This window comes from Heloderma suspectum, chromosome 7 (assembly GCF_057233095.1).
Source record: "Heloderma suspectum isolate Gila_16-S chromosome 7, 16-S_ref, whole genome shotgun sequence".
In the NCBI taxonomy this organism is placed as follows: domain Eukaryota; kingdom Metazoa; phylum Chordata; class Lepidosauria; order Squamata; family Helodermatidae; genus Heloderma; species Heloderma suspectum.
In genome coordinates, this window is record NC_139464.1 from 35,394,346 (window position 1) to 35,873,150 (window position 478,805).

The window sequence follows — 478,805 nt, forward strand, 5'->3', positions numbered from 1 at the left end:
TCCTCCCCGGCCTGAATTTCGGCCGGGCGAGGCGGGAAGCCTCCCCCCCGGCCTGAATTTCAGCCGGGCCGAGGCGGGAAGCCTCCCTCCCCGGCCTGAACTTCGCGGGGGGACCAGCGAAGCGCCTCCCCCCCACCGCGAACGTCCTTCGAGGACAGGTAAGTGACTTTCGTCCACCCCTAGTTAAACGATGGAATTTGCTACCAGAAGACATAGTGATGGCCACCAATTTGGATGGTTTTAACAGGGTATTGGACAAATTCCTGGAGGAGAAGGCTATGAATGGCTACTAGTCCTGATGGCTATGTGCTACCTCCAGTATCAGAGGCAGTATGCCCATGTACACCAGCTGCTGGGGAACATGGGCAAGAGTCCTGCTTGTGGGTTTCCCGTGGGCAGCTGGTTGGCCACTGTGTGAACAGAATACTGGACTAGGTGGACCTTTGGTCTGACCCAGCAGGGCTCTTCTGATGTTCCTATGTTCTATGTGAATCTCCTCCAAACTCCCCCCTCTTTCTAGGCTGCATCTCTATGCAAGTTGACTTGGGAATGAAGCCTATTAATTCACAGTGGGGGAATTACTTTGGAATAAATATGTGCAAGATCAGCCTGCTTATTAGATAAGAGTCCTGGTAGGAAGACAACCATGTTCTCGCTTTTCATCCTCTGTTGGTCCAGAGGGCAGGACTAGAATCAACAAGTGGAAACTGCAGGGAAGCAGACTTTGGCTAAATATTAGAAGACACTTCTTAACAGCGGGAGCTGTTCAGCAGTAGTGGGTTCTCCTTCGCTGGCGGTATTTAAGCAGAAGCTGGATGGCCATCAGTGAGGGATGGTATAACTACACCCTGTAGTGCAGAGCCTGCATCGAGCAGAGGGTTGGACTAGATGCTCTCTGAGGACCCTTCTAACGCTACAATTTTACGATTCTGTCCTCAAGTGGCAGCCGTTCCACCGGGTTACCCAGTGGAGGCTGGTGGCCCCAATGTCAGTGGGAGAGCTCCTTCAGAGTTTGCATCTTGCACAGCTTTAGGGTTCTCTGCTTGAGAGTTCTGATTGACACCCAGAGCGCATTCACCGCCCCACCGACCCCGGAGCCTCCAGGCTGCCTGAACAGCTTCCATCCCAGCCGGTTGTTAGAAGAGCCGCGACTGTAAGAACTGGTGCCCGAGCTTGCGTTTGTCCTTCTCCCTCCCCCTCCGTTGTGCCTTGTGTATCATGTCTTTGCGATGGTAAACCTCGGGGCAGAGAGTAGAATACCAGCCTGTACCAGCAGAGTAAAAAAAGGTAAAGGTGTCCCCAACCAGTCGTGTCCGACTCTAGGGTGCGGTGCTCATCCCCGTTTCTAAGCCGAAGAGCCAGCGCTGTCCGAAGACGCTTCCGTGGTCATGTGGCCGGCATGACTGAACACTGAGGTGCACGGAACGCTGTTACCTTTCCCGCCAAGGCGGTACCTATTTATCTACTTGCAATTTCTTGCTTTCGAACTGCTAGGTTGGCAGGAGCTGGGACTGAAGACGGGAGCTCACTCCGTCACGCGGCACTCGGGTCTCGAACTGCTGACCTGCCGACCTTCCGGTCTGCAGTTCAGCGTCTTAACCACTAAGCCACCGTGGCCCCTGTACCAGCAGAGTACCAACCAACTAATCCCTGTAAGCCCGCCTGGGAACCTTTTCATTTTGGCTCGAGAGACGGATCGGCACGCTGCAAACAAATAATCGGATACACAACTTCGCCCCGCGAATTAATCAGGGGAGGGGGCTGCTTCCCCTCCGAAGGCGACTCGCTTGGCTCCTTCACCTCCGCCCGCGCTGCGTGCGGCGGCCGGCGCCGCCGCAGCATCCTTAGGCGCCCGACGCGGCGCCTTTAGGACCGCGAGGAACGCAGCGGGCCGCCGAGGGAAAGCGCTGGGCGCGACCACGTTCTCCAGCAGGGTGAGGCGGGCAGCGCGAGGAGCCGCCCGCCGCCCGCCGCCGAGGCCGTCCTCGCCTTCCGCCTCGCGCGCAGGGACTTCCTCTCCCGTCTCCCTCCCTCCGGTCGCGAGGCGAATGGTCGCTTCCAGGCGAGGACTCTCTGGCGGCCAAGCGAAGTAGCGCTCGCCAGCTGCTACCCGAGGCATCCTCCGGAGCGGCCGCGCAGGGAGGGGACCGCCGCCGCCAGCGAAGCGAGCCGGGCGCCGCGACTGCCGAGCGCGCGGCTCCGGCTGCTCCCGGCCGCCGAACTCCGGGGAAGCGCCCGCGCGGGGCTCGGGGCGCCGCCGGCCAGCCCCTCTCCCCGCCGCCCCGCCGGGGCGAAGCCATGAAGCAGGCGCTCCTGGAAGTGATGAGGATGAACAGGATCTGCAGGATGGCCCTGGTCACTTGCCTGGGATCCTTCGCGCTCGTCATCTTCTATTTCCAAAGTATGTTGCACCCAGGTAGGGCGGCGTTCCCCGGCTTCTCCTGCGGCGGCGGGCTGCCGTGGCGCGGAGGCGACGGCGTGGGGAGGCGGGCTGCCGCCGGCTCCAGGCGCGTGGAGCCCGGGCGGGCGGGCGAGCGCGCGCGCGCGCGCAGGGCTCTGGGCTGGGGCGCCCTTGCCGCCCCCGGCGGAGCGGGCTTCGAGCGGGCCACGGGGAGGGACGGGGCGGCGGGCGGCGGCGGAGAAGGCGCCGCAGCGTGGGAGGGCGGAGGGAGCGCCGGGAGGCTGGGGAGACGCGGCCGGGGGACTGGGCGAGGGCGAGGAGCGCCTGTCCGGGGAGCCGCCGGGCTGGAGACGGAGAGGTCCTCTGCGCGGCGAGGCTGGCGGCGAGGTCGAGCCCTGCCGGGGCGGCGGCCCGGCGGGACGATGGGAGGCTGGCCGCGGAGGAGAAGGGCTTTCCCCTCCCGCCGGCTTCGCCCTGCTGGCCATGTGCGGACAGGCGTTGGAGATCCCGGCGGCGCTGCTGCTGCTCTCGCTGCGGCGGCAGCACAGCAGCGGACAGCGTCGGGAGAGGCCCGGAGGCTCCGGATACGAATCGCCGTCCCTTGCCCCAGCCTTGCTCAATCCGGCGCCCTCCAGATGTTCGGTAAGACAACTCCTGCCAGCCTCGGCCAACCGGACGAATCCCAGTCGGGGATGCTAGGAGTTGCTTCCAACATCTGGAGGGCACCGGCTTGAAGGAACGCCGCTTTCCTCTCGCTCGCCTGCTGTGGGCAACGGGAACCCGCTCGCACCTTCTCCGAATCGACAGACGCTCCAGAGCGGGGGCGGGGGGGGGGGAATGCCTACACAGACAAGGGTTCTCCCCCCCCCCCTTTCTCATCCTCTGGCACGTTTCCCTTTCAAACTCTAATTGAATCATACACTGGAAATTAGACTAAGATAAAATCCAATATAAGCCCTACTTAGAGTAGACTCGCTGAAATGAATGGGGGCTCAAGTTAGTCACTAACTTAAACCCATTCATTTCAGTGGGTCTACTCTAAGTAGGATTTACATTGGATTTTACCCTAAAGCTCCAACCCTAAACGGTCTTGAAAGTTAACTCCATTCAAATCAAAAGTGCTTTTACTTCAGATATATTTAGGATGGGAACGTTAATGTGAAACAGTCATTTTTCTTTTAAAAAAGTAACGTGTGGGACAAAGGTGTCTTTCCTTCCCAGTCCAAAATGCACTTTGCTCCCATTGTATTTGGTTTCTGGTGCTCCCACTGCTTTTACTCTGCCTTGAAATTTACCCTGGGATAACTTACCATCCATAGCCTAGTTCTTGGAGTGCGTGAGGCAAGAATAGAAAAAAGCGCTGTAGAAGTAAGAAATAGTAATAGCATCCTTGAACACATGCCCTCCCAAGCGCCCTCTAACCACCTGGTCCGTCCCAGACAACGGGTTGAATCCAGTGGATTGGATCCAGTGTTAGTCTAACTTAAGCCCCCTTCAGTTCAAGGGGTATACTCTAAGTAGGACTAACCTTGGGTACAACCCAAGGTGGTAAAATAGGCAGAATGAACCACCACCTTGGGACGGGCTTGTGGGTGAAGATTCCAATTCCGGTTTAATTATTTGTGATTGAGGAAGTGGGCTGGGGAGGGGAATGGTGTGTAGTCATTCTGGATTTATATGGTGGGGTACAAAGGAGAAAAGTCATGTACCTTTAATGCAAAGTGCATCACTGCTCTCAAACAGGGCAGGAAAATCTTTAACCTCTCGTACTGAGGGAGAAGCGTGTTAAGGGGGCTGGGTGAGTGTTACAATCTTTTTGTTTCATGTAAAATATTTGCCTTGACTTGCCACCAATGGGGTTGTTTCGGTGTTAGTTTAACTTAAGTGCCATTCATTTCAAGGGGTCTACTCTGTGTAGGACTAAGGTTGGATACAAGCCCAGTGGGTTTGTTAGGGCCATTGCTTACGGAGGTTGGATCATTGAGTGTGTGTGTGTGAGAGAGGGAGAGGGAGAGAGATGGGGGTCTGAGAGGCTTCCTGCTACATCCATAGTATGAGATTAGGACTCAGAGCTTTCAGGTTGGGGTTATGTATAAATCCTGTCCTCTTCTCTAGCCTGGGCTACCTTAAGGGGCTCTCTTTTCCCCACTGGTGGATTCACAGAGAACAGGTGGAAATGAGCAGATGCTTCTGACTTCAGGGAGATCTCATGGTTTTTTTTGGGAGGGGGAGGATTCGTCTGGGACAAGCATAGCTAACAGATGGCCTGGTGCTTGGCTAGCATAGGCTTCTTCTCAGGAGGACCCTGTCCAGTGGAGGCTGGTGGCTCTGATGTCAGTGGGGCTGTGAATCCACTCTGGGTTTCAGCCAGAACCACTCAGAACTCTAAAGGAGCTATCCAAAGAGCAGCCCTCCTCTAGAGTTCTGACTGCTTCTGACCGAAACCCGGAGTGGATTCACTGCCTCACTGATATCAGAGCCACCATCTTCCACTGCCCTGCATGGGCCTTGGTTGCCTAATGGCTGGACTGGGGTGGGAGTTCTTGGATGTGAGCCCTACGGTCTGGCTGGGTGATCATAGTATGGCAGGGGCGTGGTTCCTCCCTCCCTCTGTCATCATCCCCGTGGTGGCTCTCAAAGTGTCCTCTGCTCTGTAGAAGGAAACTCCCCTTGCAACAACCAGCTAGTCTCTTCAGCTCAAGGCGGTGAGGACTGGAGCTCATGACTGCATGTAGATGCACATCTAAAATTACCACCTTTTGGCCTGATGTCAGGGAGCCCTGTTCATGCCATGAGGTGGAATTGTACTGAGGAGTAGCAGAATATGTGCAAGTGATGAGATCCAAACGTGGCAACTGGAGGACTTAAAAAAAAAAAGAAAAAAAGTTGAAGCCATGCATCTGGAGATCTAAGTCAGCCTTCCCCAACCTGGTGCTCTCCAGATGTGTTGGACTACAGCTCCCAGCCAGCATGGCTGGGGATGCTGGGAGTTATAGTCCAACACATCTGGAGGGCGCCAGGTTGAGGAAGGCTGATCTAGACTATTGCTTATAAAACTGAACACTGGGGCACTTTCCAGACAAGATTTAAGCTTGTCAAAATCTTGTTGCTTTCAAAAGGGGAGGGAGAGCTAAGCAGATGCTTAATTTTCTTCTGCTGAAAGCAATAGACTTTTAAAATGCTTACCTGTGTCTCAGCCCTAGCAGAGCACAATCCTGTTCATGTTTACATAGAAGTAAGTCCCACTGCCTGCTGAACTGAATCCAATGGGTTGTTTCCATGTTAGGTCTACTTAGAGTAGACCCATTAAAACAAATGGGACAACTTCGTCATGGCTAACTTAAGTTCCATTAATTTCAATGGGCCTATTCTAAGTAGGACTAACACTGGATACAACAACTCTATGTGTGCTCGCTCAGAAGCATTTCAGCATCTCCACTGTTTATGCATGTGTGCAATTTCTTTTGAACCTGCATTTCTGAAACATTTGTGATGGTTCAACTGTATGTTTTTGTACTTGCTATCTGCAAATGTAAGATTCAGGAAAAACGGTTTTCCAGCATCTCACAGGCAACCTCTCTTCCCTCCACCCCAAATCATCCTAGACACATTTCAGGTGTGTGTTTCTAGGCCCCTTCCATTAGTTGTGGGGGTGTGATTGGTTTTCCTGCTAACAATAAGGATAAAAAGGATGTTTGGGAGAAAGACCTCACTTTTTCATTTGCTGTCTGCAGACTTCTGCTCCAGTCTTTCTCCCCCAATGTGCTACATAGAGGAATTTAGTAGAGAGATCTTTGCCTCTTGCCAAGTGTCAATTTCACCCAGCTGATAAGTTTCACCAATTGTTCCTACAGGGACAGTGAAACAAACAAATCACATTTTAAAATATAAGAAAATTGTTCTTGCTCTGTCTGGATGTGATAGCTAATTGAAAACCTTTGCAGAATTACATTGGTCAGCTAGCTCTGTAGATGGATTTTGGCCCTAGAGGGGTAACTTGAAAATGCAGATCCAGAATGCAGTATAATGGAACGTTCTTCCAAATATATGTTCTTAGGAAAACACAATTTAACAATCTGGGCAATAATGTGTGTGAGATGATTTGGGTGGCAATTGCATACCATTATGGAAGTTGAAGTTCATTTTCACCATCCTTAAATCTGATATTGCAGCTTGGTAAATAAAATAAATAAATCCTTGAGTGGTCTTGCTTGCATTATAGCTCTGGGTGCTTCTCAAACAGAGCAGCTGAACAGAATTGGGATAACCTCTCTCTTATAAAGTCTAGCGACTACTGGACAGGTTGCTAGCCACAGACAAAATGAAAGCTGCAATTCAAAACATTACAAAGGAGTAAAGCCCCGTTGGACACAATGGAACTTACTTCATACTAAACATGCATATGATTGCACTGTGGACTATTTAGGGCCATAACAGACATTGCTGTAAATCTCTATCTAGCAGCAATCTCTTTCCCACTCATTCCTACTCTAGAGTAGGTGCAGGGATCTAATCCAGATTGAGACCGGGAGGGGGGGGGGCGTTTTTAAGATCCAGAGCAGGCCCTTGTGCCTAGAGTAAAAATGGAAAAAAAAAATAGCATTTTTTAGTTGCTAGATAGATATTTAATGTCTGTTTTGGCCCTTAGGATCAAGGTGTAAACAAATGTCCTTAAGTCCAAACCCAGCTAGTAGAGCAGGGACAGGGAGCCTCTGGCCAATAGCCTCCCCTTTGCTTCCTTCATCCCCTGTGCAGTGATTAGTCTTTAAAAAAGCATCCGTTGTGGCCAGTGGAGGCTTTTAGGAGCCTAACTGCTGCCTGTGTGTGCGTGTATGAGCAGTGATGTAGTGATAAATATTGAAGTGCAGGTGCTCATCATTGCCATCCCCATAGCCATGCCCCCAAGGAGAGTCCCATACTTCAGGCAGCTGTGCTGATCTATATCAACAAGCCACTTCTAGCAGTTTTCATCTGTGCTAGGAGCAGGTCTTTTGTAAAGCTGATGAGCTTAATGGTCCATTTAGGACCAAGCCATCCCCAAAATACTTTCCATTACAACAAGGAACAATATACTGTTGCAGGGAAAATGTATTTCCCATTTACTGGGAGGATTGCAGCTAAGCCCAACTGGAAGAGGGAATTCTAAGGGAGGTGACAGATGGCATCAGCGTCCCTGGTAAAAAAAGTGCTGGTGCTGTGTCACTGGGAGCCCTGGCTTTGCTACACCACTGTATGTGAGAATGCGTGTGTGTTTGTGTATGAAACAGTGTGTGGCGGGGCTCTGCCTACTAGTTTCAACCCACACAGTTTTTGCGGGGGGGGGGGGGGCAGCAATGTCTGTCATGCATCCCCTGGAAGGTTCCTAAAAGGGCCCTTGGGCCGCAGAAAGTTCCCAACCCTGTAGTAGTAGATGAGTAGATTGGTGTATGGGGTTAAAAAAGGCCTCATCCCCAGCAAAATTAAACCTGGAACCACATCTGCTGACATTATTACTTGTTATCATTTCCTGTGTGGTCTTCTCCACTTTCAGTTCTGTGCTTCTTGGCTCAGGGGCTTCTCTCTTTTGCTTACACTACTATGTAAAGGTTCGTGTCTATTGATTGCACAATAGAAAGGCAGCCTGGTCCAGAAGTGGGCATACTTAAGCCTTTGGGAACACTTTGGGTTCCCCCCCTCCCTTGAACCTCAGGATCCTCTGGCTGTTTGTGGCTGTTTCTCCTCTTTAGATGACCTGTTGGCCATGAGTGTGTCTGAATCTTGGCAGGGAAAAGCAGTAGACTCTAAGCAGAGTTGTGGGGTGAATGTGCACATGTCACGGCTGAAGGTTAGCTCTTTTAATTCATGAGAATATATTAATTTGTGAGCATGTTGAGCATTTGTGCTTTGAGCGGGTTGTGCCATGTTGAGGCAGCTGATCTAGTTTGCAGTCTGATGGTGCCAAATGTTGCTGGCATGCTTTCTTTTTGCATCTCTTAGCACCACAAAATGCTACCTAATTTGCCTGGTTAATTGTATCGCCTTTCTGATCCCATCTGTGTTTAGAGTTGTCAGTTCTTCCGGGCCAATGCAAATTAGTATTGCATCTTTCAGTGTTTGCGTGTTAAGATTCAGTACCTTCAGTTCTATCTCTCATTTGTGACTTAAGCCGGTGTTTTATGCCAAAACGTTTCACATTTTTAAAACCCACATAAATTCTCATTTATTTATTTATTTATTTATTTATTTATTTATTTTCAACTGGATTTGTGATTGCTGGTTGTTTGTTTGGAGTGGTGTGTCATGCACATCATATCACCTACGTAGCAGTTTATGAGAATGGTAGTTCATGACTAAATTGGCCTTCGGGGGTAATGGGATGCATGTACCCCTGGAATCAACCCCCCTTGCATTATATGTGGGACTTCTTTTGTGTCTCTCAGGAGGTGTGTCTAGCATGATTTCTCCCCTCTGCCACTTCATTCTGGCCTGTGGTTCTCTCATTTGAGCATGTGCATGCACTCCTTTTGGGGAGGGGTATATATGTGCTCTCCTTTTTGGGGAGTGTGTATGTCCATTTGTCAGATTCTGCTTCAAGTTTTTTATTCTTGACCCCATGTGAATATAACATCTCTCTGGGGAGGGGGAAATGGGGAAGCCACGTGGGAGTAGGCTAGCAATCTCTTATGTGGTTTCCCCAATCCTTCTCCCCAGAGAAGCCCACCCATCCAGTGAAGCCATCCATATAAACCAAGATATACGAACTTAGGTCTTCTCTTCTAAGTGCAGTGCAGGGCTACACTAGTTCTCTTAAAAGTAGACAGTCTAGTGCCCCTCATAAGTTTTGGACTATGTCTTCCATCAGACCCAGCCAGCATGACTAATGGTCAGATATTACGGGAGTTGTCATCCAGAATATCTGGAGGGCACCTGGTTGGCTACCCCTCTCTTAAATCATGTGTATTCAGAAAGCAATGAGAGGCAAAAGTTTTTATCTAATCTGAAGAGAAACTAGCGGATAATGCTTCAACAGTTGTACAGTGCAGGGGTGGGCAACTTGTGGCCAAAACACCTGGAGGGCCACAACTCCCATCATGCCTCACCATTGGCTAAGCTGGTTAGGGCTGATGGGAGGTGTAGGCCAAAACGTCTGCAGGGCCACATGTTATCCACACCTGGAATAGTGCTTTTAAGAATCCAGAGCCCTTCACACCCATAATCTAGATCAGGGGTAGGCAACCCATTGCCCTCCAGATGTTTTGGACTACAACTCCCATAATCCCTGACGGTTGGCCATGCTGGCTGGGGCTGATAGGGGACGAACTCCAAAACATTTGGAGGGCACCAGGTTGCCTATCCCTGATCTAGATTTAATCTCAAGGCAAGTCAATTTAATCTCAAGGCAATTTAATCTCAAGGCAATTCTGTTCCATATGGGAGGATGGGAGGACTGAGGCAGAGAGAGAGAGAGAGAGAGAGAGTGGCTTGCCTAAGGCCACTGAATGAGTTCATTGCAGGTATGAGATTTGAACCAGGGATAGTGGGAGCTTTCTGACTTGCAACTCCATCTCTTTTTAGCCACTACATTGCTCCAGCTATAGATGGTTTTGGAACAAACCCTATACACTTTCTGCATGTTGGCTATATCCAGAATAGAGTTGGATTATGAGGCTGAGGTGCCAAAGTACTCTAGGGGGTCTGACAGACCATAACAGGGAGAAGAAATTGGATTAATTCTCATTAGTTTACCTCTTGCTTTAATTTGGGATCTTCATTAGGACGAATGGAGCCGCTTTTTTTTTTAGGTCAGCACTGATGCAATCAGCGTTGTTCTCTTCTTCCCTACGTTATGGCATTGACTTCATCTGGGAAGAAGGGCAGGGTGCTGTGATTGGTTTGGTTCCATGAAATCTAATCTCACGGTTATCTGGTTGCAATCTGCATGGAAGTGTAATAAGGGACATGGCTGCCATTAAAAAGCTAAATGGCATGAAGTGATAGTTATCAGGTGATTAAGCTTAAGCTGTCCCAGCCACATCCTGTTGATAATGGTGGGTTTCTTTTGCGATAAGAAGCCTCTTGTCTTTGAGAGCTGAATTATGCTGGCCATTTTGCTCAAACAAGCCACCAAAATGATTAATTGCAGCTATCTCAGCAAGAAACATGGTTGTGTCATGCTGCTCAGCGCAGAGTTGTAACTCTAATCAAGCGGAAGTCCGCTAGCAGGGGATTAAATAAATGCTTGGTGTGGAACTACATTTGAAATACCTTTGTTGCTCCACTGAATGGTGTCCCACTCTCTTAATCCTTCCGGCCTTTCTGGAGACCAAGGACCTACGTTTGTACATTCCTTCTCTATTTGTTTCTCTCTCTGTATGTTTCCATTAAGAAGTTTGGGTTGGAAGCCTCAGATCCTAGAACAGCCTACCCCAACCTGGTGCTCTCCAGATGTTTTGGACAGCAACTCCCATCAGCCACTATCCGCATGGCCAATAGACACAGGTGGTGGGATTTACAGTCCAAAATATCTGGAGGGCATCAGGCTGGGGAAGGCTGCTTTAGAAGATGGAAGGCCAGCCACCAATATCCTATGGGCAGTATCCAGTGGGGCTGCTGCACCTACACCACTGACACAGTGCTAGCGTAAGCGACCTCTAACACAATGCTAATAGCTGGTTTTCCATTGGATACTGCCGTTAGGTTCCAACACCAAATCAATCCCAAATTCACTGTTAATGTCAGCATGAGGCATGGATGCTGCCCCCCGCAGATATTAGTCGCTCCTTCATGCCAGGGTCCCAATCCAGATTAGGCTTCCTGCGCTCTGTGTTTGTGGGGGGAAACCCTTGTCTTGCACTTGAGGTAGGCTGACCATATTTCCTTGAGACAAAAACGGGATATTGGGATGACAAAAACGGGACAGGGTTTTTATTACAGCGGAGAGTTCTGCTGTAATAAAAGAATAGTAACAGACTGTTGAACAGAAATATGAGTCTGAAAAGTCCAAATCAAACTGAATGTAGGGCAGAAAGAATCTCTATGGGCGGAATGATGGTAGAAATAACAGTAAGACTCACCCTCCTGGCTCCCACACGCTGAGTGGGGCTTAGCGACCGCCTCTTGAATTCCCCGCCACTGCAGACAAGCAAGGGGGCGGCGTCTGACTGTCGCTAGCTCAAGAAGCCTGGCCCTGACTGGATAAAGTAAATGGAACTTCCTCTTTCATCACACTAGTGGTTTTACTGCACGCATTGATTAGCAGAGAGCCTTATGATAAACGCATTCAGATTTTTTTTTTTTTTACAAAAGATTAAAAATGGGACAAAATTGACATTTATATTAAAACGACGGGACGGTCAGGAAATATGAAAAAAATGGTACTGTCCCATTTAAAACAGTACGTATGGTCAGCCTAACTTGAGGGCAAACCTCATGATTAACATAACATGTAGTTTAAACCAGTGGAGGCTGGAGACTCCGATGTCAGTGAGGTGGTGAATCTCCTCCAGGTTTCAGTCAGAACCAGTCAAAACTCTAATGAGCTATCCAAGGTTCTGACTGGTTCTGACTGAAACCCAAGTTCTGACCGGAACCCAGAGCAGACTCACTGCCCCACTGACATTGGAGCCATCAGCCTCTGCTGGTTTAAAGGCAGTGAAGGCTGTAGAAGATAGGAAATGATGCAGATCTGGAAAGCAGCCCCTTGGCCTGGTCTCTGGAGAGGCTGTGGAATGAGCGTGTCATGGAAGGGGATTCCCAGCCCAGCGTCTCTTTGAGAAAACTCCATGGGTTCCTGATGGAAACTGAGGAGAACCCTGTGGAATTTCCTACAGATTACGTGGATTGTTCTGTGTAGCAGAGCAGGGCCTGGGTCTCTCCTGCTCTACCACACTCTTTAAGTGTACAGTGCCTGACCAGCTTCCAGTTTTCTCCCCCCCTCCAAACTGCTGTGCCAAACTTGCCAGCAGTCTTGATGCCCATCAGCCCCATTCCATTTCATTGGCATTCCGTTTTATGGATTATTTTTCCAGCCAGGGCCTGGAAAAACTGAATCACACATTTATGCCTAATGCCGGTATGTACGGTAATACTTCAAGTGACTCCAGCTGGATTGACCGGCGCGAGCCAGGCTAACTCTTCAGACGGTCTTGCTCTTCAGACGTTTGAAATGCCTTGAGATCCCTTCTAGGAGGAAGGTTTCTATATAAATGTAAAAGACGTTACTGTGATTATTTTAGCATACTTGAAACTTCCCTGGGAACAAATGACCCCCAAATCCATTTCTGAAAAGTCACCATGGGAGAGAGCTTCGCAAAACGCCTTTCAGTGTAAAATGGGGTACTGAATATCAGGCAGTAAAACTGTGAGAAAGCTGGAGAGGTGTATAGTGATTGCACCAGTCCGGCCTTCCTCAGCTGCACGCCCTCTGGATGGGTGGGACTACAGCTCCCATTTTCCCCAGGCTGCATGGCTGGTGGTGAACAGGGGCATTGAGCAGGGGGTTGGACTCGATGGCCTTGTAGGCCCCTTCCAACCCTACTATTCTATGATTCTATGAACCACATCTGGAGGGTGCTGGGTTGGGACTAGATAATGCTTTATGTGTCTTCGTGGCAATACTTTGCGTGCCTGCCTGTCTATTGATAGTTGTATGTACATGCTGTCTGTCTTGGTTTAAATCAGGGGTGCAGAGCCTCCATGCCATTCCAGCCCTCCTGAGTTCCCCAGCTGCTCCCTGCCTCTTTCCCGCAGTCATATCCCTTTCCCTTGTTTGGTGGCTTCCTGGCTTTTGTGCAGTTTTTCCCCATTCTGAAAGGTTGAAATGCCCTTCCTAAGGCTTGGTTACTGGCAGAAAGAGCTGTAAGATAAAATAGACTGGTATTTTTGGCCCCATCCCTTTTGCCTTTCGTCCCACCAGCCACTGGAGTGCAGCCCCTGAGAGTTTCTCTGAAATGGAATTTGGTACTCAGGCGAAAAAAACTTTTAAAACTCTAGCTTATTTTAATGGGAATATAAAGAATGCGCCTAGCTAAACAAGTGAAGCTTGCTTTTCAAGTCTGGCTGTTTTAACGCCTGCCCTTGCCTTTTTTCTTTCAAGTCTTGTCTAGTGTTTCCTTCTAATCCCCTTTAAATTGGCATGGCTAAAACTGTGCTGGACATTCATGCTGATCCATTGGTAGACTTCTCTGCTGGTAGGGTTAATTCTTCTGCTGCAAGACAGAAGCCCTGTTCAGTTGACTGAATTAATGGCCAGTGGATTGGGTGGGGTTGGGATTGTACCTACTGGCTCTTCCCTCTCCTCTCCTCTCCTCTCCTCTCCTCTCCTCTCCTCTCCTCTCCTCTCCTCTCATTTCATTTATTACATTTCTAAAACACCCAATAGCCAAAGCTTTCTGGATGGTTCACAGCATGATAAAACACTTCAGCATTCAGAAATTTAAAATAGTTTGAAAACAAGTTCAAAACAATTGACAAAACTGCCAGGCATTCTCCCTACCTTCTGTGTAGGGCCTAAGCATGTCAGTGCTGTTCATGAGGTTGGATGAAGTCGAGGTTGAGGACGGTGCTGATGGTCATGATACCCCCTGACAGCATGATACCCTGCCATGTACACTTATTAACTATGGATTTGATCAACTGAGTAGGGTTATAATGGGAACTAGAGCCCACCAATTACATACAATGAATTGACTACAGAGGAAGACACTTATCAAAAAAGACCATGCAATAAAGCAGACCGATTCTGTGGTCTGAATACTTCTAGCTGTTACCTTTCATCCTGTGTTTTGAGCTCAAAAACTGAAATGTTGCTGCTTATATTTTGATAGTGAGCAAACTCTAAAAGAATTGTTTATTAACCTGCATATTATATTATATAGGTTAATATATTATTATATTTATTAGTGTGCGTTTCCAGCAGCAACAGAAGTAAGTCCAATTTTTTTTTTTTAAACCCCAAACTTCTATTTCAGCCCTCCCCAACCTGGTGCCCTCCACATGTTTTGGACAACAATGCCCATCAGCCCCAGCCACCATGGCCAATGGTATGGAATGCTGGTAGTTGTCTAAAACATCTGGAGTGCACCAGGCTGGGGAAGGCGGCTCTCTTTTGTGTACATTGTTTGAATAGCTAAGGCTGAGATCCTGTAGCCACTTATGTAGGAGTAAGTTCCATTGAACTCAGTGAGACTTACTTCTGAGTAGACATGTATAGGATTGCTCTTTTCATGTATAATTAGTCTAAATAGCCCAAAGACCAAGTTGCCAGGACAGTGGTACCCAGAAATTAAGACAAGTTCATAAAGCATTTCACTAGCTCTCTCTCTCTTTTAAATTGGATAGCATAACACTGGAGACTATAGGGTTGGTTTCCTGGATTTGCTTTGATATATCAGATTGTTCACTTTGAAATTATATATCACAGATACAATGTAATTCATTCTGTTAAATATATTTTCTTTCCCTCCAGAAAAAGTTATATCTCATTGAAGTCTTGGGGACAAGCTGGTACAGAACGCAGCGACTTGCCTGATTAAAGGCAGCCGCCAGCGAGATCACATCACTCCAGTGCTGAAGGAGTTGCACTGGTTACCAGTTGTTTTCCGGGCCAAATTCAAGGTGTTGTTTTTGACCTTTAAAACCCTATATGGTTCCGGCCCAGCCTATATCAAGGAGCGTCTCCAGCAACACTAGACAGGCCGCTTAACAAGATCAGCCTCGAATGGCCTTCTGTCTGTCCCATCGGCCAGGACAGCTAGACTGGTGGGGACGAGGGAGACGGCCTTCTCTGTGGTGGCCCCCACTTTGTGGAACTCCCTCCCTAGGGAACTCCGCCATGCCCCTCTTTAATGAGCTTCCGCCACGCATTAAAAACGTGGTTGTTCAGGCAGGCATTTGGGGTAGGTTAGGGTATTTTTAGAAAATGATGTTTTTATTGTACAATTTTATTGTTTTAAACTGTTTTATTATGTACTTGTACATCGCCCAAGTATGGCTGGGTGATCAGCCTGATGGGAGAATAATAAATCTAATAAATAAATAAATTGCAATTAAAAAGGGAGGGGGAGAGATTATTTTATATGGTAAAAATGAAATGGGACCCATTTTGTAAGCTGGTGTTAAAGGAGGGGGCTAGCTTTTTAGAAGCTGAAGATTACTGTGTCAGGGCATGGTGGCATGCTGCAAGAGAACCGCCAGTATTCTACAAGAAATAAATCAAGGCTGCAGTCGTATGCACACTTGCACAGGAGAAAATCCCATTGAAAAGAGGGAGACTTCTAGGTAAACATGCATAGGATTGCACTGTAAGTTATAGCAGAGGTTCCTGTGAGCCCCAAATATTATTCTTATCCTGCTTTTCCTCCAAGGAGCTCAGGACAGAATGGCCTGGTTGTCAGTGTCATTGAATCGTGGATTTTCATTACGTGTGAAGCCTGTACAATGGTTTAACTATGGGTTCTTAACCACAACAACCCAGGAGGAGAACACATGGTTTGTTGTAGGGTTGTGAACTCTGGGTTGTTTGTGGTTAACAAACCATACTCAACCCATAGAGCCTGTTCACACAACACAACAATCCAGAGTATGGGGTTGTTAGCGCAGCTGGGTTCACACGACACAACAATCCACGATTCAACAACAACCCATGATTTAACGGCAACCCATACTCAACCCATACTCTGGGTTGTCGTATTGTGTGAACCCAGTCATACTCTGGGTTATTATTACATTTGAACCAGGTCTATATACACCTCCCACATATCATACAACAGCCCTGTGAGGTAGGTGTCATGGAAGAAGGCCAATAAGTGAGCTTCGTGGCTGAGCAGGGATGTGATCCTGGATCTCCCCAGTCCTAGGCCGACATCTCAACCACTATGCTGCACCAGCTGTCCACCAAGGAAGCTGCCTGCTGTAACTCTGCATGGTTTATCACTCTGGCTTTGCCTCCTTCCAGTCAGTTTCTGATAGTGACAGGCAACTTCTGATGTAGCTCCATGTCGGATGAGATTGGAACGTTCAGTTCCTCCCCAAATAAGGGATGAAGCAGAATTACTCACACTTTGATGAAGCTGCCTGTTGCATCTGGGCTGATTGGAAGGAGGCACCCCCAGTTCAGTGACTCTAGCAGAAACAAAGAAGGTGGCTGGAATCCTGATCAGTGGTGCAGCTAAGTAATTTTAGACACTAGATTTAATGGTCTTATCGGGGGCCCTTTAGAATTCCTATATCTTTAGTTGTGAAGCACGCAACTAACATTTCTCTTACAACTACTTCTTTCCTGATGTTAGAGCAAAATAAACTGTTTGCCAACCATGACTGAAAAAAAATAATGCTCTCAGCATGTCTAGTTTTGCATTTTAAATTTACTTAAATTACAGCACTGTCATGAGTATATGAATAAAACTGAACTTCTGCTGGCCTGATCTTAATTATATTTAGTTGGGAATAAACATGATTTTGGTGTAGAAAATAAGATGAGCATAAGAAGAGCCATGGTGGACCAGGGGTCCATCTAGTCCAGCATTCTGTTCACACAGTGGCCAACCAGCTGCCCACGGGAAACCCACAAGCAGGACATGAGTGCAACAGCGCCCTCCCGTCCATGTTCCCCAGCAACTGGTGTACATAGGCCTACTGCCTCTGAGGAAGAAGATGACAACTCATCCCTCTGGTATTTCTGGAAATGTTGGTACCACCCAGGGTAATTTTCCACTAACTTTCAGATGGTAGGAACACCCATTACTCTATAATTACAGTTTCCACAAGGCAAAATGTATATGTTTTATTTTTTATGGGTCAAAAACTGCTAACTCTCATTAGTATAGGTATTTGTTAAACACCTTATAAATAGCAAGGAAGCTTTATGCTGACTTTTATAATATTAAAACACTGTACATTAAACTTGTCATGATTTGGCTCAAACCTCATTTTTTCCAAGACACAAACTTTCCTATAGCTTTAAACATTTCCCCTTTTTTATTCCTAGGAATAAGTTAGACCAGCCTCCCCCAACCTGTTGCCCTCCAGATGTGTTAGACTACAATTCCTAGCATCCCCCAGCTGCATGATTTGCATCATGTATCCCATTTCAACAACAACAACAACAATAATAATTGACCTTGTTGTTGTTGTTCAGTCGTTAATTTCTTGTCTTCTTGGGGTGAGCATGTTTTTTCTGAATGTTTAAATTGTTTCTTTGACTTGTTTAGCAGGGCAACAGAATGGTTTATCTACTAGTTGCTGTTGTTGTTAGAAGCAGTTCAGAGAAGTGGAAGAAATCATATCCGTGTTATGTCTCCCAAACTGTGCACTGCAGAATTTTGAGTTGTTTTCTGAGTTGCTCTGTCTCTTTCTCTGTCTGTGAGACTGGTTTGTTTTGTCCTTGTGCAAATGTCATTATAATACGATCACCGTTTCTTCTGCAAGCCATTGGGATTGAAGCCATATGTATTATTTATCAACTTGAAGGGAACTCATATCTAAGTTGAGGGATGGTGCTTGGGGAAGGAATGCAAAATAATAGAAAGAGGGGACTGGTTTATTTTTAGTTTTTGGATACACTTGCTTAAGGCCTGTATTTTCCTTTTGTGTAATGACAAACATTGTTCTCAATTAAGATGAGTTACTAATTGGATTTCCTCTGTTGTAGGAAATGCCAAACATTGGACAATACATTTTCCCATCATGGCTGTAGGTGAGAAGCCAGCATGTAGAGTGTGCTTTCAAAATAGAGAACTAAATACATGTTAACTCTGAACTAAATTTAGTTGTGGCTGAATCCCGTTGAAAGTGATGGAGCTTAAATAATTGTGACTAGTTCATGTCATTAGTTTTAATAGGAATTAGTAATGACTAACTTGAGCTGGATTAGGGTATTTTGTGGGTTTGGTGAAGCAAAGAGCACTCATTTGGAGTCGAGAATCGGCCTTTTATTCTTCCTCCTGTACGAACCTGCCCATGATGTATGATCTTCATAATCAGTGATGATACTGAGCTAGAGGAACAAAGGGTCTGAGTCTGTATAAGGGAGCTTCCTCTATGTGCACTTGTCCTGGATACGGACCATGAGAGTCAGCAAATATTTGCTTATGATGTTAATAATTGAGGCATATAGCCAAATACACCTTTTAAAACATGGGTGGGCAACACGCGCCTGTAGGCCACATATGCCACCCCCCTGGCTGTTTTTGTGGCCCCCGCTGCCTTGTCGCTGCCAAATCTGCTGCAGCAGCAGCAAAAAAGCCGCAATTTTCCTTTAAAACAACTTTTTACCATGCAGCATCGCATCTCCTGGAAGCCTCCCAGGAGGGTGATTTTGCTTCCCAACAATGTGAGTGTTCCCAACATGTCTTCTTTTAAAGGGAACTCATCACTTTTTTGCCACTGCACTGCCACATTTTGGTAGGAAAGTTGGCAGTGTGGCAGCAGTTTCAGTGGCAATGGGGAGGGGGCAGCCCCTGGTGGGTTCCGGGCTGAAGAAATTGGCCCACCCCTGTTTTAAACTCTTATCAGTTATATAGGGGCTGACAAAGCAAAGCCTGTTAAATTTGTTACACGAAGCCACTTCATGGTAGTTATATAAGCTGCTTCACTTCCTGTGCTGTGAAGTGTCCACGTCAGATCTTGAAGTGCTTAAGGGTGCAATCCTATCTAGATAGGCGGCTGCCTCCGAACTTGGAGGCAACCGCCTATCCAATGCAGGGCAGGAGAAGCATGGAGGAGATCGTTCCCTCCACGCTTCTTCTGCCCCGCATTTTTGGCTAGACAGATTGCAGCTGTCTAGCCGCAGGAGCACGGAGTGGGGAGGGAGGCTGCTGTACAACACATTGGATGTATCGTACAGGTATTTCCGCCCTCCCCACCCTGGAACGCCCCCAGGCACACCCCTTTTTCGGCTGCTTTGTGCTCCTCTTGCGAGTTTGGAGCTGTTCTGCATTGCCTCCGAGGCAGCACAGAAGTGGGGGGAGGTCGGTTCTCCAGGAACCGACCTTGGAGCATGGGCTTCGAGGTTGGTTCCCGGAAAACCAGATATCCTGTGGCTGTCTAGCTGCTGTCTAGCAGCCATAGGATTGTTCCCTCCGTGATTCTATGAAGGCTGGATGTGCCCAATCTCGTCTGCTCTTGGCTGCTAAGCAGGGTCAGCCCTGGTTAGTACTTGGATGGGAGACTGCCTGGGAATCAGGCCTCCTGCACTGAGCAGGGGGTTGGACTCGATGGTCTTGTAGGCCCCTTCCAACCCTATGATCGTATGATTCTGTAAGCCAGTGGTGTTACTCATGAGCTTAAAACCAACGATCCGATCCTGCTGGCATCCTGGTGCCCTGATGTACTGGTCTGCAATTACCATAACTCCCAGCCAACATGACCAATGCTAAGGGATGGTGGGAGTTGTAGTCCAAAACATATGTAGGGTGCCAGATTGCCTATCCCCAGGCTATAGCCTTTTATCCCCTTTGAAGGCCATTAAATTAAGCCGATGCTACAACAGCGACTCTCTCTCTCTCTCTCTCTCCCTCCCTCTCTCTCTGTGTGCGTTGTTATAATTGGGGTGGTTTACAGAGGTCAGTCCTAGTTTACAGAGGTCAGTCCTCTATTTGAAGTGCTTCCACCCTCATCAGTAGCTGTGCTTGTCTGGTTTTATGTAAATCTATGTCCTCTTGTCTCTCAAAAGTGGCCATCCTAATTGTTAGCAAAGAGCAATGAACTCAGCACTGAGTGAATCTAAACAAAGCTGTGGAAGGCTCTCCGGAGTCCAGGGAGCGTGCAGTGACAGCTCCAGGTTTCTGAGGGCCCCTGGGCAAGGCACCGTCAATGGGCCGCCTCCCTCAGTGAGTCTTCCTTCTCACTGCCATTGTCACTCAACTGCTGTTGCTCCTCATCCTCTTTCTCTTCACTGCTACCACTTGCTTGCTTGGCAAAGAGCCAGGGAGCAAGTAGGCTGCTCCTCCTTCTCACCACCACCGTCGTCTGAGCCAGAGCGAGAGGCAGGTGCAGTGGTGAAGAGGACGAGGAAGTCCAGTGTGCGCTTGTCAGTGGGCCTTGGTGGGGTGTTGGCCTTTGGCAGGTTCCTAGCCACGCCTACCTTTGAGGCCGGCCCTGGAGCGTGTGTGTGTATGTGAGGATAGATGAGCTTCAGAGGATGTCTTGCCCCAAAGCCCTCAACTGAATTTTAGAGGGTGTCTTGCCAAGAGCCCCCCTAAACCTGGAGCCAGTACTGGGAATACAGATTGCCATATAAAAGAGGTGGGGTGAGTAAGACCACTAAGTCCAGAGTCTAAAATTTCACAACTGGGCTCCTTGCTCTTTTTAATTTGGTCAGTTTATAGATGCGATTATGCTGTTTGCCTCCCTGTTTGTCTTGGCACTTGAGTGTTGAGGCTTAATGAACAAATGAATCCAAGATTCAATTCTTTTGTCAGATTAATGTTTGTAGTCCTTCTGGCTTGCTGTGCAAACAGTGTCTCTCTTGCTCGCAGCCAAAACAAGCCTTCCTGCATCATTATGATGGTTTGTAAACAGTTCTCGTTGTTACTAAAATGAGTAATCTCTTCACAGAATACAAAGGCAGCAACCATATATATAACAGCACAGCTACTGATGAGGGTGGAAGCTGAAACGTTTAGCTTACAATATATTTTTAATACCCTGTTGTTAGTCTCCCTCTCTCTCTATGCGCAAGCCAGAAGGAATATATATATAAAAGAAATAAGACTGCAAAAATGTGTGGAGAGATCTGTATATGTACATAAAATAAAAGGACCCAAGTAGTACTTTAAAAAAAATGTGTGAGAGAAAAGAAATCAAATTTCCCTTGGTTCAATTCTCAGAACATTACTACTCAATGAGAAGCTCCATCCTACCTGAAATGCTAAGATGCAGCTGATCTTCACCATTTTGTTTACCTTAGTGTAAGGGCATGGGCCCCCCAATCCAGATTGGGACTGCTGCACATGGGTTTAAAACTTTCCACCAATTCACTTTTGCCCCCAAATTTGCCCTCCCTGCCCATGGGGGCTTAAAAGGGGAGGGGAAAAACTCCATTGGCACCAATGGATTTTTTCTCTCTTTTTTAAAGTTCTTGCAGTGGCTGGGTGGGGAGGTTTAAACTTCCCCTACTCCCACATCGTGGTCCTGATCTGGATCAGGTGCTCCACACTTATTCTAAGGTAAACAAAACTGTGAGGATCAGCTGCATGCTATGTATTTAACAGTATGTAGTTTAGCCTGCAGTCTGTGCAAGCAGTATGTTTATTGAGCAGTCCATGGATGCAAATGAGTACTCATCCCACAACTGTTCTCTTACAACGATGGGTTGGAATTTCAGTCCCTTCTTCCATTATTTAGGATATTAGACCATGGGCTCCTTGGATCTTTGGTTTTGCCAACTTTGGGGGGCATTGAGCAACACATGGTGTACTTAAGCATGGGTTCCATTCTTCCTTGAATTCTGTTGTTATAAAGAAAGGGATGATTTACTACAAATTACGATCCTATGCATATTTCCCTGCAAATAGGGTGGCCATGTGTCCTACCTCACAGGGACAGTCCTCCATTTGAGGGGATCCTTTGCTTTTTCAAGGGCTCTCCAGTTTAAAGATAAAGGGCCATGAGGAGGCAGCACCATGCCTGAGGGCCCCCTGTCACTGGCCCTGCTTACTGCCTTCATGTCCTGCTTGTGGGCTTCCCATTGGGCATGTGGTTGGCCACTGTGGAAAACAGGATGCTGGATCACATGGACCTTTGGTCTGGTAGTCCAGCAGAGCTGCTCTTATGTTCTTTGTGTTCATTTGTGAATGCCTGCTATTTCTGCTGTAATATGTATTCATAATGGATGAGTTGGAACTAGGCTTAGACCTATTGAAATAAATGGGATTTAAATTTGTCATGTCTACCTATTAACTACCAAACCATGTTCCAGGTTTTGTTGTTGACATACAAAGCCCTAAACGACTCAGGATTAGGATACCTGGCTGAGTGCCTTCCCCTATATATCCCCAGCCGACCTCTGAGGATCTTACAGGAGGCCTTATTGGTTGTTCTGTGGCCAATGGGATGTCACCAGGTCTGCACATAAGCGGCCCTTCTCGGTGGTGGCACCCACTCTTTGGGAATCCTCTCCCGCATGTAGTTGGAGAGGCAGAAAGGGTGGCTAGTTTTAAACACCTCTTGAAAACACACTTGTTCACACAGGCTTTCCCTGACCTTTGAGGGACTCAGCTACTACCCTGCTCTATTGTTTATGGTGCTATAATATTTTTAATGTTTTTAAATTGTAGTATTTTATCTTATTTTTATATTGTGAACTGCTTGGAGATTTTAATATAGTAAGTGGCATATAATAATAGCCATTATTATTACTACTACTACTACTACTACTACTGTTATTAACTTAAATCCCACTGATTGCAGTGGGTCTACTCTGTAAGACTAAGTCAGGATCCAAGCCAGTGTATTTTATATTCACTAGCCATCTCGCTTCTCTCCCTGTTTTTAGGGTTGTCATTTGCTATTTGGAGGTCATGCGTGTCTCTTAACAACTCTGCAGCAACAAAAGTTGCTGCTGTGGCTTCTCCCATCCCTGGTCCGTCTACCTGTCCTCACTGCCTACCTGATGTAGAGCAAAATTCAAGTCCTCTTTCCTCCAGTGGGTGAGAGGGACGAGGTTGGTGGAAAACATAGTTGCATCTTCTTTCAGTGCTGCAGAGCTGTGCAGAGATTTGGGCGTGATCTTTAGGCTACAACTTTGCAACCCAGTCTCCAGTGGTGGTTGTGTGAAGTGCCTTTAAGAAAAGGTGTCCAGTTCAAATGGAACATCTGTGCACCAAATGAATATTTTAAAACCATTCTTGGAGGGAGGGAAATAAAAAGGAAGACTAAGGAAGCCAGCCATGCTGACTGAGGGATGCTGGGAGTTGTAGGACTTTTTCTGTCTAAACATGCGTAGGATTGTGCCTTAATTCCCATAAGGAGGAATGAGAAGCAAGTCTCCAAAAATCCATTAGCGTAAGCAACAACTTAAGGTGTTTTCCCTGTTACTCTCATTTGCAGCCAAGCTACAAACGATGCAGGATGTATTTATGTCCTTTGGTTTTCTGCCATCATTCAGTAATGATGTTTCTTCACAGTTGAATGGCAAAGCTTAGCTATACGTACTAGACTAATTGGAAAAAGTGAACAGTATCCTGAGACAGAATGTCTCAAGGCTCTGTGAGCATATTTTGTGAGGTGGTTGCATGAAAAGAACAGGAATGGCACCATGATCATGCAAAGAATTATTCTTAGTGCAGTGTGTGTGTACACAGATACATACATGGGGTTTGAACACTTTGTATAAGATGGCATTCACATGAGCACTTAATTGCACAGCGCTTTGCTCCAATTACTTCAATTATTGGCTTCCTTGCTAGTGCTACTTCAGTATAAAAGAAAAAAAAAGTAAGAAACCAACTAATTATCCTGACTCCTCCCATCCATGTGGAACAGGAGCTGACTAATTAAAGGGCAATTCATTGTGAATCTCCAGCCACACTGAACAGGATGCAATAAAACTGGCTGAACCTGCAAGGAGGAAGCTTTTAATTAAAGTTGTAGGGAGCCTTTACCGATTGGGACTTACCTGTAGGTAGGGATAGGGGAGAAATTCATTCAGTTTGCATTTTAATATGAACTTACCTATTTTGCAGTTTTGAACCACTATGCAAACCAGAAGTCTACTTTTCTTTGAAATTTGCACTTCCCCAAATTGTGCAATGGAGCTCTCCAGTCAAAAAATCAATGTAACAACATTCAAATGCATTATATTAAAACTGTTTGCACAAAATGTGTATATTAGGCAAAAATATACAAAAATGTATGCATTAGGAAAAATGCACAAATATTTATGAATATTTATGTAAACATAAAAAAAATCCAAGTTCAGGATAAACTTAACATGACACTGGAGAAAGTCTCAAAGTTAGAGATGAGTTGATCTTAAGTTTGGAAAAATGAGAAACTGAGAGGAATTGAAATTGATAAATTTGTCCATCCCAATCTATGAGTGACCATTACAGAAATCTTGGCCATGGGGAGGTAAATTACTGGATAAAATAGTACTATGTTAAGTTCTGTAAGATACCACTGTTTTAATTCCACTTCCAGCTAACTTCAGAAAGACAGTGTCTCAGGATCGCTAAACAGCTTTTGTGTGGGAACAGCTATACAGAAATAAATTTATGGATAATAAATCTAATTAAAGAGACCTCTTGTTATCTTGACAGGTTCCTACTTCCTGTCTGTATCTGGACCCATAGAGATGTGGCTTTTCTGATGCTGAGAAGGACTCAGTTATTCTACACTAAACACAATTACTTTATAAACAGATGCTTTTAGATTATCTTTTAAACATTTATTAACACCAAGCAAGTATATTTAAGACAATTATAAAAAGAAAGTGATACCATAGCATTTGTTGACAAAGTTTACAATAGGCAAAGAAAACAAGACAATGCACAGCATATACATTGCAAACGCAGATTTCTGCCAGCAGAGATGACTCTGCCAGGAGCAACCCCACCCAGTACTCTCCCTTCACTTTTATAGTTTTACACTGGCACATATGTGATGTGATTGATTACTGTACTCTGATTGGCTACTGCACTCTTTTAACCTTGCCTCTTCATATTTATTCATATTGGATAACATTTTGTTTTTACTTGTACAGTTCTAAACAACTTCCCCGACTTGTCCTTTGTGGTATTGACCTGTCTAGGACACGAACCTTATCAAGCAAGAATGTTTCTCGTACTCTTCTGTTGTCCCCAGGTTAAGCTTCCTGCCAGTAACAGGTCAAAAATAAACTTTGGTTCAGGCAGCCATTTTAGCTATGCCTCTTTGATATGCCTGAAATGACCATTGCCTTAAAATTGCCTACATAGCCATTGTCTCAGTACCCTTCATTATATCAAACTTACCTGACGCAAAGGCCTTTGGTTAACTTAGGGAAAGCTATTTTATGAAACTGCTTGGCCAATGCAAAGAATAGAGAAACATTATCTGTATTTTAATTAGTTTCTCAAGCTCATCCTTTTTGGCAATGAGATAAAAAGGCATAAGCTAGGTTACTGAACAGGGAGGATATAACTGGAATATTCATAATTGAATCCCCCCCATTTTGTTGAAAGGATTTTGGCAGTCTGAGGGTGCAATCCTATGAACGTAGGACTTTTTCCTGTCTAAACAACTCCCAGCCAGCATGTAGGCTTTTTTTCTGTCTAAATGCACATAGGATTGCACCCTACAACTCTTTAACTGTAATGGTACAAAGACGCTCACGCTGCAGTCCTTATACCCACTTAACCTGAAGTTCCATTAAATTCATTGGGGCTTAGTTCTGAGTAGATGTGTTTAGGATTGCACTGGTAAAGCATAGTTATGGACAGAAAAACTGGCTGGTAGCATGTCATGTCCCTAAACAGAGTTGTGTGTTCTGTACATATGTTGTAGAATGTGAATTAAATATATGTCCCTCTAATAATCTGTGTAATAAACACCCATGTTTTTAGCAGTGAAGAAGAAACCAGTTTAAATATTAAACATGACAGCAAATAATTGCTCTTGCTTTGGTGCTGTAAGCATAAAATGGTTGTTCTTGATGGTGCGCTTATTACTGCTTATGCTTGATTAGGATTTAAAAGACAAATAGCATATAGGCATGCTATAAATGTCCATCCACATTCTAAATCGGCATTCTGCCTACTAATCAGACAGGGAAAATCATAGCACTCCTAATGTATGCAACAGCAGTATCAACTTAAGAATGCCAGTGCTTTTAGTGCCTTCCAGGAGCCATTGCCAGTAGAGATCCAATGATAAAAAAACCTCCCTGCTGATTTAAGACCAGACTCAAGGCTATCTCATGTTGGCTGAAGCCCCACAAAGCCAGGAAATTGGAAGCTGAGGCTTATGCCTTAACTGACGTGCCCCGTGATCACTCATGATGTTGTCCAATGGCACAAATTGGGCCTGATTACAACTTTCCCTCTATGCACCCACACTTTTTTTGAGGGGGGGTCTTTCAGACCCAAATCCAGATGGGGAGGATGGAGTGCCTGGGGTCAGCAAAGATGCCCCACGTTGTGTTGGCCCTGTATTCCCTTCCCTTTTGAACGTCGCAATATTTTATTTATTTATTTCCATTTATATCCCACCTTTCATCAAAATAAATTCCCAGGCTGGTAACAATGGCAATAAAATATCCTGCGCTAGAATTATATTTATATTACATTCACACACAGGAACACTTTCTGATAAATACATTAATCAATCAATTCACAGCAGAGCTAACCAGTCATAAATGTCCAGGTGAACAAAAAGCTCATAGCCTGGCATTGTAAGGAGAATAGGTTGGCGCCAACCATACCTCTTGGCCAGGGGAGGCTGGTGGTTCTGATGTCATTGGGGCAGTGAATCTGCTCTGGGTTCCAGTCAGAACTCTAAAGGAGCTATCCAAGGTGCGGAAGCATCTCTGGGCAGTTGCTGGGCCCCAGGACCCTGGAAGTGCCCATGACTGATGCCTACACTGAACCCCCCTTTTAATACCCCCTGCCCAGGCTGGCAGTCTAAACAGCATGAGAGCTAGACTCAGCTGCCCCATTTTAATTTCCCACAGTGCCCTGCAGCAATGCTACTTCTGTGGCACTTTGGGAAATTAAAGTGGAGGCTAGGCCCAACTGCCCTGCAGTGTTTGGAGTGCTGTTTGGAGCACTTCTGCCACCAGGTAAGCCCACCAGGGATACTAATGGAGAAGGGGGTCTACAGAGAACACATTGTCTAAGTGTCTTTTACCCAGAGCCCCTATCCCCGTATGAACCTACCCATACACTACGATCAATATTTGCATCTCTTCTCCAAGTGCCTCCTCCAGGGGAAGCATGGAGGATGACAACAAGGTAGAGGGCCTTTTCAGTGGTGGTCTCCCGATTGTGGAATGCTGTCCCAAGTGGGGTCTTCCTGGCACCAACACTGTCGTCTTTTCGGCACCAGGTTAAGATTCCCCGCTACTCCCAGGTATTTGCTGGCATATTGCTGGGCTTCTTAATTCAGTTTTATCAGGTCTTGGTCTTTTATTAAGAGTTTTTAGATGTGTTAAATTGTTTCATTTTGTTGTATGTTTTTAATCCTTCTTGTAAGATGCCTTGAGTCTTTCTCTGAGAAAGGCGTCTAATAAATTGATTGATGATGATGATGATGATGATGATTTAAAGAGAACCTGGAGCCGGCTCTGGAGCAGCTATTGAGATTCTGTTGCACGTACATATATGTATATGTGTAACATGCAGTGCCAGCCTAACAGTGCAGTGCTGTGCTCAGGAGTATGTCCTACTGAATTCAGTGAGACTTTACTCCCAGGCAAGTGTGTATGGGACTGTAGCCCTAGTATCATTAAAAATCAATGAGATTTACTTCAGAGAAAACCTACTTAAACCTGGGGTGTAAAACTTATAGTCAGAAAATGGACTCAAACTTGACAACTAGAAACCTGCACTCGCACAGTGTGTATGACCCACACCTGTAATTCCCAAATCTTTGGAATTTAAATATGTCTGTCTGTTTTTCCTTTTTTATGTACTTGGCTGTGAATTGGTATATAATATATTGCTAATAAAGGGGTGCTTTCTTCTGTGTGTTTGTGGCACAGCTCTGTTGGCTTTCCTTTATTTAAGTTTTTTTGGCAAGACTTGGACGTGCAACATTAGCCAGAAGTTGGATGGACCTGGTATTTCATTACTCTTTATGAAAGGAAGACATTGAAGAGGCCATGCTTGCTGGTACATTGCCTTGCAAGCAATCCAATCCCTAGTCAGTGAAAGGCTTCTATGGTACCAGTCATTGCTGGTGTTAGTACTTAACAGACATCATTTTATAAATTATAATGCTGAAGAGGTACAAATGTATTCCACAGCGAGGATTGATTTCAATCGATATTTTAAATCAAGATTTACATCGGTGAGAGGAAAGAAGGGCCAATTTAAATCACTGATTGATCAGTTAAGTCAACTTTCCCATTAATACTACTTCATATATTTCCTAAACAGTGGTGCAAAGCTGACCCTTGTCTTCTCTTCTTTCCTTTCTTCTTCACTCTGCCTTGGCCCAGCCCATCACCTTAGCGCTGCAGTTAGATAATTTTAGACTGGACTTAATGGACTGATGTCTCTCCACTTTTAGATGGTAATGTGTATTCATGTATTTATTACATACATATCCTGCCTTTTTTCCTCTTGTAAGGAACACAAGGTGGATTACATGATTCTCCTCCCCATTTTATCCTCAAAACAACCCTGTGAGGTAGGTTAGGCTGAGAGTCAGTGACTGGCCCAAAGTCACCCAGTCAGCTTCATGGCCGAGTGGGGATTAGAACCCAGATCTCCTGAGTCCCAGTCAACACTCTAACCACTACACCACACCGGTTTAAGTTTACATCTAATTGCTTCTCAGTGACTGAAAAGAAGGAAAAAGTCAACAAGCTCTTCAGCTGTTGCTCAGTTTTGAACATATGAAAGATCCAGGGGCAATTTTGTCCTTGTTTTTGTTTTACTAACAGACAGGCAGAGCAATCCTACCTAGATGTGGGGAGGTGTATGGCCTCACCTACTTCAAAATATGGTGAACGTGCTCAGCTGCTCATTCTGCTAAGTGGGGCTCTGGACCACTGCTCCAAAGTTCTGTCCTGAGGACACCACTGCTCCACCTACACACACACAAACACACACACACACACACACACACACCAAGGCCGACCCAAGATATTTTGCTACCTGAAGCGAAGGACAAGATGACTCCTCCCATTCCATGGGGAGAAGCCAGCTGGCCTGGACTTGCAAATGAATATTATGAGGGAAGGAGAAAAAAGTCTCCCTATCCATATTCGCCACACAGTGCATCATTTTGTACACCTCTGTCATGTCTCCTCTTACCCTTTTTGCAAGCTAAACAATTCCAGCAGTTATAACCTTCCCTCATAAGGGAGATACTCCAGCCTCTTGATCATTTTAGTTGCCCCTTTTTCCAGCTCTACAACATCCTTTTTTAGGTGTGGTGACCATCTGATGACATGCCTTTTTCATGGCATCTATTTGTGTGTATCCTTGACGTTTCCTCTGACAATACAATTGATCAGATACTACTTTGAATCCCTCCTTTTTACAAGAGACGATGTTGGGTGGTCGTGTTGTCAAAAATATGGATTACACGTCTTGAGAGTTGACAAGTGGTGACAACTGCAACTTGTGGGACTTCAGGCTGGCATCTACACATGGAGCAGCAGAAGGTGGTCAAATGGACTGAACCACTTCAGACTACAGAGGGCCAGTCCTGGCATTAGGCAGAGTGAGGTGACTGCCTCAGGTAACCCATGCTGGGGGGAAGCAGTAGCAGCCCCTGGCTGTTCCTCTTGAGCCACAGGCAGTTCTCTGTTTGAGGACAGAGCTGTGTATACCACACAGCCTGTCCTTTGTCCCCTAAACTAGCCTGTTGTCTCAGGTGCAGTAGAAAATGCTGTCCTGTCACTGGTGATAAAGTAAGATTCACCTTTGAGTATTAAAAAATGTGACTTCCCCCTCCAACTGTCTGAAGTCCATTCTACCTCCTGATTCTGTTGTATGTTGATCTTATTCAGAGCTGAGGAACAGCAAAATCCCCGTCAAACTGACAGTTTACAAAAATGACCCTAGTTGTGCTTGTTAAGCAAGTAAATATAATCCAGGGATTACGTGAGCCTTCTAAGAGAGTAGGTTATCAATCTAAATAATTAGATAAACTCTTCCTGTTATTTTCCGTTAAAGAAGTAGGAAAATGTCCCATGGACATAATCGGCTAAGTACTTGTTATCGCGCTGCTGTTCTTCGAATTAATGACGAGGTTCCTGCTCTCTTATTCTCTCTGGCTGTTATGTAGAACATTTAGAAAATGCCCATTGCTTTCTATGGCACAATGCAGCTACCATGTGCTATTTGCTTGCTGGATTGGGAACAGGGTTGTGTAGATAAGCATCTGAACCATGATGCACATTTGGGTAGGGTCCACATCCACATTGCAACACAGATGGGAATGAGCACCCACAAGCACTTGGTTCTTTGTTGCATGTGATTGGCTCTGGACTGGGGCCATTGGAGTCAGAATAGTAATTGGTCATAAAATAATTGTCAGTGGTGATATAGTTTGTAAAGAGAACATTGGATGCAAAACGCCATGTTGTTAGTAGCAGGCTGTCAGGGCTCCACCGTTGACCTGGACCCCCTGAGCAACTCCTTAAGGATCTCTTGCCTCCCTAAGAGTACCACCTTCCTCCTTTTAAACCTCCCCTTCCCAATAATGTGGGGTTTAGGCTGTAGGCATGCTGTGACTGATACTCTAGAAGCAGGGTTTAACCACAACAATTTACTGGTAAATTAAAGCAAGCAAATCACAACTAGAGTTATTTACACAGTAGAGCTGAGTGATACAAAAGGCATTAAGAGAAAATAAAAGTTGCAAAATACAAGTTGCTTTACCCTAGCTATACTTAGTTTTCTCCAAGCTGCTTCTTCCTGCTCCTTCTTCAGGCTTTGGTCTCCCTGACTCTGCTGTTACTGGCACTCTCACTCTCTTTATATACCCTCCTCCCTCAAAACCGAAAGTACTGTTTCAAATCTGAGGAAATGAAACTTAACTGGGGAAATGAAACTGAAACTTCACTGGGGAAATGAAACTACCCCTCTCAGGGATACCCCCCTTCCAATAAAAAACTCCAAGTCTCTAAGCCTGACCTTTTCCCCTTTTGTCTCTTTAGGCCTCAAACCTTGACACAGTGTTTCTTGTGCGTGGTGTTTGTGCAACTGCAAATGTCTGTTACATTACAGCCACTTTGCAGAGGTCCACATGTCTTCCTCGAGTGCGAAGAAATGGCAAAACCTGGCCCAGAATCTGAAGGGTTTTTTTTAAACCATAGACAAAATTGGCTTTTATTTGGTCAATTTAAACCCAAATCAGCCCACTAGAAGTTGATACAAAGGCCAAATGTTGTGTCATGTATGCTGAGTAAGGCTCCCAATAGCTACTTGTCATGATGGCTATACGTTACCTCTAGTATTGTAGGCAGCATGCCAATTGCTGGTGGAACATGAGTGTGAGGGCGCTACTGTACTCATGTCCTCCTTGCGGGCAGGCCACAGGCAGCTGGTTGGCCACTGTACGAACAGAATGCTGGATAAGCCTTAAGTCTGATTCAGCAGGGCTCTTCTTATGTTCTTATGAGTAACTGCAAGGTAAACATGGGCCAAGTTAGCTATTTACTGTCAGAGGGCATTTACAACCCAGGGCACACTCTGATGGCACAATGTAGCTTGATCAGCAACCTTGCTGAAGCTAAGTTGGTCTGGATCTGATGAGTGCCTGGATGGGAGACCACCTGGGAAACCTGTGTCTGCTGGTTTGACGTCTGTTTGAAGAATGGTGTGAAATAAATAAACCATACACAAGCCCTGTGTATGTCTGCTTAAGCCATTTTTGGCCAATGCTGTGGCAGTGTATTCTAGTAGACATACTGCCTTAATGCAGGCACACAGCACCTGGACATGATTTTGCTATGAGGTGAGTGCTTGAGACTTACTTGAGACTGAACTGCCCCCCCCGCAACCATACAAATGCAGGGCCAACGTGAGGCAGGGGTGCAAAAGGCCTTGTGGAAATTCCCAAAGCTACCAATCTCTCTGAAACTCTGTAGGGAAAAATAATAAGTTACCAAGGGGATACAACCACACATGTTAAATGTTGACTGATTAGTGAGTGACTAAGATTTGTTTACTAATTTCAAGAAAAAGGAGCAGCTGTGTGTGAATCATGTTTTCTTGGCACACACGATCACCGAGGAAATGGTTTAAGACTTACCCAGATTTGTCTACTTGTAATACTCTCAAAGCAGTCTTCCCTCACCTGCTGCCCTCCAGATGTTTTGGACTATAGTGCCAGTTGGCCCCTGCCAGCATGGCTAACAGTCAGGGTTGATGGGAGTTGTAGTCCAGAGTGTCTGAAGGGCACCAGGTTTGGGAAGGCTGCATTCTTGAGCATAATCCCAGTGAAACTGAAGACATAGCTGGGCGTCCTGGAAGTACTGATAGGTGGTACTGATTCCATGAGCCGCTCTACTTCTGGGGGGAATGGAGGGCCATGCTTATGTCATGCTCCTTTGTTGTTTATAAACTTGATCTCTGTTGTGGTGGTTGACTATTGAGAACAGTGAGACCATGCTATGAGTCCACTGGCTCTCCTTGAGGCCAGGACTTCAGGAACAGCAAGAGATTCTTCCTCCAAGTGTGAATAGTCTTTCTCTACATGGGTGTTCCTGGACAAGAGGACTCTGTGTGCTTATGTGGAGATAGTTGTGTTTGTGGAGGATCACATATTGGCCGCGTTTGCATGACACAACAACCCACTCTGCGAGTAAGCCTGTGAATTATTTTCAGAAAAACCCTCAGTGTGCCTGACAGACAGTCAGGATCACTGTGGGTTGTTCTCCCCCTCCGTCCCCCTTGGTTCTCTACCCAGTATCCCAGGGATTTGTGCAGCAGAACCCATCTTTTCTGCCCATACCATCCCCCTTCCCTCTTCAATCACAACCCCTTGTCATTCCCCAGCTTTTTTTTTTTGGCCCCAGAGGTTTGCACAAATGGGGCTGTAATATGATTATTATTGGTTCCAGGAATTTGTGCAACTGCCTTTGTAATTTTTTTATTATTATTTTTTGTTGGTCTTTTGCAGTTGCACAATTGCACACTTGTGGCTGTCAAATATATATAGCCTTGTCTTGCCAGTCCCCAGGGATCACCTTGCTAAGTGGCTGATCTTGTCCCCTTTTCCCAGCCTGTCACTGTCAGCAGCTGTCAAATCAGCCTATATGCAGTCTCATCTTGTCAATTTCCTTGTATGTTTCCTACTGCATTTGGTTCCCTTTGACAGATAAAACATACCAGGACGTTGACAAGGTAAGGCTTTATATATCTGAGAGCCGCAAGTGCGAACTTGCGCAACTACAAAACTACAACTTGTTGCCCCCAAACAAGCCACCCTGCAAGAACCAGCCCAGGTTCGGATGACATGACAATGCACTGTGGCTTGTTTCAGATGACAACCCATGATGGATTGTCGTGTCGTGCGAACCCAGTCACTGTCATGGAAGGCTATCCCATGGCTAACACCTTGTTACAAAAGGCTGAGAGGACACACCAGCCAGGGAAGCTAGACAATAACTGTATTGTGTCTCAAACAAGAACAGAACAGTGAGTTCCTGACTCCATCTGGATACAGCAAAGTCCAGTGCCACTTAGTGACTACACTGTGTAATGATGCAATCCACACAGAGAGTGGCAGTTGGCCAAGGGCTAAATTGCGTGTTGCATTGAATATGTAGCATGCAGCTGATTCTCAGCATTCTGTTTACCTTAGTGAAAGTGCGTGGAGTCCTAATCTGGATTGGGACCACCAAGTGCAGGTAGGGGAAGTTTAAACCTTCCTACTCGGCCACTCTCCCCCTGCTTTAAATTCACTCCCTCACCCTGCAGGGACTAAAACAGCAACAACAAAACCTCCATTGGTACCAATGGAGGTTCCCCCCCTTTTTTAGTTCCTGGGTTGGGTGCATGGGGGCAAATTTTGGAAAAAAGTGGCTGGGTGGGAAGGTTTAAAGCTCCTCTACCTGTACATGATGGCCATGATCCAGATTGGACCCCCATGCACTTACACCAAGGTAAACAAAATAGTGAGGATCATTTGCACGCTATGTGTTTAAGGTAGCATGTAGTTTAGCCCTAAGTCGCTAAGTGCCTTGGGTAGCTTGCTATGATGAAATGAATGATGCTTTATTGAGGCTGGACAGCCGTCTGTCAGGGATGCTCTGACTTGGATTCCTGCATTGAGCAGGGGGTTGGACTCCATGGTCTTATAGGCTCCTTCCAACCCTACTCTTCTATGATTCTATGAAAAGTAGAATCCTACTACAGTCTTTCCTGGTGCTGGCTGCAGTTTGCAGGTACAGAAAATTCCGCGTATGCAATCTTAGCAGTTGCATTTTATGTCTCTGGCATCTGAGGTGCCATAATAATGGTACAGATGAGAGCTCATTAGAAGCAGCAACAGTGTGGTCATGGAAGGCGAATGGACTTGTTTTTGTCGTTGCCTTGAAATCAACTGCTTTATGAGGTAATTGTTCTGAAACGTTGGATCATTTTGGATTTTTCACTGTGCCAGCAGTACTGTTATTGTAGTAAAAAATGTGTTGGATTCTCTCTCTCTCTCTCTCTCTCTCTCTCTCAAAAAAGCTGTAAGGGGTGGGCTGCCCAGCCATTCAGGCAGATCAGCAGGCTGATCTCTGGCCTACTGCAAAGGTTTTCATTGCTGTAGTCTGGGAGGGCGGAGAGAATTTTGATTTCTCCTGGGCTATTTATGAAAACAACCCTCTCATCTTACCCCATAGCTGCCTTTTCATTATGACCAACTTGGACCAAGACTAGGGGTGCGGCAGTAATCTGTCAGGTTCAGTTTTCAAAGAGGATATTAACCTGGTTCACATGTAACACTAACCCCTGTTTTATTTAAAACATGGTTTGTTGACCTAGTCAGGGTTTGTCTGGCAGACAATCAAACAAACAAACCATGGTTTGTTTTCTCAGTCCCTGGATTGTTTGCTTCCCTCCTCCTTTACCTGCTCACTTCTTGTATTCCAGATGCCTTTGCGGCATGTATAGAGGTTGGGGTTGTTGTTGTTTATCTCTCTTGCCCACTGCCTCCATAGCCTGGTGAAAAAACCCACGAATACCCACAATTCTGAGTTTGCATGTAATGACAACCCATGGTTTAAACAACCCACAATTCACAACCTAACAAGAAAACCATGGGTTCTCTTCATGGGTTGTTCATGGTTAACAACCCATAGTTAACCCATAGTTCCGGATTCGCATGTAACAGCAACCCATGATTCAACAAACCATGGTTAATTAAACCATGGCTTGTCATTATGTGCAAACTAGGTCATTGGGAAGTTCCATTGGTGCTGACAACGATCTCAAACCCAGCTTCTCTTATTGTACCCAACTTATTTTCTGTCAGCAAAAAAAATTATTGCTGGCTGGGTGTGTAAGATAGCTGGGATTTAAGAATGGGGATGCCCATCCTACTTAAAATAAAGGACAGCATCCACATTTGGTTGCACAGCTGATTTTTATGTCGGTACTGTGGAATTTTCAAAGATGCCCAAGCTCAGGGGTCAGAAATAAAGGAACTGGTTTCATGGTTTCTGGGCTGCTAGGAGTTATTTTTCCTGGGCCTTTAGCCAGGAACTGGCAGTGTCTCCTGGCTGTATTTTGCATTCCATTCTGAAACGTAAAAATAAAATAAAATAAAATACTATGCTGTCAGTGGGTTGGAGGAACTGGTGTGTAGAGAGACCTTGCTATTCTTGCAGTGTTGAATGTCTGGACCAGGCCTTTGTTGTGGTGGTAATTAGGAGCTCCGCTGGCACCACCACTGTTCCCAGAGTAAATAGTTCCACAGTAATGTTTAACAGTTATTTCACTTCCAGTCCTGAAGTGGTGCCTTCCCGGGCAAGGGCCTTCCAAGGTGGCTCTCACAGTGGAGGCCGGTGGCTCCAGTGCCAGTGAGGCTGTGGATCCATTGCAGGTTTCAGTCAGAACCAGTCAGAACTCAGCCTCCACTGGGCTCGCATAAACACTTGTAAAAACATTTTTTTAAATGCGTAAGAAAGACTAAAACAATTTCATTACAATCACAAGACTAAAAAGAGCAGTCTAAAAACATAGTATATCCCAGCACAGCAATTTATATAAAATGGATTAAAAGAGGAAAACACAGCAGCCATTTAAACAAATAACTCAACCCAGCACAACAGTAAAAAAAAAAAAAAAATAGTATGGGCCGTAAAGATGGGGCCATAAAGATGGGGCCAAACATATATCATCTCTTGGGAGGGAGTTCCATAAATATAGAGCCATGACCAAAAAGGCCCCATCTCTAATTCCCATTGATTTAAGAGATCTTGATGATGGCCGTGTAAACAGGGGCCCAGTCTACACAGGGCCGATTTAGTGTGGGGTGAGAGGACTTCAGGGCTGTTCATGACAGATGATGCTGTCGCCAATCTGCAGCCGCCCCACAGCTTCTCTCTGGAAACTGCACAATTTCGCAAAATGGTGCCTTGTTTTCCTTAAACGTGTCTCCCGCGCAATTGCACTGCAGTGTGCCCTATCCCTCCACATTAAATTCTGTGCATGCCTAGAAATGTTTCTGTGACCTGGCTGTGACCTGGCAGTGACGGTCAAGGGGTGGGGTCTCTGAGGGCGATCTTAAGGCCCAGGCTGGTTTGTGTGGGTAATATGGTGGACATGAATTCCAAAGGATACATATAAGGCAGGGATGGGGAATGGATGTGTCCCTCCAGATGTTGTTGGACTGCAGATCCCATCATCCATCACCAATGGCTGTGCTGACTAGGGCTGATGAGATCTGTAGTCCACCCACAACTTGGAGGGCCACACATCCTCCACCCCTGATGTGGAATTACCAGACATCTTCAGGCTAGACCCTGAAACTTAAGGGGCAGAGCCTGGGAGCTCATCAGTGGTGCCTAGTGGAAAGACATGTTGGCTGGCAGCATCTAATGATGGATGAAAGCGAGGGATCTTGTGTTCTTTTTCAAACCTATTTCCAGTGCAGGTTTACTGAGTGATAGCAGGTGAGCCTGACATGGGAGAAAAGCCATTGCCGCCATCATGATGCCCCACCAGCAGCAGCTGCAGCAGTCGCAACCCTGAGATGCTGCAGCTGCTGCATCCCCCACCTGTCTGTCCGTCCGCCCCCAGCAGAGTGAGGGTGGGCTCGGGGAGCTATGTTGGCCAGCAAAAGCAGATGGCACGACTCTTCAGAGAGCCACCCTCCTGAAATGCCTGGCTCTGAGGGGGGTCCTTCCTTGGAGAAGTGTCCAAGGACATTGCTTGTGCTGCGGGTGATCCCTTGGGACACCTTGCCTTTGGAGCAGCCACCTATTAGCTCTGGCTATACAGAGGGCCAGGGGGCTCCTGTGGAGGATGGCCAGCTGCTCCAGAGAAGGGGAGTCTCAGGGGATTGCCTGCAGCACAGGCAATTTCCTGGGACACCACTCCAACCAGGCAATGCCTGGCCCTAAGGAATGACCCCCTCAGAGCCAGGCATTTGAGTCTGGGCACCTCTGAAATGCTGCACCAGCCACTTTTGGGGCCAACATGGCTCTCCAGAGAGCCCACCCACTCTCTGGCTTGCTATGGGGAGGTGTCTCCTTTGGAGCAGGTGCCACCCATCCTCTGTCTTGTTCTGAGAACCCTCTCACAGTGAAACAGAAGGCTGGTGGCTGCTTTGGAGAGCCCTGCCAGCTGCTCTCCTGCTGCGGCATTTGTGGCAGCAGGTGAGCAGGGCTGGCGGGACTGTCTAAAGCACCTGCCATGGCAGTGGGGAGCCCTCTTGGTGGGGGGCGGGGGAGTGGGCAGTTCCCAGTCCACCTCCTGATTCACTCTGTGTCACAGGAGGACCAGCCCTGGGTTTACTGCCTTCTTTTTAACCTCTCTCTCTCTCTCTGTCTCTCTCTCTTTGTGGCAGAGACCAAACACATTGAGAACCAGAAGAATATGGCAGAAAAAAATGGGGATGGTTTAAACTTTTGGGGAGAAGGCTAAGAATGGCCTTTACGGAAACTAGGGTTTGCTGCCTTGTTTCTGGCTCCTCAGTCTGATTTTCACTCCTCCTTGAAGGCTGTGAGAAGAAGGCTAAAACCCTGAGACCTGGCAATAGGGATGGACGAAAGTCCCTTACCTGGTCCCGCAGCTTTTTTCGGGGGGGGGAGGCGCTCCGTTTCTCCCCCCGAAATTCTTGGAGGGTGGGGAGGCGCCCCGTGCCTCCCCGCCGAAATTCTGGCTGGGGGGGAGCGCCCCGCCTCTCCGGCCGTGAAAGAAAAAAGTAAAGTAAAAAACAAAAACAAAAAACGTGATAGGCTACGTAAAGATTTACGTAGCCTATCACGGCTAGATTTTCAAAGTCAGCCGTGATAGGCTACATAAATCTTTACGTAGCCTATCACGGCTGACTTTGGAAAAAAAAAACGCGCATACGCAAATGGCGGCACCCATGGGCGCCGCCATTTGCGTTCCTTATTTGGGCACAGGTAGTCTACATAAACATTTACGTAGACTATGGCAAAAATAAGGGCAACGCAAATAGGGTTGCCCTTATTTTCGCCGTAGTCTACGTAAATCTTTACGTAGACTACCCGTGCCCAAATAAGGAATGGAAATGGCGGCACCCATGGGCACCGCCATTTGCGTACACGCTTTTTTTTTTTTCAAAGTCAGCCATGATAGGCTACGTAAATCTTTACGTAGCCTATCACGTTTTTTGTTTTTTTACTTTACTTGGAAATGGCGGCGGCGGCAGCCAGTCGGAAGACCGGCCGCCGCCGCCGCACCACCGCTGAACCGCCGCCAGGACCCGCTGCCACGAGGGACATTCGCACGAGGTAAATCCCATCCCGGGGGGGTGCGGGGGGGGGTGTTGGAGAATTTCCCCACCAATTTCGGGGGGCCGAATGTGTTGGCATTCGGCCTCCCGGAGATTCGTGGAGAAATTCTCCGACATCCCTACGTGGCAATACTAAATAATACACAGATGGCCATTATAACAACAGAAGCAGCCCTCTTGTTGATCCCATTACTAGAAGCTGCTGTCTGGTCTGCGTGCTTTGTAGTTTGTTTGAGATGGTCAACTTGTTTGTGTATTATTAAGATTTACTACGCTTCAAGCACATCGCCAAGGCAGCTTACAAGAAAATGTTAAGAATGCCCTACATTAATGTGTAAAAATATGCTAAACGTGGGAAATGTATAAAAGCAGCATCAAAATGATATCAAAATAATTGGAGTAAAACAGATCAACAAATGTTAGAAAGCTGCATTGGCCAGGTTTTGGAGGGCCCTTGGGCAAGATGCCTTCAGGGGAGGCCTTCCCGCAGTGGGTCTACAGTATTGTTGTCAGCTGCCCACACTGCCGTTGCTCCTCTCCTCAGGGTTGCTTTTACTTGCTTGCTTGCCAGGCAGAGAGCCAATGGACAAATAGACAGTGGCATCTACTGCTATTCTTCTCATCACCCCTGTTGGTGAGAAGGAAGAGCAAGAGGCAGGTGAATGAGGAGGTTGCAGTGAAGAGGAGGAGCCAATCCAGGGAGCGGGCCCCTGTTGGGGTGTGGTCCCTCTGCAGATGCCCAGCTATGCTGACTCTTGACGCTGGCCTTGGGAGTGGGCAGCAGATGAGCCTCTCTACAGGGAATGTTCCAAAGCCAGGGCACCACCACTGAAAAGGCCCTCCCTGATAACTATGGCAGGGAAAACCCAGAGAAGGACCTCTGATGACCTCATACTATGGTCAGGCATTATGCATAATGCCACTTATGCATTGCAAAAAAAGGGGAAATGTGTTACCAAAAATGCAGACAAAAAAGAGACAGAGAGTTGCATTAAATATGCATATATTCATTTTTAGATGGGCCTTTAGAAATAATTACAATGCTCCTTTATCTTTGAACTGGAGTTGGACTGGACAGCCCTTCAAACAAAGGATGATTTCAAACAGAGGATTGTCCTCTCTAAAATAGGACATGTGGCACATTTTGGGAACAGGTGATCTTTCAGATACCCTGGCCCCAAGCCATGATGAGCTTTAAAAGTCAAAACCAGCACAGTTATTCTACGGTGCTATCTGCTGCATGCATGTATACCCGCAGAGAGAGTTCTTACTGTGAACCTAGTCAAGATAGTCAAGATATATAGCAAGATATGCTATAATTGGCAGCCAGATGGCAAAACCAAAGGCATATACTGCTTGATATTCCAGTGTACTGCCAGCATAGTCAATATGTTTTTTTGGACTGAGTTATCTAGGATGGCCTGAGTCCATGTGGACTGAGGAATGAAAAGTTTCACCAGCCTGGACTTGGCTGAGGTTCTGCAACCAATATAGTAGGGTTGAAACTTAATTTTTTCTTATACTATTAAGCTAAAAATAAATATTGAGGTGTATCTAATGGTAGTCTAGCTTAGGTCCCATTCATTTCAGTGGGTCTACTCTAAGTAAGACTAACATTGGATGCAACCCATTATTAGACATGAATATGCCACTTAATATGTCTAATATTTTGAATCTCTAGCTGTAGAACTTTAAAGTTATCTTAAAGCTAAACATCTTTTAAAAAACTTCACAGTTAAGAAAACCAATCGATTAATGTTTCTTTTGTTTCATGGCCGTGAATTCAAATCCACTTTTCTGTGTTACCCAGGCCCTTTCTGCTCTGTGACTATGTCTGACTCTCCTTTCGAAGACAACTTTTAAGTCAAGATTAAAATATCAAAGAGGAGCAGGCTCTGAACTGCAGCTGCTTCTTGTTGCAGTAAAGATGACGTTTTAGCTATGGTAAATTCGTTTCCATCACCTACTCCCAGTGGCGTAATGGTACTTTCTGAAGTGCAGGTGTTCATCATGACAGTCGCCATAACTACACCTTTGAAGGAGAGTCGAAAAATGCAGGCAGTTGTGTTGATCCATATCAACAAACCAGAGCTAGCAGTTTTCATCTCCACCAGGAGCAGGTCTTTTGTTAAATGGTCAGTTCGCCATTCAAGACTAAACCACCACAAAATACTTGGCATTCCAACAGAGAACAAAGGGCAGTATCCAGTGTTGTCATTCTGCAAATCCAATAAGTGCTAGCAGAGTTCCATCAAACCTTTCCGTTGTGCAAGCAGCTGTCCATTATGTTTGCACAACCGGCTGTGCAAGCAGTTGTGGAATCTGTTGCACAAGGGGTGCACAAACAGAATGTGCAACTGGTTGTACAATGGGTGGTGCAAGAGTTATGCGCAGCTGCTAGCACAACTGCGTTTGTGCAAACCTAACTTTAGTTAGATTCTTCCCTTGTGCATAGTTCAGAACATAGTTTCTGGTACCACAACATCATTTGAACTAACAGAATGACACAGATGGATACTACTCGAAATATTGTTGCTGGGAAAATTCATCCCCCCCCCCCCAGCTATTGTGAGCATTACAGCTAAGCTCAGAGGGAACAAGTAGTTTGAGGGGAGGGGCAGATGATGTCAGGAGTAGCAAATGATGTCTGGCTTCACTACACCGCTGGCTGCCCCATGATGCTCCAAACCTCCTGAATTCGAATGCCTCAGCCTATTTTGTAGAACAACCTTCCTGGACCTGATGCCCTCCAGATGTGTTGGATCACATCATCCCCAGCTAGCATGGCCAGTGGTCAGGGATTGTGGGAGCTGTCATCCAAAATAACTAGAGGGCACCAGGTTGACTACTCCTGTTCTAGATGTTTAATGTCTTATTTTCTAATAGAGAAGCTTTATGTAAAATAAAAACAGATAGTTTTTACTTGCAGTAATTTTCTTGTTCACTTCATCCAGACAGGATTCTGTTTATAATCAATATCTGATTTATTTAAGGCTTGCCATGTAGTAGTGATTTTTTGGTAGCTGTATAACTCCCTGCTTATTTCATGTCTAGTGAGGTCTCACATATTTCTTCTTCCTCTTCCTCTTCCTCTTCTTCTTCCTCCTCCTCCTCTTCCTCTTCTATGGTTTGAATTCTACCTGCTCACTAATCATGCCCTGAGCATTTAAAAGAAGCAGCTTTACCACTGAAAAGATCAGGCTGTACATTTATATTCTTCTGACTTTGACAATAAAAAGACACAGAAATTATTTCATTTGTGGCAATTTAATTTGACATTTGAACGATGAGATGTATTTGTTGTTGTTGTTCAGTCGTGTCCAACTCTTCGTGACCCCATGGACCATAGCACGCCAGGCCTTCCTGTCCTGCGCTCTCTCCCGGAGCGTGCTCAAGTTCATATTCATTGCATCCGTGATGCTATCTAGCCATCTCATCCTCTGCCGTCCCCTTCTCCTTTTGCCTTCAGTCTTTCCCAGCATCAGGGTCTTTTCCAGGGAGTTTTCTCTTCGCATTAGGTGGCCAAAATATTGGAGCTTCAGCTTCATTATCTGTCCTTCCAATGAGCACTCAGGGTTGATTTCCTTTAGGATGGACTGATTTGACCTCCTTGCAGTCCAGGGGACTCGTAAGAGTCTTCTCCAGCACCACAGTTCGAAAGCATCAATTCTTCGGCGCTCAGCCTTCCTTATAGTCCAGCTCTCACAGCCATACATTACTACTGGGAAAACCATAGCTTTGATTAGACGGACCTTTGTCGGCAAGGTGATGTCTCTGCTTCTTACTATGCTGTCTAGGTTGGCCATAGCTTTCCTCCCAAGGAGCAAGCGTCTTTTAATTTCATGGCTACAGTCACCGTCTGCGGTGATCTTGGAGCCCAAGGAAGTAAAATCTGTCACTGCTTCCATTTCTTCCCCTTCTATATGCCAGGAAGTGATGGGGCCAGATGCCATGATCTTAGTTTTTTTAATGTTGAGTTTCAACCCAGCTTTTGCACTCTCCTCTTTCACCCTCAACAAGAGGCTCTTGAGATCCTCTTCGCTTTCTGCCATTAGGGTGGTATCGTCTGCATATCGGAGGTTGTTGATAATTCTCCCAGCAATCTTAATTCCGACCTCTGATTCATCCAACCCGGCGTTTCTCATGATGTACTCTGCATATAAGTTAAATAAGCAGGGTGACAATATGCAGCCTTGTCGTACTCCTTTCCCAATTTTGAACCAATCGGTTGTTCCATGTCTGGTTCTGACTGTTGCTTCTTGACCCTCGTACAGGTTTCTCAGGAGACAGGTAAGGTGGTCTGGTACTCCCATCACTTTCAGAATTTGCCACAGTTTGTTGTGATCCACACAATCAAAGGCTTTAGCGTAGTCAATGAAGCAGAAATAGACGTTTTTCTGGAATTCTCTTGCTTTCTCCATGATGCAGGAAATGTTGGCGATTTGATCTCTAGTTCCTCTGCCTCTTCGAAACCCAGCTTGTACTTCCGGTAGTTCTCGGTTCGCATACTGCTGAAGCCTAGCTTGTAGGATTTTGAGCATCACCTTGCTGGCATGTGAAATGAGCGCAATGGTGCGGTAGTTTGAACACTCTTTGGCGTTGCCCTTCTTTGGAATTGGAATGTAAACTGACCTTTTCCAGTCTTGTGGCCACTGTTGAGTGTTCCAGATTTGTTGGCATATTGAATGCAGCACTTTAACAGCATCATCTTTTAGGATTTTAAATAGCTCAGCTGGAATACTGTCATCTCCGCTAGCTTTGTTGTTACTAATGCTTCCTAAGGCCCACTTGACTTCACTCTCTAGGATGTCCGGCTCAAGTTCAGTGACCGCACTATCATGGCTATCAGGGACATTCAGATCTTTCCTGTATAGTTCTTCTGTGTATTCTTTCCACCTCTTCTTAATCTCATCTGCTTCTGTTAGGTCCCTGCCTTCTTTGTCCTTTATCATGCCCGTCTTTGCACAAAACGTTCCCTTGAGATCTCCAATTTCCTTGAAGAGATCTCTAGTCTTTCCCATTCTGTTGTTTTCCTCGATTTCTTTGCATTGTTCATTTAAGAAGGCCTTCTTGTCTCTCCTTGCTATTCTCTGGAACTCTGCATTCAGTTGGGTATATCTTCCCCTTTCTCCCTTGCTTTTCGCTTCCCTTCTTTCCTCAGCTACTTGTAAAGCCTCATCAGACAGCCACTTTGCTTTCTTGCATTTCTTTTTCTTTGGGATGGATTTGGTTGCTGCCTCCTGAACAATGTTACGGACCTGCGTCCATAGTTCCTCAGGCACTCTGTCTATCAGGTCTAATCCCTGAAATCTATTCCTCACCTCCACTGTATATTCATAAGGGATATGATTGAGGTCAGACCTGAACGGTTTAGTGGTTTTCCCGACGTTCTTCAATTTAAGCCGAAATTTTGCAAGAAGCAGCTCATGATCTGAGCCACAGTCAGCTCCAGGTCTTGTTTTTACTGACTGTATGGAGCTTCTCCATCTTTGGCTGCAAAGGACATAATCAATCTGATTTCGATATTGACCATCTGGTGACGTCCATGTGTAGAGTCGCCTCTTGTGCTGTTGGAAAAGAGTGTTTGCTATGATCAGCATGTTCTCTTGGCAAAACTCTATTAGCTTTTGTCCTGCTTCATTTTGTACACCAAGGCCATGCCTGCCTGTTATCCCGGTGATTTCTTGACTTCCTACTTTAGCATTCCAATCCCCTATGATGAAGAGGACATCTTTTTTTGGTGTTAGTTCTAGAAGGTGTTGTAGGTCTTCATAGAACTGATCAACCTCAGCTTCTTTGGCCTCAGTGGTTGGGGCATAGACTTGAATTACTGTGTTGTTGAATGGTTTGCCTTGGATTCGTACTGAGATCATTCTATCATTTTTAAGATTGTAGCCCAGTACTGCTTTTCCCACCCTTTTGTTGACTATGAGTGCTACTCCATTTCTTCTAAGGGATTCTTGCCCACAATAGTATGATATGATGGTCACCTGAATTAAATTCGCCCATGCCTGTCCATTTTAGTTCGCTGATTCCCAAGATGTCGATGTTCAATCTTGCCATCTCATGTTTGACCACCTCCAGCTTACCTTGATTCATTGATCTGACATTCCAGGTTCCTAAACAATATTGTTCTTTACAGCATTGGATTTTCTTTTCACCACCAGACACATCCACAGCTGAGTGTCCTTTCGGGTTTGGCCCAGCCGCTTCACTCTTTCTGGCGCTACTTGGAAATACCCTCTGCTCTTCCCCAGTAGCATATTGGACACCTTCCGACCTGAGGGGCTCATCTTCCGGCATCATATCTTTTAGCCTTGTGATACGTTCCATGGGGTTTTCTTGGCAAGAATACTGGAGTGGGTTGCCATTTCCTTCTCCAGTGGACCACATTTTGTCAGAACTCTCTGCCATGACCTGTCCGTCTTGGGTGGCCCTTCACGGCATAGCTTATGGCTTCACTGAGTTACGCAAGCCCCTTCGCCACAACAAGGCAGTATTGCCACCATGCTAAACATCTCCTTCTGAATGTTTTCATACATTGATTTTGATGTATTACAGTGTAATGAGCAGTCTTGCAGTAATGTTTAAAGTTTTCTCACTGACCCTTTCAAAGAAGTCCATAAAAGCTATGTCCCTACAAAAATTTTGATTAACCTTCCTGGTGCAACATATTTGTGCAGAAAAGTGCAACTAAAACTCTCAAAGGGCTGGAGCAATTCCCCTGTGAGGAAAGGTTACAACATCAGGGACTATTTAGCTTAGAAAAAAGACAAAGAAGAGGAGAGATGATAGAGGTGCACAAAATTATGCATGGTGTGGAGAAAGTGGATAGGTCATAGTACTAAAACCATGGTCATCCCATGAAGCTGATTAGTGGGAGGTTCAGGACACATGAAAACAATGTACTTCTTCAGTTAAACTATGGAACTTGCTATCACAAGATGTAGTGATGACCACCAACTTGGATGGCTTTAAAAGGCGATTAGACAAATTCCTGGAGGAGAAGGCTATCAATGGCTACTAGTCCTGATGGCAATGTGCTTCTTCCAGGACTGGAGGTGATATGTACACCAGTTGCTGTGGAACACGATTGGGAGGGTGCTATTTCACTCATGTCCTGCTTGTGGGCTTCCCATTGGGACATCTTGTTGGGCACTGAGTGAATGCTGGGATAAATAGGCTTTTGGTCTAATTCAGCACGTCTCTTCTTATGTTATTAGCTGTTAGACATCTTTGGCACACTGGTTAAAAACATGGGGGGATGGAATTGCAATAAAATCTCTTCCAATTTACAAAAGCTTCCCTGTCTGGTTGCCTGGAGATGATTCTGTGTAAGAAGCTAGTGGAGGTGTGCGTCTTTAAACAGGCCTCTGGGCAGCCAGGAAGTACCAAGCTGACACCTATCTTTCTGTTCCGCCAATACTCCATTTCCATGGCCAGCCTGGCTGACTCACTGTGTGCTTCAAGAGCGCCATCTAGGCTGCAGTACCAGCCTGAGTGAGCACTCAGTCAGCTGACCCGCAGGGTTTGACTCTTTGTATGAGGCAGCTTCCTATTTGCTCTACCAATTGGACAAAATTGACTTAAGTCTTTGTATTCCAGCTTAACTGCTTTGTGGATTGGACTGCTGGTTTCTGAACTGACTGCCGTGCACAGTATGACAGGTTTTCAGCATGATGGAACATTTGGAGATGTGATATGCATTCTGAATGGAGCCGGGAGTGGGTGGGAGTGGCAAGTTGTACCATACAGCAGTTATTTCTGAGTTGTGTTTCAAAAATTAAAGCCAGGGATGGAAATTGTACAGACTGGTTAATCTGCCCTTTGCATATTTATCCCTTTTAAATTGCTTCTTTGCCCAGCGGGAAGCTGAAGTGCAGGGCTGCTGCATGGCGTCTTGGCTTGCAGCGCTATAGGCATGGAAGATCCTTTTGTAATGGAAGAGAGGAAGGAGGCTGAAGACATGGATTCACGGTAATGTTTGTCATTAGGCACGGTCTACTCTGGGGACAGACAGTTTCTTTTTTTAAAGATTGCATTGTATGTGTTAGGAATGAGTTTCATTCTTTCTAACAAAACAGGACTGTTCAAGTTTCTGTGGGGATGCACGTGTCCATCCAGGTTGAGAGATGGTGATGAACCTTCTGGTTAGAAATAGGCAAACTTGTCAGGTCCATTTGAGAAATAATTTGGGCTGAACAGATAATATATGGAGAGCAGTATCCAACTGGGTTGCTGTGTTTACATAACTGATATAGTGCTGGTATAAGTGACCTCTAGCACAATGCCAATAACATAAACCAGCATGATGGTGTTGGGCCCCAGGCCTGAACCAAGCTATTAGTCATTTTAGAGAGGCTTAGATGATCCATAATCCTTTCTGACTTTGGGTCAGTTGGCAGGCTGTTTTCCCTAACAGGCCTCTTGATTTACCAGGATGAGGCAAAGGCCGATAGCGCTGCCTCGGCACATTCCACACTAATGAGCTAGAGGGTCTTATCAGGATGTGCCTGGGAAGTGAAGCTTGTTTGCCTTAAAGCAAGCAGGTGTCTGTAGTGGGAAAGTTCAGATTGTTTTCCTTCAACAACACACTTAGTTTATGATGGGAAAGTTGTAGGCGAATGCTAATTAACGCTTGCTTCTGTCATGCTGCCTTGCTGCTAACATGTATGGTATAAAACCCATTTTACCCCATGGCTCTGGGTTCAGAGAAGCTGTCTAATCCAACCACTGGGTACACCTGTGTGCTGTAAGTTACTTAATAAAGTACTCCTTGTAAGTAAACCTGGATCTGATTTATCACTATCTTGGCACCTCTAAATTAAGAGTTCAAAGCCTACTGCAGGGGCAATGCAGATGGGTTCCCCCAGAAAACACGTTGTGCCAGCTTATGCTATTAGCATTGCACTACAGGTCACTTACACTAGTTCTATGTCACTGTGTAAGCACAGTGGCCCCAACTGGATACTGCTCTGAATGTTGTGTCTTGTGAATCCAGAGTCTGGCTTAGAAATCATACACGTTATATTGAGTTCCAGTAAAGATGCATGTCGAGCATTCTCACATGTGCTTGCTAGATCTTTTGCTTCTGGCTCTGGTTATACCTTCCTAGGCCAGGCATGGAGATAACATCCTTGCCACCTTTCAACCAAGCAAACAGTCTTTTAGCTCAAAATCCTAAGGAGAGTTACTAACAAATGAAGGTTAGGGTTTGAAGGAGAACACTGGGCAGCACTGAAAAATGTGATTCTCCAGCCACTGCCTGTAGCTACTACTTGAGCAGCCTGCCACCTCATTTGCTCTAGGCCAGGGGTGGGCCAGTTGTGGCCCTCCAGATAGTCTGGCCTACACCTCCCATCAGCCCTATCCAGCATAGCCAAGACTGAGGTATGGTGGGAGTTGTAGACCAAAACATCTGGAGGACCACAGTTTGCCCATTCTTGCCTATCCCTGGCCTAGGACATGCCCTGGAATTGTCTGCATTGAGCAGGGTTTTGGAGAAGATGTGCAGGAGGCAGAACGACGTTTCTAGGGTCTGTCAGTAGAAAATTAGAAAACTACGATGCGAAACCGCACTGGCTCTTGTGTTACACTCTAGACGTATTTGTGCCTTGCTCCTTTAGCAGCCTTTTGTAGGATGCCCAGTCACTGTACCTGTGTATTAGAGATTAGGGAAAAGGCAGAGGGAGAGGATATGCAGGAAAGAGGCAGGGCTCAGCAAGGAAAAGGAATTCTAAAGAGAAGGGCACTCAGAGGCATAACTTTCAGGACCCCGGACAGAGCCCAGGAATCGCAGAGTTGTTTGGATGAGAACTCTGTCTCAAAATGAGCCTTTTTATTGTCTCTACCCTGAGTGCCCTTCTCCAGCTCCACCCCCTTCCTGATGGGTCCAGAGCCTTAAAGTGGGAGCTCTCTGGCTTTGAGCCCGGCAATATGTCGCTTCTCCAGGATCTCATGCGAGAAGCACTGTCTGCATTGGCAAGCTTAGGGATGAGGATACCATCCTCTCGAGAGAGATACAGGGAGTTCCTGGTTGTTGGGCTCAGGTGTAGTGCCATCATCATCGGCACCTCATCCTCTCTGTGCATGTCTGGGTCACTGCTAGATGTCAGGGTCATGACAACCTGCATGCCTGAACAGTGGTTTGTATAAGCACTTGGTACTGCAGAACCTGGGATGCACTTTCTCCCTCCGATGCTCCTGTAAAAAACATTGCATGTGCTACACCTAAGGGTCCAATTCCATGTTACACGTTATCCTCATGGAATGTAATGCAAGTGCCAGATTTCCTCTGCAAAACAATTTGTATAGACACAGGTCTGCAACACTAGCAGTACTAAAAGAGGCTCAGGAGTGTGTGTGTGTGTGTGTGTGTGTGTGTAAATATATAGAAATATTTTTTTCTCCTAAGGAACTTTCACGCCAGGCATCCCAAACTGCCAGTCATGATACCCAGTTAACAGAACAACTACTGATGATGGAGGAAGCCAAAATGTTTAGCTTAAAATATATTTTTAATACTCTGTTATTAGTCTTTCTGTCTGTCATATATATATATATATATATATATATATATATATATACACACACACACACACATACACACACACACACACACACGCATACATATATATATGCACCTCTCCCCCCACTGGCACACACAGAGTTGCACCTCCGTAAGGAATGGTTACATTCTTTTTTTTATTTTAGCATGCATTGTATTATTGTGGCATTTAACGTTTGTTTGTTTCTTTGTTGCATTTATATCTCACCTTGCCTCCAAGGTCCCCAAGGTGGCATACATGATCTTCCTCCTCTCCATTCTATCCTCACAACAACCCTGTGAGGTAGGTTAGGCTGAGAGTCAGCGACTGGCCTGAAGTCACTCAGTGACCTTCCAGCGCCATGGGGACTAGAACCTGGGTCTTCCCAGTCCTAGTCAAACACGCTAATGACTGCACCACAGTGGCTTTCACACATGTAAGCAGACCTGGCAATGTGCTGGGAGCTAGAGGCCTGAGCTCAAGACATTTCTTTGTGTTCTTATCTGCTGGTGTGATGCTTTATTGCTGCTACTTTGGAGAGTGCATATTAATCCAGAGAAGCCTCATGTCATAGAGTAACTGATCCATAGGATAGTGTTTCTCTGTTAAAACCACCCTGAAAACCTGACAGTGACCTGGTGGGTGAGGCTAAGCACCCCACCGCATGCCCCTTCTTTGCTTCAGATCTTCTCACCCTGCTGCTTTTGCAAAGGAAAAGCAGGTCTTGGTCGTAGGTTTACATGAAAATGTGTTGTAACGTGTCATGAAGAACTCTGTGTAACAGTTCTTCTAGTGACCATTGTGTAAATCCCATATCTTTAATTCAGCGCCCTTCAGCAGGAAATATATGGAGCACATCCAATCTAAACTGGTATGATCTTTCTCTCCCCCACACCCTTTGGATGGAGATCTCAAAGTGTCTGGGCCACATTAGTCCATGACTGATAGATAACTGCAGCCCATTAAACAAGCACACAAGAACAGACTTGGAGTGAAATCCTCAACAGTTCTATTTATTATTAATTAAAATATTTCAACCCTGCCCTTCATCCTTACAGATACCGGGGAGGTGTATAAAAAGCACAACCAATTTGCCGTATAAAATAAGATGCACAATAAAAACTAAAGCTGACTTAACGGGCATATTTCAAAAATGCCTGGCCAAATAAAAAGTTACCCTGGCAGGGAAGATTGCAGAGTCAGTTGTACTCTATGCCTGGGGGGAGGGGGAGGGGGCGGTATCCTACAGGCATATTGTGCCACCTCGTACAAGAGTTTCACTGATTCTTCCATCATTTCCATGCCTTAACAGCATCCAGCATGACAGCCAAATTGGATTCTGCTGGTTCAGGCCAGAGTACAAACCTTGAATGAAGGTATGGTAGTAGCCAGCCACTTCTGGATTCATTTATTTTATTTATTTCTGAGATTTGTATTTAATTCTATAGCTGATAGCTCTCAGGGCAACAGACAATAAAAACACAAATAAAATCCCAAATCGGAAAACAGCAGAATAAAACAACTACTAAAATCATTAAAGTTAAAACTACCTACAGGCCCAGCATAGCAGCAGAAGTCAAAGATTGTAAGGCCTGAGAAAATAAAAAGGTCTTTGCCTGGTGCCAAAAGGATAACAATTAGGTGCTAGGTCAGTGCCGGATCCAGGTTTTCGAGAGCCCTTGGGCAAGACACCCTCAGTGGGTCCCTCCTGCAGTGAGTCTGCCTTTTCACTGCCATTACCACCAGCTGCTATTGCTCCTCATCCTCTTTCTCGTCGTTTCCATCACGAGAGCAGGTGAGCAAGCAGGCAGTGGCATCTACTGCTCCTCCTTCTCACCACCACTATTATCTGGGCCAAAGTAAGAGGCGGTTGAACAAGCAGGTTGCAATGATTAAGAGGAGGAGCAAGTCCAGGGGGCTCTTCTCAGTGGGCCCTGACTGGGTTGTGGGCCTTTAGCAGCTGCCCAACCATGCCTACGCTTGATACCAGCCCCGCGCCAGGAGGACCGTTCTGGGGAGGGTTTTATGTAATGTGTGCGGGGCGGGGAGGGTACTGCTGGAAAGGCCTGTTCTTGCATAGCCACCCGCTGTACCTCAGCATGCAAGAGTATTCTGAGCAGGGTCTTACATGATGATCGCAGGGCTTGGGTAGGAATATACAGGAAAAGGTGCACCGTCAGATACTGTGACCCCAAGCTGTGACGGGCTTTGTAGGTTAATACCAGCACTTTGAATTGAGCCTGGAAATGAACTGGGAGCCAGTGAAGCTGATACAATATTGGTGGAATATGACTCTAATGCCCAGTTCCAGGCAGTCAGTCCAGACTAACTTCAAGGGCAGCCCCACATACAATGCATTGCAGTAATCACAATGGGAGGTCACCAGGGCATGGATTGCTGAAACCAGCCTCTCTATCCAGGTAGGTGGTAAAGGTGCCTCTAATGAAAAAAATGGATTTGTAAGGATGCTCAACTATGAACATTATCCTTTATGGGGAGGGCAGCCCCTTCCAGAACAGGTTGAGCATCACTCAGCTGGACAAACCCCTTGGCTACAGTACCTCTGCCTGGTTTAGATTGAGCTTCAGTGTATGGGCCTCTCATCCAGTGTTTTCATGTAGATCAGGGGTGGTCAACCTGTGGCCCTCCAGATGTTTTGGCCTACAACTCCTATCAGCCGTAGCCAACATCGGCAGTGGGGGGGATGTAGGCCGAAGCATCTGGAGTTGTATTGTATCTGTATTGTAGGCCGAAGCATCTGGAGTTGCCCCTCTCTGATGCAGATACGGGCTATACTTTTTAAGACCTGGATAGCTGCTCCATAAATGCAAGGGAACTCTTCCTATTTTGCTTTCATGCTCGTTGCTTCCCCACTCTGTCATTCATGGCCCCTAGCATTTCTGAGGCAGAGAGAGGCATTGCAGCTTCACCGCTCCCTGCCTAATCAGAGGGAGGAAGAAAAAGAAGAAGATGACAGTACTGATATGAAGGGGTTCTGTCATCTGTAAGGGCATTCGTGGCTTCAGGATGCTGTTAAAATCAATGGCACCTCTTAAAGCAAAATGTCATCTGTTATCAGAGTAGTTTTGCAAGCAATGAACAATTGCACTGCTCTTTGGCAGCTTTCCACCAGTGTATCAGAATAACATATGGGGGCTTCCTGGCTTCACATTTCCTTTAGGCATATGAGAAAAGGTGGACATCTCAGTCTGTTCTCCCCATCTCCCCTCCCTTTTGCACAGTGTGTGTAGATCCTAAAGAGCAACTTAATTAACGTACATGTTAACAGAATCTCTCTGAGCTTTCCCTTCAGCCATGCCTATTTGTATGAGGTTCTTGCATGGTGATCTGTCCCCTCACCCCCTCAGAGAGCTTCTTATTCCCTCATTGTAGTTAGCAGGAATAAGCCTGGCAGTGAATCAACAGAACTCTCTTAACCCTTTCCCAGCAGGATCAGCAGTTGTTGGCCTTGTGAAGATGGGCTTCTTGGGAACGCTTCTCGTTCTTCTTTAGCGGCCATGGCATATTAGGCATTTACACAGGGCATCGAAGTAGTGCCATTCCTTCCTTCCTTTACAGATGGGCCTACATTAGATGACAAAGCAGGGGTCAGGAGTTTGAGACTCAGGCTGTAGCATTGTTAAGGATTTGGCACTCTTTTAACTGGCTTTCTTCCTGTGCTTTTTAACTGGAGCCTGCCACACAGAAATGTAGCAAATGAAAATTTCTCCATCACTTACTGCCATGTGAGGGAAAAAAATGCTTTCCCCTGCTAAATGTCTGTGTGCCAAGCTGCATTTAGAGCAGAACCAGTAAACAAAGTGGCTGTAGCAGCATTGCAAGAAGAGCGAGGCCTAGTTTGTTTTGAAGCCTGTACCCTGAATGTAGACTTCCTCAACCTGGTGCCCTCCAGATGTTTTAGATTACAACTCCCAGCATCCCTGACCATTGGCCTTGCTTGCTGGGGTTGATGGGAGGTGCAGTCCAAAACATCTGGAGGGACACAGATTGGGGAAGGGTGACCTAGGGGCAGATGTTTTCTGGATCAGTTTAGCGTGGTATCCTGATCATGAAGAATCCATCTGGAGACAAGGAGCATCTTGAATGGGCAGCACTGGACAGCTCAGGTGAGTGGAGTTTGGACATGACCACTTTTGGTAGGCACCTACCACTGTGGATGTATGTTTAACCAGAAACTGTCCTATTTTATAAACAAGCTCTCAATCTTTGAATAGAATAGAAGTTGTCAAGCTACATATTTTTGAAGCCTTTAAAAGCTGGGGCAAATCGATGGGATGCTACATGCACTGGCTCAATCCTGACTACATACCTGTATGATTCAGGAAAGTCTGTAATGTAGATGTTGGTCTTGAGAAGGAAGGAGCTTGAAGAATAGAGAAGGAAGTGGAAACAGCAGTCACAGATGTGAGGTCAAATGTGAGAAAGAAAGGTGAAGGGTGCTATTTGTGTCATTTCTTCCTATCTAGAACATTAATATCAGCATGAAAATCTCAGATTTGCTACATGGTTGGAGATTTTGGCTGTACTGGGCCAGAGATGACTTCTTGCGGAGATCTATGTTTTTGCTTAGACCTACTGTTATTCTAGTATTCATGCTTTAGCAGCTGAAATTCAGAGAGAGAGAGAGAGAGAGTTGTTTTTACCCCCAGCAGGTAGCAGCAGTGATAAAAACATGACTTCTTCTTTCATTATCTCTTAAGAGAGAACTGCTTTTTCATTCATGTCCTCATTCATTTCAAGAATGCTTTCAAGATTGCATGAATAGACGCTTGGACTGTAGTCTTATGGATCAAGTAGTTGAGTATATTATGCATTTTTGGTTGTGCTAATGCCTTTATGCAACTAGCAATGGAGATGTATTATGCTTTGTGCATATCTCACAGTATGCTTCGAAAGACAAGGAGAGCAGTGATGTGCATGGTCCCCCACCCCACAGTCCTCCTGTGTTTTGGGGTGAAAGGAGCAGAGTTCCTTGTCTGTAGCCCCAGATGAATTAATATTTTCAGAGTTACTATGGAGAGAGAGAGAGAGAAGAACCATTTGATTGGCTGAAAATTACATGGCTTGGCAAGAGAATGGAGAAATGGGAAGAGAAGATAATATGTTCAGCACATGTGTGAGTCTAGCAACTGAGCGAGGAGGCCAGGGCAGTTCACCCTTCTCCACTAGTGATATAAATAACTTAGCTTTCTAGGTAAATAAATCCAATAAAGAAAAACTATGAAGGATGCCTATGGGGCTATCCAGTGAATTGCAGACATTGCCAGAGCAAAACTACACTTTACACTAACTGCAAGAAAAGTGAAAAAAGGCAAGTAAGGGGGGAAACCTGATACAGATATTCAAAATTATGCATGGTGTGGAGAAAGTGGATAAGGAGAAACAATGGAACCTGGGATCATCCAATGTATCTAAATGATGGAAGATTCAAAACAAACAAAAAGAAGTACTTCTTTCTCACAGTGCATAATCAAACTATGGAATTCACTTCCACAAGATGTAGTGATGGCCACCAACTTGGGCCATTTTAAAAGCAAATTAGCCTTATCCTCCATGATTTTTTCTATCAATGGCTACTAGTTGTGATTGCTATATATTGCCTCCGGTATCAGGGGCGGTAAGTATTTCAACACGAGTTGCTGGGGAACATGAATGCGAGGGTGCTCTTGCACTCATGTCCTCCTTGTGGGCTTCCTATAGGTATATTTGCCCACTGTGGGAACAAAATGCTGGTTTAGAGAGGCCTTTAGTCTGATGCAGCAGAGCTCTTCTTACATTCAAAGTGTGAATAACTTGATACCCAGCACTTCTAAAGAAGAATTCTTTATACTTTGAATCTCTGTCTTCCATAATGGCTTTGCTTAGTATGGGTGTGTCACACACTTGGTTCTAATTGCTTTATGAAATCAAGCATTCCTTTATTACCTGCTTTGGATCAATCCGCCCAGTTTTGTCTCCATTGAACTTGTACTGAGTTAAACAGGATCAGAAGGGCTGCATCTCTCCTCAAGCCTCTGAAAACAAAGAAATGTTTTAGTCCTGAAATATTCTTGGAATGGGTTTTGAAACAGTAACTGAATGCTGAATAACATTGTTTGACAGGCTTGTCAGGTGTCTACACATTCCATGCTTGTCAATCAGGAAGTGGAGTAGATCTGTAGGAGGCTGTGCTATTTCATACTGTGATTTTATTTTCATATTCTGATTTTATTTCCCCAAATAATATATCTTCATGTGCTCCTGATTCTGGAAGAAAAGGCTGTAACTTGCAAAATATGAAAGGGCAACGGTAGAAAAAGACCACCCCATTTATGTACTGCTGTTTTGTTCTGCTTTATTTACAAAGTCCCACGCATAAAGTCTTTTAAAATTCTGTGGTATCTCTGAAGATCTTTCCAGATAAAGTGGATTTTGTCAGGCAATAAATGTTATTTGGGACCTGGATCTCAGCTTCCTATTTCCTTGAGCAATGTATCTGCTGGGTGATAGCTGGTATGTAGTCCCTTTTATGTAAGGGATCCATTTTCAAGCAGGAATGGCTCTTGTAATCTCCCAAGAACACCCAAATTGCTGTGTCACTAAACATACCATTAATATATTACTAAATAGAATATAATTACTCTTTGGACTATTTTGTAGTTGTTGTTTTGCCACAGGGGTTCTTAGGAAGCCATTGGGATGCCATTTCAGATTTTGGTGGCTGCAAAAAGATTGAGATACTTTAGAAATATAATGAATCAAAGGACCAATATATCAAGATTGAATTGCAAAAAATAAAAATTGGATGTATCCAGACTAAGTTAGTTATGCTTTAGGCCGATTGTAATTAATAGGACAAGTTAGTTATGACTCAGTGAACTCATTGGGGCGTAATTTTGAGTAGACATGTATAGGATTGCACAATTAGACTCGATATAATCCAATGTAAAGAACATTTGCTGTAGTTATGTTTTATATTTTGTAGTAATTAGGATGATATCAACACAGATCAAACATTTTTAATCAGAGATTTGTAACTTTGTGCTTGCATATGTAATTCTTTGGAACAACCTTCCCAGACAGATCTATGCCTTCACTGATGATTTTTAGTTACTAGGTTAAAAATTATGTTTTTAGGAAAGTTTTGGATTGTTGCTGGCTTCTGATTTTATTGTTTTGTTATTATCTTTTAGGGATTTTAGGGCTTACACTGTTCAGTGATTTTGCTGCTGCCATTGTATGTTGTTGGTTTTTATTATAATTGTTTGATTTTATTTATTACCTATGACTCCTTGAATACTTTGGAAAGGTGACTAAATAAAGTTGGTGTGTAGAGCCAGTGAGCTGGCCAGAAATATAAGTGATCTTCTTCAGAATTAATCTAGATGTGACTGGAAATGTGGTGGTAGCAGCAGCTCCTGTGACTCTTCCTAGATCAGCCTTCCCCAACCTTGTGCCATCCAAATGTGCTGGACTACAATTCCCATATGTTGGGGAAGGCTGCCCTGGATCATGCTTCCAGGAGGCTTGCACATGGCAGTCTTTCTTGCACATTGTTGAGCCAGTTTCCCCAGCTTCCTCTAATTTTGATGGAAACTTCTATCCCCCCCGCCCTGCCCTTTCTGTTCAGTTGTTTGGTTTTCTCACCTTCATGGTCAGCATGACAGATGGAGATGTTGTAATTTAGTCAGCTCCCCACAGAAACCGGTGTAATAAGCACACACATCAAAAGCCTGACACCAAAGGCAACGAGACACTAAAACAGGTAATAAAAGAAATCATGTGCGCTCAGTAAGAGAATCAGAAGGGGGGGGAAACAAACACACCACAACACACAGTGGAACAGGTCTCCTTCTGTGTAAGCTTTCCAATGGATGAGAAGACAAACCAACCAAACTATTAAACCAACCAGAGACACGTCATGTACAAAAAAGAAGACGACCTACTACGCAATCCTGTACCTGTCTATGTAAGTCCAAGTACTATGGCGTTCATTGGGGCTTTGTAGCCCTAATCATTTAATTTTGGCCACGAGCCTATGTCACTTACTGGGGAGTAAGCTTCATTGGATATAGTGGGACTTACTTTTGAGTAGGCATGCACTGGTGAGTGCACTGTTACCATAACGAAGGGTGTGGGAAGTTTTGGACTCCTTTAGAATAGATTATAGTTCAGTCTACATGTATTGCTGAGTAACACAATACATTATATATAATACAAAGTAATGCATAATAATTATTTCTGAGGTAGAAAATTCTGATTTCAACCATGCAGGAGCTGTACATGTCTATTTGGGCATGTACAAACATGCATAAACCCATGGAGTCAAGCACTAACATGCAAATGTGCAGAGATTAATATTCTAGATATTTAGTGGCTCTTGTCCATGTACGCAAACAAATATAGTTGTTCAGAGTAGCTAGAAAAGTGCTATGAGCTATCTCTTCATACATATGTTTTCTTTGTCCACAAGGACAAAAATATTATTGGGAGAGCGAGGTGGATTTTTGGTAAATGCTTATTAATATGAGAATAAGAATTACAATCTCTGCAAAAAAAGGTCAACACTCACCCCTGTTCATAACCCCTTTCTGTTTATTGCTTTCTGTGTTTGTTGTTAGTTGCAAATGAGTAAAAGAAGAAATTCTAAGATATTCTGTAGTTAAAATATGGTTGAATCTGGTCCTTAACTGATGTTAAGTAAAACACAGTGTCACTAAAAGTATACAACAGAACTCAAGTTTAGCGCATTGAGAAGTTCACAATTTAAAACCCTGGGGCAATGGAAAAGTTTTCACCTGACCCCAAAAAAACCACATGTCTGGGGTAACAGGAAGCACGTCTCTCATGCTTCTTATGTAGTCCAGTCTTCACATTTGTAGCTTACCGTTGGTGGTGGTGATGGTGGTGGGGAAATAGCTAAATTTAACTTCTGCTATTGCAAAGAACAGTGGGTCACTGGAAGTGCAAGTAACTTTGCTTCATGAATCCCCTGCTTGCATTATCCATTAGTGTGTACAATCAGTCTGTAAGGGTGCAAGTAGACCTACTGCAAAATCAGGAGTGACTGCTCTCTTTCCCTCTTGGAGTTCTAGTCCATCTTCCCCTTACCTTGGCAGCCTATTTGGCCAACATACTGGGTAGCACATTGAATACTGATTAAATAGTCTGTCTTACCCCTCCCCTGTCTTCAGATGGGTTGTCCACACCCCCTTTTAACTTATTAACAATATGAGCATTCATTTACTTTAATGTTCTCTTGGTGCCTTTATTTGTACACACACATTCAACTTTTAAAAAGTGAACACATTTCTCTGGAAAGGGGCAGGTAGTGAACTTGTGATGCTGTCATAGGGACAGCCAACCGGCATGCTCCCTTGCTGGAACCCGGTGCAAACAAAAAGGATCTGGACAAAACTTGACGTTCATTCGATATGCAGCATGCAATGATGTGTCTCATTTTTCCTTACTAAATTTCAGGTACGCAACTGGGAGGAGGCAGTCCTTTCAGGGAATGCTGCATGGAGGGAAGGGGAGGCTTAGCTATTCCCTCCCCAGCACGTTCGGAATTCAAATCACCCTTCCCCATGTGGCTAGAATGCTTAGAAAAATAGCACCTATTGATGCCAATGGGGATTGCTTTTCTAAGCATTCTAGCCACAGGGTCTGGGGGTGTGATTCTGGTTCTGAACATGCCAGGGAATTAAGAAACCCTCTCCACATGTTGTGTTCCTGGTAAAGATTGTGTGTCTCTCCCTGCCACACACCCCACTGGGATATGTAGCTGCAGATATGAAGCTTTGTATCATGTATGAAGTGAATTAGTTTGGCCCTCTGTTTCCCTTGGTGTTGATCTGGAGGAGAAGGTTCGACATGTGCATAAAGCACAGTGTGTGTGCTTTCCTGGCAGGCTCACAGCTCAAATTACATACTAAAATTTGTCAGAGAATGGGGCAACTGTCCTACGAGGAAAGGTTACAATGTTTGGGGATCTTTAGAGGTAAGTAAAGTGGGGGACATGATAGAGGCATACAAAATTATGCATGGTGAGAAGAAAGTGGATCTCTCATAATATTAGAACCGAGGGTCATCCAGTGAAGGTGAATGGTGGGAGAGTCAGGACAGATAAAAGGAAATACCTCACACAGAACATTGTTCAACTATGTAATCCACTGACACAAAATGTGATGATGACTGCCAGCTTGGCTACTATTCAGTATCACAGGCAGTGTGTCTCTGAATGCCAGTTTCTGGGGAACATGGGTGGGAGAGTGCTGTTGCATTTATGGCTTGCTTGTGGGCTACCCATAGGTATTTGTTTGGGCACTGTGGGAACAGAATGCTGGACTAGGAAGGCCTTTGGGTTGAACCAGAGGGACCCTTCTCATGTTCTTATAGATACCTCATAATTGTCTTACTAAACTTCTATGCTTCCCCATGAAGCTGCTGGCATTGTCCATAGGTAAGATGGTAGACTAGAAGGGCCATTGTTTATCACCATCTGTCACAGTGAGCCTAATCTACCTCCCCTTTAGACTAAGGAAAATGTTGTATTGATAAAGTTAATATTTTATTAATATTTATTGTATTGATAAAATTAATTGATTGAAATTGTCTCAGGCTGACACTCTGTGGAATTCCCTCCCTAGGGAACTCCACCATGCCCCCTGTTTAATGAGCTTCTGCCCCACATTGAAAACTTGGTTGTTCAGGCAGGCATTTGAAGTGGGTTAGGGTATTTTTAGAAATACGTTTTAATGTTTAATTTTACTGTTTTAGACTATTTGTACTGTTGTACATCACCCAGAGTGGCCGGGTGACCGGCCAGATGGGTGAGTAAGAAAACAAACAAACAAACAAACAAACAAATTGGGCATTTCATATATTTTATTACAGGTTCCTTCTCTTTCTGCCTTTTTGGATGCTTTGTAAAGCTAGCGACAGATCAGCTATGTTCTAATTTCCTTTCATACACCATGAAAAGGTGATAGTCATGGAAATTCCAGGAGTGTAGAAAACCATTCTATGAAAATACTGCGATTATGATTTCCCATGGCAGATTAAGTAGTTCTTAGTTTGGAACACTAATGAATATTTATGGAGCGTTGTGTTGGCTGAATAGGCTCCAATAGCTGGCTCTCTGTGATCAATTATAACTTCGTCAGCTGTGCAAATGTCATATATACGTTGCCACTGTAAATGGTAGCAATGTTGTGCGAGGGATGAAATTTGCCAGCAGCCTTTCTGCTTGGATGGTTTCAGTCGGTGCTGGCATCAGCTTTAGCAGTAAACACTCCTAATTAGGACTCTGCAGAGGTTTACGTGCCTGTATACAACAGACCTGGCATCGATTCTGGATAATACATTGACGCATCCACATGTATGGGCATGATGTGGCTAGCTGACAGACATGAACTACTTCACAACGTAGACTGGAAAGAAAGCCAAGCAGTTGGTCTCCTCACAGCCAATATGTGGCCCACACCCATTGCCTTATGGTCATTTGCCTTTGCTTGAGTCTTTTTTCTTTCTTTTTTTTAAATCTTGGGTCGGGGAGGAAGGAAGTGAAGAGGAAAAAGGAAGTATTAGAGAACCACTCCAAACAAATCCCCAGCACTCCCAGATATGGGAATCTGTCAATCAGTTTTGGAAGAGGGAGAGAGAGACCTCCTGACTGCTGAAGACAGATTGCCTGACAGTTAGCCAGTTAGCCAGTGTTTAAATTTCGTGGTGATGGTGAGCAATTCTGGATGGAAAAACACTGGCTTCAGGTTTTGGAAGACCCTTGGGCAAGACACCCTCAGTGGGCCCCTCCATCAGCGAGTCTCCCTTCTCACCACCATTGTCTCCAACATCTATTGCTCCTCATCTGCTTTCTCATCTTTGCAGCCACTCGCTTGCTTGGCAGGCAAAGAGCCAGGGAGCAAGCAGGCCGTGGTATCTGCTGCTCCCCCTCCTCATTACTACCATTGTCTGGGCCAGAGTGAGAGGCAGGAAATAAGCAAGTTGCAATGGTGGAGAGGAGAAGCAACTCCAGGGGGCTCTCATCAGTGGGCCTCTGCTGGGATGTGGGCCCTCAGCAGGTGCCAAACCATGCCTATCCTTGACGCTGTCCCGGGGCAAAAATTAGGAAGGAAGGGCTGGCAAAAGGGAGAATCAGCAGGATGGTGGGCAGGCAATCAAATGACTTAAAGTCAGCAATGGTGAGGGGCAGGCCACAGGACAGTTCTTTAATGCTGGGATATTTAACAAACTTTCACTTGAAAAGGTTCCTTCCCTCTTTTCTCCTGAAATGACAAGCCTGCCGAGAAGCTGCATGCACAGAGAGAACGTTGGACCTTTTGTGCCAGTCGAAAGTCTTGGCAGGCTGGATATAGCCTGTAGGCAGTCATTACCTTGTCTGTGTTCTTTGTTACAAAGGGTTGGCCATAAATTCCATACCACAGATTTTAAAAGCTGGGGCATACATTTAATTGAATAGAGACCTCTCTTCCTCCCAATAGTTTTGTACACCCCAAAGAAAAGAGACCATCATACAGAAAGGTCTATGAAATTCTTGGGCCAGGAGTTGATGAGCCATGACATCATCCCAAAGAAGCATTTACAAGATTGATCGTAATGCCACTCAAGTCCTTCTGGCTTCATCATATATTAAAAAAAGATAGTGTAAAAATACTTTAAGGAACACTAACGGGGTTCGGTACCCTTCATTCATTTCCAGTACTCAAGGAGCAGGTCTTTGCTTTTGTGGGTCTACTTCTTGACCCCCAGATTCCTGGCCCTATATATGGTCTCCCATGTGTGCCATCTTGTTTTTTCTCAGTTGTTGCCAAAGAGAACCATATTACTGTTCAAAAAATTTTATTTCTCTCTCTCTTTCTGCTTTTGGAAATTAGCCCTATGTTTCTGTTTCTGCCCTTTGGTTCTTTAGTTTATAGAGGTTTTGTGGTTGTTTCAATTTTGATACTAATTTCAATCTGTGATTTTAAGATGGTTTAACCATGTCTTGTACACCACTTTGGAAGCAGTAGCTGAAGATCAGTTTCTACAGATAATGAATTTGCATATGTTATGATTGTAGGCTTGGGAGGTTGCAGAATTTTGTATTTTTGTCACTTACAATCTTTCAGTGTAGCTCCTGTCATTTCTGACCTTGTAGTGAAACCCAGCATTACCATCACCACCCGTGCTGATACACATGTGACGATCTTCCCACATGATTATGGTCTATTAAGCAGTTTCTTTTTGGCTTCTTCGGACCGTCTAAATCCACCTATAGATTCTTTGGTTTCTGCACACTTTCAAAAGCTGAAATGCTTCATATGGATAGTCAGGATTTTTATCGGCACCAATGGAACATTTGAATGAATCTATCCTGTACTTATGTTTCCCAGTGGCAATAAACACCAACATTATATTGTTTCTGGTGAATGAGACTTCTATTTCAAATGACAAACATGATACCAAAGGAACAAAACCACCATTTTTAAAAATTCTTTCCTTATCCAAGAAACATAATTCCCTTTACTTGATATACTTAACTTTAAAGTCATTCCTTTATGATTAAGGCTTAATCCATAACCCTGATGTACAGAATGTACTAGAATCTGGTTTTTATCTCAAAATCTGTCATTTTGATATTGATTGGTGTGTGTGTGTGTGTGTGTGTGTGTGTGTGAATTCAGACATCATGTCAAATTATAGTTTTGTCTTAACTAGAATTCAGAACCCAAACCATGGTTTGGAATTTTTAAGTGTACAGGCAAGCCATGTTTTAGAGCTGCTAATCTGCTTTCATTTTCTGTCTGCTCAGTAGCCCTTTCCCTAGGTGCAATGCCTCCAAGAGTAGAGCAACAGAATAACTATGGTTTGTTAATTCAGGCATCATGCCAAACCATAGTTAACATAAATCATGGTTTGTAAAATACTTCAAACCATGGTTTCAGATTCTGGTTTGCTAGCTGACCATAAAAAAAGGGTTTGCCAGTTCAGACATCGCATCAAGCTGCAGTTAAGCCCTCTTAACCATGCTTAACGAGGCTTAACTACAGTTTGATGTAATCTCTGAATTGGGGGGGGCAGGGAGGGCTAAGCAGCTACTCTATCATCATTGCTTCTATGACCCTTGACCACTATCTATACAATCTACAAGCATTTAAAAATAGGGCTCGTAACATTACATTACCGACTCTGCATTTAGATATCTAAATATGTGGTCTTGGTTTCAAAATTGCTACCCATCATCCCTCAACTATTACTCAAACATAACAGAAGATCATGTTCTTAACTTGAAACCTATGAAAATCCCCCGCCCCCTTTTCAGAGGGGAAGTACAGCTGACTTCCAGCATTTTCTTTTTAAAAAATATATTGGCCATGAACAGCAATTTTAGACTTCCCATCGTACTGAAAAATCTTTTTGTAGCGAACTTGTCACCATACATCAGCAAATATACTTCTCAAAATACACTTACCAGATGATCTTTACTTCAAAGGATTGTTCCTTCCTCACAGCTGTCTAGAAAATAATGGTCCTTGTCTCAGCTAACTCCAAAGTATCCTGCAGTTTGGTTTGAGGTTTTTTTTTGGTGGGGGGGCATATTTGATCTAACAACCTTGCTTGTGTAAGTACATCTTTCATAGAATGGATTTCAATCAGATGCTAGGAACAAGAGCGGGAGGTGGCTGTTTTTTCCATGCCCTGCTTGCCAGCTTCCCTGGGATATCTGTCTGGCCATGGACAGATTCAGCCAAGCAAGTCTTATAAAATGGTAACAAAAATGCGTAACTGCATTTGCAGTGCAGTCATATACCTATCTGCTCAGCTGTAAGTCCCTTTGAGTTCAATAAGTCACACTCCAAAATAAGTGAGTATAGGATTGCAGTGTTCCTTTTACTTTAACTCGCCTCCCCCAAAAAGGCGAATGGAAGAATACACATTGTATTGCCTCAAGTATCCTTTAAAGACGTGTACAGACTTTTCATCTACAAAGCACTGCTAGAGAAGAAGCCTAATCTCCTGGAATTTCAAATCCACAGAACTGAGGGAAATTGGGGAAAGGGAGAAATTAATAGATTAACATAGTACCACCCCACAGAATGTGAGGAAAGAGAGGGGAAAATTTGCACAATATTATATTTTCTTCTCTCTGTATATACTAGTTACAGTTGATATTACTCATGCTGCCTGATTTATACAGAGGTGGGGAGATGAAGAATGGTGGTTATGTTTTTTAAAAGAAGCTCACTTTGATCTAGTTCTTTCATGTGTTGTCTGTTGGCAGAACAGAGGATGTCAATCAAATACTCCTAGAACACTCCAGGAATTAACCACTAAATCTGCTTCCCCCATTCAAAATGAGAACGATAGTTTGGTGCCACTTTCTTTTCCCTCTGTGTTTAATTCTTCTTGCTTTGAGACTTCATAAATGGGGGAAAAATACATAGTGTTAGCCCTGGCTTTTTCTTCCACAGTCAAAGTTTCCTCCAATTTCTTTGATTTCCTTCTGGGACACTCAGGAGTGGTTTTCTCCAGATTCATTCTATTTGTAATAGCTCCTGAGACATAAACACACAATGCTTGGAGCACAATTCTTCATCTGTGAATGAAGAATATTAAACCTATTGTTACATTCACCCCGCTTCTCTGAGTGGCGAGAGATTCCAGGGTTGCAGTGCTTACCAAGGTTGGGTTCCCTTTGAGAAGGAGGTCACTGGAGGCTTTTTGGCATTTTGTAATATTTGCGTTTATTCACAAATATTCAGGCTGAGCATAGGTGGTGGCACAGCTGAAGCACTCCAACAGATAGCCAAATCCCACTGCTAAGAACATAAGAAGAGCCCTGCTGGATCAGACCAAGGGTCCATCTAGTCCAGCATTCTGTTCACACAGTGGTCAACTAGCTGAATCAGGAATCCCCAGGCAGGACACAAGTGCAACAGCACCCTCCCGCCCATGTTCCCCAGCAACTGGTGTCTGTAGGCTCACTGCCTCTGGTACTGGACGTAGCACATAGCCGTCAGGACTGGTAGCTGTTGATACCTTTTCCTCCAGGAATTTGTCTAACTCCCTTTTAAAGCCATCCAAATTGGTGGTGAATTCCATCGTTTAAGTATGCACTGTGTGAAGAATTCCTTCCTTTTATCTGTCCTGAATTTCCTTCCAATCAGCTTCATGGGATGACCCTGGGTTCTAGTATTTTGAGAGAGGGAGAAAAATGTCTCCCTATCCACATTCTCCACACCATGCCTAATTTTGTACACCTCTGTCATGTCTCTCCTTACCCTGACCCTCCTTTTTTCCAGTCTAAACAATCCCAGCTGTTGCAGCCTTCCCTCATAGGGGAGATGCTCCAGCCCCTTGATCACTTTAGTTGCCCTTTTCTGGGGGGCTCCCACATAAGATCTGCAGAGAGAGGCAGCTAATGCCCTAAGATTCCCATAGAGCCCAAACTCGGGTCTCTGTTTCTTGGTTGTTAAATGGCATTAAATCAGAGTCCCCCAGTTTAGATGTAATGGGAAATTCTGACTTACTGCAAACCATAATCTTGATACTGAAGTTGGAGTGTGATGAGGAGCAGGCCAGGGAAGGGTGTGGGGCCATGGTGCTCTGTCATGGAGCTGCCTGGAGCTCCTTTTTCCATGCTGGGAGATATGGAACTCTGTGCCCCTTCCAGCATGGAGGGGAAAAATACCCAGGGGTGAGGTGATGAGGTCAGTGGGTGTGGACAAATCCATGATGTCATTTAGACCATGGAGGGCCTGGTGGGGGGGCAATTTGGCCCCTCACCTTTAAAGGTTCTGCACTCCTGCTTGGATGATCGAGCACAGCCAGTGAGCCTGAACATGACAGATGTAGGGACCTGAACCCCAATTTGTTCAGGTTCAGTGTCAAATCTCTGTCACTTGGAACTATACTGGTTCTCATATTGAATCGCAACCAGCCCTTCTCAGTCTGTGGCCAAAACGATTTCAAGAAAATCCCAAACTCTGAAAACTCCAGTTTCCTCTTTCACAAGCTCGTTGTGCAACTAAAATGAAGTACACAAAGTAGTGGATAGTGTATAGGCATGACCACTTTACAGAATTTCTGCTAAAGAAATAGGGCTTTTTGACTTCAGAAACTAGAATATACTTCAGGGGCAGAATTGCTGGAACCCTCCCTGTTGGATGATAGCTTAAGGTTGGATTATGTCATCTACCACCCTTCCCAACCTGGTGTCGTCCAGATGTCCACACATGGGAGATGCAGTCTAGCAGGGCACCAGGTTGGGGATGGCTGTTATACTTTTTGATATATAACAGCTATGAAGTGACACTTTCCCCTGTCATTCTCACATCGCGTTGACCTTAGACAGTAGCTCTATTGACTTCAGAGGACATACTGATGTGGGAAATGCTATTTAAGTCTTTAATACGAGGGAAGGCTGTAAAATTAAGCCCTGTTTTCAAAACATGGCCATTGTCTTCATTTCTGTAATGTAATGTGTTGTTTTATGGTGCCATATAAATAAGGACAGTGAGACTTCCATCCTGAGATCATGAGTTTGTGTCTTGCGGTAATGAATTCGGCAACTGTCACTGTGAGAAAAGAGAAATGTTTTGTGTCTCCTCATAATGCTTCACAAATTCTCTCCTGAGTGAAAAATTAATTGACCCTGTCTGATTGAATATAGGCACTATAGCTGAAGTATGCCATTATCTCCTTATAGGTGTGTGTATTTGGAAGCAAACAAAACTCAATGTTTTCCCATTCTTCTGCCCAAGAAATTTAGCTGTGGAGAATAAACAACACATTTAGGGGACAGAAGGTTACAGAAAGCACCTCAAAACCTGCTTTGTATATTCCTTAGAATCGCTATGTCATCCCAAAAAAGAAAGAAAGAAAATGTCCGTAAGAGTGTATATGAGAGAGTTTGTGGGAAAGAGAGAGGAAGGCAAGATTATCTTTTCATAGGGTAGCCATATGTTGCCCTTTTCAGAAGACAGTCCTCTATCTGAAAGAATGTTAGAGGACAGTCCTTTCTTTGAAGTGCTGTATTTCAAGGGCTATTCCATTCTAGTCAGGTTTAAAGAAAACAAACCATAAGAAGAAAGAACACTTGGGGCCTTGAACTTGGTCATCAATAGTTAGCACATGGACAGCAGACTGAGAAGGCACTCAGAGGTCACCTGGTCAGTCTTCCCCACTGTGGTGATTATATTTCTATTAAAATTATATTAATGCGTTCTAAACTTGCATCTATACATATCAATTAGCATATGCAACTTTTATGCAGATATGTGCCCTCTTTTGTCCTTTGTGGGGGTTTTTTGCTGATGCATTTCCTCTTTTTTTGGTGATGCATAAGAGGCTGCCCTAATTCTGTGTAATGACCATAATAGAGGCCTAGTTCTTACAAACAACAGATGTGCGATTGCAGGTGGGGCTTTTATATTTGCTGCTTGCTTGGGAACCACAAGATCAGAGGGGGAGAGTTTGTAAAGCACCTCAGAGGCCACAATACATCGCTGGTGGTCTTTGGTCAGCTTGGGTGGGCCACAATTTGTTGTGCAGGTCTAACACTTCTATTTAAAATGGCTGCCACCCATGCTTGGATTAAAAAAAAACCCTATGGTTAAGAATAAATGTCTCATACGTGAACATTTAACTGCTTAATAGGAGCTTCCATGGTTGGAGTGGTCTGCAGTCTGGAGGCACAGTTTTTGTCAATGCCTTCCATTTTAGGGGCTAGTGGTTGGACCCAGCACCCTTCCCCAGAATTTAGCTCAGAGTTTCCTCGCTGTGTTCAGGCATCATATTTTGGGTATTTCGTTCTCTTGATGTCATGTTACATAAGTAAGAGTAATTATAATTGGATTAAACAGACTGTTACCCAGAATATATGAAGCTGCCATATATGCAAGGTCAGACTAGCACAATGGTGACATCTTCAGTCAGCTCTGAGAGTAATTTTTCTGCCTGAGAAGGAGAAGCAAATGGGGTCCTCCCCCCAAGGTACATAGTACCAAAGGCCAATCAAGTTATTTGATTGGCATGAATCCTTCGGGGAAGGGAGATGTAAAGTTGGGGGTAACAATGGACGAAGGCTCATGCACCACAACGGAGAGAACAGCTCTAATAGCGCCCAATAATAGTCTTCACAAACATGTAGTAAGAAAGTCAGACTATGAAGCACATGGTCTTCGATGTCTATATACTAATGCCCAGAGTATGGGGAACAAACAGAACAAACTTGAACTCTTAATTTGTTGTTGTTCAGTCATTAAGTCATGTCCAACTCTTCGTGACCCCATGGACCATAGCACGCCAGGCCTTCCTGTCCTCTGTTCGTTCCCAGAATGTGCTCAAATTCATATTCATTGCATTGGTGATGCTATCTAGCCATCTCATCCTCTGCCGTCCCCTTCTCCTTTTGCCTTCAATCTTTCCCAGCATCAGGGTCTTTTCCAGGGAGTTTTCTCTTCGCATTAGGTGGCCAAAATATTTGAGCTTCAGCTTCAGTATCTGTCCTTCCAATGAGCAGTCAGGGTTGATTTCCTTTAGGATGGAGTGATTTGACCTCCTTGCAGTCCAGGGGACTCATAAGAGTCTTCTCCAGCACCACAGTTCGAAGGCATCAATTCCTCGGCGCTCAGCCTTCCTTATAGTCCAGCTCTCACAGCCATACGTTGCTACTGGGAAAACCATAGCTTTGATTATACAGACCTTTGTCAGCAAGGTGATGTCTCTGCTTCTTACTATGCTGTCTAGGTGTGCCATAGCTTTCCTCCCAAGGAGCAAGCGTCTTTTAATTTCATGGCTACAGTCACCGTCTGTGGTGATCTTGGAGCCCAAGAAAATAACATCTGTCACTGCTTCCATGTCTTCCCCTTCTATATGCCAGGAAGTGATGGGGCCAGATGCCATGATCTTCATTTTTTTAACGCTGAGTTTCAAATCAGCTTTTGCACTCTCCACTTTCACCCTCAACAAGAGGCTCTTTAGATCCTCTTCGCTTTCTGCCATTAGGGTGGTATCATCTGCGTATCTGAGGTTGTTGATAATTCTCCCAGCAATCTTAATTCCGACCTGTGATTCATCCAACCCGGCATTTCTCATGATGTAGTAGTAATGGGGACTTCAATTTCCCCAATATTTGTTGGGAGACAAATTCTGCAAAGCATGGCCCCTCCAGGAAATTCCTGACTTGTGTGGTGGATAACTTCCTCCTACAGAAAGTAGAGGAAGGAACTAGAGGATTGGCTATCCTTGACTTGATCCTAACCAACAGAGATGACTTAGCGGATCAAGTAGCAGTTACAGGAACTCTGGGGAAAGCGACCATGTTATACTTGAGTTCTTGGTTCTAAGGGAAGCAAAAGCCGAGTGTAGTCAAACGCTTACCCTGGATTTTAGGAAAGCCAATTTTAATAAACTCAGAACAATAATCAGTAAGGTCCCATGGCAAGCAACTCTAATGAGAAAAAGAGTCCAAGATGGGTGGGAACTTTTAAAAAAGGAAATTCTCAAGGCACAATTACAAACAATTCCAACAAGAAGAAAAGGTGGAAGACAACAGAAGAAGCCAATGTGGCTTCACAAAAAGCTTGGAGATGACATGTAAACAAAAAAGCACACATATAGGAAGTGGAACGAAGGACAAGCTATAAAGGAAGAGTACAGGCAGGTAACATAGACTTGCAGAGATGGCATCAGGAAGGCTAAACCTGAGAATGAGCTGAGGTTAGTGAGGGATCCTAAAAGCAACAAAAGAGCTTTCTTCAGATACATGCATAGTAAAGGACAGAGGAAAGAAATGGTGGTTCAGCTTTGAAATAAGGATGGCAAAATGACAACAGATGACAAAGAAAAGGCAGAAGTGCTCAATTCCTACTTTGGCTCAGTCTTCTCCCAAAAGAGGGTCTATGACCCCCCTGGCAAAGGCGAAGCACAGGCTGAAGGGGCAGGATTGCAGCTTGAGATCGATAGTCATATGGTCGAGGAACACCTAATTACTTTGAATGAGTTCAAATCTCCAGGACCAGATGAACTGCATCCTAGAGTAATAAAGGAACTGGCAGAAGAACTCTCAGAACCGCTGTCTATTCTCTTTGAGAAATCATGGAGGATGGGGGAAGTGCCAGATGACTGGAGGAGGGCTAATGTTGTCCCTATCTTCAAAAAGGGCCAAAAGGGGGAACCTGGGAACTACAGACCAGTTAGTCTGACATCAATCCCTGGGAAAATTCTGGAGCAGATGATAAAGCAATCCACCTATAAGCCGCTTGAAAACAATGCAGTGATGACTCAAAGCCAACATGGATTTGTCAAGAACAAGTCCTGCCAGATGAATCTGATCTCATTTTTTGATCAAGTAACCTCCCTTGTGGACTGTGGGAATACTGTAGACATAATATACCTCGACTTCAGCAGAGCTTTCGACAAAGTGCCCCCTGATTTCCTGATGAGCAAACTAGCTCAAAGTGGGCTAGATGAAACAACGATCTGGTGGATCCACAGTTGGCTACAGAATCGAACTCAAGGAGTGCTTATCAATGGGACCTTCTCAAACTGGGGAGAGGTATCGAGTGGGGTACCACAGGGCTCAGTCCAGGGCCCAGTGCTCTTCAACATTGTTATTAATGACTTGGAGGAGGAGGTGCAGGGAATGCTGATCAAATTTGCAGATGACACAAAATTGGGCAGGATAGCTCATACTTTGAAAGACAGAAACAAAATTCAAAGTGATCTTGATAGACTGGAGCGCTGGGCAGAAAACAACAGAATGACATTTAACAGGGATAAATGCCAAGTTCTGCACCTTAGAAAAAGAAACCAAATGCAGTTACAAGATGGGGGATACGTGGCTCAACAACACTACAAGCGAGAAGGATCTTGGAATTTTTGTAGATCTCAAGCTGAATATGAGCCAACAATGTGATGTGGCTGCAAAAAAGGCCAATGCTCTTTTGGGCTGCATTAATAGAAGCATAGCTTCCAAATCCCGGGAAGTGCCCGGGATGTTTAGCCTTGAGAAGAGAAGACTGAGGGGAGATATGATAGCGCTCTTCAAGTACTTGAAAGGTAGTCACAGAGAGGAAGGCCAGGATCTCTTCTTGATCATCCCAGAGTGCAGGACACGGAATAATGGGCTCAAGTTACAGGAAGCCAGATTCCAGCTGAACATCAGGAAAAACCTCCTGACTGTTAGAGCAGTACAACAATGGAACTGATTACCTAGGGAGGTAGTGGGCTCTCCCACACTGGAGGCATTCAAGACGAGGCTGGACAGCCATCTGTCAGGCATGCCCTGACCTGGATTCCTGCATTGAGCAAGGGGTTGGACTCGATGGCGTTGTAGGCCCCTTCCAGCCCTACTATTCTGTGCTTCTATGTGTCTATGCTTCTATTTTAACACCCAAGGCAGAAAATCCCACATGTGCCTCTCCCCTTCCTTGAAAGCAAAAATATAACAACAACAAGAAAAACAGCAGTAACACAACAACAACAACAACAACAAAGAATTTGTTGCCCTTTCATGATACCCAGAATCAGCTGCCTCACTCTGCCCAATGTCAGGGCCAGTCCACTGGCAACAGGGTTCTCCAAGGTCTCAGAGGCCTTTTCTAGCCTTGCTACTTAAGATAATTCAACTGGAGATGCCAGGAAGTTAACATGGGAACTTTTGAATGCAAAGAAATGTGTTCTTCCTGTTCAGTTGAGGGTCCTGCAGGCAGGCCAGATGTTGGCTAGCTTAAAGTAGTTAAGAAAATGCTGAAATTCCCTTAGTTTTCATCAGAATTGTAGGACTAGGAGAGTACTGAAGAATCATCCTATTGTACTGAGATTAGGTCCTCCCCTCAAAACCCCATGTTGTCCAGCTTAGGGCCAAAACAGATATGTGTCTAGCAGCTATGTCACATCTTTTCATTTTTACTCTAAATCAGAGCCCCCAATCCAGACCTTAAAAGCCCCCCTTCCCTACCCAACTAGGGTCCCAATCCAGATTGAGGATCCTGTACCTACTCTGGAGTAAAACTGAAAAAAGGAGAACTAGCTGCTAGACATACATCTAAAGTAATGTCTGTTTTGAAGCCTTGTGTACCATGCAAGGAGCAGGACAGGTCAACCTGCACAGTCCCTCTTTGAGGCTGAGAAACAGGTTTAATAAGAGAAACATAATTCGTTTCAGCAAAGAACTTTATGGACTGTCTATTCTGGGCCCAATTCAAGATGTGAGAGTGACCAAAGCTCTTGATAAGTCGCCAGGGTTTATCCCAAGCTTTTTGCGATTACCATCTAGTTCCAACCTAGTGAATTTTACGCTTGACATATGTCAGTATTGCTACAGTATTAATGAAATCACTAGTGCTGAAAACATTAATCAGTAGATTAATTCATTAATTGATTGTGGCTTAAAATCCAGCTGAAAATGTTTCTTTCTATTAGTTGAAAGAGTGTTCAGATTCTGTTCATTTAAGCAAGGGATTTGAGGAACCCACCAACTGAAAATACGTTTTTGTTACAATCAAGTACAACTGGTATCTGTCAAATACTATCAAGATCTCACCTCTTTTGAACCACTGTAAACTGTATAGTGTAAAATAATGTTATAATTCATTTGCTCTGATTACTTAGAACACAAATTAAACATTTCACATGCCTACTCAGGAATAATAAGGAAGGTACTGAGACCTCCACATATCTGTCTGTCTGTCTTGCTGCCAGCTCTGGTAGCACATGTCTGAAGAGTTCTATTTGGTATGATATTGTATTTGTCTATCATTTTATGTACACCACCTTTATGGATGAAAGATGGCTAACAAATGTTAAAGATTTAAATAAAAATAAATAAATTCTATTGATCTCAGGTGGAGTCTCTCATTATTTCTACTTACTGCATCTGAAGGCATGGTTCTGAGGGCTGAACTAACACCAGCTGTACACTCATGAACTATGAACACTTACACATTGGCAAAAAAAGAGGAAATGTATAACCAAGAAAGACGACAAAAGAGGATGCCCATTTGCATAGTATTCACATATGTAAATTTGTATGTAGAGATGCTAATTTAGAAATAATAACTATAATTTGAATGGAATTACAATATCTCTCATCATAGTGGAGAAGAGTAACTAGGTGACCTGGGGCCTGCTCAGTCCGCTGTCCAGATGCTAACTGTGGGTGGGTAAGTTCAAGGTGCCTGGGCTTTCCCTCCTCATGCTTGTTTGACTTTTGGACTGGACACCTTCGCATGGAGGCTGTCCTCTGCCAGCTCTCCAAAATAGAGGCTATCTTCTGTAAAGCAAGACACCCTAACATAAACTGCAAAAACCTCTTTCACCTTTGATGGATCCTTCTTCTTGGTTTTGAATGACCTCTTGGGACTAAGAAGTGCAGGTCTTGTCCATTTGTCTGTTGAAGTACATTTTGTGGCAATCTCCACTGCTCATATGTGGGTTGAGGCCCCCTGTGGCTTCTTCCACAAAGCAGTTTCTGAAGAGGTTGTGTTGCAAATGTCCCTGTTCAAGCCTACTACCATAATGAGAGTTTTATCATTAGTCCGTATGCACTTAATGATGAAATAATTTGATCCATTTGCTACCTGTTCTTTGGACATCCTTTCCTTTCTCTCTCTCTCTCTCTCAAATTGCATTTTTAGTAGTTGTAATGCCAGTGAACTCCCTGCATTGAAGTGTGGCTTGCCTTTTCAAAAGGTCCACAGGATCAAAGTTGTGCTGAGTTTGGAGTTCTTACTGAAAGTTGTTTCGGGATTTCACTTTACTTTTTCCTGAAGGATATTTTCAGCATTTCCCTTTAATCAGGAACTGTTCGATGACAAAGACTGTGCATGATGTTCACAGGGCAATTGACCACTGCCTGTCTTGGACAGCCAAATTCAGAATGGCTACAGCCCTTTTAGTCTGTCATGCTGGAGGCAGTAATAGGCACAGAGGATCTTCTCAGCCCCTGGCCTGGTGGATTACATCTGTGATTAGCATCTGCTATGGGGATGTCAATGCACCATTATGGTTCATGCCCATTTTACTAGGTTCCAAGTGTCATCTTCAGTCCTGAAGAGAGAAATCTTAAGAGACCGAAGAGAAGTGGAAGAGTGTCTTCACTTTTGATTTTTGTGAAACATGCAATGGATTTGGAAGCCATGAAAGAAGCTGATGTGAGCAGGCTAGCATTGCTGAGTATTTTCACTGGATTCAGGCTAGGGATGGGCAAATATGCAGTGTTCAAGTTTGTTGAGGTTCTCCCGAATTCTTCCTCAAAGCTCATTTTGCTTCATTTGTGTTCCCAAACATAAGCGTCACTTTTTCTTTCTATCGGGAAAAATACACATCTGTATTTTGTTCTTGTTGTTCAGTCGTTCAGTCATGTCCGACTCTTCATGACCCCATGGACCATAGCATGCCAGGCCTTCCTGTCCTACGCTCTCTCCCGGAGCGTGCTCAAGTTCATATTTATTGCATCGGTGATGCTATCTAGCCATCTCATCCTCTGCCGTCCCCTTCTCCTTTTGCCTTCAGTCTTTCCCAGCATCAGGGTCTTTTCCAGAGAGTTTTCTCTTTGCATTAGGTGGCCAAAATATTTGAGCTTCAGCTTCAGTATCTGTCCTTCCAATGAGCACTCAGGGTTGATTTCCTTTAGGATGGACTGATTTGACCTCCTTGCAGTCCAGGGGACTTGTAAGAGTCTTCTCCAACACCACAGTTCGAAAGCATCAGTTCTTCCTTATAGTCCAGCTCTCACAGCCATACATTACTACTGGGAAAACCGTAGCTTTGATTAGACGGACCTTTGTCAGCAAGGTGATGTCTCTGCTTCTGACTATGCTGTCTAGGTTTGCCATAGCTTTCCTCCCAAGGAGCAAGTGTCTTTTAATTTCATGGCTACAGTCACCATCTGCGGTGATCTTGGAGCCCAAGAAAATAAAATCTGTCACAGCTTCCATTTCTTCCCCTTCTATATTCCAGGAAGTGATAGGGCCAGATGCCATGATCTTAGTTTTTTAATGTTGAGTTTCAAACCAGCTTTTGCACTCTCCTCTTTCACCCTCAACAAGAGGCTCTTGAGATCCTCTTTGCTTTCTGCCATTAGGGTGGTATCGTCTGCATATCTGAGGTTGTTGATAATTCTCCCGGCAATCTTAATTCCGACCTGTGATTCATCCAACCCGGCGTTTCTCATGATGTACTCTGCATATAAGTTAAATAAGCAGGGTGACAATATGCAGCCTTGTCGTACTCCTTTCCCAATTTTGAACCAAGTGGTTGATCCATGTCTGGTTCTTACTGTTGCTTCTTGACCCTCGTACAGGTTTCTCAGGAGACAAGTAAGGTGGTCTGGTACTTCCATCACTTTAAGAATTTGCCAGAGTTTGTTGTGATCCACACAATCAAAGGCTTTAGCATAGTCAATGAAGCAGAAATAGACGTTTTTCTGGAATTCTCTTGCTTTCTCCATGATCCAGCAAAAGTTGACAATTTGATCTCTAGTTCCTCTGCCTCTTCGGAACCCAGCTTGTACTTCTGGTAGTTCTCAGTTTACATACTGCTGAAGCCTAGCTTGTAGGATTTTGAGCATCACCTTGCTGGCATGTGAAATGACCGCAATTGTGCGGTAGTTTGAACACTCTTTGGCGTTGCCCTTCTTTGGAATTGGAATGTAAACTGACCTTTCCCAGTCTTGTGGCCACTGTTGAGTGTTCCAAATTTGTTGGCATATTGAGTGCAGCACTTTAACAACATCATCTTTTAGGATCTCAAAAAGCTCAGCTGGAATACTGTCATCTCCGTTAGCTTTGTTGTTAGTAATGCTTCCTAAGGCCCACTTGACTTCACTCTCAAGGATGTCCGGCTCAAGTTCAGTGACTGCACTGTCATGGCAATCAGGGACATTCAGATCTTTCCTGTATAGTTCTTCTCTGTATTCTTTCCACCTCTTCTTAATCTCATCTGCTTCTGTTAGGTCCCTGCCTTCTTTGTCCTTTATCATGCCTGTCTTTGCACAAAATGTTCCCTTGAGATCTCCAATTTTCTTGAAGAGATCTCTAGTCTTTCCCATTCTGTTGTTTTCCTCGATTTCTTTGCATTGTTCATTTAAGAAGGCCTTATTTCTCTGGAACTCTGCATTCAGTTGGATAGATCTTCCCCTTTCTCCCTTGCTTTTCACTTCTCTTCTTTCCTCATCTACTTGTAAAGCCTCATCAGACAGCCACTTTGCTTTCTTGCATTTCTTTTTCTTTGGGATGGATTTGGTTGCTGCCTCCTGAACAATGTTACGGACCTGCGTCCATAGTTCCTCAGGCACTCTGTCTATCAGGTCTAATCCCTGAAATCTATTCCTCACCTCCACTGTATATTCATAAGGGATATGATTGAGGTCAGACCTGAATGGTTCAGTGGTTTTCCCTACGTTCTTCAATTTAAGCCGAAATTTTGCAAGAAGCAGCTCATGATCTGAGCCACAGTCAGCTCCAGGTCTTGTTTTTACTGACTGTATGGAGCTTCTCCATCTTTGGCTGCAAAGGACATAATCAATCTGATTTCGATATTGACCATCTGGTGATGTCCATGTGTAGAGTCATCTCTTGTGCTGTTGGAAAAGAGTGTTTGCTATGATCAGCGTGTTCTCTTGGCAAAACTCTATTAGCTTTTGTCCTGCTTCATTTTGTACACCAAGGCCATGCCTGCCTGTTATCCCAGTGATTTCTTGACTTCCTACTTTAGCATTCCAATCCCCTAAGATGAAGAGGACATCTTTTTTTGATGTTAGTTCTAGAAGGTGTTGTAGGTCTTCATAGAACCGATCAACCTCAGCTTCTTTGGCCTCAGTGGTTGGGGCATAGACTTGAATTACTGTGATGTTGAATGGTTTGCCTTGGATTCGTACTGAGATCATTCTATCGTTTTTGAGATTGTACCCCAGTACTGCTTTTCCCACCCTTTTGTTGACTATGAGTGCTACTCCATTTCTTCTAAGGGATTCTTGCCCACAGTAGTAGATATGATGGTCACCTGAATTAAATTCGCCCATGCCTGTCCATTTTAGTTTGCTGATTCCCAAGATGTCGATGTTCAGTCTTGCCATCTCATGTTTGACCACCTCCAGCTTACCTTGATTCATTGATCTTACATTCCAGGTTCCTAAACAATATTGTTCTTTACAGCATCAGACTTTCTTTTCACCACCAGACACATCCACAGCTGAGTGTCCTTTCGGCTTTGGCCCAGCTGCTTCACTCTTTCTGGCGCTACTTGGAAATACCCTCTGCTCTTCCCCAGTAGCATATTGGACACCTTCCAACCTGAGGGGCTCATCTTCCGGCGTCATATCTTTTAGCCTTGTGATACGTTCCATGGGGTTTTCTTGGCAAGAATACTGGAATGGGTTGCCATTTCATTCTCCAGTGGACCACATTTTGTCAGAACTCTCTGCCATGACCTGTCCGTCTTGGGTGGCCCTGCACGGCATAGCTTATGGCTTCACTGAGTTGCGCAAGCCCCTTCGCCACAACAAGGCAGTGATCCATGAATTTTTGTATTCATGGATCACTGCCTGTATTTTTAAAAGAGTGCAATTTTTCCCGAATAAAATATGCATTTTTAAAAATGCTCATTTTCCAGTGAAAATGCACATTGCCCCATAGGCTAAAGCATGAAAATGAGGATTTTGAAGGGATTTGCGCACATCCGCATTTGTGGAAGTGCACACATACACAAGTGTGCACTTTCACAGATATGCATATGTTTATACATATGTGCATTTTTGGAAGTGCGCAATTGTGCAAGTGCGCACTTTCGAACGCAATTTTGGAAAACTGCAAATTGTTCAGGTTCATGTTTGGGGTTGCAGACAGGGGATGTTCTTATGATTTGTGAACAGGAATGAAATTCTTGTACACCCCAAATACAGACCTCTGTTCCCCCCACTGGCTAAGAATTCTTTATTCTCTCATATGGGATTGCAGTTGTACTGCCTGCCCGCCTGCCCTGCTATAGAGTCTTCCTCTAGCCTGTATGGTGGTGACGCCTTTGTGGTGTCAGGGAGGAACTGAGTGGGTGAAATGCTGGCCCAATCTCTTGACTGAGCCAATTGGAAGCAAAGGAATTAGTGAAGGGGAGGCTAAGGAGAGTGCCCGTGTTCCAAGCTGTAGACATTTCTGTGATTGGGCTTGCACTCACATAAACGTGATATGTGGGACTGCACAGAGCGCCACTCAGAATACATAATAATAAAAAATAAATAGCATTTATGGGTAAATGCCACTGCCTTGCTTCTCATTTGCAAAGATTTTGTTGTTGTTGTTATTGTTTACAACATTTATATCCCACCTTTCTTCCATTATGGAACTCAGGGTGGCTACATGTGATTCCCAGGTGGTCTCCCCTCCAAACCCTACCAGACCCAAAGCTGCTTAGCTTCAATAAGGTGGCTGCCTCAAGTGCCTTCAGACTATACCCTGGGACCAAATATCCAGCATGTTCTGCTTTGTTAAAGGGAACAAGGAGTGTACACTCAAGGCAGTATCAGAAACACGCCAGCACACCAGAGCCATCACTTTGGCAGGGGCATAGCCTGCTTAGTATGATGGTGGTTAATGCAGTCTTGCCAGGGCCGGCATCAAGTGTAGACATGGTTAGGCACCTACCAAGGGCCCACACCCCAGCAGGGGCCCACTGACGAGAGCCCCAGAGTTGCCCCTCCTCTTTGCAAGCTGCTTGCTCACCAGTTTCTCGCTCTGCCCTAGGATGAAGAAGAGGGAATTTGTCATTGTATGTTGAGTTTGGGGTTGGTGGGTAGAGGAGAGGCATTTTAGAACCAGTCAGGAATTAAGCTTTTGCTTTAAGGAAAGCGGCTATGAGCAGTGGTCTTAAATTCCAAACCTCTCTTCTGCATTTTCTTCTTTCAAGGGAACCGGATGCCTTCTAGAAGGAGGTTATAACTTTAAAAGATGCCACATAATATTTACAAGCCTCATGGACTTTAGCAGTTAGAGCTACTGTAACTCAGTAGGTTGTTTGTGCGCAGTAAAACAAAGAATGAAAGCAAAGCTCAGGGGGCCCATAAAGGTCTCGTGAGAAGGTTATTTCCCACTGTTTGGTGAATGAGGTGACTTAAGGTAAATTGACCTGAGCAATCCATTTGTAAGGTGAAACGATGGTGCTCATATCTTCTTTATGGTGAGCTTAATATCTCAGGTACAGAAAGCCCTTGTTTTCTTCAGTCAGAATGCTAAGTGGCTTCAAATAAGGAAAGAAATGGATACATTATTAGAATACTCCCAAATGATTTTTTAAAAATTAACTATTCGTTTGATGTTTTGAATATATCACCCACAAAATAGCCACTTCACACACTCAGTCATTCAAAATCTTGTCCTAGTGTTATGTCTTCCTCTATGTGATCCATGCCCCGTCCTTTAACCCCTCTACCTTTCCCCTAGCAGCAGTAGTATCGTGTTCTGCCTTAAGAGCAACCCTTGCCACATTTGCTACTGTGGAGGCAGCAGTGGCAAAACAATTGGAGATTTGCCACCAAATGTGGGCAGCTGACCTCAATGGTAACCTAAAAAGGCCAAAATTTAGCATTAAAGTTTAAAGCTAAATTTGGCCTTTTAAGGCCACTGTCATGGTTGGCTTTCAACATTCGGTGGCAAGCCATGGATTGTTTTGCTGCTCCAGCCACCAGAATTCAGCAGCATGTGGTTGAGGGCCTCAGTGGGTTGAAATTGGCGGCCTCCAAAGTTGCCCATCCCTGCTATATACTCCTAGTGACATCAGTTATCAGCGTATAGGTCCTTACAGTGGAAAATGGCACTTCAGGGGGAGGTATCTTTGGGCTTAGGGGAACCCCAGGTCTTGCAGAAGTACAAAGATTCTTTAAGGGAAAAAAATCAAAGGGCGGGGGCAGTAAACCCAAGAACAGCCCAATGAGGACCAAGCATGCTCAGTGTCCATGGAATGGTGATTAACCTTTGGGGTGGGGGATGGAATTGAGTATTTTGGAAGAGGAGCATGGAGGCTGCCAGCCAGCCATGAACAGGAGCCCTTCACACTGCCACATTTTGTTACAGGTCCTCCTTGTAATAATGTATTTTGTATAGTATCTTTAGGTTTCAGTTCTGTACCCACTCACCTGGGAGTGAGCCCCATTGAACTTACTTCTGAGTTGACATATGGAGGAGTGTGCTGCTAGAACATGGTGAATGGCTGACTACATGGGCACTGACAAGGAAAGACACTTCCAACTGTTTGTGCTATTTATTTCTAAGGCTTAGTTTCTGAAAAAGCTGATGCAATCTTAGGTTGCAATAACAAAAGCATAGTGTCAAGATCGTGGGAAGTGGTAGTTTCACTCTGTTCTGTGTTAGTCAGGCTGCATTTAGAGTACTGGGTAGAATCCAACTGAAGTCCTATTAGAGAAGACCCACTGAAATTAAAGTGACTTGGGAATCATGATTTGCTTAAGTTCCATTCATTTCATTGAGTCTCCTCTAAGTAGGACTTTAATTGGATTCTACACACTGTGCCCAATTCTGGACACCTCATTTTAAGAAGGAAGTTGACAGTCTGATGCTCCGAGGCTGTCTTCTGCTCATGGAGTTTTGGATCCAATCCTCTGTTTATACCAGGGACGTTGAACCTATTTCAGGCCAAATGCTGAATTCCATTTCAGAGAAGTTCTTGGTGAACACATTCCAGGGGTGGGTGGGGCGGAAGGCAAAAAGGGGCTTGGCCAGGGGCAAAAGAAAAGGGGCAGAACCAAACATGCCAGCATATTTTAGGTCAAAACTCTTATTGCCAAAAACTAAGGTGCCACTTCACTCTTTCAGAATGGGGAAAACGTCAGAAAAGCTGGGAGGCCATCAAGCGATTGGTGGCTGAGGGAAGGGTGTGTGGCTGTCACGGGAGCTCCGGAGGGCTGGATTTGGCCCCTGGGGTCTGAGGTCCTGCTTTATGCCATCTAAGGAGTTAGACTCAGTCCCACAGCAAAGTGCTGGTACTCTACCAGCCACTGTGCCATGCTCTGGTCTGAGTAGAAACTACACTCATACCAGCATTATGCTTTAGGCCACTTTATATATTCCAATCAGACAACCACTCTCCACAAATGGGTACATGCAATGGAGAGCCTTCGGCCCATTGGGAGTGGGTTGCAACATGTAGCTGTATCAAACTGCGATGAAGCCTGTGTTTTTAAGTGGATGGGAAAATATAACTTGAAAGCATCCGTCAGTGAGAAAATGAGTGAAGTTAGAGGGCATGATGAATTAAACTTGCAGCCTTGCAGCTGGAGAAAGCTATTCTAAGGAATAATACATTATTCTGTCCCCAAGCCATAGCCAGTCTGATTTCAGGACATTTGTGAATGAATTACGAGGCATCGGAGTGATGAACCTAAAATAGATGGGCTTGTTTAAAAAGCCATCCATCCCTGGAGCTGTCATCGTTGCTACTTTTCCCAGAGTGAACAAAGCTATATTAAAAAAGCATTCCTCAGAGTTGCATGGTAGAGATAGAGGTTGGTTTGAGCAGAAGTGAGCAGAAGGTAGATTGGGATTTACTGGTTGATCTCTGGATGATTTGCAGTAGATCAACAAAGGTTTCTGACTCCCAGTAGTCTAACAATAGCAATAACAACAAACATTCCCTACCCTCAAATGATGCTGCTGAAATCAAGAAAGCCTGGGGGAAAGTAGGAGTAGATTTGTGTTCAAAAAGATTTGGATGTGACCTCCAGTTCTGGTTCTGAAAACAAATTCCTGGGCTGAGCATGGGCTCAGAGGCACTCCTTGTTCCACAGTTTGATGCCCACCTTCCTGATCTGGTATTTTGCACTTGACTCCCGGTCGTGGGCCTCAGGGCTCTAGTGAAAAGCAAGCCTAAAGCTCTGCCCATCCCTGAGTTTGAGGACAGTGCCAACTGCTTGTTTTTGAAGGCCCTTGGGCAAGACACCCTCAATGGGCCCCCTCCCTCAGAGAGCCTGCCTTCTCACCACCATTGTCACAAGCTGCTGTTGCTTCCCACCCTCTTTCTCATCACTGCTACCACTTACTTGCTTGGCAGACAGTGAGCAAGTAGGCAGTGGCATATATTGCTGCGTTGTCTGGGTCAGAGAGAGAGAGGCAGGTGAGCAAGCGGGATTTAGTGAAGAGAAAAAACTCCAGGGGGTTCTTGTCAGTGGGCCCCTGCTGTGAGCCCACTGACCAACCATACCTACCTTTGTTGCTGGCCCTGTTTGAGGATACTATACACAGCACACAGACCTTTATACCTTTGAAGTCAGGAAATGGCAAGGATCGCTGCTAGGCATGTGTTGATCAAATGACCAATATAGGCACTGGCCTCACTCAGACATGCTTAGCTTCAGTTATGTTGCAGTACAATGGGCCTTCGGACCAATGCCTTAAACCAGCCTCCCCCAGCCAGATGTTTTGGGCTTCCAACTCCCATTAGACCCAGCCAGCATGGCCAATGGTGCCGGGAGTTGTCATCCAAAACATCTGGAGGGCACCACCTTGGGGAAGGCTGCCTTAGCCTCATGATGAACTGAATAAAACCGGAGTTGACAGACAGTAACTCACACTAGTTGGTAAGGAAGCCCTACACTACGTTGTGTGAATGCACTCTTGTTCAGAATCTGCTCTTATTACAGGCAAAAGGTGGCAAAGAGTGATCGGCGTGTGTGCGTGTATGTACAAGGTGTACTGTTCCACTTAATATAATATTCAGGAAACCAGGTTTTTGCTTGTTCAAATATTTGCTCCTACAAATATTAGGCAGAGTTCTCAGAAACTGTTAAGGGATCCTTATTTAGTGGATGCCCAGCATTTCAAGTGATTTGGGTTTTTAACATCAGAAATGTTAAAATGAAGTCCTTAATTGAGAGTAACTTAAATAATGGACCTTTAGCATTTTGATGGCAATTTTATTTCCCAACAAATGAAAGGAGAAATGTGTACTGTCAGCCTATTGGTATAATATGCTGAGAGTATTAAAAAAAAGCCCTATGAAACAAGGTTTTTCTGAACTCTTGATTTTTCTGAACTCTTAGCAAATGATCATTACCTTTTCACATCTGGTTTATTATAACAAATTATTTATCACTGAAACCTTAATAGTGTGCTAAGGTTATCCTAACCCGTCATAAAAGTAGCAGTGAAACCATCTCTTGAAATGTCACCAAGTTTTAATGCCTGCTAGGGCTGCAGAGAGATTGTTCAGGAGAAGGGCAGAAGCCTTGCTTAGTTTAGCATATTTGTGTAATATATTATGCTGGAATCTCAGCCTTAGCGCCTTGTGGCTATGAAGAGCGGCAGCCAGGGGAGGCTGGTGGCTCCTATGTCAGTGGGGCAGAGAATCCGTTCTGGGTTTCAGTCAGAACTCTAAAGAAGCTGTCCAATGTGCTGAACCCATTTTGGGGAGCACTTTGGATAACTCTTTTAGAGTTCTGACTGAAACCCACAGCAGATTCTGTGCCCCACCGACATAGGAGCCACCAGCCTCCCCTGGCTGCACCTTTAAAAGTGTGTATAGGACAACTGTAGACTGGGACAAACAATTTTCTTAATTCTCAAATGCAAATGTGTACTGGGTAAGACAGAGCTGGAATGCTTCCAGACAGATGGCTCCTAGCACTACCAATCAAAAGACATGGTGCAACTAACCCATCTTTCCTTCCTTAATGGGTTTTCTGTGATAAGGAAAAAAACGTGGGAAAATGTGAGAGGGTTACAAAAGGAGAATGTTGCTATCTGGACCCCCCATATAATTCAGTGAATTGAGGCAGGGGTGATTGCACAATAAAAGCCCTGTCTAGAAGCACCCTTGGATTCTCCAGGCATTCATTCAATCTGCTTCCTGGCTAGCTCAAGATGATCATGCCATTAGGTTTGTTAAGATGCTCAACAAGAGCAACAATAAATTCCTAACATGCATAGTTTCCAGACGGTGAATAAACAGAGAGACCGAAGTCTTCGGCTTGATGTAACAGACCTCAAAGCCTGGCCTGCCCCAAAACAGTAGGGCTAAATGAATCATGTGGGAAGATGAAGTTGCTTTGTGGATGAAACGTGGTCTGGAGGCAAGAAGGCAGTCAAGGGGGAGGGGCAGTCATAGGAACCGAGGAAGCTGCCTTCTCCTGAGTCAGACTGTCGGTCCGTCTAACCCAGTATTGTCAACACTGACTGGCAGCGGCTCCCCAGGGTTGCTGGCATGAATTTTTTCCAGCCCTATCTGGAGATGCCAGGGATCGAACCTGGGGCCTTCTTCATGCAAAGCGTGTCCTTTGCCACTGAGCCACAGCCCCTTCCCAGGCTAGCACAAGATGGCTGTGGCATTATGTCTGTTGAGACGTTCCTTTGGGCAATTTTATTCCGCCATTGAATGAATCTGAGCCAACGACTGTGGTCAAGAATCACAATTCAACATGATTTGGGCTGCAGTCCTCTACCCATTTACCTGGGAGTAAGCCATGCTGAACTCAGAATTTCCTTCTGAGTAGACACATTTGGGATTGTATCATTTGTTGTTCTCTGCCTTAAGTGTTTGGATTGGAGGTGAAAGCCATCAAAAATGAGTAAGCGTTGTGTGTGTGTATGTGAGTGAGAGAGAGAGGGAGAGAGAGAGAGAGAGAGGAAAGAGAAAGAGAGAGAGAGGAATGCACAAAATGCCTAATCAGTGGATCATTGCTTTGGTGTATACCTGTTGCATCTATGGAGGGGTTCTGTATGCTGGGGATCTCTTTGGGATTGATGAACATCCTAAGCATGGGTATGAGGAGAGAACATGGACTCTGGGATCTGCAGAAGCTATAATGCCTATTTTGACTGACATTCATGATTAAGAATGGAAAAGTCCCGGGTTCAAATATAACTTCCACCATGAACTCTCTAGGTGGTCTTAGGCAAGTCATTCTGTCTTGGCTGCAGCCTGTCTGTCTCACCTTACAGGGTTGCTGTAAGGATCACAAGACAATGGACATGAACCTATGATGACGATGATGGTTAGTGTGTGTGTGTGTGTGAAATATCATACGATGTGTGTCTATATATATTTTAAAACTTGCTCACTGTATAAAGTACTTCTAATGTTGTGTGCCCAAGTAGAGCTCCTCATTTTTAAAAGTTGTTTCCATCCCGACAAAAGTGTTGGACATTTAAATATCTGTAGATATTGGTGATATATTTGTGGCACTAATTATCCAATGATCTCCAGCCCCCCCTCCCCCGGTACTATTCTCCCAGCTTTAAGTGGAAAGGCAGTGAAATCTGCTTGATCCAGATGGTTGGAACTGATTTGCAGAAACACACATAAATCTGGAAGAAAATCTCTTTGAGAACTTAAATCCCACTCTGCTCTGTCTTTACCCTTCCCAAGCAGGCAATCTTGAGTACTCTCTGAAAATGTGTTATGAGATGTACTCACACTTTCTGTTTCTCAGATGATCAGTGGTTTTTGCTTTTCATGAGCCCCTTCATCAGTGGTGTAGTGGAGCCGGGGCTGGCACTTTTTAAAAATTAGCAGGGACGCTGACGACATCTGCCACCCCCCTTAGAATTCCCTGTTCCTTTGGAGCTTAGCTGCAATCCTCCCAGTCGATGGGAGCAAGAATGTAGTGTTCCTTGATGTAATGTATTGTGGGGGGGGGGGGCCCTTGGGCTAGTTCTACACTACTGCTTTATAGTGGTATTGAAGTGCACTGATAACTGTTGGGGCACATTACACATTTGATATGCTGCTTTTGTAGTGTTATTTCCTGCTTTTTATTCCACATTATCCAATATACCGCAACAAATGTCATTGTGTGTCCTACGAAGTATAAATACGCAAGAGAGATATAGTGCTACCGTGATGGGATTATAACGATATGACACAAGGTGTAGATCTGGCCTTGGTCTTGAATGGGCAATTAAGGTCCATTCACTTTCAAAGGACCTGCTCCTGTTGGAGATGAAAACTGCCAGAACTGGTTTGTTGATATGGATCCACACATCTGTCTGCAATTTTGGACTCTCCTTGGGGGCGTGGCTATGGGGACTTTCATGATGAGCATTGTCACTTCCACCATTTACCTCTACACCACTGCCCTTCATAGTGCACTAGAGAGCAAGAGGTGAGATCAAGCTTCTTGACTGTGCTGCCAGATTCCTTTTGCAAGGCCTTGATGGGCATCACAAAACGTTTTGTCCCTTGTTTACATCAAAGATCATGCAAAGGACATTGCTATGAATATATTGAAAATACGTTAACTGCAAAGATGTTGGTGTCTTCAAAACAGAATCCTCATAGTGACCCCTTTAAATGTCACCTTTGCTGGCCGGCTAGAACTGTGGAATACTGAGAAACAGGTCAAATACTTCTGTTCATATTTGGCAAAATCTGTCTCAAAAGGATTTTTTAAAACCAACTCAAAGAATCATAGAATCATAGAACAGTAGGGTTGAAAGGGGCCTACCACTGATCCGACTCATTGGATCAATGAGGCTGGTGGCTCCAATTTCAGCAGGGCTATGATTTCATTCTGGGTTTCAGTCCGAACCAGCCAGAACTCTAGAGCACCTATCCAAGGTGCTGAACCCTAGCCCCCAAATAGGTTCAGCACCTTGAATACCACCTTTAAGGCGCAATCGTATGGCTGCTAGACAGCAGCTAGATGGCCATAGGCTTTTTCATTTTCTGGGAACCGACCTCAGAGCCAGTGCTTCAAGGTCGGTTTCCAGAAAACTGACTCCCCGCCACCTCCCCCAGCAACTCGTAGGCAGTGTGGTTTGTCCCTGGCTCTGCACTCATAAGAGCCGTGTGGAGCGGCTGAAAAGGGGGCATTCCTGGGGGCAGGGAGGGGACTGCAAAAGTGCCATTATGACACTTCCTATGCACCATCCAGGCTCCCCCTCACTCCAAGGTGCCTTGGCTAGACAGATGAAATTGGCCATCTAGCCACAAATGCAGGGCGGCTGGAGCGTGGAGGAGAAGATCCCTCCAGTGTGCCACTCGCCCTGCATTGGATAGTCGGTCACCTCTGAGCTCAGAGGAGGCCAGCTATCCCCATAGGATTGCACCTTTAGAATTCTAGCTGGTTCTGACTGAAACCCAGAATGGATTCACAGCCCCACCTAAGTCAGAGCCACCAGCCTCCACTGTATTGGATATGTAGCTGGGTTGCACATTACAAATCAGGGGTATAGAACCTCTTTCAGCCGAAAGGGCCAAATTCCATTTTTGAGAAGCTGAGGGGGGGGGGCATTCTATTGGTGTGCAGAACCAAAGGCAAAAGGGCTGGAGCCAAATACCCCAGACACCAAAAACATCTGTATATTTTACCTTAAAGCTCTTTCTGCCAGTAGCTAAGTCTTAGGAGAGGCATTTCAGCTCTCTAGAATGGGGAACAAACTTGTGGCTTTGAAACACATTTGCTTTGGATCTTTTATATCTGTGTGCATGTAAGAATCCTGCTTTGATCCATTATTGCTTTTTCTTATGAGAAGCAGTTGTTGACCTGTTAATACTGATCTCGTTGTGTTTGTCTATTTTCATAATTCAAAAGCAAGCTATAGCATTTCTTTCTCTTGTCTTTGGTACTGCACAGCTGGCCTGGTAAGTAACTGAGTAACATTTGTTCTCTTTGGTAATATCTCTGGGCTTTAGCCACTGTAGGATGCGGTGATAGCTGATAACTTCTAAGATGTGATTTAGTTAGCTTTGTGTTGGTCTCCAATTCCTATGAAATCTGTCAAGAGTCTGGCTTTCTCCCCCAAAAGCTGCCTTGAGGAAAAACAATCTTTTTGGATTCCCAAAGTTCTGCTTCTCATCAGTTGTGCACAGTTTTTCTTTATGCAGAATATCAGCTTCTCTGGATCCTTTTGAGGCTTGAGCTTTTTTTACCTGGTGCTTTAAAAAAAAATTCTCCCTGCCCCTTTTTTCATAAGTATGCTGAGTTTTTGCTGCCTTCAGAAAGCTTTGCCATCATATTGTGAAATTCCAAAATAATGAAAGCAGCCCTTTCCCCTTGGTGTCCAGATCTCTGTGAATTGTTAGCTTTGTTCCTTTACGATTCAGGCAGACAACACATTTGGCCCCTGTTTTTAATCTCTGTTTGCTGGCCAGAGTGCTCACTTTTTAAACACACACACGCACGCACGCACACGATCTCTGGTAATATTTATTCTTTCCACTATTTAGTTTTTTTCACCTACCTGAAGAAATTCTTGTTCATGTTTTATAGGCTAGCTTGTGTTTTTCTATGTTTCATCTCTTTACCTCTTCACTTTCTGTACCCGTGATCTCATGTTGCTTTGCTTTAGGACACAACTTTTCTTGTGCCTTAGGACACAACCAAAGGGTTCTGTTGTAACTTCTGCAACTGCCAGCATGTTTGGGCTGGCCTGTGCTTTCCCTCTTGAACTCCTGGTGTCGTAGTTACTATAGGCAGAGGATCCCCGTGAGAGAAGAAGTTGGGAAGTTCGTCCACTTCTGTGAAAGCATTAACCCACGTTTAGACTGGTGCTGTCAAGAATATGGTTGAATCTGAGTTGCAAAGGATCTCTTGACATTTGCTGGGACATTGTGGGAAATTAACAAGGAAGCTCCCTCCCCCTCCAACCTGAAGCTCGTCCTGCATGGTTTTTGTTACAAACGTGAGTGGAAAATACTCCCTCACAGTGCCGGCTCCAGGTTTTGAGGGCCTTTGGGCAAGACACCCTCAATGGGCCCCCTCCCTCGCTGAGTCTATCCTCTCTCTGCCAATGTCACCAGCTACTAGCGTTCCTCATCCTCTTTCTCACCATTGCTACCGCTTGCTTGTTTAAGAAGCAGAGAGCCAGTGCGCAAGTTGGCCGTGGTGTCTCCTGCTCCTCCTCCTCACCACCACCTCCACTGTCTGGCCAGTGCAAGGGGCTGGTGAACAAGCAGGTTGTAATGGAGAAGAGGAGGAACAGCTCTTGTCAGGCAGGTGCCCAACCATGCCTACGCTTGATGCCAGCCCTGCTCCCTCAGCTGAACACATAGGCGGCGGTGACACGTGTAGATCCTCCCGAATGTTCACACCTTTGCCAAGCCATCAATATCAACTAATTACTATGTACATGGTGCTTTACAGATTTGCCCCAAGGAGCTTAGAGTTTAAATAGACTATGGACTTGGCACTACTCAAGGTTACTCCAGTATCTTGCTATCTCAGTCCCTCTCTGTGTGCCGGGTTTTTCAGAGACCTTTCTCACAGGATTGTTGTGACGGCGAATGAGCTTAGGAAGGTAAAAGCATTTTGTATAGAAATGGTTAAGTACAATGATAACACAGATGTTGGGCAGTATTTATTATATTTTCACCCTTCCCTCCTTCTAAGGAAGTCAGGATTCACATGTGGCTCCCTGCCATTTTATCCACAGAACAACCCTGCAAGGTAGGTTCGGCTGAGAGATCATAACTAGCCCAAATTCACCCAGTGACTTTTATGGAGATTTGAAACCAGACCTCCCCTGTCAAAGTCCAACACTCTGACCCAGTCACCCCAACCTGGTGACCCTCTGGATGTGTTGAAGTGTTGTTCAGTTGTTCAGTCGTGTCCGACTCTTCGTGACCCCATGGACCATAGCACGCCAGGCCTTCCTGTCCTGCGCTGTCTCCCGGAGCGTGCTCAAGTTCATATTCATTGCATCAGTGATGCTATCTAGCCATCTCATCCTCTGCCGTCCCCTTCTCCTTTTGCCTTCAGTCTTTCCCAGCATCAGGGTCTTTTCCAGGGAGTTTTCTCTTTGCATTAGGTGGCCAAAATATTGGAGCTTCAGCTTCAGTATCTGTCCTTCCAATGAGCACTCAGGGTTGATTTCCTTTAGGACTGACTGATTTGACCTCCTTGCAGTCCAGGGGACTCGTAAGAGTCTTCTCCAGCACTGCAGTTCGAAAGCATCAATTCTTCGGCGCTCAGCCTTCCTTATAGTCCAGCTCTCACAGCCATACATTACTACTGGGAAAACCATAGCTTTGATTAGATGGACCTTTGTCGGCAAGGTGATGTCTCTGCTTCTTACTATGCTGACTAGGTTTGCCATAGCTTTCCTCCCAAGGAACAAGCGTCTTTTAATTTCATGGCTACAGTCACCGTCTGCGGTGATCTTGGAGCCCAAGAAAGTAAAATCTGTCACTGCTTCCATTTCTTCCCCTTCTATATGCCAGGAAGTGATAGGGCCAGATGCCATGATCTTAGTTTTGTTAATGTTGAGTTTCAAACCAGCTTTTGCACTCTCCTCTTTCACCCTCAACAAGAGGCTCTTGAGATCCTCTTCGCTTTCTGCCATTAGGGTGGTATCGTCTGCATATCAGAGGTTGTTGATAATTCTCCCAGCAATCTTAATTCCGACCTCTGATTCATCCAACCCGGCATTTCTCATGATGTACTCTGCATATAAGTTAAATAAGCAGGATGACAATATGCAGCCTTGTCGTACTGCTTTCCCAATTTTGAACCAATTGGTTGTTCCATGTCTGGTTCTTACTGTTGCTTCTTGATCCTCGTACAGGTTTCTCAGGAGACAGGTAAGGTGGTCTGGTACTCCCATCACTTTCAGAATTTGCCACAGTTTGTTGTGATCCACACAATCAAAGGCTTTAGCGTAGTCAATGAAGCAGAAATAGACGTTTTTCTGGAATTCTCTTGCTTTCTCCATGATGCAGCGAATGTTGGCGATTTGATCTCTAGTTCCTCTGCCTCTTCTAAACCCAGCTTGTACTTCCGGTAGTTCTCGGTTCGCATACTGCTGAAGCCTAGCTTGTAGGATTTTGAGCATCACCTTGCTGGCATGTGAAATGAGCGCAATGGTGCGGTAGTTTGAACACTCTTTGGCGTTGCCCTTCTTTGGAATTGGAATGTAAACTGACCTTTTCCAGTCTTGTGGCCACTGTTGAGTGTTCCAGATTTGTTGGCATATTGAATGCAGCACTTTAACAGCATCATCTTTTAGGATTTTAAATAGCTCGGCTGGAATACTGTCATCTCCGCTAGCTTTGTTGTTAGCAATGCTTCCTAAGGCCCACTTGACTTCACTCTCGAGGATGTCCGGCTCAAGTTCAGTGACCGCACTATCATGGCTATCAGGGACATTCAGATCTTTCCTGTAGAGTTCTTCTGTGTATTCTTGCCACCTCTTCTTAATCTCATCTGCTTCTGTTAGGTCCCTGCCTTCTTTGTCCTTTATCATGCCCGTCTTTGCACAAAACGTTCCCTTGAGAGCTCCAATTTTCTTGAAGAGATCTCTAGTCTTTCCCATTCTATTGTTTTCCTCGATTTCTTTGCATTGTTCATTTAAAAAGGCTTTCTTGTCTCTCCTTGCTATTCTCTGGAACTCTGCATTCAGTTGGGTATATCTTCCCCTTTCTCCCTTGCTTTTCGCTGCCCTTCTTTCGTGAGCTACTTGTAAAGTCTCATCAGACAGCCACTTTGCTTTCTTGCATTTCTTTTTCTTTGGGATGGATTGAGTTGCTGCCCCTGAACAATGTTATGGACCTCTGTCCATAGTTCCTCAGGCACTCTGTCTATCAGGTCTAATCCCTGAAATCTATTCCTCACCTCCACTGTATATTCATAAGGGATATGATTTAGGTCATACCTGAACGGTTTAGTGGTTTTCCCGACATTCTTCAATTTAAGCCGAAATTTTGCAAGAAGCAGCTCATGATCTGAGCCACAGTCAGCTCCAGGTCTTGTTTTTACTGACTGTATGGAGCTTCTCCATCTTTGGCTGCAAAGGACATAATCAATCTGATTTCGATATTGACCATCTGGTGATGTCCATGTGTAGAGTCATCTCTTGTGCTGTTGGAAAAGAGTGTTTGCTATGATCAGCATGTTCCCTTGGCAAAACTCTATTAGCTTTTGTCCTGCTTCATTTTGTACACCAAGGCCATGCCTGCCTGTTATCCCGGTGATTTCTTGACTTCCTACTTTAGCATTCCAATCCCCTATGATGAAGAGGACATCTTTTTTTGATGTTAGTTCTAGAAGGTGTTGTAGGTCTTCATAGAACCGATCAACCTCAGCTTCTTCGGCATCAGTGGTTGGGGCATAGACTTGAATTACTGTGATGTTGAATGGTTTGCCTTGGATTCGTACTGAGATCATTCTATCATTTTTAAGATTGTACCCCAGTACTGCTTTTCCCACCCTTTTGTTGACTATGAGTGCTACTCCATTTCTTCTAAGGGATTCTTGCCCACAGTAGTAGATATGATGGTCACCTGAATTAAATTCGCCCATGCCTGTCCATTTTAGTTCGCTGATTCCCAAGATGTCGATGTTCAATCTTGCCATCTCATGTTTGACCACCTCCAACTTACCTTGATTCATTGATCTGACATTCCAGGTTCCTAAACAATATTGTTCTTTACAGCATCAGATTTTCTTTTCACCACCAGACACATCCACAGCTGAGTGTCCTTTCAGCTTTGGCCCAGCCGCTTCACTCTTTCTGGCGCTACTTGGAAATACCCTCTGCTCTTCCCCAGTAGCATATTGGACACCTTCCAACCTGAGGGGCTCATCTTCCAGCGTCATATCTTTTAGCCTTGTGATACGTTCCATGGGGTTTTCTTGGCAAGAATACTGGAGTGGGTTGCCATTTCCTTCTCCAGTGGACCACATTTTGCCAGAACTCTCTGCCATGACCTGTCCGTCTTGGGTGGCCCTGCACGGCATAGCTTATGGCTTCACTGAGTTGCGCAAGCCCCTTCACCACAACAAGGCAGTGATCCATGAAGGGGAGTGTTGAACTACAACTCCTATTAGCCCAGCCAGCAGCACCAATGGCTAGGGATGGTGGAAATTGTAGTCTAACACACCTGCATGGGCACCAGTTTGGGGAAGGCTGCTATAATCACGATATCGCATTAGCTCTGGGTCATTGTACTGTTTGTTTGTTTATTTATATTTATGTCTATACTGCTGAATTGTAAGTATCCCATTCATTTTTAGGCAATACTGTAGCAAGTGAACTATGAGAGAAGCCCCCATGCTTCACCAGAGGAGAGGCCAGTGGAGGCTGGTGGCTCCAATTTAGGTGGGGTTGTGAGTCCATTCTGGGTTTCAGTCAGAACCAGGCAGAACTCTAAAGGAGTTGTCCAAGGTGCTGAACCCATTTTGGGGATGAGGTTCAGCACCTTAGATAGATCCTTTAGAGCTCAGGCTGGTTCTGACTGAAACCCAGAATGGATTCACAGCCCTACCGAAATCGGAGCCACTAGCCTCCAGTGGGAGAGGCAGCATTTGAATCTACTGTAGATAGTTCATGGTGGTGTTTTATTTCGTCCTCTATTATGCATGTGCAACCTTGGTGATGGTCATGGCAAACTTCGCATAGAGCCCAAGTGTAAAATTTGTTTTCAATATTTTAGATTCCTGCTTTGTACAAGCTTTGACTAGTTCTAGTTAAAAAAGGTATGATTCATACAGGCTTTGTGCCCTTGTACCATGTATGTGTGTTTGAAGCACAACAATGGTTATGGCTCTCTGAATAGCCTTTGCTTTTGTCTGTATTTTATAAGCCCAGTGTCAAGTTGGAGACATATTCCATACCATTTCATAGAATCATAGAGTTGGAAGGGACCTCAAGCATCACCTAGTCCAACCTTCCCCAAACTTGTGTCCTCCATATGCTTTGGACTATAACTCCTAGTATTCCTGACTGTTGGCCATGGTGGCAGGGGCTGAAGTCCAAAACAACTGGAAGGTACCAGGTTGGGGAAACCTGATCTACTCCAACCCACTGCTGATGAAGGAAATCCACTGCTAGGTGGCCATCCAGCCTCTCCAAGACCTCCAACACCTTCCGAGGAAGTCTGTTGAACAGCTTGTGCCATCAGGACCTTCCTCCTAATGTTTTGTTGAAATCCCCTTGTCATTTGAACTGGTTGATTTGGATCCTACCCTGGAGCAGCAGAGAACAAATTAGCCCTGTCGTGTATGTGGGGAAGGGCCGTAGCTCAGTGGCACAGCATATGCTTTCCATGCAGAAAGTCCAGTTTCAATCCCCAGTACCTCAAGTTCAGGCTGGAAAAACTCTTGCCTGAAACCCTGGAGAGCCACTACCAGTCACTGTCAACAATACTGGTCTTAGATGGACCATTAGTCTGACTCGGTGTAAGGTACCTTCCTAGATTCCTGTGTGAGAGCCCTTCAGATATTTGAAGATGGCAAACATATTGCCTCTTAAATCATCTTAATTCTAATTCTCGTGTGACCATCCAGTCTATAGAAACTTGTCTGGAAAGGGTAGATAGTTGAAAAAACAATGCAACACTTTTTATTTGACAAAGAAAGTGTTGCTCATGCTTCCAGCTATAACTTAAGCAGTTAGGCAGATTAGAAGTCTCCTGTTCTGTGTTCACTGTTTATAGGTAATATATGTCTAATTCTTTCTTTGTAACCTGCTAATGTTGTGGTGTGGATTAATAAATACTGAATTTTCGCAGCTGCCTGTGGGAAATTCACAAGTAGGACATGAGTGCAATAGCATTCTCTCTACAGATACTTTGGACTGCAGCTCCCATAATCCATGACCACTGGCTATGTTGCCTGGGGCTAATGGGAATTGTAGTCCAAAACATCTGGAGAGCACCAGGTTGCCTATACCTCTCCTAGGTCCTGGGAAAATAGAAAGGGGAGAGTATAGAGGCCTGGTTGTGCTTAAGTCAGGGCTGGACAACTTGAGGCCATCCAGAAGTCATTGGACTGCAACTCCCATCATCCCTCACCATTGGCTATGCTGGCTAGGGCTGATGGGAGTTGTAGTCTAACAACTGGAGGGCCATAAGCAGCCCACTCCTGATTTAAAGTTACAGTGCAGAGTTAATTCTCTGGGCATGAAAACATGTCAGGTATGTCAGGGTTCCCCTTATGACCTGGAACTCCTGCCTCCTTGAACTCCTGGATCTCGTGCCTCCTTAAGAATCCCACCTTCCTTCTTTTATTTTCCCCTTTCCAATAATGTGGGGTTTAGGCTGTAGGCATGGGGTGATTGATACTCTAGACACAGGGTTTAACCATAACAGTTTACTGGCAAATTAAAGCAAGCAAATCAAAACTAAAGGTATTTACACAATAGAGCTAAAAGGCTTTAAGACTAAATAAAAGTTGCAAAATGCAAGTTTCTTTACTCTAGCTGTACTTCTCCAGGCTGCTTTTTCCCGCTCCCTCTTCAGGCTCCCGTCTGCCCTACTCTGCCTGGACTGGCTCTCTCACGCTTTTTATGTACCCTCCCCCTTCAAAACTGAAAGTACTGTTTCAAACCTGAAGAAATGAAACTTAACTGGGGAAATGAAACTGAAGCTTAACGGGGAAAATGAAACTACTCCTCTCAGGGATACCCCTCCCAACAAAAACCTCCAGGCTTCTAAGCCTGACCTTGTTCTTTTCTTTGCTTCTATAAGCATCAGACCTTCACAGGGTGCCATTCTTGTTTGCTCTAAAACGATGTCTGGAATATGGAACCTTTAGGGACCTGCATTGTGGTGCAGGAATACAAGGCATAGCCAAAAGAGGAGAAGAGATCTGGATTATACCAAGCAAGGATTTGCTGTCTTTTGTTTACCTGCTGTTCTCATTACTGTCATTCCAACAGACTCTCTTTTTTTTCCTCTTGAGTTTGCACAGCGCATTGCTTTTATGCTGACGTTTGTGAAACTAACATTTACTGTAGGGTCAGTTTCTGGAATTGGCATTACAGTTGGGGTGCGGAGAGAAGCAGAGGGAAACATTAATGTCCAGCTTTAGAAAATCAGAGTTTGGAGGCTAAATCTTTAGAGACCTTGGCTAGAGTTGGACAACTTCAGGAAATAATGTATGCACCACACAATATACACTGTACTATGTGCTCACTCATTTTGTTTCATATTAGAAATGTATGGCAGAAGTAGCCTTTATTGCTGTCTATGGCAATAGCTAGTTAGCAGTGTTGTCTGGTATAATTTAGGGCTGTAGGAAGTGCATATGCTTTAAATGGGGTGAGGGAGCACCAGCACACAAAAAAGGAAACTTCAGAGCACAGAGTTTCACTGTGGATGAAAAGGGAGGGGAAGCTGTTTCGTTTAGGATAACAAACAGAGCCCATTGCAAGGGAAGGGTTTCCCTTCTTTGCCAAGTGGTTGGAAGGGGAAGAAGGGAGAGCAGTTCTTTCCCCTGAGGAGGAAATTGCTGCAAAATTTCCTCCTACTAAGAAGTTGGGAGCCACTGTAAGCTTTGACTTCCTGATCAAGGAGTTTGGTAGGGTCAAATAGAAAAGCCTCAGTAGTGGCCTGGTTTGCACATAACACTATGCCATGGTGTGGTTTGTTGAAATCTGGATTGTCATGTCAGAACCTATCCCTGAAAAGAAACTATGGTTTGTTAATCAGCTGTAAACCACAAATAGAACCCATGGTTTGTTGTTGGCTTATAAAGTCTGGCTTGTTTAAGATATGGCTTGTTGTGATGTCTGAACCCAGAATTGTGGCTTATCCCTGGCTTGTTTGTGCTGTTGTCCACCCTGAAACAGGTGCCCAGCAAGGGCAGCCTAAAAATGAAACTGCTCTGAAGGCTGATAGGATGGGTGGGAGAGAGACAAGCCAGAAATAGGGAGAATAAGCCATGGGTTGTTTGATCGTGTGCAAGACAATTTACAGCTAAATCAACAAACCATGATTAACGTAAACCATGGCTTAGAGTGCAAATGCAGCCATTGACCTGGTTCACACATAATCACAAACCATAGTTTAAGCAACCCATGGGTTGTCGTGCATGAGTGCATGAGTTCTCTGTGCCCAGGGACAGAGACCACAGGAGGCTCTGTATTTACGTAGTGCTGTGATCTCCAAGGACTAATGGTTTGGGAGGCTGATAGGAACTTGGAGGCTGGTGAGCATCCTGTGCAGAGTGGGAGGAGCACGAAGGTGATCTTTGCCCCTGCACTCCTCCCACTTTGCATTTTTGCTAGATGGGCTTTTTTGCCCATCTAGCTGGGGCTCTGCGGAGCGGGAGGGAAGGAGGCTGGGGAGGCTGGAGGATTCTTCATAAGGCAGCCTCCCCAGTCCCCTCCTTGCCCACAGAACCGCCCCCTTTCCTCCTCTCTGAGATCGACTCTGTGATCTTGGAGAGGCAGCTGGCATGGTTCTCTATGCGCCAGCTGTGAGGAGAAGGGAGCAGGATGCCCAGACTCCTGGGTTTGAGGTTGGAGCGCTGTCTCTGACCTCAGGTCTAGGAATCTGAACTATCCTATGGCCCCACAGACTCCGTCTAGGGGCCATAGGATTGCTCTCATGGAAGGAACGTTGTCCGCCCCTCCTCCCCCCTGCAGCCACTTGAACCCTCCATCCATGAAAAGTGTCGCTGGAGGGTTGGGGTCCCCTACTAAATTTATTTATTTATTTATTAAATTTATTAAATGTATTAATCGCCCATCTGACTGGTCACCCAGCCACTCTGGGCGATGTACAACCCCCATAAAACAATTTAAAACAAAAAAAATTTACCATAATTTTTTTTTAAAAAATACCCTAACCCACCCCAAATGCCTGCCTGAACAGCCACGTTTTTAATGCACGACGGAAGCTCATTAAAGAGGGGGCATGACGGAGTTCCCTAGGGAGGGAGTTCTACAGAGTGGGGGCCGCCACAGAGAAGGCCCTCTCCCTCGTCCCCACCAGTCTAGCTGTCCTGGCTGATGGGACAGAGAGAAGGCCATCTGAGGCTGATCTTGTTAAGCGGCCTGTCTGGTGTTGCTGGAGGCGCTCCTTAAGATAGGCTGGGCCGGAACCATATAGGGTTTTAAAGGTCAAAACCAACACCTTGAATTTGGCCCGGAAAACAACTGGTAACCAGTGCAACTCCTTCAGCACTGGAGTGATGTGATCTCGCGGGCGGCTGCCTTTAATCAGGCGAGCCGCCGCGTTCTGTACCAGCTGCAGCTTCCGAACCGTCTTCAAGGGTAACCCCACGTAGAGCGCATTACAGTAGTCTAAACGAGAGGAGACCAGGGCATGTACTACCGATGGGAGCAGATGGTCGGGAAGGTAGGGGCGCAGCCGCCGTATCAGATGGAGTTGATACAGCGCTGTCCGGCTCACAGCTGACACCTGAGCCTCCATGGACAGCTGGGAGTCCAAAATGACCCCCAGGCTGCGGACCTGGTCTTTCAAGGGTAGCCGTACCCCATTCAACACCAGGTCAACATTCCCCAGCCTCCTCTTGTCTCCCACCAAAAGTACCTCGGTCTTGTCAGGGTTGAGCTTCAGCTTATTCCTCCCCATCCAGCCACTCACCGTCTCCAGACATTTGGACAAGGATTCTACGGCCAACCTTGGTGAAGATTTGAATGAGAGGTAGAGCTGCGTGTCATCCGCATATTGATGACACTGCACCCCAAACCTCCTGATGATAGCCCCCAGTGGCTTCACATAGATGTTAAATAGTTAAATAATGTGGAGATGGCACAGGGAGCTGCCAGAAGGAGGAGGAATTGCCCCAAATTGGACAGAGCCTCACCCAACTTCAAGTGATTCTTCCTTTCCCCAGTAAGCCCCCCAACTGCATCCCACATTGTTCAGGAGGGGCCCTTGCTTCCCCAGAGCAGATTTTGTGGTGTGTGTGTGTGTAGGTGACTATAAGGGAGAGGATAGGATGGGAATGTCACGTTAATTTATCTTAGGATCCAAGCTGATATTTTTCTGAGGAGGTCTGACATATCCATTTGTTGTGTGGAAACTGAATGGTTTGCCAACCATTCTTCCCTTGCTTGCTCAGTGACCAAAGTGGCACCAATAGCACCAACCAGCTGTCTTGTTTGAAAAGCCCACTGGCACAGCCGCTTCAGCCCGTGGTCTTTAGCTGGCCATGCTGAACATAGCCACGCTGCTATAAGTCGACACAGACATGGGACTGCCGACCACCGTGCACAAAAGTGTGGGCAGATTGTGTGTTAGCACTATCAGAACCTCTAAAAACATAGGGTGGCCACTTAGCAAAATACAGCAAATGTATCGCCAAAAGAGCGGACACAGATTTGCATAATATTTGCCCATGCTAATGTACATATTTCTGGCCCTGACTGCATATGTATAGATTCCAATTTAGAGAGAGCCAGTCTAGTATAGTGGTGAGAGTGCTGGACTGGGAGTCGGGAGATCCGGGTTCTAGTCCCCGCTTGGCCATGGAAGCTCACTGGGTGACTTTGGGCCAGTCACAGACGCTCAGCCCAACCTACCTCACAGGGTTGTTGTTGTGAGGATACAATGGAGAGGAGGAGGAGGAGGATTATGTACGCTGCCTTGAGTTCCTTGGAGGAAAAAAGGCAGGATATAAATGCGATAAATAAGTAGAGATGATTCCTATAATTTCAATCGAAATGCAACATCTCCTAATAGTGGGGAAGACTCTGCTCAGGTGACCTGTGTGCCTGCTGAAGTCTGCTGTCCCAGTGCTAACTGCGGATGTAAAAATTTCCAGAGGGGTAGTTGTGTTAGTCTGTTGTAATAAAAAGAACAAAGAGCCTTGTGGCACCTTAAAGACTAATTTGTTTTGGCATAAGCTTTTGTGGACATTGTCCACGCATGTGACCAAAAGGACATGGAAGTTTATGCCAGAATAAATGTGTTAGTCTTCAAGGTGCCACAAGGCTCTTAGTTGTTTTAACTGTTGATGGGCATCTTCAAGACCCCTGCTTTCTTATTACAGGTACCCTGTAAATTGGCCTTGAACTGGACAACCCTTCAGAAAAGAGGACCCTTTCAAATAGAGAACTGTCCTCTGTAAAGCAGGACACATGGCCACTCTTCTAGTAAAAATCCGCACTTGCAACAGATTTTAAAAATTTGTGTATGAAGACTCGTGCATGGAGTACAGCTAAAGGGCAATCTTGGTTGGAAGCTCAGATACCCTGGGCTCAGATGGCCATGTGAATGGGCTTTAGTGAGATGGTGGCTGATCGTTTTGCTCTGCCCTTCTGTGAATAATTCTTATTGCTGTCGGTCCTCTTCCTTTCTTTGCTTGGTGCCTATCTTTCTCAGGAACTCTGCCAAAAGCACCAACTCACTGATATAGAAAACAGTTTCTAGCTCTACGATTAAGTGATGTGTTTCTGTTATTCTGTTAAGTCTGTTCCAAGAAATGTAGATGTGAGATAAGCAAGGTATTTGCTGGCACTGGAGAAAGGCTTTAGCAAGGAGTGTTTAGTCTACTGTGCCACATGGCAAGTGGTTAGAGCAGGGGAAGTGGTGATGTTCTGGACCCAAAGATAGCCAATACAGAGTAGCTCAAATGCAGCTGTCTCGTTACATTGTACACCTTGGCAGATTTCAGAAATGTGGTGCAACAGCAACAGTTAGAACGTTGATTTTAAATGGTGGCTTTTGTAACGTGCAGTAGAGTTAGCATGGCCTATACATCCTTCTTATTCTTTGGAATTCAGTCCCAAGGAAGTGTTATTATTTACCCCAAAAGGTTGTCCTTACAATATATGCTAATAATCATATTAGCACCAAGCAGTGGAGGCTGGTAGTTCTGATGTTAGTGGGGTGGTGATTCTCCTCTGGGTTTCAGTCAGAACCAGTCAGAACCCTAAAGGAGCTATCCACGGTGTGGAGTAAATTTGCCTGTTAGTTGTTGACTTACTGTGACTTGAGGATATTTGTAAGTTTCATGTCATCTTCTATTTGCCCAAATTTTATAAGATGGTCATAAACCTTGTTGTTGTTCAGTCGTTAAGTCATGTCCGACTCTTCGTGACCCCATGGACCATAGCACGCCAGGCCTTCCTGTCCTCCGCTCTCTCCTGGAGTGTGCTCAAGTCGGTCATAAACCTTAGGAGTATTCTATAAGCCGCCATATTTAACCTTGCTCTGTATAAATTTTTTTGACAAATTCTGAATCACAATCCTCTTCTCCCCCCTTAAACCAAATCACATAAAATAATAGTCAAATATCCCTAAAACTCTGCAGCATTCCTACTATATCTCCAACCATTTGCACAACCCTGTTCATAAATGATTTGCCATTTATCTCTATACTCCAAAGTTAAACCAGTGTCAAAGAAATTTAAATGTCAGAGGTCCCTAGCCAATAAAACAATTCTGGGAATTAATTGTTCTTCCAAGCTACAGATTGCAATACCCTTTGGACTGAATTAGGCATTTGGCGGCAGGTCTGGGGACCTTGGTTGCCCCTGAATAGCTACAAAGTCAGAGCCAGCCCTACCATGAGGCAGAGTAAGGCGATTGCCTCAGGTGGCAGATACTGTGGGGCAGCAGTAGCAGCCTCCCAGCTGTTCCTCCTGAACTTTCTGGCTGTTCCCTTCTGTTGGAGCACAGAGCCACACAACCTGTCCTGGGGACCCCCTAAGCTAGCCTTTTGCCTCAGGTGTGTGGAGGATGCTATCCCATCACAAGCGTTGAAGTAAGAATCAACTGCCAGTCCAGCCAGCTTCTATACATGGGGTGGGGAGGGGGCACCAACTTGCCGTTTGCTTCCATTAGCAAAATGGGCTGGTGCTAAACAAGGTGGTGGAGGGAGGGCATAATTGCAGTGGAGGAGTGGCAGATGGGTGTGGAGGTGTATAAGCTCCCTGCATCTGCTGCCTTTCTCTTGCAGCTCCCTACCTGTAGTAGCAAGTCCCTGCAATGTTAAACTCCCATCTAGACTCCTGGCTGGGGGAGGGGGAAGTGGCTAGGGCAGAGAAGGGCAACACTTCCCCCTTCCCACTTTTTCACCACAGTTAGCACCCACTTCATGCCACTTCGTAGCCTTTGGCAAGTCGCATCTCCACGCTCGGCATTCCCACCGAACTCTTAGTTTGGCCGTCACGGAATCACAACTACTTCGGGCAGCTAAATCCACATCAAGACACTTTCAGCATGTACACTAGGGATGTATGAGAAATCCCTTTCAATATCTTTTTGATCAGGATTTTACCCAGCTTGCACCTTCCGGACTGAACATGGGCTCTATCTGCGAAGACCGTGCATTTCCCAGCTTGCAATGTGATTTGCGGACCAAAACAAATAGTCTGTTCGACAGCATGCATACACTTCAAAATGCATACATTTTAAAAAATGTGCGCAATTGATGCATACATTTGGAAAAACACACACGGCAATTCACACAGATTTTCATGTGAAAAGCAAAAAAACACAGCTCGCAATCTGATATGGACTCGAGTCAGAACGAGCTTTGAGAGGGAATTCGGAGAACTTCGGCAAGCTCCAGTTTTGCTGATTCTCACAGCCCTAGTGTACACAACAATGCCCTATAGGGTTCCCCCCCACTGGATTAATGAACTCGGAATGGAAGGGTGTGATCATGTATATGTGGTGAAAAGATAATTTCACGCCTCTAACTGTGTATGTTGAACTTCTTTTCATCCTAAGGGCTGAATTCAATTTTGAAGGTGCTCTCGGTGGGGAGGGCCAAAGGCAAATGGGTGGGGCCTAAGTACAAAAAATATCAGCACTTCCTGCCAGGAATGAAGCCTTAGGTGAGGCATTTAAGCCACCACTTCTGTTTCAGTCAGAACCAGTCAGAACTCTAAAGGAGCTATCTAAGGTGCTTCTGCCTTCCTTGAATGGGGCATAAATGCTTGACTTCCTGAGTAAGGTCCAGACTAGAAACTGGAGCAGAAGAGGTGTCATGTTCCTTTGTCCTCCCCCTTCGCAATGAACTCACTCCAGGAAACAAAGCTTCAGGCGAACACTACTTTATTAGTTAATAACTAGCTTCTTTACAAATGCAGATTCTAGGAAACTCTCAGACTGCAAAGAACCAGCTAATCCACACATCTTCAAATATCAATAGAGGAGACGAAATGGAAGCTAGAGAAGTTGCCAGCAGTCTGGGCAAGAACTTTTCAGGCAGATCTGCTTCTCAGGGAAGCCTTTCCCTTAGGGTGGCTCCCTCCTACGTTGGCTCCCACAAGTGGCCCACCTGGTGGACCATCTGAGCCCTGCTGCTAACTTTTCCCATTTCACTCTGCGACGGACCCTAGCATCCCTCAAGTCACGCCCTTCGCCCTCCTCCTCCTCCTCCGAAACTTGAGTTCTCATGGTGGAGGAATGGGGGAGCAGTTCAAGCTGGGCCATCTGTGTGTGAAGGTCTTGGGAAGAAAGTCTCGCTGTATCTGGGCTCACAGGGAGGGTGTCTCCCCCTGTTCTTGCTGTTCACATTCTGATTCCGAATCTGAGCATCCAGACTTCTCCACACGCTCAGATTCATTCATTCCTGACAAAAAAAATGGACAGAGAAATCACCAAAATGGGTTCAGCACCATGGATAAGTCCTTTCAAGTTCTGACTGGTTCAGACTGAAACCCGGAGCAGATTCACCATTTGGCGGTTTAAATGCCTCACCTACGGCTTCATTCCTGGCAGGAAGTGCTGGTATTTTTGGTACTTAGGCCCCACTCATTTGCCTTTGGATTCACCGCCCCACTGACATCAGAGCCACCAGCCTCCACTGTCACTGGGGGAAAGAGGGCTGAGCCATCTGGAGGACCCCAGCTAGGCTGGATTTGGCCTGTGGATCTATAGTTCAACTCCCCTGATAGATGTGGGGAATTGATGTGATGCAGGATGAATTCTTGGCACTGTTCCTTTACTTTATGAGCAAGACTTATGGCCTTATAGGTCTGTTGGGCTGGGCTGCTTGGCAATAACAGTGAATGCCATCAATGCAGAATAGGAGTGAAGAAATGGGAATGGAGACAGCCTGCATCTTTGGGGGAAATTCCTGCTTTGAAGACTGGCAGTCTTCCAACAAAACTGGGAATTGTTTCACCGCGAAAGACGACTACATCGGCCAACGCAGCTACAAGAAAGGAAGAAAGCCCCTGAAATACAGAAATTGGTGATGTAATGGAGATTTGATTCACAGCTCACTGACTGCTGTTCTGAAGAGTCACCTTCAAGTAACCGAGTGTTTCCCCTCCCTCCACAGGCAGGTGATTTACGGTTTGACAGGCAGCTCACCAAAGGCCTGTAGCTGGGATCAGATGGCTTGTCTGATCCTAGCTGGTGCACATCCATTTTCTCATACCCTCACTCATGAGAGAGCAAAATAAGGTTGACTGAGCACAGTGCATTTAACAAGTGCTCCGTCGGGTTACAGGAGTTCAGGTATTAAAAATTTATTTCCACCAAGGCTGAAACAGCATTTTTAGAAAAATTGAAATGGGTGATTTATGGAAAGGGAATTTTTCCCTGCTTCATAAAACAGACATATACTACAGCTGAACCTTTTTTTCCCTTGAGTGCATCAACACTGCTTATAACAGGAATGGAGAACATGTGGCCCTCCAGATGTTGTTGGTTGCAATTCCCATCAGCCCTCACCATTGACTAGGGCTGATGGGAGTTGTAGTCCAACAACTTCTGGAGGGCCGCACGTTCCCCATCCCTGACTTATAAAAAATGACAACAGCATTACCACTACCAGTGTGGTTCTTTCAGACTTCCAACCCTTTTCTTCTCATTATGTTTTGCCTTGAAGCCAAGGCGCGGGGTTTGCGTACAAGGAAACCAAATCATCTAGCTTATATACGGTATAGGTCGTCACTTGTTTCCAAGGAGAACTGTTTACATGGCTGCTGTAGGATGGAGAAGAAAGGGTGGGAATGCTGTTAGCAGCTCTTTCAGCTCAAGGGATGAATTCAGTTTCAGAGAAGCTCTTGGGAGCTGCATTTCAGGGGTGAGTGGGAATGAAGGCAAAATGGAACGGGGCAAAAGAGGCAGGGCCCAGAATGCCAGCATATTTTAGCTTAAAGCTCTTCCTGCCAGTAACTAAGCGAGAGGAGAGGCACTTCACCCTTTTAGGACAGGGAAGAAAATGTGCAAATGTCAGTAAACCACTAAATGACTGACAGTTGGGGAAAATGGGGTGTGGCCAAGGAAAGGGGTGGGGTCATTCGGGGAACCTGGGAGGCTGGATTGGAACCCAGGTGGGCTGGATTTGGTGAGTCTGAGGTTCAACACTCCTGATTTAGAGCTCTAAGCGTGATAGCAATTGAGGAGATGATTTGTAAAAATATGTGAAAAAAAGCAGCTACCTGCCCTGTGAGGTAGGCCAGTCTATGACACTTTTTTCAAGCTTAAGGTTTTTTGCAACGACTCCTCTGTTTTTCATAGACATGAGTTAAGAAGAACCCAAAGGCCCAGGGTTTAATTATTTGGGAAATGCAACTCTTAGCAAACTGTCCTGATCACCCCTTGGCAGAGTCCAATCTGCCACCACCTTACCTCCTTTTACACCAAGTGTGTCTCACGGAACAAGGTATCTTGGCACACCAGGGAGACAGATCCTTGGACCATGGAAAGACGATGCTCAGACTCCAGGCTCCAGTTAAGGAGCTTTACTGTGCAGTCTTGGAGAGAATCTTTTAGGATTCCTGTTCTGAAAGATATTCAGCCCTTTAATGGCTTATTGAACTGACTTGGGCATACAGTCAGCAAGTAGCCTGGGGGAAGTGTCCGAAGCAAGAATGCATTCCGGAACAGGCCAGAGGCAGGGTCCAGAGCAGCAAACAGAGCTTGGAGGGGCCAGAGGCAGCTACATAGTCAAGAGAAGGCAGATGGTCAGGTTCCAAAGGGTGTGATACAGCAGAGGTGTTTGCATGGCTGCTCTTCGCAACATGTTCATACTGAGGAGTCAGGCACGGAGGAACAATGACATAAGGCCAGCGAAAGTGGTGGCAGCTGCTGTGTGTGCCCCGGCTGCTGGGCGCCCCAACTTCGCCCAGAATGACCCCCTCCCCTGGGAAGGAAGGGGTCCACTATGATTGGCTAGCTCACGCCTGGCTTGCATGCAAACCCCACTATTCTGTACTTGTCAGCTCGCCACCCCTTTCACACTGGAAACATCGAAGTGGAGGATGAAATGGACAAGTTCTTTGACAAGGGCAAAATATGGCTCTGCTGGGCTGAATGAAGAAGGGTGTGGAGAGGATGAAACTGACAAGGATGTTTACAAGAGGGGACTATGCCTCTGCGGGCGGGCAGACTTGTGATCCAGTGCAGCTGCACAGGATTGACAATAAAAAATATATTTAAAAAATCATGACCTCATTTGCACAAATTTAAAGAGCCCCCCATCCAATTTGCACAAATCACAATTTGTGCAAATTGTCAGAGCTGGAAAAAATGTGCAAAAAAAAATTCCAGGTTTTTTTTTTTTTGGGGGGGGGAATCCACTAAATTCCATTGCCGCTTACCGATAAGGAAACACTGTGGAATCCCATTGGGCTTAAATGGAAGGGAATTCCCAGTGTCGCACATCCCTAGGTGTAGTGCCCCTCTCTGCACATTATCTGGATGCAGTTGCAGTGCAGCAACTATTGGACAAGGAGCTTCCTGTATCTCAGAGCTGCCCCAGAAGCAGAGGGAGGAAGTCACTTGGGCCCTCCTGCCAGAGATCCTGGTTCAAGTTCCCTGGTGCTTTCTGTCTAGTTTGTAAACCCATCTGGGCGGGGGCTGCGTCACTTTTGTACAGCACCAAGTGTTCTTCCCCCAACATGGAAAAAATGCATGATGGGAGTTATGAGACTCTTCTAGCTAGCCTCACCCTAGTCGCTGATGTTCACAGCAGCTAAGCCCCCCCGCCGGCATTTGGCTGGTATGTGAAGGGATTACACATGTGGTGGGATCCTGATTATGCCAGGGTCCCCCTTCGTGCGGGACACAGTCTGTGTGAACAGATGGCCCCGGGGATCACTAGGTGTGTCAGTGGGGGCATCCTTCACATGTTCTTTCAATGTGTGTGGGGTCAACTGAACTCCCCTACCATGCAAAAATTGATTTGAAGACTCAGAACTAGAACTCAACCTCTTTTTTTATATTGGCTGGCAATCATTCCAATAGTATTGCAAGTCTCCATTTTCTTCTTGTCAGCTTGGGAACTGCTTAGGTGAAAAGTGAGTTATTTTTAAATGGGCTAATAAAGCTCAGGGCGTTTGCTATAGAGTTAGATTCCACGGCAGTGTAGCTGTTTCCATGTTATAACTATATTTGCTTTCACACTTGGTTGGAAAATTGTTGTGTAGGCTTGGGATCACTGCTTTGGTCATTTACTTGTTGCTAAAAAGCATATCTTCCTCTCTTCTTAAAAAAGTCAAAGGGAAGTATATGAATTCATCTGACCATGACAAGCAAACACTCAAAGCCTTTCATTTTCTTATTCCCACAAATGGTGAACGTTTTGCGAGTCTTGTTCCGTCACTGAAACACAAAAACGTGTTAGTTTACTCTGCATGTACAGAAGGGGTGCTTACTAAACATTGGCCTTGCAAACCCTTCTGCTAATTTGGAAATTCACATGCCTGAATAGTCCCATGGACATAACACATCAGGCCTCATTGATTTAGTTATGCAATAATGTATTTCTGTTTTGACATTCAGTGCCTGCTACTGTACGATCTGCCTGAATGTTTTACATTAAAACTGCCTCTTGGGCATTAGGCCTTTTGTTGTAACTGTACACTGTCCTCTTAAACATAACTCACTCATCAGACTCTCTCCTCCCTCTTTTCCTTTGGACCAGGAGAAACCCTGTTTAGGCCTGTGTTTAGAGCCCTGCCAAGAAACTAGGCTATAGGTCTGTTTCCAACACTCTCTGCAGCATGAATCAGTCAAGGTTCACAGGAGTTAAATATGTTAAGTTCAGAAAGCTACAAAGCCAGACTTTTATTTGTTGAATGCCTTCAATAATAATAATAATAATAATAATAATAATAATATCATTTATGTAGCACTTTTACAACCTGTTCCTATGCATTTATGTTAATAAGTAAAAATGAGACATAAAATAAGTGCATCTAACGAAGTGTGCATAGGGTTGTCGTCATATGCAAAAATGCACATCTTTGTAACGCTCCTGTAAGGCAAGTCACTTCTCATTTTATAGATTGGGTGCAAATAGCTGTGTATCACTAGCCCTGTACAGGCATCTGAGCTCTTATGCCTCTTTTGCATCACCTTCACCTGGCCTAGAGATGTCAGAGAAATCTGCAATGGAATCAAATGATTTTGGATTTCTATTAATTCAGCTCATGGATTCCACAGCGGACGGGCTTTTCCTGAGTCGCACGGATTCTGCAGACTTGCAGAATCTTGTCTTTTACTTTCCTGAATTTTATGCAAATTTAGTTGTGAAAAATCCATAAAATAAAAAGAAAACAATGGCTGAAAATGTGCATTTCCCCCCAAGGCTAAGGCATGAAAATATGTATGGAAAGGTGCGCATTTTGGGAGGGATTTGCACATTGTGCAAATTTGCCCTTGCAAAAAATTTGGGAAATTATACATCTGATTCTGTCAATGAACAGACGATGGAAGAAAAGGCACCTGATAATCAGTGAAATGGAAACGGAATGGATTTTACAACATCTGTACATCCCTAAGCTGGATCCTAATTGCATTGGAGGATGATGGTCTGCAGCGGGAAGCCGGCTCTGCATGTGCTGACTGGGGGTGATGGTAATTGTATTCCAACACATCTGGAGTTTACTGGGTTGGGGAAAGCTGGTATAACTCAACCCACTCAATGGAAGTGTCTACTGGATTCCTTAAAACGTCATTAGGATCAGGGCTACTATCTTTTTCCTGATCAAGGTTCTTTGTTTGTAAACGTTGCCTAACAAACAAAGTGGTACTTTGGGCTTCCTTAGAGAATTCCTGGGAGATAGAAATTAGATTCAGAAACTAAACCAGAAGACAGATTCCCATGTTATTTTTTCTCACAGAGACGGCACTTTTCATGTCAGGAACCCCCTCCCCCCAACTTGTATTTTGATTGTTCATTTATTTGATTTATATCCTACCTTTCCACCAAACAAATGGTGCTCAAGGTGGTTATTTTGCAATTTGTTCAGCTGCATGAGATGCTTGTTGTTGTCTTTTTGACTGTCCATACAATAAATCCATACCCAGATTGTGGAGATGGTCATTTGAAAGATGGAGAAACTAACCTCAGGGAAACGTCATTATCAGACAACAATTAAAAAAGTCCCAGAAATATTTCTGTGTCTGTGCCAAGTGGGGATGTTCCTGCCTTTCCTGCTACTTTTTGAGGCAGAAGTGGCCAGAGTTGAGGTGAAAGGTGCCATTGTCATGCCCTGGAGTTGATATAAAGGAAATTGCACAGCATGCTGATTTCCCTCTGGTATAGGCACAGTACAGCAAGTGCGTCTGAGGTCTGTGGGAGAATATAAATAAAGCCATTGTTTTATGTTCATTGTGTTTGTCTTATAATTAACTTGTTACATATCAAGGCCAAGGACATTGCAGCTTCTCTTTTACCTTCACCTACAAATACTGTGCATTTCCCTCTAACTTGGAAACCACGTAAAACATGAGTCAGCCATGAAATTATGCACCGTCATTGGTTTTCCTTCACAGATCAGCTATATTTGTGATGTAGAGTTATCCAGTGAAAAATATATTTTTAGGACTTTCTTTCCTGACAAGATCCCATTACATGCTTTCTTCAAAGGTTATGGAGAAAAGGAAAATCACTGCTTACCATAGATCAGAACAGTATATTGAAGTTTCTTTTTTAACATTTCCACCCCCACCAACAATACCAAATGACCTAAATGGCTCTATCTCCCTCTTACTAGGGCCAGACACTCAAATGTTACATGTTTCTTCATATATACATGGACCTTTCTTGAATAAAAATGTGTTTTGTAACATCACAATGGCTGTGTGTGTTTGTATTTGTGCACACACACATGCCCCTTTCTATACATCAAGCATACAATCCATGTGCTGGATTCCTTATATGTATAGGGCAGGATTGGGGAATGTCTAGTCCCCAGATATTGTCAGACTGCAACTCCCATCGGCCGTAGCCAGCATAGCCAGTGGTGAGGGATTATGGGAGTTGGAGTCCAACAACATCTGGAAGGCCCCATTTTCCTCATTCCTGGTGTAGTGGGATGAAATACACAAACGTATGGTGCACACATGAATGTTTAGAGGTGAGCATGAACTTTCTTGAACAAGCATGTAACATTGATCGTGATCTCCCACCCTTATTTCCATTTCCTGATTCAGTGCAATCTTATTTGCTAAGAGCCCCTTTTAATTCCTGCTGTTTTGCTCCTACAATGCATAATGAGTATTAGATACTGTAACGTGTGCTAGGGATGCTTGAGGAATTCAATCTTGGCAGCTTCCAACACATTACTATGGCCTTTCCCACCTGGTGCCCTCCAGATGTGTTGGGCTGCAACTCCCATAATTCCTGAACAGCATGACCAATGGCTGGGAATTATGGAAGTTGCAGTCCAACACATCTGGAAGGCACAAAGTTGGGGAAGGCGTGCTTCTGGTGGTTTCGCATGGCCCTATGGCCCTATTGGAGTCCACCCAGAGAAGAACTTTCAGTGTGGTGGCCCCCTTACTATGGAACTCCCTGCCTCTGGAGGTCAGTGCCTCCTGAAAACAGCTTCATTCCAGGAAACCTTCCTTGATTGACCAGCCACGTTTTTTTTTATTGGCACTCTGTTTTAAAATAAGAATTTTTAATATGGTGTTTTATTTCCTTTGCCTTTTTATCATTATATCTTTTATTGTTCACTTCTCCGGAATCTGTTTAGATGTGGAGCAGAATATAAATGGTGTAAATAAATAAATAATAAATGAATAACTTGATCCACAGCTCCTAGATTAATGTGCCAAATGGAACTTTTGTTATCAACTAGCTTTTGCCTTTCCTGAATGTTCTGATGCAGTTCTTGGCTCAAAAAACATCAAAATGTGTTTTAAAATATGTATTAAATGTACATTTTCCCCACAGATTTTTTAAAAAGCAGATTAAGGTGCAAATGGGATAGAACTGACTCATGGGCGAACACATGCAAAAGTGACTCAGATTGTAAATAGAATGATGGTCCCATCTCTGCTTTTAACCAACCAGTGTGTGCACGTCTTCTGACGCGGAGTGATTGCTTAAAATCTTTCTTTTAAGAATTAAGCTAATGCATGTGTATATTATTGCAAAGTCATAATGCAGTGTTCATGCATAGCTCATTTCAGATGCAGCACCATGCCAGCGTTTGGTGTTGTGTGAACGAGCCCTGTGTTTGTGTGCTCCCCCCTCCTGCACCCTCCATGAGGCAAGGAGGAGTGCATGAGCAGAAGACCGATTCCTGTAGTGCCAAACACAGGCACATTAACCAGCCCAATGTGATGTCCAATTAAAAAGCAAATCTTTTGTGTTTGTATCTGATAGAGTAGGGAAGTTGAACCTCTTTCAGCCCAAGGGGCCAAATTCCATTTTGGAGAAGCTCTCAATGGCTACGATCCAGTGGGGGAGCAAAGGAAAAGGGGGGCTAGGGATGGGCAAGCCACCCAATGTCTGTTCTGGCGGGTGTCCACTGTGGGGAAATCTGAGCTGCTTGGGGCCCCATGGATTTTTCTGGAGCCCTCCCGTGTCTGCTGGAGTTTGCAGAGCAGCTCTCCAGCTTTCTGAAAGTCACGATAGGCTATTGGAGGCTGCCATTCTTATGACTAAATGTCGACTGAACCTTATTCCCTTGAGGGAAGTTGAGGATAGATTTCATAATGTGCCCAGGCTGTGTTGGCCATGACTGTTTGGTTGCAAGACAGTAGAAGATCGAATTCACTTTCTTCTAGAGTGTGCGAAATACAGTGTCTTGAGACTCAAAGTCTATATTTTTCCACTCCTGAAGAGGAAGAGCTTGGAAACATCAAGGGATAAGGTGCTTATGTTATTAAATGCATTGGATTATTATGCGGCTTTTAGAAAGGCGAAATATATTAATTCTGCTCTGAAAATGGGACAAGGGGCATTGAATTCAACCCCCCAAATTTTGTTTAGTTCAATGTAAGACAAGCAAAGATGATTTGGCCTTAGGTTTTAAATATTAAATGTTAAGGATTGTTGTTTTTCTGGATGTAACCAGTGGCTGTATTTTAGTCAGAGATGTTTTAGCTTTATAGACTGGTTCACTGTTTTGCAAATGACTGGTTGTCAATGCAATAAAATTGAAACTGAAATTGAACACTTGCTTTTATGTAAATTGCAGCTGTCTTTTCAAAAGCTGGAGAGCCGCCCCGCGGGAACTCTTGCGGATGCAGAGGTGAGTGTGGCCAGTCCGCTGTGGACTACAGAGGTTGGATTCTTTGGAATCCATCCTCATTTGAATCTGCGGCTGATTTCTCCAGCATCCCTAAAGGGGGCAGGGCCAAAATGCCAGCATGTTTTATCTTAAAGCTCTTACTCCCAGTAAGTAAGCTTTAGTTAGGCATTTCAACCTTTCAGAATGGGGGAAAAACTAGCCAGAGCCAGGAAACCACCAAAGGGCCTGGGGGAGAGGGTTGGGCTCAGGAGAAGTGTCAGAATGCCAGAAGGCCAAATGGGGATCTCATATGGGCCAGATTTGGCCGATGGGCCGAGGTTGTGCACCCATGTGCAAGAGCTGCAGTTTGTTGGCGACGGGTGTGAAACGTTTGAGTCCTGGTAGTTTGAAACAGATGTTCTTTCTGGAACGACAGCATCTGACTGGCTCAGCAGCAGCGGCACAGCCCCCAGAGCTGTCTGCACAGCTCTTATCTTCATATCTGTTCTGATTCTAAAAACCAGACAATTTACAGCAGGCTTCACTGGCTCAGCTGCAGGGAGGGAGGAAAAGACCGAGCTCGATTTGGTCTTCTTCTTAGACAAGGTCAGGCACATGAAAAATTGGGGCTCCGAGATGGCTGCCCCTCCCACTTGCGTGGGCAGCCGTCCAGGGTGCAATCGTGCCGCGTCAGGCCAGCATGGAGCCAAAAACCTTTGCACAATCACTTTCACTGTTCCCTTTAGAGCGTTAGGAAGATGGTGGGATAGGCATCCTTTGCCAGGACTGTGCTGCGATAAGCACTAGAGGAGATTGAATGAGGCAGACTTGCTGCTAGAAAAGGATCTGCTGCAGAAGATCAATGAGCTCTCTTGACAGCCTGAGAGATGGAGGGACAGAAAGGGACAGAACAGAAGGGCGAAGCTTCTGTGGTCACATGGTTTGGCCATTTCTGCAAGTGTTGAAACCTCCTGCTTGGGTGTGGTGCAGCGAGTGTGCGATGTCCTGTTGGGCGGTCGCTATTATGTGACGTGCCTTTTAAGAAGGTGCAGGAGGAAGTACCCCAACAGGGCAGGTGAAGCTACAGCCTGAAACCGCTGGATGCGAGCTACTGCAGACCGCCACATACCGCTCTGAAAAGAACATAGGAAAGCTCCTTATATGCAGTGGAGGCTGGTGGCACCTTGGATAGCTCCTTTAGACTTCTCACTGGTTCTGGCTGAAACCCGGAGCGGATGCACAGCCCCACTGACATTGGAGCCACCAGCCTTCACTGCTTATATGTACTCACCCCTTCTATATACTATGTGACTTGCATTTTCATTCTTCCGTTAGATAGGGAGCCTCCCTTTAGGCTGTTTAGCTCATAAGTCCCCAACACGGCACCCATGGGTGCCTTGGCACTTGCAGGCTCCTCCAATGGCACCCACAAAGCTCTCCCCTCCCTGTCCCCTTTATATATATATATATATATATATATATATATATATATATATAAAGAAAAACCTTGGAAGATGTTAGGGCAGTCTTCTTTCTCTCCCTTTCTAGCCTCTAGCTTTGCTTTTTCTCTCCCCGCCCCACCTCTTTAGCTCACTTTTGACTAGCCGGGCCCCCATGGCAGCCATTATGTGACTAGCCACATCCACTGTGGGAGTCATGTTGTGGTGCTGCCTGCAACAGTTTCTCAAATTCCCAAATTTGCCCACGGGTCCCAAAAGGCTGGGAACTCCTGCTCTAGCTGCTGCACAAACATACTGGTGATAGACTAAGCATCATCATTAATGAATTCCTTTATTTCTTTAGTGATCTTGTTATATTCTTATGTATGTCCCTTGTTGCCTTCATTTTTAAAAACATTTTTTTCAAACTAAAAAAAAATTATGGCGGAAAAAAGTGCCTTATACTGGACCAATTTGTACGCATTGACAACCCAGGGTTTGTTTGATCCCTGGGTTGTCATGAATGAGCCCACATGCTTGCCACCATGGCTCGAGCTCTTCCGCTTGGCTCCTCCTATCAGCGGAAACAGCTAAACAGCCTAGGGACAAAGCATCCCTGGGTTGTTTATTGTGACATCCAAACCTGGAATTCTGGCTTCTCTTTCCCCTGACAAGCCAGAGATGGAACCCACTGACTCAGACTATTTGTCCATCCATCCCAGTATTGTCTGCTCTGAGTGGCAGCAGTGTTTCCTGTCACTTGGTACCTGATCCTTTTAATCCAAAATGCAGGAACTGAACCAGGTACTTCCCGCATGCAAAGCAAGCAGATTCTCTGTAGCTCAGTGGTAGAGCAATCTGTCAATATGCGCTCTCTCTCTCACACGCATGCATGCACACACACTTACTTTCATCCAGGCACATTTCTTAAATATTTCTCCATTGAACATAACAGCATAGGAGATGGTTTTCTCTCAAATCATTTTAAAGTTTGTTTTCTTATAATATTTACTTCCACGGATGCCTTTCCAGTACAACTCATTAGCATTCTGAACAGCATGATCAGCATCCTCTTACCCACCTTATAATATAATGAAAGAGAATCTCATTAGCAAAACATCAGTGGGTTTACAAACAGCATTAACAGACCTGTCTACTCATCTAACACCTTCCTTTAAGGATTTCAAGGATCTTTGATGACAAGTAATTAAGTTACACCATAGCCCCAGTGAAAGGAAGAGCTCTGATTTCCCCCCATTTATATGACCAGTGTGATTAAGAAAAAAACAGAGCGCCGTATGTCTGCATGATGCTTTCTGTTTACCTGCCTTGCGGCAGCAGCTTTGACAACCTGACTGGCACCAGCATACATATTAATCCCATGCTGGTACTCTGCGAGCACGTTGCCTATATTTCTGCTGCCTGTTGCTCAGAAGGATGCATGTGTTTTAAAATTATCTCCTACAAACGTCCTATTTTTAAAGTACCTAAATGAGTATAGATCCTGGCCCAATAAAAGACTTGCTCCTAGAACCTGATCATGAGGGGCTTCGGCACTCAAATACCACCATCTATTTGGATGTCCTGCCACTGTGTCTAATGCTTTGCACCTTTACTTGGTAATAACTCCCATTGAATGCAGTGGGACATTTCCTGTACATGCTCAATCAGGATCAGGATGCAAACAATCAATCAGTTGCTAGCAGGGAGACATCCCTGGATTCTCCTTTCCAGACATGGTTCAAACTAAGTGTGATGATGATGGTGATGATGCAGGAGCTTTTGTGAATTTGATTTCCTGGTTCATACATAAAATCATCCCCTTCTTCTTCCCCTTTTAGCAACTGTTTTAAATTAGACTTTAATGTTATGTTTATTAGGCTATATAAAGAGGCCTTATTCAGCAACTGGTGCCAGGGTGGAAGAAAGGCACTATGGATTGTGAGTGCCTATTACAGAGGTGTAGAAACTCAGGGTTGAGCGCCAAATCTGATCTGCCTTGGGGGTCAAAGTCGGCCAGTTTCCTTGAACGGAGCCATCTTGTTATCTCGAAGCTCATTTTACAAACCGAATAGGCATTAAGTGCTAAATTGTGGATGCTAGTGAAACGCTGCTATCGCTGTCTTTGACTGCATAAGCTTTGTGTGAAGGGTTTTTTTTTCTTCCTTTGGCATGATATATTCACACTTCATAGGGACACTAGCAAAAATTGCTAAAAAGGGAAGATAAAATGTACTTTAACACATTAAAACTCACTAGCATTGCAAAAATGGTATGAGGTGGAGACTTGATAATAGAGGAAAACTTCCAAAATTCAAAAGCAATAGCAAATAAGGCTTAGAATTAAATAAATGGGACTGAATAGTAAGTTAGAATTCATCCGTGTGTGTGCATGCTCATGGAATTTGCTTCTGTTTACCATGACTGGAGAGGCAGTATGGTGTAGTGGTTAGTGTTGGACTAGGATGGGGGAGATCTGGGTTCAAACTTGATCTTGGGCCAGTCTTTTTCTCTGCCTAACCTACTTCACAGGGTTGTTCTAATGATAAGATGTGAGGAAGTGGGAACTATTTGTGCTGCCCTGAGCTCCGTGGAAGAAGAGCAGGAGAAAATAACATTTATTTATGTGATAAATAAATAACTTTAGGATAGCATTACATAAGAACTTGTCTTTTAACTGTTGGTTCATCTATCCCAGCACTGTCTATGCAAGTCTTCCCCAACCAGATGGTTTGGACTACAACTCCCATAATCTCTGAACCTTGGCCATGCTGGCTGGGGCTGATGGAAGTTGAAGTCCAAAAGATCTGGAGGGGCACTAGATTGGGCAAGGTTGATCTATGCTGACTGGCATCTCAGCATCTCTGGCCCAAATCTTTCCCTGTCCACAGATCTTTGTCTTTTTCAGATACTGTACATTGTGTTTGGGACCGTCTGTGTGCAAAGCATGTGTACTTCCAGGTCTGGCGTCAAGGACAGGCATAGCTGGGCACCTGCCAAGGTCCCACACCCAACTGACAATTGCCACAGGGATTTGCCCCTCCCCTTAATCATTGCAACCTGCTTGTTTTCCTGCCTCCTGCTCCGGCCTAGACTACAATGGTGGTGAGAAGGAAGAGGAGCAGTAGATGCCACGGCCTGTTTGGTCACTGGCTCTCTGCCTATCAAGCAAGCAAGTGGTAGCAATGAGGAGAAAGAGGATGAGGAGCAATAGCGGCTGGTGACAATGGCGTAGAGAAGGTAGACTCACTGAGGGAGGGGTCCACTGAGGGAGTCTTGCCCAAGGGCCCTCGGAAATCTGGAGCCAGTATTGTACCCTTCCACTCTGCTATGGCCCATTTCAGCATACATGTTTTCACTGATGTAGATGACTTTGTGAATGTACTTCAGAACCATTTTTATGCTATGTAGACTGAAGATATATGTTATGGTTAACACAAATATATAGCGAAGACTACAAAAGCTATACGATATGTAGCAAAGCCTTCAAAGATATATGTACTTAGTAAAGCCTACAAAAGCCTTTAAAGATATACGTACTTAGTAAAGCCTACAAAAGCTGTACAGGAAAACTGCAAGTGTTGTTCCATCTATAATTACTGTGAGGTTAATGGGAGTTAATGGAGATGCAACTCTGTCTGTGCCAGTGGTGTGTGTGTGTGTGTGTGTGTGTGAGAGAGAGAGAGAGAGACAGAGAGAGCGAGAGAGAGAGAGCGAGAGCGAGAGAGAGAGGTACTACTTTGTGGTCTCCCATACACACCACTCTGACTTTTTAGTTGGAGAGTTTTTCAATATGAGTTTTTCAGCAAAACCAAATAGATCAAGTAGGGATAATAACCGGCCTTTGTTAGCTGAGCTTCATTTTTAATATCCATTTAGATTGAATTAAACTCTTCATCAGTCTTCTCATGGCCTCTTTCTGCTAGACTCCTATTAAAATCTTACTCCAATAAATTTGCTAATCTAAGAATTATATTAGCTCCTTTATTACATTTCAGTAATCACTGCCTTCACTGTAATTGTATAGACAGTAACTATTCTTTTTAAAATCTTAGGAGATAGTTGAATTAACTGCATTATTTCCTTTTTCTTTTTTATTCAAGTAATTTCATATCTAAAACAGCCTGCTTTTATTATTGGACCATTTAAACATTACACCCCCCTGTCCTCAAGTTTGTAGACTGCTAACTTTATGAGATTTAGGGTGCAATCCTATGCATGTTTAGACAGAAAAATGTCCTAAAACTCCCAGCATTCCCCAGCCAGCATAGCTGGGAGTTGTAGGACTTTTTTTCTGTCTAAACACACATAGGATTGCACCCTTAATCAGTAGAGTAGTAAAGTAGACTTTTATAAGGCACTCCTATACTTGTCTACTCAGAAGTAAGTCCCATTGAGTTCAGTGGGATCTACTCTCATGTTGGCAGCTAAGGGCACAATCCTATGCATGTTTAGACAGAAAAAAAAAAGTCCTACAACTCCCAACATTCCCCAGCCATTTTTCTGTCTGAACATGCATTGGATTGCAACTTAAGTTGATTAATTGGCAAGGACCGCTATTACATGGTGCTTGGAACTTTTAATTGGTCTAAGTGTAAAGGTTGTTTATTTTGTGTTTTCATTTTGTCTCTGTAGTAATAAGGGAATGATCATAGCTCAGTGGTAGAGCATATGAGTTGCCTGCAAAAGCCCCCAAAAGTTTCAGTCATTGGTACCTTCATGTAGGACTGGGAAAAACTCCTGTCTAAAGCCCTGGGGAGCCACAGCCAGTCAATTTGCTGCCCTTCCAATGTTTTGGACAGCAAGCTCCGGCATTCCTGACTATTGATCATGTTGGCTAGGGCTGATGGGAGTTGAAGTCCAAAACATCTCTGGAGGGCATCAGATTGGAGGAGGGGGGTGCAAACAGCATGGAACTAGATGGACAATGGTCTGACTGATAGCACAACTTCCTAGGTTCCTAATGCAGCCTTCTGCCAACCTAGCACCCTCCAGATGTGTTGGACTACAACTCCCATAATCCCCACAGGATGATGGCTAGGGATGATGGGTATTGTAGTCCAGCATATCTGGAGGGTGCCAGATTGGCAGAAGACTGACCTAAGGTATTTAATAATGGGATGGAAAACAGAAGATCTGTGACCCCCTCCTTGCAAAACAGAATGAGGTGAACCTCAAAAAGAATCTGAAAAAAGTCCTATTCTGGGCAGTATTAAATTTGATCCACAAACCCAATATGTGTCAGTGAGAATCTTCTCTGGTGGTAATTCATAGTCAGATATTTACTTCTCTCAGGATAATCTCCTATTAAAGATCATTTCTGTGGAAACAGCGTTATCTGTTCCTCTCTTATTCATTAATCCCCCCCCTCTTTAAACTCAGCAATGCACTTGTCTATATAGACCTCTCAGGTTGGTTTCTTGCGTTCATTATTGACATAGCAAAGCCGATTGCCTGTTTCACAAGGAAGGACTGCCATTTGAAAGCATCCCCCACCTGGTAAGATCTGCACTTGCTACATCAAAGAGTCCCATTCAAAAAATGAAAGCATCCTGGCTGGATGTGTGACAAATCTCTGATCATTATCTGGCAGCCTTGTGTTTTCATAAGATCATGTTACAGTACAGAAATGTGGAAGGGGAAGCATCAGTGTCTGGCATTTCCACTGCAAAATGTGGCAATGGGAGTCTTGCTACAATCAGCCACTGGAACAGAAAAGGTCTGTAGCCAAGTAGGGATTTGAACACTGCCTCGAGTGCCTTGGAACAGCCGCATGATACAGATATGATGAGAATAGCTCACTAGGGCAGATCTTTCACCAATATACCCAGCGTCAGGCAATTTCGCCTGGCCCCACAAGGTTAGAGTTTTCTTTTTTGTCAGGACCGTTGGAAGCACCACAAAACACCCAGCTCTTCATCTTAGGCAAGGCACTAGCTCTGCCTCTTACCTTGTCCTCTCAAGCTTGATGATGCCATTTCAGCTCCTCTGTTAGAAGTGGAAGCTTGTACTGCTTTAATTCAGTCTTCTTCTAGGCTATCTTTCTGTCTACCAAAATTATATTCCAATTTATATTTCAAGGGGGCTTACGTCCATGTAGATAACAGAAATCATTACAACTGTATCTAAAAAGACAACCTAAACCCCCTCCAACAAACTAAAAGCAATACTCAAGCAGTAAAAATGACAAATAACTAGGGATGCTGGAGAAATTTCAGACGGATGGAAATCAGCTTGGATTTCTAAGAATCTGGCCAGTGGAATTTGCTGCGGACTGACCTCTTCAGTCCACACAGGCTCCATGGACTTTTGGATCATTTTTATACTTTCCTGAAATGTATGCATATTTATCCGTAGGAATATACGTACAGTCAGGGCCAGAAATATTGGAACAAGGATAACTGTTTGGCAGTTGGCCTCTGTACACCACCACATTGAAGTTGAAAGGAAACACACCCAGATGGGAGCGAAGTCAGGACTTTCAGCTGTAATTCAAGGGGTTTGACTAACCATTCAGGAAGTACAGCCAGTGGCATACACACACACCCATCGCTGGTGGCTCATAAGTAATGGAACGAATGGCTAACAAGCAGCTGCATGGCCTAGTGTGGCCTGTTTCCTGGGTACCCCATGACCAATCAAGCAGATAAAAGGCCTGGAGGTGGTTCTGAGTGTTACATTTGCATTTGGTAGCTGTTCACTGGAACTCCCAACATGAGGTCCAAAGAGGTGTCCATGCAAGTGAAGGAGGCCATCATTAGGCTGAGGAAACAAAATAAACCCATCACAGAGATAGCAAAAATATTGGGAGTGGCCAACACAACAGTTTGGAACATCCTGAAAAAGAAGGAATTAACTGGCAAGCTCAGCAACAGCAAAAGGCCTGGAAGACCACGGAAGACAACTAAAGTGGATGACCGCAGAATGCTGCTCATGGTGAAGAGGAACCCTTTCACAACATCTAGCCAGGTCAAGAATGCTCTTGAGGAGGTAGGCATGTCATTGTCAACATCTACAGTCAAGAGACTGCTTTATGAATATAAATACAGAGGCTTCACAACAAGGTGCAAACCACTGGTAACGCTCAAGAACAGACAGGCCAGATTAGCCTTTGCCAGCAAACACCTAAAAGAGCCTGCCCAGTTCTGGAATAAGATTCTTTGGACTGATGAAACCAAGATTAACTTGTACCAGAATGATGGGAAGATAAAAGTATGGAGAAGGAAAGAAACGGCTTATGATCCAAAGCATACCACATCATCTGTCAAATATGGTGGAGGCAGTGTTATGGCATGGGCATGTATGGCCGCCAATGGAAGTGAGTCACTGGTGTTTATTGATGAGCTGACTGCTGATAAAAGCAGCAGGATGAATTCTGAAGTGTATAGGTCTATGCTTTCTGCTGAGATTCAACCGAATGCTGCCAAACTGATAGGGCGCCGCTTTATATTGCAGATGGCTAATGACCCAAAACATACAGCAAAAGCTACCCAAGAGTAGGGATGTACGAATCCCATACCTGGTTCTGGTTGGGGCATCCACTGGGGGGGGGGGGAAGGCGATCCGGTGCCTCCAGGGGCCTCCAGCCGCTGCCGGGCTGGTGCGGACACCATTTACATCCCTACGGTTGCCCATTATAGGCTATGTAAATATTTACATAGCCTATCACGGCTAAAGCAGGGATGCAAATGGCGTCCCCTATGCCATTTGCGTCCCCGCTTTAGCCATGATAGGCTACATAATTATATACGTAACCTATCACGGGCTAGCGTAGGGACGCAAATGGCAGCCGCTACGACAGCCGCCATTTGCGGCCACAGCAGCCCAGCAGCGGCCGGAGCTGCCGCCGCTGCCACTGCTTAATCCGCTGGTGGAGCCACCACCAGGTAAGTCTGTCCTGGGGGGATTCCACGGGGTGGCGGGAGGCCGTTCCGCCATGGACTTTGGGGGGCCAGATTCTTTAGAATCCGGCCTCACTGGAGTCCATGCTGGAATTCTCCGCCATCCCTACCCAAGAGTTTCTCAAGGCAAAGAAGTGGGATGTTCTTCAATGGCCAAGTCAGTCACCTGATCGCAGCCCAGTAGAGCATGCTTTCCACTTACTGAAGACAAGACTGAAGGCAGAAAGACCCACAAACAAGCAGCAGCTGAAGGCAGCTGCAGTAAAGGCCTGGCAAAGCATCTCGAGGGAGGAAACTCAGCATTTGGTCATGTCCTTGGTTCCAGACTTCAGGCAGTCATTGATTGCAAAGGATTTTCATCCAGGTATTAAAGGCGATCCTTAAGTTTGAATTGATGTTGGTTTGTTCCATTACTTATGAGCCCCCGACGATGGGTGTGTGTGTATGCTACTGGCTGTCCTTCCTGAATGGTTAGTGCCCCACTTTTGTCAAACCCCTTGAATTACAGCTGAAAGTCCTGACTTCGCTCCCATCTGGGTGTGTTCCCTTTCAACTTCAATGTGGTGGTGTACAGAGGCCAACTGCCAAAACAGTTATCCTTGTTCCAATATTTCTGGCCCTGACTGCATGTTTCTGCTGAGGAAAAGTTGAATAGAATGAGGGACAATATGCTAAATCGTTGTAAGCCACCTTGGGAGGGCTCTGCCCTGAAAGGCGGCCAAGAAATATTTTAAATAAATAAATAAATGTGTTGAGATAAATTATGTAAATTGTTGCGAACCCTCTTATGGAATTATTCACATATTTTTCTGCATAACAACAACAAAAAATCAAAATCCAGGAAACACAGATGGAGTGTTTGTTAGTTTACTCAATTCATACATCCCTGAGAAACCTTTACGAGGGTCAAGAAGCAACAGTAAGAACCAGACATGGAACAACCGAGTGGTTCAAAATTGGGAAAGGAGTACGACAAGGCTGCATATTGTCACCCTGCTTATTTAACTTATATGCAGAGTACATCATGAGTAGGGATGTATGAAAGTCACTTACCTTTTCGCAGGGGTGCTTCATGGTGGGGGGGAGGCACTTCTCTTCTCCCCCCGAAGTTCAGGCGAGGGGGGGGAGCCATCCCGTCCCGCCTCGCCCGGCCGAAATTCAGGCCGGGGAGAAGCGCCCCGTCTCCCCGGCCACGAAACAAAGTGTAAAGACAAACAAACAGAAACCCCGTGATAGGCTACGTAACGATTAACATAGCCTATCACGGCTAGATTTCCAAAGTCAGCCGTGATAGGCTACGTTAATCGTTACGTAGCCTATCACGGGTGACTTGGGGAAAAAAAAAGCGCGTATGCAAATGGCGGCGGCCTATGGGCGCCGCCATTTGCATTCCTTATTTGGTCCCAGTAGTCTACGTAAAGATTTACATAGACTACGGTGTAATCTTTACGTAGAGTACCGGGACCAAATAAGGAATGCAAATGGCGGCGCCCTATGGGCACCGCCATTTGCGTACGCGCTTTTTTTTTTCAAAGTCACCCGTGATAGGCTACGTAACGATTTACGTAGCCTATCACGGCCGACTTTGGAAATGTAGCCGTGATAGGCTACGTTAATCGTTACGTAGCCTATCACGGGGTTGTTGTTTTTTTTTTACACTTTGTAATGGCGGCGGCAGCAGTCGGTCGGAAGACTGGCTGCCGCCCCCGCCCCTGACGAAAGGCCGACAAACCGCCGCCAGGACCCGATGCCAGGAGGGACATTCACCAAAGGTAAGTCCCATCCCAGGGGGGGGCGGGGGGCAGAGAATTTAACCGCTGATTTCGGGGGGCCAAATGTGTTGGCGCTCGGCCCCCCGAAGATTCGGGGAGAAATTCTCCGCCATCCCTAAACGCCGGGTTGGATGAATCACAGGTCGGAATTAAGATTGCCGGGAGAATTATCAACAACCTCCGATATGCAGACAATACCACCCTAATGGCAGAAAGCGAAGAGGATCTCAAGAGCCTCTTGTTCAGGGTGAAAGAGGAGAGTGCAAAAGCTGGTTTGAAACTCAACATAAAAAAACGAAGATCATGGCATCTGGCCCCATTACTTCCTGGCATATAGAAGGGGAAGAAATGGAAGCAGTGACAGATTTTACTTTCTTGGGCTCCAAGATCACCGCAGACGGTGACTGTAGCCATGAAATTAAAAGACGCTTGCTCCTTGGGAGGAAAGCTATGGCAAACCTAGACAGCATAGTAAGAAGCAGAGACATCACCTTGCCGACAAAGGTCCGTCTAATCAAAGCTATGGTTTTCCCAGTAGTAATGTATGGCTGTGAGAGCTGGACTATAAGGAAGGCTGAGCGCCGAAGAATTGATGCTTTCGAACTGTGGTGCTGGAGAAGACTCTTACGAGTCCCCTGGACTGCAAGGAGGTCAAATCAGTCAGTCCTAAAGGAAATCAACCCTGAGTGCTCATTGGAAGGACAGATACTGAAGCTGAAGCTCCAATATTTTGGCCACCTAATGCGAAGAGAAAACTCTCTGGAAAAGACCCTGATGCTGGGAAAGACTGAAGGCAAAAGGAGAAGGGGACGACAGAGGATGAGATGGCTAGATAGCATCACGGATGCAATGAATATGAACTTGAGCACACTCTGGGAGAGAGCGCAGGACAGGAAGGCCTGGCGTGCTATGGTCCATGGGGTCACGAAGAGTCGGACACGACTGAACGACTGAACAACAACAACAAAGAGTCAACAATAGTACTGTTGATTACACAGTACGCAGCTTAAAAAAGGTCTTAGTTTAGTACCTGAAACTCAGGTTGGGTGCTAGGCTAGCATCCCTTGGGAGAGCATCCTATAGTTAGGGAGCCACAATAGAAAAGACCTTATACCTGGGCACCAATAACCTAAACTGTGATAGTGAGGATACCCAGAGAAGGGCTTCTGAGATTATAGACAGACAGACAGACAGATAGATACTATATAGTAAATATAGTATATAGTTACAGTATACAAGTTTACTGTATATAGCCTTCCCCAACCCAGTGCCCTCCAGTTGTGTTGCACTACACATCTGGAGAGCGCCAGGTTGGGGAAGGCTGCTATATAGTATATAGTACATAAGTATAGTATATCATACATTGGAGGCTGGTGGCTCCGATGTCAGTGAGGTGGTGAATCTGCTCTGGGTTTCAGTCAGAACTCTAAAGGACTGATCCAAGCCCCTTGGATAGCTCTTTAGAGTTCTAAGTGCTTCTGGCTGAAACTTGGAGCAGATTCACCACCCCACTGACATCATAAGAACATAAGAAGAGCCATACTGGATCTGACCAAGGATCCATCTAGTCCAGCATTCTGTTCACATAGTGGCCAACCAGCTCTCAATTCAGAACCTTTCAACCAGCTTTCAACCTCTCCCACCCATGTTCCCAGCAAGTGGTGTATATAGGCATGCTGCCTCTGATACTGGAGGTAGCACAAGCCATCAGGACTAGAGGCCACTGATGGCCTTCTCCAAGAATTTGTCTAATTCCCTTTTAAAGCCATCAAAATTGGTGGCCAACACTACATGATGTGGTAGCGAATTCCATAGTTTAGCTATGCGCTGTGTGAAGAAGTCCTTCCAGTCTCCCACCAATCAGCTTTATGGGATGACCTCTTTGGGTTCTAGTATTTTGAAAGAGGGAGAAAAAAGTCTCCACATCCTCCACACCATGCATAATGTTGTACACCTCTATCATGTCTCTCCTTACCCTCCTTTTTTCCAAGCAAAGCAATCCCAGGTGTTGTAACCTTCCCTCATAGGGAGATGCTCCAGTCCCTTGATTATTATAGTTGCCCTTTCTTCGCATAGGAGCCACCAGCCTCCACTGATATAATATAGTATATTAAGCAATGGGCAGGTTCATGTGGAAGATTGGGTGAAGCTATACAGCTCTTCTCCCAAATTCCCTTGCATGCTCAGTGCTATAGATTGGATACACTCACATGGTCTGCTGAGCCATACTTTAGTGTGCAAGAATTGCAGCAAGCTGCAGGCATGCCTGGTCCCCCCCTCCCCTATCCTTCCCCCATGGCTGAGAGGAGGCACTTGGGAGCATCCATCTCTGCTTTTACTTAACGACAGCTTCTCATGTCGTCTGACCCAGGAATGGTGGCTAACACTGACTCTGGTTCATTTTAACGAGCCAGCTGGAGAAAACACACTTTGCAGCTGGCTTGATTGAATTAACCACCTTAAGCTAGCATTAACCACCACTTGTTCTGCCAGATGACACAAGTAGTAAACCCTTCCAAACTCTTTTCCCCAGCTGTGTGGCAGGAGCAGAGGGCTGGGGGGAGTGTGCAAGCCTGAGGCTTGCTATGGTTCATTCTGGCTTGAGCATGCAATGGTGAATGCGTCCGTTGTGAAATGATTAGGCACAGTATGAACACAGCACACTCTCATTTGTTGCCCTCCATACTTAAGAACATAAGAACATCAGACAGGCCATGCTGGATTAGACCAAGGATCCATCTAGTCCCACATTCTGTTCACATAGTGGCTGACTAGCTGCCCACAGGAAACCCACAAGGAGGACATGAGTGCAAAGCACCCTCCCACCCATGTTTCCCAGCAACTGGTATACATAGGCCCACTGCCTCTGATATTGGTGATAGCATATAGCCATCAGGACTGGTAGCCATTGATAGCTTTATCCTCCATGAGTTTGTCTAACCCCCTTTTAAAGCCATCCAAATTGGTGGCCATCACTGTGCCTTGTGGTTGTTGTTGTTGTTGTTGTTCAGTCGTTCAGTCGTGTCCGACTCTTCGTGACCCCATGGACCATAGCACGCCAGGCCTTCCTGTCCTGCGCTCTCTCCCGGAGCGTGCTCAAGTTCATATTCATTGCATCCGTGATGCTATCTAGCCATCTCATCCTCTGCCGTCCCCTTCTCCTTTTGCCTTCAGTCTTTCCCAGCATCAAGGTCTTTTCCAGGGAGTTTTCTCTTCGCATTAGGTGGCCAAAATATTTGAGCTTCAGCTTCATTATCTGTCCTTCCAATGAGCACTCAGGGTTGATTTCCTTTAGGATGGACTGATTTGACCTCCTTGCAGTCCAGGGGACTCGTAAGAGTCTTCTCCAGCACCACAGTTCGAAAGCATCAATTCTTCGGTGCTCAGCCTTCCTTATAGTCCAGCTCTCACAGCCATACATTACTACTGGGAAAACCATAGCTTTGATTAGACGGACCTTTGTCGGCAAGGTGATGTCTCTGCTTCTTACTATGCTGTCTAGGTTGCCCATAGCTTTCCTCCCAAGGAGAAAGCGTCTTTTAATTTCATGGCTACAGTCACCGTCTGCGGTGATCTTGGAGCCCAAGAAAGTAAAATCTGTCACTGCTTCCATTTCTTCCCCTTCTATATGCCAGGAGGTGATAGGGCCAGATGACATGATCTTCGTTTTTTTAATGTTGAGTTTCAAACCAGCTTTTGCACTCTCCTCTTTCACCCTCAACAAGAGGCTCTTGAGATCCTCTTCGCTTTCTGCCATTAGGGTGGTATCGTCTGCATATCGGAGGTTGTTGATAATTCTCCCGGCAATCTTAATTCCGACCTGTGATTCATCCAACCCGGCATTTCTCATGATGTACTCTGCATATAAGTTAAATAAGCAGGGTGACAATATGCAGCCTTGTCGTACTCCTTTCCCAATTTTGAACCAATCGGTTGTTCCATCTCTGGTTCTTACTGTTGCTTCTTGATCCTCGTACAGGTTTCTCAGGAGACAGGTAAGGTGGTCTGGTACTCCCATCTCTTTCAGAATTTGCCACAGTTTGTTGTGATCCACACAATCAAAGGCTTTAGCGTAGTCAATGAAGCAGAAATAGAGGTTTTTCTGGAATTCTCTTGCTTTCTCCATGATGCAGCGAATGTTGGCGATTTGATCTCTAGTTCCTCTGCCTCTTCTAAACCCAGCTTGTACTTCTGGTAGTTCTCGATTCGCATACTGCTGAAGCCTAGCTTGTAGGATTTTGAGCATCACCTTGCTGGCATGTGAAATGAGCGCAATTGTGCGGTAGTTTGAACACTCTTTGGCGTTGCCCTTCTTTGGAATTGGAATGTAAACTGACCTTTCCCAGTCTTGTGGCCACTGTTGAGTGTTCCAGATTTGTTGGCATATTGAATGCAGCACTTTAACAGCATCATCTTTTAGGATTTTAAATAGCTCAGCTGGAATATTGTCATCTCCGCTAGCTTTGTTGTTACTAATGCTTCCTAAGGCCCACTTGACTTCACTCTCAAGGATGTCCGGCTCAAGTTCAGTGACTGCACTGTCATGGCAATCAGGGACATTCAGATCTTTCCTGTATAGTTCTTCTGTGTATTCTTGCCACCTCTTCTTAATCTCATCTGCTTCTGTTAGGTCCCTGCCTTCTTTGTCCTTTATCATGCCCATCTTTGCACAAAACGTTCCCTTGAGATCTCCAATTTTCTTGAAGAGATCTCTAGTCTTTCCCATTCTGTTGTTTTCCTCAATTTCTTTGCATTGTTCATTTAAGAAGGCCTTCTTGTCTCTCCTTGCTATTCTCTGGAACTCTGCATTCAGTTGGGTATATCTTCCCCTTTCTCCCTTGCTTTTCGCTTCCCTTCTTTCGTGAGCTACTTGTAAAGCCTCATCAGACAGCCACTTGGCTTTCTTGCATTTCTTTTTCTTTGGGACGGATTTCGTTGCTGCCTCCTGAACAATGTTACGGACCTCCGTCCATAGTTCCTCAGGCACTCTGTCTATCAGGTCTAATCCCTGAAATCTATTCCTCACCTCCACTGTATATTCATCAGGGATATGATTTAGGTCATACCTGAACGGTTTAGTGGTTTTCCCGACGTTCTTCAATTTAAGCCGAATTTTTGCAAGAAGCAGCTCATGATCTGAGCCACAGTCAGCTCCAGGTCTTGTTTTTACTGACTGTATGGAGCTTCTCCATCTTTGGCTGCAAAGGACATAATCAATCTGATTTCGATATTGACCATCTGGTGACGTCCATGTGTAGAGTCGCCTCTTGTGCTGTTGGAAAAGAGTGTTTGCTATGATCAGCATGTTCTCTTGGCAAAACTCTATTAGCTTTTGTCCTGCTTCATTTTGTACACCAAGGCCATGCCTGCCTGTTATCCCGGTGATTTCTTGACTTCCTACTTTAGCATTCCAATCCCCTATGATGAAGAGGACATCTTTTTTTGGTGTTAGTTCTAGAAGGTGTTGTAGGTCTTCATAGAACCGATCAACCTCAGCTTTTTCGGCCTCAGTGGTTGGGGCATAGACTTGAATTACTGTGATGTTGAATGGTTTGCCTTGGATTCGTACTGAGATCATTCTATCATTTTTAAGATTGTACCCCAGTACTGCTTTTCCCACCCTTTTGTTGACTATGAGTGCTACTCCATTTCTTCTAAGGGATTCTTGCCCACAATAGTAGATATGATGGTCACCTGAATTAAATTCGCCGATGCCTGTCCATTTGAGTTCGCTGATTCCCAAGATGTCGATGTTCAATCTTGCCATCTCATGTTTGACCACCTCCAGCTTACCTTGGTTCATTGATCTTACATTCCAGGTTCCTAAACAATATTGTTCTTTACAGCATCGGATTTTCTTTTCACCGCCAGACACATCCACAGCTGAGTGTCCTTTCGGGTTTGGCCCAGCCGCTTCACTCTTTCTGGCGCTACTTGGAAATACCCTCTGCTCTTCCCCAGTAGCATATTGGACACCTTCCGACCTGAGGGGCTCATCTTCCGGCGTCATATCTTTTAGCCTTGTGATACGTTCCATGGGGTTTTCTTGGCAAGAATACTGGAGTGGGTTGCCATTTCCTTCTCCAGTGGACCACATTTTGTCAGAACTCTCTGCCATGACCTGTCCGTCTTGGGTGGCCCTGCACGGCATAGCTTATGGCTTCACTGAGTTACGTAAGCCCCTTCGCCACAACAAGGCAGTGATCCATGAAGGGGCCTTGTGGTAGCGAATTCCATAGTTTATACTCTGTGAACTATGCACTATACTTGCTTATCCAAATTCATATTTGCTCCATAAATGCTGGAGAGAGCAAGACAAAGTGCCATGCCCCCCTCTCCTATAGGATGGCCACTTACACACTGCTAGAGAGCAAGATACAAATTGCATAAATTTTGTATATATGTATAAATGCAAATTTAAAAATAATTATTATAATTTAAATAGAAATACAATTTCATAGTGAGGAAGAATGAGACCAGGTGACCTGTGTACCTGCTTGTTCAGTCTGCTGTCCAGGTGCTTTTGGTTGGTGGGCAACTTCAGGGCCCCTGCTGGCTCTCCCTTCATATGGTTCTTTTTAAAATTATTTATTTGTTTATTTGTTTATTTCATTTTTATAACACCCAATAGCTGAAGCTCTCTGGGCAGTTCACAAAATTAAAACCACAAAAATACAACAGAAAACACAATATAAAATATAAAAGATTAAACTACAGAATAAAAATACAGCAGAGTAAAACCTAGCAGCCGTGCAGATATTTAAAATGCAATAGCAGATAAAGACAGCAGAGCTTTTTCTTTAAAATGGACTTGGACAGGACAGCCCTTTGAATGCCTTCAAACAGGTCAGTCCTCTGGCAGCCTTTCAATGGAGGACTGTGCTGTAAAACAGGACACACGGCCATCCTATGCCCCTTTTCAAGAACCTTCTCGACTGTATACACAAGGTTTTCAAGAATTTGCTTCATGAATTGCTGTGCAGTCTCTTGCTTGTTGTAGCACAGCCCGTTTCCTTTTGCCTACTAGCAAGACTTGAGTCTTAGACTTAGCGAAGAAAATCAGATATTTTGTTTCATCTGTCCCTGCTGCTTATACCTCCAAGATGGCTGTAATCCTCTTTGACATAATAAATAGTTGCTTTAGAAATGATTAGTGTGCAGCTTAATATTGTATTCCTTCATTGTTGTTGTTGTTTTTGTGGAATGACTTGAGGCTTCCTTAAGAATGAAGTTTAATGTATTTGTACATTTTAATTGTACCATGGCATTGGAAACAGTATGATCAGGGTTGGAGTTAGGAGTTGCTGTCATTGAGCAGCTGTTGTGGGCCCCGCCAATGCAAAACACAGTTGTCAGTATTTTGCATTTGGGGTGGCAGCTGTCACGCTACTGGCCAATAAGTATCTTTGAAAGATAGACACATCCCTCCCCTGCCTGTTTCTATTGTTTTGAATTATCTCCCAGGGTTAAACTACTTCCCATTCTACACCAGCTGGTCTTTTTTTTCCTCCAGGAGTTGTGCACTCGCTATCTAATTTTACTAAAACTTCTCTACCACTTTTCTGAAAAGAATTAGCTCAAGGCATTTGACACCATTCAAAAAGGATGTGGGAGGGAATAAAATGCAAAATATAAAGCATCTATATAAGAATGTGGTAGTGTAATGCTTATTACTAGAGATCCAGCAGACTGAATTTGCTCATTTTTCTTTAAACTGAAGCTTGAGTAGTGTAGACATGCAGAAAATTTTGAAATCGCAAAGACATTCAAAGCTTGAGCTTTTGTAGCAAAACAGTATGTGTATTTGCTCCACACCAAACAGTCTCCTTTTGCGCTATGGTTCAGTGCTAGTTTATTTGCTCCACGCCAAATAGTGCCTGATCTGACATCATGTGTTTTTGGCCTCCATTACCTGCATCTTCCCGTTTTCAAAGAATAGTAGGGTTGGAAGGGGCCTATAAGACCATCGTGTCCAACCCACTGCTCAATGCAGGAATCTTTCCTTTTTCCTGTTTGGGTTTGTTTTCATTCATTTTGCTTCACAGACAGGCTTCACGGGGCATTGCTAGGCCTCAGGGTGGTTGCTAGGGGCAATGGCCATGTTCCCCCCCTCGGATTGTACTGTTTTGAATGGGATGAGCGTGGAGGGAGGGGCTGCTGCTGCTCCTTCCATGATGCACTGTGTGTGTGTGGGATTTATGTATGTGTGTGTGTGGGGGTGTGTGAACAGGGCAATGCAGCATGAGTGGGTAGGGTGCAAGACCGGTGCCATATTGGATGGCTCTGGCTCAGGGCAGTTGAGAGAAAGGCGGTGTTTTTTTTATTTTTTTGGAAGGAGGAAGGCTAATTGTGTGGATGAATGAATGGGAGGAAGATGGGTTGGAGGACCCCATTTGCTATTGTGTGTGGAGGCTTGCTTTAATGTAGAGGGAAGAGATTGTATTATTGGGGTGCTCATTGAAGGGAAGCTGATGTGGGACATAATTGGAAAGTTGAGAGACGACGGGAGGGAAAGAAGGAAATGCCCCCTGAAAGTTGTTCCAGTTGCAAAAGAAATGGCAAAACATAATTTCATCCAATCATTCTCACATTACTAGCACCCATGGCAACACAAACTTTAGACTAGTATTAAACTATAACACCAATTCTATATAAAAATACTTATTTCTGCACAGAAATACAGGGGGATAAGCTTGGTAGCCCCATGGAGAGCATTTGGGTTAAAATAAATGGAGCAAAGAATAAAAGGAACATGGTGGTCGCAGTCTACCACGGGCCACCCAATCAAGGAGAAGACGAGGATGAAACTTTTGAAAAGCAAATTGCCAATGTTTCAAGGAAGCGTGATGTAGTAGTAATGGGGGACATCAATTTCCCCGATATTTGTTGGGAGACAAATTCTGCAAAACATGGCCCCTCCAGGAAATTTCTGAGTTGAGTGGCAGATAACTTCCTCCTACAAAAAGCAGAGGAAGGAACTAGAGGATCAGCTATCCTTGACTTGATCCTAACCAACAGAGATGACTTAGTGGATCAAGTAGCAGTTACAGGAACTCTGGGGAAAGCGACCATGTTATACTTGAGTTCTTGGTTCTAAGGGAAGCAAAAGCCGAGTGTAGTCAAACAGGCACCCTGGATTTTAGGAAAGCCGATTTTAATAAACTCAGAACAATGATCAGTAAAGTCCCATGGCAAGCGACGCTAATGAGAAAAGGAGTCCAAGATGGGTGGGAGCTTTTAAAAAAGGAAATTCTCAAGGCACAATTACAGACAATTCCAACAAGAAAAAAAGGTGGAAGACAAAAGAAGAAGCCAATGTGGCTTCACAAAAAGCTTAGAGATGACATGAAAACAAAAAAGCACACATGTAGGAAGTGGAAGGAAGGACAAGCAACAAAGGAACAATACAGGCAGGTAGCACAGAATTGCAGGGCTGGCGTCAGGAAGACTAAAGCTGATAATGAGCTGAGGTTAGTGAGGGATACTAAAAGCAACAAAAAAAGCCTTCTTCAGATACATGCATAGTAAAAGACAGAGGAAGGAAATGGTGGTTCAGCTATTAAATAAGGATGGCAAAATGATAGATGAAAAGAAAAGGCAGAAGTGCTCAATTCCTACTTTGGCTCAATCTTCTCCCAAATGAGGGTCTATGAACCCTCTCGCAAAGGCGAAGTACAGGCTGAAGGAGCAGGATTGCAGCTTGAGATCGATAGTCATATGGTCAAGGAACACCTAATTACTTTGAATGAGTTCAAATCTCCAGGACCAGATGAACTGTATCCTAGAGTAATAAAGGAACTGGCAGAATAATTCTCAGAACCACTGCCTGTTATCTTTGAGAAATCATGGAGGATGGGTGAAGTGCCAGATGACTGGAGGAGGGCTAATGTTGTCCCTATCTTCAAAAAGGGCCAAAAGGAGGAACCTGGGAACTACAGACCAGTCAGTCTGACATCAATCCCTGGGAAAATTCTGGAGCAGATGATAAAGCAGTCCATCTGTAAGCACCTTGAAAACAATGCAGTGATGACTCAAAGCCAACATGGATTTGTCAAGAACAAATTCTTCCAGACAAATCTGATCTCATTTTTTGATCAGTAACCTCCCTTGTGGACTGTGGGAATGCTGTGGATATAATATACCTCGACTTCAGAGCAAAAGTTTCGACAAAGTGCTCCATGATATCCTGATGAGCAAACTAGCTCAAAGTGGGCTAGATGAAACAACGATCAGGTGGATCCACAGTTGGCTACGGAATCGGACCCAAAGAGTGCTTATCAATGGGATCTTCTCAAACTGGGGAGAGGTAACGAGCGGGGTACCGCAGGGTTCAGTCCTGGGCCCAGTGCTCTTCAACATTTTTATTAATGACTTGGAGGAGGAGGTGCAGGGAATGCTGATCAAATTTGCAGATGACACAAAATTGGGCACGATAGCTAATACTTTGGAAGACAGAAACAAAATTCAAAGTGATCTGGATAGACTGGAGCGCTGGGCAGAAAACAACAGAATGACATTTAACAGGGATAAATGCCAAGTTCTGCACCTTAGAAAAAGAAACCAAATGCAGTTACAAGATGGGGGATACGTGGCTCAACAACACTACAAGCGAGAAGGATCTTGGAATTGTTGTAGATCACAAGCTGAATATGAGCCAACAATGTGATGTGGCTGCAAAAAAGGCAAATGCTCTTTTGGGCTGCATTAATAGAAGTATAGCTTCCAAATCCTGGGAAGTAGTAGTTACCTCTGCTCAGCACTGGTTAGGCCTCATCTGGAGTACTGTGTCCACTTCTGGGCACCGCACATTAAGAAGGATGCAGACGAGCTGGAGAGGGTTCAGAGGAGGGCAACAAAGATGATCAGGGGACTGGAAACAAAGCCCTATGAAGAGAGACTGAAAGAACTGGGCATGTTTAGCCTTGAGAAGAGAAGACTGAGGGGAGATATGACAGTGCTCTTCAAGTAGTTGAAAGGTTGTCACAGAGAGGAAGGCCAGCATCTCTTCTTGATCATCCCAGAGTGCAGGACACGGAATAATGGGCTCAAGTTACAGGAAGCCAGATTCCAGCTGAACATCAGGAAAAACTTCCTGACTATTAGCGCAATACGACAATGGAACCCATTATCTAGGGAGGTGGTGGGCTCTCCCACACTGGAGGCCTTCAAGATGAGGCTGGACAGCCATCTGTCAGGGATGCTCTGACTGGGATTCCTGCATTGAGCAGGGAGTTGGACTTGATGGTCTTATAGGCCCCTTCCAACCCTACTATTCTATGATTCTGTGATTCTAATCAGTGGTGGAAGGATCCAAACCTAAACTCCAGAATAACAAAGGGCCATCCATGTGGCGTGTTCTTGCATCGCTGTAAGTGGGCAAGGAAGTCCTAGCAGTAAAGGCTGGTGGCTCCGATGTCAGTGGAGTGGTGAATCCGCTCCGGGTTTCAGTCAGAACCAGTCAGAACTCTGAAAGCTTGGGAGTTTCAGCATGCAAAGCACTGAGCCACAGTCCCCAAAATAGGTTCAGCAGTTTCATTGCTGTTAAATTGGATCTCCCAACCCATGAATACTTTAAAAAAATAATATTTTTTTTAGTGTTTCAAAACCTCTGGCTCAGCAGCAAAGTTGAGATTAGCTTTCAAGTTAGACAGATGAGATAGCTGCAGTGAGCAGGTCATCTCCAGGGCTAGATACTAATGCACAGCTCCTGATGATGTCTTGTGGTGCTTGTTACTGGGGGTGGGCCGCTTTGGTGCATTCACGCTGCATGCCAGGTGTCAGAGTCTGTTCACATGTCATTGAATATATTCATCCGTTAAAAAATATGGAATGCAGCTTTTCTCTCATGGTGTGAGAGATCATGACTGCTCACTCCTTTTCTCAGGCTGAATATCTGTAGGCTAAGGGTGGATTGATGCAGTCACATTACAGAATGTATAGTGGCTGTCCAAACCTGTGTCTATGGGAGGGGCCGTGGCTCACTGGTAGAGCCCCTGCTTCGCATGCTGAAGGCCCCAGGTTCAATCCCCGGCATCTCCAAGCAGTGCTGGAAAAACTCCTGCCTGAACCCCTGCAGAGCTGCTGCTAGGGATGTCAGAGAAATCCATTTGGTGTGTGTGTGTGTGTGTGTGTATGTGTGTGTGTGTGTAGTTCAACGGGTTTTCTCAGGCTCAGCCTCCCAGACTTTGCTTTGCTTCCCATTGTGGTGTCCAACTTGATCTGCAGCGCCCAACTCAATCTACAGGAAGTCAGGCCAGTTTGCCAATTTTTTGGGAATGTTGTGCATTGTGGGGGGGAAGGTTCTGCAATTTGCTCAAATTTCTGGGCAATTTGAACAACTCTCTGGGCAATTTGCACAAGGTATGGCTGAATTTGTGCAAATTCGACTGTGATTTGCACAAATTCGGCCGTACTCCGTGCAAATTGCAGAACTTTCTCTCCCTCCCCCCAAAAATGTGCAAAAAAGTTCCGAGAGTTTGGGGAACAGCTCGCAGGTCAGCTTGCAGACCCAAAGCAAGTCACACACACTGCAGAACTCTGACAAGCTGCCAAGCCCCCCAACAGTGACAGGTATCCCTACCTGCTGCCCATCAGTGTCAACAATACTGGAATAGATGGACCAATGGCATAAGGCAGTCTCTTCTGTGTGTGAATGGGGCATGTGAATATGTGTGAAAAGTGTGTCTATATGTGTAAAAGGGGTGTGTGTGTGTGCCCAGAGGGACACATGCCAGTAGTGGGATGGCCTCGCCCACTTTGAGCTGTGGCCCCACCCCTTACTGGCATGCAGCCCTTGGCATGCTTGCCCAGAACCAGTTCACCTGTATTTCCCCATCCCTGCCACAGATTTTGCTAGACGTGGGGAGACCTTTGTCATGTCTTCCTATATGAAACCTCCAATCCTGAGCACATCCGGAAGAAGGATGGCTTACAACAGCAGGATTTGTACTAGAGATTCATCATAGACCAGTCTCCCTATGGCTGTGTCTTAATTAGGGAAGGGGGAGAAAGTTGCTTGATTCGCATTTTCATACAAACTGATCTAATTTGCACTTCTTTAACTAATATGTGAATCGGAACGCAGTTATCCTTCAGTTTTCACACTTCTCTGAATTTTGCAACACAGTTCTATGATTAGAAAAATCTATAAAAATCCATACACTGGGAGAAATGCACTGGAAAAATGGGCATGAATTTTCATGCTTCCATATTTACCTCACTTCCATCATGTCTAAGGTTTCCACCTTCAGGGAAACTTTCTGGCTTAATTTGACTGCGTAGAAACCCATGAACCTTTGGCAAGGAGCCCCCTATGTATTACAGAGGACCCAAGGGCATGTTCCGCCAACACTTCTCTGGGTCTGGAGATCGTAGGGGAAGATTTCAGGGAACCTTTTCTGCCATCGCTAATATTTTTTCTGAGGAGCACCGTGGTCACCTTCCCAATGCGCCTGGTGTCAGGGTCAGCATTATTGGGCACTTGCCAAAGTCCACCCCTCGCCAGAGGCCTGCTGCTGGCCCCCCTGGCTCCCTTATAGGTGCTCCTGGTTTGCCCGCCTCCTCTGAGCAGGCCACACTGAGAGTAAGGAGCAGCAAGCACTTCTCTTGCCTTCCTGTCTCTCAGCCAGCAATGACGTCGATCAGTGGAGGCTGGTGGCTCCAAGGACAGTGGAGGCAGTGAATCCGCTCTGGGTTTCAGTCAGAACCTGTCAAGACTCTAGAAGCACCTTGGAAAGCTCCTTTAGAGTTTGGACTGAAACCCAGAGCAGATTCAATGCCCCACTGACATCGTAGCCACCAGCCTCTGCTGATGTGGACTGGATTTGGAGGGTATGGGCAAGAAAACGGACAGCAGTGAAGGTGTTGCAGAGGAGAAGGTGGCCCCACTCAGACAAGGAGACTGAGAGCCTCTTGCCTAAGAACCTGGTGCTTTTATAACAAGAACAACCAAGAACATGTTTTAAAGGCGACTGTATCACATCTTTGTTGACTCCCGTAGTTCCCTCAGCGTTGTGTTTTGCCATTACGTATATACAGCCTATACTGGCCTTCCCCAACCTGGTGTCCTCCAGATGTGTTGGATTTCAACCCCTATCATCCCCATCCAGCATGGCCAAGTTACAGTTCTTCTATATAGCCACTCCCAGGCTCTCAAACTCCCTGACAGGACTACTTCCCTTCCCCTCTCTCTGTTGTCCTTCTGCTGGCAGGCAAAGATGCTTTCATTCAGGCGGGCCTTTGGCATGTAAGCTGATCTGTTGCCAAAGGATTTTTTGAATTGGTCAGGTGCTGTTTATTTCACAAATTGTTGTTTTTAATTGTATTTTTTTAATTTTTTATGTTATGTTTTAATTAAGAATTGGTTTTAATCTCTATGTTATTATTAACTGCCTTGAGCACCATTTTTTGGGTGGAAAGGGAGGATATGAAATACATACATGCATACATACATACATACATACATAATAGCCCAAAATACCTGGAGGGCACCAGGTTGTGGTTGAGGGCTAGCATCAACATGCAAACCAATCCGGGCCTAGGGATGTATGGATTGTGTGAAATCCATTCCATCTGTATTTCACAGACTGTCAAGCACCTTTCATTCCATCATCTACTCATTGATGGAATTGGATTTTTTTAAGCTTACAAATTTGTGCACATTTGCATTTGTGCAAATTCACACTTGTGAAAATGCACAAATCCCACCGAAATGCACAAATCCTCCCCACATGTGCTTCTTCACTCTTTAGACTATGGGGGAAATGCACATTTTCAGCGTTTTTTTTAATTGCATATTTTTCTATTACTAAATTTGCACAAAATTTGGGAAAGTTAGAAAAATGGTCTGCAACTCCACGGAATCCGCCTGACTGCAGAAAAGCTGGTCCGCCGTGGGTCAGATTCATTAAAAATCCAAACTCATTTCATTCCATTGCAAATTTCTCTGACATCCCTATCCAGAACCCATATAAAACATTTAACCAAACCTTTGTTGATGGAGTGCAGGGATAAAAGTTACAATCCCTTTTCTTCTCTCCATTTGATTTCTGAGAAGCCCTGACACTGTGCTGCTTTATTTTATTTTTAGTAAAGCCACATCAAACGTGACTTGCTGTTTTATTTTGGATGCACATCTGTTGAAATGCCATGGTGAAGTGCAGTGACTTGGGACACAGCTGCAACAAGCCGCCTTCCGCATTCTAACCACGCTTCAGGATTGATGCGTTTTGAAATTATAGGTCAACAAAGCTTCTCTTTAAAATCCTCCTGCCCTTCTCTCTCTGAATAAGTGCCATGCATCGTGTTTAAGTGGCTGTTTAAGGGAAGGCCATGGAACAATTTCAGTAGACAAATCAAAGAAAGGCTTCCTACAGCAACGGCGCAATGGCCCACCTAGTTTTGGGCATTGAGATGGGTTCCTGAAAAGCAGGTGGTATCTAAGTGCTGATTCTGATATTGAAGCTCTATTTGTGGGTTGTATCTGATTTTAGTCCTACTTAGAGTAGACCCATTGAAATGAAGGAGATTTATGTTAGAATGGGGGAAATGGGGTATTATTTCTGAAAGGGAAAGAAATACTTTCATCCTTATGTAATTATGTTAGTCTGCTATAGCACTGTGACACCTAGAGGTTACATAGCAGAAAAGCAGGAAAGAAAAAGCTCTTTGTATAGCACTGGGATCTCAATTCTGCGATGAAACTGAAAGTAGATAGAGCAGATTAACAGCCTCATGTAGAAAAGCTCTAAGTCAGGTCTTCTCAGCTATCTTTGACATCAGGGGTGCGGAACTTCAAGCCTGGGGCCCCAGTTCAACCCTCTGGGGTTCCTCAAATGGCCAGTGCCCCTCCCTCTGCCCCCTCTTCCCTGCAACCACCATTCATGTGATGGTTTCCCAGCTTTTGTTTTTATTCAGGTAGGCCTTTGGCATGTACGCTGGTCTCTTGCTGAAGTGTTTTTTTTTTTTTTTAATTGGTTGGGTGCTGTTTATTTTGCGTATTGTGATTTTAATCCTATTTTAATTTGTTTGTATGTTATGTTTTAATTAAGAGTTTGTTTTAATCTGTATGTCATTGTTAACCGTCTTGAGCACTATTTTTCAAAAGTAGGCATCACTGGGCACCTGTTGAGGGCCCACACCCCAGCAGGGGCCCCCTGAACAAGAGCCCCTGGACCTGTTCCTCCACCTCACCATTTCACCCTGCTTATTCACCTGCTTCTTACTCTTGCCCCTACAGTGGTGGTGGGGGGGGGGAGGAGGAGGAGGAGGAGGAGGAGGAGACACCCCGGCCGACTTGCTGCCTGGCTCTCTGCCTTTCAAGCAAGCGAGTGGTAGCAAAGATGAGAAAGTGGATAAGGAGCAAGAGCAGCTGGTGACAATGGTGGTGAGCAGGGAGACTCACCGAGGAAGGGGGCCCATGGAGGGTGTCTTGTCCAAGGGCCTACAAAAACCCAGAGCCAGTACAGCATATTGGGAAGGAGAAGGCAGGCAGGGAGGAGAACGGGAAAGAGATGGGCTCATTCCATTGCCTTTTTGTGTGTGTAATACAATGGAGTTTGCATCCCTTTTTGCATCCCTTTTTGAGTTACATGGACAAACAAGTACTTCCATTGGGCAGCTCAAAAAAGATCGTCTAGTCTCTAACTCACCCGAAGTGAGTCACCTCTGAAAAAGAAAAACTGCAGGAAGAAGCACATTCCCATGGTTATTTGTCTACAAATAAGTGTCTTGATCCTTCCAGAGCACAACAGCAGGACTGATGAAATGAAAACAAAATGCAGTCCGCTAGACAGATATTTAATAATAAATTCCTAACATGCATAGTTTCCAGACGGTGAGTAAATAGAAAGACCGAAGTCTTCGGCTTGATGTAACAGACCTCAAAGCCTGGCCTGCCCCAAAACAGTAGGGCTAAATGAATCATGTGGGAAGATGAAGTTGCTTTGTGGATGAAACGTGGTCTGGAGGCAAGAAGGCAGTCAAGGGGGAGGGGCAGTCATAGGAACCGAGGAAGCTGCCTTCTCCTGAGTCAGACCGTCAGTCCGTCTAACCCAGTATTGTCAACACTGACTGGCAGCGGCTCCCCAGGGTTGCTGGCATGAATTTTTTCCAGCCCTATCTGGAGATGCCAGGGATCGAACCTGGGGCCTTCTTCATGCAAAGCGTGTCCTTTGCCACTGAGCCACAGCCCCTTCCCAGGCTAGCTCAAGATGACTGTGGCATTATGTTTGTTGAGACGTTCCTTTGGGCAATTTTGTTCTGCCACTGAATGAATCTGAGCCAACAACTGTGGTCAAGAACCACAATTCAACATGATTTGGGCTGCAGTCCTCTACCCATTTACCTGGGAGTAAGCCACACTGAACTCAGAATTTCTTTCTGAGTAGACACGTTTGGGATTGTACTGTTTATTGTTCTGTGCCTTAAGTGCTTGGAATGGAGGTGAAAGCCATAAAAAATGAGTAAGTGTTGTGTGTGTGTGTGTGTGTGTGTGTGTGTGAGAGAGAGAGAGAGAGAGAGAGAGACTTGTAATACCACTCTCTCTTTCCAGTTCCAACACAAGGCACAATGTAGACATTATACACCTCAGGAATGACCCCAGTAGTCATGCCCACTTCTTTAGGGTTAGAATTGATGTAACGGATTGGTGAAAATATATAGCTTTATGAAAAAAGAATCAAATACAATAACCTTGGTAGAAGCTCATAGAAATCTGTGGGACTCATGAAAAGAAGAAGATAATAAAGGAATAAAACAGGATGAATATTGCTCTGGAATAGAAATAGAAAATAAAGGAGGGGAGAAGAAAAATTCTGAAACTGTCCAAGCTGGGGGAGGGATTGGGGAGGGATTTTGAATTTCTTTTGAAAAATCAAATACAATTAAAAGAAAAGAAAAAAGAATTGATGCAACAGAGCCCACCAAGACACTTGGCTCTCCAGGGATTCCGGAAGAATTTTTTCCAGCCCTACCTTGGAGATGCCAGTCCAAGAAATTCCTCGGTCCAAGAAATTCAGCCTGTGCCCGAGAGATCACTGTTCCCATGCTGGCTGGGGATAATTCTAGCCAGACACATCTGGAGGGCATTAGGTTGAGGAAGACTGTTGAGAGATGAATTGCTGAAAATGAGGGTCTGGGCTGCAGTCAGACTAGGAACCTAGAAAGCTGCCTAATACTGCCCGTTAGTCCAGCTAGACCCATATTGTCAATCCGGACTGGCAGCGGCTCTCCAGGGTTTCAGGCAGGAGTTTTCTACCTGGAGGTGGCGGGGATCGAACCTGGGAACTTCTGCATGCAAAACAGGGGCGCTGCCACTGAGCTACAACCCCTGCCTTATAGCAGCTGTATTATATCAGGCAGAACCGTATTGCCCCTTGATGCCTGCTAAAATGATAGTTGCCGTGTTTGTACTGTAGCACACAACAGAGAGCAAGGCAGTGGCTGTTTGTTCCACCAAGATGCCATTGGGGTGCAGAAAGTAAGGCGCTTGAGTCCTGCTGCTGCTGTTCAAGATGGAAGGTGTCTTACACTAGTTCAACATTGTGTTGCCTGCAGGATTAGATTTACACATAGTGGTAACACTTGATGCACTCTTGGGATTTGCACTCTTGCGAAAGAAGCTTCAGCATTCCTATGTGAGCATGTGAAAATTCTCTTGGTGTTAAACAGAGAGTGTCTCAGGTTTTTACCTGATTGGTGTTCTGCAAATTCTGCAAGGGCTGTATATCCTGCTCATATAGCCCTCACCTAGACTGCTTTTAGGTCAACTAGAATACAGCCCAGTGGCCTGAGTTGCATTTTGGGTGACCCAGAAACAATCCAGATTACCCCACATTTTTTTACCTCCTGGGTTGGATGCATGCAGAAGTGCCCTTTATGTGGTCATGGCATATCGTGATGAGGCGAGTAATGTTGGGATCTTGCTTGCACAATTAATGTTCAGAAAGGTGCATGGATATGCATTTTGGATGTTCAAATTATGAGAAAAGCAAGAAAAATAATTTCTGTTACAGCGCAGAGGGAGAGATAGGCAGCAGGGCCCTGCTCCATCAGCTCTGCCAAGAGACCAGCTCCATTTTGTTCCTTCTGTCCCTGAATTATTTTTCAAGCAAATCATTATAAAATTGCTATGTCCTTTTAAGGACTGGTGCCTGTATTTGCTTGTTTTCCTCTTCCTTCCTCTTCCCTTCTTTCCTTTTGTGTTTTGTCTTTTAGATTGTAAACCTGGGGGCAGAGATTGTCTTATTTTGTTATTAATTTTATCTAAACCACTCTGGGTGCAGGGTAAAAATACTTTGAATGAATGAAGGTGTTTGTTACTTATATGGTGCCATCAACATGAATGGCAGTTTTACGAAGTCCAAGAGGACAGATCCCTGCTAAAAAGAGCTTGTAGTCTAAAATTTAACATGGGGGAGACAACCAAGGAAGGGGAGGGAGATGGAGGCAGGATATACAAGGAAGAATACATATTTATTTTACTTGCATGTATTTAGGCTTAGTTACAGTAGGGGCTTTTCTACACAAGCCTGTTAATCCACTGTATCTACTTTCGATTTTGTCGCAGAATTGAGATCCAAACACTACACAAAGAGCATTTCCCTTTCTGCCTTTCTGCTGCATAACCTCTAGGTGGCACTGTGGAATAGTGGAGTAGTGCAAATACACAAGTGGAAAAAGTACTTTCTTTCACTTTCAGAAATAATACTGCATTTTCCCTGCTCTAAAAAAAACTCACCGAAAGTGCTCTTTAAAAACAGAAGTGACAAAAATTTTATATAGTAATAATGTGTTGTCCATTGTTGTTGTTGTTGTTGTTGTTGTTACAGCCCTTTGAAGAAGGCCTTAAAATACAGTTAGAGGTTGAAATGCATTGGGCTTTTCACAATAAAATCTTTGTTCCAGCATCCTGAGATGCTTTTCTCCTTTTGAGGTCTTCTTTGGATGTTTACACACTTTTGCACCCCCATTCTCTTTAAAAATAGAAATGAAACTGGAGGGTCATGTTGTCATCTAAAGAACCCGTAAACAGCTGTGAGTAGGGAATGCCAAGCACATAATAAATGCCTTGTGTAGACATGCTGTAGGATATAGTGACTAAGCATTGAGTCAACGGCTTCACAGAAAAGGTGTTTGCTTTGAGCAGAGATGTGTAACTTAATTGGAGATGTTTTGGGCTGAGCTCAAACTTGAACCCAGGCAGCATCTTTAGGCATCTGCTGGGACCCCAAGAGGGCACACCGCTGACGCCTGCCCTGGATTTTTTTTAAAAAAACAAAAATTGCTCTTACCAATGGAGGACAACTTACAGTCACCATCTTTGCTTTCAGCCATGCTCCAGAAGTCAAGTCATTCCAGGGCATTGTGGGGAAGGGGCAGGGTGGTCATCACCACAAAAACATGGCTGTCCTCAATGGCAATTGCTATGCTGGAGACAGATGATAGTTTTCCAGAGAGTCACATATGGTTTGAAAGCGGGATTGCTGCTTATTGTGTGTACTGCCAGCCATTTTTACCTCTGGTAAATAGGCTCTACAGGTTTTTGGGCGGGCTCAAAAGCCTGCAAAATCTGTTTGATCAGAGGCTAAGGGCATAGTCTGAAGGCACATGAAGCAGCCATCTTGCTGAAACTAAGCAGGTTTGGGTCTGGTCAGTGCTTGGAGGGGAGACCACCTGGGAACCACATGTAGCCACCTTGAGTTCCATGATGGAAGAAAGGTGTGATAGAAATGTAATAAAAATAAATAAATAAATAAATAAATAAATAAATGGCCATGCTGGGACAAAAGAGAGGGTATGTGAACATAATGGAAAGCACAGCCTCTCGAATCATTTCCAATTTTCTTAAACTATTGACTGCCTCTAGCTTTACTAGACCTTGCATCCAATACGTACTGGGAGTTACCCTCACTGAAATCTCTGATAAGAGTACCATGGAGCTGAATGGATTCTACTCTTTAATATCATCTATGGTTTCTTTGTCCACTGTGTTTCAAACACATTTTCCCCATGTCCCTAATGCTGCATATTGCACGATAAATGTTCTCCCCCAAACATGCATCCTCCAATGTAAATGGGCATCTTCAGCACAGATATAATCAGCAAATGAATTACGTTCATCAGTTTTAAACACTCAGAAATTAGGATTTTATGCCACTGTGCATTGTATCAGTGTAATGAAAAATTAAATATTAATGTTTCTTTAGAAAAAGAGAGATGAGACAGTTAATTTAAGCAAATTCTCAACATTTGTTTATGTTTAGGATACAAATAGAGTAATTAGGACAGTATAAACAATGTAAATAAAACTTTACCAAGGACAATAAAAAGCCAGTAGTTAGTGGGTACTTCTGTTCAACCAAAATTTGGGGTTTTCTGTGCCGTTTCAATGGAAACACGCGATGAATGTAAGGACCTGGCATTCTAAAGGTCAAACCATTGTTTCTGGACTTCTCTTGGTAGAAACGGCAATTCTATCCTTTACACAGGGATCTTTTCATGGTGTCCCCCTATTGTCTAATCTGCCAAAGGCTTGACAAATTCATTGCTTAAAATGTACCTATCCCTGTTGATGTTTCAGAAGGTGGAAAGCTACGGTGTCTTTTTGCTGTTCTTCAGAGCTCTCTATTTCTCTGGCTCAGGGGTGTCAGGCCTCTTTCAGCCTGAGGGCCCAAATTCCATTTCTGAGAAGCTGTCGGGGGCCACATTCCAGTGATGGGTGGGACAAAGGCAAAGGGGCCATAATAATAATAATAATAATCATAATAATCATAATCATAATAAAAAATTACATTTCTATACCGTCCTACAGCCGAAGCCCTCTGGGCCGTTTACAGAAGTTAAAACATTAAAATACAATATACAAAATTTAAAAGCCATTTACATAAAAGCACACAGACAATATACACAAACAACATATAACTAAAAACAAATTTTAACCATCAGTCATAACTAAAGACACATCCAGGACTGATTAAAAGTCATCACGTGCTGCCAAATGCCTGGGGAAAGAGATAGGTCTTAACCTGCTGCCCGAAAAGATAATAGTGTTGATGCCAGGCAGACCTCATTGGGGAGCTCATTCCACAGATGGGAGGCTACCATCGAGAAGTCCCTCTCCCTCACTGCCACCTTTCGATCTTCCCTCGGAGGAGGACCTTAGATGCAGAGCGTAGTATATGGCTTGGTTCATTTTGGGGAGGCGTGCCATCAGATATTGCAGTCCCAAGCCATGTAGGCCTTTATAGGTTAAAACCAGCACCTTGAATTGAGCTCGGAAGCATATAGACAGCCAGTGCAAGTGGCAAAAGTGACAAAAAATGCCCCCAATACCAACATAATTTGACTTCAAGTTCGTGATGGGAGCAACTAAGCCTTAGGATTGGCATTTCAACTTTTTAGATGGTGGGAAAAAACAGCGCAAATGCTGGAAACCACCCAAGGATTGATGGTGAGGGGAAAGGAGGTGGGGTCCAGGGAAGGTGGTGTGGACATCTGGGGGACCCCAGACAGGCCAGATTGGCCCACAGGCCTGAGGTTCAACATTCCTGCTCTAGCTCATCTTTCCCCAAGCTGGTGTTGGGGAACTGCAACAGCCATCATTCCCAGCCGGCATGGGAGTTGCAGTCCAGCACATCTGGAGGTCACCATGCTGGGGAAGGATGGTGTAGGGTGTCCGACTAGGATGAGGGAGATTTGGGTTCAGGTTCCCACCCAGCTATGAAGCTCACTGGTGCAAGCTTGGCCCAGTCACTATCTCAGCCTAACCTACTTACCCCACATGGTTGTTGTGAGGATAAAATGCAGGGTGGGGGAAAACCGTGTATGCTGCTGAGCTCATTGGAAGAAAAGGTGGGATATAAATGAAATGAATGAACCTGTATACTTTAAGCCTGAAAATAAATGGCGGTCTTGGCTTACACAAGCTGCTGAAGAGTTGAGGCCTTGCAAAGAGTCCTGCTTGGAACTCAGAGTTCAGGTTTTTCAAAGGCTTTTGCTAAAAATGTTTGAACAAAAGCCGGGTTTTGCACCACAGGTAGATAAGCCATGTGCAGGGAGATCAATCTTTCCAATAGAAACCCTACTCATCAGTGAGTAGGCACGTCTATATAAGTCCACTCTGGACATAAACGTATCTTGAAGCAGGCAAAAGGGACAAGAAGCTCTTTAGGAAGCGCTGGTGCTATTGTTACAGAGCCATTGGAAGGCCTTTGTCAAAAAATAAGCAAATTTTAAACAATACTGTGCTGTATAACATTTAGATGCTAGAGTCCTACATAAAAATGTTGCTGTTGCTAGGGAGAGTATTCCTTGGTATCTAAGCATCTATCCTGTCTGGTGTGCAAACAGCACTGTAGTCACTGTATCTGCTTACTGTGAAAAGTTTTCCCATATTGTCGTGGACTCCTTTCACAATGGATGAGGAACTGGGGGTAGGTGAGCCTGTGACCCTTTATCAGGGCCAGCGAGTAATGAATTGCAGAACAACAAGCAACAGAATTAATATTCCTGCTCAGAGCAAGTCTTGTGGAACAAAACCTTGGTGGTATAAGAAAGAGATTAATCAAAATGGAGTGCCTTTGGCTTCATTGGACTTTGTTAATGTACTTTTCCACAGTGGCTTCAGTTTCGGAGAGGTAGTGATTCCATTCTGGGTTTTAGTTAGAACCGGCTTGAGCTCTAAAGGTGCTATCCAAAGTGCTGAGCCCATTTTGGGGATAAGGTGCATCATTTTGGATAGCACCTTTAGAGTTCTAGCTAGTTGTCACTAAAACCCAGAAATGAATCACTGTCCCTCCGAAACTGAGGCCACCAGCCTCCACTGCTTTCCCATGTCCTGATTTTGGGGGGATGGGGGTTGGGAAATGAATCAAAGCCTTTGATGGCATTTATATTTTTTAATGTATTTGCTTAATTTATATAACTTTCTTAGAAAGTTTAGTTGTTGCTTATCTTAATAAATAAATATCCAGAGCAACACACTATGAAACAACTTGTCTCTTAAAAACAAAATCTGTGAAGGGCAGGACTTGAAGGAAGATCCTAAGACCTCTGGTGATTCCAAGAGCATTTTTATATGAGGCTTTTATTGCACGCTCGTGATTGGTCACTCATTGGAGGTTTGCGGGTCCTTTACATGATGTCGTCAATCTCCATGGCATCTCCCACGCTTTCTGACCTTTATCCCAGTTTTTAAAAGATTGGGGATAATGCGGTAATAAATGTTAATCCACTTTAATGGCTGTGTGAAATTGCATAGTTCCACTGTGACACTGCACTATCTGGTGGCTGTATAATGAAATACGTAGAACTTGCAGACAAAGGAAATCCCAGGGGGAAAAAATGCTGTCAGCCCATGTAAGGAGCCAATCTTAATCCCAGCAAAGAATCTGGAAGCAGAAGCCCCAGTAAGTTGTGGGATAAAAAGCCATCCCCAAATCATGGCTATTCTTTCTCTCTCTCTCCTTAATATACTATGCAGAGCTGTAGTCTGCATGGGGGCAATGGATCTGTCACCTCAACTGGAGCACAGATGTGCAGGAAGATTTCTAGTTTAAAACTAAATCAGTAGCAGCTGGTCTCCCCTTCCCCCAGCAAAGAATATTGCTCCAAATTCTATCCATCTGGTTCGACCTGCTCCCATTCGATGCTCAGACTTGGATTCCTGCATTGAGCAGGGGGCTGGACTCAGTGGTCTTATAAGCCCCTTCCAACCCTACTGTTCTATGATTCTATGAACTCTGTCTACCCAGGATCCCTCTGGTGGAGTTTTCAAGATTGCTATCACACTCACACATGATTCTTCTTTAGCTGCTGTGAATTTCAGTACAGGCAAAGTGCTTAAACTTGCAAGGAAATTGTTATTTATTTAAGGAATGTGTTTATTAGAAGTAGGCAAAATTTCTGAACATAAAAATAATTGTTCTTCACATTATATGCTTCTGAACCTAACAGTTTGTAGACACCATAAAATATACATAGACCAGCCTTGCCAAACCTGGAGCACTCCAGATATTTTGGATGACATCAGCTGCAGCCAGCATGGCCAATCATCAGGGGTGATGGGAGTTGCAGTCCAAAACATCTGGACAGCACCAGGTTGGGGAAGACTAAAATGGACACTTGGGTTTGGTGAGGGAGTTCTAGACATTTCTAATGGTTAAATAATTGATTTTCCATTTGTTTATCTGAAGCCCTACCCTAAACTCCAAATTAACACTTGCTTGGGAGTTGAAGGCTGGTACAGATCTAATGTGGATCTCCAGGGGAGAGCATTTTCATTCAAAGGATGTATAGTTGTGCCTGCTGAAGATTAATTATTGTTATCCGACATGTGTTTAACATTCAGCATTTTAAGCAATTAATCCATTGAGCTGTTTGACTAAAAATCCTCAGAAGTTAATTAAAATTACAGCCCACGGTAATATCCAATAGTTTAAATTGTGCAGGAGAAATCAAAACATTTAGTGTGTTTGTTTACTGGAGCCATTCAAGATATACCACCAAGCTGTGGTGTCTTTCTCTGCTTACAGGGAAAAGCCACATGTTCCTTCAGTAGACAATTACTTCTTAATGTTTCAATTTAGATTAGGAGGGAGACATTTATTTTTGTTTCAGGACAAAAAAGATGTATGCTCTATCTCACTTCTGCAGAGGTGTTTTGCTGTTTTCATCCAGATTTTAATATGATAAGCGTTAAGTATGACCCATTTATTTGAGTAGTGTGTCCTCCGCTTCCAAGCAAAATTCCACGTGCTGGTGCTCACCTTTAAGACCCTTGAACAGCTTGGGATCTGAATGTGTGAAGGACGTCCTCCTCCCATACAAGCTTGCCCAGTTGCGTTCATCTCTGGGGCTGGCCCAAGACATTTGGCTGCTTCAGGCAGAGCAGCAAATGGTGGCTCCCTCACTCAAGGTGTATATTATCTAAGGCCAGTCATGTTATTTGGGCACCTGAAGAACAAAATCTCACAAGCGCCTCTCCCACTCTCTCTCTCTCTCTCCCCCCCTGACCATAAAAATACAGTAATAATAGGTTGAATAACAGAGGAAGCAATACTATGGCCGCTAGACACTGTCTAGGCAGCCATAGGATTTTTCAGTTTCTGGGAACCGAGGTCGGAGCCAGGGTTCCGAACATGGTTCGGAAACAGAGCGTGGAGATGGAAAGGGGGAGGTCCTGGGGGAAGGAAGGAGACCATGGAAGCCACATTGCACAGCTTCCTATGTGCCACTTGGCCTCCTTCCCTCCCCCTTTTCCTCTCCAAAACTGTGGCTAGACAGCCAAAATCGGCATCTAGCCAAAAATAAGGAACGGTTGCAGCACGAAAGTGAGGATTGCCTCTGTGCTCCAGCTGCCCTGCGTTGGATATTTGGCAGCCTCCTATCCTATCTGGATAGGCTTGTGCCCTAACAGTTTTCTGCCCTTTCATGAGACCAAAAATCTGCTTCCTGAGGCGGCCGCCTCACTCTGGCTAATAACAAGGCTGACCCTCCCCAACAGGGTTAGCTCTTCTTTCATCCCATACTCCTCTTCAACTGCCCTTGCTGCTGCTTTGGCATCCTATACGCCTTTCTCATAGCTATGCCAAGGCATTTTGCCAGCCCAAGTGTCTGCAGGGCACAATCAGAGGGGCATGTCCCAGAATCTTTTGCAACGTCCCAGGAGATGGCAAGCTGTTCTTTGGGCTGACATATCAGGAGCAGAGATGACAGAGTCCTATGTCAGCTTTCCCCAAACTGGTTGCTTCCAGGTGTTTGGACCATAAGTCTCAGCATTCCTGAGACCATTGGTCTGCTGGCTGAGGCTTGTGGGAGTTGGAGTCCAAACTAATCTGGAGGGCACCAGGCTGGGGAAGGCTGTTCTATGTGTTTTATTTATTAGGGAATTTATATTCCTACCCTTCAAATAAATTCCCCAGGCAGCGTCCCACGTTCACCTTCCTTAATTACTCCAGCTGTTGTTTTTGTTTTGTTTTTCCACAATTTCCGCATTTCCAGTTTCTGTTATAAGACAGAGATATCCATTAACTTGGTAGCTGACCTGCCTAATGGTAGAGTTGGCCCTGGCTGAAGTGAGACAGAACAAGGTCCTTCTCAGTGTTACATTCCAGAGGTGGAATCGCTTTCCCAGGGAGTCTTGCCTGCCACTTAAACTGATGTCTTTTTTCACTCCAGGCAAAACTTTTTTATTTGGCCAGACCTTCTAGCATGTCATTTAGCTGATTTTAATCTTGTTATTTTATTGTTTTTATTTTTCCGGTGGTTTCATTGCGTTACACTTTTATTTATTTGCTTAGAACACTTACATACCACCCTTCATAATATATATCCCAGAGTGATTTGAAATGCAAATTAAAAACAGTGAAATACAAGAAAACAAAACAAAAACAGACCCAAATACAAAACAGCACTTAAAACCACAGGGTGAGGGTTGGTATGTTACTTCTCCACTGTATAGTTTTTTCTGATATTTTCATCTTTCAGGTACCAGTTTTATGAACTCGTAAACCTCCTCGATGTCAGGGTTGTATCTGAGCCCATAGAGTCCCAAGGCAGCTCTGATTCTGAGGAGGAGATACAGTTCATGGGAGAGGAACTCTCTCAGACTTCAGAGGCATAGCTGGAGTGAGAACCCCCCCTGCTCACATCCCTGGGAGCGACAGTGACCCAGGCTTGGAAAGGGAGGGACAACTTGAGCTTTTAGATGTGAGGCGCAGGCACAAGTGAGAGATTGCAGGAACCGAGCTTAGGCACTCAGCCTGATTGGTTCGACGTCAACAGCTGCGCCCTGAGGCCCCACGGGAGAGGGGGAGATCTTCCCCTCCCATCCTTTAAGTTCAGAGAGTTGCCGCATTTTCCCCAAATGGAGATCAACTGAAGTCCTAACCCTTAGAAACCCCTAGATGGCTGTTCCTTTGTAATTCCTCTGAGTCTCAAGCAATTAGCATCTGTATGTTTCATTAGGATGAATGCAATTAAAGCCTTGGAAAGCAGCCCTTTTGTCTGAGTGTTGATTCTGGCTATTGGGGGATTCAGTAGGCAACAGGGGCATCCTGACACCCAAGAGGGTTTTAAGCTGAAAGATGGCATATAAATTAAGCAAATACATATTTTTTTCCTCTAGGGCTATAGAAATGTTTTATTTTTTAGGAAGAAAAATGTACTGCAATGTAGTATTTATATTTCTCAAATTTGTATCCTGCCTTTCTTCCAAATGGTGCTCAAGGCAACACTAATACAAGTCGAGCAAAATATAATACAAAGTAAAAAACAAAACAAAACATAAAAACAAAGCAGGTGAAACATAAATCAATTTAGACCAAATGCAGCATAGTTACAAGCCAGGTTATGAGCCAATGCTTTTGTCTGCTAGACAAAGGTAATCAGGGACAGGGCTAGCCAGGCCTCCCTGGGCAAGGAACAGCCACAACGAGGGCCCTTCTGTGTGTTTCCACCAAAGGTACTTCAGATGTTGGTGGGACAGAAACAAGGGCCTCTCTTGATCTTAAAACCCTAGCAAACTTTTATGGGGAAATGTGGTCCTTCAGATAACCTGGTCCCACATCATGTAGGGATTTATAGGCCAGAACCACCACTTTGAATCAGGCCTGGACTGGACTGGGAGCCAGTGAAGCTGCTGTAATATGGGGATCATGTGCTCCCTTTAACCGATCCCAGGCCGTCTGGCTGCACCATTCTGCACCTGCTGAAGTTTCAAATACTCTTCAAAAGCAGCCCCATGTAAAGCATGTTACAGTAGCCCAAGGCAGGTGTCACTGTGACCGGATCTGACATTTCAAGGAAAGGGTGCAGTTGGCAGACTAGCCTCAGCTGTGCAAAGGTGCTCCTTGTCTGACCATGCCCCAGTCCAGGGGAAGCGATAGCCTGTGACAGAGATTCTGAGTCAGAGGGGGACAGCTGTGGAAAGCCAGGCTCCTGAGAATTCAGTTCAACTAGGCCTCCCACCTGGGCAGGAGTGAGGCTCAGGATGCTGATATGGCTGTGGAGCTAGACCCAGCTGTGGGAAGCCAGACTCCTGAGAATTCAGTTCCACTAGGCCTCCCACCTGGTTACGAGCCAGGAGGGGGTGAGACTCCGGACGCTGATACAGCGTATCTTCCACAGCTGGCAAGCCTGACCTTGATGGAGGCTTTTGCTTCTCGACCAGCGACATTTTCCAAGGGAACGGGACAGGAGGGGGAGGACTCTGCAGGGGAGGGGGCTTCTGGGGTGTGTCCTAAGTTGCAGCATCAGCTCAAGAGGGTGGAACAGAGGCATCCAGTGAGGCATAGGATGCATGTGCGAACTAGGTTTCCTAGGATTGAATGTCTGATAGGGGTCTTTAGCGGCCACACTCCTAGATTTAAATGACAGCAGCAGGCAGTATTGGTTTCCAGACACAGTATCTTCTGACCTGGAAAGCTCCCTTGTCTTGCTTCCTTGTTGGAAGTATAAACTCACTTGGACTTATTCTGTATTCTGAACCCAAGTCTGTTTGGGTCTGTCGTTGGGAAACCCAGAGACTGATCCTGATTAAGGAACTATGTTGTAATCTGTTCTCTGCTGATTTATGTTGGGATGATAAAGGCTCAAAGCCAATTACTAGAATTATTGCAATGAAAGCCTTACTGAAACCTGAACGTCAGTGTCAGGAAGTCAGGATTTGACACTCCTGGCCACTGCCGAAACCTGATCATTCAGGTTTAGGGCTGAATCCAGGAGTATGCCCAGACTGCAGAGTCAAACCTGAGTCTTCAAGGGAAGTGCACCCCCACTGAACCCCATCCTTTAGCTAAAAAAGCTCCCAGAAGAGCTTTCATAGATAAGTAGCATGACAGACCCTGATCTCAGGTTTATAATCTAAATTTAAGACATGATACACAAGGAATAAAAGATAGGTAGGGAGGATATATGTGTGTGCATGTGCACATTATTACAAACAGTGGAGGCTGGTGGCTCCAATGTCAGTGAGGCAGTGAATCCGCTCTGGATTTCAGTCAAAACCAGTCAGAACTCTAATGGAAGCACCTTGGAGAGTTCCTTTAGAGCTCTGACTGGATCTGACTGAAACGTGGAGCAGATTGACCGCCCTACTGACAATAGAGCCACCAGCCTCCACTGATTAGAAATCATAAAATTGTTTTGATGTGCACACATACATGTGTGTGTGTGTGTGTGTATGGGATTGTTTAGCTTGGAAAAAAGGAGGGTAATGGGAGACATGACAGAGGTCTACAAAATTATGCATGGTGTGGAGAATGTGGATAGGGAGACTTTTCGAAATACTAGAACCCAGGGTCATCCCAAGAAACTGATGGGTGGGAGATTCAGGACAGATAAAAGGAAGGACTTCTGCACACAGTGCAGAGTTAAACTATGGAATTCTTGATGGCTATGTGCCACCTCCAGTACAAGAGGCAGTGAGCCTTTGTGCACCGGTTGCTGGGGAATATGGGTGGGAGGGTGCTGTTGCTCTCATGCCCTGCTTGCGGGTTCCCGGTTGACAGCTGCTTGGACTACACGGACTTTTGGTCTGATCCAGCATGGCTCTTAATATGTTCTTATGTGTGTAAAACTTGTGTCAAGGGCAATCGATTAACACAATTTTTTAAAATCATAATGCTATGTTTGGGTAAGCTGAAGCCCAAATAACATCAGATCCTCTCTTATGTTTACATCTTTCATGAGGTGAAATATATATTTAAGAAATCCAGTGTCATTTTGAAATGCTTGTTTTATTGCTTTAATTATGTGTTAATAATAATTTAATATTCTGAGAACTTCACTAATTTCAGTTTATTTCCTGTCAGTAATACGCAGGAATCCATTTGGGATGGACATCTGTTGCCGGAAGGGGTCACGAAGCCCGTTGCAGGAGCTCTACAATCCCACCCAGGTGAGTCGCTTAGTGCTACGGCAGCAATTCCACACACATGGTCCTACACGTGCAGCTCCATTATTTTCCTGAAGAATTTTCTACCTCCTAGTGCAGTGCATTAAGACAGCAGAAAAGCCAGGCACTTTCCATGTAAGATTATTTCACTTATCTGAGAGCTCCAGTGTTTTCTTATCTTCTCTGGATAGGGAAATGAGGAAGAGATAGCGCACATGCACATGCTGAGAACACCTTAGGCTTTTATTGCTATTTTCCTTTCAGGGAATTGTTTGGAAAGAACTGCTGATAGACAAAAAGTTGCAGGTGTGTGCTATCATAATAGCTAAAACGTGGGCATCTTTTTTCACATATGTATTCAGGCACTTCATACGTTACAGAAGGGATGGGTTCTGCAGTGCGTCAACCATCTATTTTCTGTGGAAAGCTCCTCTTCAAGCATTACAGAAAAGACAGGATAACATGCTGTGGAAACCTGCTTTTTTTATTTAACGTGTGAAGCTAAATTTGTCTCTCTCCAGGGTACAAACATTGATCATTTGAGTTAGTTTAGCCACTTAGGTCTATGTGTCAGAGAATATGGTGAGGGTTTTGACCCCATGCCACCCCTACCTCATGAATTATCTCCCTGGATCAACGAGAATACTAATTAGAAGGAGGTAACCTGGAAAGAAGAGAGATGAAAGTATCCAGGGCCTTCATGTGTACAAAAGCAACTAACTTTACTGGATAGTTTGGCCTTGTTTTGGTGGTGGTGTTCCCAGACTGTTTATGTTGAATTAGCTTGTCACAGCTATCATGTGCAATGGTGTAATGGAGCCAAGGCTCACAGGGTCGAAGCACCAGGACGTTTTGATTAACAGGAACGTTAGCATCATCTCCCACCCTCCTCAGACTTCCCTGTTTCCTCTGAGCTTAGCTGCAATCCTCACAGTAGCTGGGGGGAAATGGATTTTCTCAGCAACAATATATTGTTGTGAGCTATCCCATGCACACATATAACACACACACACACACATACATACACGCAAATATAGACACTGATCGACACAGTTACCTGCATTTTTGTGGCCGTGGCTGTGGGGAGTGCCCCGATGAGCACCTGCACTTCAGAATTTACCACTGCACCACTGATCATGTGACAGATGCCATCTTGACCCATGACAAACTTACCACCTCCACCCTTCTGCTTGTATTTTTGGCAAATGCTAACACTGAGGTATAGTACTATTCCTTGACAATGTATTGTATGATAATTGAATACAGGTAACGCATCATTCATGTAATCCAGGGGTGAGCAGCTATTTGAGGCCCTCACCACCTGCCACTGAGCTGCTGAAATTCATGGCTGTGGAAGCCTAAAATGGCCAAATCTCACTTGAAAACAAGCAAGATTTAGATGCTTTAGGCTTCATTGGTGGTTTGTTATCTAAAGCTGGTGGCAAACTGGTGATATTTTCCCCTGGCACCCCATAGAGTGCACAGTGCCCCATACAGTGTGGCCCACAGGGGGCAGAAATGCCCCCTAGGCCCTCTGAAGTTGCCTTCCCCTGATGTAATCAAGTGATAACGGCTGTTAGTACATGAAAAATATTCTCTATTCCAGGGATCCCCAATGCAGTATCTGTGGGCAAATCGAATGGGGTCCCCAATTTGGTGCTCATGGCTCCCTGAAAATTTAATTTTCACCCAATTTTTTAATATATGTACATGGATTTGTATGAAACGCAGACAACTTTCTAGCTAGCAATTATACATAGGCTTCAAGAAAGGCAGACCAAATCCAAAGAAGCATCCATTTGAAGGTGGCATCTATGTGCCACCTGTTCATATATTGAAAGCATTGTAAGGTCCTCAGTCCATTGCATTATAGGAGTGTTTATCCTTTCAATGTTGTAATGTCAGTCTTTTAGCTGTCAAAAGGGTGTGGAGAATCCATTTATGGCTGACCATTTGTTAATTCCCATGAAGCTGGTAAATAATTTAATGAAGTGAATATTAAAGACTGTTCCAGTACAAAATTTATCTGTGTAATAACCTGCCTCCCAAAAGAAGTGACTACTTGACATTGCCAAAACATATGCTTCAGAGATGCATTAGCTGTATCGCACCACCAGCAAGGAGCTGAATTAGAAAATCTCTTATTAAAGAGACTTTGTGGTATTCAGTGGACACGAAACATAAATCTTTGCTGAATAAGACACGGCCTAAGATCCATAGATGTGACAGGTAGATGCCAAAGTGGCAATCCACTGATTAGGCATTTTGCAGTGGTGCCCACAGCAATTTCTCAAACTCCCCAATGTGCCCACGGGTCCAAAAAGGTTGGGGACCCCTGCGCTATTCAGACGGTGAAGCAACCATGCAGAATACATACATCTCCCTCACTGGTTTTACCTCACCAGGTGGAGACACATATTTTCAGTATGTTTCAAAGTGTTTCCATTTTGGGGGGTATTTTCCAAGCATGAACGAACCTCCATTTGCCAGCATCTAGCTCTCAGCTGGCGTGCCCAGGATGGAGTAGCATTTCCTATTAGCAATGGAGAGGAAGCACTGCCGTTGAGGGGTAAATTACCAGCCCAACTATTAAACATATTTATTAAGGTTTAACAGCTGCCTATTATATATTTATACCTTAATGAATAAAATTTTGTGAAACTTGGTCAGCTATTAAGGGAAGTGACTAATAATAAATCTCATTAAATTTAAATGATTCAAATCTTCCTTGATTATGAAAAGAATCTCTGTAAAGCTTGCAAAATGGGTTCCTTCCCATTGATTTAAAACTTTTAGCAAGAACTGGTGTCAGTGGAGAGATGCATGTCAGTCATGATGTGGGAATGTCAAAACTTGGGTTGTTCCATATGCCTTTGTAATGCATTCTTGTTACTAATACAAATTCACTAATATGAATTCTTCTTACTAACATGATGGTGTTACTAATATGAACTCAAAAGCCCTACAACTCCCAGCATTCCCCAAGCATCATGGCAGACTAGAGGAATGCTGGGAGCTGTAGAACTTTTTTCTGTCTAAACATGCATAGGATTGCGCCCTAAAGGAGTCACAATTTTACTTGAATCTGAGGAAATTAGCGCAACGTTCCCATGAAGAATGACATTTTTGGCACAAGCGTGTCAGACTGTATATTGCTAACTGGAAAGTATACATAAAACTTTCAACAGGAAGAAATTAAGCTGGCCAAAAAGGGAAACAATAAAACCTGGAAACGCTTTTAGGGAACAACTGGTGAGGAAAGTGAGCTCTAGCCTCTGACTTATTGCCTCTGGGGTTTGCTGGGCAAAATTCAATATGTGCTTGTTCTTTTGCTGTACCCATTGCCAAAGGTCACAAATTAAGATAAGGACATACAGAAACAGTAAAGAGGCCTTAATTCCCACATCTTTGCAGGCCTGGTGAATGTAAAGGTTTCCTGCCTATCCATGTATGAGCAGTGAGCTCAGTGCACTGCTATATAGTTTCCTCCTCCTTTTTCCCCCTTTCTAGGTATGCGTTGACCAAGTATTCAGCATTAGAAATTCCTTCCGTGTCTTCCTCTTGGAGGGAGCCAAATAGAGTCAATGTTTGAATAAGGCCAGAGTTTCTCACAGCCAGTGTTGAACGAAGCAGATGACGTTTTCCACACATAAAGAATTTCCATTGGTACACTGGCATCTTCTGTTCATAACGCATTAAAGGAAGAGCGAGAGGTGGGGAGAGATGCTGGAGGGAAGGGGAAGAGAGAGAGAAGCTCAGCCTAACATTTCTGCTGCCTTTTTGGATGGCATTTGTATATGTGTGGAGGGCATGGCATAGTGATATTCCGGTAGACGCTATCCTGTTGACATTCACAGTTCATTTCAGAAGAGTGAAAATAGCCAGAATGAGAGAGAGGGGTGAAGTGAGGTGAGCGAAGGTCAGCTACTTGCATGTTCCTGTTGTTGCCTTTTAATTTTGTGGTTAGAACAGATATTTCGGATTCACAGAAAGGCAGAAAAACACAAGTAGGTACAGTCAGGGCCAGAAATATTGGAACAAAGATAACTGTTTTGGCAGTTGGCCTCTGTACACCATCACATTAAAGTTGAAAGGAAATACACCCAGATGGGAGTGAAGTCAGGACTTTCAGCTGTAATTCAAGGGGTTTGACAAAAGTGGGGCACTAACCATTCAGGAAGGACAGCCAGTGGCATGCACCCCCCCCCCCATCGTTGGTGGCTCATAAGTAATGGAATAAACCAACATCATTTCAAACTTAAGAATTGCCTTTAATACATGGATCCACTGGCAGTCAATGACTGCCTGAAGTCTCGAACCCATGGACATAACCAAATGCTGAGTTTCCTCCCTCAAGATGTTTTGCCAGGCCTTTACTGCAGCTGCCTTCAGCTGCTGCTTGTTTGTGGGTCTTTCTGCCTTCAGTCTTGTCTTCAGGAAGTGAAATGCATGCTCTATTGGGTTGAGATCAGGTGACTGACTTGGCCATTGAAGAACATCCCACTTCTTTGCCTCGAGAAACTCTTGGGTAGCTTTTGCTGTATGTTTTGGGTCATTATCCATCTGCAACATGAAGCGGCATCCTATCAGTTTGGCAGCATTCGGCTGAACCTCAGCAGAAAGTATAGCCCTATACACTTCAGAATTCATCCTGCTGCTTTTATCAGCAGTCAGGTCATCAATAAACACCAGTGGCCCAGTTCCATTGGCAGCCATACATGCCCATGCCATAACACTGCCGCCACCATGTTTGACAGATGATGTGGTATGCTTTGGATGTTCCTTTCTTTCTCCATACTTTTCTCTTCCCATCATTCTGGTACAAGTTAATCTTGGTTTCATCAGTCCAAAGAATCTTATTCCAGAACTGGGCAGGCTTTTTTAGGTGTTTGCTGGCAAAGGCTAATCTGGCCTGTCTGTTCTTGAGCGTTACCGGTGGTTTGCACCTTGTTGTGAAGCCTCTGTATTTACATTCATAAAGCCGTCCCTTGACTGTAGATGTTGACAATGACATGCCTACCTCCTCAAGAGTGTTCTTGACCTGGCTAGATGTTGTGAAAGGGTTTCTCTTCACCATGATCAGAATTCTGTGGTCATCCACTTTAGTTGTCTTTCGTGGCCTTCCAGGCCTTTGGCTGTTGCTGAGCTTGCCAGTTAATTCCTTCTTTTTCAGGATGTTCCAGACTGTTGTATTAGCCACTTCCACTGTTTTTGCTATCTCTCTGATGGGTTTATGTTGTTTCCTCAGCCTAATGATGGCCTCCTTCACTCACATGAACACCTCTTTGGACCTCATGTTGGGGGTTCCAGTGAACAGCTACCAAATGCAAATGTAACACTCAGAACCACCTCCAGGCCATTTATATGCTTGATTGGTCATGGGGTACCCTGGAAACAGGCCACACATGCAGCTGCTTGTTAGCCATTCGTTCCATTACTTATGAGCCACCAACGATGGGGGGGGGGGTGCATGCCACTGTCTGTCCTTCCTGAATGGTTAGTGCCCCACTTTTGTCAAACCCCTTGAATTGCAGCTGAAAGTCCTGACTTCGCTCCCATCTGGGTGTGTTTCCTTTCAACTTCAATGTGGTGGTGTACAGAGGCCAACTGCCAAAACAGTGACCCTTGTTCCAATATTTCTGGCCCTGACTGTAATTCTTGCATTTGCTGTGCTTTGTCATTCAATGGCATGTGGTGCTTGACTGGAGCATACACTAGGGGACAATGGGCAGATCTTCATACCCAGACAGGGAGACCCACTCAAGCATGGGAGAGGCTGTAGCTCAGTGGCAGAGTACCTGCTTTGCATGCAGAAGGTCCCGGGATCAATCCTCAGCATCTGAAACCCTAGAGAGACCTGCTGGAGAGCTAGATGGCTCAGTGATCTGACGCAGTGACCTGGTTTGCATGATTTGCGTGGTGGCTTATTTGCCCTCCCTTTGCATACCAGTCATGAGCCACCTAGTTAGCATAATTACCCTTGCTGGGTGTGGGTTGTCGTCATGTCCAAACCCAGCAAGGGTGGCTGGCTGGGGTGGTTTACAAACCACCTAGCAACCCTAGGACAAGCCATGGGTTTCAGGGTGGTTTGTACACCACGCCAACCACCCGCCTTCATCAGGTTTGGATGTCATGACAACCTGTGCCCAGCAAGAGGAATTATGTTAATTAGGCAAATTGTGACCGGCATATGCAGGGAGGGAAAATAAGCCACTGTGGCTTGTTTTCCTTCTGTGATTATGTGAACCTGCCCAGCGATCACCGCAGCCCACTGTGGTTTATTTAAGTCACAGTGGGTTGTGGTGCGTGCTGGCGGCAATGTTGAATATTCAGGCCACAGCAGGTGGTCACCATGGCCTATTGTGTCATCCGAACCCAGTGAGACTGGGTTGTTGGCATGGTTAACAAACCACCCACAACCCATGGGCTATTTTAGGGTTGTGGGTGGTTTGTTAACCATGCCACCAGGTTTGGATGACATGATGATCCACAGTGACCACTCGCTGAGACTTGGATATTCAAAATAAGTGGGTTGCACGCACAGTAATCCACCGTGGCTTAAATAAGTCATGGTGAGCTGCAGTGATCAGATGAACCAGCTCAGTGTAAGGCAGCTATCTAAGTTCTGTGCAGCCTGGGAACTGATATACCCACTTACATAGCTGGGCTGAGGAGACCAAGGATGGTAGCCACCTAACCGATTTCACTCATTTCCCTTGCCTCCTCCTCTCCCCTTTCACAGTTATTTCCAGCTGAGATGACAAAGAGGAGGAAATAAAGAGGCTTAAGAAATGGGAAGTAGGATTTGGGACAGATCAGAATACCAGTGGACTGCTGCAGCAGCTGCTTTCCTTCTGATTATCTCAGAATGTATCCTTACACTAGCTTGACATTGCCAAAGAGATGCAATCAAGAGCTGGAGAAGCCACAGATCGTGTGTGTGTGTGTGTGTGTGTGTGTGTGTGTATTTGAGGACAGGGAAAACCAACTATTAAGGAGGTGTGCATTTATTGCATGAAAAAAATCAGTTGCTTGAGAAGTTTCTCTTTCTGAAGTCCAGTTTATACAGTCAGTGGAATGTAGGGGTAAAGCGATTTCGACATGTTTGGGTGCTTCCCTGTGAAATAAAATAATAATAATCCTTGCATATAGAAACACAGCATGATAAGGAAAAGGTGAGGCTGAACCCTTGTCCCTGACATGTTACCTTTTCATGGATGGGGAGTTATTTTCACGGGGAAGAGCTCCGAACATTTGATCCCTGTAATCTGAAGGTATGCAGACCAGGAACAGCATGAATTGATTCTACTGATTGTATAAATGGGCCCTAAAAATGTTGAAAGTTCTTTGCCAGTTAAAAGATGGGGCACCAAATCATTTGTTGTTCAGGATCCAGAAATCATCCAACAGATTTGTGTGTGTGTGTGTGAGTTTGTGGTGGTTGTGGGAGAGATATTACATTCTTGTAGCAAACAGCAGTATTTTGCCACTGGGAAGAATTGGTTTTGCCCCATACTCCTTTACCACCCATCCATTGTTTTGATGTGAATCCAGCAGGTAAAAAGAGTTGATTGCTTTCCCTTACTTTAAAAGCTCTAGGGAAGGGCTAGTCTACCTGGTGCCCTCCAGATGTTTTAGACTACAACTTCCATAAGCTCCAGCCAGTATGGCAATGCCAGGGATTATGGGAGTTGCAGTCCAAAACATCTGGAGAGCACCAGTTTGCCTACCACTGCTCTGGGGAAAATACATCATTGACAATGAATGGCTGCATTTGGATATCACAATAAACTGTGATTTATCATAGCGGGAACAAGCCTACCCTCCCACTGGGCTTGTGGACATCCTCGCTCCTGTCTCCTCCTCCAGCACGGCTGTGAGGAGGTCAGATGCTTCCATTTCCATTTTAGATTAATTACAGTTTAGTGTGTCATCTAAATCCAGAATTGTAGTTAATCCTAACTATGATTTATTGAAACAAGACAGCTTCATAATCCATAGTTTGAAGTAGGCTTGTTTCAAACAAATAAGATTAACCACAGATTGTCAGGTTCAGAAAAAACGGAGGTGAAAAGCTTCCAAATCTTCACCTCGCAGCTGTGCCAAAGAAGGAGGGAGGAATCAGGGAGGCTAGGCATGTTCCCATCATGATGAAACATGGTTAATCATGCCATCCGAATGAACCCAATATCAATATTATACCTTCTGCCAGAGTGTCTGGTATTGGTGATGCCAAGGAGATGGGTGGTCTGGATCTTAGGGATGCTTGAGGAATCCAGTCTTTGCAAATTCCTATATGAACTGACCTGATCCACACCTCTCAGACGATTGTGTAAATGGGATCTTAGCTATCCTCTGGATTTCACACTTCTTTAGATGTTGTGACAAAATCTGGAGAGAAAATGAACATTTTAAATCCATATTAAAATATGTATATTGAGAAGATTTTTTAAAAACGTGGCTGTGGAATGGAATTATAGGTAAAATATGCAAAGATAACATGGACTGGAAATAGATAGATTCATCCATCCTAACTTGGTCCATCTTTCCCTGGGGCAACTGCTGCCTTTTTAGTCATCAATTTACTGTCATTGGTTTATTTCACTCATGGTTTGTTGCCCTACCCAGGGTTTGTCTGACAGACTATTGAACAAACTGTGCTTTGTTTTCTCAATTCCTGGGTTGTTTGTTTTCCTCTTCCTTCACTTGTTCCCTCCCTGTATTCCAAATGCCTTTGTAGCACTGTAGTACTGGCATGTAGAACAACTGGTTTTTGGACCACTCTTGCTCACCAGCTCTGTAGCCTGCCGAAACAACTCATGGACAACCCACGGTTCTGGGTTTGCACGTAATGACAACCCTGGGTTTAAACAACTCAACAACAAATCAAGGGTTCTCTTCCTGGGTCATTCATGGTTAACAAACCATGGTTTGCTAGTGCAGCTAGGTTTGCACATCATGACAACCCAGAACCCGGCAACCCATGGGTTAAATAAACCATGGCTATTGTTGTGCCATAAATCCCAGCTCTGCTTTCTGACATACTATATTTGGAATTAAAACAAAAACTATTTAGAACCTGAGCACAGTCCCACTGTGTATGCAAAACCTTATCTGGGGCTTTAACAAACACACACATGATGCAACACCAGCAGGGCTACTGCATTCCATCACCCTCCCAGCTGTGGCAGGCAGGAAAGAAGGGTAGGTGAATGTTCATCTGTAGTAGAGTTAGAGAGAAGTTAGGAATAACTGGATGAAAGAGACCAAACTTCTCCTTGTTCTTTGTTGTTTGTATTTTCAGACCTCAGAATTTCATTTCATTTTTTTTTGAATGGGCAGACCTATATTTGCAAAGTGTATTCTTAGAAAAGCAACACACTGCAGCATCTTGTAATTTGTGTGGCCTTGTAAGGACGCTCCAGTCTAAAAATAAGTTAATTACCAACCAGCCCACAGAGCTTAAGTCAACCCAGGTTCAACATTTGCCAACAACATATTTGGGGGCTGAGCACATCTGTGGGTGTCACTGATCCTTTCACTCCAGTTGAAAACAGAACCAAATCATAAGCAATTAGTGACAAGATTTGGCAGAGTAACGGGAGAGAAAATTACTACCCTTTTGCTAGGAAGGGTCTTGAACCTGCTCTCCTATGCAGGAAAAATCCTAATCAGATAGGATGCTTCCTTTGCATACAGATGTTAAAAGTCCATTTAAAGTATATGGATCTTTAGAAAACTGGGATTCTCTTGGGGTTTATTTGGCTCTACCAACCAAGTGATTGGTGAGTTTTTATGTCCTCTTTTTTGAGTGCCATTTTTCTTGGTATAAAGGAAGGGTACAAATTTAATAGATAGATAGATGCCGTGCCCTCCAGATGGCCATGCTGGCTGAGGATTATGGGAGTTGTAGTCCAACACATCTGGAGGGCACCAGGTTGGGGAAGGCTAGCGTATAGCATTGCACCTGAATGAAATATATATTGATGTATGTAGCATTCAAGCAACATGGATGCATGCTGTATGTTACATGAATTCAACCCCTTACTGCCTTTGGAATGGAAGTCCAGAACTAGTTGCGAAGTTTACTTTTGATCATGTACCAACATCAGTGCACACCAATATCCAGGCCTTCTTCTGCCTTTACGTAGCTTCAGGGTAGACTTGGAAAAGTAACAAGAGCCTAGAGATTTAGACATAGGGGAAGTAATTTAGATGTGCCCTGTGCCCTCATAGTAGGGAAGGCTCAGGAAATAGACTTGCTTCCTTTCTGGTGAGTCATGTATTCATTCAGTCAAGTCCCACCGTATTCTTTCTGCCAGGGGAAAAGGAGCCAAAGAGTTGCAAGCAAACAAGCTATATATAGGCCTGGTTCACACAAAATGACAACCCAGACCATGGGTTGAGTATGGGTTGTCATTAAATCATGGGTTGTTGTTATGTGTGAACCCTGCACTATGATTTAACTATGGGTTGTTAATTACAAACAACCCAGGAAAATAATCCATGGTTTGTCCTTGGGTTGTAAACTCTGGGCTGTTTGTTGTTAATATCCCATAGTTAAACCATAGTGCAGAGTTCGCATATCACAACAACCCACAGTTCAACAATAACCCATACTAAACCCACTCAACCTGTGCTCTGCGTTGTTGTTATGTGTGAAACAGGTCATAGAAACTATGATGTGATAAACCTTTCTATTCACACATAGGCTCCCAGCCATATGAATAGGCTGAGAGATAACCTTAAAGTAAACTTGTAAGAAGTAATTCTTTCTCAGTGGTAGTTTAAAGATCCCTTAATCTTTTTGTTTAATGTCAACCCCCCAGCTTTATTCACAAAATCCCCATTGCTTTTCTGTGCCTAGAGATCATCAGACCATAAAAGATGCCCTTCATATTGATCAAGAATAGAAAGAAATTGAGCTTTTACTCTTTTGTGGCAAGGGGAAATACCAGCTGCACAGTTTCGGCCTTCTTTAATACAAACTGAGTACAAAGTTCGTAAATTTCTTTCATCTGCTGTCGCTTTTTGCAAAGCCAGTTTCATTGGGGAATAACATTGATAGTGTATTTAAACAGTCAGTGTATTACATCCCAGAGCAGTAAATTAGGACATGGGTTTTCAACTAGTGTGTTGGGACCCACATGTGGCCACAGCCTTACTTATGGTGTCACTGGTGTGATCTACCATAACATTTGCTTACAATTTATTTGCACATAAATAACTATAACAACAGCAGAGAAGTACAAAAACAGATAGAGGGAAGAAGAGAGACTCAGGGTATGGCTAAATTTGTATATCACTTTTAGCCAGGAATCGTAGCTTATTAAACCAGAATGTGAGTGAGCTGCAGTCTGGTGTGCACGGCCAGTTTGCTTTCTCCTCCATGTAAGTGGGTAAACAAATCAGGAAAGGGAGCACTTCATATTATGTCTGGACCCAGGATTATGGTTTATTGCGGCCAAACAACCCAGGATCTTAAACCAGATTTAAACCAGGGTTTATTGTTGTTCTACAAATCTTGGCTGATTTGGATGCAATAAACCATGATCCCAGGTTCAGGTGTAACCCAAAGCTTTCCCCTTTTTGGTTTGTTAACACTCTTGTGCAAAGCAGGAGCAAAACAGGCTGCATGTACCAGCATGCAGCTAGTTTCTGTGGTTTAATAAGTTAGGATTTTTTCTTAATATGACAGGTGAATGTGGCCTATGTCTACACTCCAAACATGTATTGTTTCTATACCAGTTTAACTTCCATGGCTTCCTGCCCCGTCCTCAAAATAAATAAATCCTTGGAATTGTAGTTTAGTACAGGTGCTAAGAATTACATTAGAGATTTTTATCTCCCACTCCTCGAATACAATGCCCAGGATACCTTAAGGAAAAGAAATGACTTTTAAATTAGTATGTTTGGAATGTCATAGAATCATAGAATAGTAGTGTTGGAAGGGGCCTACAAGACCATCAAGTCCAACCCCCTGCTCAGTGCAGGAATCCAAGTCAGAGTAGGGATGTACGAAAATGACTTACCTTTCGCGGATTATGTTGATGGTGGGGGGGGAGGCGTTCCGTCCCTCCCCCCAGAATCCTGGCCGGGGGGGGGAGGCGCTCCGTTCCTCCCCCCAGAATCCTCGAATGGCCGGCTGTGCTCCACGGCAGCTCCGTGGAGCAGCCAGCCAGGCCCGGCCCGGCCAGGCCAGAGCCGTCCGCAGCCAGATTTCCGGCCGCAGAGGGCTCTGGGTAAAAAAAACAACACAAACGCGTACACAAATGGTGGTGGCTACGGCAGCCGCCATTTGCGTTCCTTCTTTTTACCGTCTTAATCTACGTAAATATTTACGTAGACTACGACGGTGAAAATCAAGGGGAACGCAAATAGCGTAGCAGGCGCCATGTGTGTACCCTTTTGATTCCCCGTTTTAGCCTACATAAAGATTTATGTAGGTTTCATCACCTCTGCTTGGCTGACCTTCAGCCTCTTGCTCGCTGTCATGCAGGTTCCCCTGTAATTCTTCCTCTGCAGGCTGGCCTCCAGTCTCATCCTCAAGTACCTGGAAACGGTTCCCTCATTCCACTGCCTCCACTGGTGCCAAGTGTCTTCTAGTTCTTCTGCTCCTGTCACCCTTTTCCAAGGAGTATCCTCTACTTCATTTTTCCTCACCTCAGCAGTTTCCTCTTCTGCCTCAGCTTGCTGTTGCTCTTCTAACTCCTGTTCTTTGCTTTGCTGCTGTAGTTCCACCGCTCTGTCCTTCGTGTTCTTGTATTCCCTGGAGGGTTGACAATCGCTGCTCTTACTTTTTCCTCTTACTTTTTCTTCCAGCAGCATGATCAACTTGCACTTGTTGCAGGTGTAGGCCATGTTGTTCTCAGGTAAGAAAACAAACACAGCACACACCTTGCAGATCACCACTGGAGAGTCTTGTCCTTCCACTGTCTCTTTTCCCTTTTTGTGTCTAGGTTTCTGGTTGTTCTAGAGTAGCCTGTGCCTGGTTCTCTACTCACTGCAGGTTAAAAACAGAGTCCCACTGGTGTGGAAGTGTGTGTAACAAGACAAATAATTTTTTCAAAAAATGAAAAAAAAAATTAAAAAATAAAAAATAAAATAAAAAAATGTTCATATGTCATGAGAGACATCGAGGTAGGGGTGGCATATAGGTGTTAAAAAGAATTGAAATGATTCCTAGCATTTCAAGCTGGGGTTAAAAATGGGTACTGGTTCTGAAAGACTGTAGACAACTGAATTAATGGAGTTATACTGTGCGTCAGGTAGAGTTATAAGAATACTACTGTGCAAGAATGATAAATCTATTTACACTGAGAACACTAATTATGAATGCTAACAAAAATTAAAACCAGAAGTGGAATAATACAAGTCAAAATAGGCGGTATATTCTCTTAATCTTTATTAAGCTTCCCTTTGGCTATTGAATTACTCTCTGATCTGCTACAGTAATGATCATTTTTGTTAACAGCTACTGTTTAATAAGAGCCAAAATGTATGGTCATGTATACACTTTAAACAGCAGTTAATGAACTCCTGTTGAACGGCAATGTTCATCTGTATGATAACCTACCTTTTAAAAAAATACTGTCTCTTTTCATCCAGAAAATGATGATAGTGAAATTGCAATATGTGACTCTATTCAAACCAAAAACTAGAGGCTTAGCTCTGTGCCCATCTCTGGAGCCAGATGAAACTACAAGCTGTAAACACAGACAGCTCATCATCTTAATTAGTATAGTTGAAGATGTGGATTGCTCATGTGTAAAAACTCATCAAGCACAAAGTAACAGAACAGAGAGTTAATAGGAACAACCTAATGTACAATGTCAGCCCCTAGTTATTTCATCCTACTTCCAGAAGCAATCTGCAAAATTATAGCAGTATGTCTAATTCCTGCCTGTCAGAGCAACGGGAGTCCAACACAAGAGGAATTAATTGATATTACTCTAAGGGATTTTCCAGACAGCATTTTTATTGTGCAATAAAATGCACAGTTGTTCAGTTGTGGGGGATCCAGATGTCTTTCCCTGTGTTGCATGACTTCTGTGGAGTTACCAAACAGCATATTTTATTGCTGATGGTGGGTGGGGGGGCAGAATGGGATTTCAATACCATCCCTGCAGTCCCCTACTAGCATATATACTGCAGCTTGGTGTGTTGGGGAGGGGACTTAGCTCAATGGCAGAACACCTTTGTGTGCAGGTAGGGCCAGGAAAGTCCTCTGTCTGAACTCTGGAGAACAGGTGCCAGTCAGGGTAGACCTGCCATCCCCAACCTGGTGTCCTCCAGATGTCTTGGACCTCAACTCCCATCAGCCCCAGCCAGCATGGCCAATATTCAGGAATGCTGGGAGTTGTAGTCCAAAACATCTGGAGGGCACCAGGGTAGGAAAGGCTGGTGCAAACAATACTGAGCCACACAGACCAATGGCCTGACATGGTATAACGCACCTTACACTGGGCAGTATCCTAAGCTGCTCACCAGTAGCACAACAGGAAATAGCAGTTCCTGGAACAACCAGAAATGAGCAGAAATGCTCATTTCTAGAATGGGGCAGGTCAGTGATGCTCCCAGAAGGGAGCTCTGCTGACCTGTCCTGATCTTGAAATGAGCATTTCTGCTCATTTCTGGGGTTCCTTCATGAAGCGCTGGTTCCCGTTGCCTTAGCAGCAGATCCTGCTGGTGCAACAGAACTAGCGGCGGTAGGGTACCGTCCTGTCTTTCTATGTTCCTAACAGTGGAGGCTGGTGGCTCCAGTGTCAGTGGGGCAGTGGATCCGCTCCAGTTTTCAGTCAGAACCAGTCAGAACTCCAAAGGAGTTATCCAAGATGCTTCCGTTAAAGTTCTGACTGGTTTTGACTGAAACACAGAGCAGGTTCACTGCCCCACTGACATCAGAGCCAACAGCCTCCACTGGTTCCTAATAGTGCAGGCACCTAATGGCTAGTGACACAATTGGTAATTACTGACACTCTCTCCTGTGTTTCGTAGACATTTGTTTTTAAGGCAAGTTTATTTATTTACCCCCCGCCCCATAAAAGCAAAATGCATTTGTGCTGTCTTTATAAGCTGAGCACATAAGAACATAACAAGAGCTCTGCTGGATCAGACCAAGGGTCCATTTAGTCCAGCATTCTGTTCACATAATGGCCAAACAGCTGTTGACCAGGAAACCACTAACAGGACACAAGTGCAACAGTACGCTCCCACCCATGTTCCCCAGCAACTGGTGTACATAGGTTCACTGCCTCTGGCACTGGAGGCAGTGAGCCATCAAGACGTACATGCACGTTTGGGCATGGGAACATTCCTGCATCCTTTAGAACCGAGCAAATAAGTGCAAACCTTTTGGAAATGATCGGCTTCTTCATCATTTTGAACCTAATGACCCTGGATACCTGCATAAAGCTCTGCTTAAGCAATCATATACAGCAGTGAAATCATGTGTAGCACCGAATTGGAAGCCTCCCAAGCAACCTTTTAAAGAGCAGTGGATTGAAACAATCTTGGAGGTCAAAATTATGTACGAACGTACTCAGAGAGTGCAACAAGCAAGGAATCCCAATTTTAACAAAGATGTTATAAGCATGCTTGTTTCCGTTTATTTCCTGTGTGGAAGCCCTTCAAGCTTCTGACCGCATTCCAATCCAATACAAACACATGTATTAAAAAAAAAAGGAAAAGAATTGGTAGGTAGGGTGGCCCCTTATGCATTGGCAAAAAAGAGGAAATGCATGACCAAAAAAAGAGGACAAAGGAGAACATAGATCTGCATAAAATATGCATATGCTAATTTATATGCATCGATGCACATTTAGAAATAAAGTACATCCCACTATAGTAGGGAAGATTGTGACTAGGTGACTATGTGCCTGCTCAAAAGTCTGTTGTCCAGCTGCTCACTGTTGGTGGACAACTTCAGGGCCCCTGCTGGCTCTTCCTTCTGATGATCCTTTATATTTAAACCAGACTAGGACTGGACAGCATTTCAAGAAGAGGAACTGTCCTCCATGAAGTAGGACACATGGCCGCCCATAGGCCTCAAAATTGCAGCCCTCTAGTGGTGGGAAGCAGACACTTCCTGCAAAACTGACAGCATGGATGCTGAACCCGTGTCACTGGGCAGGGCTTAGCCACACGTTTAGCTGTAGAGATTTTTGAACGATAGGATCACTATGGTAAATTGGAAGGGCCAGAATTATTCTTGTAATGCTTGTGGTTGCACCTCAGCTACCAGAAGAATAAATTGCATACTGTGCTGACACTGCTCACTTTAACTTTGAATGGTATTGGGAATACAGGAGTGGGCAAGACTCAGAAGCAAAATAGCTGAAGGAAGATTCAGTACAATATCTTGTTAAAGCATGAGGCTATGGCTTTGCATATCTTTTTTAAAAAACTGTACCAAAAAAAATGGTACAGTATTTCTTTTTGCTTTATTAACACTGTGAGGCCCAAAGGCCCAACAATGCTAAGAGGTGATGTCTCTGTATGTGTCAAAAGAATATAACATGCAGTCAGCATTCGTCAAGTCCACGCCTGACTAGATTTTCAGCTGTACATCAAGACTTCTGGATAAAACTCCTTGGACTCGGGGATACTGTTGACCATGTTTGACATTGCAATAACTTTTTCATCTGAGTGGATGTATTTGCTTTTGTGGCGTCACGTGTGTGAGTGGGAAACTATTTATGGAAAGGTACAAGCTGGAGTCTCAGGTTCCCTGGGTTGGGTCTTGAGTAGGTTGGTCGCTTACACGTCACCAAAGAAGAGGAAATGCATCACCAAAAATGTGGACACCGGTTTGCATAATGTTTGCATATGCTAATTTATGTATATAGATTCAGTATTAGAAGTTACTACAATTGCAATAGAAATGCAACATATTTCACCCTAGTGGGGAAGACTGTGAGCAGGTGACCTGAGCGCCTGCTCAGTCTGCTGTCCAGGTGCTCACTTCAAGGCCCTGATCTGTCTTCCCTCTGATGGTGCTTTATTTTTAGACTGGACAGCTGTTCAAATAGAGTAGGGGTGGGTGGGCAACCTGTGGCCCTCCAGATGTTTTGGTCTACCACTCCCATGATCCCTCACCAGACATTTTGGTCTTCAACTCTTATGATCTCCAGATGTTTTGGTCTACAACTCTCATGACCCCTCATCATTGGCTATACCGGCTAGCGCTGATGAGAATTGTAGGCCAGAACATCTGGAGAGCCACAAGTTGCCCACCCCTGCAATAGAGGATGCCTTCAAATAGAAGACTGTCCCCTGTAGAGCATGATGCATGGCCATCCTAGTCTTGAGCCAGTATGGTGAGCAGAAAGAAGACTAACCACCAGGTCTTTGATCTTCAACATTGGTCCTTACGCAAAGGAGACATGAGGTTTGCTACTTGGTGAGTATGAGCAAAGCTGGCCCGTCACGATAACCCATCATTTCATAAAACATTCCCCCCCCTGTTGATTTTATTTGCTTTACCGCCCCATTAAAATCAATGAGACTTTAAAGTGCTGAACTTTGGCTAGTGTGCATTCTAAGCTATGGCATTCCAATTGTGCAACACACACCTCCTGTGTTTAACAGAGAGCCAGTGTGATGTAGTGGATATACTGTTGGATACACTGGGGAGTCCATGGTTCAAATCCCCACTCAGCCATATATGGCTTTATCTCAGCGAGATCAGTTACAGTCTTTCAGCTTAATCTACTTCACAGACTTGTTTGTGAGGATAAAATTGGAGAAGCAGAGAGATATACCATGTTTACTGCTCTGACCGAGCTTAAAGGATGGGCAAGATAAAAAATGGAGTCATCAATACATACCAGAGCAAACTAGCATTTCCCTCTGAACAGCCCAGCTATCCACTCCTGCAGTAAGCCTCCCACCACCTCATAAGAACATAAGAAGAGCCATACTGGATCAGCCCAAGGGTCCATCTTGTCCAGCATTCTTTTCACACAGTGCCCAACCAGCTGTCAACCAGGAACCTACAAGCAGGGCATGAGCGCAACAGCACCCTCCGCCCATGTTCCCCAGCAACTGGTGTACATAGGCACACTGCCTCTGATACTGTAGGTGGCATATAGCCATCAGGACTAGTAGCCACTGATAGCCTTCTCCTCTAGGACTTTGTTTAAACTCCTTTTAAAGCCATCCAAATTGGTGGCCATCACTACACCTTATAGTAGCGAATTCCATAGTTTCACTCTGCACCTCCCCGTTGCAAGGAGACCAGACAGTTGGATATACAGCCGCTGCTAATATAGTGCTTAAAAAATCCATTTTGTCTTGTCATATATAAAAAAAACCCTCAGGAGATGCTTCACTGCAATATCATTGACGGTAATGCATGCAAATTGCCAGGGGGCGGGGGGAGCCTCCAGCCTGTGATGAAATATTACCTTAGTCACCATACAGTATCATTAATTATTATTTATAAACGAAATGGGATATTTTAGACATCAGGGAAATTAACTGTTTTCCTTCAGCCATGGACCATATATCACGTACTTGTGCTTCACATGAAAAGCCAAGGCGAACTAGCTGGATGTGCTGATTTTGTAAACGTCAATGCAAAAGGCCAGGTATTTGGGGGGAGGGGCAGATACCTTTAATAGTGTAATTGGGGGTTTACACCACTGTGTATGCACGTGTGTGTCCAAAAGGAGAAGCTGGGTGCAATCCTATGCATGTTTGGACAGAAACAAATTCCTACAGCTCCCAGCATGCCCCAGCCAGCTATGCTGACTGGGGCATGCTAGGAGCTGTAGGACTTTTTTCTGTCCAAACATGCAAAGGATTGCACCCTTAATTGCTGTTAGTCATAATAGCATGGGAAGCTGTATCAAACCATTGCTCCATTTAGCTCTATATCATCTACACTGACTGGGAGCAAGACAGGGGACTTTCCCAGTCATACCTAGAGATGGCTGGGATTGAGCGTCGGACCTTCTGCATGCAAAGTGGGGGCTCTACCGCTGAGCTATGGAAGTGTCTGAGGCCATTCATGTTCATACTGAGATAAATTATGAGCCCCATGTCAGACAGACTTGGAAGGGTCCTTCTACTCTCAGCTCACTTGCCACGTCCAACTGGAGAATGCAGAGGGGCATTCTCAGAGCTGCCTTACACTTCGTGTGGCAATTGTGTTGGCTGTGCCTAGAACTGGTGCTTCCTACAGGGTTGGATCAAGAGTGTCCTTCCCATGAATAGAATGTCTCCTTCTCCTCTGGGATCCATTGGAAGTACCCACTAAACCAGCCTTCCCCAACCTGGCACCTTCCAGATGTTTGGGACTACAACTCCCGGCATTCCTGACTGTTGGCCATGCTGGGTGTCCAAAACATCTGGAGGGCACCAGGTTATGAAGGCTGTGTGAAGGGGGAGACAGTTTTTGCCAATGTCCACTTCCCCTTGTAGCACCTCATGCCATGTCCCATACTGTTCTGGAGGGTCCCCTGAACCCCCAGACCAGCTTTTCAGGGTGTTTCCAGGGGAAAAAGAGGAACTGGTGAAAATGTCCTCCACCTCCTTCTTCCAGCAGCAGCGTCCTATAAGCGAAGGCCCAGTGTGTACAAGCCAGAGGCACTATTAGGAACTCCAACAGGGTGGGGTGGGATTGTGGCTGCTCGCCCTGCCCCCCCCCCAGTACTCATGTATTTGGCACAAGAGCAGATTGTATGTGTGCATGGGACCTTGCCTGTTCAAAGGTTCCCCAATCACGTGGACAAAGCTTGCATGTGTACAATTTATATGTGCTTGGGGTCTCCCGATCCTATGCTGAGTTGGTGTAGGGGCAAGGCGACTGGGTGCCATCCCATTCCTGCCCCCGATGTATACTCAGACAAATGTCTGAATAGTGCTAGGCACGCATTCCTAAGCACTTGGGGAGAGAGGAAGAAGGTGCATACTGGGGGAGCCATGGCTTGTCAGATCTCCCTGGTGTGTGTCTCTGGGTTTTTAGGAATGCAGCTCTGTCATTCACACTTTATGTTTCCCATGGGAACTACCACCAGCCGTGGCAAACATGATTGCCATATAAGGTGAGAAGCTGCTCTCGGTCACTGCTTAACAAGGATGGATATTCTCCAGACTCCAAAGCAAGAGCAAACCCAGGATTTAAAAGACCCCACTCACCGGGTCATCTGGAATGGCTTGTTGTGAGGATGAAAGGGGCAACAGGAAGAACCTGTTCACAGCCCTGACATTCTTGGGAGAATAAAAATGGTGCCTTAATAATAAATAAATGGCATTTAGAGACGTGCAAAAGTCAGAGCCAAAACATCTTCTGGGACAGTTTGGTTGCAATGTGGCCAGATCAACATGAAATGGAAGACAAATCAAGTCTGTGGCCAGCATCCATAACACCAACCTGGTGCCCTCTGGATGTTTTGGACTACAACTCCCATCAGCCCCAGCCAGCATGTCCAACAGTGAGGGATTATTGGAGTAGTTCAAAACTTCTGGCGGGCACTGGGTTGCTTACCCCAGCATTTCACAATGCTGTTCAGTAGCTTGAGATATGCTGGGTATAGTGTGGTATATTTGAATATTTATTAATATCTGTTCAAGTGTTTTATCCTGCCTGAGCCTTCAGGAAAAGGGTAGAAGAAACCTAAATAAATTATATGTTGTTTTGATCAAGCACCGGAACAATTCTTCTGTGCTCTCTTGTACTGAAAAATCTATGCCACTTTGGATTATGGTATAACAGAGCGAGAAAACTGGCAGTCTGAAGTAAAGCCTAATGGGATATTATCTGTAGCACTGCTGTAGATAATCCATATGCAACAGCTACACATTTCTGAGATGAGTGCCTGAGTCTCTAGCCCTTTTTTCTCTGTACAGCATCTCTGTAGCAAGCCCTACCGAACCTATCCGATGGCTGACCACGAGCTCATCTCAGTCCTTGGTAGTGTGGTTTTGTGGTGTGCATTTCTGTACATCTTCTCTGTTCCTCACAACCTGACTACACATTATATTGTAGGAGGCCCTAGAAAGCATTGAGAATTTGCTTTCCAAGAAAAAGGGTCATTAATATATGTTGCAGGGTGGTGGTCTTATTATCCAAATAGTTACATCATAAGAAATATCTGTTGTTGGCATTTAGGAATTTGATGATGTTCCCTAACTAGTTCTTCTGTATATTTTTGGTAAGTTTCTCAAGGTGCAATCCTATGAATGCTTAGACAGAAAAAAGTCTGACAACTTCAAGTTTTCTCTAGACAGCATGGCTGGCTGAAGAATGCTGGGAGTTGTAGGACTTTTTAGTCTAAACATACATAAGATTGTGCCCTCTGTGATTTTGTGCCTGGTTGTCAAGACAGTGTTTCTTGCAGTACATGAGTTTTTCAAATGCTTTCTTTAAGTTTACGCTATGAATTTGTAAGCCACATGCTACAAAAAAGGCATTTACTTTAAACACTACAGGAAGCCTAGCTATAAGCCATTGGTCTCTAATTATTTGTAATGTATCCTAAGAGAATCCATTGTAAACCAGAGGAAAAGCACCCTTCAAAAATTGCCATTTAATGGTTAATAGTTCTTTAAACTCAAAGTCACCTTTTGTACTAACGAAAATCCAAAAAGTTGCATTTCCAGTCCTCAATGGAGTTGATCCACTAAATCAGTCCTTAAACGGCTTGTTTTATGTGCAGTTTCAAATGCCGAGACCTGACCTTTAAAATCTGATAGAGTAGGTAGGCCTGTTCAGTTGCAACACTAATAGTTCAGTAATAGAGGCAACTGACGGTCTGGGCAGAGCTTCTAGACATCTACAACTGTTCGATAAACCTTCAAAAATGGCCACCCACCCGCTGTGAAGGAAATGTGATTGAGGACTTGAATTGCTATCTGTAGTGTTGTCCGTCTCTGTACTTCTCTGAGGATCAGGTGGTTGAAAAGGAAAGAATAATTGGCTAGATATTGAGAAAACCATGTTGCTAGCCATGCCTGCTCTATCTCTGGGGATTGGTGTGGGTTGGTCTTGACTGGGCAATTATTATTCATTTGCTTTACAAAGGATTGGTTCCTAGTAGAGCTGAAGATAACCCAAACTGGGATTATTCTGATTCTTTCTTTTTCTTTCTTTTTTGAGACTTGAATGAGAGTTTCACCAAGAACTATGTTACAATGCAACCGTGTGTTGTCTTTGCCTGGATTTGGTTGTCCTCCATTTGAAACTGCAGTGCTCTGTCACTGCTTTCTTTTCTCTCTGTTTTAAAGGTAGGGCAAAATGGCATGCAGCTGTGAGTAAAGGGGTAGGTTGGCCCTGACATGCAAGAAGACACAGATATGACTTTTTGCAGTTGGCTGGAAGAAGGACCCTTGTGGCGTGTGTGTGCGCTCTTTGGTTTTAATTTTTGTGAACCGCCCAGAGAGCTTCGGCTATTGGGCAGTATAGAAATAAATAGATAGATAGATAGATAGATAGATAGATAGATAGATAGATAGGGTGTAGGTGTGAATGGACGCTGCTTCCTTGTGCAGGGAACTAATGGTGCTTTGCAAACCCATTGGGGTGCTAGCGGCCATAGCTTAATGATAGAGGACATGCTTTACATGTCCCAGGTTCAATCCCCAATATCTTCAGCTACCAAAAAAAAAAAAAGTAGTGGGATGGCCATCTTTCTGGATAGTTGTTGCTTCTGATAGGAAACAACACTGAACTGATGGGCCAATAACCTAGTTTGGTACAAGGCAACACCATATGCAATTCTCCTCCATGCTCAGTATGTACATTTGAATATATGATATGATATGATATGAGCAACCCAGGATCACACTATTGTAAATCAGCATGTTGTATTACTTGCAGTTACCTCCAAGAAACCACTTCTTTCAGGATCACAATTACTAACAAAACTTATTGCATTATAATCGGTAACATGCACATCTGCTAATGTGGTTTATGTAACTGAATGTTAAAGAAAATTTGGACTCAGGGGTTGGGCTCGATGGCCTTGTAGGCCCCTTCTAACCCTACTATTCTATGATTCTATGAAAAATCAATGTCATATGCAATACATAAGGAAAACTACAATGGACCCAAGAACAAGATTCTGAGAACAAAATTCTAAGAACAAGATTCTAACCTTGATCCTAAGAACCAGATCTGGTAATTATAAATCTGCAATTCTTACCAAAACAACCGGAGCAACCTGTTGCAAGTCATTTCAACTCACCTGCACATAATCTCTCTGATTTACAGTTGCTTCCAATAGAACAAACAAAAGACACTGAGATGCTTGACAAAAGGGAAAACTTCTGGATCTACAGATTAGAAATCTAAATCCAAATGGCCTTAATCTGGAGGAAATTTCATAAGCATTATACCAGTCACACCTCTGTTTTTTCTCCGAAGGAATTTTCATCTCCAGGCATTCCATACTGCCACTCTTGGTATCCATTTAGCACCATAGCTACTGATGAGGGTGGAAGCCAAAACAGTCAGCTGAAAATACATACTTTAAAATACTCTGTTTTTAGTCTTTCTATCTTACATATTTTACCTTAAGACTGACGGCATCCACGGTGGATCCAGAGCTTCCTTGTAGCTTTGCTGTTGGTCTCTCTCTCTCTCTCTCTCTCTCTCTCTCTCTCTCTCTCTCTATATATATATATATATCTCCATCCAAAAAATACCATAGGTCTCCAGTGTTCACTCTCATCCAAAAAGGTAGTTAACCATATAATGCTATGGCTGGAGCTTCTTCCCGCTTAGTGCCTAAAAGACAAGAGAGGGTGCCAAACAAGTTTTTCTGCAAAGGGTGTTCCACAATCAAGGTGCCACCACAGAGAAGGTGCTATACCAACTTGCCCCTTGCCTAACTCTCAAAGGTGGGGGCAGGATGATAAATCTCATTCACTGAGATAATCACCTCGGATTATCATCTCAATGAATGGACATGTTCATATGGGAGAAGGTGGACCCTCTAATAGTAGTCATTGAAATCATAAGTCTGTTTCATTCATATGGTATCATTGCTAAATATACCCTCTCTGCCGCATTGTCACACTTGGCCTTGTGCAGATCTGCAACAGCTTGGAGAAATAGACAAGTGCAAAGGTTACAGTAATTCCCAGAGTTCTTGTACATTATATGCCTCAGATCATAGAATCATGGAATCATAGAATCATAGGGTTGGAAGGGGCCTACATCGAGTCCAACCCCCTGCTCATTGCAGGAAGCCTGACTCCCAGGGAGTCTCCCATCCAAATACTAACCAGGGCTGACTCTGCTTAGCTTACAAGATCAGGCACATCCAGCCCTTTAATAACCTTGTTAGCTCCAAAAATGACCATCTAGATTAGCCTCTCCTAACATGGTGTCCCCCAGATGTTTTAAACTACAACACCCAGCATTCCCAAGTATTGGTTACACTGGCTGGGGCTGATGGGGGTTGATGTCCAAAACATCTGGAGGGCACCATGTTGGGGAAGGCTGATCTAGATTGTGGGACTTGCCAGAATCCCATGGAGGCTTACACTTGGCTTGTTTGCATGAAAATCATGTGGCATGAAAGGGCTTTTCCTGTGTTGGAACTGTGATTGGCCCCCACTCTCTTGGCCTATAGAAAGGGTGTAAAGAGGCATCTTTTCAATTTAGCCTTTTAAAATGTGTAGTTTTAATGCATTAATGTTTTTACAATTTTTAATGTTCTTGTTTTTATTGTTTTACAGTGTTGTTGTTTTAAATTGCTGTATACCACCTTGATGGCTTTTTAGCAGATAAGGCGGTATATAAATGTTAATAATAAATAATTAGGTGCTGTATCTTTCAAACATGGATTGATAAATGCCATCTCCTGCTGCAGCAATCATAAGCCCTGTAAGTCCTCAGCAAACTGCAGCACGGTTAGAAACAAACTGGCAGTCTCCTGAGGCTCTGAGCTACAATTCAGGAGGAGGAAGAAGAGGTGGCGATGGTAGCTAGTTGAACTTAAGGGAGTTCATGAGAACCTTTTCACCAGGAAGATCTCAATGATATAATTCTGATGCCAGACTTGATCCCTGTTTCCCCCACACACTCCCCCCAGCACCTTCTCCCCTTGCTTTGAGGATTACCACCAAACCAGAGTTGGCACTTCTACAGTGTGTTGAAGCCAAATTCTATATTTCTGTAGACTGGAAAAAGCCAGAGAAGGGTGTTCCTCATTTTCCACTCTTGAATCACATCTGCTCAGTGTTCAGACCTCAAAGTACTAAAGTATATTGCAGAACATGAAGCAAAACATCACACACGTTAAAGACCCCTTTCTTTTTTTCCTTTCTCAAAAAGTCACATTTCTCTTTCAAATGAAACTGTTATCAAAGGCATTGCTTTGCCACTAATAGGAAATTTAGAAAAGTCTGAGGCCAAGTGCTAAAACAATATCCAAAGGCAGATGTGTAATTCCTATGGGGCAGTGCCGTGGAGCCTGGTCCTTTGCATGTTTTCTCAGAAGTAATTCCCACTGTGCTCAGTGGAACTTATTTCTGAGTAAACTTGCACAGGAGCGGGTTGTAAGGTTGGGAGTTATTAGCTCAGCAACATGATAGACAAGCTTTATTTCCTCAGCCTCCCATACCTCCCTTCAATTTGCAATATGGAGGCAAGAATTCTTGCCCTTCTTACGGGACTGTTATTGGTTTCTTTCTTTCTATGTTTGCTTGATGGTTACATTTATATCCCTCTGTTTCCTCCAAGGAATCCTAGGTGGCATACATGAGCTTCCTTCTCTCCATTTTATCTTGACAACTACCCGATGGGGTAGGTTAGGTTGAGAGTCAGTGACTGGCCCAAAGTCACCGACTTAGCTTCATGCCCGGGTAGGGACTAGAGCACAGATCTCCCAAGTCCCAGTCCAATAAACTGTTATAGGAGTGACTGAGATAAAACATTTTAAGTGCTTTTCATATACTATCTAAGCGCTAAATATTATTATATTATTATCATTCCTTCTATTACCTATGATCAGGGTGTGCATGCTGTTGGTTATGTAGCCAAAACGGCACCCACACACACACACACAAGGGAGGTATCAGCAGGCTTGGGGGAAGCCTGAAGTTTGCAAATGTACAACAAATCTTTAGAGAAAACAAATCCCTAAAAGGGGGGGGGGGCTAAACAGCCCAATGAGGACTGAGCATGCTCAGTGTCCACGGAATGCTAAGTGACTGCCGGGAGTGGGAGGAATGGAAAACGGGGTGTGCGTGTGTGTGTGTGTAATGGAGTGGCTGGAATCCTGAGCAGGGAGGACTCCACACTGCAATATTTTGTTGTAGGTTCCACTCCTGCAAATGGGAAATACTCAGCAGACAGTCTAGGGATTAGTAAATGGAAGTAATTATTAATTCAGTTAGAGGATGAAGAGCGAAACGTATAGTATGCCATTGGGAAGAGAGAGCAGTAGCGGACGCATGGGCTGACTTTCATAGGACGAAAAAACCACCTTCCACAGCCCACCAGACAAGTTGGAATTCAGCTCCCATCATCCCTGGCCTGTGTTGGCTGAGGGTGGTGGGAGTTGTAATCCACACATATGGAGGGCACCTGGTTATGGAACGGTGCCCTGCTGCCTCTTTGGTTGAAGCTGACCCCAGCCTTTTGCCATGAATGTACTTTTCTTGTGAAACTTGACTTCCATTTAAATAGCAATATATTTTGGTGTCATATTTAGGGAGCAGTACCTTGATGTCAGTAAAGGCGGGGTAAGATTGCTCAGAACAGCTGCACAGTGGTAGCGTTCAGTTCATTTGAATATATTAAATATTCATAATCAGCAGAGCAGCTGGAGAAGAGAAATGTTACATTGAATGGGTACATTGGAAGCCCAAGTCTTTGGAGCGACTCCAAAGTGTAACATCTTACTTTAATGTAAATTGAATGAAGGTCCCCACGGTGAAGGTGAGACATTCTGTTAGCTCACCCTACAATGGCTGTATTTGTTGGCTTTCCACAGATTGCTTTGCCTGGGTGTCACTTTTAAAAAGTAATAATTAAGATAGTGCTGATCTAAGCAGTTCCTAGGTGTCACAGAATGTTACTTTTGTAGACTTCAGTATTGGAAAGGTTGAAACTAAACACACTCAAGAGTCAAAGCTTTCCTTTTGTAATGGTCCATCACCAGCATATAAATGATTCCTCTCCAGCTTATTACCCAAATAAAAGAAACATGCCTTTTAAAGGATTCCAGCTGCTAATGCTAAGGATGTCTCTTTTGCTGTCTAAATGCCCATCTTGCAAATATTTAATGCCAGTCTAAATATTATGATACAGAAGAGGAGAAAAATGTAGCATTAAACCATCCATCCTTGAAAAGTGGTACATATATAGAAGACATGTATTTTAAGAACATAAGAAGAGCCCTGCTGGATCAGACCAAAGGGCTACCTAGTCCATCAGTTTGTTCACACAGTGGCCAACTAGCTGCCTGTGAAAAGCTCACAAGTATGATATGAGTGCAGTAACACCCTCCTTGTGTTGTATTTTCTAGCAATTGGTATGCAGAGGCACAGTATATACCCATCATGACTAGTAGCCATTGATAGCCGTATCCTCCATGATTAATTTATTTTGCACTGATCAGTTCTACCCCTGTACAAACAACACTTAGACTTCACATTGATCATTTTGCATATTTTGGAGACCTTTGGGGTAGAAAGGCAATTCATAAACATTTTAATAAATAAATGAATTATCAAAATACTTAGAGAATAATGAGGAAGGTATCTCTTTTAAATGGATCTCACTCAAACAAGTTCCAGAGGGCTGGCTGAAAGGCACATCAGAAGCTGCCTTAGAGTGACTCCAACCATTGTCCTCTCTTGCCTGGTGTGGCCTACTCTGACTGGGAGCAGTCCTCCAGGGTTCCAGGCTGATGTCTGCCCCAGTCCTGCCTCCTGCGATTCCTTTATCTGCGGTGATGCCAAGGATTGAACCTATGACCTTCAGCAGGCAAACAATGGGCTCTGAATGACACCCTCCTCTTGAACTAAGGGTTGCATCTAATAGTGCTCATCCGTTTGCAGAAAGCCTTTAATCCAGAGGGTGCCTCAGCTAAAGGTGGAGACGGGGAAGCAGTTTTCATGGACTCCCCCAGCAGCCCTCTGTGGCCTCCCCAAATCATCTCTGAAGAGTTGGAGTGCCTCCAGAACTGAGTGGCAGATGGGGGTGGTTGGAGGTAGGGGAAGAGGAAATCAGTGAGAATCAACTCCTCTTCTCCACAGGATCGAAAGCCCTTCCATGAATGGAAGGGCACAGTGGGTTCAAACCTGTCCCCAGTCCATGCCACCAACTAACAAGAGCATGACTCCCTCCGAACCTTTTGTTGGATGATGTTTTTTCCCAGCTGTACAGGTCTTCCTATTTTTTAATGGCCTTTGGGTTTCCTTTATTCACAGAATTTCCACTTCAACTTTCCTTTGGCCTACGTATATGCTGGCTTTAAGAGAAAATGGCAGATTTTGCCGAGTGTAAATGATCTTGAAATAGAATACACAGGGCAAGAGAAGGGAGCTTTAATCAGCTCCAGTAAATAATTGATTCTTGCTCTTCCTGGCGTTATCAGTGTAATTAAATCTGTGTACCAAGGTATCTCTTCTTAGGATATTGAATCTTTCTAAATAGCTACTGCTCAAATATTTCCATTTGCCCCTCTAGTCATGTTCTTTTATAATAAAACGTTGACATGGAACAATTAATAAGGTTTTCCGGTTCATCATATGCTTCTGGGGAAAGGTTTAAAAGTCACCCAGGGAAAACTTACCCAGCTCTTGCATATTTGATTGGTGGGGACTCTGTGTATCTATTCTGAACAGGTTTGAACGTTCACTCCATTTGCTTTAATGTGTACAGTTGGGTCCCTGCAGGATGTGGTGCATGGTTTCATGTTTATGCCAGTATGCAAGCAAAACAAGTGAAGGCATGTGGTATTTCCAAGGGATTAATGATTGCCGTAGAGGAATAAATTGCTCAAAGCCATTAACCCTGGGAAGTCATTTAATTCCCAGAACATGGCCTGTGCCTCCATCGTCATGGCTGCTGTTTAGAGAGAGGCTTTTATTATTTCTTTCTTTAAAATAAATAACCATGGGGAAACAGACTGCAACCTCATTTGGGAAGGAGAGCTCACGAGCTTCTTATAAGCCTTCTATAAGCTGTGACAAATGGATTTACTGACTTGCACAGCGGTCTTGGTGGTGGTGGTGGTTTGAATTTGTCACTTTCCTTCCTCAAAATGGCAGGGTCTGATATTCTTGTTTATTCTGAGGCTGCATGCTGGGCTCTCATCATGCCATGACTCAGTTCTTCTAGATGCAAGATGCCTGGGACATGTCTCTGCGTTTAACACTCCGCACTACCCGCCCACCCCCCAAATTCCACGAGAAACGAAAAGCACTTGTGATGAACAGCAACGGGGAGGCTTCTGTCTCAACAGGATAGATCTTTGGGCATGCAGAGGATTTACTCACGGTACTGCAGATGTAGATGCTGGAGTATAATTGTCCATGCTCTACAGGGGCCCATGAGAATTTCTGTGAATTTTTGCATTGGGAAAATTAACATTTTAATTCAGATAAAATTAATGACGATGATGATGCCTGTGCAACATCAGCATCACCAGCATCATCATTTGTGTGTTTAAACAACCAGTTCCTTTGTGGCGTTCCTCAGCAGTGCAGTCAAAAGAAACATAGGAAATTGCCATGTACTGAGACAGGCCATCAGTCCACCTAGCTCAGTATTGTCAACACTGACTGGGAGCAGCTCCCCAGGGTTTTTCAGGCAGGTTTTTTTCCCTACCTGAAGATGTCAGGGATTGACTGCCTTCTGACTGTGGAGTGGCTCCTTCCCTTGCTGCTCAGCAATGTCATAAATCTGACAGTGCGACACTTTCCTGTGCCATTGTCGCCCCTCTTGGGACCTGAAACAATGCTTCCCAGGCAAATAGTGTGGCATAGACTCCCCTCCCGCATAACCTCAGACTTCCAATGTAACAGAACGGTGTGGGAAATGAGCTATGCTACACTGGCTCCTACACAGCTAAAGGTAAAGGTAACTGTGTTCAGCATCTAAGGCCCTCCTCTGGCTGCCTTCTCTGAGGGAGGCTTGGAAGGCAGCAACAAGGGAGAGGGCCTTTTTGGTGGTGGCCCCTCAATTATGGAACGATCTCCCCGATGAGCCCTGCCCGATGCCAACATTGTCATCTTTTCAGCACCAGCTTAAGGAAGGCCTTTCTCCTTTCTTGGGCATTTGGCAGCATGTGATGATTTTTAATCAGGTCCTGGATTTGTCTTATGGTTGATGGCTTAAAGTTGTTTTTAGATATATGTTGTCTCTGTGTGTACTGTGTCTGTGTTTGTTTTTATGTAAATGCTTTTAAAACTTTGTATACTGTATTTTTAATGGTTTTTAATCTTTGTCAACCGCCCAGAGAGCTTTGGCTACGGGGCAGTATAGAAATGTTGTTGTTGTTATCAATCTGCAATCTGTTAAAATCTGCATTCCTGATTGTAGGGAAATGTGCATCTCAAAGTCAACATTCATTTATCCATTTCTATGATGCCTGCTGGTCAATATTTCTAGGGTTTGTTTACAACAAAAAGAAGCACAATAGTAAAACAACTATCAGTACAACAGCAGTCTGAAATATCAGCATGAAAAAATTAAATAGATGCTAAACAGCCTGGGATTTTGGGGGGTAGTATTAAAAAAGGACTTCACGGTGCCAAAACAACTTCAGTGTCAGCCGAGCTTCCTTGGGAAATGAATTGGAGGAGGACATCTGAAGATGATTTCACTGAATTGTACTAAGCCAGCCTTCCCCAACCTGGTGCCCCCCTGATGTGTTGGGACTGCAACTCCCATCATCCCCATGGTCCTGCTGCTGGGGGTAATGGGAGTTGCAGCCCAACACATCTGGAAGGCACCAAGTTGAGGAGGCTGCCCTAAGCTATGTAGGGCTTCAAAAGTAAGTGCAAGCCTTTTTTGAATTGTGCTTGGAAATGGAACAGGAGCCACTGCAGCTCTCCAAGCACTGGCAAGATCTCTTCTCAACAATTCATCCCTAGCAGCTGTATTTCTGTATTACCTGCAGTTTCCAAGCAGTCTTCAAAGGCAAGCCCTATACAATGCCTTGTAGTAGCCCATCCTAGAGATTACCAAGGCATGGACAACTGTCTCCAGGCTATCTCTGTCCAGGAGGGGCTGCACCTGGTGGAAGGCATCCGTGCCACTAACGCCATGAGATTTGGGGGACAAAGTTTCATCTGTGAGCATCCCAAGCTATGAACCTGTTCCTTAAGGACAACAGCCAATCCAAAAACAGGTTGCGCACCTAAAATAAGTCCACTTATGCCACTAGGCCCTTGGAACATGTAATTCATTTCTAGAGGGCAGTGCGCACTCTGTGTTATAAAGCAGAAGAAAGCAGCATATTTCCTGTGACAAACATTTGAGGACACACTATTTACATGCTACTTGAAGGAACTGACGGAAGGGCACCACCAGGAGCGGAGCCTGCAGCTTAATTTGACTCAACATGGGAAACCTTGCCCGGCCCGGACACAGAAAGGATTGACAGATGTGTGTATTTATCTACAATATTTATATACTGCTCCATATCTAGAACAGATTTTGGAGGAGTGAACATAAAAGATAAAACAGTAAGAGCATAAAAAGAGTAAAACACCACATTAAAATTAACACTTGTATCAAAGATGGATAGCTGTTTCTCAGTACTGTCAGTGGTGGTGCATGGCTGTTCTTAGTTAGTGGAGCGATTTGTCTGGTTAATTCCGATAACAAACGAGACTCTGGCATGCTAACTAGTCATGTGACCTGAACATTTGAGGACACACTGAACTTTAAAACTAAAACACAAACGTACATGCTAACACACTGACACACCTACATACTGACAAACTTACACTTACTCACTGACAAACTAGGTATGTGACCTGAACATTTGAGGACACACTGTTTACATGCTACTTTTCATGTATGTCATTCTATTATTCCTCAACAGCTGCGGCAGGCTCAAATTGCTTCAAGCTAGAGGGAACTGGCAACGGTAGCACATTTCAAGATCTTTATTGTTCGGGACTCTGCTAAACTATTTTAAGTGTCTGATCACTTGGTTCATTCCTAGCAGAGATGGCAAACTGCATGGAGGAATGTCCAGATTATTCACACTACATAAACAGAGAGGCAGTCAGAAGCATGGGTGGAAGATCAACACATTTCCTGCCCCACCCGCTTTCTTGGTTATGGCTGTAAGAAACTTTTTAAGAAGAACAAGTCAGTTCATTGATGGACTTCCTCTTACTTGGAATGACGCTATGTAGTGATGCATCATCATGACATACACAGTAGAATTTCTGAAGCCTGAAATATTATTTATGATTTATTACACTTTTATACCCCTTCATGGATCACTGCCTTGTTGTGGCGAAGGGGCTTGCGTAACTCAGTGAAGCCATAAGCTATGCCGTGCAGGGCCACCCAAGACGGACAGGTCATGGCAGAGAGTTCTGACAAAATGTGGTCCACTGGAGAAGGAAATGGCAACCCACTCCAGTATTCTTGCCAAGAAAACCCCATGGAACGTATCACAAGGCTAAAAGAGATGACGCCGGAAGATGAGCCCCTCAGGTCGGAAGGTGTCCAATATACTACTGGGGAAGAGCAGAGGGAATTTCCAAGTAGCGCCAGAAAGAGTGAAGCGGCTGGGCCAAAACCGAAAGGACACTCAGCTGTGGATGTGTCTGGTGGTGAAAAGAAAGTCCGATGCTGTAAAGAACAATATTGTTTAGGAACCTGGAATGTAAGACCAATGAATCAAGGTAGGCTGGAGGTGGTCAAACATGAGATGGCAAGATTGAACATCGACATCTTGGGAATCAGCGAACTAAAATGGACAGGAATGGGCGAATTTAATTCAGGTGACCATCATATCTACTATTGTGGGCAAGAATCCCTTAGAAGAAATGGAGTAGCACTCCTAGTCAACAAAAGGGTGGGAAAAGCAGTACTGGGGTACAATCTTAAAAATGATAGAATGATCTCAGTACGAATCCAAGGCAAACCATTCAACATCACAGTAATTCAAGTCTATGCCCCAACCACTGAGGCCGAAGAAGCTGAGGTTGGTCGGTTCTATGAAGACCTACAACACCTTCTAGAACTAACACCAAAAAAAGATGTCCTCTTCATCATAGGGGATTGGAATGCTAAAGTAGGAAGTCAAGAAATCACCGGGATAACAGGCAGGCATGGCCTTGGTGTACAAAATGAAGCAGGACAAAAGCTAATAGAGTTTTGCCAAGAGAACATGCTGATCATAGCAAACACTCTTTTCCAACAGCACAAGAGGCGACTCTACACATGGACGTCACCAGATGGTCAATATCGAAATCAGATTGATTATGTCCTTTGCAGCCAAAGATGGAGAAGCTCCATACAGTCAGTAAAAACAAGACCTGGAGCTGACTGTGGCTCAGATCATGAGCTGCTTCTTGCAAAATTTCGGCTTAAATTGAAGAACGTAGGGAAAGCCACTAAACCATTCAGGTATGACCTAAATCATATCCCTGATGAATATACAGTGGAGGTGAGGAATAGATTTCAGGGATTAGACCTGATAGACAGAGTGCCTGAGGAACTATGGACGCAGGTCCGTAACATTGTTCAGGAGGCAGCAACTCAATCCATCCCAAAGAAAAAGAAATGCAAGAAAGCCAAGTGGCTGTCTGATGAGGCTTTACAAGTAGCTCACGAAAGAAGGGAAGCGAAAAGCAAAGGAGAAAGGGGAAGATATACCCAACTGAATGCAGAGTTCCAGAGAATAGCAAGGAGAGACAAGAAGGCCTTCTTAAATGAACAATGCAAAGAAATTGAGGAAAACAACAGAATGGGAAAGACTAGAGATCTCTTCAAGAAAATTGGAGATCTCAAGGGAACGTTTTGTGCAAAGACGGGCATGATAAAGGACAAAGAAGGCAGGGACCTAACAGAAGCAGATGAGATTAAGAAGAGGTGGCAAGAATACACAGAAGAACTATACAGGAAAGATCTGAATGTCCCTGATAGCCATGATAGTGCGGTCACTGAACTTGAGCCGGACATCCTCGAGAGTGAAGTCAAGTGGGCCTTAGGAAGCATTAGTAACAACAAAGCTAGCGGAGATGACAGTATTCCAGCCGAGCTATTTAAAATCCTAAAAGATGATGCTGTTAAAGTGCTGCATTCAATATGCCAACAAATCTGGAACACTCAACAGTGGCCACAAGACTGGAAAAGGTCAGTTTACATTCCAATTCCAAAGAAGGGCAACGCCAAAGAGTGTTCAAACTACCGCACCATTGCGCTCATTTCACATGCCAGCAAGGTGATGCTCAAAATCCTACAAGCTAGGCTTCAGCAGTATGCGAACCGAGAACTACCGGAAGTACAAGCTGGGTTTAGAAGAGGCAGAGGAACTAGAGATCAAATCGCCAACATTCGCTGGATCATGGAGAAAGCAAGAGAATTCCAGAAAAATGTCTATTTCTGCTTCATTGACTACGCTAAAGCCTTTGATTGTGTGGATCACAACAAACTGTGGCAAATTCTTAAAGTGATGGGAGTACCAGACCACCTTACCTGTCTCCTGAGAAACCTGTACGAGGGTCAAGAAGCAACAGTAAGAACCAGAGATGGAACAACCGATTGGTTCAAAATTGGGAAAGGAGTACGACAAGGCTGCATATTGTCACCCTGCTTATTTAACTTATATGCAGAGTACATCATGAGAAATGCCGGGTTGGATGAATCAGAGGTCGGAATTAAGATTGCCGGGAGAATTATCAACAACCTCCGATATGCAGACGATACCACCCTAATGGCAGAAAGCGAAGAGGATCTCAAGAGCCTCTTGTTGAGGGTGAAAGAGGAGAGTGCAAAAGGTGGTTTGAAACTCAACATTAAAAAAACTAAGATCATGTCATCTGGCCCTATCACTTCCTGGCATATAGAAGGGGAAGAAATGGAAGCAGTGACAGATTTTACTTTCTTGGGCTCCAAGATCACCGCAGACGGTGACTGTAGCCATGAAATTAAAAGACGCTTGCTCCTTGGGAAGAAAGCTATGGGCAACCTAGACAGCATAGTAAGAAGCAGAGACATCACCTTGCCGACAAAGGTCCGTCTAATCAAAGCTATGGTTTTCCCAGTAGTAATGTATGGCTGTGAGAGCTGGACTATAAGGAAGGCTGAGCGCCGAAGAATTGATGCTTTCGAACTGTGGTGCTGGAGAAGACTCTTACGAGTGCCCTGGACTGCAAGGAGGTCAAATCAGTCCATCCTAAAGGAAATCAACCCTGAGTGCTCATTGGAAGGACAGATAATGAAGCTGAAGCTCCAATACTTTGGCCACCTAATGCGAAGAGAAAACTCCCTGGAAAAGACCCTGATGCTGGGAAAGACTGAAGGCCAAAGGAGAAGGGGACGGCAGAGGATGAGATGGCTAGATAGCATCACGGATGCAATGAATATGAACTTGAGCACGCTCCGGGAGAGAGCGCAGGACAGGAAGGCCTGGCGTGCTATGGTCCATGGGGTCACGAAGAGTCGGACACGACTGAATGACTGAACAACAACAACAACAACAACAACACTTTTATACCGCCCCATAGCTGAGGCTCTCTGGGCAGTTTACAAAGATTAAAAAACATTAAATAACCAAACAGATATTCAGTATTTGCTGCCAATATGAAGTGGGGGGGGGGGCGAGGAGGAGGAGGAGGAGGAGGAGACGGAGGCTAAGTGGATTTTAGGGTGTGAGAAGGCTAAGGTTCTTCCAGATGTCACTCCAGAAATCAAGAGTAATAGGAAACAGGAAGCATCTCAAAGAAAGACTGTTCCATTCACTGCATTCCTTCTTTGGTCTTTTTCATCTCTGCACACAGAGATCTTGCTTGTTTCCCACACCAGATAATCCTAGTGTGTTTGAAGGCATACTGTTTTGCAGGTAACTGATACTGCAAATTAGAGCATTGGTATGTGGATCCACATATTCAAGGTACCAATCCCCAAACCCCACACTTTAGCAAGGATCAGTATGGGTGGCACAGCTATTGCCATGGAATCACAGAGTTGGAGAGGCCATCCAGTCCAACGCCCTGCTTGATGCAGGAAATCCAGAGCTAGAGCATCCCCAACAGATGGCTGTCCAGCCTTCGCTCAAAGACCTCCACCAAAGGATGTCATGCTAAAACAATTGAAGCTGCTCCAAACGTCACAATAGGGGGAAAAAAAAAAAACAAAACTGTTTCATAGTTCATTGTGTAAATATCTCAGTTTTTATGGTTTAGTATGCTAATATTGTGGTTTTAGGTTTGTTCTTATTAGGAATGGAGAGTGCTATATATGTTTTTATGTATTATGTGATTTTTAAAAAATGTTAGCCATCTTATTTTCTCCTGGAGCTTTCCTACATGAGGCATTTATCATGTGCTCATGATTCCGTACTTGCGGTTGTTTAGACGACATTATGATCCTCCAGTTTTGCTTCTGTTTGTTAAGAGCACTTTCCCAGGGTTTTTTAGAACAGGGAAAATGTGTTGTTATTTCTGAAAGTGAAAGGAAAAGTATTTCCCCACTTGTGTAATTGCAGTATTCCACTACTGCACCGCACCACTTAAAGGTTATGTAATGGAAAATCAGGAAAGGAAAAGCTCTTTGTGCAGAGCTCGGATCTCAGTTCTGTGACAAAACCAAAAGTAGGTACAGTGATTAACAGCCTTGTGTGGAAGTCTCCTGGAAATAAGGCAGGATATAAGTTTTTCAAATAAAATCTGCCATTGCTGCTAGGAGCAACATCTGGAAGCACCCAGAGAAATGCTTAGTACTTACTATTGTGGGCGTTTAGAGCAGCTAAAACTGTTTTAGCACAATGGTTGCAAGCCTGGCTGCTAGTCCAAAAGGATGATCAACACTGTGAATGTGGGAAGGGTGGGTAGAGGTGTTGCCGTTCCCTTTGAAAACACCACACTATGTCTGCAAGCATCCTAAAATTATCAAGAAGGCAAAAATATTGACATGAGGGAGAATATAAAGAACTGAGAAGCCAGTGAAGAAACTGCTCACACCCATAAGAACCCAGAGACAGAATGAATTCCATCCAGGATTGTTATCTCCTTTCAAAACAGGGCAATGGTGGTGGCTTAATTATGCATTAAGAGTGAAGTTCAGTAATGGAAGTCACATAAATTTTGGGCCAAGGGGCCATGAGTCAGTGGTAGAGCATGTGCTTTGCATGCGGAAGGTCCCAGGTTTGATCCTCGATATCTCCAGCAAGGGCTGGAAAACCCTGCCTTTCTCCTGCCTGAAGCCCTGGAGAGCCATTGCCAGTCGGTATCGACAATACTGGGCTAGATGGACCAATGGTCTGAGTCATCATAAGGCAGCTTCCAATCTTTATCATCTCCTCCTTTAGATGTTTTGAATCTGCACATTTTTCCATAGTTGCACAAAAATCTCACTTCCAAAGTACCAACAATTTCCACAAGGCTGTAACAGTCGATACAAAGCAACAAAGTTGCAGGTCAAGGTTTCAAGTAAGGCCATCCAGAAAAGATATTGACAGCAGGGAAGCTGAATTAGTTTGGGTACAGATTCAGTACACACCGGCACACTGATTCCTGCATTGAAGAATGGGATATTCTGCCTATTAAATGGGTAAGGGCAGGGAGTGTGAAACAGCCAATCACGCAGTGTTAGGCTGCACGCGTGGTACATGGCTGGCCAATTGACTAGTCAAACAATCTAGCTTTGACCTAGAGAAGTACTTAGTTCTCAAAGGAGGACAACTGTCTCCACTTAAGCTGAAGTGGCCAATCATTATTTATTCAGTGGGCACCAAGTGCTAGGCTATTAATCAAGATGAACTGAAGTGATGTTAATGTAGATGTAATGGGACTCTCTTCAAATTTCCTAATTAATTTATGCTGTGCCATTGAAAGGGGTCACGGCTGCACTTAGCATACTCTCTGGCCTGCTCTTTTAAGCCAAATGTAAAAATGTGTTGTGTGGGCTGATGTTTATCAAACAGCCTACAGAGCAGTGACAAATGACAGCAATTAAGGTCTAGTTTTTAATGTAAAGGTAAAAGGTAAAGGTGTCCCCAGCCAGTCGTGTCCGACTCTAGGGGATGGCGCTCATCTCCATTTCTAAGCCGAAGAGCCAGTGCTGTCTGAAGACACTTCCGTGGTCATGTGGCCGGCATAACTGAACACCGAGGTGCACGGCACGCTGTTACCTTTCCCGCCGAAGCGGTACCTATTTATCTACTTGCAATTTCTTGCTTTCGAACTGCTAGGTTGGCAGGAGCTGGGACTGAAGACGGGAGCTCACCCAGTCACACGGCACTCGGGTCTCGAACTGCTGTCCTGCCGACCTTCCGGTCTGCAGTTCAGCGTCTTAACCACTAAGCCACCGCGGCCCAGTTTTTAATGTATCTTTCAATAAAGGAATAAAAACAAAACAAAACCAGGTAGTGTTTGCCATGTTGGTGGCTGCAGTGGATCAGCTGGTGTGGCTGATCCTAGAAAACCAATGTTAAGGCTTTTGCAGGATGAAAAGGCACTTCATAACCTGCATGAGATGAGCCTATATCACAACACACTTAGGGATGGCAAAGGCACTCTACTCTGATTGCACTGGGAGAATATTGGTGTCCCCGGTACATAAGAGGAGCTATGCAGGAGGAGATCAAAGGCCTACCTAGTAGTCCAGCATTCTGTTCCCACAGTGGCCAACCAGATTACTCCAGGACGCCAATAAGCAGAACGTGAGTACCCTCCCGCTCATGTTCCCCAGCAACTGGTGCTGCAAGTCATGCTGCCTCTGAGCATGGAGGTAGAACATATCCATAATGATTAGTAGCCATTGATAGCATTTGTCTACTGTCCATGAATTTGTCTAACTTGGTGAGGTCCCAGTATGATTTCCAAAATCAAAAGGCAGAACTAAGAATCTTCCACACCTTCCATGCTTGGGTTGATCAACCTTCACTGTTTCAGAATAGGAGAGTTTGTATGTGGTATTGTTTAAACATGGCATAGTCACTGTGCTTGTACAATAGCCCAACTTTATGGACAGGTATAAAAAAAAATGTATCAGCCCTCACCAAACTTATGCACAAAAGCAGGGATCAATGTTGCTGGTATAAGAATATGCCTGTGGTGCTAGTCACTGATGAAACTCAACAGCACAAAGACACAGGAACAGATAAAAAATCATGCTACTTCACCCACTTGGCCTTTTCGTCGTTGTTTTGCTTTGCACATTCACCTTTAATGTGTTGACAAGCTCTGAGCATAGCAGGGGATTCACAAGAACCATCAGTGAAAGGTAACACATTTGTCTTCTGAGGTATCCATGACAGGAGGAAAAGCAAAGTTAAGTGACAGACATAACTCCTCCAAAGTATGTCCCATCGAGCTAAATATAAATGGGATAATAATAAAGATAGAATCCTTTGTGTACTAAAAGTATAGAGCAGGGGAGAGACACCTCAGGCCTGGGGTCCCAATCCAGACCTCTGGGGTTCCCTAGATGGCCACTGTCCTTCCCCCAGCCACCGATCATTTGCTGGTTTCCCAGCTTTTGCATGTTCTTTCCCCATTCTAAAAGACTGAAATGCCTCTCCTAAGGCTGAGTGACTGGCAGGAAGAGCTTTAAGCTGCAATGTGCTGGTGTCTTTTTTTCTTTTGGCCCCACCCCTTTGGCATATGGCCCTACCCCCTTCACTTTCAGCCCCACCCACCACTGGAATGCAGCCCCCAGGAGCTTCTCCGAAATTGAATTTGGCTCTCAGGCTGAAACGGATTCCCCACCCCTGGTATAGATAAGCAATGGCTGGTGTACATTACTGGTCTTCCCCATCCCAGCACACATCCAGATGTGCTGGACTACAACTTCATAATTCCCAGTGGCCATGATGGCTGGGGATGATGGGAACTGTACCCCAACCATTCTGACTTGACTTAAGCAGGGGCCTGTGTTTGCTTACTGTGTTTGCTTACCCTTGCTTACTCTACGTATTTGCTTGTTATTAGACACCTTATAAAAGGGATTCTCAGAGAGTTATACAAATTGTAAAATCAAAGAAAACATAATACAGTTAAAAATTCCATTGTTCAAATCTGTCAAGAAATCCTAAGACCCAGCACAAAAATATAATTACCCACATAATGGCTAATATGCAAATCACAGGAGCTAAAACCTCACAAGCAAATAACAAGAGCTAACCATGGGAACTAAAACATTTATTTGTAGTAGTATGGTAAGCTTTGTCTTCTGCCCCACACACTTGGCTGTGTCCTACTTTACAGAGGACAATCCTCTATTGGAAGGGCTGTCCAGTTTAAAGATAAAGTGCCATAAGAAGGATGGCCTTGAAGGTGTCTTGAAGCACCTGGACAGAAGACTGAACAGGCACACAGGTAACCTGTCCTGTCTTCCGCACTAGGGCAAGATAGATTGTGTTTGTATATAAATTATAGCAGTTGTTTCAAAATTTGCATCTATCCAAATCAGTTAGCTTTTATAGATCTCATGCAAATTGACATCTTCTTTTGTCCTTTCTTGGGGATGCGTTTCCTCCTTATTGGCCATGCTATACTGCCGTCAAATGTGAGGAAGATTTTCACAGTTTCCACCTGAAACTTTCCTTAGGGAGGGCTAAGCTCATATTCTGAGAATCCCTTCTCTTTTTTGTAGGTCAGTTGGGTGGACTGAGAGATTGCAACTCTTCCATTCATGAGATATCAGGATTGTGCCAGGAATTAAATTCCTCTTGTATTTTTCCATTTCAGAGCAATGTAACTGGTTTTTCAAAGGATGGCATTTCTGAAGGTGGTTGAAATCCAGATGGCAAGGAAAACAATTTCATCACCTAATTATGGGGGTTAGCCAGCAAATTGTCATTTTACAATAATGAGAAAGTAGCAGTAACCATAGTGAAAATATAAGGCCTGTAAGTGTTAACACACTTGGTGCTAAAAATAATGTTAAATGGTAGGGGAACTGTCTTCAAATATGCAATGTTATTTAAAGAAAGGGAGGAGCTCTTTGATTCATCTTGTTATTTAGTGTCTCAAGGCTGTACATGTACTTTGTGAGGTGGTATAGTCCTGGCGCAGGGACTATACTATCTCAGATCCCCTTTTTATGTGTGCCTCGATGAGCATGGTTGCCACCTCCTCTGTCCTTGCTCCCATACCAGCTGGGATCAGTGTAAAGTCTTCTGCCCGTGTGATTTCTCTAAAAGAATGTTTACCATGCCATGCAAATGACACCATCTCTTGGGTCTACTTAGGTCTCTACACTGACTAGTGAGAATATTGAGAAATTGGAAATACAAAAATCCTCTAGTGTGTGGGACCTGCAACAAAATCTTGCAGCATGGAATGCTCCTGTTCAGTATTCCAGCCAGAATGCCATGCCTTCTGTCAGAATACTCCATTCCATTGCTCTCCCCCCCCCACCCAACAGTTAGCATTCTGTGGCCACTGAGCATGCTCAGTCCTCACTAGGCTGTTGTGTGTGTGTGTGTGTGTGTGTGTGTGTATGGTAGGTGGGGCGGGGGGAATTGCATCATTACTTTTTGTTCCTATTTTTTTCTACCTCTGCAAATCCTTGGATTCCCCCAAGCATGCTCATCCCTCCCACTTCTTTGTCACTAGCCCATTTTGGCTACATAGCCACCGTAACTCAGCACCCAAGTTCACTTATTAGTATATATGATATAAGCCTCTAATAATGGACACTCCCTTAAAATGAAGGTTTTCTGGTTTGAAAGATGCTTACGAGGAGATGCAGTGCTCCTCTGGTACTTGGACGATCCAGTGTTGGAAAAGGCCTCTGTAGGGCCCCTCCTATGTGGATGGGCCTCCTCCAGCTTACCTGGCAGGAGCGACATAGACATGAGCCTGGAAAGCACCATTTTAATTTCTCACACCATGCTGGGGCATTGTGGGAAATTTACATGGCAGCTCCTGGTCACAGACACTTTTGCAAAGGGGGTCACAGGGCAGATGTCTATAGTGGCTGGGCCTTGGCAGCTACCCAAGTATTTCTGTGTGCCAGCACCAGCAGGGCTGGTGTCACGGGTAGGTATGGTCAGGCACCTGCCAAGGGCCCACACCCCTGCAGGGGGTCTACTGAAAAGGAACTCCAGGACCTGCTCCTCCTCTTCCTGAGGAACCTGCTTGTTCACCCTCCTCTCACTCTGGCCCAGACAACAGTGGTGGGATTGGCCCTGGGATTCTGTGCCATTAGTTCCTTTTAAAAGGGGAAATTCTGGCTGATGCAGCATCTCCCATCCTATTGTTGCAGAAACAGGGCAGGTGAAGATACATTTGCTGAAATTTTCCTTCGTTTGAAAGTATGAAAGGTCCGAGAACTCTGTACCACCCTGAATGAAACAAACCCAAGCATGGAGCATGTAAATAAGTCTCCAGAGCACATGACAACATAAATATCCATTTTTTTTCTGTGTTCTAACCACAGGCTGAGTACTGAGCACCATCATCATCATAATCATCATTTTAGAGGAAGAAATATTTTCTGTTCTCCACCTATTTTTTATAAGTGTAAGGCTGCAGCTGTTGCATAGGTCTGTCCTGGGAAATAAAGGAATTTGGCAATAATTTGAAGCTAAAACTGTATCCTTTTAAGAACAGGCTATTTATCAAGCAAGCAATTATTTTTTCTGCATCTTCTAAGCAATATTTTTAATTTTATAATTCCATTAGTCACCCTTCCCCTTCAATATTTTTAACTTTTCCACTTCACATTTTTGGGGTGGGTGGGTTTTTGGTGGTTTTTTTATTTATTTTGCCTCTCAGGGAGTTTGTGACGCATTTGTAACTACTGGCAACACATCATCACAGCAGGGCCTTCTCTTAACCTGAGGAGACTTGGAAGGGTTCGAAGAAGCCAGAATGAGATTTTTGGTGCTCAGTTGATGAATTCTATAGCTGCATCAAATGGCCTAATGACTTTTTAGCAAACCAGGGGTATATCAGTGTTAATAAATAATACCTAAATAAATTATGTTATTTCAGCTTTTAAAAACCTCATCTTCTTCTGTTTTCCTTGCCTTGATTTTCCCCAAGCTTTTGTGCACTTGCCTTCTGTTTCAGAGCTGGCCCAAAACATTTTGGTGCCTGAGGTGGAAGAGCAAATGCCAACCACGGTGCACAGCCATAGTGCTCAAAGCCGGCCATGTTATTTTGGCATCTGAGGCAGAAAATCCCAGAAGCACCTCTCCCACCCCACCACCCCGCTCCGGCAGTAAATATATAATAGTAATAAATACCTAGCAATTTGCTGCCCTTTTGTGACACCCCAATTTAGCTGTCAGAAGCGGCTGCCTCTCTCTCTCTCTCTCTCTCTCTCACTCACACACACACACAGACACGTACACACATACACCTTGAGCTCTTAAAAAAAAATAATCCCAAATCGGATTGTAGTGTTTGTTTTCTAGGATCATATCTTTCTTTTGTGATTCAGTGTTGTTATTATTACGTTGTTGGTTAGAATTGGAGTAGATGGGAGAGGGTTACAGAAGAGTCTGAGGGCTCTGGGGAGTGCATAAGAAGAAAATGCATCAGACTTTGTAATCATAAAAAACAGACATAAATTCAGTGCAGCGTGACAAACAGTACCCTCCAGTTTATAAAAAACAACAACAGTGCAGTCCTATGCATCTCTATTCAGAAGTGAGTTCCATTGATTGGAGTGGGGCTTACTCTCAAGGTATGTAGGTAAAGGACTGCAGCCTAAAAGTGTTGGGGTTGAGGTGGAATGAGGAGCCCTGGATTCAAATTTATACTCAACCATTAAACTCACTGGGTGACTTAGTCTAGGGTTGTCCCTGTCACAGGGCTGGGAGTGGATAAAATGGAGGAAATAAAAATCACCACCATGAGTTCTTTCAAGGAAGGGAAGCATGAGAAGATGGTAGATGGATTTTATTTTTAATAATCATGAACACTTTATTCATTATACTCGTGTCCTGCCTTTCCTCCAATGAGCTCAAGATGAGACGTAGCTTTGGTTCTCTCCTTCACAATCACCCCGTTTTATCACCCCATTTGAGGTGGGCTTAACTAAGTGATTACAATTGACCCAAGGTCACCCAGTGAACTCCATAGCTGAACATAACTGAGCAGGGATTTGAACCTGGGTCTCCTCAATCCTAGTCTGACACTACACCACATTGGCTCCAGTGTCGACACTTACATAGCGCTTTAGAACAGGGGTGGGCAGAAAGTAGATCTCCAGATGTTTTGGACTTTAACATTCAACGTTCCTGACTATTAGCTATGCTGGCAAGGCTGGATTATGTTCTGGACTTCTGGATCTGAAGTCCAGAACATATATAGATCGACCTTCTGTCCACCCCTGCTTTAGAATGGTCAAAGCACTTCACAAATATTATCTTAGTCATCCTTACACCAGCCCTGTAAGGTAGATGATGATGGCTGTTGTTGCTGTTATTGGTATTCCCATACTGCAGTTGGAGGGCTTAGGTCAGCCTTCCCCAACCTGGTACCTTCGTGATGGATGAAAACTCCCACCAACCTAGCCAGCTTGGCCAATGGTCATGCTGGTTGGAGATTATGGAAGTTGTAGTACTACATGTCTGGAGGATGCCCTGCTAGGAAAGACTGACTTAGGTTGAGGGCATCTAGTAAGCTTATGGTTGAGGTGAGATTTGAATCAGGTGCTTCCTTCTTTGATTCACAGCTTGTTGTCATTTAGCCACTACCTTACTGAAAGTCTCTCTCTTACAAAGAAGAAGGAAGGAAGGAAGGAAGGAAGGGTGTACTGTTGAGTGTACAGGAAATAATTTAAACATCATCATTAATAATAATATAATATAATAAACAGCAATAGTAATATAATATGAATAATATGGAGTATTTGTAAGGCATTTCGCATAAGCCAATTTTGCGAAATATTCTTCCAATAAAAAATGGCTGGGTTACCATTGCTGCACTACTGAGGTGCTGTTTCTAACCAGGTTCTTAGTAAAACATCTAAAACTGTTATGCTGTCAGCTTTCCCACATCCCAGGAGTATAATAGCCATTTTGTTTCTGCTACCATTGGCAGCTGCTCCTGTTAAGTAATGATTGCCATGCTAAAACCCCTAAATTTGAGGAGTCTGCAATAAAATTGCTTCTCCTAAATCATTTTTAACCACACTAGCAGTGATGAGTTACTTGCCCGTTAAGGAGCAAGACTAGAAAGCGATTAATAATCATTAAAAACCAAAAAACCAATAAAAGCCAAAACACCACGCACAAGAAAAAGCGTTCATTTTGGCAGCTGGTGTTATAAATAAACTTTATAGTTATGTCTTTCCACCAAATGTCGAGGCAGCTCTGATCACGCAACGTAGTAATTTTCTGTCTTATTCCTTCATATTACAGAGATTGGAGTAGATTTGCAGCAGGTGGTGTAGTGCAGTCGGCTTCCTGGGCAATTAAAAAAAACCATTTTTTGGTGACCCCTCTCTTGATGAGATGATTGCTTGTAAGACAACTGGCAATTACTGTTCTTTCAAGAGCCTGGGTGCATATTAACAGATTAGAAGGCCTGGAGATATGCTGGTATATTATTAGGTATACACATACTTCAGAGCTATTGTGAACGGCAGTTTTGTAATTTCTACATAAAAAGTATTACGTTCCATAAGTCTGGGGCACATCTTTTTGTGATCTCCTTGCAAAATGATAGCTCTGTGTGTACAGTGCACCTATTAAACTTGCAATATATTTTTTCAGCATATAAATGGTAAGTCATATGTGGGTTTTATAAATAGCCGATGAAATCTTTCTCACCATTGCAAAATGACTTTTCAGATCTTTGGGGTCTTTCCTCTATGTTCTTGCATCGACGCCCATCACTTCCAAGCTCTCTAAGCAGTTTTCTTTTCTTTTTTTAAGTCATAAACTGTAATATAAAAATCATTGTAAAAACAAGAATAAATATATTAAAATGTTAGAAAGACAGTAAAACAGAGCAGCGCAGTTATAAGTCAGGGAAAGCCTGAGTGAACTGGTGTGTCTTTGAGAGGCATCTAAAGTTCACCACAGTTTCTGCCTCTTGGACCGCGTGAGACAGCGTTCCAGAGATGGGGGGGTGCCACTACCGAGAAGGCCCAGTTAGTTGCGATTACTTGATGACATGCTGCTGGTTGTGGGATAACCATTAAGGCCTCCTTGCAGGATCTCAAGGGTTGATTTGGTGTATACAAAGGAAGACGTTTGACTGGGTATCCTGGTCCCAAGTTGTTTAGGGCTATGAATATCAGCAACAGAACCTTGAACATGGCTCAGTAGCTAATGGGCAGTCAGTGCAATTCTTTTAATACAGATGTACTGTGTATGTACCTAGGTGCTCCACTGAGCATCCTACCTGCTGCATTCTGCACTAGCAGCAGCTTCTCAACTAGGCACAAGGGCAGCCCCACATAGAGTGCATTACAGTAGTCTAACCATGAGGTTACCAGTGCACGGATCACTGTGGCTAGGCTATCCCTATCCAGGAACAGTTTTCACACTAGCCAGGAGTCGGTAATGGGCGTTCTAGGCCACTGAGGTCACCTGGGCCTCCAGTGGCAAGGATAGCTCCAGGAGCATCCCCAAACTACGTACCTGTTTAAAAGTGGAAGTTTCCAACCAATTGCCACATGGTTGCGCAAGAGGAGCCAAGGGGGAGGTCACCCAAGCCCGATGCTTGCCCATGTAGCAGAAAACCATGGTTTCCCGTTATGTCTGAACTGACCTAAAGTGTAATGTGTCAAGAGGCCCTTTAGAGGGAGCTGCAGCAGGAGGAAGGCAGGAAAGACAGGCAAGTCTCATTCGGCTGGCAGAATTCTGCTCTTAGGCCCTACAGTGGTGGGAACCCTGTTTCAGCTAGTGCTGGGAGATGATATTTAACTGAATAGAGAGGTGGGAACTTGGTAATGGGACTTGTTCAGTGTGGTCTTTACATCGCTCCATGCTACAGGCCTGCTGGCCTTCCTCCATTGCTGCTTTTCTTTTAAAGCAGGGGTTGGGAACCTTAGGCTCAGGGTCCCAATCTGGCCCTCTGAAGTCTCCCAGACAGCCAGGCTCCCTTCTCCCAACCACAGATCGATAGGTGGTTTCCCCGCTTTTGTGCAGCTTTCTGCTGTTCTAAAAGGTTTAAATGTCTCCTAGGGCTTAGCTAATGGCAGGAATTGCTTTAAGCTACAATATGCTGGTACTGGGGCCACACCCCTTTTGCCTTCGTCCCCCCCCTTTGCCTTTGGTCCCACCCATTGCTGGAATCTGTTGTTTGCCCCACCCCACCCCAGAGCTTCTCCAAAATTTAATTTGGCCCTCAGGCTGAAAGAGGTTTCCTGCCCCTGCTTTAAAGCACCTGGAAGTGGTGACTTGGGAATGATTAGGAGTTCCATCTCCAGGCATTCTGAAGGGAAAAGCAGCCTTTCTGTACCGCATGTCATTCGTAGGCTAGTACCAGTCAGGGATGTGTGTGGATTGTGCAAAATCCGTTCTGGCTGTGTTTCGTGAATTGTCAGGTGCCTTTTGTTCTGTCATCCATCCATTGACAGAATCTGATTTTTTTCCGTTTCCAAATTTGCGCTAATTTGCACCTCCATAAATTCACATTTGCACAAATTCGTGTGTGCAAAAATTTGTGTAGCAACAAAATGTGAGCAAAGTTTGAGGAAGTTGGAAAAACGGTCCACAGGACTGTGGATTTCACCCAACAGGGGAAAATCCAGTCTGCTGTGGAATCCACAAGTTGGATTCATGACAATCCAAACTCATTTAGTTCTGCTGAGGATTTTTCCAACATCCCTGGTACCAGTACACTGGTAGTATAATATGTAGCCTTAGACGGTCACTCCGGCACAGAAGGCTGCCTTGCTTCACCCTCTGGAGTAGCCTTCCCCAATCACGAGCCCCCCAGTTGGGTTGGACTACAGATCCCACCACCCACAGCCATGGAAATGTGGGGATGATGGAAGTTGTAGTCCAACAGATTGGGGTGCCAGGTTGGAGAAGGCTGCTCCAGAGGATTAGAAGAGGCTAGGGTGGGGGCACTGCAGGGTCCTGAACTGGCCTGGGTATCAGTGCCAGTTAATCCTCCACCACAAGCACTCACCATTAGTTGCTACAAAGAAGAGGCACAATGCAGGGATGTGGCTGCAGAATGAGGGATTTGTGTTTTCCCCCCATTTATCTGAGACTCATGGTTTAATCATTGTAGCTTCTGCCCTCCCACCTGCCTTATGCCCACCTGCTCATGTCCAGCATGCCTGTCATGCAATAAGTTCTATGACTAAAAGGGAACTGCTGAAACGTTTCCAGCTATTTAATAATCCCTGCATTTCAGTTGATGATAGCAGTTTATATATATAGTGCAATGTTAACATTCACTTGATAGGATTTGAAATGGATGAGATGTTTAATCCACCCCTGAAAATCTGAATTTGAGACGGGAAGAGTCAATCCAGTTTATGGTAGAAGGAAGGAGCTGATTTGAACTAATCGTTTTAGCTTCCTGTAGCTAGGGAAGGATTTAGGGTACAGGCAAATGGTCTGGTGGTATACATCTGGAGTGCATCCAATGCATATCCAGTGCTGGAATCCAGGTGAGTGGAAATGTTGCCCCATGTTTCTTTTGTACCCATCCAAGTGATAGATGTTGGCCATTTGCAGGATTACAGCAGACGATGCATATTGTTAGATCTGTTTTCTATTATGCAAACACTGCTTTACAGTTATTACATTAACTTTTTCAGTGCTGTGGTGAGATGGGTCACCATTTTTCCCATTTCACAGATAGAAAATGGAGGCCGACGGATTGTTGCTTGCTTAATCATTAACCTAAGAACAAGAGCCATACTGGATTGGACCAAAGCCTATTTAGTTCAGCATTCTGTTCCCACAGGGGCCAGCCAAATGTCTATGGAAAGCCAACAAACAGGATATGAGCACAATAGCATCCTCCCACTTACACTGCCCACTAACTAGTATTTAGAGGCATACTGCTTCTGGTACTGGATGTAATGTATAGCTGTATATATATAAAATAGAAAGAGTAGTACCCATTTATATCTATGGTTGCAGGACCATCTGTAGCAAGAAGATCCAGTGAGACTGGTTTAGTGTGGAGATAAGCTGTATTTTGAGAGGGTGATTTGGGGTGGACAAATGACAGAAAGACAACAGGGCCAGCCTCAAAGGTGGGTATGGTTGGGCACCTGCCAAGGCCCACACCCCAGCAGGGGTCCACTAACAAGAGCCCCCTGGACTTGCTCTTCCTCTTCACCCTTGCAACCTACTTGTTTACCGGCCTCTCAGTCTGGTCTAGACAATGACAGTGATGAGAAGGAGGAGCAGGAGATGCCACAGCCTACTTGCTCCCTGGCTCTCTGCCTGCAAGCAAGCAAGTGGCCACAGTGATGAGGAAGAGGATAAGGAGCAATAGCAGCTGGTGACAATGGTGGTGAGAAGGGAGACTCACTGAAGGAGGGGCCCATTGTGGGTGTCTTGCCCAGGGGCCCTGGAGCTGACACTGAGATTTAGGGTACAACATCCTTTTCCATCACCATTTTTCTGACCAAAAACCTCCCTGAAGCTACTTATCTTTACTAAAACAACAAAACCCCAGTGTCGGGCTCCATTATATACATTTTTTGGGTCACCCGTAGTTAATCCTCATACTAATGGCCATATGCAGAAATGTGATTGACTAGCATCCCTTTGTAGTATGTTTGGAGTATGATTATGGGGAATAATTTACTGAAGTGAATTTTATGAGTGTATAGAGCTTAACTTTACTACACTCTAGGTGGACATCATCACAGTCCGTTTGGAATACCGTTGTGATCTTACTACTCATTGGCAGATTTACATACAGCGTCAAGAGCTTTGTGCTTCTTTATGGTGTGGTGTTTATTTGCAGTGTTCTGATAGGATTTGAACCGAGAGGTCCAATATCTCCAAATCCATTGTTGCTTGTTCTGTGCTAGGACCAGGGGCACCTGAAGCACCTTGAAGCAATGGCTCCCGAGGAAGCCAGCTCTGCATGACCCTTGCCTTTGGGAAAGGTCGGGTGTGTGCAGAGCCAGGCCCCTTGGGAGCTGCCCCTTCAAGGCACGTGGACTGCCTTGAAGGGGCAGTTCCTGAAGGCTGTTTCCTCTTTGCTGTTGCAGCAGCGGCAAAGATGAAGCTGCTCCCTCTCTCTGTGTATAGGGGTGTGTGTGTGTGACGCAGAGTCATAATGGCTTATTGCAGGGGTGGACAACTTTGGGAGGTCTGGGGGCCATTTTTGCCCCCCGCCCCCCCTGCAGGCCATCGTCCGCAAGGTGGCCCCCTGAGAAAGAGAATGAAATTGCTAGGTTGTCGCTGAAATTTGGTGGCAAACCATAGTGATACGTAGCACAACTATGGTTGAATTTAGCTTGTTTACTAACTAAGTTTAACCCTTTGGGTTTTAAACAAGCTAAATTTGACCATTCTGTTGCTCCACAGCTGCTACAGATGCCGTTTTTGGTAGTGCTCTTTATTATTTTGAGCGGGGGCAGGGTGGATGTGCGGCCTGTGGGCTACATGTCGTCCGCTATCAGCTTACTGGGACTGGCTGCTTTGAACATACTGCTCCAGTGGTGCCTCAACTGCACTGGTTGCTGGTCAGTTTCTGGGCCCCGGTCAGTTTCTGGGCCCCTGTCACAGTGTTGGTAGTGACCTTTTAAGCCCTAAACAGCTTAGGACCCATCTATCGGAAGGAACACCTTTTCCCACATGTTCCTTTTAAGATAATCTTCAGAGGCTCTTCTCCAGTTGCCACCACCTATGATGGTATGATGGCTGACTACCAGGCAAACAACCTTCTCTGTAGTGGCTCCCCAGCTGTGGAATGCCCTTCCCAGGGAGATCCACCTGCTGTCTTCACCTTACATGTTTAGATGTCAGGCTAAGACCTTCCTCTTCCAGCAGGTATTTCATTCTCAACTTGTTGCTCTGGGCACTGCTGGCTCTTTAATATTTTTTTATTCTTGCATAATGGCATTCGTTATTTTATTGTTGTTTGGGGCTTTTATGAATGCAAACTGAGGGCATTTGTCAGTTGGGCAGTATAAGAATTTACTAAATGAATACCCCCTTGGGAGGTTTCCTAGGTGGCAACCTGGTGCTAGGGCTGAAAAGCTTCCCCAAATGTTATGAACTTGGACTTGTCTGTAATATTTTGTTTCAGGGCTGTTGCGCTGTGCCCTGATGCACCCTGTCTGCTCAGTGAACTTATCTGAGAGTTGCCCTTTTTGAGCAGATGTTTCACTGGTGACTTTGCTGCCCTTTTCCTCCGTGCTTTTTTACGTGCCATCCTTTCATGCATTGCCCTTTTGGTACAGCACATTATGCTCCATGCTGCCGCAAACCTGCCGCTCACTTTAATAACATGATAGATTCATCATGTCTTGCTACGCCAGGCACAGTACTACAGACTTGGATATTGACCACAGTCAATTTGCGAGGCGATGCATTCACTAAAGGATTGACACCTTGATCTATACTAGACCCTTTAAAAGACTGACAGAATAGGCCTGGTAGAAATGTCAGCTATCTTTATTTCTAAATATCAGCTATGGTCCTGTCAATGCATTTTGAGTGCCTGCTATTGTATTTGTCTTGTTGCCTGTGGGATTTTCCCCCCATAAAATACGTCAACACAGCATTAGGATTGCGATAGCGTAGTGTAGCGACAAGGGCTGCAGCCCTCTATCCTCTTACTTAGGAGTAAGCCTCAGTGAACGCAGTGAGACTTACTTCTGAGTAGACCTATATAAGACGTGCCAAAAGGGATTGTGCTGTGAACCAGAAAGTCTCAGCTTCAGATCTCGCCTCTGCCATGAACTAGTCTTAGGAAAGCCGCTTGCTTCGTATCCCCAGTCCCTAGCATGGAAAAAATAATACCAGCCTACCTTACAGGATTGCTATACCTATACAGGATTGCTATACCTATACAGCAGTGGTGGGCAGAAGATAGATCAGGATCTGCTGGTAGATCTCTTGGTGATTTGCAGTAGATCAGTAGATCTAACTCCTCATTATTTAATAATTGTGCACTATGTGGGGCTGCCTTTGAAGACTGTTTGGAAGCTGCAGCTTGTGCAAAATGCAGCAGGCAGATTGATTGTGGAGACCAGAAGGTCTGATTCTGGCCCACTTGCATTGGCTGAACCTACCCGTGCACTGTGATCAACATCTGAGTCCCTCCCCTGAGTGCTCCTCCAAGGGAGGTTTGGGGGATGGTAACAAGGGAAGGGCCTTCTCAGTAGTGGCCCCCCAACTGTGGAATGCCCTCCCCAGTGAGGTCCACCTAGTGCCAACCTTGTCATCTTCTCGGAGCCAGGTTAAGATGTTCCTCTACTCCCAGTCTTTTGATGGCATATCATGGGGCATTTTAGTGTTACGGCTGGGATTGTTTAGCTTGGAAAAAAGGAGGGTAAGGGAAGACATGATAGAGGTCTACAAAATTAGGCATGATGTGGAGAATGTGGATAAGGAGACATTTTTCTTCCTCTTTCGAAATACTAGAACCCGGGGTCATCCCGTGAAGCTGATTGGTGGGAAATTAAGGACAGATAAAAGGAAGTACTTCTTCACACACCACATAGTTTGACTATGGAATTTGCTATCATAGCATGTAGTTGTTAGGGTTGCCTCTGAGCACAGGGAGTGGCTCAGTGGTTTAGATTCTGAAGGGGAATTGCAGGACATGGAAGAGGAAATTTCCCAGGCTTGTCCAGAGATAGAGACACAGACTCCTCAGGCTTTAAAGGCCCAGCTGGACAGAGAGGGACTCTCTTCACACATCCCTGTGAGAGATAGCAAACAGGGAGAGGTGGGGCTTGGAGAGCCTGAATTCTTAGACGCTAGGTGCAGACGCAGAGCCCCAAAGAGAGCTTGGGGCAGCTTGCACGTGCTAAGAGGTGGCCTGTTCCCTAATTCTAAGTATACATCTGCCCCAAGCCACTACTTGCCCTTGGCTCTGGCTGGTTGACCTTGAGATTCTAGGAAAAAACAAAGTGGATCCCCCAAAGCCTGAAGTTTGCCTACCACTGCTATACACAGTAGAGGCTGGTGGCTCCGATGTCACTGGGGTGGTGAATCCACTCCAAGTTTCAGTCAGAACCAGTCAGAACTCTAAAGCAGCTATCCTTTAGAGGATAGCACCTTGGATAGCTCCATTAGAGTTCTGACTGAAACCCAAAACGGATTCACTGCCCCACTGACATCAGAGCCACCGGCCTCCACTGGCTATACAACAGCAAAATAGTGTATGTGAAGAGTTTTGAACTGTATATTGAATGATATAAATGCTAGGCATTGTTAATAGGGTTTTTTTTTACATTGAACTGTGGATGCTTTCCTGTTCCTGCCTTTTGGGATTTTGTCTTTGAGATTTAAACTATACAGAATCTTTACTTCATCCATCCTTCACAACATTCCTGTTTGGTGGTGGTGCAGGGAGGGGGGAGGGGTCATTCCACCTCCCCCATTTTACACAAGAGGAAGCTGTGAATTGGCCATGTCTATTACGTGAGAAATGCTTTACAGCAGGGGTCCCCAATGTGGTGCCCACCAGCTCTTCACTCCCTGCCCCCTTCAAAAACAAAAATTGAAATAAAAAATTGAAAAACGTTAGGGCACCAGGTTCTCCTTCCTGATTCTGAACCTGTCACTGATCAGCTGTTCAGTGGGCAGGAAAAGAAAGCAAGGGAAAAGGGTGGAAGGGAGAGAAAGAGTAAGGTTTGAGGCTAGGAGTGGGGGAAACGGCACTGCAAAAAGCTGATGAGAGAGAAATAGCAAGGCTAGAGGGTGGGAGTGGAGAGAAACAGCAAGATAAAGGGGTGAGTGGGAGGGAAAGAGCAAGGCTAGGGACAAGGGTGGGAGAGAAAGAGCAAGGCTAGGAATAAGGGAGGGAGGGAAAGAAGAAAGCTAGGGACAGGAAGGGAGAGAAAGAAGAAAGCTAGGGACAGGGAAGGGAGAGAAATAGTGAGGAAAGGGGTTGGGGGAGATAAATAGTAAGGCTAAAGCCTGGGAGTGGGGAGAGAAAGAGAAAGCAAAGGGGAAAGATCTGTGAGGATGGAAGAAAATTGGGCAGGCTAGGAAGCAACACTTTCCATTTCCCCTTTCCTCCCAGCCTCTAGCCTTGCTATTTCTCTCCCCCCATCCCACCTCTTGAGTAGCCAGGCCCCCATGGCAGCCATTATGTGACTAGCTTCATTCTCCATTTTGTAGTAATGCCCATACCAGTTTCCCAAATGTGCCCATGGGTCCAAAAAGGTTGAGGACCCCTGCTGTACAGTTATCACATTGACCTTTGCAATGCTCTGGTGAGATAGGTCGCTTTTGTTCCCATTTTACAGACAGAAAATGGAGGCTGAATTGGTTGTTGCTTGCTGAATCATTAACATAAGAACATAAGAAGAGCCATGCTGATTCAGACCAATCTAGTCCAGCATTCTGTTCACACAGTGGCCAAGTAGATGCAAATGGGAAGCTTACCCCAATTGACCAGCCATGTTTTTTATTGGTACTCTGCTTTTAAAACAACGGTTAAGATTGTGTTTTATTCCTTTTACCTTTTATTGTTCACCACTCTGGAATCTGTTTAGATGTGGAGCAGTATATAGATATTGTCAATAAATACAAATAAAATACATTCACCTATAAGCAGGACAGTGGCAAATGGCCATGTTGGTTGGGAATAATGGGAGTTGTAGTCCAAGACATCTAGAGGCACCAGGTTGGGTAAGGCTGCAGCAGCCAATTTAAACATGCCTCTCAGCCATCTTGGCTTCTGAAAGCCAGCCAGGAAGGAACAATGATATCAAACAGCACCAGTCTCTTCTGTTTGGGTTACTTAGCTTCTGTATAAATGTACTTCTGACAAAAGCAGTTCCAAATAAAAACACGACCCTTTATGACTGTACCTTTAAGACATTTTCAGTGAAAATAAACAGTCTGTACAGTTTTCTTTCATTCGTATGCACAATTCCTTTTGGAAAACATCATAGCGATGGTAGACTATGACCCGTTTTTAGATGTTTGGTTGACATTCCCTTCTGAAGTCACTGAAAAGTATTACTAACGCTCATGAGGGGAATAGTTGATGCTTACTGTTAGAGCATTATGCTACTGAGGATAAAGGAATCTACTAAGATAAACATTATGGTTGAACTTGAACCACTTATGCAGATTTGTGTAAATACCTAATAGTCTGGGCAAATTAGGACTGAATGTAACCCTCCCACTGAGTCCCATTAAAAATATTACTACCTGAAAATGTTTGCCTTGCCTCACTTATAAGTGACATTATACGTTTGGGATAATTAACTGCAAAGGTGGATCATCGTCGCAAGCCTTGTTTCACTGCCTAGAGAGTCTGGGTTGGTGGATACTTGAGAGGGGCCTTTTTTGGTAGCAGCATTACAGAACTCACTCGCAAAGAGGATGTGATTGCCTCCTTACTTATTTTCCTGGAGGTGGGCAGTAAAGACTATATTTTTTTGTCAGGCTTTTAATGCTCTATAATGTTTTGATGTTCCTCCATTTTAATATTGCTCTGAAATGTTATTGTTTGTTTTGCTCCTTGTCTTTTTTGGTGTATGAGAAATGTTAATTATATTTTTATCGTACATTGTCCCAGGTGCCTGGTGGGCAGATATATATCAACAAACACCAGCAATTAAACATCTGGTCTAGACAGTACTAAAAACTTACAGCACCACTGCATCTACAAACCAGAACAGTCCAGATCAGGGCCAGAGTAAACAAGTAAGTCTTCAGGGCCTTCCTAAAAGTCTGCAGTGATGGAGCTTGACAGACCCCTGATGGCAAAGCAGAGGTAGAGGGCCACTGAAGAAAAGGCCCTCTTTCGTGTACTCGCCCATCTAACTGCTCTCAAAGATTAGCAAGTGAGAATTGCAGGCTGGCTGATAATGTGTGTGTCCGTGTGTGTGTGACACACACACACGAAGTATTTTCCAAATAGTTTGCATGTTGTTTCAGATGTTGTTTGGAATCCTAGCTCATGCTCAGTGGGGCTGATCAGCTTGCATTTTTCTTTAGTACTAAGTACTTGTCAATACTGCGTGTTGCGATTGCTTGGATTGTTCAGTTCAGGGTTTTCCCCCTTGAGGATGTAGACTGAGTGCTAGGGGCTGCAAGGGTGACGCCATGCGTGTTGGATCTGTTTCCGTCGTGGCTGAATAAAGCTGGCTGGACTGAACTTTGTGTGTCTTTTGGTTAGGGTAAAAAGAAAAGTGGCTAGGGATGTCATGAGGACTGAGCAGGGGCCCTTCCAAAAGCAAGCACCCCTGCTTGAGTCCTTGCACGGAGGGCCCTGGTTGCTTCAGGTGTCTGAGCCCTACAACCTCCCTGTTCCCCAGCCCCAAGTGCCCAGTTACTTAGCTTGGGCAAGCAATGGGGACAAGTGTCAGCAGGCAGTTTGGAGGCTCCAGGCCATACCTGAGGGCCTTCTCTCCCCTGAAAATGACACAAATAGCTTTCCGACTGGGGATTCTGGGACTCCTCATTTCAGTTGTATCCCAGGCAGGGAAATGAACTTGGCTGGGGCTTCAGGGCTGTTCGCAGCCACCTTCTTTTACTTTAGAAGAGAAGGGGAAGGTGGAGGCAGGCGCTTTTTAAGTGCCTGCAAGCCTTCTGCAAACACCTGAGCAGAACACTTGCAAAAGCTGGACCCCTTCCAGGGTGAGCAAACAACAGAGTACTCATGTTTCTATGTGGCCACACAATTCTACCACCTCATTCTGCTGTACATGTAGACCAGGCCTAAGTCGCATTTCACGGCTAGGGAGCCTAGAAGGGAGATTGCAGTGACAGTAGCTGCATACCCTGGTGGGCCCAAATTATACCACCTACCAGCCTGTTTGTGTCAAAGGAAAGGAGGAGGCTCTGGGATCATGCTGAGGAATGGCCGCACACCCAGTATGTGGCTGCTATAAAAGAGGCAAACTCCCATGTTAGGCATAATTAGAAAAGGAATTGAGAATAAAACAGCCAATGTCATACTGCCCTTATACAAATCTATATTGCGACCACACTTGGAATACTGTGTACAATTCTGGTCACCACACCTAAAAAAAGATATTGTAGAGCTAGAAAAAGTGCAGAAAAGGGCAACTAAAATGATCAAGGGGCTGGAGCATCTCCCCTATGAGGGACAATTATGGGGACAGAAACGGCCTTGGTCGCCTTGGTAGATGATATGAGGAAGGCTCTGGATAGGGGTGAATGCTCCTTCCTTGTTTTCCTCGACCTCTCAGTGGCTTTTGATACCATTGACCATGGTATCCTCCCGGACCGCCTGGAGGGGTTGGGCATTGGAGACACCGTATTGCGGTGGTTCCGGTCCTTCCTCTCCGGCAGGTACCAGAGGGTAGCACTGGGAGAGGAGGTTTCGGACCCGTGGCCACTCACTTGTGGGGTGCCACAGGGTTCCATCCTCTCCCCGATGCTATTTAACATCTATGTGAAGCCACTGGGGGCTATCATCAGGAGGTTTGGGGTGCAGTGTCATCAATATGCTGATGACACATAGGTCTACCTCTCGTTCAGATCTTCACCAAGGTTGGCCATAGAATCCCTGTCCAAATGTCTGGAGACGGTGAGTGGCTGGATGGGGAGGAATAAGCTGAAGCTGAACCCTGACAAGACCGAGGTACTTTTGGTGGGAGACAAGAGGAGGCTGGGGAATGTTGACCTGGTGTTGAATGGGGTACGGCTACCCTTGAAAGACCAGGTCCACAGCCTGGGGCTAATTTTGGACTCCCAGCTGTCCATGGAGGCTCAGGTGTCAGCTGTGAGCCGGACAGCGCTGTATCAGCTCCATCAGATATGGCGGCTGCGCCCCTACCTTCCCGACCACCTGCTCCCATCGGTAGTACATGCCCTGGTCTCCTCTCATTTAGACTACTGTAATGTGCTCTACGTGGGGTTACCCTTGAAGACAGTTCGGAAGCTGCAGCTGGTAAAGAACGCGGCGGCTCGCCTGATTAAAGGCAGCCGCCCGCAAGATCACATCACTCCAGTGCTGAAGGAGTTGCACTGGTTACCAGTTGTTTTCCGGGCCAAATTCAAGGTGTTGGTTTTGACCTTTAAAACCCTATATGGTTCCAGCCCAGCGTATCTTAAGGAGCGCCTCCAGCAACACCAGACAGGCCGCTTAACAAGATCAGCCTCGGATGGCCTTCCCTCTGTCCCATCAGCCACGACAGCTAGACTGGTGAGGACGAGGGAGAGGGCCTTTTCTGTGGTGGCCCCCACTCTGTGGAACTCCCTCCCTAGGGAACTCCGCCATGCCCCCTCTTTAATGAGCTTCCGTCGTGCATTAAAAATGTGGTTGTTCAGGCAGGCATTTGGGGGGGGTTAGGGTATTTTAGAAAATGTTTTTACTGTAGAATTTTATTGTTTTAAACAGTTTTATTGTACGCTGTACATCGCCCAGAGTGGCTGGGTGACCAGCCAGTTGGGCGATTAATAAATTTAATAATAAATAAATAAATAAAGATTACAACAGCTGGGATTGTTTAGTTTGGAGGGGAAAGGCAAGTAAGGGGAGGCATGACAGAGGTGTACAAAATTATGCATGGTGTAGAGAATGTGGATAGGGAGACATTTTTCTCCCTCTCTCAAAATACTAGGACCCGGGGTCATCCCATGAAGCTGATTCAAGACAGATAAAAGGAAGTCCTTCTTCACACAGCGCATAGCTAAACTATGGAATTTGCTACCACAGGATGTAGTGATGGCCACCAATTTGGATGGCTTTAAAAGGAGGTTGGACAAATTCATGGAGGAAAAGGCTATCAGTGGCTACTAGTCCTGATGACTATATGCTGACTCCAGTACCAGAGGCAGTGAGCCTATGTACACCATAGCTCTGGGTGGGGTCTGGCTGGCTTTCGGCTTAAAAGCCTCCTTCACTGGAAACCCAGCCAGTGTTGGAACAACTTAGTTCATCCAGCCTCTGCTGTGCACCTTGCCTCCTGAATCATGCCTTGTGACTGATGTGCTGTTTCCTGACCTTTTGGACCACTTAGTAACCCTGCTTCTGGACTGTTAACGTACTTGACTGATCTACTGTGTTTGACCTCTTGCTTGTTATCTTGACTACTCCTGCTGCTGCCTGATCCTTGTTGCCTGCCTGCCTGTGGTCTGACCTCTGCCTGGTTTTTGACCACTCCTGTCTTAGCTTAAACCTCCTTGGACTGAAACCTGTGTGCTTGACCATTTGCTTGCCAACTTGACTACTCTGTTGCATTGCGCCCTGTACTTGCTTGCAAACAGCCAAGACGTGGTCTAGAGTGGGATGCTCCCCACCCTCCACACATCCAGGGTGCAGACTGAAGCATTTTAGAGAGTGAATATTGAAAATTCAGACTTGGTTAACACTACTATGTGATTTCACTCCTAGTCTAACAGATGATAATCCTTTAAAAAAAAAATCAGCCAGCCAGGGCTACATGAGTAGGAGCTTTGGAGAAAGCGGAGGAGGTGGCAGATGCTGTACTTAAAATTCCAGTCATGTGGCCAAAGGGGTAGAAAGGTGTGTATGTGTTCATCCACTTTGAGACACTGCTTTTCTTAGTGTTCCTAGAGGACATTATATTGTGTAGGGACCATTCCAGGCACCTTAGAAACACTATTGCTTAATAGCTGTCAGTTGGAAGTTTAACTGTGTCTTTAAAAAACAAACAAAACTGTGGGATGAAGGAAGGTGAAGTTCAATAGTTTAGGGCAGTCTTACCTGACCTAGTGTCCTCCAGATGTGTTGGACTACAATTCCCATCATCCCCAACCAGCCTGGCTCTAGAAAGCAGGACAAAATGAACATAGCTGTGAGGACCTGAGTGAAATTGTGTTCAACAGATTTGCCCATCCCTACTCTCAGCTAACTATGCTAAGGTGGTGGTTCCAGATTAGCCAGAGGTCTCCTGTTGGTTAATCTAGCATTGAACGGCATCCAAGGGTTAAAGAAAGCCAGTGATTCTAACTGGTGCTGTGCCAACCATTCTCATTCAATTGGGGCAGGCCATGCCAGCTAGGGGCAGGCCATGCCAGGTGAGGGGAACAAGAGAGAGATGTCTAATATCTATCCCCTGTTCCATGCCTGTCTAGAGCCAAAGGATAGCTGGGGAAGGCGTGACTCCACCTTCTGGCCTTCGTTTGCTGCTCTGCAATGCCAGGTCTGTTACCCAGAAAACATCTGTCATTCATGACATGATCTGGGATGAGGGTACAGACCTGGCATGTATTACGGAGACCTGGTTAGCTGAGGCCGCTGCTCCAACTCTGGCGGCCATGTGCCCATCCGGATTTTTGTATGCACAGCAGCTAAGGACTGGGGATTGGGGAGGGGGAGTGGCTGTTATCTACCAGGAGTCCTTGGTCTTCATCAGACCCCCTCTCTGGGAGACCAAGGTTGCTGAGTGCTTGTATTGGCGGTTGGGCTCGAAGGGTAGTCTGGGGATTCTGTTCCTGTACCGTCCACGCTGCTGCACGACTGACTCCCTGGCCGAGGTGCATGGTCTCTGATGTGCATGTACAGTCCCCAAACTTATTGGTGTTGGGGGACTTCAATGTACATTCAGAGGTTGTCCTCACGGGGGCACCTTGGGACTTCATGGAGACCATGGCTTCCTGAGAGCTGTACCCTATTCCAACTGGGCCCACCCATGTAGCTGGTCATGCGCTAAACCTTGTGTTTGTTTCTGGAGAAGCGGGGAGTGATCTAGAAGTTGGGGATATATCCACCATCCCCTTGTCATGGTCAGATCACTATCTGGTGACGTTGGACTTCTCAGGTCCACAACCCCTCCGCAGGGGTGGAGGACCCATTAAAATGGTCTGCCCCAGGCGTCTTATGGATCCAAATGGATTTCTGAATGCACTTGGGATTCTCTGGAGCATGCAAATGGCCACTCAGTCGAGTGGTGGGTGGCTGGAATCTCGCAATCACTGGGGCATTAGATCAGGTGGCTCCGAAACGCCCTCTCCCCCCGAACAGGGTTTGAACTGCACCGTGGTTCAATCCGCAGTTATGAGCTCTGAAACAGGAGGTGAGACGGCTCGAGCACCGGTGGCAGACGTCTTGCTCCAAAGATGATCAGACACGGGCTAGAGCTGTATCTTCAGCCTATCACGTGGTGGTGAAGACAGCAAAAAAGGAATATTATGCTGCCTCTATCGCTTCCGCAGAGTGCTGTCCCAGGAGGCTGTTCCAAGTGGTCCAGAGCCTGGTCGGTCCAGTTGCTCCAGAACCGCTAGAGCATTCTAAAGCCTCCTGTGAGGCCTTGGCAAGGCATTTTGCAGATAAAATTGATTGGATCAGGAGTGTTATTCCATGCGCCATGGATACAGTTAGCGAGCAAGAGGCGGTCTGTGGCAAACCAGTTTTGTGGGATCAGTTCCACCTTCTTCCTTCTGATGAAGTGGACAAGGTGCTTTCATCTGTGAAGCCGACCACCTGCTTACTTGATCCTTGCCCATCTTGGCTCATTATGAGCTGCAGAGAGAGCCTGGGTGAGGGGATCAGGGTGGTGGTGAATGCCTCCCTTGAGGAGGGAGTGATGCCATCAGCCCTCAAGGAGGTAGTGATAAGACAGCTCTTAAAAAAGCCCTCCTTGGATCCCCAAGTCCTAAACAACGTTTACCCAGTTTCAAATCTGCCATTTGGGGGCAAGGTGATTGAGCAGGTGGTGGCAATGCAGTTGAAGGCATGCTCAGGAGTGCCTCCAGCAACACCAGACAGGCCGCTCAACAAGATCAGCCTTGGATGGCCTTCTCTCTGTCCCATCAGCCAGGCTGGTGAGGATGAGGGAGAGGGCCTTCTCTGTGGTGGTCCCCACTCTGTGGAACTCCCTCCCTAGGGAACTCCGCCATGCCCCCTCTTTAATGAGCTTCCACCATGCATTAAAAACGTGGTTGTTCAGGCAGGCATTTGGGGTGGGTTAGGGTATTTTTAGAAATATGGTGTTTTATTGTGGAATTTTATTGTTTTAAACTGTTGTATTATTGTACATCGCCCAGAGTGGCCAGGTGACCAGCCAGATAGGCAATTAAGAAATCAAATCAATCAATCAATAAGATAGAAAAGAAATTGCTTTCAAAAAGAAATACAAAGGAGAAGAAAATTTCAAAAAAATTCTCATGGGTTGGGTTCAGGGCTCTTGTGCACGCCTTACAAGGTGGCTGAGGAGTGTGTGTGAGTGTCCCGTCTTTCATTGTACAGAATCATCTCAGCAGCAGCCTGTAGCCTCCTTGGTTTCCCCCACTTCAATCAAAGCTCAGGGAAAGACATCTTCAGGTAATTCCTCCCATAGGGCCTTTTCAGTTCAGGAAGTGCAGGCAGCCTGAGAGGCTGCAGAACAATGGGGAGGTATGTAATAGAAAAAACACACACAGCCCCCACAACCGCCTTGCAGTGATTAGGTAAGTTCAAAAATACTACCAAAATAAATTCAAAATAAATTATAAAATGCCCCAAGAATGAGGCAGAAAAATGGAAGCCTCTTTCATGGGGAAGAAAACTTTCAGGAAAATGGAGGACAGATTTTGGCTCAGCACTAGCCCCACCTCTTTCCTAGAGCTGGACAGAATTTCCTGCATTGTGGAGGTTGCAAAATGGGGGGCAGGCTGCCAACAAAGTCACTGCTATATGGACTACTGCGGCAGTACTGCCAAAAACAAAAACAAAAACCACCCTTTGGAAATAAGAAAGAAGCTGTGGCACAGCATATGGATGTCAGAGAAATCCACAACGGAATCAAATGAGTTCGGATTTCTATGAATCCAACCCATGGATTCCGCAGCGGACCAGCTTTTCCTAAGTTGCATGGATTCTGTGGACTTGTGGACAGTTTTTTTTTCTTTCCGGAATTTTACACAAATTTGGTCATAGAAAAATACATAGTGTTTTTAAAAAACATCAGCCAAAAATGTGCATTTCCCCCATAGGCTAAAGCATGAATATTTGCATTTGGGGGGAATTTGCGCATTTTCACAAGTGCAAATTTGCACACATTCAGGAAATTGGAAAAAATCTGATTCCATCAGTGAGCAAATGATGGAATGAAAAGCTCCTGACATTCCCCGAAATGCAGATGGAACAGATGTTACAAAATCCGTACATCCCTATTACAACCCCTGCCCATGGTGAGCCCTACCTGTAAGAAACTGTTGGAGATTTTTTCTTCCCTCTGGAAAAATTTGGCAAAGTTGTCCTCCCAGTTTCTCTGCCCACAAATAAGGTGGAGAATTACAAGAGGCCATTTGGCCACAGCTCTAATTCTAACACAATCCTTCTAACATTTCCATGTTAACTGACACTCCATTTGTGGTGCTGGGCATATGCCAGATCCCTACAAACTGGAAGTTGCCCTCTGACGGGACTGGGGCTTTGCAGGTTACTTTCAAGGCAAGCTTGTCCACCACAACAGCTTTTCTTGAAGAACCTCTAATAAGCTTCTGAAGGACGTTAATTATAAGGGCTTGCCCTTTGTTCTGGATGAAGAATACATATAATTGCTGGCTTGTGTATTCATGATCATAAAAAGCTCTCTGAAACTCCTATTCATTGAAATTAGATGAGGAACAAGGGACGGCTGTGTTTGCTGAAACTGGACAATAGAGAGTGGGTAATTCTTCCCAAAATACAGAAGAAATCTCAACATGGCAAGTTAGATAAAAATCTGAAGCATAATTCATGTATATGCATGAGCCATGAAGCACAAAACAGACAATGAAGGACTAAATTAAAAACCATAAATAAAGCTGGAAATTAAAATTCCTAATAAGAGGGAGACAAAAAGCAATCAACATAGGTAACCAGAAGTGCCAAGTATTAATGATAAAGCATCAGACAATGAAAGAGAAAAAATGCAAATAGGAACAAAAGAATCTCCGTTGGTTTTGTATTCTTTCTTTTTTAGAAGTGTGATAATCAGGAAGGATTCTTTCCAATGCTGGGTTTTCTTCCACATGTCATATGGGGAATGTTGTTGAATGGATTATGCCTCCATTATTACAATAGCCAAGTTATGTTACACATAGGATAGGGATGATACTGAAAAGTGACATCCAGTTGGTGAGACTTTCCCTACCCTGCAGTAACATCTAGCTTTCCCCAACCTGGTGCCCTCCCAAATATGTTGGACTACAACTAACACCAACCACAGCCAGCATGATGGTGGGAATGATGGGAGTTGCAGCCTAACACATCAAGAGGATGCTATGTTGGGGAAGACTGGTCTAAATGTAGGACTTGGATAGCTGATGGAGCACCTTCTCCCTTATGTTACTTGCCTGGGTATTAAGATCTAGTAAAGATTCTGTCTTGATGGTGCTGCATTTGCCTGGGGTTTGATACATGGTGACCCAAGAGAGGGTGTTCCTGATATAAGCACCCACTCTGTGGAACTCCCTCCTGCTCCAAATACAGTCAGTGCCAAGTCTTACAAGCTTTTGGCACCAACTAAAGACCTCTTTGCTCACCCAAGATTTTGACTGAAATTGTGTTGCCCCATCTTGTAAGCTGTTGTTTATCCATGTTACTGTTCTCCTGTTTCACAATTTTATCAGTCAGTGTTGTATGATTTAACTCTGTTTTAGGGGGTTTGTACCCTGCCCTAAACTATTGAATTATTTTATTATGAAAAGCAGGTAATAAATTTCACAATAAATACAGAAAATCAGCTATTTCTTTAATTAGATCCTAGGCATATGTGGTAGCCTCCCACACTGTGGATGTGGTTATTTCAACTCACTGCCCAGTTTGCATGATTGCCAGCACCCTACATGGCTTAAATAAGGGTTGTGGCACGTGCCAGCCACCACTGTGAATATATAAGCCATATTGTGGCTTATTATAATGTGGGAACCCTGGCAAAGGTGTCTTGTTGCCATGGGTAACAAGCCACCCAGAACCCATGGGCTACAACAGGGTTCTGGGGTGTCTTGTTACCCACGGCAACAAGCCACCCTGCCCAGACTCGCGTACCGTGATAACCCACAGCGACTGTCTGCCATGGCTTGAATATTCACAGTGGTGGCTGGCACATGCAAACTGGCTGTCTGTGACCCATTGAGGCAGAGTCTAAACCAGGTGTGGGCAGACTGTGGCTCTTGGCCTAATTCAAAAGCCCTCTGCATGTGATCAGTTCAGTCCTCTGGCAAGAGTAAGTTGTCCCTTTCCTAGTTGGGTGGGGGGAAGGATGCAGGGGGTGGCAGGGCGAGAAAGGGAAGCACAGGACAGAGAAAGAAAAAAGGCTGGCCCCAACTTCTGCTGTCTTTTCCTCCACCCACCACTGGCATGGAGCCCCTGGCAGTTATCCCCAAAGATTGTATCCCTTGACAGAAAAAGAGGTTCCCTGCCCCTGATCTAAATCCGGCATTGCCAGTTTTTGTTTTGAGAAAGCCAGGTTACAGATTGACTCATCTTGCTTTGTGGCTGTGTGTATCTCCTACATGGTCTCCATAAGAACATAAGAGGAGCCATGCTGGATCAGACCAAGGGTCCATCTAGTCCACCTTCTGTTCACACAGTGACCAACCAGCTGCCCACGGGAAACCCAGAAGCAGGATATGAGCACAACAGCACCCTCCCACTCATGTTCCCCAGTAACTGGTATACATAGGCATACTGCCTCTGGTACTGGAAGTAGCACATAGCCATCAGGACTAGTAGCCACTGATAGCCTTCTCCTCCAGGAATTTGTCTAACTCCCTTTTAAAACCATCACTACATCTTGTGGTAGTGAATTCCATAGTCTAACCATGCACTGTGTAACAAAGACTTTCCTTTTACCTGTCCTGAATCTCCCACCAATCTACTACATGGCATGACCCTGGGTTCTAGTGTTATGAGAGAGGGAGAAAAATGTCTCCCTATCCACTTTCCCCACACCATGCATAATGGTGTGCCATGTTACAAAGTGGCACTTCTGTGTGGAGAGTATATTCACAGTTTTGTCTTTGCTCAGATTGCCTTGTCTTACACTGAAGATTTGGTTATTTGAATTCCCTGTGAGGGGGAGACCCAGGTAGTTGTCGATGCATTGTAAGGATAGGATTGGTTCACACAAATGGAGACATATACTCTGTGATTATCACAGGCGAGGAACCCATGCAGGCTGGCATTACTGTTGCTGCTATGTAACCACATGGTTGTGTGAAGTAGGAATGTGTTGGGTTTTTTTCATGGTTTGTTATGTCTAACTTCTTGCATTTGTCCTTGCTGAATTACATTTCATTGTAATGTCTCCAGCTCTCCGACTTTCTAAGATAATTACGTTATTTTTAAAGAGTCTACTGTATAATCCCCATCAGATTTATATTGGCTCTGATATAACAAGTGTAATGTCCTCTCCTTCATCCCATTTATTAATGAAAATGTTGAAGAGTACAACATAACACTGCTGGGTATTTTTTCCCCCTTCTAATTTTAAATCATTATTCATTATTGCCCTTTGAATCTGGTTGTTTTTTTGTTTTTTGTTTTAACCTTTTGGCAGTATTTTCTGAGAGGGGGCAAAGACACAGAACAGCACAGCCATGGTTGAAATGGGACACATGCTGAGTCCATGTATGCATGGATGCTGAGGCAAAGTCAGAGGGGGGGGGCTTTGTGTGAATGCTTTCAAGTACATCCTTCACCCCAAATCATCCCCCTTTCAATGAATTTTTGCAGGCCCTTGCACAGCTCAGTAAAAAACAATGTTAAGGAAAACGGTAGACCTCTGTTGGATGAAGGCTGATGTTGAAACACATTTGGCCTATAATGTTATAGATTTTAGATTTTATATACTCAAGTTTTACTTTTTTATATTGATATATATGTTATTGTTATATTTGTATTTATTTGCATTAAACAATTTTGTTTGGATATATACCCTTTTATTTAACTTTGGCTTTTGTAGACAATATATATTGTCAGAGAGCATTCCTGTGCCCCTAGATAGCGTCTGGGGGACATAGGATATTTCAGATTCCTGGATCTGAGGCTGGAGACAGCGCTCCGACCTCGTAGCCATGAAACCATGCTCCCCCCCAACCCCCGCAGCTGGTGTGGAAAGAGGCTTCTTCTACGAGTTACAAATGTTTTTTAGCCCATGGTTTTAGCGAATGTTTAGTGCAGTACAAATATTCACCCATGTTTTTCAGGAAGGTTTTTTCAAAGTAGCTGCTGCCATAATCAGTACACTGGATAATCCTTGAAAAAGGTGCTTGGTGGAATTTGGTCAAGACAGCCTTGAAGGGAGACTTTGGTGGGTGGAGACATCCCAAGTGCACCAGAGGCAGTTTCCCTTTGAGGAATTCTTGTGCCTGATTCCCAAATCAAATTTTTAAAAATGAGAAAACTGTTCAGGTGGGTTAGTAAAGGCAGCTGTTGAGAAGGCATCTCTCAGATGCTGCATGCACATCCCCTCTGGATGAGTGAGAACCTTGTTATCGTGTGGTGGCTCAGTTTGCAAAAAGGGAAAGACATACTATGAGCATAAGAACATAAGAGCCCTGCTGGATCAGACCAAGGGTCCATCTAGTCCACCATTCTGTTCACACAGTGGCCAACCAGTTGCCCTTGGGGAAACCCACAAGGAGGACATGAGTGCAAAAGTACTTCAGTTTGTCCAAACCCCTTTTAAAACCATCCAAAGTAGTAGCCATCACTACATCTTGTTGAAGTGAATTCCATAGTGTAACTATGCTCTGTGTGAAGAAGTACTTCCTTTTATCTGTCTTGATAAATCTTCATGTGCAGTTTGGGATTTTTAAACTCGATTCATAGCACCATGACTACAGGAACAAAATGGAGTTTCCAAGCCCAGGTGCTGAACTGTTTACCACTGCTTCCATCACCTGCCTCTCTCTTGGTGGCCATTGAGGGGCCCCCAGGGCAACAGGGCCCTGGATTTTCATCCCAACTTCCTGCCCTAGCTTTGCCATTCGTATAGCAGGCAATGGACAATTATGTATGATATTGTCCACCATGTGTGAATGGGCTATTATCGGGTTGTGTGAATCCACACTATCTCCACAGTGAATGAGGATAATATAAAAATTATACCCCCCCCCCATAATAGGTGATCCCTCAATTTTTGGCATTGAATAAAAAATTGCAGGTAACTATGGTTTATGTGACACAAATTAATAATACCTTATTAGTAGGTGACTGGGTCTGTTTTAACAGTTTAATCTTCCAAGTATTTCTGCCAGCACCGCAGAGGAGTAAGATTTCCTGATTCTTCTACCCAGAGGCAAATAAAAAGGTAGCTAATGTCACTGTAATGAAACGTAATCATTTAAATGTCTGCGGCTAATAGAATAAAGCCTTTCTTTTTCACACTGGCTGAAGATGGATGGATTCCAGCAGGCTGTTCCTTTGTTAGGCTTGCAGATATTTTTACTGTAACATTTCTCATTGTGTGCTAGGGAAAAAGAAGGGAAAATTGATTTAGTGCATTTGCACAAATGAAGTGACGGCCTTCTGCTCTCCTGTGAGGTAAAAAGATGTCTTCTCAGTTGGAACTGATGAGGGTTAGTGCTCCAGCTTCCTAAAGAAATTCCTCTCAGTCTTTATCATTCACTCCTAATGATAAAGATGCTGTACTGAGTACCTCCTACTTGGAACCTATGAAGCTATCTTACCGCTGGCCCATCTTGCTCAGTATTGTCTGCAACAGGGGTGGGGAACCTCTTTCCACCCAAGGGCCCAATTCCATTTCAGAGGAGTTCTCAGGGGCCTCATTCCAGTGGTGGGTGGGGCCAAAGGCAAAAGGGGTGGAGCCAAAGGCAAACGGGGCGAGACCAAATACAAAAAAATACCAGCATATTGTAACTTACAGTTCTTAGTGCTAGTAAGTACGCCTTAAGGGAGGCATTTCAACCTTTTAAAATGGAGGAAAAAACGGCACAAAGGGCAGGAAATCATCAAACCAGACTAGAGGGATAAGAGTATCACCCTTCAGAGAACCCCAGATGGCCAGATTGAGACCTCAGAAGAGCTGGATTTGGCCCCCGGGTCAGAGGTTCCCCACCCCCAGTTTCTACTGACTTGCCGTTAGGAATGGGCTGATTCCCTACCTGTCGTTCTGGCCGGGAATATGCCCTTGGGGGGAGGTGATCCGTTCCTCCACCTGGAATCCTCTTCAGCCGGCTCCTCTCTGCGGTGATTCCGCAGAGCCACTGGCCAGCTCCAAAGCACCAGTGTTACAGCCGCCATTGCCATATCGCTGGGTGGATTGACTGCGGATGCAAATGGCGTCCAGTATGCCATTTGCGGCCGTAAAGGTCTTAGTTTAAGGTAAATGCAGCTGTAAATATTCTAAAGAATCCGGCCTCACTGGGGTCCGTGGCAGAATTCTCCGCCATCCCTACTTGCAGTGCTGCTTTGGGTTTCATTCAGGGATCTTTCCCAGCCCTTCCTGGAGATGCCAGGTATTATTTATTTTATTACATTTCTATACCACCTCATAGTTGAAGCTCTCTGGGCAGTTTACAAAAGTTAAAAAAACTGAAATACAATATACAAAGTTTAAAAGCCACTTACATGAAAGCATATGGGCAATATATACAAACAACATATACATAAAAACAACTTTGAACTAAAAAACAGTTTAACAAAGAATCCAGCAATAAAAACCACACAGCTTAAATGTGGTTTGTCTACCAATCGTTTGCATACCAAACAGTATACAAGAGTCAGCACGAGTTCTAAAAAGGGGAGGCCTGCCGGAATAACAGCATCTTTAATGCCTGCTTAAAGACCTTCAAAGAGGTCAGCAGGCGCCTTTCAACCGGCAGGTCATCCCACAACTGAGGGGTAGCAAAGGAAAAGGTCCTCTTCCATGTGACTGCTAATCTCACATTAGGCAGCCACAGCAGAGAACCCTCAGAGGACCTTAGGTGGTGGACTGGGACGTAGGGGAGAACGTGCTCCCTAAGGTAGCTTGGACCTAGACCATGTAAGGCTTTAAAGGTAAGAACCAGCAATTCATATTTTGCTCAGAAACAAATTGGCAGCCAGTGTTAAGATTTTAAAACCAGTGTAATATGGTCTCCACGGGATGTCCCGCATCCTGGGACCTTCTGCATGCAAGTCATGTGCTTTTCTACTGCGTTACAGCTCTTCCCCATTTGACCGCATAGTTGTCCTGTCTGCTTGTGGTAAAAAAGTATTGCCAGGCCCTATGCAAATTCATAAACCAAGTTAAAAGGTTATTACTCCGTCTCAGGCCCTCTAGATTTGTACTGGTGTGAATTAATTTGAGGGAGCCAAAATTTCCATAGTAAGGTAGCTGGGTAGGAGTTTGTATTCCCCACTGATGCCGTTAGAGCATGGCCATGATAGTAGGCACAGTTTTTAGTATACCGAAAATGTCTGTTTATTTTTTATAAGCAGGTTTCTAGTCCTTATGGGTGCCAGGATAAATTTGAAGTCATGGGCAATGGTGGGCCTGGTGACTGTCACAGGGTGTCTGATGATCAGGAGTTAGCTCTGCATAAGGAACTTGGCGAGCAAAATATATGAACACATGGTTGACCTATTCCAAGGCAGATAATTGGTCAGTCTAACCCAATACCGTCTGCTCTGAAGCTTGCCCCATTATTGTAATTAAGGTGCAATATGTAGGGTGGTTCAGACATAACATCAAACCATGGTTTGGTATTTCAGGAATTTGCAGATACAAGCCTCATAACCATGCTGAACCAGACTTAAAACCTATCTAGTCTATCATTATGTTCTCACAAGGGCCAGCCTGCTGTCTGTGGGAAGCCCACAAGTAAGACATGAGTGCATCCTGCTCATGTTCCCCAACAACTACTAAACAGAGGCATAGTGCCTCCAATACTGGAGGTAATATATAGCCATCATGACTGTAGTGTCAATGTGGAAGACAACTGTTATTTTGAGGAGTTAGTGGTACACAACAATTGTTCCTTTCTTGGGCCTAGGTTGTGCCTTCCAGTTGGGTCTGTTGCTTTAAATTAAGCACTGCTTCTTGCTTTCTTATTATTTCCCAGAGTCAGTTATCTGTTTGAGACTGTATAACTTGAGAGGCTATTATTTACTTTTAGATAGCCTCTGGTGAGATCTCAAGGTCAGCCACTGTTATGAGAGTAGTTGGATAGTCATATCTATCCTTCCACTTCACAAGAGTGTGTAAACATTCTCGAAGTAATTGGAGTGTAGCCAGAGAACAGGGATGGGATGAATATGAGCATAACAGTATATATGAATTTCTGAGATGTTCCCAGGGTGGCATCTTGACACAGGCTGATCTGGAAAGGTGCTATGTATCAGGCCGTTATTGGACTCATGTCTGTTGCCATTTGGAGGGGATTCCGGCAACTGTAGGGATGTAAGCCTTATAATCTTGCTCTGTAGTTTTTTGCTTTTTTGTTGTGTTAGTTTATTTCTGCTTAATAAAATCTTTCCTTCATGCTTTAGTGTGCTTATTGTTTCTGAATCCTTTTTCCCAGACTTCCCCAGATGCTACATGATGACATAACCATTATTCCCACTGGATTTGTGGGAAATAAAAATGGCAACTAACAGCTGCCCCAAGGCAACCACTGAACCGTGAAACTGACTGTGGTGGTGAAAAAGGATGGGGGACACCCAAGTTCTGGCCAAAAGTTCTAACTAGAGAACTTTTGGCTCAGACTCTTTGGTATTAACACAGTGGGTTAATACTAATGTTAGACTAACTTTAATCCCATTCATTTCATTGGGTCTGCTGTATGTAAGACTAATATGCAACCCAATATTTTTAAGAAACCCTGCTCCATCCAGCAAGTAGGAAAGTATTTAAGTGGGGTGTCCTCCTCTATGTAGGTGTGCTGTGCTGACCCTTCTTACCTGCAGGATTAGGTAAAGCCCTAGGGGGTTTGTTTCACTGCTAAACTTCTAAAGAACTGAATTGAAAACTCTGGGGTTTCACAGATAGGGAGCCTTCCTTTTTTGTCATCAGCCTATTGTAGAGCCTCAGAGCAAGAACTTCTTGAAAGGAAATCTAAATTCACCACACACGTGGCCTGTGAAACAATGTTGAGTCATCCCTTTGACTTCGCTTCCTTTCTCTGATAACTGAGGGAAGATTGAAATCTGAAAGCTTTGGAAGGGATTCAGACCTGGAGAAAAACTTGTGCCTTGACTGCTGCCCTGTTTCTGAGATGTATAATTTACCTGTCCTGGTCCAGCTTTCATAAATCTTTCATCCTCCTAGATTTAAAAAGCAATAACAGGAAGGTGGCAATGTGGTGTGTGTGTGTGTGGGGGGGCAGTTAGACACAAAAGTGTATTACACTTTGCTTAAATTGTCTCTCAAGCATCTTCTTGTTTAAATGCTCAGCTTCTAAAAGGGGGAGGGGAAGAGGGGAATAAATACTGCATCAGCATGTCCAGTATTTTGGCAAGCGAGAAGATGAGTCCGTTTTGCTAGCGCAAAGCTGATTTGCTGCTTCTCCTTTCAATCTGTTCTTGGAATGGACGACAGTATTTGCTGTTTTTGGAAGCACCTTTTTTTGACCCTGTGTGCTACACACATGGCTGTCAAGTACTGTTTCATCTCAACATTATCATCTTTTAAGTGTTTCCTGTTCTCTGGTGACAGAGATCATATAGTTCCTGTTACGTGCACAAATCTTATAAAAATGGTACTTTATATTAAGAAAAAAAAAGAAATTCCAACCCCACTCTTTGTCATCTTCAAGTGGAAAATTGTTCACCATTTTGTCTGGATGAGGCAGACTTTTCGAAACCCAAGTATTCAAACAGCTGTAAAGGGAACACTGACTTCACTTTTGATGTGTCTTACCTTGTAATGCAGTTGTGGCAGTGGAGCACTGACATGTTCAGTGCACATGACAGAGACGTGGGGAGTGCGGAAGATGGAAAGAAAGGAGACATGTGTGCACGCGCATGTGTGTGCATGCGCATGCATGGGAAACCTAGCACCTTTTGTAGAGGGAAAGGAAGGACACCCTGCATTCTGTTGTGGTGTTAAAACAAATTGCCAGATGGTACCCCGGCACAATTTACTCCTATGTGAAGGCAAAGAAAGGAGAGCTTGTCTGTTGGCAGGGGAAGAACATTTGGGGAAAGGGGAGAGTAGTTTTGTGAGGAGTGGCTAGAAACTGGATTGAGAGAAAACCAGGATGAAATTACTGTGGAGAAGAACTGGGTTCTTCGGGAAGTATCCAGCAGGGCCACTCAGCCTCGGTTGGGCTTGTGGGACCCACAGTTTACGCAATGGGGTTTTGGTGCTTCTAAAAATAACCCCAGAAATGAGCAGAAATGCTTGTTTCCAGATTGGGACAGGTCAGCAGAGCTTCCTTCTGTGAGCTCCACTGGCCCGCCCCGTTCCAGAAATGAGTGTTTCTGCTCATTTGAGTTTTTTTTTTTTAAGTTCCAAAGCTCTGTTGCATGAGCAGTGGGTCCCATGAGCGCATGAACCCAACAGGAGATTACCCTATGATTGCACATTATGTTGGCCAAAGAGGTGGGCTGGTGCTTAATGGGGCTCAAGCATGTGTGGCAGCCTTATCATGTCCCAGGGGTAGGGAACCTCTGGCACCATGAGGCCGCCCTATCTGGCCCACAGCCACCCCTTACACCATGCAGCAGTTGGGCTTTGTAAAAGCCGAATGTCCATGAAGAGGGGGATTGGGGGGGGGGTTGCTGCTGGTGAGGGAAGGGCTAATCCTCCCCCACTGTCTGCTGCAAGCCCCCATCGAAAAGCACCCCTGCACAGCAATTAGGCCTTTTTAAAAGCCCAGTTCCCATGCATGGGGGAATATCGGGGATGATTGATGCTGCTGATTGAAGGGCTAATCCTCCCCCACCATGTGCTACAAGTGAGCCCCCATTGAAAAGCGCCCCTGCACAGCAATTAGGCCTTTTCAAAGCCCAGTTGCCATGAGGGGGCGATTTTGTGGGGTTGCAGGTGGAGAGGGAGGGGCACTGCACTGCAGAACCCCTCCCCAAGCACCTCCAATGTGCAATTAGGGCTTTTAAAAGGCTTCCGTTGGTGCCAGTGCAAATTTTCATGCAGACTTTTAAAAAATCCCCTAAACTGATGCAGAAACAGGACTTGAATGAATTTAATGTAGGGAAAATGAGCAGGATTGAACTTGACAGATCTGTCCATTGCTTTTATATAGTATTGGTATCTATGGATTGGCATAGAAATGTAAAGGACAGTTTGGAAACTGACAGGTAGAGAACTCTAAGAGATGGCCAGAGCCAGTGGACAGGGTGAAGATTTTATATACTGATTTTATATACTGATTCATACATGTGCCCAAACTAGGATGTGAGTCGTTATTGTATCGACTCGGCATATTGTTCTGTAATGACCTCAAGCAGTGAGTGTTTTTGTACTTACAGACTTAGGGTGCAATTCTATGCATGTTTAGATAGAAAAAAGCCCTACAAAAATATCCACATGAATGATTAAACAAGGAATTTATTAAAGGGATATTTTATACATAAGGGATCACTAATATTTACTTTGGGGTTTTCAAAAGACTGCTCAAAAGACAATTCTTTAGGACTCAAGAGACACTGTTGCTGTTACAAGCCTCTAAGGACTTCTTTTACCTCAGCCCAAATTCCCTAAACATCTAAGGACTTCTTTTACCTCAGCCCAAATTCTTTTACCTCACCCCAAATATGGTTATCTCCCAGAGAAAGAATAGCTTAGTATTCAAGCCTTAACTATTCATTTTCTCCTCTGGTTTCGCCTGGCTTTTAAAAAACACACACCAACCAGCAGTCTCTCTCTCTCTCTCTCTGACTACTGCCAGCTAACTTCTTTGTAGGACAGAAATAAGTTGTAGGTCTTCTTTTTGTCTAAACAAGCATTGAATTTTTAAAAGACATTTGATTTCCTCTGGCTGAGTCCTCAAATTAGCACATAAGCATATCACATCCACATTTGACAGAGTGTAGGGATTTTGCAGTTGGTGAATGTGTGTGTTTCTGTTACTTTCAGAGAGTCACATTTTTAAAGCTGCTCATGGGAACTGCAATCTTAAAAAAAAACACCACAAAATCCTTTTAGGGATTAATCTGATCAGTTCCAGCTATTTAAGGTGAACTCTGTAATCCACATCCCACTGAAGTCACAGTGGTTCAATGCCCATTGGATCTTATTGTTGTGAATCTCACCTTTCGTGTGGCTCAGAGCTAACATTTCAAACTTTAATTGCCCTGTGCTATAAGGAGTTACGATAACAGAATAAAATGTGCAGGTTGTGAGTAGTTTTCTAAATGTGAATGCTTAATTCTATGTAAATTGTTTTCCATCTCTCCCCAACCTGCTCCGTAGACTTGAGATTGTCTATGGAAAAGAACAGACCATTGTTAGTCTAGAGGTGCACCTTGTTTTAAGGATCTGTGCAAAATTCAAGGGCTGTTGCCCTTCTTACTTAACAACACTCCTTACACTTGTTGAATTTGGAGGGCAGCAGATTGGAGAAGGATGATGTAAAACCTAAGGATGCAACCCTATGCAGTTACCTGGAAGTAAGCCCTACTGAATTCAGTAGGACTTGCTCCTAAGTAAGCATGCATTGGATTGTACTGTTAGAAGAGTAGTGCCACATGGGCACTTGTGTGGCACCTATTTCATTACATGCATCACTTACAATATATAAACATACATCATGTCTTATACAGCAAATAAACTTTCCCAGCAATGGTGTCTGGAGGAGAGGATTTCTTCTTTATCACCTGCAAAAAGGAGGGTGCCCCAATGCTAAGCATATGTCTACTTCCAAAATGTCATGGAGTGTGTTTCCCATCAATTTCTTGTTAGCAGCACTAGCGGGAGCCCACTCAAACCCACCAAAAAGAAAATAAAACCAGCAAATGTACAGCCAAGGTACACTGCTGTGTTGAAGTTCTTTCTGATGTCAATAATTTATCACTTTCTCTCCACCATACTTTTGCTGCAAAAAACAACTGCTCAGACTCCTGGTATTTTTAACCTTGTCTGGGACTGTGGGAAATATCTGTTGTTGAATGCTTCAGCCTTCCTGGAACAAGGTTTGTCAGGAAGATGACAAACCAACATGATGGGGAAAATCTTTAGTAAATTACACCTTAGTTTATTTATGCCTGCTGTGGCCCAATTCATGTTACAGAACCATAGAATTTATCTAGCTGGAAGGTACCTCAGAATTCACCAAGACCAGGATTCATCAAGACCAAGAGCAATTTCCTTGCTAGTGGGGAATGCTGGGAGTTGCAGTCCAATATAACTGGAAGGCACCAAGTTGGGGAGTGATCACCAAAAATATCTTGGAACTTAACAAGGTTAGCCCTATCGAGCTTCAACTGGCATTCGTTTATGGAAGTGCACAAGGAAGCCTTCCCCAACTTGGTGGCCTCCAGATGCTTTGGACTACAACTGCCAGCATCCCTGACTATTGGCCATGCTGGCTGGGGCCGATGGGTGTTGAAGTCCAAAACATCTGGAGGGCACCCCATTGCGGAAGACTGATCCAGATTGTGGGATGTGTCCATGGAGGCTTACACTTTGCTTAGTACAAGTTGGGGAAGGTTGACATCATGCAATAAAGACATAATGGCCTTTGTTTTTGTAAAATTGGCACCCCAATCCCTTCCTCCAGGAACCCAGATCCAGCCCATGAGTGGCCATGCTCTGGTTCCGGTACCACAAGTGGCATGGGCGGCAGGCATTTGCGGCACTCCCTACACAGGAACAGAGGGATCTCTGGGATTGGCAATGTATGGTATACAGCTGACCTAAATTCCATGTAGGGCATTGGAAAGAGCCACATATGCTGCCCTGAGCTCATTGGAGAAATGGTGGGATGTTTTGTTGGTTTGTTTGATGAACAATATTTATGAATCGCTTGCATGAAAAGAAATTTCTAAGCAATGTACAAAACACTACAATATAAGATCATAATAAAATACTGTATGTTATTACTGTATACTGAAAATGATACTTGTTGTAACAACTATGTTTTCTATAGGTGGCGAAGTAAGGCTTGGCACCTATCTAATTTGTACTGGTAGGGAGTTCCAGAAAGGGGGACGTATGATCCTAAAGACCCTATTCCAAGCCATCACAGATTGGACCTCTGATATCTTAGGGACAAAACAACATTACTTTAAAATGTGTGTCTAGGAGCTAAAATGTCTTTTTTCACGGGGGTCCCGATCCAGATCTTAAAAGCCTCCCTATACCCCACCCCATGCTAAAGTCCCAATCCAGACAGGGAGCCAAGCTACCAACACGGAAGCAGCACACACGCACAAAATTCTTAGGGAAATAAGAAAGAGGGTCTACTGTTGTCACTGCCAGTGGTGAGTCCCATCCCCAAGAAACTGTTGGAGAATTTCTCTCCCCCCCTCCGCTCTTCCTGTAAAATGGTTCCTTCAGTTTCTCTGCTCACAAATACAATAGAGAACTTCGAGAGCTCTTTTGCGCACAGATCTTGCTGCAAATACATATATCCATGTGTAGTTTCCCCTTAGCCTAGCCCAGCCTTCCCCAAGCTGGTGCCCTCTGGATAACTTGGACTACAGCTCCCATAATCCCCAGCGAATTGTTGTACAGCATATCTGGAAGGCTGGTTTAACCTATCTCACAGGGTTGTTGCGGAGATAAAATAGGGTAGAAAAACATGTATGCTTCTTGGAGTGAGTGGTGAGATGCAAGCATGATAACTAAATAAGTCTAGGGCTCTTATATAGTTCACCGCCTTTGGCATAGACTTTCCTCCTCTGGGGTGAAAACCAAGCTACTCTGTGGGAAGCTTCTTCTCTTTCACCTGGTTTATGTTTCTGGTTTGCTTTACATTATTTATTTGCTGAGGTAAATCTTTTCAGGAAAGGAAAGAAAAAAAGGAAGGGATAATACAGGATGTGCTGTGATTTAGAAGCTATGCATTGTTAAAGAGCCTTTTAGCTAATTCTCCCAGTGTGAATGATGAGATTGATTAGGGGCATAAAGAGCTTTTAAAGGAATTGGAGCAAAGAGGGTCATTCATGCATTTGCCTGGGTCCCCCACGGATTCACCCACCGTTTCAAACACTTAAGAATGAAAGAGGTTCAGGATCTGTCTGAAGTTTGAGAGATGAAATCCTTGCTTGGGTAACCAATGCAGTGTCAAAAGATGGCAACCTGTGTCATGTTAAAAGAGCTTTACCACTACCGGCATTTAACGGGCTCCCCAGCTGGGTGTGACGCTGTTAGCACATGATATACAATAGATATTAAATTTCACCGCTTGGTAAATTAGGGATAACTGTCTCCCAACTGCAGGGTTTTATGAAAGGACAGGACTAAATAAAAATTTCGGGTGCATGGTGTTAATCAGAGTATTGTGTAATTGACCGGGGGCTATTATATTCCAACAGCTGTTTTAGACTTCTTTTTAAAGGTATTCATTCATCCTGGATGTTTTTGGAGGGCTGTATTGCAATGTACAGGACATGGGCAAGAGAACTTCATTCAATGAGCTATCTATGGCCGCCTTGGCTTAAGGTGATGTGTGTGGGGGGAAATGTTTAGCATCCAAGAGAGCCTGGAGTAGAATAAAAACAGTCATTCTTCTCCCCTTGAGTTCCTTAGCGTCTGAGTTGGAAGGTTGCGAGGGGGTGGGGGGTGGATCGGGGAACAAAGTCAACAGTGTTCCCTGACACCAGACTTCTGCTTTTGGGTAGTTTTCCACTGTAGCAGCAATAACTGTGTAATCTGCAGTGGAGAGCTGAAGACCCTGTATCAAAAATTAAATAAATAAGTATAACGCATAAAGAAAATAAGCAAAGGGAGTGGCCAGTCACACTTGTCTCCTTGCTGTGATCTTGCCCTGGCAGCCAAGAAAGGAGCAAAAGCCAATCACTACATGAGATTGGCATTTGCTTTGCTTTGCTTTAAATATGGATTGCCTTTTGCTTGTGAGATTTCCACCTACATTTCTGGTTTAGTCATCTTTGATATAAGGAGAAGCTTTGCATGCAGCGTTTGGCCTCATGTTCTTTCTCTGCCAAATGTTCCGCTGGTGTAAAACACAGATCTTCATCAGCTTCAGGCTTGAAAGACGCTACATACAGTGCTCAAGTTTCTTTTGCCCACTCTGTAGGTCTTGGTTAGTTTCTAGCTAGGGATGGATCATTCTATTTCTGGTCCATTTCAATTTTGCATGTGTTCATTCACAAGTCTCTCCCGTCCTGCTTCTGCATTAATCTGCATTTTTAAAAATATCTTCATGAAAATTCTCATTTAAACACATATTTATTTAGATACAAATTTCTGAATGTATTTTCTCACAAAATCTGCATTCTCAGTGTCCTCAAATATGCGTTTTGGTACATTTTTTGAACCAAGAACTGCATTGCAAAATTTGGAGAAGTGCAAAATCTGATGGGTAACTGCATTTGGATTTGCACATCAATCCAGGAGGTGCCGATTTGGTCAGTTCGCTTTGAGGACCAAACAAAATCCTCAGGCAAGGCATCTGGGGCCAGGATATCCAGAGTACTGCCTCTTCCCATATGAACCTGCCTCAGCCTTCATCTGAGGCACTATTACATGTCTCACATCCTGGAGAGGTGAGGTTGGTGGGGAGCCAAGACAAGGCCTTCTGTGTAGCAGCACACTGGCTGTGGAACTCCGTTTCCAGGGAGGTTTGGTTGGCTTCCTTGTTACTGGCTTTTAGATGGCTGGTTAGAACTACACTGTTCCACCAAGCTTTTACTGATCAGGCTGCTGCTTGGTTTTAGAAGGTTCCCCTGCTGTCTTGTGATGTGTTTTATCAGTTTGGTTTTTAGTCCTGTTTGAAATGGTTGTATTTTATTGTGTTAATGGTTTTATTGTAAATGACCTTGAGCACTCATTGGGTTGGATGCAGAATTGTTCTTCCTCCAGTGGAGAGAGACCACTGTTGGCACTGGACTTCTGTGTCTTCTCCTCCTCCCTGCACCCCCCTCACTTTCACCCTCCAGTTCTCCTCTGGAGTGTCCCCCAACCCACTGGAGCAGATTTGGAGGGCATGCAGAGGACTTCAGGGGGGAAGAGAAGACATGGCAGTCCCATTCTGCAAATGGTATTATTCTGCTGGTGGAAGAATGATTCTGTATCCAAGCCACTGAGTGGATGGGGGGATCCAAAAGGATTAGGAATGAATGAATGTATGAATGAATGAATGAATGAATAAAAATCCCTATTTCCAGTGAGAATGGTTTCAGTGAGAATATTAAGTGTGTGATGGCAAACAATTCCGTCTGTGCTGCATAAGTTACAACTGTGCTGCATACATTATAACTCACCTAATGTTATTTTTGGAAATCTAAATTGGACTGAACCTAGGCAACACAGGCCTAGTTTTCCTTTTGAGCTTTCCATTGTGCAAAGAGTTATACAGAAGAAGCGGGGTGAGGGATAACTGTAATGAAACTGATGTGATTTTTTAAAACATGATTGGCCATACCCACAAACTGAGATTTGAGTAGCATGTTTATGGATTGCATATGACAAGAACCCCAGGACTGCCCTGTGTCATACTGAGATTATAAATTTCCACCATTAAAGGACAACTATAATGATCCAGGGTCTGGAGCAACTCCCCTATGAGGAAAGGTTACAATAGCTGGGACTTTAGCTTAGAAAAGAGGCAAGTAAGAGGAGACATAACAGAGGTGCACAAAATTATGCATGGTGTGGAGAAAGTGGATAGGGAGACATTTGTCTCCCTGTCATAATAGTAGAACCTGGGGACATTCCATGAAGCTGATTGGTGGGAGCTTCAGGACAGATAAAAGGAATGACTTCTTCACACAGTGCATAGTTAAACTACAAGATGTAGTGATGGCCACCAATTTGGATTGCTTTAAAAGGGGATTAGACAAATCCCTGAGGGAGAAAGCGTTCAGTGGCTACTAGTCCTAATGGCTATGTGCTACCTCCAGTATCAGAGGCAGTATGCTTAGGTACACGAGTTGCTGGGGAACATGGGTGGGAGGCTGCTGTTGCATTCATGTACTGCTTGTGCGTTTCCTGCAGATACCTGACTGGTCACTGTGTGAAAAGACTGCTAGACTAGATGGACTGGATCTGATCCAGCATGGCTCTTCTGATGTTCTTATGTTCTTAAAAAGTCACATTGTCTGCAAGTTCAGCCTAGTCCCAAGGTGTAATGTGGGAGGAGTCTGCAGTCAGCATGTCTGGGAGTCAGGCTTCCTGCATTGAGCAGGGGGTTGGACTCGGTGGTCTTGGAGGTCCCTTCCAACCCTATGATTCCATGATTCTAAGATGGTCCTGTTTCCTCTGGTTACACTGGGAAGAAGGAGGGATCTTCATTTTGGGGAAAATAAAGTATAACTATTCTCAGAAAGTTTTTTTTTAAAATTCTCAGTGTTCAGGACAAATTAAACTTAGGGCTGGAGAAATTCTCAGAGTTTGAGATGAACCAAATTTAAGGCTAGAAAAATGAGGAACTGAGTGAAACTGAAATGGATGGATTTGTCCATCCAAAGCTCTGCAGTCTGTGGCTTTAGGCTGCTCCTGCTCCATTCTCTTCTTCCCACGAGTTTCTAGTCTTGCTTATGATGTCAGTGACAATACACAAGTAATAAGCAACAATGGAACTGAAAGATGTGATGACCCACACATTTCTTCCGCTCGCCCAGTGCACAGCACACTAGACTGGTTGGTCCTGCTTCTTGGTCATATTGGCACTTACCTGTATTTGGCACAGGGGAATATTTTGCTGAATGGGTGGCTTTGATGAGCCTCCTGATGTGTCTCAAACAGCACAGCTTTGCCATATTGCTGGTAGAAAAGCACACTGCAGTGGTTTCCTCTATTTTAGGTACATCATTGGAACCTAAAAGAACACTTCATAGCAAGAGAAGAAACTACCAACAGTGTAATACTTTGCATGACAGAAAATATTGTGAGGGAAATTTCCACAGGATCCACTGACCTTAAAAAAAGTAACTTTATAAATATTAATTTTAGTAGTAATAGCAATTGCCTATTAGCCAATTACCCATGCTTGCTTAGGGCACAATCCTTCCCTGCATGCATGCTGTGCCTATTCAGGGAGAGGTCCCCATAGGAGAGGGGTGGGCAGGAAGTAGATCTGGATCTACTGATAGATCTCTGGGTGATTTGCAATAGATGTGCAAGGATTTCTGACTTCTGATTTCCAGTTATTTAACAATAGCAGCAACAAAATGGCTCTCCAGCAGGGATGCTAGAGAAATCTGAGATGGACTAAAATGAGCTCAGATTCCTAAGAATCCAATCTGCGGAATCTGCTGTGGACAGGTCCCCTCAGGCTGCGTGGAGTCTGTGGACATTCAGATCTTTTTTTTTAAACTTTCCCAAAATTTACTCAAATTTATTCATAGGAAAATACGCACGTTTCTGCTGAGACTGGTAAATATACGTGGGGAAAAGTTGAATGGAATGGGGGACAATACGCTAAATGTTATGTACTAACGTAAATTACGTAAATAGTTGCAAACCCTCTTATAGAATTATTTGCATATTTTTCCACATAACGAACAAAAACTCAAATCCATCTGTGAATGGACGCTGGAACGAATGACACTGCACAATCCACGAAACATGCATGGGACAGATTTCACCAAGTCCATACATCCCTACTCTCCATCCATAAATTGTACTGTAAAAATGAAGAAAGCTTGGGGTCATCGCTGACCAGGAGTGGACTTTTGTGTGGAAGGACCATGAACACTGGTGTAGCGAGCTCACGGGGATACAATGCTGGGACTGTTTTTACTAGCAGGGACTCTGATGTCATCTCCCCCCCCCCCGAATTCCCGGTTCTGTCCTAGTTTAGCTGCAATCCTCACAGTAGCTTGGAGGAAATTGTTTTTCCTAACAATGATATATTTAATGAAAAGTATTTTGGGGATGGCTTGGTCTTGAATGGGAATTAAGACCCATGAGCTTTACAAAAGACCTGCTCCTGGTGGAGATGAAAACTCCTAGAACTGGTTTGTTGATATGGATCAATGGAACTGCTCGAATTTTTGGACTCTTCTTGTGGTGGTAGGTGGGGTTGTAGGATCTACTTTGGGGCTTTTTACTAAAAGCCCTGAGATCCCCCAACTGGAGCCTGGTGCAAAAGATATAGGGGCTGTGCACGGAGACAAATCATGGGTTAATTCATCCATGATTTGCCACAGCATGTGCCAGGTGCATTCCACAACCTTGTTGAATATTGAACCCCTGATTAGGGGTTGCTATGTGACGGCTAAACCCTGACACTGTCGGTTAATCATGGGTTATCTACTAACCTAACTACTAATTGTCTGTAGTCACACACAAATAATTACAGATTTCGAGCCCAGGAATTTGTTTTGAGTACCAGAAATGAACAGAGCTCACAGTGATGTGGTAAATTTTGAAGGGCAGGCACTCATCCTGACAGTCCCATAACCATGCCTCCAAAGACAGTCCAAAAATTCAGGAGTTGTGTTGGTCCATATCAACCAAGTAGTTCTAGTAGTTTTCATCTCCACCAGCAATTAGTCTTTTGTAAAAGTAATGGGTCTTAGTTGCCTGTTCAAGACCAGACCGCCCCCAAATACCTTGCATTTACAACAGGGAAGAATATATTGTATCTGGGAAAATTTATTTTCCTTCAGCTACTGTGAGGATTGCAGCTAAGCTCAGAGGAAACAGGGAATTCTAAGGGTGGTGATAGATGACATCCATCCCCGTTAATAAAGATAATAAAACAATTTGAAAAGTGCTGGTGTTCACAGGGCCCTGGCTCCACTATACCACTGCTTCTGCTCACTGCAGTTTAGACTCCAGTCCCATCCCAAGTTTTTGCAAGAAGCATCAGTGACTCTCAGATGGAAAATCCCCATCCCAGGTCTGGGTTTGGGTACAGCTATGTCTTGTCGTAGCCGGGTTGTATAACTTTCATTTTAGAATTGTTTAATTGCGTTAAACCATTTTGCTCTGGATTTGTTTGTTTTTAATTGTTAATTACTGCTCCTCTAGACACCGTAAACACTTTAGAGGCAAGACTCATGAAAGGGGAAGCTTGTATATTGAGCGTTATGCTTGGATTGTACTCTGCCTAAAATAACCTTAAACCTCAGAGATTTGCCCTTCTTTCATGGCAAACATTTACCAATAATTTACAAATATTGTAAGCCACTGGAAGAAGGAAAACAACAACAGCTAAATTTAAATCTCTGTCTGTTTCCTCTCTGCCTTCATATTATCCCTTTCCTCTCAACTAAGAAAAAAAATGGTTATCATGATTTTTTGCACAGGATAGTAGTTGCTAGAAACTCTGAAAGCTCTTTTCACATTCTTACTCCTCAATGTTTATTTAATTTCAGGAGAGCTTTCTAAATGCATACTGCGAGTTGAGTTTATTACCCCTTCCCTCTTTAATTGCTGCACTAATTTTTTAAAAACAGCTTCTTATTTTTATATTTAAGGGTCCCCAGGTGTGGTGATTTATTGGTGTTGGGGAATGATTGATAAACGATTTGAGTTAAATAGAAAAACGGGAGGCATTGTGCAAAACACAAATGGTGCCAGAATGGCTACACAGGAGCTACTAACATATTTAATGTGATGCTTATTATACAGCTGCTGCTAAGGAGCCACAAATGTCAACTGTTCCACGGGGAGATTTTTTAATAAAAAAGATTACTACAATGAAAGACTTAAGCCACTCATGTGGACATCGTTCAGGTTTCCATTTTATTATCTGATAATTGCTTTATTTGCTAGTGTGTGGGATGAAATTAAGATAGAAAGCCTAAACATGCATTTAGAGTGTGCACAGACCTCCCGTTCAGATACCAAGGAATATTTCTATGGACAAAAGTAAATTCATTACACCAGTTACAAAGAGCCAGTGTGGTATAGTGGTTAAAGTGCTGGTGTTACAGTTGGAGGGTTGGACTGGGACTCAGGAGACCTGGGTTCAAATCCCCACTTGGCCATGAAGCTCACTGGATGACTTTGGGCCAGTCACCAACCCTCAGCTTAACCTACCTCATGGGGTCATTGTGAAGATAGAATGGAGAGCAGAAGGACCATGTGAGCTGCCTTGGGCTCTTTGGAGGAAAAGGTGGGATATAAATATAACAAATTCATAAATAAGATACAGAACAACATCTTGATCCTCAGATCTGGACTGTATAGATGCATATATTTGGGTCATACACAAGCACTCCAGTCACATTCCCACCAGAGAAACCCTGGCATTCAAAATTGTTTGGGGGTTGAATTACAGCTGTCAGGGCCAGATCGGGCTATAGATGGTCATGGCAAGATCTAAACCTAAATATTGTATTTTTGTAGGCCAAGATCCCTGAGGTCAGTTACTGGACCTAGAGAAGCCTGAGATGTGGAACAGAAGGTGCTGCTCAGTTGACCAGAAAAAACAGAAGGCCAGGGCACCAATATTTATACCAACCCTGGCCAATCTGGAGGCTTCATATTGCCTGCCAATCATAGGGGTGGAAGTTGCACACGTCTGCTCCCATCTGTCTTTGAAGAGAGCTCTGAGGCCTTAGGACACACACTTCAAAGATAAGTCACTAGGAGAGGCTTTGTCCTAAGCCCGTGGAGTTCTGGGTTCAACAAAACCAAGTCCCTGACAACAGCTTCCCCTTCAACCCACCCCCGGTCCATTTTTTTTAAGTGCTGACAAACACTGAGAGCACCTGCAACTGCTGCAGCCCCTTTTGAAATTAGATTCTGTGGAGAGTATACATAGTTGCTAGCCAACCCCCACCAAGGTGCAATGCTCTACTTCACCACCATTGTCCAGAGTGACCTTTGTGCCCTGATAGGCCATACAAATTAAAGATGGACTCTTTTGTTCCTGTTCAGGATGGGGTTCGATGCCTGACATGGACACCCCTTCCAGCATGGAAGAACGGATGACTTTCCTTACCTGCGTACGTTGGACAGCTTGCATGTTAAATTATATTTTTGTAGTTTAATTATCTACGTGTACCTAGAGATCTTTTGGGCACAGAGCGCCCTGTAAAAAAACCCACAAAAGGTATGCAACAGCAAAAAAGAAATAGCCAATCACAAGCAGGACCTACAACCAAGTGTTGCAGTGTGGAGTGTACCTGTTTGCTGTTCCAGTCCGTCAACCATGCCCTCCTCCATGACACTTCATTCTAGGGGTCCCCAGCATGCCACCTCCAACAGCGCCCATGAAGCTCTCTACTCCCTGCCCCTTCAAAAATTTATTTTGAATAAAGATCTTGGAAAATGGTAGGGTGCCAGGGTCTCCTTCCTGTTCCTGAACCTGCTATTAATCACCTGTCCAGCAGGCAGGAAGGGAAGGAAGAGTTGCTTCCTGGGCCTACCCAATTTTCTTCCATCCCTGCAGACCTTTCCCCTTTGCACTCTCTCGCACCCACCCACCCCAGCCTGTAGCCTTGCTTTTTTCTCTCCTCCCAACCCTTTTCCTCATTATTTCTCTCCCTTTCTCACTCCTAGCCTTGCTCTTTCTCTTCCATTCACCCCTTTATCTTGTTTCTCTCCACTCCCAGTCTCTGGCCTCACTATTTCTCTGCCATCCAACCTCTTTACTTCGCTCTTTCTCCCCCACCCTAGCCTTGCTGTTTCTCTCCCCTCTATCCCTTTGCCTTGCTATTTCTCCCTCCCACTCTCTAGCCTCGCTGTTTCCCCACCACCACCACCTCTTTTGACCAGCCAGTCTGCCATGACAGCCATTATGTGACTGTCCACATCCTCTATGGGAGCCATTTTGTGGTGGTACCCACTGCAGTTTCTTAAATTCCAAATGTGCCCATGGGTCCAAAAAAGTAGGGGTCCCCTGCTCCATTCCATTCTCCCTCCCAGTTTTCCAGTGTTGTTTGCCCAACTATCAGTCACCGTTCTGTGGCCACTGAACAGATTTAGTCATCCTTGGGCAGGATTTGGGGTCTCCTGAGCCTTCTCCCCCCCCTGCCCCTCCCAGTTGTTGATACCTCCCTCTTGTTCATGGATGGTGCCATTTTGGCTACACAGGTGGCAGCACTCATGTCTGAACATCACAAATACAGAAAATGATAAATGGTCATATGAATCATACTGGTCTTAGGCAGAAAGGAAAAGAAGTTCATAGCAGGAAATTTTATATGCCTCCCCTTCGTATTGTATGTTTATGTCAGGAGCGCCCTAGCTGCCTCTTGCAGTCCCCACCAGTAGCCAACTCAGGACACAGACGATGAGGATTCTTTCCGAGACCTTATTCCTTTATTACTTTAAGACTCTTTCAGATACTAATCACTAGTGACAAAGCAAGGAACAGCACTGGGGAAAGATAGCAGAGTAGCCTAAGCTCCAGGTAAGGCAGTTGGTCCCCATTTGAAGGAGAACCACGGGAAGACCCTGAACTTATGGGCTAGGGAGAGATCCTCTCTCTGTCCCTTGGGTCCTCAGGACGCGACCGTTGTTTGCGCACCAAACGAGCGCTACGCCTCCTTTCCGTGCCCTCCATCTGGCGTCGCTCCCTGCGTCTGCACTGAGCATCCAGCAAGCCCCCCTCCAACGCTCTCTCACTGCCAGGGTCACTATCTATCCCAGGAATGCTGGCAGGAGGAATCTCTGCCAGCTGCTGTGCTTGCGAGAGATGAGCGAGCTCCTCTCCCATGGATTGCTGTTCCTCCTCAGAATCAGAAGTGCTCTGGGGCTCTATTGGCTCAGTTTCCACCCTGACAGTTTAGTTGCTTGCTTATTTTCTCATGCAAAGTTGTGCAGCTTGAAATAGACTCTTCCATGCATAGCTAACAGAACCATATCCTTACCGATGTTTGTTTTCTCCAAGGTATTTTATGCAGAGGAGCATTCAGTAGTTGAACGGCTCTCTTTGTGGCCTGTGCAATGATGTGGCATACAGAAGGCTTTCATTTTAGTTTTGTTTTTCAAAATTACTTAGGACCTGTCATGTGTTCGTCAGGTTTCTGTTGATTCAAAAGGGAGATGCATTAGGGAATGTAACTTACCTAAGCCTCGAGGAGCAGCTGTTTGAGCTCTGGTCCAAGTCTGAATTATGGGGAGGCAGGGCTGTCTCTTTTGTGATGGCCCCTTTGCTGGGAATATTACAGCCTCAACTGCAAGGCACTGGAAGGGGGTAGTGTTGCAGGTAGTTAATGCATGGGCATCTTGGCCGCAGCTAGCCTTAGGAACTCTACAGCCTACAATGTGGTTTCCTGAGATTTCTTCTTGTTGCTCCAGCCCTGTCTTCACCTCCCCCCTCTTTTGGTGGTAGCACTTGGGTTTGCGTTGTCTTGCTCCTGCCAGTGTAATAGAACACGAATGGACTGAACAAACTCTTTTGAAACGCTACGCAGTACCTGCATTGTGTATGCAAGAATATTTGTGAGGAAATCTGTTTTTCTTTCCTTCACTGAAGAAGGGTGTGGTCTCCTTTTATTGTCCTAAGATAGCCTGTGTGCATGTGGAACTGGTAAACACTCATTCTGTTTTGCCTTTTTGTTTTGTCTCTGCTAATTGCTTCTAACAGGAGGCATCATTTCTAAATAATCCTAGCACCCCAGCTAATGTTCTTGGAAGGTTATGGGTGGTAGCTTAGGTGTGCTTCGGATAAAATTGGGGGGCAGAGGGGCTTGTGGGTTTCATTAAGAGCACTCCCTGCTCCCCGCCCCCATGTGAGCTCAGAATCCAACATGTTTGACCAGATGTTCCAGTAGCTGGACAGTCATTAAAACAATAGGAAGCTTAGCAGCATGACATACATGCATACACAGAACACTCGCTGTTAAGCTGCTGTGTGCACTCTATTGTCTTTGTCTCCCAAAGACAATATCCTTTATTAATTCATCTTCCTACTCCTGCACAGTGAGTGTGGATTGGCCCATTGGAAAAAAGGGCTAGACTTCCCACTTCATTACACCAGGCAAGAAGGTGGCCACAGAAGTCCGCCCAGAGTCTTCGCTTGTTTCACTTATGGGGTGGAGTTTGAGTCCTATGGGAGTGTGTGGCCAATCGGGTGGAGAAAACTGTGTGGGATATGGAAGAATGACCACAGAAAGGTCAGGGATAGGCTGTAAATAGTGACCTTGGTGAACAATGCAAGTAGAATTGTGGGCATTTCTGACTTTCCCTAAGTCTCTGCGTGTGTTGTCCTTTATTTATTTGTTTGTTTATTAATTATTACATTTATGTCTCGCCTTTTTTCTTCTTCCAAGGAACCCAAGGTGGTTGATATAATCCTCCTCCTCCTCTCCATTTAACCCTGACAACAATCCTGTAAGGTAGGTGAGGCTGAGGAGTCAGTGACTGGCCCAAAGTCCCCCAGTGAGCTTCATGACTGAGTGGGGACTCAATCATGAGTCCCCACTCAATCATGAGTCCCCACATTTGGAGAACCCAGATCTCCAGAGTCCCAGTCCAACATTCTAACCATTACACCATCCTGGCTCTCCTTTATGCAACTCAATCCTATGCTTGCCTACTTGGAAGTCAGCCCCAGTGTTCAGTGGGATTTACACCCAAGTCAGTACATTTAGAATTTCAACCTTAGCTACTCTTTCTGCGTGAAGGCACTCAAGAGGTACCACGTACCAATTTTCAACAAAACCAATGAAGCTATGAAAGGTTATCAACAGAATAATTATAGACTACTAGCTCCTGTTGGTGAATGCCAAGAGTTCCTGGAAGACTACTTTCTGGGTCACCAGGGTTATGTCCGAGGGTCTGGAAACTGTAGGTGCTTCTCCAAGTGAGGCTGTCATTATGTGCTCACCCTGCCTCATTCATGGCATTTTTAGGGGGATCCAGACGACACTGTCAACTTCTGCTTGTAACCTTCCATGTTTTCCCACAAATGCTTCCATCTTTTTTCTTTCCCCCGCAAAAACATAACTGTGAAGGAGGGAAAGCCGAAGTAGCTGTGCAGTGCCATTTGATTGGTAGTCTGGAAGCAGCCTGTGTGGTAGAAGTGATTAAGCAGAAAATGAGAGAAATTCCAAGACAGGACCTGGAGGGAACAGATACATATGCCAACGTCCATGTGTGAGTCAGCTTACTACAGTTTTTAGGACCCACTCCTATTTTATTCATTTATTGTATTTACAGTATTTATATACTGCTCCACATCAAAGATTTTGGAAAGGTGAACAACAAGATAAAAGAATAAAACCCCATAATTAAAACAATGGGGAATGCTGGGAGTTCTAGGCCTTTTCTCTGTCTAAACATGCATAGGGTTGTGCCCTAAAACATTTTAAAAAAACTAGTGATTATGATATAGTGGGAAATTGAAAGATTGTGGAGACGAATGGTAACATCCTTTTAATTGTTTTGTTTCCTTAAAAGAAATTCACAGAAATTCACTATAGAACAACTATTAGAGGCAAACTCTGTACTAGAATTATTTTAAGGGTGCCTAGTTTCCTTTAGAAAAGGAGATGAGCTAGCTCAGAGTTTCTCAACCTGGCACCCTCTAGATGTGTTGGACTACAATGCAACAAGGGAGAGAGCCTTTTCAGTGGTGGCCCCTCAATTACAGAATTCTCTCCCTGATGAGGCCCACCTGTCAGGAGCGCCCTAGCGGCCTCTTTCAGTCTACTCCAATAGCTAACTCAAGACACAGACAAAAGGATTCTTTTCAAGGCTTTAATCCTTTTACAACTTAATGACTCTTTCAGGTGCTAATCACCAGCGACTAAGCAAAGAACAGCAATGGGGAAAAGATAGCAGAGTAGCCTAAGCTCCAGGTTAGGCAGTTGGTCCCCGTTTAAAGGAGAATCATGGGAAGACCCTTAATTTATGGGCTAGGGAGAGATCCTCCCTCTTTCCCTTGGGTCCTCAGGACACGACCGTTGCTTGCGCGCCAAATGAGCGCTATGCCTCCTTTCCGTGCCCTCCAGCTGTCGTCGCTCCCAGCATCGGTGTCGAGCATCCAGCAAGCCCCCCTCCAGCGTTCTCTCACTGCCAGGGTCACTATCTATCTCAGGAATGCTGGCAGGAGGAATCTCTGCCAGCTGCTGTGCCTGTGAGAGATGAGCGCGCTCATCTCCCACAGATTGCTGTTCCTCCTCAGAATCAGAACTGCTCTGGGGTTCTATCGGCTCAGTTTCCACCCTGACATCATCCCCGCTCCCATGAGCCCCCCCCCGTGCTCCTCCCCTGGGGCCCCGGGTTTGTGGGGGTACAGCTGGTGGAAACGCCTCAGCAGCAACGGAGCGTGCACATTTTCCACGGGTTCCCAGGACCGCTCATATAGCCCGTACCCCTTCCAGTCCACTAGATATTGCAGGCGGCCACAAGAAAGGCGGGAGTCCAAAATCTCCGCAACCTCAAACTCCTCCTCCCCCTCCACTAGCACTGGGGGTGTGGGGGGGGGAGCCAACCGAGTGGTGAGGGTCACCAGAAACCAGGGGGGACAGCAAGGACCGATGAAAAACAGGATGGATCTTAATGGGGGGGGAGCCAGGCAAAAAGCAACAGGGTTAATTTGGGCCATAATCTGGAAAGGCCCCGTGCGGTGAGGCGTGAGCTTCCTTGCGGGCGAGTGAGAGGGGAGGTATTGGGTGGACAACCAAACCCAGTCCCCCAGTTGCAGAGATGGACCAGGCTGGTGTCGCCAGGCCTCAGAGGCCTTGTAGGCTGTCTTGTCTTGTCTTGGCTTGCTCAAGGGAGTCCCGTAAGAGGTGGTGTACTGCTCGCAACTCCTCTAAAAAGTCATGGGCTGCCAGCACCAAAGAGGGAGCTAGGGTGGATGGGAAAGCTTTTGGTTACCATTTGGGGTGGTAACCAAAATGGGCAAAAAATGGAGTTTGGCGGGTGGAAGCATGGCAGGTATTGTTATAAGCAAATTCTGCGAGAGGCAGCAAGGAAAACCAGTCATCTTGCTGGTAATTGACATAACAACGCAAATATTGCTCCAGAGTCGCATTGGTGCGCTCGGTCTGACCATCCGTCTGTGGATGGTGGGCGGAGGAAAGATGGAGCGTCACATGGAGAAGCCCAAGTAGCTCCCTCCAGAAATGGGCAGTGAATTGGGCCCCCCTATCCAAAATGAGACCCTCGGGCCATCCGTGGAGCCAGAAAACATGTGCCAAAAAAAGCTCCGCTGTCTCCCTGGCTGTGGGCAACCCAGAGCAGGGGATGAAATGGGCCATCTTAGAAAACAAATCCACCACCACCAGAATAGTGGTCTTACCATGTGAGCGAAGCAAGTCAGTGATGAAGTCAAGGGAGAGCAGTTTCCAAGGTCCTGAGGGGGTAGGCAGGGGGTGAAGCAAGCCTGTGGGCTTGCCTGAGGGGGCCTTCGCCCGCTGGCGGGTTAGGCAGGAGGCGACATAGGTCTTGACATCCCGACACACACAAGGCCACCAAAAATCCTGCGTCACTCCGTTCAGGGTCTTGGCGAAGCCAAAATGCCCAGCAGTGGGGAAGTCGTGGCACTAATGGAGGACCCTCTTGTGGAGGGGTCTAGAAGGCACATAGACCCGGCTGGAATGGTAAAGCAGGCCACCTCGCAAAGAGAACGGGGTAGAGTGGGGGGGGCAGAGGCTAGCCCCAATTCCTCCACTTTTGTGTGGACAAAAGCATCCTGAGAGTGAAGGAGCTCCTCCCAAGAGTGAAGTACCGCAGCTGCCACCAGGCTCTGGGGGGGTGGGGGGGGGAGAATCAGAGGCGGGGGGATTTCCCTCACCTCCTGGCTGGAGGCCCGGCTTACGAGAAAGAGCATCTGCTTGTAGGTTGTCGGAGGCCTTCACATGGCAAACCTTAAGGTGGAACCGGGGGGAAAAAAACGACCACCTAATCTGCCTCTGGTTTAAGGCACGGGCTGTCTGAAGATGTTCCAGGTTGCGATGGTCGGTTCTAACTTCAACTGGGTGCTGTGCCCCCTCCAGAAGATGACGCCAGGTCTCCAAAGCGGACTTGATGGCCAACAGTTCCTTCTCCCAGATGATATAATTCCTCTCAGACATGTTCAGTTTCCTGGAGTGGTAGACGCAGGGTTGCAACCTGCCACCCACCCAATCTGGCTGAAAAAGCACCACCCCCACCGCAAAGTCAGAGGCATCAGTTTGCACTACAAAAGGCTTCCTCGGGTCGGGATGTAACAAGATCGGCTCAGAACTAAAAAGCTTCTTAAGTTCCTCGAAAGCCTGTTGGGCAGATGCCGTCCAATGAAAAGGAGATTTCCTGCCCTTAAGGAGGTCCGTGAGAGGAGATGTCAGCCGAGCAAAGCTGGGCAGGAACTTTCTGTAAAAATTTGCAAACCACAGAAAATGTTGCAAGTCCTTCTTGGTGGATGGAGCCTGTCAGGAGAGGACAGCCCGGACCTTTGCAGGATCCATCCTGATACCGTCAGCTGAGATAGTCCAAAGAGGTTAGGTCAAATGCACATTTCTCCAGCTTGGCATAAAGATGGTGCTTGCGGAGGCGCTGGAGGACGGCGGAGACATGGTGCTGATGGGTGTGGGGGTCCTCAGAAAATATAAGTAAATCATCGAGATACACAATGAGGAAAGTGTCCAATTAGTCCTGGAAGATGTCATTCATAAAATGCGAAAACGTGGGGGGGGGGCGCGCAGGCGAGCCCAAACGGCATCACTAGGTATTCATATGCTCCGTACCGGGTGCAGAAACAGGTCTTCCACTCATCCCCCTCCCGGATGCGAATCAGATTGTAGGCGCCACGCAGGTCCAACTTTGTGAAAATCTTGGCTTGCCCCAGACGCTCCAGCATCTCAGGTATGAGGGGGAGGGGGTACTTGTCGGGGATTGAGACCCAATTCAACGCTCTGAAATCATGCACCGGGCGGAGTTCGCCCGACTTCTTGGACACAAACATGGTAGGGGTGCAGACGGGGGAGGAGGAGGGGCGAATGAAGCCACGTCTGAGGTTTATGTCCAAAAACTCCCGCAGAGCTTGAAGTTCTGGCTCTGACATCGAATACAGCCAGCCAGCGGGGTGGTAGCCCCAGGAATGAGGTTAATGGCACAGTCAAAAGGGCGGTGGGCGGGGGAGCTGGTGGGGAACTGACCCCCACAGTGGAGACCCCCAACATGCTTGGAGGGCAGCCTAGTCAGGCCTGGGGACGAGGAGGAGGAAGGAGAGGAGGGGGAGTTAGTGGGGCTGCAGGTCTAGCACAGCAAATTTTGGCAAAATGTCCCAACACCGAAAGCATCGGCGCTCTGCACGCCGCCACTCTAGTTCCTCCGGCGGCAGTGGGGCTCGGGTAGCTCCCAGCTGCATCGGGGTCTCCTCCGCCCCCACCACAGGGGCAGGGGGTGGGGGAGGGGACAGAAAATGTGTGGGAATGGGAGGAGGGAAATCTTGGCCCCCGGCGCCCCGCCGGGTCTGCCGGCGCCCCTCCAGCTGACTATCTATCTGGAGGCAGGTCTGGATGAGGTCCTCCAAAGTAGGCAGGCTAGGCATGTGTGCCAACTCATCCAAGAAAAAATCCAGGGGCATGCTGGGAGTTGTAGGCTGTTTTTCTGTCTAAACTTGCATAGGATTACGCCCTTAGAGTCTTCTGGCAAGTAAAAAGTCATTACCCTCTGAGCACTTGCTCTGAAAAAAAAGCTTGAGATAAATTAGAGAAACATGAAGGAACGATTTTGTTAATCACACACAATCATATACTTTGTATATTAGACCAGCTGCACTAATTGCTCCTGTACCGCTGGCACATTTGTTCTTTCATTTTTTAAAGAGACGGACTGGTGCTAAAACTCTACAATCATGAACTTGTTTTTAAACTGAGAAAAAGATGAATGTGCAATCTTGAACATCAACAGGATCATTTTGAAAGCAGTTGGCATTATTTGCAAAAGTGTGCTTGTTCTAGAATTCCTTTACCACACAGCTCTCTCCTCCAGCACCTTGCTACCACCTGCCAGCATCTGCTGCCTTAGACGAAAGTTCACTCTGCTTAATGGTAGGGCCGGCCCTGACATTTGCACTGGAAAAACACTTTAGTGGTCAGAGTATGAGGCAACTAAAAATGTTATCTTTAAATAAACCTATTATGTGTCCATCACGGCAAGGCAGAACTTCAAGCCCATCACATACTCCAAACTTGCGATTCTAACCAAGTCAGAAACAGCCATTGGAAAGCTGAGACTCATGAAGACCGGAAAGCAGAGAATCTTAACATCACAAATGGAAATAGCTCAAGATATGAAGTTATGTGTGTTTTATGCTTTCCCACTCAGAAGCTGCAGTGCTTAAACAAGATGCATGCCAACTTGTCTTTAATTTTTGTTTCAATTTACAGTACATAGTAGTGATCTTTAGCAAATGGTTGAGCAAAATGAAGACACAGAGAAGTGCAGATACTTGGCTGGTTATCCTTTTGTCTCCAGCAGCCCAACTGAAATATTGGCATATATTGTATATGAAAATGAAGTGATGTTCTGAGCTTTGTCACTGTTTTGCATGTATCACAACTCTAATGGGTAAATTTGGCTTGGTTTGCAGTTTTCTTCTCTAGGAACTCCTTCCTCTTGAGAGGAATGACCCACAATGTGTGTTACAATTCAGGATTATGAAGAACTGCCAAAGCCACATGCTATGACCACTAGGCCTGGCTCTTGGCCATCTTGTTCTAAGTTATTTTTTGCTTTGTACAAGCACATAGCCCTACTTTTCTGTTTAAAAATGTCAAAGAGCAAAGGATTCTTCAGGTCTTTCACAATAACATTAAGGATTTATTTTGCAGTTTTTCAAATTCAATTTTCTAACACTGTAGAAAGGTCCATTGGGCACCCCAATCTTAAACACATTACATCAGTACTTGAAAGGTGTTCTAATTGAAGCCTGCCTGTAAATCTCTTAATCTGTCCTATAAATCTTTACCTTAATGTCAGTGAGGACTGGTTGTGCTTACTCAGTCAGGAAGGCAAGGCACTCTGCACATGTTCAGGGGCACTTTCCCCCTTCTCCTGTATTACTTTATGCTCTCAGCTGGATGGTTCAGGAGAGACCTCTGCCTGCCATAGCTCAGTAACAGAGCACTGCATGCAAAAGATCAAAGGTTCAACTCCTGGTATCTCCAGGTAGAACTGGGAAAAACTTCCTATATGAAACCCTACAGAAACACTGCCAGTCAGTGTCAGGGTTGGCCCTATCATTAGGCAGGCAAAGCGGCCACCTCAGGTGGCAGATGCTGGGAAGAAGAAGCAAGATGTTGTAGAAGAGGCCGCTGTGCCATGCGGCCTGCTTTGTACCCCCAGTGTTAACCTGCTGCCTTCAGCTGCATTGGAGGATGCTGTTCCATCTCAATGTTGAAGACAGATTCATCTGCCAATCCAGTTGGCTTTTGTACAAGAAATGGTAGGGTTGCCATCTTGTTCTTTGCCTCAGGCAGCAAAATGTCTTGGGCCAGCCCTGATCAGTGTAGACAATAATGAGCTAGATGGTCCCATGATCTGACAGCTCCTCAAGTTTCTGAGTGCTGCCAAAGTAGACTGAACTGAGCTAGAAGTACAGGACTGTGCTGGACTGTCTTGAGTAAAAGGAGACATCCATCTTCTTAAAAAAAAAAAAACACCCACCTTTTTCTTGTGCATATATTTCATCATAAACAACATGCAGACAGACCTCTCTTTCCTTGTAGAATTTTATGTTTTCAGTGACGGAAAGAAGGCGTTCCTGCTAAACCCTGCACAAGCCGGGGGTGGTGGTGGTTGCAATTTGGCAGAGGGTCTTTATAATTGCTGATGGTCCAGTAATCCCAGCGCTACATTGGAAGCCGCAAGTGAATCACAGCAATTTAGAAGGAAGGCAACAGGCATTTGTTAGGAGCAGGGGCATACTTTGGTGAAGGAAGCAGTTTCTCAAAGGCTGTGTTGTGTGCTGGAAGCAGGTTGTACCCTCAGCGATTCCCTCCAGTCCCCAAAATTTTCTGTAATTGGCTACCGGTCAATTAAATGGATCAGCAGATCTGGCAGCACATATATTTGGGGATTTGTCTTCCTTTCCTCTGCCCTGCTGTGCTTCAGCAAACTTTCTTCTGAGAAATGCCTTTTTAATCATGATTTGTTTAGCCTTGGACCCTTGACAGGTTTAAGATTTCACAGCCCTTTGGGCCTGTAAGGAAAAGCTATGAAAAGGGGGAGTTTTCTGCCATTCCTTGCAGTTGTGTCTAACCCTGAAAAGTACATAATTTAAAATGTTGTGAAATGTTCACTTGGGAGTTCACCAGTTGGACCGACTCCTTGATTGACCATTCAGAGTTGCATCGCAAAATGATGCAGACTGAATATTTGGTATTTATTCTATATTCAGGACTTTTATGTAGAAGTAATAGGTTCAATCAAACTAAGCGTGAGTTTACACCAGCCTACCCCAACCTGGCACCATCCAAATGTAGTGGACTACAACTTCTATCATCCCCAGCCAAGATGAACCATTGACAGTGCTGGCTGGGGGTGATGGGAGCTGAAGTCAAACACATTCCTGCCAAGGACTTAATATGAGACTTTCTGCCAAGTTAGAGTCTGGCAGCCTCAGTTCCAGTCTGTCAAATGGGAATAATGGTTTTGAGGGCAAACTGCAATTGTTTTGAGGGCAAACTGGTGAGGCACTCACAGCTGAAAGTGCAAGGGAAATAAATAGTAGCAACAGAAGCTTCCTGAAGGCTAAAGACATGATACTGAATTCCACATCTTACAGCTTTATAGATCAATAGCTGTATGAAGATAAAAGGATTGAACAGTTCTGTATTTCATCTCAGTCTCACAAAGCTCTTGTGGTACTGGGAATGGATTCTCCTTCTGGAATTCTGGAATAGTTTGTGTTTTTTTACTGCCTCTTAATTTGTTCCACTTAAATGTAATATTTTACAGCTATGTTCCTGAAGCATAAATTTTGCACACATGGATCAAAGCATACAAAAATGGCAGTCACCCCAACAAGGGACACGGCATTGCTTTGCTTACAGGCTAGAGAATTTTTCAACAGCAACTACTTTTATATGCCATTTTACAAGAACATTGAAGGGGGAAACAATTTTTTAAAAAAGCACATGACTTGAATTAATGTTACATTTTTCTAAAGACTTTTCTTGCTGTTTCGGTCGTGTATCTTGTCATCTTCAATTTGTGTTGTCAGTCTTGCCATATAAAGTTTTTCTCTGTTGCCACAGTGACTAACTGCACCTGAGGGGTAATTCCCCCAAACCCATCTACCCTTTTTTTTTTAAAAAAAAAAAGTAAAAGCAGCTTTGGGAAGACGCAGTGCTGGCTCCAGGTTTTGAAGGGCCCTTGGGCAAGACACCCTCTACGGCCCCCCTTCCTTAGTGAGTCCCCCTTCTCACCAACATTGTCGCTAACTGCTATTGCTCCTCATCCTCTTTCTCGTCATTGGTACCACCGGCCTGCTTGCCAGGCAGAGAAGCAATGGGCAAATACGCATTGGCATCTACTGCTCCTCCTTCTTTGATACCACCACCATTGTTTGGGCCAGAGCAAGAAGCAGGTGAACAAACAGGCTGCAGCGGTGAAGAGGAGGAGCAACTCTGCAGGGGCTCTTGTCAGTGGGCCCCAGTTGGAGTGTGGGCCCTTGGCAAGTGCCCAGCCATGCATACCCTTGATGCCAGATTTGGAGTGGAAAAGCAGTAGGGGAGATGTGCTTAACCCTTTGCCATCCTGCCATTTCCAAATCCCCTACTCACCCCCTCCCCTGGAACACAAGCTGATCAGGTCTATTTGGGCAGGGAAAGAGTTTAGCACAACTCCCCCTGCTGCTTCTCCAATCTAAATTCCCACGCAAGTTTGCATTCCAGAGAAATCTGACTGTGAGATGTTAAATTCTACAAGAATTTGCTGTGCCATTTATCCCGTTCCATCTATCCTTTGGTGAATGCAGTGTGTTAACTGCTGCTTTTGGCAACAATGATGCCTGCAGCTTGGCTGAATGCTAACAGGGCCTTAGGTTTTTGACGAACCTCTCAGCTTTCTTGGCTTTTGATCACTGGTGGCAACCTTCAAGTTTATTTTGGTGCTCTTCCTGTTGTTGTTGTTGTTGTTGCTGTTACTGTTGCTGTTGCTATTATCATTATTTATTAAGAACTCTGAAATCTGTCACAATGTTCCTGTTTTAATTAAAATCCTCAAAGCTGACGTTATCAGAACCTGACTTATTATCTATATAGATAATGAACTGAGAGAATCCATGGCAGTCACCCATTGCGAAGGCAGCCGTGGCAGAGGTGATGGTGATGAAGTGCCTGGCCCCTATTGGCTGGGCTAATATGATATCATGAGCATTCTGTCTACCATTGATGATAGCTGTCAGTATTAGCATGTTTGTGTAATCCCAACTTTTCTAAGTTAAGGCAAACAGTTGGTGGTTGATTTAAAATCAAAACATGGGGACTTGAGCACAGAGGAAGAGTTCGGTGGGAAAGAGAGGGAGACTGATGACTGGAAAACTGGAAAAGAAGTAGAGACTTTCAGGGGTAGAGAGTAGAGTGGCATAGCAGACAACCTACTGATGCCCAAACTATATGTTATACACCAACACAAGGAACTATAGCCTGATGCACCTGTGTATTTGTTTGTTTGTTTGTTTTAAGCCCTCTGCTTTAGGATGCTATGACTGATACTGGAGAAGGAGTCAGGGGAGGGGGGGAATTACACCTTTTCTTACAAGCTGTCTCCCTTCTCCAAAACTCCCCTGAGTGGTTTTCTGCTTTGCAAAAACTCAATTAAAATCTGGGGTGGGACTGCTTAGGAGTGCAGGAAAAGAGTGAGCAGGAGAAGCAGGGCCAGCATCAAGAGTAGGCATGGTTGGGCACCTGCCAAGGGCCCACACCCAAGCAGGGGGCCTACCGACAAGAGCCCTGTGGACATGCATCCCCTCTTCACCACTGCAACTGGCTTGTTCACCTGCCTCTCACTCTGGCCCAGACAACAGTGGTGGTGTGAAGGAAGGAGGAGCAGTAGGTGCCACTTCCTACATGCTCACTGGCTCTCTGCCTGCCAAGCAAGTAAGTGGTAGCAATGATGAGAAAAAGGAGAAGGAGCAATAGCAGCTGGTGATGGTGGCAATGAGAGGGTAGACTTACTGCCAAAGGGCAGGGGATTGAGGATGGCTTGCCAAAGGGTCCTCCAAAGCCTGAGGAGAAGGGTTAAGTGCCCCCTCCCCTGCTGTTTCCCCATTATAAATTGTGTCCTCCTGATACGTATCTTAAAATAAATGGGGAAAGGAGACAAGTGGTTACATGGCCTTCCATGTTCTGAGGGCCATAGGTTGGTCCTCAAGAGACAACCTGTGGGAAGGGGAGGAGGAAATGGAGAATAGAAGTGACAGGGAAGTTGAAAAAAGTGTGTGGAACTGAGATGAAGGGGGTGAAGAAAGAAAGGAGGGCTGAGTGGACAGAGTGGATGGGTGCTATCACTGACCATCTTTTACCTTCTGCTGTCACTGTCATTGCCACTTCGTACCTTTGTCCTGGAACAGACATGCTTCCCAGTGGATGCACAAATGTCTTAGCAGCACAGAAACAAATTGAGAGGAAGTGTGTGTGTGTCAAAGAAATTCCCCATGGCTGAATTTGCTTGCAAAAAAATGAAGTTATATTCTCTTACTAAGTAGGACTTACTTCAAGATTTTTCATCATGACCTCTCCTGAATTCAGGAATTTTAGAAAAGTTGGCACATAAAAGTATTGACTTTAGTGAATTGGTATTTTAACTTTCCCCTTCATGGATCATTGCCTTGTTGTGGCGAAGGGGCTTGCATAGCTTATGGCTTCCAGTGAAGCCATAAGCAATGCTATGCAGGGCCACCCAAGACGGACAGGTCATGGTGGAGAGTTCTGACAAAATGTGGTCCACTGGAGAAGGAAATGGCAACCCACTCCAGTATTCTTGCCAAGAAAACCCCATGGAACGTATCAAAAGGCTAAAAGATATGACGCCGGAAGATGAGCCCCTCAGATCGGAAGGTGTCCAATATACTACTGGGGAAGAGCAAAGGGAATTTCCAAGTAGCACCAGAAAGAGTGAAGCGGCTGGGCCAAAGCCAAAAGGACACTCAGTTGTGGATGTGTCTGGTGGTGAAAAGAAAGTCTGATGCTGTAAAGAACAATATTGTTTAGGAACCTGGAATGTACGATCAGTGAATCAAGGTAAGCCGGAGGTGGTCAAACATGAGATGGCAAGACTGAACATTGACATCTTGGGAATCAGCGAACTAAAATGCACAAGCATGGGCGAATTTAATTCAGGTGACCATTATGTCTACTACTGTGGGCAAGAATCCCTTAGAAGAAATGGAGTAGCACTCATAGTCAACAAAAGGATGGGAAAAGCAGTACTGGGGTACAATCTCAAAAACGATAGAATGATCTCAGTACGAATCCAAGGCAAACCATTCAACATCACAGTAATTCAAGTCTGTGGCCCAACCACTGATGCTGAAGAAGCTGAGGTTGATCGGTTCTATGAAGACCTACAACACCTTCTAGAACTAACACCAAAAAAAGATGTCCTCTTCATCATAGGGGATTGGAATGCTAAAGTAGGAAGTCAAGAAATCACCGGGATAACAGGCAAGCATGGCCTTGGTGTACAAAATGAAGCAGGACAAAAGCTAATAGAGTTTTGCCAAGAGAAAACGCTGATCATAGCAAACACTCTTTTCCAACAGCACAAGAGGCGACTCTACACATGGACATCACCAGATGGTCAATATCGAAATCAGATTGATTATGTCCTTTGCAGCCAAAGATGGAGAAGCTCTATACAGTCAGTAAAAACAAGACCTGGAGCTGACTGTGGCTCAGATCATGAGCTTCTTGTTGCAAAACTTCGGCTTAAATTGAAGAACGTAGGGAAAACCACTAAACCATTCAGGTATGACCTAAATCATATCCCTTATGAATACACAGTGGAGGTGATGAATAGTTTTAGGGGATTAGACCTGATAGACAGAGTGCCTGAGGAACTGTGGACGGAGGTCTGTAACATTGTTCAGGAGGCAGCAACGAAATCCATCCCAAAGAAAAAGAAAGGCAAGAAAGCCAAGTGGCTGTCTGATGAGGCTTTACAAGTAGCTGAGGAAAGAAGGGAAGCGAAAAGCAAGGGAGAAAGGGGAAGATATATCCAACTGAATGCAGAGTTCCAGAGAATAGCAAGGAGAGACAAGAAGGCCTTCTTAAATGAACAATGCAAAGAAATCGAGGAAGACAATAGAATGGGAAAGACTAGAGATCTTTTCAAAAAAATCAGAGATCTCAAGGGAACGTTTTGTGCAAAGACAGGCATGATAAAGGACAAAGAAGGCAGGGACCTAACAGAAGCAGATGAGATTAAGAAGAGGTGGAAAGAATACACAGAAGAACTATACAGGAAAGATCTGACTGTCCCTGATAGCCATGATAGTGCAGTCACTGAACTTGAGCCCGACATCCTCGAGAGTGAAGTCAAGTGGGCCTTAGGAAGCATTACTAACAACAAAGCTAGTGGAGATGACAGTATTCTAGCTGAGCTATTTAAAATCCTAAAAGATGATGCTGTTAAAGTGCTGCACTCAATTGCCAACAAATTTTGAACACTCAACAATGGCCACAAGTCTGGAAAAGGTCAGTTTACATTCCAATTCCAAAGAAGGGCAATGCCAAAGAGTGTTCAAACTACCGTACAGTTGCGCTCATTTCACATGCCAGCAAGGTTATGCTCAAAATCCTACAAGCTAGGCTTCAGCAGCATGTGAACCAAGAACTACTGGAAGTACAAGCTGGGTTTTGAAGAGGCAGAGGAACTAGAGATCAAATCGCCAACATTCACTGGATCATGGAGAAAGCAAGAGAATTCCAGAAAAACGGCTATTTCTGCTTCACTGACTACGCTAAAGCCTTTGATTGTGTGGATCACAACAAACTGTGGCAAATTCTTAAAGAGATGGGAGTACCAGACCACCTTACCTGTCTTCTGAGAAACCTGTACGAGGGTCAAGAAGCAACAGTAAGAACCAGACATGGAACAACCAATTGGTTCAAAATTGGGAAAGGAGTACGACAAGGCTGCATATTGTCACCCTGCTTATTTAATTTATATGCAGAGTATATCATGAGAAACGCCGGGTTGGATGAATCACAGGTCGGAATTAAGATTGCCGGGAGAATTATCAACAACCTCAGATACGCAGACGATACCACCCTAATGGCAGAAAGTGAAGAGGATCTAAAGAGCCTCTTGTTGAAGGTGAAAGTGGAGAGTGCAAAAGCTGGTTTGAAACTCAACATTAACAAAACTAAGATCATGGCATCTGGCCCCATCACTTCCTGGCATATAGAAGGGGAAGAAATGGAAGCAGTGACAGATTTCATTTTCTTGGGCTCCAAGATCAATGCAGATGGTGACTGTAGCCATGAAATTAAAAGATGCTTGCTCCTTGGGAGGAAAGCTATGGCACACCTAGACAGCATAGTAAGAAGCAGAGACATCACCTTGCCGACAAAGGTTCGTATAATCAAAGCTATGGTTTTCCCAGTAGCAATGTATGGCTGTGAGAGCTGGACTATAAGGAAGGTTGAGCGCCGAAGAATTGATGCCTTCGAACTGTGGTGCTGGAGAAGACTCTTACGAGTCCCCTGGACTGCAGGGAGGTCAAATCAGTCCATCCTAAAGGAAATCAACCCTGACTGCTCATTGGAAGGACAGATACTGAAGCTGAAGCTCAAATATTTTGGCCACCTAATGCGAAGAGAAAACCCACTGGAAAAAACCTTGATGCTGGGGAAGATTGAAGGCAAATGGAGAAGGGGACAGCAGAGGATGAGATGGCTAGATAGCATCACCAGTGCAATGAATATGAACTTGAGCACACTCCGGGAGAGAGCGCAGGACAGGAAGGACTGGCGTGCTATGGTCCATGGGGTAACGAAGAGTCGGACATGATTTAACGAATGAACAACAACAACATTTTAACTTTAATTCCTTACAAAGACCCAACGAGGTTATTCATAAGATTAATAATAAAAACAAAAAATCCTGCACTGTTTACTTTTCTCTCTATATACCTGCTAACTTAGGATAAGGGCCGCGGTGGCTTAGTGGTTAAGATGCTGAACTGCAGACTGGAAGGTCGGCAGGTCAGCAGTTCGAGACCCAAGTGCTGCGTGACGGAGTGAGCGCCCGTCTTCAGTCCCAGCTTCTGCCAACCTAGCAGTTCGAAAGCAAGAAATTGCAAATAGATAAATAGGTACCGCCTCAGCAGGAAAGTTAACAGCGTTCCGTGCACCTCGGTGTTCAGTCATGCTCGCCACATGACCACGGAAGCGTCTTCGGACAGCGCTGGCTCTTCGGCTTAGAAACGGGGATGAGCACCGCACCCTAGAGTCGGACACGACTGGTTGGGGACACCTTTACCTTTAACTTAGGATAACACTTCATGCATCTGATGAAGTGGACTATAGTCCATGAAAGCTTATCTCATAATAAATTTGTTTTTAAGGCCCCACAAGACTCTTCATTATTTTTGTCTGAAAATCAAGTTTCCCGGAACCTCTTTAGGGCTGATCCTTTCTGATTTAGTTTCCATCAGTACAGGGAGAGGAATTTATTGGTCAACTGTTCTGCGTTACTGGTGGAGTTGTCTGGAAACTCTGCAGATATACAGGAAACTCTGTGGAGTTTCCTTGGATATCTGACATTATAGGGGGCTGAACAGTGAAAAAAAAACTTTGGAAATAGAGGAACACGTTCTGCACATCCCTAATGAAAGCTTCTGGTTATAAACAAATGCACCATCCAAAACAGGAAGGATTTAGCCTGCCTTGGCTTTTGTTCACGGAGAAGATTTTAGCCCTCATGAAAGACGGCCGTGGGTAACAGCATGTAGAGCAAGGCACAGTATTGGCAAACTCTCTGCAAACTTTCTTTTGACAGCTCTTTACCAAACCCCTGCAGGCTTTTACTTGCAACTTCTCTCCTATTCCATATCTGAGCCTCTCCTGGGCAACAAATTGTCGATCCAGTTAGTTCTCCTTCCAAACCCTCATTTTATGAATAAGGCATGTATGTGCTAGGATTGCCAGCAGTCACTAATCATACCGTTTTGTTAAAATCTTGCCGTGGAGCACTGATGAAAGAATGAAGTTTTGTTTTCAAGTAGAGTTGTGTTTCATAACTGTGTGTGTCCTTAACCAGGGGAGTTAAAATAAGTGGTAAGGAAAGCAAACCAGAGAATAGAAGGGACTGCCATTAAAAGGGCTATGGGGGGGATTAGAAACAAAGAACTATTCTGTTGACCAGGTGAGTGGTACAAATGGTGAGGGTTTGTGGTGGAAGCCTGCCTGTCAAACAGTATTTCATTTTAAGCACCCTGGATTAAGCCTGTTTATTGGGAAAGAAGCTATATATATGCAGGATATATTGCTGCAGCTATCAGCAGTGGCAGGACATAAGGCACAACAGTGTTTAATCAGTCTTTTGGAGGTAATGTGATGTTTCCACTAGGAATTGGCTGTCAATCTTTTCCATTTCATAAAGCAGATTTTATACAGTCTGGAACAAAAAGTCGGTGTTCAAAATGGAAGAGTGCAGTCCATACTTATGTATATTGCAGGCGCTGAAAATCTCGTCTGCTGGTATGACTGGATGTTATGACCTATATTTAAAGGCAAAGGAACAGAGTATTTAAAATTATATAAATGTTAAAGACAGATCAAGTTCATCCTTTATTTTATATGAGCTGGGGGGGAAAACCCTATAACACAACACTTTGTTTAATGCTCACAGCAGCTGCATAAAGTAGGAAAGTCAGCATTCTAGATGTGAACATGTGCAAATGCCGATTTTATTTATTTATTATTTAAATAACTTTTTTACCCTGCTCTTCAACCAAAAAAGTATCTGAGAGCAGTTTACAAAGATCAAGAATAAGACAGTCTTACAACCTAAAAGACGCAATACAAAAGGAAAGGGGATGGGGGGAGAGGAGAAGAAAAGCAAACCCAGGCACTAGCTCATAGTTATATATTAAGTTAGCACCCAACAATCAAAACACCTTCTCAGAAGTAGCTGCAATGTGGCTGGATGCTGATCTCACAAGTGGTGCCTCAGCCTTCCTGGCCTCTCATATATCTAGCTAGTCCCTCGCAAGTCCCTCCATGGAAAGTATAGCTTGGGGGAAGGTGCATCCAAGTGTAGAGATGTGAAGACCCAGAAGAAAAATGGGGGAAACTGGAAAAATCTGGCAGGGGGTGGTGGAACCCATGTTTCCTCCTCAATTTTTCAGTTTTTCTTCTTCTTCTGGGCCTTCAGATCTCTTTCCAGATGACACCACCATTACCTACCACCACCATCACCCTGCCACCTGGAGCAGATGGATCTGCCGCTGTGGGCTGATCACAATTCAGACAGTGGCCTTGGTGGTCCTCTAAGATATAGTCTGGCTTCAGTGGATGCTGGTGGCCCCGATGCTGGTGGAGCAGTGAATCTGGTCCGGGTTTCAGTAAGAACCAGTCGGAACTGTAAAGGAGCTATTCAAGGTGCACCTTGGATAGCTCCTTTGGAGTTCTGACTGGTTCTGACTTAAATCTGGAGTGGACTTACCGCCCTACCAACATGGGAGCTATCAGCCCCCACTGTCTGGCATCCCATCTTTCTTCGAAGTGGCTGCAATGCAGTCACACATTACTGGCCTTATGGGGTGGAGCCATGGCCTTCTGGGGCCTTTCTGAAATCTGTTGGGATTTAATGCAACTAAAAGGATCATAGGAAGCTGCCAAGTTAGAACACAGGCCCATCTGAGTAAGTATTGTCTACGAGAACAGGCAACAACTCCCTCCAGGATTTCAGGCAAGAGCCCTGCCAGCCCTACCTGGAGACATCAGGGGTAGAACCTGGGACCTTTAGCATGCAAAGCGCGTGGTGTGCCACTTAGCCACAGCCCCTCTTGTTTGTGTCCCTGAGCCACGGCCTCTCTTGGATGATCAACAGCAAGGGTGGCCACTTGTGAATTGCCCCAAAAGAGGACACAAATCACCAAAAAGGAAGACAAAAGGGGATACTGATTTGCATATGATTTGCATATGCCAACGTATATGTATAGATTTAAAAAATATTATTATAATTTAAGCAGAAATACAATACATCTCACCATGATGTGGAGGTCGGTGACCAGGTGACCTGTGTGCCTGCCTGTTCAGTGCTAACTGGTGATGGGCAACAGTTCTTATGGTTCTTTAACTTTAAACTGGACTTGGACTGGGACCATTTAAATAGAGGTTGCCTTCAAATACAGGACAGTCCTCACAGCTCTTCAAATAGAGCTATCAACAGCTGTGTCTCTTCACAAACCAGGGTTCATAGTGGTTTGTTTCTTTTGTTTATATATTTGTTCAATCCCTTTTTTCCTGAAGATGCTGGGCAGTTAACCAAAAGAGAACGAGAGTAATTTAAAACAACATTATGATCATAACACAATGCACAACAGTGAAAGAAAAATCATAAAATAAGCCAACAAGAACAAGGGGGGGGAACTCCAGTGGCCCTCCAAGAGAAGGGTTTTCACAGCACAATGGAAAACCAGTAGTGAGGCAGCCAGGAAAACATTCTGGAGTGAAAGTGGTGTGGAGAGATTTCGAAAGGAAATGAGGACAGAACAGGAGCTGCCCTGCATCCCTCGCTTGACTCTGAAGGTGGTGGAGATGCAGATCGGGTCTGTGCTGAAGACCAAAGAAAGTGGGCACGTTTTGATGGGAGGCATTAAGCCACTAGCAACAGCTCTAGGGTGGCCACTTCCACATTGCCAAATAAGAGGAAATCGTCACCAAAAAAGGGGACATCGACCTGCATAAAATTTTCATATGCTAATTTACATGCATTGAGGCACATTTAGAAATAATTACTATAATTTATATATAAAGACAGTGCATCTCACTATAGTACGGAAGATTGTGACTGGGTGACTGTGTGCCTGCTCAGTCTCCTCCTGCCCAGGTGCTCACTTTTGGTGGGCAACTTCAAGGCTACTGCTGGCTCACCCTTCTGATGGTTCTTTACTGGACAGCCCTTCGTTCTGTCCTCTGAGAACCTTCACATTAGAGCATAAGAGGAGCCATGATGGATCAGATCAAGGCTCCATCTAGTCCAACATTCTGTTCATGCTGTGGCCAATCAGATGCCCACAGGAAACCCACAAGCAGGACATGAGTGCTGCACCCTCCCACCCATGTTCCCAGCAATTGGTGTACTGCCTCTGATACTGGAGGTAACATATAGACATCAGGACTAGTAGCCATTGATAGCCTTCTTCTCCAGGAATTTGTCTAATCCCCCTTTAAAGCCATCCAAATTGATGGCCATCACTACATCTTGTGCTAACAAATTTCATCATCTTTAAAATATGATACATGGCCACCCTAATTACAGCTCAGGTAGACTAAGTCGTGATGAACAGAAAAGTCCTTTGGATGAAAGTATTTCAGAGCTGGACGAGAGTGCTACTTTTGGGGGGGGTATGAGAGAATTCAGAGTTTCTCCCTGTCTGTGAGTTCAGAGCAAAGAGGCCAGTGCCTGAAGAGAATTCCACTGCACTGAGCAGCACAAGACGGGCGTTCTTTTGCCAGAGGTTTGAACTGAACGCGTGGTTTTGGGAGTCACAGGAGAACAGAGGGAGGGAGGGCAGCTTAAGCAAAACAAGGGACATGACTCCAGGCCCAAAAGTCGGCTGCGCCTGTGGACAATGATATTATTCAGTAACCTGAATAGGAGATTGTTCCTCCGTTTATTCAGATCAGTGCCCCCAGTAACCCTTCTCTGGGCATGGCAGAATGAATGATACTCGGTCAGGTAGTGAATGTGTAACCTTTTCACGACATGGTTAAGGTTTTGTAGCAAGCCCCTCTGTTGCAGGAGGAATGTTATGATTTGAGGCCTGAGGTATGCCAGAAGATTAACTGTGTGGTCCTGTTGGCGCATGCTTTTGAGCAAAGTCTATGTGGGATTGATAGAGGATGGAGCATGTCTTCCTCTGTTTGTTAATAAATTTTTTAACCCCCAAAACAGAGCAAAAGGGCACTGCTTGATGAATAATTGTCAGAACATTTCTCCCGAGCCTTGAAATTCCTTTCTGGTATCCAGTGTGTTTAACGTGCAACTTGCCTCCGAATACTCCATCAATCTGGACCCTTATCTAAGGGCTAAACTACACACTGCTTTAAATACGTAGCATGCAGTTGATCCTAACTTTCTTTTTTGCCTTCAAGTAAGCATGTAAGGCCCCAATCCAAACTGGGTTGAAGCCTTCCCATTCAGCTGCCTTTTCTCCCTAAATTGCCCCCCTCCCCGTGTGTGTGGGCTAAAAAGAGGGGGGACCTCCATAGGCACCAATGGAGGTGGGGTTCCCTTCTTTTCTCCTCTTGCTGTGCTTTAGTTGCTTCATCCAAGCAAGAACTTCAAAATTCACCCTGAGATTTCACTTTAGCATTGCTCCCAAATTCCACCTAGAGTATGTTGCCGCCCTGCACCAGCCTTGGGTAAGAGAGAAAGAGAGAATGTGGGCTAGAGGGAAGGTATCTTTTGATAGCATAGATATCTCCTGCTCCTGTTGCTGGTACAGAATGCCATGGTGCATGCTGCAGCACAAACTTCCAGTTTCTCCATGGCAGCCACCGGAAAGGAATAGGAATTGGCTGTAAGATACTGAGCAATAAAACCTGAAGTGCTTGCCTTGTTTCTCCTGTAAGTGCCACTGGAGCACTTTCTGGACTAGCACATGAATGCTTTTGTTAGCCAAGTTCTGTAAGCCTGGTCCCCTAAAACCATTGTACAGTAAGGTGAAATCCTGGCCTTCATATGATGGCCCTCAAGTTATTATTGTTGTTATTGTTATTACTGGAAAATATATTAAGGGAACTGAAATTAGCCACTTCCTATCTTCTCAAATTAAGATACATATTGAAGTTAACAAAATCCAGCATGAAGACTGGTGAAGAAATGTAGCTGTATAATGTTTACCCCTAGCCCAGTAAATTACAGTCCAGTACGTAATTGCCTTGGGGAATGTAAAGGTGTCTAAAAATAGTGCCTCAAAAGAAGAGAGAGAGAGTAAATGCCATGATGGTGTTGCTACGGTGATATTAAAATCAGTTGCTCGTTGATATTTGGCACTCTGTAGAATTGTCCTGATGTCTTGTGTTGGGATGAATCAGTCGTTAGCATTTTAGCTTTGTGCAATCCTATTACCCCTTTCCCCCTTTCTCTCGTTTCCTGAGTCTGTACTTACTTTTTTATCTCAAGGAAGACAGATAAAATTGCAGGGAGATCAAGTGAATGGATCACTTCTTCCCAGTTAACTCTCATCTAGGAGGCATTTTGAAATCATTTTCTCGGGCTTGGTGAGCTTGTGAGCTGCAAACACTTGACTGGAATAAAGCTGGTAGATAATGCCAAAGTAGACTTCTGGAGACCTTTATCGATGTTTCCTGCAGACAAATCACCTTCAGGCAGGATACATTGGTTAAATCAAAACAATGCCGATTTGGTTTTAAACGTCACAAAGTTTTGGGGCAGCTGTTAAGAGGGTAGTGATGTTAGAATAGGTAGCAGTTATATCCAGCAAAAGGACTGCAAGGAAGCTAGAAGCTGAACTCCAGTATAGAGGTCAAGAGGGAGAAGCCTAAATAAGCACTACAGACCTTGTTTCATTCTCAATAAAGCTTTAGTCACAGCACATAGGCCTCTGTCTTTCATGGGCTAAGAAAGCACTATTAAAACAGTGGGCCAAGGGAGCAATGGTGATTGGAGGCAGAGTGGCCACTGCAGGAGGAAGAGGGATGGCCAGCTGTTTTCCTTTCCTTCCAACTTGTCTATTAATCAAGGTCCTGGGGGTTGTGGTGGCAAAGTCTCTCCCCCCAGTCTGAAGGTAGTGCTTTTTAATTCCAAGTCAGTAAATGGGAAGAGCATTACCATCCAGAATCTGATGAAGGAGATGACTGGTGTGTGTTACAGAGATGGGGTTGAAAGAAGGGGGCGGGGTAAAATTTTCCCAACTCTGTCCACCATATTTATTTGTACAACACCAGCCAAGACTTGGGGGAGGAAGGAGATGGATTTGCTGTAGCCTATTATGATCCCATCATCCTGACTAGGATCCACGTTCAACAATCTACCAGTTTTGAGTGTTCCTTCTTGAGGATAGTTAGCCAGGACAGAATGGAGATTGTGCTGGTGTACCGCCCATCCTGCTACCCAACAGTCTCCTTACTTGAGCTAGCTGGGGTGGTCTTGGATATGGCATTGGGCTCTCCCAGACTGATGGTGCTTGGTGAGTTCAACACCTATTCAGAGGCCATCTTGTTGCAAGTGGCTCAGGACTTCATGGCCTCCATGGTCAACCATGGGACTGTCCCAAATGATATCAGGCCCCAGTCATATAGCAGGACATACTCCAAGCTTGGTTTTTTGTTCTAGGCAGGAGGAGGGTGATCTGGGTATGGATGGACAATACATGGTGCCTGTGTTGTGGAAAGATCACTATCTGGTAGGCTTTAAAGTAACAGGAGCTTCTAACCTCCACAGGGCTGGGGGCCTATTAAAAAGGACTGCTCCTAGAGAATAATGGATCCAAATGGTTTCCTGGCTGCCCTGAGGGAGTTTCCTGCTGCCTCAATCAATGAATCTGTCAAAATCCTGGTCAATCTCTGGAACAGGGAAATGACCCAGGTGGTTGACACAATTGCTCCCAAGTGTCCTCTCCTTGTAATAGAGCCAAACAAGGTCCCTGTTGTTCCAGAGCGCTCAGTTTGGTGAGGCTGACTAGAACAGCAATGAAGGAAGACTCACGATAAATCCAACTTAACACAGGCTAGAGGCCTATATTGTGGCAAAGAACCATAATGGTGGCAAAAAACCGTATTTTTCTGCCATCATTGCATCCTCACCAAGTTGCCCAGTGGAGCTGTTTGAGTAGCAAAATATCTGCTACATCAAGGAACAGAAAGAACTGAGGATGAGGTCTTGGCATCCTGGTAGAACAGTTTTGCCAGATAAGTTGTGAATAAAGTTGCTTGCATCTGCTCTGACCTAGATACCGTGGTTCAAGCAGATCCTAGAGATGTACCCTAAGCATCTTTTTGTACAGTTATGATGGATATGCTTCACTTTGTACACCCTGGGTGTGTGGACAAGATCCTTGGTAGTGTGGGACCACCCATGTGTGTGCTTGCTCCTTACCCATCCTGGCCAATTAAAGCAGCCAGAGGAGACTTGGTTGAGTGAGCAGGGAGAGTGGTGAATGGCTCCTTAGAGGAAGGTATAGTTAGGGATGGATGGACTCACCTTCTACCTATTTTCACCGGGCGCTCACTGAGCCACCACCATCTGCCCCTGCTCACTGTGCAAGCTGCTGACGCGCCCGACAAGCACCCGGCAAGTGCTGTGGGGCTGCCTGACCTCTTAGCAAGCCATGATTTTGTGTAAAAATAGCAGCTTGGGGTTTTCTGGATATGTAATGTTACATAAAAGATGGCTGTAAAGGGACCATTTACACAACATTACAGATGTAAATGCACCATGCACCATGTAATGTTGTGTAAATGGCTCCTTTACAGCTGCCATTTATGTAACATTATATATTTGCATTTTTATGCAAAATGGCAGCTCGCTAAGGAGACAGGCAGGCACTGGATGCTTGTGGGCCCAGTAAGTGGCAGCGGCTCAGCGAACAGGATCAAGGAGGCTGAGTGGAGGGTAGTCCATCAGACTCCCGCGACATCCCTAGGTGTAGTTCCATCTAGCCTTAAGATGGTTGTTGCAAGCCCTTCTTGAAAAAACCTTCTCTGGACCCCACTGTGTTAGACAATTACCCACCAGTCTCAAGTCAACCATTCTTGGACAAGGGTTCTGAGCCTGTAGTGATATCTTGGCTCCAGGGGTTCTTGGATGAAATGAATTATCAAGATTCATTTTAATTTGGCCTCAGGCATGATTCGGGGACTGAGACAGAACCTGTGGTCCTCTAGATGTTGTTGGACTAAAGCTCCCATCATCCCAGACCACAGGGATTGGAAGGATCATATGGAGGCTGTTTGCATGTGTTTAGAAAAGGAATCTGGTTTTATTCATGTTAACTAATCTTATTTTGCCTTTAAGGACCCACAGCCAACCTTGGAAAAACTGGGTTGTCATTATCCATTTTTTTATTCCACCAGAATATGTCCAGGCTCCAATTTGACAACTATGGAACACTGTGTAACCTCTCCAGTCTCTTGAGATTCAGGGAATGGTGTTTGAAGGCTGGTATAATGTCCCCATCAGTTCTCTTGCCACTGACAGTCACTTCACACTACCCCCGTAGGCATACTAATTGAAAAGAGAGCAGCAAAATGGCCTTGTGAATCAGCCCTTAGTCATCTCTCTAAGATGTTATTAGAACATGGCTTAGTTTTTATGGAACAGCAAATATTTTAATGCTTTTGGCAATGGACCAGCTGCTTGCTATTTATTTAACTTGGGAGAAGGGAAGTTACACTATGACACGGTCTGTTCCTAAGATTTCTGGCACCAGGTGTACATTCCTAGGACCTGTAGCAACAGCTTCCAGATGCCGGTCAGTGTCATACAATGTCATATTATGCCAGCATTGCAGAGGGATTACAAGGCATATAAGAACATACGGATTACAAGGCATATAAGAACATACGGATTGCCTTGTAGAACCAGACAAAGATCCATCTGCTCTGGCATTTTGTTTTCGATAGTGGCCAACCAGATAGATGCCTCTGGAAGCTCAGAAATATGAAGGTGCTGCCATCTCCTCCTGTCTGCTCCTGGCATCTGGTATTTGAAGGTATACTGCCTCAATATATGGGGGTTCTGTTTACCTGCTATGATTGATAGCTATTGATAGACCTATTCTTCATGGATTTTAGCCCTTTACAAATTAAAACAAAAAGCCAACATAAGTTAGTGGCCATCACCGTCGGGCCCATCTCAAGACATTTTGCTGCCTGAGGCAAAGATGGCACCCCTCCCCATGCCATGTACAGAAGCTGGCTGGATTGGCAGCTGAATCTTATTTCAATACTGATGATGGGATAGTGTCCTCCACCATACCTGAGGCTACAGGCTAGTTTAGTAGGACCAGGACAGGTTGTGTGGCAAATACAGCTCTATCCTCCAAGAGAGGGGAACAGCTGGGAAGTGCAGGATGAACAGCTGAGAGGCTGCCATCATTGCCCCCAGCCCCTGCATCTGCTGTCTGAGGGAACTGCCTCACTAGAACTGGCCCTGGTCACCACATTGCTTGATAGTGAACTCCATAAGTGCATTAAATATTGTCTGAAGGACTTCCTTTTGTAAGTCCCACTCCCAGTTTTTAAGATCAGGTGCCAGTGTGCACAAGCCACCTCTTCATACCTTTGGTTCATGCAATCAAGAGGGGAATATATGTGTGTGCGCACGCGCACAATTTTTCCACTGGGACTTCATTCTGAATTCCGAATTGCTGAAGTCTATTGAGAACATGCTATAATAATTAGTCAGTTGTAAAAGTAGCAGGTCAGTATGTTGAGAATTAATGAATCCATAAACAATAACTCAAAGAATGGCGATACTTGCCTATGTACTACTGTGCAGTTGTATTCCTGAATATGTTTGCAGGGAACTTAACTCTCTCTCTCTCTGTGTGTGTGTGTGTGTGTGTGTGTATGCATGTCAGTAAATAAGGTTTGCATTCTGCAAGAATGGAAATATGTTCCTTACTGGAGTGGAAGTGTCTCAGTGTGTACCAAATTTATTATTATTATTACATTTATATCCCGCCTTTTTTTTCCTCCAAGGAAGCCAAGGTGGCATACATAATCCTTTATCCTCACAACAACAACCCTGTGAGGTAGGTTGGGCTGAGAGTTTGTGGCTGGCCCAAAGTCACCCAGTGAGCTTCCATGGCTGAGTGGGGACTAGAATGCGGATCTCCCAACTCCCAGTCCAGCACTCTAGCCACTACACCACACTGGCTCTCTACCAAAAATCTACCAAATTTCAGCTAGCTAGTTTGTGTGGTAATAGCTTAATTATTTTGGTGTATACTTCACCCCTGTTCACTTATGCCCCCTCATGTGTCCCCCATCACGTGGTGGGGGAGAGCAGGGATTGGGCCTACCCCTTCTGTTGCATTCTTAACGGCCCATCCCCACAGCCCTCAACATGCTGGGGGGGCTGGACGTCTGTGGTAGGAGAGGCTGCTGTACTTGTGTAGGTTCCCCACGTGATGTAGAATGCTGTGTGATCAGAGTTCTAAATTGTGCAAGGTGCCTACACAAGTACATCAGACTCCCCAGTGCAGATGTTGAGGCCCACTGTATAGCAAGCTGTGGGGATGGGTCATCAGGAATGTGATGGATGGGGGGGGCAACAAGAATGTTCCCATGTTCCCACTCACGTGATGGGGAACAAGTGAGGGGGGAGGAGTGAATAGGGCTTTTGTGTCTCCCATTTTGAGGAAGAGGTGCAAAAATGTTCAATTTTCAGACTCTTCTAGTAAATGGAGCGTCTTGGACTACATGTGTACCCAGTTTGGAATTTCTTCACACTGAGGAACTTACTATCTAGAAAGAGGGTCTTCTCAGGTGCCCTAGTTGTGGAATGCTCTTCCCAGGGAGGCTCAGCTAACACCTACTTTGTCACCTTTTTGGTGCCAGGTGAAAATCTTTTTATTCTCCTGGGCATTTTAATGTATCCTTAATCCTTGATGGAATTAGCTCTGTGCTGCTTGTATCTGTTTTTACTTAGGTGTGTTTTTTTTTTTTACATATTACTGACTTTTAAAATGGATTGTGTTTTTGCTTTTATGTGTTTGTAAAGCTGCCCTGGATATTATTATTTTTGGAAGGCTGGGATAAAAATCCTTTTAGAATGTTGACAGAAAGGAGGAAAGGATAATAGTAGGGTGATGGATATGTGTAAACATATTTCACACACTTAAGGCTGCGATCTTATAGACACTTACCTGGGCCCGTTGAGCTCAGGGACATGTATAGGATTACAGTGTATACTTTGTTTCAAATGGGATTGGGAATAAAGGGCTAAACCAAACATTTTGTGGAAGAGGTGAGTTTTGTGTTGAAGTTTGACAACTTGTGGGGAACAGAAGCCATGGTTGATACTCTACTTTGAATTGTTCAATCTGGAATGGAAGCAAGATTAGATACTACACTCCTAATGCATGGCTAGTCTGTGAGTGCCTTCTATGAGCCAGTGAAGTTCAAGGAATTACCAGCAATGCATTGCACAATGTAATCCTGTTCCAAAAAGCCAAAGGGCTGTCAGTCAGAGCATAGGCAATATGGCATGAAGGTAAAAAGGGGTGGGGGTGGGGGATACATATCCTCAAACTTAAGGTCAGTTTATAACGGGATATAGAGTTTTTGTCTTTCACTCACTCTGTGTTGGTCTTGGGTGGGAGCCATTTTAAGTGCAACAAGTCAGCTTCTATATGTATCTACCCTCTTCTAAGAAGATCCTGTGTTTTAAGCACAAGTCACCTGGCTCTCAAGCTTCAAGAAATGATGGATTCTAACATGCAGCCATCTCAAGACAGCCGTAGATTATATGAGGAGTCATTTAAGGCTGCGATGGACGATCTGCAAGCCACATACAGCCTATGAGAGTCCTCTTTTGTAGAGGAAGCCAAGATTGGGCTTCTAATTTGTGGGGCTCGTGTGGGAGGTCGAAGTGAGGGGCCCAGCTTGATATGTTTGGATGGGTACAATCCATCCATGATTCAGCATTTTAACATTCCGCTGGCTGCAATGTGGGAAGTGAGCATATGCTTTGTCTCTGAGGGTCAAAGCAGAAGTGGCATGGGAGATCTGTGATCTTATTTCTTTGCTTTTAAAAAAACTTCAATGCAGCTACTGGAGGTTCTGGTTATTATTGATCAGATCAGTAGCACTGGGTTAAGGGCGGGGTGGCGGGCGGGGTTTGAACCATTTCTTCAGACACACTGTTTCCCTCATCTAAATTGCCCCTTCCTCAAAGCTGCAGTTAACCCTGTTGGGGGGAAATACAAGCATGATACAGTTATTTGTACTTTTCCCCCCATAGCAGGGCTAATATCAGCTTCGGAGTGTGGGGGGGGGTTAGATATGGGAAAGGGCTAAACAACCCTTCCCAAATCTGCTGCTTTAAAGTTTAAAAAAGGTTGGGCTATCTGATCACAGATTGGGGAGGGACTGTACTATGGTTACCGTAGCTCAATGGTAGAGCACATGCTTTGCATGCAGAAGGTTGCAGGTTCCATCCCTGGTATCTCTAGTAAAAAGGCCAGAGTATCAGGTCACAGGAAAGAGCTCTGGAGAGCCACTGCCATCCAGAGTAGACAATACTGGGAGCCTGACATGGTATAAGGCAGCTTCCTATGACTGCATTCTAGAGTTCTATAGCAATGGTCTCCAAACTTTTTTGATCACGCACCTCTATCAGTAAAAACAATTTTGAGCACGCACTTCCAAAGTATGTATAGTTATTTACTTATAAGTTTGTTTGTTTATTGATTGATTGATTTCATTTCTATACCGCCCAGTAGCTGAAGCTCTCTGGTTGCATACATGTACTACTGTACTAATATATTATGTACATTATCAAACCTACACAAATAATATAAATTTTTAAAGGATGAGATAAAGATGAAATAAACAATATCTTTAAAACAATTTTTTTTATTTTATTTGTTAATGGTACAAAACCCCTTTTTGCTCTCACTAAAAAAATACTATTATTAATATAATGTTTTTAGTGAGAGCAATGTGATTGACTAGGCTTTGTTATTTTTGAAAATCTTGATTTAACACTTCGTGCTACAGCAATTCGAAGGTCTGGTTCTAAGTTTAGTTTATTTCGATATTTGGTTTTAATGGCTGTCCTAGCTGTCCTGTTGTTCAGTCGTTCAGTCGTGTCCGACTCTTCGTGACCCCATGGACCATAGCACACCAGGCCTTCCTGTCCTGCGCTCTCTCCTGGAGCATGCTCAAGTCCATATTCATTGCATCAGTGATGCTATCTAGCCATCTCATCCTCTGCTGTCCCCTTCTCCTTTTGCCTTCAGTCTTTCCCAACATCAGAGTCTTAGCATGCGCTTTCTTTTCAGCTTCATTCTGCCAAAGGAGAGTGGGAAGGGTTCATCTCCTTCCCACTTTCCTTCAGCAGGATAGCAGCTGCTGCAATGCGGGCTTCCTCTTCTGTGCCTGGCAGAGACTGGTGCGGTTGTTCTCGGTAGCCGCAGCAGAGGCAGGATAGGGCTGGAGCCAAGAGAGAAGTGCCATGGGACTTCCCTCCCGGCTTCCATCCCATCCGGCTGCCTCCACCACCACCATCATTGCACACAATGGCAGCTCGTCAGGGCAGTGGGAGGCCACTCAATTATCAGGCAGCTCGCGCACCCCGGTGGATCGTCTTGCGCCCTCCCTGGGGTGCGCGCACACCACTTTCGAGACCACTGCTCTATAGCATCAGTATGTACAAGCCTGAACTTCCTGCAGTCTCTTTAGAAGGCCGGTATATACCCTTCTATGAGTGGGCAGCACGGAGGGATGACTGGCAACTTGCAACTGGGCAGTGCTCACAAGGAGTCATTGGTGGCTGTTTCCACGTGACGAGTCCTGTTCCGGGGCAGGGCAGTAGTCACAGCACCACGGAAAGCTCCAAGTGAACAACTTGCTTGACAAAGTCTAAGACCAGCATTTTGTGCCTCCAGGGACAGCTCAGCTGCTCCAATGCGCTGCCTTTTCTTGAGAAGTGAAAGGCCTGGAAGGGGCAGACCTTGCAGCCTGGCTTGCAGCCTAGCACTCCTCCCTCTCCCAGGCAATTCCAGCCTCACTGCCTGTACCGATGAGCCAAAATAGGGATGTGAGCGGGGCGGGTGTCAAGCATCTGTCAAGCACCTGCTGAGGGCCCACACCCATGGCAGGGGCCCACTGACAAGACCCCCCTGGACCAGCTCTTGCTCTTCAATCTGCTTGTTCACCTGCCTCTTGCTCTGATGTGTGGGGATGAGAAGGAGGAGCAGAAGATGCCACGGCCTCTTTGCTCCCTGGCACTCTGCTTGCCAAGTGAGCGAGTGGTAGCAGTGATGAGAAAGAGGATGAGGAGCAATAGCAGCTGGTGACGATGGTGGTGAGAAGGGAGACTCACTGAGGGAGGGGCCCATTGAGGGTGTCTTGCCCAAGGGCCCACAAAAACTTGGATCCAGCACTGGGTGTGAGTCCATGGCATGGAAGGGGTCAGTTCCTCAGTGGCAGCAGAATCCAAGGTTACAGACTCTGGAAGTCTCAAATCAGGGACCTCTAACTCAAGGGTCCCCAATCCAGTGGGCTCTGGCTCAAGCCAGGTCATTATGCTGGGGCATGGGTCAGTTTCCAGCACCTCTGCCTCACTAAGCCAACAGATCTGGCTGGCCCATCCTTGTCAGAGCCCAGTTCTGCAGTGCAGTGTGGGTTCTTGATGGTGACATGCAGTCATTGCTCTTTGCCCAACCGAAAAAGGGGCTTCTGTATGGGATCGGCTTTGTCCGGACTGCACGTGCTTGTCAGGCTCAGTGGAATGTTAGATTTTGATTTCCTGAGACTCTCAGTGTTCATTTAGAAAAGTCATGATCCAATGAGAGAATATTTGGAATGTTAAAACCCCAAATACTATCATCAGAATATATTCTGCCACTTCATTTTATTTATCTGAGTGAGCTTTGAATGCAGAATGATAATTATTTTGCTGCAATTTACCCAGACCAGTACTTAATATGGGTCAAGGGCTCAGAGGTCTATATGGACTCCGTGCACCAATAGGACTGACATGCAGAATATGGTTATTTGCTATGGAATTCAGGTTTATTGTTTAAGCTACAAGGTTCTAGTCCTGTTGACGCAGAGAAAAGGTTGAGCCTCTGTGACCAGTGTTTGATTTTTGCATTGTCCAACACATGTCGGCAAGAGAAGTGTCCAGTGAGAGCAGGGCTTTATAGTGGATCATGGGATGATGATTTGAGGGGCTAAAATGACATCTAAGAGTAAACAGAAGCTCTCTCCCCCTCTGACTTTGTCCTCTGTTTATAAATGTCCCTGCCTAATTAGATAGAAAGACTCTGTGGTACCATTGCGAAAATGCATATATAGCATCTGGAATGCTCATATGTTGAGGTTAATGGAGGTTAAGGAGTCTGAAAGGACGGTCCTTCACTATGGTCTGAAATTGACCTGGATGAGAGGCAAGCACAATTGTAAACTAGTGTGCCTTTCAACCATTTCTCCCAGTACTGCTAAACTTGGCCCAGGTTTATACGAAACATCTTGTCTTCCATTTTTCCCAGTACAGAATGCTGTAACAGAGAAATGGGAGATTCACTAAATATTTAGATGCGCTATCATTTATCTGTTTGTAAACCAGGGCTGGGCAATTTGTGGCTCTCCAGATGTTTTGGCCTGCAACTCCCATCAGCCCTGGCCTGCCTAGCCAGTGGTGAGGGATAATGGGTGTTGCAAGCCAACACATCTGAGGGGCCACACATTGTCCACCTCTATTAGAGACTGTCACCCTCCATGGCATCTTAAGCTAAAATATGCTCACATTTTTGCCCCCATCCCATTGGCCTTTGGTCCTGCCCAGCAGTGGAATCTAGTCTCTGAGAGCTTCTCTGAAATGGAATTCAGCCCTCGGCTGAAAGAGGTTCTCCATTCCTGAGCTGGATGGACAGTAGTCTGACCTGGTATGTTCCTCACAGGTAGAACTCTGAAGGAGTGCCAAAGGCGGCCCTCTAACTCAAGCCTTACTCAAGCCCTTCCTATTCTGCTTATTCTTCATCTAAGTCAGCCTTCCCCAACCTGGTGCGCTTTAGGTGTTTTGGACGTCAACTCCCATCAACCCTAGCCAGCATGACTAATGGTCAGGAATGCTGGGCATTGCAGTCCAACACATCTCAAGGGCACCAGGGCAGGGAAGGCAGATACTAGTGACATACACTATGGTGGGATGTAGGAGAGGGCCTTCTCTGCAGTGGCACCCTGGTTGTGGAATGCCCTCCCCTTGGAGGCCCAATTGGCGCAGACGTTGGTTTCATTTTGGCACCAAGTTAGAACATGGATTTTCACCAAAGCCTTTGAGTGCTAATTGAATTCCCTAAAGCTGCACATTGTTTTAACTGTTTTATTTTTTTAGATGTTTAAACTGGCATTAGCTTGCTTAATGGTTTAATATGTTTTAGCTGTTTAAATTATTTATTGTTTTATATTTTTTACATTTATTTTATCTATACGTCACCCTGAGATCTTAATGATATAGGGCGGGATACAAATATTTTAAATAATAAATAAATAAATACTAAATACTTTGCTAGCGGCTCTTATTACGAAGTTCTGCAAACTTAAGCCCTCCATCTTCTGCTCCAAATAAAAATTTACAGTTATTCAGTGGTTCAGCCATTGAGGATATGCACCATTTTGTCCCACTTAAGTGTTAAGTGACTCATTAAATGTTTGCAGCTCCCCTCTGTCAATGTTAAATTTCATTCAGCAACCATTTGAGCTGTACTTTGTTGGGGAAGGGATACACAGTAGCGCTTGTTGGTGTTGACATTCTATTAAAACTGGCCTTCTACATGAACTCCGGCACATAGCATCTTACACAGAAGTAGCACGGCCCCAAAATAGTCACAGTGGTCAAAATAGTTTAAATAGTATTTTCGGAGCCACCTTTGCCCGCCGTCCAGTTCCTGTAGCAAAAGAACATCTTTGTACGTGGGGGCAGTTTCCTATGTTTGCACAGAACATTTTATATGTACTGCAGTGTAGTGCTAAAAAATGTAATGGGAGAAGGATCCTTTATGATTGGCAGAGTTGTTTTTCTAAGATACATACCAAGCCACAGGCAAAGCTGTGTAGGAAGTGGCTGCTTTCCAAAACCCATCACTGTAATTTTCCTTTACAATGATAACATCTCATTCTGCAGTGCTTCCTTGGTTACTGTTAAAAATCTGCAAAGGATGCTTGCCCACTAACAAACTGGGATTCAACACTTCAGCTATCTTGGGAGCTGACTTTTATTCTTAAAAAAAAAGCCATCCTTGTCTTTACCTCTGAACATAAAGTCTGAGAAGTAAATGTTTCCCCTTCCTTTAAGTGATACAGGGCTGTGTATTTCCTTCAGTGTAATTAGTTTCCTATCTATTTGGTTTCAAATATATAACATGCAGTGGAGGCTGGTGGCTCCGATGTCAGTGGGGCAGTAAATCCACTCCAGATTTCAGTCGGAACTAGTCAGAACTCTAAAGGAGTGATCCAAGGTGCAACTCACTGGCCCACTGACATCCAAGCCACTAGCCTCCACTGATTTATTTATTTATTTATTTATTGCATTTATACCCCGCCTTTCTTCCTCTCGCAAGGAACCCAAGGCGGCTTACATTATCCTCCTCCTCTCCATTTTATCCTCACAACAACAACCCTGTGAGGTGGGTTGGGCTGAGAGTCTGTGACTGGCCCAAAGTCACCCAGTGAGCTTTCATGGCCGAGTGGGGACTAGAACCCAGATCTCCCAGCTCCTAGTCCAACACTCTTGCCACTACACCACACTGATAGATTGCTGTGTGAATATAGAACCTTCCATACAGGCTGCTCACCACTAGTCACTGGAGCCATATCAGATGGCATTCATCCAAGTTCTTAAAGAACTTAAAAGTGATATTGTTCGTGTTATAAATAAAATATGTTAATTGTCAGCCCACTTTCCAGGGAACTAGAAGATAGCTAATGTCACAGTAATTTTTAAAATGAGCATCAGGGGTGGAGGGAATCTGCAAAATTCCAAATCGATCAGCATGAATTTACTTGATTTATTTACAGTATTTTTACCCAGCTCCTCAGTGCAAAAAAAAAAAAACGGCTCCCAGAGCAGCTTTCAGTGATTAATAGCGAGACAGTCCCTGCCGTCAGGCTTACAATCTAAAACACAATACAAAAGGAAAATAGATTGGGAAGGGGAGGAAAAGAGCAAAACCCAGACCCCAATTCTTAGTCTCAAGTTTCTGTAGGTGTTCTATGTGGCAGGGAAGGGTAAATCGAGCTCCCTGCGGCTGTTCCTTCTCTGGCCGAAGTATGGGGCTAGGTTGGTCTCCTCCTTGCCATGGTGTCCTTCCTGGAAGGTGGGGGGGGGCAGGCTCCCAGTGGCCCTTGGTGCCCTGGCTGATGGATGAGACCAGAGTCTGCAATCCAGACTTCTGTCCCTGATTCATCTAACATAGACTTTCCCAAGCCTGGGTCCACCGATGTTGTTGGACTACAACCCTCATAATCCCTGACCACCAGTTATGCTGGTTGGGAGATGATAGGAGTTGTAGTCCAAGGCATCTGGATGGCACCAAGTTGAGGAAGACAGCTGTAAAGTCCCTCCTGGCAAGAGAGTCACTCGGTGGCTGATGCTTCCACCTGGCTAGAGGAGGACGAGCAATGGAGGCTGGTGGCTCCAATGTCAGTGGGCTGGTGAATCCGCTCCGGGTTTCAGTCAGAACTCTAAAGGAGCTATCTCAGGTGCTTTGTTCTGACTGGTTCTGACTGAAACCTGGAGTGGATTCACTGGCCACTGGCAGAGCTACCAGCCTCCACTGACTACAACTCCCAGCATTCCTGACCATTGGTCATGCCAACGGAGGCTGTGAAGCACCTTGGAGAGCTCCTTTAGAGTTCTGACTGAAACGTGGAGTGGATGCACTGCCCCACCAGCCTCCACTGAGGAGAAGGCAATGAAGCATTCAGGCGGTGAAAAAATGAAGCTGAGGGGAACATTTTTGAGCAGAGAGTGCTCTGTCAGCAAGTGTTATGTCACTGTCACAGACTGACAAGAATTCCCCTGGAAAGGTTTGTGACAGCTTTGAAACTAAAACAAGGACCAAGGGCAATGCAGTGGGGAAGAGAGGTGTGGATCATTATATCATGTAATGCCTCAGGCTGTGCGGTTGGACGTCCAACATGATTTTTCCTCTCGCCTCTCAAGGACAGGTTGTCCAGCCGAGCAACCAGATTGCAGCAGCATGTGTCACATCCCTGCAAGTGTGCAAGAGGGCTAATGCAAAGTGCGTGGGAATTCTCTGGCAGCCTGGATCGTGTTCCGGCTGTGGTTTCCCGGGTAAAGTACCGAATGGGCAATATTCATTCAGCAGATTGAGGCCTTGACCACAGTGATTTCTGAGAGAATTCAGAGACTCTATGATAAGTGATTTGAAATGCAAATGAAAAAAGAAACATGCAGAAACTCCTTCCAATGTGGAATTAAGAGTGCTTTCACACTGGTAAAGGAAAAGCCAGAGACGAGCTTAGAAAGGGCAGTAGGCTTAGAAAGGGCATTGGCTAGGCAGGGTGGCACCATTGCAGTGTCTCATTCTCCCTTTGTTTTCCCTGCACCTAACACAGTAAATCACCTTCAGCTATTGAAGGCCATTGGTGAGGTAAGAGAAAATCAAGGACAGGTGAGATTGGACAGCAGCAGCCTCTGTTTCTGAACAGGCGCAATCTTCCTAAGTCGTGGCAACTTTGAATTTCAGCAGGACCTTTAAAGGTTCACAGCCATTCTTAACTGGCCCCATTGGCAGTTTCAAGGGAGAGGCATAGAATTAGGAGCTGTTCCCCATGGAAATGCTTGTGAGATGCTTCCTCCCCCTCCTCCCCCTCCCCGTCTATTCCACTAACCAGAGAAAGAGAAATGCAGACAGTAGTTATTGCCTGGAGTGGGTGGGAAAGGTAGAAATGATATACCTCACCTTGAGCTCAGGCACCCTTGTATCTCAAGGAGAAAGTATTATACTCTCATGCAGCCTTCCCCAATCTGGTGCCCTCCAGATGTGTTGGACTACAGCTCCATCATCCTCAGCCAGCCTGGACATGGTGGGTGGGGATGAAGGGACCTGTAGTCTAACACTTCTGGAGGTCGCCAGGTTGAGGAATGCTGCTGTAATGTGTCTAGTCTCAGGAAGATGTTGACTCTAACAATATTGGAATCAAAAGCCCTTTGCAGACTTTATAGGGGCTTACAATGAAGCTCCTCCTCCAACCTACCCACATTCCTTTATAACAGGGTTGTTCACACAACACACTAACCCACATTCAGTGGTTGAGTATGGGCTGTTTGTTGAACTGTGGGTTAGTGTGTTGTCTGAACCCAGGACATTTTCTGCAGGGTGGCTTGTGAAACATGCAGTGTGGTTTGTTAACCACCCTGAACAACCCAAAAGCAAGCCATGGGCTCTCAAGGTGGCTTGTTTGAGAAAAATAAGCCACGCTACATGGTTAACAAGCCACCCTGCATAAAATCTCCTGGGTTCAGATAACAAGCTAACCTATGGTTCAAAAATTACCCACAGTTCAACAATAGCCCACACTCAACCACCGAGTATGAATTAGCATGTTGTGCGAACTCAGAGTGTGTGAAGAGTCCATCATAATGAATGTGCCTACGTGAATGTAAAGTTATTTTAGTAATTGTGGACACACACACACATACCCGGGAGGTGTGACTGGCGCTGACATTGTAGTCTTTTTGGCACTAGGTCAAAACCTTTGCATTTGCCCAGGCATTTAAAATGGTGGATCTGACGCATCTGTTTGTTGTATTTGCTGAACTTTTTGGCTTTGTGGTGATTATGTTATTTTAGTGTTTTTCTTATATATTGTATGATGATTTTGATCATACACTTGTACACTGCCTGGGTATCCACAATAATGAAGGGCAGTCAAAAACTATTTTTAATAAATAAAATAAGAATAAGAATACATAAATAATATTAATCTTTAAAAACAACAACCTGTCATGGTTGCTAAAGTCATGTTTTGTATTGTATCTAGTTTGTTCCTTACAGTGACTGGCTTGGGAACTTGTTTTCACAACCTTTTAATATATACTGCTTAGGGATTTTAATATAGTAAGGACACAATCCTATTGGGACAGTCACCTCTGACTTCCTCTGAAGTTGTAGGCGACTGCCTATCCAATGCAGGGCGGCTGAAGTATGGAGGGGAAGTTTCCCTCTGTGCTCTGACTTCCCTGCAGTTTGCCTTAGATGCCTGATTTTGGGCGTCTAAGCACAGCTTTGGGGATGGGGTGGGAACGGGGTGGAGACTGCATAGGAAGCTGTCTAAAACAGCTTCCACAGTCTCTTCCCTGCACCCAGGAATGCCCCCTATTTGCCCTGTCTATGCTCCATGTTATGAGCATGGACAGGCACAGAGGGGCAGCTGCCACAGTTCTCTCTGCCCCAGCTACAAAGGGGACAGGGCGCGGAGCACGGTTTCCCAGCTACAAGCCTGGAGCCAGAAAATGAAAAAATCTTCTCTCCCCCAGATGATGTCTAGGGGACATAGGATTGTCTCTAAGTGGTATTAAAGTATTATACATACGTACATACATACATACACACACAACTTTCAAGTGTCTGGAGCTCCTAGGTACTATTAGTATAACTATTAACTATTTTTAGAACTTATTTTTAGAACTATTTATTTATTTTAAAACCTAGCTACATATTCTCTCAAATGGTCTCATGGAAATGGCCAGAAAATCACTGAATTAAGTGATTTCTAGTGAAAAAGGCTGAAATAACTTTGAGAATGGCAACAGTAAAGTCCAGTTGGGTTCATCCCACTTGTGACCGGGCTTCTCAAGTTTGCATGCACTTCATTGGTTAAGGAATATGATAAAAATCATAGATAACTGTTCATTATATAACAAAGCCTGATGATGGTTTAGAAGATTGAAGCCAAACCAATTTGATATAAAATAACCAAAATTTATCTTTGCTGGGTGTCGGTGAACTCCAGTCCAAAGGCTAGAGTTTAAAATGGAAGCATGAGTGTCTGACATTATCTCTGACCATTTAGATTGTCATTAAGGCTTTTTGACTTCTGGGAGTTATAAAAGAAACACTGCCATTTCCTGTTTTGGGAAAGGAGAGGAGGAAGCTTTTCAGTCCAGATAAATTACCCCTTTGCAATGTAAGCACTGAGGATAATGCCACATTTCCTGTGTAATGTGACCTAACCTCTGGGTTTTCTTTTCCTGGGAGTTCCATTATTGCTGCTATTTATTCAGGATGCTAATTCACTAATATTCATTCAGCGGATTGAGGCCTTGACTATGGTGATATTTGAGTTCATTCAGAGACTGTATGATAAGTGCTTCAAAATGCAAACAAAAAGAGAAACATGCAGAAACTCTTTTCATGCCAAGGGGTGAAGTGCCTTACTGAGCTGCGTGAATGTTGGTGCTTGATGAACTGAATGAAAATTGTGAATCGCTGTGTGTAGTTTTTTATTGTTATGGCAACGTAGACATCACAGAGTTGGTGTCGTAGCTGCCTCATTCTTATTTACAAGACCGATTCAATTCACTGGCAGTGAAACCAACGAATCTGGAGTCATGGAGAAAATTCATGTAGTAATTTGGGTAGGCGATAAGATAAAAGAATCCAATGCATTTTCTTTCTCTTCTGTTGCCATTTCCATTGGGAGGTGATTCAGGTACATACATTTGCCACAGGAGTGGTTTGTTCCCCATCCAAGGTGCCATGTCTTCCTTGGTCTCATTTTCCCTGCGTATCATAGGGGGCCTTGCTTCTCAGCTCACTGCTTTGGCGTGGCAACTCTGCCTCCAACCCCAGCTTTGAAGCCACCTGTGGCCTCCTACTGGGCAGCATATGGTCACAGTCAGTGGGGGCTGGTGGCTCCTATTTCATTGGGGCAGTGAGTCCACTCTGAGTTTCAGCCAGAACCAGTTAGAACTCTAAGGGCGCAATCCTATGTTTGTAGAGAAAAGGCCTGCAACTCCCAGCATTCCCCAGCCAGCCATGCTGTAGGTTGTAGGCCTTTTCTCTGTCAAAACATGCATAGGATTGCACCCTAAAAGAGCTTTCCAAGGTGCTGAAGCCACCTTGGATAGCTCCTTTAGAGTTCAGGCTGATTCTGGCTGAAACCCAGAGTGGATTCATTGCCCCAATGAAATAGGAGTCCCAGCCTCCACTGGTCACAGATTCCTCAGGAAGCACATGGTGTTCCTATAGGCTTATTTTATGTATTTTAAACGGGGGTGCAGAACCTCAGGCCGATTTGGGGGCCAATCCAGCCCTCCAAGGTTCCCTAGAAAGCCATGCCCGCTCCTCCTGGCCCCATCTCTTCTCCCCCCCAACTATCAATCATTTCGTGGTTTCCCAGGTTTTGTGCAGTTTTTTCCCCATTTTTTGAAATGCTTCCCCATAGGCTTTGTTACTGGCAGTAAGAGCCTTAAGGTAAAGTATGCTGGTATTTGGGGTTTTTGGCTCTTGCCTTTGGCCCTGCCCACCACTGGGATGTGGCCCCCGAGAGCTGCTCCTTGCACTGAAAGAGGGTCCTCACCCCTGATTTAAATTATTTGTATGCTGCCTCTCCACTATGAAGTGCACAACATCAAAAAATAAAATAAAAAACAAGTACGCTTAAAAAAAGTCAACTAAATAGCAAACAGCTCAAAACCAAACATCATCCAGTGCAACTTGAGGTCCATTAATTTCAGTGGGTCTACTCTAAGTAAGACTTACATTGAATTTTACCCCTTATGTCTGTCTGTGTGTGAGTGCACACAAGACTAGGGTTATGGTACTGAGGGTCTTATACTTTGCTTACAACTTCATAAAAGCTGTAGGAAAATACAAGGAAACAGAGGAGAACATAAAGGAAATGAAAGAACTTATCAAAGGTGTTGTTTTTAATAAGGGTGCTTTCACAAAATGGCCCCCAACCACAACGCATCACCTCATACCTGAACAGCTACTTATTGCTTGTTGAATGGTTCCTGTGTCAACTCAAGGGCTGTTGCACACAATTTTGTTTCTTACAGTACTAGCACAGAATGTTAGTTCTGAGCCTTGCAGCTTTGCACTCTCTATATACCCCCCTTGTCTGTCCTTAGCTGTCGAGTTTTTAAAAGCCTCCATAAAAACCAAGCACTATAGATCCATCTAAATTCTGACAGGTTTATACATCCATGTGTGTGTGTGTGTGTGTGTTGGGCTGGGGTCATGCTGGGGTATTTTATTATTTGGTTTTATGTGAAGATTTGATGGGATCTTCCTTCCCACCAGCTTCTGCTAATAATCTATAGCAATATCTTTTCTGCAAGGAGCTTTAGAGTACTAGAGGTTGTGAGAGGAGAGCTATGCTGCAGAGGTACCTAATCAGGGGATAAATGTATGCCGTGCCTCCTACAGTGGACTGAGGCGCTCCCCAAAAGGATAATAAAGCCATCTTTTTCACACCAGAGATGTACAACAGTTGCACTGGGACAGCAGCATCTAGAAAGACCTTTAGTAGACAGCATTGAAAGAGTGGAACCATGATAAAGCCTTTCCAGATAGAACAGCCAACTGAGTATTCACCTAGAAGTTGTCCTCTGATTCTCTCAGATGCCACTGTAGCCTAGGGATGTACAAGCATTTCGTTGCTGTTTGCAAATCATATGGACATGTCCTGTTCACAGCCCCAAACATGAACACAAGCAGGAGTGTAATTCTCAGGAAATTTTCACAGTTTCCAAAGCTTGCATTCGTGTTGGAAAGAGCACACTTCCTAAAATGCACACTTGCACAACTGCACACGTCCAAAAATGCACATTCCCTCCCAAACCTCATTTTCACGCCTTAGCCTATGGGGGGAAGTGCACATTTGGGGTGCATGCTTGGAAAAGTGTGCATTTTTGTGTTCAAAAATGTGGACTTTTCCTATTTGAAAAAGGAAGGAAGGAAGGTGCTTGTGTTTGGGAGTGAGAACGAGGGAAGACAAGACAAGGTTTAGTTTATCTTGATCTCATGGAGTGGTACCTGAGCATAGTTCTCTTTCTCAACATTTTGTCTTTTGGTTATTCCTTGCACTGAGTCTCTTTGTTCAGGAGATGTGGTCCAAAGAAGAAGAATCAAGCCAAAATGTTTGTGGTCCCTGCTTTCCCCCCTTTTCTTTCAAATTAAATTTGTTCAGGAATCGTTAATACAAGGTATTTGCCGCTTTGCATCAGCAAAGCTGTAAGCTGGAGCATGGTGTTCCTAGGGGGTCACCAATCAGTTTTTAAAAATTGATTAATAAGGAGATGCATTCCATCATTACATAAATACACAAACATCCAGTCTTTCCATAAGAGGGTTCCAATACATAATAAAGAGGCACTACTTCGAGAAGAAATCAGTCAATACTGCTGGTCTGTTTATTCTGCAGATCAAGTCCAACAATTTGTCTGTTCAAATTATTTATAGTATCATAGAATAGTAGGGTTGGAAGGGGCCTACAAGGCCATCGAGTCCAACCCCCTGCTCAATGCAGGAATCCAAGTCAGAGCATCCCTGACAGATGGCTGTCCAGCCTCATCTTGAAGGCCTCCAGTGTGGGAGAGCCCACCACCTCCCTAGGTAATTGGTTCCATTGTCATATTGCTCTAACAGTCAGGAAGTTTTTCCTTATGTTCAGCCGGAATCTGGCTTCCTGTAACTTGAGCCCATTATTCCGTGTCCTGCACTCTGGGATCTTCAAGAAGAGATTCTGTCCTTCCTCTCTGTGACAACCTTTCAAGTACTTGAAGAGCGCTATCATATCTCCCCTCAGTCTTCTCTTCTCAAAGCTAAACATGGCCAGTTCTTTCAGTCTCTCTTCATAGGGCTTTGCTTCCAGTCCCCTGATCATCTTTGTTGCCCTCCTCTGAACCCTCTCCAGTTTATCTGCATCCTTCTTAAAGTGTGGTGCCCAGAACTGGACACAGTACTCCAGATGAGGCCTAACCAGTGCTGAGTAGAGGGGAACTAGTACTTCCCGGGACGTGGAAGCTATGCTTCTATTAATGCAGCCCAAGAGAGCATTGGCCTTTTTTGCAGCCACATCACATTGTTGGCTCATATTCAGCTTGTGATCGACAACAGTTCCAAGATCTTTCTCGCTTGTAGTTTTGTTGAGCCACGTATCCCCCATCTTGTAACTGAGCATTTGGTTTCTTTTTCCTAGGTGCAGAACCTGGCATTTGTCCCTATTAAATGTCATTCTGTTGTTTTCTGCCCAGCGCTCCAGTCTATCCAGATCACTTTGAATTTTGTTTCTGTCTTCCAAAGTATTAGCTATCCCGCCCAATTTTGTGTCATCTGCAAATTTGATCAGCATTCCCTGCACCTCCTCCTCCAAGTCATTCATAAAAATGTTGAAGAGCACTGGGCCCAGGACTGAGCCCTGCGGTACCCCACTCGTTACCTCTCCCCAGTTTGAGAAGGTCCCATTGATAAGCACTCTTTGAGTCCGATTCTGTAGCCAACTGTGGATCCACCGGATCGTTGTTTCATCTAGCCCACTTTGAGCTAGTTTGCTCATCAGGATATCAGGGGGCACTTTGTCGAAAGCTTTGCTGAAGTCAAGGTATATGATGTCTACAGCATTCCCACGGTCCACAAGGGAGGTTACTTGATCAAAAAATGAGATCAGATTCATCTGGCAGGACTTGTTTTTGACAAATCCGTGTTGGCTTCGAGTAATCACGGCATTGTTTTCAAGGTGCTTCCAGATGGATTGCTTTATGATCTGCTCCAGAATTTTCCCAGGGATTGATGTCAGACTGACTGGTCTGTAGTTCCCAGGTTCCTCCTTTTTACCCTTTTTGAAGATAGGGACAACATTAGCCCTCCTCCAGTCATCTGGCACTTCCCCCGTCCTCCATGATTTCTCAAAGAGAATAGACAGCGGTTCTGAGAGTTCTTCTGCCAGTTCCTTTATGACTCTAGGATGCAGTTCATCTGGCCCTGGAGATTTGAATTCATTCAAAGGAATTAGGTGTTCCTTGACCATATGCCTATCGATCTCAAGCTGCAATCCTGCCCCTTCAGCCTGTGCTTCGCCTTTGCCAGGGGGGTCATAGACCCTCATTTGGGAGAAGACTGAGCCAAAGTAGGAATTGAGCACCTCTGCCTTGTCTTTGTCATCTGTTATTGTGACTTTAATAACTATTTTCTAATAGTAGAGATGGGAGAGTTTTTCCATCAGTGAGCAGGTACAATTCTGGTTGCAATCAGGTAGATCACAACCAGATTTTCACACATCAAGAGGTATTGACCTAAAACATCCTATTTAATTTTAAAGTTATCATATACCGTGTAACCCATGGGTGGGCAACTTGTGTCCCTCCAGATGTTTTGGCCTGCAGTTCCGGTGATCCTCCCCATTGGCTATGCTGGCTACTAGGGCTGATGAGAATTGTAGATTAAAACTAGTTCTGTGCCGAAAATGTCTCCCACATTTTTTTTGACCATGCTCATTCAATTTGATAGAAAAGAAATTGCTTTCAAAAAGAAAGTCAAAGGAGGAGAAATTTCAGAGAAATTCTTGTGGGTTTGTGGTTCTTGTGCTTGCTTTACATGTGAGGTGGCTGAGGAGTGTGCATGAGTGTCCTGTCTGTCATTGTACAGTAATCTCTGTGGCAGCCTGTAGCCTCCTCGGCTTCCTGCACTTTAGTTAAAGCCATCATGAGGAAGACGTCATGAGGCAATTCCTCCCATGGGGCTTGTTCCGTTCAGAAAGTGCAGGTGGCCTGGGAAGCTGCAGAGCAATGGAAAGATTGAGAGAGAAATAGAGAGAAAACACACACAGCACCCTCGGCCACCTTGCAGTGATTAGGTGCAACAGTGACACGGCTGATGCTGTTGCCACCTACAGAAGCCGTGCAGGAAACAAAAAACCCTTAGGGAAAAAGAAAGACCCTGCTCTACAGCCCCTGCCAATAGTGAGCCTATCTGTGAGAAACTGTTGAAGAATTTCTCCTCCCCTAGGAGAAAGTCAGTGAAATTGTTGTCTCCCCCCGCCCGATTTCTCTGCCCACAAATAGGCTGGAGAATTTTGAGAGGCCGTTAGTGCACAGCTCTAGTTAAAACATCAGCTGGGCCACAAATTGTCCACCCCAATCTAAATAAACCTTCAAACTGGGCCTCTTCCCATGATGTACAAGCAGAACAATGTTCCATTATCTTCTGTTAATATTGTTGCCATACTTTCTCTTGAATTACAATTCCTATGTTCCTACTCAAAAATCATTAGACAAGTCTTGTATATATTTAAAAGATATTGAATTTTGATATGCAAGACTACAATTAATCTCAGTATCAGTTGTCTCACAAGGGTTTAATTGTCTAAGGGCACAATCCTACGCATATTTAGACAGAAAAATGTCCTACACTTCCCAGCGTGCTGGGAATTGTAGGACTTTCTTCTGTCTAAACATGCATAGGATTGCGTCCTAAGCCTCGTTATCTTTAACTCCTGCGTAATATAAAATACCTAAGTTAAAAATGTTGATACCATGCGGGTGAGCACCTGCTCTCCTATCAATTTTTTGATATAGCTTCTGCCTCCTTCTGACCTGAGAGGAGCAGAAACCATCTTATGCAGTGACAACGTCTGAGAAGGCCATGACACAAGAGTGTAATACCCAGTTGGCCAGTCCACATCTGGGCAGCCTTTTACAAGATAGCTAAATCCAGGACAGTACTGTTAAAATTGCTTTCTGTGCTGTGTATGTGGAATGGGTCCTGGACAATTATGATAGGTGATAACAGATTTGAGTGTGTAGCTGAATCCAATTAATAGGAATACGCAATGAACTGGAACCACTCTAAAACTTGGCTTCCCAAGCACTCCTTTCAGCTAACTGAGATGTAGATTAATTTATTACCCATATTGCCAGGAGGGTGGGGTGGAGAAGGAGACTTGTTCAGGAGCTCAGCACAGGTTATGGACTTGCTAGGAAACTAATTATAACCTTTATCATTAAGTGCCAGGTTCATTTTCCACCTTCTTCTTAAAAGCTGTTCAATCCATTTCTGAGATAGAAGAAAAGCTGATGTGGTTTTTAATGCAGTGTGTCCATTACATCCTCTCGTGCACTCAACACCTAGTTTTGCTCTTTTAGCAGCATTGACTCCCCCCACCCCCATTTCCAGCTCCTATTTTGTCCTGAAGTGAGTCACAAGGAAGCAGGGAACTAAACTAATGTTTCAGTTTCAGTAGCCAATAGGGCTTGCCCCTGAGCTTTGTGCATCTTCCCTATGGGAGGGACCATAGCTCAGTGGTAGAGCATCTGTTCTGCATGCAGAAGGTCCCGGGTTCAATCCCCAGACTAGGTACCAGGGGATGGGGAAGACCTTTGGCTGAGACCAAAGTCAGGGTAGTCCATACTAAGCTAGATGGGCAAATTGTCCAACCTGGTATGGCAACTCCAGTGGTGGCTGGTGGCTCCGATGTCAGTGGGAGTGACTTCCAGATGGCTTTCCCATATGATAATACCACAGCCCATGTTGTTTGACTGATCATTAGGGGAAGATTGGAGAGGAACTCTGTGTGGGAATGCTGTTTTGGCAGGAACTCCTTCTTGTCTGAATTACCTAGTTCCACCCCCTTTGGCCACGTTTTCACAGTCGGTGAGAAGAACCTGCGTCTGGACAGTACCTCTGTAGACTGAATGCAGGGGGGCCAAAAATCCTTCTGACTAAGAAGGGAATCTGCACAGGAATCTTGCTATTGATTTCAGCATGTGTAATGTATGGCTGTGAGAGGTGGACTATAAGGAAGGCTGAGCGCCAAAGAATTGATGCTTTCGAACTGTGGTGCTGGAGAAGACTCTTACGAGTCCCCTGGACTGCAAGGAGGTCCAATCAGTCAATCCTAAAGGAAATCAACCCTGAGTGCTCATTGGAAGGACAGATACTGAAGCTGAAGCTCCAATATTTTGGCCACCTAATGCGAAGAGAAAACTCTCTGGAAAAGACCCTGATACTGGGAAAGACTGAAGGCAAAAGGAGAAGGGGACAGCAGAGGATGAGATGGCTAGATAGCATCACCGATGCAATGAATATGAACTTGAGCACGCTCCAGGAGAGTGCGCAGGACAGGAAGGCCTGGCGTGCTATGGTCCATGGGGTCATGAAGAGTCGGACACGACTGAACGACTGAACAACAACATGAACAAGATTTGGTGGTGTTGTTTTTTCACTTGTACCCCACCTTTTTCCCAAGAAAAATGGCACTCGGGGCGGCTTACAATCACAAATAAAATTGGAAGAAAATAATAAAACAAATGCATTAAAACACATGAAAAACACAAGAACAAAATAAAAACATCCACCCCACCCACTTACATGCCAAAGGCCTCCTTGAATAAAAAAGTATTTGGCTGCTGGCAGAAGGACAGCAGAAAGGGAGCAAACATAGTAACCTCCCTCAGCAGGGATTTCCTTAGCCTGGGAGTGGCCACCGAGAAGGCCCTCCTTCAAGCCTCCACCAAAGTCATATCTTCTTCATGCTGTATTTTGACACTGTTCTTCAGAGAACAGCCTTCTCCAAGGAAAACTAGGTCCTTCCTAGAACAAGACTGGGCCACAGATTTGCATGTCTACCTTCACTCAAATGACATTTTTTCTCATATATTTGTGTCATCTCTTCCTTTAATCAGTTTTGTTCTTTCTTTTTCTTTTTGCGTGTCATAAATTTTAATTTCCCCAAATACTCCTTCCTGTCACTCAGTGGCTCATGTTCCTCACAGGTGTTTCAACTTCGCTTTATGCCCCCACCCCATCACACCAGATGTCACTCAGTGCCATTGGAAGCTGGCACTCTTTCAAAAGAAAAAGCCTGCTTATCTCATATTTGACTCTCTTTCTGAGTCGAATATCTATTGGCTTCTTCGTGATCCATTGCTTTCATTTTATCATGCACAAGCCTTCCCTTGAAGGTTCTTTGTTCACTAGCTGCCCTGGAGACTCCTCTTGGGGCTTCATTATGAGCCCAGCCAATCCTTTTAAGCCACTTCTGTGCATCAATGGCTTCTTTTAAAAAAGAAAAGAAATTGGACGTATGTTCAAGTGCCAGAAATCTGTGGAGAACTCTTTATAAGCTGCCATTAAACTCGCTCTCTGGCAACTTATTATTTTGTGCCAGTAAGTACATTGAATATGTATTCATTGGGTGTTTTTTTTAATTGTATCCACTTTGTATGGTTTTTAACTTGCATGCCACCTTGAGAGGGTTCTGCCTTTAAAGGTGGCCTAAAAATGATTTTAAACAAATTAGAGAGCAATCCTATGTCCCCTAGGCAGCCTCTGGGGGAGATAGAATTTTTCAGTTTCCTAGGTCTGAGCTTGTAGACAGCGCTACAAGCTCGTAGCCAGGAAACAGTGCTCCCTGCCCCCTCCCTCTCATAGCTGGGGCGAAGAGTGGGGCGGCGGCGGCTGCCCTTCCATGCCTGTCCGTGCTTGTAACACAGAGCACGGTCAGGGCAAAAAGGGGGCGTTCCCAGGGGAGGGGAGGAGACCGCAGAAGATGTTTTTGACAGCTTCCTATGCAGTCTCCAGCCCTGTTCCTACCCCCTCCCCGAAGCCACACTTTGACACCTGAAATTGGGTGTCTAAGGCAAACTGCAGGCAGCTGGAGCATGGAAGGAATCCTCTCCTTGGTGCTTCAGCCGCCCTGCATTGGATAGGTGGCTGCCTCTGACTTCAGAGGAAGTCTGAGGCAACCATCTGTCTCAGTAGGATTGTGCCCTTAATTAGTCTGTAACTGTAGAATTGTCACTTTTTTGTCTGGCTATTTTTAATGTGCAAAGTGCATGAGATGTTCCATACTGCAGCGCTCTGTTATTGCCTGACACGTGTCCGAAGGTTAAGCACATTTTAAACACTTCAGGGAGTAATGGGATGAAGCAGAAGCACCAAATGAGAAAAATCTGCTCTTGCAATTTGCGTGAGTCTGTGGCCAAAAACCCCAAATGCAGTTTTGAGCTGTATTAATACTGGTGTTGGCAACACATAGTCTTTGAGTTACATGCGTCAAAATGTCTTATACAAAACAAATTCCACTTATGGTTTCAGAGGTAAGTTGTAGCCCCGTGATGGTAGAAAATTCAAAAAAGTTTTCTTTTATTGCTCAATTCCACTGCGCTTTACAACCATCAAGGTTGCTGAATCCATATATCAAGTTTTCTTTTTTTAAAGGTAGCTCAACCTCCATGTTCAAAGCAGGGTAACTTATTACTGACTAAGTGCAATGTATTCAACTGTACATCTGCCATATTAATAGAAGTTGCATGCAAATTACTTTATTTTGCATGCACACAGAATATTCAAACTAATTGCAGCCTGCTAGTTCATGATAAATCTGTGCTGTAACTTGTCTGAACATGTTGCCAAATTCTGCATTAGCAGAAGCGTAGCACATGTAATAAATGGGAGGTAATACTGCTGTTGTACTTGCCAAACTAATGTGTCCACTGCATATTAAGCAGGCCACAGATACACTGGAGAGGACTAGTACCTCCAAGATTAGGGGGAGGAGCCTAAATGTTTGGTTGAATTTTGGTTGAAAGTATCAGGAAAAAACTCAGACACTTGTATAATAGGACAGTTTTCCAAGAGAAGTTGGTAACAAGGGATGTGTTTATTAAAGGGGACAGAAGTACCCCTTTAGTTAAGGCGACTTGCAAAAAAAAAAAAAAAACCCCAACCCATTATAAGCCTCAGTATTCCACTTATTAAATTGTACAAACATGTCAAATTTCAAAGCAAACCAATAAAAATTGCCCCTGGTACAGCAAGTTAAAAAAGTGCCGAACATTGACACATTTCGTCGTGTCACTCTGTTTTTTAAGAGGCATATCCTATATTTCTGTTGAATCTAGGTGAAAACTACTGATGTACTTTATTCAGTTTGGTCAAGGAAGGCCAATCCTTCCTTGACCAAATCTTTCATTGGCTTGGTGAAGTTCTGTGCAGCAGTTCAACAGTTAGTAAAGTTTTCTTGCCCCATTAAAGGCTAAAGCAGTAACTGCTGGCAAGGTTATGTAGTGTAGGGATGGGTGAACAAGCGATTTTCGTGGTCACCCAGATTTTCCAAACACCAATTTGAAGATCATCTCACTTCATTTGTTTGTTCACACTTTTTGTTGTTGTTGTTTCATTCGAACAGAAAAAGTATGCATTTTGAATGGGGGAAAGGCACATTTAAAAAAAAAAAAAAAGTGCACCAAAAATGAGTACTTTTCTCCCATAGAGTAAAGTGTGAAAATACACATTTTTTTCGGAGCATGAACACACTTTCCAGAATTTGCAAGCATTTTCAGAGAACATGCTCTCCTGCTCGCATTAGTGTTTGGTGCTGCAGATGGGACATGTTTGCATGATTTGCAAACATAAACAAATACCTTGTACAGTGCAGTCTCGATGCAGTGCATGCTCAATTTCATTCTGAAGCTAGAATGCTGTCGGTACTCCAGTGTTTGCAGAGGGATTCTGTTTTGCAGAGGGAATCTGGTGGATTCTACAGCCCTGTACAGGCATTTGGAATGTGTATCTGTGGAGGGTTTGAGTTAAACAGTGTGGCAAGGGGCTCTTCTAGCACCCTTCACCACCCTTACGATGGCTCGACACAGAGGAGGTTTTTATGTGGCACTACAGCAAGTATGAATGACAGGAGAGTTCAAGTTTCTTATTCTGCATTTGGAATTGCAACATAATGTACAGCAGAAAAATATCCGTTCACTATCGTGTTGAGATTTCCATCGGCGGGTATGCTGCAAAATATCTGTAATTGCTTTGGAACCTGTGATGCTTGGTGGGCATAAAACAGACTGGGTGGCATGGTGTGGTAGTTGAAAAGAAGTGATAAGTGGAAGGACTAAACATGCTTTGCCTGCTCACCATTTCTTTGCTTCAAATTTCATCCTCCCAATACCACCTTGCAACAGAAAGAAGTGTGGGCTAAGGTGTGTGAACCCTGTTGTCTAATTTGACAGTTGCATTTGTGAGTTCAGTTGTCTAGCTCGACAGTTGTGTCAGCACCTTTTAGAGGGGAAGAGGCAATGGCCTACAAATGCACCGTTCAGAAGAGAAGAAGCACTGGCATACAAATGCTCTGAAATGTAAGTAATTAAGCAACCCAGTTCGAGGGCATCATATTAGGAAAGGTGGCTGTAAATGGTACCCCGAAGTCTGGTGGCAGAAGTGCTGGTTTGATTCCGTACAGCAGTTCTTATGTTCTCAAATCCCGACAAGAGGCAGGTATTTGCGTTGCTCAGATGTACTTACTAATTTGGGTGGTTAGTAGCTCATTCCTCGGTCAGCCGCTAAAACATGGTTTTTCACAAATAATACTAGTTCTCTAATCTGCCTCCTTTGGGCCATGTTATGGCCCTACTATGCAACAGAAACTGAACGCTCCTTGTCTCTCTTCCTGCAGTATTTTTCCAGAGGAACAACAACACAGGAGTCTTGCATTAACTATGCATACAGTGCCCAGAATGTTCTCCCCCAGCAATAGAATTTTAGTATACTGGCAGTCTAGAGAAAGCAAACATGGCACTTACTTTTAATTTGTCTGCAACGGGATTTGTACTTTGGGCATTTAGACAACATAAACCCGTTTTATTGTTTTGTAACAATGGCTACTTGTGTAGATCAGGTGAGCTGACTGTGCAGGTATAGATGAGGTCTGAAACATGCGGGCTGGGCACAGTTCCTTTCTTCCCCTCAACCTGCCTAAACAGTGGCCTAAGTGATGATTTCAGAATGAGAGTGAAATGATTTCAAAATACAGAGTGGGGAAAAGAGCATCTCCTTTTTCCTCACTTGAACTTGTGGTTGGCTGTCTGTCTTTCTGAATGTTCATCTGAGCCTGGCATATTTTCTCTGCTTCCAGCAACGGGACAATCTAGCCTGCCATTTATGCCTCCACGCCTCACCGCACTGCCTCCCTATTGTAGATTAAGGCAAGAGAACAGAATGATTAAAAACCTAAGCAAGAGCAGATGTTTAAAGCAGGACTGTGGTAGCTATTTATCTTAATTCTCCAACTAGAATATGTGCTCTGGGGCAAGTTCCTCTCATTTGTGTTTAACTTTTTGGCCTTACTACTGCACACAAATGTTTGCTTTCCTTTTTTCTTTGTCTTTTTTGTTTCTTTTCTGTTCTGTTCTTTTTGTTGGCTTAAAAGCTCAGATGGAAGTCAAATGATATTACTGAGTTCATGCTTGCCCTGAGGGAGTATTGAGCAGGAGTTTGACATAAAACAAAAGCAGTGGAGCATCTACATCAGGGATGGAGAAATTGTGGCCCTCCAAATGTTGCTGGACTACAATACCCATCATCCCTAACCATGGTCCATGGTTGCTGAGGGGAGTTTGAGACCAACAAAATTGGGAGGGCCACAGGTTCCCCACCTTGGATCTACATGGAAATACGTTTGCTACCAGAAGTCCTCCTTGCTCATTTTTGTACAAAGCAGGGAGCAGCACACATAGGGTTGTATCCAGTGTTATTTATTATTCCATTTCTATCCTTCCTTCTTTCCTTTTGCAAGGAACCCAAGGTGACTTACATTGTCCCTCTCCCCTCCATTTTTATCCTCACAACTCTGTGGGGTAGGTTAGGCTGAGAGTCCCTGACTGGCCCTAAGTCACCCAGTGAGCTTCATGGCCGAGTGGGGACTAGAACCTGGTCCCAGTCCAACTCCCAAGTCCCAGTCCAACACTAACCACTACACCACACTGGGTACACCATATTGTTAGTCTAACCTAAGTCCCATTCTTTTCAATTGGTCTATTCGAAGAAGGACTAACATTGGATACAACCCATGGGGGGGGGGGAGTCAGGGATTTTGCTATGGCCAAAACATGTCCCAAAGCCAATGCCTTTGGTGAAGCAGCTATGAGAGTACCAAGGTGGACTGAGTATTTGCCTGGAGGAAACTCAAACTGCGACACAGCCCCCTACTTGAATGTGGTGACCCCAGTTTGAGTTGGGTCCCCCCCCCCTTCAAGCAGGGCCTGACTAAAATTGGGGCTCACACCCTACCAGCATCAGTGCTGGCTCCAAGTTATTGAGGGCCCTCTGTAGACACACTCAATAGGCCTTAGTGAGGTTTCCTTCTCCCCGCTCTTGCTCCTCCTCATTCTCTTCATTGCTACCACTTGCTTGCATGGCAGGCCAAGAGCCAGTGAGCAAGTAGGTCGTGGCGCCTGCTGCTCCTCCCCCTCAGTGGGCAGGGTAGAAAGAGTAAAACCCTAAAAATACAATAGAATAACACAATATAAGACCAGTAACTTCCAACAAATATAACAATTTTAAACAATCAACAATAAAGCCCAGAACCAGCAAAAAAATCTGATCATATGCTGTCAAATGCCTGGGAGTAGGGTGAGGTCTTAACTTGGCACTGAAAAGATGACAATGTTGGTGCCAGGCAGGCCTCATTGGAGAGCACATTCTTTAATCAGGGGGTGGGAGGCAACCACAAAGAAGGCCTCTCCCTTGTTGCCATCCTCCAAGCCTCCCTTGGAGGAGGCACTTGGAGGAGGGCTTCAGATGATGATTGCAGTATACGGGTAGGTTTATAAATTTCCCTCTGCCAGTGTATTTACACACACACACAAACACACACACACACAAACACACACACACACCCTCTCTCTCTCTCCCCCCAGCAGGGGTATGGTTACACACATCCATGTGTAATCTGTAAATTGCCCCTGAGTTACCACTGCAGTTTTAGGCAATGACCTACCACTTGGGTAGGCCCACAATACTTGGACTTCAGTTTATTTAATTCTTATTTAGACTTTAGCTTATGCCTGGGCTCCCTGACATGATGCCTATGGAGACCTCCTTTGGTACCCGTCAAGCTCCTTGACCCTCCTGATATTTAAAGCTGATTTTAGTATGCTACTATAGATTCAGTGGTCAAAAGTGAAACCACATAAAGGCACAATCCTATGCATGGTTAGACTGAAAATAGGCCTACAATTCCCAGCATGCCCCAGCCAGCATTATTTAAAGCATTTTTACACTGCTCCTCAGTCAAAAAAGGCTCACAGAGCAACTTACAATGATAAATAAAGTTGAGGTTGCGTCAAACTGATGTTTCAGTGTAAAGTAATTCTACTGAACTTCATCAAAAATTTAAATACCAATATTTTAAAGTCTGTCTCTGAAAATAGTTTCACCTCAAAAGCATGATATGGAATTTTAACATTCCATTTGGCATGTGTCATTATAAACCAGCGTGGAATATGTAAAAAGGACATTTTAATTATTAAAAACGGCACAAATGCTGCCTTTATTGTTTTGTTGTGTGTTTTTTTAAATGGGGAAACCTTGGGCATGAATATGAGCAACTGTGTCTAATAAGAAGACAGCTGACTGTTCATTTCTCCCTTTCATGCCATTTGAAATATAGATTCCTGATCGTTAAAAACTTTTACACGCACATGGTTTTCTTTTTACATTTCAGTTTCATATTATCATCATTACTGGTCGAATGGAGAAAATGAGCACCTTCCCTATGAGGAAACAAAACAATATCAAATTAGTAAAAAGAAATAAAAACAAAAATGCAAAATGGAAACCTGTTCCAGATGTGTGTAATTACAGGCAAGCCAAAGGATCTCCTAAGTAGTACCTTTAGGAGGTCATAATAATTGAAAAGCAGCACAGGGGAGGTTTTGACCCCAGGATGTTAATTTCACCTGCACAGAAAAGGCAGCTGCAGATGCTACTGTTTCGCTGCAGAGAACAGCTCTGCTCATGAGGGAACTTCGAGGAGGCCTTACAGAGTAATGCAGACTCAATAACACATCTCGAGGAGGAGTGCACGTTTGCTATTGCCCTGGGCAGCAAAAGTACAACCAGAGTGAATCCTCCTACCTCCATCCCAGCCCCCTGGGATTGATTAAAAACCCTGTGAAGCTCATTTTTACTTGTCGAAGTAAAATATTAGTCTTGGTGATTGCAGCCAAAAGCGTAAAATGGTGACCGAGCTAAATGCTCTAAAATGCAGAGTGTTTCTGAGTGGTTTAGGAGGAAGACTGATATAACTATTTTGGGATGAAGACCGATATAAACATTTTGAGTGGATTAGGATGAAGACCGAGGAAAATATTTTAAAAATCAGACTCATTGTGCAGTCTTCACCCTCTGTGCTGCTCCTGGCTTCACGACTGAACTTGACAGATGAGCATCTCGATAAATCGAACACCGGTGAAAGTTGCTATCTTGCCCCACTCTGCACATTCATCCCTTTGCTTGCTGCTGCCGCCACAGCCTCCTCCATCTGGGAGAAATTAACAAAGTGAACCCAGGTGCCTGAGATGGGAAGAGTGGCAAGCTTGCTTCTGCTGGAAGTTCATTAACCTGGATGATGCAAAAGCAGCAGTATGCCAGACTGACAGCTTGAACCATGCGTTTGATTTGGCAACATGCTCATCTGTCAATTCAGTTGTGAAGCTGGGAAGAACCTGCTATGACTGCTTTCTTTTATGACTGTGTTCCCTAGGGATGAGGGAGAAATCCTTTCAGTTTGCATTTTAATGCAAACGTCCTTAATTTCGCAATTTCGAACCACCATGCAAACCAAAACTCCATCATCTTTCAGAGTTTGCGCTTCTTTGAATTTTGCAATAGACTTCTCCAGTCAAAAGATGTGTACAAAAATGCCTGTGTTAGGGAACGTAATATTAAAAATGCAATATAATATGAATATTGCTTGCAAAAAATGTGCATATTAGGCAAAGATGCATACAAAAATGCATGCCTTAGGAGAAATGTGCACAAAAATGCTTATGAATCTTTATAACTTTAAAAAAAACCTTAAAGTTCAAGATGAACCAAACTTAAGATTGAAGAAATTCTTAAAGCTTGAGATGAACCAGACTTATGATTGGAAAAATGAGAAACCGAAATTGGCAGATCCACCCCTAGTCTTCCACATAAGAAAGTTTTGGCAAAGGAAGAGCTAACCACATTAGGTAAACACAAACCAAACCCAGATCACACCCCACTTAGTTGACATAAAAATACATCCGTACCATTTTTTTATTAGTAGTAGTAGTATTGGACCACGGTGTCCTGTTTTTCAAGGAGAAGTCACAAAGAGTCTTGTAGGCACCTCAAAGACTAATACATTAAGGGTGCAATCCTATCCATGTTTAGACAGAGAAAAGGCCTACAAGGTTGTAGACCTTTTCTACAACTTAACATGCATAGGATTGCACCCTTATTCTGGCATAAGTTTTGCAAACATGGCTACCCTCTGAAAATTGTTCTTCCAGAGTAGCCAATGGGATGTATCTCACTCACAGGGCCACTACCAGCTTGGCTTCTCCTCTTCCCTTCCCATTGCCACTGTTTCTGTGCCTTTTTCCCTCCCTCTGCTGATCTCTTTAGATGTTTTCTTATGCCACTTTGGATGTACACATCCCAGCTCAGACTGTAGCACTTAGAAGCCATTGTTCATACAGTAAGATGCTCCTGTAGGTTGCAGGGCAAGGTTTTGGTTGGTCTGTCCCACAATCAGGGACACTGCTAGGTCTGGCCCCATGGGGCCCAAGCCCTGAATCTATTTCACAGGGCCCTGGGTCTATTCCACAAAACCCTGAGTATCTATTGGCACTAATAGAAGGGTGTTTTTTTTCTCAGCTTAGTTGCTGAGCAGTTTTCAAGCAGTGGGGGAGGGAAGGGTTAACTCTCCCCACCCTACATGCTGCAGCATCCCCACCACCACCACAATCTTCCCCGGCATGGCAATTAAGTTTAGAAAAAAATTCCACTGGTTTGGGATGATCTGGAGCAGGGTGCAAATCAATTGAGAGCTTTGGCTATTGGGCAGTATAGAAATGTAATAAGTAAATAAACTGAAGGATTTCCTTTATTTTAGATTATTTAGATGAGAAATTAATTGGCTGGCTTTGCCTCCTGTGAAATTTAAAGAAATCCTCACAATTATTTCTAAATTTGCTTTTATAGATAGAAATTAGCATATGGAGATTTTATGCAAATTTGTGTCATAAAGGCCCGGACCCCAAATTGTTTACGTGCTAACAACACCCCTGCCCAGAATTTAGTCTAGTAACACTGGCTGAGTACTTCAAGATTTGGATGCTGGGGAGACAAAGAGAGGTACCTGGTAGATACCTGACAAAGATGCCTTTGAGCTTTCTGCTTTTGCTGGGATTTCTTCATGCGCCTGGTGGGACAGAAAACCTAATGAGGATGCTGAAGCAACAAAAAGCGGTCCTGGCATGTTCAAGCAGATCAACAGAGTGGAACAATTAGGGCCTGGCAAGTGTTCAGAACTGATGAAAGGGTTATAATGCAAGTCAGACGGTGACTGTCTGCAACTGGAAATAGAATAATAAGCAAATACAAAAGGAGGGGAGAGAAACTAACAAGAAGCCTTCTGAAGAAAATAAGCACTTGAAAGAGACTCCCCAAGAGCTCCTTGAAGGTAGAAATACCACTTTTCTAGAGTTTAAAGGAAGAGGTGCGGTCCAGCCATGCCTCACAGAAATTGTTAGATATAGGGTGATGGTTGTTTTTTTCTGTCAAATAGATTTTAGGGCCTAGTTACATGTGATGTTAAATGTGTTGCCTGCAGTGTCATTTGAGATTTTATATTTAATAGTAAGTGTGGACGTGTGTGTGGGTCCATTTTGAATTGGAAGTGCAGCATGCAGAGAGGGCGGGTTTATTCACTGCAGTCCTAACAAAAATCCACCCCCTCCCCGCGTGCTGCAATTAACGACAGGGTTGATTGCTTACACTGGTGCCAATGGGAGCTTATTTTTTTCTGTTGCTTATTGAAGTGCAGGGGTAGGTGGGTTATATCAGGACCGCAGTGGGAGAGGGAAAGTTTTAACCTTCCCTCACCACACACTGCAGCCCTGATTCAAAATGGGACACTGCACTTAACTTCCCAACCTATTTGGATCATTCAGGCACTGAGGAAGAGTAATTTGGTTGATTTTGTGGTTTTGTCGTGGCTAAGAAGCTGGCCTAAGAGTGGGGGTGGGGTGTCAGGAATGAATCTGAGCATGTGGAGATGTCTGGCAACTCATATTCAGAATGGGAACAGCCAAAAAAGGGGGAGGCACCTTCCCTAGTGAGTCCAGATATGGTGAGACTTTCTTCCCAAGACCTTGACACACAGATGGCCCAGCCTGGACAGCCCCCCGTTTCCTCCACCATGAGAACCCAGGTTTCGGAGGAGGGAAAGTAGAGCGAGGGGCACAACTTGAGGGATGCTAGGGTCTGTCGCAGAGCGAAGAGGGAAAAATTAAAGGTGGGGCTCAGATGCTTCACCAGGTTGGCCACTCATGGAACCCAACATAGGAGGGGGCCACCCTAAGGGGGGAGCTGTGTCTGGCTGCAAAGTTCTTGCCCAGATCGCTGGCAACTTCTCTAAGTTCCACTTCATCTCCTCCTCTGTTGATATTTGAAGATGTGTGGATTAGCTGGTTCGTTGCAGTCTGAGAGTTTCCTAGAATCTGCATTTGTAAAGAAGCTGGTCCTTAACTAATAAAGTCATGTAGTTCGAAGCCTTGTTTCCTGGAGTGTCTTCATTGCGAAGGGAAAGGACGAAGGAATGTGACACGGGGAACCTCAGGTCCAGGGGCCAAATCCACCCCTCTCCCATAGTCCCAATTTGGCCTCTTGTGTTCCCCAGGTGGCCACGCCCCTTCCCCCAGCCCCTTCCCCCAACTGGGAAGCCACTGAACACCGATTGTTCAGTGGTTTCCCAGCTTTTCTGCATTTTCCCCACACTGAAATGTCTTTCCTAAGCCTTGGTTACTGGCACTAAGAGCTTTAAGCTACAGTATGCTGGTATGTTTTGTATTTTTGGCCCCATCCCTTTGCCTTTGGCCATGCCCATCACGGCAATGTGGCTCCCAAAAGCTTCTCTGCAATTGATTTGGCCCTCGGGCTGAAAGAGGTTGCTTTAGATTGTGGGAAAGAATAAAGAACGATCTCCTTTAACCCTTGCATATCAGCATGGGACCTCCAGTGTCAAAAGGGCTTTAGGTCAGTGGTGAGGAACCTGTAGCCCACGGGATGTTGGACCTAAGCTCCCATCATCCCTGGCCATTGGCTGTGCTGGGGCTGATGGGAACTAGAGTTCCACACCATCTGTAGGATCATAAGTTTCCCCAGCCCTGCTTTCGGCAACAATCTGTGCCTGGACCAAGAAGATCCTAAGTTAATTTTACACTAGACATTTCTGGGTACGCTAATAAAATAACATTGATGGAGGATTAGAAAATGTATTGGCCACCTTTACAAAATGCTGGCAGATATAGGGACAGTTTCAATGGTCGAAATGTCATCTAATCAGAACATAAGACAGAGCCAACTCTACGCTGAGTTGAAATCGCTATATCTCTGCAACCACGAACCGCCCATGACTGAACTCTTACCACTTGAAAGGGTGGGGCATAGAGTTTCAAATGATTACCGCTAGATGCCTCTCCCAGCGCACAAACAGCCCATAGCCTCAGTCATTCGCAAGATGGCGACCAAGGTGTTTTGTGTTCTGCAGTTCAGCAAGACTGAATCTGTAAATTATGCGCTACACTCTTGGCCCCCAAGATCTCCAGACATTACACCCTGCGACTTTTCTTGTGGGAATACGTCAAAGAACGTGTTTTTGTGCCACCATTAGTGACTAAACTAGATTACCTCAAAAGCAGAATCGCGGCAGCGGTGACTTCAGTGGAAGAAGACACTTTGAGAGGCGTTTGAGACGAATTCAACTATCGTCTCGGTATTGTCCATACAGCAGGTGGAGGGCACATTGAGCATTTATAAAATGGTTAGTAAAACTTGATAACTCATTACACCGTTTGTAACTTTTGGTGTAATTGTAGCATGTTGCCATCGTGAAATATACTGTTCTGAAATTGGGTCCATCATTTTGAAACACCCTGTGGATTTAATCCATAGGTCAACAAACCTAAATACTATAATGTGTCCTGTATCCTACGCACAGTTAACTCATTTTCATGAGAAATAGCACAAGAAAAAACAACCCAGACGCTATTTCAAAAAGAATAATTCAAGTTTCCTAGTTTTTTTCCTGACTGGTTTTAATTTTAAATGCTTACTGAAAAAGTGTGATTCATTTGACTATTGTTTTACCTTAGTGGCGATGTGGTGAACTTTTATAGTGTGACTGATCTTGTGCATGCTCCAAATTATTGAAATTGGAACTGGCCACCTTTTGGAAAAGCTCCCAAATGTGGCTTCAACCCAGTGGTGGTGGTTGCCATCCCAGCATCTTCTGGAGTTGGGTAGCAAACATTCACAAGACTAGTCACCATCAATATAAATGTAAAAAAAAGTCATCTAATTATGACTTTATCCCATAACAGCTCATTAAAAATATCCTTGTGAATCATGCCAGAGGTCTCAGTCATGTACCTACCTCTATACTCATGCATCAGATTGATTTAGGAGCTTGCAACTCTTTTCAGCGCTGCAGCCTTTGTTGACATTGAGGATAACATAACGGGATGTCATTTTAACCCAGCAAAGCAATACACTTCTGTGCATTTATTTCATCTGCTCTGATCTTGTTATTGGTATCACTTGGGGCGGGGGGGATGGACTGTGGATTGTCCTGGAAATGTGCTGAACAATGGCAATGGGCCATGGCTTTAGCAGATGCTCTGACTTTCTGGGGATTGGTCTGTGGTGCTTACAAAAATGTTCACTGAGCACCCTGATACAGTCTGCTCATTCACAGACAACTTCATTGGCTTGATTGCAATGCAGCTTTAATCTAAAAGGGTTTGCTAGTAAATCATATTTGTAATTATATTTGTATATATTGTATATATTTTTAGTAGTTTATATTTTACAAACTCCTAGGAATGGCTGAGAATTTTGTCTGAGTTATTTTTTGAGAAGAATTTACCAAAATTCACATTTTTTTCCATATTCTGAATGGAAAGAACTTAAAATGTTTTTTAAAAAATGGAATGTGGGAGACACTGAAACAGAGAGAGAGGCACATCCAACCAGGCCCAAGGCTTTGAGTGCTTAGCTCTTAAAAGTCTGGGTTTGAATCTTTTTGCATTCATCCGTATTTGTGGTAATGAATTAGGGTTGCCACCTCTTTTTTTCTGATGGGTTCCTCATCTTTAATAGCTAAATGGCAGGCAGGTACAACATGGGTCTCTCCCATATACCTACTGAATTTGACCCGTGCAGATGGGTGAGGATTTTATTTCAATACGATTTTGGTAAGAATTTACGAAAATTCACAAATGTATTCAGATTTGTGACTGAAAGAATTTAAGATTTTAAAATGTGAATGCAGGAGAAAGTGAAACTGACAGATCTGTCCTTTCCTAATGAGGACTAGTGCTTAATGGGAGGTGTAAGGTGCAATCTTACGCATGTTTAGGCAGGAAAAAGTCCTACATAGCTGGCTGTGGAATGCTGGGAGTTTATGACTTCTGAACATGCAGAGGATTGCAGCCTTGGGGGTGCGGTGTTGTTCCTTTTAGTGAGGGAACATCAGTAGGGAGGTACAAAAAGCAAAGATGCTGCTGCTGTGTGACCAAATTAAGCCTGTGGATAAAGGGCATCCTAGGTCAATTACCTCCTGTGCACATTAGTGAGTGGCAGTTACAAATGGGGATGAAAAAGTCCTGCTCTTCCAAGATCAAGGTTAAGTTGAAACCTCAGCATAAGCAAAATACATGTGCCAAGAGCAGGTACAGAAATTAGATTCCAGCAGCTTTATGGAATTTACATGGCATTTTCTCTTGAATTACAGTTAAAAATACAGGCAACAAAAAGGGAAGATACATGTAACAATACGAGGTCACTAATTAAAAAGAGAAGGAAATAGTGTGGCTGAGCTTGTGGGACAATGAAGTAAAACAACCTAAGGCAGCCTTCCCCAAACTGGTGCCCTCCAGATGGGTTGGACTACAACTTCCATCATCCACAGCCAGCTAATGTGTCTTAATTGCCCATTCAAGACTAAGCCACCCCAAAACACTTTGCATTACAACAGGCAGCAATATATGGATTTGCTGGGGAAGCTGATGGATTAACCCACAATTTGCCATCATTACATGCAAACAGCTCCTATGTCTTTTGCACCAGGCTCCAGTTGGGGGATTTCAAGGGTTTTACAAACAAACAAAGAAGTAGATCCCACAATCCTGCCTATCCCCACAAGGAGAATCCAAAAATTCAGGTAGCTGTGTTGTTCCATATCAACAAACCAGTTCTAGGAGTTTTCATCTCCACCAGGAGCAGGTCTTTTGTAAAGCTCATGGGTCTTGATTGCCCATTCAAGACCAAGCCATCCCCAGAATACTTTGCATCACAACAGGGAACAATATACTGTTGTTAGGGGAATTCATTTCCTCCCAGCCACTGTGAGGATTGCAGCTAAGCTCAGAGGGAACAGGGAACTGGGGGGTGGCGGGGGGGGGGAGGTGATGTCAGCTTCCCTGCTGATAAAAAAAAGTGCCAGCACTGTATCCCTGCAAGGCCTGGCTCCACCGCACCAGTATTCTTCTTCAGTCTTGAGGGACATCTGTAAACGTCAAGAGACTTCAGGACTTTAAAAGAACAACAACCTGCTATCGGTCTGCTTAACCAATGAGGCAGAGCTGGGTGATTAAACAGACATCACTGTCCTTGTGAGTCATTGGGAGACATTGTTGCTGAGTGGATCCTCAAGAAGAAGACGTTCTGCTTGTTTTAATTGGAGCGGCCAACATCTACTAGTACAACGGTGCAAACTTTGGACTTCTTTCCTAATGAAAGTGTGCTCTGGAATGAGGCAGTTCCAACTGGAGTCGGCACCAGCATTTCACTCAAGGGGAAATTCATAGTGCATTTGAGGTTTGGTTTGCCCTTCACGCAATTCATCTGAATTTCAGCGTGTAAAGAGCTTTGATCAGGCTAGCAAATATTTTACAATGGGTGGGATAATAATCCATCCCTAGCTGAATGAGATGCTTATGCTGCTGGGATTTAATGGCAAACCAGCAACATTTTGCCACTGCCACTGAATGCAACAGCACTGGCAGGAGTGTAAACCCAGGGGTTGGGGGGGGGGTCAAAAGTGGTCCCTGAACCCCCTCACATGCCACATTCCTGTTGCTGCCACTGAATTTAGTGGTGGCAAAAAAAAGCCAGTTTGCCACTGAATTTTGGCAGTGATGCCCCACAGTGGGGTAAAAGGGTTTGTTTTTAGCTGAATTTGACTGTATTACCCCTCTGTACCAGAGATTCTGTACCAGAGAGGTTGACGGACTCGACCTTGGGGGAGCTGGGGGTGGCGACGGCCGACAGGAAGCTCTGGTGTGGGCTGGTCCATGAAGTCACGAAGAGTCGGAAGCGACTGACCGAATAAACAACAACACCACCAGAGATTCAGTAGCAACTGCTGGGTTTTTGCTGCGGCCTCTGAATTCAATATGGGGGGGGGGCACCAGGGGAAACATTGGCTGCATTGGCCTGAGAACCACACATTGCCCACCCCTGAACTAAACTTTGCTGCCCTGGTATGAATATGCCATTTCTTGCTCTTTGCTATGCTCTTCCTTCTTGAGTCAATGAGTGTGATTCCCACCACTGCCTACCCTTTTCTGAATGTTAAGAAAGGATATGGACAAACTGAAGTATTTCTAGAGATGACTAGGATGGTGATGGGTCTGGTAACTAAGTCCTGGGAGGAACAGTTGAAAGAGCCGTGTTTAGCCTGGAGAAGAGAAGATTGAGGGGAGACATCGTGATAGCTGTCTTCACATATCTGAAGAGCTATCATGCAGAAGATGGAGCAGACCAGTGGAGGCTGCTGGCTCCGACATCAGTGGGGCAGTGAATCTGCTCCAGGTTTCAGTCAGAACCAGTCAGAACTCTAAAGGAGCTATCCAAGGGGTGAAGCCCCTTAGATAGCCCCTCTAGCATCGTGACTGGTTCTGACTGAAACCTGGAGCAGATTCACTGCCCCACTGACATTGGAGCCACCAGCCTCCACTGGAGCAGACTTGTTCTCTGTTGCAGGGCTAGGACCAATAGGCGGCAATTGCAGGGAAGCAGATTTTGGTTAGACGTTAGGAGAAACTACCTAATGGTAAGAGAGCTGTTTGACAGTGGCACAGAATGCCTTGGGAGGTGGTGAACTCTCCTTCACTGAAGGCATTCAAGCAGGAACTGGGCAGCCATCTCTTATGGATGCTGTATTTGCATCCTGCTTTGTAGATCCTGCATTGAGCAGGGGGTTGATCTCCAAAATTCCACTCCTTTCCAACTCTAAAATTGTACAATTCTCTGCATATAGAATAGCAAACAAGGTCACCAAAAATGGCACATTTTTCCTTTTTTTCATACTGAATGCCAAGAAATCTTGCAGTATTCCGATAACTCTGCTCAATTATCCCCTGGCAAAGAATGGTTTGCTGCTGCTTTTCTCAGCATAGCATCTGATTTAGTATTCAGCATGCAGCCAACAGCTTAAAATTAAAAGCTACATTGAATTCATTTACTTTTTGCACCTTTTTTTCTGAATGAAGGCTTACCTTCAAGGCAGGAATGAGGGCTCTGTTATTAAAAGTGTATTGACTTAGATGTCGGAAACTTTGTGAGTTTCTGGTTCCAGTGCAGTCTAGAGATAACATGGCATATTTTCCTTCTGAGTAGCAACATTCAATGGTCAGTGTCAACATCTGGTAGAGCTGAGACCGTTATTTGAACCTTAGTCATTCCAAACATTGCCATTTGCCTGAATTCATAGTTGTGGTCCTCCATGTCTTCCTTTCTCATGGGGATTCTGTAAAAAGAAGCTTTTTTCCATTCATACAGATTTTGGAATAAGTCTAAGTGTTTAGGATAACTCTCAAACCTGGGCCAGATCAATCCTATTTGTCCAATATCCCTACATAAAGCATATCCATGAGACTGTGTCATCCCTGTGCCTCTCTGTAATGTCTAAAATAGACCCTATGTTGTATTTAGTCATGGTGAATTAAGTGTGCAGTTTTCCCCTAGACCAGCCTCCTTCCCTCTCTTCCATTGGCTGAGGAGAAACCCTGATGCAGGCCTGTGTTAGGTGCCCTGCCAGGGAGCTGCATAAAATCCTGTTAATCAACCAGTTAATTTACCAACAGTGCAGAGGCTGAATTCCACAGTCAAGGGGCAAAGCAAATCAAGATCCCTCTTCTTCTGAGTTTACCATGGCTAAGAGCATGCAGAGATGCGTTCCTGGGGTCTGCTCCACAGCTCTGGAGTTCTCTGGAGACTTCCCAGTGTTTGATGTGCCTTACCAAAATCTGTTTTTATCTCTCGAATTCTTGATAGACACTATTTACCAATGTTTGGACAGCATGACTACTTACAGCCAAGGCAATAAAATGGATTGACTGACTTGTAGCCACATATAATCTTATGGCACATGGTGGAATTTGTCATCTGTTTGATGCATCTTGTGCAGCATGTGTTGCAGGGGAGGGGTGGGAGGCAGGTGACAGGCCTGGAGAAGAAGCAGGCAGGAGAAGGGTCAGGCAGGGGAGATGTTGTAGCTGTCTTCTCTTCTGTTGCCTAAGAGCAGCCTTCCCCAATCTGGTGTCCTCCAGATGTGTAGGACTATGGTGTTGTAGTCCAACTCATGTGGAGGGCCCCAGGTTGAGTATGGCTGAGAGAGCATGTAGCTCCATCTCTTGTTTTTTATTTCAAAGAAAGCATGGGGAGAGGTATTCCAAGTTGGGATGGTGTTGTGGATTCTAAGCCCTCCTGCTGAGTAGCGAGGCAACAGAGACTGCAGTGCAATCTACAAACTTTTATTCCATTTATAGCACCTCTTCACACCTGAAGCTGGGCCTAATTAGCTAAATAACAGTTTTGTAAGAGAGCTCCTGAAAGCAGGGCAGTCGTCTTTCAACTAATAGACAGGTCTCCCGCCATGCTGGACAGGCTTCTTTCTAGGCTCCTCCCTTCAGGGAGAATCCTCCTGACCCAACTTCTGACGGGCAGCCAATCTGGCGGAACACCTCCCACCTCCTCTCAGCTCCAGCCGCTTGGCTGGGTTGCAGTCTCTGACATCTGTCACTTCCGCTTCTCTCTCCTCCTCCGACAGAGGCCAGGTTTCCATGGGGAGGGGGGGAAACGGCCTCTGAGCCTGGCCCTCCTGGCCTCCTGGGAAGGTTCTTCACTGACTCCTGGATATTCTTGGGGAATTTCCTCCCCCACTCCCTGTCTTGGCTGGGCTTCTCCTCGCTCTGTCTTTGAATCTGAATCTGAATCCGAATCAGAAACCAAACTAGGGAACTTGAGACCAATCCTGACAGATGGCAGCAGTGGGAAGGGAAGGTTTGTTTGTTTGTTTGTTTGTTTGTTTACAATATTTATATACCGCTCCATATCTCAAACAGATTTTGGAGTGGTGAACACAACAGATAAAACAGTAAAAGCATAAAAAGATTAAAACACCAGATTAAAATTATGCTATTTTAAAAAACAGAATACCAATAAAAAACTATGACTGGTCAATTAAGGAATGCCTCCTGGAACAATGCTGTTTTCAGGAGGTGCCAGAAACAGCACAGTGTTGGTGCCTACCTGACCTCCAGGGGCAGGGAGTTCCACAGGAAGGGGGACACCACACTGAAGGCTCTTCTCCTGGTGGACTCCAATCGGGCCACAGGTCCATGTGGAACCACCAGAGACGTGCCCTCCGATTACCTCAGTGACCAGGCAGGTTGGTAAGGGAGAAGGTGCTCTCTCAGGTATCCTGGTCCCAAGTTGTTTAGGGCTTTGTACACTAGTACTAAAACCTTAAACGTGGCCTGGTAGTGAATAGGCAGCCAGTGCAATTCCCTCAGCAAAGGAGTTACATGCTGAAAAGGTGCAGCTCCTGACAAGAGCTGAGCTGCACTAGGTCCAGCTTCTGGACCAGCCTCAAGGGCAGCCCCAGATAGAGTGCATTGGAGTAATCTAGTCTTGAGGTTTAATCCTCCCCTTCCAAGTCATGACTAGGGATGGCGGAGAAATCCGCCACGGACTCCAGTGAGTCTGTGGCAGAATGGACTGCTCCCCCTGCCACCCCGCGAAGTCCGATAGGGACAGACCCTACCTGGCGCCGGCGGTCCAGATCCATCCATTGCTGTCCACAGCCATCTGCTGCCGGGATGCGGATGCAAATGGCGTCCGGCATTGTGGACGCCATTTGTGTCCCTGCCCTTGGCCGTGATAGGCTACGTAAATATTTATGTAGCTTATCCCGGCAAACAGCAGGGACGCAAATGGCGTCCGCTACGCTGGACGCCATTTGCATGGCAGCGGCTGGAAGTCCAGCTGTGGACGGGCCCAGCCAGCAGCTCTGCGGACTCACTGAGGAGCGGAGCCAGCCAGGAAGGATTCCGGGGGGAGGGATGGATCGCCTCCACCCCCAGAGGACACCCCGGACTGGACGGGTGAGTGGGTTCATACACCCCTAGTCATGACACAGGCACACACCCCAAAACCTACCCCACACCCTGGCATTGGAAAAAAGAATCCATGGGTGCCAGGTCTGAGTCCTGCGGCTTTTGACTCTTCCACTCCTAGAGTCCTAGTCAGAAGTATGTACCCGTTTCGCTGCAAAATCCTTAAGAAATATCTACCTCTAACAACAAAAGTTAGCAACAGACATTAGCATTTTGTGGTATGATGTATAACCAAAGCTGCCTGTTAGAAGGCTGCATAGACCCGTGACCTCTTATTGATTTGGCTGGCACCAGAGGCCTGTGTTGCCAGCTAAGAATCCCTTCCAGGCAGTACTTTGGAGCGCTGTCCCTCCTTCGAGAATAGCCAAAACGTCCACACATTTTATTTCACTTGCCAAGGTCAGAGCCGACGAGGAAGACAAGGCGATTAATCTGAGAGTGAGACAGACGTCAGCAGCATACTGTGTTCATTTTCGGAGCCTTTTTGAAACTCGTGCCCTCCCGCTGCGTCTCAGCAGCAAAGGTCGGCCTGGGTTCTGCACTTCCAAAGAAAATGAGTTTGACCATAGGAGCAGGAAGGAGTCCCTTTTCTATATACCACTAAGAGAGTTACGATGTTTCAGAAAAGGTATGTGGAAAACTACATCTCGTTCCAGGCTATAAATCAGGGGTGTTGAACCTCTTTCAGCTTGAGGCCCAAATGCAATTTTGGACAAGCTCCCGGGGGCCGCAGTCCAGTGGTGGGCGGGACAAAGGCAAAGGGAGCAGAAAGTGGGAGGCCGAGAATACATATTTTAGTGTTTTGCGCTTACTGGCAGTAACCAAGCCTCAGGAGAGGCATTTCAACCTTTTAGAATGGGGCAGGGGGGAAACTGCACAAAAGCCAGGAAACCAGCAAACAAATGGTGGTTGTGGAGAAAGGGACCAAATGGGGAAGAGGCGTGGCCATCTGGGAAATACCAGAGAGTCAAATTGGGACCACAGGAAGGTCAGATTTGGCCCTTGGGCCCGAGTCTCCCTACTCTTGATTAGGGATGCTGGAGAAATTAGAGACAGACTAAAACGAGCTTGGATTTCTAAGAATCTGACCTGCGGAATCCACAGCAGAGTGACCCCTCTCAGGCCGCGTGGAGTCCATGGACTTTCAGATGATTTTTTTACTTTCCTGAAATTTACACATATAAATTGGTAGGAAAATATGAAGTTTCTGCTGAGGAAATGTTGAATGGAATGAGGGATAATATGCTAAATATTACGTACTAAGGTAAATTATGTAAATACTTAAGTAAATACTTACATAAATACTTAGATAATTATTTGCGCATTTTTCCACACAATGAAAAAAACAACTACTTGCATCCATCTGTGGGCAGACAATGGAACAAAAGGCACCAGACAACCTGCGAAACACAGACGGAGTGAATTTTACACAGTCCGTAAACCACTCCTGATATAAATGGTCTAGGGATATGGGAAACCAATAAAATGCTTCAGCTTCCATCTGAATTCTTTAACCATAGTGATTGTGACAACTGTTTCTGCAGATCAGTCTGTGCCTCTGTGTGTGTGTGTGTGTGTGTGTGTGTGTGTGAGACAGACAGACAGACAAGGGGGCACATGGCAGCAGTAGATTTGCTCACTTTGGCTGATATCTCCACCCGCTCCACCCAGCCAGCAACACCCACTGCTGGCTGGCAGCCCCTGACATCTCAGTCCCAAGGCTGAAAATAGTCCCCCTGCCCCCTGCCCCCCGCCTTGGAAGCTGTAACTTCTGCCATCAGAAAAGGTTACACAAAATGAGGGAGGATGCTCATTTTCTTGACTAAGTAGAATGGCAAATTGGTATTGCAATGTTGAAATTGCATCCTAGAGCTAAATGAATAATTGTGTACAATTTTAAAGTTTAAATTACAACAAGATTCGGCATGATCACTGCAGTTGTAATGTTGAATTTGGACATGGAAGACTCAGGTTCAGACCTCCGCTTGGTAGGTGGTCTTGAGCAAGTCACTAGTTCTCCAGTAAAAGTAATTCTCAAGTAATTTCTCTATTTTCAAGTAATTTTTACACCCCAAAGTGTTAAAGGAAGGATTGCGTGTTGATAATACAACAGAGGAATGTGTGTGTATAGAAGAATTAGAACTAGGTGCTGAATTCCTGCCTAAGTTGGCAGCAAGTGTTTCCAAATTGTCCAGAATTACCTACATTTGTGCTTTCTTTACACAGTTGGAATTATCCAGCACAGCCATTCTTCATCAAATCCGGAGGGATCAAATCACAGATACATGCCGAGCCAACAGCGTGTCTAGCAGAAAGCGTCGTGTGCTGACGCCCAATGACCTCAAACATTTGGTGGTTGATGAGGATCATGAATTGATATATTGCTATGTACCCAAAGTAGCCTGTACCAACTGGAAGAGAGTCATGATGGTCTTGACTGGGAGGGGCAAATACAGCGATCCAATGGAGATTCCAGCCAACAAAGCCCATGTCTCATCAAATCTGAAGACACTCAACCAGTACAGCATCCCAGAGATCAACCATCGCTTGAAAAGCTACATGAAGTTCCTGTTTGTCCGTGAGCCTTTTGAGAGACTGGTGTCAGCCTACAGAAACAAATTCACCCAGAAGTACAACACCTCCTTTCACAAGAGATACGGTACCAAAATTGTGAAACGCCAAAGGAAAAATGCAACCCAGGAGGCCCTGCACAAAGGTGACGACGTGAAATTTGAGGAGTTTGTGGCTTATCTCATAGACCCCCACACCCAAAGAGAAGAGCCCTTCAATGAACACTGGCAAACTGTCTCCTCTCTGTGCCATCCTTGCCACATCCATTATGACCTTATAGGGAAATATGAGACACTCGAAGAAGATTCCAACTATGTCCTTCAGCTAGCAGGAGTAGGAAACTATCTCAAGTTCCCCACCTATGCAAAGTCTACGAGAACTACTGATGAAATGACCACAGAGTTCTTCCAGAACATCAGCGCAGAGCACCAAACACAGCTATATGAAGTCTACAAACTTGATTTTTTAATGTTCAATTACTCAGTGCCAAGCTACCTGAAGTTGGAATGAGGTGTGGCGAGCCAGAGAGAAAGAGAGAGAAATATGAAACCTATTTTATTTAAGATTTTTATTTGTCACAATTGCATATGAAGAATGGGGTTATTTTGTAAGTTAATTTTTTTCTCTTTCTGAATGATGCTGCGAGCAGCACAGTTGGAAATGTATTATTTAAATTGCCAGTAAGAAAGGACAGCTCTGTTTGCAGGGTAAGAAAATGGCAGCAACTGTAGCTCTAGATGTGACTAGTAAGTGCTACACTGTGTGGGGAAGAAACATGTTGTTTGTATCCTGATGAATTTCTTTTCTTTCGCATTCTTCATCAATCCTAGCCTTTATGTTATTTATGCTTATTTAAGAACACAATAGATTCCTCGTTAGAAGCTGAAATATGACACTGTGTGGACAAAGAAAAATGTTTCCTGTGCTCTCCTTGCCGGAGTATGCCTCTGTTCCTTATGTCCCTTCATTACTGAATGTTTCACTAGTGATGGTTATGTGCGTATATTTGGAAACATTGGAATGGGGCCAGGTTAAAGGGACCGGGGGGCAGAGCAGCTAAGCTGAAATGTATTTTGAAGCCTCCTGCTTCTCTGGTTTGTAAGACACACTGTTCTGCCGATGATCACACACCAGTGAAGACCCAGATTTTATCCACTGGGACTCAAGGACACACAGAGATGTTTTGGACTTTATCTCCCAGGAGCCCCTGCCAGCAAGGCCAATAGTCAGGAATGCCAGAAGTTGAAGTCCAAAACATCTGAAGATCTACTGTCTGCCCACCCTGACATAGATCGTCACCCTCGTGAATGTATTAAAATGTCACACATATGTACATTCCAAATTCCAGGCCAGGGGAAGAAGGAGGAAGAGGGCTAAGGAGTGACATGACTGGTTCAGTCTCTCCTCCCTCAAAGGGGCCAGCCCAAGCCAAGCCAGAGACTCCAGAGCATAGCAGCTACCTCCCAAGCCCCATTAGGGCAGCTACCTCCCAAGCCCCATTAGGGCCACTTGTGACCTGCCAGGAGATTTGGCCTACAACTCCCATCAGGCCTAGCAAGAATAGCCAATGGTGAGGGATAATGGGAGTTGTATGCCCAAACATCTGGAGGGCCGCAAATTGCCCACTCCTGTATTAGAGGAAACCACAATGTAAAAAGTGAAATTCACCCAATGAAATGGGCACATTTAAGGCCTCTTGGCCTTATCTGATGGTATTATCTGATCCTTTAGAAATGACAGTGCACTCGCAGGGGCCTGAGAACTCGGGGACAAGAAAATAAGTCCTATTAACCTTCACAGTGCTCACATTCGGTGCCCTTTTGCAGGAGGATCTGGGGCATGATTGGACCCACAAGAGGCCTTACAACACCTTTGCCCTGTTTCCTGGCTTTTTCTCATCCCCCTGTACCAATGCCTTCCCTTGGTCCCTGATGTTTCTGAGCAACAGAATCACATTGTACCAGTACAATGTCCTTTCTGAGATGGCACCACCAAAGGACTAGGGAGGGGAGGGAAAGTACTCCTTACGCTCTACCCTTCGTGCCTCATTCCATCCCTGAAATTTGCTCCATAAAAAAGAACCATCTGCAGCTGGGAGTTGCTTTCCTGCAAGGGAATGAGTGAGCCAGCATCATGTTCTGAGCTGTAGCAAATGTTAAAGGAGCCCGTTGCAAAGACAGTGATATTAAATGACAGCAGGACCCCTCATTTAAGTGGGTCTCCCTGTGCTCTCGACCACTTACACAAAATCAAATACCTTGCAATGGAGAAATCAGAAATACCCTGCAATGGTGCAGTACCTGCACAGAATAGAATATCATACAGTGGAACAATTTTCTCCCAGTCCCATGTGTGCTGCTGACACTGGTAGCAATCACTTTAAAAAGAGAAGGGTATTATAGTACTGTTACCCTTTCAGCCTTGGAAGGGAAAGCTAAAGGTGATTTTTTAAATATATATATATATATTTAATATATATATATATATATATATATACACACACACATGCATAATATTTAAAGTCTGTGACTAAAAGAAATGTGAATGTATCTTGTAGAGAGAAACACCTTCAAAGCTCTGCTTTGCTGGACATGTTGTTAATAGCATTTTTGTCTTTGTACATGGCATTCCCTTGTTTGGCGTCAAGATAGATGAGTGACGATGGATTCGTTGCCATTATAAATAGTACTAGTAGTAACATTATTTAGACTGCAGTGTTTAGTTGATTAGTTGGGTAGAGTGATCAAAAGATTTTTAAGTGCTGAATTAAAAAGGTGTCCCCAGTTAAGTGGGCAGCAGATTTTTAAAACATTGCTAGTTTTCAATAATGGGACTGAGGCAAGCCATAGATGACGAACACCATGTTAGGAAGGGCCATTCCTGTTTTCTCATATAAAAGGCTTCTATCTGCATGACATCTCCATGCGTCCTCTAAAACAGTGGTGCAGTTGGGTAATTTTAGGAACTGGACTTCATGGGCAGTATCCAACAGGGCTCCTACGCCCTGGCTGATCCTTTTGCACTTTGACGATTCTGTTGCGCAAGCAGCCCCAGCTGCTTGTGCAACGGCAATTTAGCACTTCTGGGGGCAACTGTTTCCACTCGTTTCTGGAAAGGTGCAGATCAGCTTGCATAAGGGAGCGCCACCAACCTGTTCCAATCCAGAAACAAGCAGTTCCAGTTGTTTCAGGGTTTCCTCCAGGAAGCACAAAATCTCTGCTGTCTAAGCAGCGTGTCCTGCTTGCGCAACAGAATCAACAGGACCCACTGCTTGCAGAAGGGACTCGGCAGGGAGGGAGGAAGGAAATTGGAGGGGGCAGAAGGGAGTTGGTGGGGCTGAAAGTGCATCATTGGATTCTGCCCAAAGGTCTTACATACACACACCCTTTAGATGGTAAATATGTATTACTTGACTTACTTCAAAATGTGGTAAGCCACCCGTCATGCATTTGGCAGCACTCCTGCTCCCTCTGGTGACTGGGGCCCTGGACCTCAGCCCCAAAGTCCTGCTTTGATGGCACCACTGCCTAAAAACATTTGAAGCATGTGTTTTTCCTCAGAACAGTGGTTTTAGTCATAAGCAAATGCATACAGATTTGATCAACTGATCAATTAAAATCATATGAATAATCAACTCAGATGCATTTAATTGGATGAAAACCCTAATAGTACTATTATTATAACATGCTCAAAGTAATGAGTGCTTTTGAGCTTCCACCTGAGCGCCCTGATCCTAAACATGAAGAAGTCTGTCTGACTTATGACTTATTGAGCCACACTGGAGATCAGAGTAGGACTGCCTTCCCAAACTAGTGTCGTATTGATGTGTTGGACTACAACTCCCATCATTCCCAGCCAACATGGCCAGTGGCACCCCTAGGGTTAGACATTGGGGCCAGAGCCCTGCAACCCAGTGGAGCCCAAATGACCACCCAGAGATCAGCAGGTGATGCAGGCATCAGGGCAGCAGAAGGAAACTTCATTTTGTGCTGTGATATAGGTGCATTTCAAATCCAAAATTGCACGTGCACAGAGTATATCTTTTTAAGATCAGAGTTGGCAAATAACTGTGTTGTTGTTGTTGTTGTTGTTGTTGTTGTTCTAATGTATCAGGAATATGGAGAAGCAGTGGTAAAGCATGGAATGGCTATGGGGCAAGAGGAGTGGGGAAAAGAAATACTGGTTTTGTGCTTCCCAGCTTACACAAGGCAGTCTAAAGGTGGGGGCATAAGATCATGAAGTCCAGGGTCTAAAATGATCGAGCTGCACCAGCGAGCATAGCCATGACCCTGCTGGCTGGGAAGGGTGAGAATTGCAGTCGGACATATCTGGAGGGCTTGGCTGGCGTCAAGGCTAGGCATGGTTGGGCACCTGTCAAGGGCCCACGACCCAGCAGAGGCCCTCTAATAAGCCCCCCCCCACCCCGGACTTGCTCCTCTCTCCCATTGCAGCCTGCTTGATCACCTGCCTCTTGCTCCCTGGCCCAGATGACGATGGTGGTGGTGGTGAGGAGGAGCAGCAGCAGCAGCAGATGCCCCGGCCTGCTTGCTCCCTGGCTCTCTGCCTGCCAAGCAAGGAAGTGGCAGCAATGAAGAGAAAGAGGAGGGGCACAAGCAGCCGGTGGCCATGGCAGTGAGAGGGTGGACTCACTGAGGGAGTGGTCCCATGGAGGGTGTCTTGCCCACGGGCCCTCCAGAACTGGGAGCCAGTGCCGCCGGAGGGCACCAGGTTGGCGAAGACTGGAGAATAATGTTTTCCAGCAGACAAAATCATGCCTGATCTGGCTCCCGGAATGTACACAGCCAACAAGTCCCCGCATTTCTCAGGCTTTGGTGGCAGGTTTAACACCTCTGGCAAATACCTGCGCATCAATTGCCCTTGGATTTTTGCCTCTGGGAAGAAGAAGCTCATTTGTCTATGGCAGGAATGTCCAAATTTATATCACACCAGCCCAGGTAAGAAATCAGCACTGCTTTCGCAAGAGTTGTGCTGACCAGTCTAATGGTCTTCCCTTCTCCATATGCGAAAGCAGAAGATGCCCCAGAAAGCCTCCTCACTATAGCCAGCCCTACTCAATGAGAAAGCAAAGAAATTGGCCCTAGATCAGCCTTCCCTGACCTGGTGCCCTCCATATATTTTTGACTCCAATTCCCATCATCTCCAGGTAGCATGGCCAATGGTCAGGAATGCTGGGAGTTGTCCCAAACATCTGTAAGGCACCAGGTTGGGGAAGAGTGCCTTAGATAATGCACATATGTAGGCTGAGACCTGTACAATTGAAATGGCATGCAATCCATTAAGGGCGCAATCCTATGCATGTTTAGACAGAAAGAAGTCCTACCACTCCCAGCCTTCCTCAGCCAGCATGGTGGTGAAGTCCTGCTGAAGTCCTGAGTGGTAGGACTTATTTCTGTCTAAACATGCATAGGATTGTGCCCTAACTGTCCACACATCTTCACATCCATACTCTCAGTGATTCCTGCACTGGTGGTAGGCCAGTAATTCAGTATTTCAAGCGACTATTTGGGGCAACATGTTTTTAAGAAAGGCCTAAGAAAAGCCAGCTACGAGGTGACTGAGGGATGTCGCCCACCTGGCACTGCCATTCACTGCAACGTGGCCTAGGAGGATAAGCAGATGTGACATGATCCGAGTGAGTCAGCTCATGCTATAACTTGTGATGCTGCAGGCGATCTTGGACTGGACCATTCCACTCAGTTCATGCCACTGAATGAAATGCTGCTTAGGCACCCCATCGTTGTGCTCAGTCTGTATCCACCACCAAGCGGCAAAGGATCCTGGGAGCACGCACCTGTTGCTGCAATAATAACCCCTTCAGAGCAGCCAAGTGTTCCAAGTCAACCTTGATGTATATTCACTGAAAAGGGACCTGGGATTCAAAGAACTGCAAAACTAGATTTGTGCACCCAAGGGGACTTTGGTGTTTTCAATAGTGTTGTTCCTCCAGCAGCTCTTCAGTGCCTGTTCCAGGTTTTGGGTGGCCCCTGAGCATGATGCTGTCTAGGGCCGCCTCTCCTCTGCGCATTTGCTTCTGTGCTCCTCCTTCTGGCTCCCATATGCAGTGCCTTTCAGTCGGAGAGGACAAAGCCCTGCTCTTTCTCCCCACTTCTCTCACTGCTCCTTGCTCAGAGAGGACCACACAGCAAGGAGGAGGAGGAGGAGGAGGAGCTATGCAATTGTGCCCGTGTACCTGTGGGCTGCACCACTTGCACAACAGGGCTTTTGCGGTTCTAAAAATAACCCAAACCAGCAGAAACACTTGTTTCCAGAACAAGGTAGGTCTGCAGAGCTGTCCCTTTCTGGGGTTATGTTTAGAAGCGCAAAAGCGCCGTTGTGCAAGCGGCGGGTCCAGCAAGTGCAGCGGAACCAGGGAAGGCGGAGCAGCCCTGTTGGATGCTGCCCTATGTGTCCTCCCTTACACAGAAGACAACCCTCTGTCTGAAGGACTGTCTAGTCCAAGTCCAGCTTAAAGTTTAAGAAACGTAAGAAGGAAGAGCAATTGCGACCTTGGAGTTTCCCATCCACAGTGAGCACCTGGACAGCAGCCCAAGCAGCCACACAAGTCACCTGGTCACTGTCTTTCCCCATGATGCTGAGAAGTATTTCTCTTTCAGTAATAGGAATCATTTCTGAATTTGCATCTATGCATTTAAATTGGCATATGCACATGTGTGCCCATCTGTCTCCTCTGTTGTCCTCTCTTTTGGGAGATGCATTTCCTCTGTTTTGGCAATGCATAAGTGGCCTCCCTAAGCAGTGCCAGGAGGCTCCAGGACTTGGCAGTGGATCCCCTACTGAGACACAGGCTTCAGCAGGTACCCAGCAATGCCGGCCCTGGATCTCCTCCCCAAGGAAAATGCATTAAGCATCCTATCAGGCAATGCCAATCCCTTGGATGTGCTTAAAGCAGTGGAGGGTGGTGGCTCCGATGTCAGTGGGGCAGTGAATCTGCGCTGGGTTTCAGTCAGAACTCTAAAGGAGCTATCCAAGGCGCGGATAGCTCCTTTAGAGTTCTGACTGAAACCTGGAGCGGATTCATTGCCCCACTGACATCGGAGCCACCACCCTCCACTGGCCTAAAGTAGTTCTCTTTGGATCCTGTGACTCCACCAGATCATTTAATGAAGGAGCCACAATTCTAATGACAATCATATGAAATGGAGTAGCTTGCACATTGCATGAACAAGTGCCCCCCCTCCCGCAAAAAAATTAAAATAAAGGCAGAAAGTAGAATAGGTACCTTTTCTACAGATGCAACTTTGCTTCCAGTTGCTGATTTCAATGTTCTCTGGAAATAACATCTACTTGGAGTTTCCTCATCAATAGTTTAAAATCACTGTTAACCTTTGACAATAAGGAGCACAGCTGCATATGCTCATCCTAGAACTTTTGAGGCAATAAAACTTAAGAATATAAGAGTCCTGTTGGATTAGCCCAAAGGGCTTTCTTGTCCACAGTTGGGCCACTGTGGCCAACCAGATGGCTATGGGAAGCCTATGTCAGGACATGCACAAAATTGCGCCCTCCCGCTCGTGTTCTTCAACAACTGGCATTGAGAGTTGTGGTGCCTCTGACCCTGGAGGTAATACACAGCCATCAGGACTAGTAGCCATTGATCGCCTTCTCCTCCATGAAATTATCTAATCCCCTTTTAAAGCCATCCAAGTTGTGGCCATCACTACATCTTGAGGTAGCAAATTCCATAGCTTCACTCTGCACTGTGTGAAGAAATACTTCCTTTTGTCTGTACTGAAGCATTTCCAGAATGTGGTGTTCTCTTTCTCCCAGGGAATTTTGCTTTCTGTTTACTACCCAACCCAGCCTATTAAAACTTTTGTTTGTGAAAGTTTTCCTTTTTTGGAAAAAAAAATAATCATATGAATAATGTGCTTAAGTTAACTGTGATGGAAGAACGTGACCCCTCTAAGTAAGACGATTTTTCTGGTAGCAGGTGTTCTGTGTACATTGTTTGTCTGAAATGACAAATTGTGATAGAATGAGTAGATGATTGCCTAGAAATTGTTTTAAGCTGATAACTATGAATGACTCATTCACTGGAAATGATGGGGGAGACATGTCTTCTGACATAGCACTCTGCGAGTTCTAGGAACAGCACATCAAACTTTAGAGTTATGGTAGTTTGTAATTTGGGGGGGGTTGTTTTACTTACAGGATGCACAGCTGGCTAGGGCAACCAGAGAACTATTTATGATGCAATACAGCAATTTTTTAAAACTACAAAGCTGTTTCATTGGAAGGAAGGAGAATATACCATGGGAAGAATAAATTGAATTCTTTTCTTTACAATTCTCATCTGTCTTCTTTACTGTGACTGGAAAGGGGAATAGAATTCTTTTTCTGAGCAAGAGGATGTTGATCAATTGCTCTTCACTTCTCAGTGTAGCACTCTAGACTTGTCACTAGAGGGGTGAGAGGAATAGATGGTTCAAATAAAAGGTTGCCTTTTGTTGTTCCTTAAACAAAGCTCTATTATTTGGGGATTTGGGAGGAGTCCCCCTCAAAACGGTCTTATTTATAACTCCATGTTGCCCGAATCAAATCTTGCAAGTTCTAAAGGGTCAGGGCAGGGGTGTGCCCTCCAGATGTTTGGGTCTAAATTCTTATGGTCCCTTGCCATTAGCTACCCTGCCTAGGCCAAAACTTCTGGAGAGCCACAAGTTGCCCACTCCTGGGTAAAATAATTGGCTACTGAAGCTGGTTGTCTTCACATATGTGTATGTGTGTATTTGTGAGTACAGATGCATATATGTAGGCAGGAGCATGCATGTATACATATAAACATGGGACCTAGTACATTATGGTGATTCTGCTCTGCTGAGGAGCATGTGGTGAATGAAGCAACCACATGGCTGGGTCCAATTGCACAGATATTTCCCACTGCCAGGAGATGGGGTACCTCACAGCTGGTCATCCCCACCTCATTGCTTCATTCACATAAAGTCCCCAGTGAGTTGCATCACAGTGAAGTTGCACTACTGCAGTGGTGGTGGTAGCGTTTGGGCTGACATAGGGCTGACTCAAAATGAGCAACGTTCATTCCGGAACCATTTCATTCGCATCACTGGGGGTTGTTTCGATGCATCTTTTTTTGGCGAAATGACAAATCAGTAAGAACACCTTGCAAAAACTCAACAGTGTTTCATTGAAAAACAGGCCCAAAGGCTTAAAAGGAGTCCCACCATGCCATCGTTTTCAATGGGTGGATGGGTGGGAGCAGGGAAGCAGAGGTTGACGATGTAGTTCTATGCACGTCTGCTCAGAAATAAGCCCCCACCGAACTAAGTGGAACTTAGTTCCCAATGAAATGTGCTGCTGCTGAAAGTGCGCAATGAACGCTCAAGACGAAGTTGCGAGTGCAGTGGGGGAGCCATTTCACAAAACCGTTTCTCTTGGAATTCCTGGGTCAGTTTCATGAATTTTTGATTGAATCACTCTTTCTTGCCTGTGTTGCCTGGGAGATGGGATTAAGAGAACTGTCTCTGTGCTCAGTTCTCTGTTTCTGATTCCAGTCAGTGGAGGCTGGTGGCTCCAATGTCAGTGGGGAGGTGAATCCACCTCAGCTTTCCATCAGAACCAGTTAGAACTTTAAAGGAGCTATCCAAGGCCCTTAGCCCTACCCCCAAAATAGGTTTGGCACCCTGAATAGCTCCTTTAGAGTTCTGGCTGTTCTGACTGAAACCCAAAATGGAGCCCCATCAAAATTGGAGGCACCAGCCTCCACTGATTTTGGTAAACAATTGCATAGAAAGCTGTCTTATACCAGGTCAGATTTTTTGCCCATCTAGCACACTGTGCTCTGACTGGCAGCGGCAATCCAGGGTCTCAGGGGGAGATCTTTCTCATCACCTGTACCTGATCCTTTTAACTAGACGTGCCAGGGATTGTGCTCTGCTCCTGAGCTATAGGGGCCTTCTCCAATCATAGCGATGGATTTTCTCTGCTGAGCTTCAGTATTTTAGTCACACAGATGGCCAAAATGTGTCTTCCACGTGTCTCTGGTTACTATACAGCAATACAGTTGTGCAATTTATGGGCAACACAGTTGATTTATGGGCAATTACTTTATGGGTAACACAGTTACACAACTGATTTATGAGCAGATGATTAAAAAGGAGAATTCGGAGCAGTTGCTCATGTCTCTACTGCAGAGATCATCTTGACACATATTTGCTGCATGGGACCCTATATCGTCCATGAAATGGTACTAGAGGCAACTTCATGCCGAACAAAGTTGACATGGATTCTGGTGTCTGATGTGGAGATGTAAAGGGCATTTGGGCTATGCCCTTTAAACCACTTGCTCTAGATTAGCCTTCTCCCAATCTGGCGCCCTCCAGATGCATTGGCTACATCTCCCATCATCCCTAGGCAGTGGCTAGGGTGATGGGTGTTGTAGTCCAGCACATTCAGAGGGTGCTGGGCTGCTCAAGATGACCAAAGAGACAACTGTGGAAGGAGCAGTTTGAAATGAACACCCCAGTGTTTCCAGTGAGAGCCCAAATCTAATTTATCCATAATTGGCAGGCATCTAATTCATTGGGAGAACCACACATCTGTTGCGATTCTGTCACTTCTACTTGGCAGGAAAGGGAGCAGAAGGGATTGATTGTGGCCCGTGAGTTTTAAGCATTGTTAATCGAAGCCATTTGCTTGCCCATGTTTTACTTGAAACACATTTTGTTTTCTGTATGGTGACAGAAAGATCTATTGCAAGTGCCTCTCACAGGTTGTCCCCCGTTTTCCCTTCTGTAGTTGAACTATTAATTATTTGCTGAACATATCAAATCCACAATGATGGATCTGTTCCTAGCAGTGTTTGTGATACTTGCCCAATTTCCTATCGTGTGTGTGCTTCCTAAAAAGGAAGTGAATTTTCATTTTAGCCCTACGTTCCCAAATTACAGGGCAAGGCCCCTTTTGGTAGATGTGAGACATTTGTAGGGATGGAGAGATGGGGGCTGAGACACCAGGAGTAATCCATAGTTGTTATTTGATGAAATCCAGTACTGAATAGGTGAGTGGAACTTGAGCTAGAAGCAAGAGCGAGGTAGATCGGGGGTCCCCAGTGCGGCACCCACAAAGTTCTCTGCTCCCTGCCCCCATCAAAAACAAAAGTAATAAAAACCTTGGAAAATGTTAAGGTAGACTTCTTTCTCTCCCTTTCTAGCTTTGCTATGTTTATCCATCCCCCCACCTCTTTACCTCACTGTTTCTCCCCCTCTTGGCCTCTAGCTCTAGGGTAGCCTCTTTCTCTTCCCCTTTGCCTTCCTGTTTCCCCCTCCCTCCCAACCTCTAGCTTCACTACTTCTCTCCCCAACTCTTTACCTTGCTGTTCCTTCCCCATCTTAGCCTCTAGCCTTGCTCTTTCTCTACCCTCTTTGCCTTGCTGTTTCCCCCTCCCTCCCAGCCTCTAGCCTTGCCCTTTCTCTCCTCTCTACCCCTTTGCCGTGCCATTTCCTCTTCCCTCCCAGCCTCTAGCCTCACTATTTCTCTCCCCACCACCATCATCTCTTTAGCTCATTTTTGAGTAGGCAGGCCCATATGGAAGCCATTATGTGACTATCCACATCCTCTATGGGAGCCATTTTGTGGTGGTGCCCACAGCAGTTTCTCAAATTCCCAAATGTGCCCACAGGTCCTGCATTTTGGACTCTCCTTGGGGGCATGGCTACGGGGACTGTCATGACAAGTGCCTGCACTTCAAAATTCATCACTATACCACTGAAGGTCAAGCACATATAACGTTGAGCCCCCAAAGGTCATAGGGCTGTTTCTTATGGAGCCCTCTAACTTATAGCAGCAAGTGCTGGAGTTGCATCTTCCTTAGCACCTCATCTGTGAAAACGGGGGCCATCTGCCCATTGCGCCAGAGAGGCTGGTGATTCCCAAGTAGTGAGTCTGTGTGGCCCTATACATGCGCCAACATACACATGTATAGTTCCTCCACATGAGAGGAGATCCTGACCGGCCCAGGTTCCCCCTTTGCATGGAGGCACTATGTGCGCACACATCAGTGTGCACATAAGGCTGTTTCATGTGCTCTTTGGACCTGGGGCTCCATCTCCCACGACAGGGCACTTTGCCAAGGCCCCCCTCAAGCCCCTACCCACTGTTGGCCCCAGGTTTTTGAGGGCCCTTGGACATGACACCCTCAGTGGGCCCCCTCGTCAGTGAGTCTCCCTTCTCACCGCTATGGTCACGGACTGCTATTGCTCCTCTTCCTCTTTCTCCTCATTGTTACCTCTTGCTTGCTTGACAGGCAGAGAGCCAGTGAGCATGCAGGCCATGGCATCTACTGCTCCTCCTCCTCAAGAGCATTGTTGTCTGGGCCATAGTGAACAAGCAGGTTGCAGTGGTGAGGAGGAAGAACAACTCCAGGAGTCTCTTGCCAGTGGGCCCCTCCTGGGGTGTGGGCCCTCAGCAGGTGCCTGACCATGACGACCCTTGTGGCTGGCCCTTCCCCTACCTATCCTTTTCTGCCTACCATCTTGCTTTCCTAAACAGCCATGCCCCTTATCAACCCCAACGGTATCACAGGACCCAGGAAACTGGGATAAGGTTGGAAAGTGATGTCACAGCTTGCAAAGTCCCTCGACCCCTTCGCACGATGGGAAGTCTTGCCCATTTGCCCGTTGCGGTTTTGGCCTCTCCCTTCTTGCTACAAAATAGCCAGGTGAATATTTCCCTTAGTGAACGCTCTCACATTTAAATTCCTTTGAGTTTCAGCATACTGACACATGCATCCAAATGTGAGCATTTCTTCACAATGTTTTCAAAGGATTTAACCAAAAGTTATGTACTGCAACAGGCTTGTAAGGCAATGCACAGGTTGAGAGCTTATGTGACCCAAGTTGCCCTTGGCCTCTTAAGGTTAGCTGTAGAAGGCTACTCTCTTTTCAGGTACAACAGGGGATGTCCTTAATATTACTCTTGTTACAGAGAGTATTATTTTCTTACATGCATGAACAATACAAAACGTGTACATATAATTTAACATCTATGTGGGGTTTGACTTTTTTTTTAACCTATTTGTATGCAGTAGAAGGCTTGTTGTAGTTTCTCTTCATATTTGAATATACTGTTAATAAAAAAAAGAAACTAAATTATACATCATTGCCAACACAAATGTTAACCGCTCATCAATTGTTCCTTGACAACAACAGCAACAACAACAAAAAGCCATTCAAGCCTGTTTATTTTTCTAAGTAACTTCAATTAAATTGAAGAAAACAAATAAAATGTCTTTGTGTTTTTATTGGCTGTGAGGTTTTCCCCACGTCTTCTGCGTTCAAAAGAGGAGTGGCGAGAGAACCTTCCTCGTCCTGAAGGGACAGAGACTGCAGCAAACAGGTCTGCTTGGGGTTTTTAAAGGAAAGAAAGGACAGCCGCGCTGCTGCCCCCAACAAATGGGAAGTCCCCCTGGACCAGCAAAATGATCCCCTTTTGCCGCCTGTGTACAGCATATGCTAGTGAATTGTGTCTCTGTGTGTGGAGGATTTCTGTTCTATGCATGAAGTGTGATTGCACCAAATAACATTTTCAAATGCGTATTTCATACAGGTGCGCTTATCGGGGGGGGGGCACGATTGGCTCCAGATGCACTTTCACTTCGGAACATCGAACCTGGTATTGTCAACACTGACTGGCAGCGGCTCTCCAGGGTTTCAGGCAGGAGTCTTTCCTCGCCCTCCCTACCTGGGGATGCCGGGGACTGAACCTGGGACCTTCTGCGTGCAAAGCAGGGGCTCTACCACTGAGCTATGGCCCAGTGCTATTCTAATGGAGCTATCCCAGGGGCTGAACCCCACCCCCAAACTAATTAGCCCCTGGGATAACTCTTTTAGGGTTCTGACTAAAACCCAGAGTGGATTCACAGCCCCATTGACATCAGAGCCACCAGTGTCCACTGTGGCTGTAGGTTGTGCATTTGCATGGGCATTCAATAAACATCCAATTTTAAGCCATGCAGGTTTGTGTGCAGGGCTGGGTCAGAGGCTGGCCTGGCCTGGCCCCTGCTGTTGGCCCCAGGGCTCCTAAGGGCCCATTGACACCCCTGCTGCACCCACCAGGATCCCTGCTCAGGCACTACATCTTACGCCATCTAAGATGGTGGTTGGCCAGCACAGATCAGCACCCATTTGGAAGCGTCACTGCCTGTCAGGGCCCAGCTTCAACGCTGCAGTGGGCCGTTAGTTTATAGCTAGAATTTGATAAGAAGTAGTCTGGAAGGGTCGGGGCCTTTCAGCGAGGCCCCTGTCCAAACAGGACGTCTCTGTTCGGCCCTCCAGTGTTGACGCTTCAACCTGGGTGACACTTCTGCAAACCCCCTCCCACTTCTGCCAGGTTCTCATAGAGAGTTTCCAGCCTCCTCCCTTGCCAAGGCCAACCAGCACCTGGACGGGAAGTTGGGTGACTCTGCTCTGAGAACACTGACAGGGATAAACTCGCACAGATTCTGACATTCCACAGGCTGAATGTCTTCCGGACTCCTCCTGATGAAATTCTAGCTATCAACTACAAGGCCCGCTGCAGTGCTGAACTGGGCCCTGACACTGCCCACCGATGTAACATATCTGGGGTGGGGGGTGAGGTGAGTGACCTGTGGCAGCACACAGTTGCCACAGCTGCACCAACACTGGGAAGGGAGCTTGCTGGCTGCAGTGGTACCGTGCCAGGGGCCCACTGAGCCCCAGAACCAACCCTGGTAGTGTTGATCACCAGTATCTTCCCTACTCTGATACGCATTTGGCAATCACAGATTTAAACTCAGGGCTCCTGCAAGAAATTGGGACATACAAGGAAACCTGATTTTATGATGACTACTTTCCCTCCTCCATTTGGGACTGGCTGCTGTTTTATGGATTTTAAGTGACCTGACTCATCATTGCACATAACCCTGCTGCTTAATTTGTGGTTACTTTCACCATTGTTGTTTTTAAGGTTTTATTGCTTTTAGTGTGATTTTGTTGGCTTACACAAGGGGTGGGCTATATATTCAAGAATAATAACAGTGGGCTATATATTCAGTCACCATCATCACCATCAGAATCACCTTAATTAGATTGGGTCTTCAGTAGCAAACTGAGACATGCTTCTGACAAAAATTGAGAAATGGTAAAATAGTTCATCATCTGCCATAGGAAAGGAAAGGTTCCTCCTGTGCAAGCACCGGGTCATTGCTGACCCCTGGAGGGATGCTGCTTGTGCTGGCATTTTCATGGCAGACTATAGCGGGGTGGTTTGCCATTGCCTTCCCCAGTCATGACTACCTTTCCCCCAGCAAGCTGGGTGCTCATTTTACCGACCTCGGGAGGACGGAAGGCTGAGTCGACCTGAGCCGGCTACCCGAGACCCAGCTTCCACTGGGATCGAACTCAGGTTGTGGGGAGAGTTTCGATTGCAGTACTGCTGCCTACCACATCTCAATACACATCAGTGCCTTTGTTCATATTCACCTGTTTCATATTCTCAGCCCTCTACCTATTGTCTCTCCTCATTGTGAAACTTCAGCATTGTAAGTTCCTTGGGGCAGAGATCTAGCCTTGTTTCTTATGCTTAGGGTGGCCACGTTTGAGCATCCTATTTTACAGAGGATTGTTCAAAAGCATCCTCTATTTGAAGGGTTGCCCAGTCCATGTCCAGTTTAAAGTTAAAGAACCCTCAGAAGGGAGAGCCAGCAGAGACCATGAAGTTGCCCATCAACAACAGATAGCTTCTGGACAGCAGCCTGAGTAGGCACGTGGGGCGCCTGATCAGAATTTCCCACACTATGGTGAGATGAATTTCTAATTAAATTATAGCGAACCCCCCCATGTGTGCTTATGCATCTAAATTAGCACAAATTCTATGCAAACCTGTGTGCTCTTTTCTCCTTTGCTTTCTGTTTTGGCAAAGCATAAATGGCCATCCTAGTTAGCTGCACTGTAAAGTGTCCTCTCTGTATTAACAAGGATCACATGAGGATCACATTCTCCCCATGTTGGCTCTTTTGGTGATTCACTCAATCAAGAGTGGGGAAACTCAGGCTTGGGGGCCAAATCCATCCCTCTTGGGGTCCCAATCTGGCACTCCATAGTTCCCCGGATGGCCACACCCTGTTCCCCTGGTCCCTTTCTCCCCAACCACAGATTGTTTGGTGGTTTTCTCACTTTTGTGCAGTTTTTTTCCCCATTCTAAAAAGGTTGGCATGCCTCTCCTAAGGCTGAGTTCCTGGCAGGAACAGCTTTAAGCTAAAATATGCTGGGGTGTGTGTGGCCCCACCACCTTTGCCTTCAACCCTGCCCACCACTGAAATGTGACCCCTAAGAGCATCTCTGCAATCGAATTTGGCCTTTGGGCTGAAAGAGCTTCCCTGGTCCTGTGCTAAATGGTGCAATAGGGTCACAGGAGTCTTTGTTTGTTTGTTTTTGTTTTATACATTTATATCCTGCCTTTCCTCCTCTCCATTTTATCCTCACAACAACAGCCCTGTGAGGTAGGTTAGGCTGACAGTCAGTGACAGGCGGAAAGTCACCCAGTGAGCTTCATGGCCTAAGTGGGGACTAGAACCCGGATCTCCTGGGTCCCAGTCCAACACTCTAACTGCTACACCACAGACAGTCCAAGCTCTGGGGAAAGTCTTATCTCAATTTAAATCTCTTATCCTGGAATATGTGTTCAGGTCTCTGCTCTAGAACATGTGGAATTATTTTATTGTTAGCCTGCAGATAAGATTATGGTTAGAGTTGCATTACAAAGAATAAATATTTATTTTAGTATTTTTATATTCGCCTTTCTTCCATCCTAGGCAGCCTTAATGCTGGCATGGATAGAGGGCAGGGAAGTTCAGGGAAGCAGTGTGAACACTCCGGCCAGTTCCCAGAGACACAATGAAGGGACTGCATATTCTGGAGAGATTAGCCCTGCACCATCCTCTGTGCTGCTGACTCCCTAGACTTCTACCTGACTCTGTTTTTGGACTGTGTTTTTCCTTGCTTGATCTCCTGGGTTTTGACCTGAGCTACTCCTCAGACCTCTCTTTTGGAACTTCCCCTGTCGCCTAGTAAAATTGTGCCTTTGACTGCTGCCTGCTTATTGACTTGCTTTTGGATTGCCTCTTAGTTTAACCTGATGGTGAGCCCAATCCAGCCTGATGCTGATCCAGGACAGGACGCCCTCCCAAGGAGCATGGGATAATAGCCTAATCAGCCCTCTTTTAGAAATGGCTATTTTGTGAACATGTCCTAGGGCCGGATGAGGCTATTAAAGCAGGAAAAGGTATGAGACCACTGCACAAATGGTTGACAGACACTGCTGATAAAAATGTTTATCGCATGAGTGGGGACCTGTGGCCTTCCAGATGGCATTAGACTCTGACTCCCATCAGCCCCAGCTAGCATGGTCAATGGTCGGGGCTGAAGGGGTTTGTAGCCCAAACCTGGAGGCCCACGGGTTCCCCACCCCTGGTTCATCATGACGTCTGAATGCAGCCAATGTTATGGAGGCAGAGGGTTTAGCACTGGAAGGTGTACTTGACTGTGTTGCACGTATGTGTCTGTCTTCCCTCATTAGGCCCTCAAACAGTAAATTAGCACTCAAGATATAAATTTGATTCTATTTAAAACACAATAGGATTTGTAACACTTATACTGGAGTGGGGGGGGGTGTCTGTGCGAGTAATTGAGCAGGTTTTGGGGCTGGCATTTAAATCGCCCTGCTAAACCATGCATTTCTTTCCCCATCCATATTTCATATCTGATTCTATGCAGGGAAAGTGAGACCTTCTGAGAAGCTGAATGATAGCAGCCCACTGTTCGTATTTATCTTCATGAGTGAAAATGGTAATTTATAAATGTTCCCGCCATGCCTGAGCTATTGCTACATTTGTCTTCAATCAAATAGAGCTGCATAACAGCTTGGCCATCTTGTATTAAATGCACATTATTACTCTGGTATGAAAATGTTATTACAGTGAATGCAATAAGCTTTTATGTGCAATTTGTATCACAGAAGGCACTTTTAAAAATAGAATTTAACTTTGCAGTATGGAAAAAGGAAATGACAAGAACTTTGCTGATAGATTTTTACTTCCTGAGGAAAAAAAAGTAATCTAACTGCTCCTAAGAAAGAAATCAAAGGTAATTCAGACAAGGGGAATTAAAATAGTTTTCAAATAGAGGGCTTATCACAGACATAGCACACATCAGGAGTTGTTCAATTCCCTTGCCTATGCATTTTACACTGAAACCTGATGATAGAATCCTAAAATTGGACAGGAAATCAAACATCATCTAACTATCCTTTCAGTCCCTGATCCCCTAGACAGAGGCTTATTTTCACATTACATTTTTGTACAGGCAGATCCATAGTCACATATAAGAAAATGTGTATTTTGTACAAGCTTATTCTCTTTTGACCACCACCATCCCTGGCACATTAGGAACAAAATACATATATGCTCATTATCCAGAAGAATGAACTTCCACTTATGAAAATATTATTTAGGAATCAGGCTGCAAATAACCCAGCAGGTGATCATCTAGTTCAGCCTTCCTCAGTCAGGAGCCCTCCAGGTGTTTTGGGCTACAGCTCCCAGCATTCCTTACCATTGGCCATGCTGGCTAGGACTGATGGGAGCTGAACTCCAAAACATCTGGAGGGCATTAGGTTGGGGAAGGCTGATCTGGGCTCCTCTTACAAAAACTCCTGGACAGCTGAAGTCCATTATTGGTTTTCACAGTTAGGGGCTGATCTGGTGCTCTGCCCCATCCTTCCTTCTGCTCCTGTGCACACTGCTCTGCATGCAATGTCCCTTTGTTACCAACCCCCTTTCCAATTGCTCCTCCTCCTGTGCATTTGTGGAAGGGCCTCTGCACACACATGCATGCATGCACATACACACCAACTGCTGTGCATAGTCAAAAAGAATTTGCCCTTTCAAATCTTACAAATGTTCTTGCTTCCTCTCCCAGATATTCTTTGCTACAATTCTAATCTGTAGCTTTTGTCCTTAATTTAAGGCCTTTGATAATCAGCTGCTCTCCTTCCTCTTTGTAGTAGCAATTAAGATTTTTTGAATATCGCTAAAAAAGACCCATTGCACTCCCATTCTTTAAGTGAGAGGTTCTCAAACTTTTTCAGCTGGTTACCCATCAGCCCCTCAAATCCCCATGTACATTGCACCCTTGCCTGCATCCCAGCTCCCTAGTGTATTCACCTATTTTTCCATCCCTGCTGCTACTGTTGCCAGGAAACAGTAATGGGTCAGACAGGCAAGAGAAGCAGCAAGCAACTGCCAACCACGTGGTTTGTGTCAATGCAGTTAGGTGAGATAAGCGAACTTCGGAAGAACCATGAGAACAAAAATTAGGTGAAATTGGGGGAAAGATTTGTGTGGCTGTAGAGGAGACAGCACATCAAGATGTTTGCCATTGTGTTATTAGACTATACATGGTTATTTTGCACTGAGAATGTAAATATTTTGAGGAATATTGGATCTGATATTTTTTTCCACAGATACATGCTGTGCTTTACCCATAATGGATATAAGCCTAAGAACGGAAAGGTTCCTCCTGTGCGAGCACCCAGTCATTGCTGACTCCTAGAGGGATGCCACTTTTGCTGGCATTTTCATGGCAGACTATAGCGGGGTGGTTTGCCATTGCCTTCCCCAGTCGTGACTACCTTTCCCCCAGCAAGCTGGGTACTCATTTTACCAACCTCGGGAGGATGGAAGGCTGAGTCAACCTGAGCCGGCTACCCGAGACCCAGCTTCCGCTGGGATCGAACTCAGGTTGTGGGGAGAGTTTCGGTTGCAATACTGCCGCCTACTACTCTGCGCCACACGAGGCTCATATATAAGCCTAGCATGACCATTAAAAGTCAAATGATGATCAAAAACACATCCTTTGGTTTGATGCTATAATCAGTGTAATAGCTGGAGATTTTAGATTAGTATCCTTGAATAATCAGAAGTTCTTGATTATTCAAACAGCAATGTCATGTCTACCAGTATCAGTTAGGACAAGACTTTGGACTGGTGAGATTATTTTACTGATCTCTCCAGAAGTTCAATTAGCTAACTCTTCACAGCAGAATTTGCAAGAAATCAATAGGTGGTCTTGGACATGTTTGTATGTGATCCTGAAGTAATGTTCCTCTCCCTGTAAGGAAGCCATAAAAGCTCAAATCTACATATCTCAGATCTACATACCACAGCTCCATTTCCATTTCAGAAGTTCTAACATTTCCCAAAGGTGCATATTAATTGTGATAATGTATATTCCAATTGTGTTGTAGCCCATTAAACATTAATATAATGTAATAATCTCTTAGTTGAAAACCCTTTTAAATATGTATTAAGACATGTAAATATTTAAAGTATAATTTTAATTCCAAATAACCAAACTTGATCGGCTCTCTTGTGTTGCTTCTGCATGTTTAAAACCTTACAGTGTTTTATTATCTTGCTGATGAATGCTGATGCTTGCTATCTTGCTGGTGTCCCATTTGCTGTGGTACTTGAATCTTCTATTTACTTATACACTTCACGCCTTTGATAAACCAGAGATATGTATGCTGTAACAAAGGGAACAGGCCCTTAGAGCTACTCTATCCATTGCTATGATCATCTTATCAGTCCAAAGGCAAACATTGTTCTGGAATGGTCCATGACAGGCTTTAATGTACCTGTTTCCATGCTAGAGTAAAACAAACCACAGCTATATGTGGCGGATCCATTACAAGCTGGGTGGCCATGAAGTCCTGAGCCAGACCTCTAGTGGCCCAGAATGGACATGCTAAATGGTTAGACAGCCTGAATGCCAACCCAGAGATCACCCCCAGGGATTTGTCAGCGTGATTGATAGATATAATCAGTACACCAGTGGAATCCCACATCTTTCTTTTCCCTCATCCACTCCAGTACTTTTAGTAGAAGATTGGAGTAGCAGTAATTATGTAGCATTGGATATATCCAGCATTTGATACCAGTGGAAGATCAAATCTCTCCAGAAAACTGCAACTGAAAATGAAATACTCGGCTTCTGATGCCTTCCTCAAGTCATCCAGCAATTCTGTACCACTGCATACTTCCCCATTTCTGTCCACTCAAGGAATGTTTTTAACAAGATGAAAGTGATCATAACTGGGAGAAGGACTGACCCTATAGTTCCCATACTAACCAAGCTGAACATGTGTGTATGTGGGAACGGGGTGAAGGTAGGAGTGCAGTCCCAGTATTTGCATCTATCCTCTCCACAGAAGGTACACTGGATGAACAAGGGAGCTGTAAAATAGGAGAACTCTTAGAGAGTTGTAGTGCTCTAAAATACAGGGGACTTCAAAGAATAAGTAATATACGGCAGTCAAGACCTTATAATTGTCATTAAAAAGGAATCCTTTGCATTAAAGTCCTATACTGCCTGTGACATAATTTATTTTCTCCCAATTGCTGCTTACTTTTCATTATATTTCAGGGGAATTACTGTGACTTAGTGCTAGTCAGGTCTGGAAAGTATTGATCACATCTTAGACACAGGCGCACACAAATCCTAGGGCATAAGCAAATTAAAATAGTACAAACACACTAAATAAAGAGTATTATATTAAAAACAGAAGACATTTTATTTGTTTGGTTTGGTTTCAAAGAACTTTAAAACTCCATAGCTTTTTCAAACATTAAAATGTTTTCCATCAGACCATACTTCCACATGAAGATTGCCCAAGCAGAATTAAAAACTTAATTTCGTCTAGATCTATATCCCCAAATACTAGTATTATCACCAACTGCTTCTGAAAACAAATGAATAGGAATGTTATCCACAGTACTAGAGACAGGGTACCGTTTTGTTTAACAAGAACATAGAGTAAGGGGGGCAAGAGAGGGACAGTCCAATTTTCCTTCACAATTCTGAAATCATATTGTTTGTGCTCTCCTTCCAATTCCAGCAACAAGGCAATTAATCGTAACTACGCAAACATTTATAATTCTTTTACTGTATGGGGAAGTTATTTATGTCAGGTCTCAAGTAGGAAGCTAAACAGCTGCCAGTGTCTTGAATTTCTGTAAAGATGAGGATACTCTGTAAGCAACTATGCCTATGAGTATTTCTTTTTTTGGTGTATTAATAAAAATCAGCACGTGAAAACTGGGGCCCTGTGTATGGATTTACAATGCAATCCTATATGTGTCTACTCAGAAGTAAGTCTCATTGAATTTAATGGGGTTTGCTCCCAGGTAAGTGGGTATAGGTTTGCAGCCTTAGTTGTCTAATTTTGCATATCCACATTTGAAATAAATTAGCTAGACCAATTCATGTAATGGCAACAATTGTGTGCCAATTCCATTTATATTACTGGGAGATGCCAAATACCCATTCATTACAATGAAATGCGGAACCAATGAAATTGGTGGTTTCGTGAGGTAAGATGGGTTTGAGAAGTTATTTGTTTTATTTCTAGAACACCCAAGGCAATGTACAACTCATAGCAAGCCATAAACACAAGCGCCAGTCGTTATGCAAACACTTTTGTATTCTTCCCCCCAAGTGCTCAAATTCCAGTTACATGAACATCAATAAATGCTTTAAAGTTCGGAACATAACATGCAATGCTGCAGTGCAGCACTACAGAAATGAACAGTGCTAACTCAGGGTAAGCATTGTGAAAGGGATCCTGCACTTGAAGTGCTGCAATGGGAAATGCACAGTCTTTACAGAATTTTTTTTTTTTAATGACACATTAGTTCAGCCTTCTCCTACTTGGTGCCCCCCAGATGTTCTGGACTTCAACTCCCATCAGCTGCACCCAGCATGGCCAATAGTCAGGCATGCTGGGAGGTGTGATCTAAAACATTTGGAATGCATCAGGATTGGGGAAAGCTGCATTAGTTCATGAAATGGTACAGACATGATGGGAGCAGTATTGCTCATCTTCAGTGTGCAAAAGGCACTAACCAAAGGGTGCTTGTGACACTCCCATAATTACATTCTACAGAGCATTCATTCTATAAGCACTGACACAACCAACTATTCTTGTTTGGGTGTTGGAAAAATGTAATTTCCTTGCAACAGTGGTATATCTGAAAAAGATGTCTGGATACAGAGCAGCAACTTTCCTCGTATTCCACAATAAAATGATAATTTGGAAAAGCCCTTAAAACTCCAACTGCCACACAATAGTAAATAACCACTTGCTGTATGTGCAAGCAGCACTGCTTGATAGTTATATGTCCAACGTTTCCTTTTCTTCAAGACTATCTCTTTAAAAATCCAACAAAATCTCCACCATTTATCTCTTCAGGATCTATATTGCAGTTTTCCCATGCTACATATTAAAAGCTGCTTTTTTCATCTTGTAAATAGCCTTAATTCCCTATACTTCGCAATAAATTGCAAAGGACAAAATCAAACATTTGAAAACTGTCAATGTACCTTTTCAAATACAATCATTAATGCAACATCAGCAATGTTCACCCATGATGCAAAGTGGATTGTCTCTGTTAGAAACTTATTTTCCATTTCCAGCTTATTAAATTACTTTTCAGACCAGAAGTTGCTTTATTCTCTATCACCAGTAACTAAAAAGAGTGCTGAATTCCCTGGGAAGGTCTCGCTTGAACTTACTTTTTTCTTAATTACATGGACAAATCATCTGTTTCACCTACTATTTAGTAAATTCATCTGATCCCAGAAGTTTTAATTATAAAATAGAAATATTTGATTTTCTGAGTCCATTATACAGGGTGAGTTAAATTCACGGCCAGTCTGTGAACTAAAATGCAGACTAATTTGCGATGAAGGCAGACACATCAGTGGTTAAATCACATCCCTCTATTATTAACTCCCCATCAACTACACTTTGGGGCTTTGTTTCTGGGCACAGTATTGGCTGACCTTTCTCTTTCTGTGGTCAGATGGTGTTCACTAGTAACAGCCACACTACCTTGCAGTGTAAAAATATTTAAAGACTATCCTTCCAGTTCTATCCCTCCTTTTTTTTAAAAAAAAAGTTAAGGCCATTTAGTATCAGTGCCAATATTGGGGCTGCAATCCTAGAAACATTCTTATCTGAGTGTAAGTCCCATTGGATTCAATGGAACTTACTTCTGTGTAGAAGTGTCTAGGATTGCACTGTAAGTTACCATAATCAAATTCAACAACTGTCTTGAGATACTTCAGATGAAATAATAAGTCAAGTGGTTGTCTCCAGTTTGTCATCTTCATCTAACTTGTATGAGCATCTGGATTATTAGTCCCCTACATCCCCATCTCTATCACCAATGAGCCACAGAAAGTGAAAACTCATTGCAAGTAAGGCAGTTCCAAGAAGATCCCCAAGTGCAGTAAGATAAGGAATAGAAAAACTGTCTGGATCTTTCCCTTTTTTCCAGAAGTGGTGCACCATCCAGTCAGCAATCCATAACAAGGTAAACACCTATGGGAGAATAACAAACAAAAACGTTATCTGGATGCTATGTAAAAACCATCTGAAAAGACAATCCATAATTCCTACTAATGTATTTGAATGTATCAGTTGAGTTCCTAGTTCTTCATCTTTTTGCAAGGCTTGCCTAGGTTAAATAATGAGTATGCAAAGTTAGGATTTTAGGGTGCAATTCTATCAATTGCGCCCTTGGTGTTCAGAACTTCCGAACTCAGAGGTGTCCAATTATCCAATGCAAGGTGGAAGGAGTGGCAGAGGCGATCTTCGCCTCCCCATCGTCCTGACCTGCAGATTTTGCTAGATGGGCTTTTTAGCTAATTTAGCAAGAGCACTTCTGAGGGGAAGGGGGAGGGAAGGAGGCTAGAAGAGTCTCAGGATAATCTATATCCTGGCCTCTCTGGTCTCCTCTCCTCCCCACTCACCGGATTGCCCTCTTTTCTCCTCCTCCAAGGTCATTTTTCTGATCTCGGAAGGCAGCCAATGTGGTTCTTTTCATGCCAGCTGCAAGGGGGTAGGGAAGGGGGGGTCAGATCTCTGACTCCCTGTTCGGAAAGGGGAATCTGAACAATCCTATGGTTCTTGGGATGCTCGCCCAGGGACCATAAAATTGCTTTCTTGATCAATTTGGACTGTCAAGAAATAAGCTTCATAACCCAAAATGTTCCAGTATTAAAACCCAAAAGATTTTCCAGGCCAAAACAATTATAAAAAATGTGCACCTATATTGTGACCTTTGGTATATTGACCGAATGTTTCAGGGAACATTTTGAAAGTTCTCATCTTCTTAAAGATTATTTAAATAACCCAATGCAAAATTAGAAAGATGTTACAGTATTAAGCACACTGGAATAATGTAATACTTCTAAGAGAATCCTTACCTTTGATTTGTACTACAAAAGAATATTTAAGATGTATCCATATGGTTTGCAAATTAGCAAATTTCCTTCCTCTTTTTTCCATTATGGAATATGCATAAGTTATTTAGATAAATATCCTTGCTGAAAAGGCAACTCTGTAGTCTACGCTAATTATGCATGTGCTAGGTGTGCTGCTCCACAATCCAAACAAATATATTTGGAAGCACATATTTTCTTTGGAAGGGCTTGTCAGATTCTTTAGTGACAGCCCCTCTTTCTCCAAGGCAGGCAAAGAGTCTATACACAGTGATGTTGGCCACTAAAATCTCCATGCAGAATCTCTCAACCTCGGGGAGTTCCAAAAATCAATGCACACACACACGAACACCACTATAGTTACACATGGCCAATCTTTCGGCATGCCACATCACATGGGCAGCTATTATTTAGTTCTATTATTTCAGTCGACCAAGACCATAGCATGAACAAGGAACTCAAAGACAACTCTATCCCCCCTCTCCAGTATCCAGAGGACTTCTTCGTCATCTTGTCTATAAGCTGGCCAGTACTGAGGTTGTGCATGTTGCCAAATACCAAATATATGCCCTTGCGGGAGCAGGATGGGTGAGAAGAGGCCTGCAGATGCTCAAAAACCGTAATCAGATGTGACAAGTGCGGATGAATATGTAGTGACTTTTGGGCACAGGTTTGCGTTATTTGCTCGAGAAAAAAACGAATTATTGGAAATACTGTTTTAAAAAAGGAATCTGAGCTAGCTAAAACAACATATGCAGTTTGCAATTTGAAATGATTTTGGAAAACTATGCTCTGTATTCAGACACATTGCTTAATATCTGGGTCATAGCAAAAACAATCATGATATGCCATTTTGTGGTGTATGAGAAGAAAAACCAATGCTACTTGGAAGATGTTTTAAAGAACACATTGCTTGAGTAAAGGTAATTGTCTTTTGGACATAACATCACAAAAAAACAAAAAAAAGCAAATTATTGATATCTCAGCTTATAACACAATAAGGTATAGGTTTGTGGACCAGAATCAGAGCAGCAGATACAAGGAGTGGCCTTAGCATAAGTCGAACCAACAGTCCACCTAGTTCATTGTTGTCCATCCCGACAAGCAGCAGCTTTCTAGCACCTGTGACTGAAGACATTTGCCACTTTCTCTTATACCCCTCCCAAGAAAATTTAGCGCGCATATATATATAGGGGGAGAGAGAGAGAGAGAGAGAGACTTGCAGCCCAGCTCCATGTTGAGTTCTACTGTGCATCATGTGCTCCCAGAATTAGGGGCCTGTCACAAAGGAAGAACAATGGATTGTGGTAGACAATATTTGGTCCATGAAAGCCCCAGAGAAACACTAATTCCCACATGGTCTCTGTCAACTTTAATTTGACTTCACATCTTTATATGCCTAATACATATGGTAATGGGGGGAGGGGTGTTGGGGAGTCTAGGAACTCCAGGAAAGTACTGCAAACAAGCCTTTACCATTTCTGTAAATCTAAGAAAACTCAAGAGCTTTGTCATTACATCTGAACCAGGTCAGAGAGACATATACATGTGGCCAACCTTGTGCTCACTATTTCCAACTAGAAAATTGCATCAGGGCTGCAGGTGGCAATTCACATTCGCAATCCTGCCATTAAATGGTCTGGACAGGGCTCTGTGATAGCAATAGGATGGATGGCAGTTTATACGAATCAGTACTTGCAGTTTATAACTGCTACAAGTGGCTGTCCACTTAATCCCATTTCCATATTGGCAGAAACAGGTTGTTGAATGTGATGTGCAAACTCAAACCAATGGGTTGTTTAGGGGCTAAACAACCCAATAGTTAACCCATGGTTTGTTGCTGGGTTAATTGCTGGGTTGTTGAGCCCCTAAATACTCTTTGGTCTGGGTTCGCATGTCACGCTCAGCAACCCACAAATGAGACAAGTGTAGGTTGTTGATTAAAACAATGGAAGTGGCTGGCATGCTGCAGGCATTGTGCCTGCTCTCTCCCACTCATCCCCGACAGCCTATGGTTTGTTTGACCCATGGGTTGCTGTTATGTGCAAAGTACCCCTCTGTCTTCTTATGGTCATAAAGAACCAAAAACTTTCCATGTAAGCAGCCTGCTACTATGTATGCAGCCAACATAGACCCTTGTTACATTTTCTAAGCCAGAAACACAACAAAGTGAGTCTGTGCATACAGTTAAAACTTTTGTCTTGCCTTAAGTTCTCATTTATAACATATCCATTATCTTGGAATCAGTGTTGCAGTTGCAAATGTTTTGTTGGTCTGAAGTCAAGCATTCTTTTATATCATTTAGTAGAGAAAATGAACTTGCACAGTTACTAGCAGCAAACCACTGGAACTCTGCCTACTTTTGATCTCACTTATTTCATAATACAGAAAGGCACAGAAGATATCAGTTTATCTCACTTAATATCACAGCTGCCTCTAAAACTAATGATGCAGCTACCTAACATGTTGTAGATGTTTTCCTCCTTAACCATGGGCAAAATCTAAATCAGCCTCCCCCAAACTGAAGCCCTCCAGATGTTTTTGACTACCACTCCCAGCATTCCTGACCATTGGTTATGCTGACTGATGGAAGCTGAACTCTAAAACATCTGGAGGGAAAATGGGGAAGGCTGCTTTGGACCACTGATCAGTTTATGGTCAGTTTCATATTGTTGTTGTTCAGTCGTTCAGTCGTGTCTGACTCTTCGTGACCCCAGGGACCATAGCACGCCAGGCCTTCCTGTCCTGCGCTCTCTCCCGGAGAGCACTCAAGTCCATATTCATTGCATCGGTGCTGCTATCTAGCCATCTCATCCTCTGCCATCCCCTTCTCCTTTTGCCTTCATCTTTCCCAGCATCAGGGTCTTTTCCAGGGAGTTTTCTCTTTGCATTAGGTGGCCAAAATATTTGAGCTTCAGCTTCAGTATCTGTCCTTCCAATGAGCAGTCAGGGTTGATTTCCTTTAGGATGGACTGATCTGACCTCCCTGCAGTCCAGGGGACTCATAAGAGTCTTCTCCAGCACCACAGTTCGAAAGCATCAATTCTTCAGCACTCAGCTTTCCTTATAGTCCAGCTCTCACAGCCATACATTGCTACTGGGAAAACCATAGCTTTGATTATACAAATCTTTGTCGGCAAGGTGATGTCTCTGCTTCTTACTATGCTGTCTAGGTTTGCTATAGCTTTCCTCCCAAGGAGCAAGCATCTTTTAATTTCATGGCTACAGTCACCGTCTGCGGTGATCTTGGAGCCCAAGAAAATAAAATCTTTCACTGCTTCCATTTCTTCCCCTTCTATATGCCAGGAAGTGATGGGGCCAGATGCCATGATCTTCGTTTTGTTAATGTTGAGTTTCAAACCAGCTTTTGCACTCTCCACTTTCACCCTCAACAAGAGGCCTTTTAGATCCTCTTCGCTTTCTGCCATTAGGGTGGTATTGTCTGCGTATCTGAGGTTGTTGATAATTCTCCCGGCAATCTTAATTCCGACCTGTGATTCATCCAACCTGGCGTTTCTCGTGATGTACTCTGCATATAAATTAAATAAGCAGGGCAACAATATATAGCCTTGTCGTTCTCCTTTCCCAATTTTGAACCAATCAGTTGTTCCATGTCTGGTTCTTACTGTTGCTTCTTGACCCTCGTACAGGCTTCTCACGAGACAGGTAAGGTGGTCTGGTACTCCCACCTCTTTAAGAATTTGCCACAGTTTGTTGTGATCCACACAATCAAAGGCTTTAGCGTAGTCAATGAAGCAGAAATAGACGTTTTTCTGGAATTCTCTTGCTTTCTCCATGATCCAGTGAATGTTGGCGATTTGATCTCTAGTTCCTCTGCCTCTTCAAAACCCAGCTTGTACTTCCGGTAGTTCTCGGTTCACATACTGCTGAAGCCTAGCTTGTAGGATTTTGAGCATAACCTTGCTGACATGTGAAATGAGCGCAACTGTACGGTAGTTTGAACACTCTTTGGCATTGCCCTTCTTTGGAATTGGAATGTAAACTGACCTTTTCCAGACTTGTGGCCATTGTTGAGTGTTCCAAATTTGTTGGCATATTGAGTGCAGCACTTTAGCAGCATCATCTTTTAGGATCTTAAATAGCTCAGCTGGAATACTGTCATCTCTGCTAGCTTTGTTAGTAATGCTTCTTAAGGCCCACTTGACTTCACTCTCTAGGATGCCCGGCTCAAGTTCAGTGACCGCACTATCATGGCTATCAGGGACATTCAGATCTTTCCTGTATAGTTCTTCTGTGTATTCTTGCCACCTCTTCTTAATCTCATCTGCTTCTGTTAGGTCCCTGCCTTCTTTGTCCTTTATCATGCCCGTCTTTGCACAAAACGTTCCCTTGAGATCTCCAATTTTCTTGAAGAGATCTCTAGTCTTTCCCATTCTACTGTTTTCCTCGATTTCTTTGCATTGTTCGTTGAAGAAGGCCTTCTTGTCTCTCCTTGCTATTCTCTGGAACTCTGCATTCAGTTGGATATATCTTCCCCTTTCTCCCTTGCTTTTCGCTTCCCTTCTTTCCTCAGCTACTTGTAAGGCCTCATCAGACAGCCACTTTGCTTTCTTGCATTTCTTTTTCTTTGGGATGGATTTCGTTGCTGCCTCCTGAACAATGTTATGGACCTCCGTCCATAGTTCCTCAGGCACTTTGTCTATCAGGTCTAATCCCTTAAATCTATTTGTCACCTCCACTGTATATTCATAAGGGATATGATTTAGGTCATACCTGAATGAACCAGTTTCATATACCTTTCCAATAAGTATAGCTCTATTCTAAAAAACACATGATGATAAGAACACATACCTGCATTGTTTTATGACCAATGTAGTCCAATACTGGATTTGAACCTAGATTTAAATTGTAGGTCAGCCTTAAGACTGATTCAGGTAATGCTTTATTAACACACTGTAAGGCCCCACAAATTTCTTAACAATGGATTTTTATATGACAATTTAATTTGGCAAATGGCAAACATGTCCGGGTTGCAACTCACAACATGTTCACTGTATTTATGGAAAAATAAATGTATACTGAAAAATTTCAATAGGACAATTAATGTAGAGATATACCATCTTCATATTGTTAGAAGAAGACCAGGACAAATGTGGCCTTGTTAAGTTTTTATTATTTTTTCTTCTCCAGACTCATTAACTTCTGCTGTTTGTATGCCTACTTTAAGCCAATGTTGTCCTCCTAGCATTGAAGGCATAAATGTTTCCAAATTATAATTAACTGTCAAGGGACAAGAGTGTTGTTTTTAGAAGATAAGGGTCAGCAACTAATCTAATGAATTCTGACTTATAAGAGCAGGAATATTCAAAATGTGCTATTTTGCAGAACAATTCTGATTCTTAGTCGATACAATAAATTTTATTTTACCTTAGCAGATTTATTGGGCAATAACGTCTAGAGTTTCCCATTACTTGTTTATTCCCAGAGTCCTTAACACAACTGTGTTCTGAGATTTGCCTTGGAGGTGTGAAAATTCCAGAGGGCTCTTTACTGGCTCAGCAGGAACCTGAAGTACAGAGGCAGCCTTTGAAAGTCACAAACACTGAATCACAAAAAACTGACGGCTTGGTTACCCCAGTCTGGCCTTCAGTCTGATGGTGGCTGACAAGTCTGAAAATGAAGCCTTTTTCTCTATACCCAGATGAATATAGTTCAAGCAGGCTGTACTTTATTATTTGAAAGAATATCATTCAATCATATATACATGGCTGTCAAAGAGCAAAGATCATTCTTTTATAAAGAATACATCAATTGCTTGAATATGCATCGTTTTCTTAGAACAGTTTATATTCCAAGAGTTTGATGGCTCCTCGCTTAATTCAAGCTATTATCAACAAATACGGCCTTCAGCAGCACATATTATTTATCCAAATCAAGTTGATTAGACAACCAATTACAGGTTATAGCCAAAAGAACCAATCAAATGAAACATTTACAATACTATACAATACAACACAATACAATACATAAGTCATACACAAGAAGCAAGGTCTTGAGGCCAAAAAATTACCTTCACAGGCTTGCATGAGTTGGGAGACATTCACAGCAAATTTAGTTGTATTAAACGTAACAGGCTTCACTGTGCAAGACAACAAATATTTAATTTTATCCATGTCACTACCTATCTATTTATTCATTACATTTCTATACAGCCCAATAGCCAAAGCTCTCTGGGCAGTTCACAAAAATTAAAACCACAAGTACTGCATAAAAACAATATAAAATACAAAAGCTTAAAACTACAGTATAAAGTACAACTAGAATAAAATCTAGCACTAATTTAGAGATTTAAAATACAGTAACAAATTTAAAACAGAGCCAAAAGACTAGAATGATAAAATGCTAAAATTCCTGGGAAAATAAAAAGGTATTGACCTGGCACCAGAAAGAGTACAGCGTAGGCACCAGCTCATTCCAGCTGGGGTGCCACAGCAGAAAAGATGCTCTTCCTGGTAGCCAGGAAGAGCCTCCTCACTTCCTTTGGCAGGGGCTCCTGGAGAAAGACCACTGAAGATAATCTTAGGGTCTGGGCAGATACATATAGGAGGAGATGATCCTTCAGATAACCTGGCTCCAAGCTGTTTAGGGCTTTAAATGTTAATATGAGCACTTTGAATTGGGCCTGGACATGGACTGGCAGCTAGTGAAACTGGTAAAGTACTGGCATAATATGGTCAATAAATGGTTACCAACTCAAAGGTTTCTTTAGATACTTTTCCCTTGGAATTTTATATAACTTACAGTATAACACATAGTGCATGGCATCCGCAACCATCTGGCAATATTATTTAACCCATCAATAATGTATGCAAGTGACAAATATACACGCAATACATGAAAGTGATAGATATGCTATTGCTATATTTACCATATCTCTGAACTCATCTTGTGATGCAGATTCATCTTGTGATACAAATGTGCATTGAACCTGGGGCCATTGTGCAGTGTTCTTTAAAAATTGCTATAGTATTTTTGGATAGCATGCTAAGTATCTTGAGTTCTGCTAAACTACACAGGCTCTTATCCAGAGAACGTTAATTGCAGTTAAGTCCCTTCACATCCATGGAGAAGTTGTGACAAGTTAGTCCTCTTAATTGTGATCAAGTCTCATTAAAATTAACTTCCTCTTGGCTGGAGCCCATTTTCTGTTAGAAATCTCACAATATGAGATCATAGGTTATATAAGAACAAACCATGGGTTATATCTTTCAGTTGTTTCTCCTTCAACAACCCAGAGTTCTGGGTTCAGCCATAAAAGAAAACAACCCAGGGACAGGCCATCACTGGGTTGTTTAGCACACTAGAAGTGGGCAAGCAGTTGGGAGCCAGCACATTCACTCTGGCACACTCCAAAACAACCCATTGTTAACAAATCATGGGTTATTTAATCATTGTGTGACATGTAACAGGAACCTTGGGAGTCAACAACATTGGAGATATTCCAACCTACTCTTCCTTTTATCCTCCTAAAACAGGGGTGGGGAATCTCCAGCCTGTGGGCCTAATCTGGCCCACAGAAGTTCCCCATCCAACCTGTGGAGGCCCCCTTCCTCCAAGCCCCACCCTCTGGGCGAAAGAAATCCCTGCTATTAGCTCTGATCACTGATGACGAGTGGTGCACAAAGCCAGGGACTTCTCTTACCAGTCTTGAACTCTCCAGAACACCACACGGAGGGAGGGTTTAAAACCCAAAGCTGACCTAAATAGTGGTATTTTGCTGGAGAGAGGAGGGTGGTAGGTTTTGAGACTCTGGAAAAGCTCTTGGGGGAAGGGATTTCTTCCACTATAAATTCCCACCCCCCACGGTGAGTCCTCTCAGGTCTTCATCAATTATCTCCAAACACCAGAATGAGACAAGAGAAATTTATTTGATTGCATTACCCTACCTGTGTCAAATGGCAACACCTTAACAGTGACTTACACTTTCATTTTAGACAATTCACCAGAAAGCAGTCACAAAAAAGTTTTGAATATATTAATGGGGATTTTTCAAGACTAGAAAGTTACACATTTTCCTTAATGAAGCAATTTTAACTGATCACAAAGAACAGGTTCAGAATGCTGCCATAATCATCACAACAGAAGGAAAATGCAAATGGAGAACGGCAGGGTTTTGCCCTAAAATCAATTCAATGAATAATGAATTAGATAGGATAAAGCAATGTTATATCAAATCAATCCACATTTGGGGATGTTCATAACTGATTATTGCTGCGGGGTATTATTTTATTCTGGCTTTCTTAGAGATATTAATTTCTACTTCAAGCACAGAATACTTTAAGCTTATTTGCCAAAATGCAGGTGTTATAAGGTAAAGAGTGTGGCTTTAATACCAAGTTGAAAGAACAAACATTAATAATTCAGTACCAGTGAAGCTATGTTAGCTACCTTGTAATGCTAAACAAGATGACATGTAACTTATTTGGTTGATAATTAAAATGACTGTAATTGTACAAGAACTCATATGTCATATGGCTTAAGGTACAGAAGATTTGGCTATTGAAGCTATTAAAGGTCATAGCATCTTCAAAACTGCCAGACTTTTGAGTGACTGCCAGGGTGTTTAGGGCACAGCAGCCAAATATTTCCCTGAAATGGTACATGGATAAAATAAGCAATCTATGTTGCTGAATAGTGCAATCTAGACTGATTGAAGGCAAAAGGAGAAGGGGACGGCAAAGGATGAGATGGCTAGATAGCATCACCGATGCAATGAATATGAACTTGAGCACACTCTGGGAGAGAGCGGAGGACAGGAAGGCCTGGCGTGCTATGGTCCATGGGGTCACGAAGAGTCGGACATGACTTAACGACTGAACAACAAGAAGACTGATTCTAAAGGGCTTAAGACTGGCAGTTTCAGAGATGGCACAACTTTTTAAAGATGTTTAAAGATACAAACCTTTTATACCTTATGACATCATTTTCTCAGTATAAACACTTAGGCCAGTATCCAATGGGGCACTTATGTCCCATGGGTCATCAGTTGGCAAGTGGTGAGCCCTGCCAACTGTGTTGGGCAAGCAGGACCCACCACTTACGCCAGGGAGATTTAGTGCTTCCTAGGGGAAGCCCTGAAACGAGCAGAAACACTCATTTCTAGAAGGAGGCAGGTCAGTGAAGCTCCCTTATGTGAGCTCCGCTGACCTGCCTCCTTCCAGAAATGACTTGCCCCAGAAGCACTAAAGCACCATTGTACAAGGAGTGGGAGTCACTTGTGCAATGCAATTTGTGGGGCAGAAGAAAATCAGTGGGGCAGAAGAGAATCAGTGAGGAGTGGAAGCACCCTTTTAGATTCTGCCCACTGCCTATTACTGGCTGTGAGGTTTTTCAGTCTTATTAGCTAGAAAAATAAGGGATGGGTCAAAGACATCAGAAGAAGGAGAAGATAGGAATCCGAGGGCCTAAGAAAGAAGTGGCTTAAGAGAATATTTTATTTAGGCACACACTTACCTAGGTATAACTCCCACTGAATGGGATACAGCCCATGGGATTGTGCTGTATCCCATATGCTGAAATGCAAACAGCACAATCCCATTCAAAAGACAGGAATGTGATTGTGCTGTACGCCATGCAATAATAGCACATCAGTGTTCAGTATGTACCAAGCAGAAATACTTCAGTTGTACAGTAGATACCTGAGTGTCTACAAACACGTGCGGACACGCATGCCCCACGCACACACACACACACACACACACACACACACACGGGCTATGTGTATCATCTTAATAAATGAATAAACAAAGGGAGGACTGAAATGTCAGCATCAAGTATATCCTCATAAAACTACCAAGGCATGTTGGTAGACGATGCTAACACAGATGCTGCAAAACAAACCTATGTAAGACTAAAGATGGAAAGTTAAAACAGAAGTTTTATGGACAGCTTGTGAATGCAGCGAATAAATCAGTAATATCTAATAAATCAGTAGTAGAAGATATGTCATTAAGAAGACAGAGGAGCTATTAACTATACAAAAAGCGTGAAAATAAAATAATTTGTTAGAACATTTTCATATAATATGGTTCTTGCCTGTAAAGCTACACAGACTACTGATACCACATAAGTATGCAAGCACTGCAGTCAAGCTACCAAAGAAATCTAACATCTGTCTGCCCTGACCCAAAGGAACAAGTCAAAATCATTCACAAAAAGCAAAAGGTAAGGAAGTAAGCTGGGCTGGGGATGGTTGAGAAAGAAATATCCCAAGAATCATTCAGACTAAAGATGCAAAAGTTGATGTCTACTTGAACAATTTATGGCACTCAAGAATAACTAATAATTAATGAAAAAGGACATTGGCTTGTTCTATCTCAAAATGTTAGAAAACAAAATGTATATGTAACGTTCTTTAGAAACTAATATTTCCAAATCTTTTTATCCTTACCTGTAGAAGGGCTGTGAACAAATATACCACTATGAAGATTGGAGTCAAGGATGTGTGGCCACTCTTCATTAAATGAATAGTGTACAAGAAAATTAAATGCCCAGGAATCACCAAGAGTAGAAGAACTTGGGCTGATTTATTATTTACTCCTGCAAATAAGAATAAATACTAACATGGTCAGCTTAACGCCTTTGTGTGGACAAGAAAGCAACACTGATGTATTCTTTGGTGACAATTAGGTTAAGTTATTCATTTGATTATTAGCCTGTCCCTCCTGTGGGCTCTGGAAAGTTAATAAAAACCTTAATGAATGTTAAATACCCAACCATTTTTTTAAAAGATCGATATGAGATAAGAAACAAACCGGCAAAATTCTTACGCCTCCATAGCTGATCTCCCTCTATCAAATATCAGCATCTTACTATGCATCAAACAAGCTAATGCTCAGGCTTTGCCAGTCTCCAAGACCAGAGCATTTCAGAGGTGATGATCAGACACCAATCATGCCTCTGTACATACTGTACATGTTAAGGTCTATCTTATCACACTGATAGTATTATTAACTAAACAGAACATGATGAAACAACTGCTTAGAGATACTTCTAAATATGTTCAGTGGTATATAAATCAAATCAAATCAATCAATGAATCAATCAATCGGGATGAAGTCCTGACAGCTGTTTGGTAGACTGTCAGAAGCAAGACTGAGCTGGGGAAGAGGGCACATGGGAGAATCATCCCTGTACACCCACTTCCCCAGCACAATCACTCTGCCCTGGTGCAGGAGGGGGAACTGGGGGCCTCTGCGGCAGGCCACACAGGTGGCTTCAGAGGGCCACATGTGCCCTGCAGGTTACCAATCCTTGGTACAGTGCCATATAGTTTGTGAAACCCAAAAGAGCTCAATTAAGTGTACATATCAATATGTTGAGTAATAATGTTTGCTTTAAGGATGAAAATATATTTGCTGAATACATAAAATGAAAATAGGAAGATAAAAATGACTGAGTGTACATTACACACACCTGTGCCACAGTATGTCCTGCATGGATAATAGCAGCCCTTGGCTTCTTCTGGTAATTCTCCAGGAACACTGTGTAAATGTAAATATGTAGAAATTCTGCTTGCTTGAATTGCCACTAGATTTCCACCAATACCTACATAATACCAGGGTTGGGGAGTGGGAAGGAAAAGGAAATTTCACGGTTTATTAATAATTAAGCCACAGAATAAAGTAACAAATGTAGAAGTATGTTTTCTGATATCGCTCACAGCAAGCTTACCTATTTTTATGACTGTCACACACAGGACAAAACACACACACACACACACACTGCGTTTTCTCACTCCATGATGGTTAACCTATGACTTCTTACTTCTGCTAATATATCTATTTAGTGACAACAGTGTGGTAGGGACTTAATGGAAAGAAGAAGGATGCAATATCAATTGAGCCAGCTTAAAATCTAATTCAATTTCTAAAACAGGCCCTACTCTAATAGTTGTCATAACAGCCAACATGGTGCAATGGATACGAGTGCTAGGCCTAGATGTGAAAACCCCAGTTTTAAATCAGCTGTCAAGTTTGCTCAGTAGTCTTAAGCATTTCTCTCTTTCTCTCTCTCTCTCTCTCTCACACACACACACACACACACTCACTCAATCTCTCTCTCACTCTCACACACACGCACACACACCTATCTTGTTGCAGGGGTTATAACAACACAGTAAAATCTTTGTAGAAATGTCACACACACACACACACACACACACTACCCTTACCAGCCATAAATGCAACTATTTACTATGTTTGGGGCATATTAACCACTTCCCCCTTCATTTCTCCTACAGTAACAAGGAAGAAATACATTTGCCTCCATTTTTACTTACTGATCAATGGCTCCCTCGACCCTTAGGAACAATTCATTCCAAAATATTATCGAACAGCAACTGCTACCATCCCACAACAATGTGTTACTATATTTCAGCATATCGTGTGCAAGAGAAAAGAAGCATGCTTGAAGGATAGTTTGTTTGTTTTTTTATGGTTTGGGACATCTAAAATCCCTTTCTGTAACTGCATCTATATTGTATTGCTCTTGCATGTGAGTCCTCTGACAATGATTGGCTGAGCAAGTGTGCGGTTCAGATCACTCAGTTCCTCAGCTTGGGAACAAAGCGGTTTGCAGTCCAGTTTCCGTTAGAGAGTGGGCCAGTTCAGACAACACGACAGCTCATCGTGGGTTAACTTACCCGCAAGGAACTGCAGCATGTGTTGGCTGCCATTATGAATATACAAGCCCCTGCCAGAGGTGCCATGGCTTGTCATGTCATGTCATGTCACTAAAACAGACGTGGGTTATGCAAGGCTTGTTTAACCCTCAAATAACCCCTGCTGCCCTGAGGGTTAATTAACCCATGGTGGGCTGTTGTGTCATCCAAACCAGGTCAATGTAAAGCTGTCTATTGTTGTTGTTGTTCAGTCGTTCAGTCGTGTCCGACTCTTCGTGACCCCATGGACCATAGCACGCCAGGCCTTCCTGTCCTCCGCTCTCTCCCGGAGCGTGCTCAAGTTCATATTCATTGCATCCGTGATGCTATCTAGCCATCTCATCCTCTGCCGTCCCCTTCTCCTTTTGCCTTCAGTCTTTCCCAGCATCAGGGTCTTTTCCACAGAGTTTTCTCTTCGCATTAGGTGGCCAAAATATTGGAGCTTCAGCTTCATTATCTGTCCTTCCAATGAGCACTCAGGGTTGATTTCCTTTAGGATGGACTGATTTGACCTCCTTGCAGTCCAGGGCACTCGTAAGAGTCTTCTCCAGCACCATAGTTCGAAAGCATCAATTCTTCGGCGCTCAGCCTTCCTTATAGTCCAGCTCTCACAGCCATACATTACTACTGGGAAAACCATAGCTTTGATTAGACGGACCTTTGTCGGCAAGGTGATGTCTCTGCTTCTTACTATGCTGTCTAGGTTGGCCATAGCTTTCCTCCCAAGGAGCAAGCGTCTTTTAATTTCATGGCTACAGTCACCGTCTGCGGTGATCTTGGAGCCCAAGAAAGTAAAATCTGTCACTGCTTCCATTTCTTCCCCTTCTATATGCCAGGAAGTGATGGGGCCAGATGCCATGATCTTCGTTTTTTTAATGTTGAGTTTCAAACCAGCTTTTGCACTCTCCTCTTTCACCCTCAACAAGAGGCTCTCTTCAGATCCTCTTCGCTTTCTGCCATTAGGGTGGTATCGTCTGCATATCGGAGGTTGTTGATAATTCTCCCAGCAATCTTAATTCCGACCTCTGATTCATCCAACCCGGCATTTCTCATGATGTACTCTGCATATAAGTTAAATAAGCAGGGTGACAATATGCAGCCTTGTCGTACTCCTTTCCCAATTTTGAACCACTCGGTTGTTCCATGTCTGGTTCTTACTGTTGCTTCTTGACCCTCGTACAGGTTTCTCAGGAGACAGGTAAGGTGGTCTGGTACTCCCATCACTTTCAGAATTTGCCACAGTTTGTTGTGATCCACACAATCAAAGGCTTTAGCGTAGTCAATGAAGCAGAAATAGACATTTCTCTGGAATTCTCTTGCTTTCTCCATGATCCAGCAAATGTTGGCGATTTGATCTCTAGTTCCTCTGCCTCTTCGAAACCCAGCTTGTACTTCCGGTAGTTCTCGGTTCGCATACTGCTGAAGCCTAGCTTGTAGGATTTTGAGCATCACCTTGCTGGCATGTGAAATGAGCGCAATTGTGAGGTAGTTTGAACACTCTTTGGCGTTGCCCTTCTTTGGAATTGGAATGTAAACTGACCTTTTCCAGTCTTGTGGCCACTGTTGAGTGTTCCAGATTTGTTGGCATATTGAATGCAGCACTTTAACAGCATCATCTTTTAGGATTTTAAATAGCTCGGCTGGAATACTGTCATCTCCGCTAGCTTTGTTGTTACTAATGCTTCCTAAGGCCCACTTGACTTCACTCTCGAGGATGTCCGGCTCAAGTTCAGTGACCGCACTATCATGGCTATCAGGGACATTCAGATCTTTCCTGTATAGTTCTTCTGTGTATTCTTGCCATCTCTTCTTAATCTCATCTGCTTCTGTTAGGTCCCTGCCTTCTTTGTCCTTTATCATGCCCGTCTTTGCACAAAACGTTCCCTTGAGATCTCCGATTTTCTTGAAGAGATCTCTAGTCTTTCCCATTCTGTTGTTTTCCTCGATTTCTTTGCATTGTTCATTTAAGAAGGCCTTCTTGTCTCTCCTTGCTATTCTCTGGAACTCTGCATTCAGTTGGGTATATCTTCCCCTTTCTCCCTTGCTTTTCGCTTCCCTTCTTTCGTGAGCTACTTGTAAAGCCTCATCAGACAGCCACTTTGCTTTCTTGCATTTCTTTTTCTTTGGGATGGATTTGGTTGCTGCCTCCTGAACAATGTTACGGACCTCCGTTCATAGTTCCTCAGGCACTCTGTCTATCAGGTCTAATCCCTGAAATCTATTCCTCACCTCCACTGTATATTCATCAGGGATATGATTTAGGTCATACCTGAACGGTTTAGTGGTTTTCCCGACGTTCTTCAATTTAAGACGAAATTTTGCAAGAAGCAGCTCATGATCTGAGCCACAGTCAGCTCCAGGTCTTGTTTTTACTGACTGTATGGAGCTTCTCCATCTTTGGCTGCAAAGGACATAATCAATCTGATTTCGATATTGACCATCTGGTGATGTCCATGTGTAGAGTCGCCTCTTGTGCTGTTGGAAAAGAGTGTTTGCTATGATCAGCATGTTCTCTTGGCAAAACTCTATTAGCTTTTGTCCTGCTTCATTTTGTACACCAAGGCCATGCTTGCCTGTTATCCCGGTGATTTCTTGACTTCCTACTTTAGCATTCCAATCCCCTATGATGAAGAAGACATCTTTTTTTGGTGTTAGTTCTAGAAGGTGTTGTAGGTCTTCATAGAACCGATCAACCTCAGCTTCTTCGGCCTCAGTGGTTGGGGCATAGACTTGAATTACTGTGATGTTGAATGGTTTGCCTTGGATTCGTACTGAGATCATTCTATCATTTTTAAGATTGTACCCCAGTACTGCTTTTCCCACCCTTTTGTTGACTAGGAGTGCTACTCCATTTCTTCTAAGGGATTCTTGCCCACAATAGTAGATATGATAGTCACCTGAATTAAATTTGCCCATGCCTGTCCATTTTAGTTCGCTGATTCCCAAGATGTCGATGTTCAATCTTGCCATCTCATGTTTGGCCACCTCCAGCTTACCTTGATTCATTGATCTGACATTCCAGGTTCCTAAACAATATTGTTCTTTACAGCATCGGATTTTCTTTTCACCACCAGACACATCCACAGCTGAGTGTCCTTTCAGCTTTGGCCCAGCCGCTTCACTCTTTCTGGCGCTACTTGGAAATACCTTCTGCTCTTCCCCAGTAGCATATTGGACACCTTCCGACCTGAGGGGCTCATCTTCCGGCGTCATCTCTTTTAGCCTTGTGATACGTTCCATGGGGTTTTCTTGGCAAGAATACTGGAGTGGGTTGCCATTTCCTTCTCCAGTGGACCACATTTTGTCAGAACTCTCTGCCATGACCTGTCCGTCTTGGGTGGCCCTGCACGGCATAGCTTATGGCTTCACTGAGTTACGCAAGCCCCTTCGCCACAACAAGGCAGTGATCCATGAAGGGGAAAGCTGTCTATTAGGCTAGGATAAATGCCTCACAGAGGGGATGACTAAAGACAGACATCCTGGGATGCATAAACAGGGAACTCGGCACAAAGAGGTTGAAGAAAGGATGCAGAGTAGGCAATGCATGGAGAAACAATGCAGGGAGGGTAAGGAAGAGGGAGGCTTGAGGAAAGGAAGAGACAAGGAAATGAGGAATGAAAGGGCTACCCAAATAGGGTGATCTGAAGATTACGAGTGATTACTTGTACCCACAGTGAATACAAGAAGGAGGGATCATATTCTGGATGGGGGGGGTGGAGAGAGAGAGAGGGGCTGATGAAATGCTAGAAAGGCTGGCCAATAAGGAAGTGAGGAAAAGTGGCAGAGGCCGAAAAGGGAGGGACCTGAGGAAACAGTGGGTGGTGGAGACACAAAGAAAGGAGGAGCCAAGGGGAAAGTAGGACTGGGACAATACACAGACCTACAGACAGGAGGGTCTGTGCACTGTTAGCATGAAGGAAGTGAGCAGGCAACAGAGGGAGCCAAGAGAACATAGACTCTAGACCCCGACAGGAGAATTCTGTAAATTGTGGCTTCTGCTTTGACCTAGCAACCTTTAGAGGGCAATGATGACTAAGAAGGGGCTGAAGGGGCTATACTTAATGTAGGCTTCTTGCAAAAACATAAATCCCTTAAATTTTAAGGCTTAAAACCAGTTGTAGGGACTCATGCATATCTTGAATGTTCTTGCATGGCATGAAAACACAGGGCAAAACTATAAATGATATGGTAGACATGATAAGTACCTCTGGATTTTTTTGTTTTTGCTGGCTTTATTGCAGCCATAGGGGGCTCTGAGCTTGATTGGAGCATTGGGGCAGGAGGAGAGGATGCTAAACCCTTTCTCCCAAGGCCATTTTTCCCAAAGAGGGAAACACACTCTGGCTTCTACCATCAGCCAAGGGACCTAGGCCCACTGAAAGACTGCATACCCTGCTTCCCAGGAATAACATCAAGCCAAGCTGGCCCATCTATCGACCAGAGAAGGAACAATTGCAGCAAGATCGCTTCCCCTCCCTGCCAGAAAAACCCCCCACTTGGCTTCAACTGACAGTTGCCCTGGAACTGCAGAAGGGGAACATCCATTGGCCTATGGAACAAGAGCCTTCATTCAAGCAAGAACACCCACAAGGGAAGATCAGCCTGGCCTGAAGTGCATTTAAATGCCAACATTATCTTGTTCTGGCCTTGAAAAACTGATCTCCCTCCTCTTCCTTTTCCCTCCATTCCCCTTCCCTTGTGTGTCTTTTCATTTAGTTTGTAAGCCTGCTTGCAAGGCCTGTCTCTCTTCTTTTTTTGTTATTGATGTGAACTACTTTGGGAGACAATAATTGTTTAAAAAGCGGAATAAAAATAGAGTAAATAAATCATAATAAACAAAATTGCCCCTGCCACCTGCATTTCTGCATTGATCCAGTGTCTTTTCCCCCCATGAAGAGAAAAGCAGCTGGAGGCAATTTTGACTGGAAAAATGGCAGGAGAGGAAAAGATTAAAAACCCCTTGTACTACTGTTCAAATTTGGACCCCCCGTGCAGCTACAGTAACCTGTTTTTTTTAAAAAAAAAATCTATCAGAAGACATCATGTTTGATCTTTTTTAGTAAACTAAAGCAAGAATTAGACATCAGATTTTGCCATTACAGATTTTTTATTTATTAACTAATTCTTTCAAATCTTGTTTACAGTTCTAAAAGGGGTTGTGACTTACATGGTTAAAAAAAAAATTCTATCATTTTGATCTTGAAGCATATGCCTTCAACAAGTAGAAATGTTTTTTACCTAATGGACAATTTGTTTCTTCTAACAGCTTGTCTGCTAATATGCTCATTGAATTACCTGGATTGTTGTACAAACTGATTACCTCTAGAAGAGTAGTAGAAAGCTATTAAAATGTACATGTTGTAGAGATTAGCTACTGAACGCAACAGGTTGTCAATATACTAAATTATTGGCACAAATCTTTAATGAGTGAATGACCTCTTTTAAATGCCTTCTGCAGTAAAACGTTTAGAGTCTAATTGTGTGTGTGTGTGTGTGTGTGTGTATGTGTGTGTGTGTGTGTAGGCCTGAAAGCTGTATACAGCCTTCAAAGCTAAAACACACACACATGAATCTTAATTCATAACATTATGACACAGGAAGCTGCCTTATACCAAGTCAGACTACTGGTCCATCTAGCTCAGTATTGGCTACACTGACTGGCAGCGGCTCTCCAGGGTTGCAGGCAGAGAACCTTCTCAGCCCTACATGGAGATGCTGGGGATTAAACCTAGGACTTTCTGCATGTGCTGTACTACTGAGCTTCGGCAGCTCCCCATTCTTTATTATTCATTTTATTCTTATTCAGGTTCTTATTCAGTATTTATTTATTCTTATCCAGTATTTCAATATATTATAAAGGCTAATTTTGCTAGTCTAGGCTGCAATCCTATACACATTTATCTCAGAGTAAGTTCTGTTAGTCAATGGGGCTTATGTCTGAGTAGAAATGTATAGGATTGTGCTGTTAATTTATTTACAGTCATCTAGGAAAAAGCATACATTTGCAATTTCAGTGTTTGGTTAGTAGAGCCAAAAATGTCAGTGTTTGGCTCTGTTTGGTTACATCATCTTAAGAATGGCTCGTCTTATCAGTAAGAATAAGTGGTCTTGTGCTCAAAATTCTGGCTGGTGCACTCCACCAATGACATTCTTAAAGGACCAGTAACCTAAAGTCTCCTAGAATGCATACACTTTCCTATCAAATGTGCTCTTCCTTTATATGCACACTTGAAAGGAGTCATAGGCTATGCACAGAAGCCTTGCTTAACCATTCTAGATAGAGCAACTGGCAGCAAATAGCATAATAGATCAGTTTAAGTATTCTGCCCAGTTCCGACATTTTAATGCAGATATATCTAAAGTGGGACATACCATGCACTCCAACAGTGTAGCCTTTTGTTTCTGAGTGAGGGAGAACCTATCACAATAAGTCTTTTAAGGCATTTGAAAAAGGCTACAGTATGAAAAGTCAGTGTTGTCAAATGTGTGATTTTAGCGTGAGAGACTTGAGATGGTTGGCATTTCTCTTAAAACCACAGTTCCTGGGCTGTGCATATAATCAAAAAGCACAACTTTTATTTAAAGTTGCTACACTTACCACTGAAAAGGGCAGCTTAGAAACATAAACCCTGAACACTCACATATAAGGGCAGCAATCTGTAAAGCGCCTCTAAGGCAGCAAGTTTAAATCCCGATTTTAAAAGTCTTTTGTGGGCCTTGAGAAAAAACACGGCATGTGGGTGAAACATGTGATCATGAAGCAATGAAAGGAGGAAATGTTGCCAAAAGGGGAGGACTGGAAGATGAGTTCAAGAGAAAAAGTTACTCCTAGGCTACCCCAAAGTGCTTTGTTTCGTGCCCATGGCAAGACTATGCAATAAAACTTGTGGAACCTGTTTAAAGAGGAACAACACAGAATGGAGCTACAAGAAGTGCAGAGCTACTGTCAAAAACAGTGGCCCCTTTGCTCAGCTCATCGTTCCCCTCCATAATGTAGCATTATGTCCCATGTCTTGACATCATTGTGCTCCCCAGCCAATTAATTAGAGTGGTATGGGAAAATACATTGCATAATAATGTCAGGACACAAGGTAAGTTGTACGACACATCAGGGAGAGGGGAAATTTGACATGGGGCTGCCCAGACTGCACACACAAACACCCACACAAATAAACTGGAAGAAAGTGGCTAGTCAAGAAATGGCAAAGCACAGGCTATTCCTGTGGAAAGGGGGCAGTGGAAATACACAGCTTTAGACTTTGAGGAGGGAGAGTTACAAGAAGAGGCATGGTTAAGATGTTGTATTTTATGATAGCAATCTTTTATCAAGGTGGAGGCCAGTGATGAAGACATGTCAGCCACTCAAAACATATTTCCAGTACTTTAATGTTCTGTGGCATTAATGCAACACACTACTTGTAAGCTTATAGAATTCATTCAGCAACAAGATTCTAGAAAAAGTCTGCATTTAAATAATTGGAAAGTTTCCTATATAGTAATACATATGCCTTTAAAATGTGTGTGTGTGTGTATGCAGAAAAAAATCAATACTATTTCATTCAGTCATCAACAGTATTTGCAGTGCTGTTCTAATACACTGCTGTGTTCTTTGATGCTATTACCTGTTATCTAATAAACTGTAGATGAAATGCATGTGGAAATTGGATATGACCTCATCCATATGGATGACTCAATGCACTGGAATATAATTGCTTAGGTTAACTGGTGGGATGTATTGATTATTGAAGTTACAAACTGAGACATTACAATAATATTGTAGGCCTTTTCTGCCTACACAAGTGTTTATATGGATATAAGTATATATTTCTAACAGAATATTTTAAAATCTATTTCTGGGGTCTAAACATATAAACCATTATAGCTTTAAAAGCATTTTTTCATTCTCATATCCTGAATGTATATTTAGCTTTTCCCTCTGTCGCAACACAAAACCAGGAACTGTTTTTACTCTAAAATTATAGTGTGACTTTACAGTAGTAGATACCCACCCACTTACGTCTCAATTTGGTCTAGAATATTCTTTTATCTAAGCAGCATGCATTGAGCCACAATAATTTTAAGAAATCCTGTGTCTGCCTTACCATTGATTACTGGAGTATAAACAACAATCCCAACCAAATTAGGATCAGATACAGTTGTGTCCAGAATAAGGCCACCAATACTGAAAAAGAGTTCAAGATTTCAAACAAGTCAGAAAGTATCCAAATTCTATGAACAATGTAGCCTTGTTTTAAAACAAAAAACAAAACCAGAACTCTTCTGGAAACTCTACATAACCCTAGCTTCTGCCTGAGGCTTGTCACGTTTTTACTGTATAAAATCCTTATTGTTCCTAGAAATGAACCTAACAAATAGGAAACGTTCTTAGCATTAGTATTTAACTGTGATATCTGAGAGAGCTGTAGGAAAGTTCAGTGTGAACATGCACATCCACATAATTATCATTTATTGTAAAATTCTCCCCAAGGCCCTAAAGTTCAGCAAAGTGTTGTCCACCTCCAATTCTAGCAGGGAGGTCAGTAGTTAAAACTATAAAAACCACAAACCAATGAGTGCCATCTGCCACTTATTCGTTCTAATTGTTATTGATGTTTTATTATGTTGTATTTATATTGGCATGATTAATTTTTGTGAACCATCCAGAGAGCTTCAGCTACGGTTAGTATAGAAATATAATAAATGAATGAAATTTTATTCATGCCTTTGTACACCACCCTGGATTCCATCAGGTTGAAGGGCAGTTTAGAACTATTTCAAATACATAAATATCAGCATCAGTATAAATAAATAAACATAGTTAACCTTGGTTAAAGCACTGCATGGTGAGAATTCACATTTCATTCTGCACTGAAATATGAATAGGAATGTGTATCCCTGTCCAGCCTCTTCCATTATTTGTCAGGCACAATGTCTATTTATGGCACAACTATAGCTGGATTGGATCCCTTTTTAAAAACACTTTTTTCTGTACTCAGCTGTGCTTCAAGCTACTTACCTGCTTATGACCATAGCAGTTATAACAGGCTCCCATCCTGAATGGAGGACAGTTCTTGTAGCTGGATGTTTAGCAGCAATTACAATCCACATAGGAGTCAGAGCCAAGAAAAAGGCACCAACTAAGGGAGATATATAATAATATTTCTCTACAATAAAAACAACATGTTTATTGTTATTTATTATTGCGAATGTCTAAAATAATTTGGAAATATTGGGCAGGGTCATTCTGCTAATGCAAATTACAGTGTGCTAGCCTAAGGGACCTCTAGTCCAATGCTAATAGTGTTAGCTTGCACAATGGGATTCCCCCCAAAACCTAGTTGTAGGGCTTTTTTCTGTCTAAACATGCATAGGATTGTGCCCTAACTCATTTTAAAGTATTAACACATCTGGTTTGTCAGTTGCAAACCTTTCTTGATTTATTCCTTACTGCTAAACAAATTTCTTGGGAACAATTCCCATTGTTGTTAATTAGGCCTCTTCTCCAAAAAAAGAAAGCTTAGGATGTCAGACTCAGGAATATTATTTTCTGCCTGAATAACCAGAGACTTAATATCTCTACAAACAAGCATTTTGTCCTTTTTTCACAATTGAAAACAGCATTGTCTCTACCTCTGGATCATGTTTGATAGCATAAAACAATGCTCAGCATAAAGCATTAATAAACATCTTCATTGTGGAATTGTTAACTTTCACAACCAATCTGAGATTATAAATTGTTTTTGTAAATTAATGTAGAATTAACAACCAAAATGAAAGCATGATATGAAAGTGAAATATTCTTCATGCAATTGCTCTTGCATCTGTAATACAGTTTTAGCAATGCTAAAATACAGATAGTTTTAGTAATAACAGGGATGATTCTCAAAATGTTTCATTACAAAGAAGGCCAAGATATTATTTTATGGGCAGCCCCTTAATTTGCATTCCATTCTCATCTATTCAGAGCGACAACTAAATAAATTATCCCAATCAGAAAGAGGCACTAGATAATTATTTCTGTATTTTTATAAGTCTTGAAAGCAATATATGCTTTATTCTTCATTTAATCTCCCCACCTTCCATCTGTTCTTTTTCTTTATAAAGAAGAGCCTGCACAACATAATTGCCCAGTTTTTTCCAGTCCATCAACATATGGCCTTTGAACCACAATCAGGCCTATTTGCATAAGTGTTTATTATACTATAACAATACTGATGTCCTAGTAAATTATTTTACTCAGCTGGTTCTGTTTGTAATTTAGCAAGATTCCTTTGTAGAATAAAATAACTGTAATGGGATACAATATAGAAAAAGGCTGCAGGCAAATCTATACGGACCCTAAGTGAATGTGATGACAAGAGAGCCTGCAGTGATGCCTATAGCAATCTCCTCTCCTTCCACAGAACATAGTGCACAGGCTGGGCATTGCAGCAAAATGGTCCTAAAAGCTCAAAGTGATTGTGGGAGGAGAGGAAGATGCCATAACCACAAAAAAGAGCAAGCAATTTTATTTTACATTCTTATAGTCATCCAGCCCGCAGAGAATGAATATCAAAAACTCAAAATCTGTAGTCTATGGGGTTCTGGAACTCTACAGATTTCCCCTCTGCTACCACCATTACTCACTATTTCTGTAGTGTGTCATGGAACATGGAGGTGAATATATTCTCTCATGGTGGCTCTGGAGCTAAGAAAGTTCCAAATACCTCATCAGGGATGTATAGTATATGCTCACATATTGAAGTACCAAAGTAGGTAAGTGTACACTATAATCTAAGGATATGGGGTGGGGTGGGGGACTGTAGAACTGTGTACCTCTTCATTCTTAAGGATCTCTCAAGTCACTGCTTTACAAAAACCCTGAGTCTTTTCACATGGCCCAGAACAATGTATATGATTTTTAGAAGTGTATTGTGATTCTAAAGTTCATACAATTTCCATAGTGTCTTGGGGAAAAGATTGTAATCTATACATATTACAAATGCATAAGATTCAAATGGTAAAGCAACTATCATTCTATACAGGCAGCTAATAAACTATTTATCACATCCTAAGAAACCATGATAAAGTATCTTAGGACAGTGATAGCTAAAGTGAAGTCACAGCAGGGAAAATATTGCAAATATTCTTTGCTAATGAATAAATTATCAATAAGCTTGAAGGGGAAAAAAACAGACAACATATTTACATAATCTTATTAATAGCTACAGGGAGAAGGACACCCCAAAGATTCATATTAGTGTTCTCATAACTCACACTAAATATATGTATCTGTCATAATGCAAAGGAAGAGATGTTACTTTACATTCATGGGAGATTGCTATTTTCAAATAGAATCAGCACAGGAATCTCTACTTCTACTAAAACCAATGACAAAATGAAAGGTATCAAATGTATCAGAGATGAGCACTTTTCAAGTTTCACTCTTTCTATTTTTGTATTCATACTTCAATCATAGACACATTTAACTTAGTAGTTACTCCCACTTATTTTAATATAAAATTTCTGCAGGCATTGAATATAAACTAGCTTCAAAAAGATATTCCAATTAAGGTATCCAAATTACAGCCCAATAGAGCCCTCTAGTGTTCCAAAGTGATCTTAACATGAATTATATGTTATTACAAAAACTACATTTTAACATTAACACAGAATGGGGTTAAACCAGTTAAACTGAACAGAACATTTTCAGAAAAATAATATATTCTTCAGCGCATCAAACTATTTAACCTATTAACATGCATTTGCTTTCCAGATGCTACCTATCATACATACTTGGCAAATATATGCTTAGAAGTAATTAGTTTAAGGCATCAGGACTCAAACAAAGAATTCTAGCTGCAGGACCCTCCCAGATACCTCCCATTTTGAGCCCTGTGGTAGCTTGCTTGAGGAGTGAACTACTGGGCTGCTTTCTGTACCACTGACTAGAAGATGGTGTGGTAGCTACCGTATATCCCAACACAGCATGATCAAGAGCTGGAGCAGCTCCCCTATGAGAGAAGGTAACAACAACTGGGACTGTTTAGCTTAGAAAAGAAGCAAGTAAGAGCTAACATGATAGAAGTGTACACAATCCTGCATGGTGTGGATAAAGTGGATAGGGAGACATTTTTCTCCCTCTTTCATAATACTAGAACCTGGGGTCATCCCATGAAGCTGATGGGTGGGAGATTCAGGACAGATAAAAGGAAGTACTTCTTCACACAGTGCATAGTTAAACTATGGAATTCACTACCACAAGCTGTATAGCCAATTTGGATGGCTTTAAAAGGGGGTTAGACAAATTCCTGGAGGAGAAGGCTGTCAGTGGCTACTACTCCTGATGCCTATATGTTACCTCCAGCATCAGAGACAGCATGCCTATGTGCTGGGGAACATGGTGGCAAGGTGCTCTTGCACTCATATCCTGCTTGTGGGTTTCCTGTGGGCAGCTGGTTGGCCACTGCTAGACTATTCAGACCCTTGGTCTGATTCAGCATGGCGATTCTTATATTCTTATAAGACCCAAATTACATTAAAATGCTTTTTATCTCAAACCAGGAGAGGGCAACCACTTTTGATCCAGGGGCTGGATTACTCTCCCAGACCAAGCCAGCGGGCTGGATGATGTTAGGAGGTGGGGCTTCACACCTGAAGCCCTGCCCCATCTCCATTAGGTCATCTACTCTGCCCCGCCCAGTTTTTTTTTCTCCATCCCTCTCTCTGCACAGAGAAAGGGACTCAGCTGGAACTTGCAGGAGTTGGGCTGCTCCTTCCCACAGCTGCTCTTTCTAGCGTACATTTTCTTTTCTCCTATACCTGCATGCATTAGGCTATGCCGGGGTAATCAGAATTTTCTGAGGTAGATTGGCAGGATCCTACAAAATACGGCAGGCTAATAACAACATACATCTCTCCATCTTCTGTTGAATACCAAGATATGTAACTCCAAAGAAGCTACTTTACAGACCTCCTGTATTCAAAGGGACTGGGCTAGAAGAGCAGGAAAATTAGGACAAGTTAGGAGGAGAGGAAGAAAAATGTGGCTGGAATAGGCTCCTTATTTAGTTACTAAGAAATGTCAGGTTCCTCCATATGATAGTCTACATACACAGGCTCTACATGTGGAAACCTGCACAAAGAAAGTTGTGCTCATAAAAATGGCATGTAAAGTCTGGTTTACACAATATTTCTCCATACTGTTGTCTATGCACAATTCAGTGAAGGAATTTGTGTGAATCAAGTGTTAATTACTCTGACTGTTCCTTTGAGAAGGATGTAACATATTCATGGTAAGGATCAGGGGCGTTGTTAGGACAGGCCCACCTGGGCATGGGCCCTGGATCTTGTTTGAGCTGTGCTCCAGATCTTTTGAGCTATCCTAATTGCCATTTTTTTTACATTTTCCCATTGACTTGCATTGGAAAACAAAAATGGCCATAACTTTTTTAGTTTGTAAGATAAATAGATGAAATTTGGAGGCTTGGTAGCCCCTATGGAACTGATTGAGCTGCCAAATTTCAGGCAGTTATGTCCAGTGACTTTTGTGCTAGTCACAGGTAAAGTTTGCTATTTTCAAGAAAAAGTGTCAAAGCAAAGAGGTTTATTTTGTGTGTGCTTCCACATACGTGCATGGAATTTGGAGACTTGGAAATCCGTATAGAGATGACTGATCCTGCCAAAGTTCAGACAGTTAGGTCTAGTGGCTTTTCTGCTAGCCACAGGTAAAATTTGCTTTTTCCAAGAAAATCTGTCAAAGTAAAGAGCTATAATTTTTTTGTGCTTCCACATAAATTCATGGAATTTGGGGAACTAGCAGGCCCTATGGAGCTGACTGAGCCTACCAAATTTCAGACAGTTAGGTCCAATGGCTTTTGCGCTAGCCATGCATAAAGTTTCCTTTTCTCAAAGTCTAAAAAAAAAGTAAAAACTGTCAAGTCACCCAGGGGATTAGAGATCCTAATCAAAAGGTGTTTAAGGTCACCATTAGGAGGTCACTATTCCTAATCTCTGGTGTAGGGGGTTTTTGAGGTGCAAAAAACTTATCTCCCCCTACTTTTCTTTTCTGCTCTTACATGCCCACTGTTGGGAGCTTGCCTGCAATGAAATTTTGAAGAGGGAGAAGGAAGGGAAGAAAGCGCTCCATGTGAAATACTGGTATTTCACACAGCATCAGGTTTTACCGCCCCGAACTGGAACCTTTGGTTTCTGCAGAAGTTTACTGGCTTCAGTACAGCAAAGGATCCAATCAGCCTCCACAAACTTCTTTCTCCCCCTCCACTTTAATTTCTCCTAAATAGCTGTAGGACTCAAATAATCCCAAAGGGAGGGTTAGGACTATGTGGCGTCATGATCGAGAAACTGCTGGGGCTTTTAAATAGGTTCTACAGTTTTAAAAAAGCTAGAAAAAACCCTCAGCCACCTCACCTCATAAAGTTCATTTAAGTACGTGCAATCCTTACAAACCCTCCACAGCCTCCTAAATTCCTCTGAAGTACTACCTCTCTGAAAGGAGCTACTTGGCTTAGGGAATTCTCTCTACCCCCCGCCCCTGCACACATTTCCAATCACCATTCTCCTTCTTCCCTCCCCTATCTTGTTCTTTCTTTCTTTCTCTTCTTTATTCCATCCAGAGCATATCTTGGGGGAATTCTTAAAGAGAATTCTCTTTGGTGGACAAGAGAAGTTCTGAACTGTATTTGACTTTATACAAACAGACAAAAGGGTTGGGTTTTCTCCTTCTCACTCAAGCCTTTGAGAAAACTGGGTTCACATGGTTGCAGAGAAACCGATCTGGAGCTGTTTTGTTTGTCAGTTGCCATTATCCAGCAATAGGAAGGGCTGTAGCTCAGTGGTAGATCACATGCTTGGCATGCAGAAGGTCCCAGGTTCAATCCCCAGCATCTCCAGGTAGGGCTAGGAAAGAATCCTGCCTGAAACCCTGGAGAGCCGCTGCTGCCAATCAGTGTCAACAATACTGTGCTAGATGGACCCAGGGGCTCACTCAGTACAAGGCAGCTTCCTGTGTTCCTCTGAACAGAAAGCTTTAATAATAATAGGAGTTTGGGCCTTGTTTTTTAACTTAGTGCATGCTCAGAGTTTCTCCATAACTGAGTCCTAGTTTTGAAAACAGACTCATTGGCTGAATCCTGGTGAAGTCTTGGCACAAATGAAGTTATGGGGAGGAAGATACAATGAGAGCTTGTGCATAGAGAGCAGTTGCACAAAACAAGACATTTGTTTTTATGAAAAGTTGCTGGAGGATGGTAGGATGAGGAGAGATGGTTGCATGGAGGGGAAGAGAATTGGTAGGGGGAGGATGCAAGCGCTCAGTGGTGAAAGAAGAACATTCTGCCCATGCTCAGAGGCACTCTCTATTTAAAAACATAAGAAGAGCCATGCTGCATCAGACCAAGCTCCATCTAGTCCAGCATTCTGTTCACACAGTGGCCAACCAGATGCCCATAGGAAACCCACAAGCAGGACATGAGTGCAATAGCACCTTCCCACCCATGTTCCCCTGCTGCTAACATTGGTGAAATGTAAATAAATTCTAGTCACTCTAAAATAAAATGCGTGTATATCCTTCAGAAACTTTGCAGGTTTTTTGCCTGGGGGACACCTCCAATGAGGTGCATTTTCATACAAATTTACCCAAAAGCTATTGGGGAAGGGGTGAATGGAAGGGAAAGCAAATCTCTCCCTCCCCCAAACTGGAGAACTCCCCTTCCACATGAACTGCTGCACCACCCTTCTGAAACTTTGCTGGTTTCTTACTTAGGGACAACTCTAGGCTGTCTGTAACTTTCAGAACAATGGTCCACAAGGACCACAATGGACCACAAGGACCACAAGGAGATAAGTATGTCCTCTTTTGGAGACCTCAAAATGTCAAGGCCACCCTTGCACAAAAACCCTTGTGGCTATCATTCTGAAATTTGGCAGACATGATCTCCTCTGATGGGGCAATGAATCCTGAAATTTTTATCCAAATTTCCCAAGGAATTAAAATATTATTGGTAGTTTCCTTTAAAAGAAAATCAAAATATAAGCCCTGCACCTATTTTTCTGACATTGGGCAGGTGTAATCCTCTTCAAGGGGGCTACTATGCCTGAAATTATCCAGTTCTGACCAAGAGAAAAAAGTTAGGTTTTTTTTTCTAATTTCCCATGGTAGTCAACAGGAAGCATAAAGACTCATTTTTCTAAACCTTGACTCAGGTTTGGTGCTGAGCTGAAGTGGTCCAACTACAAATCGGCCTGAGCAGAAGTGGGATGTTTTCCAAAATGCTGAATTGAGGTCTGAGTTGAAGTGGGGTGGGGGGTCAGTGCACACTTCTTATGTACGTATGTATGTAATCTATACACACACGCAAGCACACTGCATGCATGCACCACACACACACACACACACACACATTAGACGTGCGCTTAGACTCGTGTGTGTGTGTGTGTGTATTATGGGCCTGTGCCCCGGATCTTTTAAGACCCTAGCAACGCTCTGGTAAGGATGAAACATGAACAACAGTCTTCAATCTTTTTGGACTTGCTTTTACCTTGCAATATAGGACCCAAAGATAATTCACCATATATCTGTAACCTATTTCTTCACTTTTCCCCCCTCTTTTTTTCGCATTATCTCTTTTTTTAAATGGTGGTTGTGCCACTGATAGTTTCTTAGATTAGGGCAGAATCAATTCCGGCTTATGACCCCACTGCTAGAGAGGAAACCAATACTTTATCTAATGCCCAGACAAACCACAAGGAGAAAAGGGATGTGTGTGTGCATGCATGTGGGAGGGAAGGAATGAGAGAGACAGAGACAGAGAGACAGAGAGAATGTGGTAGCTAAAAAGGTAAGGCAGAGAGATAAATAAATTCTTCTCCACTTTCTTTCTTACAATATGCCTATAAGGAGCAGAAGTACACAGAATCCCAGTGGCTAGCAGTACCAGTTTGACTGGGCTAGAAGAGCAGGCAGCAGCAGGTTCAGTGTGGTCATTAAAAATAAATATATTTTAATCTTTAAAAAACAAAAACAAAAGGCAGTATCCAACGCTGCCCATCTGCGAACAGGGCCTACTGCTGCTTCTGTTCTGTGAGTGGCCAGCCCTGCCAATTCCCTTCTGCAAGTGGGCACCAGCAGCTTGCAGAACCCAGATTTAGTGCTTCCAAGGGCAAGTCCCCAAAAGAGCTGAAACACTCATTTCTGGAATGGGGCAGGTTGGTGGAGTTCTTTTATGTGAGCATAATTTCTGATTAGTCTGTGAAGAGGGCTACCTTGCCTCCCTTTGGAAGATAGGTCAAAAAGTCATTCTCAAAAGCAGGTAGCAACAATCAATGTATCTAGTGTTAAACTAGAGTGATGTCCCAAAAAGAAAACAGCAAATTAATAACACTGAGATGACACTTAAAATTAGTTTAAAATTATAAGTATTATACCTTCGGTAGAGAGAACTGAAAGAGTCTCTGTTAATCCAAATAGGGTTCTGTCCCCTGTCATATTTTTTTTAAAAAAACCACAGTTGTTTTTCGCATTTGATTTTTTTAAATGTACCCTGTTGTACTTACTAATGTGATTAGCTTGTTTGCTCAGCGTTGTACGTCCAGTCTAAATTACCCCCTTTATTCAGCAGGCATAAAAGGTGGTAGAACACTATCTTACTCAGTGCATACTTCCATGCATTATAAATTGCAGCACTCTGGGGTAGACTGAGATCTTCCTCTTTTACTCATCCGCTGCCGCTCACCTTTTTTTTAATCTCAGATCACAGTTTCTATGCTCTTTTGAACCCATCTTCCCAGCAAATAGAGATTGGCCCACATCATTCATATTTTGAACCTTATTTACCCTTTTTTGCATTTCCAGGAGTGTCTTAGTACAACAGCAGCACCAAATTACTTAATTAGCATTCCCATATTTTCACCAATATATGTTGACAGGTGTTTTTGCTTGAATATTGAAAGACACCTCTTTTAAAATGCAGAAGGTTATGTCTTATTCAGCAAAAACTCTTGTTTTGGATCTACTGGACACCACAATGTCTCTTTAATAAAGGTTTGTCTGACTTGGTTAATTGTTGGAGGTGTAATATAGCTAACACTTCTTTTAACTATATATTTTGGAAATGCCCAATACACGCCTCTTTTGGGGAGGATCTTATTATACAGATAAACTTTCTATAGGAACACTCTTTAATATTTACTTATGTACATGTTCTTTTAAATTATTTACCTGCTTCCTGGAAATTAACACGTGATGAGCGTAAATGGATTCTCTGTGCCCTTTTGACAGCCAAAAGACTGATATTACAATACTGGAAGGATAAATGCTCACATCTATAATGCAGTGGATTGAAGGCCTAACAATGCTATCATCATTCAAAAGGGTGGTATATAGACACCAGTCGCCTGTATGGATATTTGGTCTGCTTTTACTGAAATTCATATATAATCCACTGTTTCTAGAATGCTGTAGTCTATTGAAATTGATACTCTTAATGCATGTAGTTATACTATATATATATATATGCTGTTTATTTCTTCCCTTTTTCTGATCTGTTTTGTTTTTGTTGAAATTTGCAATAAACAATTAATTAAAAAATGCAGAATGTAAAAAGGGTGTGAATGGATATACATGCAGGCACAGGCTATGGCTTGGATCCAGATTTAGATGAATACACCTGGGCTGGCAGTAGTGGACTTATCTGCCCCTTCTCCTCATAGCGGTCCCTCCAGCCCCCTGAAAATGTGGTGCAAAGAATCAGGGGACCCTGCTCAATGAGGTGAGCTGTGGTGCAAGGGGAAAGGGGGTGAGCGGGATGCCCAAAGATTGGGTGGATTCACCTTCTGTGAGCAGAGCCCTTCCGTCCACAGAAGGCAGATCATGGATCTAACCCCACACACTCTAGGATCTGTGGCCATCTGCTAATAGCTTCTGCCCCCAATCATGCCATCGACTTGGGGGAACAAGGATCATATTAGGATTCATTAGGCTATACCTAACCAAACCATTATTCTTCCTACTTCTCCTCCTCTTCATAGACCTAAATATAATCTCTCTATTCCTCATCAAAACTGGAATAGGGTTAGTTAGAGGTTCACCCTGTTTGGATACTAATTTCAGGTTAGATCGTGATTGTTTTATACTAGGTTTTATCAGCCTCTCCTCTTCAAATGGATAAATCCTTGTTACTATGGGTGGAGATTCACAATTGACACTATCCTCTTGCACTGCAACCTCTGTGCTATTTGATAGATCCAGTTCTTTAACGTCTTTCCTACCATTGATTGTATAATTCTCTGATTTATCTCCTACCCCATGGGATTCTTTTCTTGTTACGTTTCTCTGTTTATCCTGATGCCTAGATTCATTAGAGTTAGCCTTGCTAATAGCATCCATTTTTTCTATAATCTTAAAAAGTGGGTTGGAGTTCATACTTCCACATTTCTTTCCCTGCTGTGTTCACACTTTCCCACTATGTTTCTTACTACCATGATCAGCTGTAGAGGGTTTTTGTTGCAATTTCTTAGCAAAGGTTTTAATTTCAATGATTTTAATGGCAGAATAGGAGATAGTAATGCAGCTTTGGCAGGACAAATTGCTTTATCGAATGAGGACCAGTGAATATCAGAAGATAAGATCATTAATGAACCAGGTATAAAGCTGTTAAAGATTATTTAAGTACCAGTTAGCCATTTGCAATGGATCAGGGATGGGAGACATGGGGCATCTCTACACCAGCCTAAAATCCTACACTTAAAATGGGGCTTTCTGCTTCCATTTTAAATGCAGGATCACGACGACTCCCTTTTTCACCCGCTTCCTTTTCCCCCTCCTTCTCCCTGTATCTGAGTCTTCCATTATCTTTCATTAATCTTGCTCCTCTTCTTGCCCCTTTTCCTCTTTTCATGAAGGGAATTCAAGCAGAACACAATGGGGTAATTTGATAGCTCATTATCTGTGAACTATTTAAAAATGGAACAAAGGGCATTTAGTGCCGGAGACGCCTTGGAGGTTCACGGCATCATATAAAGAGCCCGCAAACTTCCATGAAGGGGCAATCTCAATCGCAGGATAAAATCTCCATGTGAAGAAAACCATGGAACATCAGTTTACTTTCTCCTCTGCCAGAGGTGTCAGTGTCATCGATTATATATTGTTATCACCCACAGCAGTTCCCTATTTTAAGAAATTGCATGTGGGGGATAAACCAGAAAGTGACTATCAACCCTTGCTGATCAACTTGGATGTTAACACATTTATATTGTTAAAGGAGAGGCAAACCCCTTATATATACTCAATATGGTCAGTGTAGGTTGAGATGGGATCTCAATGTTCAAAGTAGGGTGGGAAATTTACTTTTTAGTCCAGAAATGATTGTTTGGAGGAAGGAGTTCCTGAAGAAGGACTCAGAGGTGCTAGACAACTATAATGATCTGATGCAGAAGTATCAGGTTAGTATCAATAGCCAGGTTAGGAATCTACATTTTAAGTACAAATAGTCTTCTTTACTGATTCCTTTCTTTTAACAATTAAATATTTTATGTTTTCATGTGTTTTTTTCTATGCAGAAAAAAAGTTCAGATATTTTAAATTAGTAAATTATTTACCACAAATCCTTTGAAAGAAAGAATACTCACCAAGGCAATCATAAAGACCCTGACTTATCCAAGCAAGTATGGCAAGAGTGATAAGGTCTCCAAAGCTTGCTGCAATAGGTGTTGCAACATTGTCAGGATTTATGCCAGTCTTCTTAGACCCAACAATAACACCAACCATTATTATTCCTAGAACCATCATAAACAGAAACTATGTCAATCACATGGTGCAATTACAAACTGGGAAACTTTAGAAGAGCTCAAAAAGTCCTCTTTTTTCCAGCTCAGTGGTGTGCTTTTATTTAATTTACATCTTCCTCAGTTTCCTGTTAAAAACAACTCTACTTATGAATGCATTTAATATGAAGAAATCATTTGTAATGATTTCTGTTTACAAACAGTACAAATTAAATACAGTAAACCCCAGAAAGATCTTTATTAAAGTTTGCACAACTTATTAACTTAACATTCCTATATACAGATCCCATTTACTTGGACTTGCATTTATTATTGTTGAGCTAAACTTAATTTGTTATGTCTCCAATCAGCAAGCCATTCATTATCAAAACAGCAGAATAATTTTGAAAAATAATCATCCTGAATTACATCTATGCAAAGACTGTTGAAAAATCAGTATTACACTGATATTATTTGGAATTTTTTATTTAAAACATTTTGAATAAACTAATGGAATAATGAAAAAACTTTGAGCTATGTGATTTTTAAAATCTTGTTACATTTGTAAAAGCTCTCAGTTTTATTTCATGCAACTTTCTAATAACTATGTTATTTATTTCAAGCTGGATCACACATATCTTCTTAATTTCATGTCTTCAGTTATTTTTCAGATTTCCCTATGATACATAATTATTTTAGTGAGTGAATTTGTTTTGCTGAATATGGGGTAGGGATGGAGTGTGGAGAAGAGAAAGAAGTGGAGGGCTTCAACTGAAACTGGGGATGTAGAACATGTAAAAAGCCACTGACATGGTTGCGGATAAGAACCTTAACAAAGGGTTCAGGTAGTGGCATCCACAAATTATTAACATAGGTGTGTGTAAATAGACTAGTAAAAGTTGTGTGTACTGCTAGTAACATCTGTGGACTTATTTGCAAGGTTTGTTTACAAAGGGTATTAGGTCCCCATACCCTACAGAAATCAATCCTAAGTATATGTAACTGAAATAAATCCCCTGTTCATTCCTGCCTCCATTTCCCTTCCCTTCCTTCCTTGCCTTCTTTGAATTCAGTTGTAGATTGGGCAAGGGCAAGAACCTGTTGACTTGCACCTTGTAAAATGCTATCAATGTGCATGACATCATCAACATCAGCATCTATTGGCCCACTACCTAAAACAGCAAATATTTTCATGACTAACAAGTATGAGAGCATTAGCAGGTTCAGATAAATGTTATATTTTCTTTACTTGTATTATATGTATATAACAAAGGTAGTGCCAGTACCAAAGAAAATAAAAATATTTTATTTATGTATTTATTTATTAAATTTATTAATCGTCCATCTGGCTGGTCACCCAGCCACTCTGGGCAATGTCCAATAATAGAAACAGTTTAAAATAATAGAATTCTACATTAAAAACATCATATTTCTAAAAATACCCTAACCCACCCCAAATGCCTGCCTGAACAACCACGTTTTTAATGCGTGACAGAAGCTCATTAAAGAGGGGGCATGGCAGAGTTCCCTAGGGAGGGAGTTCCACAGAGTGGGGGCCACCACAGAGAAGGCCCTTTCCCTTGTCCTCACCAGTCTACCTGTCCTGGCTGATGGGACAGACAGAAGGCCATCCAAGGCTGATCTTGTTAAGCAGCCTGTCTGGTGTTGCTGGAGGTGCTCCTTAAGATAGACTGGCCCGGAACTATATAGGGTTTTAAAGGTCAAAACCAACACCTTGAATTTGGTGCGGAAAACAACTGGTAACCAGTGTGTCAGGGTTACAGAGCCCATAGAGCCCCAAACCAGTTCTGATTCTGAGGAAGAGATAGAAACCATGGGAGAGGAACCCGCGTGCTCTTCAGAGGTGCCGCTGGAGGGACAGCCCCTCCCTGCTCACATTCCTGAGAGTGGTAGCGACCCTGGCAGGCAGGGGGAGGGACAACTGGAGCTTCGGGATGCTAGGCGCTGGTGCAGGGACAAGCAAGAGATGGAGGGCGGCAAGAGGACATCAACAGCTGCGCCCCGATGCCCCATGGGAAAGGGGTGGACTTTCGCCTCCTAGCCCTTAAGTTCAGAGGCTTCCCGCCTTTCCCCTCCAAAACGGAGACCAACTGATTCCCTAAGGCTAGAAACCCCAGATAGGCAGCTCTCTTAAGTTTCCCTCATTAGGCTCAGGCGATTAGCATCTGTAAGCATCATTAGGCTGAATGGACATAAAGCCTTGGAAAAGAGCCCTATCATCTGTGTGTTGATTCTGGCTACTTGAGGATTTCAGAAGGCAGCAAGGGCGCTCCCGACACAGTGCAACTCCTTCAGCCGACGGCTGCCTTTAATCAGGCGAGCCGCCACATTCTGTACCAGCTGCAGCTTCCGACCCGTCTTCAAGGGTAACCCCACATAGAGCGCATTACAGTAGTCTAAACGAGAGGAGACCAGGGCATGTGCTACCGATGGGAGAAGATGGTTGGGAAGGTAGGGGCGCAGCCGCCATATCAGATGGAGTTGGTACAGTGCTGTCTGGCTCACAGCTGACACCTGAGCCTCAATGGACAGCTGGGAGTCTAAAATGACCCCCAGGCTGCGGACCTGGTCTTTCAAGGGTAGCCGTACCCCATTCAACACCAGGTCAACATCCCCCAGCCTCCTCTTGTCTCCCACCAAAAGTACCTCGGTCTTGTCAGGGTTCAGCTTCAGCTTATTCCTCCCCATCCAGCCACTCACTGTCTCCAGACATTTGGACAGGGTTTCTACGGCCAACCTTGGTGAAGATTTAAATGAGAGGTAGAGCTGCGTGTCATCCGCATATTGATGACACCGCACCCCAAACCTCCTGATGATAGCCCCAGCGGCTTCACATAGATGTTAAATAGCATCAGGGAGAGGATAGAACCCTGTGGCACCCCACAAGTGAGTGGCCATGGGTCCGAAACCTCCTCTCCCAGTGCTACCCTCTGGTACCTGCCGGAGAGGAAGGACCAGAACCACTGTAATACGGTGTCTCCAATGCCCAACCCCTCCAGGTGGTCCAGGAGGATACCATGGTCAATGGTATCAAAAGCTGCTGAGAGGTCGAGGAGAACAAGGAAGGAGCATTCGCCCCTATCCAGAGCCTATCTGGATAGGCTATCCCTATCACAAAATAAGTGATGTCAGGTAGTTGGGAAGGATTGTGGTCTATAGGTTCAGTCATAATAGGGAATACTACATCAAAAATAAAGCAGCCTGAGCCAAAATGAACTAAGATTATGGGTTTTAAAAATACAAAGTCAGCACTACCTGCAATATATCCCTGTATATACTTCCAACTGGCTAGAATATAGGCAGAATGAAATTGACCACTGGTCTAAACACTGCGCAAAATATTTGTAATGTTAGAATGAATGGTGTTCGCCTCAAAAAAAAATTGTAACGAAATATTTCTTTTACCTTGTAAAAGGGATGCTATGAAGGCTGTTGCTACACTGCTAGAACACAAGAGGACTGAGTGATCAAGGCGGTATTTGCCCTCAGGAATCCAGCCCAGTATAACTGCTGCCACAGCTGCCAAAAAACCAACCACTGTTGCTTGTACCTACAAACATAAAATATGTAGCATTAGAAAAGTTTTCCTCTGTATAAACAGTGCTCCGACGACAGTACCAGGAAAAAGGAGACATCCTGGATGCAGATTCAGAGAGGCTTTGAGCTGGCATACATGTTTTCCCTCCAGCTGCCCCCACCTCCCACCTTGTGAGCCTGAACCTGGCAGGGCTTGGAATTTGGCAGTTCCTCCACCATGGATTCTCCTTCCCCTACCCTCTTTGGATTGCTCAGTTAAACATGTGAAGACAGTGAGACTCATATTATACCCAACTGGAAGAAAAACACCACAATACTTATTCATTTCACCTATATATTCCAGCTGAAGAAGATATCGTTATTAGTTTTCTCTTTTGCAGAAGTGAAGCTTATTTGCTTCACTTCTGAGTTTTTGTTTTTGCTGTTGTTTTTTCAAACTCTCCAGGGTTCCAAAAGCCTGAAGAACATCACCACACTACTAAGCTGGTGAATCCAGGTTATTATGAGAGCAGAAAAAAGTTGCTAAGTAAAACTCTGAGACCAAAGAAAGGAATTAAATGAGATTAATAGAAAGATGTTCGTGTATAGGGTGATTTGATTTTGATTTGATTTGTTATTTTTACCCTGCTTTTTTGTTTGTGGACACATAGATCAGGTTACAAAATAAAAACATGTACAGTAAAATCCTAAGAATGTTTACCCCAAATTAAATCCCACTTAGTTCAATGAAACTTACTCGTAATAGGTTTGCTTCAGATTGCAGCCTAAAACATTAAAACATAAGTAACAAGTAATAATAATTTTAAAAAGTTTAAAATAGCAGCAGATAAAAGCATTTTGGAACAGGACTAGTTAATTCATTCTGGAACATGCCTGAGTCTATGTTTTAATAATAGTAGATACTAAAAAAAATAACCTAAAAGAGAAATCTTCACACCTGAACTGCAGGATACTTAGTGATTGTATGTTCCACAGAGCATTGCTGTAAATCTTTGTTACAAGACTTTTAAAAAATGTCCCAACTCTGACTAGATATACAATTATAATATTATGTAACCTCTCAAAATCCTATAAAATTCATTTAGTGTAAACAATATGCGAATCATTTGAATACAACAGCTATGACTTTGCTATCACTGCTAGAACACAAGAGGATCAAGGTGGTATTTGCCCTGCATTTATGACTTTTTTAAAACTCTTATGAATCCTTACCTGTTTTAATGCCAAATTACCAATTATTAGATTCCACTTCTCAATTGGAGAATCCATTTTCCCAACATTTACCTGTAAAAAGCAATAATAGAGTTTAACAATGAATTTGGTAATGAGTACTTTATGCTAACATTGTCTCAGCACATTTAAGGATTGTATACCTGTTTGGGGAAAACTGAAGCACATGATCAGATTTTGACTGGCAATCCAAAACTGCTAGAAAAGAAGGAGGTGGTTCCACATCATCTGTGGGTCATATGTTGCGAATCTCTGCCGTTATTAACATGGTTATTTGTGAAACACTTATAAAACTGGAATCTTTTTTAAACTCATTTAATTTAATAAAAATGTTACTAATAACTTTGTAACAGCACGTTTGAGTTTCCTTTTATGTATAAGGCTCCTCAAACTGAAGTTGGCAAGTAAAAAAGGAAGAGAAACAAAAACGGAATCCTACACTGTTGGTACTCATTTCACAGTAAGAATCTAGCAGAATAACAGCAAACCCTGTAAATGTCAACTCGGAAGTAATTGCCATTACTCTCATTATTTAGGATTGCTGTCTCAATTTATTTAGTTCAGCTGCCAGTTTATAAGAATGCTATGAGGATTTTTAATTATATGCAACTAACTGTGCAATCCTATGCATGCCTACTCAAAAGTAAGAGCCATTTTGTTCAAAGGGGCTTACTCCCAAGAAAGTGTGCATAGGATTGCAGCCTAAAAAACCTAAATCAGTGTTGGTCCTCCCGCTCATGACACCATTCTGATGTGACTGATTTGATTGTTGGGATTCCCTTTAAAGGTCACTACGTAATCTCATTGCTTGACTATGTCCTTATTCAAAACTGTTTTAAGATGGGCTTATTCTATGTTCACTTAATTTATAGAGTTTTAAAACCATTATACTCCTATAAAGAGGTAAATGGACAAATTCTAATATTATTTTAATACTTTCTGAATTAAGAAATTGCAGAGTATTTTCTATTATTGTACATTTTGCAGAAATGTTCATATAGAAGTGTGAAGACAAAAAAGGATTGATGGTGCCTGTCCTCATTCAGCCAACCTGACAAAAGATTGGGTGTAATGTACTATGGGGTGGGGTGTAAGATTGAAAGGACAGTCAATTCATTAGTCAAATGTTGCTTGCCTCTTGAGGGATGGCCAGTGAGAAACTAGATTATCAACTCTGAGACCACTGTGAGCAAATTAAGGTTTTTGCCTCTTCCTTTCCAGATACTAAGCCAAGTCTGTTAAGGGCTAGGTAGCCACCTCAAGTGAGGTGGAGGCCACAGACTTTGATCTCAATAAATGTGACAGGTACCCCAATATAACAAAAAGCTGTCAGTATCAACTACCCCAGCCTCAAAATACTACAAATACTTACAGCTGTAGATAGTCGAGATGCCAAAGTCATTTCCAGGTTCCCCTTCAAACCAAGCAGTGCAGGAACCAAGATGAAAACTTCAGTAATATTTTTGAAGACTTCCCAATGCTATTTAATGAATGAAAAACATGATATAACATTAAAATAAATGTTTTTAAATAACGACAGAAATAATGACAGAAGATTCAAAAATACAAAAGTACTTCAGCAACTAATGAAGATCAAGTCAGTTTAGGGATGTACGGACTGTGTAAAACCCATTCTGTCTGTGTTTTGCAGATGGTCAGGCACCTTTTCTTCCATTGTCCGCTCATAGACAAATGCAAAAATTTTTTGATCACGTGGAAAAATACACAAATAATTACGTAAGAGGTTTTGTAACAATTTATGTAATTTACTTTAGAACGTAACATTTAGCATATTGTCCCCCATTCCATTCAACTTTTCCTTAGCAGAAACTTGTGTATTTTCCTACAAATAAATATGTAAATTTCAGAAAAGTAAAAATAACATCCAAAAGTCCACGGACTCCATGCGGCCTGAGGGGGGTCACTCTGCAGTGGATTCCGCAGGTCAGATTCTTAGAAATCCGAGCTCATTTTAGTCCATCTTAAATTTTTCCAGCACCCCTAAGTCAGTTGATATCTAATGTATCTTATCCAATATCAACACCTTCAGCAGTACAGAAACACTCCTGTAAGGAGTCATGACAGATCGTTACTGAATACACAGACATGTTGTTTCTTTTGCCAATATTACTTAATTAGTATATTCAAAGCCCAAAGACTGTTAGTGTCATCCAGTATCTGAGTGGCTAATCTCTTTTGATATCAGAGTTGGACTTGCAAGACAGAGATGTCATAGCCTCTCTTGCTGCGATTGGCTTAGCTGCTCCATCATTACAGGACAGGTCATTCTTGGACTAAGCAGTTGAGGGCTAGGAAGACATAGGAGACCTTAAAATTGAAATTCCAAGATAAATGAGCAGCTTTTATTATGCCACTGTATAATACAGCCTACACACCAAGGTCTTTCAAATGACACCTTATAGGTTCAAATCAATTCAGCAGTTTCAGAACTTTTTGATAGAAACAAGGTAGGTAATGATGGAATGAAAATTAATCCTTTGGCTAAAATCCAAAGGGGAGAGAGAGAGAGATTCACGTTAAAGTTGTGCATGTACCTAGAGCTTCATTTATGCAACAAAATAACAACAGCTGCTAAAATGGAAGTTGCATTTGGTCCACATGCTATTTTTCTCATCCATCTGCTTAAAAAAGCAGCTTGCAGGTTCAGTAAGAAAAGCTGCTGACTGGGAAAACTCAGAATAAATTTGGGGTTGCACTTGCTAACTTTAATGATCTTACTGTGCAAGCCTTGGCTGTTTGCTATGATATAATTAATTTATGATATTGTTCCGATGGGATTTACATCAGCTTAAAGTTACACTATGTAAGCTGGTGCAAAGGATGAAAATTGGTACGTATGGGGCCTGGAAGAGTGGCCAGCTTATTTTGGATTCTCTCTTTTTCCAGGGTACTATCCTGCTTTTCCTACTGCCATAAAATTGAGACAGGAAAAAAGGTTGTTGTAAATAAATACATACCCACTGAAGTCAAGTGAAAGCCAAAGATGTCTGCCTTCTACTTCCTTTTGTTCAATCACCCCATGAGAACAAAGGAGCATAGGATACTGACAAACCCTGCATTAGGAAGTGACGTGACTGACTGGTGGTGGCACTGGTACTAGTATCTCTGTTGGTGCAACCTTCACCACTACTATGTTAGCTCTCCTTTCTACTACTATTATTGTATTGTTGACACTGTTACTGTGAGAGGATAGCATAATCAACTAGCTACACTAATCTATTATCTGGTGTAGTGGTATATAGAATTCTTTCCGTTGTCTTGGGCGCATAATTGCATAAAGGTGGGGTAAAAATTAAACCACAGAAACTGTTTAGTTATACATATTGCCCTTTTCCCCCACCCTAGATGCTAGTAGAACTGTAGGCTATGGTGCAACTGTATGCAAAACAGGACATGAAATTATTTGCTTATACTAGCTTGGAATTCCACAATATGTAATTTCCTTGGCAGAGGACATTTTGACAGAGGAGTGGAAACTTTTCATACAAATTGACAGCATCAACAAAAATCCATGTTTATTGATATCATAGTAGATTAAATAACATATCTTAATTCAAATCTAATGGCAAAACTGAGGAATTTGAAATATGAATGTGAATATTTTATAAAAAATAAAAGATCACATAAAGGTCATGGCACTTGTGATAGGCACTTCCCTAAAATACTACAATTTGTAGTATTTTGAACATTCTGGTCTCATTTATTCTCTTTTGCAAATTCATTCTAAAGCAAGAAAAACAAATTTTAGGGATAACTGGGAAAAAAATGAGCCAATTACTCAGGGTGTTTCCAGAGAGAGGGTCCCCAGTGCTCCTAGTCAAAAGATATCAAGCAGGTATTCTTTCTTTCCCTCCTTAACAGATTTTCTGCAGTAAGAAAAAAGTTCTAAGAAGCAGTGGGAAAACACAGGAGGGTTACAAATGGAAGACAACAAAATTCCATGTTTGAGGCAGGACAGCTGCACAATAAAAGCATCATTTGGAAACAACCTAAATCTGTGGGAATAAAATACTAGTTGCATTAAGAATATTAACATACCAGCAGTTCTAGAGATATAATAACAAATTGTGGGAGAATAATTTCTTGAAGGCAGGGAAAGCAATCCTATGGCCCCTAGACTGCAACTGAGGAGCCATAGGACACTTTGGATTCCCAGATCCAAGGCTGGAGACAGAGCTCCAATCTCAGAGGAGAGAATTTGTGCTCCATCCCCCTTGCAGTTGGTGTGGAAAGAACAATGCCAGCTGTCTCTCGGAGGTCAGGAACTTGACTTCAGACAAGAATGAGTAAAGGGGGCATTCTGGTAGGTGGGGAGCTATTGTGAGCTATCCTGAGGCCTCTCTCTCTATCCTGAGGCCTTCCCTCCCCCTCCAAAGTGCCCCAGCTAGATGGGCAAAAAAGCCCGTCTAGCAAAAATGCAGAGTGGAAGGACCAGAGAAGCGACGATCGCCTCCAGTCCTCCTCCCACTCTCCACTGGATGCTCATAAGCCTCCGAGTTTGGAGGCTTACAAGCATTGAGGATGTAAACAACAGGATTGTGCCCTAAGATACTCATATCTCTTCTAGCCTAGGTTCTGCTTAACCAAGAATAAAGCTGCTTTTAAAATGTGCAACCAAGCAATATGGTATCTTCAACAGGAAGATGTATGCAGTTTGGACTTCTATCAAAAGGCAAAAACATATATAAGACTACATACAGATGTACATATTTCAAGCAGTGAGCCCACTATAGATCTGCACTTATCCCTTTTGTACAGCAATATAACCTTCCAAACTAAATTTTGCTTGGGTACAACTGACACTTCCTGTATTCAGCATAGACTAGCTGTGAAGAGTACCAATTAGCTGGCCGTTCTGACAATCATGAAACCATATCTCATGATCCCCTCCACTGCCAGCTGTGCAGAATGCTGATTAGCTGGTTCTTGTTGCAATCAAGTTGCCACTCCCCCTCATCCAGAGTAAAGCTTCAAGTTGTTGTTGTTTTTTAAAGCACTTTTTATGGCACCTAATGAAATTTAACTGTACAAATATGGTTGCCGCATGAAAAACATGTTTTAAAAAGCCAAAAAATCTGCCAAAAGCATGAAAGAGGAGCAGCAGTCTATAGCAAAACTGAAGCCAGGGATTTATGGTAGTACAGGAACAGAGATGGGGCAAAACAGAACCCACTCCTGTAGGATTCTGTTTTGCAAATGCCCTTACATATGTATGCAAATGCCCTTACATACCCCCAAAATAATTTTAAAACTAAAATCAGAAACGCACTTTTCAGCCTTAATATAGAAGACCATACTAAATGTTAGTATTAAGTACATCAGAAAGAACCTGCATGTGTATAATAAAAGCTATATTAAGCAAATACCAACCTGAACAATATCCAGAACCATCCCAGCAGACACTGTTCCAAATCCTGCTAGCAAAAATGGTACAAGTATCTGCAATGCCATAATGCTACTAGACTCTTTTGGCTGTTTTCTGCTGCCTTCCACGATTGTATCCTCATCACCATCACTAGATACATTGTTGTCCTGCAGCATAGCATCTGTTTCTGACGTGTCAATTGCATCTGCATAATTATAACTTACAAGGTTATCATACTTTGGACTACAGCTGGATGAATTATGTCCATTACTACCATGATGAAAAGTTGATTCTGAAAAGTGATGATAATCCATATGTTGATCAGTCCTAACACTGAAACTGTGTCCTGATGGCTGTAATCCATCTTGCCAGAGACCATTCACTTTCTTATGTCTCTCTTCCTGGGTTTTGTGATAAACAATTGGAACCATACTCATCAGCAGGTTCAAGAACTTGTCAGACTGAATTGTATTTAGATTTATAGTCCAATTTACAAAACCTTCTCCATGATAGGCTTTATCATTTGTTTTCTTGCTGACAGATCTTCCTTTACAATTAGTCATGCTGTTTCAGAAATATTGTTCTGGTTACCACTTCAGATTCCAAGGAAGAAGTTTTGCGGATGCATCAAATGACTATACACAAATATTGGATCTGATATAACTGATTTCTTTGTTGTCTATTATATAGAAAGCTTTCTTTTCACAGTTTTGGTTTTGAGCAACTCCACAACAAAGCTTGGATCTGAAAAACAACACAGTAAAAGTATTAAAAAGTCTGCTTTTTCTGCTTCTAAATTACTCTTGTTATAATTTTGTTTGCATACTAACAGTGTAATAGTATCCTTGAGTTACACTGCTACTAAATCCCCTTCACAGATGTAACTCTAGGAAAGTTACAGTGATATAGTGATACTATCACCCTGTTGTAGATTCAGGGAGATTATAGAGAAGGATCAGCCAAGTTCAGATCCTAGGCAAAAGCCTGATTCCCCTTCCACTGCAAAGAACAAAATAACTGTCATAAATAAATACACACCCATTGAAACTAAAGAAGAGGGTCCCTCTTTTTCATCTCCCCTCCCCAGAAACAATGGAGGACTAACTCTGTAGCCAATCATTGCATGCCCTCAGCAGTATTCAAGACCCAGCCAGGGAACAGACATCTCCGATATCAACCATGGGACCGCATCACTGTATCCCCATATCTAGACAACATTCATCAAAATTTGTCCCAGATAAAGGCGTTGTTCTGCAATGTGCACACCTCTAAGTAACTCCCTCTCTGTACGAAGCCTGGCGCTCCTGGCTCTAAGCAGTTTCTTCCTACCTAACTCAGTGAGCTATGGCATTCGGTGCACTGAAGAAGGCACTAAAAATGCTTTCTGGAAGCACATTTTTCCCTTGTGTGTGGGAGCGAGTAAGGAATGGCTTCAATGACATTAACATGTTGCTCCTGCTATTGTCATTTACATATTGATTCCTTCCATATATTGGTAAAGTGAGGAAATTTTCAGAAGTGATTTTGTAATTTGTGGGTGGTGATGGTGTTGTAGTGTGGGAGTGACCATTGTCTTTGCTATCCTACATCTCTTTTCTACTGCTATGATTGTGCTGTTGATGCTTCTGCTGGAAAAACACAGGTTACCACCTAATTACTCCAGTATAAGTTCTGGCATAATGTGGTCATCTTAAGCGGACCATGGTAATGCTCTGCCTGAAAATCACCTCCACACTTTAAACAAATAGCAGACATAAACATGTGTATGATATAAAATAATTTTAGCAAGTGTCACAGCATTAGTGCTAATTTCCAGAGAGGTAGCCATATTAGTCTGTTGTAGCCAAAACAACAAAGAGTCTTGTGGCACCTTAAATTTATTTTGGGTTCTGTTTTCATGGAAATCGTCCACATCATCAGATACATGAAGTGTTAATCTCAAATTTATATACACATTTATATACACATGCTGGGTTTGAGGGTGGGGTTAGGGTTAGGGTGAGGTGGTGTTGTAAGTTGTTGTCAGGGGGAATTGAAATGCAAAAAGTACAGATTGTGATGATTGCCTTAACAATTGCCATTCACAAAACATATTTGGGTTATAACACAGACATCATTGCAATGGTGAGCTAATTAAATATATTGGTAAGGTACAAGAATGAAAGAAGAGGTTGAAAATCTTACAGCAAAGAACACCACAGCTCAGAGTTTAATTGCATATTTTGGACACACTTGCCACAAATAATGTGGATGAACAGTCTGACTCTTTGAAATTATTCATCATTCTGGAATGCAGTCAGGAAGTTTCTTGGACTATGAGAGTTTCTATTTTTCATAAAAGTTATTTTTTGTAATTGTGCACTTGCAGAAAAGTTTTGAAATAATGTCCTCAGATACGATCTAAGCCCACATAATATTTGGTGGATTTATGTATGTATGTATAATATTTATATACCGCTCCTCATCAGAAGATTTCGGAGCGTTGAACAACATGATAAAAGAATAAAACAATGGTTAAAAGAGTTAAAACATTTTTTAAAAAAGACAAACCGCAACAAAGTGGAGTTTAACAAACCATAGCTGGTCTTGCAAGGAAGGCCTCTTGAAAGAACAATGCCTTCAGGAGGCATCGGAAGGAACACAATGTTGGCGCCTGCCTGACCTCTGAAGTTAGGGATTTCCAGAGGAAGGGGGGCACCACAATGAAGGCTCTTTTCTTGGTGGACTCCCACCGGGCCATGGGTCCATGTGGAACCACCAGGAACATACCCTCTGATGACCTCAGTGACCGAGCAGGTTGGTAAAGAAGGAGGTGCTCTCTCAGGTATCCTGGTCCCAAGTTGTTCAGGGCTTTGTACATTAGTACTAATACCTTAAACCTGGCGCAGTAGCGAATAGGCAGCCAGTGCAGTTCCCTCAGCAAAGGAGTTACATGCTGAAAAGGGGCAGCTCCCGACAACAGCTGAGCTGCTGCATTCTGCACTAGCTCCAGCTTCTGGACCAGCTTCAAGGGCAGCCCCACATAGAGCACATTGCAGTAATCCAGTCTTGAGGTTACTAATACCTGTATCACCGTGGTCAAGCTATCCCTGTCCAGGAGAGGCCGTAGCTGGCGAACCAGCCAAAGCTGGTAAAAGGCACTCCGAGCCGCCGCGACCACTGGGGCCCCAGCGACAATGATGGATCTAGGAGTACCCCCAGACTACAGACCTGATCTTTCAGAGGGAGTGCAACCCCATCCAGAACAGGCAATGAGCCTATCTCCCGGACCCGGGAACCACTCACCCACAGGGCTTCTGTCTTGCCAGGATTCAGCTTCAGTTTATTGGCCCTCATCCAGCCCATTACTGAGTCTAGGCACTGATTCAGGACTTGCACAGCCTCTCCTGATTCAGATGTCACAGGGATATAGAGCTGTGTGTCATCAGCATACTGATGGCATTTAGCTCCAAATCCCCTAATGACCGCTCCCAGCAGCTTCATATAGATGTTAAACAACATTGGGGACAAGATGGTACCCTGTGATACCCCATAGCTCAATTGCCAAAGGGCCGAGGAATAGTCACCCAATGTTACTCTCTGAAATCAGCCCCATAGGTAGGACCAGAACCACTGTAGCATAGTGCCTCCAATACCCATCCCATGGAGTCGATCCAGGAGGATACCATGGTCGATGGTATCAAAAGCCGATGAGAGGTCGAGCAGAATTAACAGGGTTGTACTCCCCAACCCTCTCTCGATAAAGGTCATCCATCAGGGCGACCAAGGTTGATTCAGTCCCGTAACCAGGATGAAACCCAGGCTGAAATGAGTCTAGATAATCAGTGCTCATAATGTCCCACTGATTTACTGAAGCCTACTTCTAAACAAATATACTTTAAAAAAATCAAAGCTTCGCAGTCCAGCCCTTTGAGCTATTGCAGACCAAAGGATAAAGCTTAAGGATCCCAGTGCCCTTGGTCTGGCATTGAGACCCAATACCAGCAACAGCATAGTAGCAGCTAGTTATGCTGTTGCTCCTGTTGCAGTGTATACAGAAACATACAAAGACACTGTGGGGACATTAAGGGATACAACAAAATGAAATGACATGCAGTTTGTCAACAATGCTGATCTGGGTGCACCCTTATACGTGTTTATGCATTACCCCAATATGACTGTAAATATTTTCTCAACTTATGTAAAAGCTGAACATAGAAATTGTCCCACTGGTGAACCAAAACACTGCAGGATTTTACTAGTTAAGCACTGTAACTTTCCTACTGATCTTCTAACTCAAGCTGCAATCCTATTTTTCCTGGAGAAATCTGTGCCTTTTTAATATATGTTTAAACATCTCTTGACAACACAAAAGTACTTTCTTCGGAATCTACCTAATTTTACCAGGTACTTTGTCTAATAATAGCAGTGAGGGTAACTTGCAGAACCTCCTTAAAAAACTGTTCATTGTAATGTTCTGCGAATGCCACATTCTATCTTTTAGCTTAAAAAAACATTCTTAATCTATTAAAAGAATAGATCTGTAGTTGCAAGGCACTTTAAAAGTAAACCTTCCAGTTTAGCAGTTGGAGTGGGTGGTACCCAAGACATACGATAAGGAAGTCTCATAGCATGGTAAGAACTGCTATACTCTATAAATCTTTTCTGGATGCACTGTAGTTCAAACTATTTCACGCCTTTTAGATTTTATGACTGGTAGGTCCTGTTAATTATTTACTGTTTCTAATTGCCAAAGTGGATTATCAATAACCACATTGTCTTCATTAAATATAACTCATGGCTTAGAGACCTCAAAGTGTTTTGCTTAGTCAGGGATTTACAGCCTGCTCTTACCCTCACAAGATCAGCAAGTAAGTACTTACTATGAGGCATGATGATTTCTGCATTCGTGCAGTGTTACAAAGGCTCCATAGGAAATCCATTATGCCAATTTTTCAGGAGAATTATTTGCTCAAATGTTTTGGAGAGGGTAGATATATCGACAATGCGGGAATTTTGTTTCAATTTGTTGTACTTCTTATTCTGATGTCTTGCAATATATTTTCCTTTAGTAGTCTACACTCTACCTATTCCCCAACAGGAAGTTAGCCCTAATTACATGACAAATGTATATAGAATCAACCTTTGGAGGTGGGGGGAGGGCCCATGCCCACTGATCCAAACATCTACACAGAGCCTAAGAGCATAGGCATTGACCACATGATCTGTACCCTGCATTTTGTATTACAGATTTACAGAAAATAAGCTATCATACTTCAGTCATATAATGCCTAGTGAGAAATATCGACTTGTACAACTCATAATTGCCAGAGTGATTGCCAATGTCAAATGAGGATATGGCACAGAAAGATGAAAAAGCAGAATAAATATCCTTAACAGCTTCAGCACAATGGATACAATCCTTCATCCCGTGAAGACAACAGCTCAGTTCAAAGGTCACACTAAACCATACTTTAGAACCATGACTTGAGCTTCCAACACTACAAACAAAGCATGGTTTAGAGTGGCTTGTCCATTTTCATTTTCCATCTGCTCAGCAAACCATGCTGCTTATTTGCTTTTGTTTTCCATCTGTTCAGTCCTCCCATTTTTATGGTGCAGCAGCAGTTGTCACTATGGTTTCTAAAATCAGACATTACAACAAGACAAAGTTAAGCACAAAGCAAATTTGCAAGCCTTTTCAAACCATGGTTTCTGAATATGGTTTGCCAGACGACAGCAAACTATGGTTTGTCAATTCAGACATCATACCAAATCACAGTTAAGCTTCCTTAATTGTGATTTTGCCTCATGTCTGAACTGAGCCAGTGACTACAGTCCTGTATACAGGCTGCTTACTCATACTGATGTCAAAAGGATTTAAGCAGAATAACTGTACAGGATTCAGCCACAGGTATTTCCATTAAATCCATCTTAATGGAGTAACATTGTCAATGTCTCTTCCTCCATAATATTTTTATTGGGACAAAAATGAACTATCTAAACCCTGACCAATTGTGTATGTCTGCACATTGAACAAGATCAGTTCAAAAGATATGATCTCATACTACCTCAAAATCTTAACTTGGGTTTCTACTGAATGTTCAAGGTACACATACATAGGAATCAGACACACCTTCTTGTTTGTATGTATTCATGAAAATTATGTTGAAAAGAAACAATAACATCCTATATACTAATACAGAACCCATCCCCCATCCTTTGGGCACCATCCACACAGAAGAGGAAGGTATCAGCACGAGAATCCCAAGATTTGCAGAAGTACAAAATCTTTAGAGGGGGAAACCCTAAGAAGGAAAGCCAAAAACACCCCATTGAGGACTGGCATGCTCAGTGGGTACAGAACGATGAATGATTGTTAAGGGGAAAATGGAAGAGGGGATAGAATGGAATGAAGTATTCTAGAAGAGAGCATGGCTAGAAACCTGAACAGGACCACTCCATACTGCAACATTTTCTGGCAGGTCCAATTAGCAATGGACAAGTAGTCAATGTATAAGAACTCTGTTTTGCTTGTAGTTCTGCTTTGCTCACAGTCTGACAGCCCATGGAAAATAAGCTGTCTGACACATCTGCCACAAACAGAAGCTGAAGTTTTTACATGGCTGCACAAATATTTTAAATGTAGGTTGGGCACTGACAAACTCTTAACCACAAAGAAAGGTGTCACAAGCATAGTAGTCATGTTCATTGGGTCTTATTATTTCTTTAATTGGTCATTATCCTCTTAGCATGCAATGGAAGTATTCTGAAAAACACACACACAGACCCCTCAACTCCATCCATTCACGCACACACACACACACACACACACAGCCATCTATGTATTCACACACACACACACACACACACAGACAGCCATTCATCCTCTCTCTCTCTCTCTCTCTCTCTCACACACACACACACACACACACACACATTCATTCACACACACTAAGGAACTTAGTACCAAATGCACAACTGGGGAGGGGGAGATTTCATCAGGATCAACAGAGAGAGATGTGTTAAATCTCCCCATGTGATACAACCCCTCCCTGCACAGCAGTTACTTTAGGAATAAGAGTTCCCATTGGTGCCAATGGGGGCTTTTTAAATAAGCCTAATGCTGCATGGGAGATATTTCAGTCATGAGAGCACCATGCAGAGAGGGGAGATTTAATCCTTCTCTCCCAAGCTGCCCCCACATGGCAATTAAGCAGGAATGGCAGAAGCTTCCTGGGCAGGAGTGGAGGTTGGCCCAGAATTGCAGGCAGGATGGTTAAAGATCCCAGAGTGGGAGGTAGGAGCGTATCTACACCAGCCTAAAATCCTGCATTTAAAACAGGGCTTTCTGCTTCCATTTTAAATGCAGGATCACAGCAGATTGATTCCTTCCCACCCACCCTTTCGCCCCTTATCTGAGTCTTCCATATATTTCATTGTACAGCTGCTAGATGGTGCTGTGGTCTAGCTCCTCTCAATAGGGAACTCATGCAGAACTCAAGCACTGTAATTTGATAGCTCATTACCTCAGATCTTTTAAAAAATGGAATAAAGGTTATTTAGTGCAGGAGACGCCCTGGAGGCTGACGATGTCATCTAAAGCAGTGGTCCCCAACCTTTTTGGCATCAGGGACCGGTCTTGTGGAAGACAATTTTTCCACGGACCGGGGTTGTTTTTTTCTGCTGGTGGACTTCCGGCCATTTGCGTCCCTATTCTTTGCAGTAATTGGCTACGTAAAGATTTACGTAGCCTATTACTTGAAGAACAGCGGCCAGAGCCGGCCGGCAGCTCTGCCATGGCCGACGAGGATTCTGGGTGGGGAGACAGATCCCCCCCCCCGCAGAACCAAGGTGAGGGAGTTTCACACACCCCTGTGGTCCAGTTGCTAATAGGCCACGGACCGGTACCAGTCCACAGCCCGGGGGTTGAGGACCCCTGCTCTAAAGGACCCGCAAACATCCGTGAGTAACCAATCTTAATAGCAGGATAAAAGCTCCATGTGAAGAACCCCTAGGAGTGGAGCAGCCAGACCAACACTGAAGGCTGCATGAGGCCCATGGGGGCCCTGGACTAAATACTTCCAAATGTAATAATGTACACAAACTGTATCACTATGTTGCAAATATAACTGTCAAAAAGAATGAGAGTATAAACAGATTTTCAGAATTAGATAAACCAGGAGCCATATTAAAAGATATTTAGTACTGGTACTGACCCTACTCATCTGCAGTAGTAAATACCTTGCACTAACATAAATATAGTATCAACTTGTTTTTATAAGTTTGATCATCTACACCAATGGGTGAGGAACCTTTTTCCTATGAAGGGCCACGGGATCAATTGGTGGGGTGTTAGTCAGCTGGTAGTTGGAGCCAGAGTCAAAAGTGGGCAGAGTTTACAGCATTACAGGATTACATTTCCCCCTACCCTCTCTCTTTCTTCCTGTGTGCCACCCTGCGCTGGATGAAATTAGGCCAGAGGATGCATGAAATTAGGCTGTGGGTTGCATTCCCCTCACAGACTGCAGGTTACAACACCAGGTCTATGCTGTTTGTCAACTGCAATCACATTATAAAAGGTTACTACAAAATAACAGACAGGTAAGGTTGTGCAAACATAGCCACAGGCCTGGATTAACCTTATCTACCTAACTGAAAACCAACAGAATTGTGCCTTGCTGTTTTAATAACCTGGGAGCCCTCCCCACCCCCTAAAATAAAGTGTGAGCCTAGCATGCTTCTTAAGCCATGACAACAAATAAAGTGTGAGCCCAGCCATGACAACAAACCTGTGGACATATTCACACCTGCTTGGAAATATATTAGTATATAGTATATTTCTATGCTAACATAGAAATATCATATATTAGTATAGATGAGAGCTATTTGGGGATCCTTAGTATATATTCTGGCATAGAGGGAACTCATATACTATTTAGGCAAGCCCTGATTAGCTGTCTCTGTTGTAGTGATATTTCTAAGATGTCATGGAGGGACGACATCCCGAGCCCTGCCTCCTTTCCATCTAATTCTCTTCCAAGAGTGCTGTGAGATGCTGCTAATATAGTAGCACCTGCCCACACTGATGTGTACACACATCATACTGGAATTGGTAGTTTGGTATCAAATTCTGGTAATTATTTACCTGGATAAAAAATGCTCAGCATAGGCCCTGAGCATCAGCTGAGTGGGAAGACATCTGCCCAACCCATTCAAGATTGATATCTTGGGCCCATATTTATAGATATATGCAATAGGTCCACATCAACAAGGTGTATTATGAAGATGCCCAGCCAGAGATTTTTAGCCTTCAAGTAATAATTGAAAACAAATATTGATGGGATATTATCATACTGGTTATTTCTGCTGTTTCTAGTATTTTCTCTATATTGTCCTCTTTTATTTCCATTGTTTAATGCCTATGGCTTTAATACAAGCAACAGCCAGCTATTTCTTGTTTCTCTGACTTTCATGTATTTTCAAAGCATTAGGACACAATCCTATGCACGTTACATGCATAGGAATATGCCCTGAGTGCTTCTATAAATAGTAGTTCCATGAGGGTGTACTTGTATGATGACCATTTTTTAAGTACTCTTTAAAAATATAGGGTAAACTTTGTAAACAGTCATATTCATGATCACTATGTTGCAATTTAGATGTGCAGGGACTGCAATTAATATTTCAGGGTAAATTTCCCTGCCCTGCCTGCTGCACTGCACTTTTCTGAATGAGCCAAGTTCTCACATTCTCCTTTCCACAACACCTTCTGGGCCAGAGGATGCATTTTTTAATTTTTTCTTACCAAAAAAAAAAATACATTATGATTACAACTGTACAGTAATTCACTCTGACTAATGTCATTAAGGGTGCAATCCAATGCATGTTTGGACAGAAAAAAAGTCCTACAACTCCCAGCATTCCCTGCGGAATGCTGGGAGTTGTAGGACTTTTTTTTCTGTCCAAACATGTTTCTGCATGTTTTTCTATCTAAACATGCATAGGATTGTACTTTAAAACATAGAGACTGAGTTGTAGACATTACTGGAAATTATAATGAATTAAGCACACAGTTAGAAAGATTGGACAATGACTGGCATTGTTAGAGCATCTGAACAAAATGTGGGTCTTCTAAATACGTAACTCAATATAGCACAAGACCCAAATTACATACAAAATGATTTTGTCTCAAACATGTATGCAAAGATACACATTTTAAAAAACTTTTTCTATTGGAATCCTGTACTTGTGCCCCTCCCGCTGTTAAACCTCCCAAGGAATCAGAATTATATGAACTTGATAAAGGCTATTTGTCAAAACGGATGTGTGCCATAGTTCAGCTCTTTGTTGATTATATGATTACGTGTTTCATATGTATAGTGTTTTATTATGTGGACATGTTTGAGATAAAACACATGCTGTATGTAATTTGGATCTTGTGCTTTTTCAGGATACATTGTTAGAACATCACCAGAGTAACACCCTTAATGGTGACCAATTTTGTAGGAGTCTGAAGGCCAGGTACATTGTTATGTGAAAGTCTATCTAAAATAATAATAATATAATTATCTTTAATCCACCTCAAGCCCTGGGGATGGGCCAGGCTAGAAAGAGAAGTAAAATCATTAGATGATGAGGGCAGAGGGAGGGAGGATTAAATGCATACGTCAAGAGAATTGCAAGGGAAGGACGAGGGTAGGGGAAGAGGGTTGAAGCCAGGGGAGGCTGGTGGCTCCGATTTCAGCGGGGCTGTGCATCCCTTCTGGGTCTCAGTCAGTACCAGCCAGACCTCTAAAGGAGCTATCCACGGTGCTGAACCCATTTGGGGCTAGGGTTCAGCACTTTGAACGGTTCTGACTGAAACCAGAATGGATGCACAGCCCCGCCGAGGTCGGAGCCACCAGCCTCCACGGGCTGAGGCTATTAACGCTTGGCCTCAATTATTTTATAGGGTGGGCGGGGAGAGAGGGAGGGCGGCCACCAAGGGTGAGGGTGAGGAAGGTTCAATCAGCCGGGCCCGAGGGCGGCTGGGACGGGGAGGGGGGCGATGTCGTCAGCGTCATTTTTCAGCCACCCGCTTACTTTGGGCCGGGACTCCCTTCCCCATCCCGGGGGAGTCTCCTCTCCCCCCCCCCCGGCCTTCGCGCCCACCTCCTTTCGCCTCAGGCCGCCCCCCCCCTACCTGGGCAATGGCGACGGCGTGGCTGCCACCAGCCCCCCGCAGCCGCCGCCGCTGCTCTCCATCCTCGGCCGGCTTCAGTGCCTGCTGCGGCTGCTGCTGGGCTGCCGCCCGCTCCTCACAGGAAGGAACCCGCCAGGCGGCCGCGACGGAGGCAGTGACAGCTCCTCGGAGTGGAAGCAATGCCGCCGCCGCCGGCCCCACTGAGCAGGCGCGGCAAAAGGCAATGAAGGCGGGGGAAGTGTGTGGGTGAGGGGAAAGAAAAAGGCGGGCTCCTTTGGCCGGGCGCCCCCGGGTGTGGTGATGTGGCCCGTCGTCACCGGCCCTTGGCAGCCGAGCCGCCTTTGAGGGGAAATTCCCGAGAGGGAAAAGAAAGAACGAGAAAGAAAGAAAGAAAAGAAAGAAAGGTAACCCGCAGCCTCCCCTTCGAGCGGGAGCTGAGGGGGCCAAAAATGGCTTTTGTGACGAGAAAGGGGCTCCTCTTCATGCCTTCCCTCGCACGTTCATGGCGGCTAGACTGAGGGACGGCGGTGAGGAGGGGAGCCACCTCAGATACTACAGAATGGCGTGTGTGAAGAAGATCACACGCACGTGTCTCTGTTTGCGCGTGCCCATGTAAGGCAGGGGGGGGGCAACTTGTGGCCCTCCAGATGTTTTCGCCTATAACGCGCGTCGTCTCCTCACCGCTGGCTATGCCCTGGCTAGCGCTGATGGTAGTCATGGGCTAAAACAGTTGGAGGACCACAAGTTGCCCACCCCTGATGTAAGGTGTGGAAGGCACACAGGCTAATGCACACGTATCTTTAATCCACCAGTCTACACAGTCCAAGTGTTATCCGTGTGGGCGGGGGGGGGGGGGACTAGAAGTGGCTTTTAGTTCTCTCCTTGCTAGTTCCTCCCCAACTCTTGCCTCTGAACTTGAACAGGGAGCTGATCGTTTACAAATTCATGGGTGGAAGAACGGTTGAGGCTTTCCTAGTTAATAGCCTTAAAACAAGAGAATCCCGAGGGCACACCAGCAAAGGGATAGTGGGAGAAATAGTTCTTACAACACACAGTGGAAGGGGTGAGAGCCTCCCACAGCAAACTGGAAGAGGTAAGACTGTGGAGGATAATAGAGACTCAAATACAGAGCCGAAGGGTGTTTGCAGATGGAGGGCTTCTAGTGCTAACAATCATAAGGCAATATACAGATATTCCATATTTTCTTCCTAAATGGATTGTGTGTTTTTCCAGATGAGGCTTTTATGGTGCCATTACCATTCATGGAAGTTTAGGAGGGTCCAGATGTTATCTTATATACATGACTCTCAGTGTTTTGTTAGAGTTTCTCCCATCTTTTCCCTTAATGCAGAAAATGGCAAGAAAAAAGATGGAAGAAGCAATGGGAAAACACAAGAGAGTTATGAGCTGTCTGGAACACATACACACACACCATAAAACTATGTGGATGAGGCAGGGCAATAAAAGTCTAATGTGCTAGCACCACTTAGCCAGGTCAGGTAGTGTCCAGGTTCTATTGCAGACTATCAAATCAAGCCCTGCAGATCCAGTGCAACTCCTAATCCAAGCTTCCTTCTGCTTTCCTGGCTCTTGGGAGAACTGTGAGAGGAGGATGGGTGAAGGATTGCAGAAGTAACTAAACAAGTGACATATTCTCACCGTTGAAGAGGCGTTTTTCTCAAGCAAAAGATGAGAGCCTACTGCAGGTTTCTTGCAAATATATATAGGGTCCTCCCACAGCAAGAAATGGTAGGGACCATAATCAACATCCAACAACAAATAAAGAATTGTAGGGGAATGTTAGCCACAACTTAACAAGGGAGACGAAGATACAAAAGATACCATCATGTCATCATCATCCATTTATTTGTATGCCACATCCCCACAAGATTGTTCCCAAAGTATCTCACAATGTATCAAATGAACACCAATAAACATAACTATTCAAAATGAGAATATGAACTATTGCAATTACAAAATAACCATAATGTCAATAAATAAGCACATGATAAAAATGCAAATCAAACAATTTGTATTGTTTTATACAAGCTTTATATAAAACAATACAAATAAACTGACCTGATACAACAGCTTGGATCCAACAGGAGAGCGAATAAAGCCTAACACAGAGACAAAAGCACACTATACACAAGGTCAAATAGATCACATAGGCAGCATGGGATAACCTGAGTCTCCACAACTAACCCACACAAATTGGTTGGCTGCCACACCTCTCATTTGTGGTAGTCTTCCTCCCAGTTATCTCCTGGGACTCCATATCTCACGTGGGAAGATCAATTCATTACTTCAACTTCAAATCCAATATATACTTCCAGCGCTGTCATCAAGGAAGCTAATTTTATCAGGGTCCAGAGTGGTAAGGGGGGGGGGAGGACGAGGGGGTTATGACAGGTGGATATGCTCAACTCCTTGCTATTTGTCTCTCTCCATCAATCAATCATGTAAAGCAACTGAATAGCTTTACCATAGGAGCATGTGAACCGAGAACTACCAGAAGTACAAGCGGGGTTTCGAAGAGGCAGAGGAACTAGAGATCAAATTGGCAACATTCGCTGGATCATGGAGAAAGCAAGAGAATTCCAGAAAAACGTCTATTTCTGCTTCATTGACTACGCTAAAGCCTTTGATTGTGTGGATTACAACAAACTCTGGCAAATTCTTAAAGAGATGGGAGTACCAGACCACCTTACCTGTCTCCTGAGAAAGCTGTACGAGGGTCAAGAACCAACAGTAAGAACTGGACATGGAACAACTGATTGGTTCAAAATTGGGAAAGGAGTACGACAAGGCTGTATATTTAATTTATATGCAGAGTACATCATGAGAAACGCCGGGTTGGATGAATCACAGGTCGGAATTAAGATTGCCGGGAGAATTATCAACAACCTCAGATACGCAGATGATACCACCCTAATGGCAGAAAGCAAAGAGGATCTATAGAGCCTCTTGTTGAAGGTGAAAGTGGAGAGTGCAAAAGCTGGTTTGAAACTCAACATTAAAAAAACTAAGATCATGGCATCTGGCTCCATCACTTGCTGGCATATAGAAGGGGAAGAAATGGAAGCAGTGACAGATGTTACTTTCTTGGGCTCCAAGATCACCGCAGACGGTGACTGTAGCCATGAAATTAAAAGACGCTTGCTCCTTGGGAGGAAAGCTATGGCAAACCTAGACAACATAGTAAGAAGCAGAGACATCACCTTGCCGACAAAGGTTCATATAATCAAAGCTATGGTTTTCCCAGTAGCAATGTATGGCTGTGAGAGCTGGAGTATAAGGAAGGCTGAGCGCCGAAGAATTGATGCATTCGAACTGTGGTGCTGGAGAAGACTCTTACGAGTCCCCTGGACTGCAAGGAGGTCAAATCAGTCAATCCTAAAGGAAATCAACCCTGACTGCTCGTTGGAAGGACAGATACTGAAGCTGAAGCTCAAAAATTTGGGCACCTAATGCGAAGAGAAAACTCCCTGGAAAAGACCCTGATGCTGGGAAAGATTGAAGGCAAAAGGAGAAGGGGACGGCAGAGGATGAGATGGCTAGATAGCATCACGGATGCAATGAATATGAACTTAAGCACACTCCGGGAGAGAGCGGAGGACAGGAAGGCCTGGCGTGCTATGGTCCATGGGGTCACGAAGAGTTGGACACGACTTAATGACTGAACAACAACAACAAGAACAACAACCCCCACTCCACACACAAACATTACTTATAAGCTACACTACACAGGCACTGAAACATAAATTCTGGCAGTTTAGTTTTATCATTCAACTTCCGTTATACCAAAACACTGCTAAACATCTTACAGGTTCTTTCATTTCCCTTTAATTACAGTTTCTGTCCCTTGTACTTGTTGATATAAACAAGCACATGGGGATGTACAACATGTCCTAAACACTCAGTATAGACAAATCAAAGATCCCATATTTTATAACTTTGGAAAACTGATCTCATGTTTTGCAACTCTGTCCTATGAGAGTTCTTTTAATATTTGGTAAACCTTTAGTATTCCAAGTTATGGAATTATAAATGTTAGAGGAAAAGGAGGTACTAAATCTTATATATCTCAAATTATTCAGAAATCCGGTGCTGAGGGACAGAAGAACTGGATTTCCCATCCTGAACTCAAAACAGAAAGGAAACAACCAAAGAATGATAAAGGTGCTCAGATGGACTAAGAATAAAATGCTAGACGAAAATGCAGAAATGAAAATATTTCCCTCCCTCAAGCCCTGAGCAAAGGTTCCAAAAGGAAACCATAGCTATACTGCCCATTTCTCAATAAAGGAAAATAACAGAGTGAATTATAAACAACCCCTCCAGAATAACCCTGTTTTAGATTACCTGAACTCCCAGAAGCATACCTTACAATGCCAGCAGTGTTGTCTGTTGTATCATTTCTTCCTTCTTACAGGGAGGTAGGTCAAATTACTTTACAAGCAATATTTCTTGTGTGGTTGCTTTGAGAAAAGAGCTGTACCAAAAAAGAATGAGGAAAGAGTTTAAGAATGAAATGTTCGTGCTGAAAGGTCATTACAAAGAAGGGACTATGCAAAATCTTTTTCCACTGCTTAACTTGCTAAACACTCTGGTCACTTCCTGATTCTGTAAGTAACATACCCTTTTCGAAGTACTTATTTGTTATTCATTTCTAAAGTTCAGGAGAGTAGAAGGTGAAGGGCTTCACACACCTCTGTTTCCCAGCAAGAATGCAAAACAGCAAAAAAAAAGCTGGGTAGCCAAGTGAGAATCAAGTATATGTTCTTGGAAAATGAAGAAGTTGTATCTGCTTGCACTTGTGAAAGCTTTATTGGCAACGGAAGATAAGAGTCAACATTTTTTAACTTATTTTACATTTGGTGTAAAATACACTTCCCTTGGAAACATCAGCTGGCATTGTTGAAAATAATATTGTTGCAGTGTTTTCAGGCTGCATTAACTGGCCTCAGGCCAGACACTGAGCAGCAATCCGCTGTGCTCCTGCTGCTACTACTTATGAGGGGATAAGTACTCCTCTGACAGACAGGAGAAGGGGAGACCTGGAATCATCTCCCCAGTGCTGGTTATCTGATCGCAGCAAAGGAACATTGTGCCCGCACATTCACACTCCAGGAGTTGGAAGCCAGGGTAGGAGGCAAGTATTTGCAAGTCCACTTGCAGATCCAGCAGAATGATCAGTGTTTCTGTTTCTATCCACTTACCACCCCAGTGGAGTAATGCAATTTTGGAAGAAAAATCTGAACATTTCTCTTGAAAAGTGTTCCTACTTTGTGGGACATCTTCATCATCCTTACTCAAAAATCTCATAGCATATGCATCTCCACAAGATTTTACACTGAAGACATTTCTACACAATCAAAGCATTAGTATTTACTATGTGGATCTCTCATAACCCCTTTGCAGAGAAGTGCATAGATATATATTTACATGGCTAGGATGACTTGTATTGGGGGGATTTGGAGTCCAATATGAAGCCTGTTTACCACTGAATTTGATGGAACAAGATTCAAAGTAAGTATGCTTAGATGGCAGCCTTAATTCTATTAACTCCAGAGACTAAGGTCTTGAAATGTCTGCGTAAACTGTTCATCCTTATTTGTGAGTCGGCTCAATAGAACTAAATGGGGCTTACTTCTGAGTAAACATATGTAGGACCAGGCTGCATACTGTTTGATGATACTCCCACTTATTATTAAACCAAGAAATCAGCTGCAAATTCAATTGCTATGGTATTTTGCAAGAAGCTGCATTTTTATCTTAAGAGAGCCATATTTATTTTTTTTATTTCATTTCATTTCTATACTGCCCAATAGTCGAAGCTCTCTGGGCGGTTCACAAAAATTAAAACCAAAGAGCACACAATAAAACAATATAAAACAAATAAAACATTAAAAACACAGTATAACAATACAACCAGAATAAAACCTAGCAGCAATGCAGAGATTTAAAATACAGATTTAAAACAGCCAAGCTAAAAGTCTAGAAAGCTAAAATGCCTGGGAAAATAAAAAGGTCTTCACCTGGCACTGGAAGGACTACAATGTAGGTGCCAGGTGAACCTCACTAGGGAGCTCATTCCACAGCTGGGGTGCCACAGCAGAAAAAGTCCTCCTCCTAGTAGCCACCTGCCTCACTTCCTTTGGCAGGGGCTCACGGAAAAGGGCTGCTGAGGATGATCTTAAGGTCCGGGCAGGCACATATGGGAGGAGGAGATCCTTTTGAGATAACCTGGCCCCAAGCCGTTAAGGGCTTTGAATGTTAATACCAGCACTCTGAATTGGGCCTGGAAATGGACTGGTAGCCAGTGCAGCTGGAAAAGTACTGGCATAATATGAGCTCGTTGGCCAGTCCCTGTTAACAATCTTGCTCCCCTATTTTGGACCAGCTGAAGTTTCCGGACTGTTTTCAAAGGCAGCCCCACATATAATGCATTGCAGTAATCCAGACGAGAAGTTATCAGCATGGATAACTGTAGCAAGGCTATCTCTGTCCAGATAAGGGCGTAGTTGGTATACCAGCCTAAGCTGATAAAAAGTGGTCCATGCCACTGAGTTCACCTGTGCCTCAAGTGACAGTTCTGGATCCAAGAGCACCCCCAAACTATAAACGTGATCCTTTAGGGGGAGTGCAACCCCCTCCAGAACAGGTTGGATATCACCTAGCTGGGCAGACGAACCACCCATTAACAGTACCTCCATCTCTGGTTTGTGTTTCAATTTATTGGCCCTCATCCAGTCCATTACCGTGCCCAGGCACTGATTCAGAACAGCCACTGCCTCACCTGGTTTGATGAAAAAGAGAGGGAAAGCTGGGTGTCATCCGCATATTGATGGCACCTCAGCCCACACCTCTGGATAACCTCCCCCAGCGGTTTCATGTAGACGTTAAACAGCATGGGGGATAAAATAGAGCCCTGTGGAACCCCATGGCATAATTGCCATGGCACAGAGCAATAATCCCCCAGCATCACCTTCTGGAATTGGCCATCCAAATAGGAGTGGAACCACTGCAGTGCAGTGCCTCCAACTCCCAACCCAGATAACCTATCCAGAAGGATACCATGGTTGATGGTATCGAAAGCCGCTAAGAGATCCAGGAGAACCAACAGGGTCTTACTCCCCCTGTCCATTTCCTGGAAGAGTTCACCCCATAGGGCGACCAAGGCTGTTTCCATTCCAAAACCAGGGCTGAAGCCTGACTGAAATGGATCTAGATAATCTGTTTCATTCAAGAGTGCCTGGAGCTGTCCTGCAACCACCCGCTCAAGCACCTTGCCCAGGAAGGGGATATTGGCCACTGGCCTATAATTGTTAATGTCCTCCGGGTCCAGGTTAGGCTTTTTCAGGAGTGGTCTGATTACCGCCTCTTTTAAAGAGGCTGGCACCACTCCCTCTCTCAAGGAGGAATTTACAACCTCCTGGACCCAGCCAGACATCCCTTCCTTGTTTGATGTAATAAGCATGAAGGGAAAGGGTCAAGTACACAAGTGGTCCATTGGACTTGGCCAAGCACCTTGTCCGCATCCTCAGGCCTCAATAACTGAAACTCATCCAATAAAACTGGACCAGACTCTGGACCAGACTCATTGGTAGAGGCTCTGAACACCTCTACCAATGGAACTGCATTAATCGTGGTGTCCAATTCATGACGAATCTGAGCGACTTTATCTTCAAAGTGCTGTGTGAACTTGTCACAGCATGCAACTGTGGTTCCAAAGTGTCTCTCCCTGGCCCAGAATGTAACAGGCCACGAACCACTCAGAGAAGCTCCGCTGGATGACAGACACTGAAAGATGCAATGCCAATGGAAAAGAACAGTCTCTTTGCCACCCTCACTGCCACAGAGTAGGCTCAATAATGAGCTCTAACCTGTGTTTGGTCAGACTCAGCACGAGTTTTCCTCCACCTGCTTTCTAGCCATCTCAGCTCAGATGTATATATCTCTTCCTACTATAAAAAGCCTTCCTAGAGCTATGCAGAGAAATAAAGTCAAGCATTTGCAGAAACAGAGGAAGGAAAGATAGACTGGGCCTCTAAGCTCACTCTGTTGTTTGGTTGTTGTTGTTCAGTCATTAAGTCATGTCTGACTCTTCGTGACCCCATGGACCATAGCACGCCATTTAAATAGGCCTTTTCATAATCCAAATGTGTGTGCTGTATGAATACAATCCATGATCAATGTAGGGACATTCCAGAAGCTTCCAGATAAGGGTTTTATCAACCTGTCTCCTTCACGGAAGTTTACACGGGATCCAGACGTGGTTGGCTTCCACTTTTGACCTTCTCATGTTTTTTATCCACTTCTTCTATCTTTTTTCTTATCAGAAAAGATGGAATAACTGTCCAATGTATTTTCACTGGTAGCACTAGGAGCCCTATGTCTAGTAGCACCCCCAGAGGGCAGAGAGCTCCAGCTATGGGGTGGTATAGAAACATCATTATTATTATTATTATTATTATTATTATTAATAATAATAATAATACAACCTACCCGAACCTGGTGCCCTCCAGATTTGTTCTGGACTTCAACTCCCATCAGCCCCAGCCAACATGGCCAATGGTCAGGAATTCTAGGACTTGTAGTTCAAAATATCTGGAAGTCACCAGGATAGGAATATCACAACTGATCTGAGCTGGACTTTGGAATGTAGAAGTGAGTATCGCAATGTTTATCATCCGTTTAAATTATCCAATCGCTTTTACTGATTTCAAGGTCCAGTTCATAATAAGCATATACAGCAATACAAGTGTAGAGCAAATTCTATCTACTCAGCCTGAGTCAGCTACAAGAGTGTGAGTAATTTTATCGAAAGATAATTTGAGTGCTGTAAGGGGAATGTTTTAATCTCAGAGGCACCTGCCAAGCCCTGACAATTAGCACAGGAAAGGTTTCAAAAATAGCAACCAGTTGTCCGTTTGCCAGCATTCAGGCACACTGCACATTTGTTTAATTTAGCACTACCACTCTTTTAAATTCAGTGTGTTTTCCATGCCAAAGCATCACATTAGTGTACCCCCTCCCTGGAAAAAAAAAGCCTCTTTCCTACTGTTTGTGCTTTTGCTCTGCAGTTCTAATTCTCTGTAGCCTTTGTGAAGCTGAAGGAGAATTCTACATAGTTTTTGTGAAATTAGCATTGGTTATCCCAACAGACTCCACCTAGCCACTCTGACATGGTCCTATCTTAAAACATGGATGTATTTTTTTTAATGGCTCAAAATATAATATTACAGTGGAGGTTTTGTGTTTTGGTTATTATTGGTTTTGGTGCCTTTGGAATTTCTCACAGCAAGGACTTAAGTTAGCTAGCGTCTCACAATCTCAGAGTGCAATCCTATGCATTTATTATTTATAAATAATAAATAAATGTTTAGACTGAAAAAGGTCCTACAATGGCTGGGTGGGGTACTCTGGTAATTGTAGGACTTTTTTTCTGTCTAAACGTGCATATGATTGCACCCTCAGACTACAAAACACATAACAAAGTGAAATATTAGACAGAATACTCTGTGAGGTTGACACTCTAAATTTGTTAACCATAAAACAGAGAGACCATCCTGGAGGAGATGGCAAATACAAGGATAAAGCTTAGGCCCCTTAACCATGTCCTGATTTATGTGGTCATCATCATGGAATCCAGTATCAGGGGGATGTTGTGCAACCATTCCATACAGGTACGTTTTGTGATCAGTACCAAATTGTGAAAATTCTGAGCCCTTACATATTATCCAATTACCCCAGGGTTGCAGATCTTACCACAGTTGCAGATATGTGGCACAATGCCGGGTTGAATGATTATCTGTATCCTCCCTATCTCTTGGATTATCAGCTCTGAAGTCTAAACATATGAGATGCCGAGTTGATTTTACTTTTAATTTTTGATAAAGTTATGTAAATAGAAAAAGAGTGCTGATGTAGGTTATTCCTTGAACTGGCAATGATTGCACTAACACCTGTCTTGGTCCCTGCAGACCCATCATGCTACATCTCCTCCACCACCTGGCACTTGGCAAGTTCGAAGACGAAATGTGATAAAATCGAATTTTTAAAAAACTGTGTGCGTATACATAAACCTTTACCACTCAAAGTCCCATTCCGTATTTGACTCATAACATCTTTCACCACTTTTTGTGGTGTGTTTGTTGCCGGTTCCATCTGCTGAGCCCTGTGCAGCTGTATCCTGTGTTATGGGATCTGACTATCCCTTGAGACATTTACTAGTGTGCTGCTGTTGTGTTGGATGCTGTAATGGACTGGGAAGGGGCAGACTGTGATGCTTGATGTCTGTCTTGTGTTCTGTATGCTTGCCTGCTACCTATTATATTAACCCAGTGTTGGTTGTGCTGTCCCTCTCCTTACTTTGAGATCCTTTGTGCCTTTTCTAACCTGTCTTCGTATGGATATGTGTGCATTTTGGATGTTTGTGGAGATGAAATGCACTGGCCCCAGCAGAGGTTTGGATCCTGTGAGTGTGGACAGGATTAAGCCAAACGTTGCTACTCCCGTCCACACCCAAGACTTTCTTTTCTCTCTTCTGAGTTGCTCAAGGACTTGTGTGTTGCAGTGACATGAGCACAGGTGTACCATCTCTGGTTGCTTGGCAGTGCAACCCCTGAACCATATGAACTGTGTCAGTGCAATACAATGCAACACTGCATCAATGTTTAGTGCAATGTAACATTGCACTAAAGCACTTCTGTATGACGTTCAGCTCACAACTGTCGTGAGAAGGTTGTGAGCTGTTTGTCTTACTTTTTATTGATTGAGACGCATGTGAGTTAAGGGGGGATCTTGTTTCCACTTCAAAGGCTCCCTGACATCTTCTGTAAGCCATGATTGGTTCAAACAAATGCTCTCTTGGATCTCACTGTCTGTGACTTGCTCACCCACCTGATGTTTGGGATAGGCAAGGATTTTGCTTTCTAAATGGACCTTCAGGGACCTTATAAAGTAAGTTAAGGTTCTCTAATCCACACCTATGATTTATAATTTGAGCATGTTCTTTTTTAATTTCTGAGCTATGCTGATTTTTAAAATAAACGCTTTAGCTAACTTCAGCCCTTTTCCTTTCTAAAAATAAATGCTAAACCTCATGCAGTTTCATTTTTACAAAAGTCTTTTGGCTAAGAGTGTTGCTGAGTTTCAGATGGAAAGCCACTCTTACAGTGCAACCCTATGCATATCTGCTCAGAAGTAAGCCCCACTGAGATCAATGAAACTTATTCCCAGCTTATCTGGGAGTAAGTTCCATTGAATCAAATGGTGTTCACTTCTGAGGGGATCTCTACAAGTTTATTGCGCATTCATGGTTACTCACTCACTGAATTGTGCGGGTCCATTACATGACGTCATTGTTGTCCAGTCATGATTCCACTATTTCCTCCCATCTATCCCATGTTTTCCTCAAACGGAAAAAATGGGGCATTTTTCCAGATATGCATGAATGGAGCGCCATGTCCTCCCCATGTATTTCTCCCCTAGCATGAATGAAGTGCCGAGTGTGGTTGTTGGGGACGTGGTCATGATGTCGAAGGTGGTGACGATGGTCTGATGGGTGTTCAGTCTTCCTGCTTCTGCACCATTTTGGCTCCTCGCCATTTTCAGCCTGCCTGTTCAAAACAGAGTGGCGGAGCGGCAGAACGGCAGAGCAGCAGCAAGGGGGGGCAGCAGAGCAGAGGAGCAACAGAGGGGCTGAGCGGCAAGGTCTGGCCAAAAACATGGAAGAGGGAGGCAGGGCCCCGGGGAGATCAGTGAGGGGGCTGTCCACATGTCAGTCCCCATCCACAAGTAATGTGCAAGGGGAGGGAAAGGGGCAGGAACCCAGGAGCAAGTATCGCTGAACCTGGAGCATGTGGAATGCCTCTTCACGGAAACATAATGTTATGAGAAGCGTGTGTCAAGGGAATCAGTTGTGATCCTGCATTTAAAACGGAGGTGGAAAGCCCCATTTTAAATGCAGGATTTTAGGCTGGTGTAGAAATCCCCTTACTAGAAAGATATGAGATCGCTCTGTTAGACTGCGTACAGTTGTAATGTTATTTGAGTGCTGAAGTGTGCTCAGCATGTTCAGATACTACAGTCAAGCTCAGGAAATACTGGTTCTGTAAGTTTACAGCAAATGCCTGCTGCGTGTGTGCATACAAACAGGCCTGTGGCCAATTTTCTCCATCCCTGAACCCACTTTTCTATGATAAAATCAAACACGAGGTGGTTTGCAAACATATAGAGAAATTGCAAGAAAATTAAAAACAATCCTAGCTATGAAACAAGATAAACAGATAGCATCGCAAAAACCATATCAGCAGGACTAACATAACTGCTCTGACAACGGGCTCCTTCACACCAGGCTTTTATCCTGCAATTGAGATGGCTCCTTCATGGAAGTTTGTGGGCTCTTCACATGACGCTGTGACCCTCCAGGGTGTCTCCTGCACTAAATGCCCTTTGTTCCATTTTTAAACAGATTGCAGAGAATGAGCTATCAAAATTACCACATTCTATTCTGCTTCAGTTTCCTCTGTCAAAAGAGTTAAAGCGAGAAGAAGAGGAGCGAGATCAATGAAAGATAATGGAAGACTCAGGTACGGAGAGAAGGAGGGGGAAGGGGAGAGGGGAAAGGGAGTCAGTTGTGATCAAACGGAAGCAGATCGCCCCGTTTTAAATGCAGGGTTTTAGGATAGTGTAGAAATGCCCTAAAAAGTACCTGCTGGAAAAAAATGATATCGAGGGCTGTTTAAAAAGAAAAAGCCGAAGGGTGCATTTTTGTACTTAGATTGTTTTTTTAAAAATTTGATGATGAATGAATGTTTAAATGAAAAACTCTGTGTGTATCTGGTACAATGTCTAGGCCAGGGTGAGACCATCTGGTACTCCAGTCCTTTCTGACATTTCAAGTAACTGCAGAGAGGAAGTGGCTGAGGGTTGTGCTTAGAACATCAAAAGCTCCACCGACTGGAATCTGATGCCACTTGGGTAGCCACTTATGCCATTTATAGGATGTGCTATTAGGAATGGAGGAAGATGCAAGCTAGGTTGGGGGTGGGAGAGAAAGGGGGCACTTTACAGGGCATGGAGATCTGTGGGGAGCAGCCTAGGCTGCCATTACCATGAGGAGAAAAAAAAGAGAGGTTAAATTGTAGATTATGCTTGAAAATATTGTTTATGGAACATTATTTCCCTTTATGTGTACCTACTGTCCAGATCTTGTTATATCTGCTGGAGCCAACCTGAAGCAGTGTAACAGCAGAACAAGTAACAGTGAGTTGCTGGTCCAGGCCCTTCTTTAGAACAGAGTGTGTGTGCTTGCGCCATTGATCTAGGACTTGTAGTTTGACCCACAGAGAGATTTGTGCTTCCCTATATAACATGCTCTCTCAAGGACTACCAGTTCTAGGGTTCCTTGTGCATAGGTAGAGGGGTAGCTGCTAGGACAAAACTCCATAATAATCAGGGACACTGATCCCAGGGACAGAAAAGAGTATGATTTACCCCCACTTATCTTATGAAGTGAGATTTACAGAAAACCAACGGCAGCTATTTTTCAGTGAAATGAGCATAGCTCTACTGATTTTTTGTACACTGCCAGTGACTGTGGCAGAAGCTGAAAAAACTTGGTAATCAAAAAAAATTCCAGCATTCTATAGTGGCACATGCATGAAGCTACCTAGATATTTTATGTATTGAATGTGAACTCAGAGGCTGTCTTTGGGGAGATATTTCATGATTTTGAATGAAAAAGGCCAGAAAAAGCAAGCTTCAAAACAAGGATGGGGAAGGTGTGATCCTCCTTGTAGTTGGACAGCAGCTCCCACAATCCCTCACCATTGGCTTTATTGGCTAGGGCTGATGGGAGTTGCAGTCCAACAGCAGCTGGAGGACCACACGTTCCCCACCACTGCTTTAAAGAACACACACACACACCCATCCATCCATTCATCCATCCATCCATCTATCTATTTATCTATCTATCATGTTTGCTGCCATGTTGGTCCATTAGAATAGAAAAAAAAGCATCAACAGGATGAGTTAGGACCAACCAAAATAGTAAGAGTTGTAGGACTCTTCTTCAGGCTTGATGTTATGTTAAACAAAACAGCTAAAAATTGGGGGAGGGTGTTTGGGGCCTGGTAGAAAAGCCTCATTCATTTCTGAATTAAAATAGAAACTTTTATTTCATGACTCATTTATTTCGAGTACACATGGGATGGGATAGCAGTTATTTGTCGGGGAGGCAGCCTGTGTTACAGGTTGGTACTTCCCCCCACAGATGCTTAAAATAATGAAAACATGTAGTGCTTTACAGCTCAGCTGAAGCATAGGGAAAGTACGAGACTGACAACTGAATCAAGCATTCAGAGTGCTGAGTCTGTCATTTACAGTGCAATAGTGAGAGGAAGTGGGGCTCACCCCAAGGAGAAACATCCACTCTTACTCCTGTTTTAATGTGATGTTTGTAGGTACCCTAAAAGGAGCCCATAGGCTGACCAAGGGCTTCTTCACATGGAGCTTTTATCCTGCTACTGAGATTGGTTACTCACAGAAGTTCGTGGGTCCTTTAGGTTGTCATCAGCCTCCAGGGTGCCTCCTGCACTAAATAAAGTTTATTCCGTTTTTTAAAAGATCAGAGATAATGAGCTATCAAATTACAGCACTTGAGTTCCACTTCAGGTCCCTCCTGAAAAGAGGAAACCTGCAATAAGAGGAGCTAGACCACAGTGCCATCTAGCGGCTGTATAACGAAACATATCAAAGACTTGGATAAGGGGGAAAAGGAGGGGGAAAGGAAGCTCGTGTAAAGGGAGCCCGTTGTGATCCTGCATTTAAAACTGAAGCAGAAACCCCCGTTTTAAATGCGGGATTTAGGCTGGTGTAGAGATGCTCATAGTCCCATCCACTGCATATCCCCTAATGTCCCAGAGTTATACAATTGAAAGGGGAACTAGTTTTGCTGATACCATCATCCTATCAAGGGATATATTCTGACTGCAGTCCTTATTGGTACTTCCACTACTGAGAACTGGTTGCAATTCTACATTTCCAGTGCAATATATATATAGCTTTCAGAGATGCTAAGCAATAGAGCCATGCCATTCTGTGTGTGTCCCTAAAATATCATGACCGATGGTGGCCTTTATTTTAATACTAGAAGTTTAGGTTGTGTGTGACACTAATGTTCTGTAGCAACTCTGTTTCTCCTTTTCATCTTCTTCAGGTGAGGCTGTGGATATGCTGAATCCACAGTGCCTGGCTGTGACAATGGGCTAGATGAGGGCTAATAAACTGAAACACAATCCAGACAAGACTGAGATGCTGTTGGTGGGTGGTTCTGCTCACTGGATGGAGGGTGTTTAACCTGTTCTGGATGGGGTTGCGCTCCCCCTGAAGGAGCAGGTGCATAGTTTGGGGGTCCTCCTGGAACCATCTTGCCACTTGAGGCTCAGGTGGCCTCAGCGGCATGGAGTGCCTTCTACCAACTTTGGTTGGTGGCCCAGCCATGTCCCTATCTGGACAGGGATAACCTGGCTTCAGTTCTCTATGCTCTGGTAACCTCCAAGTTAGATTACTGCAATGTGGTCTACATGGGGCTGCCTTTGAAGATGGTTCAGAAGCTGCAGCTCATGCAAAATGCAGCAGCCAGATTGATAACGGGGACCAGAAGGTCTGAACATATAAGACCAACTCTGGCCTGCCTGCACTGGCTGCCTATATGCTTCGAAGCTCAATTCAGGGTGCTAGTTTTAACCTATAAAGCTCCGCATGGCTTGGAACCCCAAAACATTATGGCATGCCTCTCCTGAAAGGAACCTATCCCTATGCTACATTCAGCATTTAAGGTCCTCCTCCAAGTGTCTCCTCCAAGGGAAGCTCAGAAGGCAGCAATGAGAGAGGGGCCTTCTTAGTGGTGGCTCCCCTTCTGTGGAATGAGCTACCCGATGGTCCACCTGGCAACAACATCGTTATCTTTTCGGAGCCATGTTAAGACTTATTTCTTTTCCCAGGCATTTGGCAGCACATGATGAGTTTTAATCAGTCCTGGATGTGTCTTTAGTTATGACTGATAGTTCAGTGTTGTTTTTAGTTATTTGTTGTTTGTGTATATTGTCTGTGTGCTTTTAAACTTTTTAATATTGTATTTAATGTTTTAACTTCTTTAAACTGCCCAGAGAGCTTTGGCTATGGGGTGGTATAGAAATGCAATAAATAAATAAATAGTGTCCCACCAGATGTTTCGTCCTACAGCAGCCATTAGCCGTAGGCAGCATAGCCAATGGTGAGGGATGAGGTGAGGCATTTGGGGTGGGTTAGGGTATTTAAAAAAAAAAATTATGGTAGAATTTTATTGTTTTAAATTGTTTTATGGTATGTTGTACATCGCCCAGAGTGGCTGGGTGACCAGCCAGATGGGCGATTAATAAATTTAATAATAAAATAATAAAAAAAATGTAGGCCAAAACATCTGGAGGGCCACAAGTGCCCCCCCCACACACTAGGAAAGGGTAGAAGCCCATGCAAAAGGCCCCAGGTTTAATCTTTGGAATCACCAGGCTGGGAGGTTGTGCTTTCTGAAAGCCTAGAGAGTCACTGCCAGTCAGTGTATTCTGAGCTATATAACCCCGTGATTGCACTTAGTATAAGGTAGCTTCCCATTTTCCTCTTTCTAGGGTCCCTCCCTGTAGTACAGATGGAGACTCAGTGGTAGTTTGGTCTGAGTCCAGAATTTTATTTATTTATTTATATTGGTCTCACATTTGTAAGTTATTATTTCCAACACTGCCTCAATCTGTATATATAGAGATCTCTTGGGCAGTGGTGCCGCAGCTGTGCAATTCCCTCCCTCCATCTCTTTCAGATGGCTTCCTCTCTTTCCACTTCCTTGTAACTGTTCCTTGGTTTCCTTGTTTAGACAGGTTTTGCAAACTTTAAAAAAATATTATTCCAGGAAGCTTTTTTATGATGGTTATGCTGTGGATTTTTTATGTGGATGGGTTTTTACTTTGGGTTGTTTTTTGTTTTTTAATAACTGGTTGATATTTAACCTTAGTTTTTATTATTGTTATTCTTCTAGTTTTGTAAGCTGCTTTGGATTTTTTTTAAGTGTCTTATAAATAATTTAAATAAATAAACTCTGGATCCCAAATGCTAGTGCGGTGTTTGGATGAAGCAGTGGCTATGCCCGTGGCACTTGCTAACAGTCCACTTCAGAGAGTGGTTGTGGAAGCCTGGCCCACCACCTTCTAACCTCTCCACAGCTTGGCCCTCCATTAAAAGCAGGGCTGCCAGCCTTTTTGTCTTTCTTCTCCTGGCTGTGATCTTGTTATGGATTTGGCTTTTGCAGAGTGTTTTCAAACTATAGTTCCAATGTTTAGGAAGCCTTTGACTGTCAGTTAGGGTGCAATCCTATCCGAAAGGCCCATCAGCCTCTAACTCAGAGCCTGACAGGCAGCCTATGCAGAATGGGAGAAGCGCAGAGTTTATGTTTATCTCCGCGCTTCTCCCGCTCTGCATTTCTACTAGATACGTAGGGCTCTGCAGAGGGGGAAGGAAGGAGGCTGGGAAGAGCTAGGGAGAACTCATATCCCTGTTTCCCCAGTCCCCTCCCCTCTCTGCCCACAGAACCACCCCCTTTCCCTCCTCTCCAATGTTGCTTTTGCGACCTCAGAGAGGCAGCCAGAGGCAGCCAAAGTCGGCTGCGAGGGGGAGGGGGAGCTTGGACTCCTGGGTCCTAGGTTGGACCACTGTCTCCGACCTCAGATCTAGGAACCCGAACTATCCAGTGGCCCCCCAGACACTGTCTAGGGGACATAGGATTGCTTTCTTAACTATCTATAGCTGATCAATACACTTTAAACAAACCATACACCAAAAATTGTTTAAGGTGGATTCAGTTTTGGATTTGTACTAACAAGAATTAGTAAGGAAAAAATATTTTGATCCATTTTTCTATTTTTATTAGGAATATACTTGTAGCATCACATCAACATATAACTCATATAAAATAACATATAAACATTTCTTGTTGTTAAGCAGAGCTTTGCTAAAGATTCTTAGATCTCAATAGCTTAACAGGAAATATAATTTTTAAAACATTTCTTGTCTTAAGACTTCTAGTCCTAATAGCTGAAAAAGGAGGGATCTTATTCTAAGTACCAAGTTCCATTCAAAACTGAATAAACTATTCAGCTGACACGCATGAATAAGAAGCTCCTGCATTCTAAAATCAGCATATCTTTATACCTTTTCTGTAAAAATTACCTCATAGGTAATATTATTTTGGGCGCAATCCTATGGCCGCTAGTCAGCAGCTAGATGGCCATAGGATAGGTTGGTTTCCGGGAACCGACCTCAGAGCCTGCGCTCCGAGGTTGTTTCCAAGAGAACTGACCCCCACCCCCTCCCATGCCGCCTCATAGGCACCACGGATCAGCCCCGCAGTCCGCACTCAGAAGAGCGGCTCAGAGCAGCAAAAACGGAGCATTCCTGGGGACAGGGCAGGGCGGTCAGAAATGCCGGTACGACACATCCTATGTGTCGTCTGGCCACCGCTTCTCATGCTCCGAGGTCTCGCGGCTAGACAGCCAAAATCAGCTGTCTAGCTGTGAAAGCCAGGCAGGGGGAGCAAGGAGGAGATCTGCTCCTCACCACTCCTCCCACCCTGCACTGGATAGGCAGTCTCCCCTGGGCTTGGAGGCGACTGTCGATCTTGATAGGATTGCTCCCTTATTGTCCCATAAATTAGAGCTCACAGACTTAATTATCTCAGTTTTACTAAACACTCCTAAAATATTAGAACATACAACAAAGGCTCACATATAAATATTTCAAACTAGGTAAGATCAATTCTGAATAATACCTTTGGGAAGATAAGTTCTTACTCAAAATTTGTCAATTAAACTACAGTCTATAAATCTTTGTAGACATCGGTATATCAAGCTTTTTGATGTGCATACCTCACACAATGTTTTTTGCTGATTAATTGATAAGCAAAAACTTTAAGTACACTTTTGGCCTGGAATAATATAGACTTGCACCTGTTCATTACTCAAATAACCCTTTGACCCAAATGATACTGCTTTAATTCAGTATTTTCCCTTTGGATACCATCCAGGTCATCTTGACAACTACTTTTTATGCCAGTTACCTAGAATTCCTTGTAAACCTGCTTGTGTCTTTGTGTATCTTCCCTTTAATATAGTTACTACTTTTGATTTATTTACATTTTCAAATTCTTATTTTTTATCATTAACATTTGGCATTTGAGTGTCGTAATAAAACATCCTATATTGATTTAGGAGAGGTAGGTTAACAATTTCTCAATAGCCTTCCCATCAAGTCCAATAAAGCAAAAACAGCTATTTCCTAAAAATCCAGGGCACTCCGTCCTGGCACCTTTAGCCTTTCTGGCTTTGACTGAAACAATCCCAAAATGTAACTGGTGACACTTTCTCTGGTCTATCCTCTCTCTAAAAAAAGTAGCAAATGCTGATCCTGTTTGCCTGTAAAAGACACAGGAGCTAACTACCGGTTGCACTACTTTAGTAATGCAGTCCTGTACGTGTCTATTCAGAAGTAAGTCCCACTGCGTTCAGTGGGGCTTACTCCTGGGTAAGTATGTATAAGATCATTTGTTGTTTATTCGTTCAGTCGCTTCCAACTCTTTGTGACTTCATGGACCAGCCCACGCCAGAGCTTCCTGTCAGCTGTTGCCACCCCCAGCTCCCCCAAGGTCGAGTCCATCACCTCCAGAATATCATCCATCCATCTGTATAAGATCATAGAATCATAGAATAGTAGGGTTGGAAGGGGTCTATAAGACCATCGAGTCCAACCCCCTGCTCAATGCAGGAATCCAAGTCAAAGCATCTCTGACAGATGGCTGTCCAGCCTCATCCTGAATGCCTCCAGTGTGGGAGAGCCCACCACCTCCCTAGGTAATGGGTTCCATTGTCGTATTGCTCTAACAGTCAAGAAGTTTTTCCGGATGCTCAGACGGAATATGGTATCCTGTAGTTGCAGCCTAAATAAAACTAGTTGAAGACCGGGGATGTCTGTCTGTCTGTCTGTCTGTCTATCTATCTAATTTATTTATGGATATAATCTGGATTTTATATATCTATAATCCACAATGGTGTATGTGTGTCTTTATGTTTTCTTCCACTGCTTCTGATTCTGTCTCAGACTTTGTTGTCTAAGGATGAAGTAACTTAACCTCCATGTCCCCAAAGCCCACGACGGGGCTGCCCGTACGTGATTTTGCAGCCTAGGAAACCCATCTCCGCCTCCGCGGCTCGGGGCCTTCAATTAGCCCCTCCACGCTGTAGGTGGCGCCCTTGCGCTCGCGAGGCCGCTCCATGCTTCGCCTTTCCCCATTGCTCGCTGTTGTTCCGGTTCCTCTTCAAAGAGGCGCGCGTGAAGGCAGAGAGGGCTGCTCTGGACTGGTGGGAAGTGAATGGCGGGGAACGGGGACGGCGCGGGGACGGCTGTATCCCGGGAGCTCCTTTCTGCGGGACGCGGAGGAGGTAACTGGCGACGAGCGGGTGGACACGGGCGCTAGACCAGGCGCCGGAACAGGAGCAGGACGCCATCCTGTCACCCTGATCTCATCTCTTTAACCTGTAGCTATTTGTTGGTTTCTTTTCTTTGGATCCAGATTTTGCACTGAAGGCTGGGAACTCGAGCATTTTAGGGATGTGCTGGGGGGGGGGCTTTAAAAAGCAAAACTGTCGAGCAGTACCTTTATCAGGGGCACCTAAGGAGTCCTAAAGAAGCTAGCAAACTTTCATGTTCAGCAGAATTTGCAACAGACGGGATGTGAATCCCGTCCCCCCAAGTTTAAGGTGTGTGTGTGTGTGGAAAGGATTTTGCTGAGAACGATGAAATCTCCAGTTGCAGTTTGTAGTAGCAGAATGGAGCTCTTTTTGTCATTTTGCCAACTACAGCGGTTCCGGGAGCACTGCGGTACAGGCATTGGGAACCTCAAAGCTGGATTATTGTAATGCACTCTATGTGGGGCCACCCTTGGGCTTGATCCGGAAGCTGCAGCTGCTAACCAGGGCCTCTTTCCAACTGCAGACTACACCCTTATTAAAAGAACTGCACTGGCTGCCAAAAAGCTGCTGGGACAAGTTTAAGGTGTTGTCAATACAGAAAGCCCTAAACAACTTGGGACCAGATTACCATAGGGAACGCCTCATCCTTTATGTCCCTGCTGATCTCTGCGACCATTAGAGATGTGTGTACTGCATTTACAGTACTGCATTTAGGGCGCAATCCCGTGCAGGTTTAGACAGAAAACAGTCCTACAACTCCCAGCAATCTGCAGCCAGCATGGCAGACTGGGGAATGCTGGGAGCTGTAGGAGTTTTTTTCCGTCTAAAACTGCACAGGATTGTGCCTGGAGGGAGCAATCCTACTGGGATTGGCGGCCACCTCCGAACTTGGAGGCGACCACCTATCCAATGCAGGGCAGGAGAAGTGCGGAGCTCTGTGCTTCAGCCACCCTGCATTTGTGGCTAGACAGCTGATTTCGGCTGTCTAGCTGTAGCAAGGTGGAGTGGGGGAAGTGGCTGCCAGACGACACGTTGGATGCGTCATACTGGCATTTCTGCCTTCCCTGCCCAGAAACGCCCCGTTTTTGCCGCTCCGAGTGAGGAGTACGAAGCCATTCCACGCTGCCTACGAGGCAGCGCGTGAGGGGGGAAGGTTGGTTCTCAGGGAACCGACGTATCCTATGGCCGTCTAGCCACTGACTAGTGGCCATAGGATTGCACCCTTAGTGTTGCATCCCCCCCCCCAAACACTTTACCAATTGACATTAGATAGACCGCCACAGTTCTGATGTTTAGATGTCTTCTTAAAACCCATCTCTTCACACAGGCTTTCCCTGAAGTGTGACCCAGCCAGGTGTTTTTTGTAGCACACAGTAGAGTATGTGGCTGACTGGTGATTAATTTTGTATTGTGTTTTATTATTCTTTTATTCAGATGCCATTTCATTTTATGTTCACCATTTTGATATGTCTCTGGAAAGTGCTATGTAAATGTGTGAAATAAATAATTTCTAGCAACCATCTTTTCTCTCTCTCCCACTTTTTTGTTCCAGCCTGTTATTTGGTTTAATATCCAGTCAAACTCTAATGAAGAGATTGGATGAACCTGAAGGCTTGCTCACTTCTGTGTGAATAATATTATGTTAGTTACTTTTGGATTTTTCCCTAATGGTCTGACACCGATGCCTCCAGTGTTTTTTTGCTTCAGAAATGCATATAACTTACGATACCCTAAGATAGATAGTTGCTATCTATATTACAGGAAACTGCTTAAAAAGTTTTTTTCACACATGCTTGTTATTGTAGAAAACCTGCTGCCACATCTTTCTGGAAGCAGTGCACTGTGAATTACATGCTTGCTTAAGGGTGGCGTGGGTTGCTTCATATGTTACAGATTTAGAGTGTATACTGTCCTGTAATGTTTGAGGCAGATATGCATTTCTTTAATTGCACCTTCACTTGCAACACTACCCCTGCAGTATGCACATGCAGTGAAATAGATATGAGTATATATTTCACGTGATAAATAAAATCACTGTATCAACTAGAGTGTAATGCAGGGGTGGGCAACTTGTGGCCATCCAGATGGTCTGGCCTACAACTCCCGTGATCCCTCAGCATTAGCTATTCTGGCTAAGGCTCCTGGGAGTTGTAGGCCTAAACATCTGGAGGGCCACAAGTTGCCCACCCGTGCTGTTTTGTGTGAAATAGAAAAAGAGCAATTTGTAAAGAAAAATACTAGTAAAATCAGTCTGTGCCCACTCAACTGATGCCGGATTTCTGGATTGTAGGCATTCACGAGATGCTGTTGCTCAATTCAAAGCATGCAAAGAAGAAAGCCACAAGCTTGCAGACGGTCAGGCTGCCAAGGAGCAACAGTAAGTCCTTAAAGAGATGTTGTATCTAAGTGCACAAGCTTTATTTTCCATGAAATTTATTTTATTTTGAAATTTTAAAAAGGCAAACAAAAATCATGCATAATAATATAACAAAAACATGGAAAAAATAAAGAAACACTAATTATAATTCTTAGCCTATCACCAATATGCTTGTGGAACAACTAAAGTAAAACTGCCGAAGTAGAAGCTCACTATCTAATGAAAGAATGAAAATACCAGTTATATAGCATATATAAGGACTATGTGTCTGTATTAATCAGAAAAAATCTAGGCAACTGTACTTGGTTGGGATTTTATCAAAAGTTTGAAAGGGTTCCACATCAGAAATAAATGGAAATGATCGTGCCATATCTTCCCCAAAATTAGGATTCTGTGCTTGCTGCATTTGCAGAGTAAGTTTGTACATAATCGTAGTCTTCCAAACCTATATCAATTCACTGCTGTTTAGTTTGTTGCTTCTGAGACTTGTGTAGAACCATTCCTGAGCTAGAATTATTGTTCCAGCATAAACAGCTTGAGAATTTTCTATTCCTGCCCATTAGACATGTAAGCCCAAGAAATGCTTATAGAACAAAGCTGAAGGAGGTCAACAGGAATTGAATGGGGTGGGGGGATACTGTGAAGTTCTGTCAAAAACAGTGGCCAATTATCTTTTGTTAAAGCGGCTTTCCTCAACCTGGTGCCCTTCAATGGCCATGTTGGCTGAGGATGATGGGGGTAGTGGATGGTCCGAGGATGATGGTCTGAGGATGATGGGGGTAGTGGATGGTCCGAGGCATTTTTGTATCGCCTTCAGCTTCTGGTTATAAGTTTGAGCGTATCAGCATGCACTTCTGAAAGGCAAATAATAAAGTCTTGTGTTGCTCTAATGAGAATCCATCCAGTTGAAGATGGTAGTGATGATTTGTGTGGCTAGGAAGCTCCGCAAATATCCCCAGGGTGTTTAAACTGCAGGTACATGTGAATAGCTTGGGGCAGAGATGGGTAGAAGGTAGATCTCCAGACTTTTTTGGACTAGAACTCCCAGAAGCCTCTGCCAGCATGGCCAGTGGTCAGGAATGCTGGGCATTCAGATCGAAAACATCTGGAGATCTACTTTCTGCCCATCCCTGGCTTAGGGAACTGCATGGTGGAGAGAGAACATTAAATACTTTTGCCTAAATCTTTAACACCTGCTGAACTCTCCCAGAGCAACCATCTGTTAAATGTAAAGCTTTGTATATACATAGTGGACCATCTATTCATATTGGTTTTCTAACATTTGGGATTGGGAATTTTCAAAATAATAATTCCTTATTACAGTATGGCAAATGGTCTGCCGTGTGCTTACAAAAGCCATTCTGTGTATTTTAATGCTTTTTCTCTGCCATTTTTCCTTGCTATGTTTAGTGGGTTGCTGCCACCTCCCATTCGCTCCCACCCCCCGCCCTGCACAGTGTATTTTTTAAAATCAAATTATTTCTTAGAAGTGCCTTAATACCTGCATAAACACTGTTTCCACACGTTAGTTTTGGATAGGGTGCAGAACTTCCTACCACAGATGGCCAGTGCAAATGACGAACTAAGAAGAGAAATGGACAGCACGCCTCTTCATGAGTTTGATATAGAGCACGTAGATGCTTCGACTGAAAACGTCATTGAAATGGTGAACTTATTTTTGTTTCTGAAATGAATGCCTTGGCGTAGAGTGCTTTACTTATTTTTACAGTGCTCGAAAGAAGGCCATGTCCCTCGCTCCATTCAGATATACATATTTAAAAAATGATATGATATTTCAAATTAATATAATTTATGCAGGCTTTGTTATCTGGCCTATTGGTCACTTGGTCTAACAATGTCTCATATCTCAACCTTGCCAGTTAATCATTGAAACAGATTTGTATACTATGATTTTTTAAAAAAATTCTTAAAATAGGTCAAGTGAAGAACATAAACATTCTGGATCATACCAAAGGTCCATCCAGAGCAGCCTCAAACACCCCCTCTCCCCTCCCATTCTTTCTTTTACACCCATCCACACTCATCCATCTTCTCCCATTTCCACACTTTCCTTCCATCCATGCCCTCCCATTCACATGCTTTCTCCCACTCACACACTCACCTTCCATTCAACTTTCTTTCCATGCTAGGTTAGGACAAAAAGGCTTTACTTTCTCCCAGCCTAGCAAGGAAGGAAAAGCAGTGGAGAAGGAGGAACAATTGTCTGTGTGGGAAGGAGGAATGGGGGGGGGGGGCTCTTAGGCACCCACTGTAGGCTGCACTGAAAGCCTCCAGTGGTTGCCCACATATGCTTTACACCCTAGTTCAGCACTTAATGGGATTATATTATATTATTTATTTATTTTATTGCAGAATGTGGCTTTGGTTGAACTGAGTGATTCTGATACAGAAGAAGAGTCGGTCTCAGAAGATGACTCAGAAAGTGAGGACAGTTCTGTCTGTGAAGAAGTGACTGTAGACAACATTAAGCTTCCTAAACCGAGAGGAGAAGGCAGAATAGAAATTTTGGACAGTAAAACGAATGAGTAGATGTATCACTGCAATTCCAGATTTCCACTTCTGTTACATGTCATGTTTCATAACTTTTTCAAAGTCCTCTCGGAGAGCTAGTTTGTTATCGATTGTGCTGCCTACAGACCAGCTTAATGTCTGCAGCTGGCGTTGCTGAGAGGCATGCCAGCTCTCTTTGCAGGTCCGGTTTCAACATGGAAGAGATTAATAAGGATGCTCAGTTTTCCTCATGAGGTCAGCATGGCAGAAAGAACAGAAGGAAACATTGAATCGGAAAGAGACCAGAAATGCTGCGGGAGCCCAGCTGAGGACCATGTTAAGTTTTATTCATGTTTACTGATAGGGCCAACGCTTACGTTACGGCTGCTGCAGAGAAACCAGTGGAAATGTGCCCGTAATGCGGGAGAACCTTTCACCATTTGGAGAGACTTGCCCAGCCACTGCTCTGAAACTGTACTTGGCAAATCAGGGCGGCGAGCGGCTCTTGCATGTTATGGCTACCACTGTCCCAGGAGTATTTCTGGCCGCTTCAACATGACCGCTATAACCCAGGGTGGGGAATCGGCAGCCTTCTGGATGTTGCACTACAACTCCCATCACCCCTGACCATTGGCCCTGCTGGCTGGGGCTGATGGGAATTGGACTCCAGCTATATCTGGCAGGCCACAAGTTGCCCACCTTTGCCAGAACTGGCCTTAGGTCTGCTATAAGGGGAAGAGAGAATTACATTGGCTTCAAAGGGGAGGTTCTTGTGAATAAAGAGTAATAGGTGAGATAGTCAACCTTTTTTTTTTTTTTTTTTTTTGCTGTCTAGCCGCGGGAGGGCAGAGCAGGGGAGGAGGCTGCCATACAACACATTGGATGTGTCATACAGGTATTTCCACCCACCCCGGAATGCCCTGTTTCGGCTTATCCTTGCTGCCTGCGAGGCAGTGTGGAAGGGAGAGGGGGAGGTTGGTTCCCAGAAAACCAGATAGTGGCCATAGGATTGCTCCCTCCATATTTTACCATCTATGCTTTTAGAGAGAAGATGTTGGAAGGTTCCGTACCACAAACGTATATGCCTCTGCGACAGAGGGGAAGTGGAAACTGTTGGGCAGATTTTATTATATTGTTCTTTCTGTTGAGAAATTCACTATGTTTTTATTACATCTATTTACAAAAAATACCAGGCAGATCAAATGAGTTTTCTTTTTCTGTTCTTTCTGATCAGGATCCTCAGATTACAGATAAGGTGGCCAGGTTCTGTGCAGCTCCTAGTGCATGCAGCAGACCTCTGGAAAAATAGTACCATTCCAACTGGATAACTGTGTGATGTTACATTTGTCTTTTGGAGTTTTTGTATAATTACTTATGCTGACTATAAATATTATACCTTTTATGTGCTGATCTATGATCGTAATAACGTTTATCGATAATCGTATCCATGCTTAGAAAAAGGGCCGAGTTGTAGGCCTTTTTTCTGTCTAAACATGCATAGGCTTGTGCCTTAATTCACAAGACTGGTTTGATCTTAAATTAAATTGGTCATGTTCTGATTTTTATGAACAATTGTTTGGAAGTTTTAGGAACCTGGAATGTCAGATCAATGAATCAAGGTAAGCTGGAGGTGGTCAAACATGAGATGGCAAGATTGAACATCGACATCTTGGGAATCAGCGAACTAAAATGGACAGGCATGGGCGAATTTAATTCAGGTGACCATCATATCTACTATTGTGGGCAAGAATCCCTTAGAAGAAATGGAGTAGCACTCATAGTCAACAAAAGGGTGGGAAAAGCAGTACTGGGGTACAATCTTAAAAATGATAGAATGATCTCAGTACGAATCCAAGGCAAACCATTCAACATCACAGTAATTCAAGTCTATGCCCCAACCACTGAGGCCGAAGAAGCTGAGGTTGATCGGTTCTATGAAGACCTACAACACCTTCTAGAACTAACACCAAAAGAAGATGTCCTCTTCATCATAGGGGATTGGAATGCTAAAGTAGGAAGTCAAGAAATCACCGGGATAACAGGCAGGCATGGCCTTGGTGTACAAAATGAAGCAGGACAAAAGCTAATAGAGTTTTGCCAAGAGAACATGCTGATCATAGCAAACACTCTTTTCTAACAGCACAAGAGGCGACTCTACACATGGACGTCACCAGATGGTCAATATCGAAATCAGATTGATTATGTCCTTTGCAGCCAAAGATGGAGAAGCTCCATACAGTCAGTAAAAACAAGACCTGGAGCTGACTGTGGCTCAGATCATGAGCTGCTTCTTGCAAAATTTCGGCTTAAATTGAAGAACGTAGGGAAAACCACTAAACCGTTCAGGTATGACCTAAATCATATCCCTGATGAATATACAGTGGAGGTGAGGAATAGATTTCAGGGATTAGACCTGATAGACAGAGTGCCTGAGGAACTATGGACGGAGGTCCGTAACATTGTTCAGGAGGCAGCAACGAAATCCATCCCAAAGAAAAAGAAATGCAAGAAAGCCAAGTGGCTGTCTGATGAGGCTTTACAAGTAGCTGAGGAAAGAAGAGAAGCGAAAAGCAAGGGAGAAAGGGGAAGATATACCCAACTGAATGCAGAGTTCCAGAGAATAGCAAGGAGAGACAAGAAGGCCTTCTTAAATGAACAATGCAAAGAAATCGAGGAAAACAACAGAATGGGAAAGACTAGAGATCTCTTCAAGAAAATTGGAGATCTCAAGGGAACGTTTTGTGCAAAGACGGGCATGATAAAGGACAAAGAAGGCAGGGACCTAACAGAAGCCGATGAGATTAAGAAGAGGTGGCAAGAATACACAGAAGAACTATACAGGAAAGATCTGAATGTCCCTGATAGCCATGATAGTGCGGTCACTGAACTTGAGCCGGACATCCTGGAGAGTGAAGTCAAGTGGGCCTTAGGAAGCATTAGTAACAACAAAGCTAGTGGAGATGACAGTATTCCAGCTGAGCTATTTAAAATCCTAAAAGATGATGCTGTTAAAGTGCTGCATTCAATATGCCAACAAATCTGGAACACTCAACAGTGGCCGCAAGACTGGAAAAGGTCAGTTTACATTCCAATTCCAAAGAAGGGCAACGCCAAAGAGTGTTCAAACTACCGCACAATTGCGCTCATTTCACATGCCAGCAAGGTGATGCTCAAAATCCTACAAGCTAGGCTTCAGCAGTATGCGAACCGAGAACTACCGGAAGTACAAGCTGGGTTTAGAAGAGGCAGAGGAACTAGAGATCAAATCGCCAACATTCGCTGCATCATGGAGAAAGCAAGAGAATTCCAGAAAAACGTCTATTTCTGCTTCATTGACTACGCTAAAGCCTTTGATTGTGTGGATCACAACAAACTGTTGCAAATTCTTAAAGTGATGGGAGTACCAGACCACCTTACCTGTCTCCTGAGAAACTTGTACGAGGGTCAAGAAGCAACAGTAAGAACCAGACATGGAACAACCGATTGGTTCAAAATTGGGAAAGGAGTACGACAAGGCTGCATATTGTCACCCTGCTTATTTAACTTATATGCAGAGTACATCATGAGAAATGCCGGGTTGGATGAATCAGAGGTCGGAATTAAGATTGCTGGGAGAATTATCAACAACCTCCGATATGCAGACGATACCACCCTAATGGCAGAAAGCGAAGAGGATCTCAAGAGCCTCTTGTTGAGGGTGAAAGAGGAGAGTGCAAAAGCTGGTTTGAAACTCAACATTAAAAAAACTAAGATCATGGCATCTGGCCCCATCACTTCCTGGCATATAGAAGGGGAAGAAATGGAAGCAGTGACAGATTTTACTTTCTTGGGCTCCAAGATCACCGCAGACGGTGACTGTAGCCATGAAATTAAAAGACGCTTGCTCCTTGGGAGGAAAGCTATGGCCAACCTAGTCAGCATAGTAAGAAGCAGAGACATCACCTTGCCAACAAAGGTCCGTCTAATCAAAGCTATGGTTTTCCCAGTAGTAATGTATAGCTGTGAGAGCTGGACTATAAGGAAGGCTGAGCGCCGAAGAATTGATGCTTTCGAACTGTGGTGCTGGAGAAGACTCTTACGAGTCCCCTGGACTGCAAGGAGGTCAAATCAGTCCATCCTAAAGGAAATCAACCCTGAGTGCTCATTGGAAGGACAGATAATGAAGCTGAAGCTCCAATATTTTGGCCACCTAATGCGAAGAGAAAACTCCCTGGAAAAGACCCTGATGCTGGGAAAGACTGAAGGCAAAAGGAGAAGGGGACGACAGAGGATGAGATGGCTAGATAGCATCACGGATGCAATGAATATGAACTTGAGCACGCTCCGGGAGAGAGCGCAGGACAGGAAGGCCTGGCGTGCTATGGTCCATGGGGTCACGAAGAGTCGGACACGACTGAACGACTGAACAACAACAACAACAACAATTAGCCAGTGGACAATCCAGTTTCTGTTGAACTTTTTCTTAGGTTGCAGTCTTAGGCACCCTTACCTGAGAGCAAGCCCCACTGAAGAAGAATAAACCTTGCGTGGTATTTGAGCTGTTACAACTTATTTGGCAATGGATTTGGATAAAAATTCAGAATATTTGGCAAGAAAAACCAAATAGGCTGAATATTCTGTTGAAATGACTGAGAGGCACATATGGAAAGCTTGGTTTGTGCCCTAAAATTGCACGAATGGTTTGTGAAAACGCATGCAATGCTATTACAGCTGCCTTTTGTAGCTTTAAACTTCAGAGTCTAAAGGGCTGTAGGAGGCAGCCAGCATAAAGTTGCAGTGGTTTGTTGTTTGGCTAGGAAAAGCAGTAGAGGCAAGTAGGCAGATGTATGGATGTGTATATGTTATAGAATCACAGAATAGTAGGGTTGGAAGGGGCCTATAAGACCATCCAGTCCAACCCCCTGCTCAGTGCAGGAATCGAAGTCAAAGCATCCCTGACAGATGGCTGTCCAGCCTCTTGAATGCCTCCAATGTGGGAGAGCCCACCACCTCCCTAGGTAATGGGTTCCATTGTCCTATTGCCCTAACAGTGAGGAAGTTTTTCCTGATGTTCAGCCGGAATCCAGCTTCCTGTAACTTGAGCCCATGATTCCATGTCCTGCACTCTGGGATGATCGAGAAGAGATCCTGGCCTTCCTCTCTGTGACAACCTTTCAAGTACTTGAAGAGGGCTATCCTATCTCCCCTCAGTCTTTTCTCCTCAAGGCTAAACATGCCCAGTACTTTCAGTCTCTCCTCATAGGGCTTTGTTTCCAGTCCCCGATCATCTTTGTTGCCCTCCTCTGAACCCTCTCCAGTTTGTCTGCATCCTTCTTCAAGTGTGGTGCCTGGAACTGGACACAGTACTCCAGATGAGGCTTAACCAGGGCGAAGTAGAGGGGAACTAGTACTTCACGTGATTTGGAAGCTATACTTCTATGAATGCAGCCCAAAATAGCATTGGCCTTTTTTGCAGTCACATCACATTGTTGGCTCATATTCAGTTTGTTATCTACAACAATTCCAAGATCCTTGTCGCTTCTAGTATTGTGAGGCAAGTACTGCCCATATTTCAAGATCGTAAAATACTGCATAACCCATCCAGCACAGATTTGTTTTAATAACATAATTGGCATTCACAACTATGTTGATTACACATTCCTTGTTGGCAAATAGATTATAGAATTGTTGCTATAGCTTTAATATGCATAGTTTAACAGATGCTGACTTACGTATCCTACAAAATCATAGCATAAGTGCACTTCCTTGAATTTATTTGCAATGATTTATGGCGAACCGGTTTTCTTCTTTGTTTGCTTAAAATGTGCTGAATCTGTATTGCCGGGGGAAAAATACGTAATGCTGGTGTAATGCTCACTTTTCGAAACCAAGTCCCACGTGACTGTGTTGGACAAATAAGGAATGTTGCTTGTTATGTAAGAAAAACAACCACTTGACAGTGCAGTGATCGGAGATCCCAATACCAAGATTTCTGTCCCTCCACTGTATGTTCAGTAGCCTTATATGTCAGCATACAGGTTAAGTGCTGCTGGTGGAGACAACAGAGTAAAAGAAGCTACAGGAGAAGATATGTCACAGTAACGTCTATGTGGGTCAGACATGAGTCCCTAACAAATGCAGAACTCCACTCAGAGTGTGGAGTAATACAATATTTGGAACCAATGATGTAACTTTAAAAGGTAATGTCTTGTTCCGACTGTGAATGCAAATATTCTTCATTTGCTCTGTGATGAGGTTCTGGCTTCTGAATTGATGCCAGGAAAAGTCCTCTACATAGGGTTTTCTTTTTGCTATTGGTAATTCTGCAGTCCTGTCTTATGCTTGAAGAAGTACTTTTAATGTTGAGTTTATTGGCAAGAGAATTGCTTTGCCATCTAAGCTGAGCGGCTTAATATTCCACGGTTACAGCTTTTGTTCTGAGATACTCGTGAAGAGCTTCTTCGCCTGAAGGAAACAAGAGAGGTGAAACCGTTGGAGCCTATAAGTATTGGTCTCGACTGCTGTGTTTTCAAGAAGTGCTACAGAAACAATCTTTTTTTAATTTATTGAAATACTAGCAGAAGGACCAGCTTCACAGCCCTTACTTGGATACAATGAAGCCTTCAAGCAGACTTCTACAGCTGTCAGAGCTGGACATATTGTGCTCGCCCCATCTGAGTTAAACCATGCCTGCTGGCACCCCTAGGCACAGCCCCTGCTATGGTGCACCCTTAGAGCTCCCTGAGGGAAGGGTCTGTCCACTCCATTCTCGGGGGGGGGGGCAGGGTGTATAACTGACCCTCAGGCTACTAATCTCCCCTAGCTTTAAACTGTATGGACAGAATGCTATGTGCTGGTTAGGTGTTACTGCCCATAGTGGCTGAAGGTGTTACTGCAAGCTTAAACCACATAGAAATGTTTGAACAAATAAAATTAATGCATTTTAAAAACAAAATAATGCAGAGATGTACAGCCCTGGGGTCCCCTTAGTATGCATGCCAAGTTTTAGGTGTCTAGGCTTCACAGTCATGGCTCTAATGGACAGACAGATATCCTTATATTACTGCAGATTTCTATCCCTTTCAGCTGACCCCCCCCCCCAGCAGTTAACAATTAAGCCATATGATGTAATGAGATGTCAGGCTATTAAAAAGGAATCACTGCAAAAACAGATACATTGGAACAGCCTTCCCCAGCCTGGTGCCCTTCAGATGTCTTGGACCCCCAAATGCTGGTTGGGGCTGATGGGAGTTGTAGTCTAACACATCTGGAGGATGCTGAGTTGGGGAAGGTTGCATTAGAATGATGGGTTTCAAACTTTGAACCTCTAGGATGCCCCTGCATATTGCAGTAGGTTCAGGGAGGTGTTCTGGGTTATATGCTCACTTCATGCAGGGAACTGGCCAGGCTGTGTTGGTCGTGCCATCACTGGGCATTAAGTAAGAGAATAAGTTGAAGCACATTCAACAGATCAGTAGTGGTGGGCAAGCTGATCTTTATGGAAACTCCCTGCTAATTACCAGTCTTCTCACTGAAGCTTCCTGGAACACAGTTTGGAAATTACTGTACTGGGGAAAAAAGCTATGCAAGATACACTTACAAGCTTAGTTGAAAATATGGAGAACAACTTTGAACATATTATAGATTTAATAGCCCTACTGTATAAGGTTTATTTTTTATCAGTGGACATCAAGTAAAAGGCAACCTACCTAAATCTTTTCCAAAGCCAGATTGCTTGAATCCACCAAATGGAGCTGCCACATCAGTTTTGTTATAAGTGTTAATAAAAACCGTTCCAGCTTCTAGTTTGTCACTGACGTACAGAGCTTTGCTTATGTCTTTTGTGAAGACCCCAGAAGCTAAGCCGTATTCTGTTCTGTTTGCTCGTTCTAACACCCCATCAACATCCCTACGACAGGAGAGAATAATGTGCTAACACAGAAGCAAAGTAGAATGTACCAGAGACTGTAATCATGGACCCTAACCAGTCCACATAGGTTTTCATTGCTTTATGCTATGTATTTAAAATACTTTTATACCCCCTTTTGAGGCAGAGCCTCCTCAACATGGTTTACAAAGTAAAATTTCAAAACAAAATATAAACTACAATTAATAAAATGGCAGAAATAAAAATGGACGTACATTCATTTAAAAGCAGATGGGACCGTTGCAAGCCTTTACAGCCTGTTTAAAAACACTAAAGGAGGAAGCCGTCTGCATATCTTATGGTAGGGCATTCCATAAGTATGGGGCCACCACAGAAAAAGCCCCATCTCTTGTGCCCACCAAACTAATAGATCTTACTGGTGAGCATGTGAGCAGGGCCTCCGCAGCCAATGATAGGGCCCAGGCAGATGATCTTTCAAATAATACAGTGGAGGTCTCCTCTATAGGTGTTCCCTCTCCCAATGTGTGGATGGCAAAGGGCCGGCCACGGCAAGCAGTTGCATCCCTGCTCTCCCTCTGTACATTGTTAATTGCATGGACTGAAAGCATAAAAACAGAAGCAGGGAACAATAATAGCACGGATCAGTTGACTTCACTAAAGCAGAACATACCCATCTTTGAACTTGGAAATGACCATTACAGGACCAAAAGATTCTTCATGGGCAATATACATATGGTCTTCAACGTCTGTAAATATGGTAGGTTCCATGAAGAAACCTAATCAAAGAGAAAGTAGGTGGAATGTCACATGCAAATTTTGAAATAATCTCAGGCATTTTCATCTTGATACATTGATAGTTCTAGGATATCTCTTCTTCGGTGCAATTCATAAGGTGTACCATATGTTACCTTGTTCATCACTTACTAAGGGCTGCAATGTTTGGCCAATCAGACTGATTTAAAAAAACGTGGATATAACCCTTTGTCTTTAGGCGATACAACCTTCACAGCAGGCATCTCCTTAGAAGAGGCAAGTATTTCCTTTTCTAAGATGTCACCTGCTGCCAGCAGTGTTTGTACATACTTGTATTAAAAACAATTAACCATTTCTCTTTTTAAAAATTGCTGCCCAGTTAACTGACAAGACACTGATTATAAATTAATCAAGCTGAAGAATCCTACATTAGAATTTCTTTTACCTGGTCTACATACTTGTCTTCCTCCATATACTAGTGTAGCTCCTTCTTTCACTCCAGTTTGACAGTACTCCAGAAGCTTTTCCAAGTGTGCTTTATGGTTTTGTGGACCATGGTCTGTAGATCTGTCAAGTGGATCACCAATTTTCATCTTTTTGGTTTCTTCCACCTACAGATTACCAAAGCAGAATGGGTGAGAATCACACAGTACAAGACAACAGCTGAGACCTTTTCAGGCAGTAATGTCCTAATCCCATCCAGAAACAATAGCTTGAACCAGGGTGGTTAAAGTTAATTGGCAAATAAGGGGAAATTGTCCTTTGTCCCACTTTCTGTAGAACCCCCATAGTGATGGACAGCAGAACATATTCCTAACTCTCAAACCAATAAACAGCCTTTAGTTGAGCTAGCCACCTCACTTCCCCACTCCTACAAATCTGCATGTTTTGAGTTATGCCACACTGGGGCAGGGAAATAATGCCAACAGGGTCACATCCACTGAACTTGATGCACTAATTCTCTCCTTGTACCAGCACTAGTGCACTTCATCCATGAGCTATTGCTTCAGGAAACAGTCATAGAAGTGGGCTGGAAAGTACCTAGGATAAAAGTGTACACAGTACAATATTACAAAGTGTGAGGTCCTGTAACATCTTTATAACTAGGACTGAGTAAAAATTGCCATTGTGTATTATGGTGGTACTTTGCCTCCCCCAAATGCCATTGTGTGTTATGGTGGGTCTTTGCCCAAAAAACATTTGGTGATCCTCTCAAAGTATTTATTTTAGTCAATTATGTTGTGCCTCATTGACATCTTGTATTATGACGTCTAGGAATATTGGAGAAATCTGCAACAGATTCAGATGGGTTTGGATTTCTATGAATCTGACCTGCGGATTCCACAGCGGACCAGCTTTTTCCAAATCCTTCAGATCCTGGGGACCAGTTTTTTAAAAACGTTTGGGGGGATTTGCACAAATTTGCATTACTGCAAATTTGCATTACTGCTTATGTGCATTAGTGCTAATATGCACTTGAAACAAAATTCTTCTACATCACTAAAAAAAATCCGGTTCCATCAATAAGTGGATGATGGAATGAAAGATGCCTGACAATCTGCAAAACGCAGAAGGAATGGATTTAACAAAATCCATGCATCTCTAATGACGTCACGTCATTCTATTCGCAGTATGATGACTCTATGGCTCTGTCTTTCACAGTTTGATTTCCTGAAGCACAGCAACTTCACGCATCATGATACATGTACTGGTGTACAGATCCATGTGATCTTATTTTATGCAGAAGGAGGCGGAAGAGCGTGAGCTGCCACCCCGGTGTCTCTGATTTCAAGAGAGAGTTGGACCTTCTCCCTCTTCACCACAGCCTGAGCTTTCACAGCTTCAGTGTTACACTTGGTAAGCACAGACACTTTCAAAACTAATGCAAATACTTGGAAAAATATTCTGCCACTTCAAAAGGACAATGAAAACTGAAGTCTGTGAAAATAGGGCTTAGCTCTATTTAATCAGGTATAACTAGCCTTCTCTAACCTGGTGTTCTCCAAATGTGTTGGGCTGCAACTTCCATCATTTCATGGCCATGCTGGCTGGGAAGGATGGAAGTTGCAGTCCAACACACCTGGAGGGCATCAGGGTGGGGAAGGGTGAGATATAGAAAGGTTGAAAATTGCAATGTTAGACTATTAAGGCAGAATGAGCCACATTTACAATTCCTTACCACTCTCCCAACAAATTCGTTGTGAATTGATTCTTCCACAAAAAGTCTACCAGCTGCGATGCAGTTCTCCCCTTTGTTGAAGAAAACTGCTCCCATGCCCTATATCAGAAGAAAAAGAACAACCCGCAATACTGATTTTTGGGTGACTTTGACGTTTTTGGTATTGTTATGTGAACCACTTAAGGCACAATCCTATGGTTGGCTGGGGCATGCTGGGAGTCGTAGGCCGTTTTTCTGTCTAAACATGCATAGGACTGCCCCTTAGAGATTTCATTATATTAAGCAGTGTGCAAGTATTATTACTGAATAAATATATTTCCTTTTTTATATTTGAATCCATGAAATCCGCCTTCTCCTTCAATCTGTAACATACGTTTTGCCAAAGGAAAATATGTTCACCTGGAGCAAATGTAGACTTCTCTGCCATCTCCATGCAGAGCTCTACGTGGACACAGAAGTGTCTGAATGCGGTAGAAGGAGGGTGACATGAAAGTGAGATGATTGGTAACTAGACGTCCTCACCATGCCAGTCTGGGCTGCCACTGATTGCTACATCCTAGGCTGCTAATTATATGGTTGACCTCAGTTCTGGCCCCATTCCTTGTCTCGCAAGGCAAGATACGTCAATACCATAAGCACTAGCTGCTTTCTCAAAAACAGTGGGGGAGGATGGCGTTTCTCTTCACATCCACAGGCTTTCATTAAGTGTTTAGTGCTTTATAAATGGGTGGTGGGGGGAGAACATTTTGATTTATATTTATTGTATTTTAAACATGTTTATATTGCCCTTTCTCTTATCAGATTTCAGGGCAGTGAAAGTCACCATTCTCTAGGGAAGGGATGGGCAACATGTGGTCCGCATGTTTCCACCTCGAGCCTTTTTTGCACCCCACCCCACACTGCTGTTGAATGTGCCAGATGCTTTTAAAAGGATTTTTAATATTGTGCTTAAAAGCAGACTTACCATTCTCACAGCTTTGTCAAGCTCACAGTCATTGAATATGATCAGTGGGGATTTTCCACCCAGTTCCAAAGAAACCTTCTTCAGGTTGCTGACAGCACAACTATGGTAATGATAAAAAAAATAAATGGTAAGCTTTCAGAATTCAGTACCATTTCTTCCAATATCTAGTGAGTAGAAATTATATACATATCATTAAGTATCTTTATTACATGCTTTTCTACATGAGGCTGTTAATCCCCTGTACTTTCAGTTTCCTCACAGAATTGAGAGCCTAAACAAGGAGCATTTCCTTTCTTGCTTTTATGCTATATCTAGGTGGCACTGTGGTATAGCAGGACAGTGCAGATACACAAGAGGAAATTGTGCTTTCTTTTGCTATCACAATTTCCCCTGCTCTAAAAAACAACTCGGCGAAAGTGCTAGTTAGACAAGGAAGCAAAACTGGAGGGTCATGACATTGTCTAAAGAACCTGTAAACAACTGTGAGTAAGGAATGACGAGTGCATGATAAATGTCTCATGTAGAAAAGCCCTAATTTATGTACTTATTTTCCCCAAACAGGTCAGATTAGTAAACCTGCTGTAATTTAAAACCCCGCTACAACAAGGTGAGCTAAAGGGGTACCCCAAATGCACTTTTCATTGCAGAATTTACAGAAAAGTAGACCTACAACATAGTCCTTCCAGAGTATTGTTATTTATTGCCACCTGCATAATGTCCCCAAATTTCAGCCAAGCATCACTTACCATTTTCTTTGGGGGGGAAAAACACATATGGGGCAAAAAGTATGCAAAACATCTCTTGATTTTGCAATTGAAGTGTTTTTATGTCCCCAACCAACGTTACATATTGTGGTAAGAAATGTCCCATGGGTATTTTCAAAGAAAATTGGTCTAGGGGAAATAGGCTTAAGCACTCTGGAGGTAAAATTCCCCCCATCAGTAAGTTGGGGAAACCGCACAAACCATGTGGTTTCAGGGAGAATATTTACCTCACCAGAGACAGATTAGTTATTGGGGTTATAAACATAAACCCACAACAGTACAAATGCTAGTTCTTGGTAATAATAAAGGTTTACCTAAAGTTTTGCCTTGAGTTTTTGATAGCTTTCCAGTATTTTGAGTTTAAAACATAATTTTGGTTGTTTCAAATTGAAAATAAAAATAATAGCTTTTTAAAGGAACTGATAATTGTGTTGGTTATTCTATATCTGGGGGGAGGGGCAAAATGTTTACTAAAAAGAAGAATTCTACTGCCTGTGAAAATGTGTTTCTGGCTATGGGTGTTTGAATACTGTGGAACAGTGACCTGGTTCTCATGTCTCACTGCAATTACTGAATTGTTTAACTCGGGAATTGCCGGAGATGAGCGAAGCAACAAGTGTGCTGCCTCCCACATGCTCGTCATTTCCACTTTCAATTAACAACCCAGGAATGCCCCATTCCTGAGTTGTATTGTGATGTGCAAACCCAGAAACTCTGGGTTGTTTATGGGTTAAACAACTCTGGATTGTTTATGATTAACCACGGGCTTGTTAATTGAAAGAGGAAATGATGAGTGCGTGGGAGTCAGTGTGCTCATTGATTCACTTGTCTCTGGAAATTCTTGGGTTAAATAACCCAAGAATTGTAGCTTGACGTGTGAAGCGGCTCACTTCTCCTGACACCACAGATACATACTTTTTCATGGGATGTTTTACCATCCAAGGATACATTGGAAAATGTCCTGGGGTAGTAAAACGCTTCACAAACATGTTTGTGTATATTTTTTACGACTGTTGGATGAGGCGGAACTTTGTGATTAAAATACAAGGAATACATTACCTCTTCATGATCTGTTTCCCAATTGGCGTTGAGCCAGTGAACCCAAGTTTACGAATATCTGGGTGTTCAGACAAGTGTTGTCCTACTAAACCTCCTGTAATACAAAGGTAAAATTAATCAGTGAGCTTTGGTGTAATTGTGAGTTGTTGTTTTAACTGTACTCTACTTTGTTCCAGCTAAGCTATGTTTGAACAGAGAAGAAGAAAAGTTACACTGCTGCTTTACCTGAGCCAGGTAGAATATTGATAACGCCTTTGGGAAAACCTGCTTTCACAGACAGCTCTGCAAACTTTAAGGCAGTCAGTGGCGTGACCTAGATAAAAAATACACAGTTTAACTAGCCAGCCTGCCATACTGTACTGAAAGTTTTAATAGAATGCATTTTAATGGGATTACGTACATTGCAATAATTACATTATTAGCACTAATATAAAGCCATGTTACATTACTACTCATAGTGTGTCTGTTATCACCATTTAAGCAGTTCTATACAGCACTTTAGGTTTAGTCATACTTAGAGTAGACCCATTGAAATGAATGGGGCAAGACTAATTTATGTCCCACTGATTTCAATGGATGCACTCGGAGTATGACTAAATCTGGATCCAACCTTAGAAAAATGGAGCATGCTTAGTTCATGTCATCAGTCTTTTTTGCAGCATATTTTTAACATCCTTTCAGTACTTGTTCCAGTCTGGTCCTTAAATAGTGAATGGGTCCTCATGCTTTCTTTCTTTCAAAAATGGTAACTTACAGCTGTAATCCTATATACATTTACCTGGAAGTAAGTCCTGTTGAGCTCAATGGGGCTTACTTCTGAGTAGGCATGCATAGGATTGTGCTGTAAATTATTTTTGCTATTTGAAATAAATATAGGGTGGGGGAAATAACACCCCACTCCTTTGCAAAGGAATGAGAACCTTCCTATGTGCTAACAATTCATCCTAGCACATTTCTTTATGACATGAAATACATATCTATAGAAATATATGATTAAAAAATGAAGGTAGTAAAGGAAAAAAGCCAGGAGGGGGAGCTATGTTAAGAAAAGTAGAAAGAGATGGGGTGGGAAACAGAAAGAAAACCTGGAATGGAAGCATTTGGCCTATCATATTAATCAGTTCCATATTCTTTAAACAGACCAATACAATTTTGTCATAATACAGTTAGGGTGCAATCCTATCCATGTAGGACTTTTTTTTCAGTCTAAACATGCATAGGATCGTGGCCTTAAAGTATTTGGGGTGTCCTGTCTTTGGCATGCCATTTTCCCTTGACACTGAAGTCTAACATGTCACTGACCCATTGATCTACTCAGGGTATTACTGCATGCTATTTCCAATGTTGCAGTATAATTCTTTTCACCAATAATGCATTCTTGCTGTATCTGTGCATTTGCTATTAAGGCCTACAGCTGGTCAATCAGTGAACAATGCTGATGGAAACTCTATAGGAATGACAAGTTCCAATGCATTATTGGCCCGCTTGAGGTTACCTGTGCTGGTTTCAGAACTAAAGTATTGCCAGCAGCCAAACACGCCGCACTCTTCCACGCAAGCATCATCAGTGGGTAATTCCAAGGGATGACAATTGCACAGACGCTTCAGATAGAGGAGGGGGGGAAATGCAGAAACAACATTGGGTTGTCAAAGCATAGATGGAAGAAACTTGGTATTAGTAAAAATTAATTCTAGTTTGGTTTCATTAGCAAAACAATAATGAACATCTTACCCTAAGGGTTCTTTCTTGGTGAAAGTTAAGTTATGGTTTGGACGTGCATGGTTAATTGGGATGGTAGAACCCTAAATGGGAAAACAATTTTTTTTAATGGCAGTAGTGATGACAGATGCATCCATTATACAATCACATTTGTTTGAATAACCAGTCTGGAACCCTCCAGATGTCTTGGATTGCAACTCCCATAATTCCCAGCCAGCATGCCTATTAGCCATACTGGCTGGCAATTATGGGAGTTGCAATCCAAGACACCTGGAGGGTGTCAGGTTGGGGAAGGCTGGAATCACTTGTTTGCTATTATAAAATGTCTCCTAAAAACGCCCCAACAGGCAAGTGCTGTTAAGCATACCTACCTCATAGGGTTGTTGTGAGAATAAAATGGTGAGGAGGAGGATTATGTGTACACCACCTTGGGCTCCTTGGAGGAAAGGTGGGATTTAAATGGAACAAATAAATAAAATAAAAAGGAAATAAATTCATGGAGATCCATAGCTGCCACCCAGCACCATTTGTTATCGTTTCGTTGCAGCCTTTCTTAACTTGTGTAAGCCTCTATTACAAACAATGCCTTTTCAGTTTAGCCTAAATATATTCCTAAATGAACCGAGATTAAAAAAGAAGAAAATAGACAATTACTCCACATATGAGTGACTACACATCTGAAAGATTCCAGATTGAGGAAGACTGTGCTAGACTATGTGGCTGGTTGTGTATGTGAAGGAGGCCTGTGTCTTGTCCAGATCAGAGCATCTCCAGGTGCCTGAGGTACTTGTTCAACCACGTTCCACAGAGCACTTATTACAATAGCATTGTTAGGTGTAGCAATTACTGCATTTTCCCTGGAAAGAAGATAATTTCAATTTGAACACTGGGGAAATGTGTGTCAGTTCTTGGATTTGCAGCCCCAGGGATATTATCAGGCAAAGATTTACTCTGTGCTGTAGCACCTCACTGTGGTACAAAGAGGGACTTGCAAGCAGATCAGTCACACAAATGCTGCTGGTCAGGTAGTACAAGCTTAGGGCGCAATCCGATGCAGGTTTAGAGAGAGAAAAGTCCTACAACTGCCAGCGTTCCCCAGCCAGCACGGTTTTAGACAGAAAGGTCTAAAAAGTTGCAGGTTTAGACAGAAAAAAGGCCCTACATCGGATTGTGCCTTTACTTGCTGAACTGAGTTGCTAGGAGATTCTGCACTTGCTGCTCACAGCTGTCTATGGACTTCCCTCACCTTCAGCAGGAGGCAAGTCTGGGAACGTGATATCCATGCAACCAGTGCTGGTTCCAGGGTTTTAAGGGCCCTTGGGCAAGGCACCCTCGATGGGCCCCTCCCTCAGTGAGTCCACCTTCTCGCCACCATTGTCGCTAACTGCTATTACTCTTCCTCCTCTTTCTCATCCTTACTACCACCGGCTTGCGTGACAGGCAGCGAGCCAGGCAGCAAGTAGGCGGTGGCATCCACTGCTCCATCTCATCACCACCACTGTCTGGGCCAGAGTGAGAGGCAGGTGAACAAGCAGGTTGCAGCGGTGAAGAGGAGGAGCAACTCCAGGGGACTCTTGTCAGTGGGCCCTGCTGGAGTGTGGGCCCTTGGAAAGTGCCCAGCCATTCCTGCTGTTGAAGCCGGCCCTGCATGCAACAGAACCAGTATCTTAGGACAGTTTATCCTTTTCTAAAATAACAAATGAGTAATGGAAGTGCATTTATTTCACTCCATATTAATCCTCTGAAAAGGACCACAGTGGGCAAAAGCACAATCTCCTCTTTGCTCTCTAGGTCTCAGTGCCAAGTCAAATATTAGCTTGCCTGTATTTTGTCGCACCATCCTGCAAAGTATCGGAATGTTTGCACTGACATTCCTACATGGGTCTTCAAAGCTAGTGTGTAAACAGCTCCCGAGTCAATCGATTCAATGGTTGCGAGCTCTTCTTGGTGTTCTTCAATCAGATCTGCAAGTCTTTCAACACAGCCGTATATACATACAGTGTAAAACATAAATGGACATATCTGTAAGTGGACATGCCCCAGTAGCAAAATTAGAGCTGTGCACAAGTAGCCTCTCGAAATTCTCCACCCTGATTGTGGGCATAGAAATTGGGAGGAGAATTTCACCGAATTTCTCCAAGGGAAGGAGAAATTCTCCACAGTTTCTCACAGGTAGGGCTCACCATTTGTACGGGCTGTAACACAGTTTCTTTTTTCATAAGGGTTTTTGTTTTTTTGTGCTGTCACTGCAAGTGGCAACACCATCACCTGTAGTGGCAGGCTGGCCCCCATCTTGTATCCACCACAATGCAGGTGTGAGAGAGGCAGCGTTGTGTCTAGCTGCAGGGAACAGGTGGCGTAGGGCTCAGCCAAAATCTGTCCTCCAATTTACTGAAAGTCTTTTTCCTACATGAAAGAGGCTTCCATTGTTCCGCCTCATACTTGGGGCGTTTTATAATTTGTGTGCGGTGTTCTTGAGTTTACTTACTCATTGCAAGGTGGTCGAGGGTAATCCCTGTGTGTGTTTTCTTTCTATTACACATCACTCCATTGCTCTGCAGCCTCCCAGGCTGCCTGTGCTTCCTGATCTGAAAAAGCCCTGTGGGAGGAATTACCTCATGTTGTCTTCCCCTGGGCTTTAATTGAAGTGCAGGAAGCCAAGGAGGCTACAGGCTGACAGAGCAATGATTGTACAATGAAAAAATAGTTACTTGTGCACACTCCTAAGCCACCGGTAAGGTAAGTACAAGAAACCCAAACCCAATCCATGAGAATTTCTTTGAAACTTTCTTCACTATTGAATTTCTTTTCAAAAGCAATTTATTTTCCATCAAATTGAAAGAGAATGGTTGAAAAAATGTGGGAAAAATGTTCAGCACACTACTATGCAAAGTAGAACTATTACCCTAGTAAACAAAACAAAACAAAAAATCCCCAAGGTAGCCATGGTGGTCCACGAGGGAAAAAAATCCCCAAATCCACATTTGCACAATAGCTTTATTAGGACCAGACACAATACCCTCGAAGTGTGCAAGCTTTCAAGGTCTCCAGAGCTCTTAATCAGGCTAGGTGATAGAAAAAAGCAGGGGGAGGGGGAAGAAATAGAAAAGGCCAGAGTTTTGGCCAGGTGCTGTGGCCATGAGGTCTGCAGTTTTAGACCCACCCTCAAAATGGAGCCTCATGAAGAGTTATGGAGAAATCGAAAGTTGGCACACTTTGTGGTATTGTGGCTGGTCCTCATAAAGGTATTGTTCAACTGTAGATTTTGACTTTAGTAAGATGACTACTGTGTGTGATTTGAGGTTGTGGCTTTAATTCTACAAAAACACTGAAGGCAGGGTTGGAAAAGCATTTCACATTTCTATACATACAAAGAGAAAATCATCAACGGTGGGGAGAGAACCAGTGTGGTGTAGTGGTTAGAGTGTCAGACTAGGACTGGGGAGACCCAGGTTCAAATCCCCACTCAGCTGTGAAGCTCACTCGAGGTGCAAACATATGCATGTTTAGACAGAAAAAAGTCTTATGACTCCCAGCATTCCCCAGCCAGCATAGCTGGCTGGGAATTGTAGGACTCTTTTTATGTCTAAACATGCTTACGATTGTGCCCTAGGAGAGCAATCCTATGGGTTAGACACCTATGGGATGGAGCACTCTGATACTGGAATGCTCTGAGTATCCCAGCCTGGCAAGGTGGGAGGAAGGGCAGATACTTTTTTAGCTTCTCTGTCCTTGAAAAATCCTTGCATTAGACAGGTCTCTGAGACTGTTTAACTCACTCACCTTGCTGGTGGCCGAGAGGCCTTTGGATCTGGTGGATCCACAGCCTCTCCCCTACCAGCATGCCCCCTTCCCTCCTTCCTCTTCCTGAGGTCAGAGCTCTGACCTTGGGAGAAGGAGCCACCATGAAGCTTTCCTTGGTCGTTGGGAGGGACTTGGGGGGGAGGGGGATCCCTAATCAGATCTCCCCCTCCAAGGTTGTAGCTCTATCTATGGCCTCGGAGGGTATAATCCTCAGCATCCTTGGACCCACAGACGCTGTGTAGGGGCCATAGGATTGTTCTCTAAGGGGGTATTTTCTTTAAATGGCAGACATCCCACCCTTGGCACACACAAACCCCCGACTACCACAGGGGAGCTGCTGACTGGCTCTGCGATGGAGGAGATTATTCATGTGCTCATCACTAGATGTGCTCAGCACCTTTCCAAACCGAATTAAGCCCCTAGAACACTTGTGCAGCCATGCAAATGGTGCAATTAGCACTTGAGCTGAGGTTCGTGCTCTCTTTGCAGGTGCCCATAAACAGAGCTGTGCTCCTTCATCCACCCCACAGCTAGCATGAGCAGAATAAAAATGCAAGTATATGCAAATTTGCTTTATTTGCATAAACCATGCATGATGCAGAATGCAATTTGTCTTTGAATGATATACACAGGAAAATAGGAACATAGGAAGCTGCCTTGTACTGAGTCAGACCATCGTCTCATCTAGCCCTGTATTGTCAACACTGACTGGCAGCAGCTCTCCAGGGTTCCAGGCAGGGTTCTGGAGAAGCTGGCGATCGAACCTGGGACCTTCTGCATGCCAAGTGTGTGCTCTGTCACACTGAGCTATGGCCCCTCCCAAGAATGTGAGTTTGTCGTATATATATTTTATTCATCATAGAAATGTCTATCCTAAACGGTCATGCTATTTAGTCAAATAGGGCACATCATGATTTTTCAGAAGCAACAAAAGTAGACTTACACAACAGAAATGTACCTGGTTTATTAAACATGCCATACCTGTACAACAATCTCCCTCTTTCTCTTGCATTCATCTTTCCCCATTCACCATGTTCAAAGGCATCTTTTGCTGCTGCAACTGCTTTGTCAACATCACTCGCTGTAGCAAAGGACACTTTGGCAATCACCTGTCATTAAGGGAGGGAGAGGCTAGCTCAGTTATGAGTATTATGGCACAATCCTATGCATGTTTAGACAGAAAAAGTCCTATGTGCCCTAGCCAGCAAGGCTGGATGGGGCATGCTGGGAGTTGTAAGGCTTTTTTCTATCTAAACATGCATAGGATTGCACACTTAGATGATTTCTGATTTTTCATTTTTTTTTTATCACCAGTTTAACTAGAAACTTCCCATTTCTCCCTGCATCTATCCACAACTTCCCCCATCTCCAGGTTTTACAGTTTTATGTTATTTGTTTTCACTTGTGCAATTTGCTTGCTACAATTTAACCTTATCGGAAAGGGAAAGAGGAAAGAGGAGAGAAAGGAGGGGGAAGGTGAAGTGGTACAGTAGAAGTGGCAAAAGAGAAGAAAAAAAGATTATGAAAGGGAAGAAAAGGAGGAATGAGAAGAAAGATATGAAGGATCAGGTATTTTAGGGCGCAATCCTATGACCGCTAGTCAGAGGCTAGACGGCCATAGGATAGGTCAGTTCCTGGGAACTGACCTCGGAGCCCGTGCTCCAAGGTTGGTTCCCTGAGAACCGATCTTCATCCCCTCTGGTGCTGAATCGCAGGCAGCACAAAATGGCCCTGTACTCCACGCTCAGAAAAGGAGCACGGAGTGGCGAAAAGGTGACGTTCCTAGGGGCATGCCAGGGTGGGGAAGTTGGAAATCTGGTATGACACATCCAATGTGTCATCCGGCTGCCGCTTCTCACCCTCCGACTTCTTGCAACTAGATAGCTGAAATCATCTGTCCAGCCGCGAATGCAGGGCAGCTGAAGCATGGAGGGGACAATCTCCATTGGATAGGTGGTCACCTCCGAGTTCAGAGGCAGCCGCCTATCCCGGTAGAATTGCTCCCTTATTTGATTTATGTCCCACTTTTCCACCAAAAATGGCACTCAAGGTGGCAAACAATAATAAAATACAAATTAAAAACAAAATTTTGATTAAAACATGAAATGCAACATTAAAACACAATTAAAACACAACACTAAACAAAATAGCACGCAACCAATTCAAAAACCCTTCAGCAACAGACCAAATTACATGCCAAAAGCCTGCCTGAATAATAGCGTCTTTGCCTGCCAGTGGAAGGTCAGAGAGGGAACCAACCGACATAAGAAGTCCATCTCTTGCATGCGTCTGATGGTGGTAGGACTGAGAAATGGGCTTCTGCCGAAGATCTTAAAACTCAGGCAAGCTTGGATGGGAGAAAGCAGCCTGGTCTCAAGTCATATAGGACTTTATAGGTCATAACCAGCTCTTTGAATTGGGTTGTGTTGTGTGCTGTGTTCTGGTTGATACTGGCATAGTTCTTTTACTCTGCATTAAGGTTCAAGAAAACTAGGCCTAGGTGCCTGAATTTTTTCCTCTTTATGTAGTTTAGGGTACAATCTTATGCATGTTTAAATAGAAAAAAGTTCTACAACTCCAAGAATTCCCCAGAGTTGCTGGACTTTTTTCATGCTGGCTGGGGAATGCTGGGAGTTTTAGGACTTTTTTCTGCTTAAACATGCATAGGACTGCACCCTTAATGTAGAATATCGTTTCATGGGCTGTCAGTACTAGGAAGTCCTGAATCCGAGTGTCAAGTAAGCGTGCTGTTAAAGTTCATCTAGATACAGACTGATAAAAGAGGGAGATGTAAACCTTTGGTCATTGCTACCTATGGCAGTGCATTACTAGATTTTCTGTCCCAGTTCTTCAAAAACAGGCTGTGTTGGCACAATGGAGGGGATTCTTTACATATTAACTACTACAGTTGTAACATTATGCATAATTCAGGTCTGAAGGACTTTGAAAAAGACAACATGCAACCACAGGGTGTATACTCACTGAACCATCTGTTGGACTTATAGAGTTGTATGTTTTTCCACCTTCAGCATTCATAAACTCTCCATTGATAAAACACTGATATGGCATCTTCACAGTCATCTGGTTGACTTCTTTTGAAACCTAGCAGCAAAACAAGTCACAAGCTTCAGCTTGTCCTCTAAACCAGCTAACATATGTGAACAGTGCCTTCCTGTGGAAAACATTAAGCATAACAAACATACATTTTGAACAAGCCCAATTCATTGAGAGTCTCCATATTAGGTTGAATAGGAGACTTGCAGTCCCATTGGTAAATTAAAAATAAGATCACAATTATACTTACTTTCAGCAAAGCTATCTAACTATCTGATAGGTCTAAATATCTTGATTCCCAAGATCTACTGCAAACTCTAAACGAGTGTCTAGGAGGACACGCATAACATCAGCGGGGAAGGACTTCTTGTTTTTCAGATCAGTTTTATGGCTACCATTGTTTAGGGAGTCCAGAATTTTTGCTGCATATAATACACCAGTATGTGCAGGGGCCCTGGGCAAGGTGCCCTCTGCTCCCACCCTACCCCAGCACTGCCTTGGAGGAGCCCCAATGAGTTTAACAGTCCACAGAGGCGTCGGCAGTGGTACTATGCCAGGCAGCAATGGGGATTGGGCGGGCGGGGGGGGGCAGCCCAGTGCTGAAAAGACCGACCGCCATCTTAATTTCCTCAGAATACCTCTGGGCCCTGAAGCAAAGAGCAACTGAGATTCGGAGATTAAGATGGCAGCAGCTGCAGCCATCTCACCCAATGGTTCTCTTCAGAAAGGTCATAAAAAAAAACTAAGAGGGGAAGTTGGCATCAGCAGCAATGGGCCCTCCAGGGCCCCTGGGCCCTAGCATTCTCCCCATTATGCCGGGTGCAGGTGTAAGCCAGGCCTGCACACATCTACGCCCTGCTGGTGCTTTAAACGGCACCTCACCCTCCACGTGGTTGAGGTGGACTTTGTTCAATGACAGGGGTCTGATGTCATCATGTGTAGCTTGAGCCTCACTGACAGATGCCGCAGGCAAGTGCATCGTGTCTTTGTGTGGAAATGACACAGAGATGTCCTATGTCCCATGGGAGGTCCTTGCAATGTCAAAGCTGTCCCTTCACACACACATTGCCTGCCATCATGAGAGCACTTGGCTAACATCTCACAAAAGAAAGAGTTTTTAGAAAGCAGCTTACATAATCGATTACTAATTCTTCCTCAGCGTCTTCCCCCCTGTGTTTTCTGACAATCATTTGGATAAAATCTCCGAGCTTAGGGGCCATATAGACGTCTTCATTCTGGAGCTCAAGTCCACCACATTTTTGCTTGATCTCTTCAATCATCCTTAAAATATAAAGTAATTGAAAAAGAGAAAAGTTGGTCGAAATGATGTAATCAACAGAAAACTGAATGGGCGTTTTTTGTGTGTGTAGCTGTTTTGGAGATGTGAAGGCCTGGAAAAAAACCTGGAAGAAATAGGGGTGGGGAGAGAAACATTTGACCCCACCCAGCCATTTTCCCTGTTTTATTTCCCAGGGATTTGGGGAAAATTTGGGGAGAATCCCCCCCCCCAGTATTTCCATTTTCTTTCTGTTTTTTTCTCAAGCCTTCACATCTCTAGTCTCTGTTTTCATATTTCTGCATTGACTACATCAGTATAGTTACACAGGAAGCTGCCTTCTACTGAGTAAGTCCCTTGGTCCATCTAGCCCAGTCTTGTCGACACTGACTGGCAGCGGCTATCCAGGGTTTCAGGCAGGAGTTTTTCCAGCCCTACCTGCAGATGCCACGGATCGAACCTGGGACCTTCTGCATGCAACGCAGGGGCTCTCCACCACAAATTTACTATGTTAAATGGCAGCCCCAGAGCTGGTGGCCTCAAGGTGTGCCATCACTAGAGGTGCAAGCAAGGATTCACGTAATTTGTGAACATCTGAGCCTACACTGAGTGACATCTTGCTCAGAGTGAGGAGCCAGGCCAGAGTTGGCAATAATATAAGGCTGTTGGCTCCTCAGGTCATCTGATCCCTTGCTGAGCTTGCATATGCAGTATACCTTTGGCTAGAGGTGCTATGGTGGTGCAGCACAGCGAAGATTAGGCCGGATGTTCCCCCTGCTTGCAATCTGCCCCAGAGGCATCAAGAGTAAAGAGACTAGGCTTTGCTTTCAATACTCCCAGTATGAGATGCCCCCCGTCCCCACCTTATAGGACGCTGACTTACCGAACAACATCCATAGAAGATGCTCCAGATTTAAAGAAGTCAGTGGCATCCTCAATTACAGCCACATTGCTCAAGATTCCCTTCCAAATGGACTGCAACACAACAGAAAAAATCTGAGACAATGGCACAAACCAGTCTATTTACCAATAATGCACATTGGCCCCAAATTACACATTATAACATCTTAGAATGCTTAGAGTTTTGGCTATTGGGAGGTACAGCAATGTAATACATAGATGATAGAGACAGAGATAGAATTTGGCCCTATTATATATTTCCCAGCAAGCTAGAATTTGGCCCTATTATATATTTCCCAGCAAGCCTGCAATGGGCCAAGAATCTCCTGGTAGTAAGCCAGAGCCCTTCCATACCTCATATAAATGTACCCAGATGGCCACCACTCTCCAGCTCTCTACATGCTGCCCCGCTTATGCGCCTGCTGAGAGTAGCTTGCACCGAGGGGGCAGTAACTTCAGGGCCTGTCCTACCATTAGGCAGTGTGAAGCAGTTGCCTCAGGCAGTAGATACTGGGTAGCAGAGGCAAGGTGTTGGAAGACAGATCTGTGTGCCATGTGGGCTGCCCTGAGCCCTCTAAGTTAGCCTGCTGCCTCCAGGTGCAGTGGAGGATGCTGTCCCATCATTCAGTGCTGAAGACAGATTCCCCTGCCATTCCAGATGGAACGGGAGGGACTGCCATCCTGTTCTTTGCCTCAGGTGGCAAATTGTATTGTGCCAGCCCTGGGTGGGTTGCATCATGTCATTGCAGGTGCAGGAGAGCCTTGGACTTACCAGGAGGAGCTAGGTCTATAGCAGCATGTTGGGCAGAAGGCGAGCACTTTTGGGGAGCCTTTTACAGTATGTTCCAGGAGGAGCCTCACCACTCTGTATGTGGAAGGGGCTGAATCATGCCCATATCAATCAGCATTAATAAAAAAAAACTGCCTTACCACAGCCAGCTTATAAGTACAAATAAGCATTCAGGTTGAGTTGTCTCCTTGCGAGAGTATTGTCATGTTGGAAGAAGAGACTCATGGGAGATTGCTAGCTATTTGCAAGGGTTAACATCTGCACTGTCTCTCACATCAAATAAGCTTACACACACACACACACACGTGTGTGTGTGTGTGTGTGTGAGAGAGAGAGAGAGAGGGAGGGAGGGAGGGAGGGAGGGAGGGAAAATAAACCTTGTTTTCTGATGACATATATTTAAAGAATACATCCCTGGGTACTAGTTATGTGACCCCGAGTAGTCGGTATCCCATTTTTGTGGATACCACCTTGAAATCCTCTTTTGAATGAAGGCAAGGTCTATAAAGTTTTAAAATAAATAAATAATAAATACTATGCGTACTATATAAATTCATTATTATCTCCAAAGAACATGTATATTTCAATAGTCTTGCATTCATACTGGTGGTTTTGAATAGATTTGATTTTTTTCTTCATTTTCCCTCATTCTTTCTTTAGAAAGCTCCTAAAGTTTTCCTGGGCAATTAAAAACAACATAGTCTCCACCTGCAGGCTTAAAAAGCCACTGTCCGATAGATAGATAAATAAATAAATAAATAAATAAATAAATAAATGTTTTATTTTGTTTTCTCAAACACAGCAATCATTTACCTTGATAGTTTCTGCCATCTTCTTCTCCTCTTCAGTAAGTTCTATGGCAGAAGTCTCATCAGTAGAGAAATATTTAGATGCTGGGATCATCCTTCCATCTTCAAACTGCAGATTTCTTACCAGCAGCTAGAGAAAAAGAAATACAGATAAAGGCAGCTAGTAAGGTGGGAAACTGAGGGGTTCATCACACAAGGCTGACATCCAGCATCCTTACCAGGGCTTTCTGCTTCCAGGTTCTTTTGCGGGATTAAGATTGGCTCCTTTACATGGGAGGACATGTGCTTTGAATTGAGGACTTCCTTTCTTAGGAAGTTCTATATGTTTCTATGTTTCATTTTACAGCCATTAGATGGCGCTGTGCTTATTGCGCAACGCCGTCATTACACACAGCTGATAGATCAGATTAACGTTCCTTATCACGTTACCTCTGATCTTTTTAAAAGCAGGATAAAGGTAATAAACCGTGGGAGGGGCCCTGAAGGTTGACAACATCGTGTAAAGGTTCTACAAACTTCTGTGTGCAACCAATCTTGATTGCACGGCATAAACCCCGTGTAGAGAAGCTCCAGCTGCTAGGAATAGGAATTACTATCTCATTCTAAACATTTGGACCCAAATCTCTGATTCCAATCCCCTCACAAAGTTAGTACTGGTTTTGCAAGCCACAAAATTCCCATTGGAATTATTTTTTTTCTCCCCTGATGTTGTCCGATATCTATTATTTCTGTCATTTCATATTGTGGTTCTTAAATGCTTACCATTTTTCCATCATTGCCAAACAGAACCAGCCCATTCTTGGTTACAAGACTAGGTTTTGTAGCACCTTCTATTGCCAGTTCTTCACCCAGAGGTACTGAACCATCAAGTAAGGATGACCCATAGAAAGTAACCATCTGTAAAAAGGTTCAGTTTTTTAAAAGAAGAAGAATGAGCTGTGAACAGTTCAGCAAACAACAGTAAGCCATAGTGAGTGGGGTTTTACACATCTGCCAGGGTGGTGGTGGAAGCAAAATAATTGCTTTTTCCTTTCAGTTTGAGGGGAAAATCCCATGGTAAATATTTCTTACACAAGAAATATTTCAAAGCCAACAGTACATTCATCTACATGAAATGTCCTTTGTGCAAAGTTTGGTTCAAGAGACAAAGACAAAATATTATAATTTCTTGGTCATCACAGTGGAGGCTGGTGGCTCTGATATCAGTGGGGTGGTAAATCCTCCCCGGGTTTCAGTCAGAACCAGTCAGAAGTCTAAAGGTGCTATCCAAGGTGCCTCTGCGTTCCATGAATGGGGTGTAAACATTTGACTTCATGGAGTAAGGTGCAAACTAGTAACCAGAGCAGAAAAAGAATGGACAGAGAAATCACCAAAATAGCTTCAGCACCTTGGATAGCTCCTTTAGAGTTCTGATTGGTTCTGACTAAAACCCGTAGCAGATTCACTGCTCCACTGACATCGGAGCCCCCAGTCTCCACTGGGTCATCAACTTATTTTGCTCCATAATTGAGAACTGGTTTATTGCCAAATCATTCTTCACTTGCTTTCAGCAATTCACCTTTGACATTGTGATCCTGGTGGTTGACTCAACCTTGACCTATATTCATATTGTTATCAAAGGGAGATAGAACATGCTTGTAATTCATAGTGCTTACCTGACCATCAATCATAGCCCAAGCTCCAGGTACTTTATCATGTCCTCGGATCCAGTTGTGCAAAGCTGATGCTGGTTGATCCCAAGAAATCTAGGAAATCAAGAGGTACAAGTTGACTAGTTCTACTTACACATAATTTCATACTCTCAGGGTGCAATCCTATTGGGATGCCCATCAGCCTCTGAACTTGGAGGCTGCCGGGCACCCTATGCAGAGCTCCTCCTGCACTGCATTTTTGCTAGATGGGCATTTTTGCCTGTCATTCATTCATTCATTCATTCATTCATTATATTTCTATACCACCCCATAGCCGAAGCTCTCTGGACAGTTCACAAAAATTAAAAACCATTAAAATACATTATATAAAGTATGAAACCATTCAAGTAAGGACATAAAACTGATAGTACACACAACAACAACAACTTAAAACAGTGAGAGACCATCCAGGGCTTGATTAAAAGTCTCGTCATATGCTGCCAAATGTCTGACAGAAGGGTAATTTTAACCTGGTGCTGACAGTGTTGGCACCAGGTGGGCACCATAAATTGGGGGCCACCACCAAGAAGGCCCTCTCCCTTGTTGCTGCCCTCAGAGCCTCACTCGGAGAAGGCCCACAGAGGAGGGCCTTGGATGCAGAGCGTAGTGTATGGGTCAGTTCATGCCAGGAGAGGCATTCCATCAGGTACTGTGGTCCCAAGCTAGGGTCAAAACCAGCTCCTTGAACTGGATCTGGAAACATACAGCTAGCCAGTGCAAGTGGGCCAGAATTGGTGTTATATGGTCAGACAGTCTTGCCCCTGTTATCAGTCTGGCTGCTGTATTTTGCACAAGCTGCAGCTTCTGTCTAGCGGAGGCGTTCGGGAGGGAAGGAGGCTGGGGAAGCTGGGAATAATAATAACAACAACAACAACCATTACCATCACAATATGATGCAGAAAAAATTAATACAGGATCGTATTGATTGATTGCTAGCCACATAAGACAAAAGATGGAGTGATTTAAAATTACAGAAGGAAGAAGCATCCATTCAGAAAAGGGCTGAGTTGTAACATCACAATACCCACAGGAAGAACTACCTGGCTCCTGAATGATAATGTAAGGAAAATATTATCACTGAGCTGTTTAAGGAAAATAGGGGGAAGACAGGAAGAGGAGCATGCTTCAGAAAACATTACAAAATTATTTGTAATCTGCATATTATTTTACTTTTCGAACATTGCTATTTCAGAGAATGCTGTTTTGCAAAACGGATGACAACAGTTTTGAGAATGTCTGTCAAGGCGCACTGACAATGTACTGGTACAGATAATATTATAATATGATATGGAATGAACCTTAGTGAAGTAGACTATGGGCTGCTCTCGATGTAAAGCTAAACCATTGTTTAGTGTTACAAGAATGAACCTAGTCTCCACCCAGGCTCATGCTTTCCCACCCTCCTGCATGGCTGTGAGGAGTTCAGAAGCTTTTACTTCCATTTTACATTAACCGCAGCTTGCCATGTTCTTCAAGCCCGACAAAATGGGGCTAATCTTAACTATGACCACATTTGCACTTAATACTAAGCCATGGTTCATTTAGCCAAACTGTGGTTTGTTTAAACTTCCAAAACTTCCAAGGCAAGTAACTATATTTTATTTCAGGCAAACAAGCCACCGTTTTTAAATCTCCTTTGTAAGGATTTGAACCTCTTTTAGCCTGATGGCTGAATTCTATTTCAGAAAAACTCTAAGGGGCCACATCCCGGTAGTGGGCATGGCCAAAGGCAAAAGGGTGGGGCCAAAAATTACCAGCATATTTTAGCTTAAAGCTCTTTTTGCCAGTAGCACAGCTTTAGGAGGGGCATTTCAAACTTTTAGAATGGTGGAAAAAACTGCACAAAAGCCATGAGACCACAAAATGGTTGGGAAGAGGGAGTGCAGCCAGGAAAGCCTAGCCATCTGGGGAGTCTCAAAGGACCTCTGGCCACTTTACTAACAGCCCAAGACCACATGTTGAAATCACAGCTCTTAGCAGGTTTCTCTGATGGTTACACCTACAGAGGGTACATCAAATAACATTCAAAAGAAGCCAAACAACTCTGACCTTTCCTACAGGACATAATTTAGGGGTTTTCCCCTTGTTCTGTTGCTGGGAGGATTTCATGGACTGCTAAGATTTGTGCTGATGTCAACTGTCTCCAGGTGGAAAGCAAAGGTGTGTTTTTCTTCTTTGACAGGCACAAACATCTCCAGAATGCATTTAACCTGGGCATACAGCTGAGGAGTTGGGTGCTACATAGCAAAACAGAGGTTGTTGGGGGAAATGGATAAAGTGCTGCTTTTCCTTGCTGGGCGAGCTACAGGGGATAATTGAATAACACTTCTAGAATTCTTTGCTGTAGGCTTGGAAGTACTGATAGCTACTGAGTGACAGTTGTAGGCAGAATTACCCTCACGTAAGGGGTGTTTGAGTGTCAGAGGGAAAAGCTGGATTGTATCCCTTCAGCTCCACACATTTATTGTTTTGGTCTTCACATAGATTGCTAGAGAATGCTACAGGGATGCTGGCAAGAATCCTGCAGAGCAAGAATTATTTTATTCCATTGCGGTAGTAGGAAAGGGTTAAGATGTTCTGGTCTTAAGGCAATGTTGCGTGTTGCTTGGAAGTGGGGGACAGGAGTGAAGTTGGTTTGACTCATGGTGTGTCAGGAGCAGTCAAAGTTCTCCGAGGAGAGTTCCCATCTCATTTGTGCAGCCAGCCAATGGTAAGTAAGCTGGTGATGCAGTGATATCAGTCAAATAGAGGGGAAAAACAAACCAAGAATGAGTGAAACAAGCTGAAGATTCTTTGCTTATCTGCAAGACAGACCCTGGCTTGTTCAAAAAACATGATTAACTCAAGCAGTGGCTTAATATTATGTCTGAATGCAGTCTATGATTTGCTGGAAACAAGCCTAATATGGTTTGTTGAAACAAGCCATAACCACATGTTATGAAGGTGGCTTGTTTTAACAACCCATAGTTAAGATTAACCGCAGTTTAGGGTTTAGACTGCACACTAAATTGTGGTTAATCTAAAATGGAAACAGAAGCTTCTGAACTCCTCTTTGCAGCTGCACCAGGGGAGGAGAGGGGAGGAACACATGGGAAGGTTCCAACCACACCCAGACATTAGTGCTATTCGTGATGTTCCAGCAGAAACCTATGCCTGCATAACATCTAGCAGTGCTTTCTAATGCAGTGGGTTTCCTGGAAACCCATAGTGCTAGCAAATGCTATTTATGTTACACATGCATTGGTTTCTGTCACTGCAACATAAATAGCACTAGAGGCCATACATCACTGAATCCTTCCCCATAAGCTCAAGGCTTGCTGTGGCTCATTCTCCTAATGCTAAATCATGTTTTAGCATTATGTCCGAACATGGCCTACCTCTGTACAAGCTATGCTTTGTTCTCACATTTTCTTTGGCTACTTTGGCCATTAAAAGCATAAGGTTTATAAAATATCAATAAGTCAAAGAATAATCTAAGGAACTAACATAAATTCAATTTTGTCGGTGGTGATCTTTAATAGTTCAAATACGTTCACTTATATTCTTGCAGGAGATGTGTCATGATCTTTATTTATTATTTATCATTTGTTAATAATACTTGTATATCGCTTAATATAAAAATTCTCTAAACAGTTCACATTTAAATATTAAAAATCACATTTAAATTCACTATTAAAAATTCAATTGTAATAACAATATAAGGATATACAGAAAGACTTCTCTTTTTTTCTCCAAAAATGCCATTCCATAGAGAAGAAGGACTGATCCATTTGTATTTCCATAGACTGAGTCATAGAATCATAGAATAGTAGGGTTGGAAGGGGCCTACAAGACCATCGAGTTGAACCCCCTGCTCATTGCAGGAATCCAAGTCAGAGCATCCCTGACAGATAGCTGTCCAGCTTCATCTTGAATGCCTCCAGTGTGGGAGAGCCCACTACCTCCCCAGGTAATTGGTTCCATTGTCGTATTGCTCTAACAGTCAGGAAGTTTTTCCTGATGTTCAGCCGGAATCTGGCTTCCTGTAACTTGAGCCCATTATTCCGTGTCCTGCATTCTGGGATGATCAAGAAGAGATCCTGGCCTTCCTCCCTGTGACAACCTTTCAAGTACTTGAAGAGCGCTATCATATCTCCCCTCAGTCTACCCTCAGAGTCAAAGGAAAGTGCAGCTGTCCCATATAAATTGATCCCACATTGGAAATGCCAAGCAGGTCATGAAGATTCTAATTATAAATGACTGCTATGGAGCACTATTGCTCTTCCTTGGAATTCATTCAAGAATGCAGGTAAAAAGGTGAGGAATCTTATGGCATGAATAACTTAAACCTCCCACAATTAAAAATCAAATAATATATCTACTGGAATACAAAAGAGAGGTCGTGGGCATTTCCTGTCAATTAACAAAAAGCAATTGGGACTGAATTCAAAGGGCAGTGAAGTCCCTTGCTTGCATTGCTTTGGGGGACCTGGGATAAAGTCACAGCAAGCACAACATTCAATGCGTAGTTAGAATAAAATTATAATAATTATTTCAAATTCATTATAAGCTTCAAATGAATAAGAGAGCAATCCTATGGCCACTAGACACTGTCTAGATGACCATGGGATTTTTCAGTTTCTGGAAACCGAGGTCGTCTGCTCTAAGTTCCCAGAAACCATGCTGCCCACCAACACCAATATGGAGCATTTTATAAATGAATACATGGGAAAAGCAATCCTACCCATGTTGGGGGGTGGGAGCTCCAACATCAGAGGCCCCCCAAACCCCAAAGACCCATCGTCCTTTCTTTTCCTGTGTCCAGGATTTGTTTTCTTCCTTTTGATTTCCCTCCCAATGGAACCAGTGAGAGGGAATTATATATGTCAGCTCCACAACTGACATACATTTCCCCCCATGTTGGGGGCATGTCTGGGTAGTGGAGGGCTTTGAATCTTGTAATTCCAAAGCTTTCCCATGATCTTTCCATGACACACCCCTATCCAGCCCACCCTTTTTGCCTCTACCAACATCAGAGTTCTGGTGTCAGAGGGCAAGGACTCTTTCTGCAGAACATGAAAGGGGGCATCTGAGGTCGGATTTTCCCCTGTGAGGATGGACCTCTCTCTCCACCTTTGGAGGGGGAAATCCAATCTATTCTATGACCTCTGGGACACCCTCTCAGGAACCTCTCAGGATTCAGTCTCAGTGGACTAGATTCTGCATGAGTTAATGTTAGAGGAACATTTATAATTGACGGCTGCATCTTTTGACATTGTCCAAAATGACAGCCGCATCTTTGGAAATGGCACACTGTTGCCAACAATAAAAAGGTAAAGGTGTCCCCAACCAGTCGTGTCCGACTCTAGGGTGCGGTGCTCATCCCCGTTTCTAAGCCGAAGAGCCAGCGCTGTCCGAAGACGCTTCCGTGGTCATGTGGCCGGCATGACTGAACACCGAGGTGCATGGAACGCTGTTACCTTTCCCGCCGAGGCGGTACCTATTTATCTACTTGCAACTTCTTGCTTTCGAACTGCTAGGTTGGCAGAAGCTGGGACTGAAGATGGGAGCTCACTCCGTCACGCAGCACTTGGGTCTCGAACTGCTGTCCTGCCGACCTTCCAGTCTGCAGTTCAGCGTCTTAACTACTAAGCCACCGCGGCCCCGTTGCCAACAATACCTCTGCATTTTCTTTCTTCTGGATGCCTTCATAGGTTGCCCCTTCTTCAGACTGAGGTATACGAGGAGCTTTACCATCTGCAATTAGCTGTACAGCTTCTACCTAAGCAGGAAAAAGAGCAGGTTTGATGGCTCTAGCAAACTGTATGTTGCTTTGACTTTTTATCCTTCTCGTAGCTATTGAAAGAACTAATTCAGGTTCCCATTGGGGATGTGGTAGCCACTTGAAAATCCTATATCCTGAGCTCAGGACATCAACATCATTTTCTAGCAGCATCTGTTGCCATGTATTAGTTCCGGTCCCTCAGAACTATGACTCTGAAAGCTCCAGGTTCAACCCTCAGGTCAGCCTTCAATTTACTGGTAGTATTCAATAACTTCCTGAATAGGCAAACTTCACCCCCAGCCCCACAACTGTAACAGTTTTAGGGCACAATCCTATGGGGTTGCTACCCAAATGACAGAAGCCTCCAAGATTGGAGGCTTCTGCGTATCCAATGCTGCAGCAGGATGAGAGGAATGATGGAGGCTTTTGCCTCTCCATCCTCCTTAACGTCTGAGTCCGCTGTCAGTTGTCCCAAGCCCTCCCAGTGTGTTTGTAGTCAAACAAAGAAGCTGATCTCCAATAGGCTTTATTATGCGAATCAATCAGTCCAACAGTGGTTCAGGTTATAGACCTTGTCACACTAAGGTAACCTAATACATCCTAGGTAGGGATGCACTACTCTTAGGAGAGAAGTTGCTGGAAATCTGGCACCAGTCTGCAGTATAGAATCTGAAAGGCTTTCTCAACCCCACCCTTGGGGGGAGTCGACCCACAGAGACCTCTTGCGATAGGCCAACCTTGTAGAACGCCTTACTTTCCTAAGGTGCTCCTCCCTCTTGGCCCAACATCTGATCCTTGTGTCTGTCACGCCCACCTCCTCCCCGCTCTGAATTGCTGTGTTCCCAGAGAAGGAAAGGTTATGGTTAGGCTTTGATTCAACTGATTAGCCTGCACCTGGACAGATGCTTCCCTGTCTCTGTCTCCCTGAGGCTCTGGTTCCTCCTCCACCCCTTCGTACTGTTCTTCATCTGACTCAAGAGGCCTCTGAAGAGATGCTGGGCCCAGTCCTGACACCCGTTTAGCTGAGTCACACTGCCAGGCATGGGGATGGCAGCTAAGAAGGCTGTGGAGCTAGTAGATCTGTGGCCTCTCCCCTCTATGCTCACTTGCCTGCCCCCAACACACCTGTTTCCTCTCCTCCCGAAGTCACGATATTGACCTCAGGAGAGGAAGCTGACACTGAGATTTCCATGGTGGCTGGGAGGGGCAGGAGGGAGTGCGGGGTGGAGGAATCCCCACTCAGATTTCCCCCTTCAAGGTCACAGCATTGTCTACGGCCTCAGAGGGTCTCAGCACCCTTTGTCCCCTCAGACACTACGCAGGGTGCCACGGGATTGTGCTCTTAGTTTCTAAATTCTGCAGTCTGTTTATTTATTAAAATGTTATCCCTACAGCACATGGGATCGCAGGCTGGGACACAACAGTCAAATAAAAGCAGCCACAGTTCTAAAAATTACCATCAGATCACTGATCACCCAAAGGCCTGCTGAAAAAGAAAAGCTTTCAGGTGGCACTGAAGGGTATATGACACAGGAGCCAACTGAAGCTTGGGATGAGGGGAGAGAATTCCGCAACTGGGGTGCTACTGCTGAGAAGCCCTTCTGAGAAGTAATAGATCTGTCAGCACTGGCATCTTTAGAAAGGCCTCCCCAGCTGACCTCAGTGCTTGGGCAGGATTATTTTGGGAAAGGTATCCCTTCAGGTATCTAGGCCCTGCACCATTTTGGGTTTTGGAAGTTAGTACTGTCAGCCTTGAGTTGGGCAGGTGACTTAGGGCCACAAGAGACATTATTTTAAATGTGTGTCTAGCAGCTATGTCTTTTTCATTTTTACTCTACAGTAGTTGCAGGCTCCACGAGATGGATCAGGACCTTAGCGTGGCAGGAAGGGGGGCTTTTAAGAAGTTGATTGGGCCCCTCCACCTACTGTAGAGTAAAAATGAAAAGAACGCATAGCTGCTAGTTGCACATCTAAAGTAATGTCTGTTTTGGACCCAAAAGGCAGCCAATTCAGATCTTTAAGGGCTGTTGTAATATTGCTCCTTATAGACATGCCAGTGGAGGCTGGTGGCTCTGATTTTGGTGGGGCTGTGCATCCATTCTGTGTTTGAGTCAGAACCAGACAGAACTCTAAAGGAGCTATCCAAGGTGATGAACCCATTTTGGGGATAGGGCTCAGCACTTTGGATAGCTTCTTTAGAGTTCTGGCTGGTTATGACTGAAACCCAGTGTCAGGGGGCCCTAGCCTCTTGGCTACTGGAGTAGACTCTTCCAGTCTACTCCAGTAGCCAACTCCAGACACAGACAAAGGATTCTTTTCAAGGCTTTATTCCTTTTACAACTTAATAACTCTATCACCAGCGACTAAGCTATGAACAGTAGAGTAACCTCTGCCCCGGGTTGGAAACAGTTGGTCCCCGTTTGAACGAGAATCACTTGCAGACCCTGAACTTATGGGCTAGGGAGAGTCCCTCCCCTTTTCCCTTGGGTCCTCTGGATGCAACCGTTGCTTGCGCGCCAAACAGGCGCTACGCCTCCTTTCCGTGCCCTCCATAGTTCATCGCTCTTTGCATCTGCGTCGAGCATCCAGCCAGCCCTCCTCCCGTGCTTTTTCACTCCCAGGACCGCTATCTATGTCTGGAATGCTGGCAGGAGGAATCTCTGCCAGCTGCACGGCCTGGGGGGGATGAGCACGCTCCTCTCCCATGGACGGCTGTTCCTCTTCAGAATCAGAACTGCTCCGAGGTTCTATGGGCTCAGTGTCCACCCTGACATCCAGAATACATTCACAGTCCCACCAAAATTGGAGCCACCAACCTCCACTGAAACATTCCTGTTTACATTCTGGCCATTACCCTCTGCCCAAGTTCCAGTCTCTGGATCATCTTCAAGGGAAGTCTCACGTAGAGCCAGTTGCAGTAATCTAATTTTGGACTGCCACACAGTATTCCTTCCAAACTGCTTGCCTTTTAGCATAGATAACCTTGGAAACGAAAGGTTCCTCCTGTGCATGCACCAGGTCATTGCTGACCCCTAGAGGGATGCCGCTTGCACTGGCGTTTTCATGGCAGACTATAGCGAGGTGGTTTGCCATTGCCTTCCCCAGTTGTGACTACCTTTCCTCCAGCAAGCTGGGTACTCATTTTACCGACCTCGGAAGGATGGAAGGCTGAGTTGACCTGAGCCGGCTACCCGAGACCCAGCTTCCGCTGGGATCAAACTCAGGTCGTGGGGAGAGTTTCGGATGCAATACTGCTGCCTATCACTCTGCGCGACGCGAGGCTCTATAGATAACCTTACCATAGCCTTTATTCCCTCTGGGAAAAGAAACTGATTATACAGGTGATCCACAGTATCATTTGGGCCGACATCACATTCTCTCTGCAGAAGAATTGGTCCTGTGTCCAGACCGTCATCTGCCCAGAAAACTGTAAACCCAGCCTTTTTGTCTCCTTGAATTAAAGTCCTGAAAGTAAGTGAAAGAGGATGTGGAAGAGATCATAATGACTTCATAAGAAAAATCAGCATTTTTCATTATTCTGAGCTATGAGGCACATACATGGAGAGCCTGCAAACCTGGGCTGTGGCTTGAGCCTAAGAAAGGTGGGCTAGAAATTTAATTAATTAATTCAGTTAATTAATTAACTGATCAGTGCAGTAATTTTTGCAGGGTTATTCGGAGAATTATGTAGTTGAGGACTGCAGTCCTATGTATACTATTTGGGAATAAGATTTCAGCTGGAGGGCTCATAACGCCACCAACCAAAATACGTTCAGTGGTTTCCTGTTTTTTTCTGCTTAATGGATTTTCTATGAAAATAAGAAAATAGCTGGAAGAACTGGTGGGAAAACAAAGGAGAGTTACAAATGGAAGATGACATCATCTGGATGCCCCATAACATTCGGTGAATGAGCCAGGGTGATTGCATAAGGAAAGCCTTGTTTGGAAGCACTCTATGGGCTAAACTACACTCTACATTACATGCATAACATGTAGTTGGTCCTACTCTTTTTAAACTTTTGTGTATGCATGTGGGGCCCTGATCTAGACTGGGACCACTGTGTATTGGGGGCAGGGGGGAAGGCCATCATCAAGTCTACTCACCAACAGGGATGTCAGAGAAATCTGCAATGGATTCAAATGAGTTCAGATTTCTATTAATGTGACCTGCAGATTTTGCTCTGGACTAGCTTTTTTGAAGTCACATGGATTCTGTGGACTTGTGGACCGTTGTTTTACTTGGGGGGGGGCAGATTTGTGCGAATTCACATTAGCCCAAATGTGTATTAGCACAAGTGCACATTATCACTAATTCACACTTGTGCAATTATGCTAATCTGCATTTGTTAATGCACATTAACTGATGCAGGTTGGCACATTTGTGCAAGTGTTCATTAGCACTAATGTGAATTAGCGCAAGTAGAATAAACTCTGGTAACAAAAATCTGATTTGCAATGAGTGGATGATGGAACAAAACTCACCTGACAATTTGCAAAGAAACACATATGGAATGGAATTAACAAAAACCATACATCCCTACTCACCAATTGATTGCAGATGCTCCCCTGTGACGGGGAAGGATTGACGGGTGGTAAATAATTGACCCATGCCTTGGCCCTTCAATAACATCCATGGGAATGAACTGTGTACAGAATGGAAGGACATTCAGGTCTGCCCCGACTGACTGATAGGCGTCAATAACTTCCTGGACAGGCTTGCCTTTCACTCTCCACCTTGGGAACTTAAACACAGGGGTCCCATCTTTTTCTGCAGCTGAAGCTGGGAAATAAGGATAATAGAATGCTTGCAAATATGTTTATTGACTGAAAAACTGAAATGTAACATATATGCAAAATGTGTGAGAACAGATCAAGACCCCTTCTGAGATCACTTGTTACCCCTTCCAGAAACTGGAGCCATCCTAGTGTAAGAAGAAGCCACACTGTAGGGTCATCCTACAGGTTACAGTCTTACGATACTATTGGAGCTGTGCAGGAAGGGCTTGATTAACACTGTAATTCAGTGTCTAATTATGCAGCTTGTGACTGAATTTATTCAGCTGACATGAGAGCTGGATGTCTGTCAAAACCATCAGATGGCCACTTCATAACAAACCCAGCTGCAATGCATTTCCACATCTTAGCACACGCTGGGCACCTTTTTCCATTGAGGGCAGCGGTATTGTGGTAAATTTGAAGTGTAGGCACCCACTGTGGCAGTTCCAACAGCCACGCCCCCAAGGAGAGTCCAAAAATGCAGGCAGCTGTGCTGATCCATCTCTCCTTCTCTGCGTGTGTATCTTACTTTTCTAGATCTTTTGTAAAGCTCATGGGTCTTAATTCAAGCCTAAGCTACCCCCAAACTCTTTTGCATTACAACATGGATAGCTCAGAACCACATATCCTTGCTGGGAAAATCCATTTTCTCCCAGCAACTGTGAAGGTCACAGTTAAGCTCAGAGGGAACAAGGACGTCTTGGGGGGGGGCAGATGACATCACTGTCCCTGCTAATCAAAAAATCCTACTGCTTTGACCCTGTGAGCCCAGGCTCCATGACACCACATTCCCTCATGGATAACCCACTGGGGCCACATGTTGGTGGTGGGCAGGGCCAAAGCCAGGCCTGGGCAGGGCCAGAGCAAAAAGTGGGTGGTCACCACTTTTCTCTTTGTGCCACCCCCTTGTCTTTCTCCTTGTGCCACCCCCTTTTCACTCTCCCCCTCTTCCTTTCCTGGCATCACTCTTGCCAGAGATCTGAGCTGACTGCATCAGAGGGCTTCTGGAATTAGGCCAGGGGCTGCAGGTTTCCCATCCCTGATGTACAGGAACATGAGCATGGGGCACACTGACACAGTATGAAAATGGCCCCACCACTACCAGTGCTGGCTCCAGGTTTTTGAGGGCCTCAAGCCACCATTAATGGACCTCCTCCTTCGATGAGTCTAGCTTCTCACGGCTTTGTCACAAGCTGCTCTTGTTTTGTCTTCCTTCTCATCATCGCTACCACTTGCTTGCTTGACAGGCAGGGAGCCAGTGAGCAAGCAAGCAATGGCATCTACTACTCCGCCTTCTTCTACCGTTGCTGGGCCAGGGTGAGAGGCAGGTGAACAAGCAGGTTGCATGGTCAAGAAGAGGAACACGTTCAAGGAGCTCTTATCAGGGAGGCCCCTGCTGGGGTGTGGGCTCTTGGCAGGTGCCGCCCAACCATGCCTACCCTTGATGCTGGCCCTGCCCACTATAAATACTGTAGTCATTATAGTATATAAGTACTTACCCAAAGGGTCGGCCTTTCCATTTTTGTCTGGGACTGTGAACACTCCCACAACTTTGTGTCCTTCTTTCTGTAAGTGCTGGTAGACTTCTTGTCCAAAGAAACTCTGGCCTATTAAAGCCAGCTTTAGTTTATTTTGGTAATAATCCTGTCAGCAAAAGTAAAAAGCCAAATACAGTTCAGAAACCCCAAAGGATAGCTTATTCTCCTGTAAATCCTGTGCTCCATTTTACTAAGTTAAAGTTGCTCTAGGCCCCGTCTACATGGCACCTCTTTCACCCTCCACTCTGTCACAACTGCGCAGCATTTCAGCTTCGAATTAGCTTCTGCTGGGATACACGATTACTGTGGGCTTCCCTAACAGACTCCACCATGCCCTTTTTTTTTGCCATTATACTTTAATGTGCAGCTGTGCAGTCCCATGAGCATGGGGATGCAACACTTAAGTGGCTGTTTTGTATTTTAGGGGTTCTGTTGTGTCTTTCTGTCCCTCGTTAGGTAAAAAGTGGGTGTTCTGTGCTCCTTCATTTCCACACCATCTGTTTGTCAGTTTCCCAGCCTGAGACTCTTGTGATGGTTCGCACTCACAAGGTGTGAGCAGTAGGTGCCTACCCATCGCTCCGAAAAGGTGGCCGGAGTGAAGTTGGTCCTCCCCCAAGACCCCCCCATCCCTTTGGCATTGAGTCCAAAAGCAACCGTTGCGAAGATACAAAGCTGCAAAAATGTGCGAAAATATGATTAAATAAATGAAAACGCCTCTCTGTGCCTCTGTAACTGCACAGCTACGAAGGGATGGGGGGGGAGTAAAATGGCATCACAAAGTGATGCAAGCACTACGCATGCCTACAATATGCCCACCGCAAAATGTGAAGTTGGTTTGGGGAAGGGACAGACGGCTCGCAACCGTGGGGAAACCCACAGCAAACGAAAAACATCGCAGCAAAATGCTTCCTTGGAAATCCGCATTTTCCGGGAGAAAACCATGGCTGGCTGTCTTGAGGTACCTCGACCCACAGTCACCCCGGAGTAAAAGGCTCATGTAGATGGGGCCCTAATGGCAAGTATCAGCACCTTGACTTGGGACGGGAGATGAACAGGCAAATGGGGTAGTTCTCTGGATGATTTACAGAAGAATATGTAAACACATAAAACATAAAAATACAAAATGAATGTAAAGTCAAAACCAAGTTAAAACAGCATCGGAATAAAAGCAGAATAACACACAGAATAACACACAGTGAACACAGTAATGTCCAAGGTATAAAAAGCAGTAAAGCCTGTTTTTAAAGCTGAAAATCCTAAGTAAATAGAAAGATCTTCAGCTGGTGCCAAAAAGATAACCAAGTGAGCCTCTCATTCCACTACTGAGGTGCTACCACTGAAAAGGCCCTTTCCTTAGTAGCCACTGGCCTCTCACTTCCTTTGGTGGCACCCTCTGAAGATAATCTTAGTAGCATCAGTTTTGGAACTGCTGTTATGTTTGTTCCCTACCAGTTACAAAGAAGTAACTAGCACACATAAAATGAATTGCTATTTCATTTCCTTTTAGAAATATACATGGGAATGTATTTGTAGTTGTAGAAAACATTACCAGATATACACACATGAATGTCTTTTAAAAACAAGAGACAATAAATTAATAGTTACTTAAATACTTATTGAACTTACCAAGAAAGAAATTTTGACAGATAAAAGTCTATTTGAGACATGGTGGACGTTGCGTGTGCTTGTGTGTCAAGACATGGTAAAATGGTAAAAAAAAAATGAGATAGGTTTTAGTTGGAGAGCCAAATAGATCGTACTTACTATATCAGATTTAGGGTGCAATCTTATGCATGTTTAGACAAAAAAAAAAGGTCTCCACGCTGGCTGGGGCATGCTGGGAGTTGTAGGCCTTTTTTCTGTCTAAACATGCACAAGATTGCGCCTTTATTTGTTGGCCTGTGAGACGTTTAACAAGAGAGATGAAAGGAGCCCATCGGTTCACGCACTTTTTCTTTTGAGCTGGCATCTTAACCAACTGAACTTGATGGATCAGTTTCTATACGACCATCACCTCCCAGGCTTTATCTAGCCGCTGTTGTGCAGAGGAGAGATTTCTGGTTTATAGCTATACATAGTTTGGCTGCAGCCATGTGGCAACTTCATCTTAAAAGAAGCAATATGACTGCTTGCCATTTTCTGTAGAGTGTTCTTCTTCTTCATCTACGAAGCTTGCAGTGGCAATCTAAAGCAAATCCCCTCTCGTGCAAAGCCAAGCCCCTCCCCACCCATATGCAACGTGCTGTCGTCAGTCAGTCATTCTCATATTTAGCACTGCTGATGCAATCCAAGGAGCTCAGATTAAGCCTTCTTACTATATCAGTTCCTTGACATAGATATTTCATTCAGGCTGCTGACAGTTGCACTGGTGACTGTGTTGTCACACACGGTGTACAGTATAGGCTTTGGTGAAGCGACAGCAAGTTGGCCAAGCCTGCAGATTTCACTGTCTGGATTTGGATTTCTTGTTGCAGCAAATACACCTTAAATACTAATACACTTATGATCTGCATAAGCATTTGTAGACGACGGCCTGCTTGGTTTGTCTTTCCTACTTGCACCCAAATTTAAGAGGGACATGATAAGCGCTAAAGGGAACTTCTGCACAATGCCCGAAAAGCAGATTTTAGCCATGCACCCACAACTGATCTTTCAGTAACCATCACAAATGCCCTGCCTCTAGAAAACAGATGTTGGGTTAGTCCTGCTGTGGGATGGAGAAGTCCTGCTGCAGAGACCTTCATAACTTTAAACACATTCTAAAATGTCCTGGATGTGCTCTCCTATGTAGAACAGTGGGAGAGTGCCTGGTCTCCAAATAATTTTTTAAAAGAAATCGTGGGTGTGGGGAGTTCTGTTGCTCATAGTCACTCATACCACCATAATCAACACAGACCTGCTACCCTCTTGCAGTCACATACAGCAATAAAGGTAGTGTTGCGTAACGTTTAGAAAACTGGGTCCTGCGAGAACTGGGTTGACATCCCTCTTCAGCTGTGAGGTTTGCTGAGTGACCAATCACCCTTTCTCAGCCTAACCTACCACACAGGGATGTTGTAAAGATAATATTAGAGACAACTGTGGATGCTTCCCTGAGCTTCTTTGAGGAATGTTAGGATAAAAATGTAATCCATAATGAGATGGATATGCTATCAGGGGAAAATGTCTCAAATTTATGTGTGTTGAAATTACTGAGTGGGGATAAAATGCCTCACCCCATGGCAGAAGCACTCCCAGCAATGAGAATGGGCACATCAGTCAGGAAGCAAGTGAGCATTTACTGCATGCATCTGCATGCACGCACGCACACAATCAAGTGGAAAGTCCCAAAATCAGAATCCTCCCACCCAGACAGACTAATGCCGTTAAATACAACACCCACCCAAGCAGCACTGACCAACCAATGGATGAGGCACACAAGTTTCCTTACCGCCCATGACGCTTGCCATTTGGGGAGTGGGGGGTGGAATAAAGACTCTGTCCTTAAAATCAGGAATACCCTATACAAGAAGTCACTTCTGGCATTACTGGTGGGAAAAGCCTAGCCCTTGAATAACACCAGTGCCCAGATTCCTCTGAGAAGTTGTTTTTGTTTGGTTTAGACACACACGACAAAAACAAAATATTGTCCATTCACAGGATTACTCTCCCCTCCCCTCCCCTCCCCTCCATTCCAGCTCTTTCCTATCTATTTGTTTCCTTGCAATCCAAAAACGTGCCTCAATTCTTGCAAGTACCCCCCCCCCCGCGCCCAGAATACAAGGGGGCACCTATTCGTAAAGACGTCTTCCCACCTTTGCTTCAGCCTCGTCTGCCCCTTCCGGAGAGAGGGCGAGGGCAGCGCATCCTTCCCATCTCGTCCTCCTCGAGGGTACGTGTATACATATACATATAAAATATATTTTTATACTCACTGTGGCCGTGGTGGAGAATTTCCTTAGCAAGTGGTTGGTTTTGGAGAGCATTTTGCCCGTCGGAGAGTCCAGAGCGGCTCGAGCGGGGACGATTTGCCACCTGGAGGAGGGAAGGCAAGCCCGTTGCGCGGGCGGAGAAGATCCCTTGTCCAGCTCTTGGGTACCCAGCGGAGGACAGACTCGCGGCGGCGGCGGCGGCGGGCGGCGGCGGCGTCTAGTCTGATGCAACCCAGGCAGGCTGTCTTTGGCACCCGGCCAGGCGCAAGCCAGCTCCGCGGGGGCGCGCAACTGGGAGGCCCCCCGCCTCAGCGGCAGGAGAGGCGGGCGCGCGCGCGGCTGCTTGGCCTTCCCCCCTACCCTCCGCCCCCCAAGCGGTGGGGAATTTGGGACAAAGGGCAAACGCAACACACACACACTCCGACCAAGCGACCTCCCTGGAAGCCTTGCGGGCGGGGGCGGGGGCGGGGGGTCCGGCGCTTTAACCCGAGCTCGCTTTGGCTGGGTAGGGGGCTCGGGGAGGTTGCCACTTTTTCTTCCCTGGCAAGGCTTCCCCACCGCATGGAACAGGCAGGAATGTAACAGGGAAGGGTATGGTACAGGGGCACACGCTAAGTGCTCACCTGCCCTGTCCGACATCAGAACATCAGAAGAGCCCTGCTAGATAAGACCAAGGGTCCACCTACTCCTGTGTTCAGTTCACACAGTGGCCAACCAGCTGTCGACCCAGAACCCACAACCAGGACATGAGTGCAAGAGCACCCTCCGGCCCATGTTCCCCAGCAACTGATGTACATAGGCATACTGCCTCTGATACTGGAGGTAGCAAATAGCCATCAGGACTAGTAGCCATTGATAACCTTCTCCAGGAATTTGCCCAATCCTCTTTTAAAGCCATCCAAATTGGCGGCCATCACTACATCCTGTGGTAGCGAATTCCATCGTTTAACTATGTGCTGTGTGAAGAAGGACTTCGAATCTCCCACCAGTCAGCTTCATGGGATGACCCCATTGGGTTCTAGTATACTGAGAGCACCCACTATCAGCCCACTATAAGGCAGATGGCACCAACCTGGTGCCGTCCAGATGTGTTGGACGGCAACTCCCATGGCCAATGGCCATGCTGGCTGGGAATAATGGGATTTGCAGGGGAGTCGCACATAGAGGGGACCCGACTGGTATAAGACCTCTGTGTTGCCCCAGTTCTTCCTGAGAATGTCCCTTTAGGATGCACTGCAGGCTTCCCTGTTACCGTACATGATGGAAGTTATAGTCCAAGGACATCTGGAGGGCTACAGATTCCCAACCCTTTCTGTAAAACAAGAGGTGTCCCTTCAAAGAATGGCCACCTGACAACTCCAGGATAGAACGTCTTAAGGGATTCTTCCTCCTCCCTATATAGAATACCACATCTCCACAAGATGCAGTGGAGATCTTTTATTTAAAGAAACAATGACATTCTGAGCCCTAAAGCATGAACACCAGACCTCTGAAGCATATCTTGATCATAAAATATTTGATGTAGCAGGATCAGGTGGGAGGTGAGCAGTTGAAGTACGCTCTTCAAGTACTTGAAAGGTTGCCACGGAGAGGAAGGCCAGGATCTCTTCTCTATCAGCCCAGAGTGCAGGACACGGAATAATGGGCTCAAGTTGCAGGAAGCCAGATTCCGGCTGAACATCGGGAAAAACTTCCTGACTGTTAGAGCAATATGACAATGGAACCCATTACCTAAGGAGGTGGTGGGCTCTCCCACACTGGAGGAATTCAAGATGAAGCTGGACAGCCATCTGTCATGGATGATTTGACTCGGATTCCTGCATTGAGCAGGGGGTTGGACTCGATGGACTTGTAGGCCCCTTCCAACCCTACTATTCTATGATTCTATGAGTTGCAGTGAGGACTGGGAGGGGTCTTCAGCAAACCTGTTCCGTGTGTTCTAAGCCATCTTTTCTGTCTGTGTGTCTCTCGCACCCTTGGTATTAGGACCAATGCTTTTCAACTTGTTCATAAATTATCTGGAATTAGGAGTGAGCGGTGAAGTGGCCATGTTTGCGGATGACACCAAGTTATTTAGGGTGGTTAAAACAAAAAGGGATTGTGAAGATCTCCAAAAGGATCTCTCCAAACTGGGAGAATGGGCATCGAAATGGCAAATGCAGTTCATTGTAAGCAAGTGTAAAGTGATATAGGTTTGAGCAAAAAACCACAGTTTCAAGTATAGCCTGATGGGATCTGAGCTAGTGGTGACTGACCAGGAAAGAGATCTTGGGGTTGTGGTGGAAAGCTCAATGAAGATGTCACCCCAGTGTGTGGCCACTGTGAAAAAGGCAAAATCCATGTTAAGCATAATTAGAAAAGGAATTGAGAATAAAACTGCTAATATCATACTGCCCCTATACAAATCTATGGTGCGACCACACTTGGAATACTGTGTCCATTTCTGGTCACCACACCTAAAAAAAGGTATTGTATAGCTGGAAAAAGTGCAGAAAAGGACAACTAAAATGATCAAGGGGCTGGAGCATCTCCCCTATGGGAGAAGGTTACAAAGCTGGGATTGTTTAGCTTGGAAAAAAGGAGGGAAAGGGGAGACATGATTGTTGTTCAGTTGTTAAGTCGTGTCCAACTCTTCGTGACCCCGTGGACCATAGCACACCAGGCCTTCCTGTCCTCCGCTCTCTCCCAGAACATGCTCAGGTTCATATTCATTGCATTGGTGATGCTATCTAGCCATCTCATCCTCTGCCATCCCCTTCTCCTTTTTCCTTCAATCTTTCCCAGCATCAGGGTCTTTTCCAGTGACTTTTCTCCTCACATTAGGTGGTTGAAATATTTGAGCTTCAGCTTCAGTATCTGTCCTTCCAATGAGCACTCAGGGTTGATTTCCTTTAGGATTGACTGATTTGACCTCCTTGCAGTCCAGGGGACTCATAAGAGGCTTCTCCAGCACCACAGTTCGAACGCATCAATTCCTCGGCGCTCAGCCTTCCTTATAGTCCAGCTCTCACAGCCATACGTTACTACTGGGAAAACCATAGCTTTGATTATATGGACCTTTGTCGGCGAGGTGATGTCTCTGCTTCTTACTATGCTGTCTAGGTTTGCTATAGCTTTCCTCCCAAGGAGCAAGCATCTTTTAATTTCATGGCTACAGTTACCGTCTGTGGTGATCTTGGAGCCCAAGAAAATAAAATCTGTCACTGCTTCCATTTCTTCCCCTTCGATATGCCAGGAAGTGATGGGGCCAGATGCCATGATCTGAGTTTTGTTAATGTTGAGTTTCAAACCAGCTTTTGCACTCTCCACTTTCACCCTCAACAAGAGGCTCTTTAGATCCTCTTTGCTTTCTGCCATTAGGGTGGTATCATCTGCGTATCTGAGGTTGTTGATAATTCTCCTGGCAATCTTAATTCCGACCTGTGATTCATCCAACCCGGCGTTTCTCATGATGTACTCTGCATAGAAGTTAAATATGCAGGGCGACAATATGCTGCCTTGTCGTACTCCTTTCCCAATTTTGAACCACTCGGTTGTTCCATGGGAGACATGATAGAGGTGTACAAAATCATGCATGGTGTGGAGAATGTGGATAGCGAGGCATTTTTCTCCCTCTCTCAAAATACTAAAACCCGGGGTGGGAGATTCAGGACAGACAAAAGGAAGGACTTCTTCACATAGTGCATAGTTAAACTATGACACTTGCTACCTGTCCTGTTCTGCCCTGAGCGGAAGCCCACAGGGATCAATACCAGGCAGCAAGAGGCATGGCAGCAAGGCAGGAGTCAAGGCAGGAGTCCCAGACTCCACCCTTTCTTTCAGAATGGAAGCCTTAAAGGGACAGGCCCCTGGCCTGTAGCCTAGCACTCCTCCGCCTCTCCAGGAGTTCATGCCTGGCATGCTGCTGGTGTTGGCACATTGGCTCCCTGGAACGTGGGGCTCCTGTAGATGAGAGTGCTGGTCTAGACTCAGGGGTCTCTGGAGGCTCAGGGGTCTCTGGCAGTTCTGCAGTGGTGCTCAAACCTGGAGTTTCCTCTGTTGGCACCACTGGATCTTCAGCTTCAGAGTCCATGTCACTGCTGGATTCCTGGGTCGTGACACCACCACAGGATGTAGTGATGGCTTCCAATTTGGATGGCTTTAAAAGGGGCTTGGACAAATTCCTGGAGGAGAAGGCTATCAATGGCTACTCATCTTGATGGCTATGTGCTACCTCCAGTACCAGAGGCAGTGAGCCCATGTACACCAGTTGCTGGGGAACATAGGCAGGAGGGTGCTCTTGCACTTATGTCCTGGTTGTGGGTTCCCAGTCGACAGCTGGTTGGCCACTGTGTGAACAGAATGCTGGACTAGATGGACCCTTGGCCTGATCCAGCATGGCTCTTCTGATGTTCTTATGTTCTACCCTGATCAGGGATCAGGGAAGTAGAAAAGGAAATGCCACTTCACACAGCACATAGTTACATTTACATCCTCAAGAAGTGGTGGCAGCTACCAACTCAGAAGGCTTTAATGCGGGATTAGACAAATTCATGGAGGATAAGGCTATCAGTGGCTACTAATCACAATGGCTGTATATTAGAGCTGTGCACAAATGGCCTCTTGAAATTCTCCACCCTATTTGAGGGCAGAGAAAATGGGGGATAATTTCACTTAATTTCTCCAGGGGGGAGGAAAAAATCTCAACAATTTTTCATGGGCAGGGCTCACTAAAGGCAGGGGTTGTAGCACAGCATCTTCTTTTTTTTCCCTAGGGCAGGGTGTGTGTGCTGCCACTGCAAGCGGCAACAGCGGCAACGGTGTTGGCAGCCTGGCCCCCATTTTGCATCCTCCACAATACAGGTGTGAGGGGGAAGAATGTTGTGTCTAGCATCAGGGAAGAGATGGAGCTAGTGCTGTGTGAAAATCTGCCCTCCAAATTCCTGAAAGTTTTCTTCCCTCATGAAAGAGGCTTTCATTTTCCTGCCTCATTCTCAGGGCATTTTATAATTTATTTTGAATGTTTTTGGTGGTGTTTTTGAGCTTACCTAGTCACCGCAAGGTAGCCAATGGTGCTGTGTTTGTTTTAAATTTCCATTATACATTTCTCCATTGCTCTGCAGCCTCCCAGGCTGCCTGCACTTCCTGATCTGAAGAAGCCCTATGGGAGGAAGTACCTCATGTTGTCTTCCCCTGGGCCTTAATTGAAGTGTGGGAAGCCAAGGAGGCTACATGCTGCTGGTGAGATAATTCTGTATAATGAAAGTCCGAACACTCACACACACTCCTCAGCCACCTTGTAAGGTAAGCACAAGAGCCCTGAACCCAACCCATGAGAATTTCTCTGAAATTTTCTTCTCCTTTGAACTTCTTTTTGAAAGCAATTTCTTCTCTATCAAATTGAATGAGCATGGTTAAAAAAAATGTGGGAGAATTTTTTTTAACATGGCACTGTTATATACTACATCCATGATCAGAGGCAGTATGCCTCTCAATACCTGTCGCTTGGAAACAACAGCAGGAGAAAGTTATGTCATTCATGTTCTGCTTGTGAGCTGGTTGGCCACTGTGGGAAACTAGACAGTACTTTTGGTTTAATCCAACAGTGTCCATCTTATGCTCTTACATCCTTATAATCATTACTGGCTCTTTATGTGAGAAAGGTGCACACTGTTCCCCTTACTGGGCACACATTTCATATTTTCTGCTAGCCAGATGAAGCAGTATGCCATTAGAGATCAGTAACTAATAGATTTCACCACCACCCTCAAAGAAAAAGAGAAACTATTGTTATCTTCTGCTTGATCCCACTTTGAATTCATTGCCTTGTTGGATCTGACCATCTATTCCAGTGGCAAGCTGGATAGCCCCGAGAAACTCAAATGTAGGCTACGATAGAGACAGGCATGCCTAATTTTCAACATCAGGTAATTAGAGATATACTGGCTCTGAAAATGCAGGCTCTGTTTTAGATTATTGCAGGTAATACCTCACTCTTTTGTTTTTCAACTGACCAAGCATGGAATACACCATGGCAGATTGGGTATCCAACAAATGAAATGCATAAACATGTTGCATATCTTGATGCTGAAGCAAACTTTTATGTATTGTGTATAGCCCAGGGCCGTCCCTACCGCTAGGCAGCTACCTCAGGTGGTGGGTGCTGGGAGGCAGGGAGTGGTGGTAAGGTGCTGGCGGGCAGAGCTGTGTATGCCCTGCAGCCTTTAAACTAGACTGCTGCACTCGGGTGCAATGGAGGATGCTGTCCCATTATCAGTGCTGAAGTAAGATTCAACAGCTGGTCTGGTGGGCTTCCGTAGATGGAAAGTCTCTTGCATGATGGGGCGGGGGGATTTTGTGTTTCACATCAGGTACCAAAATGTCTTGGGTTAGCCATGTGTACAGCGCCATGCCTAAGCTGCAGTAAGCTAATGACTGAGGCTGCAATCCCAAGCACACTTATGAGTAAATCCCATTGACCTATAGGGAATTTACTTCTGCATAAACATGCTCCATATTGTTAAGAGAGTGTATGAGTTGGCAAGTCCCCAATTCAAGTCTTGTCTCCAACATGAGCTCACTAAGTAACCTTTTTATTTATTTAAAATATTTATATACCACTCTTCAGAAAAGCTTTCACAAGGGTTTACAAAATCAAGATAAAATACAACATCTAGTGGCACCTTAAAGAGTAACACAGTTATTATGGCATAAGGTTTCATGGACAAAGTCCATTTCATCAGATGCATGAAGAGTTATCCCCAATTGGCAGGTGTATATACACATTGCTGTGGGGGAAGAAGGAATTGAAATGCAGAAAAAACTAAGGTGATAATTACCTTAATAGTGACCATTCACAAAACAGTTGTTGGGTGATAATGCAGACATCCTTGCACTGGTGAGTGGATTAACACACGTAGTGTGATAAAAAGCCTCTGGCTTTGTTGAATCCACAGAAGATGAAGTTGAATCTCTTGGTGAACTGTAGTTCAGCAGTTTCATAATCCATCTTTGATGTTCGTTTTTCAGGAATAGCCACTGATATCATTGATAGCCACCTTAAGGTCATTGACAGAGTGTCCTGGGAAGGTTCCTACTGTGGCTGACATACTTATAACATCTAAATCCTCGCCATTGGACACTTGGGCTTTTGGCAAACCCAAGTTCCATTTTCAAGAGCTCTAGGTGATCTCTCCCAGAGATCACCTAGAATCAGACAAGCCCAGAGAGAAAGGGTCCCCCAATAGGGTATGGGATACTGCAGTTCTGTTACTCTACAGCGTGTTTTCACCCAGACTAGCCCTAGTCTTCCTACTTAGGTCTGTTCTTTGCCATAGGCTCCAGTTTGCAACAAGCCTCATTTTAAATAAACACATTTTTCCTGTCACCACCGAGACAGAGGAGTTTCAATGCACCCCAATTCATCAGCTGTAGAAATAGATCTTCTGACCCAGGGAAAGTTATCTTTAAATGCCCGCCTATCTACAGAGGTTTTTCTACAGTTGCAGCCTCCAATCCCTCTTTTTGAGTTGGATCTATCTTTAACCTATCAAGGTTGGAACCCTAACCGCTTTGCGAAGCCTGTCCTAGTGGTCCAGTGGCAAGAATTGTGGCTAAGGTTCTTGTAATGTTTGCATCCCAGATTATCCTGGGCCCCACCTGGCGCCAATTGGAAAACAGGTACAAAATAAATTACTGAATCTCACAATTAGCATGAGCACAGGTTCTCTTCTTAGGGTAGATCCTCCTCTCTTCCTTCCTCCCTGCACTCTTACGCACACCCCAACCCCTTCTTTTCCCTTCCTTAGAGTGTTAGGGTGCAACCCTATGTATGTTTAGACAGTAAAGAAGACCTACAACTCCCACCATTTCCCAGCCAGCATGGCTGGCTGGAGAATATTGGTGGTATAGAAGTATTTTCTTTTTAAACACTCATAGGATTGCACCCTAAGTTGTTTTTCAAGTTTTACTGTACTCCCAAGCACGTTTTCACGGATACTTGTATTTCTTGTTTTATTTCTGCTTTTCTTTTGTTCTGTTTTACTTTGCTCAAGATAGATGTATTCACAGTTATTACTTTAATTAAAAAGAACACATTAAGCTGTCTCTTATGTTTCAGGCAAGATGCCAAGATCTTTTTTTTAATTATTATTTCACCAAGCTTCTAGTGTGGGCTAAAGTTTTGTCTCCCTGTTTTTATGCTGAATTGTTTTATCCTGCTCTAGGTTTTATTGTATGGAATTGATTTTAGTAATATGCACTCTTTTTACTCTATTTGGTTTAGGAAAAGTGAGGTACAAACAAACAAAGCATTTCTCAAACAAATTGTTTAATAATCCAATATCCAAAAACATTAATATCCAAAAACAAAACAAAAAACCCAACCCAAGTTTTGTTCTGGGACAATTTATGCCCATTTGCATACAGTGACATCTGGAAATGCCTGCCCCTCGCCACCCACCTAAATTTTCCCTGGGCCACTGCAGGTCATTTTTAGTAGTAAGGTTACAGATAAGGAGTACTTTGTGGTCTAATTGTTCTGCCTATTTGCCAAGTACAAGATATGGTTTTGGCTGAAGAGGCACCAACATGAAGCAGCATGTAGGACTCAGAGCCTTTTCATATGTACATGGCAGCAAACCTGAGTTTGTTGTGAGTGTGTGTGTGTGTCTGTATTTGAAATATTTCTATCATGCCCTTCAACAGGACATTTTCAAAATGGCTTACAAACAAATACCAACATGTGTATACCCAACAAAGACCTGCAGCCAATCCTGATTCCCTAATGGGTATATGGGTATGATATTTTTTTTCTCCCAAATATACATTGTCTCACTCACATGTTGTATTCTGAGTTGTGCATGTGCCATTTAAAAATCTTTTAAAAAGGTGTCTACTGAGATCAGTCCTGAGCTACAAACCACTTACTGTTCCATCTGTGTCAGAATTACCCAGAACAATGTGTGATTCAAGTTGTGATTTGTGTTGGACTACAGCTCCCACACTGGCTGGGGATGATGGGAGTTGTAGTAAACACACCCAGGTTGGGAACACTTGCCTGGAAGTCCTGTCACACTGAACTCAATAGAACTTACTTTTGAGTAACTTGTAGAGGATTGCACTGTCAGTATCTCAAATTATAGCAAGATGCATTTCATATTCTGGCACTGAAATCTTTTTTTTCATAGGAAGCTCTTCTGGCTTCCCAACAGCTCATTTAAAAAACCCTCAGAAAATAACTTTGCAATTTTTTGTCAGCTGACATCCTCTCCAGAACTTAAATCTTTATTAATTTCTAAATACAAGACAAGCATGAGTTTAGCAGGGTAATTTAGCATATGCCACAACAGTTAACTCATTTAATTGAATAGTCAAAGTGTCTTCTCTCTTAAAAGAGAAAATCTTAATCAATGTATCTCAGGAGGAAAGCAAAAAAGTTTGCTTTCTTACAGCATCATAGTGGCTGAGGATACAGTGCCACCTTGTGAGTGCACAGGGGAAATGATTAGTTTTTTAAAAAAATCATTTCATAACTAACACCAGTGCAATTTAAAGAGTTACTTCTGACCAACTGCCAGAGGGTTGTTACCCATGTTAGCATGGGTGCTTCTAGATGAGACTTTTATAGTGCTATTGCCTTGCCTCATATATAGAAATTTCCTGGGGTGGGTGAGTTCCAGACTAAGGGCTTCTCTACACAGAGGCTTTTATCCCATAACTTTACTGGGGCTTCTGATTAAGATCACCCCTTTTCATGCACTTCCACTTTTTTTTTTCCTGGGGAGTTCCTTTATCTGCAAGCTCTATGTTTCATTATACAGCCACTAGATGGCACACTGTTGTAACCCCACTTCCTCTTTCCATGGAGAAATTCAACTTCCTTTATTTAAATAGCTCATTATCCGCCATCTTTAAAAAAAGGGGGGGATAAAGGTCAGAAAGCATGAGAGAGGTCCTGGAGCTTGACAATGTCATGTAAAGGACCTGCAAACTTCCATGAGTAACCAATCTTAATCACAGGATAAAAGCCCCGTGTGGAAAAGGCCTTAATTGTCTTCTCCTTGTGACCCTGCTCTGTTTTCTTACCACTTCCTCTGTCTTTTTCCCTTAATGCAGAAAATCTGTTAAGGAAAAAAAGATGAAACAGCTGCACAGTGCCTTCTGAATGCTAGTGCTAGGAGCTTTCTCCATCTGGAAGCATCCTCTGTTGCAGCAAATCAGAAACATCAAGTTCTATCCAGAGTTTCAGGTATATATATATATACAGTACCCATGGTTGGGATGGGGGTGGGATTGTAAACAGGGAGCTAAGAAGGAAATGAAATGTAGACAAAACCACATTATTAACAGCGACCAATCACAAAACTTGTTGGTGATAAGGCAATTAATACTTGTAGTGTGATAAAAACAAACTGTCCTGATACCACTGTCTGCCAGGATGAGTACAAAACATGGCAATGACATGATCTCAACAGAACATTAAACAGGAATGGGGTATCTGTAGCACTCCAGATGTTGCTGGGTTCCAACTCCCATAAGCCCCAACCAGCATGGCTAATGGTTGGGGATGATGGGAGTTGTAATCCAACTGGTTCCCTGTTCCTGGTTTACAATCCAAAGTTATAATCTGTAGACATGAGTGAATCAACAGCACATTCCTGTACTTGTCTTCTCAAAAAATTTGGAACTCCCTGCCAAGAGAGACCAGGCTACATCTGTGTCTGTTTTCCTTCTGCCAGCAGGCAAAGGCAGGCAATTTTTATTTTATTCAGACAGAATAAATTTTATTTGCTTTTAAACAAATTTGTTTGCTGAAGCAGGGTTTAATCTGGGGGGGTGCTGTTTATTTTCTTTCTTACTCATGTGTTTTTAATTGATGTGTCTTTTATGTTTTAATTATAATTTTGTGTTTTACGTGCATGTCATTGTTGACCACCTTGAGCACTAGTATTCTTAGTAGAAAGGCAGGATATGCATTTAATAAGCATGCGGAGAGAGCAATCGTATGGCCGCTCGACACTGTCTAGAGGGCCATAGGATATGTTCATTTCTGGGAACCGACCTCGGAGCCCGCACTCCGAGGTCATTTCCTGGAAAACTGACTGCCCCCCTCGTCCACACTGCCTCAGAGACAGCGCAGAGAAGCCCCATCCTCTGTGCTCGGAAGAGGAGCACGGAGCGACTGAAAAGGGGCGGGGCTGGGGGTCGTTCCGGGGCAGGGAGAGCGGCACTCTCTCATCCTATGTGTCGTAGGGTAGCTTCCTCTCCTGGTCGGCCCCCCCGCTGCTAGATAGTTGAAAATGGCTGTCTAGCAAAAAATAGCAAGGCAGGAGAGGCACAGAGGGAACAATCCCCCCATGCCTCTCCTGCCTTGCTTTGGATAGGCGGTTGCCTCTGAGGTTGGAGGTGGCCGCCTATCTAGTTAGGATTGCGCCCTAAATAAAGCAAGTCCCATTGAGTTCAATGGGGCTTACTCCCAAGCAAGTGGGTATAATACAGCCTTACAGTCAGAAATATTGGAACAAGGATAACTGTTTTGGCAGTTGGCCTCTGTACACCACCACACTGAAGTTGAAAGGAAACACACCCAGATGGGAGCGAAGTCAGGACTTTCAGCTGTAATTCAAAGGGTTTGACGAAAGTGGGGCACTACCCATGCAGGAAGTACTGCCAGTGGCACCCCCCCCCCCATCATTGGTGGCTCATAAGTAATGGAAGGAATGGCTGACAAGCAGCTGCATAGCCAGGTGAGGCCTGTTTCCTGGGTACCCCATGACCAATCAATCAGATAAAAGGCCTGAAGGTGGTTCTGAGTGTTACATTTGCATTTGGTAGCTGTTCACTGGAACTCCCAACATGAGGTCCAAAGAGGTGTCCATGTGAGTGAAGGAGGCCATCATTAGGCTGAAGAAACAAAATAGACCCATCAGAGAGAGAGCAAAAACAGTGGGAGTGGCCAATACAACAGTCTGGAACATCCTGAAAAAGAAGGAATTAACTGGCAAGCTCAGCAACAGCAAAAGACCACGGAAGACAACTAAAGTAGATGACTGCAGAATTCTGCTCATGGTGAAGAGGAACCCTTTCACAACATCTAGCCAGGTCAAGAATGCTCTTGCAGAGGTAGGCATGTCATTGTCAACATCTGCAGTCAAGAGACGGCTTTATGAATGTAAAAACAGAGGCTTCACAACAAGGTGCAAACCACTGGTAATGCTCAAGAACTGAAAGGACAGATTAGCCTTTGCCAGCAAACACCTAAAAACCCTGCCCAGTTCTGGAATAAGATTATTTGGACTGATGAAACCAAGATTAACTTGTACCAGAATGATGGGAAGAGAAAAGTATGGAGAAGGAAACAAACAGCTCATGATTCAAAGCATACCACATCATCTGTCAAACATGGTGGAGGCAGTGTTATGGCATGGGCATGTATGGGTGCCAATGGAACCGGGTCACTGGTGTTTATTGATGACCTGACTGCTGATAAAAGCAGCAGGATGAATTCTGAAGTGTATAGGGCTGTACTTTCTGCTCAGATTCAGCCGAATGCTGCCAAACTGACAGGATGCTGCTTCATATTGCAGATGGATAATGACCCAAAACATACAGGAAAAGCTACCCAAGAGTTTCTGAAGGCAAAGAAGTGGGATGTTCTTCAATGGCCAAGTCAGTCACCTGATCTCAACCCAATAGAGCATGCATTTCACTTACTGAAGACAAGACTGAAGGCAGAAAGACCCACAAACGAGCAGCAGCTGAAGGCAGCTGCAGTAAAGGCCTGGCAAAGCATCTCGAGGGAGGAAACTCAGCATTTGGTCATGTCCATGGGTTCCAGACTTCAGGCAATCATTGACTGCAAAGGATTTTCATCCAGGTATTAAAGGCGACCCTTAAGTTTGAAATGATGTTGGTTTGTTCCATTACTTATGAGCCACCAACGATGGGTGTGTGTATGCCACTGGCTGTCCTTCCTGAATGGTTAGTGCCCCACTTTTGTCAAACCCCTTGAATTACAGCTGAAAGTCCTGATTTCTCTCCCATCTGGGTGTGTTTCCTTTCAGCTTCAATGTGGTGGTGTACAGAGGCCAACTGCCAAAACGGTTATCCTTGCTCCAATATTTCTGGCCCTGACTGTATATTCCACTGAAATCAATGGGAGTTACACACAGCTCAGCCCTATGTACACTTACTCAGAAATTGTGTTCAGTGAGGATTACATCCAGGTAACTTTGCATAGGATTGCAGCCTTAAAGTATTAACTACGCTTGTACCATCGATTTCAATAGGACCCAAACCATTTTCTCTAGATTGTGCCAGATTCCAAGTTCAGTGGTGACATAAAGCAGGGGTGGGGAACCTCAGGCCTGGGAGCCAAATGTGGCCCTCCTTTCCCCACAGCCACTCATCATTTGGTGCTTTCCTGGCTTTTGTGCAGTTTTTCCCCTGTTCTGAAAGGTTGAAACGTCTCTCCAAAGCCTTAGTTATGGCAGTAAGAGCTTTGAGCTACAGTATGCTGGTACCTTTTGTAATGTTTTTGTATTTTCCATTCCTTTCATCTTTGGCCCTGCCCACCACTGGACTGTGGTGCCTGAGAGCTGGTTCTTGGGCTGAAAGATGTTCCCCAGCCCTGCTCTATAGGGAAGGAGAGGGTTTCAGCTGTCCAATGACATTGATTGAGGGTGGATTAAAGGCATGTACTTCTCCACGTAGCACATAATCCACTTACATTTGCTGCCACAAGATGTGTTGATGGCCACTCATTTGGACGGCTTCAAGAAAGTACTGAATTAATTGGGGTGCAATCCTACACATGCGTAGACAGAAAAAGGTCCCATGGCTGCCTGGGACATGTTGGGAATTGTAGGACCTTTTTCTGTTTAAACATGCATAGGATTGCACCCTTAATGGAGGAGAGGTCCATCAATGGCTATTAGCTACAATAGCTAAATGGAACCTCCATATTTAGGAACAGTGTACCTCTGAATATCAGATCCTGGGGGAAGCACACAATGGATGAGGGGTAGTGCCTTCAGAATCATCTGGCTCCTCTTGTTGGGAACAGGATGCTGGCATACACAGATTTTTTATCTGATCCAGCAAGGCTCGCCTGGGGTTCTTATTGCAGCCTCTTCCAACCTGGTGCCCTCCAAATGTTTTGGACTACACCTCCTGCCATTGATCATCCTGTTTGGGGCTGATGGGAGTTGAACTCCAAAACATCTGGAGGGCATCAGTTTGGGGGAAGGCTGTCCTGTTGCTTCCTATTATTTTTATGGAAGAAGAATGTATAAATGCTGAAGGAAGCGGGTTCCTTGTCACAATTCTCTCAAGGTCCTTAACCAGCAGTTTGACTGCTGTTTGAACCCTCCTGCAACTGGTACAGCAACATTGCGGTTGTTTTGGGCTGCTGGGATGTCTGGAAATGCCTTAGATAGGAGGGGATTAAAAGAGTCTGTCCTCTAGTATGAGGTTGTCCCATACAGCCACTGCAACACCCCTGTTAAACTAGGTGTGCTTCTTCCAGATGAGGCTTTTATTGTGCAATCGCCCAGCCTCATTCATGGAATGTTAGGGGTGGGGCGGGCGGATGCCACTGTCTTCCCATTGCAACCCTCCCGGGTTTCTCCACCACCTCTTCTGTCTTCTTTGGTGCTTCCAGATGGAGGGCTGCTAGAGCTGCCAATCCAAAGGCACTGTGTAGCAATTCCAATTTCCCCTCAATTGCGCGTGTGTGTGTGGAAAGAAAAAAGAAGCAGTCGGAAAACATGGGAGGGTTACAAGCCAAAGATGACAACAAGGTCTGGAGGTTTCTCTGTGAAGTTCCGTGAATGAGGCAGGACGATTTCACAATAAAAGCCTTGTCTCTGCAAGCACCCTTTCTGTACCCACACAAGTTAAGGAGAAAGGATGGAAGAGCTGCACAATGTTTTTTTTTTACTGGTAGTGCTGGGAGCGCTCTGTTTGCAAGCACCCCACTCTTCCATTCTTGTCATCGGTGAAGAGACAATCTCTGAGGCAGAGGTGGCTGTATATGGGGGGCAAACAGGGCAGTGACCCACCCACCTGTGGCAGAGAGACCCCCTCACAACCAGGTACAGTTCCTCCAATGCACAGCATGCAGCTGCCAAGTTCCACACATGATCTTCTTCAGTCCTCCTCCAGCAATCTCAGTAGAATGTTGATCAACTGCTCTGCCTTCCGCCCCACCAGACACCACTGCTCTGAAGCGAATGTGTTCCCTCCAAGTCCTTTAATACTGACAGTTATTTATTTATTTATTTATTTCATTTCTATCCCTCCTTTTTTCCCTCCTAAAGGAACCCAAGGTGGCATACATAATCCTCCTCCTCTCCATTTTATCCTCACAACAACAACCCTGTGAGGTAGGTTGGGCTGAGAGTCTGTGACTGGCCCAAAGTCACCCAGTGAGCTTCCATGGCCGAGTAGACGACATCTCTGCACCAGCCTAAAATCCTGCATTTAAAACAGGGCTTTCTGCTTCCGTTTTAAATGCAGGATCACAACGACTCCCTTTTTCATGTGCTTCCTTCTCCCCGTATCTGAGTCCCCCATTATCTTTCATTGAGCTCGCCGCATTTCCTCTTTTCATGGAGGAAACTGAAGCAGAACACAACGGGGAATTTGATAGCTCATTATCTGCGATCTATTTAAAAACAGAATGAAGGGCATTGAGTGCAGAAGACACCTTGAATGACCACAGAGTCATGTAAAGAGCCTGCAAACTTCCGTGAAGGAGCAATCTCGATCACAGGATAAAAGCTCCATGTGAAGGAGCCCAGAGACTAGAACCCGGATCTCCTGACTCCCAGTCCAGCACTCTAGCCGCTACACCACACTGGCTCTCACACTATTTTTTTCCTTTGCAGGAATTAGAAGGGGGAAATAGTGTCGGTTGGAGAGAGATATTTTCTTGGAGTTTATCTTGATTTGTTGTTGTTCAGTCGTGTCCGACTCTTCGTGACCCCATGGACCATAGTACGCCAGGCCTTCCTGTCCTGCGCTCTCTCCCGGAGCGTGCTCAAGTTCATATTCATTGCATCCGTGATGCTATCTAGCCATCTCATCCTCTGCCGTCCCCTTCTCCTTTTGCCTTCAGTCTTTCCCAGCATCAGGGTCTTTTCCAGGGAGTTTTCTCTTCGCATTAGGTGGCCAAAATATTGGAGCTTCAGCTTCATTATCTGTCCTTCCAATGAGCACTCAGGGTTGATTTCCTTTAGGATGGACTGATTTGACCTCCTTGCAGTCCAGGGGACTCGTAAGAGTCTTCTCCAGCACCACAGTTCGAAAGCATCAATTCTTCGGCGCTCAGCCTTCCTTATAGTCCAGCTCTCACAGCCATACATTACTACTGGGAAAACCATAGCTTTGATTAGACGGACCTTTGTCGGCAAGGTGATGTCTCTGCTTCTTACTATGCTGACTAGGTTGGCCATAGCTTTCCTCCCAAGGAGCAAGCGTCTTTTAATTTCATGGCTACAGTCACCCTCTGCGGTGATCCTGGAGCCCAAGAAAGTAACATCTGTCACTACTTCCATTTCTTCCCCTTCTATATGCCAGGAAGTGATGGGGCCAGATGCCATGTGTTTTTAATGTTGAGTTTCAAACCAGCTTTTGCACTCTCCTCTTTCACCCTCAACAAGAGGCTCTTTAGATCCTCTTCGCTTTCTGCCATTAGGGTGGTATCATCTGCATATCGGAGGTTGTTGATCATTCTCCCAGCAATCTTAATTCCAACCTCTGATTCATCCAACCCGGCATTTCTCATGATGTACTCTGCATATAAGTTAAATAAGCAGGGTGACAATATGCAGCCTTGTCGTACTCCTTTCCCAATTTTGAACCACTCGGTTGTTCCATGTCTGGTTCTTACTGTTGCTTCTTGACCCTCGTACAGCTTTCTCAGGAGACAGGTAAGGTGGTCTGGTACTCCCATCACTTTCAGAATTTGCCACAGTTTGTTGTGATCCACACAATCAAAGGCTTTAGCGTAGTCAATGAAGCAGAAATAGACGTT

At 44.2% G+C, this 478,805-nt stretch overlaps 4 protein-coding genes across 12 annotated transcripts; 2 read left to right on the plus strand and 2 right to left on the minus strand.

Annotated features, from left to right (window-relative positions):
* Positions 1 to 2,036: 2,036 nt before the first annotated feature.
* On the plus strand, positions 2,037 to 313,485 carry CHST11 (carbohydrate sulfotransferase 11). 4 transcript variants are annotated; one of them, XM_084809647.1, is made up of 4 exons: positions 2,082 to 2,401; positions 112,545 to 112,598; positions 154,502 to 154,587; positions 312,236 to 313,485. In XM_084809647.1, the coding sequence occupies exons 1-4, from the start codon at positions 2,299 to 2,301 to the stop codon at positions 313,088 to 313,090; spliced, it is 1,098 nt and encodes a 365-aa protein (XP_084665773.1). In that variant the 5' UTR covers positions 2,082 to 2,298; the 3' UTR covers positions 313,091 to 313,485. The 4 variants fall into 4 exon arrangements, with proteins under 4 accessions (XP_084665775.1, XP_084665774.1, XP_084665773.1 ...); XM_084809649.1 differs by lacking the exon at positions 112,545 to 112,598 and having other exon boundaries at positions 2,037 to 2,401; XM_084809648.1 differs by lacking the exon at positions 112,545 to 112,598 and having other exon boundaries at positions 2,067 to 2,416.
* Positions 313,486 to 334,202: 20,717 nt separating this feature from the next.
* On the minus strand, positions 334,203 to 397,328 carry SLC41A2 (solute carrier family 41 member 2). 3 transcript variants are annotated; one of them, XM_084809651.1, is made up of 11 exons: positions 392,719 to 392,920; positions 381,560 to 382,298; positions 377,541 to 377,648; positions 376,151 to 376,222; positions 374,807 to 374,951; positions 371,246 to 371,392; positions 359,637 to 359,784; positions 358,723 to 358,802; positions 349,375 to 349,506; positions 348,350 to 348,498; positions 334,203 to 337,036 (listed from the first exon to the last, which is right to left on the minus strand). In XM_084809651.1, the coding sequence occupies exons 2-11, from the start codon at positions 382,115 to 382,117 to the stop codon at positions 336,851 to 336,853; spliced, it is 1,725 nt and encodes a 574-aa protein (XP_084665777.1). In that variant the 5' UTR covers positions 382,118 to 382,298; positions 392,719 to 392,920; the 3' UTR covers positions 334,203 to 336,850. The 3 variants fall into 3 exon arrangements, with proteins under 3 accessions (XP_084665777.1, XP_084665779.1, XP_084665780.1); XM_084809653.1 differs by lacking the exon at positions 392,719 to 392,920 and adding an exon at positions 397,084 to 397,328 and having other exon boundaries at positions 334,204 to 337,036; XM_084809654.1 differs by lacking the exon at positions 392,719 to 392,920 and adding an exon at positions 397,104 to 397,213 and having other exon boundaries at positions 334,204 to 337,036.
* Positions 397,329 to 413,122: 15,794 nt separating this feature from the next.
* On the plus strand, positions 413,123 to 437,901 carry NOPCHAP1 (NOP protein chaperone 1). 4 transcript variants are annotated; one of them, XR_014784269.1, is made up of 6 exons: positions 413,123 to 413,252; positions 415,573 to 415,659; positions 417,189 to 417,325; positions 418,033 to 418,506; positions 419,006 to 419,065; positions 428,535 to 437,901. XR_014784269.1 is itself a non-coding variant. In XM_084809656.1 (4 exons), exons 1-4 carry the CDS (start codon positions 413,183 to 413,185, stop codon positions 418,207 to 418,209), a joined length of 471 nt encoding a protein of 156 aa, XP_084665782.1. In that variant the 5' UTR covers positions 413,123 to 413,182; the 3' UTR covers positions 418,210 to 420,654. The 4 variants fall into 4 exon arrangements, 1 of the variants encoding a protein (XP_084665782.1); XR_014784267.1 differs by lacking the exon at positions 419,006 to 419,065 and having other exon boundaries at positions 418,033 to 418,960; positions 428,453 to 437,901; XR_014784268.1 differs by lacking the exon at positions 419,006 to 419,065 and having other exon boundaries at positions 418,033 to 418,960.
* On the minus strand, positions 423,745 to 462,022 carry ALDH1L2 (aldehyde dehydrogenase 1 family member L2). Its single transcript, XM_084809655.1, has 23 exons — positions 461,792 to 462,022; positions 457,839 to 457,983; positions 456,109 to 456,343; positions 454,863 to 455,028; positions 451,459 to 451,560; positions 445,764 to 445,853; positions 444,871 to 445,005; positions 444,113 to 444,238; positions 442,493 to 442,584; positions 441,467 to 441,614; positions 440,262 to 440,381; positions 438,261 to 438,388; positions 435,297 to 435,447; positions 433,488 to 433,558; positions 433,252 to 433,357; positions 431,982 to 432,069; positions 431,757 to 431,850; positions 429,934 to 430,033; positions 428,970 to 429,068; positions 427,236 to 427,401; positions 426,708 to 426,813; positions 425,859 to 426,058; positions 423,745 to 424,614 (listed from the first exon to the last, which is right to left on the minus strand). Exons 1-23 carry the CDS (start codon positions 461,840 to 461,842, stop codon positions 424,559 to 424,561), a joined length of 2,775 nt encoding a protein of 924 aa, XP_084665781.1. The 5' UTR covers positions 461,843 to 462,022; the 3' UTR covers positions 423,745 to 424,558.
* Between the last annotated feature and the right edge of the window lie 16,783 nt (positions 462,023 to 478,805).

What these genes read in the sequence shown, in the direction of transcription:
- CHST11 (XM_084809647.1), top strand. Translation starts at nt 2,299, where the DNA reads ATGAAGCAGGCGCTCCTGGAAGTGATGAGGATGAACAGGATCTGCAGG. An exon ending in CGTCATCTTCTATTTCCAAA is followed by an intron (nt 2,402 to 112,544) that starts GTATGTTGCACC and finishes TGTAAATTGCAG; the next exon opens with CTGTCTTTTCAAAAGCTGGA. An exon ending in AGCTCTACAATCCCACCCAG is followed by an intron (nt 154,588 to 312,235) that starts GTGAGTCGCTTA and finishes TTCTTTACACAG; the next exon opens with TTGGAATTATCCAGCACAGC.
- SLC41A2 (XM_084809651.1), bottom strand. Translation starts at nt 382,117, where the DNA reads ATGACTAATTGTAAAGGAAGATCTGTCAGCAAGAAAACAAATGATAAA. An exon ending in CATCTCGACTATCTACAGCT is followed by an intron (nt 376,223 to 377,540) that starts GTAAGTATTTGT and finishes TGCTTTTTACAG; the next exon opens with GTAAATGTTGGGAAAATGGA. An exon ending in TTATACTCCAGTAATCAATG is followed by an intron (nt 349,507 to 358,722) that starts GTAAGGCAGACA and finishes GGTATTATGTAG; the next exon opens with GTATTGGTGGAAATCTAGTG.
- NOPCHAP1 (XM_084809656.1), top strand. Translation starts at nt 413,183, where the DNA reads ATGGCGGGGAACGGGGACGGCGCGGGGACGGCTGTATCCCGGGAGCTC. An exon ending in TTCTGCGGGACGCGGAGGAG is followed by an intron (nt 413,253 to 415,572) that starts GTAACTGGCGAC and finishes TCTGGATTGTAG; the next exon opens with GCATTCACGAGATGCTGTTG. An exon ending in CTGAAAACGTCATTGAAATG is followed by an intron (nt 417,326 to 418,032) that starts GTGAACTTATTT and finishes ATTTTATTGCAG; the next exon opens with AATGTGGCTTTGGTTGAACT.
- ALDH1L2 (XM_084809655.1), bottom strand. Translation starts at nt 461,842, where the DNA reads ATGCTCTCCAAAACCAACCACTTGCTAAGGAAATTCTCCACCACGGCC. An exon ending in CAATATTCTACCTGGCTCAG is followed by an intron (nt 431,851 to 431,981) that starts GTAAAGCAGCAG and finishes TTTGTATTACAG; the next exon opens with GAGGTTTAGTAGGACAACAC. An exon ending in TTGACAAAGCTGTGAGAATG is followed by an intron (nt 429,069 to 429,933) that starts GTAAGTCTGCTT and finishes CTTCTGATATAG; the next exon opens with GGCATGGGAGCAGTTTTCTT.